Source organism: Lemur catta, chromosome 14 (assembly GCF_020740605.2).
Source record: "Lemur catta isolate mLemCat1 chromosome 14, mLemCat1.pri, whole genome shotgun sequence".
NCBI classification, from domain to species: Eukaryota; Metazoa; Chordata; class Mammalia; order Primates; family Lemuridae; genus Lemur; species Lemur catta.
This window is the reverse complement of record NC_059141.1, coordinates 63,521,958-64,096,762: the sequence shown is the minus strand read 5'-3', so window position 1 is coordinate 64,096,762 and position 574,805 is coordinate 63,521,958. Positions and strand designations below refer to the sequence as shown.

The following is a 574,805-nucleotide window of genomic DNA, read 5'->3' as shown; positions in this document are numbered from 1 at the left end:
TATCTGGACAACTAAAAATATATATAGAAAAAATTAGCCGGGCATGGTGGCACATGCCTGTAGTCCCAGCTACTTGGAAGGCTGAGGCAGTAGGATCGCTTAAGCCCAGGAGTTTGAGGTTGCTGTGAGCTAGGCTGATGCCAAGGCACTCACTCTAGCCCGGGCAACAAAGTGAGACTCTGTCTCAAACAAAAAAAAAAGAGGAGGGCACTGAAACACAGAGAAGTGAAGTCATTTGCACAAGGTCACACAGCTTATTAGTGGCTGAGCTCAGATCAGAAGCCAGCCACCTTGCTTCCCACCCTATGATCTTAAGGACTCTATGATAAATATTTTGGAGGGAAAAGGGACAGGACATGGTGATGAATTAGATGCCCCATAGGTCTAAGGCACATATAACTGTAGTTGAGACTCAAAAAAAGGCAACCCCTGTGGAGTGCTGGGTGCAGCCACGGGAAGGCCACGTGTGGCTCTGCTCATCACTCTCCGCTTTTCAAAGAAATGTCTGTGTCCCATCAGCCCCAGCTTCTGGAACAGGGAGCTTGTTGGAGAAGAGAATGATGAAGACGCTTTGTAGAGAGCTCATTACAAACCATACCTCATACTGGCAGTAGTAACTCACAGGTATTGTCTTGTTTAGTTTTCACAACCTCCCTGAACTGAACCAGTGATGCATCATCACGTCCATTCTAAAGGTGAGGACACGGATACCCGCAAGCTCTCAGGATCACATCGCTGGTAGGCAGGGCGTAGAGCCTGTACTTGAATCTGGATGGCCTGAACACCATAGATCACCTTCTCAACAACCACCCACTGCCTCTTGCCTCTTGGTGGTGAGGATCTGTTCTGGGCTGCCTCTGCCTCCCTCATCCCCTTCTCCTGTTATAGTTCTGACCTGTTAGTCCGGCTGAAACCCAGCGCACATCCACACCACATACCCACACGCAGACTCACAGACATTCTGGAATGGGAGGGGATTCTGTATATTAACACAACCTTCTCATTTTTCAAAAGAAATCTGAGGTCCAGAGAAGCTAGATCCACCCACATCAGGCATTTCTTAAGGGCCTGCTATGTGCCACGCACTGCAAACTGAATGCGTGACAAGTTGGGGCCATCCCCAGCCAACCCCAGTTTTTGCTCTAAAACAAATAGATCTACAGAAATGATAAGCAAAACGAGGCCTCTTACACCTCTCAAAATGTTTCGTGCATAGAAGCCAACTGATTTGCATTTCGATATCTAGCTTGCCATTTGGGTAAACATGTTAACTAGAGCCCCTCTTCCCTTAGTGCCCCTCATCAACAACACTGCAGTTGTTATTCACTTTGCAGACTCCTACTGGTTTCTTGTGTGCTTTTAAGTTAAGTATATGATTCTGAGGAAGGTAGGTATTACTTGTTTTCTATTTGAAGCAAGCCCCACAAAGCTTTGTGCTAGAAAAAGCTATGAATCCCATAAGGACTGGGAGGCTTTTTCCTTTCTCTTAATGAGACTGTAGTCTCATTTCTCTTTTTCCTTGGGCTTCCAGGAAGCTCAGGGGAAATTTAAAGTTTGGCTTTGGCAAGTATGCAAGTCCTAATGGCCTTCACATTTGTGTTTTGTTCTTGATTTTGCTTTGCTACTTTTATTTGCATTTTCTCAGGCTCTTAATTTTCTTTTTAACTATTGTGTTTTCATTATTTTATTCTAAGTATTCTCATTAGAAGCCATTTCAAATCCCTTGTGGAATAATACAGGAGTAAAGCAGGAGTCAGTAAATCTTTTCTAAGGGGCAGACAGCAAACATATTTAAGCTTTGCAGGATATACGGTCTCTGTAGCAACTACTCAACTCTGCCGACATAGTGTGAAATCAACCACAGACAATACATAAAAGAATGGGTGTGGCTGTGTTCCAATAAAACTTTATGCACAAAAACAGGTGGCAAGCCAGATTTGGCCTTTGGACTGTAGTTTACAATGTTTTAAAATACTTTTAGAGCATTTGGGAAACAATTTCCTCTTAAGTTGGGAAGTAATTGGCTTAGAAAAAAAGTGGATAGATGGGAATTCTGGCCAAGATGTCTAGTCTCCACTTCTGGGTGACAGATTGTGGAAAAGCAGCTGTGAAAGCTGTCTGGGCAGTTTGGCCAAGGAGAGGGGCAGCCAGTGCCCAGGAGGGGTCAGTCCCTGACAGAGCAGGCTGTGAGGTGTGCCAACCAGAGTACATTCTCTCGCACACTTGCAGTGCCCACTCCTTGGGGAGGGGGCACTGGGAGCAGAGCTCTAGAGGTGCCCAGCCGGCCAGGATCCCCAGCTCGGGCCAATGGCTCTTCAGCTGCAGTGGACGCTGTTCATGGAAGGAATGTGTCTGCAGCTCCAAATTCCCACAGAGAAAGACAAGGGGAATCGTTGGGGAGAAATTCCTGGGCCACATTTTTCTTGCTGTTCATGTGGCCTGAAGCCATTGAACTTGGCCAGACTGCCCAGGGAGGGATTTTACAAAGCCCATTGTCCTTTCCCTGAAGTCTCACCCCCACCCTGCCCCGACCTGCTCTTTCTGCCTTTTTTTCTTTCCTCCCCCAGGCCCAGGAGAAGTGCAGCATGGGAAAGAGCAGGGGCCACGGGCAGGGCTGAGAGTGCCTGATGGAGACAGGGCACTTCCTGGCACAGCATCAGGGCCTTCCATGCACGCAGGGGTGGGGGTGGTCTCAGTTGCCTGAGCATTTGTCACCTAGTGGCATACAGGCTTCAGTCATAACAGTAGCACACATTAAACACTTACTGTATGCCAAACACTGTTCTGAGCTTTCTACTTACATTAACTCATTAGTCTTGGAAGGAACCTTATTACAATCTCCATTTTACAGATGGGGAAACTGAGGCACAGGGTGGTTAAGTGACTTACCTGGGCTCCCACATCTAGTAAGTGGAAGAGACAAGATTTGAACAGAGGTGTCTGGCTCCAGGGTGACTCTTAACCTCTTCACTTTTAGTACATGTGACCCCCTCAGCTCAGCATTCTATTTGTGGATATCACCCTAATGGTGTATCTCTGTAGTTACAGCAAAAACTCATTTTACAAAGCATTTGCAATAGACAGGGCCTGCGCACCTTTCAAGGCTCCCAGCACACCTACTCCACAGGAGATGAGACCTTTTACCACCAACTAGGCCGACCTGGTCTGGTCCACTTAGCTGGCGGCATAGTACTGAAAACTAGGGGTTAACTAGTCTCTTTGCTGTTGTCACTTTTGCTGCTGCAGCTGCTGCTGACACTGCAAGGAGGGACCTCAGCTACCAAGTGAGTCTTTGCAATGTGCTAGCCCCTCGGCTTGGTGTTTTACCTGCATTATACATCACTGAGACGACACCCCTGAGACTGATGCTGATAAGCCCATTTTACAGATAAGGAAACCGGACACATTAATCAGGTGATTAACATGTACTGCTGTAACAATTCCAAAATCGCAGTGGCTTAATCCTATAAAGATTCTTTCTTTGGGTCTGGTGCAGGTCAGCATGGAAAGGGGGGAGGGAGAGGACTGCTCCCTGTGGTCACTCCATGTGGTCACTCAGGGCCCCACACTCCTCCTAGGACCTCAGTATCCTCTTCTGGGTCCTCGCCAGCTGCTGTCAGGGAAGGAGGAGGGAGATCTCAGGGGATTTCAGAGGCTGGTGCTGCCGGTGGCCGACAGCACACACATGGGCACTGTCACTCCCACCCACTTCCCGTTGACCAAGCTTTAGTCACGTGCCCGGTCGCACTGCAGAGAGGCTGGGACGTGGGGTCGTCCGCATGGCCATAAGGAAAAGGAAAGGGAAAGGTTGCCACGCGGGTTCAGAAGGGTGGGGTGCTGTGGGGACAGCCCGGCCACTTGCAGCCCACGCTTGTGTTTTGCCGCCGTGTCGGAGCCCTCTGAATTCAGTTCCAACTCCCGCCGCGTAAAAGACCCGGGACAGAGAATGGGGCTGAAGGCCCTGAGGGCTGAGGCACCGACCGCGACGCGGGTGGGTTAGAGGAGGGCGTCGTGAGTGCGCAGGGCCCTTCCTTTCTCAGCAGGGGCGGCCAGGCGCCGGCAGGTGGAGGGGCCCGACGGGCGGGAGGTGGGCGCGCGGTGCCGCCTGGCGGGCACCGGGAGGGCGCGGGCCGGCGGCTGCCCGCTCCTGGCTCCTCCTGGGCGCGGGAGCAGGCCCCATCCATCCCTCCCGACGCTAGGCTAATTCCATCTCTCCCGAGTCTAGGCGGATCCCATCCTGCCCTGAGTCTGGGCCCATTCTGTCGCATCCTGATGCCTGGCAGGCTGCTCAGCAAAGCTGGCCGTGGCTGTGTGTCCAAAGCATAGATGCTGGGGTGCAGAACAGTCCCAGCTGCAGCTCCTCCAGGGTGTTCTGCCTTGTGAGAACCCGCAGCGTTCTGCTCTAGCTGGAGGAGGCCGTGCCAGATAAGGGCGCTGGGCTGCCCCAGGATAGTGGGCATGGGGAGGGTTCCTCCCAAGCTGGCCTTGGTGGTGGCAGTGAGATGACAGCTGTATGGAGCTGGGGACAGCACCAGCAGCTGCCCCCAGGGTAGGAGAAGGCTGCAAGTCTCTCTGGCACAGGACCTCCATGTTGGGGGGAGGGGGAGGCCTGCAAGCTCCCCGTGCCCGCTTGCTGCTGTTTCCAGGGCGAGTTGGCCTCAGATGGCTGGGCCAGTTCTAGCGTCAGCCCCTGAAGACCACCATCCCCACACCCCTTCTCACTCAGTGCCAGGCTGGCTCTTTCAACCCCAGTGCCCCTATTTCCCTCTTCCTGCAGCCAGGCCTCAGCCCACCCCAGACTTCCTGAATACCACATCCCAAGAAGCACTTTGCAGACCATCCACACCAACCCTGGAGGAGCTCATGAAATCAATTCTTGGGTCTTGACCAGAATTTTAAAAAATGAGATAGAATCACATAGAATGGAACAAACCAGAAGATACTCTATGTAGGAACAGTACTGTTTTGTGAAACCCTTGGTTCAGTGTGCATCTGGGCCCCGGGGTGCCACATAATGTTTATTTCTCATCAAAAACGTGTGAAAACACTGTTATTGTATCCTTCTCATTCCTTCCAGAAAACTTGGGTTCTTTGTGCAAATTCGTCTACAAATTTCTCCTCCTCTACCAATTCTCCCAATCAATCACCCTCTTCCATAGGCACAATCATTGCCAAGCCACTCAAAACTAAAAAATAAAACCAATTACCAAGAACCACAAAAGCTCCTGGTACACACTAATCCCGGGAGGCTGCAGCTTATTAGTCTGGTATTTGCATATCCAAGAGGGCCACTTAAGTGACCCTTCACAGGACAAAGAAGATCAGCTTCTCTCAACGTAAGAAAAAGAAAAGAAAAGAACCCTCTGGCCTCTGCATTCCTTCAGTGCAGGGTGGGCTGGTCTGACAGTGCTCTGACACATCTGGTGGATTGTCCTTTGCTTCTCTGACATTCCTTCCACAGCTACTTGTGGAGTGCCACTCTGCACCTGACACGGGAACCACAGACCAGAGCCGCCTTCTCGTCCCCAGGCTGTGCACAAGTGATGAGGACAGGTGGCTGCCACCTCCCTCTCCAGCCTCACCGTGGGAGTATTGTCCCTGTCCCCACATGCTCCAGCTCTGCCCTCAAGCCCATCAGGAAAGGCCTGGCTCTCCTGGATGCTGGGCTTCTCAGTCTTTCCTACACTGTGGCCAAGGGAGGTTCTCATGAGCACCTGCTATGTCCCAGGCACTGCCATATCCTGCAATTCCTGCCAAGGGCCTTCAGAAGCCATTATTGTCACCATCCAGTGAGACTTGAGATGAGCTGGTGCACACAGCCAGGAAGCAGCAGGTCCTCGCCTGGATCTCATGGACTCCCGTGGCTCTGTTCTTCCTACCTGACCACAGGCTCCCAGGTAGCAGCACCGGAAGTCCCAGGGCTGTGCTGCCAAATGACACAGCACGACAGGAGCAGCACACTGCCTGTGTGGAGGTGCAGGGGACTGGCCGGGGGAGGAGAGCAGGAACAGGAAGGAGCTTGGGCTTCTGGGTTTCGGCCCCTGAGAGTGTGGACTGGGTTCCACGGTGAGTCTATCACTGCTGCAAACAGTCTATCACTGTTGCAGTGGGCCCTGCTGCAAAGGGCCAGTGGCCGGGCCACGCCACTCCCCACTCCATGATGCTGTGAGTTGCTCGGGCTGCCAGGACAAACTCCCACAAACTAGATGGCTTAAAACAACAGAAACTTACCCCAGCAGGGTTCCGGAGGCCGCGAGTCCAGAATCAAGGCTTCAGCTGGGTCATGCTCCCTCTGAAGGTTCCAGAGAGAATCCTTCCTCCCCCTTCCTGCTTCTGGCAGCTTCTGGTGTTTCATAGCATTCCTGGGCTTGTAGACGCATATCCCCCGCCTCTGCCTCCATCTTCACGTGGCTTTCTCCCTCTGTGTGCATCTATGTGTCTTCTCCTCTTTATTCTTTTTCTTTCTCTTCCTTTGTTTTTAGAGATAGAGTCTTTCTCTGTCACCAGGCTGTCATCCACCCCCCTCAGCTTCCCAGGTAGTTGGGACTATACCGCACGTGGCTAATTTTTAAAAATTGGTTTTAGAGACGGCTTCCCGCTACGTTGTCCAGGCTGGTCTCAAACTCCTGGTCTCAAGTAATCTTTCTGCTCCCTCCTCTCATAAGGACATCAGTCATTGCATTTAGGGCCCACCCTAATCCAGTATGATCTCATTTTAGCTAATTGTATCTGCAAACACCCTATTTCCAAATAAGGTCTCAGTCTGAGGTTCCTGGTGGACATGAATTTTGGGGGAACACTATTCAACCCAGGACGACCACTTCCCTCTCTTTCCAGCCTCTGCCTCCCAAACTCTGTCCGCTCCACCTCGGGCCAACACCTCGGGCGTTTTTCAGTGATTGTAACTCCAGTTTCTGACATTCTGGCATTCCAGAGTAAAGTGCTTTTTAAAAATGCTGAACTACTAGTATCTTTGTGATATGTTTTCTAAAAATATGAATCATTTATGCCTGGGGATACACTGCAGTAGAAGTTTGGATCTATTAATAGTAAAGGAAACCTTCTTCAGAAAGTGGCTTTCTATCGCTCCATCATCCGTGGGCCTCTGTCATAACACAAGTCCTCATTCTGGTGAGACTTTCCAACGCAGTGGCATTCGAACACAGCAGCCGGAAATTGCTCCAGGTGACTCGCTGTGGTCTCTACCTACACGTAAACACACTGTAGAAGATGAAGACAAATCGGAAACTCTTTTTTTGAAATCTTTGAAATAAAACTAGAGTTCATGATCAATAAAAAAATGTAGTCCCTGCCAACAACGAAGAAAGGAGTTTAAAAAAGAGAAAATATCATCTAAAGCTGTAGTTCCCAACTCCTGGGCCACATCCTACAGGTGTGAGGCCTGTTAGGGACCAGGCTGAAGAGCTCCACCACTGTCCCTCCCAGATCCCTGGCTCCGTGGAAGAATTGTCTTCCATGAAACCGGTCCCTGGTGCCAAAAAGGTTGGGGACCATCGATCTAAAGTATGGGAGAAGAAATGGGATTATTTGAAGACGAAAAAACTCAAAGTTTGAAATTTGGCTGGAATCTCTCTCCTCACCATTGCCTCAACCAGCCTAGAGTGAAAAAAGGTACAACAGCCAGAAAAAATGAGCACAAAACTATGCTCACGGATCACATAACACCAGATCATATATGTTCATTTCAAGTGTTCATTATTATTAAAATTTTCTTTATTTTATAGGGCTTAGTTTGTTACTTTCAAATAATATTTTTTCATGCCATCTTCTAATAATTTGTATGAGAAAGCTGTATTTTTAGTATTTATATTTCATAGTTATGTTTTCCTTAATGCTTCTAACATTTATTTTTTATTTGATATATCTAATATTTTAGCTGAATTTAAAAATTTTATGTATCCTGAATGCCTTTTTATGGAAAACATTGATAATCAATGTTGACATTTTAGGAACATAGGGAATAAATGCCTGTATTCCTTCATGCTGTCTTGCTGTGCAGCTGCAGTATCAATGCTGTGCTAGTTAGTGATGGCGGCAGTTGGCCCCGTGCCTGGCAACGTGCTCAGCGCTCTCTGGGAGCTGCTCTTGCCGTGGCCATTTTCCAGATGGGGAGCCTGAGCTTAGAGGGGTTATATGACTCACTCTGGACCCTCGACCTGGGGGAAGGCTGAGCCAGGATTGAAACTCACACAGTGTGACTAAGTGCCTCACCCTTTGCCACAACTCCACATGACAAATGATTGTGGATGTCAAATAATTCAGCCAACACACAATCCCTATCATTTCCTAGCCGTCTTCTCTTTGAGTTTTTATGATCTACACCAGGGCACCCAGACTCAAGCGCCTATTGGATTGGGCAGGTCAGGCAAATGGGTCAGGGTTCTGGCCAACTGGACAGCTCTGCCTAAAGAGGACAGCTGTTGCCTACCTTCTGCCAATGGTTTATACAGAGAAGGCAAGCCCAAATTTGCCCTAGAGAAATCTATATTTTTTATGGGTAAAATCTTTTGCTTTCAAAAATATTTCACGAGCCAAACAAAATATGTCCATGGCCAGAACCAGCCCCTGGGGAGTCGGCCGTGGTCTGAATGAAGCTCAGTTTGCAGCCTGAGAACCAGACTCGATTCCTTGTCACTGTTGGCCTCCTCTGCTGTCATGGTCGGCACTCTTCCTGCTTTTGACTTACTGCCTCTTCATCGGTTTAATTTATCAAGCGCCTTTTAAGAGCCAAGCACCAGGCTCTGAGTGCACCAGTGTGATTCACTCCTTCAGGAGCTCACAGTCTGGGGCTGGGTAACCCGATGTGCTGTGCTCTGGAGCATCCGTTTCAGATTCTAGCATGCACACAGGCACCCGGGGCACGCTGCTATGATGCAGATTCTGTCTCCGGTATCCCGGGGCGGGGGGTGGCCCTGGAGGCTGTATTTCCCACAAGCTCCCAGGTGATGCCGATGCCGCCGACCCAGGTGCCACTCTGAGTGGCGAGGACCTTGTGTCTAAGCGAGTTCCCGCGCTGGCGGTTTCCGATTAGAGGAGCCTGTACTTGGGCTTGGTTTCCCAGAGGTGACCTGGGTCATTCAACCCCCACCTACTAATCCCCTGCCACATTCCTCCCCACATCCTAATTTATCTAGGGATTTAGTCTAGCTGAGATCACTCGTAAAGAATTTTATCTGCATCTTTGTTCTGAGCTGGCACCGAGCATGCTCCTCCTGCACATCACCCCTTCCTGTCCGGCCGGCTACCGCCATCTGAGGACTGCTGTCCGCGCCCTCCGTGTCTCTGTGTCTCAGGGCCGTGGTGCCCGGCGCCAGCCTGAGCTTCTGCTGGCCGCCTGCGAAGAGCGAGATCCTGATGAGAGCAAGCCCGGAGTCTGGATCCACGCACCTACCCCTCTGCAGGGCAGGATATGTCCTAGGGTCCCCGAAGGCCATGGAAGTGCCACCTGTGTGGAACAGGCTGTGGGTGAGGGGGGCAGGCGGAGCAGCGCACAGCAGTGAGGACCCTGTCATGCACTCGGGAGCCAGGCTGGCCCAGGTTGGCAATCCTTTTTGTGGGACACTAAAGACACTTTCTAACTGGCCTCATTCAAGAGAGGTGGCTGCAGTTTAATCACCTGATGGGGACCACGGCCTCGGTCTGCAAGGAGGAAGGTGCAGGCCACCCTCCAAGGGTCACATTTCTCATTGTTCTTCATGGGGGGAGTTCAGGTAAAGTCCCCTCTTCCGTCCTGAGGGACCCCTGTGCTGGAACGCTTCTATCAGCAGGACGGAAGGGGGATGCACAGGGCAGGCCGGCGTGCTGGAGGGGAGGGCACCTGCTGGGGGGGTGAGGGTTGCCGCGCATGCTCAGCCCCCGGAGAAGCCACTTCCCCTTGCTGGGTGTCAAGTTTGTGAATGGCATGAGGACCTTGATCAGATGTGGACCGAGTTCATTCATGACTTGAGGCTCTGAGGGCCAGGGCATTTGCAGGAAGAGATCAACAAGGACTGTTAGAGGCTGCACCCACAGGATGGAGCCCAGCAGGAGAGAACAGGGAACCATGCCCTGCATTTAAATCCAGAAGCCCACCGTCAGGGCCGGTTTCGTGGCCTTCAAGCAGGGCGGGTGCACAATGCCACCCCACCCCTCCAAGGGCCTTGCATTTGAAATGTAATGCTCTGTGGTTGCTGTCTTGAAATTCTTAATAATTTTATCTTTAAATTTGTGTTTTGTGAGTGAAGTCAAATGGGCCAGTGGAGCGTGTGCTGAGGGATTCCTGTGAGTCGGTTTTCTCTGCCACCTCCTGCCTCCTGGTTCCCGGGCTGCCACCCCACGTCCCCCAGCCCTGCCCAGTGACTGTGACCACCTTCCCCTCTTGCCTGGTGGAGGTCTGGGCACAGAGATGAGGAGGGCTGGAGGAGGGCTGGAGGCAGGTGCAGGTACCCCTAGCATTTTGGGGTGGAGTAGGCTGTCCCTGCTCCGGGGTAGCAGCACCAGTGCACAGGGTAGGTGCCTCGTGGAGGTGGGTCTGTCGTGCACCCCCAATCCAGGTGCCTAGTGCATTGTAGAGTAGAGGTTTAATAACCCTGGTGGCCGCCTGTCCACTGCAGGTAGGGGCAGCAGCTTGTGGGAAGAGGAGAGGCCTGACTGGACTTCATCACCCAGGGTGGGCATGGCCCCTCCCTCTGGCAGATGGCAGGAGGGGGACCTGGCAGCTGGTGGGAGTGTATGCAGCAACTCCGGGGCCCCTGGGTGCCTGTGAGGATCTGCTCTCACCCCACAAGTATCCCGGTGCCCAAGGGAATGCACCAGTTAAAGATCAACTAAAAAACACCTTTTAGAGGCTATCTGTCTGCAGGCCCATGCAATCAATGTAAAACCACACCTGCTTCTGCACCCCAGCCCTTCTCGTCTGTGTGGGTGGCCATTCAGCCCTCAGCGTCCCCTTCCTCTGCAGTGGAGCAGCTCATAGCTGCAGGTAAGTGGTGGCCTCCAGACTCCTCACTGCCTTGGGGACGGCCCTCCTGAGCACAGTGCCCAGAATCGAGCACAACCTGGAACTGTCACCTTCTGCATTCCAGATGCAGTCGTCCTGAACACAGCCATGGGCTCCCGCTGCTGCGGGTGCTCACCCACTTTCTCAGGACCAGCTACACAGCTTTTGGGTTCAGTGCAAAGTGAAAATGCCCGTGTTCAAATAGCAGGAAAATAGTGCCATTAAGGGCACTAAATATAAAGATTTTTCCTTTCTTCTGCCATCTCTCCACCTGTCAGAGGGTGGGTCTGGACTAGCAGCGTCAGTACTGCCCAGAGCCTGTGGGAAATGCAGACCCCAAGACCCCAGCCCAGACCTCGGGAGTCAGGGTGGGCCGGCAGTCTGGGCCTTAACACCAGCAAGTCTGAGAACCACTTCTCTAGAGAGGTATGATTCCTTTTTTCCTGTTTTGTTTTTAGGCAACAGAACTAAAGAGATTTGAAGTCTCGTTTGAAGCTCGTTTATATATGGCAGATAAAGGAAGAGCTGAAAGGAAAAGAAAGAACTGGGTGGGAGTGGGTGAGGAGGGAAGGGAGTCATGGGGAGAAACTGTCCTGTCCTCTGTCCTTCCAGGTGTCACACTTCACATGATGGTCACAGCTGTCTGGCCAAGGAGGTGGTTTCATTTCCAGTATCAAATGATGAAAATCAGACAGAGAGAATTGAAGTTATTGGTCCACACTCTCTTAATTAGTGAGTGGCAGAGCTCAAATGTGAATCTGGGTCTGTCTGACTGCAAAACCCCAGCTCCCCACCCTCTCCCTGCCCCCCACCTTTTCCTGATTCCTGCTTCCTCCCCCTCCTTTCATTTGGGGGCACTATTCCATGTCATTCTCATCCAGGCCTGTGCTGCCTCAGTGGCGACACCTGACACGTGGCTGGCGAGCCCTTGAATGTGACAGGTGTGACTGAGCAACTGAATCGTTAATTTTATTTTAATTAATTTACATTTACATTGGAAAATGGATATTCAATTCCTTTACGGAAAAGCTTCTAAGTATGTCTGGAATAACTTTGGTATGTGAATCTACTTTTTCAACCATAAATCCATAAATTTTATAAATACAGACCAAGGATGACTATAGTCAACAATAATACATAGTTTCAAATAGCCAGAAGGAGGATATTACATATTCCCAACACACAATATCCAGGTTTGAGATGATGGATATGCTAATTACCCTGATCTGATCACTATGCATGGTATGTATCAAAACATCACTGTGTACCCCAGGAATATGTACAACTATATGTTAATTAAAATATTGAAAAATTAAAACTAAAAAAAAAATAAATACAGATCAAGTACTTCCAATGAAAATTTAGTGTCTCCATTGAGTTGTGCTCTGAATGTAAAATACTCATTTGGACGTGGAAGAAATAAAGAATGTAAAATAGTTCACTAATGTTTATGTTGATTACATATTGAAATGATAATATTTTTGATCTAGTAGGTTAAATAAAATGCATTATTAAAATTAATTTCATCCATTTTCTTTTCTTTTTTTTTTTTAAATGTGGCTACTTATTAGAAAACTTAAAAGTACAAACATAGCTTGCATTATATTTCTGTTAAAGGGAGCTGCTCTGGAATGTGATTTTGGCCAAAGGAATGAGTTGTAGGCTCCTCCTCCAGGGCGTCTGATGCCAGCAGGAGTTTCCCACACCTGGTCCTGTGTTTAGCTGAGAGAAGTGAAGTGAAGCCAGGAGGGCCAGACGCAAGGCAGGGGACGTGTGGCAGCGACTCTCCAATTTGCCGATCCTCCCGTCTCAGAGGCCGGGATCGCCTGTGAACTCCTCATCTAACTTCCTCTTTAACATTACCCATTTTCTGGCGCTCACGCTCTGCAGGCAAACTCAGCGGGGGCCACGCGAGGTCAGTCCGAGATGCAGGCTGGCTGGTACTGGGTGCCGAGACAGGCGCTATCAGCATCCCTCCCGCTCAGGCGGCGCTAATGCGATCAGGGATGCTCCGGGCTTGTCAGGCGCTGGGTGTCAGTCTCCTTCTACAGAGTAATCTGTGCGAGCTGGCTGCCTTTCAAGGTCAGGCCTCCAGGATAGCAGGCAGCAGGCCTCCTATCTGCTCCAAGGCAGGCTGGATAAGGACAGGAAGCTGCAAGCCCAGTGCATGAGGGTGGCTTCAACGACCTAGTGCAGCCATGAGGCACAGCTGGAACCGGCTGTCTCTGGGCAAGTTTGGTGGTAGAATGCCTGCTGGTGGCATGCTACTAGGACAGACACTAGAAGGGGAGCCTCCCACCCCTGGTGACACCTCGGAGTTCACCAGACCGCTTATCATACACATGGGGAAACTGAGACCCAGAGAAGGGCAGAAACCTGATCTGGGTGCCACAGAGAGCTGGGTCTGGAACCCACGTAAGCAGGCCCCAAGGCAGAAAAGCTGTGAGCTGTCAGGGCTGCCTGGCCTGGCCTGGGCAACCTGGCACAGAGCTTGTAAGTGTACAACAAGAATCAGGGCTCAGTTTTGAGTGGCCTGGCTTCTGCGCTGCCTCCCACAGGGGTCCCTGGTCCTCCTGTGGCAGAGTGGTCTTCTCTGTCTACACTGGCCGGGGTGAGGGTGGGGGACACAGCACAGATGGTGGTGGAGAAGAGCGTCAGATCACCCTCCTCCCCCGCCCATCCTCCTCATCCCCTCAGCCACTCTACCCCGAGTGCTCTTTCTGACACTTGGTGTGGTTTTAACCTCCTGCCGGCTGGAGACTTTCGGGGACTAAAGTCCAAGCCCCTCTGTGCAGCACCCAGGCCCCTGCATGAGCCGGGCCCCGCCCCCCTTTCCACCTCACCCTCCACTCCCTGGGGCTCCCCCACCCCAGGCCTCTCCCAGCCCCTGTGCTTTGCATACTCCGGCCCCCTCCTGGGACCACCGCCTCCTCTTGCCCCTTCTGGGTAATGTCTGCTTCTCTGCCAGGCTCAGCGAGTGCAGCCTCCCGCACCACCCAGGCAGGCCACGCCCTGCTGCTCTGGGCTGGGCCCGGGCACCTCTGTCAGGGCAGTCATCACACGGTGTGGGGACTGTCACCGTGCAGGTGACTGATAAGCAGTAACTGTGTTGTAATCATGACGATCAACAGTCAGAGTGCAGGAGAGGGAACCTGCATAAGCCAGGCACACGGCTCTCACCAAATCCTCACCACAACCCACCCAAGGTGACAAATGACAACACAGGGGCACCAGGGTTTGTCCAAAACCACGCAGGTCCTGAGTGGAAAGGCCATGCTTCCATCCAGCTCTCCCTGATGCTGGCTCTGAGCGATGGGTGGTCTGGAAGTCCACTGACTAGTCTAGACGCGGTGGGGACCTCCATGCCCTGCTGAGAGGGTGCAGAAAAGGGTGCAGACAGGGAGATGGCACCCGGATTCAGCCTCCCTGGCTCTGCCTCTGGAACCTTCCTTTCTGCATGCAGATGCCAGCCTGTCTTGGCAGCATCTGACTGTGTGTGGCACGCCTGGGCACAACTGACCTCGTGACCCTGATTTGCATGGGGCATGGTGCTCGCTTTGCTGGTACCTGCCTCCCAACGCCTGGTTGGAGCCAAGAACCCCAGACCTCAATGCCATCCCCACCCAGGCCTACTGCTGGCAGGGTGCCCACCAGTGTTTGGGCAGTGGGTGGGTGGCCCCAAGGAGCCTGTGGGAGGGACGGAGCCTGGGGGCTTGGTGGGTGAGCAGAGAGCCTGCCAGGCCTCTGAATGGGGCAGCTTCCCCTGAATCCTTCAACACCTGACCTCAAGAAATATGGTCCACCCAGCCAAAAGCAGGCAGGTGCTCCACCATGAGAACCAGACCCAGACTTCAGAGCAGCCATTACACCCTCCATCTTCTCCTTCTGCCCCAGAAAACAGAGCACTCTCCTCCTCCTCCAATTCCCCAGCCCCAGGGTAGCCACTCATGCCTGCATCCATGGCCCTGCACACTGGGCCCTTCCCACTCCCCCCAGGAAATGCACCCAAGTCCCGGTGGCCATAAGCTCAGAGCACTGTTGTTGAAAGGCACCCCATCCCGGCCCCAGTGTGGCTCTGCAGAAAGGACCAAAGCTGGTGATGTGATAGCCCCGCAGAGATACAGCTGGGGACAGTGTCTGGAGCAGTGGACGTCTGCCAGACACCGGCTGTCTGTCATCTACTCTCTCAAAGGTACCCACGTTCCTTTAGGGTCTCCTTGCCCCCACCCTGGGAAGCCTTGGGAGGGTCGGTCCAGACGTGGGTGTGGACAAGCCTTTCCTCACCATGCCCATGTTTGCAGGGGCAGCACTTGGCCCAAACACGTATGTTGAGACTCTGGGCCTCAAGAGAGTGAGCGAGCCACGCTGGGGCTGTGGAGTCAGGCGGATTCCACCTTCCCAGCGTGGAACAGCCACTCGCTCCCGGCTCCTGGCCATGCACCCCTCGGCAGCCCTGCCACTGCTGCTTCTGCAGCCTGCCCTTGGGGACTCTTGAACGATACGCCCAGCACTGGAGGAGCCCTGATGGCCCAGCCAGTTACTCGTTACTCACCAGAAAGACTTAGGGCTCCAGTCTGAATCCTGCAGCCAACGCTTTGCTTCCCTGTGCTAGGATTATGCGAACACCAGAGGAGGGGTATTGGCAACGCATTACGGAGTTTCATCTGTCACCTATTTGTTTCACCAAACACAAGTGTCTTGTGGGGACCGGCCACCAGGTCTTAGGGCTCTTTGGGCCCAGGGTGCCAAAGCAGACCCTCCACCCCTCTCCTTCTCTGTGTGGGTTTAGAGTCAGGTCTGGACTTGGCCTGGGGCTGGAGGCCCCCATTGCCAGGAAGCTCAGGCCTGGAGGCCCCAGGTTCAAGTCTGCAAGGGGCAGGGTTCAGCAGACAACTGCCCTGGCAAGAGAGGAGTCCCAGGTGGGCGGGACCCTTTCGTGCGGGACAGCCAGGCTCATGGCTGACCAAGAGCAAGGCTCTGGGGTAGAGCCAGCTCCAGCTGCAGCCCCACTGCCCCCTGGCCGCGGGACCCCGGAAATTTATTAAGCTTCTCAGAGTCCCAGGTGCCTCCCTGCTCAATGGGTGAGGAAAGCTCAGTCCCAGGAGTGCGATGAGGATGAATGTGGCATGTTCAGCCTCATTCCTTACAAGGAACCCCAGGAGTGTTTAGCCCACCAGCACTCATATACATCTTGGTCAACAACCTCATGAACTCAACAAATGTGGCATTTACTAGAAAGAAATCATCTCTGAGCCTTATTCTCCTAGGCTGGCAGGGAGTTTAGTCCCGACCACTACTGGGACAGACTGAAGACTTTTTCTGTGGTCAGGCTTGTGTGGGGCCTGGAAAAGGAGGATGGGCTGTTCTTGGTCCCTTGTGGTCACCCGACATCTTCACCTGCAGTCACCTGGGGCTGTTGGCTTTAGCTCCCTTGACTTGGTTGACCACAGAGTGTCTGCCTGAGGCTGGACTCTGGTGCCCGGGCCAGCTTCCCTGGTGTCACCACATGGCCTATGCCCTGGGATTTGTCACCTTCCTGGGGCATTCCTGGGGATGGGTGACCAATCTAGGGAAGCGCCTTTCTCCCATCCCCTTCACATCATGATTATCTGGGGGGGAGCAGGATTTCTGCTCCTGGGGCATCACCTTCCCCTGAAGTAAGGGGGCCAAGGCTTGGCTTCCCTTCCAGCACAGAGGAACAGAAGGGCTCCGAGATCAAAGCACAAATCAACATCATACGTCATCCTGCCTTCCTTCTCCTTCTGTAATAGTAATTATTATGTTATTAAGTCATTGGTTATAGCTTTGCCTTCTCCCCAGTAACCCAGACCTCCTCTTACTCAGCCCCCTGCAACTCCCCTGCTGTCCGTACTGGGGGGCGTCTCTCCTCCCCAGAACCCACTCAGCGATCGGTGTTTCAACAAGCCCTCCAGGTGACTCTGAGGCTTGCTGAAGTTTGAGAACTGCTGCCCTACTCCATTCTCCCGCCACAGAGGACCACTTTTCAACAAGCTTAATGCCCTGTTGCATCCGATACTTACTTTAAATTCATTTAACTATTTACTGAGCACCTTGGAGTGAAGGTGTGAAGGACACACACAGCCCCTGTCCTCACCAGGCTGACACGGTGCTGCTTCTGCCCAGATGCTCCCCCCTCCCTGCACCCTCCTCTTCACCTGCTGACTCCCACCTTGCCTGCAAAGGGCAGACTCACTGTCGCTACAGCCTGGAAGTCTGTACGGTCTCTGAGTGCACTAGAGTCCCTTCCTCGGGTTCACACAACTGCCTGTCGTTTACACGGCTTCTAGCACTTCTCATCCTGTGGGCCAATGTCTGCCTTCCTGTCTGTCTCCCTGACCTTGACAATTCCGAGAGGGTCGGAACGTGTCTCTGTTAGTCCTGGGTAGCCAGCTCACCGAGCGGTCGGCAGGACTACCCACTGTTCATCAAAGCAGCCTTGCCTTCCTCCTGGGAAGAGCTGGACCGCGTTTCCCAGATGCCCCGTCCTGGATGTGGCCGCATGACTGAGTTCTGGCCAACGGGCTATGAGACGATGACACAGCCACTTCCAGACCTGGACCGGCGTGCCTCCCAGGCTCGATGGCTGCCTAGCACGGAAACAACCAGGATGCTCCTGCAAGCCACAGTTTCAGACAGCAACACCACAGACAGGAAGATGCTAGAGACCAGCTGCCTGCCAGCAGGAAGCATTCACTTCTGACTTGGTATGAAAGACAGATACATTCTGTTGTGCCAAGATCCTGAGAGGTGCCAGTCGATACAGCAGTTCACCTGTCCTAATACAAATTCTCATTGGAGAATAAACACGAAATGGTTTTATTTTCCCAGTAACTATGCCTACCACTCCCCACCTTCCCTTTGAGTAGCAGCTTGCTTGATTTTACCCAGGGTCCACTCTCAGTTATCAAACACCTCATTTAGGTTTCCAACCCTTCATTCTGCTCCCTCATATCTGGGTCAAAGCTCTTTGTGTGCCCTGCCCTAGACCGTGGCCCTCAGGGCGTGGAGGGGTGGTGGAGCTGTTGGGGGTTGCTTCTCCCAGACTCTTCCTTGAACCTCGCACTGGGGTGGGAAGGAGCAGAGGATAAAACAAACGTCCCCTTGCTTGCCCAGCAGGCTGCAGTGCCCCCCTGGGTGATGGTGGTGAGTGGGGTGGGGGCTCCTTCCCAACCAGCTCCTCTGGGTACCAGAAGCATAACTGAGCACTCCTTATGACTCTTTTGTGAGTTCTGGCCCTGAATCTCAGCCGACTGCCTGCTGGTAGCATCTTGCCTCTTTGCCCTGCACCGTGAGAACTGCGGCAGGTCTGCAGCGCCATCTCACCCTCTCTGCTCCCTCCGTGCTCAGGCCTGAGGTCCCTCAGGGGCTTCACATTCTGTCCCCGTAGGGCACTGAGGCTTGGCGTGGGGTGTGTGCCTGGGCCCCCTCTCTGCCTGGCAAAACCGCATTCGCCATCTCTCCAGTTTGATTTTCCCTGCCTGGTTACCATGAAAAGCAAATCCTGTGTGTGAGCAATTTTCCAAGCAAGACACAAAACGCCAGTCACTCCTTCTTTCAGCCTCCCTTAAATCCTACACATGATCCTCCTGGGTGTTCCTGTGCTTCCAGGAGCAGAGCCCGACCTCCGCCCACAGCAGCGGCTCCCCCTTCTCAGCACTCTCTGTACACTGTGCGGGCGCGGGGGGCAGCGGGCCATAGCCCCAGGACGACAGGAGAAGTCCCGCCGGCACTAACGCCCCCTTATAACACCGCGCTCCCCGTGTCTCGCTCCCTGGCGGGACATGCGGGTTCTCGGATGCTTTTGGAATCAGAGGTGTAGCCTGGCTGACCTGTGGGGGGGGGGGGCAGGAGAGCCTGCACCCTCTGTCCTGGAATTGGCAGGTCTGTCCACTAGATGGCACTCACGGCATAACTTTTCCTCATATTTTTAATTCTATCTTGAAAAAGTGTCACTTTTTATATCGTTGAAGAGTGCGAACAGGGCTATGATTTGAATGTATGTAGTTGGCTTTATGTATGACCATCCTTGGAGTTCTATGACATTTCCAAGAGTTGCCACGTTTTCCCTCCTCTTGCGTGGCGGGGGTGCTGGTGGGGATCGAGGGACCCACGGTGGCATGGCCAGAGCTTGCGCTTCCTCCTCCCACCTTGCCCTGAATTCCCGCCCAGGCCTGGCCCCTGGCTTTGGCGGTTAGGGTTCTTCCCGCTCCCGTTAGCTCACTGTTCCCAGTGCTCACCACCAAGCCCCTGTGGGACTGGGGAGCCCCTTGGGAGCCCCTAGCTGCGATGACCCCCACACCCACGCAACCTGCGGTTCACCTTTGCACATTGGTCCCACCAGGCGCTGTGCTCAATGCAAGGGGACAGAGCATGGCCCCCTTGGTGAGTGACACTTCCTGCTCCTGTCCCCAGGTCCTCAGCCTAGTGACTAAGCCTCTCACCTTGTCTTGAGCTCAGGAAGCAAAAGTCCCCAGACCCCTTAAGGATGGAGACTGTGTCCTGCTCATCTCTGGGGCCCTCAAGGCCAGCTCAAGGCCGGGGACGCACTAGAGGTTTGCAGAGTTGGAAATGAGTAGGTTCCTTGGCCTTCCTGCCCTTGCATGTTGCTGTGGCTTAAGGTGGGGTTAGTCCAACATTCTTATCATTATCGTTATTACTCAATTTTAGCCCCAACAAGGCCTATAGCTGGAGTCTTAGTCAGAAACTGCCGCAACAGAAAGCCCACTGTCCTGGGACCGGGCTGACCGGGGAGGGTGCAGGGTCCCCTACCTGCCAGCTCCTCTACCCTGACCTCCCTGGGCCTGCCATGTCTTCATGGGCCATGCAGCCTCCCAGGTCCCATCTGACCCGGCTGATAGCGACATCCAAAATCAGGAGGCCCTGGGAGGGGAGTCACTCCAGGCCCCGGGCAGCACTGGCGCAGTGTTCCGCTCTGCAGACGGCTTCGAGCACTCCCCAAAGGCTGACGGGACCCCACCACCGCTCTGCTTTCCCTAAGTGGCCTCAGCAGCGGCCGGCCTCTGCCCCAAGGTCTTTGGGTGGCTGCGTACACAGAAGCAGCAGAGCAGTGACGGGCGACTCCGGGGACCTGTGTGAATCTGGCGCTTGGCCAGGCCACAGTCACTGAGCTTGGGAGAGAGGGGTTTGGGAGTGTTGTGTCCTGTAACCAAGTCCCTAGACCTCCCCAGCCCGTGTGGGAAGCAGCGCTAGCGTCTGCAGCAGGGCTCAGAGGGCCGGGCCGGCGTGGGAGGGCGGGCTGAGTGCGTGGCTTGGGGGGCCCGACTCCACTACTCCCTGGCTGTGTGTCACTGGGCAAGTTGCTTATTATTCCTAAACTCCAGTGTCTGTTTTTGTAAAATAGGTTTAAAAATACCCACTATCTTAGAGGGATGTTTTGAGTATCGTGGGAAGCAGAATAGTGGTCCACAAAGAGGTCCATGTTTAACTCCCGGAATCTTGTGACTAGGTGACTGTATCATGTGGCAAAGGGCCTTCTTCTCCTCCCCCCGCCCCCAAGAGGCAAAGAAATCCTTGTAAATAGCTCTGACTCAGATAGTGCACACAGGTGATGTCCCCTCTGGTTCCTGGGGCGCGTGCTCAGTGCCTTTCTGAACTGATGGTTGGAGCGTGCTGACCCCCGCCCTCTGGCTCTGGCCTTGCCTCTCCCTGCCAGGCCCAGCCCCACGTCCCCAGACGGCAGGGACCTGCCGGCCTCGCTGCCTGCGTTTCTTCTCTCTGCATCACAGAGACCATGCCTGTCCCACAGGCAACCAGCCTCTATTCCCACACCGTACCCTGGGCTCCCTCTGTTCCCACCTCTAACGTGCAGTTTCATTACCAAGTGAAACCACAGGTACTTGAATTCTGCACAGGGTCACGCAGTTGCGGAGGGTGTTTCTGCCTTTCAGCTTTAGCCTGGACCCCCGAGAACTACAGTATGGACAGACCAAGGGGACACACCCCTGTCCCAGGCTTGGGTCTGTTCACTCCTGCCCCCAATGGGCTGCTGCCTGTGGCCTGAGCCTGGGCTGACCCGTGCCTCAGTGGACAGCCAACAGCCAGGCCATTTGTTGGAGAGGTTGGGGTGGCCCAACTGCTCTGCATCTACCCATAAACCTCCTGGCTCACAGACCCCCAGTGAGACCCTAGAACACTCCGTTCACAGCCAGCACTTCCCACAAGCATGTCTAAACCCAGCTGATGCCCCTGGTGCCCTTCCCAGACCCCTCAGCACTCACTGTTCCCATCAGGCTGGTGGCCTCCGTCCTCAAGCCCCTGCAACCAACCCGGGCCCTGCAGGCCTCCTCTGTCTGCAGGGACTTTGGTCCATGAGCAGGCCAGGCCACAAATGCCAGAGTTAACTCCCCAGGGGGCAGCTCTCAATGGCTGACGGGGCGCACAGCCTCCGCACTCCCTGGGTGGGACTCCTCTGAGGCCTGCCCTGCACCCTCTCCAGAGCCCGCCTGGGAACCGACTCCCTTCCCGGTGTTTCCTGGGAGCACCTCCCCCCAAAACTGCTCAGATCCTTGTCCCAGGCTCTGCTTCCGTGGGGGCCAAACCGCAGAAAACACTGCCTGACTGCAGGGCTGGGCCCGCCGTGCACACACGGGCTCATCTGCAAGGCACCATCACTGGTAGTGGAGTTCATTAACAAACACACTGCCAAACCTGAAACTTCAAAAAATTGTTCTGTAACTGCTAACATGATAGCAGTTCTTTAGGCAAAATTATTTCTCTTCCTCCCACCACATTGCAAGTCTCTGTTTGGGATTCATGACAGCCTTATTTAAGCGTACTGAATCCATGCTAGCATGCTCTCTGGCCTTATTTCCAGGTGCTGTGTTTGGACCTTCACCTTAAGATGTCACCGTTAACTGGCGTCTTCCTTTGTGTTTACCATGAATTTAAAAATCCACATTTTCCTCTCACCCAAAAGCTAATTGTCCACATAATTGGCTGGATTTTCTAATTCTTCCCCCCTGTGCAGTACCCTGTAGATGGGGCCCACATCTCTGAGCTGTGCTTGGAGACAGCACTGCAGGATCCGCCCTCCCAGGCCAGCAGGGTGGCGACGCCCCACATGGGCCTCCAGGGCCACCTCAGCACAGAGCTGCGAGGTGCTCGGGCCTACCTGGGCTGATCTCAAAGAGGTGCTTCCCTGGGTCCTCAGGGCCAGGAAGAAGTTCAGTCACTTGGGTCCCTTGTAGAGAAATAAATCCCTAAAATGGAGACAAACACAAACACAGGGAGCATGAGATGGCTGGGAAAGGGCTGCTGTGGTCATGGCCCCTGGAGAGCAGAGGGTGGGGGCCCAGGGCAGGGGCAAGCCCTCCATGCCATGGCTAAGCAGGCTGGGCAGGCTGGGCCCCAGGAAGGAGCCCATGCCTCCCTTCCCAGGCGGGGGACCAGGACAGATGGCGCTCAGGGTTCCCAGGCGGAGTGGGCGGGCGCTGCTGTCTGCACAGGCACTGGAGGAGCTCTGCCCTCAGGCAGGGCCAGCCTGGAGCAGGGAGGAAGGCGCTCATCACGGGGGCGCAGTTCCAGTGTGCCCCTCTGCAGCCTCTCTGGCCAGGAGGGTTTTCAGCTGCAGAGGGTCAGCGACAGGAAGGCTGGCACACTGGGGCTAGGCCCTACGGTGACGTGGGGCTCTGGGTCCCAGCCTTGCACTTCCAGGCTGGTTTGGGTAAACCACTTAATTTCTCTGAACCTCAGTTTCCATGTCTGTACAATGGAACAGTAACTCTCACTTCTCAGAAGAGTTGAGATGCCAGATTCCTGTTCAGCAAGTCCTTCTCAAGGGGACGAGGTGCTGTCATAACATCTCAACTCACCCTTCCCCAGCCTCCAGGCCAGGCAGGGCCTCCTTCATCCTCCTGTGTGTTAGTGAGTTTGATCTCTGCTGAAGCCTTTTCTCATCTCGTTTTGCTCAACTTAGACTGCTTATGGCTTGACTACACAGTTTTGGTTCTCTCCATGGGAAAACCATTACTGTATCCCTGCAGCCAACGACCCGGGTTCAAATTCTGGCTCAGCTACAATAAGTCAATTAACCTGTCTGTGCCCTAGTTTCCTTATCTGTGAAACAGGAATAGTAACAGTAGTTTGTGGGGCTGTTTTGAGCATTAAATGAATTTGTATTTGGGAAGTTCTTAGAGCAGTGCCTGGCGCAAAGTGAGACCTGTGTTTGCTATCACCGTGCTTCGGGCCTCCACGCCCAGTGGGGCACCACATCCCTGAGTGTGCACTTGCCCAGGTGAGGGGCGACGTCTCCCCGAACCCCATGCATGTTCCCAGAGTGGTCCTCTCCCCTCCGCCATCTTTCCTGGGCACATGCTGGCTTTAACAGGGTGACTGCAGCCTTCCACATGCTGCTGGAGTCTTGCTGCAAGGACACAAGGAAATGCCTTTTCTTATTTAAGCAAAGTAAAGGCAGGGCGACATCTTCCCTCACAGATGCTCGCATTGGAGAATTACAGCAATAAACCAGAGAACCAGCTGGTAATCGTTGTAACTGACTTAATGGTTGCTTTTTTGCTGGGGAACCTGGAGCTACTGGAAATGAGTGAGGATGGCAGCCGCAGGCTGGGGAAACGTGCTCATTAGAGGGCGTGGGTGAGATCCATCACCGGCTAAGGGGACGTGTCGCGGCTGCTGCAGTTTCAGCAACCGAGTCTCTGTAAAATTCTCGGTACTTAGCTTTTTATTTTTTTTGTGTCCCAATATCTGTCATCCATAAAATGGGAGTAAAAATATTGACATTGACATTACTTTCTACTCCAGCTGAATGGAAAACAGTAATAGTTTCTGTTTGCGAAGCTTGTGCTATCTATATTTCTGGCTCTTTGCTTAAATTATTGGATTTAATCTAGAGGCCCCAGTGGGTAGGTACTACTATTCCCATCTTCGCAGATAAGCACAGAGAGGTCAGAGAGGTGGAGTGACCAGCCCCGGTGCCCCACCGCTAGCAAGGGTGTGCTGGGATGGTGCCCCAGGTGGCGCCCCATTCCTCCCACTTTGCTCCCCTACATTTGTGATAGCAGCACTGACAGACTTAGTTTGCAAGAAGCTGGGTGGAGAGCCAGGCTGCGACTTTGGGATCCACTGCTCACCCCGCAGGTGAATCCCAGTGTGGTCCCCACCACTGCCGGAGCCCTAGCACTGGCCCCTGGCTGCCCACATCCCTCCCCCTCCCACAGGCCAAGGACGTGGCTTTGATGCCAGGGGTCCAGCACTGGGGGCGGGGGCAGAGGGTATGGTAGCAGAGGGAGTATGTGCTCCCATTCCCGGTATGATGTTGGCTAGGACTGTGTTGAAAGGATGGGTATGGAGTCCGCATGCAGCATCCAGCTGAAACATCCGGGGTAGGTCTCAACCTTGAGCTTGCCTTGGCATCACCCCAGGGCTTGTTAAAACCCAGAGAGCTGGCCTGGTGTTAAGGGGGTGTTCACCATGGGCTCTCTGCAAAAAAATAGAGCACCCTCGTCTGTAGTGTCTGCCAACCTCTGTTATATAAACACTGCTGTCCCTCCCCCAAGGCCATAGAAGGCAATAACCTCAAAAGCACGGGGTATAGTACATGAAGCCAGACAATTAGGAAGTGATACATTTTGAGTACTTATTGCCTTTTTTACTATAATTTATTTAACTGTAGGTTTTTGTCATTTAATTCCTAATAAAGGAAATATTCTACCGGAATAGCACTAGACCCTACCCTGGAATTTCTGCTTCTGTAGGTCTGGGGAAAGTAGGAGAATTTGCATTTCTAACCAGTTTTCCGGGGGGGCCGGCCCTGGGGAGTCCACTTGGAGAACCACTGGTCTAAGGGCACTGGGAAAAGGAAGCCAGAGGACGGTGCCTTTGCCATGAGCTTACTCAGTGCCTCAGTGTCCTCACCTGGAGAGCGAGGATGACAGTAGCATCTACTTCAGGAGGCTGTCGTGAGGATGAAATGATCTGATATTGGCAGTGGCCTTGGGCAGCCGAGTCTCGGCTGAGATTCTGTGCCTCGGACAGGCAGGTCGCAAGGAAAACTACTTGCCCCTAGCCCCTCAGACAGTGCCCTCGACCACAGGGGTCCTGAGGTTCCCTCGAGGAGCCCAAAGTGAGTGTCAGCTCCTTTCTGTAGTGCCAGGTCAGGGCTTGAATGCTTGCCCTAGGAAGGGACCAGGCACACAGTTTGCACCTAAAACTGCACTGTTTGCAGATGGGCGCCTGGGTATAGGAAGAGAGTGGGCAAACTCCAGGCACGTGGCAGGTGCCCACAAAAGTTGGGCCCTTTCCTCCTCCGTGGGTGTCTGAGCTTACGTGTATTTGCTCTGTTTGGGGAATTGCTCAGCCTACATATCTAAGTTTATCTGGAGAGGCTGCAGCTGATTTAATTTCTCTCTAGCTCCACGTGATATAGTCCACTGGTGTAAGTGACTAATGGACAAAGGACATGCCATTCTGTCTGCATCCAGCAGGGCTCACCCCAGGCCTGCTGCTGTCTCCACCTCTGCTCCCTGCCCTATCCGTGTGAAAGTGCTGCCTGTGGGCTCTGTGGGCAGCTGGGCAGCAGGTGGAGCCCCAGACCACAAGCTCTAGAAACTCCTCTGCCCAGAAAGCCAACCTCCGGGAAATGGGTAGGGGCTGCCCAGCAGAGAGGCCTTTGGGAGAGAGTATATTTCCTAGATTAGTGACAATTTAGAGTTTTATTCAAAATTCATTTCTATGGCATATTAAATACAAATTCCAGGAACACTGAAGCCGGAGGGGAAGCAGCTTAGAGATTAGTAGAGATCAGAACTTGCTCCATCTCATTTGTCTAAAACCACCCACGGGGAGCCAGGATGTGGAGCAGCTCGCGGGCGCTGGTGAAGATGCTCAGAATTCAGGAAGCCTCTGTCACATTCCATATGTACTGGCTGTCTGTTACCACATAACACATCGCCCCAAAACTTAGTAGCTTAAAACAACAATAAACACTCATTCTCTCAGAGTTTCTGTAGCTCAGGAATTTGGGAGTGGCTTAGCTGAGTGGTTCTAGCTTGAGCTGTTTTATGAGGTGGCAATCAAGATGTTGGGTGGAGCTGAAGACACTCGGAAGCTTGAATGACACCAGAAAATATATTTCCAAGATGGCTTGCTCAGTGGAAGCTAGAAAAAAGGCTTAAACTTCTAGAGATGAAAATATAATTTATGAATGAAAAACTTAGTGGATGGGATTAACAGCAGATGTGAATTGCAGATGAAACATTAGTGAACTTAAAAATATAGCAATAGAAACTATCCAAAATGAAACATAGAAAGAAAAGGTGATCTAAAAAAATGAGCAGAGCATCAGTGCTACGTGGGACCACTTTAAGCAATCTAATATATACGTAACTGGAGTCCCTGAAAAGTGGGGGAACTGAAAAATGTTTGAAGAAATAACGGCCAAAACTTCTCCAGATTTATGAACACTATAGACCCACAGGTCCAAGAAGTTCAATGAACCTCACACACAAGAAACATGAAGAAAAAGTACATGAAGACATAGCACAATCAAATGGCTCAAACCCAATTATGAAAAGAAACCCTTAAAAGTAGCCAGAGGAACATGACGCAGTATGTACAGAGGAATAAAGACAAGGAGGACAGCAGACTTCTTGTCAGGAACAATGCAAGCGAGAAGTCAGTGGGGCAACATCTGTAAAGTTCTGAAAGAAAAACTATCAACCCAGTATTCTGAATGCAGTAGAAATAGCCTTCAAAAATGAAGGCTCAGTAACAACCTTTTAAGATATACTAAAGCAGAAGGAATTCATCCCAGCAAAGCCACACTGAAAGAATTGTTAGACGACCAAGCAGAAGGAAGATGATACATGGAAATAGGGATCTGCCCAAAGGAATGAAGATTACTGGAAATGACAACTATACAAATACATAGATAAGATTTTTCTTATTATTTGTCTATTAAAATTGGCTGTTTCAGTGAAAAGGAGTACAGTGTGAGCCTTATAAAACATGTAAAAGGCAACATGTGTAGTAACAGTAGTACAAGTAACGGGCAGGCAGAAATGGAAGTATGTTGTTGTAAGTTTCTCGTACTGCACATGAGATGCATAATATCTTTGGAAGGAAGACCAAAAAAAGTTAAAGTTGTATACCATAAACCCTAAATTGACCACTAAAATGACAAAACGAAATGTTAAAGCTGGTATGTCATCAAATTAGACGAAATGGAATCGTAAGAAATTTCAATCATTCCAAAAGAGGGCAGAAAAACAGGGTAAAAATGGTAACAGATGGGACAAATAGGACCCAAATAGCAAGATGATGATACATTTAAACTTAACCATGCCAACAAGCACATTGAGTGAAAATGGTCTATGTACACCCAATTAAAAGGCAGATTAAAATAATCCATACTGGATTTAAAAAGCAGGAAATTCACTTTAAATGTAAAGACAAATAGATTAGAATAAAAGAATGGAAAAAGATATCTCAAGTTAATTCTAATCAGCTAAAGTTGAAGTGGCTATAATAATAGCAAAGGATATTTCAGGCTGAAGAATATTACCAGTGATAAACAAGATAATTTCATAAAAACAAAAGGGTCCATTCATCAAAAAACCACAACAGTCTGGGCACAGTGGCCCACGCCTGTAATCCTAGTACTCTGGGAGGCCGAGGCGGGTGGATCGCTCAAGGTCAGGAGTTCGAGACCAGCCTGAGCAAGAGCAAGACCCCCGTCTCTACTAAAAAAAATAGAAAGAAATTATCTGGCCAACTAAAATATATATATAGAAAAAAAAAATTAGCCAAGCATGGTGGTGCATGTCTGTAGTCCCAGCTACTCGGGAGGCTGAGGCAGTAGGATTGCTTAAGCTCAGGAGTTTGAGGTTGCTGTGAGCTAGGCTGATGCCATGGCACTCACTCTAGCCTGGACTCAAAAAATAAAAATAAAAAAAAAATCACAACAATCTTAAAAGTCTAGCCACCTCATAAGAAAGCTTCAAAATACATGAAGCAGAAACTGATGGAACTTCAAGGAGAAATAGAATACACATAATTATAGTAAAAACATTCAACATATCTTCCTCAATAATTGTTAGAACAAGTAGACAAAAAAATCAGTGAGGATCTAGGTGATCTCAGAGAACACTATCAACCAACTTGACCTGATTGCTCAACAGTAGAACACACATTCTTTTCAAATGCATGCGGAATGTTTACGACGATGGCTGTAAATAAGTCTCAATAAATATAAGAGAATTCAAACACAACCCATGTTCTCTCACCCCAACAGAATTAAATTAAACATCAATAATGAAAAGATTTCTGGAAAATCCTCAAATATTTAGAAAATAATTAATTTACTTCTAAATAATCCATGAGTCAAAGAAGAATTCAAAAAGAAAAATTAGAAAGTACTTTAAAATGAATAAAAATGAGAACACATACAAAAATTTGTGAGATGCCACTTAAGGAGAATTATGGCATAAATTATAGCATCAAATGCCTATATTAGAAAAGATGAAAGTTTTTAAATCAATGACCTCAGCTTCCATATAGAAACTAAATACAGAAGAGCAAATTAAACCTAAAGTAAGTAAAAGAAAGAAAAATAAAGATCAGTGGCTATAAATATAAGATAGAAAAATAATGGAAAAAACCTAATGAAACAAAAAGCTGGTTCTTTGAGGCGATCAATAAAATCAACCAGCCTCTAGCCAGACTAATCAAAAAAAAAAAAAGTGAGAAAGAAGATAAATCACAAATATTCAGAATGAAAGAGGTGATGTCATTACAAATTCTTCAGATAGTAAAAGCATAATAAGATAATATTAAGAACAACACTATGCTAGTAAATTTGGCAACTTAGATGAAGTGGACACAAACTTAAAAGACACAAAACTACACTTAAAAGACAAACCACCAAAACTCACTCAATAAAAATAGCCCTATATCTAGTAATGAAATTGAATTTGTAGCTAAAAACTTTCCCACGAGGAAATCTTCAGACTTCACTGGTAAAATTTACCAAATATTTTAAGAAGAAGTAATACCAATACTACACAAACTCTTCTAGAAATTTTTTAAAGAACATAATTTTCAATGCATTTTATGAGGCTAGCATTACCCTGATATAAAACTAGCCAAAGACATTACAAGAACACTATAGACCAATATTCTTCATGAATACAGATGCAAAAATTCTCCATAAAATTTTAACAAATTGAATCCAACAATATATAAAAAGGAAAATACATAATGGTCAAGGTGGAGTTCATCCCCAAAATGCAAGAGTGGTTTAATATTTGAAATTTATCAATGTAGTTCACATATTATTACACTAAAAAGAGAAAGGATATAATCATCTCATAGATTCAGAAAAAGCATTTGACAAAATTCAATATTGATTCCTAATAAAAATTCTCAATAACCTAAGGATAGAAGGGGCTTCTTCAGCCTGATAAAAGGCATCTATGAAAAACTGAAAGCTAATATCATACATAATGGTGAAAGACGAAAAGCTTTTCCCTTAAGATCAGGATAAGACAATGATGTATGTTCTCACTACTTCTATTAAACACTGCAATGGAGTCCTAGCTGGTGCAATAAGGCAAGAAAAAGAAATAAAAGTTGTCCAGATTGTAAAGGAAGAAGTGAAACTGTAACCACACACAATATAATTGTCTATGTCAAAAATCTGGTGAAACCTACCAAAAAAGCTACTAGAACTAATAAATGAGTTCAGCAAGGTTACGAAGTATAAGATAAATGTACAGGACTAAATCATATTTCTATATACTGGCAACAAACAATTGAAAATTGAAAATCAAAACCATTTTTAATTGCATCCAAAAATATGAAATACTTAGGGATAGGTATGACAAAAGATGTTCAAGACCTGTGCACTAAAAACTGCAAATCACTGTAGGGAAAAATGAAAGAAGATCTAAATAAATGGGGAGTTATGCTGTGTTCATTGGTGAGAAGACTTACTACTGTTAAGATGTTAATCCTGCCCCCCCAAATTGATCTGTGCAATCCCAATCAAAATCCTGGTGGGCATTTTGCTTGACCAACTGATTCTAAATTTCATGTAGACATCTAAAGGACCTAGAATAGCCAGACAACTTTGAAACAGCATAACAAAGTTGGAGGTCTAATACTACCTGATTTCAAGATTTATTCTAAAGCTACAGTAATGGAAACAATGGGATCTACTAGCATCAAGATAGACAAACAGATTATTGGAATAGAACAGAAATAGATGTATACGTATATGGATGGCTGATTTTCGACAAAGGTGCAAAGGTGTTAATGCAGTGGAGGAAGGATTGTGTTTCAACAAATGATGGTGGAATAACTGCATATTTGTGTGCAAAAAAAAAAAAAAGAACCTCAATTCATACCCCACATTATATATAAAGATATACTCAAAATGAATGATATACCCAAATGCAAAATCCAAGACCATAAAACTTCTAGTAGAAAACTTTTATGACATTGGACTAGGCAAAGAATTCTTCGATACAGCATCAGAAGCATTACTCAAAAAAAGAACAAATTGATAAATATGACTTATTTAAATCAAAATGCTGCTTTTCAAAAAATATTAAGAGAATGAAAAGACAAACTATATGCTGGGAGAAAATATTTGAATATCATATAGACGATAAAGGACTTGTACCCAAAATATATAAAGCACCCTCAAAATTCTATAATAAGGAAACAAACAACTGAATTTAAAAAAATAGGCAAAAGATTTGAACAGATATTTACCATAGAAAATATAGGGATGGTAAATAAGGTAATGAAAAGATCCTTAACATCACTTTTCATTAGGAAAATACAAATTAAAACCACAATGGGATACCACTATCTATCAACTAGGATTTGTTAAAAACAAACAAACAAAAACAAAACAACAACAAGAAAAAGACTGACACACCAACTGTTGGTGTGGGTGCAGAGGACCCGGAATTCTCCTGCACTGCTGGCTGGAATGTAAAATGGTACCCACTTTGGATATGATCCAGCCATTCCCCTCCTAGGTATTTACCCAAGAGAAACAGAAGCATATGTACACAGAGATTTTTATATGGGTGCTCATGGCAGTTTTACTTATAATATCCAAAAACTAAATACAACCCAAATGGCCTTCACCAAGTGAATGGATAAACAAACCATGAAATATATATACAGTGGAATACTACTCAGCAATAAAAATCAATGAACTCTTAATGCTACAACACGGATGTGCCTCTAAACAATTCTACCAAGTGAAAGAAGCCAGACAAGCTAGAATACGTACTGTATGATTCTGTTTATGTAAAATCTTAGAAAATTTGAATTAAGCAGACCAGTGGGTGCCTGGGGTCAGAGATCAGGAGTGGCAAAGGGAGTGGGGGAAGGGAGGGATTACAAAAGGATATAAGAAAACGTTTGGGTATGTTTGTTGTCTTGATTGTAGTGATGGTTTCACAGGTGTACAAATACATCAAAACTTATCAAACTGCGTGTGTTAAATATGTGTAGTTTATTGTATATCAATTATACCTCAAAAAAGTAGCTAGGAAAAATTGATACCTGATTCAGTTGTCAGAAAGCTTTTGAGTATATGTATTAGTTTCCTAACAGAGTAGCTTAAATTTGTGGCTCAGAACAACGCGCACTTATTTGCTTACTGTTCCGGAGGTCCCAAGCCTGAAATGGGCCTGGCTGGGCTACAGCGAGGAGTCGGCAGGGCTGCTCTGCTTGCGGAGGCGCCAGGGCGGCTCTGTGTCCCCACCTTCCCCAGCTGCCAGAGGCTGCTGGACCCTTTCTCCGACTTCAAAGCCAGCAGCATGGCATCTTCGAGTTACTCTGAGTCTGACCTCCTCTTCTGCCTCTTTTTCCACTATAAAGAGCTCTTGTGACTATATTAGTTCCACCTGGATAATCCAGGATAATTTCTTTGTGTTAAGGTCATCTGGTTAGCAACCTAATGCCATCTGTAAACTTAAACGTTTGCCGTGTAATGTATATAGTCACATGTTCCAGGGATTAGGGGCCGTTATTCTGCCTACTACAGCGGCCGGGTCCCCACCCCCTGGGCCGCAGAGCTCCGTCAACCCCCCCCTTCCTGTTCCCCCCGTGGAAAAATCATCCTCCATGAAATTTAGGAAGGGGGCGGTGCAGAGCAGGAGGTGAGCGCAGGCGATCCAGGGAAGCTTCATGGACGCAGCGGCTCCCCATTGCTCGCATCCCCATCGCTCGCATCCCCATCGCTCGCATCCCGCTGGCATTCTGCCTACCCCCTCCCCCCACCCCACCTGCGGAAAAATTGGCTACCATGGAACCAGTCCCTAGTGCCAAAAAGGTTGGGGACCGCTGTACTGTAGTATATTTGAAACAATTTGGGTATGTGAATCTACTTCAAATATGATTTTATGAGACCTAAATACAGATGAAGTATTTTTTTTTTTTGAGACAGAGTCTCACTCTGTTGCCTGGGCTAGAGTGAGTGCCGTGTCGTCAGCCTCGCTCACAGCAACCTCAAACTCCTGGACTCAAGCAATCCTCCTGCCTCAGCCTCCCGAGTAGCTGGGACTACAGGCATGTGCCACCATGCCCAGCTAATTTTTTCTATATATATATTTTTAGTTGTCCAGCTAATTTCTTTCTATTTTTTAGTAGAGATGGGGTCTTGCTCTTGCTTAGTCTGCTCTCAAACTCCTGAGCTCAAATGATCCACCCGCCTTGGCCTTCCAGAGTGCTAGGATTACAGGCGTGAGCCACCAGATGAAGTATTTTTGATGAAAACTTAGTGTTCAAAAGGAGATATGTTGTAAGTGGATTCCAAAGACTTAGTATAACAAAAAATGTAAACTATTTCATCAATACTTTTATATTGATTACATATTGAAATGTTAATTTTTAGATATGTTGGGTTAAATAAAATATTATATGTTGTTAAGATAAAAGACAACCCAATAGAAAAATGGGTAAAGGGTATTAACAAAAAGAAATACAAATGGTCCAGAAACATGTCACAAGACTCTCAGTGTGAAAAGACTGCTGGTACCCAATATTTGGTACAGCGCGCAGAAATGGCCATTCTCATACATTTTTGTTGGAACATAATTTGATAAAGACTTTTTGAAAGCAATTTTGCAGTGTCTAAAAGAATTCATTATAGAAATAATATTTCCTTTAACCTGGTATTGAATTTTAAGAATTTGTTCCAAGGAAAAAGAAATACACAAAAATGTATGTATAATGATCCTCAATGTAGCATTTTCTCTTCTAGCAAAACTGGAAAGCAATTTGCTTGTCCATCAGTGGGGCAGTGGTTAAATAATTTCTGGTACAGCCACACCAGAATGCAGTAAATACAAAAGGTTTCCAAGCTGAATCTCTAAGGAAAAAATGAGCGCCAAACAAATAATTTCAGTACAGTCCCAGCCCAATTCTGTCCACTTCCAATAGCCCACAAGTTTATATGTGAATATTCGGAAAGCTTACACTTTGGGAGGTGGTAGAGGGAATGGTGGGGCAGCTTTTCTGTTTTGCTCTGTAATGTTTGCACAAAAAATAATTTTAAGTAATGTTAAGGTAAAAAAAAATAGATAATTTGGAGCGCTGCCCATGTCTGCTTAATGGGTTGCTGCCACGCGACCACTGTCAAGCTCCCGCTGAATGTTCTCCCACTTAACGTGTCGGGGCGGGCCAGCCTGCCCAGCGCTTCTGCAGCCCGGAATGTCCATCCATCATTCCGGGCAAAGGGGAGTGATTTTCCCTCTCCCTGCCCTTCTGCAAACATTTAGGGTGGCAGGCCTCTCAACTTCCCTCTGCCAGTCTGCACCAGCCCTCAGGCAGGGAGCTCCTGCAGGCATCAGGAGGCGGCCATGGCTTGTTTTGCAAATATGACCCCTGTGGGGAACAGCAACCAGGTCACCATAGCCTGGAAGCCTCTGCTCCCCCCAGGGGAACAATCGGGATTTACAACAGCAACAGCGACCAGGATTTCTGCTCACATGCCTCTCTAGTCAGATGCCGCACACCCAGAACTTAATCAAATCGTGAGAAGATAAGCAAGGATTCCATTTTAAATCTGAGATGGTGTGGGACTGTCACGGAAACCTCACAGGTTTAGCCTCAGACAGATGGGGGTTCAACCCCGACATCGCTGCTCATTGATAGTAACTGCTGGGACAAGCTTGCCTTACCCAGCTAGTTGCTCTGCAGTTAGTTCCACGGTAAGCCAGGACCCTAAGCTAGAGTCCAGGCCCCTGAGTTAGATGCCACGACAAACTGTGCGCCCCTGACTTGTCCTGAGTCATCCCAGGGAACCACCCCTCAGGCAGCCTCATCTCACTGGGTTTCTGAGCCTTGTAGAAGGCTGTGGGGTGGAGGCTGCACTAGTGGGTCCTAACACGGTGGCCTCCGGCTCAGCCTCTCTTCCTCTCGGTCCTGTCACTCATGTGGGTGTTTCAGGGCCTAGGACTACCCTCCTGAGACTGCGGGGCCGTGCCATGTTGGGAAGAGTCTGAGTGTGTGTGGGCAGTGCTCATTAATACCAGTGTCCTGGCCTCGGTGGCAGCCTGGCATTGGGGTGCTGATGAGTGGTGCCCTAGGGACACAGGGGAACTAACGCTGAAGTGACCCATGGCACAGAACATGTGCCCCGGGGACTTCCTGGATCCTCTAGTGCAGGGGTCCCCAAACTATGGTGAGTTGTATAATTATTTCATTATATATTACAATAGAATAATAATAGAAATAAAGTGCACAATAAATGGAATGCGCTTGAATCATCCCGAAACGATCCCGCCACCCCCCACCTCGGTTCCTGGAAAAATTGTCTTCCATGAAAACGGTCCCTGGGGGCAAAAACATTGGGGACCGCTGGTCTAGTGTTTATCTTGCCCTGGGAGCTGGTAGGAGAGGCACAGGTGCCTGTACTTTATCACAGATTTCGGGCAGCCTGCGTCTCCATGGGCTTCTCTTGTTTCTGTATGTCCTTTACACTTTAGGCTGCGGCCACAGGACAGGGCTCTGGCCAGCGGGCCTGGGCAAGCGTGATGACATCCACTTCCAGGCCTTGTCCTTTGAAAACAGCAGTGACCTCCAGCCTCCCTCCCCACCGGGTCAGCCTTGGTGGCCACAGAGACGGGTGACCCCCACACCTGACCCACCGCAGACATTGCCGCAGAGAGAAGTAAACTTTTATTGCCTTTACCTGCTGGGATTTTGGTGACATTTAACATTGTTCATTTTACTAATTAGATGTTATTTTGAGAAAATAAATGTTAGATAATTTTGTCCTGACCAAGTCACCTGGCACATGCACAAAGAAGTTATAAAATCGTAGCGCTAGTTAAATATTGTGTTTCCATGCTAGTACAGCCATTTAACTAGTAACGATTATTTCCCTGCTCCTTGGATTGGATGTTGAGAAGGAAAAAGCAAGGAGAGCTCAGACTCATCTGCTTTCCATGCGGCGCTGGGGGCCGCGGCCCATGGGGAGCTGTCTGCTCTGCTGGTGGGAAGCACTGAGATGGCAGGTCTGGGTCCTGGCCTTGAGTGGTGACAGCTGTGTAGTGTCCACTTCCTGCCTGCCCTTTGCCACCGGAGCATTGGAAGCAGCTCCACAAAGCCTGACTGAGGTCACTGTCCAAGAGGGGTTGTGGCCCCACACCCACTCCCAGCGGAATGCCCAGCTTGTGCAGGACTTGGCCTGGGCATGTGAGGTCCTGGGAGCATGAAAATGACCCTGCTTCCTCCTTGGCTCACTGGACCACATGGTAGGCCTCTTTGCCCCCTGAAATACCTGGTGTTCCCGTGGAAGGGTTAATGGGGAAACTGAGATAAGCCGATCCCTCTGGCCACCCGTGGTGTTCGGTTGCTGCGTCAGACACTGCGATCACGGCGGATGTGTTCGAAGGGAACAGGCCATCAGAGGGCACATGCTCTGAGCTTCTCTAGAAGGGAATGGCCACCCTCTTCTCTCCAGTATTGTCTCTGATCCAGGACTCAAGTGGTTGTGGGCACTGATTTCTGCCCCACCGCAATGCTCATCCTGCCCTCGGCTCCTTTAGCATGGGGAGCCCTTGCTAGGTGCTGCCTGGCCCCTGCCCACGGCACGAGGAGCCCACAGGGACACGGGCCCTCTCCACTACCCAGCTCTGCAGCACTGATCCACAGGCCTGCCTTTCCATGCCGTTGTCCCTGCCACATTTTCTGGGGCTGCCTGGTGTTTCCAGCTGTCTTCCTCCACGATGAACAGAGCATCCCAAGGACTGACTCACCTGGGAGCACTGGTGCCGTCCAGAGCTCTGCCCCGAGCCTCGGAGTACACTCACTGGGAAGTTTTTTTCTGCTCAAAATGCAACTTTGGGACACGGGCCAAGGGGCCCTCCTCTGGCTGGAAATGGTTTGATTCCATCTTATTTTCTGGGAGGCCCTGCAACTGGTGCCACACTCTGGGGTACACGGTGCCTCCGGGAGAGAGGCCACTGTGCTGTTTAGTTGAGAACAGCTTGGTCTGAGAAGCACGGTATGGACACTTTTCCTCGACCTGCCCAGGCAGTGCCAGGCTGATCTGTGCCAGCTGCTGCCAAGGGGCACCTGCTGCATTTTGCTGAGGAAGGCACACCTTGCCCCACCCTCTGCAAAGCCGGGGTCCATTCAGGAAACGTGCACGCCGTCCTCCCAGCCCTTCCAGATCACCTCCGTCACACTGCTAAGCAACTAGAATGCCCAAGGGACGATGCAAAGTGAGTTATGCTCTTCTAAACAATGATAAAATGTTTCCCATCCTGCCTCAGTGTCACTTGATTCATTCTTCTGCCTAGTAATTTGACAAAACTCGTAATTTAACAGTCAGTCTTCCAGCTATTACTGTAAATTAGCTGGGTTCAGTTGAAAGCCAGAGGACTGATTTGTCGCGAGTCGGAGGCGTGTAAGTACTGTAAGCCAGTGTCTGTGCTGACCTAAATCAGCAGACCCGAGAAGCTCACCACGTTCACGTGAACGGCCAGCAAGGACGGGGGGAACACAGGAGTCGTTCTGGAAGGTGAAGATGCATCTTGTAGGCGCGTAGCTCTGGGTGCAAAAGGATTCAGGGGCAACCAAGACGCTGTCATCTGTGATTTATTTGCTCTCAAGGTGTCATCAGGCCTCTCAGTAACTTGGTTTCCTTTCTCTAGCCCGACAGCAGAATATTGCCACGCCATCGTTAGTCGTAGCTGCTCCCAGGTGTGGCTGATGGAGTCGTTTCAGCCGGCTGCTTTCAGGACCACTGGGCCTGGTATAAGATAAACTTTAAAACATATTTTTGGATGATTACTTTGATCGTATATTATTCCTTGACATACGGAAAAATTGTTTCAAGTAAATATTGTTCAAAAACAAGTTGGCCACTGCTGCCAATTTGAATTTAGTAAGTAAATTTCTATTTGGTTTAAAATGACTTGTTTGGCTATAATTTTTATTTCGATCTGTTTAACAGTGGGGAGTCATGGTTCTCAACTAGCTGCAAAAATATAAGGCACCACTTTAAAAAAGCCACAAAATCTCATATTGGAACCTAATAATGATACGTCTGTCTCCTTTTATAAGACTCCAGCGAATAATTCTTCACAAAATAAGCATTTGAAGTTGTCCCCAAGGACATTTTAAGCAAGAAAATATTTATTGTTTAATTTTTCTTTTGCAGCAGTAATGGAAGTGTGAATATCAGTCCCTAATTAACTCACGGTGACTTCTAAGGTGCTGCGGAGGACACTTCAGCAACAGTCGCTGAGTCATGCTGAGGCGGGGGAGGGGCAGCGTGCCGTGTCAGCCCCTTCCTTTCTGCTCAGGTGTGCTCCTTCTGCGTGCAGCTAGAGCACCTGGAATGTGCTGTGGCAAGGTCTGTGGAAGCAGTTTGGGAGGTAATTAATTGCTTGTTCTTCTGTGGACAGAGATTTACAGATGGAAAGTAGGAAGGAAGAAGTGAAGTCAGACTCCTCAGAGCTTCTTAGAAGGTCAGGGGCAAGCCCAGTTGGAGACAGCATCTCCAAGGGCCTCATGGCGGCAAGGTCTGTATCCATCAGCTCTCTTGCCACCAACTGTGTCTCCACAGAGGCCCAACAGTGGAGCCAGGGTCCCAGATGCTCTGCATAAAGTGCCCTGAGGACTGTGAGGGGTACCAACAGCAGGAATTCTGGGAAGCTGCCCTGCTCTGGCCAGGGCCCCAGAGCGAGCCTGCTTCTTTGGCCTTGGATTTTGCTCATCCAGGATGGAACTTCTGCCAACCATATGGTCTGGATGAATCTAGTTCTTGTCCCGCCATTCTTCCTTGTCTTGTAAGGTCTCCACTGCCCTCTTGGCTTTGAGAGTTGGAAAGACACTGGAGATCACCTCTGGCCAACTCCCCACCCAGTGACCAGCTCTCCTCCAAGCCACTCATCCAAGTGATGGGCTGACCTCTGCTTGTCCAGCCCAGTAGACCACTCCATCGGAATGGAGTGTCCTTCACATATGGGGGAGTTTTTCCGTTTGTCTTCTGGTCTTGTTTGGATGAGGATGCAGTGCTTTATATACTGCCCTTGCCGAGATTTCTTTCCTCCAGGCGATTTATTCAGTTGTTCCTCCTATGGACAAGAGTCCTCTCGCCTGCCCTGTTCATGCTACGCTGACGATGCAATGCCTCCAGGGGGGTGTTGCCCTCCAGATATGACCTGGTCTGACCACAGAAGAGCTCAGCAGGGCTTTGCTTCCCTTGTTCTCATTTCTGTGCACCCCAGGAAAGTCACTTAACATCTCTGTGCCTCCGTTTCCTTATCTGGAAAGTGATGCTAATATTCATTCCTACGCTGTTTTAGTCATCTACTGCTGTGTAACTAAAGCCAGAACTTAGTGCTTACAGAGCAGTGATCTGTTATTCCATGTGATTCCATGGCAGGACTCAGTGGGCAGTTCTGCTCCACACAGTGCAGTCTGGAGTCACTCACACAGCTGCATTCAGCTGGCAGCTGGGCTGTGCTAGAAGGTCCAAGAAGGCCTAACTCTCATCTGTCTGGGCCATATGGTGTCTCCCTGCCCCACAGTCCCTCATTCCGTGGCCTGCCTAGGCATTCTTACAGCGTGGCAGTGGCTTTCCAGAGCAAGAGCAGAAACCGTTTGCTGCTTAGGGGCCAAACCTAAGAAGTGACTGTGCAGCATCACTGCTGTTTCATTCTATTGGCTGAATAGTCACGAAGACAGCTCAGATGCAAGAGGAAGGGAAATAGACTTCATTCGTTGTTGGGACAAGGGGCATTTGTGTAGGGAAGAGAGGAATGGGTGGTGGCCATCTGTGGAGACTATCTACCCCTTGTCTTGCAGGGTTGCTGTGAGAATTAAAGCAAGTTATTAATAATATATGCAAAGCACTTAGCACAGAGCCTGGTTTAGTGCACATATAAGAGTTAGCTTTTATTTAGATCCAAGCTGTCAATCATACCATGAAGTAAGGCAGAGCAAGGTCGGAGCCATGCTGCCTGTCCCTAGACTTCTCCGTTTGATTGAGTTGGGTGATTTGCTAAACCTTCACCGGGTACAGTTCCACCCGGGGGAGAAGGCCACCACCTACATGTTTAACCTCACCCTCATGGTAGTCCTATAAGGTAGGTGTCGTTATTCTTGTCTTACGCAGGGGAAATTGAGGCTCAGGAGTGAAATGTCTTCTCTGGTTACTAGCTAGTAAGCAGTAAAGGCCAAGTCCAGAAATTTGCCATTTTTCTCTGTCACCTGGGATCTGTCAAATAACTCGCCGAAGTTCAGACTCCAAGTGTTTGTGGCAGGCCTACCACCCCCCGGGTCTGGACTCCTATCAAGAGAGGCAAAGAGGACAACCTGCAGGGCCGGTCAAAGGCAGCCCCACACGTTTGGGGGACCTTTGTTTTCTGGCTCTGCAACCTGCTCTTCACATTTCATATTAGAAGCCTTCTCATGCTTCTTAGAGGTCTTCCACTTCAGAACCCAGAAGAACTTCTAAGGATTATAGGAATCTTGCCTCTGAGTATTCAGGCAGCAATGACTACACTCCAACCTCAACAATTTCCACTTGTCCAGTGCTTACTGCGGCCGGAGCCCCAGAGCACCACAGCAAAAGCAGGAGCAAGAGGGCTTCAATGATCTGCCCAAATCTACAGCTAGTAGGAGGTATAAATGGGATGTGAACCCAGATATTCTGGTTGAAAGCAAAAGTATTTTTTCCCCATTATAGTATGCATGCTGCCAGTCCACCCTTCTGAGCTTCACTTTCTCCACCTGTACAATGGAAATAAACTTTGCCTGCCCTTGTGGACCTGCTATGAGTCTCAAAAAAACCATGGATGTTTATTCAACAAGTGTTGATTGAGCTTCTACTATGTGTCAGGCACTGTCTGGACACTGAGACACAGAGGTGAACAAAACAGACAAAGTCCCGACCTCGGTGAGTGGACATTTTGTTAAGGGACGGCAGTCGATCAGCTCCTTGTCCTCCCTCAGGCACTTTACAAAAATGAAATGTTTTCCACTGAGGACCTAACACAAGGCTGGGCCAGAGTATTTATTTCATTCCGTTTATTTATTTCTTCATTCGTTTATTCACAAGTGAGTATCTATTGGTCTAGGCCTGATGCTGGCCCCCAGTTCCCATACTTGAAAAATGGAGACAACCCAGGCACCTTCTCTAGGGCAAGGACCCAAGGAACGAAGTTTGGTAAACGGTAGGCTGGGGAAAGAAAGGATTGGCTGCAGGCCGGAACATTCCTGTGATCTCAGCTGTGGGACTGGATGGCCTGGCCTCTCTTTCTTCTCCTGGGGTTTCCTCTCTCTTAAAGATTTCTGGTTTCCGATTGTCCAATATTACTGTTCACTCCCGGAAGTACATGTGCTTTCCAACATATCTTGTCTTGCTCCTCCCAATCCCAAGCTTTTACTCTAAATTAAATCAAACTTTAGATCAATCTTCTGCTTCTTATTGCTGAGTTTCTTATCACTTATTCGCCTGGTAGGGAAAAAAGAAACCCCAAAACCTAGCCTGTTCTCAAAGTGATTTTTAAATTGCCTCTGCTAGGACCTGCAGCTGCATCAGCCACAGTGGGCGGGTGAGGAGGGGGATAGATTTCAAACATCACCTCCCACGCTCCCTCCCCTGCTTCCTCCAAGGCACCCAGCCCCTTGTTCTAGCACAGCGGGGACTTTCATGGCTTCACCTGATACTAGGACAACAGTTCCATATAAATGGTCTCTCTGCCCCCAGCCTGGCCCCCTCTGGCCCCTGCCTGTGTTGGTGCGGGATGACCTCCCTCCTGGAGCTAAGAAGGCCAGGTATTAGCTCCCCAAACCTCACTGACCCCAACACTGCCAGCAGAGTGTCGATCCAGCTCCCGGTATGGCACCCAAGCCCCTCCATACCTGGCTTCTGGTCCCACACGTGCGGTTTGTGTTTCTGCCCTGACAATGTAGGATGGGCCTCATGCCCTACACTTCAGAGGCTCCAGGCTCCTCCTGGGGTGTGGACTGCCAGGCACACCCCACCACAGCTCTGCCACCTTGTCCCTGGGTTCCTTTCAAACATGTCCCCGAGCACCCCTGCAGGGGCCAAGGTGGGGCTCAGCTGCCTGTCTAGAAGCGGGAGTCCTTGCTCACCCCCCACCCCTTTCCGGTTATCTGCAGAACCCTCTAGAGCTGTGGCTCTGTCACAGTCCTGTTTTGGTTTTAGTTTTTCCTTTCTTGTTTAAATTTTAAAAATATTTTAAAATATGGATTTAATATAGACTCACCATGAGAAATTAACAGGACACACAAAGCTCAAGTTGACTTTACCACCACCTCACTCTCCAGCCCCCACACCCCACCCATCGCTTTGATCTGTCTTATTTGTATTCGCAATATCTCAAAAGTAAATTACTTCACCTGTTTTAAAGATTAAGTTATACCGCACATCGTTTAAAGAATCAAACAGTTCCACACAACTTGTGAGACAGCCACGCCTTCTTCTGCTACCATCGGCTGAATCTGTCACCCACTCTCTACTCTCTTAGTCTCTCTGTCTTTTTCTTTTTTGGTATTTATTCCTATATAGCATGCCCTCATTACTACTTCTTGATTTCGCATTCTAGGCATTATCTATGGAACTCCCAGCAAGGAGCGCGAGACTTGGCTTCCTGCCCCTCCCCCGCCCCGCCCCGGCCCACCCACACACCTTCCTGAACCTTTGGTTTTATCAGTCAGTGCTCAGCTTATACTCCCACCCGGGAAGTTATTTGAGGCATGTGTCTAAAGACTCCTTTCCCTTGAGTCCTCTCTTCTCGATTTCTTGTATTTGGACATTGGGTTCTCTCCCCTGTTTCCTTCTCTGTTATTTTTCTCTTCCTCCTGGGAGCGTCAGGTTTTTCATCCAACCCTTCTTTAAAAGTTTTTCCTTCCTGATATCTTATTTCTGACTTCTGGGAGTTGGCTTGTCCTCTGACTATTCCATATTTATAGTCTCTCTTTGAGGATGTTAAAGTAGTTTTGTGTAGAAGTTTTCTTCCCCCTGCATAGTTTCTGCTTCCTCCCACTTGCTTTTTGTGTTATTCCTGTTTTTGTCTCTGTTCTTCGTATGAGATTCTTTCCTTAAATGTCTGGAGACCCAGGCCTTTCCTCCTGCTTGGGAGCAGGTCCTGAAGGAGCCACTGCGCGCTGTGTGAGGAGGGGCGGGGAGCTGTCTCCTTGGTGGGCGTCCGGAGGAGGGTTCACCTGGGCCATTTCACTGGGGAACCCTAGCAAATTCTTCAGTTTCCTTCCTGGGGGCTGCTCCTGGCTGCTGAGCCCCAGTGTGGATGAAGGCGAAGGGCTAAGCAACTGGTCTGCACATGGACTTTGACCTTGCCCTCTTGTTCTCAGTGTGGCACTCCCAGGGAGAATGGGCAGTGTCCCCAGCCTGAAGTGCCTGCTTCTTACCCTTCCCAGGGAACAAACCTCCAGTCTCACACCCGAGTAGGGAATGGCAGTCACCTCTGGGCACGAGGTTGTTCAGAAGATCTGAGACCCAGCTGCTTTTTGAACTGACTTTCACCCAGTGCTCCTGTTTTTAGGTCCTCTTTTGTCTGCGTTTCCAGAGGTGAGCTCCTGCCACATCCTGAGGCTGTGGGAGTTCTGCCCCGCACACCAGACAGCCCTGTGCTCTCCTCCGTCCGGCTTGGCCTCTGGCTCCCTTGGGTGGGCTCAATAACCAGCTCCCCCCCCACCCCACCACCCCACCCCCGTGCCGCCTGCTCCGCAGCACCCAGCGCTGCCTCCCTGCACTCTCCCATCCAGGTGTGCTTTCACTTTCAAAAACATCCCTTTAGGGCTGTTTCCTGGCGTTTTGGGACATGGAGGAGCCAAATGTGATTTTTAAATCTGGCATTCTTAACCGGAAATTTGGATTTGAGTTTCGTTTTTCTCATTTACCGGGAACATATTACAAAGTGTGTGCGTTTGATTCCCACATTATGGATCTTACTCTGTCTTGCACACACCCTCACTCGATGCCATTTTGTTATTGATTCGTGTTTTTTCTTTTGCATTATTATCAGTGATTGTGTCTCTATGATTTCATTTCTTGAACAACTTTTTTAAAAAAAGGAAATGGTGAGTATTCTTTGTTTCCTTGTTTATATATTCTTCCAAGCTATGTCATTAGGAGCATAAAAGTCCATGGCTGCTGTATTTTCTCAAGAGGTTATCTATAATATATTATCATAAAATGTGTCTCTGTTCCCTTCTCTTCTTGTCACCTTAAATTCTATTTTATTTGATGTTGTTAAATTTGCCTTCCTCTTCCTCACATTTACTGGCTTATCTTTTTGTTCATCCTTCTGTTTTTCAGTATTTTTGTTTATCCTGCTCTCTTGTTTAGACCCCATCTCCCTCTTTGTCTTTTCAGAGACAGATGAATCTCACCTGTTTGTGTTTGTTGTGACAGCTGAAATGTTTGTGCCTTTTATCCTTCCCCCCATTTTCTCCCTGTTCGTTGATTGATCACATGTAATTTGCTACATTTTTTTCTGTCATGTTTTGGAAGTTATACTTTCTTTCTATTCTGTTCCATTTCTGTTCAAAACCAACAAGCCCACAGATAAAGGCCTGAGACAACTGGACTTACAGTGAGTCTGCAAACCGTGGACATGGACCGGCCTGATCAGCAAAGAACACGGCAGGGGTGTTCATGGCTCAACATTTCAAGGTTTGAAATCACTAAGGTTTAAAAAGCCTGGAACCCTTATTAGTGACCCTTTATTAGTCTATCTGCTGGAAACCCTCGGGGTCGTGTCCTGGGAGACGCCGGAGGGACAAGGGCGCACTCAGGCTGTGTTGTACGGCACCTTCGCTTGCTCTCCCACCTGCGCCGTGCCAGCCACTTCCTCCTTCTCCATCCCGGGTTCCCCACCTCTGTGCTCTCTGCTGCCCACCCACTGCCAGTGAGAGGGGGAGAGGGGAAGAGAAAGGGCTTTGGAGAGAGGAGCAGGAATGTGGGCTGAGCGCCCGCGTCCTGTGCTGCGGGCCCTGGGCAGCGTCAGGGTGGGTGGACGTCTCTCTCCCTGACGCTGCTCCGGTGGGGGCGTCCAACGGTGGGTGCTGGCCGCCTGGGCTCTCTGTCACTGTGAACAGTGAGCAGGGCATGGTTTTCCAGGAACCAGATATTGAGAATTATCCCATTACATGTAGTTCATGCAATTAAATAGAAATTTGTGGGGCTTTTTTGCCAGCAGCCGTGCAAGTTTGAGATCATACTGTATAAGCCGAATGAATCAAAATTGACCAACAGTCCCCTTGAGATTGAGAACCTGTGCTATGGGGCTGCCATAGCAGTCAGGCTTTGCTGGGAAGAGGAAATTAGGGGAAGTTATAATGTCCAAGAGGCTTTGGACCAAGAGTGCCAGCCAGGCCCAGAGAGGCCACAAGGGCCTGGGGCAGAGGCTGGCATCTGCGGGGAGATGCTGGCTCCTTTCTGAGAGCCGCCCTACTCCCTGGCAGTGAGCGCCCTGTTCCGGTTTAGGTCGGGCCTGAGGGCTGCTCTGTGTCCAGTCCAGAGGCTGGGGATATCGATGCCTCCGTTTTATTAGCTGCTTCCACCAGAAACCGCTGGGGGCTGGAAAACGTTGCAGGTGAGGGGAAGGACTGTCCGGTTCAGGAATTCTGGGGACGGAGGTTCCTCATGGAGACAGCTGATGGGAGAGGGCTCACCATGAGGAGTACGTGGGGACGCCGGCAGCAGAGGAGGCTCTGTGCATGTGCGGCTGGGTGTCCTCGAGGTCATTGCACCTGGGCTCACCCGGCAGCAGGATGCAGTGCCCCCAGCAGGCAGCATGGTGGCCTGGGCCAGGAGGAGGGTGGTAGCAGGGCCTCAGGCAGGGCTTGAACAGGCTGGGGACCCCAGCAACTTTGGTCACAGTCATCAGAATGACAGGTCACCAACAGGTCAGCCAGGAAAGCCAGGACACTGGTTGATGGGCGGAGGCTGGTCTGCAACACAAAATGCAGAGGCCAGAGGAAAGTGGAGGTGGGCTCCCAGGGGCACGGCGCTGGCCCGGGTGGGCTGAGGGGCAGGGCTGGTGCAGGGCAGGGCGGGGGGAGCTGGGGGCTCAGATTTCAGTGCCCAGTGTGGTAGGCTTTGCTCGCAGTTATGTATGTGCTGTGCAGTTTAACCCCCAGCGCCTCCCGGTGACAGAAGTAATAGTGTCTCCGTTTGACAAATGACAAAACCTACAGTAAAGTTATTAAGGAACTGCCCCAGGCCACACAGCTATGGCGCTAGGTCGACTTCAGACCTCTCTGACTCAAAGTTGCCATCTGTTTAACTTGACCTCTCTTCCTTCCTTACAGAACCAAGGAGGCCAGGCAGCAGCAGCGTTTTTTAAACTGTAGCTTAGCCCCACTTCATGATTTTGGTCGTACCCACCTTTCATCTGTGCTTTACTTGTGTAAAAGTTTTTCTTAAGCAGTTTCACTTTATATTTATTTTTAGTGTGGTACAATGTGCATAACACAAAGTTTACTGTTTTAACCATTTTTAAGGATATGGTTCAGTGGCCTTAAGTACACTGACGTTACTGTGCAGCCCCTCGTTTTGAATGTCTCTGGGCGGTGCTTTAGAAAGAAAAAGTGAAGACGGAGCCTCCTCTGCCGGGACCACTGTCGTGAGTGGAAGCAGAGTGACTTCCCACACACCGAGCTGACCTTTGGCGTGAACGGCGTGGGGGCAGACAGGCGTTAACGCACAGCCCGTTCCTGTCGCACCGAAGGCTCCAAGGTGAGGCCAGCTGCCCTCCCCACCCTGTCCCCATGATTTCTTTAAAAGAAGGATCACAAGTGTGGGAGATGCATTAAAGATACGCTCCCGGGGTGACACTGCGTCCTCGGCGTGCTCAGAAGAATGGCAAGAGGGGAGTAAGGGAGATTTTCTCACGTCCAAGCACCTCCTCACACCTCACCCATTTCCGCACCCCCTCTCTGCCCTACACGCCTGAACACCTGAGCTGGGCACAAGGCCCCGCCCACCACAGCTGCGACTCCCTTTCTGACTCAGAGCCTGGACCAAGAGCCGCCTTTGGAATGTCCTTTAGGGTCCTTTCCCCATTTTCCCCCAAGAGATATCCCTTCTCTCCCTGAAACCCGTTCCAAGGACTGGATTGCTCAGGTGCTGCCAGGCAGCTGTCTGGGATGGCCACATGCAGGGCACGTCGTGACAGCATTTGCACAGCACAGCGCGACCGGGCCATGCCGTGGGGATGAGCGACTAGTTGCCGTGAGTGTGGGCACTTCGGGCAGTCTGGGTGGAAGGCAGACGTTTGAGGCACCCAAGGTGGGTCTTCCAGGGCTGGTGGGAAACGGAAGCCCGTGGGAGCCCTGCTGCAGAGGCAGCAGACACAGGGGCTTCACAGTCTGAGGTTGGATTTGCCTGGGGACCCCTTTTCCTGCATGACGAAAGTGGTAAAATGTGGGCCCACTTGTCCTTCTTGGAAGCACGAAGGGGCTGAACAGCCCCCGGGGAGAGTCGTTCCCGCAGGCTGTGCGGGAATCTTGCTACTGACACCGCAAGGAAGATTTCCACCACGGGAGTTGCGGATGTGTCTCAGTAAAACAAGCTGTGACGATGGGACCACGGGCACAGTCCACCCTCCCTTGGGGCCGTGGGACACAGCACATGCGACTCTCACCTGGGGCTTGGTCTCATCTTTGTCCTTGTAGTAGAAAAGATGCTCCCCGCGCAGCACAAACCAGCGCTGCTGCCAGCTCTTCACGATGCTCCTCTGCTTCCTCAGCCAGCCCGCCTTCAGCACGGGGCCTGCGCCCTGGGGACACGGCGGCCGCCCGGGGCTCCGGCTCTGCTCCCCCATCACCAGGCTCTTGGAGCGGGCTGCAAGCCAAGACACACACCGTGAGCATGAAGACGGGCACGCCAGCTGTCAGTCCTTGCCTGGCCGGGGGCGCTGGCTGCCTTGCAACTGAGGCAGGAGCCTAAGCGCGCTGGGCCTATGTCCCTCTGGGCTTGACGGGGCGTGGGCTGGACGCCTCAGCAGCAGCAGTGAGGTGACCTGCCCAAGGTGGGGCACAGCCTGCCTGCCTGAGGGGTTTCTGCTCTGTCTCTGGCTCCTGGGATCCCCATTTCTCCAGGTTTTTCCATCCATGCAGCCATCCACCCATCCAATTGTTCAATGATTTGTTTATTTACTCATTCAGTCACTATTTATCGAGTATCTACTCTGTGCCAGGAACTATTCCCATTTTCCAGGGGATAAAGCAGTGAAATAAGAAACAGATAAAAATCTGGGTTCTCCTGGAGCTCACATTCTAGCAGGTTCTGTTCCTCAGGTCCAGAGGAAGCTGGTCCCATCCAGACCCCTCCCTGGTTTCTGCTCGGCCCCTGTCCTCTGGAGGAGTCAGACCCCCCAACGCCTCCCTCTTGCTGCCCTGGGACCATCCTGCAGTGTGTTCCTGGACGGCAGCACCTCTGCGTCAGCTGTTTACTGTGACTTGGTGGCTCCCTGGCGGGGTGCGGGGCCAGCAGTCCTACCTCTGAGTGCCCTGAGCCCTGCTGGGTCCTTTCTCTCTCCAGCTGACGTCGCTGAGCAACACCCTGCCAGGGCCGGCACAGCCCTCCACAGAGACAGATGACTGAGTTCTTGTCCCTCCGCCCCACCCCGCCCCTCGGTGCTCCCCTTCCTTCTCTCTCCTTTGTCCCTGGGGTGGCTCCTCCTCCTGGTGGCCAGTAACAAGGACAGTGCTACAGTGATCACTAGGAGGGGTCATCAGAGACTCTGGAGGAACAATTCTAAGTTGAAATGTAATCATATTTATAATTCTTAGCCATAGATCCTAACTTCTGATTGGAATGCACGGTCCCTGTGACCCATGGTTCTTGCACTGTGCCTGTGATTCTGCGTGTGTCTGTGTGTGTGTGTGTGTGTGTGTGTGTGTGTGTAAGCACCTCCTGCTACACCAGTGACTGCAGTTCCTAAGCCTGGCCTCCCCTCTGCCCACACTGTTCCACTAGCCTGGACCTTTCTTCCATTCCTCGCCCAGCCAACCCCCAGCATGGCTGCATGGCGAGCTCCTACTCATCCTTCAAGATCCAGCTCAAGTGACCCTCCTCCATGAGACCTTCCTTCTGAGTCTCCTCCAGATGGTCATTCCTTCACCCCCCAGAACACAGCGCCCAAGGCTGGTCATCATCTGTGTGGTCGCCTTTCTGGCCTCTAGACTGAGAGGTGGGGACGGGAGGGAGTGACATCTCACCAGCTCTGCAGGTGTAGCCCTCGTCAGCGTTCAGGCAGGGACTGGATGCAGGCATGGCTGCCAAACATCATAGGGTACTTAAGGATGCCCGTATTTTTAGGCATGTCTGTACCTTAGCATGACATTAAATGTCACGTGACACTCAGATGGCATCTGGGGACACCTTATAGCCTGGTGGTTCCCAGCTCTGCCTCGAGTGTCATGCAGCCCAGAATATAATCCTGAATCTACCCTTCTTACATGGGTCCCTGCTGTGGAAGGGTCTACTCATGGATAGCAGCAGGGCTCACTGGTGGCATCTTCTCTCCTCTCTGGCACCCAGGTAGCCGTGACGGCTCTGTGGGTGTCACCAGCCACGCAGGTGGGGCCATCAGGTCCTCACCCACTCGGCCTTGATTCCCTGCTGCCAGCCCTGTGCTGTTGGTGAGGTTGGCGTTGACCGTGCCAGCCTTGCCTCAGCCGTGTTTTGGCCCAGAGAGGAAGTGGCTATTTCCACACTCGCCCCAGCACACTGAAGCGGCATTGGCGATCCCTGAGGGCAGTGGGTTTGTTTCAGAGACTAAAGGGAAGCAAACCAGGGAGTCATGTGGGTTGCACGGCCAGCTCCTTCCAGGCAGCCCGGCACACCCTGAACCCGGGGCTGAGCTTCACTCGATCTTGTGTTTAGACTGATCTGCACTTTTGTTCCCATCTCTCTGCTGGGCCTGGTCTCTGTGCCCACATTTAGAGTGTGCATCCCTCCTTTATTTCTGTGGCTGTCTATCCCTGAGACTGATACACCACCCATTACCTTGACAGTCCCACGTTGTTGGGCATTCGCATTGTTTCCAATGTGGTTAGTTAGTTAAAGAGACAATGGGGCCCAGTGGAAGAAATATAGGCTTTGGACTAAGGCTTGGGATCATTGCCAGCTCTGTGAACTCTCTGGGCCTCAGTCTGCCCGATCAGCACACTGGGTCCATACAGGACAGCAATACCTCACCCTGCAGCGTGAGCTGGAGGGAGGCAGACAGCCACGCCTGGCAGAGTGCTCTGCACACACGAGGTGCTCAGTAACTGGCTACCGTGGCAATGATGGCGGGGATGATGCAGGGGATGATGGAAATGGTGTGGTGGGCGTCTCCATGCAGAGTTTGTCTCCCGAAGCTGGGCTCCCAGCAGTGGGGTCGCGGGGCAGAGGGGATGGGCAAATCTATGGCCCCCGTCTCTTTAGGTGCTGTTACACATTGCCTTCTAAAGACGGTGTGTGGCTGTCACACTATGCAATTACACTAGTGTATCTTTCTCCATTACCACCAACATTAAATATTATAATTTGCATATTCCTTCCTGCACAATTTAGTAGATAAAAAATGACCCGTAGCTATTGTCTTAGCTCACCCCTTTTGGATTAGGATTATTAATCAGGCGGAACGCCTTTGCGTAGGCTTCTCACTCCCTTTGCCCATTTGACCGATCGCCCCCTGGCGGGAGGAGTAGCTGGAGTCCCGGAGGTCCACAGTCACTCGGGCCCTCTTCCCCTGTCCACAGCAGCCTCCGTCCTTCCCTGCAAGTCTTCCTGCAGCCCCAGAAATGCTGCCCTTCCATTTCCAGGCGCCCGAAGCACCTTGTCCCGGGTCTGTGCTGCACAGACCTGGCCCCTCCGCCAACTCAGCAGCCCTGTGTGGAGGACGCAGACTTAGAAGAAACGCCTTGCCAGGCAAGGCAGGTGGCAATTGTGCCCGATGGGACCCAGCAGCATCAGGGGGCTTTCTGCTGCCAGGACGGCCCCTCCCCTGATCCTCTGTCCCTCCTCAGTCTCAAGCCATCTGGAAGCTGAACAAGGCTGGACTCAGCAGGCACTTGCTGACCTTTTCCAGTTCGGGGCTGTGACAGGCCCTGGGGACACAGAGATGGTGCCCATGATGAGACAAGGGTTACCAGGACCCCAGTTTTCTGGTGGAATCTGGCATAGGATTGAGGGGGGTGAGGGGACAGGTGTGTCCCTTCAGTTACTGAGTTTTCTTCTCTGGGTCTCAATTTGCTCATCTCTAGAATTCCTTTACTGGGTTAAGAATCTCTGGTAAAACGAAGTCACTGGAGTCTGGCTTTTGTTTTATAATTGCCTGAGGTTGCTAACGTGGGACTTGGCAGACAGCGGTGACCCCCTGGGTGAGGATTCTCTGGAGCTGGTGGGTGAGCCCAGGTCTCCACGGCCTGTTCTCAAATTCTCCTTTTCCTCTTCTCAGGGAATCTGCAAGGGCTACTGAGAACCCTCTGTGCTTCCACAGATGTTTGTGAGCACCCTCTGGGGTCTTTGGTGGGGACTGAAGTCACGGAATGTTCCAGGGCTACATCCCTGGTTCCGTCTCTTATCTTCTAGTACAACAGGGCCTCGTGCTGGCTCAGTCAATGAGTCATAAGTGCTGCTAGGACCAAGAATGCACCACCGTTCCTTCCGCACCCCCACAGCCTCCCGCATGGGGCTGGCATATGTTAGGGGCTCAAAAATCCTTGGTGACTCATCAGTGCCGCCGGACTCACCTGAGCGCCACTGAGCCTTCTGCCCCGGGGCTGGGCACCGTCTGTGGAGGTGCTCACTGTCCGGGTGTGTCCGCCCCAGGAAGGCTGAGCTCTCTGGGCACAGGACCGGGGCTGCTGAGCCTGGCAGAGAGCAGGGGCCTACACACTTGTACAATCAGTGACTGTGTGGCTGACTGCGGGACTGGCCTCAACGTGGCACGACAAAGAAGGTGGGTGCATTCTGTGCCCAGGTGCTCTGGACACGAGCCGTCCTGCGAGCGGCAGGTAAGGCGAGAGCCGGCAGGGGGAGCGCATCCCCTGGGGGAGGGCGCCGGGCTCCTCAGGCGGGAAGCTGAGGCTGGTCTCTATTTCAGCAGATGCAGGCGCCCCCGAGGGTCCCACCTGCCCTGGAGGAGAAGAAGGGCCCCCTCCAGGCCCTCCCCTGGGAGGCATTTCCTGCAAATGCTCCTTAAGCTGCCAAAGTAGCCCCAGTTTTTCCCCAGCTGGTCAATGGCACAGATATTACTTATAAGGCCAGTTGAGGTTCTTGAAAGGAAAATAATCATTGCTATGACTTATTAATAACCGCTGTTGCTGTCCTCAGCACTTCCTTTAATCAATTTATTAGGTTCCATAAATATTTAAACCAGGCTTCAAGTCAAACAGCTCTGGCATTCGCAGGCTCCAGAACGGATTCCAGTTTCTGGAGCGGCCCCAGGGCCAGGCCAGGGCAAGCGAGCGGGTGCCCTTCGCCCTCCTAAAGCCAGGGCTCTTCTGCGCACAGAACGACCATTCATTCATTCATTCCAAATCTATGGCACTCCTCCAGGGATGGAGCAGAATCCTGAGTTGAGGGTGTTCCCACGAGCAGTTCCCAGTCTAGCGGGAAATACACCACGATACCACGCTGGGACGAAAGAGCCACAGGCCACGCAAGAGAGGCAAAGGCTGCAGACGCTGAAAGGCAGGTGCAACCTTTCTGCTGTCGACTCTGCAGAGCCACCCGGGGTGGGGAGCGCCCAGCCGGGCCCTGAAGGATGACCAGACGCGGGTCGACCTCAGGGAGGTGGGGCTCGGATTTGGGAGGGAGGAAGTAGCGTGGCATTTGCCATCTCTCTGCTCGCTCGAGTGCATGCGCTGTGTGGATGCTGCCACCTCTTGTCACTGATAAGCGTGTCTTGAGAGGGCCCACACATCCACCTCTCCTTCCTCACCCCCAGTCCCTACCAAGCCCTTGCATTAGGAGATTTTGGCTTTTCCTGATATTGCTCTGACCAAATCCAACAGCCTGGTTCTGGCTCTCAGCCTCCGAGCCCCTTTGGTGGCTCAGACACTGTTACTCACCCTATCCTTCTGGAAGCTGCTCCCCCACCTCAACTGCGCATGTGTACGCCCGTCTCTCACTGCCTGCCCAGCCTGCTCTGACCTTGACTTCCTCCGTCCTCCCAACGTCCTGCTGTCACCCGGGGCTGTCCCACACACTTCTATTCCCGCACGAATCCCAGGTCTTTATTTCTGCCTGGATCTTGCTCAGGAACGTCAGACTCGTGTATCAAACCCCATCTGCAGGACACTCCCTAGGGACGTCTCACGGTTCTCCGGGCCAGTGTCCAAGTGCAACAAGTGCACATCTCTCCCAAACCTGCTGCTTGTCACTCTCAGCTGGGGCTCCACGGCCGACCAGCCTGGACAGCCTGGAGTTGCTCTGACAGACCCGTCCCTCTCCAGCCCTAGAGTCAGTTAGCTTGCAAATCTGCAGCTGCTCGGTCCACACTGTACTTCCTTCTCACCTCCCCTTTATGGAGTCAGTTCACATATAACCGCCCCTGGCCTGGGCCTCCTCCTCACTCCCAGCTCCTGGCCTTCCCCGGATTTTCCGGAATCCATCTGCAGCTGTCAGGGAATCTTCCTACACGCACATCTGGAAATCTCACTCCTTTCCCACAGTAGTTACGGTATTTATTGTGCCCAGAGTAAAGTCCAGCCCCAGCCTGGCAGTCACACGCTCTCAGGGCACGGCGCCATCCAGTGTGACCACAACCGCGCCCTCTGCCCAGGCATCTCAGTCAGCGGAAAGCCCATCCTGCGGCTGGCCCCATTCCCAGCCGCCGCCACTTCTGTCCTGAATCGCAGGGCAGCCTCCTCTCCACAGGGCAGCCAGCGAGCGCTCTCACCCATGGCAGTCAGGTCATGCTGTGCCCCGTGAAGACCCCCAGGACGCCTGGGCTCGGGCAGAGTAGGAGTCGGAGACGACACTATGGCCCACGAGGGTCCTGGGGACCCCGTCTCCCCTGTCCTCCCCTGTCTTGGCCACACAGGCCTCTGTTGTCCCTGCCTGCTGCCCTCTGCCTGCTGTGCCCTCCCGACCCCTCGGGGCCACCCCCTCGGCCCTTTGCTCTTTACTCAAACGCCATTTCCCAACACCACCGCTCATAACCACACTTTAAAAAATGTATCCCTGCCCCTCCCATCTCCCGCTCCTGCTTTCCTTTAACATGTACTTGAACTCTGTTATAGGAGGGGAAGAAAGCAAGTTGCAGAACAATATTCAAAATGCAAAACTGCAGTGGGCACCCCTTATTCGCACAGTCACACTCCAAGACCCCTGTTATGCCTGAAACAGGGAGAGTGCTGAACCTCACATACACTGTTTTTTCCTACACACACACAGCTGTGATGAAGTTTAATTTGTAAATTGGGCACAGTACTCTTGCGCCTTGAGGCCATTATTAAATAAAATAAGGATTCCTTGAACACAGGCACTGCGACAGCATGATGGGGCTACCAGGTGACTAATGGGTGGGGCGTAGACTGCGTGGAGATGCCAGACAGAGTGACGATTAACGTCTTAGGTAGACGAAAAGGAGGGCATGGGATTTCATCCTGCACACCGCGCAATTTAAAACCTATGAATTATTTAATTCTGGAATTTTCCATTTAATATTTTCTCCCGAGGGTTGACCATAGGTAACTGAAACTGAGGAAAGTGAAGTCATGGATATGGGGGACAACTGTATATGGGGAGGGAAGAAAAACACGAATCCCAAACAAAAGATGTCCCGATGTACTGTATTTTCCATGGGCGCAGGCATTTGTGCAGAGGGGGTGTGGGAAGCAGCGTACCCACCTGTAACGGTGGTTACGCTCCTGAAAGTGGAGCTGTGGATATTGTACATTTCATAAAGGGAATGATTTGTGTGTTGCTTATGTAAATTACAATTAAAAATTTTAAATGAAAGAGCTTGTTTGGAATGAAGCTGGATCCCCTTACGGAGACAGCAGTTAAAGGATCACTAATTTGACGAAAGTTTATGAGTATTTATCTGTCGGGCGCCACACTAGGCTCTGGACCACAACAGGGAGGAAGGACAGAGCTCTGCCTGCAGGGAGCTCCCAGGCTGGTGGGAGAGACTAGCATCAAACAAAGCAGCACTTAGCAAACAAGCGATGGCGCTCTGGGGGAAGCTGGTCCACTCCCATTTGCCGCCCTGCCGTGGGACCACATGGAGCCCTGAGTGAGCACGCCGGCTCCCTCTGCGCAGGGGGGCCCGGGTCTGCTCCAGCCTGTCTCCCACGCCGTCTCGCACTGACCACGGGCTCAGCCAGCATGTGCAGGTCGCTCACGCACTCAGCAGTGCAGCCGCAAGAGCACCTGGCAGCTGCCGAAGCTTAGAAATGGCTCTCGGAATGCATCAAAGACACTCACATAGTGGGTCACCTGAAAGCTCTTGGACTCCTTCTCCTGTTGTTATGTCCCCTCTCCCCTTCACGGTGCTTGACTTCCCACAGTCTACCCACTAGGAGGTTTTGGGTGACGGCCTTTGGGCTACTGGAGCCTGTTGTGCCCACACTGGGAGAACTGGGGGTGAGTGTGGGAGCTCGAAAGGTCCCCCGGCTTGGTTTCTAGTTGGGTGAAAAAGTGGGCTCCGGCTGAGATGTCCCTGTGCTGGGCTCTGCACCCCGGCTTGGCTCCCTTCCCTTCCCCGTCCTGCTCCCGGACCTCCCTAGGAGCCCCTCTTTAATGTTACTGCATGTGAATCCTCAGCTCAGGATCTACTTTGGAGACCCCCACTGAACACGTTTGGCTGTCTCCAGGGCCTTCTCCAGCAGCTGCCGGGGCGTGAGCTCTGGGGATGCTCAGTGGGCGGGTGCCCTGCAGCGGGTCACGGCGTTTCCCACCTGCGGCTCTGTAACCCCAGAGCACGCGAGATAGCTGCAGGAGGGATACAACACGATTGATTTATACAAGTCAGGGGGATGTAAGCCGGGCTGGGGACAGAGCAAGATGGACCTCAGAGCTGAATTGATTTAAAGGGTGAGTATTGAGGCTGAAAGATTGATTGGGAAGAAAGAGGTGAGGTAATGGAAGAAGCACTCCGAAGGCGCGGACGAGGTGGTTTCATGAAGTTAATGCAATCTGTAGCCAGGGGCAAAAGGGGCCTCTGTCAGGGCCCCACGGGGTCCCGCGAGTGCTGCAGAGCCTCAGAGCACTTACTGCTCGTGGGCCCTGGGTGCCCCTGCATTATTTTCTTAAACTTGTTACTTAGCGTTCTTCCTGGGCTCCATTTGGCCGTCCCTTCCTCCCTGGGTCCCTGTCGGAGGGGTCTGGAGAACCCGCCAGACCCTCTTACTGGGCGTCACTTCGGGGCCTGCAGGATTAAAGACGACCAGGTGCACAGCTCACCCCCACCCCGCAGCGGTGAGGAAGCCGGGAGAGGTCAGATTTTTTCATAACGACTATTTTAATGATTTTTAAAAAATCAACATAAAAGATCACATTCTTAAAAGGTATTTTAATCAGCTCTTCCTGGGTCTGCCTCCTGGCTCAGTTGGGGCTGGGTTTTGGCCAGGGCGGGGAGGCTGGGAGACACCCAAAGTGTTTGCTTCCACGCAGGGCGCATCCCCAGATTCAACGGGAGCTGGCGTTCGTTTGTCCATTCTTTGAGGTCATGGGGTCTCCGGCGTGTCCACTGCAAGAGCTGCGAGGGTGTGGAGGTGAAGGACCTGCACCTGCCCTGGCAGAGCTAAGCGGAAAACAGGCACCCAAACCCCGAGTCCCGCAGCCGTCCTGGTGTCTGCAAAGCGTGAAGGGAGCGTGAGGGCGGCAGTGAGGCAGTCAGGCCGGGAGGCTGGGTCGGAGCAAGCTGGGGGAATGGAAGCAGCCGGCCCAGCAGGCTGTGCCCAGCAGGCCGGCAGGGGACGGCAGACACTGAGGGTGAGAGAGGGCAGGGTCCAACCCAGGAAGTCTGGCTCCACTCCCAGGGCCAGACCCCTGCCCTGGAAGAGACGCTACCCCGAGCCCCACCAGACTAATAGAAACCTCTGGGAAAGGGCGGCCTGCTAGCCCTCCTCTCACTTCTGCTGCATCCCATTCTGCGGTTCCTCTGACGGTGGCTCCCTGGAAGAGGCTGTGACCCCTTTTCAGGGTGGAGAGAGCTTTCACCGCACCCTTAGCCATCAGCAACACGGTCTGATGGTGACACGCCGTGGAAGGTCTCTGTGAGCCACGTCGCACCGCCCTCTAACACCACACAAACCACGCTGGGTCCCGCACGAGCTGTCTGTGCCACACGCCTGCACCTGAGTGCCGCTTCCCTTTGCCTGGACCACCTCCCCGCCTGCCGAGGGTCCCTGACTCACCCTCGCAGCGTCCGAGCAGGTGCTTCCCAGGGTCCACTCTCAAAGCACAGTGCCTGACTTCCGCCCCTCACGCCACCCGGACCTTGCGTGCACCTCTGGCTGGACGTGCGGCTCTGTGTCCCCACTGACTGTGAGCTCAGGCCGGGGAGGGCGCCTCGCTCACGGTTATGAACATGAGACAGGAACCCTCCAGTTCACAGAAGGGGGAAATGATGAAATGTAAGGGACCTGTGCCTCTGTAGGCGATCCTCTCGGTTTGGAAGAAATCTGCCCACGTGACTTCTCCTACCCTCGGCCTGTTTCCACGCATGACAAAGTTAAAGGACACACGGTCACAGATTCTGTGCCTGTAATCAAAGAAGCAGCAAACAGGAGGGTCGAAACACCAAACTGCAGTTTTCCTACTTTCCCTGCTTGGCGGTGGGTGTGCAGAGGCCACGTGAGGCCCTGGAAGGTGCCCGGGATCTGGAGTCCCGAGGCCGGTTAGCCCCTCGGGGCCCTGGGTTTCCACCTGTCAGTGGGGCACATGCTCATCCTGCCGCTTCCTGACTGCGGGAGGACGGTATGAACACACAGCCCTGGCAGGGACATGGGAATATCGACCTGTATGTTGCAAACAAAAGTGACTCTAAGGCTTCTCATTATCCAGGACTGCCCAGAGTTGACTGGGTCCTGCCAGGTGGGGACAGTGAAGGGCACATGTCCAGTCCTTCATGAGTTGCGCTTGCTCTACGGCATGCTATGCAAGCTCAGCAGACAGTAGCAATGGTAATTGCTACTGTTAAATACTCAGTAAGCAAATGAATAAATACGTGTCTGTCTCCCAGTGCAAACAGGGGGGAATGGTATCTGAGCCTGCAGCATTTGAACTAGCTAATTTTTCCCCCAGAAATATGAACACTTGAAGTGAAACAGCACCCAAATCTGGGATTCCTCAACGCCACCAGGCAGATGGGGTTGGGCCTGCATGAGCCTGCCACCCACGTTTGCACCCACGGCCAGTGCTGCTGGCACCCCTAGTGAGGGCCATCTCCACAGGACGTCGTCCTCTCCACGTCCCATCTAATCCAACCCCCTCTCCTCTCCCGCCAGCCTGCCGAGGCCAGGCTGCCTTGCAGCTGAACAAAGCTGAGATGGCCCGGGACAGAGTGGGTGGCAGGACCCCGCCTTTTGTTTGGCCCTGCGCCTGGCGATAGCACTGTGAATGCCTGCCCCTGAAGGCAGGTGCTCGTGAGGGGTAGGCTGATCGGGCGGGCATCGCGGGGTGTAAGAGGCCTGCACCGGCCTCTGGGCAGGGATGTGTTGGGGAGGGAGGCTTCTCGGAACTCGGAGTCCCGTGTTTAAGCTGCCTCTGATCTTATTAGTGGTGCAGTTTTGAGCATTTTACTTAAACCATTCTGCATCTGTTTTCTCCATTGTCTCACAGGGTTGCTGCAGAGATGGAAATGGAACGCTCGCATGTTAACGGAAGGCCTGCACACGTCCGGCACATTCTAAACACGCAGTAGAAATTTCCCCACTTTTCTTCCTTCCTTAAAGAGGAAAACAGAGTGACTCTGTGTGGCTTTATGTACTAATAGCAGAGAGTCAGGCCCTTGATTCTATTTCTACGAAATGCAAGAACAGGCAGGAGCACTGCAGTGGTGGAAACTGGCAAAGTGTCCCTGGAGCTGGGAGGGGGTGGGCGTGACGGGGGGCACAGGAGAAGTTAGAGAAATGCTCCGTGTCTGCAGCTGGTGCGGGTCACTGAGTGGACACTTAATTCATGCAGTTTACTGTATGTAAACTATACCTCAATAAAAAAATAAAATATTTTGGAAGTGAACAATGAAAATCCTAGAATAAACAGTATTCAAAGGAATCTGGCTGCGATGTGATTTGAAGCCACTGTTGTTCAAAGATCCCCAAATTGGAAATTTTCATTCCCTCCAATCAGGGTCCCCAGGACTTGTTTTGGACCCTTTGCTGATGCGAGGGGGTATGCTATGCAATCTCATCTCAGCTCTGAGCAGGCTTTGAGAAGGGACAGACAAGAGGGAGCCTAGTCTGCTTCATGGTGTAAGGGCCTGGCCGGTGGGGAGGATGTCAGGCTTGAGCACCTCCGCTGTCGGGGTAAGAATCAGCTACAAGCGCTACAAGTGGCAACGCCAGAGCCTGGGCTAGAAGCAGGGAGACCCCCGGGTGCGTCTCTTCCAGCCCTCATTCTCCAGCACAGCTTCCTGCGTATGGTGCCTCCAGTCCCAGGCTGAGCTCTGGCCCAGGCCCCGGTGCCAGCCTCCACGGACAGTTCTCATACCCTCCTCCTTGGCAAGCCACACTGACCCCTCTGCCAGCCCCAGTCCTCTGTCTGAATCAGGCAAAGCCAGACGCTGTATCACCTAACTAGGTTATGGTCCCTTAGCTGCCCAGCCCTCAGGGCCACGAAGGTGGTCTCTTGCAGGGGCCCCTCAGCATACCTGATGAGCCTGGGCAGGGGCAGCATGGGGTCACCATAGCCGCATCCCAGGAAGCCACACCATTCAGAGCTAAGCCACCAGAGGCAGCCTGTGAACCCCGTTTGCCCCTAAGAGCAGGATCCTCCAGGGCTCTGAGCAACCCCCAAGCTGAGCTGGTGTGAGGTCAGGTGACCTCTGGGCTGTCATTCCCCCGCCACTTCTCAGGTAGTCCTCCAAACCTTCGGGTGCAACTCAGCAGTCTCTTGTCCTTTTATTTCCACCCCCCACGCCCCCAGAAGCGACCACTTTCAACTTTATAGCTGGTTCTTTTGGCACTTACCTCTACATTTCTAAATGGTATTCATTTATTGTCACTTCTCAGTTTTTCCCTTTTAGGTGTTACCTACTGACTTCTCACTTTGGGAAATGAGGATCTGGCTTCTTTCACTCCCGTGCCCCCCACCCCCACATAAAAGCACCCACCCCTCCTCCCAATACAGTTGCATTGTAACTTTGGTTAGATCAATAACAGAATTCCATCATTAGTGCTGTGCAATTGCTAGTTTCACTTGAGCTATGTCGTATACAATAATCATTTTTCTTTTGTGAATAAATTTTTGTTTTCCCTGGAATTCATAATTGCCTTGCTTTTTCATTTGCTTAGTTTTGTATTGGTTATCAATAATCCAATTTTAAACATTCCATCAGGTATCTAAATCTAACCTCCATGTGTTCGGGTGCAATGGGGGCACCTTCTTAAAAACATTACTGCATTTTACCATTCAAAGAATCTATTGCTCCCCTGGAGACATGCGGGGCCACTTGCAGCAGTCTTTACATAGCGCTGGGTTAGAGAGAAGGCGGAGGCTTTAGCACCAGACAGACATAAATATAAATTTGCCTTCCACATCTGTCAAAATGGTAACAATGATACTACAGTGTAGTATCACAGTGTAGTCATGAGGATTCAATGAGGTAAGTACAACAAAAATGCCAGGAGCGTGGGTACACAGTAGATGTTGGTTTACTTTCTTGTGGGACGATCACAAGAACAAGGCCACCGGAAGTGCTTCATCACACTCAGAGAGCTTTCCCCAGCCCTGGAGTGTTGGCCAGGCTCTGAGCATTCATCAAGCTCCCAAGACACTGACGCTCCTGCCAAGGAAAATAGCTAAAGCTGCTGTAACTTTGCTCATCAGTCTAACGATTTACTCTAAAAGAAGGAGCCTCCTTAATTTTTTTTTTTTTTTTATAGACAGGGTCTCACTCTGATGCCTAGGCTGGAGTGCAGTGGTGTGATCATAGCTCACTGTAGGCTTGAACTCCTGGGCTCAAGTGATCCTCCTCCTCAGCCCCTGAGTAGCTGGGACCATAGGTGTACACTGCCACGCCTAGCTAAGGTTTTAAATTTTTTTTTTTTTTTTTTTATAAACAGGGACTCTCTGTGTTGCTCAGGCTGGTCTAGAACTCCTGGCCTCAAGAGATCCTCTGGCCTTGACCTCCCAGTGTGCAGGGATTACAGGCATGCGCTGCTGCTCCTGGCCAAGCTTCCTTCACAGCAATACCAACTGTGTTTTGAAATATCCCAACCAAAGGTAGAAATGCTAAAAAGAAAATATTGATAGATTGATGACACAAAAATTAAAAACATATGTAAATCTGGGGAAGAAAAAGACCTTTCTAGTATAGAAGTAAAGGGCAAGCAACAGATTGAGAAAATATTTGCAACGTATATGCCAGCCAAGGGAGGGGCTGATTTCCCTACGGACCTGGACCAATTCGAGTAAAGACAGTGCCCCATGCCCCTGAGTTAATGCTTTCTCCACTACTCACCCATTCATTCACTCATTCATTAAAAAATTATATGTTGAGTGCCCACCAGGTACCTGGCATTGGGGGTATAATGATGTTCACCTGCCCTCACGGAGCTCACAGTGCAGTGCAGGTGACAAATATTCATCAGTCACACTCAGGAGTGTACAACTACAACCTGAGCCACGCGCTGTGAAGGAAGGGAGAGGACGCTGCGAGGGCCCGGCTGAGACCGGGGCGTGTGGGAAGCCTTCCCTGGCTGGCGACACACGAGCTGAGAGCTGGAGGGAGAGTGGCAGTTAAGGAGTGTGTGCTTGTGTGAGCACACGTGTGTGAGTGTGGGAGGCATTTCAGGGGGGAACAGTGTGCAAAGGCCCTGTGGTAGGAGGCCCATGGAGCTCTAAGGAATAGGAAGAAGGCCAGTGTGGCTGGCCTACACCCACTAGATGCCAGTAGCGCCCCTCAGTTGGAACAGCCAAAACTGTCTCCAGACATAGCCAAATCTTCCCTGGGGGGCAAAAGTGCTCCTGGTTGAGAACTACTGACTTAAAGCTAATGTTTACGAGAAGTTTGGGATTTCTAGGGCAGGCTGCCTGTGAGCCGCTTTGGGGAGGCACTGGGCTCTTCCTAGAGCTGCGCCATTCTATAGAAAGATAAAAAATATAACATGAGCCATATACGTAATTGTAAATGTTCTAGTAGCTACATTAAAAGAAAGTAAAGGAAAAACAGGTGAAATTAATTTTAATAATAGATTTTATTTAACCCAATATATCCAAAATATTGTCATTTCAGCATGTCCTTAATATAAAATAATTATTGAGATATTTTACATTCTTTTTTTGTACTAAGTCATCAAAATCTGTTATGTATTTTTCTCAGTTTGGACTAGTCCCGTGTCAAATGCTTAATGGTCCCATGTGGCCAGTGGCTAGCTGGCTAAGACAGGAGTGGGCGGAGAACTAAGCTCGCTCGGAGGGGTCTGGCGTGGCCCACTCCCCGGGTCATCACCAGACTGTGCCCCCACACCCCGGCAGAGCCATGCAACGTCCTCCTTTGCCTACTGGGACCCAGTGCCTGTCCCAAAGCACGCACAGTGGGGTCCTGACGACTGTGGAACATACTGGAAGGCTGGTCCCATCCAGGAAAGTCATCCAAGTGCTTGCTAATGAGATGGGTGTGTTGCCTATGAGTCTATAGGAGCCTGGAGGCCCCCTGCCACCAACACCTGGGGAGACCCACACTGTTCCCAAGCTCTCCAGGCAAGCTTCACCCACCCCCAAAGACCCATCTTCATCCTCATGGCTTACAACGGAGGCTCAGCCCTGCCCAAACACTGGCCATCTGAAAACACACATTCTATTTTCATAAAAGACAGATGTTCTCATCTAAAACGATACTTGTCCTGGCCAAGAAGTTGCTGTCCAGGGCGACGCTGTGCCTAGCTCCACCCAGTGGCAAGTCTCCAGGACACTTTGCTGGGACACACGCCGGCTGGACACAGGCTGGCTAGCCAGTCCTGCACTCATCTCCCACTTGCCCCTGCATCTGCTCCCCGCCACCCTGCTCCTGGCACCGGGCCCTGTCCAGCTCTCTGGGGCTCTCCTGGCAGGAATGCCTGCCGCCCCTGCCCGCCTGAGGAATTGTGCCTTGCAGCTCGAGCAGGGCAGCAGGAATGAAAACCCTTGCTTGGAGCCGGCTACCTCTAGAAGCCCGGGCATTGCCTTCCCTGGTAAGGGCCACTCCTGTGTTGGCCACAGGACAAGTCTTGGGCATTTTTCTTTATATTAAAGAAGCAAAGTTTCCTCAGAGTTGCCACCTGGTCACCTGGAGCAAAAGAGGGATTCCATAAAACACGGAATGTGGGAGGAAGTCTGTACCCACTCAGGCGCTAAGACGGTCACCGCCCTTTTGCAATCTCAGGTCTGCCCCACACAGCCCAGGAGCCTGGCTAGGAAGGGCACGTCAGTCACGAAGATGCTCTCCATTCAGAGGCGACAGTCCCAGAACGCCTGACCCACCTGATACCCGGCGCGCGACAGCTGCCTGAGTGTCCGCGCCACACACTGCGCCCAGACAAACCCCAGAAAGTTGGACTTACCCCGCCTGGCCTGCCGGATCTTTGGGCTCAGCATGTTCCTGCAGGTGCCCGGCCGGACCCGCGGGGCCAGTCATGCTGTCATCCACTTCCCTTTGCTCCTCCTGGCGCCCAGTCGCCCCTCACGCCCCGCTGGCCCGGTCCCCCGGGCGGGTGGCCTCACTGGCCCGGCTCCCTGGTCTGCCTCTGCTGGCTCTGCGCGGACGGCTTGCCCATAAACCTCGATGCATTATTTATCCATCGTAGAATAAATTCCCGTGCACGCGGACCATTAAAGCCTCAGAAATCACTGCCGATCAATCACTGCGCCAGGGCGGGGCCCGCCTGGCAGTCCCACCGCCCGCGGGCGCACGCGTGGTCTCCGTTCCAGCCGGCCGGGCGCGTCGGGGGCGGGGCGCGGACGGGGGCGGGGACGGCGGAGCCGGGCGGAGCGGTCAAGGCCGGCGGGTGCATCCCGGCTCTGGCCATCCTCGGCTAGGGAAGGGGTCGTCGGGGTGTGAGCCGGCGGGCTTGAGGCCACCAAGAGGTTGGAGGCAGTGTATGGGACTGCGGCCACCAGGCCCCAACACCCTGCCGAGGCCAGGTGGGAGAGTGCCCTTGGTGAGAGAGGCTGAGACCCCTCCCGGCCAAAGACCCCAATGGGACGCTTTGGAGCTCACGGTTCTACGTGTTGAAAGACAGGTGTGTCTTGGAGCTAGCAGCCCGGCATGTTCAGGTCCTTTGGGACTGGACCGGCAGGAAGATACCTGTTAGGGATATTAACTATTTATGCCTCTTTAGTAAGGTGATAGGAGTAAGAGCGCCCAAGAAGCACTTGGTTCAGGGCTTTGCACGTGGTAGGACCTCAAAAACTTCACTGAATGGAAGAGTGAATCTCTGCTAATGGCCATGTTTCTGTTTAATCCTAGCAAAATTCTAAAGGGTGTGCTGGGGCTTTTGGGGAGGTCTGGCCTCAAGATCCCCCAAATTGCCCAAGAAATGCAATCACAGTAATAGCTATCATTTATAGGCACCTACTATGTGGCACCATAACAGCTATCACTTATAAGACACCAACTGAAGTTGGTGCTTTATTTTAAATATCTCATTTAATTCTGAAACTCTGAAAGCAGGTGTTTTACCCATGGCTTTTCAAAGGAGGAAAATAAGGCACAGCAATGTTAAATAACTTGCCCAAAGTCACATGTTACTGAGCGGCAGTGTGGACATCTGAACCCAGGGCTGTGTCTCTACAGCTCCCACTTTTCAACGATGCCAGTCTCTCTACCCCAATTCCTACCTTTCACGTTAACATATGGTTCCTGGCTTGAGAGCCCTCAACGACCTTGTTGGACAGTGACCTGCATTTTTGCACTTGATAATCACCTCATGTAGCCTCTTAGGGACCCGAGCCTGGTCTTGGTGATTTGGGCCTCACTACTGTGTGTGACCCTCTTGGTAGCTGGACAGGAGGGATTCGAACAATGGGCTCCCTCCTTTGAATGCCCATGCTCTCCGTTTGACCCTCCACAACCCTCCAAGTGCCCCAGGTCCGCTGATCCCCAAATGTCCTGATGCATAATCGACTCCAGCAGCTGGAGGGGAAGAGGGGCCCTCGGGAGGTCACTGCAGCAGCCCACACCAGGGAGAGAAAGTCTGGACTGTGGAGAGGAGGGGGGACTGGTGAGGAAGGAGGGACACTCAGCAGGATGTGGTGAGCCACGTGGCCCAGTGCGTGGGAGATGCAGAGTCCACGGAGACAGAGCTGGCTTACTCAGCATCGAGTCACTTGAGCTGGCCCTCAGCTACTCCTCAGGAGGAGGAATAGGCACCTTGACATAACGTTCAAGGCCTTTCATGGTATCGTCCATGGCTTCGCTTCAACCCATCTCTTCTGATGCTGCACACAACCATCTGCACACGCAGCCCCTGCTCCCGGGTGTCCCTGTGCCTTCGCACATGCAGCTCCCTCTCCTTCTCCACATTGATTTGGCTACACAGGCCTTGTCATGCTTTGGGCATGTGAAACTTGTGAAACCCTCCTCATTCCACCAGCAGAAGGAGCCACTAAGCACTTCTCCTGGGCCTTATCTGAGTCCCCTAGACGGCCCCTCTTGTTCTTCCTGCCTGAGCCCCGGGTGGACTCAGGCCAGGAGCCCATATGAAATAACAGCTTGATGGGCAGATCCAAGAAACATGAGCGAATGACAAAGTTGATCTCCTTTTCCTTTAGGGCAGGTACAGGCTGGGACAGAGGCCACCCAGGGGCAGCGGGGAGACTATCAACCTGGAAAATCTCATGTTGAGTCCTGTGACCTGTGACAGTATCTTGAGCAATCAGGAAGCCATCTGTGAGTAATGCAGCCTGGACCACTTTCTCCAAGTCAGAAGCAAGAATATGCCCTGAGACTTAGTCTGGGTCCACTCACACTTGTTTTGGTTAAAAAACCACCTCCGGGTGCGTTTCCTGTGCAGCTGTTTCCCCTGGTGACATTAAGTCACTGTGTTCACTTGACTGCTTTTCTGAGGATGAGAGTTAGAACTGGATGAACCCGCAGGCTCTGGGCTCAAATCCAGAAGGCAGCTGGGGAAAGGGCAGGAGCTAATCCACGTTCGGCATGGGGGAATGGTAGGGGGAAGCCAGGTGGGTGGAGACAGCAGTTCTCTCCTCCTGTCCACCCTCAGGCCACGCTCCCAGAACTTCCCTGGATGGAGGATTCACAAGTCAAGCTGGAAGGGAAAGCAGAGCTCAGGGGCCCTGGGAGCCTCCCCATCCTGCTGGGGCTGTAGGTGGCGGGGTGGGGTGGACAAGAGCAGGGCAGGGGGATCTGTTGAACATGCTGACTTCCTGCATAAGCTTTTATTTGAAGAAAGAGCCCCTCTCCCTTCACTTATAAGCAGGACACCAAGACCAAGGAGGGGAGAAACAGGTCTAGGTTAGCACCTAGAGAGACTGCCCCTTCCTCACTCTGGGGCAGTGGTCCTGCGTCTACCTTCACTGGTTTCCTGCCTCGAATCATTCAGCATATTCTCCGAGCTGCTCTGGGGCAGGTGCTGTAGGGTGTGCAGAGAGGACTGAGAGATCAGAACTCTCCAGGAGGCATCTGCTGAAACGCACACCTGTTGGTGGGATGGTCACCCACCAATATCGGTTTGCCCAGAGCCAGGCTGCCTTCAGAACACTGGTTCTCAGCTTTGGCTGCACACGGGGGAGCTTTGACAGCCAACTCCCAGTGGCTCTGATTTAACTAGTCGGGCGTGGTCATAGGGAGTTGTAAAAGCTCCTCTGGTGATCCAACATGCGGCCAGGGTTGAGAGCTATGGCTTTAGAGACAACTGCACGTCTCTGGGTGTGGGCCCATCAGAGGGGTCTTTTCCTGCTGCCACCCCAAGGGAGATTCTTCTCAGGGAGAGGCACATCTGCCAATCAATCTCCCATTCAGAAGTGGAAAGGGGCATCTGCCCCAAACCCCAACTGGAGACAACTCGTGCTGTTGTGCAGTCTGTGCACTGCACAAAGGTGTCTGGTAGAGGGAGGTGGAGAGCTGGGTTTGGGTTCTACTGGCAAAGCCATGTGTTCCAGCAAGGGGACACTGTAGCTGGTGGGGAGTATTTTTCTCTAATTTGCACAAAGGTGCCATGTAGACAGCAGAGCCCTGCTTCCCTGGTCCAGGAGCTTCAGGGAGGACCAGAGTAAGCTCTTTAGGCAGAGGGGGAAACACTGCTACTCTGGTCCCGCAATGCCTACACAGTGGTCACCAGCACCATGTCCCCTACTGGCCTGCTTGGAGTGCTCTCTGTCCCTGTTGCCGGAGTCTGATGCCCCAGCTCCCCAGAATGTCACCCAAGGTCTTCATGGACCGCTCCCAGCCTCACGCTCCACTTTCTCCTTCTGTCCATCCCAGTGGGGTGTTGGGCCAGTCTGGGCAGTACCCACTGGCAAGAGAGCTGAATGTTAAATTTGCAGGAATCTCATAAGCCAGGTTTTTTTTTTTTTAATGAGGACACCATTAGAAATTAAATTACAATTAAATGAATATATTAAAAACAAAAGTAACAAATACTCAAAACTCATTATTTCCTAATCATTGCACTACATTTTACTGTTCTTAAGGTTATTTGCATCCACCGTATCCAAACGGCACACACCATATATTGGGTCGCTACCATGTTGTCCTCCCCACTCGTGTTCAGTGACATCACGCTGGTGGCTCGAAATCGACTGTGCTGAGAGTATTTATACCAACAAAATCAGTAAATTCTGTAAATCAGGCCTTATTTTTTTTTTCTTCCAGAGAGCTGGTTGTTAGGCATTTGCCAGCACGCCGCCAGCGGGCCCTCACCACGCTCCCTGTGCGCGCCCCAGTTGCTACGGGCTCCCTGCTCTGGGCAGAGAACGCGGCCCGGGCACCTGTCTGTTCTCCCCTTCGTCCTGGGGACACACGGCCACTCCACATCTCCAGCGTCTTGGCTGTCAGGTGTGACTGCGTCCTGGCCATCGCATATGAGAGAAGTCATGTGGCCACTTCCAGGCCAAGCCCCCGGGACTCCTCCCTGCACCCCTCCAAGCTCATTTCCCTTTTCTGGTCAACTGGGGTGGGGCCACCTTGGAATTCCCTTGTAGAAGACAGCAGAGACCCTGCAGTCTGGGTCCCTGAATGACTGCGTGGACCCGAGCCCCCACTGACAACCCGGAAATGTCCCGGACAGTTGTGAGAGACAGAAATAAACTTCCGCGCTGTAGACCCTTTATACAGTTGGCCCTCTGTTCCTGCAGCCAACCTGCCCACCGGATACACACTCTGCCCTCTCTTCTCTGCCTGCCCGACTTCGACGAATCCCCGGAGCCTGTTCCAGCGGGACGTCCCCGCTCAGTGCCCCACGGTTAGAGTTCCACACCTTCAACACCCCCGCGTCGCCCGCGCCCGGGGCCACAGGCGCCTTCTACAAGTCCCGTTGCCAGACCGGTAGAGGAGTGTGAGCCCCGCCTGCCCACGCACCCATGCTTTAAATATGAATCACTATACACAAAACGTACCTTATCTCAGGTTTCACACATTCTTTCTAGATACTGAACTTGCAAAACTGTGTAGGGTGCATCAAAAGGGAACTTTTGTGTCTTGCTGGTACTCTGAGCATTTCTTGGTCTGTCTCACAATTGGGCACTTGGGCCCTGCAGGTTGCTCTGCCTGAAAGGGCAAAGCTTTCCCTTTGCCACTGTCCCTGGCCTCAGTCCTGCTGCCCTGGGCCTAAAGTCTATCTCTGCCCTTTGGCCCTATGTCTCCATCAGATGCTTGGCATGGCTTTTAATGTCAGTCTTGCCCATGCCCTGCAGTCCACAGAACACCCTCGCACTTGTGGCCCAGGACCCCAGAAGTGGTGTAGAGCCCCAAACTCCCCTTTTCTGGGGTCTTTAGTGTCTTGGGATCCTGTGCAGAAGGACAAAGGTGCAGAACCCAGAATGAGGCATTGGAAAACCACCCAGGCATACCAGGCCAGAGCAAGAGGGTTGAGACCAGAGCTCAGAGGAAAGCGAACTGTATCCTTGGGCACGTTTTCTAGAGTCCAGGGGAGAGGTGGCTTAGGGGCACCGAGTTGGTTCAGGCACCAACCTCTGTTGTTCCAACCTCTGTTGTAGCATTTGTCACACATCACCTTTCACTTTGCAGCAGGGGATGCCTGCTGTGTGCTGGGTGGATGAATGAGGTGCTGCAGCTGGGCAGACGCTGAGGTGAGAGCTTTATCAGGGATTAAAACTTGTTTGGGAAAAGGGGGGGAGCTGGGCAGGGAGGGAAGTGTCAGAGAGCCCTGCAGACCGGACTGCATCCCTGCCAGCCCACCTGGGAGCTCTGAGCAGATGACCCATGTGAGGGGCCTGGCTTTGGGTGGAGGTGGCCGGGCCTGTGTTCTGTGGCCTTGCACAGTCACTGGCTGGGGGCCACCCAAGGAGAGAGTGAGCTGGCTGGGAAGCTGAGGCTTGCCCTAAAAGAGCTAACAGCCGTCAGTCGGCTGACCCACTCCTGCAGTGGGGCAGTGAGTCCTTGCTTGAAGGGGGCTTGGAGCAGCTCTTGGGTTCTATAGAGCTTGCGGACCTCAGTTTTAGGCCTCTGTAAATGTTGCGTTCAGATCAACACTTGAGTCTTTGTTCCACTCGGACAACTGTCTGGGCTCCCCATCGAATTGAACGGCTCTCAGGTAAAGATTTTATTCAGCTGCAAAGTTTGGTTGTGGGTTTCTCAAAAGGGGAAGCTGCTATTAGTGTGTGTGTGGGACTGACGAGTAGCACAGGCCCTGCCTGTGAGTGCTGGGTTCCTTCTGGGCACCTCAGGAGGCGGCTGCAGGAAGGACTCCAGCCCAAGGCAACCTGACACCCCAGGCTGGGAGGAAAGAGGGAAAGGTGAGCTCACTAGCAGGGCAGTCCTGTTCCCGCTCCTGGAACGGGATGCTCTGAGATTCCGGGGAGCTGTCACCCTTCCCCTGGAGCAGGGTGGGGGAGGGGTTTCTGCAGCACCCGCTGCCGGGGCCCAAAGGCAAACCTTGCCCGCACACCACAGGGTCCAGCGAGGAAGTGGGTCTGATTCCCCACCCTGAAACTTAGGTAGAGAGTCCGACTTTAGGAAATGATGAATCACCATTTTGGTCAGTTTTGCATTATTGAACAATAAGCCTTCTCCCTCGTGAAAACACCTGCTTGGGGCGGGAAGGCAGGCATTGGAACGGACGGAGAGACCGGAAATCTCGCAGGCGCCCCTCCTCTCTGCTCACACCTCTGCGCGCAGTCAGCTCCCCCTGCCCCTCTCCCTGCAGACCCAGGCGGGCCCTCCCCCTGCACGGGTGGCCTCTGCCTGCCTTCCTGCCTTTGCTTCCCTGACTGCTTCTTTTCTCCAAGGTGACAAACTCACTCAAGTCCCCCTACTCTCAAGATTACACCCCTGGACCTCATCCGCCACAGTGGAACAGAACTGGTTCTTGGGCTGCACCATGTCTCGCCCTCCTGCTTTGGAGGAACCCCCATCTTCCCCTCATATGCCCCTGCCCGGGTTTTGCCTCTCATCTTGAGTGCGACGGAGAGATGAACAGAGTCGCCGCCATCGCAGTGCTGGTGGCAGTAGCAACGCCCTGCTGTGACCGTGGTGCCTTCCGACACGGGAGTGTCCTGCCCAGGCTCTTCCTGTGAGAAGATGATCCGCATCCTTGTTGCTTTTGGGCCCTGCAGAGCCACTGTCAATTCTGTCCATTTTCCAGCTCCCAAAGGATTTTGTAAACCTCAAAAAATTCCTTTTTCTGGCCTTAGCTGGTTTGGGTTGCCTTTCTGTGACTTGCAGCCTACAGAATTCTAACTGATGCCTGCATCATGCCTCTCTGCTCGTGTTCCCACTTTCCTCTTGTCCTCTCTCTTCCTAACCTCCATAAATCAGCACGGGTGGCGCAGCCCCCAGCTTGTCCATTCCCTCGCTGATGGCATTTCCTGCCCTATTTCCCCAGTGATGCTGTCAACCTCATTGTTGTGCATCTCAGACCGGCAACCATGGGCCATCCCTCCAGACTCTGGCCTCTGTAGCCTGTCACCATACTTCCCCAGGAAGGCTCTTGGTCAGACTGACAGCAACCTCAGCTCACCCAGAGGTGCACTGGAGGATGCCCTCCTACCTCTGACTAACACTTCTTTCCTTCCAACGTTTATTTCATCCTCATTGATTTCAGAATCCTACTCCTGTCTCGTGTACACCTGTGGCCTTTCTGAGTGTCTCATGCACACATCCTGTCCTGCTTAACCAGGCCTCAGCAACTCTTCTTTTAAGGGTCCCCTGCCCAACACAGTCAGGCCTCTGGGTGCCACAGTTTAGACTCATTATCATGATACAGCCTCTGTGACCACTATCACCATCACGTGACTGAAACTGTCTTCTTACACGTCACCAAGGAACATCTGGTTGCAAAATACCCTCAGTACTCATCGATCCCTATTAACAAAATAGGCAATCATGGACTTTATAGTTCATTGAACTTAGGAAAATGGTAAATTCAGGGAACCCCAGCTCTGAACTTCTCAATCTAAGCAGAATTCTCATGGACTTACCCACTCACTGCATCAGTTGCTCTTCTTATTTTCTGGACCATTAGTGTGACCAAAGGGGAGACAACAGAAGCCAAAGTTGTCAGACTTTCTAGTCCTTAGACCCAGACTAGACCTCACGGTGTCATGCCCTCATGGTCTGGTCTTGTCCACAGAGGGACATCTAAGTGGAGATGTCCAGAAGATAGCCAGATATAAGGCTATGTTGTTTCACAGCCTTAATTGGGGATGTATCTTGGTTGAGGATAGATCTTCGATAGTACACTAAGAAGAATGTAAAAAAGAAAAAGAAAAATAGAGAGGCTAGGACCAAACTCTGAGAACCTCCAACATGTCAGGATTGGTAGAAGGAAGCAGAGGATTTATTTAAGGGAGAGCTATGGTTTTAATGTGTCTTCCAAAACTCACACTGAAATTTAATTGCCATTGTGATGGTATTAAGAGGTAGGACTTTAAGAGGTCATTAGGCCATGAGGGCTCTGCCCCCCTAAATGGATTAATGCCATTATCATGAGAGTGGGTTGTTATAAAAATGAGTTCATCCCTTGCTTGTCCTTCTACCTTCTGCCATAGGATGACACAGCGCAAAGGCCCTCAGCAGATGCTGGTGCCATGATCTTGGACTTCCCACCCTCCAGAATTATGAGCCCAATACATTTCTGTTCATTATAAATCACCCAGTCTGTGGTATTCGGTTATAACAGCATAAGATAGACTAAGGCAAGGAGCTAACAAAATATGGGCAGAGAGGTGGCAGAAGACCCTGGGGAATGTGGTATCACAGAAGTCAAGACAGATTAGTGTTTTCACAAGGTGGTGGTTTACTCCATCAGTCACTGATGAGAAGGTTAGACAGTTGAGAATAGGACAATATTCACTAGATTTGGCAAATGAGAGATTGTTTATGACCTCAACAAGAGTAAATTTATTGCAGGAGGGGAGTAGGATGCCAAACTGGAGTGGATTGAAAATGATTGGTAAATTACAATTCCAGAAACATTATGGGCTACATATTCCCCAAATCCCCTCATGAAAAAAAAATACACAAAATAAAAAATGCTGAATATAATATAGAATGCCCACCTTTTAAAATAAATAGCTAAACAATGATGTCAGTGAAAATGGCAGAGTAAAGAATTTCAAAAGTCTATCCCCCCATAACAGTAACAAAAAATCCTGGCAAATTAATGTTTTGGGACTCTGGAAACTAACCAACGGCTTGCATCAACCAGGAGAATGCTTAATCAGAAAACCCAGCTGAGTCTCAATAAGAATAACAAGCTTTTGGCATTTTAACTGACTGTAGTCCCATTCCAACTCTCTAGCTTAGCAACAGCCTTGCAAATGACAACCCTGGTGGGGCTGTATCATTACTATAGGAAGCACAATGGACCTCATTTGGAAAGGACTAAAATTACGTGTTTTGACCTGACTGGTAGTTCCCTGAAAGATTATCTCAAAGGCTTACATTTATCTCATGTAACCCAGAACTCCTCCAGTGATAAAACAGATACCTGGGGAATATTGTCAAAACATCTAGAGGAAAAAGTTTTACTCACTGCTGCCTTAGGCAGTGGAAAATAGTTGGGGCAAAAAGCAGACTAACTTAAATCTTTGGAGAAAAGGCAGAGGAGTGAGATGCTTTGATGAATAAAGATGTGGAAAACGTCCAGAATATCCATACACATGCCAGAACTGGGTGCATGCTCAAGAGAGACCTCAGAAGGCCCTAAGTTCCCACTTAAGGCTGACTTTAGGCTCTTCTCCCCCAGGAAGTGAAGGCTAAGACAGAATTGTAAACTTTTGGGCTGAGTCTTGAATACATTCTCCAAGACATACACAGAGCAAAGAGTAGGAGATTTTCTTCCCTCAAGTGTTTAAGGAAATCTCTGTCCAATCACTAACTGATTATTAGGCTAATTGAACAGAGACACCAATTACCACACATTACAAAGAATATATACTTCACAAAATTATTTCATTAAACAAATAAAGAACAGAGACTACAATAACCAGCAATAAAATATCCTATAGAGAGAACATTATTTCAAGAGCTGCCACATTATATTATCCAAAATGTCTAGTTTTCAACAAAAAATTATGCAGCATAAAAGAAACAAAAAATATAGCCCGTAGACAAAAATACGCAAAGTATGGCTTTTTTTTGAGGGGAAAAAAATAAGTGAATAGAACTGTCCCTAAGGAAGTTCAGATATTGGCCTTACTAGATAGACTTTGAATCAGCTATTTCAAATATGTTTAAAGTGTTAAAGGAAACCATGTCCAAAGAACTAAAAGAAATCAGGAGAATGATGTCTCATCAAATACAGAACATCAGTAATGAGAAACAAATTGTAAAAAGGAACCAAATAGAAATTCAAGAGTTGGAAAGTGTAACTAAAATAAAAAATTCACTAGAGGGACTCAAGAGCAGATGTGAACTGGCAGAAAAAAGAGTGAGTGACTGCAAAAACAGGTCAATTGAAATTTTCTAGTCTGAGGAATAGAAAGAAAAAGGTAAACAAAGCCTAAGATAGCTATGGCATATTATCAAGCAAAAGAATACCTCATTTTATTGTGCTTCACTTCATTATGCTTCATTTTGTTGCACTTCACAAATATTGCATTGTTTTTGTGTGTGTGTGTTTTTGTTTTTTGCAAATTGGAGGTTCATGGTAACCCTGTGTTGTCCAACTCTGTTGGTGCCATTTTTTTCCCCAATAGCATGTGCTCACTTTATGTCTCTGTGTCAGCATTTTTTAAGCAATAAAGTATTTTAAAATTAAGGTATGTATTTTTTTAGACAAAATGCTATTGCATACTTAATAGACTAAAGTACAGTGTAAATATAACTTCTGTATGTACTGGGAAACCAAAAAAATTTATGTGACTCTCTTTATGGAGATATTCACTTTACTGTGGCAGTCTGGACCTGAATACTAACTATTTCCAAGGTATGACTATATATGCATAATGAAATCCCAAGAAGGAGAAGAAAGAATTGGAACAGAAAGAATATTTGAAGAAATATTGACCATGTTCTAGATTTGATCAAAGGCACATATCCAAGAATGAATGAGTCCTAAGTAGAATAAACTCAGAGAGCCATACTGAGACACATTATAATCAAACTGTTAAAAGCCAGTGTCAAAGAGAGAATCCTGAAGACAGCAAGAGATAAGTGACTTGTCACACACAAGGGATCTTCAATAAGGTGCAGCTGATTTTTCATCAGAAACCATGGAGGCTAGAATGCAGTGGAGTGACATATTTAAAATGCTGAAGGAAGTAACTGTCAACCAAGAATTCAATATCTGAGAAAACTATCCATCAAAAATAAAGGAACAATCAAGATGTTTCCAGATAAACAAAACTTGTGAAAGTTAATTGCTAAAAGATCTGCCCTACAAGATATGTTAAAGTGAGTCTTTCAGGCTAAAGTGAAAAGACACTAGATAATAATTGAAATCCACATTAGGAAATTAAAAATAGTATATAAGGTAATTATATGAGTTAATACATGACAATATTATTGTATTTTCTATGGAAACTTTTCTTTTTTCTTATGTGATTTAAAATACAGGTGCATAAAACAATTTTAAATATGTGTTGACAGGCCCACAATGTATAAAGATATTACTGGTGATAATGTAAGTTTGGAGGCGGGAACAGAAGTATATAAAAAAAGTTTGTATACCATAAATAATAAGTTGGTATTAATCCAAAATAGATTATCATAAACCAAAATGTAACCCCCTATGCACTTAGCACCAGAACACACAGATATATAAAGCAAATATTATTAGAACTAAAGAGAGAAATAGACTCCAATACAATAATAGTTGGGGATTTTAACACCCCACTCTCAGCATTGGAAAGATCAACTAGACAAGAAAAATCAACAAAGAAACATTGGATTTAGGCTTCACTTTAGACCAAATGGACCGAATAGACATTGCAGAACATTTCATCCAATGGTTGCAGAATATGCATTTTCTTCATCAGCACATAGAACATTCTCCAGGATAGACCACGTGTTAGGCTACAAAACAAGTCTCCAAAAGCTTAAAAGGATTGCAATCATACCACATATCTTTTCTGACCACACTGGAATAAAACTAGAAATCAATAACAATAGGAACATTCAAAATTGTACAAATATATAGAAATTAACCAACAAAGTCTTAAAGGGCCAATGGGTCAACAAAAAAATTATTAAGAAAATCAAAAAATTTCTTGAAACAAATGAAAATAGAAACATGACATACCAAAACCTATGAGATACAGAAAAAGCAGTATTAAGAGGGAAGTTTATGGTAATAAACGCATACATCAACAAAGTAGAAAGATTTCTATAATAATAACAAGCTAAAAATATATCTCAAGAAACCTGAAAAGTAAAAACAAGCCAAACCCAAAATTAGCAGAGGGAAAGAAATAATAAAGATCAGAACAGAAATAAATAAAATTGAGAATAAAAAACCTACAAAAGATCAACAAAATGAAAAGTTGATGAATAAAACTGACAAACCATTAGCTAGACTAACCAAGAAAAAAAGAAAGAAGGCCCAAATAGATATAATCAGAAACAAAAGAGAAGACATTACAACTGATAGCACAGAAATACAAAGGATCATTAGAGACTAATACAAAAACCATATGCCAACAAATTAGAAAACCCAGGGGAAATGGATAACTTCCTAGACACATTCAACCTACCAAGATTGAACCAGGAAGAAATAGAAAACCTGAACAGGCCAATTACTAGTAATACAATTGAATCTGTAATTAAAAGTCTCCCATCTAAGAAAAGTCCAGTACCTGATGCCTTCTCTGTGGAATTCTACCAAACATTTGAAAAAGAATTAACACAAAATTTTATCAAACTCTTCCAGAAAAGAGAAGGGAATTCTCCCAAATTCATTCTACAAGGCCAGCATTACCCTGATACCAAAACCAGAGAGGGAAACAACAACAACAAAACTATAGGCCAATATCCCTGATGAACATAGATGCAAAAATACTCAACAAAATAACAGCAAGCCAAATCCAGCAGCACATTAAAAAGAATATTCATCATGATCAAGTGAGATTGATCACATGGATGGAAGGATGGTTCAACATATGCAAATCAATAAATGTGATACTTCATATCAAAAGAATGAAGGACAAAAACCATACGATCATCTCAATAGTCACAGAAAAAACATTTGGTAAAATTTAACATGCCCTTCATGATAAAAATTCTCAACAAGTGTGGCATAGAAGGAATAGACCCTAACACAATAAAGTCAATATATAATAAACCCACAGCATGTATCATACAGAATGGGGAAAAGTTGAAAGCTTTTCCTCTAAGATTTGAAACAAGACAAGGATGTCTACTCTCAACACTCTTCTTCAACATAGTACTGGAAGTCCTAGCCAGAGAAATTAGGTAAGAGAAAGATATAAAAAACACCAAAATTGGAAAGGGGAAAGTCGAATTGCCCCTCTTTGTGGATGACATGGTATTATATATAGAAAATGCAAAATGCTCCACCAAAAAAACTCTTGGAACTGATAAACAAATTCAGTAAAATAGCAGGATACAAAATAAACATGCAAAAACAATAGCATTTCTATACACCAACAATGAACTAGTGGAAAAAGAAATCAAGAAAGCAATCCTGTTTACAACAGCTACAAAAAAATCCCTAGGAATAAATTTAACCAAGGAGCTGCAAAATCTCTACAAAGAAAACTATAAAATACTGATAAAAGAAATTGAAAAGGACACACAAAATGGGGCATGGTGGCATGTGCCTGTAGTCCCAGCTACTGGGGAGGTGAAAGTGGAAGGATTGCTTTAGCCCAGAAATTTGAGGCTGCAGTGAGCTATGATCATGCCACTGCACTACAGCCTGGGTGAAGAGGGAGACTGTCTCTAATTAAAAAAAAAAAAATTTATAAAGGACACAAAAAATAGAAAGGCATCACATATTCATGGATTGGAAGAATTAATATTGTAAAAATGACCCTAAGTGATCTATAGATTCAATGTAATTTCTATCAAAATACGAAGGGCATTCTCCACAGCAATAGAAAAATAATCCTAAAATTTGTATGGAACTACAAAAGACCTCAAATAGCCAAAGCACTCCTGAGCAGAAAGAACAAAGCTAGAGGCGTCACGCTACGGAGTTCAAAATATACTCAAAACTATAGTAACCAAAATAGCATGGTACTGGCATAAATACAGACACGTAGACCAATGGAACATAACAGAGAGTCCAGAAATAAATCCACATACTTTACAGCCAACTGATTTTCAACAAAGTGGCCAAGAACATTCATTGGGGAAGGGACAGCCTCTTCAATAAATGGTGCTGGGAAAACTGGATAGCTATATGTAGCAAAATGAAACTAGACCCCTGTCTCATAAACAAAAGTCAACTCAAAATGTATTAGAGACTTAAATGTATAACCTGAAACTATGAAACTACTAGGAGAAAACATAGGGGAAATGCTTCAGGATATTGGTCTGTGCAAAGATTTTATGGAGAAGACCTCAAAAGCGCAGCAACAATGCAAAAATAGACAAATGGAATTACATCAAAGCTTCTGTACAGCAAAGGAAAATATCAACAGAGTGATAAATCAAACTGCAGAATGGGAGAAAATATTTGCAAACTATTCATCTGACAAGGGATTAATATCCAAATATGTAAGGAACTCAACAGCTCAACAACAAAACAAAACAAAACAAAACAAAAGTGGTTAAAAAATGGGCAAATGAGCTGAATAGACATCTCTCAAAAGAAGACATACAAATGGCCAACAGGTATATGAAAAAATGCTCAACATTACTAATCATAAGGGAAATGAAAATCAAAACCACAATGAGATCAAAAAGACAAAAAATAACAAATGCTGGCAAAGACGTGGAGAAAAGGGAACTCCTAATACGCTGTTAGTGGGAATGTAAATTAGCATGGTCATTATGGATAATAGTATGGAGATGCCTCAAAAAATTAAAAATAGAACTATCAACATGATCTAGCAATCCCATTGCTGGGTATATGTCCAAAGGAAAGAAAATCAGTTTGTTGAAGAGATATGTGCACTCCATGTTTATTGCAGCTCTATTCACAATAGTCAAGATATGGAATCAACCTAAATGTCCATCAACAGATAAAAGGATAAAAAATATGTGGTATATATAAACAATGGTATATATAAACTAGCCATAAAAAGAATACAATTCTGTCACTCATGGTGAAAACTAACAAATAAAATCCTAAGCCCCCCAATAAACTGAACAGACTCCCTCTTGGCCAAGGGTATCCTAGAGAAACCTTGAAAACTGAGTTCCTGGCCAGAACAGGATGGGAGGTCAGATATGTCTCATCGTACCCCCTCCATGTTGAGGTTTAGACACAAAAACTGACCAGCATTAATGTTAAAATAGAGATCATAAGACTGATAGAATGGACTTTTTATGTCAATAAGTTACCAAATTATAACAAGACCTAAGGCCACGCCAGTTATGGGTTAATTCACACACCCCTACACTTAAAGAATAAACTATCTTCTGACTTCTGCAAGGCTTTTCTTTATCTCTAGCAGCTAAACAAGCACTGGCCTCGAGATAAGCAACGTTAAAACCACTGCCGCTCACCCACTGCCAGTCACTGACTCACTGAATGCCTGTTTCACAAGTCATTAACCACAGCTTTGATCAGATAAAAGACTGGTTTCTGTAACTTTCTCCTGATAGGCCACCAACCACAACCACAGACTGGTTCTGGTCAGTTTCCAAAGGCTGTGCACTTGGGGGCCTTTGTGTCCCTGCTTCACCTTTGATGTACACCTAACTGTAATACATTTAAATGTTAAGTCTGCACATCAACGTCAACATTGGACATATGTTACATACACTTTATTCAACCCCTTCATGAATGTTCAGAGCTCCTCATGCAGTCTGTGGAACATGTATGTTTAGCCAGGCCATTCAGCACAAAGCTTCTCTCCCAACCTGACCTCCTGTGGTGTGCCTGCCTTTCAGGCTCTGCCAGAGGCCATGCTTCCCAGTCTGTGGGGTGTCCAGTCTGCAGCTTGTAACCCTTTACAAGAAATAAAGTTTCTTCTCTTCTCCAAAAGTATAGATTTTGTGATCTTTTTAGTTGACAATGGCAACATGGGGGAGCTTGGAGGACATTGCTAAGTGAAGTAAGCCAGGCAAAGAAGGATAAATACCCCGTGTTCTCATTCATATGTGGAACCTAGAAAGGTTGATCTCATAGAAATAGAGAGTAGGACAGTGGTTACTAGAGGCAGGAGAGGGTAGAGGGGAGGGTGATAGAGGTATGAAAGTGCAGCTATAGAAGAGGAGTAAGTTCTAGTGTCTTACAGCACTATAGGTTGACTATAATTAACAATTTACTGTATATTTTCAAATAGCTATTAATAGAAGAATAGATTTTGAATGTTCCCAACACAAATCAGTGGTAAATATTTTAGGTGATGGATATTCTAATTACCCTGATTTGATCATTATACACATTGTATGCATGTATCAAAATGTCACACTGTACCCCCAAAATACATAGTTATTACGTGTTAATTAAAATAATAAAAGCAGAAAAGTTAAAAGACGCTCAACCTCATTAGTAATCAAGAAAATGAAAATTAAAAGAAAACCAAAAAACATATAAACAAAAGAAGATATAATCCCAAAGGCAACCACAAAGAAAATAATCCAAAAACATACATTAAAAGAAAAAACAAGGGTCTTAAAAGGGTATGCAGAAAATATCTATTTACCACAAAAGAAGGCAATAGTTGAGGAACAAAAAAAGACATATCACACATAGAAAACAATTAGCAAAATAGCAGAAATAAGTCCTTTTTATTAGTAATTACATTAAATGTAAATGTATTAAAATCTCCAATTAAAAGGTAGAGATGGGCAGGATGGATTACAAAACCCACGGGACTTGAAGAAAGAAATAGATGATGCAACAGTAATAAATGTAAACTTCAATATCCTACTTCTGATAATGGATAGAATAACTATATAGAAGACCAGAAGAGAAATAAAGACTTCAACAACAGGACAAACCAACTAGACCCTCCTTCCACAGACTCATTCCACAGAGGCACCCATGTTGTGCCCCAACTTGCCCTGAGTTTGGAGGCTGAGTGGCATCCAGGGATAGCTTTAGTATCTGGGGATGAATGGATTTCAGTGGGGGGTTAAAGGGAGGATGATAGGATAAGCAATAGTGTGATTTATACTTTTCTTTTAACAAATCTACCATATTTAAATCCTCCACCATTCAGAGTACAGAATAGTTACCATTCATTTAAATTATTTTCTGAATAAGAACCCAGTCTAGAAAATTCAGTATGTAACTAATTATTACAATTTGAATTGCATGGGAGGCTGGGTATATAGTATAAGATTATAAATGGATCTGAAAAGTGTTATGATCAAACTCACAGAGATGACAACAGTGGTCTAGAAACAAACATTGTTACATGAGGCAGGTTTAAACCAACCCAAAGAAATAAGGCAAAAATGTAAAAAATAAGAAAGGACAACTTATTGCAAAAGTAAAGAAATATAAAGCCATAATGAAGAAATATGTTCCTTTAAAAAGGCAATTTACTAAAAAATGCCAGTATCGTATACTAATATGCACAGTGAAAGAGTCTTGAACAAAAGCGTGCAGGAGCAGCCTGGATGGCTGTGCAAAGGTAATCTCGCATTGGGCTTTCTGGGAAGAGCCGTCAACAGGAGTTGTGAGTAACACACCATCCTCACTAGAGGGCTCAGCATGTTTTGCTCTTCACTCTTGAAGTGTGCTCCCCACTTTTAGTCTGTGACAGTGAAGGCCACGGTGTCTGTGATCTGCCCCCTGTGCTCCTCCCCCTGAGGGAGGCGAGGCAGCAAGGCCACGGAGCCTGGGCTTCAAGACCCAGCGCAGTGGTGATTTTGACCAGGGGAGAAGCCTTGTCACTGACCTCGACTTCAACATGAAACTCTGTCCTAAATGTCTTTGTCTGTGAGCAGAGGGATGGCTCCCTACTCTGCACCCCATGTACTTTGTTCACTACCTCTGTGAGGGAACTGACACCCCCGCCCTCTGGGCTCGTTCATCTTCCCACCCCAGATTCCAGCAGACACCCCAGCACGGCTCCTGAGCAGTACAAGATGGCTCTGTCGGGGGTATTGGGAGGCTGGGCACTGAGCAGGAGGGTTGGGATAGTGTAGGCCAGAGATGATCAGGGCCCCAACTGAAGCAATATAGAAATGGTTTCCATGTGAGAAGAGCCCTGTGGCATTGCACAGGGGGAAGCCATGAAGATAAAGAGCCAGAAGGCAGGAGTGTGACTCCTGGCTCCATCACTCAGATCAAGAGCCTGCTGCTTCGTCCGTCGGTGGGAGACGGTAATCCCTGCCCTACCTATCTGAGATGGGTCATGCTAAGACAGGAAGACTGTGTATGGGAAAACTCTTTGCAAATTGCCGAATGCTATAAAAGAATGTGCACTAAAGTGTGTATAAACACACAGCTGCATGGCTCGTGACGAGCAAGAACCAGCTGTTCCACCCCTGACAACCCAATTAACTCTGGGAGGAGCCATATTGGTTCATGGCTTCCCAAGACTGTGGCCTAGAAAGCTGCATTTACAGAGCTCCGGTGAAATCTAAGTTCTTACTGATCAAAGATAACACATTTAATTGTGTCTACACATTAGAACAGTCTGCTCCTTAGCTTCTCAGTTTGCTCTGACTGGTTCAGCGTGTGAGTCGTGCTCTGGTTAATAACATCATGCCTTTTCGAACATTGCTTCTGTGTTTTCAGCTTTGCACGCCTCACCAGGCAGTGCCTAGGTGCAACTGCACTGAAGAGCAGAAATGGGGGAGGTGGCTTCAGCGGAAGTGACACCATGAGCATGCTCATGTGCCCACTGCTCAGAAAGGGCAGCATTTATGGTTGTAAACACACCAAATACCAGTGCCAAGGTCTCCCAGCCCCCGTCAACTCTCTACAGCCCCAATTGTTCTTGGCTTATGATATCTGACTACATTTCTTCTTTCTCCATTTCTATTTGCTGTGCTATGGGAGGCAGTGCAGTGTCACAAGCAGAGCCTGGGTTTGGAATCAGACAGTCCTGGGATCAAGATCTGGCCCCGCCATATGCTGGCTGAGTGGATTGACGTAGCCATTTTATCTCTTGGCGCCTCAGCTGTCTCAGCCGTAGAAAGGGGATTAGTCATCTCCGAGGGTTTTTATGAGAGCAGGCATTTAAAGCACGTGGCATGATGCTTGGTTCCCATTTGGCACTCCACAAAGTATAGGTATGTGGCTCCCTTTACACCGGTTACTAAACAGATAACCGCAGAAGCAGGCCTGCTGTCCTCAAGAACCTCTAATGCAGTGGGAGAGGGGAGGCAGACGCTGAGCAGGGGCTGTGCAGCCTGGGGGTGGGTCCTCACCACCCTCTGGGCGGTTGCAGCCCCTCACCCTCCCCATCCTCAATGCCCATTCTCAGAATATTTTACTCCAGTCAATAATAAAGTCTAGTCAACTTTTCAGCCCCTTCTCTAAAAAACCAAAAGCCTCTGGTCCTGGGGTGACTACTTGCAAAATGTGCTTCTGTGGGCCATGCCAGGGACTGCCAGCCTGCTGACCTAGCCAGGTCACCTCTGGGGACCGTCCTGTTCGGTTCTGCCTGTGAGGTCGGCACTCCCCTCCTGCCTTCAACCAGCCTGCGAAGACCACCCTGACTGATGGCCTCTGAGGTCACCTGACCTTAGACGCGCCCACTGCTCTCTGCTGCCCCCAGCTGGTCGGCCAGCACTGGCCAGCGCAGCCCGGGGTCTCGGAGTGGCAGTGTGGGAGGGCTGCATGGTAGCAGTTTTGATTCTTGCTCTGTGTGGTTTAACTCTCTTGCTGCGTTCCTCAAGAAAAGAGTTCACCCCCCGTACAGCTTTGGGTCTCCAGGGCCCTGTTGACTGAAAGACCGAGTCGTCCTGGGCAAACTCGCAATGGAGCCTTGGCGGAAGGCTGGGAGAGGGAGACGTCGCAGGGGGAGGCTGAGATCTTCTCCCCAAACACAGGACGTGGACTGCGTGACAGCCCGGCTTGTCCAGGCCACGGACCCCTCTATCCCTTCTGAGCCCTTTGAAGTATGGGGTGACCTGGGTGCTAAAGAAACCTGGAATCGTCACCAAGCTCCTGGCCGTGAGGAGCCGATGTCCAGTCTCCAGGGCGGGCCTGGGATCGACAGGGAAACGGCCTCAGCGAGAACGGTTTGGGGAGCACATCCCGAAAGAGGAAACGGCATGGGGCCACTGTGATTCATTTGTTCTCACGTTTCTCAAGAGCAAGTCAAATCAATGACAAAACGCCACTTTCTAAAATGACTAGAGGTTAGAATAGTTTTTCTCTCCATATGAAATAAAATTCCTTAAATTGGGGTGTGTGTGTATTTTTTAGTTGATCTTCTCCAATAGGCCTCTAGAGCCACACACAGCCAGCCCTGCCACTGAAGAGCTCCGCATGACCCTGGACAAATCAGTTAATCTGACCATGCCTCTATTTCCTCTTCTTTCAGATGGGGCCACAAATACCATGTGGCAGGGACTGTGGGGAGGATCAGAAGAGAGGACACATGCACGTCATTTTCCAGGAACATGCAGGCATTAAAGCCCTGGTCTCTGAACCTTAGGCTCCACCCGGATGCTTCAAGCCCCATTCAGCCCAAGTCATTCCCCCCCACGGATCCATTTTCTCTTTTGGGAATTGCAGGAATTGGCCTAGATAACTTCAGTAGCATCTGTCAGGTCTGAGAGAACACAACGGGGTCCAGAAAGACAGCTACTTTGAGCCAACTCTGATAAAAGAAAGTTCTCACGTCACTGAGAAAGAAGCAGGGCTTAGAGATGAGGTTGGTGAGGCCGAAGTGTTCCCCCAGGTTCTAACCCTAAGCGGAGGGTCTGTTCCTAACGACAGCTGTAGCTTCTCTGGAAACCATGGTGATTTTCTAGATAAGGACACCTAGGCCACAGAGATGGGGAAAGAGCAGATGACAGATCTCCAAAAGGCACATGGTGATGTCTCGTGACTACTGTACCACTCTGATATCTGGTGACAGGAGGCCTTTCAGAAAGAGACACTCCAGGGAGCCCTGCGGAGTCAGGGAGGGTACTAGGATTTTGAGGCCCAGGAGACCTGAGTTCAAATCCCTCACCACCTGTGACAGCTCTGTGGACCTGGGCCAGCTTCTTGTCTCCTCTGAGCCTCAGCTTCCTCATATCATAAAAAGGGATAACAATACTGTAAGGCTGGTGGCAGGTACCCCTCCCTTCCCTAATGGAAAAAAGAAGAAGTCCCTCCTACCCCTCAGTACCCGCCCCAAAGCTGAAACAAAGAAATTCCTCACTCCTTGCACAGACATCTCCTGGCCAAAGAAGCTCCCATCCCCCAGTCCTAAGAACCTATATAAACCCACTCAGACTTCTGGGTGGCACAGCCTCTCTGGTACCACTCCGTGGGTCCCCTGAGGCTCGCCCGGGTCCCTCTCTCTCAGGGACTTGTTACCCCCACCCGGGAGCACCCCAATAAAGCCTCTTTACTTATCCCTTTCAACTCTGCTCGTCTTTCTTTCTCTGGCGCCGGCTACTTCAAAGAAACCTTACAAATACCTACCTTGAAGGACTGTGAGGTCACAGGAAATCCCAGACAATGAGCTCTCTTCCCTTGACTCATCCCGTAACGCAAGATGCATATTTATGTTGTTATTAAATCACATTATGGAGCAGGTGCTGTGTACCAGGGAACTCCCGGGGTTAGATGCGGTCAGGGCCCCTTGTCTAGCTGAGAGGCTGGGGTGCAGCTAGGGGAGGTCGTGCCAAGCATCAGTGAGAGGCCAGGATTAATCCAGGCCTGTCTCTGGGACTTACATCCTAATCACGACATGACACTGCCTCCGCTGTGCTACGCTGCAGTTCACAATGGGCCTCAGCAATGTGCGCTTGCCGCCGGCAGCATGCTCAAGTTACAGGGGTGCTTTCCGGTGCTGTTATTTGCAATTTCACTGTGAAGCTCTTTCCTGACCTCCCTTCAGTTAAGGATGGCTGAGTGTAGTGGGAACTGGCACAGATGGTGCTCACATCACCCCTTTTTCACAAAGGAGGGCTCTCGCCCAACACTCACATGCACACCTGCCTTGCTGGGCTTTCCTTTTGGCTGGGGTCAACCTTGGGGAAGGAAAAATCTCATGGTGCCTCCAAGGCTCCCAGAGATGGTCTCTGCTCCACACCCATCCACACCTGGGCAACCTGGGACTCTAGCAAAGGAGCATGTGTCCCTATGATGCCATCGTCACCTACAACAGAAAGTGGTTCCCCAAATGCTTAGATATCCACCAGGACATCTGGCTCCAAGAGAGATCTGGGTAAACGAGCCGCCAATTCTTAACAGCAGCCGTGTCCCTTCTTTGGTAGAGTGATTATAAATGTCTCCCACATTGTTGACTCCTCTCTGCATCCATGAGAGACAATGTGGTCTCATCAAACCCTTGGTTGCCCTGGCTGACAGCCAGCAGTGGTCACAGACGTGAGCGAGGCCACCCTCGCCAGCACGGCCCCCACAGATGCGCCAGCTGTGAGCTCAGGAGAGCCTGACTCCCGGGCTCAGCAGCAAGAATAATTGCTTACTATTCGAAACCCTGGGTTTTATGCTGGTTTGTTAGACTGCAGTAGCTAACCCCATCCCACCCCTGCACTGGATCCAGTTATAACAGAGGCTCACCCGGTGAGGCCTTCTCGGTTTTGTCTTTCTCGTGTGCTGATTCCAGACAAGGAGCCTAGCCTGGGGACTGCACCCGGAGTTGTCAAGAAACAGGCTGGCTGTGAATTCCAATGCCCCCCGGGTCTTAACCTCTTGGAGCCTCATTAAGACTAAGGGTGTCTACCCTCCATTGTGGGTCATTGTGAAGACTTGTGAAAAATAGATGGGGCGGCGTCTAGGTGGTCCTGAAATCCAGTAGGTGGTCAACACATGGTGGCTGCTAGGGGGTGCTGCATTGCCAGTGGAGTGTTTGCCTTCAGAATTGCTGTTCCAAACCCATGGCAACATCATCAGAGCTTCCTGGGATGTCTCCATGTGTGTATGTTAATAACCAACGCTGCAAGAGCCCGGTCTCGAGCGCTGTGGAAGGCACCCATGTAGGAGAGACACAGTGCTTCCCGCCCCAGCACACTCACGGGGAGGGTGCAGCAAAATTCAAAATAGATTTCTGGTCTTTGTACCTGGTTCCTGGCACAGAGCTGCTAAGGTGCTTGGAATTTGCTGAGTGAAGGGGTGAGGGGAGCATCTTTTGTTATTCATAACAAGTCCCTCTCAAAGGCTCCTGAGTCCATGTCAATGAGGTGACTCTGGGAGGATGGGAGCTGGTTGCCAGAGGAACAAGCCTGTGATCCGAGGCTTGGAAGTTTCAGCCCCACCCTTGACCTCCAGGGAAGAGAGCGGGGCTGGAGGCTGAGTCAATCACCAATGATTTGTTGTATCACGCCTGGGGAATGAAACCTCCATAAAAACCACTAAATGATGGGGTTCAGGGAGCTTCCAGGTTGGTGGACACATGGATGTTCTGGGGGGTGGTGCACCCTGAGAGGGCACGCATCCCCCTTCTCCCTGGCGCTGTGCCCCTCTTTCGTCTGGCTGCTCCTGAGCTCTATCCGTTACAATCAGCTGTGCATTTAAGTACAGTGTTTTCCGGAATTTGTGAGTTGTTCTGGTGATTTACCAAACCCGAGGTGGGGTTGTGGGAACCCCTGAAAGGAAGCCAAGTAGGACGAAGTGGGGGGCAGCCTTGTGGGACTGAGCCGCAGCCAGCGGGCTCTGCACTGGCTTTGCAGGGTGTCAGAATTGAGTTGGATCGAATTGTTGGACACTCAGGAGGTGTTGGAGAATGAGAGGGTCTAAGAACCAGATGTCCAAGGATGTCTGTCCTCCCTCTAGGTTTGAGCCCTCGAGGGCACAGCCTGCCTCCTTCCCTTCGGGGCCAGTGCCGAGGGCAGGGTTTGGGAGAGCGCGGGTGCTCTGTGGTGAGCAGGGCACACGGAACTGCGTGGGGTGGGGTACTCAGAAGCTCAGGCCTGTGCCCACGGCATCTTGTTCCTCATGTCAAATTTTCAATGTTGAATTTCAGTCTCCACTGATATTCTAAGAGGTTGATGAAAGATTCTGACCTGATAATTTGGGGCATGTGCTGTCAGGGGCCCTGGGTGGGGCTGGCCACTTTGGCCCGGCCTCCAGTGTGGCTGGCCGAGGAGGCACTGGGCAGCTAGTTCCCCAAGGAAAGGGTAATGAATACAGAGTGCTCTGGGATCCAAAGAAAGGAGGGCAACGGCCACAGCTGGCAGCACAGGGATGGACATTTGGCTTCCTTCTCTCCCTGCAGCGGGCAAGTGCATCATCTCGGGAGTCCCTGGGTGTCTGACTGGCCACTCTCTGTTCAGGATGGCCCTGCCTCCCCAGTTCTGCACTGACAGTCTCAGAACGAGCCCTGATGTGGCCAGAAGCATGCTGAGAGCAGAGTCTACCCTCAGTGCCGGGGGTACAGTCGTTAATTTAGCAGTTATCATTTGCTGAGCGCCCACCATGGGCTGGGTCCCATTATCCTAGTTCACACACATGGCTGCCCAAAGATGTTTCATTAATTCCTGTTATGAGGAAAATAAGGCTCAGAGGTGGGGAGTAATGTGTGCAAGGTCACTGGCTAGTAGGTGGCCACGCTGGCATCTCAACCCCAGCCTGCCGGGTTGAGTAACACCAGGTGGCCCTGTCAGTTTCCATAGTGAGGATGTGGGCACAGGTGTCCACCGTATGGTACCCGCGTGATGGAGCTGACTGCATGTTCTGTTGGCTCCACCCCTCCACCCCGAGGTCCAGAAATCTGCTTTCAAGGCCTTTGATTCCTCCTGTTGATATCTGTTAGCAAATTTAAAAGATAAGGACTTTTTGAAAGTCACCGAGTCATGGCTTCAATAATATTTGTTAAAGCACATTCATAATTAACAGGACTTCATCACAAAATGGACCTTCCCTCCGCCCATTCTCCATGCAGCCCCATGGAGTCATCAACATAGGTGCAGGCAGGACATGGGGCCACAGTGACGTGTCTCGCAGCAAGAGGGCAAAGCTTACCTTCCCATCCACTCTCCTAGAGTCTGAGCTGAGAGGCTGCCACCCTCCAGAGGCAGCCGTGGCTTGATGGCCCGGTGGCCACTGCCGCAGCTAAGGAAGGAACACCGCACAAACCCGACCCATGAGTCTGCTTCTTGGAGTTCATCCTTCAGGGAAAGGTGCTTCTGCAGCATGGTGTGTAACAGTAAAAACCTAGAGACACCTGGAATGGGCTCTGCTGTGCTGCCCACATGTCCCCAGGACTAGCTGCCAGATGCTGACACACAGCCCTCAGCCTCTGCCTCCACTGGGAATTTCTCGTCTAAGGTCTACTCCCTTCATGGGGGCAGCCACCACCAATGCCTGGCCATTGTGTTGGTATAGAGGCCTGGCCTTCTTGCCCCAACTTAGAACATCCCCGAGCCCAGCCCAGCATCAGAGCTAAGTGCGGAGTCACCTGAGGCTGCTGTCGTGTCTGCGTCAAAGTCCAGCTTTGCTCTTTGCCTAGTCCTGCTTCCTGCTCTCTCCACGGGTGTCAATCCCAGGGGCACCTGGATTTTCTCCTGATTTCTTCTAGAAATTTTAAATTTTGTGTTTTGCATTTAGGACTACCATTCATTTTAAGTTAATTTTTGTAAAAGATATAAGGTCATCCTTTCCCCACTGAATTGCCTTTGCTTCTTTATCAAAGGTCAGTTGACTATATTCGTGTGGGTCTATTTCTAGCCTCTCTATTTGATTCTGTTCATCTATGTGTCTGTCCTTTTGCTAATACCACACTGTCTTGCTTACCATAACTTCAGAGTAAGTCTTGAATTTGGGTAGTGTGATTCCTCCAATTTTATTATTATTCTTCATTCCGTGTTGGCTATTCTACGTCCTTTGACTTTCCATATAAATTTTAGAATTAGTATGCTAATACCTATAAAATAGCTTACCAGGATTTTGCTTGAAAATTCATTATATCTATATATATCAAATTAGGGATAACTGACATTTTAATAATGTACAATCTTTCAATCCAAAAACATAGAATATCTCTCCATTTATTTTAATCTCTGATTTTTTTCCATCAATGTTTTGTGGTTTTTGGCATTTAGATCCTATACCTGTTTTTTTAGATTTACATTTAAATATTTCATTCTTTTGGTGCTATTTTAAATGACAGATTTTAAAAATTTGATTTCAAGTTTCAATTGTTCATTGCTGATACATGGGAAAGCACACAATAGCTTGCTAGGAGTTTGATTGGGATTGTGTTGAGCCTATCTATCAAGTTGGAAAGAACTGACATCAATATCTTAACAATACTGATTCTTCCAATCCATGAAAGTGGAATGTCTCTCCATTTATTTAGATCTTCTTTGATTTCATTCATCAGAGTTTGACAGTTTTCTGCATATAGATTCTATACATATTTCATTAGATTTACAGGTAATTCCATTTTTATGCTAATGTAAATCATATCATGTTTTTATTTTCAAATTCCAAATGTTTATTGCTGGTTTCAAAAAAGGCAATTGACTTTTGTACATTAACCTCGTTCCCTGTGACCCTGCTACAGTATAATCACTTACAAGTTGCAAGAGTATTTTTTCACCAATTTTATGCGATTTTCTGTGTAGACAATACTGTTATCTGTGAACAAGGGAAGTTTTATTTCTTCCTTCCCATTCTGTATACATATTGTTTTCTTTTCTTGTCTTATTGCATTAGCTAGGACTTCCAGTACAATGCTGAATAGGAGTGGTGAGAGGAGACATCCTTACCTTGTTCCCAACACAGGGGGAAAACATTCAGTTTCTCACAATTATGTAGATGTTTGCTGTAGGGTTTTTGAGGATGTTCTTTATCAATTTGAGGAAGTTCCTTTATTATTAGTTTGCTGAAAGTTTTTTATGATGAATAAGTGTTAGATTTTGTCAAATGTTTTTTCTGCATCAATTCATGTGACCATATTTTTCTTCTTTAGCCTGTTGATGTGGTGGGTTATCACATGGGTTTACCACACATAAATTACCATATAAGAGTTTTTGAATGCTCAACCAGTGGTAGATAATTCTTTTTATACACTGTTGGATTCAATTTGCTAATATTTTGTTGAGGATTTTTACATCTGGATTCCATTTGCTAATATTTTGTTGGGGACTTTTGCATCTATGTTCATGAAAGATATTGACTGCAGCTTCCTTTCTTGTCTTTTTCTAGTTTTGGTATTACAGTAATGCTAGTCTCATAGAACAGGTTAGAAAGTATTTCCTCTAACTTTATATTCTGGAAGATGTTATAAGGAATTGGTTTAATTTTTTTCCTCAATGTTTGGTAGAATACAGCAGTGAAACCATTTAGGCTTGGTGCTTTCCTTTTTGGAAAATTATTAATTATTCATTCATTTTTTAAATAGTTATGAGCCCATTCAAATTATATATTTCTCCTTGGCATATCAATTATTTTTATCAAAAAAAATTTTGTGTTGCCCTGGATTTTGCAATATATATGGACAGCTAATCTAAGTCCACTGTCAACATTACTGCCTCAAAAATAGGATATGTTCCTTAGAATCGCATTTCCAATTCTTCTCTCTGGTTCCTTATAGCATTGATGCCATTCATTTTAGTTTTCCATATATTATTTAATATAATCACCTAACACACTGTTACTATTATTACTTTGGACAGTTATCTATTAGATCAATTAAGAACAAAAAATAATCATTTTATTTTACCGTCATCTATTCCTTCTCTGATGCTCTTTTATACACAGATATGAATTTCTCACCTATCATTTTCTTTCTCTCTGAAGAACTTCTTTTAACATTTCTTGTAGAACAGGTCTACTGGCAATGAATACCCTCAGTTTTTGTTCGAGAAAGTTGTAAACTAAAAATAAAATTCTAATGCCCTCACTGACTAAGTGAACCTCTTCTTGGCCAAGGCGACCCCAGGAAAACCTTAAAACTGAGTTCCCAGTGGTGATGGGAAGGGAAGTCTGACGTACCTATTTATACTTCTCCCTCTTGGAGTTTAGATACAGCAACTGACCAGCACTAATGTTAAAATAACGAACATAAGACTGACAAAACAGGCTCTTCGTGGCAGTAAGATACAGGACCTAAGGCCATGGAAGGCAAAGGTTAAGTTACAACTGCACCCATCAGCTTGCTTAACGGATCACTCTGAGTCTGTATATTGGGGCTTGCTCTATGGTTAACACTTACTTATCTTAACTTAAAACATTCCTTTCTACTGACTCCAAGCTTTTAAAAAAAGCTTTATTCCTTTAACCAATTGCCAATTAAAGAATCTCTGAATTCACCTGTAACTTGTAAGCCCCCTCTTTGAGATGTACTGCTTTTTGGGGCCAAATCAATATGTACATTCCATGCTTGTTTATGACTTTACCTGCAATTCCTGTCCCCCTGAAATGTATAAAACCAAACTGTAATTGGACCGAGTTAGGTGCACTTTCTCAGGAACTCTTGAGATTGTGTAGCCCCAGGGCCATAATCATGCATATTGGTTCAGAATAAACCTCTTTAAATTATTTTACAGAGTGTTTTCCCCATTAATAAAGTCTTTATTTAGCTTTTACTTTTGAAGAATAATTTCACTGGATATAGAATCCTACATTGTGGGAATTTTTATTTCAACACTTTAAATATTTCACTTCACTCTCTTCTTGCTTGCATGGTTTCTGATGAGAAATCTGATGTAATTCTTATTCTTGTTCCTCCACAGGTAATGTGGTCCCCCCATACCCTGCTTCTTTCAAGATTTTCTATTTGTCTTTTGTTTTCTGCATTGTGAATATGATATGCTTCAATATATGTGTGTGTGTGTGTATGTATTTTTTGTGTGCTGTGTGTGTGTGTGTGTGTGTGTGTGTATCCTGCTTGGATCTGTGGTTTGTTGTCTGTGCCTGCCTGGAGTTGGCCAAACTGCAAAGCTGAGTGAGCCATCAAGTTTGGAGGGCACTCAGGCCTTCACAAGATGGCCCTCACTTCTGACACCAACTGCAGATTTGGGAGTGTTACCAAAACCACCCTCAGTAATTAAATAATTTGCCTTAAGAACTCACAATACTCACTGAAAGCTAGTATGCTTACAGCTTATTATAGGGAAAAAATAAAAATAAAAATCAGCCAAAGGAAGAGATGCATAAAGCCGAGTCTGGGAGGGTTCCAAATTCAAAGCTTCTTTTGCCCTCTCTACTGTGGAGTGAGAACACATTACCTACGCAGCAGCAATGTGTGACAGTATGCAGGGAGCAGTGCCAACCAGGGCAGCTTGCTAGAGCCTCAGTGTTCAGAGTTTTTATTTGGGTTCAACTACATAGGCATGATTGATTGAATGTCCACAGTTGATTTCAGCCTTTAAGTTGACTGATACAGCATGACCCAAAGCTCTCGCCCTAAATCACATGGTTGCTTTCTCTGGCATAAGCAACCTATACCATAAAACCATTGGGTGTGGTTGCATCAGCCTAAGATCTGGTGTGGACAGCCCTTGCCCTAAATTCAGACACCCCCATCAGGTCTGATAGAGATTAACTCGTAGAAGTCAAGGGAAAGGGCCAGCCCTCTTTTACGGTAAGGTGCCTTAGGCTGTTCAGGCTGTTATAACAAAAAAACATAACTGGGTAGCTTATAAATAATAGAAACTTATTTCTCACAGTTCTGGAGGCTGGGAAGTCCAAGATCAAGGTGCTGGCAGACTTGGTATCTTTTGAGAGCCAACTTCCTCCACAATTTTCTTACTGCTTCCTTACATGGTGGAAGGGACAAGACAGATCCCTTGGGCCCTTTTTACAAAAGAACTAATCTCATTCATGAGGGCTCTGTCCTCATGACCTAATCACCTCTCAAAAGACCCCGTCTCTTAATACCATCACCTGGGGGATTGGGATTTCAACATATGAATTTTGGGGGGACACAAACATTCATACCATAGCATAAGGTTAAATTCTCTACTACATAGCTATTACTTTTGGAAGATTCTCAGCCATTATTACTTCAAATATTTCTTCTTTTCTCTCTTTCTCTTTCTTTTCCTTCTGGTATTCTAATTACACATTTAATTACCCCTATTTAGAAAGTATCCCACAGCTCTTGGGCATTCTGTTCTTTTTTTGTTGGAGTTGTTCTTTTCAGCTTGGAACTTTCTACTGACAAATCTTCAAGCTCAGGGATTCTCTGCTCAGCTGTGTCCAATATACTGATTAGCCCATCAAAGCCATTCTTCATTTCTGTTGCAGTGGTTTTGATTTCTAGCATTTCCTTTTGATTCTTTCTTAAGTTTTCCTCATTTTTGCTTGCATTACTCACCTGTTATTTTCATGTCATACTACTTTTTAGTATGTGTAGACTCTTATCATACTAATCATAGTTAATTAAATTAAACATTTACTTATTTATTTTAGTTATTTTAAATTCTTTATATGATAATCCCCAAACGTCTGCCATATTTTTTTGAATCTGGTTCTGATGCTTAATTTATCCTTTCAGAGTATGTTTTTTCTTCCCTTTTGACATGTCTTGTAATTTTTTTGTTGAAGTCAGACATAATGTATTGGGTAACAGGAACTGATGTGAATAGGCATGACTTTGAGGTTTTATGTTAAGCTGGTTAGGAGCTGTGCTGTGTTTAATGTTTGCCAGAGACTTCAGTTTTATCTAATATCCTTGTTTGTTTGTTTGTTTTCTTTTTGTTTTTTTCTTCCCTGTTGTCTTCGGGTTTCCCTAAGAACTCCTTCTCAAGTGGAGCCTGTGCCTTGCGGTTCTTCCAGTTGTAATCTGCTGTTAGGCTAGAGCCCTGCAGATGTGGTGGTCAGTGAGGAAGGGAAGCTTTCTATCATATTAGATTAAGTTTCAGGTTTTTTATCGGCTTGAGTCCCTGGGCTGTGACCTTCCTAAATGTTACTCAGTCTTTTTTTCCCCCTTAGGTGAGAAAAAAGACTAGAGAGAGCTGGAGTTGACTACCCCTCCACTAAGGATATAAATTATGCTACGTCTTATATCTTGGAGGGCAGTCCTTTGCTATAGAGAACATCTGGGAACATTTCCAAATGGTTACTTTCCCTCCTACCTGAAACCCAAGGGGATATTTCTTGGTTCTTCATCTTGAGAACCTGATGGGATTCCTGGAAGTAAAACCCATGAAATGTGAGGGTCCTTGAAAGACCGTAGTGCCCAGGGCTTTCTCACCCTTAAGCTAATCTACAATCGGTCCCTAGCAACTCACCAAAATGACCCTGAATGTGCTCCTACCAGTTCATGGCTCTGGTGGCTCCTGCTTCAGCAGCTGGTCTTGGCTGTGATGTTCTATATTCCCCCGTCTCTCCAGATTGGGGGCAGTGGTTTGTCCTGTGACCTCAGTTATCTGATGGGTTTCAGTGTGACAGGTTTTAGGTTAATCTGTCTAGGAGCAGTGCAGTCTTTCATGTTTGCTGTATCTGCAGGTGCCAGAGGCTAAGAAAGTCATTGATTTTCAGTTTATTAATATTGAGCCTTTTCCTTGCTGGAAGGATGAGAGTAAAAATTTCTAAGCTTTTTACACATCAAAGATGAAACCAGAAGCCAGGGTCTCTAAAAGTTTATGCTTGCTGCATAATGCTGACTGTTCTTTTTCAAGTAGCTCCTACTGCACCTCTTGCCCCTAGCCCTGGGAGACGCTGCTTCACCTGCCATAAGCCCATGACTCACACGAGGGACTTCAGAGGACAGTGTCCTCCAGGCCCTTCTACTGGGTGAAAAGGAGAGGTGAGCGTGAGCGCCAGGAGCAAGGGTTTTTGCTGGTTTTGTTACCTGCCCTGCCCCAGGGGCTGCAGCAGTGCCTGGCGCAGCACACATATGCTGAGTGACCGCGTGAATTACCAACCCTGCAACAGGCAGCCTCTGAGACAGCTCCGCAGGCCCTGGCTAGCTCACATTTCTGCCGACAGACTACTTTTTCCGGAGACCCTCAGGTGACCAGTCTGCAGTCTGCACTGACCACACATGGGAGGAGTGAGCCTGGGTGTCAGGCTCCAAGGGCAGGGTCCCTGTGTCTACTGTCCTCACCATTCTACTTTGTCTGAAAAACATTCCCAAAGGCAACAATGCACAGCCGGAGGTTAACAGTAGCAACCAACTGTGTGGAAGGGAATTCCTGCTTATTCAGAGTTTACCCTGTGCCCTTCCTTGAACTCTCTACCTTTTACTGGATGTGTGATTCTGATTACGGCCCTGCGGGGTGCGGCCTGTTATGATCTCCCTTTTACAGTGAGCCCAGTGGAGACATCATATCACTTGAATAAGATCGCAGAGTAAGTGGATGGTGGAACCAGGGTCCACACTCAGGCCTGGCTTTCTCTGAGGACTGTTTTACCTCTTCAGAACTGGAAAATGATGTCAGCGGCAGGGAGGGAGGGCTGCTTTCCCTGTAGACTGTCCGCAAGGAAATCCTTGTCCCTGTCCACCTGCAGGGGGCTGGGCCGGGGAGGGGGATCCTTCCTGACTGAACACCGGCTGGGTGGTCTGCAGGACGCCCTGACTCTTGGGAGCACCTAGGGAAGGTGTCTGAAAGTCAACATCATGGGTGCCCATGTCCCCATGTTCACCCTCCTTTTCTTCCCCAGCCACCAGGATGCTGCTTCCTCCCACCTTTGTTTCTATGGTAGCGGGCTGGAGGTATTACCTGCCAGCCAACTCACCTGTTGAGTGAGCTTAGTCGCACTGTGGGCAGCAGAATGGGTACATTCAATTCCAGGAGATCTGATGGCTGTGCAGGGGGTGCAGTCCACGTCCCCAAAGCAGGGGTGCTGCTATGAGTGAGCTCTAGAGCTGGGCCAGCTCAAGGCTGGGCTGAGTCCCACCTGTCACTCACTAGCTGTGAGCGCTTGGGAAGCCTGAGCTTCCTGACCTGGCCAGAGGGAGAAGCGCTCCGCCCCGCGGATCAGGACCACAGCGGCCCGGGGAGGCCACAGAGTCTAGCTGGCCGCGAGCCCGCATTGTAGTCTGCCCACTTCACGCCGTTCCCAGGGTCAAGTCATTCCCCCGCGATGGGCAGGAAAAGCAATCACAGCAGGAAGCTGGTTCTCTGAGGGAAGCCGCTGACTCAGCCTGTATTTGGTGCAGAGGCTGAGGGTGCGTGAGCCTGGCTTCCGCTTGGCTGCTGGAGGGCAGCGTGTCTGGCAGAGCTGTCACACGCGGAGGCTCTGCCCAGCCTCTTCTGTGGGCACAGACTGGGCACCGCACCTCGGGGCCGGCGTCCGAGCCTGGGAAAGTGAGAGGCTGAAGTGTGCCCCTGCATTCCTATGCTGAAGTCTAGCCCCAGCACCTCACACAGAATGCGACTGTGTTTGGGCATGGGGGTCTTTAAGGAGGTGATTAAGTTAAAATGAGGGGATTAGGGTGGGCCCTAATCCATTATGACCCCTTAGAAGAAGAGATTAGGACACAGACGCACAGAGGGAAGGCCGTGTGAGGACACAGGGAGGAGACATCTGCCAGCCAAGGAGAGAGGCCGCAGGAGAAACCAGCGCTACTGACACCTTGATCTTGGGCTTTCAGAATTGGGAGAAAATAACGTCCATTGTTAAAGCCCCCAGTCTGCGGGATTTTGTTGCAGCCGCCCCAGCACACTGACATACCTGCCCTCTCTCCTCTTCCCTGTGAACAGAGAACTCCAGTGTCCCGGGGGCTCTCAGAGGCAGGGCCCCTTCTGACACCACCATGAAACGGGGCCCTTCACTTTGTTTCTGGACCCCTCTATCGCTGCACTGGGGCTAGTGTTTCCCCAGACCCCGATTCCCTGTCCCCCCAGGCCTGTTCAGTGCACTCACTCTCCTATGCTTGGCAAGAGAAAAATGCCTGGAGGCCTGGGTCATAGCTTGCAGCACAGCTTTGGGTGCTGTGTCCCATCCCAGCCCCTCCACGGCCAGCTCTGGGTGCAGCCACAGCTGGGATGAAGAGCTCCCTGTGGGGTGGGCCCACTGATGGCTTCCTGCTACCAGCTCTCAACCTCAGGGTTTTCCCTGAAGCCACCAGGATCCTGGAGCCCCGTGCACAAGAATGCATCCACAGCCCTGGGGACAGCCTTTGGCTGGGGGAGCAGGGTAGCCCCCAGCCTGTCTCTGTCCAGGCCCACCCCAGGAGGCAGCCTGCACTCTTCCCTGAGTCCCTGTGGAAGTGAGTCTTGTGAGACAGCAGCAGCCTCACTTAGGCCCCTTACCCTGGCCTGCCTTCCTTTCCTGGGTCACTCTTTGGACCCTGAAGTCCTGCTTCCTGGCATCACCTCCCAAATAAACCATATGCACCCAAGCCCTTGTCCTCGGCTCTGCTTTTGGATGATGTAAATGCACCCACTTCCTGGCTGGGGGAGCAGGGTGCAAAGACTGCACTTTTGATCTTCAGTTTCCTCATCTGTAAAGTAGGAACACTGATGTCTCACAGCTGGCTACAAGGGTTAAATGAGATCAGTGCACTGAAGTGAGTTGTGAACTGTGCAAGGTGATCTTAATGCTATTGTTATTTATTATTATGTTTAGCTTGGTGGTAGCATCGGGTCCTTCCTCTATCTCTCTTTTCCTTTCTTTCTTTCTTTTTTTTTTTTTTTAAAAAACAAAGAACAGAAGAAGGGAAAAACCTACCTTCAAACTCATGTCTTAGGGGCCCTGCACTGCCAGGTGCAGGTGAGCATCCTGGAGAGGAAGGGGGCGCAGAGGTTAAGGGCACTGCTGCTCCCTCCCCCTCTGCCCCACCAGCCTCAGCATTTAGACAGCCAATGGCCATCTATAAAGGCATGTTAGCTGAGGGACACTGGATGGAGAAGACCCTTGGCGTGGCTGGGTTTTTCCAGCCCTGCCTTGTGTCCCTGTTGTCTGTGTGTCTGGGGGTCCCAGGCTTGGTGCCTGGACAGGGAGTCAGGGATGAGCAGGATGGAGTCTTCAGAGCTCCTGGTGTGGCTCTGGCCCCCTTCCAGGAATGCCTGCTCCAGTCTTCCCACTGCCTGCTGGGCTGCTCCTTCCTGACTGGGCTGCTCCCTGCTCTAAGACCCTCCCTGAGTCCCTGAGGTGCATGGGGGTCCCCTGGTTCTTGCTGCTTTTGTACAAAATCCCTGCCCTTCTGCAGACCAAGATCTTGAGAGGAGATGCTGTATGTCTACACATGTGTCCAAGTATTTCGGACAGTGAGTGGTGGTAATAAACAGTACAGGCTCAAGACCTATGGCTACAGTCACCCCTGGTGGGACCATGGGAGGCAAGCAGTGAGTTCTCACTCAAGGAACCAAGAGGCCACAGAGTGGGCAGGCAAAGCCCAGACCTTGACTGGTAGGCAAAGCCCAGAATGCTGGGAGGGAAGTCAGAGGGGGCAGAACAAAGGGTCCAGGAACAAGAGGCACTCATAGGAGCAGGATGTGAAAGTAAAAGGTAATGAGACAGAATAGAACATTGGGATGGGTAGAGGAAATATTGGGGGCAGGAGCAGGAGGCAGGGCTTCCTCATGATGGCCGGGACTTCAGCCTCATTCTTAGAGCTCCAGTCAGAGTGGGTGGTTGGTACAATTGGAAAAGCTGCTTTATACACATTTTCCTGCCATCCCTGCCAGGCAAGTCCTGGAGAAGCTGATCCCTCCAGAAAGCAACCAGGCCTTTGGATGAATGTTGCTGAGAGTTCCCTACCCTGGGCACTCACAGTTCTGAGGCTCCACATGGAGACAGGTCCCAACACAACAGATACTGTGTCAGGGTGGGGAGTAAGGGGTAGCAAGGAGCCATGAATCATTGCTTGTATGAGGCCAGGCAGTGGATGTCACTCTCCACTCACAGAACTGTTGCCCAAAGCAGGCTGACAGAAGATACAGATAGATGTATGTATATATGAATGAATGGATGGTGGAGGGGTGGGCGGTGGATGAGTGGATAGATAGATGGATGGACAGATGAGGAAATGGGTGGATGGATGGATGGGTAATGGATGAGTAGATGGGGGGGTAGATGGGTTGGATGGATGGTAGATGAAAGAATAGATGAATGATAAATGGATGGATGGATGGATGATGGATAGGTGGATGGATGGATGGGTGAATGGGTGGGTGGATAGATAGGTGAATGCGTGGGTGGATGAGTGGATAGATGGATGGGTGAATGAGGAGATGGATGGATGGTGGATGGGTAGATGGGTGGATTGATAGATGGGTGGATGGGTGGATAAATAGTAGATCAGTGATGGATGAGTGGATGGATAGACAGATGGGTGCATGGATAGGTGTGTAGATAGATGGGTGAGTGGGTGGATGGATGGATGTGTGAATGGGTGGATGGATAGGTGGTGGATGGGTGGATGGAGGGATGGCTGGTAAATGGATGGCTAGCTGGATGGTGGATGGGTGGGTGGATGGATGCATGGGTGAATGCATGGGTGCATGCAAGAATGGATGGATGGGTGAATAGAGGGATGGATGGATGGTGGATGGATGAGTACATGGACAGATGGATGGTGCTGAGTCAGTGAGATGGAGTAAAAAGAAGACAGAGCCTGCTGGAAGGGTTGGTGAGGAAGAGCAGCACTGAGTAGTCCTTCCCATACCTATCCCTCCTCTTGCAACTCCCATCCAATAATGGCATCTCCATCCTTCTGGCTGCCCAAGCCAGTAGGCTGGGCCTCAACTTGCTTTCTTCCTCCCTCCCCTTCCGTATGCAGCCAGCCACCAAAACCTGTATGTTTTCCCTTCTTAGACTTCCCTTCTTAGACTCTGTTGTGTTTCCTATCCACCATTTTTGCATCACTGTTCTTACCAGCCCTCCCCTGGACTAGTGGGTCTCCCTGCTCTGGCTTCTCCTCTTACCCATCCACTGCCCCTTGCAGAGCCATTATGTTAGGATCTTAGAATGGCCCCCAATCTTCCACTGGCTTCTCCTAACAGAAACAAGAGAATGAGGTCTTGTGATGGCTTTGGAATGCAACTTGGCTAAGCTGAATGTTCCTCCCAGAATTCCCATTCTTATGTATTTCCTGTTAGGCTGAACCACAGGGAGATTATTGGGGGACTTGGGAAAAACACACACATTGTTGCTGATGAGCTGGTTCACCTGATCAGCATGAAGCAGCAGCTGGGCTTGCTGTTGCTACACCTTCCCATGAATCCCCATGCGGCTTTTTTGACTCCTGGGCTGTGTGTGTGTGTGTGTGTGTGTGCATGTGTGTGTGTTTAGCTTCATGATGAAGGGCATTGGCTTCTATAGTATTACCTTGTGCCACCAAAACCAATTATCCCATTAGCCAGCTGGAGACCCCAGACATCCTCATTGCCCTCCCTGTCCAGAACTGCCAAATGTCCACTTTTTCTCCCCGGTATCTCTTGAAACTGCTGTCCCCTCTATACGCTTACTGATGCAGGCCCTCAGGAAGGTCACCTGACCTCCATCAGTCCTCTCTCCATGCCATTCATTCATTCATTCATTCATGCATGCATTCATTCACTCAACAGTTTAAACATGTTATGAGTCAGTCATAATTCTAGGCACTGTGTAAATAGCTCTAACTTTAACCTTTCCCCTTCCCCTCCTAATTCTAAGTGGTACTTGAATAGGGACCAAAGGGATAGTGGCAATAGAGCTTGTAGGATGGTGCCTATAGCCTAGTAAGAGAAGGGAGAAAGGAGGGACTTGAAATAAAATAGTAGGAGGCAGGACTTGCAGCTATGGCTAAATGATGAGGTCAGTAAATCCTCTCCCCAAACACAGCTATAAAGCTGGAAAAAACTGACAAAATAACCACTTCTGTACTCTGGGAATTGACCAAAGGCATTCAATAATCAGAAAAATGTTTATGCTTAAAAAACTGCTGATTTTCGGGTAAGAACAATACAAGTCTGTGGTGTTCTTGCTTAGGGCTGCTCCTGTCCCACTTCCCCCAGTTCAGTCTTCACAGAGGTTCTTCCGGGGTGGGGCATGTCATGGGACCAGGAATTTTGCTGATGTGGTCAAAAGTGACTCATTCAATTACGATCAGTGGGCAACATCCACAGCCAGCAGCATCGTCGGTAGAATGGACAGTCTCAGCAGCAGGTTGATGGGGAGGAACAATGCTCTGTTAGTCTGAGGTTGCAGTCCTGGCTGGAGCAAACATATGCAGTGGAGACCAGAGAGAGCCCAGAGTACCTACATGATCTTGCCAATCCTAAGACTGTGGGCAAATGCAGAAGTGACACTAAGGACCAAGCAGAAAGTAAAAGCCAACTTGAAAACAACCCAAACTTTTCCTATCCACACACAGATCTATTGGCAGAGAGTAGAATGGCTCAAGGTTTGAACACAACATCTGTCCAACCATTGGCAGGTTATTAAATTACACAGAAACAGGTACGACCCATAAGTAGTCAGGTTTAAAGGTATGAGCAAGAATAAAAAGCAAATATAACAGTGATATTTGTGGCTATATGCTGTGAGAGAGACAGATTTCACAAATGTAGCTCAGGCAAGTTATTAAACAAACAATTCAAAAGCAACATTATTTATGTGAGAAAATCAGAAACCAGAGTTCCTATAATATATCTAAAACATCCAGTTTTTAACTACAAAAAATATGAGATATACAAAGGGGAAAAGAAAGTGTGACTCATATGAGGGAAAATAGTCAGTGGAAACGCTGAGTATCACCAGATCTTGGATTTAACAAAGACTTCAGAAAAGCTACCATAAATACCAGAAAACTAAAAGAAACACGATTAAAGAATTAAAAGGACATATGACAATAGTACATCAGCAAATAGAGAATTTCAATGAAGCAGAAAATATTAAAAATCAACTGGAAATTCTTGAGTTGAAAATCCAATAACCAAAAGGAAGACGTCACTAGAGGAGCTCGACAGCGATTTGAGGTTGTAGAAGAAAGAGTAAGTGAACTTGAAGATAGAACTATAGAAATTACCCAATCCAAAGAACATAGACCAATAAAAAAAGAAACTGGAGAAAGAAGAACAGACTTTCAGAGACCTGTAAAGCAACATAACGCATGCCGATATCTGAGTAATGCAATTCCCAGTCAGAAGGAGACAACAGAAAGAGGGACAGAAACATTATTTTAAAAAGATAATGACTGAAAACTTTCCAAATTTGAAGAAAAATGTTTGTTTTTATGTATAACAAGCTCAAAGAACCTCAAGTAGGATGAAGATGAAGAGGTCTACACCTCAACGCATTAGAGACTAACTGTTGAAAGACAGAGAGAAAAGAAAAACGACTCATCCCGTGCAAGAGAACACTGATATAATTCACAGGTGACCTCTTATCTGAAACAGTGGAGGCCAGAAGTGGAAGGGCATAGTCAAGGTGCTAAAAGAAAAATAAAAACTGTTAACTAAGAGTTCTATATCCAAAAAGCTACACTTCAAAAATGAAGGCAAAATAAAAATATTTTCAGATCAACGAAGACTGAGAGAATTCCTTGCCAGCAGATCTGCATTATAAGAAACATCAAAGGAAATTCTTTAAGCTGAAAGGAAATGGCAACATGCAGTAACTTAAATCCACACATAAATGGTAAATATGTGGGTTAATATGAAGACTCTATGAACTTATTTTTTCTCTTAACAGCTTTTAAAAACATAGTGTGTATGAAGCAACAATTGTAACGGTGTATTTTGGGGTAATCATACATAGATGTAAAATATGTACATGACAATAATAACACAAAGGTGGAGAGAAATATCTATATATCAGCAATAACAAATCCAAAAATGAAATTAAGAAAACAACACCATTTGTAATAGTATCAAAAAGAATAAACTATTTGGAAATAAATTTAACAATGAAGTGAAGACTTGTAGAAAACACTGCTGAGAGAAATATAGAAGTTATAAAAAACTGAAGGTACATTCCTTGTTCATGAAGTTAAAGACACAATATTGTCAGGATGGCAACTCTCCCCCAACTGATCTGCTAATTCACTGTGATCCCTATGAAAATTCTGGAAGTTTTTTTTGTTTGAGTATAAATTGACATGTTGATCTGAAATTTTACATGAAAATACAAAGGACCTAGAATAGACCAAAAAAAATTGTAAAAACATAAACTTGGGGACTACCTGATTTCAAAACTAACTCTAAAGTGATAGCAATCAAGATAGCATAGCACCAGCGCGAGAACAGGTACAGAGATCAATAGAACAGAACTGAGAATCCGTAAGTAAACCCTAATAATTGATATGTTGCAAAGGTGCCTAGACAATTCAATGGGCAAAGAATAATCTTTTAACAAATTATTCTGGGGAAATTGGCTATCTTGCAAAAACAAAACAAAACATAAACCAAAAACAAAAACTTTTGACTTTACTTCACACTATATACACAGATTAACTTAAAATAGATAATAGATCTAAATTTAAGGTGCTAAAACTATACAACTTTTAAAAGCAAACAGAAGAGAAAATATTTGTGATGATGAGTTAGGAAAAGTCTTAGATACCACATCCAAAGTATGACTCCTAAAAGAAAAAATAAATAAACTGGACTTCATCAAAGTTAAAAATTTTTGCACTTCAAAAATTAATTGCACTGTTAAGAAAGTGGGAAATCAAGCCACAGACTGGGAGAAAATATTGGCCAATCATATATCTGATAATAGATCTGTATCTAGAATACATAAAGAATTCTTACAACCCCAATAATAAGACAGACAACACAATTAAAAATGAGCAAAAATTTGAAGAGGCACGTGACACACAAATGACCACGAAGCACAGGAAAAGGTGCTCGACATCATTAACTGCTAGACAAACACAAATCAAATCCCCAATAAAATACCACTACACATCCACTAGTACGGCCATAACAACAACAGCAACAAAAAACCCACCAAAACCAAATCCAAACCAAACCAAAACAAAAAACCAGACAATAGCAAGTGCTGGTGAGGATGTGGAGAAACTGGGATCCTCATACTTTGCTGATGGGACTGTCAAATGGTATAGACACTTTGGAAAACATTTTGACAATTTCTTAAAAATTAAACATAAACCTACTATATGACCCAGCAAGAGAAATGAAAGCATATGTTCATAGAAACACATGTGAATGTTCATAGCAGCCTTATTCATAATAACCCCAAAATGAAAACAACCCAAAATACCACCAGCTGGTGAGTGGATAAACAAAATGTGCATCCACACAGTGGAGTATTATCAGGATAAAAAGGAACACACTTCTGATACACACAAGAACATGAGTTAACCTCAGAAACCTTATGCTAAATGAAAGGAGCCCAGTGCAAAAGACTACAGTGCATGACTCTGCTTATATAGTGTCCAGAAAAAGGCAATTTCATAGAGACAGAAGGCAGATCAATGGTTTCCCTGGGCTGGGGTTGGGAGTGAGGATTAATTGTGAATCACCTCAATAGGACTTTTTGGAGTGATAGAAATGTCTTAAAACTGGATTATGGCAATGGTTACACAATTCTATGAATTTACTAAAAAAACATTGAATCATGCATTTAGAATGGGGGAATTTTTTTATATGTAACTGACACATCAATGAAGCTGTTAAAATAGGTAAATATAGAATATGATAATAACAAAGGCTGTGGAAAAATAAAGCAGGGAAGGAGTATAGGAATGTCTGGATGGGGCTGCAATTAGTGTGGTTGTTAAAACTGCCAGTGCCCCTCTAGGCACATGGCAGGACTGTACCTGCCCCACCCGCTGTGGGTAGCTGGGGCAGTGATTAGCGTGGGCTCAGGTTGTGAGTGGGATATGCTGTGTGTCGCTTCCAGGTGAGGGTTTACCTGCTGCCGCGAGACCCTTCAAGAGCTGGCTCTCCCTTGTCCCTCTGGCCCGGCAACCAGCAGCATCTGAGATCACGGCTGCTCTATCAGCCTGGGTCTTTGGGTCACTGTGGTGGGCAGGACCCCCCCCTCACCGCACCAGGTGACCCGTGACCCAGTGACTGTGTAACTTATCCCATTCCGAGTCACACAGGTGGTCAGAGGAAGGCTCCAAAGACAGTGAGGTTTGGATAAAAGTCTGAAGGGGGCTATCTGGGGGGAGCATGGCCCTGAGAGCTGGCACAGCACACGCAAAGCCCCGGAACAGCCATCGAGCAGCACAGAGCCCTTTGCCGCTGGTGCAGTGAGGGGGGCGTGGGCAGGAGGGGAGGCGATGGGTCCACTCCGTGGGCGCACGGAGGCAGGCTGGGCAGGTCTACGCAGAAACGGTGTCGTGGGCATCCGTGGGGGCGTGTTAAGCAAGTGCCCGATCTGATGGGATCTAGGTGTAAAGAGCCTTGCTCGGGCTGCAGTGTTGAGGAGACGGAAGGGCCAGGGGTGGGACACGGAGACCAGCGAGAAGGCCTTTGTAAGGATCCAGGTGAGAGCTGACGCGTCTGCTGACACGTCATTGTCATTCACCTATAAACAATTCAGACTGGATCAGTCTCGTGTTTATAACTTTTGACAGCTCCCTACTGCCCAGGGAAAAAAGCCAAGTTTCTCAGAATGACAGGTACCTGCTGTTCGTCTTTTACTACTCCCTTCCAACCACTTGAGCTCCCCTCTCTCTGAGTCTCATGTTCTCCCAGGACAGTCTTGTCCCCTGCCTGGGTTCTCACAGTCCCCTTACAGCCCTGCCATGTGTGGCAGGGCAGGGAGAGGGTGAGCTGAGCAAGGGGAAGGGTGGGGGAGGGCTGTGATGGAGGAGCCCAGGCTGCCCCTGGCCTTGGTCCTGAAGCCAGCGTGTGGGGCAGGGAGCTGGGGACCCGCAGGAGCGGCTGGACACAAGATGCCTTCTCCTTCTCTCTGGACACTGCGGCTGGGTCTCAGCAAAGGCCACTGTCCTTACCAGGAAGATTCAGACATGCAGTGGCTCCTTGTGGTAGAAGACTGCCCAGGAGGGTCAGCCACAGGGAGAAGCCACCGGTCCTTGGGAGAGAACCAGGCAGACCAGTGGTCAGAAGTTTGGAAGCAAGTGAGAAAAGAGGCCGCAGCTGGTCTAGTCGGCAAGACAGTTCCACAGGGAAAGCTGAGGGGTCACAGTGACGGGGCCTGGGGCGGTGCCCACTGCGGGGCAAGAGCTTCAGCACAGGCCTTGCCAAATGAGAGACCAAGGCCAGTGCTGGAGGGTCTCTGGCTTCCTGCTAGAAGGAAAGTTCTGGCAGGTTCTAAACTTGGCAAAATTGAAGTACAACGGCACGATTTGACTGCCAAGAACTTTCCATTTGCCTCAAACCCCTGAAAATGTCAGCTAAAAGCAAATTCAAATTCCCCAATAATCTCCTCCAGCTGAGAGAGACAGAGAGAGAGAGAGAGAGAGAGAGAAGCTTCTCCTCACGAGAAGCTTCTCCTCACCCCTGTGCTGACTGCATCCTTTCCTTTCCGGAATCTTTCATGAAATGGAATTGCCAGTCCATTTTTACACAGTTGCCAGAGTGTTTGAGACCACATAATGCTCAAAAATTAATCTGATCCAAAGGAACGAAGCACTGATACATGCTACAATGTGGATGAACCTTGGAAAAATTGTGCTAAGTGAAGGAAGCCAGACACAAAAGGGCACGTATTGCATAAGTCCATTTACATGGTATGTCCAGCATAGGGAAATCCAACGAACACAGACTGGTGGCTGCCTGGGGCTGGGCTGGAGGGGAGGGAGCCACTGCTTAACGGGTACAGGGTGATAAAATGTTTTAGAATTAGACAGAGCTGGTGGTTGCACAACATTGTGAATATAGGAATTGCCACTGAATTTCACACTTTAAAATGGTTACTTTCATGTTATGTAAATTTCACCACAATAAAAGTATTACTTCAATCAAATTCATTAAATTCAGGTATCTCGTGCAGTATCTCCTTTACTGCTTTCTCAGAGGATTTGCATACGCCCTGTGATGCCAGGGCACAATCTGTTACTACACATCACAGAAACCTGGGGCTGGACCTTTTTAGACAAGCAAGGGATTTTTCCTTTCAAGTTGGATGATGCTATAAACCCAGCTCAGAGGAAAATACCTGGAGATTTTATAGACCCCCAATGCCTTGGGCCCAAACAGAGTTACAGGCTGCTCCCCGACCCCCTATTTCTCCCATGGAGAGTGAGATCCAGGGAGGGTGACAGTGTGAGCAGTGTCTGCAGCCCAGAGTCAGATCCAGGGTGCCGGCGCCCAGCCCGCCCAGCTCTTTGTGAACATGGAGCTTTACTCCTCGCCCCCACAAATACCTGCTCAGACCACGCCAAAGGCGGCTGAGTGGAGTCTGAGCCCTCCCTGGGCTCTGTCCGCTGGTCCCTGACCCTGGCCACACATTACGTTCGCCTGGGACTTTAAAAATATGCTGATGTCTGGGCTCCATCCAAGACCAATTAAACCCGAATCTCTGGAGGGGGAGCTGGGGATTTTTAAAATCTCCTCCAGCGATTCTAATGTGGAGCCAGGTTGAGGACCACTGACTGCATTTATCCCACCAGCCTCCAGAATTTCACTCTTTGCCAGCCCTGAGGGTGCTCAGGACAGATGACCAGGCAACATCACCACACTGCTGACTTGACCAGCTCCTGCATGTGACCCAGCTGGCACCTGCATGCCCACCAGACCAGCACCTGCACAACTGGCTCACCCAGCACCTGCACAGCGCACCCAGCCAACACCTGCCTGTGACCCGAACAGAAAGTCGTCCCACTTGGTCTAGCAGTTACTTCCAAGGTAACTGGGGGCTCCTGAACCATCCTCACTGCTTCCCAGCTAATCACTTGCCTGGATCGCTTCCCAGCAGGGACACAGAGCAGCCTTAAGACACCCAGCCTTCCCCCGTGAAGAACTTGCCTAGTAGCCTGGCCATTCATAGACACAGTGGTCCGTACAGACGCTGACTGCCATCAGAGCCCTGACTCACGGGATTCCAGCATCCCGAGGCCTCATTTTCCAGGCAGACCCAGAGTAGCTTCTCTAGTACAGGGGCAAAGGCTGTGCCATCGTCAGTTCCAGGAGCTGAAGGAGGTCAAGCCACTACGGGCTCTCAGCCCACAGGACCAAGACAGCTCCTGTGGTGGCCTCGGGGACCCCATCCCTCAAGCAAGAAGTCAAGAGCAAAGAACATAATACAATTCTTACTGAAATATCTGGCTGCAAACGTTCTCCTCTTGCTGGAAGCTGTCGGCAGCATAATGAAGCTGGCAGTCTGTGCAAATATCTTCTATATTCTTTTTATAAAGAACCAACCACATCCTCAAGCAGACAAGCTAATTCCTGTTTTCCAGTAACAGGAGATCAGCATCTATAGAAAAGAAATATATTTAGAATGCCTCTTATCTGGTGTTTTTCTTGGATTTCGAACAAGAAGCCTCGCTGTGAGGAATTGGCTCCTCAACTGCACGTGCACCCAAGGGTCTCGGAGTGGCCTTGGGCAAGTCATGGGGCCTCGGGTGTCAGTTTCTCAAATCTGTAAAATGGGAACAATAATGACAACCACTTCTTAGAGCGTACAGAGGATCAAGGAGACAGCGGCAGTAAGGGGCCTCCTGGATGGCAAAGCCCTCTACACACATCAGACACTACATTTGATTTTTTCAATTAGCTGACCTGGGTTTAAGGGGAGCTGTTTCCAGAGAGCTTCATAAATGATTACAGACCACACTGCAAAGTTGTAGTGCGACTTCCTGGATGCATTTATGACCCTCCTCTGGGGTACACAGTCCTGTTAGTGGGGAGAGCAGGACTCAGTCTCCACCCACAGACGAAGACACAAGGCCAGGGGCACCGAGTGTCAGGCCGTCTCTGGGGTACATCGCTGCTAATGGTGCAGCTTCTATATTCCATTTCTGGAAACATGGGAGGATTATAGCTTAGTTTACAGTTGTGGAAAATCAAAAAGAAAAATCCTGATTATGGAACAGCCAAGTGGCATTTATACAGCCACAGCCATCATTGACATAGTGGTCGTACCAGTGTAAGGTGGAGACAGGCTCCACGGCGGCAGGTACAATGTTATCTCATTTAAATACTTGGGGTGTTGATATAGGGACAAGCCACCCCTGGGAGGACACGCACCAGTACTTTCTTCCCACAACCCTCCTTGTCTCCTTTGCTCCGCTTTACAGAGCTTGTATCACATTTGTGATGATAAAACCAATCACTGTTATAAAGACGAAACAGCATAGCCAACGCTCAGTGCAGGGTGGGTCCTTCCTACCCCCAGATTATGGGCAAGCAGCGATGAGGGCTGTCCCCACCACAGGAGGCTGGAACCCTGGGCTGCGGGCTTCCGGACAGTGCCTGGTGGACTGCATTGGGGAAGTGTCATCTCAGCCTAAGGCTTGGGGATCCATGGACAGCGCCTGCTGGCAGCGTTTTTAGAGGGGAGCCCTAGGACAGCACAGAGGAGGGGGTCAGGCTGAGCATCTGGGGAGTGAGCTGGGGCAACTGGGAGCAGAAGGAGCCAGTGGGTAAGTGCTAACCTGTTTGAAGAGAGCAGCAAGGGCAACAGCCCAAGATGCCGGCCTGTCCTTGGGCCCAAGTGAGCAGTAGGTTGCCTTGCAAAGGCTGAAGTGCAAAGCTGACAAGAGCCCCCAAGTCCAGAGGCAGAGATGGAGCCAGAGGCAAGAGCTGGGGGGTGGAAACATCAAGCCTCAGAATCTTGGAATGGGGACAGGCCTCGGTGACCCTTATGGACCCAGAGTGACACTTCTCTGTATTCTCTAAGGACACAGGACTGTGTGTGATGGACAGGAGTGGGGAGCAAGAGGAAAAAGCCCCATCCGTGACCTGATGTAATAGGGGCTTTACAATTAAAAGCCCTAGGTCCAAGCCCGAGTTTTTCCTTTTTCTGGTGGTGAGAATTTGGACATGAACAGATTTAACAGCTAAAAGTACAGGTTTCTCAGTTGGTTTTGCAGTATAAGTGTGTTCTATATGTTGTATGGGGTATAATATATGCTAAAAGGGCATTCATTGTTTTTTGTTTTTTGTTTTTTTTTTTTGAGACAGAGTCTCGCTTTGTTGCCCTGGCTAGAGTGAGTGCCGTGGCGTTAGCCTAGCTCACAGCAACCTCAAACTCCTGGGCTTAAACCATCCTACTGCCTCAGCCTCCCGAGTAGCTGGGACTACAGGCATGCGCCACCATGCCCGGCTAATTTTTTCTATATATATATTTTAGTTGGCCAGATAATTTCTTTCTATTTTTAGTAGAGACGGGGTCTCGCTCTTGCTCAGGCTGGTCTCGAACTCCTGAGCTCAAGCAATCCACCTGCCTTGGCCTCCCAGAGTGCTAGGATTACAGGCGTGAGCCACCGCGCCCGGCCAGGCATTCATTGTTGATCTGAAACACTGCTTGGATTTAACTGGGTGTCCTGTATTTTATTTGGCAACCTTATACTTTCTTAGTATTCATTTTGTTTCGGTCAAAAGAAGAAAATGATACCATCGGGTAAAAACCTTTCAGTTGCAAGGAACAAAAATCCAATTAAAAAGCAGGGAATTAGTCACTCTTTTAGTAGGAAAGTCGTCATAATATGGACTTTAGGCATGGCTGGATCCAGCAGCTTGACAATGTCAATGAAGTCTGGGTTTCTTTCTAGTTCTCCTGTTTGCTTCTGGGGTGTCTGATTCATTCTCAACAAAGTCCCCTTATCATTAAAAAATGCTGAACACCAGCTCACTTCAGGAGCTAACACTTCTCTCATGTCCAACAGGAAGAAAGAGCATATCTTCCAGTGTCTCTCCCAGAAATACTGTGGAGCTGCCCCTCCCCTACTCTCCCAGCATGGCCTCTGGCCTCATGGCCTTGGGCGGGCCACTCACCCCTTCCTGAACCAAAGCAAACCAATGCAGTGTGCTGATTGGCTAGAGCCAACCTGCTTTCATCCCAGGAGCAGGGTGGGGTTGACTTCCTACAAGGCACCTGGGTGGTATGGGAAAGAGGTGGATGCCAGGTACTGTGGCTGAAGGCAGGAGAGAAGGGCTCCAAACACAGCGCCCACTGCTGTGCTGCTCTGAGATAAATGAGACTGATCCGCCTGTGTGTGTGTGTGTGTGTGTGTGTGTGTGTGTGTGTGTATGTGTGTGTGAGAGAGAGAGAGAGAGAGAGAGAGAGAGAGAGAGAGAGAGAGAGACAAAGTTAGTTCTTTCCCCTTGGACATACTGGTTACCCTTCCTTTCTTTCCCAGCCTCTCCTGTGCCTCTGTCCTGGCCAGGTCTGTGACCCAGTCTCAGCTCTGCTGTCACAGAGAAAAGGGGCCCCTCCCCTGGGGGACAGCAAGCTGGGCCTCTGTCCTGGCTGTGTGTGTGCCCTGGGCAGGCCACTGTCCCGCCCTGGCCCCCATCTACATCAGGGGGGTGGATGTGTGTGTAGGGGGGCATGCTTGCACCAGGAGGGCTCTGGGTAGAGGAGTTTTATCTGGAACCACCTCTGTGGTCTTTGCCAACCTCAGCCTACAGTAGGGGTGACAAGGTCCCATGGCATGGGCATCTGCTGTGGGGAAGATATGCGTGGAAAGCTCTGCTCACCAGACAGGGAACAGTGACCTCAGGGGCAGAGGGGACGGAGAGCGGCTCTCCCATCTCCCACCCCAGTCCCGCCTGCCCCTCACCCACCTTTCTCTCAGCAGGTTCACATGCAGGTTGCACATGGTGCTGGCCTGCTGGGCCCTCCGTGAAGGACAGTCCTGGAGTGGGAGCTGACACACCTCTGGGGGATGACTCAGCTGGGAATGGCTGCTGGCGCTGGCCGCACAGCAAACGGGCTCCCGGTGGGCATGGAAATGCCAGCCCTTCCCGGGCTCAGGGCAGTGTGCCCTGCACCCGGCACCGCCCCCCAGACCGTACTGAAAATGACCTCCAGCGCTTACCAGGCCCCGAATGTGGACCAGACACATCAGCCTGGCACTGGGCCGCGGCCTGAGGTGGGTGTCACAGCAGAACAGTGAGGCACCTCGAGTCACACGCACAGTTGAACACGGCTGAGGTGGGGGACTGACACCCACCTTTCGAGCAGGGACAGACGCCCCGTTGCGCGGCCTGGCCACGTGCGCGCCGTGGCCGCTCACCCACCTCCGGCTCCCCCTGGCCGCAGGGCGCTCCAGGCTCCCGGGGCAGGCCCGGTGCGCTCGGCGGGGCGTGCTCGCCTGCATCTGGGCAGCCGGGCGTCCCCGCCTCCGCCTCGGCTGCCCGCAGCTGCCTGGGGGTCCTTCCCGGCGCCGGCGGGCGCGGCTCCCTGCCCCCCTCGCCCCGGGCGTCCGGCCTCGTCCCTGCCCCCGGGCCCCATGTGACGAGCGGGCGGCCAGGACAGGGGACGCAGCCCGGGCTGAACATCGTCGGGCGGGACGCAGGCTCCTCGGGGACCCCGGGGATGCTGCGCTCAGGGCGGTCCTTGGCCGCCAGGAGGCCGCCGCAGCTGGACCGCAGCGGGCCCGGGTGAGGCCGCGCGCCGCCGGGAAGGGCCGCGGGCCGGGGTGGCCTGGTGCCGGGCGCCTCCTGGTGGCCACCGCGAGGCGCTGCCGCCCGTGCCCCTGGACCGCGCTGCGCCACCCCGCCTCGCACCCCTGCCAGCCTCTGGGCGCCCCCGCTCCGCCTCGCCCCACCCTCACCTGCAGGCTCACCTCCCGTGGGCCACGTGCTGCCGGCAGGGCGTGTGGGATTCCCGGGGCTTTCCCTCCCGAATCTTCCTCTGAGCAGCGGAATTCCGTACAGCCGGCCCAGTCCTATGTCTTTGGTATGGGGACAGAGAAGGGGCTGGAGAAGTCGTTAGCAGGGGAAGAGCCCTCAGGTTGTGGGGGCGGGGGTAGCGGGGTAGGGAGAGTTGGGGATCTGAGCCACCTCCCAAGGCTCCCACATCTCCCAAATCTCCCCACTTCATAGATTGGGAAACTGAGGTCAGAAAGGTTCACTGCATCCCCCAAGGTCCCAGAGCTGCAAGAAGCAGACAGGTGGCCCTCGTTGATCTGGCCTCCCTGTGGGGCTCTGGGGGGCAGAGAGCCTCCTTCTCTGAGTGTGGACCAGCCTGCTGCTCACCCGAGCTCAGCCTCAGGGCTCACCTGGACTCACCTGCCCTCTTGCCCTCTCTGCCCCAGGAAGGGGTGGCTGATCATAGACTGATAGTCTTGGAGAGCCTGAATCAGTATCTGGCAGAGCCTGGTCAGTCCAGCCTCGGGGAGGCCCTCGGCCCACCCTAAGCATTATGGGGAAGCCCCGGGAATGGGGCAGGGTGACCCTGGTGGAGAGCGGAGCTGGCAGTGATAAGGAGACATACGTCCTGCCAGAGCTCAGGCACCTGAGAAGCAAGGTCATAAACCTGTTCTTGGACTCTGTCAGTCCCACAGCTATAGGGGACTCCACTGAAGACACCATGCCAGACCTCGTATGTGCGTGCACTGGTGAAGGCTCACTCTCTACCCAGGCTTGCTGGGGGAGGCAGCACAAAACATGGTGGAAGGAACAGGGTGCAGGAGCTAGACAAAGTCAAGTTTGACTCCTGCCCTGCATACTTCTCACCTGGGTCTCTGGGTAAGTTACACAACCTCTCTGAACCCCCTTCCCCATCTGCAAAGTGAGGATAGTAATACGCTGGCTCCATTGGTCTGGTAGAAGGTGAAGTGGGGGAAGTCAGGTCAGCACGTAGCTAAGTGCCTGGCTTGCATTAAGTGCTCTGTGCTCATCCCTGGGGCCAGGATGTTGCATTTGGGAAGCAACCTTTAGCAGGGGCCTGGGAAGTCCTTGTGTACTCTGCTTTGTCTTGTAGTCGCAGCAGAAGCTAGGGAAGTTTTGGCTTCTCAAACTGGGTTTCCTGCATATTGAAAAAATTCTGCATTTTAATGTACATGATAAATTAAAAAGTAAACCACTGGGATGACCACCTTACCACTCCCAGGTGATCTTAGTGCCCGAGTTTGTGTTTGTGTTTAAAATTGAGTTGACAGCAAATGGCAGAAAACGTGACTGCCTTTAATGTTTAGTATGTGGCGCCCTGGTGGAGTGAGCCAGTGGCCAGGTGACTGGGTGGGAACCCACAACCCTAGGCAGTAGTTTGGAACATGTCACCATCAGTGAGCTGACTGGCTTCCGTGAAATCTGGGTCCCATGTAGGGCTCCAGGGTTTTGGAGGCCCCTGGAAATGAAGGTGGCCTGAGTTTCTGTTGGAGGCCTCTGCTCAGTGAGCCATCAGATGTCAGCGGTCACAAGTTCTGCCAGACCCACACTGTAGATCATATTTAATTTGGGGACCTTTGTCCCCCAAGCAAAACAAAGTTGTTATAAGCAATGGAAGGCTATATATTGTCTTAAGTGTTTAAATATTGAAGTCAATGCTAGAGTCTACGGATTGTTTCCACTTTCTTCTTGAAAAAGGCTTCCCAGGACTGGAGGAAGAAACACTGAGCTAATTCATGTGAGTACTGAGCCATCCTGACTGTAATTTGAAGTTGTGGCCATAAGATGGCGCCCTCAGCACACCGTTGGGGGCTACGCGTCGTGGGCCGTCCGGCAGCTCGCCGGCGCGGGGTCCGAGGGGGCCCTTCGGACGGCGAGGGGCTCTGTCCATCTCAGGAAGTCCGGGGGGGGGGTCACCTGTGTAGCACCCACGGGAGACACATGCGTCTGTGGGATTCAGGGTTGGGAACAGGGTGAAGCAAGCGAGGCATCTAGGGTGTAAATTTTAGGGAGGCCTCACCGGGCGGGGGTGTGTCTGGGCGGAGCGGAGCTGGCGGGGGGACGGCCCCCCAAGACCTCGGGAGAGAGGACAACGCCTTGACCTCAGCCCTGCTCCGCTGGGGCCCACTCAGCAGGGGCACCGAGGCCTCTAGTCCGCCGCAAAGGCCGTGGCCAGGACAATCATGTGCTTTCTGGGCGGGGGTTGAGGGAGATGGACAAGGCGCTGACCCACGCTCAACCCCCCAGTCCCACCCCGAGTCCCAGCGGGGCTGAGTGTGGCGGCCAGCCCCAGACAGGCCGCGCAGAGTGGCCCTGCAGGCCGGCCCGTCTGCAGCTCAGGCTTGCCCCAGCCTCTTGTGGCTTCTGCAAGTGGCAATTTCCCGTGAGCTGGAGGAGCCACAGTGGAGCAAGTGGACTTCCACAGAGGTGTGGGCGCTGTGGCACCTGTGGCAGGTGGGTCTCTGCCCAGCGCCTGGGTCCTCAGAGACGCTGGCGACATCGGGAAAGTCAGTGCAGCCTGCAGTGTAGCCACAGGAACTTGAAGAAGAGAGCTGAACTGCCAAGGGGGCTCGGGAAGCCGGGTGCAGAGACTGACAAAAAAACTGGCAAACATTTTGGTAAATCTGAAGCGTCGTGCTGGGTGAGTGATGAAGAAATCAAGGTGGGGTGTTAAAGGTGAGGTGGAACTAATACTCATACAATACAATAACATATGATATAATATGAAACGTTTTGTATATATATTTTTAATACCAAGCCTTCTAAATCTGGTGTGTATTGTACATTTATAGCACATCCTAATTTGGACACTAAATTTCCACTGGAAATATTTTATCTGTATTTAGAGCTCACAGAATGTACAGTTGAATAAACAGAAAATGATTCTCAAGTTGTTCCAAACATATGTAAAAGCTTTTCAATAAATTGTATGTCAATTTTTAAACTAAAATTAAATAAAAATAAAAGTTTAATTGTTCAACTGATCCATTTTCAAATGCTCAATTGCCACATACTACATTGGACAGTGCATCAGTAGATGTTTAAAAGCCAAGTATTCATGATAAAAAATTTTTAAAAGGTAACAAGTATAGAAGTAGAACGTACTACTTTCGAACCAGCAGAGGGGGATAGAAACAGCAACAAAAAAAATCCCAAACAATTCTTAATCAATTTAACAGAAGAAGAAAGAAAGAAAAAATAAAAGAATATCATAGTAAATAGAAACACAAAATAAGAAGCTAAAAATAAATATAAATGGCATGAGTTTATCAGTAATCATAGTAAATGTAAACAGATTAAGCTAACATATAAAAAGACAGAGGCAGTTAGGTTGCAATTTTAAAAAATCCGATTGTAGCTTTTTGTGAAGAGATACACTTAAAATATAAGAACATGGAAATGTTGGAAATAATGAATAGAAAAAGATGTACTAGACAAATAGTAACTAAAAGAAAACTGGTATAGTGAAGTAATATTAATATGAGACAAGATAGACTAAGGAAAAAGCTTTATTGGGATAAATATTGTGGTTGCAAGATGATAAAAGGAACAATTCACAGAGATATACAAAAGTCTTGAACCTATATATACCTAACAACATAGCCTGAAAGGAAAGAAAACAAACAAACACAAACCTGTAACATAATGTGAATGAGAATTTGACAAATTCACAAAAGTGGAAATTTTATGACAGTACTCTCAGAAACTCATAGACCAAGCAGAAACAATAACAACAAATTAGTAGAGAAATAGAGATTTTGAACAATGCAATAAGAAACCTTGATAGAATAGATATATGTAAAATTCTGTACCCATGGAATATTTATAGAAATTAAGCATGTACTACTTCACAAAAGAGGATTCAACAAATAAGCACTAAAGGATCAATGTTATTCAATGTTCTCTAACTTCAATGCAGTAAAATTAGACATTGATAACAAAAAAGACAGCTAAAAATAAAGAACAGACATTTAAACCCTGAAAGATACATTGTTAATTTATGTCTCAAAGGAGATACTGGAATGGAAATTACAAAATATTTGGAATCAAATGCAACACAAAACCACATTTCAAGACTTGTCATATGAAGCTAACATGGTATTTTGAGGGAAATTTATGGCATTAAATGTGTATATTAGAAAACAAGAAAGGTTGCAAATTAATTAACTGAGAATTTAACTAAAGAAGTTAAGACAAAAATAGCATGTGATGACAGTTCAGTTTTTTTCTCCCAATCCTAGCTTAGAAGGGGGTCAGAGAAATGGGTTCTTCATGTTCTATACAATTTCTAACTGTTGAGGGCTTCCAGCTCTTAGGCTTGAGTCCTTTCTTTCCCAGGTAATCTTATCCATCTGTATCATCTGCTGGTGAGTCCCAAATTGATGTCTTCAGACTGGGTCTCACTTCTAAGCCACAGACATCCTTTTTTGACTGCCCCCTTACCCTCAGCCTCTGGCATCTCACACTTCACATGTCTAAAACATGTTTCCCAACCTGCCTCCTCTTTATGTCAGGAAATGCTACCACCCACACTAACTTTAAGCGAGAGACCTAGGGGTCATTCTTGAGTTTACCTTCTGATGCATTCTGTGATTAAGCCTTGCAGTTACTTCTGTTTCCAAGACATAGCCCAAATCTATCTATTCTTTTTTCTCCATCTCCGCTATTACCAATCTGGACAGGCCACCACCATTTCTTGCCTGGTCTCATATAGGAACCGTCTCCCTGGCTTCCACACAGGCTCTATTATCCCCAGGCCATTCTCCATGCAGTAGTAAAAGGTGAATTGTAGCAGCCCTTTCCCTGCTTAAAGCACTTCCATGACTTCTTGTCATGTTAAGCCTCATATCCAAACTCCCTGCCAGATTTTAGAAGGTCTTCCCTGAGGTGTCCTTGCCTGTTTCTCCATTTTATCTTGTCCCTGTCGGCCCATCCCCTGCATTGGCATTATGCTCTGGGTATACTGGTCACTTAACTCATTTCCTGCCCTAGGGCCTTTGCACCTGCGTCTGTACTTCTTCAAATGCTCCCCCGACACCTCTTCAGTAAATACTTTTTACTTTGTTGAATGAACAAGTATATACTAACTTGTTAACATAGGGATGTTTATCCTTATTTCATAGCTGATGACCACAAGGGCCAGAGAGGCTGAGTGTATTTTTCAAGACACTTTTAGTTAAAAGAGCATAAACCTAATGGTTCTAGAAAAACCCTTGAGATCATCTCTGACTGGATCATCATGGATCATGTGCCCAGTCCTGAATTCATCACTGTGATTGCAGCAGAGAATAGTCTCATCTGATGGACCTTGGTCATGTGTCCACCCCACTGTGGAGGTGGGAGACTCGGTGCCAACCAATCCATATGGGTGAGAATGGGTGAGGAGAGAGGCTCCCAAAGCAGCTTTGTTTGTAGTAGCTCCAAACTGGGAACAGTCAAAATGGTTAAACAAACCGTAGTCCGTCCATGCCATGGTTACTACTCAGCAAAAAAAACGAAAGACATGTGAACACCTGCAATCACTTAGGTGGATTTCCAAGGACATGATGCTGACTGAAAAAAGCTAATCCCAAAAGGTCACATACTGCATTATTCTGTTTATATAGCACTCTTGAAATGGTCATAATACAGACATGGAAAGCAGATTAGTGGATGCTAGGGGTTAGGAAGAAAGGGGCAGGAGGTGGATGTGGCTGTAAAGGGACAGCATGCAAGAGAGCTTGTGCTGATGAGGCAGCTCCGCATCTCGGTGGTTACGGAAACCCACACTTGTGATCCAGTGTCATAGGAGGATACACACAGTACCAACATCAGTTCCCTGGTTTTGATGTTGTACTATAGTTTTTGAGGTATAACCACTGGGAGAAACTGAGTAATGGGTACATGGGATCCCTTTAGTTTTGCAACTTCCTGTGAATCTATAATGATTTCAAAATAAAAAATTTAAAACAGGATATAAAGGAATGAACATCCACGAGTGGCAACATTGCTTATCTACTAGGTATACACATAGAAAGGTCTTGTTAGGAGGTTAAAACTATGCTAATGCATGTTATTATAATTACATTTTTAAAGATTTCCCTAAACAATCCAAAGGCAAAATCTGTATAATTAATGAATATAAAAAATTTAAATAAAAATTATTTGAACAAAGCTAAATTATTTTTTATCTTTCTTTTTCTTTTTTTAAATTTTTCTTATTTCAACATGTTACAGTGGTACAAATGTTTAGGTTACATATATTGCCCTTGCCCCACCCAAGTCAGAGCTTTGAGATTGTCCATCCCCCAGATGGTGCGCATTGCACCCATTAGGTGTGTATATACCCATCCCCTCCTCCCGCCTCCCACCTGCCCGACACCCAATGAATGTTACTACTATATGTGCACTTAAATGTTGATAAGTTAATACCAATTGGATGATGAGTACATGTGGTGCTTGTTTTTCCATTCTTGTGTTACTTCACTTAGTAGAATGGGTTCCAGCTCTATCCAAGATAATACAAGAGGTGTTAGATCACTATTGTTTTTTGTGACTGAGTAGAACTCCATGGTATACATATACCACATTTTATTAATCCACTCATGTATTGATGGGCACTTGGGTTGTTTCCACATCTTTGCAATTGTGAATTGTGCTGCTATAAACATGCCAGTGCAGATGTCTTTTTTATAGAATGTCTTTTGTTCTTTTGGGTAGATGCCCAGTAATGGGATTGCTGGATCAAATGGTAGTTCTACTTGTATCTCTTTGAGGTATCTCCATATTGCTTGTCATAGAGGTTGAACTAGTTTGCAGTCCCACCAGCAGTGTATGAGTATTCCTATCTCTCTGCATCCATGCCAACATTTATTGTTTTGGGGCTTTTTGATAAAGGCCATTCTCATTGGAGATAAGTGATATCTCACTGTGGTTTTGATTTGCATTTCCCCGATGATTAGAGATGTTGAGAATTTTTCTATAGTAACTAAAACAGCATGATACTGGCACAAGAACAGAGACATAGACCAATGGAACAGAACTGAGAACCCAGATATAAAACTATCCTCATATAGCCATCTAATCTTTGAAAAAGCAGACAAAAATATACACTGGGGAAAATAATCCTTATTCAATAAATGGTGCTGGGAAAGTTGGATAGCCACATGTAGAAGACTGAAACAGGATCCATACCTTTCACCTCTCACAAAAATCAACTCAAGGTGGATAACAGACTTAAACCTAAGACATGAAACTATAAGAATTCTAGAAGAAAATATTGGAAAAACTCTTATAGACATTGGCCTAGGTAAAGAATTTATGAATAAGACCCCAGAGGAAATCACAGCAACAACAAAATAAATAAATGGGACCTAATCAAATTAAAAAGCTTTGGCACAGCCAAGGAAACTATCATGAGAGCAAACGGACAACCTACAGAATGGGAGAAAATATTTGCATGTTGTACATCCAATAAAGGGCCGATAACTAGAATCTATATAGAACTCAGGAAAATCAGCAAGAAAAAAATCAAACAACCCTAACAAAAAGTGGGCAAAGGACATGAACAGAAACTTTTCAAAAGAAGATAGACTAATGGCCAAAAAACTAAATTCTTATTGTAACTTAGAAATATAAAATAAATGTAAAAATTAAACTGTTGGCAATTCTGGTGTTCATTTTCCATCTAGTGGCCAGTGTGAAGAATCCACGTAACACTTTATGCACGTGGCATTATATGTCTAGAGCTACACATATGCATTTAAGAGTGAGTGAATTGTTTAACAGTGTAAACTATTTCCGGTGTGCCTTGTAAACTGTTGTGAATATTGCACTGATGTATAAGCACCTGTGGGACTGTGAATTTAAACTCAAAGAGAAGCAAGAAAATGGATACTTGGTACTACTGAGAAATGAGATTTTTTAAATGAAGAAACTGCTACATTCAGGTGATCTGAGAGAAAGGGTTTAGAAAGTTAATTCGATTTTTTCTCAGTGCTTCCATATTCAATTCCTCGCTAGACACTGAAGCAATGTTGCTGCTAGCAATATCACAACATATAAATCTAAGCTGAACCTACAAACCAAATCCACACTTGGATCCAGTTGCTTTTTCTTTTGAGGACTTAATTAGAACAAGGGACAGGGTGCCTGGACAATGTTAGTCCAGTAAGCATATGTTTAGGGTTAGGGCCACAGGCCATTCAGGGCCAGCAATGAGCACACATCTGGAGGCACACAAGTGTCCTTCCATGCATTCTTTGATAGATGTAGGCTGTGCATGTTTGGGTTTTTATGGGCTCTCAAAGTGTCTTGGGCCCCTCTTGCCTTCCTGGACAGGTGGCATCTTCTGTCAGTGCTTATGTGGGCATGCAGACACTTGTGTTTCCATGGCAATGTGTCACCAGGTTCACACCTTCCCCTACAGCAGACTGGGCTCTCAGAGGACATGGAATCTTCCCTGTTCACCTTGGTCTCCCCATGCAGGGAATAGCACATGGTTGCTGGGGCTCAGAGCCTTTGGGGGCAATGAGCTGGGCAGGCTTCTCTGTGGGTCCACTGGGTGTGAAGCCCTGCAGGAGACCTCTGGGCTTGCTGCTCCTGGGCCAGGGAGGTGCTGCTGTAGTTATGCCTGGGACTCAGTGCCACTCTGAAAAGCCAGGCCAAAGCCTTCAACTAACACTGCTTCCAGACTACCTTAAACTAGTGTTACTTTTGAAAAAAACGTTCTCTTCTTTTCAATTCACCAAGTTGCTCTAAAGATGGTCCTCCAAATTCCTTCTCTCACAGTGTGCTCATGCCTGTTCTCCCCTCAAGAGGCGGAAATGATGCTGTGATAGTTCTGCACATAGATCCTAAGAAGCCTGGCAACTTTGCTTCCTCTTTTTGGAAGTCAAGCTGCCACATTCTACAAAATTGGCATGGTCTAATGCGTGATGAGAGGTCTTGTAGGGAAAGAGGCTATAAGGAAGAGCTCCAAGGCATCAGTCATATGACTAAAGCCCCCTTGGATCTTCCAGTGCCTCCCAGGCCCATCTGAATGCAGCCAGGTAGTCCTCAGCTTGTGCTGTGTGGAGCAGAAGAACAGCCCAGCCAAGCCCTGCCTGCTTCCTGTCCCACAGAATCATGAAAAATAATAAATAGCTGTTATTTTAAGACACTATATTTTGTTATATAGCAGTAGATATTTGAAACACTCTCTGGCAAAGCTTGGGAAAAATTTGACTGTCAAATGTTTGATTGAGCACCTACTGTTTCCTAGGTCTGTTCTGGGGGCTGGGGCTTCAGAGATAAATAAGAATGAGTCCCCGACTCAAGAGATCACTAACTAAAATTAAAGAGACAACTATAACAGGGCTATTTGCAGAATGGATGAGCTATAGGAAAAGTTTGGGTGTCTGTAGGTGACTGGGGAGGAGAAAGAATCCTCTACCAGAAAGTCAGGAATGAGGACAGATATCTCCTCTTGTTCCACCACCCAGCAACAAGTCCTGGGGACAGTTGGTGACATTTCTTTCCAGTATTTTATCAGTGGATTGATTTTGCCATGGATTCAACAACAATGCTGATTATAGATGATGTTAAAGACTCAATATGTGCCACATGCTGTGAACCATTCCATTGCTTCCCTCACAACCACCCACATCAAAGGGTGTTGCTATGGACCCATCATACTGATGAGAAAGCTGAGGCTTGAGGAGCTGCAGGTCAGGCAGCTAAGGAGGCTTGAGGCAGGACTTATACCCAGAGGTCCCAACCCACAGCTGGTGCTTGCAGACTGCTTGTCTGCTTTTTAACTTAAGGTTTTAAATCAAACATTTCCTTACAGTATTAAAAATAATCTCTTAAATGGCATATTACTGACCATATGCTATATTATTTTAAAATCTCCCAAAATTGAACACTTCAGATTATTTCCAATATGCAGAGAGCAACTTTCTACATAAAGGTTTGTTTTTATACTTATTTATGTCCCCACATTTTCCCATCATTTAAAAAAGGATTTGAGCCAGATGTATAAAAAGCCTTCTCAACATTGGGTCATTTCCTTAGGATGGATTCACAGAAGGGTGAATATTAGTAAAATACTTTAAGTTTGGGGTTTTCCATAAGAAATATATGGAATCCAAAGGCAATCAATCTCTGTGGGTGACACAATCACATCCACCCTGATTTAGACCAATTATTCCCATATTTCATAGTTTCCCTAGAAGCACAGAAAGGTACTTCTGCAGAAGACTGAGCCAGTTATAATGAAACTGCCTGTAAATTTTTCCTCAAAACTTGAAGTGAACCCCTGGCTGAGGTTTGAGAATTTAAATGTGCTCCCTGGGCTAGTACCTCAGAGGGCAAGGGCAGAAAGCAGAAGTGGCTTCGCCTCCCACACCCCTTCCTCGTATGTCAGAATTGGGCCAAGCCCTGCAACACCCCTGGGGCTGGCAGCTTCCCAGGGGCCCTGGTAAGCCCTGCCGTTGGTGGGTGGCTGTGGGTTGTTTGAGCCACATGTTCCGTTGGTAATTGGTGGTGGTGGGGAGGGGGCACCTTTCTTAAGGAGCCACTGTCCTTGCCTTCTCCTCACCTGCGTGTCCTCACAGTCACGATGTCATCCCAAATGTCACAGCTGCCCAGGAGCCAGCTGGGGGAGGGAGTGGCAGCCCCTGTTTAGAGGTTCTGAGGGATTACCTGCCCTGTGGGTGGTTGTTTCCCAGCCTTTGCTTCTCTGTGGGGAGTTCTGTGGCCCCCTGGGACCATGCTGGCCCAGAGCAAGGGAGGAAGAGGTGTTTCTCTCCATTTTGTCCTACTTTCTTATGTGATGTGGTGGTAAGGTCAGACAAGCCTCCGAGACAGTGGGTGACGGTAAATGCTTAAATATATATATATGTTTATCATAAATTTTACTGATATAAAGGATGGGGAATACACACTTTACAGATAATCATAAAACATGCAATAGTCTTTGTTGTAAATTTAGTTGACTGATTCTTACAGAATGCTTTCATTGATTTTTGCCAACTCTTGTATCTGTAGTCAATCTATGACCTCAATTTAACCATGATTTGACAAAGGGCATTATGCCCCCATCCACAATGCTTTACTCAATATAGTGATGAAATCTGATATATAATCTATTGTTAATGATTTCTCATTCTCATATAGGTTATATTGATTAAATTGAAGCCACCTTCAGGTTTAGCATTATATATGCTGGAAATTCACTCATAGCACAATTTAAGTTTAATCTACATGATCAACATTTCCTCAACCACTTCCTTAAGTTTAATGAACAAGATGATTAACCAAGCCCTTGTCTGTAGCATTTTCCAATTTCCATGGTGTAAATTTTAAGCTCCCTTAATGGCCAATTTTAAGCTACTAACATGACATCAACATGACATCACTACATGCAGAGTTAAGAGACATGCAGTAACCACCAATGATTGTGTTTCTGCCCCACAGCGACTACAGGTGCATCTTACCTATTTAGGTATTAGCAAAATGTAGTAATCTGTATGTATTTTGAGTATTTATTACTTTTGTTTTTAATATAACTTATTTAATTATAAGTTTACATAATTTAATTTTAAAGTTTTAATGACATTGGAGTATTTTTCTTCTCTCTGGGCTAATCATGTAGAATTTTAATTCTATAGTATTACCTTTGAAATTACAGTATTGTCAATGCTATTTATTAGTTTCCTAGTTTTTAGAGTTGACCTATAAAGCAAGTAAGAGACTTTAGTTAACTAACACAAACATTTTAAACCATGAAGATGTAAAAATAATAATATAAGAAAGAAAAATAAGAGGAAGGTACAATAACTACACTTAAGATATGAATGCATATCTTGATACATAAAAGAGTGAATGTGCTATTTAAAGTCATGTGGAAAGATATATAAAAATATAATGAGCAAAGTTGGAAAGGCAGCATATAGAAGAATAAAATAAAAATATAATTACAAATCAGGAAGGAGTAGTGGAAAGGAAGAGGGAGATAGTGTAAGCATACTGATTTTCTTTTTTTTTTTTATGTCTAAAGGTCCAAAGGTAATGTCTAAAATCAATCTTAGGCAGGGCCCTGGTGAGAAGGAGACGGTACCCTAACCTGCCAGCGTCACACACTTACTCTATTTAATTCTCACGTAAACAAAATCTGTGTGAAACAGCTGCGATTTTTCTCATTGTCAGATAAGGAAACAGTCTCAGTGCAGTGAAGTAACGCACTTGAGATCCGTGTCTGCCTCCGAAGCTTCTCCTTTCCTTTCCTTCCCCCGGCCCAGCAAGCTGTGGCTGGTCCACGCGCTGCCCTTCCTCCTGGGAATGGTGCTCTGACAGGGTCCCTGTGGCTTCCTCTCCACCACCAGGGCACAGTGCCTCTGGTGCAACCCTGGCGGCTGAGCCCCTCGGGCAGGGGTGTTTCCTGCAGGGTGTGTCCCGGAGTCACGCCTGAGCGAAGCCCGCTCGCCTGGGGCCTGTGGGCAGGGCAGTCTCTGGAGCGTGGAGCCCGCCCGCCTGCGGAGAAAGCTGCTGTCTGAGGGGGCTGTGCAAAAGCCAAGAGGCCGCAGGCCCGGGCTTTGTACCCTGTGATGGCGGTGCGTGGAGCCTGGGACAGGGAGTAAGGCACTTCTCTTCCTTTGCACCATTTCATTTATCTTCGTGGGAGCCCGAGGGGAGGCTCCTCCACAGAGAGGTGACCTAGCTCGAAAGTCCAAGAACACAAGCTGGGCTGCTCTGTCCACTTCCCACCCCACCTCCCTGTGCTGCCCCCAGGGGAGCTGCTGACCTCACTCTGCCTCTGTCCCTGCCAACCCCAGCTCCTAGGCCGAGAGGACGTTGCCATTTGTCCCCTCGCCTTCCTCCAGTGCCAGGTGTGGCAGCATCTCACTCAGCCTGCCCTTCTCCTTTCTGTCCCCTTTGGCAATCTGGGTCTGTCCATGACTGCCTGCAAGGTGGCCCCTTCAGGCAGCAGCGTCTGGCTAGGGTGAGGCTGTGAGGAGCAACGACCAGACTGGCTGTCCCGCCAGCAGCCAGGGGACCCAGGCATCCTGGCCTCAGGCGATTGTTCTGAGGGCTGACCCGTGCTGACCCACAGCCACTGGTCACCGGCAAGATCCCACCTGGGCCACATTTGGTCGGTCCAGGTGTTCACCAATCCCAACAAAGGTGCGGGCGTAGAGAGCAACCTCTCTGGCGGGCTGGGCCTCGCGTGAGAGAGAAGGCGGAGGAGCCACGTTCTGCCAGGAGCGCTACGGCCCCGGGCAGGGGACCCAGGCCAGAGCCGGGAGTGCCGGATGCCAGGAATGAGGCAGAGAGAAGGGCCAGGGACAAGAGGAACAACACCTCCTGCTGGTCGGGCTGGAAGCCTACCAGGGAGGCATGAAGGAGCCCGGAACCTCCGGCCGGGGGCCTGAGAACACGTCTCCTGCCCAGATCCGTCCTTCGGTTTCACCAAGGATGGTGGAGAAAAGTCTCGTCTCCAGAAACGGTGGCGTCTCTGTTCTCTGCCGGCCTCCCGCGGAGATGCGGGAGTCACTGAGCCTAACACCTCGGCGGGTTCCGCGGGGACATGCTCCCTTAGCGCCTGCCCAGGGAATCAGTTCCGGTTCCCCGCCAGGCCCGCAGGCGCACACTGGGTCCTGCGGCGCCATCTTCCCTGCTTTAGCTTCCGGGTTCCCACCGGGAGCGCGGGGCACGCTCCATCCGGGACTTCCACGCCCTGAGCAGGAGCCCGCCTGCGCCGTCCGGGCGGAGTCCCCGCCCGCCGGTCCTCCCTGGCGCAGCCTCAGCGCCGTCTTCCTCGCTCCTCGTCCTCCCGTGGTGGGGGAGGAGTTGGCCCACTGTCCTCGAGGTGTTTGATGCTGTTCCTATTTCCTTTCTTCAACTCGAAGGTAAATTCTCAGGCCCTGCCTGTGGAGGAGTTATCTGTACCTAATACATGTCGAATGTGGCCTTGAGAAATGGAAAACAGCCCCTCCTGGATTAGGAAGGATTTTGGGAGGGCCACCCTTCAGAGGTCTTGACGCCTCTCGGCTGTGGCCTTGCCATGCCGTCCTGCTGCCATCTTGGTCCAAGACCCAGTCGGGGCTGCCATGGGCGCTCTGGATGCCACACAAAACAGCGTGTGCCCCGCTGCTCCCCCTGCCTCTCACTAGGCAGCTGCGGCAGGTGTGGGTCACCTGGTGTGGTGGCCAGAAGCAGCTCGCTTCTCCCACGGCACCAGCCCAGGTATATCTGAAATGAACTCGTGTTTTATTTTGGTCTCCCCCGATGTTCCAGCCCTGCCAGCAGCCCTGGGGCCACATGCCTCACTAGCCAGCTGTGTCCACTCCTGCTGGAACCACCTGGGCCCTGACTTTCCATGCTGGCTCCCCAGCCTTGAGCCCAGCGTCACCTGGGACTACCCTGCTGGGAGGCCATTCCCTCAGAGCCATGTACCCACTATCACCTGATTAATGCTTCATGGATTCTATCTTTTTTCTGTAGTGTTTGTATGGTTTTGTTTTTTACTTGTAAACAATGGGTTCACTTGGCTTTATCAAGTTATGAGAAATGGATCTAATTTTATTTTTTTGTGTGTTCTACCTGGTTATCCCAGCATCTCTTGTTAACAGTACATCTTTCCCCACTGATTTGACAAGTCACCTTTGTTTATACTAAATTTGTACATGCAGTTGAGGCTATTTCTGGATGTTCTGTTGTTTCATTGTTCTCTGTTTATCCATGTCACACTCTGTTTCTTTGCTAGAAGATTTAAAGTATATTTTAATTTCTGGTACAACTAGCCTTCCCTCCCTCACTTTCTAAAAACCCTTTTCGGGGAAAAAAGTGAACATCTATAAAGTAAGCATAATAGTATAATGAACCATTATGTACCCATCATCCAACCTCAACCTTGATCAATATTTTGCCATTTTTGTTTCCTTTATACCTTCACCCCTTTCCCACTTAAGTATTTTTATAGTTTTTCAATGCAAAATTTTTATGCATCTTGATATGCACATGTCTTGACTACGTGATTTTGACAAGTTGCTCCACCTGTGAACCCACACCCCTATGAAGATATTAAATATTTTCGTCACCTCAGAAAGTTTCTTTATGCCTTTATCCGGTCAATACCCCCTTCCTTGGGCAACTACTGTTCGGATTTTTTTCATTATAGGTTAATTTTGCCTGTTGGAGAATTTCATATAACTGGAATCACAGCATGTACTTTTTGTGTGCAACATATTTCATTCAAGCATAATGTCTGTGAGAGTCATTATGCTGAAGAGTGTATCAGTAGTTGCATCATCTTTATAGTGGAGTCGAATTCCATTATGTAAATATACCATGATTTGTTTATCTATTATCCATTGATGAATATTTGAGTTGTTTCTTTTCTGGTTTTTAGCTGTTATGAAAGCTAACCCTGTAGTGCATGCATAATCTTTGTGTGAATATGTGTTTTCATTTCTCTTGGCTAAGTGCCTGGGAGTGAAATTGCTGGGTCACATGATAAGTATGTATTTAACTTTGTAATAGACAGCTAAACTGTTTATGAAAGTGGTCGTATCATTATACATTCTTACCTGCAATGTAAGGGCATTCTAGTTGCTCCAGTTACAACATTTAATGTTGATGGTCTTTTAAATTTTAGCCATTCTAATCAGGTGTGTGGCGGTATCTCAGTGTGGTTTTAATTTGCAGTTCCCTGATAATTAACAATGATGAGCACCTTTTCATGTACTTCTTGGCCATTTGTGTGTTTTTCTTTATGAAGTGTCTATTCAAGTCTTTGACTGTTTTTAATTGTGTGGTTTATCTTTTAGTTACTGATTTGCTGGAGTTCTTTATGTATTCTGGATACTTCCTTGGTCAGGTATATGCTTTCTGAATATTTTCTCCAGTCTATGAATTGCCTTTTCATTTCCTAACAGTGTCTTTTGATTAGAAGATGTTTTAAATTTAGATAAGTCTAATTTATCAATCTTTTCTTTCATGGTTATTGCTTTTGGTCTCTGTCCAAGAAACCTTTGTTTACTCTCAGGTTGCATAGATATTCTCCTAGGAACATTATAGCTTTAGCTTTTACATTTGTCTCTAAGAAATAAAGCAATCCCTATCAAAATTCTAATGTCCTTCTTGACGAAAATAGAAAAAAAAATGACCAAAATTCATATGGAACCACAAAAGTTTCCAAATCTTGAGCTAATAGAACAAAACTAGAGTCATGATTACCTAATTTCAAAATATGTTACAGAGCCATGGTAATCAAAACAGCATGGTACTGGTTGAAACTATTGACCAGTGAAACAGGATAGACCCAGAAATAAACCCATACATTTATGGTCAATTGATTTTCAGCAGAAGTGCCTTGATTTATTTTCGTTATGGATATCCATGTTGTTCAGCACCATTTGTTGAAAAGGCTTTTGTTTCTCATGAATCTCTTTTCAAAACATTCCCTCATCTTCCTTATTGCCATCCCCATTCCACTTTCATGCCTGCTGCTCGCCGATATCCTCTCTGGTCCTATGAGATCTCCCTCAAAGTTGAGACTCTTTAGGTAGGACCTCATTCCTGGCAATGCCATATCAATGATGTGATGGCTAAAGGCACTCAGAGTTAAACTGAAGTTTCAGCTCTCTATTCTTACTTCCCCAAAATAAAACCATTTTGACATGACAGGTGTGTGGCTGTGCATGGTGGCTGAGATCCATATGGTGTGTGTGGTGGCCATGAACTCCCCAAAGACCATATGGTGGTGTTGAGGAGCAGAACAAATGGAAGTATAACTCATGGGAGGCCTCATCCAACACCTCGCTGGAGCTCACATCCATAGTGATGCCAGCGTTTATTCTCTCACACACCAGAGATAAGTGCCATTAGCCTAAGGGACTTGTTCTTAGGCTGGAAGCTTTTTGAGGAAGGCGTTCTCATCCATTATTTGTGCCCCCAGGACCTAGCTTAGGACATGGTTTTAGCAAATCATTATGTTGATTGAAATGGGCTGGCCTAACAGCCTACATTCATTTGGGTGGTGGCTCATGGTTCTTTATCTTCTCAATGGGCTCCTTTTGAGTTTTGGGTCAACACTACCAATATGGAGTTGGATCTTCCAGCTATTTTTGAAAATGAGGGAAGAATTTGGTGATTTGTAGTTTCCAATCCTTTCTCCTGTCTGCAATGGGAGATGTCACCAGTGGTATTTACCATTTCTCCTGCAGTGCCAGGTGTCCCGTGGGGGTATCTTCCAGTTGCACTAGTACTCACATTCTCCATCTCTGAGGAAGTACCATCTGCTGGTTGGATTCTCTCTCTTTCCTAGAGTTCATCACGATCCTCACAAAGAATGTGAAAAACACAACCAGCTCCAGGGAAGCTGCTTTCTCTCCAAGTTTGTTAAAAATATCCCCTTGTTATGTACACATTCTTCCTCCTTCTTGCTCCCAAGATGGTGTAAAAATTACATTGTAATAATAAAATGGGGAAGTGTTTGTAATAAATTAAGTGAAAAAAAACCCCAACAGGTTATGAAGCAGAATATATGTCACTGTTCTAATTTGTTAAGAACAAAAAAGTAAGACCAAAGATACATACTTTAGTAAACATGGAAAAAAAGACTGAAATATTATTCTTACGTGGCTATTGATCTGCATTAGGGTAGTAGTGATTTTTATTTTATTCCTTATTCTTTAAACTGTTACATACTGTGTAAAATTAATTTGCTTTATTTTAAAAGTCAGAAAAACATTTATTTTAAAATTGTGAACTGTTTTGTATATTGTCCTGAGTACAGATGGTAAGCTCTCTGAGACTATGGGAGAGGCTGACAGCCTGCAAAACACACTGGCCTTTGCTTCCTCGCCTTCCTTGCAGTTAGGCCCTGTGGTTACAGTGGAGTGTGAGCTAAAGTGATGCAGACCACTTTGAGGCTGGCCTTTGATGAGTGGAGGTGTGTCTTGTCCACTCCTTTTCCTCTTTTGCTAACTGGATGCAAATGACAAGGAAGCTCTTAGAGTAAAAGGAGCTATGTTCCTGAATCACTATATGAGAACCACCTGCCCTCTTGAGACAGCCTGCTTCGCAGCAAGGAAAGGACCTTAACTGAAGCCTTGCCTTATTCATCTTTGTTTCTTCAGGGCCAGGCTGGGACCCGGCACACAGTAGACGCTCAGTGTAGTTTGTTACTTGGAACTAAACTTGGACTTTCCTAACGTCTTTCTCACAAGCTACAAATAAAATACATACCCTTAATTTATCACAATTTACTTAGATTTAATAAAATACTATTTTCATGTAAAATGTGAGAAGCTTGTGACACTACGCTTCTATTTTCTGCCCCATTTTTGGTGCTATTTTTGTCAAACACATTATATCTATGTATGTTATAAACTCCAAAGTACAGTGCTGCAGTTTTTGCTTTAAATAGTCATAGTCTTTTACAGAAATTAAGACAATACAAAGTACATAGTTTGTTTATATTTACTCACATATTTGCCTTTAATAATATTCTTCTTTCCTTCCTGTAGATTCAGGTTTCCATCTGGTATCTTTTCCCTAGCCTGAAAACTTCCTTTAGAATTTCTTATAGTTCACGTCTGTTGGAGATGAACGATCTCAGCTTTCATTTATCTGAAATAAATTGATTTTATCCTCTTTTTTTAAAGGACATTCACTGGCTATAGAATTATTGGTTAACATTTTTTGTTATTTCCTTTTAGCATATAAAGATGCCTTTCCAATGCTTATGACTTGCATTACTTCTAACAAAACGTCAGCCTTAAGTTGTATTTTTGGTCCCCTACATGTAATATTTCTTTTCTCTCTGACTGCTTTTAAGATAATATCTTTATTTTTGATTTTCAAGATTTTGATTATGATGTGCCTAAGTGTGGTTTTCTTTCCATTTGGTGATACTTGGGTTTAACTGAGCTTATTGTATCTGCAATTTGCTGTTTTTCAAGAAATGGGGAAATTTCAAACATTATTTCTTCAAATATACTTTTCTGTTCTCTTCTCTCTCTCCAAGGGTCCAGTTATGCATATGTTATACCATTTGATATCGTTCCTCCCAAAGGCAGCTGAGTTTGTGTTTATTTTTCTTCAATCTTTTCCCCCTCTGTATTTAAGATTGTGTAACTTTTATTAATCAGTCTTCAACTTCATTAACCCTTTTTTGTAGTCACCAATCTGCTGTGGGCCCATCAGTAAAAAATTCACATCAGATATACTTTTCAGTTCTAGAATTTACATTTGAATCTTCCATAATTTCTATAAGAAAATATAGAAAATATTCCAATATTTTCTATAAGAAAATTTGCTGAAATTTGCCATATTTTCTTGTAAGTCCTGAATATATTTCTGAGAGCTATTTTAAAGTCCTTGTGATACAATTCCAAACATCTGGTTATCTTGGCATCTGTTTCTGTTGATAGCTTTTTTTTCTTGTTATGGGTCACATTTTTTTGTTTTTTTCAGACTTCTTTTAATTTTCATCGTATGCTGGATAGTGTGAATGTTAGATTGAAAGGAGACTGCATTATATTGAGTTTTGTTCTGGTTGGCAGTTAAATTGCTGACATATACTTTTGGTTCTGCCAGCTTTGCATTTATTCTTTGTTAGGCTGTATTAGTTAGGGTTCTCCAGAGAAACAGAACCAATAGGAGATATGAATATATACATGTATAAACATATATATGTAATGTACATATGTTTATTTATTTATTTATTATAAGGAATTGGCTCATATGACTGTGGAGGCTGAAAAGTCCTAAGATCTGCAGACAAAAAGCTGGAAACCCAGGAGAGCCCGTGGTGTAAGTTACAGTCTGAGGGCAGAAGACTGACGCTGCAGCTCAAGCAATCAGGCCGCTTGCTCAGCCTTTTGTTACAGTCAGGTCTTTAGCTGATTGGCTGTGGCCCACCCACGTTAGGGAGAGCCATCTGCTTTCTCAAGCTACTGATTCAAATGATAACCTCATCCAAAAACACTCTTCCAGACAAATCCAGAATAATGTCTGACCAAATGTCTGGGCACCGCGAGGCTCAGTGAAGTTGACTCATAAAATTAACTATCACATAGGGCTATTCTATTTCACTTTTGAACTTGTTCCAAGCTCCTGGCTTATATTCTAGGGTGTGAGTCTTATTTCTCAGGTGCGCCCTTTCTGAGGTGTGAGATGAAATCCCACAATGCTCAGTGAGGTCTCTCCACTCTGGATGGGATGGAACTCCAACATTCCTAACACTGCACATTCTCTGTTACCTCCTTCCACTCTCAGCCTTGGGGCAGATGACCTCTGCCAGGCCTCCTGGAGTCTCACCGCTGCATGCTCAGGAACTCTGGGCCAAGGGCACATGCAATGCGTTTTTACAAAACACACTCTTTTCCTGCCCTGAATATTCCAGTCCCTTCAGCAAGCTTGAACTACTCTGACTTTTCGGTTCAGGGAGATCACTGCCCCTGGGGATCCATCTCCCTGCACCATGGCAGGAAAAGCTTCCCTGGGCAGAAAGCCAGGGCAGTTTCGGTGCTCCCTTTGTGTGCTTTCCTTTTCTCAGGGGTCATAGTCTTGTGTTATTTAACGCCTTAAAACAGTTGTCTCACATATTTGAACTATTTTATAGTTGTTTTCAGTGGGAGGGTATGTCCTGTACCAGTATACTGCCATAACTGGAAGCAGAAGTATAATTTCTATTTTTGGATTTTTTAAAAAAAAACCAGAGAATCTCACATTTTCCTTCAACAGAAATACATGTTTACATGACCAGTTTGTAGTTGCCCTAGCTGCTTCCATGTCTTAGCTTGGGCAGCTCTTTCAGTAATAATAACTTGCATTTATACAGCCCTTTTTAGTGCTTAAGAACTCTCTTGCAAACATTATTTGATTTATTCCTTACAATATCACATTAGTCTCATTCTACAAATAAGAAACAGACCTAAACATATCAATTGTCTCAATACAGTAGTGAGAATTTCAACCCCAATTTTCTAACTCCGAATTTAGTACTCTTTACCTGCCTGCTGCCAGCTGCCTAGCGTGGTGGTGTGGTGAGCAGATACATGTCCATCCTCGGGGGGCTCCCTGAGCCTTCCTCCCTGGCAGACTCTCCGCATTTCCTCTGTGCGCTCGTGGGATGGAGTCCTGTCCCATGTAGGGCATGCTCCCTCCCTCTAATCTGTTTCCTTCCATCATCTAATCTGTTCTCACCAGAGACCCCTGATTGCCAGGCAATATGTTGTTACAGACTTTATTATTTCATTGGTGACAATGAAGGAGGGGTTTTTAGCACATACTGCACAAACTGGATTCCAAGTGTCTCCAAGATTGTCTGTTTCCCTTGGCCTGTCCCACATGCATGCTTTCATTTCTGCTCTTATACCCTACTCCCGTGTGTAGTGCAACTCCATCCTAGGTACAAACTAATCGACAGTCCAAGAGTCCAGCCTCTACTAGTCTATTGTCTTTAGCCAACACTCCCTGGAGAAGAATCTTGTGCCAATAGCCAAGAAAATGAACATTCCCCCGCCCCATAATGGTACACACTATACACAATGGATCTTAGAAATAGTCTAAGCTCAGACTCTAATTTGTTGCTTTGTTACTTTAAAACAAATGAGAGCCCATTCTGGTTTGGCAAGGTGATATCTATGCTACTGCATGCACCTGTTACTCCTTTCAGGGTGAACCATAGTGCCCTGTTGAACTGTACATCTCAGTATCCATCTGTTCTCTGCCCAGGGACAGTGGGTTGAGAGATGAAAACTCAAGCAGGGATGTTGGCATGTCTCACTCCTGTTGGGGACTGAGCATAGTGTCAGAATGTGTGTGGGGCCCAGAGCTGAACGTGGATAGATCTCCTATTTTGACTGCTGTCTACTAACAAGTTTGCATTGCTGAAAGCTGAGGTTTTATTGCAAGTGTTGTTTTCATCTTTGAACCGATCTTGGAGCCTTATTGCTAATCATAACAGATGATGTTGCTATTGCCTCTCACAGTTACTCATAAATGGTCAGCTAGTTTTGTGAACTGGGGACAGGAGATGAGCTGGCATGGGCATTAAGGATCGGACATTCATGTTCTTGCTAACAGCTGCCCTTGCTCTTGGGGCAACACTCTTCTTTCAGAGAGCACAGCAGGCACTGTGTGTGAATGGATGTGCTTGCTGGTCCTGTGTGGGTGATGGTGTGGATAGATGACTTGGAATGGTTCAACCTCATTAATATACCCAAAGGAATGAGAATTTGGATTGTGCGTTTCAGAGAATTTCATTCTATTATGCAAAAATTTCTTTTATCACAACTTCAGTGTTACCTCACAGTTAGCCATCCAGCATTGGAGGACTGTCAGTCGCTTGTTCAAGTTATGGAGGAGGTGATTCGGGGGAGGAAGGAACCAAGTGAGAAGCTCTGAGTCTGGTGGGGAGAGTGCCGGTGAGCGCATACAATGTCCAGGGTTGTACTTTAAACGGATGTTTAATTACATTCACCTAAACACCATCATCACTCATTTTACCAGAAGCTCAGAGAGGATAAATGGGCACCAGTGGTCACCCTGCTAGTAAATAGTGGATGCAGAGCTCAGACCTATCTCAGACCTATGCTATCGGCAGAACTTTTTATTCTTGTCCTTAGCCCCACCCGGCATTGTTGGACTTCTGAGTGTACAGCCCCAAGGGGCCTTTCTGCAGAGCGCGAGTCACTGGCCAGAACTCAACAAGTTCTTTCATAGGCCGAGGAGTGGGCAGAGCCAGGCATCTGCCGACTCTCCACTTCTGCTTTCTCCAGGAAGTGAGCAGAGTCTTAGTGCAAGTGATTCATAGTGAAACGTCGTTGAAGACTGACGTTGCTGGGCCAAGCCCTCTTCCCCCGAGTCTCAGGGGCTGTGGCTGGGGATGAGGGGGCCTATGCCATCTGACATCTGCAGGCCCTGACTACCACCCTACTAGGTAGGTCACCTTGCTCTTGACCAAGCCAGGCCAGCTCAGAGGTGGGCCTGGGACAGACAGGGCCTACTGGTTGTCTCCTGGAAGACTGTGTGTGGGGGCATGTGTGCTCCCCAGGGCCTGTCTGGGCTTGTGGACGTGGGAAAGGAGGTGAGCTGAGGAGCAGGAAGTGTGGTGGGGGGCAGGCAGCCCGTGTGGTCAGAGCCGTTCCGGTACCTGTATCTGCTCGGGTGTCTGTCACTGTTGGGGTTTGCCAAGCCACGCCAGGCTCCAGTGGTTCTCCTCATCCTCTGACAGCAGGTCAAGCCCTTTCTTGTGGTTCTGCTAATGACGGTGACCCTGCCACATCTGGGAAAGGCTGACACTGACCCATGCCAATTGTCTAGGGGATGGGGAGAGGGCGCTGCCTGTGAGACTCCCCCTCCAGGCTCCTGTGTAGGCCTGTGACCAGTGCAGAGCAGTGGGGACCACTTTCGACTGGCCACCAAGAGAGCTGGGTCTGTGGCCCCAAGGTAAGTAGGTGCCTCTTCACTTCTCTCATTTGAATTACTACAAAAACCTTTGAATCACCAACATTTTCTGAATAAGTAAGACCGCCTGGCTCATCTCTTCCTCTGAAATTGAACCTTCCAGAACACCACTGAACCAATCATTTGTCCCAATCTATCTAAAGGGAGGAGGGGCTGACTTGATAACTAAGGGTTTTATGTATTACCCTTTCCAAGGAACACTTTGATTTTAATATGATTTTCCACTTAATTATTCAACAAATATTTAGTGAGAGGCCATTCCTCGCCAGGTGCTGATAAAGGCAGCAGTGTTCTGTGGTGCACAGTGCCATGGGCTAAAGTGGCTTGGAGAGCAGCGGGTAGAGAGTGGGGACTCGGGAGGCCAGGGAAGGCTCCAGTCTTCCAAGAGGGGACCTATAGGAGGGGAGTTCTGGGCCCTGTGTGCTTCTGAGACATGTTCTTGGCAAAGGTCTGGAGGGTGAGGCCTGCTGGAGGCCGGCATGGCAGAGTGGGGTGAGGGGCATGCTTGGCGCCCAGCCAGAGAGGTAGAGAATGGGGTCATGTCAGGGAGACCCTTCCTGTCTGTCCATCCTGGGACTTGGGCTGTACTCCCACAGGCTTGGGAAGATTGTCAAAGTTGAGTAGATAGAAAAGAAAATTTAGAAAAAATGTGTAGAGTAGAAGGAGTAAAAATAACGTAAACCCTGTGGGCTGACATATTAGTTTTTTTTTAGGATCATCATCATCTTTGAAGTCCTCTTTGTGCCCATCCTTCTTTCTTTCTCCTGAGAGGCAGCTACTGTCCATAGTTTTGGGTTTATTGTTCCCTTGCTTTTCTTTCTGGTTTTTACTTTGTATATGTAAATTGCTGAATATGTGTGATTTAGTTTTGCATGTTCTTGAACTTTATAAATATAGAATTAAATATTCTTTTAAGACTTGCTTATTTGACTCAAAATTATGTTTCTGAAATTCCTTCATATTGTTGCATATGCCTCTAATTAATTCCTGTTTTACTGCTGTATGGCATTCTATTATATAAAAATAACTCAATGTATTTCTCTGAGATACTGCTGATGGGCACTTGAGATATTTCTAGAGTTTTTTTTTTTTCCTATTATAAGCAGTGCCAGTAGGACTATTCTCGTACATATATCTTGGGGTGTGTTTGCAAGAATTTCTCTAGGGTATATACTCTAGAAATAGAATTGGCGGCTTGTAGGTTATACATATCTCTGGACTTCCTCTATGATACTGAATTGTTTTCTGAAGTATGTGTGTCATTTTACCCAACCATCAGCAATGCATCAGAGTTTCTGTTGCTCCACATCTTCACCAACATTTTTGGTGAAAGTATTGTCAGATGTTTTAGTTTTGCTAATCTGGTGGAAATGAAAAGCCATCATGTTTTTAATTTGCATTTCTCAAATTACTAAGTTTGGGCATCTTTTTATATGTTTCTTGATTATTCTAGATCCCTTTTCCTGTTTAAATCTTTTGCCCATTTCTCTATGGGGTTATCTGTCTTTTATCCTACTGACTTGGCATAATTCAATACATATTCTGGATATTACTTTTTTTGCCATTTTCTATATGCTGCAAATATTTTTCTTTTGCTTGTGCCTTGTCTGCTTATGTTCTTTGTGATTTCTATGAATGACTGAATTTCTTAATTTCAAACAAATTTAATCTATTCATCTATTGTTTTATAATATATACTTATGTGTTACCTAAGAAATTCTCTCCCACTAAAAAGTCATAAAATTATTCTTTTATATTATTTTCAAAAAATGTTATAATATTGCCTTTTACACTGAAGTCTTTAGTTTACCTGGAAATGGCTTTTTTGCATGGTGCAAGGTAGGGAGATACATTTTCTTTGACCACTGATCTATGACAACTTTGCTGTAAATTGAGTTGTCATGTGTATGCAGGTTTGTTTCTTGTTTGGTCTTCTGTCAGTTTGACTATCCCTTTGCCGATACCACACAATATTATTAACTATGGGTTTATCATAAATTTTGATTTCAAGAAAGAGTCTTCCCTGCTTTTCTTCTTTCATCTATCTTGACTATTCTAGGTACTTTACTCCTTCATATACATTTTAGAATTGGCTTATCACGTTGAACAGAAAAACCATGTTCACATTTGATTGGAATATAATTTGGGGAGAAGTGAAATTTTTATGAAAATGACTTTTCCAATTCACGAACATGATTGGACTCCCCATTTATTTAGGTCTTCTCTAAAGTATTTAAATAAAATTTTATAATTTTCTTTATAAACACTAGTGTTATTTTGCCTATATTTGTTCCCAAGTGGTTTAGATTTTTATATCATGTCAATTGTCATTTAAATATATCTTCTAAACTGTTGCTGTTGTATACGTGCATTTTTTTGATAAATAATATTTTACATATTTATGGGGTACATGTGCTATTTTGTTACATGCGTAGAATGTGTAATGATCAAGTTAGCGTATTTGATGTGTCCATCACTTTGAGTATGTATCATTTTTATGTGATGGGAACAATTCAAGTCCTCTTTTCTAGCTACTTTGAAATATATAATACATTGTTGTCAACTATAGTAACTCTGTGGTCAAACGATAGAACTTAATACCTTTTACATACCTTTATGTTTATATTCATTCCCCACCCACCCACCATCCCCAGACTCTAGTATCTATTATTTTTCTCTCTACCTTCATGAGATCAACATTTTTAGCTCCCACATATGGGTGACAACATGCAATATTTGTCTTTCTGTGCTTGGCTTATTTCACTTAAAATAATGACCTCCAGTTCCATCCATGTTGCTGCAAATGATATAATTTTATCCTTTTTATGGCTGAATAGTATTCCCTTATATATATACAACATTTTCTTCATCCATTTATTTTTATTTTATTTTATTTTATTTTTTTTTGAGACAGAGTCTCACTCTGTTGCCCGAACTAGAGTGCCGTGGCGTCAGCCTAGCTTACAGCAACCTTAGTCTCCTGGGCTCGAGCAATCCTCCTGCCTCAGCCTCCCGAGTAGCTGGGACTACAGGCATGTACCACCATGCCCGGCTAATTTTTTCTCTCTATATATGTTTTTAGCTGTCCGTATAATTTCTTTTCTATTTTTAGTAGAGACGGGATCTCGCTCTTGCTCAGGCTGGTCTCGAACTCCTGAGCTCAAACAATCCGCCCGCCTCGGCCTCCCAGAGTGCTAGGATTACAGGCGTGAGCCACGCGCCCGGCCCATTTATTTGTTTGTTGATAGACACTCAGCTTGATTCCATATCTTTGCTTTTCTGAACAGTGCTGTGATAAACATGTGAATACAGATATTCTTTTGACAAAACTGATTTGTTTTCCTTTGTATGAATACCCATTAGTGAAATTGCTGGATTGTATGCTAGTTATATTTTAGTTTTTAAGAAATCCCCATACTGTTTTCCATAGCTGTACTAATTTTCATTTCCACCAACAGTGGATAAGAGCTCCCTTTTCTCTGTATCCTCACCAGCATCTATTGTTCTTTGCCCCTTTAAAAATAGCCATTCTAAGAGATAAGATGATAGCTCATTTTAGTTTTGATTTGAATTTCCCTGTTGATTAGTGAAGTTTAACAGTTTTTCATATCCTTGTGGCCATTTGTATGTCTTCTTTTGAGAATTGTCTATTCATGTCCTTTGCCCACTTCTTAATGGGATTTTTTTTTTAATTGTTGAGTTGTTTGAGTTCCTTGAATATTCTGGATACTAGTCCCTTGTTGGATGAATAGTTTGCAAAATATTTTCTCTCAACAGATTGTCTCTTCTCTCTGTTGATTGTTTCCATTGCTGTGCAGAAATGTTTTAGTTTAATGTAGCTTCTTTTGTCTGTTTTTGTTTTAGATATCTGTGCTTCTGAGGTTTTAGCCATAAAAATCTTTGCCTATATCAATGTCCTGAAGTGTTTCCCTATGTTTTATTCTAGTAGTTTTATTGTTTCAGGTCTTACATTTCAATCTTTAATCCATCTTGAGTTGATTTTTGTATATAGTGAGAGATAGGGGTCCAATTTCACTCTTATGTGTATGGATATCCAATTTTCCGAGCATCATTTATCAAATAGGGTGTCTTTTCCCCTGTATATGTTCTGGACACCTTTGTCAAAATCAGGTGGCTGTAAATACGTGGATTTGGTTTTGGGCTCTCTGTTCTGTTCCAGGGATCTGTGTGTCTATTTTTATAACAGACCATGCTGTTTTGGTTATGATAGCCTTGCAATTTATTTTGAAGTCAGGTAGTCTTATGGCTCCAGTTTTGTTCTTTTTGCTCAGGATTGCTTTGGCTATTCTTGTTCTGTTTTGGTTCCATACAAATTTTAGGATTGTTTTTTCTATTTCTGTGAAAAAGACATTGGTATTCTGATAGAGATTACATTGAATCTGTATATTGTCAGTATGGTCATTTTAATGATATTAATTCTTTTGATCCTTGAGAATGAGGTATCTATCCATTTGTGTCCTCTTCAATATCTTTCATCAGTGTTTCGTAGTTTTCCTTATAGAGATCTTTTACCTCCTTATCTAAATTTATTCCTAGATATTTCATTTTTTTGTAGTTATTGTAAGTGGCATTGCCTTCTTAATTTCTTTTAAGCTATTTTATTATTAGTGTAGAGAAATGCTGTTGATTTTTATATGTTTATTTTGTATCCTGCATCTTTACAGAATTTGTTTAATCAGCTCTGAGAGTTTTTGGTAGTGTCTTTTGGTTTTTCTAAGTTAAAGATCATGTAATCTCCAAAGAGAGACATTTTTACTTCCTCTTTTCCAATTTGGATGCTTTTTATTTCTTTCTCTTGCCAGATTACTCTGGCTAGGACTTTCATAGGAGTGGTGAAAGTGGGAATCCTTATCTTATTCCAATTCTTTGAGGAAAGGCTTTTAACTTTTCCCCATTTATTATGATGTTAGGTATGGGTTTAACTTTTCCCCATTTATTATGATGTTAGGTATGGGTTTGTCATGTACAGCCTTTGTTATCTTTAGGTACGTTCCTTGCATGCCTAGTTTGGTGAGAGGTTTTTTTTCATGAAGGGATGTTGAATTTTATCAAATGCTTTTTCTGTGTCTGCTGAGATGATCATATGGTTTTTGTCCTTTATTCTGTTGATATGATGTATGATATTTATTGATTTGTATATGTTAAACCATTCTTGTACCCTTGGTATAAATCCCACTTGATTATCATTTTCGTGTGCTGTTGAATTTGGTTTGCTAGTATTTTGTTGAGAATTTTTACATCTATGTTCATCAGGGATGTTGCCCTGTAGTTTTGTTTTTATGTTGTGTCCTTGTTCGGTTTTGGTATCATGGCAATGCTGGCCTTATAGAATGAGTTAGGGAGAATTCCCTTTTCTTCATTTCTTTAGAATAGTTTGAGGAAGATTGGTATTAGTTCTTCTTTATATGTTTGATAGAATTTGGTGGTGAGCTCATCTAGTCCTGGGCTGTTCTTTGTGGGGAGACTTCTTATTACTGATTAAATCTTTGTATTTATTTTTGGTCTTGAACATTTTCTATTTCTTCCTGATTCAATTTTGGTAGGTTGTGTTTTTCCAGGAATTTTCCATTTCCTATAGGTTTTCAAATTTGTTAGTGTATAATAGTTCATTATAGTCTCTGATGATCTTTTGTATTTCTGTGGTATCAGTTGTAATGTCTTCTTTTTCATTTGTGATTTTGTTTATTTGGGTCTTTTCTCTTCTTGGTTAGTCTAGCTAATGGTTTGTCAATTTCGTTTATCTTTTCAAAGAACCAGCTTTGCATTTTGTTAGTCCTTTGTATTTTTTAAAATTTCTATTTCATTTAATTTTGCTCTGATCTTTATCATTTCTCTTCTACTGATTTTGGGTTTGGTTTGTTCTTGCTTCTGTACTTCCTTAAGGTGCATTATTAAATTATTTCTTTGAATTTTTCTACCATTTTAATGTAGGGGTTTGTTGCTACAAACTTCTCTCTTAATACTGTTTTTGCTTTATCCCACAGGCTTTGGTATTTTGTGTTTCCATTTTCTTTTGTTTCAAGATTTTTTTTATTCCATCTTAATTTCTTCATTCACCCAGTGTTCAGGAGCATGCTGCTTAATTTCCATGTATTTGTGCAGTTTCCAGAGTTCCCCTTGGTTTTGATTTCTAGTTTTATTCCATTGTGGTCTGAGAATATACCTGATATAACTTCAGTTTTTTAAATTTCTTGGGACTTGTTTTGTGGCCTAACATATGGGCTACCCTGAGGAATGTTCCATGTATTGATGAAAGGAATGTGTATTCTGTAGTTGTTGGCTAAAATGTTCTGAAAATATCTGTTAGGTCCATTTGGTCTAAAGTCCAGTTTAAATCTAGTGTTTCTTTGTTGATTTTCTGTCTAGATGTCCTATCTGTTTCTGAGTGGTGGGTGTTGAAGTCCCTCACTGTGAACTGTATTGTAGTCTCTCTTTTTAGATCTAATAACATTTACTTCATGAATCTTGGTACTCCAGTGTTGGGTGCATATATATTTAGAATTATTTCCTCTTGGTAGATTGATCTTTTTATTATTATATAATGACCCTCTTTGTCCTTTTTTTAAAAAATTCTTTTTGGCTTAAAGTCTGTTTTATCTGATATAAGTATAGCTACTCCTGCTCACTGGTAGTTTCCATTTGTGTGGAATATATTTTTCCATCCCTTAACTTTCAGCCTATATATGTCATTACAGGTAAAAAGTGTTTCTTGTAAGCAGTGTATAGTTGGGTCAGTTTTTTTCCTTCTTTTTTATCCATTCTGCCAGTCTGTAGTTTTAAGTGGAGAATTTAGTCCATTTATATGCAAGGTTATTATTGATATGTGCGTTTTTGTTCCTATCGTATCATTAATTGTTTCTGCTTGTTTTGTATAGTTTTTGTTTCCTTCTTTTTATTTTACTTTTTGTCATTGTGGTTTGGCAGTTATCTGTAGTGGTACCACTTGCGTACTTTCTCCTTCTCATTTGTATATTTGCTTTACCATTGAGTTTTATACTTTCATGTGTTTTCATAGTGGTGAATGCTGTCCTTTTGCTTCCAGGTTTAGGACTCCCTTGAGCATTTCTTGTAAGGCCAATTTAGAGGTGATGAATTCCCTCAGCTTTTGCTTGTCTGGGAAAGAATTTATTTCTCCTTCAGTCAGGAAGGATAATTTTGCTAGATATAGTATCCTTGGCTGACAGTTTTTTCTTTCAGGAATTTGAATATATCATTCCATTCTCTCCTGGCCTGTAAGGTTTCTGCTGAGCAATCCACTGTTAGTGTGATGGAGGTTCTTTTATAGAGGACTAGATGCTTTTCTCTTGCTGTTTTTAGAATTCTCTCTGTGTCATTGACTTTAAACATTTTGATTATAATGTGCCATGGAGAAGACGTTTTCTCATTATATCTGTTTGGAGGTCACTGGGTCTCCTGAATCTGGATATCTAAATCTCTTGCTAGACTTGGGAAGTTTTTATCTATTATTTCATTAAATAGATTTTTGAACCCCTTTGTTCTCTCTTCACCTTCTGGGATACTGAAAAGTTACATATTTGGTTTCTTTATGGTGTCCCATATAGCACAAAGGCTTTGTTTATTCTTTTTTCTTTATTTTCGTCTGACTGGATTATTTCAAAAGACATGTCTTCCAGTTCTGAGATTGTTTCTTCTGCTTGATCTAGTCTGTTGTTGAAGATTTCAAAGGTATTTTGTAGTTCATTCAATTAATTCTTTAGTTCTAGAATTTCTGTTTTTTTTTTTAAAGATGTCTATCTGTTTGTTAAGTTTCTCATTCATATGCTGAGTTTTTTTTCTAATTTATTTGTATTGTTTTTTTGAATTCTCTTGTATCTCACTGAGATTCTTTAGAATCAATAATTTGAATTATTTTTCCAGGATTTCATGTATTTCTTTTTTTAAAATTTTTTCTCAACAATGCATATCTATGTTTTTATTTCAGAATATTATGGAGGTACAAACATTTTGGTTACATATAATGCCTTTGTCTCACCCAAGCCAGGGCTACAATTGTGCCCTTCACCCGTTGAGTGCACTCCACATCCATTAGTTGTGAGTTTACCCACCCCCCATCACCCCCCTCCCACCTGACTGGCACGCAGTGAATATTACTACCACATGAGCACCTTAGTGTTGTTCATTCAGTACCAATTTGATGGTGAGTACATGTGGTGCTTGTATTTCCATTCTTGTGATACTTCACTTTGAAGGATGGGCTCCAACTCTATCCAGGATAATATGAAAGGTGTAGTTCACCATTGTTTTTTTGTAGCTGAGTAGTATTCCATGGTATACATATACCACATTTTATTAATCCACTCGTGTGTTGATGGGCACTTGGGTTGTTTCCACATCTTTGCAATTGTGAATTGTGCTGCCATAAACATTCAAGTGCAGATATCTTAATAGAATGTCTTTTTTTTCCTTTGGTTAGGTGCCTAGTAGTGGGATTGCTGGGTCAAATGATATTTCTATTTTTAGCTCTTTGAGATATCTCCAAATTACTTTCCACAGGGGTTGTACTAATTTGCAGTCCCACCAGCAGTGTAAGAGCGTTCCAATCTCTCCACATCCATGCCAGCATTTGTTGTTTTGGGACTTTTTGACAAAAGTCATTCTCACCGGAGTTAGGTGATTTCTCTTTGTGAATTTGATTTGCATGTCCCTAATAATTAGAGATGTTGAACACTTTTTTATGTGTTTTTTGGTCATTATTCTGTCTTCTTTTGAAAGGTTTCTGTTCATGTCCTTTGCCCATTTATTGATGGGGTTGTTTGATTTTTTTCTTGTTAATTTTCTTAAGCTCTATGCAGATTCTTGTTATCAGCCCTTTATAGGATGTATAGAATGCAAATATTTTCTCTCATTCTGTAAGTTGTCTACTTGCTCTAATGATAATTTCTTTGGCTGTGCAGAAGCTTTTTAATTCAACCAGATCCAATTTATTTATTTGTGTTGCTGCTGTGATTGCTTTGGAAGTCTTCTTCATAAATTCTTTGCCTAGGCTGATGTCTATAAGAGATTTGCCAACATTTTTTTCTAGACTTCTTACGGTTTTATGCCTGAGGTTTAAGTCTGTTATCCATTGTGAATTGATTTTTGTGAGAGGTGAGAGGTGGGGGTCCAGTTTCAGTCTTCTGCATGTGGTTAACCAGTTATCCCAGCACCATTTATTGAAAAGAGATTCTTTTCCCCAATGTATATTTTTGTCTGCTTTGTCAAAGATTAGATGAAAATATGAGGATAGTTTTATATCTGGGTTCTCAGTCTTGTTCCAAATGTCTATATGTCTGTTCTTGTGCCAGTACCATGCTGTTTTGGTAACTATAGTCTTGTAGTAAAGCTTGAAGTCTGGTAGACTGATGCCTCCCAATTTGTTTTTTTCGCTTAAGATTCCTTTGGCTATATGAGGGCTTCTGTGGTTTCATACGAAGTGTACAATTATTTTCTCTAGATCTGTAAAGAATGATGATGGTATTTTGATAGGGATTGCATTAATTCTGTAGATCCCTTTAGGTAGTATGGACATTTAAACAATATTGATTCTGCCAATCCATGAGCATGGTAGGATTTTCCATCTGTTTCCATTGTCTACAGTTTCTTTTCTCAGTGTTTTGTAGTTCTCCCTATGTATGTCTGTCACCTTCATTAAATATATTCCTAAATATTTAATTTTCTTTGATGCTATTGTGAAAGGTGTTGCGTCTTTGATTTGATTTTTGGCTTGACTGTTATTGGTGTATATGAATGCCACTGATTTGTATGCATTAATTTTGTATCCTGAGACTTTACTGAATTCATTTATCAATTCCAGGAGTCTCTTGGTTGAACCCTTAGGATTTTCTGGATATAATTTCATATTGTCAGCAAAGAGTGAGAGTTTGACTTCTTCTTCCCCTATTTGTACACCCTAATTCCCCTCTCTTTTCTGATTGCTCTGGCAAGGATTCTAGTGCTATGTTGAATAGAAGTGGAGACAGTGGGCAACCTTGTATGGTTCCAGTTCTAAGTAGGAGTGCTTTCAATTTTTCCCCATTCAGTATGATATTGGTTGTGGGTTTATCATATATGGCCTTAATAATTTTAAGGTATGTCCCACCTGTGACTATTTTTTTAAGAGTTTTTATTATAAAAGTGTGCTGGATTTTGTCAGATGCTTTTTTTGCATCTATTGGAAGAATCATATTGTCTTTTTTCTTGCTTTTATTTATGTGGTGAATTGCATTTATAGATTTGTGTATGTTGAACCAACCTTGCATCTCTGGGATAAAGCCCACCTGGTCATGATGAATTATTTTTCTGATGTGCTGTTTGATTCGGTTTGCTAAGATTTTGTTTTGAGGATTTTTGCATTTCTATTAATGAGGGATATTGGTCTGTAATTTTCTTTTTTTGTTGTGTCCTTCCCTGGCTTTGGCATCAAGGTGATATTGGCTCATAGACTGAGTTGGGCAGGATTCCTTCCTTCTCTATGTCATGAAACAATTTCTGCAGTATAGGTACCAGTTCTTTGTAGGGCTGGTAAAATTCAGCTTTGAAACCATCTGGTCTGGGACTTTTTTTGTTGGGATGTTTTAAACTGCTGCTTCAATTTATATGCTTGTTATTGGTCTGTCCAGGAATTCTATTTCTTCCTGATTGAGCCTAGGAAGGTTTTGTGTTTCTAAGTATTTGTCCATTTCCTCCATTTTTTGTAGTTTTGGGGCATACAGATTTTTATAGTATTCAAAGATCATGGTTTCTATTTCCTTGATGTCGATAGTGACCTCTTCTTTTTCATTTCTAATTGAGTTTATTAGAGTCCTTTCCTTTCTAGTTCTTGTCAATTTAGCAAGAGGGCTGTCAATTTTGTTTATCTTTTCAAAAAACCAACTTTTGGTTTTATTAATCTTCTGTATAGTTCTTTTATTTTCAATTTAATTTAGTTCTGCTCTGATCTTAGTTATTTCTTTTCTTCTGCTAGGTTTAGAATTAATTTGCTCTTCCGTTTCCTGTTCCTTGAGACAGTTTATTAGTTTGTTGATTTGTGAACTTTCTGTCTTTGGATGTGAGCATTTAATGCTATTAGTTTTTCTCTCAGGAATGCTTTTTCTGTATCCCACAGATTTTGATATCTTGTGCTCCCATTATCATTTAGTTCAAAGAATCTTTTGATTTCTATCTGGAGCTTCTCCTTGATCCAGTGGTCATTCATAATAGATTGTTTAATTTCCATGACTTTGTGAAGTAGTGAGTGTTTCTGCTGGAATTGATCTCTATTTTTATACTACTGTGGTCTGAGAAGATACATGGTATAATTTCTCTTTTTTTAAATTTGTTGAGATCTGATTTGTATCCTAGGATGTGATCAATTTTAGAGAAAGTTCCATGAGCTGATGAGAAGAATGTATATGCAGGTTTATTTGGGTGGAATGTCCTATAGATGTCTGTTAGCCCCATTTGTTCTAGAGCTCTGTTTAAGTCCATTGTTTCTTTGCTTCTGCTTGGAAGATCTGTCCAGTTTAGTTAGTGGGGTGTTGAAATCCTCAGGTACTGTGGAATTACTGTTTATCATGCTATTTACATCAAACAGGGTTTGCTTTATGTATCTGGGCACTCCTGTGTTGGGTGCATAAATATTAAGACTTATCAAGTCTTCTTGTTGTGTTTTTCCTTTCACCATCATATACTGACCATCTTTGACTTTCTTTACTTTTGCTATTTTAAAGTTTATGTTATCTAATATAAGAATAGCTACCTCCACTTTCTTTTGGCTTCCATTTGCCTGGAAATTTGTTTTCCAACCCTTGACCTTGAGTCTGAAAGTGTCTTTGTGGTTTAGATGCATTTCCTGGAGACAGCAGATACTTGGCTTGTGATTTTTTTTTATCCACTCAGCAAGTCTATGTCTCTTCAGTGAACAATTCAGGCCATTCACGTTTATGGAGAGAATTGATATTTGGGGTAGATTTCTGTTCATATTGTTCGATAAATTCTTATTGTTTTGTTTTACTTCTCAAGCTATTGTGAAATCCAGGATCTGGACTTTAACCCTTGAGTGATTTTACTTTGGTGGGTGTCTTTTGCGCTGTTCAGTACATAATGCAGGTCTCAGTACTTCCTGCAGGGCAGATCTGGTCTTCACAGATTCCATCAGCTATTGCTTGTCTGGGAAAGTCTTTATTTCTCCCTCATAGATGAAGCTTAGTTTTGATGGGTGAAGAATTCTAGGTTGGCCATTATTCTGTTTTAGAAGATTGAGGATGGGTCCCCAGTTCCTTCTGGCTTGTAAGGTTTCCTTTGAGAAGTCTGCAGTTAGTCTGATAGGTTTTCCTTTGTAGGTTATCCGCTGTTTCATCTTACTGCTCGAAGGATTGCCTCTTTCATGTTTACTTTGGCCAGCCTAATAACTATGTGATGTGGTGATTGCCTTTTCACATTGAGTCTCCCGGGAGTTCTGTGTGCTTCTTGTACCTGGATATCTACATTTCTGTCCAGGCCAGGCAGGTTTTCCTCCAGTATTCCAAGAAATAGATGTTCTAGCCCTTGTGTGTTTTTTTCTTCTCTCTCTGGGATGCCTGTAATTCTTATATTTGGTTTCTTTAGATAATCCCACATACGGGATTATATGTTTTGTTCTTATCTCTTGCTTCTGTGTTCTTTTTCTTCATCTGATTTGTTTAGCACATAGGCATTATCTTCAAGCCCTGAGATTCTTTCCTCTGTGTGATCCGTCCTGTTCTTAAGGCTTTCTACTGTATTTTGTAGTTCCTTGAATGCCTCTTTAATTTCCAGGATTTCTGTTTTGTTCTTTCATAATATTTCAATTTCTTTAGAGAATTTTTCATTCATTTCTTGTATTGTTCTTGTGGCTTCTTTGTGTTGGGTTTCTATTTTCTCTTCAATTCCATTGAGTTTTCTTATAATCCATATTCAGAGTTCTTCGTTCTTCATTTTAATCATTTTGTTTAAGTTGGTATCCATTGTTGAGGATCTACTGATTTCTTTTGGGAGTGACTCTTCTCTCTGATCTTTCATGTTTCCTGCATTCTTTCACTGATTCTTTCTCATCAGGCTCTTTGGTCAAGAACTGGAGGTGTTAGGACTGGTTTATGGTCCTATCTCCAAGTCCCCAAGGGTCATTCCTTGACAGTGTTGGGGAGAGGTGTGCTGATCTTGCATTGCCTTAGAGATGTTTTAGCAAGTTGGGTTACCTCTGACCTGTTGTCTTCGCCTCTTGCCAATGGAAATTAGTGAGTTTTGTCCCCCAGCTTTAGCTCCAAGCTGGTGGATCGCACTTGTGTGTTTGACTCTACTGTCCTATAATAGCTTGAGATGGAAGGCACTGTGTTCAGGTATAGGGTTACCCTCTCTGTTGTTGATTGTAGTTTGCATGGAGGAGCCAGTTATCAAGGTAATCTGATGTCTCTGTGTTAGGTTTTGGTACCCCAGATGGGGTATATGAATACCCAGATCTTTGGGAAGGGTCTTGCCACTCCTGAGGGTTACACGGACCCTGTTCCCCCTTAAGGTGGGGATAAGGGGAAGATAGATTGGAGCTGGCCCCTTCAAGCCTGGGTGTGTGTGCCTCTATGGTTGCTTGATCTGCCGCTAGGGGAAGCTGCTAATATGTTATTTAGGGCTCTTTCACCATACTTGGGAGGCTGCTCCTGATGGGAGGGATTAATTGGTGCAATTGCTAGGATCTCTGGCCAGATATTTCCTTCCCTGTCCATAAATCCCAATGCTGGCAGCCACCCAGTTGCCAGGAGCAAGCCCTAGAGTTATAATCCTATTAGATGACCTAAACCAGTCTGCTGGGCTGAATCAACAGGCTGCCAACTATTCTTCAGCACCAAGCCCTCACAGATTCATGCCAGTCACACAGAAAAAGTGTTTTTTCTCTCTTCTCCCCACTGCTAAGATCAGAGCCCGCTGTGCCCAGCGTGAAAGTTGCCAGGCTTGCGGAGGGGTGTTGCCTGAGTCCACCACGTGCCCCAGCATCTCTGGGCTGGAGATCCCACAGATGGCGGCCACCCACCCCTGGAGAACTAGTTTTGGGAGGAAGCACTCAAGATTCGCCTGCTGACACTGGCCTGGCAAGCCGAATCAACAGGTCGCGGACTATTTTTTAGCACCAAAGTCCCACGGATTCACTCCAGCCACACAGAGAAAGTGGCTTTTCTTGCTTCTCCCTACCTCCAAGGGCAGAGCCCGCCGCAGTTGGCATGAAAGTCCCTGGGCTGGGGGAGGAGTGCTGCCCCAAACTGCAGTGGCTTTCACTGGAGGTGACCACTCAGGATTTGGCAGATGCCGGTTCATGGGGCTGAATGGACAGGCTGCCAGCTGTCCCCCCTGCATCACTGTCCCGCAGTCTCACGTATGCCTAGCAGAGGGTCCTGTTCTTTCTGTCCTGCCCTGAGCCAATTGAATCGTCAGCGGTTTCCAGGGGCAGAGCCCCCTTTTCAGCATGCACCTGCTTTGTTCTGGTCCTGCTGACCACCAGAGGCGAGGTGGCTGTGTCCAAACTCCCTCACATGGTCACGGGAAATAACTGCTCAGACCAGTCCCTCCCCCGCCCAGTACTGTCTCAGCACTGAGCATCAGGGAGTTCGAAATGTTTCCTGCTATTGTCTCCTTTCCACAAAGCCTGCCGTCCCAAGCTGCGACTTTGCACTGACTTCAGGCGCGGCCCTGGTCTGAGTGGGTGTGGAGGCTGGTGGAGACGCCGGGTGTCCTCCTATGGGTTAGATAGCACTGCTCTGGCTGGCCAGGCAGGCGCGGCTGGCCCACGCTCTATTCCCTATTGTGTATCTTGCACGCTTCAGTCTTTGCGGTCCTATCTCCCATTCACCTTTTTTTCTCCTGCGCTGCGTATCCCATGCTGTTTCTCTGCAGATTCACAGCGCTGTTCTTGGTGGGGTGGGGAGAGCGATCCACTTATATGTAGCCGTCCGAGTTCTTCACATCCTTCTCTTGGAGCAGAGAACCAGGAGGTCACCACTAATCCGCCAGTTTTTGTTTTCTCCCATGTATTTCTTTTTGATTGGGATTTGTTTCTGGAGAATTATCGTGTTCTTTTATAGAGCCTTTGTAGGATTTCTTTGGCTATAAACAGCATAAGCAGTATATGAAATTTCCTTGGTGACTTAGGGTGCAGTTATCAGTGGAGGCTGTGTTGCAGTTTTACTGGGGACTGTGATGCCAGGTAGGCCAGTCTTCAGGCCTTGGTGGTGGCAGTGGTAGGCTGAGCATGCCTGTCCTTGCACCCCAGGGTGATATACACTGGCACCAGTGTTAGTGGGTCCAGGCAGGCTGATTCTTGGGCTTCCAGGTCATTTTCTCAGATGCTGGTAATGGCAGCCTTGGACTTGGCAGGTGCGTGGGTTGTTGGGCCCCTGGACAGCCAGTGTGGTGTGGACAGTGGCAGTGGCAGTGGTGAGGTGTGTGTACTGGTGTTGTCAGTGGCTGTGATGTACTGGTGTTGGTGGTCAATGCAAGTAGGGGCCAGTTATGGTAATAGTGGCTGGATGTATAGACCCAGCCTCAGGCCTCTGGGGGATTATTCAGCTACCAATGGTGGTGAAGCTGGCTGGGCAATCCCCTGTCCCCTGGACTGTATGCTCTGGCACAGGAGGGAAAGGGGCAAAGCTGGGCTGGGCTGACTTGTCCTCAGGATCCCTGCTGGTGTGTATAGGTGCTGGCCGTGGTGGGCAGGGGTGGGGGGATCTCCAGGCCATGGTGGAATGCTCGGGTGGAAGGCAGCAGTGGCTGTGCTGCCATCCTGCCAAATGGCAGGGGGAGGGGGATGCTGATGCTGCCTTCAGCGATGGCAGCCTAGGCCAGTGAGTTGGAGAGTTCATGTGGTCCTTGTGCCTCAGCCCAGGTGGCACTTATGTCTCCGCTCCAGGTGTGGCAGCCTATGGTTTCTCACACCTCAGTCCGGGGGCTGTAGCACATGCCTCTTTTCTACCTCAGTGCCATCGCTGTGGGGCTCCAGAACAGTGCGCAGTCTGTTGGGGGAACAGTTCTAAATTGGTGCCTTTCTGTAGCTGATTAGGGAATGTGAGGAACCCAGCGTGAGCTTTCTCCCTGGGGCAGTGCCATTGTCCAATATCCTGGCAGCTCCTATGTTAGTGAGGGTCGAGGGGCTTTCCTGTGGCTAGGATTGTAGGAGTCCATGGTGAGAATATGGACCACTGACAGTCTCTCTCTTACCCTTTCCCCATAGTGGGCAGTGTGTCCTGGCTCCCTGCGGATCCCAGCCAAGCAGGCTGCCTTGCTTCCCCTTTCTTTCTTGCTTTAGATAGTGCCTGTCATTTTTCTATTGAATTCCAGAGTTCTCTCTTGGATGATCTATTCAAAGTGTGATTATCTACTCACTATTTTGGTTCTTTTTAGTGGACAGAGAGAGTACTAAATGCCCGTAGTCAACCGTTTTGAAGCCAAGAAAAAAAAATTAAAATTACACTGTATGATTGCATTTTAAATAAGAATCGTTTTGACTGTCATAGTAAGAATAGATTGTAGGAGACTAAAGGAAGAAGCAAGACTATCAGTTAAGAGTCTGTTGCAATAATCCAGACTAGAGGTGATGGTGGCTTGTCCCAAAGTGATAGTAGTAGAGATAATGTGATGTGGTCAGAGCGGTCAGATTCTAGACAATTGAGAGTGGGGTTTGATGACATTTTAGGTGTAGGGTGTGGGAGAAAGAGAGAAGTTAAAGATGACTCTAGAGCAATAGGAAGAATGAAATTGTCATTTACTCAACTGGGTCAAGGGCAGTAGATGCAGACTTGGAAGGTGGTGGTTATTCAGGAATATGAGTTTGAACATATCAGGGTGGAGATTCCTAGTAGACATCAGGTGGAGAAATGATGTCTTGGCACCCTCCACACCCACGCACAGTGACCTTCGTGGTAGACAAGAAGGTAGCTCAGCCAGCTGGGGCAGAGAAGGCAGTTATCTTGTACAGGAGGGAAAGGGGGAAAATGACCTTTTCAGAGTTCCTTGAGTCACACCTGAAAGCTAAGACCCACTTTATTTACAACTAGGGCCTCACATTTGTAACCTCCCTGCAGGTTCTCAAAGTGCAGATGAAATGATATCTCCAGGCAACATTCCTGATAGTCTGCTTTGAAGCATCTGCACCCCTTAAACACTTAAATCTAAGTCTAGATCTGAGCTGTGTCCAATGTAGAAACAACCAGCTGTACTTGAAATGTGTCCAGTCTGAATTGAGATGCACTGTAAATGCAAAATACTCAACAGATTTTAAAGTTATCATAAACTAACAACAAACATTGTAAAATATCCCAATACTTAAAAAGCATTGATTACATATTAAAAATATTTTAGATATATTGGGTTAAATAAAATATATTTTGAAAATTAATTTAAACTATTTATTTTTACTTTTTTTTAATGTGGCTACTGTAAGATTTAAAATTACATATGTGGCTTGAATTTGTGGCTAGCTTTGTACTTCTGTTGTCCCCTTTGGAGAAATGATAATTCTTGTTTTGTGGTTAGAAGCTTTCATGGGGAACACAGTTCAAGAAGAATGAGAAGTTGGGAAAGTGAAAAGTTACTTGTTAAAAATAATTCCAAGAAGAAAGAAAGTACACAGGCTAAGAAGAATGGGTTTAGTATCTACAATACACCAGTGTTATCCAAATGGCCAGCAGGATGGCTAAATAGTAGAAAGGAGAGCTTTATTGGCGATATCAGTTTGCAGACTGGGAAGAGACAGTCTCTGGCCAGTACTGAAGGTGCTCTGTCTTTGAAACGGAAAGATCAAGTTGGGTTTTATACCTCATAGGGTCCATATTACACAACAGCATCATACATATTCATCAGGTTTTGGGGGAAAATCTATATATGTTTATGAGGGAGTCAGGTACACACACAATGGGTAAACATGTGTAACATACATTTCATGTTCACTTTGGGGTTTTAGTGATAGAATGAAGTGTAATTTGGCTCTTTACGTCAAAAGTTGAACCATAGGACACAAAGACAGTTTGTGCACAGTCTCTCTCAATTGGCCAAAACTGGTTTGAAGTCTGTAGTTGTTTATCAGGAAAGAATGTTTGTAAGGCTGGTTCTCAGTCCAATCAGAGTTGTAGGGTCTGGGTTGTAATCAGAGTCAGGAAGCGTCTGACATTTTACATGATAACTGCTATCATTAGGGAGTTCAGCAACAGTGTTTATTTTCTTGTAGGAATTTAGGGAGTTGCCATGCCAGCTGAGCCCTCAGACCTCAGCCCATAGGAAACTTTTTGCTTCCTTAACCTTAGGGTCCATCTTAGCTGATAAAGGGGCATTTATTTTGGTTTCTCAGATCACACCAGACACTGGATCTTTGCAGTCTCTTTTAATCCTCACCACGAGATCAGTTTCATTATTTGCATTTTATGTATGAGAAGATGGAGACTCAGAGAGGTATGATCCTTTGCCCTCAGATAGTCAATGGCTAAACTGGGAGTTGATCCTAGTTCCACCTGATTTGAAAGCCCAGGAACTTTGCATTAGACAACACTGCCACTAAAGAGTTGAAGAAGTGACATTTCTGGAGAGGAACAGTCAGTGTTAGACAGGAGTGCTAAAACTGCTCTTCCTCTTTGGCCAAATAATTAATTCTTCTTTTGAGAATTCATCTTCGCAGATGATTCACAGGAAACAAAATCATTGTGGTGGAGATCATTTCCCCAGCTTTGCCCATGACAGCAACAGAAACACTGTGAGTACCAGTGATTAGAAAGTGAGAGAGTCAGTTATGGGCCATTGACCAAGGGGATGCTTCCTGGTCCTTAAGTTTGATAATTTAAGGAAAAGGGCAACATACAATATGTGATATGATGGTGGATGATTTAATGTGATTAACCTATTTATACATCAATTACAAGCAAAATATGCCTGGATATGAAAAGCCATATGCAAAAATAAAAAGAGAAATACTTGTTGATTTTTGTGTTTTTCATGTAATAATAGAAAATTTCTCAGTAGCATTCTAATATCAGCTTTTAAAAGGATACACACAAAATATAAAGAGATACATGGTGAAGATAAATAAAGGTATGTGCACATAACGAAACTGTGTGGAGATTGGCCAGAAGATACAGGGAGCTGATAATGTTGAAACATGCTGCAGAGAACCCACAGGGCTTTCCCTGACTCTGAGTGCTGGATGGAATCCAGAAGAGAGCAGCCCCACGTGGGGAAGACAACGGGGTGGGCGATGCGTGGAACAGAGGCAGGGGAGAATGCCCCTGCAGCTGTGTCCCAGTGTCTCTGCCCTGAGAAAGGGTGTCCTTTAGGAGAGGGAGGAGGGTAGCAATTAAAAGAGTGCAGTGGCTGGGGACTGTGGGTCCTGAGTCACAAGGCTCCTCACTGATCCAGGGGTTCACACCCAGCGCATGTGCAGCAGCGCTCCGGGGTGCGGGGTGGGGGCGCTGCCACCGTCTCTGAGGAGTGTGGAAGGTGAGAAAAGGGCTGGGAGAATCAGGGTGGGCAGACGTGCAGATATTCAGAGGGGGGAAGCCCCAGGGGTGCTACTGTGCAATCAGAACACAAGTTCCTGTTATTTCCTCGCACACACCTGTGGGCCGTGACACATTTACCCTAACAGGGCAGCTGAGATGGGGACATGGCTCCGTGGCGGTGCTGGAGGGGCAGATGCGCTTGGAGAGATTCTCTTTTCTGTGCCTCCCTGGCAGGAGGGGCCTCTCAGTCACCTGTCTGAAAGATCACCTTTGCTTCAAGAAAGGCTTCTTCCCTCGCGCGGTTGAAAGTGTCTGAGTAGTCTCATTTTTGAGTTGTGTATTTATTTAATGTGATGATTTTTCCCTTCTAAAGCACTTTAATTAAATCACTGGCATTTTATAATTGATAGAAACTTAGAATTGAGGGGATCCAAGAGTGAGAAAGGGACAGCGTGTTCATGAATAACGGTCATGTGAGGAAGAAAGTGCTGAGAGTCCAGTAATTACAGGCAGTAGGTCCTGGGGAAAGTGGCTCATTTGGGAATTACACAATGTAGACTTCTGTGGAGCCTGCCTGACTCTACCCTGGTGTCCCTGCACAAGTGGCTATCACCCTGGAGCTTCCCTTTCCTCCTGCGATGGGGTCATCCAGGCCCTGCTGTGTCCCTCACCGTCCTGCTGCAGTCATGAAGAGAGAGGATGCGTGGAAGCAGCGCTGAAAGCTGGGAAGGGCTGTCCCCTGCTGCTGTCCAATCACAGGATGGCCCAGTAGTGGCAGGAGTTGGGAAGTGGAGAGGGCAGGGTTACTTCTATCTGGAAAGCGGCCACAGCTCTGCCTGGAAGACTGTAGGATTTGGACACCAGGCCCTGAAGTAGAAGCTTCTCAGGCTGGGGAGGAGGCCTGAGTAAAGACAGGGTCAGGGTGGGATCAAACAGGGCATTTGGCCAGACCACACTGGTGTGCAGTGGGAAGTTAAGCAAGAAGGGGACTTGGGGGGTGCATGGTATCATCAGGGCCCCCGAGGACATTTGAACAAGGGAGTGACATGATGGAGCTGTGCTCCCAAGTCTGACAGAGTGGGGTGGGTGGGGGCAGTGGGGAGCCTGGGGGCAGAGGCCTGCCATGGCAAGGCCTGGGGAGGGATGAGGAGCAGTGGGGACAGTGCCAGGCCCACCCGGGGCTGCCTGTCTCACCCACTCGTGTGGCATTGTGAGGTCTCTTGGGTGCCATCGTCCCCATCTCCTGGGCATGTAGAAGAATTAGGTCTGAGTTAAAAAATATTCCTGGCACATTAAGAAGTTCACTGGTTTGTGGGAGACTCATTCTGGTTAAACAAATATTCAGCTCTTGGGAGAAATCTGAGGCCTGTGAACACGAGGCTAATTTGAACGGCAGGCCTTCGCTGGCAGATGGGACCCTTAAGGAACATCTATTAGATGCCTCATGTTATAGGTGGGGAAACTGAGCCCCAGAGAGGCAGAAAGACTTAGCTGGGGCTGAAGCCCCTTCCTCCCAGCCGCCAGCACTATATTTCCTTGCTCTTCACTTTGTGAAAAGGCACCAAGAGGCAAAGTTGGAAGTGTCTCTTTTTCTGGTTATAACGTAAAGGCAGAGTTCCCTGGGTCCAGCTCTGCCTGGTACGGTACAGGACAGGGAGCCCGAGGCAACGAGCGACCATCTCTGTGTACGATGTGGGTGGTTTGTGTCCTCGCTCGCTGTGTTTAGATGAACCATGAGAATTAAGAGATGCTCAGTTCTTTACAAGTCAGGAATGCAAACTCCAGATGGGTTTCAAAGTTTCACTAGTGCTTGTGTGCTTGTATTCTGACTAAATTACACTTGAAATGTAATAAGCTAAATGGGACACTTGTGTGGGCAAGCAGAGCCATCCTGGAAGTGTGTAAAAATCATTCTCATCTTAGCATGTGACCTTAGAGGTGTAAAGGATGCTGCAAAGCTCCCTGGAAGTTTTGCTTCTCCCAGAGTTTGGAGGGTGAGGAATTGGGTGGGGGCAGCCCTACTCCCCCATCCCTCGCAGTTGCACAGGAGCAGTGTGGTTGGGCCCAGCCTTTGCTGTGGCTTTGCTTTTGCTTTGCGGTGGCCTGGCTTACTTCTCCTGTCCTCAGGCTCCCTCTCCAGAGCACCTGCTCCTGTGAAGCCTCTTTGACCCTGTCTGAGCCACCCCACCTCACCCCCAGTAAGCAGCTCCTTCCCTCTGCCCCTCAGGGCTGGGTCCCTGTTCCCGAGGCACATTTCAGGGGTTGTATTAGAGCATCGCCTTCCCTGCCTTCTCTTTCCAGTATGCTGTGAGCTGCTGGCAGTGGGATCTGGGCCCCTATGCTGGCCCAGCATCCAACAAGGGGCTGCTGTAAACTGTCTGTGTCACTCTCTGCTAAGAGTCCGACAGTGACTTCCAGGACTGCTCCATGGGACAAGCCTGGCATTCCTGGCCCTCTTACCATGCAGACCTTTACCCCATCTCTGCCCACCTCTGCTCCAGTTTCCCCTAGGGACCTCATACCCGTCCCCAAACACTCCTGCTGCCTGGAGTGCCTATCCACCTGCCTAGAGAGCCCATACTTATCCTTCGGTGTCCATGATGGGCACCCTTTCTGAAAAGTACTCCCAGACCTCCACGCCCTCCCTAGGCTGGGCCACAGCCTCCTTACCACAGCGGGCACCATCCTGCCTGATGCCTGCCCTGCTGTTCCCCTGACTGTGAGCTTTGGAGTCCAGGGTGTGGACCACGGGTGATTCTGCCCCTTCCATGTTTAATATTAAATCCAAAGACCCACAACACAGAGCATGCCAAGGAGAGCCACAGCCCTGGTGGCTTAGCCTGGAGGGTGAGTGACTAATATGGGGAGTGCTGGTGTCAGTCGAGGTGAGTGATAGCCAGGGGGTGCCTATGTTATGCCATGCTAATGACCTCAAGGCTCCCAGGGACCAGCACTTCCCTGGGCAATGGCACGACCATGGGGTCCTGTTCTGGACCTACCTGTGTGTGGTGTGAGCTGGGGCCAAACAGCAGCCTGGCTCAGAAGTCCTATGGCCAGAGCTCACCTGCAGCTTTGCAAGTCCAGCCAGGGAACTCCTGCAGTGCTGTAGGCTGTTTCCAGCTAGTAACTAAGGTGCCCCAGTGCATGTTCTTACCACTGTTGGCCTCTGTGTGAAGCCACCCTCCAGTGTGGGAGAGGGGACCTAAGTTCAACCTTGATTCTGATGCTTGTCAGCAGTTTGATTTCAGATGAATTACTTATTGTCTCTGAGTCCCAATTTCTCTGAGTCTCACTTTGCCCATGTATATGGTGGGAATGATAAAGCCTACCTTACAGATTTTCTAAGATTAGAGAACATTGATATCTGCTAGTAGATGGTTATTCATCTGTGGCCATTCTTACTTGAGCACATTTCCTTATGTTTCAGTGAGACCAAGCCACCGATTGGCTCCTATGCTGGAGAGGCTCACAGTAATGAGACTGGGCTTCCTGTGACCTGTGCTGTCCCCAGCTCATGTTTTTGTGCCCATCGTGTAGCTCAGCTATAGCTGAGCCAAGAGGGTCTGGCCAGGGGAAATGTTCTCTGGCCGTTTTTGGCAATGTGGAAGTCGGTACACATACCGAGATACAGAAGTGGCCCCTCGCCGGGGATACTGTGAGTTCCTGTTGCAAAAACCACAGAGGTGTGTGCCTGCAGGAGCACAGCGCAGACTGGAAGCAGAAAAAGGAAGTTTTGAGGGCCGTGGATCTGCCTGGTTCCTGCCAATCAGAGTTCCCATCTTACTCCTCAGGGGAATTTCTGAACTTCTGGAAACAACCTGAGCTTTCTGTCTTCTCCTTGTGAGTCATATGGAGCAAGTGTAGGGCCCTGGGCTCTGCTGGTCTCTGCCTACAGGCACACGCAGCCCTGGCCCATGTAGGAGGTGGGGACACTCGCTAACTGGTGGGGCTTGGGGAGGCACAGCGTTGATGGCTAGGGTCCTCCATGAGGCTGAGTCTAGTGGCCATGCCCTGGTCCTGACAACATGCCCCCTAAGGACAAGCTGGACATGCAGGTCCCGCAGGGTACCTGTCCATCTGCCCAGTTCTTGCTTTCCTACCCCCTGTCTGCAGGGCCACCCTTTTCTCCACCTGCTCCTAATGTGGTGTCCCCCTGACATGGGCTCACAGACTTAGGGACAGCCCTTCTGCTCGTGTTTCCACATTGTGTCCTCACGGTGGCTAAATCCTCACCTACACACTAAGGCCTTGTCCTGACGTCCACACAACCAGCTGCTTGTGAGAAAACCTATGGTTGGACAGATGCGGAGGCCAGGCTGAGGGGAGAGGACCCAGGAGAGAAGCAGGGTCTAGGGTGAACTGGGGCAGCTTACCCTGACCCTGAAGCTGGACCCTAGAGACTGACCAAGGCCCCAGAGCACACCCACAAAGGGTTACGTGAGCTCAGGCTCCCTCGGGAAGTGCCGCAGATTTCAGGAACCTCGAGGCAGCAAGGTATAGAGTGAGAGAGAGGCTGTGTGCTGGCTGCTAGTGCCTCGGGGGGCAGGGGCTGGAGGCCAAGCAGGAGGAACAGGCACTTTCTGGACATCTAGTGTCTACTGGACACCCTGTTTTGTACAGTGGCTTGCTTAATTCTTCCCACAACCTTGCAAGGAAGATAATTGGTTGCATTTTACAGTTGGAGACAGAGGCTCTACGAGCCTAAGTCACTAAGGCTACAGGTTAGGAAAAGGTAGACTAGGATTTGAATCAGATCTGTGCTGTGCTGCTCAGGGTCGGCCTGCCCTTAGAGCCTAGGAGGGGCCAGCCTGGCCAAAAAGGCTAGGCTCAGGGTGGTGGTGTTTCTTACCAGGGAGTCAAGGCAGAGGCTGCTCCGCAGCCCAGGCTCATGGGCCCACTTTTAGATGCACTGAGCCACCCGCTCGTGGGCCTGGAACCCTCAGCTCCCCTCTGCCCAGCTCACAGGTAACCCCAGAGCTGATGTCTGGCCTCTGATGGCAGGGCCTGCTCTGAAGCAGGACAGACCTAGAGGCTGCCTCCTATACTAGTTCTCTCGCTCACCAGCTCTGCGATGTTCGATAAGCTGCTTACTTCTCTGGGCCATAGTTATCGGGGAATGGCAGAGCTGGGGGGTGAGTCTTGGCTAAACACATCTTCCTAGGCTCCCTGCCTCGCCTGGGGACACGTTGCAGTCACCCGAGACCTTGTAGCCAAGACGACTCATGCCTGGGCCCCACCCAGACTGATTAAGTTGCAGTGTCGGGGGACCTTGGACTCCCAGGTGGTTCTGGTACGCAGCCTGGGTGGGTGATGGCTACTCTGTTTCCAAGCTCATCAAGTGACTCTTTGTCCCTTTGGGTCATCTCCAAAGTTTCTTGGCCTCTCTAGGCTGTGTGGCTGCTTCCACTGAGCTTGTTTCCTGCCCGGCCTCCTCCAGGAAGCCCTTCCTTCTCCACAGGACACTCCTGTCCACCATGGCTCCACTCACATTTGTTCTCCCGTAGTCCTGGCCCCTGAGAGTTCCTCTGCAGAGAGGATGTGCTGCCCATTACACAGCCCCTGCTGTGGGCTGCTTCTCAACAGGCCAACTCATGGCATTTCCCAGCAGCACATTCTTCAGAAGAGGGTTGGATTTTGGAGAGTCACTTCTTAGACGACATAGTTCACTGCATTAGGATCTGGGACCAGAACCCAGGGCTTGAAGCCAAATCCCAGTTTTCTCTGCATATGACGCTTCTGTCTTCTAGCCTGGGAGATAGCGCAAGTCTCCTGGAATTTTGAATTGCTCTGATGCCATTCTCCTGCCCCTGAGAGCACTATAGTACAAGGCTCTGGCTGCAACAGTGACAAGGTCCCTGTGACATAGTCCTGTTCCAGCTGTGTAGCTGGTGGTCCTTGTTTGCTCAGAACTGGATTTTCATGAAACGCCCTTTCTGAGCAGCAGCTGCCTCTAGGAGGATCAGGGAGGAAGCAAGAGGACTTCATCCCACTTCTGGTGTGTTATTGACAACCTCTTTCTCTTGGGGGTCCACTGTTCACAGTTTCATGCTCAATCTTTGTTCTGTTTGTCCTCAGCTGGGGAGACAGATTGGAGCCCCAACCCCAATATGGCTCCTGTTTTACCACATGCACCTAAGAAGGCACAGTCTAACACTGGGCCTGCCACTGGTACCAGTTCAGTAAGTGCCGATGGGACATGTGGACAGATGTGGCTGATGAAGGGCTCCTCCAGGCTTTGTGAAAGACTGCTGTGCTGTATCAGTGAGGGTTCTCCAGAGAAACAGAGCAGCAGGATGTGTTCACGCGTGCATGTCCATGCTTCTTGTGTGTGTACATAGAGAGAAATTCCTTTTAAGGGATTGTCTTCCACAGTTGCGGGGGCTGGCAAGTCTGAAATCTGAAGAACAGGCTGGAGACCCAGGGAAGAGTTGCCATTGAGTCCAAAAACAATCTGCTAGCAGCTCTGGAGAGAGGGTAGAGATCTCTCACAAATGTCAGTGACTCAGAAGCTCCACAGAAACCCTGCACGAGTGCTCAGGCCCCAGAGAGCACATGCTGTGGAGTTGACAAGCTCTTGCTGTTTCTCTGTATGTTCTTCCACAGACACCTGGTACTCACCTGCTACTCACCCCAGGGGTGAGGTGGCAGCATGAGGGGAGGGACATGGGAGGTGGAGGGAGCAGAGTGTCCATGGACAGGGCTCTCAGAGTGACCAGGGGGAAGCCATGGGGTGTGGTCTTGGCCATCCCTAGGGAGCAGGCAGAGAAGGAGCTTATGTGTTCAGTGTTCAGAGATTTCCGGTTTGGGAGCTGGCAGCATGGGCACCTTGAAGCCAGCAGGGGCAGAAGCAAAGAGACCCATTTTAACATCTCAGTGTCCCTCCTGCCCCTTCACACCAGACATGTGGAGCTCGGGCCCTCAGTTAATGTGTCACTGATTTGGGCGAGGACTTTCTTTTCTGGGGAGGGTGAGAAGAGGAAAGGTTTGGGGGGCTGGACAACCAGGGCAGGTAGAGTGGTGAAGAGACTCTAGAGACAGACAAACGTGGGCCTCAGTGAGCTGCAAGCCCAAGCTCTTAGCCTCAGTTTCTTCATCTGACAGGGGCATCCCTAGTATCCTCCTTATAAAATCACTGTGTGGGCCAAACAGTGTTGTTGTGCAAGGCTGAGCTCCCGCTTCCCCGAGCCGCTGCATTCTCTCACACACACTGTTCAGGCTGATTCTCTAGGTCCACTGTCTGGGGTGGGGATGAGGGGTGGTCAGGGCTTGCAGTACTGCCAGATAAAACCTAGACTGTAAGATGTTTCTGCTTCAACTGTCCCTCTCCAAGTCATCTCCTTGGGTGGTGGTCTTCAGTGTGTGGTCCCTGGACCAGCTGCCTCAGTACCTCCTGGGAACTTGTTAAAGATACAAATTCTTGGGCCCCACCCCAGACCTACAGAACTGGAAACTCTAGGTCTGGGGCCCAGTAAGCTGGGTTTTCACAGTCTCTTCAGGTGATACTGGTGCACACTGAAGTTTTAGGACCACTGCTTTCAGGAACAAGTTCTCCGGGAGGGCAGGTTTTATGCTGAAGGTGCCAACCTGAAGGCTGGCTGCCAGCCAAGTGAGGCATGCCGAAGGAAGTTTCAGGGCATTGTGACCTTCTATCAGCTCTTTCCTCAGGGGCCCACATGGAAGACTCAAGGCCGCCATTCCATTACCATTGGTCTCCATGTCTGGCCTCTCCTTCTTTGCTCTGAACATTGTACAGTGCTCTGGGGCCCTACGCCACATCCCACAGCAATTCCAGTGCTCTTGCCCACTTGCTGCAAATTCTCAGGGCCTGTGTCCTCCAAGCTACTTCCATCTCCTACTTTCTCTGATCTTGTCAGTGAGTCTCACTGGGTCCCCCTTCTGTGTGATAGCTGTCCTCTCTGCCCAGAGCTAACCCAGGTGTGGAACACAGGTCCTCTGCAGTTGATTTCCCCACAATCATTCCAGCACAATGCCAGGTGTATGGCAAAGGCTACTGAAGTCTTGGGCCAGAAGGGAAGGGAATTCTTATCACACCCCTGAAAATGCCAGCTGTGAGCATGCCTAGGCATGCTGCTCAAACTCATGGTGACTGTTTGTTCCTCCCTCCTGGGGATGTGTTTGGGGCCCATAACAGTCCTTGGGCCCTCGGCTTTTGAGAGAATTAAATCAGTTTATCCATGCAAAGCCCTTGGTTCAGAACCCAGTGTGGAGCAAACACTCAGTGGGGCCAATTATTGTTATTTTATTGTGGTCAATAAACTGGAAGAATTATACCCTCTTCTTTTAACTTGTACCTTATCTATTTTATTTATAAATTGTGGTAAAATATACAAAATGTAAAATTTATCATCTTAACCATTTTTAAGTGTACAGTTCAGTGGCATTAAGTACATTTATAACCAGCTATCTCCAGGACTTTTTTATCGTCCCATACTGAAACTTTGTGCCTATTGTTAAATGCTAATTCTCCTTTCTCCCCTTCCCCAGCCCCTTGAGGTCCCTCATATATGTGGAATCATATATTTGTCCTTTTGTGACTGGCTTATTTCACTTAGCGTAATGCCCTCAGGTTTCATCCATGTTGTAGTGTGTGTCAGAATTTCCTTCCTTTTTAAATCTGAATAATATTCCATTGTGTGTGCTTGTGTGTGTGTGTGTGTACATATATGTGTATATGGAGTCTCTCTGGAAAGTATCCTGCCATGTAATATGAAAAATATATTAACAATGTCTGGATACTTTCTGGACAGTCCTTGTACACACACACACACACACACACACACACACACACACATTTTGTTTGCCATTCATTCATCCACCGATGGACACTTGGACACTGGGTTGTTTCTCTCTCTTGACTATTATGAATAATGCTGCTATGAACATGGGTGTACAAGTATTTCAATTCTTTTGGGTATTCTTTTAGTTTTTATAGTTGACCCACCTTGTCTGTTAGTGTAGGATAATTGTCAAGGATAAATATAGTCTTTTTAACTGTTTGCAAAAGTGGGTGGAAACTTAGGGAGCAATCAATCTGCACTTGACCAAGGCCTGGGAAGGGCCCTGAGTGAGCCCTTATCTGAGTGTGGCTTGTATTCACAGGAGTCTCTGTCCTGTCCCCAGCCTGTGGTGCTCTGGGGAGGAGGGAGTGTGGTTAAGGAGGAGTGTGTGGGCTTTGGAGTCAGACAGACAGAACTTGCCTTGTGACCCCTTGGGAAGCCCTGCAATCTCTCTGAGCCTTGATTCCGGACCTATAAAATACTGCTGCTGTTTGCTCCCTCTAGGGGCGGTGTTGTGAAGATAAAGAGAGATGATACAGAGAGGAAAATGCAGAGCCACTCTAAAGTTAGCACTCAGCAAGGAGAGTTGTTAGTGTGATAAAATACATATTTATATCCCCATTATACTGGATAAAAACCGAGGCCAAGGTACTAAAACCCCTGCCCCTTGCTTTTCCATTAGTTCTCTTTCAACCTCAGGCCATTTGTTTTCTTAAAGTCAGGCATATTGAGGTATAATTTACATAAAAACAATTTACTTTTTAAGTGTACACTTTTGACAAACATAGACAGTCAAGATACAGAGCATCTCATCCCCAGTCCCTGGCAACCACTGATCTATTTTCTGCCCCTATAATTTTGCCTCTTCTAAAATGTTGTATAAGTGGAATAAGACAGTATACAGCCTTCTGAGTTGGGTTCCCGTCTCTCAACATAAGGCATTTGCGATCCATCCAGGTTGCTGTGTGTCTCAGTAGTACATTCCTTCTTGTTGCCAAGAAGTATTGTATTGTGTAGATGTACCGAGTTTGTTTATTCATTCACCCCTTGAGAGGTATTTGGCTTTTTTCTAGGTTTCGGCAGCTATGAATAGAGCTTCTGTAAACATTCATATGTAGGTTTTTGTATGAACATAAGTTTCCATTTCTCTAGGGTAAATAGCAAGGAGTGGAATTGTTGGGTACGTGTTTCACTTTCTCAGAAATTGCCAAGCTGTCTTCCAGAGTGGTGATACCATTTTGCATTCCCACCACCAAGGATGAGAGTTGTGGTCACTATGCACCTTTGCCAATACTGGCATTATCAATTTTTGTTTTGTTTGTTGAAGACATTCTAATAGGTGTGTCCTGCTATCTCGTTTAATTATCATTTTCCTAACGATAATGCTGTTGTCCACCTCGGTACTTCTGACTATATCAGCTGTGGAGTCAGATTTGCACAGAGCATTCATAGTTCAGTTTACTTCTGTCTGCCCCCTTTTCAATTTGGTTTTAACTTGTAAGCTCCCCTTGTTCATGTGAAATGGTGGAGACAAAGGAAGCAAGGCCTAGCCCCACCCACTCGCATTTTTGGAACAGGAATGGCTTTATTATTTTTTTCTGGCAGCTCAAGGTTGAAGCCAGGACCTTGCTGAAAGCAGGGGCAAGGGTGTTTGCATCTGCCGACATGCAGTGAGGGTGGACTTTTGAACGGAAGGGAAAACAGACCATTTACAGGCACACGTGAAAAGTTGCTGTTCTATTCTGTATCATCTGGTTTAGATGCCTCCCTTGCTCCAGGGCCTGAGGGCGGTGGCCCATCGCGTAGATGGCAAATAGGCAGTTTCTGCACCTGGAGTTTATAATCCGGAAATGAGAATAGTCACAGACGCTGACAAGAAAGGGGGAAAGTATTTTAATCTTTAATTTTATCAGAGCAACTCTTTGTTTCCAGGCCCCAGCTTCTCTGCAGAGTGCACTGAGTCCCAGGCTGCCCTCTGACCTACTCTTTTGGGTCATTCCATGTACCTTCTTGCTCCAGGAGAGCTTTCCCCCATAATAGCTTGTTGGCATCATACTCCCAAGGGCTGCTAGATCACATCTCACATCCTTAGACTCCTGCCTGTCTGCAAACCACTCAATAGAAAGTCAGGGATGAAAACACTCAATCAACATGTTTATTTAGCAGCCAGAACATCAGCACCCCAGCAGTTGCTTCATGCCCCAGATCTACCCTTTAGTGGGGCAGCTGTGCACAGGGTGCCCTGTGTGGGTCGTTACCAAGCAGAACTCTGATGTTGCTACGTGACCCCACAGGGTGGGTGGGGTGGGGGGATGATGGATAGTGACACCCAGAGAGCTGGGGCCCATGTGGCTGCTCCCAGCCCTGGTGCTGCTGAGGTCACAGGGCAACTCTCCCTCTCAGGGTCACTGCAGGCTTGTCATCTGGTTCCCCAGATGTGGATGGTGGCAGGGGAGGGTTTTCTCACCTGGTGTAAGCACATTGCCTGCAGACCCCAGCCATCTGCTCCGGCGTCTGTGCTGGGAGCCCCTCTGTGACTAACTCGCATGAGAGCAGAATCCCCCGGAGCCCGTCCCAGAAGTGGTATTTGTTTAACTTGTTCATTTTTGTGAAAAATGCCCGGAGCTCAAATTCCCACAGGGGGAGGCCAGTGTAGGTAGGGAGGGTTTTGCAAGCGCAGGGTTGGATCCTGTCTTTATTTGAAATTTTGATTTTTGTTTCATCACAGATGTTTTCAGTATTAATATTGAGATTTAGAAATATCGCATTAAATCATTCCTTTCTGGCACTCCCTTAGATCTTGCGTGCGGGTGGGTGCCTCCTTCACCTCCTCAGCCTGGCCCGGCCCCGCACAGGCCTCCCCGGGCCCCTGGGTGCTGGCTGGCCTTTGTTCACGCCCGCTGTGCAGCGGCTGCGCCATGTACGCAGGCACTTCTGTGGTTCTTCACAGGGCCCCGAGAGGCTGCTCCCTGTTTCCTTCCCTTTTCAGATAAAACCGAAGCAGGTGTTGAGTGATCAGTGATGGGCAGAGGGGCAGGGGCGGGGCAACCACAGCGAGGCATCTGTGTCAGACGCCATGGCCACGCAATTTCGCGGATCCGCATTTGTTTGAGATTCTTGCTTTTCAAAACTCTCTGCTCAAGAGAAGGTGAGTCGAGTGTTTTACTTCAGTGAATAGACACAGCTTCTACACGGCAAAGGAGGCCTGGGGTGGCTTCTGATCCTTCCCCTGGGTATCCAGCTTCATTCCTGCTCGTTGCGGTGTTGTTTTCTGACCTGTTGGTCACTTTGACTTGCCACTTGCTTGTCCTGAAAGCGGGGCATGTTAGCAGGTTCTCAGACTTGGTGCACCGAATGAGCCAGTTAGCAGCGCCTGCAGGTGTGGCCACAAAATGAGTTTTATATGATAGAAACAACACTGAGCTTGCTGTAACAGCCACCCAGTGGGTTGGGTGGCTCTGGGCTGGGCTTGGAGCTGACTCTGTTGGTGCCTGGGATGGCAGTTTGATCGGGACATGGTGACTTTCAAAGTCTGGGAGAAATCCAAGAATCTTGGAGTGAGAAAAAAGAACTTGTTCCAGAGAGGGGCCTGGGCTATGGAGGGAGGCAGATTTGGGGGCCATAGCACATAGCTTACTCTATTTGTTGATTAACTTATACTTTCATTCATTTATTCACTGACATTTTATGGAGCATTTACTGTGCACCAGTCCCAGTTAGAGGTGCAATATCCTTGCCTTCACAGAGCTAACGCTTAGTGGATATGTGGCACTCACGGGTACTTAAAGCCATGGGGAAAAGCTGAGACCTCCTTAACAAGGAACCCATGAAATGAGAACACGCCGGAGCCTGATTCCAGAGTAGCAGCTGCAGGGAGCCATGAAGGAGACCTCGCGGCAGACAGACAGAAACATGCTCAGCACCTGACACTGCAACAGATACACGGTGGGAAAAAAAGGAGAGCATTTGCTTTTGTTTCGTCAAGTCAGCAAGACTTAAAAAAATAGTAGTAACCAAGAAAGTGTGAACTTTTATACACTTATGGTAGGAGGACTGTCTTTTAACATGGTGTTTTAGGAGAAGCTATTTGGAAATATGAATAAAGAGCCTGAAAACTTTACCTACCGTTAGACCTAGCTATTTCCTTTGAGAAACTTAAGACTATATTATGTTGTTTAATCGTGAATATATGGAAAGACTTAGATATGAGGACTGTCATTATAATATATTTGATAGTAGTGAATAATCAGATACCATTTAAATGTCTAAGTGTACAGGATTATTAAATAAACCATCAACATTACTCTACAGCCACCATGCAGCCATTCGAAATGAAGGCATTGAGGATCTTAAATGATGTGGAAAATATTCGTTGTATGTTGTTTTGACGAAAAAGTTGTAAACTAATTTATAAGAAAAATGGATCAAGAGACGATATTTGCAGTTTTTAAAACTAAGGGACCAACTTCTAGACTATACTCTTGTAAAACAATAAAACAAAAGACAAGTAAGGAAAAAATAAGCAAAGGTTGTGAATAGTCAGTTCACAGGGAAGGAACTCCAAGAGGTTAGCAGGCATGTAAAGAGATGCTCATACCTTTACAGAAATGCAAATTCAAATGACAATGAGGGCTTACTTTTCTTCAATCAGATGAATAAACATTGGAAAGCTGTGTGGTGCCAAGCAGGGGTGGCAATGAGGTGACTCAGGAGCCATCAAATGCCCTGGGGTATGTGCAGTTTGGTGCCAGCTTTCTGGAGGCATCTCATCTGGCGGTGCTTAGTTGCATGGAGCAGGCATAAACCCTTGACTCAGCTCTGCTGCTCCTGCGAACATACGCAGAGTCAGCCACATGCAGCCCAGTGAGGGGACCAGCAAGGGACTGTCCACCACAGCCTTGTGTGCAGTACCGGAAGTTGTGGGTAACTTAGCCTCCTGTCACTGTAACAGCCAACAAGGAAAACAGGCACGTGATGCCCGTTTGGAACATGAGGCAGCAGTTAGAGGAAATGGACTTGGCAAACACAGAGCCATGTGGTTAGTCTGAAGACATAATGCTGAGTGGAAGGGTAAGATGCAGACAAGATGCGGAAGATTATTGGGTAACTTGAGATGTGTGTGTACAGAGATCACGCACTGTGTGCTGGGCTTTATAAGGCCCTGTGCTAGAGGAAAAATAGCTATGGAGCAGGTGGGGTGGGTGGGATGGGGAAGAAAGGAATGGGAGTGGGGAATGAAGATCCCAGGAATAAAGTAATAAAGGAACAAAGCCAGAGGGAGCCTGCCCAGGCCAGGGAAGGAGCTGAGGGTGTGAGCAGGTGCACCTCCTGCCCCTGAGGGTCAACCCAAAAAAGGAAATAAAACCCCCATAAGCCTACAGCAAAACACCCAACAAAAGCAAAAGTGTAAATAAAAATATAAATAAAAAGTCTGCTTCAGCAGTATTATGGATATGTTCTTATTAAACTCTATATTCACAGATAAAAGCTAAAATGTCAGCAGTCATTTTTTCTGGGCATCGGCAAGTTTTATATTCTTCTTGATATTTTCCTTCCCGGTTTTTGACAATAAACGGACATGACTTTTGTAATAAGAAAGCAATTTTTGAAAATGGAGCGAGAGAGTTGAGAAGTGTCTGATCAGAGAGGAGCCGGGGCAGACGAGGCTTTGTGCATAAGGGGACAGGGAGTGTCAGGGAGGGGATGATGAACCTCGCCAGGTGCCATCGAGCTACACCCCATTCTCATCTGCAAGGAATGTGTGTTTGGGCTAAAATTAAGCATAATCTACCGCCACCCCCACCCTGCTGCTGTAGCTAAGGGCAAACCATTAGGGACCCAGCTGTGTGTGTCCCTCTGTCTGGTCACTATCTTGTGATGGTTGCGTGATGGCTGTACTCCAGGATGGAGTCCCTATATAGTGACATTGAGTTTGGGGAGGGCTTTTGTCAGGGAGCCTGAACTTCCTGGTTTCTCCTTAGATTTTACTGCACTCCAGACAAACACACAACAAACAAACCTTTGTTCTGTTGTGAGTCAATCACAGCTCACCTAAAAAGTTTGACAATTGAAAAGTCAAGGATACAAATAAAGGTACCTCCTGAAAGTTACCTATGTGGTGGATCAGTCTTTGCACAAGTTCTTGTTCTTGTGCCTACTGACTTGAGGTTCCTGGCTTGCACCAATTTCTCCTGTGTGTGCTTAGAGAGGCTCTCCTGTAAACTCAGGGATTTAAAGGCCATTTTGAGGACGGAGTCCTCTAAAAATATTGAGTGTGAACCAAATAACGCAGAGAATGAGGAATCTCTGTCCTTTTGGACTCATGTGGTGAAAGGAAATTGTGGTTTAAGATGTAGAATCACATGCGTCTACTAACACTGGTAAATATTTACATGTCTCTTTTATTTACTCAGGCTCCTAAAAGAGAAGCAGCATCAGGTAATAAAAAAACAAAAAGCAGATTTTAATATTAAAGGTTTGCATTTCAACTTGATGTCTAGGTGCCTGTATGCCTTTGGCCCAGTCAGTTTCCTTTCTTACGTAGAGAGAATAAGAAGCCCATCTGTCTATGTCTCTGTGAGAGAGTCCATGTGAAGAGCCCAGTGCAGTGTCTGGAACATGCTAGATTGTCAATATGTGTTAATCACATCTAAACTGAATCCCTTTTTTAGAAAAGCCTTCCTGTTTAGTCAGTTTCAGATTCTTAGAGGAACCGTTCTTCAGTAGGAACTGGACTGAGTACTGTACCTTGTCCCACAACCAGAGTAATCAGGAAGTGACGTGACAGGACTTTTCAATTTCGCTTGTTCTGAATTTAGATCTGCTTTGCCAAGACATGGAGGCAGAAGATCTTTCCAAGGCTGAAGACAGAACTGAGGATCCAGGTTCCAAAAATGAAGACCGGCCTGCTGTTGTGCAGCCAGGTGTCCCACTCGGAGGGCAGTCGCCTGGCCCCACAGCTCTCTGGGACATGCTAGAAAGGCGGTTTCTGGAATATGAGCAGTTGACTCACAGGAGCCCGGATGAACGGCAGAAAAGCTTGTTAAGTCTTCTCCCCCTGTTCCTAAAGGTTGGTATTCTTATTTTTGGAATTGTAAGATGATATAGGGGACACTTTTGGGCTGATTGGAAACTGAAGTTGGTGGTTTTAATATCCTCACAAGTGGCTTCTGATTGGTTGCTCAGAGGAGAGTTGTCTCAGTCTGTTCACGCTGCTGTAATAAAATACCATAAACTGGGTGGCATATAAACAACAGGTATTTATTTCTCACAGTTTGAAGCCTGGGAAGTCCAAGATCAAGGCAGATTCAGAATCTGGTGAAGGCCTACTTTCTGGCTCATAGATGGCGCCTTCTTGCCATGACCTCATGTGGTGGAAGGGGTGAGGGGTCTCTCTCCAGTCTTTTTTTTTTTATAAGGGCATGAATCCTATTCATGAGGGCAGAGTGAAATTTTCTCCCAAAGGCCCTACCTCCTAATACCCTCACCTGAGGGTGAGGATTTCAACATATGAATTTCAGGGGGACACAATCATTCAGACCCCAGCAAGAGTGTTGCTCCATCTAATGGAGATGGCAAAGGTGGTGGGGTGCTTAGAAAGGACAGACAGTTGGCCGCTGAGTAATACTGTCTCTTCAGTTAAAAAATTACATTGTTTACCCACAGTCCCCGCTTAGGAGCCACAGAAGAGACCAGCTCCTTTGGGGGCTAGGAAAGGAAGGTGTGTCTTGACATGAGTCGCAGGGGTGGCTAGCAACCTCACACTCATAATGCCAGCACTGAGGCCTGGCAGAACCAGAGCACCTTTCAACAAATTGTGCCAAAAATGTAGACTAGTCAGTGGGGTGCACCAGGGCTTTGCCTTATGAAAGGAACAATGTGAGCAGTCCCTGCCCACGTCCCTTTCCTGGTTACAGGCACGCAAGGGAAGCCCAGTTTACCCACCGGGTTGGCACTCGGGCTTGTGGCATCTGGTAGCAGCTTGTGTGCAAGGGATTTCTGTTGTGATCTGGGAATAAAGCTTCTGCCTGTACGGTCTGCCTTATAGTTGAAGTCTAATGCAGTTGAAAATGTATCTTTTTGTGAATGCTTAGTTTTTGCTTGACTATTGATTTGGGGTTATTATTGAAAAAGCATACGCCTGTAAAACATTGAAAGCATGGGGAATATGAGATGCTTTTCACGTTTGAACGTAGACTAGGACAGATGGAGGCTTTAAAAGGTTTTATTGGGATGGCTTTGTTGATATATTTCGTCTAACTTATCAGAAATACTTAAGTATTTCCAAAGATGACTCAAAATCTTGAGATCATATTTATAGGATGCACTGCATACTCAGCATGTCTTTCTGTAAACAAATGCCAAGTAACTTACTGTCTGTTAATTCATTATCTCCTTCCATGTTTTGGACTTGTACCCCCATCCTTCCCATTTTACAGATCGGATAACTGGGGCTAGGTTAGGAGAGACCGCCCAGGTTTCTCATTCCTGGCCCTGCCTACCCTGACTGCTCCAGATACTGGGAGGTGGGTCAGGACTTACGCCAGTTCCCAGATCAACTTTGCCTATGGAAGGAGCAGTGTGAGCAGTCCCGCCTACCAGTGCAAGGCACTGGGAATGTGTGCGGGTTCAGCCATTGCTGAGCTGCTGGACTGTACCTTTCCCACCACCCTGGGCAGCCCAGACTCTGAAGAAAGGACTCTGCATCCAAGAGCTGGGACTTGGTTCTTCTTCACTTCTCTCCCTATGGTTGATTTGAGAATTCATTCATTTTTTATATTAATATTTATTGAGCTCCCATGCCCTGCCCTAGGGCTTGGGCTATGGGAGTGAAGAAGACGGAGGTTCTGCTCTCATGGCCCATGTCCAGAGCAGAGGACACTGAATGCACACTCAGTGTGTTTTGTTTGGCCTGCAGGTGTTCAACATGAATTAGTGGCCATTTTTTCAAAATGAAAAGTTTTCACATGAAAATTGGATTTCCAATTTTTCTTGAAAATTTTGGTAGATGTGGTAATACTGACAAATGGACAGAAAGGGTTAGAGGTCCTGCAGCTTACCCCAGACCCTGACTCCCTAACATCTTTCACCCAATGCATATCACTCATTTATGTTATCTCATCCTATAGGGACTTGGGCTTTCGACCCCATATATAATGGTTCCTATTATAACTGACCCTTGGTATTGGTCTGTTTCCTAAACCCTGTCCCAGTAATTGGATGCATAATGGCCCTGTTGTAGAACACATGGGCTTTTGAGTCAAACAGAATAGGGCTCAAGTGCTGGCTGCATCCCTTATTAGCTGTGCATCCTTGAGCACTAAATATTGCTGGACCTCAGTTTTCTTATCTGTAAAGTAGAATCAATACCATTTTGCTGCGAAACTGTGAGGGTAAGATAAGATAATGCATATAAAGTCTACAGCTCATGGAAAGTAGACACAATTCCCATTTCCCTTCTGCCAGGCACTAACTGAATGTGTGCCTGACTGTTTGAGATCCTGTTGCCATGATCCCCCAAACTGCTGACACAATCTGCTACTCTTTGACTCCCTGGAGCCCACCTCTGATAAACCCCATAGAGACAGAATATTATAGGCTTCTCATAATTTATATATTCTTTTATTAAGTCCTACATGCCTACAAAACATTATTCTGTTAAGTTCTAACTAATAAAACCCTGCCAGAGCCAGAGCCCTCAGCCTTCTTAATTAAGAGTTGGCAGTGGAAAGAAACGTGGGGAAGATGGGAGGTTTTCCTCAGGTGCAGTGCAGATAACATCTGACCTGTAGATGAAAACTGAGAACATTCACTGGGGTATAGGCCCTGGTGTAGGAAGTCAAGCTTGTAACCAGTCTGTTCGGGATTTTATAACCATAAAGCAGTGTTCTTCAAGATTAAGAAAACCCCCTTGGAAATATAAGAGCCTGAAACTTTATGCCATTTCCTGTGGGATGTGGCTGTTAATGTCAAAGCCTTAGGCATATATTGGTTGTCATGGAAACCACGCCCCACCTGGACACTGAGACTCCTGAGTGCGTATATGAGTCCTGAATTACTGTGTTTGATGGAGCTCGACTCTCTATACCTGGCTCTTTTCACTTTGGGCCCAAGGAAAATTAAGATGATCTGGAATGTTCTTTCTTCTGAGGCAATGCACACAAGAGATTTTGAGTTGTTGCCCCTGCTTGGAAGGGCTGTGTCCCTGGGGTGATGGGTCTTGCCTGGCTGGCCAAGCCTCCTTACCAGTCTGACCCAGCACGGAAGGGGTGATCCACGTTGTAGTTGGGGCTGGGTAAAGGTCAATAGCTGTGTGTGCCTGCCTCAGTGGCTGTCACCTGCTTCCACGTAGTGAGTCCTGAGATTTGACAATAGACGTGGTCTTGTGTAGCAGACATCCTCAGAGACACTTCTTTGGCACCTTCTTCTCAGAGAGGAACTTCCCTTTAACCTGTTTGGTTTTCTACCATATCTGATTCCTCCAAACACACAGCAAGGGATGAACCTTCTCCTATCCCTGGCATTGTTTTTACATAAATTTTCATTAACTGCTAGGCAAGTATAAAGGTGAGCTTGGTATATACGATAGTAAGTCCCAGCCCCATTCCCTCTGAGTTAAGGAAGGACTGCAAGCTTGCTAATAACCCACTCAACATTTTGGCTACTGTCCAGGTAATAAGGAAGAACCTAACAGAATCTCAAGGAATTGGAACCCCAACAGGGAGCTGCCCCAAGGGGTGAGTCAGAAATGAAGTTCTCACCTGGAATAGCGGGCTCCCCTTCTCATGCAAGTTCTGCATGCCTCTTCATAGGTCAAAGAGGGTTCTCTGCCAGGGCAAGTTGAACAGGGTCTCAGTCTTGATGTGATCTAGTGTCAGATCTCCCCAACCCTGTTTTTTTTTTCTTTTTGTTTTTGTTTCGCTCTGATATCACTCTATTCTGTCTTTGATCTTTGCTAACCAAACTGTTTATTAGAATTGAGGCTGAGAGGTGAAATGATGCCCTAAGTTCAAACAGTTAGCAAGGGACAGAATCAAGACTTAGACAGGGCATCCTGATGCCCAGGTGAGTGATCCTTTTCACTGATGATAGCTAGGTAATATCCTCCAAGCTCGAACTGGCTAACTGCATATTCTGTTTAGTGTTTACAAGTCCTTACAATAACCCTGTGAAATAGGTAGTATTTTTATCCTATCTTTATAAATGAAGAAAGAAGTTTAGAGATGTTGCATAATTTTGCCAACGTCACCATTGTTAGCTGGGAGCAGAACTTAACCCAGGCAATCTGCTGAAGGTCTTTGTTGTTAACCACTAGGAACCCTTGCTTAGTGCTGGGGTTTGTAGGATGGGGCATGTCTGGTTTCTCTTTCCTTATTCCCTGACTCACTGGACAATGGCTTTGCCTGGCTAAGACCTTACTTTTCGCTTGTGCACAAAGAGAATGTCACCCTTTGCACACAGGATGTTTGGATAACAGACTCCAGGATATTGCAGACAGAGAGGAGGTTTTATTGCATCATGCAGGAAGTAGCACAGGGCCAATGACTTCTGTAGTGTGCAGAGCAATGCTTTTAGGAAGGATTCAATAGACTGTTGTTCTTTTCCTGACAAGAGCGTTGGCTTTGGTCTTTTTAGAACCTTTCCATCATAAGATCTCACACCAAGAGAAGAAGGCATTCCTCCAGAAAGCGTGGGCAGGTTCTGGCCTCTGGTTGAGTTTTCTTTGGTGAGAGAAAGCTCTTGAGATCCTCATATTACATAGAGATATTCTTTAGTAATAGATACTGGGAAAGTTAGAGCAATAGAAGTAGTTGATGATAATTCTTAGAATATGTACTTTGAGAGAAATCAGGAAGTTAGATAGAGAATTCCCAGAAATTAGTGTAAAATCCCTCACTGTCTATGACAGACTACCCCGGGGGGTGGGACCACATTGGAAGAAAGGGAAGTGCATGGATGTGGTAGATTAGATGTGCTGTGAATGGGCTCATGCTCCTCCCTTCAAGAGGTGGGGTCTGCGTCCTTACCCCTGAATCTGGATGGATCTGTGATGGCTGGGCTAATGAAATAGGGCAGAAGTGACATTTTCAGGCACTGAGTTCAAGAGACTTACAGCTTCTTCTTCCTGTCACTTGAAATATTCACTCTTAGAACCCAGCTGTGATATTGTGTGGAAGTCCTGAGTAAATGCCTATGTTGGGAGGAACCAAGGCCCTTGACCTTGAGGCTGTGTTTGCTGCTAACAGTCAGAACCAACCTGCTAGCCATGTGGGTGCACCACCTTGGAAGTGGCTTTCTTAGCCCCCGTTAGCTGCCCCAGCTGAGTAGAGCTAAGAAAAGCTACCCCTGCTGGGGCTTGCCCAAATTGCAGATCAGTGAGCAAAATTAATGATTGCTGTTATTTTAAGCCATTCAATTTTGGGGTGTTTTGTTATGCAGCAAAAGTAACTGGAACAGTAGGTAACATGGTGTGGGGGAATTCATCCATTTCCTAGTATGGGAGGATTGGAATTAACACTAAGTTAGTTGTATTTAGAGGTGAGTGCGTTTATGTGTGTGTGTGTGTGTTTGTGTGTGTGTGTTTTAATTCTCAGGCTAACCATCCAGCCAGTGGTGCAGAGTTCATGCCATTGATTGTGGCCAATCATTCTCATAAAAACCAACTGTGAATCTAACTGACAATTGAAGAAAGATAAGTACCATTAAATAAAACAGCAGGGATAACCAACAATTGTTTCAAGTATGGTGTCCAGAGGCAATGAGGGAAAGCGCCCTTCCTTGTCCACTACTGACTCTATCCCACCTTGGAGTGAGGCCTACAATGTATCTATTGTCATCTCATGGAAATAAGATTTTTGTTGTTTTACAGAGTTTTGATGCAACACTTTTTAATTTAAATTTACAAAGGAGAGGTTCCAGTGTGTCACATTAGCACGGAAACCTAATGCAGTGTCTCAGAAATGTTTTGAGCTCTCTTAAAGATGAAACCCCCCAATTCTGCAGTAATGGAGTAATAGTAACATTGTGATCATGCTGGAAAACCAGCCAGGCTCTCCCTGTCATTCAGAAGCTGTTTTTTTTTTTTCTCCCATTTCCTCCCATTCCTTTTTTCCTTTGGAGACCAGAGCATCATTTTCTTTCTTTTTCTTCCATGTGAGGGGACAGTCACACAGCCTGGTGGTGCAGCTTAAATAATGTTTGTAAATAAAAGTTTTAAAAAATATTGAGCAATATTCTCCCAGCACGTAACTCCCAGTTTGGGAAAAAATTAGGGTCTTTTGGAAACTGCCTTAACTCCTTGGGGTCTCCATGGTACCATTTGGCAAATGATTGGCTCTGTGCATCAAACAGCACCCCGGTGGCCTGAAAGAGTTAACGCTGCCTCCAGAAGTGCCCATCACGGTCCCAGGAAGAAGCCTGAGCCTTGGGAGATCTGGCTCAGAGTACAATTACTGTTCAGCTCACAGCGGCCCAATTTGCTTTATTGTGGAGTGCCTCCTGGAGTCCCACTGCTCGGAGATGATACAGATGCATCTGAGTCAACTGCCTGCAAATTGGTCTTCGAGGGGTTCACCAGTGCAGGGAGGAGGCGCAGGAATTTGTGAGAAAGAAATCATAGCAGAGTTCTTGGTCCTGGGGAGGGAAATCATCTTGTCACAGAAATTCCAAGCCCAAAGGACTGACTGACTTTTTCTCTCCAGGGATTAATGTGTCTGAGTGACAGCTGGTTTCCAGGTGGTAGCTATAAGTTTCATAGACATGCAAATGCTACTTGGGTATGTTCATGTGTGTGTGAAATTATTTAACTCTTGACTGCCACTGAACTGATTGTGCTTAATCTCACCTCAGCCTCGGTTTCTGAGGCTCGTTACCACAACCTCAAAGGCTCGTTGTGGTAATTAGTAGAAATAATGCATGTAAGTGCCTGGCCCAGCATTTGGCACAAGACCAACACACAATACATTTGGCCATTGTTACCATGTATTGTGAGTTTCATAATCATTTTGTTCACTTATCAAGTACTTGTTGATGGTCCACTATGTCCAATAGTATTTAACAATAATCTAGCATTTTGGTTGTTTTAGCAAAGTTCTAATGCAGTGTTTTTTTTTTTTTTTTAATTTACAAAGGAAAGGGTCAACTATGTCTATTTAGGCTAGAAAATTTAAAAACAATCAGGCCCATACAAAATTTTTCTCAAAACACAACACACTGGTACTCACAACCCAGTATATAAGAAATAAAACATTTCAGATAAACTAAAGCCCCCTATGTACACATTCTATAACCCATTTTCCTGCTGCCCTATCCAGTGATAACTAATTCTCACATTGAGTTTGGGGTGCATCATTCTCTGTGTGGATGTACATCTCTGTTAGATGCATATATATATTCATCAGTAGTGTACAATACAGTCTTACAGGTTTTTGTAGACTCATACTGTAATACACTTTTACAACTTGCTTTTTCTACTCAACATTGTATTTCTGGAGTTTTTAGATGTTGATACATTTAGCTCTATTTCTTTTTCAGTACTATATAGCATCCTATTATATAAATATACCAAAAATGGTTCATTCATTGTCCTATCAATGCATATTATGTATTTTTCCCAGTTTTTACCAATCACAAATAATACCACATAAATATTTCTTGTCCAGCACGTGGGAATGTACCTAGGAGTATATTGCTAGGTTGTAGGGTGGATGCCTCTTTGACTTTATTGGACTGAGTTACACATTTCTTCAAAGGGGTCCTTCCAAGTTACACCTCATCAGTAGCACAGAGCGTTTCCTGTGATTCCTCACGTTCTTCTACATTTGGTGTTGTCAGGCTTTTCATTTTTGCCAATGTAAAGCATCTCATTGAGGTTTTAATTTGTATTTTCCTGATCATTAACAATTTGTTATTTATTTTGTCTTATATAAATTACCTGTTTTTTTCCTGTGTTTATTTTGTTGTGTTTTAAAAATCTGTTTGTCCTTTTCTTATCAGTTTATGGAGGCCTAGATAGGAATCTTTTGTCAGTTGCAATATTTTCTCTCAATCTGTGGCTTGCCGCTTCACATTGTTTATAAAGAGAAAATATGTAAAGGTTTTATTTTTCAACAAACAGCGTCATAGCAGGAAACACATTAAAAATGTTTTCCCTTTGGGAATTTGATGCCTTCCTCCCTTTTTCTAGATGGATGAGCTCAGCTTTACACACACACACACACACACACACACACACAACCTAGTCATGTCTTTGGGGAGGGATTTAATTTAATACGGATGGAGAGTAGGGGCAAGTGGATGGCAGTTGGCAAAACTGCACTTCATGGAGGCCACTGGAGCCAGAAATATGCACAGTGGCCTACCTTCCTGGTGGGAACTGGGGATGGGGAATCACTGGAGCTCAAGTCCTTGGCCAAGGGCAGTCCCTCCGCTTTGACCATTGGTCTGGAAGGCGCCCTCCCCACCCCAGGACTGGTAAACTTGGCCTGTGACAATGAGGTAAAACAAAGAGTAAAGGACATCTGCCCAAAGACTGATGCAAGGAAGACCTAGGGGCAGGATTGCTGCAGAAACTGGGAGGAGATTCCAAAAACAATCTGGCATTCCAAGCAGAATTTTAAAAGTCATGACTTCTGTTAAATCTTTAGGTTGGTGCAAAAGTAACTGTGGTTTTGGATCATGAATTTTAAATCATTATAACTAGGCTCAAACACATCTTTATTAATCAAAATAGGGACCATTACAATGAACACATTTTTGCTAACGAAAAATAAGTTTGTTTATTCTTATGGCATAAAAATCTTTGCTTTGGGATTTGACGAGCTCTTGGGAAGCATTTTCTGCATCCTGCTGGTTGTGGAAGCATTTTCCCTGTAAAAAGTTGTCGAGATGCTTGAAGAAGTGGTAGTCGGTTGGCGAGAGGTCAGGTGAAAATGGCGGAGGAGGCAAAACTTTGTAGCCCAATTTGTTCAACTTTTGAAGCGTTGGTTGTGCGATGTGCAGTCGGGTTTTGTCATGGAGAAGAACTGGGCACTTTCTGTTGACCAGTGCCAGCTGCAGGCATTGTAGGTTTTGGTGCATCTCATTGATTTGCTGAGCATCTCAGATGTAATGGTTTCGCTGGGATTCAGAAAGCTGTAGCAGATCAGACTGGCAGCAGACCACCAAACAGTGACAATGACCTTTTTTTGGTGCAATTTTGACTTTGGAAAGTGCTTTGGAGCTGTTTCTCAGTCCAACCACTGAACCAGTTGTCACTGGTTGTATAAAATCCACTTTTCATCACATGTCACAATCCAATCGAGAAATGGTTTGTTGTTTTGTATAAGAAGAGATATATCCCCATAATATGTTGAAATAAAAAAAGAGAAGATGACTTGATTTTCAGTCAGCTCATGAGGCAACCACTTATTGAGCGTTTCACCTTTCCAATTTGCTTCAAATGCCAAACAACCATAGATTGGTGGTTGAGTTCTTTGGCAACTGGTCATGTAGTTGTAAGATGATCAGCTTCAATGATTGCTCTCAGTTGGTCGTTGTCAACTTCCGATGGCTGGCCACTGTGCTCCTCATCTTCAAGCCTCTCGTCTCCGTTGCAAAACTTCTTGAACCACCACTGCACTGTACGTTCGTTAGCAGTCCCTGGGCCAAATGCATTGTTGATGTTGAGAGTTGTCTTTGTTGCTTTAGGACCCATTTTGAACTTGAATAAGAAAATCACTTGAATTTGCTTTTTGTCTAACATCATTTCCATAGTCTAAAATAAATATAAAATAAACAGCAAGTAATAAATCATTAGCACAAAAACATAAAGTGAGAAATGTGCATTAAAATGATAACGTCTACGGCCATACCACCCTGAACGCACCCAATCTTGTCTAAAGTGATGTAAATAATCACATTTATTTAAGAATGTATTCCAACATCAAATGGCAAATTTCATCAGTGCTAAAACCGTAATTGCTTTTGCACCATCCTTTAGTAGTATCCTAAATAATAAGAGGAAAAAGTATGAGGAAAAAATGAACAGGTGGGATAGAAATAGAGGAGGGACAGATGAGAAAGAATTTTGAGGAATTTAAAAATGAGAGTAAAAACAGCAACTTGGACTGGGGAAAAATGTTTTTAGGCTGGAACTAAAGCCATAAATGAAAGAACAGATTGAGAAATTTGATTTCTCATTCTCACAAATTTCAGATTTCCACGTAGCAAAACCAAACAATACCAAATTGAAAGACAAAAATGGCAAACTGGAAATAACTGCAGTTACATTATGGACCAAAATGAACATTTTTACATACAAATAACTTTTTAAATAAATAGGAAAATAGTGGAAACCCTAATGGAGTAATAGGCTAAGAATCAACTGGCGTGCAGGAAGCATGAGAAGTGCTTGTCCACTCTAGTAATCGAAAAGCTGCAATGGAGATGAGACATGTTTCTTCTGTGAGGTTTTCCATTACAGATGAAGGAGCGCGCCCGTGCTCAGTGCTGGTCTGGGCGTGCAGAAACCAGCCCTCTCCTACGGAGCCTGCCGTGTCTAATCTGGAGAACTTTATCCGGAGAACGAGTTAGTGATATGTAACAAAGGGTTAAAAATAAAAGCACATGCTTTAACTTGCAATTCACTTTTTAGAATTATCTAAAGGAAGTAACTGAATGGCTAAAACTAAGATGTCTGTACAAGATTTGAAAACTGTACAGGAGGAGAGTCAGCGAGACACAGCAATTAATTGGATAAGGGTGAGAGAGGGATGCCTAGAGAGTCTCTCTTGGAATTTCCACAAGGGCACCAGTTCCACGGCAGGTTGTGGGGGAAGGTGAGGGTCGGGCTCTGTGTGTTGGATGTTTCTGGGGCACAGGTTTCGGGGGAGATGTCCAGGGGCATTTGGATGTGTGGGTCTGGAGCTCAGCAGGAAGTGAAAGGATTTAGAGACATTGGTGTAGGGACTGTGGCTGAAGCTGGGAGGGGGTGATTTGGTGGCCTGTGGGATGTAGCTGGGGAAGAGAGTTGAGCCACTGGTTTGTGCTGGGATGGCGGGAGGCAAGGTGATTCTCATGCCTTGCCTGTAGCGTTGACATCCCTGACCGAGCCCTGTCTGCCGCACTTCAGGCCTGGGAACACTCTGTGGGCATCATCTGCTTTCCCAGTCTCCAAAGGCTGGCAGAAGACGTTTCTGACCAGCTTGCCCAAGAACTACAGAAGGCCCTTGCTGGGAAGCCTGCAGGTAAGAGAACAGAGGGGCTGGAGCACACTCTGTGAAGGGCAAAGCAGCTCTGCAGACCCCTCCAGGCCTCTCTGAGCCCCTCTCTGCTTTCTCATGGAGTTAGAGTGCCGCTTGCCAAAGAACATGAGGGCCCCGCTCTGCCCCTTCCCTCCTGGGAGGCAGAGAGAAGGGCGGAGGGGGAAGGAAACGGGGTCGGGAAGCTCTGCTGCTCCTAGGACACGGACATGGAAACACACATACACACACGGACATACTGCACACACTGCACACAGTACGCCATGCACAGACACATACAGATACACCACACACAGACACGTACACACATACTACACACAGACACACACGTCCCACAGAGATACACACAGACACCCACATAGACATACATGTGCACGCAGACACAGTGCACACAATACATTATACACAGACACACACAGATACTACGCACAGACACACAGACACACACAGTCCCACAGAGACACACAGACACGAATACAGACATACATGCTACACACATACTACACAGACACACAGACACATGTGGAGACTCTATTCATAGATATTACACACAGACACACACTCTACACATGCAGACACGCATAGATACGCACTACACACAGCGACACACAGAGACACTACACAGAAAGACACACACAGACACAGAAACAGACACAGATACCACACACATAGGCACACACATGTGCACACACACACAGAGGACCAGGGTCTATGGGAGGAAGTGCTAGGATCTGAGGTGCACCTGTATGTTCAATGGAGAGCTTGGTCCCCAAAAGTTACAGAGGTCAAAGTGTGCATGTTCTGCAGGTCTCCTGACTTGCATTCTTCCACCTGTGCGAGCTGGTCCCTGAAGGCTGGGAAGAATTTCATGGTGGCTGAGGGCTGAGGGGCAGGAGAGAATTCCAAGAGGAAGACTAGCTCAAGCATGGTGTAGACTGCAGAGACTCCTGCAATGTAAGGGACTGTGTGATAGAGGAAGTGGGGAAGATCCTGGATTGTGGGGACTCCAACAGCTGAGGAGCTTGTTCTTACTCACTGGTAATAGGGAGCCATTGATGGTTCTTAAACAGGGATGGTGACACGATAAAGGCTGTCCTGCAAGGAGATTGTTCTGGCAGAGTGTGAAACGTTTGGTAGAGATTTGGGTGGCCTTGGAGGTGTGTAGGCAGGAGGCCAGAGTCCTCTAAAGATGCTCAGGCCCATCTGCTGGGGAGATGATGCCCTGTGTGGAGGGAGGCGAGCTGGACAGGTCACTGTACACCCTGCTGGTGACACTTTCTTCCAGAGAAAGCACGGGTGGCGGCTTGGCAGTTGCTGTCGTGGAAGGGGGACGTGGATCAGGATGGTTACCTGCTCCTGAAGTCAGTGTACGTGCTCACGGGGACAGACTCGGTGAGTTCCAGGCCCATTGGCCTCTGCCCCGGGTGCTCTTCCTCCCAGTGCGGAGGGGCGGCCACACAGGGCAGTGACATGTCCCAAGGGGTCTTTCTTTTTATGAAACTGACATTGTTTCTCCTTCCTACTCCCCTTCTGGTACAGAACATGGACTTCAGAGTCTGAAATTCAGGTTTGAATCCTGCCTTTCCAAGTGACAAGCTGCGTAACCATGGGCAAATTGTTTTAAGTCTCTGCCACTTGGTTGTATTTCTAATTTTAGAATTGGGGTAATAATGCCTCTCTTCTAGGGTTAGTGTGGGATTGATAACCGATGACCATTTCCCAAATGTCCCAAGCATTGTGCTAATTAATCTCCCTTATGAGGGGACTATGGCGATGCCCAGATAGTGATGAGAAAACAGGTTTACCTGTGCTATGACTGCAAGAACCCATGCTCTGAGCCACTGTTCTTCATTGCTTCCTGTGACACTCAGCCTGAACGAGGTACACGGGTAGGCACTTGTCCTGCACTTGCCCAGAGATGATGCTTGGATGGCATCGGGTCCTCCTCCTTCCCACTGTGCCCGCCCTGGCTGCAGTCACATCTTGCCATCATGAGGCTGGGGGCCTGGGGCTTCTTCCCTAAGTGGTTTGCTGCTGGCTGATGTCCTCTCAGGTGGAAATGGCCCCTGGCAGCTGTGATCATTAGCAAAAATGGCCAGATGTCTTGGGCAGGGCTGACCCAGAGACTCATGGGTTTATCAGGAGTGCCCGCTCTGAGTCTGGCCCGCTGCCCTCAGTGTAACTTCTCCAAATTCTTCTGGCCTTTACCCATTACCTGATTCCACAGCTGCTTCACTAGATGAACAGACACCAGTTGGGCGTTTGGATCTGTGCATGGAGGTGTGATAGGAATACAGTGTGCAGTCGCTGTCTGGGGACGGTCCTGCTCGGGAAGTTAGCAGGAGGGAGGGCCACCTGACTTTCCTCCCCATAAACTGCCTGGACCACTGTCAGCGGCCTGCAGCTCAGAACGCGGGCTTGTCTGCCCTGGGGAGGGACTCTGCAGCCTGAGTGGTGACGCATTAACCCAAGGGCTTATGTTGCACTACGCAGAGCAGTAGGAGCAGGAAGCAGGTGCAGATGGGTGAGGACAGGGAGAGCTGCCCCAAGGGGGTCACCACCAGCAAGGCGTCAAATAAAGAGAAAGACATCATACCTCACACTGGGAACTTTCAGAAGGAGGATAAGGATCAGCAGCCTGTGTCTGTGCCTGAGCGTGGCCCAGACTGTACATTCTTCCCTCTCTCCTCTAACTTACCCCATGTGTCTGTCAGCTTAGCCAACTCGGTGGGAAGTTGCATGGACAATATTTCATAGGTTGACCCCACAGGGGCTCATATACGATTACACATGCGCACATATGTGCACACAGAGGTTGCAGCTGCTCTAATCCCAGTGGGCTGCAGGCAGAGCCTGTGGGAGAAAGGCCCCAGGCAGCTCTGCGTGCAGGCTGGTCTCCATATCTGCCGGCCTCCTATCCTTTTGGCCCCTGCCTGGCAGCCCTGGCAGTTTAGTGAGGTGTGGTTGTCTATCTGCACCTGGAGCTGTGTGAGTCCTGGCAAGGTCTGGGACTGGATGAGACGGTAGAAAGGGCCAGATCAGATCCTCACGAGCTTATTACCAACCTCCCCTCCTGACCGCTCCCGCTCTCGCTCTCCCTTCCTGGTCGGGAGGCCCCTGGCCGACCACAGTCAGCTGGTGTGGTTTGCTAGGACGCCTGTGAAGTCTAAGTTCCACATTCCCGTTCCCCGTCTTTCTCTCCCCGCCTTCCTTTCTTCTTGTAGTCTGTGTATCTTATAGAGGAGCTATTAATAACATTTATGGAACACACAGCAGGTACTTTATATAAACAAACAACCTTCACAGCCGCCCTGGCTGGGCCTCTGACTGTCTGCATTTCACACTCAAGGACTGGACTCCAGAGAGGAAGTGGCTTTCCCAGGCCCCACTGCCTCTGCCACCCTGGGTCACCCGTGTTCTTCCCTTGCAGGAGACACTGGGCAGGGTTGCAGAGTCTGGGCTTCCAGCCCTGCTCCTCCGGTGCCTTTACCTCTTCTTTGCATTTCCTGTGGAAAAGGATGAGCTTTTTGAAAATGATGTTCAAGTTCAGAGGATGTTTGTGCAGGTGAGTGTGAGGAGGGCCTTGCTTCCCAGAGATGCTTCAGGTGCTTCCCAGACCCAGGTCTTGAGCTCCTCTGTTCTCCCAGAGGGGCTGGCTCTGCCCTCTGCCCTTACTCCCCCAATACCTGAATGGTTGGAAAGCGGTTGTGTCCCCTCACAGAAAGGTGTGCCCCCACCACTTGGCTGCCCTGCACCCCAAGCTCCTTCCCGACAGTCTGCATCCTTGGTCCTGCCCACCCTCCCTGGCATCTGGTCCTCCTCCCTCTAGCCCGTCCTTCCCCTCTGATAACACGGGTCACTCCCACGAGCCCTCTCTGCAGTCCCAGGATGCGTAGTGTTGTCACCCTGAGGCTTACAAGCAAAGGCGTGGTGAGTAAGCATGGGGTCTGTGCTCACAGAGGCCATGGGAGGCGCCGGGGCTGGCGCTCTGGGCATTGGTTTTCTACTCACAGTCATGCGTTTAGCTCTTCTGTGGGCTCCTCCTTCCCTCCCCCCTGCAGTCAGCTCAGGCCTTGAGCATCAAACACAGTGTCCTCTTGTCGTTCCACCTTTCCTCACCTCCTTCTCCTCCCCTCTTCTGGACAGTTTCTGCTTTCTCAGCTCCTGAGATGCTGAGTTCTGCAGAAAACTCTTCCTGCTTCTCTGACCTTGTGGGGGAGGGCAGGGAGGACCGTGTGCCGGACCCATCTCTGTGTCCAATGCCCTGGGCAGCGTCTCCCATGTAGCAGGTGCCTGTGACCATTCAGTGAATTTCCAAATGCAGCTGTCCATCGTGCACGAGTGTCCCCAGAAACATCCATTTTAGACTGATTTTCAAGCCGACTCATCACTGCTGGGGGGTATTTCAGATTCCACTTATGGGGGGCTGTCGCCTAAGCTGCATTCCTCGCAATGAATGTAGGTGTCATTTGCCTCTACATAAATCAGATTCTAGGGGGTGCCCAGAATGCTATACCAGGCCCTTTCACAAATCTTTACCAGGTGGCTTTTATGTGCCCTGCAGGGAACTAGTGCAGCTCCTGTCTTCGAGGTCCTCTGGACATGAGGACAGGATGTCAGCCCCGAGGGTAGACTATGTCTGTGTTCCCTAAGAGTTGTCATTATTTCATTCCATGAAAATACACAGAACTTCTACCAGACCTGCACTTACTTCAGAGGTGACGGAAAGGTAGAGGAGCCAAATGGAAAAACGATCCAGGAATAAGTGCATAGTTGGAAATTTTTTATGTGCTATGAAGGGAAAGTCAAAAGTGTGCTGGACAGTGATGATAAGGGGCCCTGATTTATATTAGAGAATCAGTGGAGACGTTTGAAGGAAATGGCATGTACCCCGGGAGCTGAAGGTCGGCAGGATCAGAGGAGGTGTCCTGGTGGGGGTGGCAGGAAGGGGGCAGGAGCAGAAAAATGGTCACCCAAGCCCAGGGACAGGTGAGAACAAGGTGAGACCTCGATCATGTGTCCTCACCTACCTGCAAGGGAGGTGGGGACATGGGATCAGTAGCCCAGGTCCATGCTGCCCAGTGTTGCTGTGTCACCAGGCTAGGAGGGGCTCATGGGCTCATTGCAGTGAACGGAGCTGGTGATACCTGCTGAACTGGGGGAAGGTCCATTGGACCACCGAGAGCCCAGGGCAGAGCTGCACTTGATAAAGTGAGAGAGGAGGCCAGGCCAGGCCACGCAGGGTGCTGTGAGCCGTGCTGGGGGTTTGGATTTTATCCCAAGTGGGTAGGAAGGTACTGGAAGTCCCTCTGCTAGCCATTGGAAGGCTGGATTGGCCAGGGCAAGCCCAGTCAGGAGGTTCTAGGTTAACTCTCATGATCTGATGGAAAAGTAGAGTTTGAGTGTCAATCAGGAGTTCTGGAACACCTCTTTTTTTAAACAGCACAGGGTCTTGTTAACTCCATACCTTAATTGTAGATGCATTTTTCTGTATTTGTATATAAAAAGACATGAAGTCAATGACTTCTTTGTCATTCTGATTTGGAAAGGATAACAACTGCTTGTTTAGGGATGATGCCAGCAGACCTGAGCCCCAACCCCTGCCACCCTTTCCAAAACCGGCTCTGTTGACCCTGCTGGTCAGGGGCAGAGGGTGACCGTGTACAGTCCTGTCCCTCCCACTGAGACGTGCCCATCAGTGCTCCAGGAAAGTAGGGAACAAATCGGTCATAGGAAGGAGGCTCCTAACCAGGTCTCCTTGGCTGTTTTATGCCTCCTTCTCCTTTTCTTTCTCCTTCTCCTTTTTTCCTCCCAGATGTTGCTGAACATTTGCAGCGAGTCTCAAGCTCTGGAGGGACTTCTCTCGGGAAGCGACCTCCAGGCTCTACTGATGGCCACAACCTGTCTTCGGGAGCACAGCTGCTGCTTCTGGAAAGAGCCCACCTTCTGCGTGCTGAGGGCAATCTCCAAGGCCCAGAACCTCGGCATCATCCAATACCTGCAGGGTATGTCCCAGGAGACCAGGTGCAGGCTGTGGGCCACCCAAGGGCTTCCCTTGAACTCTGGGAACAAAGGCTGAGAGCCCACTTTTCACAGTATGGGATGCTTTTGTAGCATCAGTATAGATTTCTGGGGCCAAAGAAGAGATGATAAGCAACCATGCCCAGTAGATAATCCTACATTGCTTGGCTCCATTCTTGAAAGCAGTCTTACTTACTGTTCATTCTGATCCTCCACTGGAGGAGGAGGGAGAGAGACTCATTTACTACGAACATACTACCAAACAGACACTGTGCTGGGCCCGCTTGTACGTTGTCTCATTCGTTTCTTTGAGAGAGATATTAATGCTGTTTTGCAGTGGGGAAAGTAGAGATTGAGAGTGGTAGAAGAATTTGCCCTGGCTACTCAGCTAGTGAAGAAGAGAATCAAGTTCCAAACCTGGAGATGCCTGACTCCAGCATCTCCATTTCCACTTGGGGATTAAGGCCACAGAGTCTGGAGTCGGACAGCCAGGGTGTGGACTCCAGCTCTGCCCTCACAGCGGAGTGACCTCAGGCACTTAATCACCTAGGGGCCTCCATTTTCTCATCTGTAAAATGGGGGGAATCATACTGCTGACCTTATTTAAGTGCTGTGGTTCTCCAATGATGTATTTTAATATTAAAAGCACCCTGTATGTGGTGGGTGCCACATAGGTGTCAGCATCAGTTGCATCTTCATTACCTGGATTTGATCAGAAGCAGGACACTGAGGGATCAATTTTGTTAGTGGTGCCCGGGCCTCCCTGGCGTCATCTGTCTCCTGAGGACCCAGTTCATGCTAAATGCGTAGAGGTCACCATGGCCCATAGGATCTCAGGACACTCTGGCGGCCTCATCTCTGCTGGCCCAACACGGGGCGGGAGAGGCTCTGCAAGGCTCGCACCAAGGAGAATATTCTCAGGAAGCTGCTTTTCAGCTCACCTCCCCCGCACCGTGCAGCATCTCCTCAGCTCCCCTGCTGAGCACAGCAGTCCATCTCTTGTGCCAACCCCGAGGTAGGGGGTCTTTTGGGGAGAGTTGGGGGTCTGAGCCCGCCCATGTGATCTGCTTGTCCACAGACACTTGCCCTGTGAGCTGTGTTCTTTCTGGGGCCTCCTGTAACAGAGGGAGGGAGTCAGCTGGTGAGAGCTGGGGAAGCCTGGCGGCCCCTCCTCTGAGTGTAACTGAGTCCTGGACAGAATGGCGGCTCCAGTTTGGGGATTCTGAGCTCCCTGTGAGGCCAGGACCAGTGTGAACAGTCTCCTGAGGTGCTCCACAGCCCGGGCACCCCTTCCTCAACAGGCTGGAGTCTGAGGTGGCTGAGAAGAAACTATCGGCATTGGCTGCAGGGGTCTCTCACTGTGTTATTTTCTGATGCCCGAGACAGCAATGCTGAAAGAAAATTCCCCCTGAGTGGGGACCTGCCACCTAAGCACTACTTCCTTAGGGCAGTGGGTGGTGTCTGTGGGTTTATGGGGTGAGGAGAGGGTCAGGAAGTCAGGGCTGACCTCACAGTTACCTGCTAAGCCGGCAGTTCTGGGGGCTGCCTTGCTGGACGTGCAGACTTCAGAGCACTTCTGAGTCTTTGCAGCTGAGAGGCTGAGCTTGCGTAATCTCAGTTCTCATAGGTACGGGTCCTGATCTGCTGGTGTGGCTTTCCCAGCACTCAGAGAGGCTTCTCTCAAAGAGAGATTTCTAAAAACAGTGATCCATCCAAATGCAAATCTGATGACCACTCTCTTGTAACTCTGGCTGTCCACTGCTCTGGGGTAGCCAGCAGGTCCCATGGCCAGGCCCCACAGGAAGGGTGCCGCCTTCCTCCCCCTCCCCAGTCCCCTGGCTTCTTCAGTACCCAAAACACATCATCTCTTCCCCCCTCACCTCTTCATGTATTCATACATCCTGCACTTTTCACAAGCTAATTCCTGCTGAGCTCCAACTTTGCTTCCTTAAAGTCTGCTGTGGGCTCAGGCCTTGTGTCTTGCATCTCATTACCTAATGGACCTGGGCTCTCTGGGGTTCTGGGAATTAGAAGCAGAGGGCTGAGCGGCTGCCTTCCACTCCTGTGTTACCTGCTGGGCCTGCAAGAGCCAGCAGAACATGTTTTGGATTAATTCTCATTCACATGTTGACATGCAGCTTTCAGTGGGGGGATGGGGGTGACTGGCTGAAAATCTCTTGCTTCGGAGCTCAGCACTGTGCTTCCCTCCTGCAGCCACAGACTGTGTGAGGCTCTCCCTCCAGAACCTCTCCAGGCTGGCAGGCACTCTGCCCGCTCCCGAGGTCAGCGAGGCCGTGAACCTCATCCTGGGCTTCGTGAAGGACTCCTACCCTGTCTCTGCGACACTGTTCCTGGAGTTTGAGAATGCGGAGGGCTACCCCCTGCTGCTCAAGGTGTTACTTCAGTAAGTGGCTGTGCTTGGTGGGGGAAAACATGGGACCACCAAAGCCTTGGTCCTCAGAATTACTCAGAGTGCTTTGGAGGAAGACCGATAATGAGGTGTCATCTTCTGAAATGGAAAGCTCAGTAGAGTGTGGCCAGAGAGACCTCCTATTGCAAAAGTAATTCAATGTGCAGACAGGTGTGGGGGTCATTTCCTTAGAGAATCCATGGGTGATAGCAGTGATAGTTCTACCAAGTCCACTTGGTGGCACCTGTCGCCTGCATGCCTGCTGGCCTGACCTCCAGGTGTCAGACCCAGACAGAACCACCTGTCTGTGCTGGAGGGCTGTCTGGGGCTGCTGTGCTTGGAGGGCTGTGCGTGTCTGGGAATCAGCAATCTCCAAAAGCAGCTCTCGACCCATGACTGGCATGAGCTGGTGGTCCATATCCAGCCAAGGTTCCCCTGGGGTGGGCAAGCTCTATACTGCCTCTAGGGGTCCCTGGAAGGGTTAACTCCTGTTGCCTAGTATGAGTTCGCTTGGGAATGCTCTTGTATCAGCTTCCTTCCCTTCCCCGTCTCACATTGCCTCACCCCTCCTGCTATTTTCTGGGACCAGCTCCCAAGTGAACTGTTCTCTCTCAAATCCTTGAGCTGTGGGAAACCCAAAGACATGTTCAGCCAAGTCTGGACAAACTTCCCCTATGCTGACTTGTCACATCATCTTCAGGCAGGGCCAGGGATTAGGGAGAGCAAGGGATGGAAATCACGGAAATTTCCTGATGATCCAAACTCTCCCACTGATCTTGGGGAAGCTGCTTCAGGGCCAGACCATGTATGTTCCCTTGTGCTTTGCTCAGCAAGTGTGAGACGCTCTCTCCCCTGTGGGGTGTGGTTTACTACTGCGCTTACAGACTTCACCACAGAGCCAGGCTTTGGGTCTAAAGGCACTGGCTTGGATGAGGGGCTGAAGACCCTTGGCCCACAGTCTCGAAAAGGATGTGGTTAAATGACCACAGCCTGAGGGCCTTCCTCCAAGGGGCTGCTAAGCATAACAGTCCCTCTGGGTATGCCACATTTCATATTAGTCTGGACCGTGACCGGATGACTGTTGCCACCATGGAGGTCTGTGTCATAGCATTTCTTCAACATTTCTTTGGTTTAGTGGGTGGTCAGGTTTCCCCAGACATCTCGTGGAAGGCCGGAGGGGGACAGGAGCCTGTACCGGGGAACGTCTGTAAGGACCCATTTTGGCGCATTGGCTTTCCTTTCTGCCGTAACTGAAGCTGCGCAGCGAGCACTTTTATTCCAGAAATGGCCAAGCTGGAATACCGAGAGCAAGACAGCCCGCCTGCCTGTCATTAGAAGGCAAAAATAATACTCAACCTTAAAATAAGTACAGGGAAGCCAATAAAGCCATTTCCCCCACTGCTTTGTTGCTCTTTTGAAATATTCCATCCCTCATTTTAGAGGTGCCCCTACTGTGCCGATGTCCGAAGAACAACACGTCATTTTTCCTGAGCAGATGCTGTAGCTTTTCACTGGTTCTGACTTCTTTCCATCCAAGGCTGAAGTTTGCAAACAGTGACGTTTTCCCAGGGTATTCCCCTTGCCTTTTGGTGCTGAACTGCCTCTTGGTGGGAACCCTTGGGGTCTTCCCCAGCATTGCAGACCTGCATTGTCTCTGCATCCCTGTGAGGAGCACCATGAACAAAGGTGGATGCTCTGTCCAAGAAGTACAGGGAGCTGGCCTCCTCTGTCCCCACAGGTATGACGGGCTGCCCCAGAGCGAAGTGGACCCACACCTGGAGGAGCTCGTTGGGCTGGTGGTGTGGCTGACGACCTGTGGGAAGTCAGAGCTGAAGGTGTTTGACAGTGTCACTTACCCTCAGCTTGAAGGCTTCAAGTTCTACCAGGAGGCTTCTGGTGGGTCTTTTCTGCATCTCTGGATGACTGGCAGAGTTGGGGCTGAGCCCTGAATGGCTACGAGGGTCTTCCCCTGGTTCTCTGTGCACCTGTCAATGATGCAGTAGGCTCTGATTCTGTCATATCCTTCGGGGAGACTGTCTATGGATCCTAAATCTCCCCATATAGATTTTCCCAGCTGTGTGACCTCAGCTTTGTGCAGTGAGGAAATTTGTTACCTGTGGGACTTAGAGGGAGCATTGCTCAATAAAGGCAAAGACTCTCTCAACTAAAGGAAGAGGGCTTGATTCTGTCACCCAACTCCAGTGTGACTTTCTCTGTAACATTTGCTTACATAATGGGGACTGATGTCCCTGAAACAGCCACCCAGGTGCAGGTCAGAGACTTCTCAGTACGCTGAAATATTTATTGATTAACGAGCTCAGGTTGGACGCACCAGTTCTTTCCATGCAGCAGGCGCTCTGCCCCATGCGGGTGCCAGTGTGAATAGGCCCGGTGTCTGCTCCCCGTACATCCTCTGTAGGGTCTGCCACGTGGATGCTGAACCTTAGCTTGCTAGGTACCAGGAGGATAAATACATCAGGCACAGCTGTGACGCCAAGGTGGGTCACTCAGAAAACCCCAAACAGAAGGCTCAATGAAGGGGGTTTTAAGGCTAAGTGTAGGTTGTCTAGGTTGAAATAAAAGGGGAGAAGTTTAAAGGCAGAAAGTACAGTCTGGGGAGGATATGGTGGCCGGAAACAGCTGAGTAAGTCTGGAGAAATGACACCTGCCGTGGAGCAGAGGCAGGGACCAGGGTAAGGAGGGCCTGCAGATGGGGCTTCAGCAGACACACAGGGGCATGAATGTGGTTTAGGGGAGTGACTGCATCAGAGCGGAGTTTCAGAAACATCGCTAGTATTCGAGGCAGAGAGGGCTGGAGTCAGGGAGCTTTCTGACAAAGTGCCTCCTGGGTGAGGGAGAATGAAGCTTAACCTTCAAGCTGGAGAAAAAGGTAGAGGAAGCATTGGACTGGGAAAGTGTGTTTATTTAACAGCTTGCCTAGAAATGAAACTGACTTTGCTTAATAATCTCCAACATCACTTGATATTAATCAATTGAAACCAATCCTCCCAGCTCAGCACTGTCCAATGGAAATAAAATGCAAGGTCCATTATATATATATATATTTTTGAGACAGAGTTTCACTCTGTTGCCCGGGCTAGAGTGCCGTGGCATCAGCCTAGCTCACAGCAACCTCAAAGTCCTGGGCTCAAGCAATCCTCCTGCCTCAGCCTCCCGAGTAGCTGGGACTACAGGCACATGCCACCATGCCCGGCTAATTTTTTCTGTATATATTTTTAGTTGTCCATATAATTTCTTTCTATTTTTGGTAGAGACGGGGTCTTGATATTGCTCAGGCTGGTCTTGAACTCCTAAGCTCAAACGATCCTCCCGCCTCGGCCTCCCAGAGTGCTAGGATTATAGGCATGAACCACTGCGCCCAGCCTATGTATTTTCAATGTAATTTTAATTTTAAATAAGAAGAAACAGGTTAAATTATTGTTGATAATAGATTTTAACTCAATATATACCAAATAGTGCCATCTCAGTGTGTGGTCAATACAACTACTTGTCAGTGAGATAGTTTGCATTCTTTTCTTCATGCTGTCCTTTGAAAATCCGTTGTAATACTTGACCTTCATGGCACATCTCAGTTCAGAGTGGCGACAGTTCCAGTGCACCCTGGGCAATGCAGCACCGGCCTTCTTCACGTCCTGGGTGGCTGGCTTTTCTGGACTTCTGATAGACACGTACCCACAGGAGCTAGAAAATAACAACTTCAAATAGCTTGTCCTAATGATAATGAAAGCACCTAATTTAGAGGTAGGCGGGAGAAATGGCTTGCAGGGTGATTCTTGTTTTCCTCTTCAGGGGTGACTGTTAAGAATCTTCAGGCCTTCCAGGTCCTGCAGAATGTCTTCCACAAATCCAGCAACTCTGTCCTCTGCACGCAAGTCCTGTCGGCTGTCAGGACCATGTGGGCCTGGAATGCTCGAAACTTCTTCCTGCTGGAGTGGACCCTGCAGCCCATCTCCCAATTTGTGGAGCTCGTGCCCCTGAAGCCGGCCCCGGTGCAGGTGCACTTCTTCCGGCTGCTGGAGGCCCTGGTGTTCGAGCTGCACTATGTGCCCCACGAGATCCTGCGGAAGGTGCAGCATCTGATCAAGGAGAGCCCCGAGCCATCCTGCACTCTTGTGGCCCTGCAGAGCATCCTCAGTATTGCTGGTGGGGACCCGCTCTTCAGTGACATCTTCCGGGACTCGGGGCTCCTGGGCATGCTGCTGGCGCAGCTGCGGAGACAGGCCAAGATCATGAGGAAGTCAGGTGCTACCGGGTGTCAGGAGGGGTGGGCGAATGGGCTGGGGGCAGTGTCAACCAGACCTGGGCTGCGTGCCAACCTGGCCACCTGTAAATGTAGTAGAGAAAGTGACATGCTTGTGTCACTAGGAAGGCACTGGGAACACAGGGCTTCACAAACAGCAGGGAGCCTCCCAGTCTTCCCCATGAAGAGACAAGTGGGACGGTGAACTTGTGGCTAACTCAGGCCCTGCGAATTCTCGGCTTTAGGATATCTCCTGCCCTAGACATTGCCCGGGTGTGTAGATGGGGAGACAGCAGGGTGTGACAGGTCCTCAGGCATGGGAACTTGGAGAGGCCTAGGGATCTGGAGCCCTTCTGGGGTCTGTTGGGACACGGGCTGCCTGGGTCACTGCACTGTCAGCCGTGGTCTCCCACTGGGAAAGAGGTCACCAGGGTTTCCCTGGCCAGCACTCCCACCGAGTGTAGGTGCCCTGCTGGGGTGTACCTGTGGCTCCTTGGCAATGTCCCCTTCCCCTGCCTTGGCCTCTACACTCTGGGGTCTCAAGCTCTGTGGCCCCTGCTGCCCCATGGGGCTGTGAACTCTGTTCTTGTTGGGGTGCAGGGTGACTCAGGGGTTGGGCTCTTTCCCTGCCTCCCCAAGCCCCATGCTACGTGTCCTGCTGGGGACACCCCACATGGTGGGCTGCAACCCCCACCTCCACTGACTTTCAAATGGGAAGCGGGTAGAAAACTCTTTTCCAAGCTCCTCTTGTCTTTCCATTAGTCTGTCTACACCTGCTGCTCTGGGAAATAAGCCTGGAGAAGGGACACTGGGACACAGGAATCTGGCCACTTACCTCTCTCCACCTTTTTATCCTCTCCTTCTTCTCCTTGTCCCACTGTATTGTGCTTCAGGTCATTGGTCTGTCTGTTTCCTGGGCCTGTCTGGTGGGAAGCAGCTGAGGGAGAGGGCGTGGGTCACACAGCCCTGGCTGGAATCCTGGCCATGTTTCTTACAAGTTGAACGATCCTGAGCAAGTTACTTAACCTCCATGAGCCTGTTTCCTCCTCTGTAAAATGGGGGTAGTGATACCTGGATCACAGGCATATTGTGAGTTCAGATGAGGAAATATCTGAAAAGGACCCCTTGCTGCGCTGGCATACAGCAGTTGCTCAAGCAGTGTAGTCACCTTATCCCTAGAGTTTCAGTGCCATTGCTCAGGCACCTTTTGGAGGCCAAGCAGGACCCACACCCTCCCCAGGATGTTTGCAAACAAGATCAGGCCTGTGGGTGCTGAGCCCTGGGATGCTTTGTGCATCTGGGCCTCGGGCTGGCCCTGGCAGTGTTTTGTTATGTGCTTCCTTTTACAGCTCAGTAACGTCCTGCCTTAAATCCCATCATGAGTGAAGTTAACATATTGCCTCCCCTGCTTTCCTTGGCATTTAACTGAGAAGTCTTTGCATCTTTTTTGTTTAGTGTTTCTATGTTGTCTTAGCTGGGTATTGCATTTCAGTAGCCTAACATCCAATTTGCTTTTGAAGCCAATCCCAGACCTATGACCATAGCTAGGAGAATTTGAACTTTTTTATGAGCTAATGCATCTTGTCTACTTTGTGTTTTCTTTTATTAAATGTATCTTGCTGTTTCTTAGATATTCTGTCACCTGGTTAATAAACTCTACTATTACTCAGTTCATTCATTCTTCAAATATGTATCGAGCTTCCAATTTGTGTCAGGCAGTTTTCTGGCACCGGGGATTCAATGGTAACCAAAGGTACCTGGTTTTGCCCTCAGGGATCCAGTGGGGCCACGTTGACTCCAGGGTTTCCTGAGCTTCTCTGTGGCTCAGGCATCAGCTGGCAGTCCTGCCTTCCAGACATACATGGCAAACTACAAAAGTGGCCAAAGGGAAACCAAGGAGAAAGGGCTCCGTGTATCCTATAGGGCAGTGCTTCTCAAAGAGTGGTCCCTGGGCGAGCCCTGTCAGTGTCACCTGGGAACTTGTCAGAGATGCATATTGTAGGCCCCATCTAATAACCACTGAGCTAGGAACTCTGGGGGTGGGACCCAGCATGGCGCTCTGGATTTTAGCAACAAGCCCTGCAGGGGACTCCGATGTGTTTGAGTTGGAAAACCCCTGCTTCTGCTGTAGTAGTGTCTGTCTTATGAGCTGGGATGCACACTGCCTTGTAATGGAAGCATTGTATTCACATCTCCTTAAGAGGATAGAACACTAATGCAGTCAGAGATGAGGGGTCATACCATATGTACTTAAATCTTTGTTGTTTTTGTCGCTTCTGAAATATGCAGGAAACAAAGAGTCTGCTTCTGGTGTTCAGGATCTGGAAAGAGAACTCACCTGTGTGATGCTGAGAACTGTGGCCACGCTTCTGAAAGGGTCGGTTCGGAATGCAGGTAAGGCTGGTACCAGCTTTGCCTTGTCACTGCTTGGTGCCACATTACTATTTCCTGGCTACTTATGTCAGTGTTCACGGGCTATATTCAAGGAATAATCAGTACTAACACTGTGGCTAATGGCCAACGTCAACCCTTTGGTTGACTGTTTGCTGATGTTCAGTTGATCATTAGTGAGCTGGTAGATACGGACCTCAGTGGACACGTTTCACTTGTAAGGTTACTAAAGAAGGTTGATGAGGAAAAAGAGAAGAGAAGAGGGGAGGGGAGAGGAAGGGAGGGGGAGGGGGAGGGGGAAGGGAGGCGAGGCTTAATCTAGCATTTTCTAAATTTTCTAAATTTATGAGAACACAGAGCCCATTCCTTTCTTTTCAAGTGCAATCTATTAATATTCTGCTGTACTGGCTATAGAGTTTTTAATATCCCAACAGTAAAATACATGTGAAGAAAGCTAGTTATTTTAAAGAAACATAATTTGATATACTCCCAGCCATGATGGACTTAGCAGCTCCATCCATTCAAAAATCTTTCTAGTTTCCTAAAATCATATGGCTTTTAGATTTAAAAAAATGTGCATAAAATATATATGCATATGTATATTACAGTATGAGACAGATACACCAACAAAGTCCTGTCAGTAAGTTTGTTGATTTAGGCTTCTTTATCTGAGGCCCTCATAGATTAATTACACCAAATGTAAAAAGTTATTTCGTTATAGCGGAGAAAGAGTCTCCAACATTAGTCTACAAAAGATTCCCTGGAGCCGCTGGTTAAAAGGCACATTCCTAGGCTCACTTCCAGATATGTAATAAGTTGTAGGTTAAAGTAGAGCTCAGGAATCTACTTTTAAACAGCCCTGCAAGGTGATTTCTGTGCATGGGGTACCTGACCCATAACTGGAGAAATCTTACCTGCTCAAGCAGATAATCAAGCCATTTGAGGTTCTGGTTGTGTCTCAGTTTTTATTCCACAGAGATTAATCCAACTATCAATCCTGGGGAAGAAATGCTTTGGATTACATTTAAACAGAAACATACCGCCAGCCAGATTTCTTTAGTTCTGTCCCCAAGAAACTACCTAGAAATGAAATATGTTCTTAACTTATATTCTGGCTTGCTTTCTATATGAATTTGGGCAGAGAGAAGAGAGAGAATTGTCATTTGCCCTGTGTTAGGGAATTACGGGGGAATCAAGGGAGAGGTAGATCTAGTTGAGGTTTAGATTACTTAGGTTTCTAAAAATAAGGGGTAATTTTCTGTTCTTTTTCCCTCCAAGAATGCAACATACTGTTATAAACCGTAGTCACCATGTTTTACCATAGATCTCTCAGGCTTATTCCTCTTATCTTGAACTTATCTCCTGTGGGTAGATCTTAGTCAAGAGATTTCTTTTTTAAAAAGCAAAATTCTCACTGGAGAAGAAGCTGTTTTTCTTTTTAATTCTCAGCTCCACAGTTTCTTTTTTACTGTTCTCATTTTAATAGTGGGTGTGGATTACAAAAAAACATACCAGTGGACAAGAGAGAAACATAAAATGTAGTAAAATGAACTCTGATAATTGTCGGAAAAAACTTTCCTTGTGATTGAAGGTTTCAAGGCCCCCATCACTCTAGCCCTGTCCTGTCTGTCTGCTCCCCAGTTGTCCTGAAAGACCACGGAATGGTGCCCTTCATCAAGATCTTCCTGGACCACGAGTGCTACCGGGAGACCTCGCTCAGCATCTTGGAGCAGCTGTCAGTCATCAACACCGAGGAGTACATGAGCATCATTGTGGGTGCTCTGTGCTCATCCACTCAAGGGGAGCTGCAGCTGAAACTGGATCTCCTCAAGGTGACTTCGAGTCTTCCTTTACGATTGGCTTTTCCGTGGGTATTCACCACGTTTGCCACATTTGCTCTTGCGTGTGTTTATTCAGCAGGCCACTGTATAGGTAGGGAGCACCCTGTATGAGGTAGTGTTAAGTGCTGTAACAGGTAAGTCCCATATTCTCAGTAGCCTGGCACATTGGAAATGTCTTTCTGATGTACAGTCCAATCAATGATTGGGGATTGTCATCCAAGGACAGCTGTCACCTGAGCCTTACTCAGCCAGCAGGTAAGGTGTAAGGTAAGAGAGAATTGCACAGTGCATTCTTATTCAGGTGTAGAACTGGCATGCCTTAACCTCTGTCTCCAATTTTCTTTGGGCAGAACTTGCCTGGGAGTAAGGGGTCCCAGGAAATGTAGTCCCTGGTAGGCAGCTACTTCCTAGCAACACTGTAGACAGTGGAGGTGGAGCCTGAACCAGTGGTGACCAAACAGCTCCATTGGTGACTTGACTAGCATTTATTGAGCATCTGTGAATTACCAGGCCTGGTGCAGAGTGCCTGGGACACGCAGTAGAATACAGCCTTGCCATCTGGGAGATTATAGACTGGTGATAATGATAAGTGAGCAGTGGTTACATGCAATGTGGTAAATCCCTGTTAGACACTGAGCGCAGGCTGCTGTGGGAAAGAGAAGTAGGAGAGACCAGCTTTGGTTTACCTGGTTGAGGAAGGCTCATGGGGGAGAGAACCTGTGAGCTGGGAAAAGAGGCAAAACACAGTGAAAGGTGTGGGGACAGTGGGGACAGAGGGACAAGCAAGTTTGGGTTGTCATGTTTGGGTAACAGAAGTATATGTTTTTGTATTATTGTTAATGATCATCAAATTATCTTAAAATAATTAAAGAAATACAGTAAATACCATCCCTACCATCTTTTCTATCTTACAGCTTTCCCAGTTTTGTTGCTGTTCTTCCTTTTCATTCCTTTTGTCTCTGTGGGTTTATACAGTGGTCCCCAACCTTTTTGGCACCAGGGACCAGTTTCATGGAGGACAATTTTTCCATGGACGGGGGGCGGGCAAATGGTTTCGAGACGATTGAAGCACATTACATTCATTGTGCAGTCAAACCTGTCTGCTAATGATAATCTGTATTTGCAGCCGCTCCCCAGTGCTGGCGTCACCGCCTCAGCTCCACCTCAGATCATCAGGCATCAGATTCTCACAAGGAGACACAACCGAGGTCCCTCCCAGGCGCGTTTTACAGTAGGGTTCGCGCTCCTACGAGAATCTCATGCAGCCCCCGATCTGACAGGAGGCAGAGCTTATGCTTGTATGCAGTGGCTGCAAATGCAGATGAAGCTTCTTTCTCTCGCCTCACCTACCGCCCACCTCCTACTGTGCGGCCCCGTTCCCCACAGGCCACGGACTGGCGTTGGTCTGCAGTCTGGGCATTGGGGACCGCAGGGTTTGTGCCTTTTAAAAATTCTCTTTTCTTTTGTTTTATGCTGTATGAGAGAAGAGCAGAAGTAAACACAAACATCCCCCAGGGGGCTGACTTTGGGACTTCCCGTGCGTATGTGCAGCACCACCCCATAAAAAGCACATGGTCCTGATAAATTAATACACCACGCCTCATTATTGGTGAGTTAAAAAAAAAGTACAAAGTTGCTCTGACTTCCCGAATCAGGTAAACATCAACCTAACTTAGTTAGTTATGACCATTTCTGTGCAAAACCTGTTTAATATTTAGAGAACGGTGTTCAGTTCCCCTCACCTCCCTTATTTCTCTGCAGAGCCGATGTCAGTCAGATAGTGGTGCGAGCTGCTGCTACTATCAGGTGTCCTAAGTCTGAGGTGCTTGGTGTGGCCACAGCATCATGAGTGGTCCATCCAAGAGTGACATCATGACCATAATTATCATGTGTCTTCCAGATGACAAGAACCCAAACAGTGATTTAATGACAGGGCCAAAAAATCAGTGCAAGTGATTTAAATGAAACAAAAGGAAAGTTAAATGCCTTTTGGAAGACACGTGGATCTTACGTTACATGAGGTCAGGGGATGGAGAGAGACATGTAAAGCAGAGAATCAGGTAAAGGGGAGGTTTATCAAGAATTAATGAAAATTTGGAGCTGGGAAGGACCTCAGGTTCTTGTGATCCAATCTTCTAATGTTGCAGGCAGAGAGACATACAGAGAGCTTCACTGACGAAGTTAAATCCCACAACTGCTAAAGGTGTTGTTGAGTTTCAGTCTAAGACCAGGAACTGAAAACTAAGTGATTTTTGCACTTCACGCTGTTGTTTGGCGCATTTTCCCTCATATGTCTGTGTTCAGCTTGATTGGCATGTTCTGGTAGGAACAGGGATGGCATGTCCAAAACAGTCAGGACTTTGGTTTTCTATTGGGTGAATAATTGTTTCTGACATGTTCATTTTGAAAAGCAAATTTCCACAGAGAGGAAACTTTTGCTTTTACTTTGGAGAGTGAAAGTATTTTTGTGTCCAGTATAGAAGAGTGCTCTGCTTTGCTCTGTGGGCAGAAGCATCTTATTGGAGTGTCAGCCCTTGAGTAATGGGACTGCATTTCTAGAATTAGCAATGCAAAGCCATTATGGTGTCTCACAGATTCAATATCATTTCAGAATCACACTATCACGAGAGCACATAAGGGGCGAACACTCGGGAAGCTTATTTAACAAAGTCATCGCTGGCACTCAATGTGCTGTCTTTTCCCTGGGTGCCAAGTCACTGCTGAGCAGCCAGAGGCGCCAGGAGCTGCCATTATTCTCCAAGGACTAGGGTTGTCAGCTCACTGCTGCTCCAGGGGGCGGTGGGGAGGGATGGGCCCACGAGCCTCTTCCAGACTCTTCCACCACTGAGTCACGTGAGCGAGTAGGGAATGTTTGCTGGAATCTGATGTGGGATCCACATTTGTTCCTAAACCGTCTTGGGAATCCCTTGGAACTTTGGAAACAAAGATGTCAAAGGAGCTCTTTCTGGGAGGCCTTTCAGAAGGTGAGAGCAGACTCTGTCCGCAGGCACCGTGTCTACAGAGTGGGTCAGCGGTGGGACGAAGGGGAAGTGCTGGGGTGTGGTGGCCTGAAAGACTGAGGAGTAGGCAGTGCCCCCACCTGATAAAGGCTGCCACCTCCAAAGTGCGTTCACGCCAGGGTGTCACTCCATGTCCCTTCCCTGAGGCAGGTCTGCCAGCTCTCCAGAGGAGAGCAACTTAGGGTAGTTGTTTCCAAAATCCAGTGGTGCTTCCATACCAACAGTGAAGCACGTGTGACTTCACCATCTAATTCTGGTAAATGATAACTGAGTTAAAGAATAATGTAAGCAAATGAATTTCCTCCCCATGGCCGGTGGGACCGTGATTGGGTTATGCACAAATTCAGATTGATTTGCTAATATAAATTTAGCTGTTCAACTCTCAGCTTAATCACATTACCTCACCAGTCTTCCAGCATGACACATGGAAAATTATAAGGAATAACAAATAATAGAATGTGAAATAAATCCTGTTAGTCCTAACATAGTTAGCACTTTGCAGCAGACATCCATTTTATAGATTCAAGCTGGAGGAATACTAACTCAGAGACCATGACATGGTAACTGAGTTAAGGATGAGAAAATGTGCTTAATGCTGACCTTTCTTAAAATGTGTCAACTTTAGCCTGATTACTTTGACTTCAGCTGATTAAATTTATTCCCTTCTGCAGACTGGAAACCCTGTGTGATGCATTATCATGCAAAGTTGAATGACAGTAATGGAGACCCTGCTCCTAGGCCCCTGGTTCCTGACAAATCGTTTCCCGAAGTAGCGTAGTATTTATTTTCTTTTATGATAGAAATGTTTCTCTTTAGTTGCTATGAAATTAAGCCTTTGTAATTGGATTTTGGACTTTTTACTTTATGACTCTGCAAATATGAAATTAACCCCATCCCAAGAAATAATAGAGCAGTCTAAGTTCTAATGAGATTACCCCCATTTTAGATAATGACTCTGAATTTAATAAAGCAAACAAAGCAACAATTAAGGACAGCCATTCTTCCTCCTCCCCCTCCCAACAGGAGGAAAAGAAAATGACCACCTAGGAATTACAGGTGACAGAGCCGCTTAGAGACAGAGGTAGCGGTGGGGATAATTATTGTGTTGCTTCTGTTTTTAGAGTATCTGCTCTTGACACTCTTTGAATGATGGCATTCTTTTAGGTAATATCTGGGAACAAATTGGACAATTGGAAGGTGGCTCCTTGAGAGACAGGAGGTTTTAGTGATCATGCAGCACTCCGATGACTGTAATCTGATTGATTAGTTTTGTTTTTTAAGCATTCTCCCTTTTTGGAATTTGTTTTGTCGTGTGTCGTGTGATAAGCAGAAGAGCTTCATTCGTTCCATTTGCCTTAAACAGATCCAGTGGCCTTAGGAGCCCTTGAAAGCACTCACATAAATGTAGACAGTTTAGCATCCTAGAGCTTAAGGTTTCCTGATGTCTCCCTGATTTATTTATTTTTCCTGAAACGTGTCACGAGACCAGGCACCAGGTCAGGTTCAGGTGTCCGCCGTCCCACGCACCAGTGTGCAGCCTTTCCTCTGGGTTATCAGTTGGACGGAAGGGACCAAACCCCCCACACAGACTTCAAGGTTAGAGTGAGTTTCCAACTTAGCTGAAGAAATAATATTTTGCTGGGAACGAGTAGCTCACACAAGGCAGGCACAGATGCAGCGAATCTGCCTTAGCCTCTCCCGTTCCCAGGGTCCCCGGGGGTGGGGCAGGCAGATGTGGTGACCGTCTACACCACAAAAGGCCTTGCCTAACCTATGCCATGCACTTTCACACCCAATGAGCATCACCATTCTGGAAGAACCTACTCTAACAATCTACATGCTTCTCTTTAAGGACATGCCTATAAATGTCCATCTTTCCTGGATTTTGAGCCAAATTAGTAATGCATTAGGCCATATCCTGATGCAGAGGAGAAAGCAGTGTCATTGCCTAGTCCTGAATATTCCTCCCCCTTTCTGGCAGTCTGAGAAGTCCATTTCCCTGAAGCCTCCGCCACCACGACGCCACTCCACCCTTTCCTGGGTGGCCCCGAGGCTGAGTTTCTTTCAAAGAGTAAAATGACAATTCACTTTCCCCACAGTCATTCCTGTGGGCTCTGCTGGGTATCACTGATCCAGCCACCACAAGTCATGCATTTCTTTTTCTGTAACTGGGAAAAGATCAACTGACCCATATTGGTAAGGATGACTCTGTCTACCTCATTTTGTATTATTTGTCCATTTTGAACATAATTGGGAACTTTGGCCCTTCACAGGGTCTCCTAGTTACTGCAGTCTGTTTTGTGGGAACCCCTATGCAGCTCCCTGGCTGCCGTTTCTCTTCATCTATGAAAGAATCCTGGCCTGTGTGAGTGAAGACAGCAGGCTCATCCAGCATTCTCCTGCCCCAGACGTGGGGTTGCCACTCACCAGGCAGCTCAGGTTTCTTGTAGGGGGATATGATATTAGAGAACAAAGTTGGAGCGGTGGGAACACACATTGTGTGTTTCAGATAAACACTGGTGTTAGGTTAGGGTGCCAGCATTTTAGAGCTGGAGCTGGAGAATGACCTTTCCCTCCAAAGTGCATGATTTCATATTTAGCAGTAGCCTGTGACGGCACTGAGTTCCTATTTGCCTTTCTGTATATACGAGAGTTTTGAAATTTCATCTCTTCCCTCCTTTTTCCCCCTGAGCTGCCAGTTTTCTCTTTGCCCACTAACTTTCATGTCCCGTGCCATAGATTGTCATCCTAAACCATGCAGTTAAGTTACAGCTTCACCCCTCCCCCACATTGGGAATTTCGCTTTTATCTTTTCTCTTTGAACTTTGTCTCACACATCCTGGAATTGACTCGTAACTGTGCCGGCTCAGACAATCTCCTTCCCTGTCTTACTAGAGCATTAAATGTCCGAAAAGATAAAGCAGTTCAAACCTATCTGCAGAGTCTGCTAATGAACCCACAAGTATAGGGCCCCTCTCTAGGAAACATGCATACAATGCCCTGAGTGTTAGATGGAGTCCCACACAACTCACGTGATCAATAAATAAGTAAATACCAAAAACTACAGGCTTTTAATATTTATCCAAAATTGTCCATACATTCTCCACTTTTAGGTGTGAAGCTTTAGCACAGAATGGGAATTGCTTAAGTGTGGCCTTCCCTTCCTCCTTCCCTCCCTCCTTCCTTACAATAATGTGTATTGAATGCCTAGTGTAAGCCATGCATTGGGCTGCATGGATGGCACAGCCTAAGTGCTCAATAAAAGTTTGACTTTAGAAGGAAATAAAAGTTTGTCTGACCAGTAAAAATCTTAGTGATCTAGAGGGTGGTAGAGTCTACTGTGCATGCTACGAGCAGCCCAAATGCTGCTGCGCACTTGGCCTGTACTGTATGTTATACGTACGCCTTTCATTCCATTGAAGATTTCTCTTCTCTTTCCTGAAACCCTCATCTTTTTACACCATGTTTCAAGTAGATTCATTTTACTGTTTCTCCTCGTTTGATAGATGTACCATGCTGACGCTGAGAGGAAGATAAAGAATAATAAGCTGCTACTATACAATATATAGTATAGAATAACTATATAATAAGCTACAGATTTCACCGTGGGTGTCCTGCACAGCAGAGAGATGGTTCATTCTACTCAAGTAGCGAATTCTTGTTAAGCATGTGCTATGCTCCACTGCAGTGAGTACGCCAGATATGGCTCCTGGTCTCATGGAGCTTCCATCCGGTGGAGCTGAGATCGTTCTCAAGTAATTGCAGTACGGTGTGATGAGCATGTTGATCAGGGAATGACAGCACCTGAGCTGGAGGTCAGAGGAAGCTTTCTGGAGGGAGATGCATTTAAGTCCAGACACAGGACAGGTCACTCAACCCTATGAATTAGCGTAGAAGGCACCTGTGGGCAACCAGAACCTAAAAATAAGAGGAGCAATATGGACGTCCCAGTGTTTCAGAATCTTCCTTCACGTAGCTTGTTCTGACAGCGCGAGGAGGGAAGAGCGCAGGGGATGCTTTGGCAGTGATGCACCTGAGCTCAGTGTTAGTCTGCCTCTGGAATTTGCTCATTGGTTATCTGCTTGGTGTTTCAGTCTCTGCTCCGGATCCTGGAGACTCCCAAGGGCCGTGCTGCTTTCAGAGTCTCCAGCGGGTTCAACGGGCTGCTGTCCCTGCTCTCAGACCTGGAGGGCTCTCTCCATGAGCCCCCGCTGCAGGCGTGGGGGGCCGTGACCCCCGGCCAGACCCTGGAGCTGGTGCTGCACACTCTTTGTGCCATGTCTGCCGCGCTGCACCTGGACCCTGTCAACGGCGACTTCTTCAGGAGGAACAGGCTCTTTGAGAAGCTGGCCGAGGACCTGTGCCTGCTGGGCTGTTTTGGGGCCTCTGAGGAAGAGGGAGCCCCTCTGCACTCCGGGGCTGACACGAAGGCCAGGCCATTTGCTGATTTGCTGAGCGCCGCCTTCTCCTCCAGCAGCTCCTTCCCGCCCAGGGTACAGAGCTGTCTCCAGATCCTCGGCTTTCTGGACAGCATGGCCAGCGGCACCCTCCACCTGCACAGGGACCTGAAGGAGTCCCTGAGGGCCAGCCAGGAGCCAGTTGTGGATACCCGGAAGGAAGAAGCTAGCAGTGACCCCCAAGGCAACTGCAAGCAGTGGCCAGACCTGGAGGAGAGGTAGAGCAGAGCTTTGTTGCCTTCTTCTGCCGATGTGTATTCTGTCTCCTGTTTCTTACCTGAACATCCTGCATGTTTGCAGTAGGTGGGAGGGCTAAGCTACAGATTGGGTGTGCAGAAATGTCACAAGACTCATTTCTTAAAATCAAGTTATTGCTGCCTCCAAGCTCTGCTACCCTGGGAGCTGACAGAAGACTCAGTCTGAGTCAGTGCAGGGTTAGAGGATGCTGTTGAGTCATGTGGGAACCAGGGAGGCTCACAGGATGCCTGGAGACCCGGGGCGGGAGTCCGCTGAGGTACCCACTTTTTCCTTTGGGATCATTACTGTGGCAAGGAGCCGTGGTGCTTGGGCCAGCCTCCCTGGCTGTGCTGGCAGCCTTTGCCTTCTGAGGTCTTCTCTCCGCCCCAGGGCTCTGCCAGAGGCCAGGTTGAAGTCCTTCAGTTTGCAGGGCCCAAACCACAGTGTCCATGCCAATCACGGGACTCTTCCTGTTCTTTCTTGCTGCTTCCACTGCCACTAACAAGACAATGGCTCCTCTGCATCCACTGCCACACCCTTCCATGGGCTCAGACTTTTATAAACAGACTTTCACTTCATTTCTGTGACACAGAATTCCACTAAAGCAAGGGAACACAAAGAACCACCCCATCCCACGCCCCACGGAATGGGAGGGGAAATGCAAGAATGCAACAGCAATAGTTGGTGTGTTTTTCTTTCTTCTAAGTGATCAGTGACAGAATAGCAATTAATATTGCAATAGATTATCCTTCTGAAAGACACTGTGCAGTTTTATCTGAAGAGTGTTCCGATGTCCCAGACTGCGGTGTGGGGTGGTGGTGGTGAGAGGTGATTATACTGGTAATCATATGATTTTTTTGCTTTATAGGTTACTCTGGTAAATTGACTGGTTTCCTAATCTTGCATTTCTGTACAAATCAGCTTGTTCATATTATATTTATTGCTGAATTTGATTTGCTAATTTTTAAAAAGGATTTTTGCATCTATGTTTATGAAAGAGTTTGGCCTTTTATACTCCTTTCTTGACTAATTTCCTATCAAATTTGTGCCAGCCTCATGGCATGAGTTGCACAGTGTTCCTCTTCTATGCTCTGAAAAGATTTTATGTAAAGATTGTTTACTTCTGTCACTCAGCCATGTGATAGAACTTGCCAGTAAAACACTGTGAGCCTAGAGTTTTCTTATGAGAAGATTTATTCTTGTGGAAATAAGTTTCTATTTATTCTTTATTTTTTCTTGATAAGTTATTTTTCAAGCTTATTTTCCCATTTCATGTCAGTTTCAACTCACTGGCATACAGCCTCTTCCAGTGTAGCGTCTTCACGTTTGTCTCCGCCAGCCGCTGTGAGCTTCCCGGCTGTCACGCCTCTCAGTGAGCCGTGTGTCTTCCCTGGCCTCCCCTCAGTGTGTTGCCAGAGGTTTATTTTTTAGTGTGTCCTAGGAACCAACTTTTGACTTTTCCTCTTTCTCCTACTGAAATTTTTTGTTTTATTATTTTTTGTTCTTATAATTTCTTTCTATCTTTGGGCTTATTCTGGTATTCTTTTTCTTAACTTGTGTGCTTTCTTTTTGAATATAAATTTCTCTAATCCACAAGTTTTATTTTCAATATTATTTAATGCTACATATTTTTCTAATTTCCTTTGTAATTTATAGTTGACTCTTGGATGTTGTTTGAATTTTTTCCAATGCTACAGAGTGTTTCTAGTCATGTTTTTGTGATTGACTTCTCACTCCACCATGGTGAGGGAAGGTGGACGGTGTGGTTTGCATCCTTTGAAATTAGTTGAGGTTGAATTCATGGCCTTCCATGTGGTACGTTTTCATAATATCCCATGCGTTCTTAGAAAGAAAGTATATTCTCTGATTGTTAGATTCGATGTTCTGTTTGTGTCCATTGGATGGAAGCTGTCAATTGTTTCATTCAAATTTCCCCTATCATTAAAATTTTAAAATCTGCTTGACATATCAGTTAAGACAGATACATTAAAAATCGCTCGCTATAATAGTGTATATGTCAATTTCTGTTAAGTTTTAACTTATATATATTTGAGGCTCTAAGAATCATCCATTTTTATAATTTTTATATTCTTATGGAGTCTAAATTTTTTTTATTTTTTCTTCTTTATTTCAGCATATTATGGGGGTACAAATGTTTAAGTTACATACATTGCCCTTGCCCCACGTGATTCAGAGCTTCAAGCATGTCCATCCCCCAGATGCACATATATATTACGTGTGTATATACCCATTCCCTCCTCCCCCCTCCCACTGCCTGACCCCCAGTGAATGTTATTACTCTATGTGCACATAAGTGTTGATCAGTTAAAACCAATTTGATGGTGAGTACATGTGATGCTTATTTTTCCATTCTTAGGATATTTCACTGAGTAGAATGGGTTAGAGCTCTATCCAGGATAATGCAAGAGGTGCTATATTGCCATTGGTTTTTGTGGCTGAATACAGCTCCGTGGTAAACATATACCACATTTTATTAATCCACTCATATATTGATGGGCAGTTGGGTTGTTTCCACATCTTTGCAATTGTGAATTGTGCTGCCATAAACATTTGAGTGCAGATATCTATTTTATAGAATGTCTTTTGTACTTTTGGGTAGATGCCCAGCAATGGGATTGCTGGATCAAATGGTAGATCTACTCGTATCTCTTTAAGGTATCTCCATATTGCTTTCCACAGAGGTTGTCCTAGTTTGCAGTCCCACCAGCAGTATATGAGTGTTCCTGTCTCTCTGCATCCACGCCAACATTTATTGTTTTGGGACTTTTTGATAAAGGCCATTCTTACTGGAGATAAGTGATATCTCATTGTGGTTTTGATTTTCATTTCCCTGATGATGAGAGATGTTGAGCATATTTTCATGTTTGTTGGCCATTAGTCTATCTTCTTTTGAAAAGTTTCTGTTCATTTCCTTTGCCCACTTTTTGATGGCGTTGTTTGATTTTTTCTTGCTGATTTTCCTGAGTTCTAAATAGATTCTAGTTATCAGCCCTTTATCAGATGTGTAGCATGCGAAAACTTTTTCCCATTCTGTAGGTTGTCTGTTTGCTCTCATGGCAGTTTCTTTGGCCGTGCAGAAGCTTTCTGATTTGATCAGGTCCCATTTATTTATTTTTGTTGTTGCTGTGATTTCCTCTGGGGTCGTCTTTATAAATTCTTTGCCTAGGCCAATGTCTATAAGAGTTCTCCAACATTTTCTGCTAGAATTCTTATAGTTTCATGCCTTAGGTTTAAATCTCTTATCCACTGTGAGTTGATTTTTGTGAGAGGTGAAAGGTGTGGATCCTGTTTCAGTCTTCTACATGTGGCTATCCAGTTTTCCCAGCACCATTTATTGAATAAGGACTCTTTTCCCCAGTGTAGGTTTTTGTCTGCTTTTTCAAAGATTAGATGGCTATATGAGGATGGTTTTATATCTGGGTTCTCAGTTCTGTTCCATTGGTTTCTGTCCCTGTTCTTGTGCCAGTACCATGCTGTTTTAGTTATTATAGCTTTGTAGTATAGCTTGAAGTCTGGTAAATTAAATTTTTATCATTATATGGTAACCTGTTTATCTCTAGTAGTGCATTTTGCTTTAATACCAATTTTGTTCAGTAATAATAGGACCATGTCTGGTTTCTTTTGTCTTAGTGTGTGCCTGGGATTTTTCATCATTCTTTGTTGTACCTTTCTGTGTCCTGTCTTTATGTTTTAAGTGTTTCTCTTGTACAAAATGTAGAGCTACGTTTATTTTGCTTTACTTAAAAAAAATCTAGTGTGGTATTTTTTTTGTTATGTAACTGGAGAGTATGATATTTTTTACATTTTTATAATTCCTTAATATATTTGGGATGATTTCTACTTTGCATTTTACATTTGTTCCACTTTTCTTTTTTTTAAATTTTTATTTTGTCTTTTTAAAAATTATTTGAAATTTTTAAAATTTATTTTTTCTACCTAGTAGTTTGAAAATTATACTCTTTATGATTAGTTCTATAGTCGTTACTCTAGAATAATTTAACAGGCATCCTCATAATGTTTAAATGTATCTTTATCCTCCTTCTAATTAATACATCAAGATCTTATAACTTATATATTATTATTCTTTCCTGACTTATACATTATTGTGGTCCAATATTTTAATTTTATCTCATGTTAGTAAATCCACCAAAAAAGACATTTGTTATTATTGTTTTATAAAATGTTTATTTAGATTTACCTACATACTGTGAATATTCGTGCTCACCATTCTTTCTTGCATCTACGCCATTCCATCTGGGATTATTTTTATCTATCTATGGGATATTTAGTGAGGGTCTGTTTGTGGTAAACCCTCTTGGTTTTTATTTGTCCCAAAAATGTCTTTATTCATCCGTATTTGCCAAAAGTTTTCCTGGGTATACATTTATTGGTTGACAGTTATTTTCTCAGAGCAAATAAAAGGTCTCCCCTATCTTTTGGTTTCCATGTTGCCATTAAGAAATTAGTTTTTATTTCTCTTCTTTGGAAGGTAATTTGTTATTTTTATCTGGTTGCTTTTAAGATTTTTACCATTCTTGTTCTGTAGTTTTGCTATCACGTATCTTGATGTGTATTATTTTACAAATTTATTCTGCCCCATATCCATTGGGATTCCTGAATCTAATAATTGGTGTATTTCATCAATTTTGAATATTCTCTTTAATTACTAACTCTTCTCCTTTTTTTTTCTATTATGCCCTTTTGGAACTAAGACAATTAAATGTGTGCTTTACTTTTTCATCCTATCCTCTATGTCTCTTGATTTCTCTTCTACATTTTACATTTCTTTGTCTCTCTGTATACTGTTCTGCACAATTTCTTTGATCACTCTTCCAACTAATTGAACCTCCTATTAGCTGTGTCTAATCTGATATTTAATGTAGGCATTTCAGTTTTGTTTTCAAAATTTCAGTGACAGTGTCATATATTTCTAGATATACTGTTTGGTTGTTTTTCAGATCAACCCAGTTATTTAATAGTACCTTTCCTTGTTCATTTTTGTCTTTTTTTATTTCTTCAAATATATGAATCATAATTATTTTTTCTTATATCTTTTGAGAGTCTGATTTTATAGTCTGTTGTTTCTGTGGCTATATCACTGAAGGTTCCTTGTGTAGTACATGATTTTTGATGGTGAGTCATTTTCCAAGATTTTCTTCTTCCTGGGCTTCATGTAAACCATCTTCAGTCTGGCCATCCTGCCTTTCTGCAGACATGAGGATGCCTCGGCGAGGCTGCAGCTGCCCTGTGTGAGCCAGGCCTTGGCCAGGTCCTGGGGTCTGCTCTTTTTCCTTTGTCTTGGGAAGAATTCCTTCTCTGAGTTTCATGATTTCTATATTCCAGGGGAATCCTCCGAGGAGATCTTTGTCCTGGCCACCTTGACAACATGAGTTTACTTTGAAATCTCAGTATGGAAACTTGTTCTGCTTACTCTACCAGCTTTCAGAGGACAGAGGAGTATTTGTTGGCAGTGGAAGACATGTAGTCATATTGGGTGATGAAAGCAATAGTCATTTGTTGAATGTCTCTGAGCACTAAATGTTTATTTTTTATTTATTTCCCTCCCAAATCATGAAATTTTATCAATGAGGAAACCATGGCTAAGAAAGGGTAAATAACATGGAGAAAGGTCACACATTTAGTAAGTGATAAAGCCAGAATTTGAACCTGGGTCTGCCTCCAAAGCCTCTGTACATGTGTCTGTGTGTGTGTGCATGCACATGTGTATGTGTTCTTCCAGCGTTTTCTTGATACTCCCACAATAATAGTGATGGTTTGCCAAATGTTTAACATGATAGCCTGCAGCTTGAAGTTCAGGCTCTAACCTATAGATTGCATCAGCCCTGATTCTTTAAAGATAACTCCTGTGTCTAATGCCATCCTGGTTTTGTAATGAGTAATTTTTTAAATTTATGAGTCATATTTCATAAATAGGGCATTTTTTTTCCTCACTAAAAGAGATACATGACCCTTGACCTTCCCTAATGGTTAGAGAACAGGAAGTGAAACCGCAAACTCTCCAGAGAGTCTGTGGGGTAAAGGGCAGGACAGTGGCTTGGGAATCAGAGGCAGGGAACCCACCTCTCCCCGCCCCCCCACTGACACCTGCTTCCCCTTGGGCAGGTGGCTTTGCTCAGCCCTGCCTCCTGCTAAGTGGGCCCAGTCTCTAGGGAGGAGAAGAGGCTGTGGGCCATGGAGGCAGACTAGCCACTCTATGTGCCTTAGTGGCTGTGTTCTTGGGGCCTGCTGCCTTATTTCTCTAACTTCAGTTTCCTGATCTGAAGGCAGAGATAATAATAGTATCTACATTGAGTGCTGTCGCGAGGTGAGAATTGAAGATGATGATGATGGCAGTTAGAATGATCACAGCTGCCATTTATTGAACATGTGTGTGCCACACACAATGGACTTTTCTTCAGTTCACTTAATCTATATAACTGCTATGATTTAAGTAACGTATTTCACAAAATAGAGGTTATATATTAGGTAATCCCCAAAACATATCTGAGATTTCCCAAATACATAATATGTCATCTCTATGAAATGTTCACACACCCACATTCATCAGACATACCCCCCACACACCACATACATACCACACACCACACTACATATATATACTGTGTACCCCCAACACACTGAACACACACCATGTATACATACATACACATACACCACACATACCACACAAACACACTACACACATATACATACTGCAAATACACTTTACATGCACACACCACATGCACACACAGTTGTGGAGCAGAAGAGTTCAGTAAATGTCATCTGTGGTTGTCATCAGTCATATGCTGACCTTCCTGGTATTTTCTGGATGCTGTTACCTGGGATGGACAATATACTTCTCAGCAGCTCATCCACAGTGCAAGTCTGGAGATGAGGGTGGGGCGGGAGCAGGGTTAGACTGTGGTGGGCCTTGCACACTCCATGCACGAGGCCATTTCAGTTTCCTCCTGCAGGCCATGTGGCGCCAGGACAGTCTCTGGGCGAAGCTGTGGGTTGTGAGGACCATTCTCTACAGCTGGGTCTTTCTATAGCCCAGAGAGGAGCCCCTTCAAGCAGGGTATGTCTGCTCCTTCTTGATTCCTGCCTTAGCATGTGACCTTTCCCTGCCCTGGCAGGACTTGTAGGCTGACTCTTATTCCTGATGTCAGAAGAGGGAGCAACCCCAATTACCTTTACCTTGAGTTGTGGCTATGGCTCATAGCCCTAAGGGGGCACCATTTCAGCAGGAATGCAGAATACACCAGGCCATGGTGAAGTTTCAGTGGGCATTCTGCAGGCCAGAGCCCCTAAACGGTCCCTCATCTTCCTCTGCTGCTGGTCTTCTTGCAGCATCATTCTAATCATTCCTGTTGAAACAATGTCCCCTTGTGGATATGAGTTATATCCACAACTTAAGTTTGTTATCGGTAATTGTGAGTTTGATGGCTGAGCCAGACCACCAGGCGGACAGTGCAGATCCTGAACAGTCCCCACGAAGGCCACACTGGTTTCTTGGAGGCACAGATGTGACTCTGTTATTCCCACTTGAAAGCCTCCAGTGCCTCTCTGTGGCTCCCAGGATATAGCTAGACATTGGGAGTGTAGGTCACACAAGCCTGAGGGTCCCACATTTCCACATTTCCATAGTGTCATTGCTCCCAGCCTCACCTGGCACCTTGTAGCCATGTTCCAGACTCAGACTACACACACACCCTTTCCTCTGCCTGGGATGCCCTTCCTGTCTTCACCCTGCTTGGAAAATTGTTTTTTAAGCGTCATATCTCTGCTTAGATGTCTCTTCCTCTAAGAAACTTCCTCTGAATTCCCTATCCCTATCCTGTGTGCCAAATCCACCGTCTCACATTTCTCAGCACCCTCAGCACTCATCACAGTGAAAGTCGATGATTAACTGTGTAACCACCATGGTTCCTACTGCTTTGGTGCACATTTTCACACTCTGGCATACCTGAAACCAGGATGCATGTTAAAACTGATGCCATAAGGAAGACATCAGCCACTTTAGTTACTACTTCCCCATCTGCTAATAAAGCCATGGTGCATCTCTCAGTCCTTGGCTTCTTACCACTGTTGAAGCAAGATGGTGCTTGACTTTCTTTCTTCTGTGCTGGAGTGGTGCGGTCTGTGAGAGCAAGGACTGGCTCTGCAGAAGGTCTACATCAGGGACCTCATGAGAGGTGGTGGAATGGAATATGTGCATGAATGAATTGAGGGGAGGGGCAAGGACAGGAGGGAAGGCAGGGAGGGTACAAGGCAGACAGTCTGGGGCTTTCGTGCCTGGCATCTCCAAGACAAGATACCCACTGTGCAGTGATCCTGCAGCTTACGCAGACATGGCGGCTCCTGCCTGCACCTCCCCTTGGCTCCTTCCTAGTGCAGCCATGGACAGATCATTATTCCTGTATGGTGGGCGCCCTGATAGGGGCATCCCCAGAGACTGAGGGGGCAGAGAGTCCTGCGTACTTAATGCAGTCTGGAAAGGGGGTCAGAGAGATCTTCCTGAACAAGGAGACCCCTGAACTAAGCTATGACAGATGAGGAAGAGTTGCCTGGGCTGAGATGGGTTGGGGATGGGGCTCCAAGGTATGGAGGAGATACTCAGAAACCAACTATGTTGAGTGAGGCCTGTTCGAATTTTGTCAGGATTGCTGAGACTCAGAGCAGTAGTAGAGCTCTAAGCTGTAGGAGTGAATATGCAGAGACCACACTGGAAGGGAGAGGAGCAGAGGAGTTGTCAGTCCCTCCTTTCACAGATGGTGGTGGCTTGAGCTAAGTCAGGGACACTGCTATCAGGTGAACATTTTGAGAACTACTTAGGACATCCTTTGCTAGACCTTGGTGACCAACTAGATGAGAGTGTGAAGAGGAGTGGCTGGTCTCAGGCCCTGAGAGAGAAGCCCTTCAAGGTGTGGAAGAAGATGGTGGCTGTCTAGTGTAATCAGTGTGGAGTGCCCAAATGGGACCATATTTCTTTTAATTTTCTAATGAACCACTCAGAATCCACAGGCCTTAGTTACAGGAGATAGGGTATCGATCCTGCCCCTTGAAGCTAGCTACTGGTCAGATAAGAGATAGCCTGACTTCCATGTTTAAGGAGAACAAACAGGATTAGAGCAGTATCCTCTCTGATGTGTGGCTGCTGGAGGTGACAGGTGGCAGGTTTGATAGCCAAGCTCAGGGGTTGTGTGACATGATGAGGCTTCACTGATTCACAGCCTCACAGAGGCCCCTATGGTTCTTCAAATGAGATGCAAAATTTGGCCAGGCATCCCCCACACCACCACTGGCTCCCAAAAATATGGGTAATTGTGTATTTTTGGATTATGGCTTTGTGTTACAGCCATGGGTCTCTCATGAAATATAAGCCACCTGGAAACACCAGGTCAGGTGGGGTACCAGTGCCTGCCCTGCCTGGGATCCAGAGCCCTGTTCCTCTTTCTGCTCTTGTGATCTATACCTTAGGGCAGTGCTTCTCAAAGTGTGTCCTGTTGACCACCTGCATCAGAGGCAGTTGCAGAACTGCACAGAAATAGTGTGTAAACCAGATTTCCTGAATCATAGTCTCTGGGGTTGAAGTTTAGGGGTCTGTTTTTAAAAAATTCCTCTTGTTATTTGCAAACACATTAAGGTTTGAGAGCTTCTCTGCTCCAGGTGCTAGGCATCTTTTTCTTTTAAATTTTTTTTAAACATATTATTTTTTTTTATTGAGTTGAAATTCACCTAACATAAAATTAACAATTTTAACACATTGACTCCCGTACTATGAAACGAATTTTTTCCCCTGGGACCACGGTGTTTTATTAAAGCAAAATGATCCTTTCTAATTTATTATTTTGTATTGTTTTCTGTGCATGAGTTATGCAATGCAGTCTACATTTTTAGAATTAAATTATCAATATTAATTGTAACGATAAGAACATCAACAAGTAAGATTTTCATAAACCAACTGCAGGGTTTTGCTTCACACAGCCGTTGGCTCAAAACTAGTTATGAGTTGTAAAAATACAACTCACATGGCAGTCAGTGTGTTAAAGTATTTAGTGAATGCTTTACAACAGCCATCTCTATCTAGTTCCAAAACATTTTTATCATCCCAAAAGGGAAACCCAGACTCATTCTCATTCCTTCCCCAATCCCTGGGCAACCACAGTCTGCTTTCTGCCTATGGATTTACCTATTCTGGGTATGTCATATACAGGGACTTGTACAACATGTGGCCCTTTGTGTCTGGCTTCTTTCATACAGCACATTTTTGAGGTTCATTCACATTTAACATATATCAGTACTTCATTCCTTTTTGTGGATGAGTAATATCCCATTGTATGTGTATATACCACAGTCTGTTTATCCATTCATCTGTGGATGGACATTTGGGTTGTTTCCGTCTTTTGGCTGTTGTGAATAGTGCTGCTATGAATATTCATGTTCATGTGTACCTGTTTTCAATTCTTTTAGTTATATGCCGAGGCATAGAATTGCTGGGTCAAATAATAATTCTATGTTTAACTTTCTGAGAAACTGCCAAACTGCTGTTTTCACAGCCGCTGAACCAATTTTACATTCCCATGAGCAATCTATGAGGGTTCTGATTTCTCCATGTGTTTGTCAACATGTTATTGTCCTTTTTTAAAAAAGATTATAGCCATTCTAGTGGATGTGCAGTAGGATATCATTGTGATTTTGATTTTCATTTCCTTAATGACTAATGATATTGAGCATCTTTTCATGTGCTTCTTGGCCATTTGTATGTCTTTTTTTGGGAAATGTCTATTCAGGGTTTTGGCCCATTTTTAAGTTGGGTTGTTTCTTTCTCTTTTTGTTCAGTTGTATAAGTTCATTTTATGTTGTGGTTACTAGATGCTTCTCAGAATATGATTTGCAAATATTTTCTCCCATTCTGTATGTTGTCCTTTCACAATCTTAATCATGTCTTTTGGTGCACAATTTTTTAAATTTTGGTGAAGTCCAATTTACCTGTTGTTTCTTTTGTTGCTTGTGCTTTTGGCATTATATGTAAAAATCCCTTGCCAAATCCTTTGACAAAATCCCTTGCCAAATCATGAAGATTTGCCTCTGTGTTTTGTCCTAAAAGTTTTATGGTTTCAGCTTTTATGTTTAGGTCATTGATCCATTTTTAGTTAATTTTTGTATACGATGTGGGGTGGATTCAACTCTATTCTTTGGCATGTGGCTATCCAGTTGTCTCAGTGCCATTTGTTGAAAAGTTTGTTCTTGAATGGTCTTAGCACCCTTGTGGAAAATCAAGTGACCATAGATGTGTGGGTTTATTTGTGGATTCTCAATTCTATTTCATTGGTATATATGCATATCCTCATGCCAGTACCCCACTGTTTTGCTTACTGTAACTTTATAGTAAGTTTTGTACTCCAGACGTGAGAGTTGTCCAGCTTTGTTTATCTTTTTGAATATTATTTGGCTGTTTAGAGTTTCCTGCAATTAATTCTACATGAATTTGAGGATCAGCTTTCACCATTTAGTATTATGCTAGCTGTGGGCTTTTTGTAAATGCCCTGTATCATGTGAGGAAGTTCCTGTCTATTTCTAGTTTTCTGATTTTTTTTTTTTTAATCACAAGAGGGTGTTGGATTTTGTCAAATGCTCTTAATGCATCAATTCAGATGATCATGTTGCTTGTTTGGTCTATTAACGTGGTATATTTTATTGATTGATTTTCTTGTGTTGAACCATTCTTGCATTTCTGGGATAAATCTTACTAGGTCATGGTGTGTAATCCTTTTAATATGCTGTTACATTTATTTCATTAGTATTTTGTTTAGGATTTTTGCATTTATATTCATAGTTTTCTTTTCTGCACTGTCTTTATGTGGCTTTGAATATCAAAGTAAAAATACAGACTTCCTTGCTATTCCCAGAATATGCCAGACATGCTTTTACTTTGGGGCCTTTGCATGGGCTGTTCCCTTTCCCTCTGCTTTCCCCCTCGAAGCTGCATCTCCTCTTTCAATTCTGCCTGAATCTCCCCTGCTAAGAGGTCAAGCCTGCCACCCCAAGTAAGATTGCACATAGCTCTCTGTCTCTACTCGAGCACTATCAATTCTCCTTTCTCTGCTCTAATTTTTTTCTCAATAACACTTATCTTTTTCATGACTTTTTGTTATGTAATATTATATATTAATATATAATACTATATCATATGATAATTATTTTTAATTTACTTATTATGTTTATCTTTATTATCTCGACTCCTCTCCTTACACCTGTCATGGGTTTTAGTTTGCTTAGTTTATAGATGTATCCAAATTTCCTGAATAGTGTCCAGAAAATAGTAAAAGGCCAATAAATATTTGTTCAGTTGAGTTGAATAAATTAACACCAAGTGCTGGAAGCACTCCTGGGCATCTTAGCTACTCTGAGGGCTGTTGGTGTTGAGATGAGTCTCACTATGAGCATGAGAATGATGTTATGTGCAAGGTGTTTGAAAATCAGGTGCTTGTAATCTGAGACTAGCCTTGTAGTTTATAATGATTATTATTTCAATTTACATACAGTAAAAGTCTCCGTGTTGTTGTGCAGGTCTGTGGGTTTTGATTCATGTGTAGAGTCATGTGACCACTGCCACAATCAAGAAACAGAACAGTCCCATCCCCTCAAATAGTTAGCACATATTGCCCCACATAGTAAAAATTTTCTCCACCCCAGCCCCTGGCAACTACTAATCTTTCCCTATAGCTTTGTCTTTCCAGAATACCATATACATGTGTAATGTGTTGAGACTGGCTTCTTCCACTCAGCCTAAGGCCTTTGAGTTTCATCCATGTTGTGTGTATAGTTAGTTCATACATCTTTATTGCTTCATATTATTCTGTTGCATGGATGCAAATATTTTATTCTAGTCCATAACTTATGTTTTCATCTTTAAACAGGGTCTTTCACAGAGCAAAAGTTTTGAATTTTGATGATGTCTTATTCATCAATCTTTTTCTTTTATGGATAGTGCTTTTATGTCAGGTCTAAAATCTCTTTGCTTGACCCAAGGTCACAAAGATTTTCTCCTATGTTTTCTTCTAAAAGTTTTATAGGTCTGTGATTCATTTTGAGTTACTTTTTGTGCAAGGTGTGAGGTTTAGGTTGAGATGCATTTTTTTTTTCATATGGATGTGCAATTCTTCCAATGCCAGCAGGTGAAAATATTATCTTTTTTCCATTAAATTATCTTTGTAACTTTGTAAAAAATCATTTGGCCATATTTGTGTAGGTCTGTTCCTGGACCCCATTTCATTCCGTTCATTTATGTATCTAGTCCTGCACCAACACTGTCTTGATTATTCTAGCTTTATAATAAGTCATCAGATGAGCTAATGTGTGTCCTTTAAATGTATTCTCCCTTTACAAATTTGCACTGGTGATTTTATTTCCTTTGCCTTTGACTGTCCTAGTACCATGCAAATGTTTATAATCAGTTTTAATTTCATTGATTTTTGCCATCTTTATTATTCCATGTCTTCTGCTTGCTTTGGTTTCTTTAAAAAATAGTATCTTCAGGTAGAAGCTTAGATTGTTGATTTGAGATCTTTTTTCTTTTGCATACGTTTAATCTTTTAAATTTCCTTCCAAGCACTGCTTTACTAACATCCCACAAATATTTCTATGTATGTTCTTTTTATTTAAGCTTAAAATATTTTAAACTTTTTCTTGAAACTTTCTCTTTGACCCATAGGTTATTTTAATTTTCAAGAACCTAGGGATTTTTAAATTATCTTTCTATTATTTGTATTTAATTTAATTCTGTATGGTCAGAGAACACACTTTATATGATTTTGCTGGTTTGAAAATGTTCCATGGAAACTACCTGAGAAAAATGTGTATTCTGCAGTTGTTGGGAGGAGTGTTCTATAAATGTCAATTATATCAGTTTGTTGATGGTGCTGTTCAGTTCTATCATTGATGATTTTTTGTCTACTTTATCAATCAGTGAGAGAAAGGTATTGAAGTCTCCAACTTTACTTGTGGATTTTGCTGTCTTTTCAGTTCTCTCAGTTTTTCTTTATGAATTTTGAGGTTCTGTTTGTGAAGTGAATACACATTTTGGATTGTTACATCTCCTTTAATATCATCTGTTTATTCCTGGTAATTTTCCCTGCTCTGAAGTCCACTTCCTCTGATATTAATAGAGCCATACCAGCTTTCTTTTGATTAGTGTTAGCCTGGGAAAATTTTTCTATACTTTTGCTTTTAACCTATATACATCATTATATTTAACAATGGCATACAACTTGGTTTTTAATTTTTTTCCATTCTGAAAATATGTATCCATTAATAATTTAATGTATTTATCAATATGTTTAAACTTGGGTCTACCATTTTATTGTTTGTTTTCTCTGTTTTCTCCTATTTTTTGTTTCTTTGCTTTTCTTTTCCTGCCTTTTTGTGGATAATTTGAATACATATTAATATGCTATTGGAATTTATTTACTGATTTTTTGGCTCTCTTTCTCTGTCTAGTCTTTTTAGTGTGTGTTGTAGGGATGTACAATATACATACTTAACTTTACCTTTTGTTTTTTGTTTTCTTTAGAGACAGTGTATCTCACTCTGTTTCCCAGGTGTAGGGTGATCTTCCTACCTCAGCCTCCCAAGTAGCTGAGACTATGGAGGCACACCACCACACCTGGATAATTAAAAAAATTTTTTTTGGTAGAAATGGGATGTTGCTATGTTGCCCAGGCCAGCCCTAAACTCTTGGGCTCAAGCAATCCTCCCACCTCGGCCTCCCAAAGTGCTGGCAGTACAGGTGTGAGCCACTGCACCCAGCCGTACTTAACTTTCAGCAGTCTACTTAGAGTTAGTATTTCAAATGTATTATAGAAAGCTTACCTCTTTGCAGGTCCCTTTATCTTTCCCTATTTTTGTTGTGGCTCTCCTATGCATTATATCTAATATAATTTTGCTTTCAACCATCATACATGTATTTAAGGACTTAAAAAAAGAAAAATATTGGATTATATTTATATGAATATTTGCCATTTCTATTACTCTTTCCTCATTCCTGAAGTACCAAGTTTCATTCTGTTATTATTTCCCTGCCACTTGAAGAACTTGTTAAAAGTATCATTTTTAGAATAAGTCTGATGGCAAGAAATTCTCTTTGTTTTCTTTCATCTGATGTATTTATTTTTCCTTCATTCCAGAAAGGTATTTTTACTGGATATGAAATTTTATGCATTTCTTTGCAGCACTTTAAAAAAGTTGTGTCCTTGCCTTGTGTTTTCTCATGAGAAAATCCATAGTCACTCAGATTGTTCCCCTGTATGTAACGTGTCGATTTTCTCTGGCTACTTTCAAGATTTTTTTCATTGTCTTCAGGGTTTGGCAATTTGATTATGATGTGCCTAGGCATAAATTTCTTTGTTTATTTTGTTTGGTTTTTGCTAAGTTTCTTGACTCTTTAAGGTTATACATTTCACTGAATTTGAAGAAAGAATGGTTAAAACCTCAAACATTTTTTTCACTAAACTTGAAAAAAGAATGGCTAAAAACTACTCAAACATTTTTTTAAAGTACCATATTCTTTCTCCTCTCCTTCTGAGATGCCAATGGTAGAAATGTTAGATCCTTTGTTTTTTTGACATATAATCTTGAGGCTGTCTTCATTTTTAAATGTAGTTTTCCTCTTTGCTGTTCAGATTGGGCAACTTCTTTCGATCCATCTTCAAGTTCATGAACTCTCGTTCTGTTGTTCTCATTCAGTGAGTTTTTAAAATTTCAGTTATTGCGTTTTTCAGTTCCTAAATTTACATTTGATTCTTTTTTATTGTTTTCATTTCTTTACTGAAACTTTCTATTTTTTTCATTCATTTCAAAATGGTTCACTCATACATCTTGGAGTTTGGTTAATAATAACTGCTTACAAGGTCTTGTCTGATAGTTCCAATGTCTGTGTCATCTCAGCACTGGCATCTGTTGATTGCCTTTTTCTGTGTGAGACATTGAGACTTCCCTGGGTTGGTCTATGTTGAACAGTTTAAGGTTGTATCTTGGATATCTTGGATGTTATATTATGAACTCTGGCTCTTGTTGGCGTCTTACAGAGAACGTTCATGTTTTTGTTTTAGCAGGCAATTGACCCAGTGAGGTTCAGGCCACAGATTCCTCCCCACCTTCTGTGGACTGTGGTTCCAGTGTCAGTTCAGTTTTCAAAGACTTTGCAGGTTGATTTGATGTGCACCCCTCTTGCCTCATGCAGTAGTCAGTCTCCGTGGTTTACCCGCTAGATGGGGTCGGATCCACACATGCCCAGTGAGCATTGAGCCCAGAGGTTAGTACACAGCTGAGTGGTCCCACTTTCTTCAGCCTCCTCCTCTTCATTCTCTCCCTAACACTTTCTGGCTTCCACGGGTCCCCTTGCTTGTCTGTCTAGAAAGCAGGTCTTTAGTTTCTCTGCTCTTGCCTGCAACAGCGTCTGTCTCTGGGGCCAAGAAGGGAAAAGAAAAAGGGAAATAACAATGAGGGTTTCACCTATACTCTTGGGACCACAGTTCCTCTAATCAGAGAGACGGTTTCTCTCCCGAGAGAGTTTTAGAGCCTGCCTGGCTGCTGTTTCTGCGGCGCTGCTGCTGAGGGAATTTCCCAGAAAACGGGGCAGGAAGAATGGAGAAACCAAAGAAAATGCCAGGGGTTTGCCCCAGTGCGCTGGGACCTGTAGGAGCCTCCCTTCTCACTCCTCAGACAGAACTGGAGGACTTCTCTTGGAGCTCTTTCCCTCCAGTTTTGGGTTTTAGTCTACTTATGAGTCCACACCAGGGGATGCTAGAGGGAGAAGGCCTAGGAAACTCATTGCCAGTTCCATGGTGCTTCGAATTTGGTTTCTTTCTCTGCTACCATTTACGTTCCAGAGTCCTTGAAAAGCTGCTCCATGAGTTTTGCCAGGTTTTAGTTGCATTCAGAGGCGGGGACAGAGCAGCCTGTGCTTACACCATCTTGAAGGGACCCAGAAGCCCATGTATTTGTATGTATGTGTGCATGTTCAATATAAAATGAGAGCTTCTCAATCCCCCACATATCTGGAGCGAAGGGAAGGAGACCAGGGAACTACCTTCCATTGAGCATTGACTGTGTGCTGGGCACATAGTCCATTATTGTACACCCCTAGGAGGAAAGTGTGATGCTGTCAACACCATTGTACAGCTGGGGAAAGTTAGGCTCACATGGGGTAGTTCAAGGTCATCTAGAGACTGAGGGTGTGTACCATGGGCAGTGTTAGAAAGAAAGATCCATCAAGTTCTTTCAAAAGGGAAGGGACTAGAAGGGCCATGTCTGATGTCCCCCTTTCCCTCTCTCTGCAGGATGGAAGGTGATGTTATGATCGTACATCCCGGGATGGTGTGCATCATGGTGAGGCTGCTTCCGCGGTTGCACCATGAAGATCACCCACAGGTACCTTTTGAAAAACACACGTGTTTTGTCTTTTTCACATGACTCACCTTTTAGACTCCTCCTAGCCCAAGACTCCTTTTTCGTTTTTCCTTTGTCCCCAGTGCCCTGTGTTAGCAGAGCCACGTTTGGGAAACACCTCTTATGGGGAAGCCCCAATGTGTCTTGGACCCTTGACTGAGTTGTGCCCACCCTTCCAAAGCCATTCAAAACAGACCCCTTCTGTTGGCAGACTGACCTTTCTGTTATTAAAACAACAGCCAAAACAAGGAACAACTGAAAATAATGGCACCTTCATGAGGCAAGTCCCAGGTGCCAGGCACAGTACTGGGTGCTGGCCGGTGGGCCCAGGAGTCCTCCACTCACCGACCCATTCGTTCCTCCCATGGGGGCTGCAGAGACCCCGCCCTGTGCTCTGTGTGGGGCCTGCAGGGCTGGCAAGATGGGCACAGACACTGTCCACAGAGTCTGCGCTTATGGTGGGGGCTGGAGGTGGTGATGGTGCCCACAGACTAAAGAAATGAGCTCACAAAGGAACATATGATTATGAATTGTGACAATTGATATTAAGGGGAAAAAACAGGGTGCCAAGAGAGAATAAGGGGAATGGAGGTAGGGACAGATCTAATTAGATCTAACTTAGATGAAGGGGTGGAGGTCAGGGAAGCCATCTCTCAGATGGTGCCGTTTAAGCAGCACCTTGGAAGATGAGTAGCCATGAACCTGGTAGGCAGGGGCTTGCTGCAGGTGGCTGGGGCAGGAGCCAAGTGGGTGAGCTAGACACGGGGCACTGGGGCAGGCAGGGCTGGAGGGGCCCTCGCCAACGTGCAGGTCATCCCAAGTGTTACAGGAAGCCTCTCTCAAGGGGATGGAGGAGGACACTCTCAGGTTTTGTATTAAAAATGTCATGTGGACTGTTTGGTGGGGGAGGGACTGGGAATGGCGGTTGTGGAGAGGAGGTGAGGGGCGGCGGGTAGGAAGCTGTGGCTGCAGTCCAGGTGATGCCTGGGGGTAGCTGAGTTGGGGTGGTGTCTGTGTGAAGGTGTGGAGAAAGGAGTCAAAAGACCATCTCGGAGATAGATTCTGTGCCCCTGAGATGAATGGGGTGCAGGCACTGGGAAGACAAGGAGTCGAAGGGGACCCTGAAGTCTCTATCCTGGCAGGACTAGCAGCCCCACTGCAGGAGGCAAGCTGGTAGGAGCAAGGCAAAATCTGAGCAGGTACTCTCCAGTGGAGGATTAAAGACCTTAGAAGTTCCAAGGAGGTGATGGGAAGAGTTGAGGAAGACTGGAAAATGTATCACTTTAGATTTATTAGCAGCAGATGGAAGAGAATTAATTGAATTGCGTTTATACTATGTCCCAGGCATGGTGGGATGGGGACCCTGTCACCTTAAGGCCACATGTGGCCTTCTGGATCCTTGAATGTGGCATTTTGACTAAATCAAAATTTTACAGAACAAATCCTTTTATTAAAAGGGGTGCAGTAGAGAAAGATGAAGCTTTTCTTGCCTTCTCTGGTGCTTAAAAGAGAAAATCTTGAAATCAGAAGGCTGCGGGTTCTCCACTCAACCCTTTCACTGCTTCTGTAATCCTAACTGCAGTTTTTTTTTTTTTGGGGGGGGGGGTGTTATTGTCTCCATTTTAACCAAGGAGGAAATCTAGATTCAGATCATTTAAAAGACTTTGAAGGATTCCCAGTGGGTGGACCTGATATTGAATCTTGTCTTAGCTGGTGGCAGGTCTCCTGGTCTTTCCCACGTGCAGCCGTGGCTTCCACAGGAGGAACAGTGGAGGCAAGGAGGGTCCAACTTTGCTTTGTCCGAGGGTTAAAAAGGAGGTAAGATATTTTAGGAAGAAATGGCAATTGGTTGGCATTATTTATCACAGCCTGTGAATGACAGTGACATTAGGAAGTTCGAATTCCGTGCGAGAAGTGAAGTAGAGGAGCGGAAGCCTTGATGCATAGGGAAAGGAGCCGTTTCCATGGAGGAAAATCTGGAGTATTCGGCACAGGATTGAAAAAAGCCTAACTCAGTTCCATGTTTCCATGTCCTTTGCTGACTGGACTTCTTGTTCTGGTTTCTGTCCCTCTGCTGGAGAGTGATGATGACGTGGCTTTGACACTGGTGAGCGGGCACGCACAGAGTGGTGGGATGGACTGCACTACATGGTGTTGAACATCTGGAGGAAAGGAGGAGGCCGGGACAAAAAGGGTTGGAAAGTCAACAATAAGCATGCCATTATTCCTTGTGCTTCTGAGGGTCAGGGATGTAGGCAGGGCACAGCAGGAATGGCCGGTCTGTGCTCCACAGGGTGCTGGCTGGGTTGGACCACCCAGAACGGCCTCTTCTTCACAGGGGTGGCTCCTCAGCAAGGCTGGCTCACCTGGCCAGGGCTCCTGTGCTGGCTCCCCTGGGTCGTCTAACTAGGCCTTGGTTCAAGCTGTCAGTGGGCTCCTGGGCTGCCCGCCACCCAGCCCTCTCCATCTGGCCTCTACCTGTGTCCCTCTGAGTGGATGCTCCATCGGGGCACACAGCAGCCCTAGGCTCCCATGGCCACAACAGCAGAAGCTTCCATGCTTTGAAGGCTTAGGCTGGGACAAACCAGCCTCACTTCCACAGCATTCTGTTGGTCAAAGCGAATCACAGGCTCAACTTCAACTCAACAGGAGGGGACATACCCTCCCCTACTGAGGTGAGGGGTGGCGTGTGTGTACAGGAGAGAGAGACTTGTTGGGGCCATCTGTAAAGACCAGCTACTGTAATTGCCTTAAGCATCTGACTGATGGATAAAAACATTCGACCCCTAAATCCTGTGTCTTCTAGCCAGTGAGTTATTAATATCTAAAATCCAGGACCTTACGTTCTTTACCTTAGTATTCAAGACAGGACCTGCTGGAGAAAATTAAAAACTAATACACATTGGAGGTTGCCTCTGTGCCAGGAATGTTATTTTGCCAGTCTTCACAATGGCTCTTTGAAGTCTGTGAGGTGCTTCCCATGCTGCAGGTGCCAGAGGCTTAGGAAAGCTGTGTGACCCCTAGGGTCACGGTGAGGGAAGATCTGAAAGTTGCCCTGGCCCAAGCACAAGACATGTCTGATGAACAGGCCTCTGAATTCTGCAGCTCTCCCAGAATGCAGGTCATATGTTCTAGGCATTGGACACCTTTCCAGGTGCAGTGGCCCTATTGCGAGGACATCCTGCTCCCTTAGCTGTATTTCATACCATGCAACGCCCTTGCAGTTGGAATACCTCAGCTGGTCTTAGCAGTCAGATGGTTGCTAATGGATGCATTCTGCGAAAATCCACTGCAATAATGACTGATGAAGTGACACAGAGAGGACAGTGGCCTGTCTCACTCCCTCTTCCAGGCACAGAAACTCCATGGATGCAGTTTCGGATTGACTCCTTGAGTCATCACAACACGATGTAAGGAAGAACTTCTACTATTTGCTCATCCTTTGATGATAATTGGACAAATTAAGCATGCAAATGAGAATTCCATTTGGTATGCTTTCTCTCTATTCGGGTCATAATGAGTAATTTAGGAAAAAGTCTAATTGTCTTGCACTCTCTCAAATATGCAAATGAAATGTAGTGGTGCAGTTTCTTAAATATTTTCTGCAGATGCCAAATCGGCAGCTATTAAAAGTTGGATAATTACAGTAATTAATTTCTGAAAGGAGGTGGAGGAAACCTCATAACAGCAGATAGAGTAGTACATCAAATAAGAAATGAGACCACACACAAAAATGCTGAAACAAAACTGACTGCAGGCCTCCGCAGATTTTGGTGCAGGAGAAAGAGCGGGGAGTTTCAGTAGATGGCAGTGTTACTAAAAAGATGGAGCTTGAGTTCCCGCCATCATTTAGGTCTGCTTGACGATTGCTAACACTCCCTACACTCTCACCCACTTTATATTACTCACATGCTCTTCCTCCCTCAGGGATGAGAAATTGATGGCTTTCCGAGGTACAGATGTCAACTGAGAGGCCACTATTTAAATAACCTTATGGGCATTCTGTTCTAGTTTATTTCCAGTTGTGGCCACATGACATTTGTTCTGTGAATGACCTGGAAGTGTTTTCCCCTCTGGAATTCCAGCACTGTGAGCTGCTCTTGGAAACAGATAATCCAGCTGTTTTGCTGCCTGTGGCATCACTGGTATAAAAAATTGGGTGGTGGGAATTTTACTGTGCACAAGGCAAAAATGGAGTCCACCTTGCTTCTCTTGGAGCTGAATTGGCCCCAGAAAGAAATCGCTATTTGGGAAGAAAGATACTTTCTCTTTCTAGCATACTGAGAAGCCAGGAGGTGTGGGGTGAAGCCGGGGGCTAGAGCTCTGACCAGTATTGGAAGGGCTTCCTAGGCCTAGGCACCACCCCTTCCTCCAGCACTGTGGCCTTTACGCAGGTCTTAGCTGAGGGCTGTTTGCTGTGCACGTGGCAGAGGGCAGGAGACCAGGTCTAGTTTAGCCGAGGTGTAACTCAGACTGTGTCGGAGCCACCCGTTTGATATGTTTGCTTCTGTGAATGATTACAAAACACGTACTGTGTGTTTTCGGGGATCCACAGACGAATGTCGCAGGAACTCATACTCTGGGTTTGCAGCTGGGAGGTGGAGGAGCATGGAAGACAGTAAGGAAACTTCCTGACACCTGTAACAGAGGCTTGGCCACAGGGCCTTGGGACATGGGGCAGGGGAAAAGCCACAGAGAGGTGGGACGCCGGAGTTTGGCTTCAAAGAAAAGGTGTGCCCATGCCAGATCACGGAGAGGAGGGAGGAAAGAGAAGCTCAGACACGGAGGGAAACCCAAACAAAGATGCCTATGGGGGACTTTTAATAGTTCAGCTGGGCTAGGATAAACCACATGGGTGGAAAGGCAGCGAGTGGGGCTGGGAAGGTCAGTTGAAGCCACATTGTGAAGGGCATTGAATGCCGAGCTTAGAGAGTTGGACTTTATTGGGTTACCATCCATTGACATCATTGTTGTTGTCGTCATCATCATCGTCGCCACATTTAATGAACACCCACTGTACGAGGGGCAGAGTTCAGGCTCCGAAGACAGCAGATTGTGGTCAAGTCTCAGCTGTGTTACTTAGCGGTCACAGATTGATGGGAAAGTTATTTAACCTCTTTGATCCTTAACTTCCATTGTGTAGTGTAGGGGTAATAACGAGTCTTCCTCGTGGCGTCATTGTGAGGATCGCATGAAGCAGGGCTCGAATGTTCAGCATGGCGAGCAGAACGTGCACAGCCGTGTGGGACAGACTTGATAATGGTGTAGGTACTGTTATGACTTGCCAAAAACTTTGCAAGCATTTTACCATTTAATCTTCATAGTAACCCTGTAAGGTGGCTATCAGTATTCCTGCTTCGTAGATGAAGTCTTGAAACTTGCAGCAATGAAGTGACACAGTCAACATTGTTGCTATTGGTGGCTGTGGGGTCCAGACCCCCTGCTACCCCACCAAGTCACCTTTCCTGAGGGGAAGTGGTAGCCGTGGCAGTTATGGGAAGGCCACGGCACAGGTGGGCCTGGGCATTAGTGAGACCGTTGTCAGCCTCAGTCTGTACCCAGAGTCATTGTTGGGTGGGTCCCAGAGGCCTAAGGCTGCTGAGAAGACTCTGCTGCCGTGGAAACCTCTGCACAGTCTGCTGGGATGCGAAGAAGATCAGGTTTGGGCTGCATGTATCTATTAACTCGTTTGTGCCTAAATTTGGAAACGGTGCCATTTTCTGGAATTAGCCTGTTTTTCAAACACACTGAACTAATCCTGTGGGTTTCAAATAACTAAAATATTGACAACATTAATAGCCCTGGATAGCATTGCATGAGGGCAGGCTATTTGAAAAGAGAGCCATTTCCTCCAACAAGGAAATTGGTAAAGTGGGATTCTTGCTTTGTTAAATTATAACACATTAGGCATTTCAAATATGTTGAATTTCTATGGTTCCTGTGCTCTCTTCCATTGAGCCCCATCCCCAAAATATTTCTGTTATTCATGAGTAGAAAATCTCAGATGTTAGTCGAAATCCAGGTGACTTCTCAGGGTAGCCTCTCAAAGAGAGCAAATAGGCACAGTGTGCAGGGAGGTGACGAGGATCAGGAGCAAGCTACTTGGACTTCACATAATGGTGGAGGGGACGGTGCGGGCCCAATTATCAGGCGAGTTTGCGTCTAGTGCCTTTTACCATCATTGCTTATGTGACACGTAGGCCACTTCCTTTCTGGGCACCTCAATTTCAACCACTCAGATTTGGCCTGAGTCAAAGGGGTTAGAGTCAATATCTTGGGGCCAGAGAGGTAATGGACATGCATAATGAAGCCAGGGGTCAGCAATAGGGAGTGGTGAGGCCAGTGGCCAAAGGGGAGTACTCGCCCTGCCTAAAGGTGCCCACATTTAATTAAGAAGAAATGAAACAGAAGTAAAACCAAACTGAAACACTTCTATAGACCATCAGTTTATGACCCCTATGAGGTCATAAATTCTCTTCTTCATAATTAGTGTATGGTGCGGTGTTAAAATCATGGGCTTTGTAGTAAGGTTTAGATTGTGATGCCAGTTTTGGCACCCAGTATCTATGTGGCCTTAGGAAATTGATGAAACCTTTCCAAGTCTCAGTGTTCTCATTTGCAAAATAGGCGTAATATTTCCTGTTGAGAAGAGTAGCAAAAGCAGAGTTGTAGAGTTCCGTGCAGTCCCTGCGCTCGGTGTGTGCCTGTCAGAGGCTGCTCCACACTCCCTCCCTTCTCTTCTAGCTTTGATTGTATTCTTTAGAGTCTGGGTCATGGTATATAAAACTCTGAAAATATTAAATGGAAGGTAATACATTTTAGGTATATTTCCAACTGACATCACACTATTGATAAATTAATAACAGGAAATTGATATTGAACTATGTTAATATCTGCTTATGAGTCGGAAGACTGGGTGCTTTCTCGTGCCACGTCTGTACTTTATTAGTGACCCGAGAGAAGCTCAGAGTGTAGCCAGCATAAAGCGGGGGAGGAGTTCACCACTGGATGACAGAATGGGGATGGGAAGGGTCCCTACCAGCTTGAGCAATGGGTAAGAATCCATGGGGTCAAAGTGCAGCAGAGATAATCCACCTGCACTCATGTCTAGACACACATTTGTGCTGGCTGGTGCAGGACAAAAAAATGTGTGTGAGTCCTGGCGGTTTTAGGGCAAGGTCAATAATCGTCCCAAGTGGACTGAGGACACTGTATGGTGAATTCCACTCTCTCAGAGGGGGTGAGCCCAGCGGCAGCTGTAGTCCAGCTGGGTGGTCAGGCTCTGAGCTGGGGCATAGCCACGCCCACTCACAGCACCCCCAGGAAGACGGGACCAGGTGGTGAGGAGCCCTGGCAGGCAGGCTGTACCCAGAGGGAGACCCCTTACTCCTGATCTAGTGTCAGGGCCTAGAGTGAGTGTTGGGATACTGATTTGGGTCAGACTGGGCCTGGGACCAGAGCTTGGAATGGGTACAAAAATCAGAGGGTAGCCTGTGATCTGGGGCATCTGGCAGAGGCTGCCTCAGAGACTCGGGGTGCTTTACAGATCAACTGCACCAGAAGTGGGTGAATCCTCAAGCAGCTCTCAAGAGCGAGGTCAGTGCTGGGTCACTGGGCCCTTAGCCCTCTGGGACTGGCTATCTGAAGAGTTCAGGGCTCTGTGCACAGTTGTGGATCGCTCCAAGAGCTGGGGCGGGGTAGGGTGTGGCAGGCAGAAGAGCAAGCCCCTCTGCATGGCACCCAAGGCCCCTGATGTTGTGTCTCACCCCTATGACCCCAGCCTTTCCCACAAGGCTGTGCTCATGCTCATCCCTGGCCTTCACACCTGCTGTTACGCCTCCCAGGAAGACCAGTTCTCCTGCCGGCCTGGCTCACTCTCATTATCCTTCAGCAGTTAATTGGCACGTCACATTTTCTGACCATCCTGTCAGCACTCTGGGTTAGGTTCACTTCCTGTATTCTAGAATGTCCTGTGCTTGCACTTAGTGAGCAGCTGTTGTATTTGAGGCAGAGAAAGGCACCGAGGGTGAGGAGTCCTTGCCACAGGCAGCACCTCACAGTGCTGTGGGGTGGGGAGGAGAAGGGGAGACACAGACAGAGTGAACCAGCAGACATGGTGTGGCGTTTACCATGATTAAAGAACAGACACAGTGCTGATTGCAAAAGTCAGAAAAAGTTTCTTGGGTGAGAGGACATGTGAATTGCCTCTTGAGTAGCAAGTAGAAACTCAGCAAAGAGTGAGATTGAAAAGGACATTTCCAATTTTGGGTAGCAGTGAAAAAGGGCCAGTATATTCAGCAGAGGGTGAGAGTGTCACCATGGCTGGAGTACAGGGTGGACAAAAGGGGAGGGTGGGAAAAAAAGTTGAAAGAGAGAAATACTTTCTAAATGTGAGATCCTAGGCTCCCGTCACTTGGGAGCACTGGCCATCAAATGCATGTAATTTGTAAAAGACCAGAAGATTTGGAGCAGGCACTCACTTACCCACATGCATCTTTTTGTTTTATTTTTTTTAAATTTATTTCAGAATATTATGGGGCCACAAATGTTTTGGTTACATGGATTGCTTTTGTACTGCTTGAGTCAAAGTTATAAAGATGCCCATCACCCAGATAATGTACACTGTACCAGTTATATATGATTTCACCCATCCCCTCCTCCCGCCTCCCACCTGCATGATTTCTGCTAAGTTTTACTTCCATCTGTGCACGTGAGTGCTGATCCGTTAGTTCCAATTTAATAGTGAGCACATGTGGGCTTTGTTTTTCCATTCTTGTGATACTTCACTTAGGAGGATGGTCTCCAGTTCCATCCAGATTGTTGCAAAAGGTATTAATCTTTTTATGGCTGAGTAGTATTCCATGGTGTACATTGTCATTTTATTCATCCACTCATGAATTGATGGGCACTTGGGCTGATTCCACATTCTTGCAATTGTGAATTGTGCTGCAGTAAACATTTGAGTGCAGGTGTCTTTTTGACTTACCTAAAGGAAAAAAGTCATTTTATCACACACATCTTGATCTTAGTTACAAACCTGTCCAAGTGCATTGAGGAAGCGAGGCCCTTTAGACATGGATTCTGCTGATTTCACGAGAATTAGAATCTTTTACACCTAAACCAAGATCACAAACTCCCAAGGCCGTAGGGGTACCACAAACGAGTGTATCAGGCTGTAGGATGGTGGCAAAATGGAAAGTTCATGCCCATATAACAAAAGAACTAATTCCAAGTAAGCAATAGCAAGGCCATGAGACCTTGTCAATTGAAGCATGTCTGTGGGCCCTATTTATCCTTGCCATCCCATTTATAGTCTTTGAGAACATAACTTAAAAAGTTGAGCTCACTTAAAGTCTGCCATCTCTCTTCCAAAATCAGCAAATAAAGAACATTTCAACCTAATTGGAACAAGCAACTAACACAAATGTGAATAGCTCAATAAAGTCCCTAGTTCTTTCAGAGTGTGTGGGGGAAGCAGCCACTGGGCATCTCTGATGGTTTTTACATCGTGTCAGGACAATGTGGTTAAGGTCCGGCAGATACACATGTCGGACGCTGGTGTACCCAACACCCAGACCTCTCTGGAGGGACCCAGGATGCCAGGACCCGGCCCTCATTCGGTTCTGGGGTCATGTTAATCTGGACCAGGAGAGAAAGTGAGGCAAAGAGAGAGACAAATAAGAATAAACACCCACAGCTGCACAAGGGAGGACTTAAAGGCTAGACGGTTAAGTGGAGAAAGCAGAACACTCCTTAAGGCTGCCCCGAAAATCGCTCTGTGATAATTTGCCTGTGGGTCCAGCCGGGTGAGCCTGTTCTCTGACCACCGAGTCCTAATTGAACCACCATCCCCTTTCCTGTGTTGGAAGTAATATGCGTTAGGAAAATCAATCCATTTGTAGGGGGAGAAACCAGACTGGTTTCCTGCTACTGCTCATATTTTCACTAAAACACCATTTTACTGGAACCGACATTGAAAAAAACAGCACATTTTATTCAAAACAAGGCAATATTGGTATTGACAGAGCTGCAGTGATAATGAGGATGATCAATTTTCCCTCCTCCATTATGGGGTATTGAGCAATTTTGTAGTAACTTGTGGCATCGTTAGACAAGATCAGCATTTCTCCGTTTTGTAAACTTTTCTTTTTTTCATTTCTGTTTTCTTTTTTTTTTTTCATATTTAGATTTTATTCATGCTATGGTGTGCAAAAAAAAAAAAAAAAGAATAAGAAAAAAAAATAAGAAAGCAACACCCCAAAACCAAAAAACCTAAAAGTCTCCAAAGCAATAAGTGAAGTGCTGGTGATAAAAACTGGAGTTTGTAGACATTTCTTTTTAATTTGTACTAATAATACATTGTGATGTTACTTTGTGTCTTGGTCCATACAGACTGCATTTCAGCTCTCCCCTGAACTGAAGGAGTATAGTTACCAAATAAAATAATCTAAGTGCTGAGAGGGGATGTTCCAGGCAAGAGGGTGGATGTTCCTTTTCTGTTTTGAGGGGAAGGGAGGCAGAGGTGTGGGCTCGGATGGGCGAGGGAAGGGACAGTCAGAGCATCAGAAGAAAGGAGAAAGGTCTGAGGGAGGGAGCCAGGGAATTCGGGTGGATTTCCACATGGAAGAGTGAAAGTGATGGAATAGTTTAGTGCAAATTTGTGTTGGCATTTCCACTTTTGGTTTCTGGTCCGTGTTGGGCTACACAGCGCAGGCTGGTCATGCAGATACCACATTTGCAGGGAGAGGGGCCATCTGCCCCGAGTGAGGCCTCTCCTCGATATCGGCCACACCACGTGCTCAGGCCAGTGGCAATGTTGGCAAAATGGTGATGATTCAGAATGGGAAAATCCTGCCTGGGAGGGATGGGCCGCTGAAAAACCAGCCTCATGTAGTTATATCCCGCCCCCCAATTTTAAATCAGAAGTGTTACTGATGACATCTTAGAGATGGGGATTTCCCTGAGTGCCGTCAGTTTGAGGTGGAGCTATGAGAACCGTATGTCTGCAAGGCAGGTGGGAGGATGCAGGGGTGGGCTGTGTGACCCATGTGAGTTTTTAGAAAAACCTAGACCTGACGTTAAGCAGTATAAATATCTTTCCCCGTGCATTTTAATCTGTGAAACATATGTGCTGCAAAACTGTGTGAGCAGCTGTGGAAGAGCCCTGTCTTATTTATCTCTGTCTCTTAGTGATAGAACCCATCTCTGGGCAGGGAGCCCTTCCAATGACTGCCATGTAGAGAGGAGGTGGTGGAACGAGGTGACACTGAGCATGAGGTTCAGGGTCAAAGTCAGGTTCTGCCCTTGCCTTCTGGTCCCCTGCTCTGGGCTCAGCTTCCTCATCTGTAAAGTGGGTATGGGGTAACAGTACCTTCCTCATTGGCTTCTCACAGGGATTGCATAATCCATAAGTGCCAAAATGCTTAGAGAAGGGCCTGGCCCATTCCAAACACCCAGAAAATAGTCTCATCCCAGGATAGAACTTGGTCCTCCCAGTGGATGCCAGGCCCAAAGTCCCTTCTAAGTGCACAAGCTCCGTGAAATGTGAGAGAGGCTGCAGGGACCCTCCCCGCCCAGACGCTGTAAATGTTCTGCTGGAGCACATCTCATCGTGCAGAGACTGTTTGCCTGCTTGCTGATCTCACCTTTAGTCCGTGAATCCCTGCAGGGACAGTGTCTTATTCATTGTTGATTACCTACAGCTTTACCCAGAAGCTGATGTTGTGGAGCTGCTTAATTCTTGTTTGAGGAAGGAGAGGAGGAGGGGAAGCAGGAAGGACTCTAGGAAAGCTTTTATAGGCAGGCGTGAGGAACAGGGGTTCTGTGACTTGAAGAGACCAGACTCCAGGCCTCCTTAGACAGAGCGTGCTCCAGTTGTCCCCTTATGGTTCCTCCTGGCTTGACTTTGGTGGGCTAGACATCCTCTGTGTTGTCATGCATACATCTCTCTTCTTACCACAAACTAGGGCAAAGGCATAGAATATGAAAAGGTTGCTGGTACGTCAAGTTGGGTTCCCTGGAAGTGGAGCCCCAGACAGGGATAGAGGTTTGTGGGATTTGTCAAGGGAGGGACCCAGGAGAAGGGGATCAGGGGAAGGGGAAGGAGCTGGCAAGGATGTGCCGTCAGCTGAAGTCTAGCATTAGCCCCAGCCCACGAGGGCTCTGAAGCATGAATTTCACAGTCTGAAGGGTGCTGACCTCATTGGTTTCAGACTGGTGTATGCGTGTGGTGCATGTGGGCACATGTGCATGTGCGTGTATATGTATGTGCATGCATGTGTGTGTGCACACGTGTATGTGTGTATATAGGTGTGTCTGCACAGATGTGTGTATATGTAGGGGTGCTGTAGCGCTCAGGCAGGGCAGTCCTCCAGAGAAGAGGCAGCGTGGTGGGTGCACTGCTCACCTGCAGAAGGAGGTCTGGGTGGGCATCGGTAGCATGCGTGGTAGCAAAGAAAATTCCAGTAAGATCCAACCTGTGTCCCTCTCACTTAAGATGGCATCTTATCCAACAATAAAAAAAAAATGTGGACAGTCCTAAGAGTATTTTTGTAAAGGAATCCTGAGCCCATCCAATCCATTTATGTATCTTGAGCCCTGTGGAGGGCTGGGAATTCCAAGGGCTTATCTTTTTACAAAGAAAGGATGATTGTGAAAGCAATGTGTGATATTTGGCTCTAATGCTTACTGAGCCCACCCTGTGCCCTCTGTTCCAAGTGCCTCAAAGGACATAAAGAGAACCAAGTAACTGGAAACCTAATAGAGGGTAAGATAAGAGCACAGCTGTCCCTGTGACAGAAGGTGCTCATGACCCAGGACAGACAAAGGATGATGGGAGGGCAGGTGGAGGGGGGTGACACCTGGGGGTGAGAGCGGCTTCAGTGAGGGCTTCTCCCCAGAGCTGTGGCTTTAGCCGGCCTGCCAACTTTGGGTGTGGTTTGAGATGTTTGCGGCAGTGAGGTCTGCATCTGCCATGGCCAGTGTGTGTGTGTGTGTCAGGGGAGGAGGTTCTTCTTCAGGCCTGTACCTCCAGGTGGAGTCCACCTTTCACACCGGGGTGCAAACTCCAACGCAGGAACTGTCACAGGAGTGATGCCAGCTGGGGGGATGTGGGACCCCTAGAGGGCACAGCCACCACCCAGCGCCAACTGCTCCTGTATGTGGAGCTGCAGGCCTGCAAGACTAGATCTTCCCATCTTTGGAGAGGGGCCACAAGTCTGGATTTTTATATGAAATCTTCAGACTTTTCAGTGTTAGCAGTTAATTTCTAAACTGCTTAAACGTAGCATGGGTCAAACACAGCTCGTCTAAAGGGCAGACCTGGCCTCCTGCCTGCTGGTGTGCGCCTCCATTTTTAGCATTTAGCTCATCAGCAGCTGACCCCCACAGCTAAGTCCTCCCCTAGGTGGGCCTCCCCCTGCTGCCCCTGCAGGTGAGACAGGTGGTGTAGGAACACCTGAGACAGATGGGTGCAGTGGCACAGGCCATGGTGGGTGCAGGCTCCTTGCCTCACAGCCAACCCCAGGCCTAGCTGGGAGTCCTTCAATGTCACCCACAGGATGCTCTGCCCTGGAGGGCTCATAGCTTTCTTTGGTTCCCTCTCAGCTTTCCGAGGAGATCCAGTGCTCCCTGGCCAGTCACATCCAGTCCCTGGTAAAATCGGAGAAGAACCGCCAGATCGTGTGTGAGGCTGGCATGCTCAGGACCCTCGTGACCTCCTGCCACAGGGCCCTGTCTGCCTGCAGCAGCCCCCTGCACTCACGCCTCATCAGGATTTGTGAAAAACTCGCTTCCCAGGCCATTGAACCGGACGTGTTAAGGTACCAAGCTGCATCTTAAACGCTGCCAAGCCCGGCAACTGTGCCCCTTGTGGGGCAAGGAGTGTGCCATGGGCAGTAAAGGGGCCTCCAGGACAAGTGTCCTGATGTCCCCTACCCACCCCTCTGCAGGGCATGGCCCTGTCCCGGCATTCAAGGCTGGAAGTACATGGGCCAGCCTTGGGTCTGTACCAGGCAGCGTGCGGGTGCCCACAAAGCAGACACGGCCCCTCCACGGCTCTTGGTGGGTGGGGGCTTCGAGGAAGCGAAGGCTGAGCTGCTCCCGAGGCCTGCGCAGTTCACCACACAGGGAGAGGCGAGGATGGCTCTGCTGGGAGGGTGGGGCTGGGCGGGCCTGGAGAGGCTGGCCACAGGGAGCTGCAGGGACTCCTGGCACCACTGGATCCTGCAGGGGGCTTTCCTGCTGGCAGCCCCTCCATGAAGCTGCATTCCTGGAGAGCTGCAGCAGAGAGGGAAGGTGCATGGGGAGCAGACGCAGGAGACAAAAAGGCAGGAGGGAAGGCTGCAGGACGGAGGGCAAGAGTCTCCCTGCCACTGGGCGCAGTGCTGAGGGCCACGCACTGCTGGGCGCCCCCTGCCGCTTACCCACGAGAGCAAGTGCAGAGGGCACAGACAGCCCCTCCAGCCAGCGGGCATGGGACCCAGGGCCAGGCATGGGGGCCGCCAGAGGAGGCCACCATGCTTATAGAGCTGAGTGGGAAATTCATTAGAGATGTATAACAATGTAGGACCAAGTGATTTTCTGGCAAATTATTTTTCATCACAAGGTCCAGCTTGAGGCTCCTGAACTGACCAGCTGTCTGGTCTAGGTGGCAGGACAGGGACACGCTGTCTCTGCAGCTTTTGGAAAGGGCGTTCCTGGCAGAGGTTGAAGGAAGGTGGGGTTTGGGTGCACTGGGCGGCTAGGAAAGGGGTCAGGATGAAGCTGGAGAAAACTTTTGCCTGTGAGAGTTCATTTTGTCCTCTTGGTTGTTCTTTTCAGGCAGTTTCTAGGTCTTGGAATTCCCCCACGTCCGTCGGCTGCAACCAAGACCCTTGATTCATCTCTTGTGCATGGAGGCACCCCCAGGTGTGCAGGTGAGGGCAGGAAGGAGCCGGTTAATGGGAGGGAAAGAGAACATATGCATTCCTGGGGAGGAATCTGCCGCAGCAGTGGGGAAGCAGATTTAAACCTGATTTAGCTGCTCAACGGAGCGAGTGAGGAAAATCGCAGGAATTAGTCTCTGGAGAAAGGCCAGATCTGAAAGAAGAAGGGAGACCCACGCCCCTCCCCCAGTAAGATAGGTGACCCCTTTGGGCCCCAGAGCCTGGAAACAGTGACAGAGCAGTACCTGGCGCTGCACTGGACAGAGGTGTGCAGTGAAGGCTTCTGAACAGCTCACAGCTCAGGGCAAGTCAGGGTGTCTGGAGGCCAAGATGCAGGTAGGTGATACCCCAGGCCAGGCCTGGTACCTGGGAGGAGCTGGCACAGGGGACCAGCCTGGAGAAACGAGAGTCGTGGACACCTCGATGTAAAATCACATGGGACGCTAAGGTTAGAAGAAGGCCAAGAAGCAGGGATGGAGAGTCGGGCTTGGGGCCGGCAGCCAGAGGTGGGAGCTCAGAGCTGTCAAGGAGAAAGGCTGCCTTGAAACAGTGTGGAGGTCGGCGAGCGGGACGGAGCCCCAGGCAGAGACAGCAGCAGAAAGGGCCGTGTTGAAAAGGGGGAGGGCGCTGGAATGGAAAGGAGAAGTTTCTAGGGGAGCAGGTTGGCACCACAGCTCCTTGTTATCAAAATCAGCGAGGGCTCAGGCAGGGGGCGGGGGGCACCCTCACTGGTGGTTCGGCAGTGCCCAGTGACTCTGTGGAACCCTCGCTCGGGCTGCGGCAGGGATGTCTGGGCTATTGTGAGAAGAGGCGCAGAAATGCTTCCAGCAAGGCCCCGTCTCCTCTCTTGCTTGCTGCCTTAGGGTCACAGACTGCACCAGTGGGCACAGCTGAGGGACCCTGCGGAGCTGCCCCAGATGCCAGCCCGCGCCCAGGAGTTGGACAGGCCCTGTCGTCCTTGGGGCCATCCCAGGATTCAACCACTGCCCTTCAGATGGCGCTGAGCCTCATCTCCATGACCTCCCCACGCAACCTGCAGCCTCAGAGGGCGGCCCTGGCTCCATCATTTGTGGAATTTGACATGTCTGTGGAAGGTTATGGGTACAGCAGGCTTTCATATATCTGAAATACACTTTATTAATTTCCCAGTGCTTCCCCAGCCAAGGAGGGCCAGGACCCTCTTTCCTGCGGTATGGCTGCGTTCTGGAACGCCCTCCCGCCTTTCCTACCTGACTGTGATTCCTCCCCTTAGGGCATCCTGCCAGCACCGGCTGTTTTCTGTTCTTGGGGCCTCCTGGTCTAGGTGGGGGTGCGGCCCCTGCAGCAGGACAGAGCACAGGGATGTCACAGCCCACACTGGTTCTGCTGGTGTGAGAGGATGGCTTGCAGGCCAGTGATCCCAGACACTTTCCTGTTTCCAGCTGTTTGTTTATTCCGACCCTGTCTACGATTATGGGGACCAGCACCGAGTACTCCATCTCTGGAGGAATTGGAACAGGTAGGTGTTTCCCAGGTGGTTTAGCTCCCCATCCCGCCCCAAGCGTCAGTCCTCAGATGGCCTTGATTGCAGATTTCCACTTGGTGTCCCAAGAAAGCACTAGACTTCCCTTTGGTCCTGAGTATCTGTAGGTGAGTTTTCCTTCAACTGTTGAGGCTGCTCCTGCCTCTCTCAGAGCAAGGTGTGCTGTCCATTGTGCATCCCAAGGGCCCAGCCCTCACTTGGGGCTCACTTGGCACTGATGGACTGGGCCTGGGTTGGATTCGTTTTGTTGGTAACCTGTGTGGGCTGAAATGGACACATTGCCCGCCTTGTAGAAATGCCTTATTCCTCTAGAGGGCAATATGAATTGTGCTGACAGCCATCAAGAAGGGACCAGTCCTTAGCAGGTGGCTCTTATGGGGACACATTGGGTCATTGGCATGCTTTGCACAGTACTGTGCTCAGCTAAAAACCTGCTGGGCAGGACAGCGCAAGTGCCCAGCGCTGCCCGAGCCGGGCACCCTCGGTTAGGAGAGCCGGGTCTGGGTTTCCATGGGAGGGTGGGGGTGAGTAGCCATTGCCTTCACAGCCTGTCAGCGTGGGCAAACCTTTCCATGTGCGTGTGGCACCAAGTCTGTGGACATAGTGCTGATTCTGCTGGTTCTGTGAGAACAATGGCCCCATCTGTGTCACCAGCGCTGTTATGAGATGGGAAGGCATTGGTTATCCCTGGAACGGAGCCCTTCCCCATTCAGGGTTCAGCTGAGCCTGGCCGACGTCTTCTGCCATGGCACACACTGCCTGGCTTTAGATCAGCTGACCAGGGGCCAAATGGTGACAGATCTGAGGGATGTTGACACTCTCTCTGCTCCCTTGGAAAAGCAGTGCAGAATAATAGAGAGGAGACGATTGATGAGTGAGCACATAGTAGGTGCCACAGCTGAGCTGGATTGGAGCCGCGGGGATCTAAACATGCTTCCCGGCAGAGCGGAGCCTGACGGTGCGCTGTGTCTCCATCCCAGGCTCCGCCAGACCATTCCCTCCGCCCGGGGGCCTCACCTTCTCCTGCTGGTTCCTGATCAGCAGGCACGGAGCTGCCTCCGAGGGCCACCCCCTGCGCTTCCTAACCCTGGTGCGCCACCTGTCCAGGACGAAGGTGCCCTATGTCTGCTTCTCTGTCAGCCTCTGCCCAGACGACCTCTCCTTGGTTGTGTCTACAGAAGAGAAAGAGTTTCAGCCCCTGGGTAAGGTGCTGGGATCCCAAGCTGCTTTCACCCACTCTTTGGTGAGATGGGGCTGAGTTAGAAGCTCCTGACACAGGCATGATGAGAAGCCTGGTGACCTCCTGTTTCTCCTCATCTTTTGAAATTGTTCCCTGGGGCTCCATTCCTGGCGGAAGTCTGAAATATTTGCTATGTGCCACTGTGGCCTGGCCCTGGCATTATAACTGTCAGGCAGACAAGACCCCAGCCCTTGGCATGGCTTCAGAGGTTGTGCCTAGTGGCTTTCCTGATACTCTTCCCTGGTAGGGTGGTCACGATGGGACTTGGGGCTTTGCCTCACTGGGACACAGGTTGCCTCATCCCCTGAGCAATGTTTGTGAAGATGCACACAACTTAGCTGGAGCTGATGCAGCCTCAGTCATGTCCACACATGCTCAGCCCAAAACCCAGAGGGCTGGCTGTGCTTGGCATGGCAGGCTGCTGTGCCCCAGGGCCCGCCCTGCCTTCAACAGTGCTGACGGCCGGTCCTGGCTCTGCCTGAGGGAGCAGCCTTGTTCTCCAAGCTCATCTGCCTGAGGTGGCCAGGCCCAGTGTATCCCAGCCACCTGTTCCTTTTTTGGGTCCTGAGAGTGTCACCATTTCATAGGGAAGCACCTGGGAGGCATGAAGGGTGGTTGGCACCCTTGGCACATGACATGACTGTCTATGCTCCCCACCTCCAGGACTTGGCCTGCAAAGGGCGTCACTGTGGATGCAGTCTCTAGTGTGGGACAGAGCCTGGAGCCTGGCTCCTGGCTTTGAATCTTGGCTGCACAACCCTGGGCAAGTTACCCAACCTCTCTGTGCCTCAGGATGGTGCAGTGGGAATAATGATAGCGCCTGCTTCACAAAGTTGTTGTGAAAACTAAATGAGTTGCTACTTGTAACAGTGTTTAAAAGAGTGCCTGACACAAAGTGAGAGCTCAAGGGATGACAGCTGCTGCTGCTGGTGCTGCCACCGTTGTCACTGTTTATGAGAGGAGGGGCTAGCCATGGCCCCACAGTGCAAAGCGCACCCTGGTTGACATGCCCCCTCACCCTGCCCTGGGCTCCTGGGTTGCTGCTGCACAGCACCACGTGTGAGATCCAGTGTTTACACTCTCTTGCAGATGTCATGGAACCAGAGGATGGCTCTGAGCCATCAGGGGGATGCCAGCTCCTGGTCAGGTGTAGCCAGCTCCTGGCTTGTGGCCAGTGGCATCACTTGGCTGTGGTTGTCACCAAGGAAATGAAGAGGCATTGTACCGTTTCCACGTATCTGGATGGACAGGTTATTGGCTCAGCCAAGGTGAGAGTGTTCCTCTGAGTTGCACTTGCCCCACGACCTGCCTCCTGGCTACCAACCTGGAGTGGCCTTGGTTTTGTTTGTTTTGTTTTGTTTTGTTTTTGTTTTTGCTGGTGGGGTTGGTATCTAATGAAATCCCCCTGTTGTTCAAGATACTTGGCTGAGCTCAGGCTCATATGAAAGGAATATCTTTAAAAAATGGACTGAAGGTTACACAATCAGGGCAGAGGCAAGACGTGTGGCCAGACCTGTAAAAGTACACATAAGAAGACAGAAAGCTCTAGAATGAACTAAGCAAAACTTCTCACATTTTAAGGGACAAATTCCCCAGGGAGGCCTGGATAGGGCCTAAGGTCCAGCTTTTCCAAGAAGCTCCCAGATGATGCCAGTGCCACTGGTCTGCACACCACACTTAGGAGCTAGGCACTAGAGTTTGCAAAGACGCCAATGTGTGTCACCAGATTTAGAGCAACAATGGGGAAGGTAACAGAATGTGAATGCATAGCTGGAGGAAGCTCCTCATTGCTGTTATTTAGAGACACCTGAGGTGCACGGGAGCGGCACCTAGGGGAAAAGGAGCTGGTGGACAGGGACCAGCAGCCACGGTCAGAGGCCCCCAAGGCAGCCAGAGCGGGGAGGGCCCAGAAGACCATGGAGGGAAGGTACAGCTGGATTTTCACCCAGGTTCCAGAGAGAGTATCTCAACCCGGGCTGTGTTTTAGAATCACCTGGAAAGGCTTTTGAAAGTTCTCTTGCACAGACTGCACCCCAGATCAGTTACATCAGAATCTCTGTGGGTTGGGTAATTTGATAATTCAGTAATATTTTTCTGCCATGGGCAGAAGTTCTTAGTTTTGATAAAGTATAATTCATCAGTTTTTCCTTTTATGGCTCATGCTCTCTGTGTAAAATCTGAGAACTTTCTGTCTTGCCCTAGATCCTGAAGATTTTCTCCTATTTTTTTTCTAAATTTTTTCTTGTACATGTTACGTTTGCGTTTGCAATCAATTATGAGTTCATTTTTGCTTAAGGTATGAGGTTTAAGTCAAAGTTCATTTCTTTACCTATCAATGTCCAGTTGCTCTAGCACAATTTGTGAAGAGGCTATTCTTCCTCTATTGAACTGCTTCTACATCTTTGTCAAAAATGAGGTGGTCATGTTTATAAAGATTTATTTCTGGGTTCTATATTCTGTTCCATTGATCTATGTGACTGTCCCTCTACCAATATCACACTGTTTTGATTATTGTAGCTGCCTACTAAGCCTTATTATTCGGTAGAGTAGTTCCACTTAATTCTTCTTTTTCAAAATTGTTTAAGCTATTCTAGGGCCTGGATCATCCCATATAAACTTTAGAATTATCTTGTCTATGTCAACAAAAAATCTTGCTGGGATTCTGATAGGAATTGCATTATACCTATAGATCAGTTTGGGAAGAAAAGACATCTTTACTATATTGAGTCTTCCTATCCATGAATCTGGTATGTCTCTTCATTTATATAGGTCTTTGACTTTTTAAATCATTGTTTCAGGATTTTCAGCAAACAGATCCTGTGCATGTTTTGTTAAGTATTTCTTTTATGTGCATAATTATAAATGGTATTTTTTAAATTTTAGTTGCTATTTGTTTATTATTATTCTATAGAAATGCAATTTATTTTTATATATTGATCATGTATACAATGACCTTGCTGACTCACTTATTAGTTCTAGGAGATTTTTTTTGTAAAGATTCCTTGGAATTTTCTACATAGACATATCATCTACAAATAGAGGCAGTTTTATTTCTGTCTTTCCAACCTGTATCTCTGTAATTATTGTTTGTAAATCATACCTCATTAATGTGCCAACATGGGACATTTAGTTTCTTAGTAAAATGACTGAAACAAGAAAGATGGACATTTTTCTGTTTCTTAATATTTCTTATCAAATTTGCTTCCAAAGGCACAGCGTCAGTTTTTCACTCCCATCAGCATTTTGTAAGTTGTTTTGCTGCACACTTCTCAGATTCGAGAGTCATCTTTTTCATTTTTAGATAAGATAAACTTTCACTTTGAGATGAGAATAAGGTGCATTATACTCTATCACTGTGTATTTATTTGATTAATTCTGAGCTTAAGCACCACTCACTTCACCACCCTTTTTATTGTCACAGATGTTGTACATTCAGGCCTTTCCGGGACCTTTCCTTTCAATGGATCCATCTTTATTTGTGGATGTTTATGGATATATTGCTACCCCTCGAATTTGGAAACAAAAGTCTTCATTAATCTGGCGTCTTGGCTCTACATACCTCTTCGAAGAAGCCATTTCAGTGGAAACTCTGGACGTTATTAACAAACTTGGCCCAAGATACTGTGGTAACTTCCAAGCTGTGCATGACCAAGGTATGGAGTGTTTTGATTTATAATGTTCTTGCTGATTTTAGTTTTTAAATGGACATCCAGTTATTTATAGCATATTTATAAAGAATAAGCTCAGCACAGGTCAGTAATTAGGGAAGACCTCTGTAATTGGATCATTATATATTTATAACCCAACAGAAAATGTCACAGAAGAGGAAATGACAATATCCTTTAGATTTCAACTCTAAAGCACCTAATGGAGGAGAGTAGGTGGGTAAATACCACCAGCAAAGAAAGAGAAGAGAATGAGATAAATAAGTTACATTCATTGTAATGAAGAAGCTTTTTAACTAAAGTATACTGTGTCTTCAATTATTAAACAGGCAGACAGAACATCCACATTTTCGTTATTGGTTGCTGGGTGTTCAAGCAGGGAGCACAGCTCTCGGCACTCCGTCAAGTCAAGGGGGTCAGCTCCCATCTGGGAGGAATGACAGATGGATCTGTGTGTGGAGGCCTAGTGCCCGGGGAAGGGCGATTGAGCGCTGTTGAGTGTTTCTGTCTCCAGGCCCGTGTCTTCTTTAAACTTCATTTCCTATGACAAATGCCGTGGCCAGAGCAATGGGACAAGGTTACATCTAGAGCCCAAGTCTCACCAACTCTATATTCGTGCCATGCTTCTCTAGTAGCATGTTGGCTCTCGCTGATTTGGAGACCAGAGTGCTAAGTCCAGCTGGGGTGTTCACCGTGGCTGTGAAAGTCATTGAAAGTCAAGCCTTTGCGCTCAGCCTACCTCCTTCTTTACTAGTCAGCTTGCTTGTTCCTGAGCATTTTGGTTTTGAGGAACAAAGTTATATCTTGGTAGAGTTTTAAGCTCTGGTAATTTCATACCTGGAATGCCTCTATTTTATAGCAGGGTCAACCTTGGAAAATTTCTCCACAGTTTTTTATAAGGATCAGAGAAGCACAGGTGGGGGGAAAACATATGACATACAAACACACAATATGCAAAAACATGCAACGTAACAGCATAGGAACATCCTCTCATTGATTGCTGCGCAACAGAGATACTTAATCATCTGAGGCTTAATTTCCTCCTCTGTAAAGTGAGTGTAGGAATGATTAAAGACGTGTTGTTACAGGAGAGGACCTGGACCGTGAAGCCGCACCCCTTGTTGCAGAGGAAAGGGTTTCTTTTGGACTCCACGTGGCCAGCTCCTCCGTCACCAGTGTAGCAGACATCAGAAACGCTTACAATGAGGTGGACAGCCGCCTGATTGCCAAAGAGGTACAGTTTCTACCTTCCCTTGCTGCTCCCTGTTGGAATCTCGATCCCATGGCTTGCTTCAGCTTTCAGTGCTTAAGTACACACTAATTCATGTTTGCACATATGTAGATGGACATACACATGTGTGCTTCCCACTTCATTTTTAAAATACCCTATGGCTCTCTGCCCATTATCATCCCCCAAGAATAAACTTTTTATTTATATTTCCTCAGGGAAGAAAGTGGGTGCTCTCCATGGTAGAGCAAGAACAAATGGAATATTTTAAATACCTTGATTGAGGACACTACTGAGTTTCCCTGTGCCTGGGTGCTGATGGCCTGCTAACAGTGAAAACTGTTCTTTGAGTTGCTGTGATTTTTTTCTTTTTAAAAACCAGCAGGCTTGCAAAACAATAAGCAGACATGTTTGTGGATGATAATGCTGTTAGATTTGCTTCCTAATTTCTGCATAAAGGTGTCTTTTGTCTAGTGCAGATGAATTTTGGCTGGTTTGTTTATACTGTCTTCACCCCCAGGGACAGAGGTTCCCCTAGAGCATGAGCTAGGTTGGGTTGATCATCAAAGCTGTGCTGTACCAGCAACATACTTTCTGATAGAGGAGGCTAGGATTCCTGTCCTTCTGCTCCTCTGAAACCTGCAGAGGTCGGGCTTGCAGAGAAGGTGGCAGCCCTCACCTTAGAAGCACTGTGTCACCTGTAGGTGTCTTCAGGTCCTTCTTGCTCTCGTTGGCTTCTCACTGTGAGCAAGGGGGACATTGGTGGCACAGATTGTGTAACTGAAGCTGCTCACGTACAATTAAGACATAGCCTGGAGGCAGGACACGTGAGCCTGAAGTTTGACTTCAGTCCCCTGACACTGGTTCAATTATTACTCACTCGCTGATCATCACCAATGGAGTTCTAGCACTGGGCCAGACCTCAGGGTGCCTGCCCCCCAGGGGATCATGAACAACACGTCTTCTTTTCCAGGAATTTCTTAGGAATAATTGTTGCTTGTTTCTCTAGATGAACATTTTATCCCGTGACAATGCCACGCCTGTGTTCTTGCTGAGAAATTGTGCCAGCCACCTGTCAGGTCCTCTGCGAACCATTGGAGCCATTGCTGTGGGCCAATTAGGTATGTCAGGCCATGAACCTTCACTGCTATTTGGGAAGGAGGGAGGGCTTGTGCTGTCAGGCCTGTGCACCCTGGGGTTCTGGAGCAGCAGGCTGGATGGGACATTCCAGGGAGTCAGGATGCTGAGGGCCAGAGGTGGGAGGAAACCCAGCCAAACCCAGTTGGCTTCCCAGAGAGCGTGGAGACCAGTTCACCTGGTCACATCTGACAGTCGGTAGTGAACTCAGCTGCTGACCAGGCTGACATCGATGCACAACGGGGGTCTGTCTGTGTAGTGAGCATGGGGGGCCTTTGAGCTGAGGCAATGGTTGTGGTCGTTTGAGTGAAGACTGCCAGTCGCCATTCAACTGGGCAATAGCAATGCGGCAAGTTGGTCAAGGCTCCAGCCCAGCAGGATCTCGAGGGCAGGCATGAGCCAGTGGTTGTCAGCGCAGTCAGGAAACCGAGGCTCAGAGAGTGTCTGGCTTACCCAGCACTCCGGACTCAAGATAGGAGGTGGCAATCTGAAATACTCTGGGCTATTTCAGCCTTTTGATGACCAAGGAAGGACTCAGCACAGTATCTCTCAGCCACTAAGACATCCAGAGCCCCCCTACCCTTCCTCCCAGCCTGTCCTAGGCACTTTCCACTGTGATGAAGCTTACATACTGATGAAATGCCCCCTTTGTCCTGCACAGGGGTGAGAGTGTTCCACTCCAGCCCTGCTGCCAGCAGCCTGGACTTCATTGGTGGGCCTGCCATCCTCCTGGGCCTCATCTCCTTAGCGACGGACGACCACACCATGTACGCGGCTATGAAAGTCCTGCACTCAGTCCTGACCAGTAACGCCACGTGTGACTGCCTGATGCGGCACATCTGCGGGTACGAGGTAATCCACACTCCTGTCTGAGATGGGGACTCCCCAAAGGGCTGGTGTCCCCAGGGAGGAGGGATGGGCTTCGCTTGCCCCAGTGTCATGCCCTCCAGGGTGGCTTCTAGAGAAGGGCAGCCGAAGGTTCCCGGGTTCTGAGACCAGCATCAGCAAGGCAGAGGAGGGCCAGGTGACAGCCAGCCCGAGAGAAGCTCTGTGTGGATGGGGACAGGGCTCACCTGTCCACAGCTTCTGGTCCCTCTCACTGACAAGTTCAGGTGTCGCTGTGGTCTCCCCACTTTGTGTCCAGCATGGTGTCTAAGAGCCCAGGCTGTGGAGCAGACCACCAGGGTTTAAATCCTGCCTCTTCCTCTAACTTGTATTTAACCTTGGATGAGTAATTTATCCCTGCCCCGGTTTCCCCACCTGTGAGATATGGATGCCGTGCCTCCTGTATTACAGGGATGCAGTGGGGATTAGAGGATTTAATATAAGTGAAGGGGTTAGAATTCTGTCTGGCCCAGAATAAGTACTCAATAAATGTAAACCATTTTTAGTTGTTGATCTCTTTGTGCCTCAGTTCGTTCCTGTGTAAAATGGGAATAATAACAGCACCTATTCTGTAGAGTTGGGAGGGTTGAGCGAGTCCGTGTACGCTGAGAGCTTAGAGGAGCACCTGCACAGATGCACTGCTGGGGTGCGCTTCCTGCAATCTCGCTGCTGCTCACACTCACCAGAGTCAGCTGAGACATGGCCCCAAGCACCTTCCCTCATGGCTGGGGCGTGGCCAGTTGAGGAGTGAGGAGGGGCCGGCTGAGGTCGGAGTCTGGGCAAGGCCACTGGGACAGGCAGCCAGTGGTGGCTCCTCCTGGCACAGCGATGCTGGGAGAGAAAGCCTCCTGTCCCTTTGGCTCCCAAGTCAGAGTTTGAGCAGAAGAAGGCCGTATGGTGTCACTCTGGCCTCTGGGCTCTCCTCATCTCACCTCTGCGCCTGCACAGCTGGACGGCAGCCCCTGCCCCAGCCTCTCCCTCACAGCCCACTGGCTCCAGTTATAGCCCCCTGTTACAGATCTGCTGGTGCCTGTCCCGTGTGCAAACCCTTCAAAGGCTCCAGATCACTGATACCATATTCCAAACTCCTTATACAGGCTTCCAAAGCCTTTCAAAACTGCCACCAACCTATCCTTCCAGCCCCATCTCCCACCCACCGAATGCTTCACACTGTACGCTCCCACCTCCCAAATCCTGCACCATCACGAGTTGCTGAACCTTGGTACCCGTGCCCATGGCTTGGCCCCTCTCCCATTCCCTCCAGATGCAATCCTTCTGTCTTCCCAGATGGAGCTCAAATGGCAGAGGTGGCACTCTCCCCTCCCAGCTGAGTGTGCAGCCGCCCCTGGGCCCACACGGCACTCTGGGCACCCCAGACCTAGCTGTCCTTGCACCCGTGCTGTAATTAGCAGTGTGCACACATTCACCAGACTGGGGTCTCCTGGAAGTCTTGGCATTTCTCATTCTTTGCCAGTGTATCATTGGCACCATCAAGACACTCAGTACACATTTTGGATTAAGTGAATGAGTATGTCTGGGTTTAAACTAACACTCAAGAATTGGGGCTTTTGTTATATAAGTTTTCTTTGATTATATTGTTAGGGGATTTAGTCCAATATAGCACAAGGATATCTGCTGTGGTTAGGGATTTTAATAATTATTGTGAGCGTTTCTTAAAAGATACAAAGCAGTCCCTGCCCTCATGGGTTTATCTAGAAGGATAAAATAAAGCAAGTACCAAAATATTATAATTGTAATATAAATAAGAATGCAATAGTGACCAGGATTCTCTGTGGCTCGGTGGTTACCCAGCTGTCTTGCCAGAAGCTCTGAGCTCTGTAAAGAGCTGGGGTGGCCTCGGGCTCGCTGTTGTCTCCTCCCAGCGCACTGTAGGGCCCGGCACAGAGTGAACTCCCAACGGGGGTTCGGGAATGAGAACGTCGCCTTGAGAAAGGTGATGTGCCAGAGGGGTGCGCGGGTGGCTGACATCATACGCGGGTAGGGGAGTCAAGAAGAGCTTCGTTGGAACGGAGAGTGCTGGAGCCTGGGTTGGCTGAGTTTCTGGGCAGAGGCGGTGGAGTCAAGGAGAGCCCGTGGGTGGGGCCGACTTACTCCACTTACGTGCACTGATACCTCCCGGGACCAGGCACTGAGCCACTGGGGACACAGCGTGAACAAAATGGGTTCAGTCTCTCCCCTCGTGGGACTTCCTGTTAATGAGGTAGACAGAAAACTACTATTAGTGTGAGAGGGAGACTCCCAAATACTGCGTTTAAGTAAAGAGCCCTTCAGATTTAGAGATTTATTGTACCTTTACACACGAAGGCCAAAGAAGGAAATTTTAAAATTCTTCTTCTGATTTAAAAAAGGACACATTTCAAATATTCATGTCTTTGAAGAAATTAAAAGAAGCTGGGTGGTGGTAGGGGAGGTGGGAAAAGGCAGATTTGAGTGAAGAAATAGGATTATTTTATTTTATTTTTTTGACTTCCTTGCCCACTCTTTATAAGGTAGAAGTTCTGTCCTCCCTCATCCCTGTCTAGACATCTTCTCACTTTGTGTTTCTTTGTAACCTGCATGCCCAACTGCATGACGTCTGTTTCCCTGTCACCATGTTGGTGGCCTGTTCACCCCCAGACATGAGCTCCAGGAGGGAGGTGCACCCTGCTTGTTTGTCCCTGTGCCCTAGAACTTGGGGTTGGCCGTTGGTGCTCAGTGAGGGTTTGGGACTGAGTCTGTGAATGAAGACAAGGGCCTTCAGTTAAACAGCTTGCCCGGGAGTGGCTTTCTTCATTTTTAGGTTTTACTCTGTGTTCACTTGCTGGATTTCTGGTTGAATGAAAGGGCATAAACCTGTCTGTCTGTGGTTTCTGTCTGACTGATTTATCACCCTCTTCTCAGAGTAGGCGACAGCCAGCTGAGTTTGATGGGCTAGATGTTCTTAACGTGGGAAAGAAGGGTAGTGTTCCGACTAACATTAGCAGCACTTAAGGGATCTGGTACAGGTTCCTGCACACAGCCAGAGGAAAGGACAATTGTGGAGCAGTGCACAGCAGGCCAGAGGCAGGGGAGGAGAGAGAGGGCCATGACTTTGCTACTGCAAGGAGTGTGGATTCTGTCTCCGAGGTGACAGGCAACCATAGGCAGGCTTAGAACAGGGAAACCGGATGAGTGACGCTTTGGAATGCCCCTTGACATGGTGTGGAAGATGGCTTGGATGGGTGAGATTCAAGCAGGGGACAGGGATAGAATGTCACCGGAAACGAGACTGGGCCCCCTGACCTGCAGCATCTCAGGATTGGCGATCAGTCTGCACAGGTGGCACTGAGGCAGCCAGGGCAGTGTGCCCAGAGGGTGCAGATAGGAGGGAAGGAAAACATCAGGGACATGCTCAGTTAGAAATGTTTGTGAGGAGGCCAGGCGTGGTGGCTCATGCCTGTAATCCTAGCACTCTGGGAGGCGGAGGCGGGTGGATTGCTCGAGGTCAGGAGTTCGAGACCAGCCTGAGCAACAGCGAGACCCCATCTCTACTAAAAAATAGAAATAAATTAGCTGGCCAACTAAAATATATATAGAAAAAATTAGCCAGGCATGGTGGTGCATGCCTGTAGTCCCAGCTACTTGGGAGGCTGAGGCAGGAGGATCGCTTAAGCCCAGGAGTTTGAGGTTGCTGTGAGCTAGGCTGATGCCACGGCACTCACTCTAGCCCGGGCAACAAAGTGGCACTCTGTCTCAAAACAAAAAAAAAAAAAAGAAAAGAAAGAAATGTTTGTGAGACCTCGGGGGTGAAATGCCAAGGGAGCTAGATGGCTCTTGAGCTCAGAGGGGCAGGCTGGGCTGGAAGTGTACACACGAGGGTCTTTGATGTTATGATGATGATATTTAATCCAAGGAAATTGATGAGATAGCCAAAGAGAAGGAGTAGAGAGAGAAGAGGAGAGGACTGAGGAGGAAGCAGAGAGGCGCTCCCTATACAGGGGTTGGAAATGTTAAAACCCAGTAAAGGAGATTGAGAGGAAAGAGGGGAGAGATACCAAAGAGAGTTTTGTCAAGGAATCTGAAAGAAGAAAGTGCTTCTGGAAGGTGGGTGTGGTCAAACAATGCTAAATGCTGATACATAATGCCGCAAATTAAAGACAGAGATGTCCCCACTGGACGTGGCCACCTGGAAACCACTGGTGACCTTTCTGGGGAAGGTGGGCAGGTGGGGGCAGCAGCCGGCTGAGCTGGGTTGAGAGAGCACGAGGTGAGTCACGGAGCCGAGTGTGCCGAGGATGCTTTCTAGAAGGCTGCCTGTGGAGGGGAGGAGTGGAGTCAGAGGCAGAGGGAGCAGGCATCAAGGGAGGGTTGGTTTTCAGAGGAGAGATCCTAGAGTGCATTTGTACATGGAGTCAAGTGGCCCAGAAGGGAAAGGAAGGCAGGGGAGGGGAGGCTGGGAGAGAAGAGCTACCCCAAAGAACAATGTCTTTGAGCAGGTGACGGGTGGGATCCGGAGGCCAAGTGGATGGGAACCCTGCTGGCAACAGGAAGGGACACAACGCAGGCATCGCAGATCTGCTGTGGGAAGGCAGGGGTGTGATGGGTTCTGTCTTCTCAGCAGAGGATGAGGTCGGGTGGTGAAGCAGGAGAGAGGTGAGAGGAGAAGCAAAGAAATCATGGTCTTCAGGACAAGAAAATCCAGCTCGTTAGAAAAACAGCATTGGACTGCCAGCCCAGCTGAGTACCGGTTTGACATTTGACACCAGTAATGTAAAGTGAAGCCGGTCAGCCTGAGAGTGTGACTTTTCTCAAGCAACCTTTGGCCCTCCTAATTATGTCTTGATGGGGGTGGGGGGATTGATCCGATTTCAGATATGTCAAAAAAGTGACCAGAACAGTCTGAAAAGATATAGAGTATTTGCTGATCACAAGCAAGAGTTCCCAAGGGCGTGTTGAGAGGGTCTGGGAGGACAGGGAGAGGGCGGGCTGTGCTGCAGCTGGGGTTGGGGGTGAGAGGCGCCGAGGGTCCAGGTGAGGTGGGTGAGGACCCGGATGCTGACGGGCTGCTGGGAGGCCTGATTCGTGTGTGACGGAGGTCAGTAGGGAAGTGAGGCTTGGTGGGACCCGTCTTCTTAGTTTCTGAGATGAGTTGAGCCACCAAACGCTGCTGGGAGCCCAGCACCTCCTGCTGGGATGGATGGGGCACGTGGCTGGCTTCCCAGGGGCTGGTGCCACAGGAAGGCATGTCTGGTGGCTGCAGCCTGAAGGAAGGCTGGCTGGAACCGGGCTCAGGGGCAGGCGGTAGCTTCCTGGTGGTGCAACACCATTTATGGGACGGTTCTGCATGCAAAGGATCCAGTAACAGAAAATTAGACAGAGTCCTGAGGAACCGAGGAGGAGGCCAGAAGGGAGTGGCATTCTGGAAACGTGGAAAAGATTCAGGGAGCAGCAGGGGGCCCAGTGAATGATTAGGTCGCAGTACAGAAAAGTGGACACTAGCTGGAAGGAGCCACGGAAACTGGCCCGTGTTTTTCTTCTGAGAATGTGGGGATGAAGGATGGTAGCAGCAGAGAGCAGAGGGTGTTCAGCTGGACTGACCACAGGTGCTGTAGGCAGGAGCAGGGGAGAAGGAGCTCTAAGAACGCATTTATGAGGCAACCGCTTTGTGTTTCAACCTTTCAGATAATGGCGTTTCTCCTGAGGAAAAAGGTCTCTCTCCTGAACCATCGAATTTTTCAGCTGGTGCTCTCAGTTGCTGGCACTGCAGAGCTGGGCTTCAGGTCCTCTGCTGTCTCCAACACCGGTGTCTTCCAGCACATCCTCTGCAATTTCGAGGTAAATTGGAGACTGGCCCCTAGCCCTTCCAGGGGAGGGAGGGAGGGAGAGAGAGAGAGAGAGTGTAAAATACATGAAAAAGGCTGCAGTTTCCTCTAAATTCAGGTCGGCTTCCCCGATAGTCATGACTGTAGTGAGAGGGAAAACCACAAACGTTTCAGAGTCGAAAGGCCCTGGTTTATGATTAAATCCTGCCACCTGTGGGCTGTGGCCTTGGGCAAGTCTCTTGTTCTCTCTGAACCTCACTCTGTTCTTGTGTGAGACGGAGATCATCATCTCTTCCTCACAGGTTGTTGTGGAGGTTAAACCAGATAGTGTCTGGGAAAGGACTGTAGAACTGCAATGTAGCATGTACGTATGAGAGTTTAAAAAGGATCCCAATTTCTTTGGATGGTGCTTTGCCGTTTCCAAATGATCCTTTAAAGGGCTGACTTGCGAGATGCTGAAAGACATGCCTGGCCCCTGAGGAGTATGGCACAGGACCTTTTTGGGAGGATCAATCTATTCATGAAGCATCATTTACTGAGCACCCACTGGGTCAGGGATTGGCCATGTGCTGGAGATACAATGATGACCAGGACCTGGGTCTTCCCCACAGCCAGATGGGCCTGGGACACAGCAAAGGTGACGCTGCAGTGTGCTAGGTCTCACAGTGAGGCAGGCACAGGGCATCTGGGTAGTGGGAGTGAGAGGACAGTCAGTTTAGCTTTAGGGATCAAGAATTCTGGGACTGAGTCTGGCAGAATTCAAGGGGGAAAGAACATTCCAGGTGGACCATGTGTGCTTTTTGCAAATATGTCAGGGTGCAAGCAGCCATGCGGATTTGAGACAAATGGCTTGGTGGGGCCTGCAGCTTTGTGTTGACTACAGGAGAGGGAGGGAAAGAGGACAGACCCAGGGCACTAAACTGCACAGTCTGTGCTTCAGCCTGTACATGTTGAGATCTGTGGAAGTATTTTAAAAACTGTTTGTTTAGTAAAAAATTAATATATGTTTATTATAGAATATTTTTAAATTATAGAAAAGTGGAGGGAAACCCTTCTGTTTGCAAGACCCAGTCAATTGTCATCAAATTTGGATACATTCTATGCACAATATATGTTTTTAATCATAGTCACTATTATACTGTATCAGTTAGAGTCTTGCCTTATCTTATATGACAAAAACATTTTAACATATCATTACAAACATTTACACTGAGGTCAAAATAATACTTGGTTATATAGAGAGTTTCTTCACCATTCCCTATTGTCAAATTCTTAGATTATTCCTACATTTTATTGTTATAAATGCTGCTATAGACAGCAATTTTGTATATACATTTCTCCCACTTTTAGTAAGAAACATTTTTATTGTGTTTGGAAACCTAATAAATATGGCCGGTTATAGACAATAGGATATCTGATCTGTATTGCTTATACTGACCCACTCTAGGAAACAAAAAAGCCCCACATATTTTATAATAAATTATCAAAGTTGAATGATGAGACTAAAGCCTTTATAAACAATTTTTAGACTGTTGACAAGTTTTGCCAAACATCTGATACCTAAGGGTGTTAACTGAAGGCTGACGTGAGAGTTTTATTCTAGTTATATTACTCCGGTGACAAGAGCCCCAAGGCAGGAGCATCAGTAGCGAGATGGTTACAGAAATCCAGCCGGAGGATTTTGAAACCTGAACTGAGAGATGGCACCTGGGATAGAGAGGAGAGTCAATGAAAAAGTCGTAACTTGGGCTAGAAGTGATTTAGAGCCAAATGACAAGGGAAATGTTATGGATCAAAGCGCCATGAGGTTGCTGCTGAAGGCAAGACCAGAGGGAAACTTATAGTCATCAGTGTGTGTATTAGAAAAACAGAGCATTTTAAAATTAATGCCTCCAGATGGAGAAGATAGAATGGTCAAACAAAAACAAAACTCAGAGAAAGAAGGGAAAATATAGATGAGAACATAAATAAATAAAATGGGAAAGAAAAAATGTACAAAGGATCAACAAGGCCAGTCACTGGTTCCCCTAAAACACACAAACCTGTGTTAAGATTGGGCAAGAAAAAAAGACAGAGGGCAACACGTGAATCACACTAGGAAGGGCAGGGGAGCACACCGGAAGGAATGAGTGATTAGAAAAGTAACAAGAAAGTAGGAGCGACAACTTTGTGCCAATGAGTTAGACAAGTTAGCTCATTGGAACCATCGCATAGAAAACTAAGTTTTCAGAGTTCACTCAAACAGAAATAAAAAAGCTCAGTGATCTCGTAACCATCAAATAAACTGAATCACTTTTTAAAATCTGTAGAAACAAACAACATTCAGAAGGGAAATCCAGGCCCAGGGGTCCATAGGGAAAATCTACCGGTCAGGAAATGGGCCGTGTTGAGCCCTATACCTGGAAGAGGAGGCCACTCTCAGCTTATTTTATAAGCTAATCTTGATGCCAGAACACAAAAAGACACTATAAAAAATGGAAAAGTACAGAATAATCTTATTCATAAACATAGCCACAAAAATCCTATGATATTAGCTAATTGAACCAGGCCAGGAGGAATTCCTTAAACCTGGATCTGAAGACGGACGGGAAGGTTGTGGAGGAGCCCATGAGGCCTGGAGAATGGGCTGTCCGTGCACGGTGGGCAGGGAGAGGTGCATGCATGGCCACACCACCCTGCTAAATAGGACCACATGCCTTCCCTGCCCCGGCTGCCATCCCTCCTGAAGTGCTGTGGCCCTTCTCAGGCAGCCTGGCTCCCGGGCGTCCTTGCCACCAGCATGGCCCAGGAATTAGCCATGCAGAATCACGTCATACTCCCTCTCCTACTCCGACGATGACCATGGCACTACCCCACACCACCCCGAATAAACGACCCTTCATTTAAGAAAACAAGCAACTAACAAGAACCAGATGCTAAAATGAAATGAAGTAAAATAAGTTCAATATTGAGAGGAGAGAATTCCAAAAAGATAAAAAATTTCCAAAATGTCTTGTTCTGCTTATAACAAGGACAGGGAGCTGTGAGGGGAGGGAAGGAGGGTCAGAGAGCTGTGGGGGGAGGGAAGGAGGGACAGGGAGCTGTGGGGGGAGGGAAGGAGGGACAGGGAGCTGTGAGGGGAGGGAAGGAGGGACAGGGAGCTGTGAGGGGAGGGAAGGAGGGACAGGGAGCTGTGAGGGGAGGGAAGGAGGGACAGGGAGCTGTGGGGGGAGGGAAGCAGGGACAGGGAGCTGTGGGGGGAGGGAAGGAGGGACAGGGAGCTGTGGGGGGAGGGAAGGAGGGACAGGGAGCTGTGGGGGGAGGGAAGGAGGGACAGGGAGCTGTGGGGGGAGGGAAGGAGGGACAGGGAGCTGTGAGGGGAGGGAAGGAGGGACAGGGAGCTGTGAGGGGAGGGAAGGAGGGACAGGGAGCTGTGAGGGGAGGGAAGGAGGGACAGGGAGCTGTGGGGGGAGGGAAGCAGGGACAGGGAGCTGTGGGGGGAGGGAAGGAGGGACAGGGAGCTGTGGGGGGAGGGAAGAAGGGACAGGGAGCTGTGGGGGGAGGGAAGGAGGGACAGGGAGCTGTGAGGGGAGGGAAGGAGGGACAGGGAGCTGTGGGGGGAGGGAAGGAGGGTCAGAGAGCTGTGAGGGGAGGGAAGGAGGGACAGGGAGCTGTGGGGGGAGGGAAGGAGGGACAGGGAGCTGTGGGGGGAGGGAAGGAGGGTCAGGGAGCTGTGGGGGGAGGGAAGGAGGGACAGGGAGCTGTGGGGGGAGGGAAGGAGGGACAGGGAGCTGTGGGGGGAGGGAAGGAGGGACAGAGAGCTGTGAGGGGAGGGACAGGGAGCTGTGGGGGGAGGGAAGGAGGGACAGGGAGCTGTGGGGGGAGGGAAGGAGGGACAGGGAGCTGTGGGGGGAGGGAAGGAGGGACAGGTAGGTGTGGGGGGAGGACAAATGGGAAGTTGAGATACAGGGAGGGACAAGAAGTTGAGGACAGCCAAGTCTTTGGCTCCTAGTTTCTTAAAGAAGGGACAGGCCAGCTTGTTTCTTAGAGTGAGGTGGTCTTAGGGGTGGAAACATCTGATGCATTATCCATTTGATATCCAAACAGATCTGATCCAGACATTTTAATACAGTCCTCAGTACAGGGTAGTTTGACACAGGGTAATAAATCAAACGAGTCAATTATCCATGTTTCCTAAAATTCTATTATATAATTTCCTGAAGAGCTAGGCAACCTCAAATGTGTGTGGCAATTCATTGTTGTTCTCATGTTCTGGAAGGGAAATGGGAGAGGCTAGAAACTTCTGTGGGAAGAGTGAAGGGGTGCAGCATTATTGGACTGAGAGGCTCATGTCTGACTTTCTCAGTTCTCTCAGCCCACATGGTTTGTTGAATGACCGCCTTCATGAATGCAGGCATGAAGCCTTCGTGTGCAGGGTTCTCGGGGTGCCGTACCGGCTGTCCATAGCCCCACTAGAGCTGCGTCCATGCACACCAGCTGTCCCAGGTGGCAGCTGCCCTACCTGTGTGTGTGTCTTTGGGCAGTGTCTGTGCTTACGAGGACTGGAAATCTGTCACTCTGTTCCTGGTTTAAGAGCAATCCACTTACTTTATCTTGGTTTACTTGGCATTCACTCTTTTTAAAAATTTAATGAATCCTTATTAAGTGTCCACTATGTGTCATGTGTGATGTTAGGCTGGGGGATGGGAAAGTGACAGTCCCTGCCTTTACAGGCCTCCTGATAAACTAGTGTTTGTTTGGGCTCTTTTGCATTCCCTCTTTAGTAAGAGGACAAAGCCATGGGCACCTGCTTGATTTTAAGTGAGGCTGATTATTGACCCTTGGGGTTGCTGTCCAGAGGAGAGGGCTGTGGGGACCTGATATGGAGGCAGGGGAATAGGCTCCATGGTCAGAGTGAGTGGCTTTGAAACCAGTCTCTGCCGATTAACCAAAGTGTGGTGCTGGAAAAGTTACTTAGTGTCCCTGAGCCTCACTCTCTTTATCTGCTAAATGCAGATGATGTATTTTGGGTCTTTGTTTGGCACCTCTTGCCTTCAATAAATAGTAACAATTATAAGTGCAAACTCTTTTCATTGTTATATAAATGTACTCTTAGGGTCCCATGGCGGGCCTTTGGAATTGTCAGTATTTAGAGATGAAAAATAGCAGATCTCTCTAAAGGGAGATGGAAGTGACACGTGAAGGCAGCCATCAACTCTGCCCCAGAGGGACAATTAGCAGCTGCCTTTGTTGACTATGAATGAAAACAACCTGAGTGGTAAACTTCACCTTCAGCATCTCAGTGAATTTCATATCTTTGTGTCATTTACAGTTTGACTTGCAGGAGAAGGCAAGGGTGGGTTGGGAGGCAGATTTTACAGATGGGACAACTGAAGAAAGTGTTGCATGTACTGTGCACAGTCAACACGGAAAAGCCTGGAAGTTAAGACCTGCTATTTCCTACCACTTGCTGGTGGTGAGTGGAGCCTGTCACTCAACCAGTCTCTTTCATCTTCTATTTTTTCATCTGTAAGGTGGGAACACCAGCATTTGCCTTGCAGGATCCAGTGAGGATGAGATGCATTCGGTGTGTGGGCACTTGGGTCGTGGGCCTGGGCTGTCCTGGGTTGGAATCTAGACCCACAGTGAAGCGCCAGGGAGCAGCAGAGATGGGGAGAGATGACCTTCTTCTGGGGGAGGCGCCCTCTATGCTCTAGATGTCAGGAGAGCTGGTCTGATTCCAGAGCTGCTAAATCATGTTGGTGATTCCAAGTTAGAGAATGGTATGTCCAGCATCTGACCTGCTCATGTTGCCTGCAAACCCTTCCTTGCCCACACCTTAGTTTTAGTGTGTGTTTGTTCTGTCTTCCAGCTCTGGATGAATACGGCAGACAACCTGGAGCTTGCCCTCTTTTCCCATCTTGTGGAAATTCTTCAATCACCAAGGTAGGTTGGGCTTTGGCAGCCTGGGAGTTAGAACTAAAGGCTTCATGCCAAGAATAGAGGCCAAGAGGGCAGGAGCATCAGTAGCTCCTTCCTGCTCCCCGACCATTAGGTCCCCGGGGGAAGCACATCCTACCCAGTGGCTCACTCCCATATGCAGGGCCGGGCTGTTTCTTCTGATGCTCTTAAGCCTCAGGAAGGCAGGTGCAGAGGGCCTAGAGGCCTCTCTGGCCCCAGTGACTTGCACATACTGGGGGTCAGCAAACGTGGCCAGCAAAGGCCAACTCTGCCCTTGAGTTCCGAGGTTCTCCAAGTCACTGTTTGAATTAGTCAGAGCTCTTTTGGTGGCAAGTGGCAGAAATACAACTCAGCCAGATTAATAAAGGAAAAAGGGAAGGAAAGAATGAAGGGGGAGGAAGGGAAGAATAGAAGGAGAAAAGAAGGCCGATAGAGGGAATTCATTGGCTCGTACAATTGAAAGGGGCAGATGTTTGCCGGTGGCTGGGTGGTTCTCATGTCATTTTGTCTGAGCTCTGTCACCGCTCTTGTCTCTGCCTCCTCCACACTGTCTTTGTGTTGGCAGGCTTTCTTCTGCGACAGCCAGGTGGCTGCTGGGCAGCTCCTCAGGGCATATCCTCAGCATAGCACAGTCAGCAGAGAGCACTTTTTTTTATTCCACAGTGCTGGGTCCTGAGGCCAGGCTGGGAGCATAGCTTCCCCTCTGCAGCAGCTGGAAAGGAATTACAAAAAGGTGGTTCCCAAAGCGAGCCAGGAACCGTGATTAGAATAAGAGAGAAGGGAGGCCGGGAGGCCCGCACATCACCCCACCTGCGTCCTCAGGGATCAGGCTGGTCCAGTGATCACTGGCACCTCTGGTGTGTTGAATGTGTTTGTAGACATCTTTCCTTCAGGCAGTTATTATTGAATATCCATCATAAACTCACCACCCATCATACGCCTTTCTTAGTGATGAGGTCAGAGGTGAATAAGGCAGTCCTGCTGAGGAGGAGGAGGAGGAACAGAGAGGTCTGCTGCTCGGTGCTGTACCAGCGAGGCGCTGAGGGCAGGCGGGTTGCCAAGTGGCTGGACACACGTCCTCCCTGTCAAGGCCGTTGCTAGGTCACACTCAGAACTGGGCTGGTTCTGCCTGTTCTATGTGTCAGGGACGTGGAGCTCAGCAGAATGTAACATGATAATACCAGAAAAAGACAGTTGGAGAGGAGCAATCCACCCAAATTCACGCTGCTTCACCTTTTCTTCCCTCCCACCTTTCACTTTCTTCCTGTACCTGCTCCTGTTCTAAGAAACAGACATTTACCCTGGGAGCAGTTTTCTTTGGGGGATTAGAATTTACTGGAAACTGGATTTGTGGTTATCCTAAGGAGAGGGATGTGGATACTTGAATTCTGCCTTTTTCTCCTTTGCTCCCAGCGGCGTGTTCATCCACTTTGTGGTTTGGGGCGGGCAGCAGGAGCGCACACGCAGACAGGAGGGCCCGTGCTCCTGGCTGTTGGGAAGTGCTCTTCGGTCACATGAGTGTCTGCTGTCTTTGTTCTGAGTTTTCTGAGGCCAGCACGAGTTTTCCCTGAGGCTCAGAATTTAAAAATCAATCATTGGGATTTGTCTCTGAAGGTGGTTTCCGGGGTTTGGAAGGAATGGGAGGCACGCGCACCAGTGACTCTGGCACTTGGTGGACACATATTCGATGGTGTCTGACAGCATCTTGGCAAGTTGCCAAGAGAGCACTGGAGTCAGAGGGCCACAGAACAAGCCTAGTTTGGAAAACCTTTTTAGCAGAAACGCAGCAAATTTGGTTCATTCCAGTAAAAGCTTTTACTGTCTCTCTCCTGGGCTCACCAGGGAAGGACCCAGAAATGCTGAAATTGCTCACCAGGCAGGGCTGATACCTAAGCTTGTCTTCCTCTTCAATGAACCAAACCTGACCCCCTCCAAGATCCCCATCATCATTGCCATCCTGGGCTGTCAGCTGAGGGGCCACTTTAGCATCCGGGACTTGCTCAGGTACTGTACCAAGCTTCCCCGGGGGAAAGGGAGGCTCTCAGGCTATTTTACAAAGGAATACAGGTCCCAGCTATCTCCTGACCACACTCAACCCGTCATCACTTGGAACCTTCTAGGGGTTTTTGCTCGGGGTTGAGCATTGGGAAAAGGGATGAGTTTGCTTGAGCCCAGATGGGACAAGCAGGTTTCCCCGGCAGGGCTGTGCATTCACTGCCCCCTGGTGCTCAGACTCCCATACCGTGCCCAAGAATTCCAGAATCTCACAAGCACAGCCATGCTCAGCAGCAGGTGACCCCATACGTCTGCCTGCTGCACACTTCCCAAAGGACAGTCCCCACTGGCACACATTTAGCCTTTTCTTTCCTCGTCACTATCTGATATATTGATCTGGCAGAGCCAGAGTTAACTTCTCTGATGAATCCTGACAGAGTTTAGAAGTCTCCAGAAATACTATATCAATCACAGAATAATGTGATTCCCCTCAAACTCTCACTTGAAGACACATTTGGGTAGATCCGTGTAAAAACCACTAATCTGTGCTAAGCAGACATGGTTGAGCCCCCTTGGAGCATGTCCTTCTCTCCCTGTTGCGTAAAGGATTGGGCTGTTTATCGTGTACACCCTCAAGCCATCATCAGTGAACGAGAGGCAGATCTGCGTTGACGGAGCCCCAGACCCTTCTGTGCCTGGTGAGAAGACCTTTCCCAGCTGCCAGTCTAAGGCAGCGGGATGGCCCTCATGGAGCCCCTGAGAGGCGGGCGTTGTGGAAATGTTTGGCAGAGGGAAGGGCTGAGGCAGAGGAAGGGGGAGGTACCCACAGCTGAGCAGGGATTACCAGGCAGTGGCTTGGGAGGCCACGGTTTTATGATGAGGGTCACAAATGAAATCAAATCATACATTTCTGCTTCAAAACCTGGAATGGCTTCCAAGTCCTCCAGGGTAAAATCAGTACCCTGTAGACCAGCAGGCAGGATCCTTTGTGCTTTGGCCTCTGCCTCCCTCCCTGGTTGAATCTCCTCCCCTCTCTCCTTTCCCATGAGTCCCACCCCCAGCACTCTGCAGCAGTGTGGCCCTAAGTGCGATGGCCTGCCCTCCGTCCCCGCTTGCATGTGCTGCTCTCTCTAGAGCAATGTCATTCCCAGCCCCTACCAGACTAGCCACTTCCAGTCCCAGCAAGCCAGATTAAGTCCCTGCTGTGTGCTTCTGAAGCCCCTTGGGTTTGCCGTAACATACAGATTTGTGGTTTTTTTCCTTCCGTCTCGTCTTTCCCCAGCCAGATACGGAACAGCAGCCACGTTTGTAGCATCCTTCTGCTAGGGTGGTGTGGAAGGAGCCATTACGACTGTTTTGTCCTGGGCCCTCTGGATTGCACTGTCCAAGATGGGAGCCTCTAAGCAACGTGTCGCCGTTTAAATTTATATTAATTAAAATTAAATGTAATTAAAAATTTAATTCCTCACTCACTCACTAGTCACATTCTAAGTGCTCAATAACTACCTGAGGCTACTGGCTACTCTATTGGACAGGGCAGATACAAAGCAGTCTCATCATCACAAAAGATTCTCTTGGACAGTGTTACCTAGTCTAGAAAATTTATGTTATATTTTACCTTTAGATCAAGCTTCAAAGTAGGAATTACTACTCCCATTTTGCAGATGGAGAAACTGAGGTTCAATGAGATAAGGAGCTTTAATCAGAGATGGGGCCAGAGTCTAAACAGAGGAAAATCTGACCCCACTTCTCTGAGTTGCCTCATCAGTCCTAGTTCTGCAGCCTGATGTGTGTCCTAAAGTGGTCGTGAAACAACCGGCAACCGAGGGAATGGGTGAATGGGTGCTGGGTTATTAGTCAGCCTTCCTCCTGCTATGGACTTTGTTCTGAAACTTTTATCTAACCCAACATGCTGAAACATTGTTAACACATCCTTCAGGGCTTTAGTAACACTTTAGAAGTCAAATTTTTCTTCCACTGGCTCCATATACCTCTCCTGTGATTCAGGCTCTATTTTTAATGTGATGCAGATATGCGGAAGGCCTACCCTGGAAGCAAGGTAAAAGTGGGAACCAAGGGAAGGAAGACCATCATCTTCACCATTCTGGTCCCAATAACTCACATAATACGAGCACATAGTAGGTGCTCATGAAATGTTGCAACCTATGATAAATTTTAAAAAATTCCACTGAAAGATAAATTTGCCCTTATCATTTTTAGGATTTTTTTTTTTTTTTTTGGAGGTTGGGCAGCATTGAAGACATTTCTGATTAAAGGAAACTTCAGGAACATTTTCTGAAATTCTTTGTAAGCATTGTATTAAAGTCTAGAATCAAATGCCAAAAATCTGAGTCCCTTCCATGCCACAATTCTTGAGTAAGCTAAGCATTTGGTGAATATGATTGCTTACTGCAGCAAATGTGATGTCTCTTTACATCCGTTTTCTCTCAAATCTGAATTCTTTTTTGTAGCTGGAAGCCAAACATCTGGAAAGACAATCTGGCTCAGGAACCAGTTGCTGGAGATGCTGCTCAATGTAATATCTTCCCCCCAACTTCATCTGTCCTCTGAGTAAGTAGCTCCAGGAAGAGCAATTTGGCACGAGGTTGCCTCATACAGGGTGCAGTATTAAACCTTTTCTTAATGAAAAGTTTAGCATCTCCGAGTCTGTTTTCTGCAATGTGTTTCCTGCACTTGTCGGAAACAAAATTATATTCTCTCCACCCAATAAACCAGAACTTGCCCTAAGATATTCTGATGCAAATGTTAAATGGGCATGAGGAACTAGAAACAGATGTGGTATAATTACAATAAACTCCTTTTGTCACCATCGCTATAGTGTAATTGTTATTGTTTTGGCAGTTGGGACAATTGCTGATTTTGATGTCCTGTGCTTGGCAGATAATAGACGGGAGAAATGGTTAGCCTAAATAACATCTATCAAGGAAAAGGCTTGCCAAATTCTTCTGCTCTTTACTGTTAGTGATTTAGTTATTCTTCCAAGTTGGAGGAAGCCTCTACCTTCAATTAGCTTTCAAAATAATGTGTAATCATAAAGCTGATTCCATTAAATCCCCCCTGCTGCCTCCCTGGAGTCACTCATTCAGCATCTATTTCTTGAGCACCTACTGTGTGCCAACACTGTTCCTGGCTCCTAGGAGGCAGCCCTGAGCAAGTCAGCCCAGATCCTTGGTCTTGTTATGTGCACGCCTTAGTGTGTATGTGAGTTGGGGGTGGAGGTGAGGAGTTACCCTTCAGTAAATCAGCCTTGCAAATAGTGCTTAGAAATTTACCAGCCTACAGGGCTTTACATTCCTAGAATCAAAATGTGGTATAGCTGAAAGGTCCTTTGGAGATGAGCTGTTCTAACACCTTTCTTCTCCATCTTTTTGGAAGGGGTTGTATTATAGTGCAGCGCTTAACAGCTGGACTCCAGGATCTAGACCTTCTGGGTTTGAATCCCAGCCCTGTCCCCTCCCCTGGACTGGGGGTCAGTTACTTAAGCCTCTCTCTATTCATCTGTATGAAAACAAAAATGGTACTTTCAGTAGATGGCTGTGGTGAGGATGAAATGAATCAATGTATAGATAGATAGTCCTGAGAATGGTGCCTGGGGTACTGTAAATACTCTATAAGTGAACTGCTCTCATCCCCATCACCTTCATCACCATCACCTTCATCACCATCACCATCATTATCATGACCATCACTACTACCATCATCACCATCATCATCACCACCATCATCATCACCACCATCACCACCATCACCACCATCATCACCACCATCATCATCACCATCACCATCACCACCATCACCATCACCACCATCATCATCACCACCATCACCATCACCATCACCATCACCATCACCACCATCACCATCACCACCATCACCACCATCACCACCATCACTATCATCATCATCACCATCACCATGACCGTCATTACCCACCATCCTTGTCATCTACGTCCTCACTGGGGAAGTGACCAGAGCACAGCACGAGCCCTGTCAAAGTCATCCAGTTGGTAAACATCAGAGGCAGGGCTGGAAGAGAGGATGGTCTCTTCTCCTCACTCCTAGTGCAGTGCTCAGCTCATCCCAGTGGGTACCAGCCACACCCTCATTGCCCAGGACCGTCCCCTGCCTCCCAGAAGGCTGATCCTTCGCTAAACCCATCATCTTGGCTGGGTTGGCCACTTACCCTCTGCCCTCCAGTTAAGTCTCTAAAATGACTCATCATTTTAAAGTTCATTTTTGAAAGTGACAGTTCATCATGGGTTTTTTATTTTTGCCTAAACTGATAAAATGCATAAACATTAGACTATTCCATTTAGATGAATTTTTATCAGTGTCTATAAAAAGGGCAGTGAATAATCATTTGTGTTTTATATGACTATGTTGATGGTAATTAAATTAGATGGGAGGCTTGGGATACACTACTGTGTACATGTGAATAGTACTGAAGTAGGGCTCTTAAGGGGCATGTGCATTTTTACATCTATTGATACATAGTTTCCAATTGCTCTGAAAGGCTTTGGCCAGTTTACACTGCAGCCATTAATAGACAAATGCATCTAAATGCTTGCCAGCATTTTATTTACCATTCTTTTGGATTATTTATTTTAGATTATTTATTTATTTATTATTTATTTTTTTTTTATTTCAGCTCTTCATGGGGGTACAAAAGCTCAGGTTATATACATTGTCTGTGTCCCGCCCATCCCCCTGAGTCAGAGCCTCAGGCGTGTCCATTCTCCAGACAGTGTGCCTGGCACTCACCATGTAGTCATACCTCCATCCCCTCCCCGCCCCACCTCCCCGAGTCAGCACCTTCAAGCATGACCATTCAATGTAATATGTACTTCGCCAAATATTATCCAAATGTTGACCTTAACTTTCCTTTCCTAGGCAACTCGGGAGGCTGTACATTTCATATTTTCTGGACATGTCACTTGCTCAGGGACTGAGAGATAATTGCTTGCATTTTTTGACCTTCCAGGTCAAAGGAAGAGCTGTTTCTGCACCTGGGGCCCGACTGGTTCCTGCTGCTCCTACAGGGCCACCTGCATCCAGGCACCACTGTACTGGCACTGAAGCTGCTACTGCACTTTCTGGCAAACCCCTCCCTCCGTGGGCGATTTAAAGACGGCCTGTCTGCGGGATCCTGGTTGGAATGCAGCACCAAGGGCGTGGACATTGTGATGGGTGAGCGCTGCTGGCTCCAAGAAGCAGGGCGCCACCCGGTCCTGGGGTGTGAGTGAGGACCAAGCAGGCCCCCCCACACACTTGGGACCTCTGCAGCTCCCTGCAGTATGATCCCCTTGACCCCAGACTCCAAGGCCCACACCCACACCAGCCCCAACGCCCTCCTACTCCCTTTGCAGCCTCTCTGCACGCCGGGCACTGGAGGCCGCCTTCCACGCCTCAAGGGCTGCTTAGCTCTGCTCTCCTAGACACTTTATATTCTGCTTCTCTTCCTGGAATGCCTCCGACGTGGATCCAAATGCCACTTCCTCCAGGAAGGGAGGGGTCTCCCTGAATTGTGGCACTTCTGTTATATTCTCTCTGCCTCTGTTATTTTCCTCTGTAGTGCTTATCACAATGCATAAGCATACATTTATTTGGGTATTTAATTGCATAATGTCTGACCCTCCTATTACATTGTAAGCTTCACAAGTATCCAGAATTCTGTACATCTGTGGAAACCCTATGTCCTTGTTGCCTAGTACAAAGTTGCCTTGTTGCCTCCTACCTAGCAGGCATCAAGTACCTGTTCTTGAGTGAATGAATGAGCATGGCAGGAACAGGGAAGGAATTATTGTTGAGCACTTTCCTGTTCTCATCTGAGGAGGGCGTACATTTCTACCAAGTGTTTTCTGTGATATGAGAGGGTGGCAGGGTGTTCCCTCATGTGTCCAGTCCCCACCTTGATCGACAGCTGTTCTCACATGGATTTCATGCCCCTCCCCTGTAATAGACAACCTGAAGAGCCACCCTCCACCGCCTGAGCAGAGTCCCTGCCGGCTTCCTGGGTTCCGCGTCTTGAGCGACTTTCTGGCCCACCATGTTCACATTCCAGAAGTCTACCTCATCGTGTCCACCTTCTTCCTGCAGACGCCACTTACAGAGCCGATGAACAGTCCGAAAGTAGGTCCTTGGAGCACTCCTGGCACAGACCATCATGCTTGGTTTTCTGATTCCATGTGACTAAGGCCATCCCCTAAGCCACTCTCTGCTTATCTCCCAGTGCTTTTTCTGACTGGGACTGTGTTCTGACCTCCTTCCTCCCCTAGCAGTCCTGCACCCTTGGCTGGCCTGCCACATGCCTCCTACCGGCCCCTTGGCTTCTTTGGCCTCCGCCTCCCGTCATCTCTTCTGGAAGGTCTCTGATTTGGATCAGCCCATTTTCAAATCTTCCCCATCTGGACACAGCTGGGGAAGTTACATGATGCTGGGTGGTGGCATTGCCTCGGCACCCTGCTATCCACCATCCACCTGTGCTGACCCTGGGAAAGGGAGGCTTTCCATGGCTGATCTTGGATTCCTTCAGCTCCTTCCCTGGGTGACCTCACCCCACAGTTATCCTTTTTTCATTTTCATTCTGTACTTTCAGTTTCTCATTTTCTGCTGACTCTTTCCTCATAGACCATAGTATGTTAAACCATGTCCCACTTAAAACTAGAAGCTGCCCCTGGATTCACACACATGACCAACTGCTGTCCTGTTTATTGCTTTCCTGTCCTTCCTTGGCCAGATTTCTCCAACGAGGAGTCTGTGCTCACTGTGTGCACCTTCCCACCACCCACTCTCACCTGCTTGCACACGGTCCAAGTGTTCATTTGCTTTCGCTGCTGCGGGATCAGGTTCAGACTCCATAGCTGGCACTGGGATCCTTCATCTCGGGGGGCCTGACTTGTCTTTCCAAGCAGGCTGCAAGTCGCCAACCCTTTATCTGTGATTCCGCTAAATCACCTCCCCAGTGAGACTGGCTGTTACTGATTCCTTGTTCCCACCATCACCCACCTGGGTGGAGTGTCCTCCGCCAGCACTCAGCTCAGATGCCACCTCCTGCTTTGACTCCCTTGGCAGAGGGAACCATTTCCTCCTTTGTGCCTCAGTGTACCTTTACCTTATATGGTACCAACACGTTTGCATGCTTGCCTTCCCCCTTAGTTACCGAGCATCTGAACAGCAAACCCAGCTTTTCCTCACCTTCCTGGACATCTGACAAATAGCAGACTTGGAAATTGTTTCTTGGTCTTAAGGAGTTGAGTCAAACTGAACTGAAGTGAAATATGGGAGGGGAAGGACTTTGCAAAGAGAAGGCTAAAAAATTCACCTCTCTTGCCTATCTTTACGGTTAACAGATTTAAATCTTGATATAGACTAATAGTATTATAGGTCGCACTTCAAAATAAAGTTCTTAACGTGCTGTGCTAAGGTAATGGAGACCCTAAATTTTTATTTCTCTAACATATTGTAGGAAACAAACATCTGCTAAGTGTTGGGATCCATGATAGATATTTTACATATTTTATTTTGCTTGATATTTAAAGAATCCCATGGGGTAGATAATGTAATTTCCATTTCACAGAGAAGGAAACTGAACTGCCAAGAAACTGAATAGCTTGCCTGAGCTCAGCTATTAAAATTTAGACAAAGTCAGGCCATTCTGATTCTAAACCTCATGCTCTGTCTACATTCTGCACTGTCCTTTCCCCTGAAGCCTTTGAATTCTTCCTATGTCTTATATAATCCCATTTACGAAATTTCGTTAAAGTTGATTAGGACATTGAATACTTGTGATGTCAGACCAGAGGAACTAAACTCGATGCAAGTTGCTAGGGAGTCTTCATTCAGCACCTTCTTAGAGGTGTGTGTTTTCTTTATGCAACATCAACTGGGCTGGGGTTTTTCACATGAGCTCACCTAGACTACTACTATGCTGTTTTGCATTTCCCACTGAAGCCCCCCAGAAACATGATGCACCAGCTGCAAAGCTGGTCCCCTTCCTGTGTAGACACAGGTCTTACAGCCCCAGCCTCCTCCTTCAGGACAGCCTTGATGCCATGCTGCAGTGGCTCCTGCAGAAGTACCACCAGGAAGAAGTTCTCCGGGCAGGGCTGTGCACAGAAGGTGCCCTGCTGCTCCTCGAAATGCTAAAAGCCACCACGAGCCAGGTGAGATCCACTCCCCACATGCAGCCCTGAAGAGGTTCTAATGGGAAGGCCAGTTTGGAAGGGTCACCTTGACTTTTCCTAGCAGCTTCCCAGCAAGGCTGGTAACTAGCAAGATGAGATAGAAGAGGCAGGGAAGGTTCCTAGAGATGACTCAGGTGCACAACTGGAATCTCAGCCTAATGGTCCTCAAGAAGCACATAAAGCTCCCTGGGGACATCTATTTTCCATTTAAGCATTTGTGTAAACATTGGCTTTCTTCACTGGGAGATTTACTGCCTTCAGTCAAAGGGAACATTACTGAGGAGGAAGAGGGTCCCCTCTTCTCAAGGAGCCCACCTCCACCAAGACAGGGAGGCCTCGCCCATGAGTGACCTGTGAGGCAAAGACCTGTCAGAGAAGACAGGTGGCAACCAGCTACAGGCACAGCGTGCAGAGGTTTGCACAGCAGGAAGCCTTTCACCTGGGCCTTGGAGGTCCACTAGACGTGGATAGAGAGGTTATCTCAGATGTGGAGCGAAGGCCATGTGGCCTGTGAGCAGGAGTGATTAATTAATGGTGAGTCGGATCAGCAAGAACTTGCAGGAGAGGCTAGAAACTTCCAACCTCATTCTGTAGACACCAAGTGCCATTGGAGGCTTATTGTAAGGGGAAACTTACTGCTTTTCTAAAATGATACATGATTATCTTTAACATTTAAACAACAGAGAAAAGCAGAAAGTAAAAATCACCTGACATACACCCTCCCAGAAATGACCACTTTGAACTTTAGTGGAATATCCTTCTGGACACGTCTCCAAGATCATGCCATATCCTTACAGGGGATGTGACCACAAGACCACATAAACTCCGTTTGCCTTTTGTTCTCAACGTTTTCGGACATCTTTCCATGTCAATAAAGTGGAAAAATGTGGGAATCATCTATATTTGTAATAGTAATTTATGCTGTTTTTTGGAGTGTGTGTTGTTGTAAAATGGTTGTAATGAACTTTCTTAAATAATTTTTTCTTTTTAGCTTTATGACCTCAGCACAAATTCTGGGATGCGGGATAGCAGGTCAAAGCATAATTTGTGTGTTTCCTTTTAGATGCACTTCTTAGAAGGATTTCACTAGCCATTATGCACACACGTCCCACCAGCTAGTTTCTATCTCAGTATCTCATATGGATGTGCACAGCCCACCCCCACAGCCTCCGCAGCACGGCCAAACTGCGATGCTTTCATAGTGGAGTTCTTTTGCATTTATTATTACTGAGGTTGAAACCACTTTTCATATGCTCATTAATTATCTCTATTTATTTTGTTCTATCTCTATTTATCTTAATGTAAACTTCTTGTTTATATCTTTTGCCAGTTTTTCTGTGTGTGTGTTTAATTATGCTGAGAAAGCACAGATCCCACATTTTTCCCTTTTTGAAACAGAAAATTTTTTCATTTTTATTAAATTTTTAACATATAATTAGGTGATCATATGCCTTTTTTCTTTTAACCAGTTACCTGTGATGAATTACACCAATAGATTTCTTTGCATTCTTGCAAAGACCTCATTTAGTCACTCTGTTCTTATTCTGTTTGTTAATATTTTATTTGTGATTTAGTATGCATGTATATACATAGTATTAGCTTGCATGTTTCTTTTTGTTATAATTTTGTCAGGTTTTGATATCAGTATTATCTTAGTTTTATATTTAAAAGAGACTGCTTTCCCTTCTTTATACTCAAGAAGATATTAAATCCATGATTGTTATATTATTTGAATTGTTCCTATGAAACTGACTGGCCCTAAGTTTGTTTCATGATTATTGACTTGTTTAGACTTTTAACTGTCTTTTTGACTCTGTTCAGTTAATTGATATTTTAAAATAATTTCCCATTTATTTAATTTGCACAAATACTCTGTTTTAATTCATTTCATTTTGAGTGTATTTCCCCTTCTCAGTCTCAGTTTGTGTGTCCATGTTCTTTGGTTACCTGCCTCTCCTGGTACCTAAGGAGCTGAAGGCTTGTGGGTTTATTTAAAGGACAACTTCCTTGGATACATTTATCAGTCTCCTGATTTTTTTTTCCTGTCAATTTCTAAGATTTTGATTTTGGCATTGTCATTTTTTATTGCTTTCAAGAATGTATGTGATTGCAGTTTAGAGTTCTCTTTGATTCATATTTTTAAAATCCATGTGGTTGAGCTTCTTGTTTTTTATTTTTATCTATTTCTAATTTTGTTTTTGCCCTGGTTGGGTTATATGATGTGCACATTTTCCATCTTTGATAAATTTATTCATGGTTCCATTGTAGGATAATGTGCAGTTAATCTGGGGGGTGCCTAAGAAGGAATATATTTTCTGTTTGTAGCATAAGGAATATGTTACCTATGTAACCAATTAATGTTTTAATGTTATTAAAAATAAAGCAAATAAAAATAATAACATGCAAGCATTTAAAACAAAGAAAATATATAATATGGTAAGTGAAGTAAAAATATAAGACCAAATCTTTACATCATAATAGCAAACATAAAAAGATTAAATTCCTGTGTTAAAGATATGACTTTTAGATTGAGTAAAAAACAAGACCCAGCTTTCTGGGATCTAAATATATATGTATACATAACAAGAACAAAGTCACTCAATGATTGATTTGGAACAATGAAGATATCTATCTTGAAAGCATTGTTTACCAAATACAGAGGACAAGAATCAAAGTATAAAAGACAAAAGCTGAAAGAATAAGAAAAAAAGGCTAGAAACTTAATTGTAGTGAATAGTTCTAACATATCTTTCTCAGACTGTTCAGATTTTATTATTTTATTTTATTTTTTGCCTGAAACTGTACTTTGGTATTATGCCCTTGCCCAGTAGTAACCATAGATTAGTTTGCCTGTTTCAGAACTTCATATAAATGGAATCATACAGTATGTATTGTTTTTACATCTGACCTCTCTCATCTTTACATTTTGTGGGATTCACCCATGTTGTGCATATCAGTAATTCATTTTTTTATCGTTGAGTGCTATTTTATTGTGATAATCACTATCCATTATGATTCATTTCAGCTTGGAAATACCATAAATAAAGCTGCTATATATATATTTTTTAGTGGACAAATATACTCCTTTCTATGGGAGATATACCCAAAAGTGAAGTTGTGGATCACAAGCTATAAACAGGACTCACTTTAGTAGATAATGCCAAATAGCTCTCCAAAGTAGAAGTACCAATTTACACTCTCCCCAGCCCTTATTCTGGAAGGGTTCTAGCTGTTCCACATCCTTGCCAATGTTTTGTGCTGTAAGTTCTTTGACGGCCTTTGGAATAGATGGCGTTGTGTCCATTGTGGACATGGGGAGGCTAACTCACTCAAGCAAGGTCACAGAGCAGGGGCACAGTGGAGGCATGTGTGTCTGGCCTCAGTGTTGCACTCCTGGCCATGGCCATGCCTAAGAGCCTTCAGGGGCATCTCTCTTGCTTGGTACATCAACTCCAAAGTGCTCTTCCAAAAGTCTAAGTCCTCTCTATCTGACCTCCGCTCCCTGCTTCTTCTGTGTCTACTCTGTGTAAGTCACTGTGAAAATAAGCCCAAATCGCTAAAATGTCTCATTTGACCCTCACAACAACCTTTTGAAATAGGTCACATTATGATCCTTGTTTTATAGAGTTGAGTCCAAGGCCTGGGGGGAGTAAAGAGCTGGTCTAAAGCTGCACCGTTAGCAAGTGGCAGAGGCAGGATTCAGTCCAGGTAGACTAACTCCAGAGAAAGCTCTCTGAACTCCTGTCGTTCATCCTCTCCTGCAAATCTAACATTGTGCCTCAAGAACCTGGTAGAGAACTCAGATGCAGGTGACTTCAGAAACAGCTTCTCTCGGCCTGCCTGCTCCAGCCCCATACAAAACCCTTGTGGGATCCCGGAAATGTGATTCTAGTGGTCCCAGGTGTATTGCCTTTCTTTCTACACTTAGATTTGAGTTTCTAAGTGTGAGACACAGTGCAGGCACTCGATGGCTCCTTGGTGAACAGGACATCCTAACTCAAGCACCCCAGGGCATCACTGAGTGTCAGGCTGGTGGGGAAATGAGGGTGCCGTGGATGGGAGGGGCTGGGGCTGAGGAGCCGGCCTCACAAAGGAAGGGCCTGGTGTGCTCCTGTAGCATGTGCAGGAGCAGGCTGAGGATCGGTCCAGGTGCCGTGTGGCTGTGCAGGGAGTGACCCTCAGGTTAAGGCTGGCCAGTTTTCCAGTTCCAGGGTATCCACTCAGGACAGCAGGGCCTCAGGCAGCAGCTGGATACACTGGGGTAGGGTCAGTGTCCTGACAGGGTGGCGAGGCAAGGCCAGCCAAGGGAGCTGGGCTCCAGGGGGCTCTAGTGTGTAGTCAGGACTCAGGGCAGAGGCTCAGCCATGTGGCCAAGACCAGATGGGAGAGAGGTTGCGGTGTCTGAGCAGACTGGTGCCCAGGCCTCCTCAGGGTAGTACAACAGGATCCATCCCAGACCCCTGGCTGGCAGGGAAGAGGCTCCTTAAGCCCTACTAGCCTCTGACAAGGTGTGCCCAGGTATTGGCCTGGGCAGAATCTGCAGTGAAAACATGAGTGCCGGGCTAGGGAAGGCTGGATTTACCTCTGAGACACAGGATGCTGTGTCTAACCACACAGAGATCGTGTGGGGAAGACAGCCAGACTTCAGAGCCAGATTTTCTGTGTTCAGTTCCGGGCATGACTCTTACCCACTGGGTGACCTTTGGCAAGATACCGAACCTCTCTGGGCCTCTGGTTACCCATGTGTAAAACAGGGCTAAACACAGAACCTACCTGAGAGGGCTGTCGTGAAGTGGGAAAGGGAATGCGTGTGAAGCCCTCAGAACAACGTCTGTGCGTATTAAACCCTTCGCCAAACCATGGCCAGTACCCGATGCTGAGCCGAAAGGCTCAGAAAGGAGTCTTCCCCTAGGCCTCAGTTCCTCTGCCTTAGCCAGCCCCTGCCCTGAGCCACCACGCACCACCTCTCATGAAGCGTGCCTCAGCCCCCCGCAGGTTCTGAAGACAGCACCTGGGAGCAGGCGTTCCCGGCCAGCGTGCTGCAGTTTCTCGGCCTGGTGCACCACACCTACCCCCAGGACCCGGCGTGGCGTGCCCCAGAGTTCCTCCAGACCTTGGCCACAGCCACCTTCCCCCTGGGAACCCAAAAGGTAGGACATGCCGCTGCCCCTGAGAGAGCAGGTGTGAGCTTCATCATCCCCCAAGGGACAAGGGAAAATTCCTCCCCACTCGCCCAAATTAAATACATCCTAAGGCAACTTGATTGGAACATTGAATAAACAACTTGAGTAATTTTCCTTTTCTTGACTGAGGTGCAGGTCCAGGTCATTTTATGCTCTGAGACTAGTCATTGTTTTGAGCTGTTAAGAACTTCAGTAGTGAGGAATTTGATAGCAGATGGAGTCCAGTTCTGTATGGAATTCCCACGCACTGACAGTGGGGAACAATGAGCCCCACTCCAGGAAGGCTGCTGCCTGTGTACCAGACAGGGGAGGCCGGTCCTGGCAGAGCATCCTGTTCAGCCTTTGGTTCCCAGGACCTTGTACTGTTCGCAGGTCCCTCGGGTCATGACTCGAGTCTCGTCCCAGGCAGTGGGTTTGCTCAGAGGCCCAGCTCAGAGCCAGAGGAGCCAAGGGTGGGGAGGGGAGAAGGCCTTGGGTCTTGTGTGCTGGGAGTTAGAGAAGGGTGATGGGAAGTTGTGTGAGTTTCAGGCCCAGAGGCAGGCCGGGCAGGTTAAGGGGTGGTGAGTCAGGTAGCTGAGAGCATCTGGGAGCTGAGAGGAGGAGCAGGTGAGAACGGGTGCAGAAGGTCAGGTATAGGAGGAGGATGGGCAGAAATACATGCGTCCATCTCCACTTGGGCGGATTAGGGAGCAGGGACCCAAAGAGGGAGCGTGAGCTAGCCATGTCTGCAGGCAAACTGACAGCCGCAGCTAAAGGAACGTATTGGAAAGGCAGAGCACGGTGCACAGGGGGATTCGCAGTCCATGCCAAGAAAATGCTGGGCTAGTTGCTCCATAGCCCTTTGCTAACTGACAAAATGAGTGCACAACACACTGGTTTACTACTGTGTCTCTGGGGACAGCCCCCACTGGCCGAACCTGGTGCTTCATGTAACGCGAACAGCCACCTGACAAAGGTGGTGTCAGTGAGAGGAAACGGAGATGCAGAAAGACAAAGGTGCTTACCAGTTTCTTCCCGGCCTCGTGGGGGGTCACAAGACCCATCTTCCAGCACAGCTGAGAGAATGAAATACGCTGCACTTCACCTGATTAACAAGTGACAGAGCCAGGACTTAAGCCTCACGCCCTCAGCCCAAAGCCATGTCCTTTCCATTATGGTCAGTTTAAAATAAAATTAAATGGCCAAATAAAATGTAAGAGTAATTAGTTTTAATAAAAAGACTACATATAAAGACTAGACTATTTTCAAAAGGATAAAATGGTTTTGAGATGGTTTAAGGGATTCATATTAAGTGACTTACTAAAAAGTGAGAATGAAAAAACTCAATCGAGAGCAAAGGAAGGCCCTGCTGGCTGCAGGAGGTGGGGTTGAGACCCACATGCAGAGGCCAGGCAGCCCGGCCAGGCGGGGAGGATGGGCGAGCCTAGGCCTTCCCCTCCACCCCACTAAGTGGGTGCTCTGTAGGGGGCCAGTGGCCTGACATTCCCAACCCAGATGCCCTGCTCAGCTCCCACGCCCAAGGGCAAGGCTCGCCATCTGCTGGGTCGGGTTCCAGCCGAGTGCCCCCAGCAGTAGCCCAGGCGCACACTCTGACCCTGGGCTCTTCCTCCCCGTGGTCAGCAGCTCCTGCTTGGGGGAGGGCCTGGCCCAAAGTCACTTCTGCAGCTGACCATGGGCAAGCAAGCCAGGCCCCGTCTTGAGGCTCCTGGCTCCAGTTCCCAGGCGCTCCTCCCACCCGTCCTTGCCTGTCCCAGCTCCAAGTTGGCTCCTGGAGGCCTTTGTTGCACAGAAATGTGACAGGCCCTCTTCATGCAGAAGGCTGGTGGCCAAAGGCTTCGATTTGCTGTGAATTTATATGGCATCTTTCCAATCAAGGCCGCACGGAGCTAATTAATGCAGTCACCACCTCCCTAGGTGCCATTAAATTTGTTTTATGGCTTAATTAAGAACGGCTGCATTAATTTTATGAATGAGCAGAGGGAGGTGCTAACAGATGAACGAGCAGGAAAAGTTCACGGGCTGGGAGTCAGCAGTCCCCTGCCGCGTGTCCTTGGGTGCGTCACTTGGCCTCCCAGCTTCTCCGTATCCTCCTGGATGTATCTGGGGTAATGAGCCCTGTCCCCTTTCTCTCCCAGCATTGTAAATATAAAATGGGAAAGACAATGCCAAGGCATGTCAGGGACTTGAGGAAAGGACTCTGGAGTCCTGCTTCTCCATCATTCTCCCCTGAGGGTCCTACCTGTCAACATCAGCGGTGCCTGGGCAGGAAGTCAAGGTGGGGGGCCCCACCAGGAGGCCGGAGTGGGTGTCCTCTGCCCATATACTGGGTGCCAGGTAGTGCCATGTCCATTTTGCTCTCATTTCATGCTCACAGCTCCGTTATGAGATGGTTTGTATTGTCGCTGTTTACTGATGGGGGCTGTGGCGGGGAGGGAAGCAGCTTTCCCCAGCACATCCTGGGCTTTGTACTGCAGCCTCTCTGTCTCTGGGCTTACCTTCTCCGTACGACACCGGCCTAGCCCAGGTTCTCAGACCACAGCAGGTCACCTTACAAGCAACTGGACCCTGGGCAGGTGGCCTCCTTCCTTGAAGCCCCAGTTTCCTCACACGTTAGGGTGTGTGATGAGAACCCTGCCCACGCACATGGCAGATGTAGGGGTAAAAGGGCTTGAGACAGGGCAAGCTGTTCATGTTGGGGTTCTCTTGTCTTTGAGGGGGCGGTGGCTGAGTCTGCCTGGAACGTCAGCAGTCCTGGGGCTGCGGCTGAAGGTGACAGCACTGTGAAGAGTCCCCAGGCTCCTGCCAAGTCACATCTCACCCGGAGGCAGCTGAGGGAGTTCATGCAGCTTCTCCTGAGGGAGCTCCTCCTTGGGGCCCCCAGCCCCAAGCAGTGGCTGCCCCTGGAGGTGCTCCTGGAGGTGGGTTGGAGAGGGTGTTTTGGGGCCATGTGCTGTGGAGCTTGCAAGGGACAGGCACCCTCAGGGCAGGGTGTCCCCAGGGAGAGGGAGGGCTGGAGACTGCAGTGATCAGAGGGTAGGGGGGAGTCTCTGAACCACAGGACCTGGCAGAGCAGTGAGTGGTAGAGTGAGGGCAGGGGCCCTAGAAGCAGAGCCTGAGGAGGGGGCAGTTTGTGGAAGCGATTTATTGGGGGAAGGGTGCTCTTAGGAGAAGGATGGAGGAAAGCAGAGAGCGTGTGGGAGAAGTTAGCCCAGAGCTGGTCTCAGCTGGAGCCTGGTCCCCAGGGGAAGTTGGTATTCTATCTGCCTCCCAGAGTTGGCTCCACCTTGAGGCACCTGCCAGGTGGCCATGGGCTGTGGGCCCCCCCCCTTGCCTCTTCACCTGGGGAAGTGGGTGTCGTGTCCTGGGTGAGGCAGCTCGGTCATCAGAGTGCAAAGCCCCCAAGAAGGGGCAGTTGTGAGCTGTCCGCCATCCACATCAAGGCACCTGTGGCATCAGTGCACTGCCAGGCAAGGGCAGTGGTGGGTGCTGTCTCAGTCCCCAGCTGTGCTTCCAGGCTTCTCCAGACAATGCTACCAGTCAACAGAAGCGAGACTTCCAGTCTGAGGTCCTGCTTTCCTCCATGGAAACATTCCACATGATGAGCGGGGGCAATGCCCTGATACTCACAGGTGAGTGGGACAACCTGGGCCTCCCTGTGCCTGACACAAGGCCACTGACCGCTAAGCGGGAAAGCCAGTGTGCCCCCCAGCAGGTGACCACAGCCATGGGATGCCACCCTCCTGCTGGGTGTCAGTCCCTCCAGGCATCCACAACAGTAGCTCACTGACCCTGCCCCGGACCCCAGTGAAGGGGTGTTTGCCGCTTTCCATGACACCACTGTCATTGCTGGACCACACGGAGACAGAAGGTTCTTTTGTCCTGTGAGCTAAAATCGGTTCTCCTCTAGCTTCAGTAGAAATGAGATCTCTTCCCATAAGGGAAGTCAAGATGCTGGAATTTCACATCCTCTGCTCAGCATTCTGCCTGAGTATGGAAGAGGTGCGCAGCCCATGTTTCTTATACAAATGAACCTGGGTGAAGATGCTGCCATTGCCCTTCAGAATTTCAGGTTGAGTCTTCATTCCAATCATTTAATTCCAAGGCAGCTTTACCTTCTTGGCAAGATTAAATAAAAGTCCTTTCTGTGGTTTCTGAGCCACGGGACTCCTTAGGGACATGACTCATCTTCTGATCCTCCTTGCCCACAACTCGGAAACCCTGCCTTCTGGGCCTTTCTTATAGAGAGTGTGAAATGTGGGGGTGTGGCAGGGTGGTGCAGGGTGTGGGCATGGCTCTGTCACTGGACGGCAGTGTGACTCTGGCCTGGGCAGGTGCCAGCACCTATGCATGAGGACAACAGTCGTGGCTAACTCATGGGGTTGTTCCAGGGGTTGGCTGACAACGTCACACACATGTCTGGGCCTGGTGCCGGCAGTGTCGTGAGCACAGACCGACCATCCGTGTTCCACCTTTGTCCCCAGCCACACGTAGCAGCAGGGCCCCAGGTCTCCAGTCATTGGCTTCAGGCACTACCTTCCACCCCATCCTCATTCTAAAAATCCACTGGCAGAAATGCTTCCCCTGGTCCTTTCTCACCACTTGGTTTACGTCACTGACCAGATATTCAAGATGCATTTACTTGGAATAACTCTGTGTGCACTGGGCACCTCCCAAGTACAAGACTCTGTCTTTGGAGCAATGGGGTGCATGGAGGTGACTGAGACGTGGTTGGTCACCACGAGGGGCTTGGAGACTGTGGTGAAGTCCAGGTAGATCCTCAACCCAGCCTGTCTCCTCCCCGACCGCCAGGCAGTAAAGAGCCTCAGACAAATGCAGAAGCCGCCGCTGCTTTGCTCGCAAACATCTCCTACTTCACCCAGAAGCTGGTAGAGAAGCTGAGTGGCGGGACGTTCTCGGCAGACCCCAGACACATCCTTCTCTTCATCCTGGAGCACATCATGGTGGTAAGCACGCCCCACTGACCGACCGGGCGCCTGGGTGGGGTGCTCCTGGCCACTGTCCAGCTGGTGCAGGTGGGTCTGCCGTCCTTCCCTGGAATAGCATCTGAGCTGGGCAGGGAAGGAGGTGTCCAGGGAGCACCTGGTGGTCACTGAGTGCCCTACGGGGCCCTCACCTCAGGCCACCTGAGATCCATCTCAGCCACTGGGGCCTCCACTCCCTGCACTGGCACCTGAGCACTGTAAACTCCTACATGCTTCTTCATCCCCTTGAGAGTTTATTGTCATTATCGGTTTGACCTTAATTATTTCTCATCAACAAAGAAAGGACAAATGACATCTTTGTCTCTGAAAGGCCTATGTCATTTTCTTCCGTGGTACCCACCTCCATCTGTCATATTTGTACCTTCCTGAAATTGAGGCAGGAATCTAATATTTTTATCTGGTTTTGTTATTCATGCCTGTGCTCGCTCTCTCCAGATAAATAGATCTACATACATACCCACGTGTGTAAATGCATGCCTATAGATCCAATCTAAAATGCTGCCATGTGTGTGCATACATGTGTGTACACACAGAGAATTACACAATTTCAAGATCCCAGCGTTGAAAGGGGCCTTTTTTAGATCCCTGGCCCTGTTACATGCTGGAGACCTTTCCTGACAAGCCTCTGTGAGCCTTTGCCTGAACCCTCCTGTGAGGAGGGGCTCACTGTGGTACATACAAGTTGTCCCACCCATGGGGATGTCTGTGGTTCTATAAGTACTTCTCTTACCAAGCTGGAATCTGCCTCCAGCAACTCCTATTGGCAGCCTTGGGCATGCCTTCTGCAGCGGAACCCAAGAGAACCGTCCTCCCTCCTCTTCATACCTTGCAGAGAGCAAAATTGGCTCCTCTAGCACCTTCCGTCTGGAGAGTCACCTGCAGACCCCAGGCCTGGGCCTTGGCACAGTTCCTAGGGCAACCGTCAGTTTGTCTGATGCACAGGTCCAGGCAAACCTGGAAAAAAAAATGAATTCAGAGGCTTCTTCGGGAATAACTCCAGAAAGGTTAAAATCAGATTCTTAGGGAGTTGTGTTGAGAATGAAAAGAAGCCAATGAGCTTCCCGTGGCCAAACCAGATACTCAGAGCTCATACCCAAAAGGGGGAGCCCGCAGGGGCTGTGCCTTCAGGGGTGCTGGGCCCGAGGGCTCACAGCTCTCAAAACATCTATGAGTCATAAATTCTTTGCCTAGGCCATGTCCAGAAGAGGTTTTCCTACATTTACTTCTAGAATGTTTATTCTAGACGTTTAAGTATTTAATCCTTCTTGAGTTAATTTTTGTATATGGTAAGAGCTAGGGATCCAGTTTCATTCTTCTGCATGTGGCTCTCCAGTTTTCCCTGCACCATTCGTTGAATAGGGCATCCTTTCCCCAGTGCATTTTGTTGTCTGCTTTGTCCAAGATCAGTTGGCTGTTGGTATTTGCCTTGGTTTCTGGGTTCTCTATTCTGTGTGTCTACCTTTAGACCAGTACCATGCTGTTTGGTTACCATAGCCTTGTAGCCTAATTTGAAGTTGGATAATGTGATGCCTCCAGCTTTGTTCCCTGTGCTTAGGATTGTTTTGGCTATTTGGGCTCTTTTGTGGTCCTATATGATTTTTAGGATTGTTTTTTCTAATTATGTGAAAAATGATGTTGGTATTTTGATAGGAATTGCATTGAATCTGTGGATTGCTTTGGGCAGTATGGTCATTTTCACAATATTGATTCTTTCAATCCATGAGCATAGGATGTTTTTCCACTTGTTTGTGTCATCTATGATTTCTTTCATCAGTGTTTTATAGTTTTCCTTGTGGAACTCTTTCACCTCTGTGGTTAAATATATCCTAGAATACCTGGAATATTGTAAAAACTCTCTATATGGTAACTTTTAATAATGACACATATCTATTTTTAAAAGTAAATACTACTAATAGCATGCTCTCATACACTTAATGTCAACCATGGTACCAGTATTTCAGGAATCTCTCGTTGCCAAGTCTATTTGTCATAATATGATCATGGTAAACTTTTAACTTTTTTTTGACACAAGTTTTCACCCAAATTCTGAATAGCCTTTTTTGATCATTCACTTAAATGGAAGCTCAAAGGTAAAGGAAACCAGTCCTATTTGAACTTTAGATCATGTAGCTCTTTGATTTTATTTAAAATTTATTTATTTATTTTGATAAACTGGGTCAGTATCTAAAATTGCAAAATGCTCACAAGTATGTGTATGTGTGTGTGTGTTTTTATGACACAGGTCATCGAGACTGCCTCTTCTCAAAGGGATGCTGTCCTCAGTGCTTTGTACAGCAGTTTAAATAAAGTCATTCTTTATTGCCTCTCCAAGCCCCAGCAATCCCTCTCAGAATGCCTTAGCCTTCTCAGCATCCTGAACTTTCTACAGGAACACTGGGATGTTATCTTTGCCACCTACAATTCCAATGTCAGCTTCCTCCTGTGTCTCATGCATTGCCTTTTGCTGCTCAATGCAAGAAGGTGAGAGGTGCCCACTTATTCTCATGCCTGCTGGTGGTCAATGCAGAAAAAAGAGATTTACAGGGATGCTTGATTGAGGTCAATATAAATGATATAATCCTTTTGTTTATCTGGTAATCCAAACTATGTGCAGTGTTATAATAGATAATATATTAAGTCATACCCATACCTTCCCATGTGGCTGAGGAGATGGAATCATCATGAGATAATAATTTACCGTATATCTACAATTCTAAGCTTATAAGATATCTCATTGATTTAATTTCTGAAGCAAAAAAATGCCAACATTAATTGTACACATTGATTTTATGAAACAGTCAGATTTCAGAAACATTAATATTTGATAAATGCAGTCTTAGAATGGAAAAGTATAATTTCATTGTGCAAACCAGGAATAATTTTTCTCTTAAAAATAAATTTATACATAATATAAATTATATCTATTAAATAATAAGACATCCATAAGCACACTTGCCTACAAAACACTAATAAAAAGCTATTAATTTAAGCTTATTTAAATCCTTTTCTAGAGGGCTCAAGTTTGAAAGTATATTTCTCAACACAATTTCATTCCTGTCTTTCTCTGTGTGGCATTGTGCATATGCCACATGTCACCAGCGTCATCCTGCCTGTGAGCACCGTCTGTTATTAACAGAGCCATGTGAGTGTTGAGGAAGAGAGGATGATGAGATATTGCACTCAGCTCTTGTCCTTTTATTTGATCATATTCATCCCAGTGCAGGTTATAAGTTTGATCACTTGAAAAAAAAAATCCCCAAATCCTATAGGGTTGACTATGGAACATTACTAGACACTAGCATCGACTTGCTTAAAACTCCCTGGGAAGTATTATTGCATCACCCTCCTAGCCTAGAGGAGGCACTTGCCTTTTTATTTGTCTGAAATAAAAGAATCCATTTGCAGTATGGGGCTAAATTTGGGGAATTTTTTGTTTTCTTTTTTTTTCCCTGTGTTTTAAGAATTAGGCCCTAGCCATCCTGAAAGCATAAGTAAGGGGAGCAGAATGATGACTGGTTTTTGTGCCTGAAATGACACCCTCCTCATATTCTTGTTTAGCAAGATTGCCTCCAACATCCAAAGGCGACTGTATTCTAGAAATTTCAAAAATGTACGTTCTCAAGTGTTAATATGTTTTCCTTGTTCATCATTTTCAGTTCAAACTGCAAACACTTACTGAGTGTCTATTCTGTTGTGTCATAATGGGTACGTGGAAATTAACATCATTAGGACCCCCAGAGCACACCATTCCTAGGAAACCTAATGTATAAACCACTGTGCCCCCACTTAGAACTGGCTACCTCATGTGTGGGACCCCTGGAAAAATTAAAATGCAGGGCTCATGTCCAAAAATTACCAAAAATTTCAAGATGGGTAACAGCAGAGCCCCAAAACGGGGCCCTTTTTATTGCACAGATAGGCACACCCATAAAGCAGCTCGGGCCCCTTTCAAGGTGGGATGAAATCAGTGCCAAAGAAAGGCAGAGTTGAGTGTTTTGGGAAAGCGCCAAAATAAATGGCCAGTTTGTTGGTGAGGAACCAGGGGAAGGCCCAGGGGCCTGCTGGGAGCACGGATGGAATTCCACAAGATGGGACTTCCCCCAAAGAGAACGTGTTTTCCCTACTATCCAGAATGCCACTGTTAATATCTGCTGTGGAAGTTGTTAAATAGTGTTTGCTTTAACTTGATGAGGTAAGTTTTTCCATATTGATATGCAGTGAGTTTTGAGGATAATTATTTGTAATAAAGAACAATGGAATGGTCCCAAAGAAACTGGAGTTGATAGTGAAAAATCTCTTGTCCACCAGCTATCCAGAAGGATTTGGATTGGAGCCCAAGCCTAGAATGTCTCCTTATCATCAAGTTTTCCTTTCCCCAAATGAAGAAGTCAAAGAAAAAAGAGGGGAAGACTTTCCAAGTTTGAGTGATGGTACATTTTATTTGTTTAGTTTTGGGGGGTGGTGCTGGTAGGTGGACAGTGGTACCTGCTAGGCTTAATGGTCTTCAGTTTATCCTTCCCAAGGTAAGAAAGAAAATACTATCAAGGAAACTTTCAAAGGCCAGAAGAGGACATGGGAAATTCCAGAGTAATGTGGTAGTTAGTGTAGCAAGGTAGCCTAGTAGAAAATCACCCTAGAATGGTCTTTGTGTATAAAAAATGGAATGGAAAGGAATGAACGAATGGATAGATGGATGGATGGATGGATGGAAAGAAAGTTCTGTGGGACTTGGTTAGACTAGGAGCTTAATCCCTGGTGTTTCACTAGAAGTTGAAACTGGCATGCCATCTCACCTTAGTTCAAGCCATTACCTAGTTAGTTGCCTCTCAGCTTTGTTCTCCAGTAAATGGGAAGGAAGTAAATAAACTCATTACTCTCTATAAGACTTTTGGCTTAATGTAGTTTATTCTTAGATTCACTAATCTCAAGTCAAGTTTAGCAATATAGCAGCCAGTCCTCTGTGTTTGGGAGATTACACTCTCTCCTGATCTAGGAAGTAGAAGCTTCAGTACACCGTTGTCTGCCACTTCGATTTGCAGACTACCACTCACCTTGTGATATCTTGTGATATAAGATTATATGCACAAGGGCCTCTGTGTTCTGGTCACATAGGTGCCCAAAGCCAGTGCCCAAAAATCTTGTGACTTTCACATTTATGTTGACACTGTATTGATTACAGCATGAAGATATATACTTTGGGAGTGGCTGATAGAGCTGGACTGGGCACTGTCCATCCCCCTAGGGTGAGAAAAACAGTCTCCAGAGGATGGGCCAGAGGGGAGAGCCAGTGGTCCAAGATCAGAGGACATGTAGGCCTGGTTCAGGGAATTACAGATGTCGTGCACAGCAGATAGAGGTGGCTTGGTAGCTCTATCCGTGTCTGAGCAGTTCCAGGGCACTGATGAGTGGGTGATGGGAAGCATGTTCCAGGGCTAGGAGAGAGGACTGGCTTGGGTCCTGAGCCCCGGGGCACATACTTGAGTCTGGCGCCCATTCCCCTGAGAAGCCAACATGTAAGGGGATATTGGAAGGAGCCATTTGGCTACCCAGAGTACTTCTCTGGAATGCAGTGAAATTGAGGTGTCAGGGGAAGAGGCTCTCTGAGCCCATACATCATGTCTCCTAGTCTTGACGCGTGACGCAGGCAGGACTTGGTGGTAGGCAGTTAGAGGTTGGGGAGGCCTGCTCGCATGGATGTTGGTGGCATTGTTGTCAGTCCCATGGCTCTACATACTAACTGCTTCTGGCTGGAGCTTGCAACCTGGGATGATGTTCCAGACATGAAGTGAGAAGGGTGTGGGTAAAGCCACTCACAGTGCACCATATCCTAGCTTTCTCTGGGAGGTTCACTGCGGTCGGCCTGATTGTCCCATGTGCTCTCTCTGCTAGTCCAGCACAACATCCAGACGACAGTGCAGACTCTCTGGCAGAAGCTCGTGGCGCAGAGGCGGCAGGCACTGGAAGACACTTTCAAGATCGATCTCTCTGTGAAACCTGGAGAGAGTGAAGTGAAGATTGAAGAGGTCACCCCACTCTGGGAGGAGACAATGCTCAAGGCCTGGCAGCATTACTTAGGTCTCTGTCCACTTGGCTCCAGGGAATGGGAGCTGCTAGGTCTCATAGAGCCAGACTCCCCCAGGTTCCACTCAGGGCCCAGGATCCTTTTCCACCCAGACCCTTTTTCTCGTCCCTTTGGTGGATGAGATTGACATCACTAAAACCTCATGTACCTTTCCTCACAAAGAATGAATGTTGCATTGCATCTTGGGAGAACGGAAGTCCAGAGGTGCCAGCCAAGCAGGCAGATTCTAGTAATCTTTTAGAGGAAGGGGCCACTGTGTGGAGGCTGTGGCCTGGCTCAGGAGCTTGGGGTTCTAGGTCTCGCCCTGACATCCCCCTACCAGCTTGGAAACTTTGCACCAAGTCATGTGATGACCTGGAGCCTCAGGCTCCTCATGCCCCATCACTTCATGAAGGGAAGTCTGTATCCCCAAAATATTAATGTGCCTTGCATTCTGTCAGTGACTCAACGTTTTTACCCTCATATTAGTCCCAGCAGCTGCAAGAATGCAGTTTTAATTTTTTTAAGGAGTTTACTGCTCTCAAATTATGGCTCATATACTTGTCATTCAGCATCACAAAATTCATAGTGATTCAAGAGCTAGTTATTTTCACATATATTATCCCCGTGGCATAGAACCTTTATCTAATTGGCTTTTCAAATTAGTCCTGGCAAAGACATATATACATTTTCTTCCATTTGTGCTGCTGTAACAAAATACCACAGATTGGGTAATTTATAAATAACAAATATTTATTTGTTCACAGTTCTGGAGGCAGGGAAGCTCAGGATCAAAATACCAACAAATCTGGTGTCTAATGAGGGCCCTGTCTGCTTCCAAGACAGTGCCTGTTGCTGCTCTGGGGGAAAGAAATGCTGTGTCCTCACATAGCGGAGGAGACGGAAGGGCAAAAAGGGCCTGGGCTGGTTCCCTCCAGCCCTTTCTAGGCACTAATCCATTCAGGAGGGGGAACCCTCATGGCTTAATCTCTTCCCAAAAGGCCCCACCTCTTAATACCACCAATTGAAATAAGTTTCAACATGAAGTTTGAAGGGGACACACATTCAAACCATGGCAATACCTATGTACATACATGTACAATTTGAAGTGAAAATGTCAGCTGCCATTTCAGGGAAAAGTGCAATAAAATAGGACATATATACTCATGCACATAGAGTGGAATAAAATGGTAAGAAGAACTTAAAGCTTACAAATTGCTCTCTTTTTGCCAACAACTGTGTATTATTGAACACTTTCTACATTCCAGATCCTTTAAATACATAGTCTTATCCAATCCTCATGACACTGAGTTAGTTCAGATACCGTCATTCCCATTCTACAGGATGAGAATCCTGGGGCGCAGCAACTTCAGCTGACTTGCCCACTCTCTCACTGCACACCAGCAAGCTGTGGAGCTACGGGTGGATTCCATGCCCGGTGACCTGAAAGCCCAGAGTGTTTGTTAGCCAAGGGAGGGTCAGAAGACAGCAGTGTGAGCTTGTAACCTGGGCTGTTTCCCTTCCTGGAAGCAGCCACAGTAGGCTGCTGCCCCTGGCTGGCCCTTCGAAAGCTGAGTCAGCTCTAGAAATACTGTGTGCTTTTACTTCACCTCTGACATTCTTTGCTTCTCTGTCCCCAGCATCTGAGAAGAAGTCACTGGCCAGTCGCTCGAATGTCACCCACCAGAGCAAAGTCACTTCGTGGAGTGGAAGCCTGTCCTCAGCCATGAGGCTGATGCCCGGGCGGCAGGTCAGGGACCCTGAGTGCAAGACAGAGGTGAGCCCAGACACCTTTTCCTTAGAGAAGCACCAGGCATTTGCTTCAAACCCCATGAGCTGTGTCTCCTCTCTGCTGTCTGTCACTGGATGTGATCTAATTCCATGTTTTTCGGAGCATGTAAGGGAATGTGTCTGGCTTCCCAGCCGAGGCTATGTCTAGGGGAGCCAGCGCCTGGGCTGGCTCCTTGCTCCTCTTCGTCCCTGGAGTCGGGAGTATTTAGCAGGCACTAGCACACTGCTCAACGTGGCTGGGTGTGTGAGCCCAGCAAAGGGGGCAGAAACATTGGCTCCATTTCCAGGACACACAGTGGTGGGCCCTCTTGACCTTGTGGGGCAGAGCCATTGGGGTTTTCTAGTCCATTTCTTGAAAGCTGCATAACAAATCCTTCTAAAGCTCAGAGGCACTGACAATGGTTTTTTGTGATCATGGGCACTAGTGTAAGGAATTTGGAGCACAATGGGAGGGTGGGCATCTCAACTCCACAACGTCTGGGGCCAGGGCTCGGATCATGGGAAGGCTCAGTTACACGTCCAGTGGTTGACCGCCTCATGGGACCGGCTTCTTTACAACATGGTGGCAGGGTTTCCAGGGCTAATGGAAAGAGACAGACAGACAGAGAGCGAGCACCAGACAGAGCCGTGTTGCCTTTTACGGCCTAGCTTCAGAAGCCGCATGGCATCACCTGCATGGAGACAGGCACAAAGTTCTGCCCAAGTTCAAGGGGAGGGAAATAAACTCCACCTCCTCATGGGGGGAGTGGCACGTTCTGCAAGAACACATAGAACTGGAAAGGTGGCTGAGACTCTTAGTGGAAGACACAGTCTGCCATATATTCTAAGGCGGGGGTCTCTGACTTCTCCAGAGCAGACAGTGGCTATTGCTGGACATGGCCTCAGGGCCAGGAGGCCTCTCTCCACAGTGGGGCAGATAACTGTGGGAACTCGGGCGGGGCTCCCTGGGGAGGTGGAGACAGACACATTACCTGGGTCCTAGCTCTAAGTCCCAAACTCCATCTTCTCAGAATCTGTTGTCCTGTGGTCAGTGACTGATGGGGAGGCACAGTTACCAGATGATGGGAGAGGAGAGGAGTAAGAGGCTGCTTGCAACTGCCCAGGCAGCCAGGGGACAGAGAATTTCTCTTTCCAGTCTTCAGGAATCATAGGCTTCGGGGCATGTGGAGAGAGAGCCCAGATGTAGAAGGGAAGGCCAGAAATGAGCTTAGCTGGGCTGGCCCTCCACCTGGCACTGAGAACTGAGGGCAAAGCCTACCTCTTATTCCGGCTGTATCTTCAGTGTGTTGACTCGCTGAAGACAGTGTTCAATAAATGTGTTCATAGACTCACTGATTGAATGAATGAATGCGTGTATAACTCACTCAGATTCTATAACAGCTACATAAGACAGGCATTATTAGCCCTGTTACATAAGTGTGGAAGCTGAATCTGAAAAGATTAAGGCTTTGCAGCCATTAAGTGGCAGACTGAAGGTAGGATCCCATCTCTGCGCTGCTGAGAAGGACCTCAGGCAATTCACAGAGCCTCTCAGAGCCTCCATTCCTGAATTTGCAACTGGAAAATATGCTCTCTTTGCACCAGAACATGGGGAAGCACTTGGAAACTGCGTGTGCTTTAGAAATAGAAGGCCGTTTACATAATTCCATGTTACTTTATAGCTCGCTCTGCCAAGAGGAAGCTGTCCCACAGGTGATGCTGTGCACTGAGCCCAAGAGCCTGGAGCACCCCCCACTTGCCCGGGCATCTGTTTCTGCCAACATCATTTGTGGCAGGAGGGGTCCAGCCCGTCCTCCCTTGGCTTCACCCTGGAGCTTCTACTCCTTGATCAAGTTAGCACTGTCCCCAGAAAGTCAGGTCATCCTGTCTGGGAGCTAGGAAAGGGACACTCACGGTGCTGGGCACGGACATTCATTTTGTGGAACCCTTGCACCTGTCCACGCTGCCTCCTGCCAGGGCTCCTTCTCCAGTCACTGTCGTTGGCACAGCTCAGCGGCCTTGAGTACCAGGGGAATGGGTTGAGCAACAGCTCATTGCAGAGCAGATTGAGTAGGCTGCAGTGTTTGGGTAGGTGTGCTGAGTGACTTGTGACAGTTTGCTCTTGGCCCACATTGAGAGACCTGGAAGAAAGAATGTCCAAAGCTGGCTGTCTTTGGTCAAGGCAGACTGCTGAAGATGTTGTCTACATCAGTTGAGGTCTTATTCATTTATTCAATAAATATTTATTGAGTGCTTAGTCTGCATCCTGCTCTAAGCACTGAGGTTATAGCGGGGAGCAAAACTGACATATTCTCTGCTCGCATGGAGCTGCATTCTAAGGGACAAAGACAGATAATAAGCAGATAAATAAATTTATAAACGCTAGGGGCGCTGGTTGCAATGAGGAGAGATTGTGCAGGGTGAGGGGAGGGAGAATGGCGAGAGAGGCAGGGCTGTTTAGATGGAGAACGTCAGTGAAGCCATCTTTGGCAAGAGGGCATTGAGGCAGAGGGGAGAATTTAGGAAGCACACGAGCCTTGTGACTGTCTGGGAAAGGGGTCGGCAGAGAGGATGGTTGTGCGCTAGCCCTGAGGCAGGCTTGTGCTGGGTGCTCCAGGGCAGCAAAGGCCAGTGTGGCTGGACTGCAGTAGAGAGTCACCCACAGCCACCCCAATTTCCGCGCAGCCGTGGGGATTCTCCTCAGCTGTCAGCACGAGGAAGAACCTCACTTTCAGCAACTCAAGAGCAGCAGGATTCTGCGACTGAGTATGTTTCTCTCTTTGATATGGAATCCTGGAGAGAGAAGCGTGGTCCAGCTTTCGTAACTACACACACCTGAGGGGATAAATTTCTGTAACACACACGTCCACAAACACAAATATGCACACACACACTTCTCCACGGCTTCTTCCTGCCCCTTTGAGCCCACTTTACCTTCAACCTGATTTATTTATCCTTTCTCCTGTTACAGTATCTTGTGCATTTTTAAAAACATTATTTTCAAAACAAAGAGGACTCTTAATTTTAAACATCAACCGTATCTTTGCTTATCAGCATCCTATACAAGTAGCTCCGTCGGGGCTGGGCACAGTGCCTGCCACATAGCAGGCCCTTCCAGAACACGCCGGGACGTGCGCAGAGCGAGGGGGCAGACGCTCGCCCTCCCTTTGCTGAGAGGAAACTCGGCAGCCTTCAGCCCCCGCATCCATCGCTCATCTCCACGAGATGCCTTTGTCACTAACAGAAGGCACAACTTCTCAGGTACATATGTACACTGTGATGTCATAGGATAAGAGCATCAACTATTTGCCCTGGGGTCTGTTTAATTATTTTTAAAAATTAATTTTGATTATTACAGCTGATTACACCTCAGTGAGCAATGTAATTGATATTTTCTAATGTATCCCAAGGAACATTTTGTACAACACGCTTTTTGTTGTTGAAGGTTAAAGACTCCGTTATTGGTTTTTCCCTAAATATGCCCACATCATTAGTCCCTCCAGTGAGAAGGTCGCCATCTGGAAAAAGCAGCATGGAGACATTATTCAGGCACAAGTGCATGAAATTGGGGTTTCTACATCTTCTGTCTCTCTTCTGGAAAGAAGAGGCTTGTAATTAAAGGAGTTGGTGTTGGAGGAAACATTATTCATTTGGTGTTATTCCTTATCATGTCAGCAGCTGACAGCTCTCTAGCACTGATAAATTGTTCCTTAGAGTGAGACATATGATGTAGGATTCATAATTCCTCTTACCTGTCTTCATTTTCAGTAGAAAATGTTTTCTTCTTGGCAGGTGAGCTGAACTTTGGGGCAAGGCTGATTTGCTAGATGTTATTTCTGCTCCTTCTCTTTCTGATGCTATCACAGTAGTCAGTTCTGGGATCAAACTGTGAAGTCACCACCTCTGGCATAGTAAAAGCCAGGGATCTCAGCCTGGTGGACAGAGGTTGGGAACTTGGGTTCCCCTGAAGCCATCAAAGGCCACCTCAGAGTGTTCTGCAGGCCACGCTCTGCTTGGAGAACTCCTGACTGCACTCTCCGGCCGCTGTCCCTCCTCACAGCAGTGGACTCGCTTTGCTTGCCTGCTCAATCTCAGACCTCCCTGTTTAAAAACAAATTGAAAGATATCAACAATCATGTTAGTTTCTTAGTTTTGACAGATACACCATGGCAATGTGTGATGTTAACTAACATCTTGGGAAACCAGGCGAAGGGCAGACAGAAATTCTCTGTGCTGTCTTTGTCACTTTCCTGCAAATCTAAAATTGTTCCAAAATACAAAGTGTGTCACCATCTGTTTTTAAAAAAATGTATTAGCAAACAGAAAATGAGCACCCGGGGGAGGGGGCAGGGGCCAGGGAGGCAGCTGTGCCTAGAGCCGAGTCTGGAAGGGCAGTGGGTTCAAACCCTGTGCGGTGCAGGGCACTCGGGTGGGGAGAAAGCTGGGGCATTGCAGGTGGTAAGACAGGCACCAAGGGGGTGGACAGAGGCCAGGTCAGGGGGCACTGTGCGCTGGGCTAGACATTCGCGTTTGCATGTAGGTGGGGATTAAACAGGAGAGGGGCACACCTGTTTCTGCAGGTGAGGTTTCAGGTGAGGGCCCTTAGGGAGGAGCTGAGCCAGGGGCTGTAGCACGGTTCAGGTGGGAGGCGGTGGGAGCTGCAGCAGCAGCGATTGGAGTAGTGAACACCAAAGAACACACAAGAAAATTTTGTCCATCTGAGGCTGGGATGAGTGAGATGGGCACCCAGGACAGAGGCCTGGCTCTGGGAAGAGAGGGCACCGGGCACAGGAGGAGCGGGACTTGGATGGCTCTGTTGACTCTTCGGAGAACAGGGAGGAACGAGAGCCAGTGGAAGGGGTCAAAAGTGCAGGGTGGCCACTTCTGGCCCTTAGAGGTGTGGAGGTGGATGCAGCACCCTGACTGGCACTCGTCTCGTGGGCACAGCGTGAACTGGATCTCACCCATCTTCCTCTTGGGATCAGCTGTGATGTGTGGGCAGCCTCCCATGCGGGGGCCAGGCAGGCCCCACCAGAGGAGCAAGATCCACACGCCAGCCTCTGAGCAAAGCTTGGGGGCTTGTAGAGGAGCAGGACCCCATGGAGGAGGGTCAGGCCCCATATCCCCCACGTGCCATTGGCTTTTGGAGATAGCTGCACAAGCTCCCAATTGCTGGTTTCAAAGACATATATTAACAAGCTGCAGCAGCCCATGTAGGGAAGTCAGGGCTGTATGAAAATTAACAGAAGGGGATGAGAAGGCACCAGAAGCCAAAGGTTGACACTCTGAGGTTGCTAAAATATAATAGAGAAACTTTTGTAGGAATTCTCCTTCTGCCCTGGCAAAATAAGGGAGAACATGAGACATCCCCACCACCCTGTCCTCTAAAAGCTGCCCTGGGGGAGAGCCCTGCCCACCTCCCCCTGTGCGACCAGCAGTGCCCCCTTCGGGGGCCTTGGTGACCTCTGAGGCAAGGGACCTGTGTGGTCAGGGGCCTGTGACCTGCCACTGGCTACTTCCCTTATTATGTGCCAGCCCCACTGTCCCTACCCAGCCATGGCACAGCGCTGCCCCTGGCAGAGGGCAAGGTGCAAACTGAGGCTGGCAGCTTGGGGACAGCCCTGCTCAAGGCAGCCCTAGTTGAGGTCCCTGGCAAGGGAAATGACATTTTTGACCACCCTCTTTGAGCACTTCATGCATTATTTCTTTAAAAAAATCATTGTGGAAATTTTTGAACATATATAGAGATGGAGAAATTAATATAATGAGTCCCCGTGTATCTATCCATCGCTTGACTTCAACAATCTTCATCTCATGGCCAATCTTGTCTCTTATCACTAGCCACTTTCCCCCTCTGCACTGAACAATTTTGAAATGCCATCCCAGACATCATATTATTTCATGTGCATATGTTTCTGGATACTTATTTTCTCTTTACAGAAATCATGAAACCCAAATACAAATTGCAGAGAAGAAAGCAAGTGTGCAGAGCTGTAGGGCGTTAGCAATCACTGTGGGAGTTCTCAAGCAGTTCATATCTTACTTGCGGCGTGTTTGCGTTTGTTTCCTGCTGATGAGGGGCTGTGTAGCTGAGGCTGAAGGCACGTTGAGCCTCAGAGAGCCCCATGCCACAGCTTCAGGAAGAAAGATGACAAGTTCTGCTGATGACGCGGCTGCACTCTAGTTTAACACTCAGGCTGTCTGTGTGCGGGGGAACGTCGCTTGAGGTGCAGGCCTCAGATCACTCCCCTGGAATTAAACAGCACGTGTGTCTGGAGAGCCCCAGGGGTGAGAATGGATTGGGGAAAACAGAAAAAGTCGGCTTGCAAATGAAGGTAGAATAGAGGGTGAGAGCTGTGAAGTCCAAATGCAATTGTGAAAACAAAAGTTAGAATTTGCAGAGAAACTCTACTGCAAAAGTTAAAGTCAAAGATCTTTAAGAGGTTGCAGGAAAGTTTGAAAATTTGAAATTCAGGAGATCATTGTGGGGAATATTTTTACTTAAAGTTGTGGTAAATTTAATACAATGTTTGTGGAAAAAGAGAAAGGACGTGTCCAGGAGATGAATATGACTACGAGAGAAGTTTGGAAGCAGGGGCCTGTGTTTTGTGGAAAACGAAGACATAGGAGGACTTCTAAAACTGAAGGGGCTGAGGAGCAAAAGAGAGGTGAGCCCTTGGGGACAGGTTCTTGCTGGTGTGGCAGGAGAGAAGAGAGGCCAGCTGCTCCCACAAATCAGGAGTGAGCAGGCTGGAGGGACAAGCTATGGAAAACCAGGGAAAAGATTCAGAAAACCTGAAAACACAGGCTTCGTAAGAGACCATGATGCTATACTGTTGGGAAACCTAGTTGCGTTTGGTGGTGGTGGTAGGAGAAGTCTTGTGAACAAGTAATGAGATAGGACTCATGTGTTAGAGGAATAAAACCACTCAGAAACAAATGAAAGTATCATTTTAAGAAAACCTTGGAAAGTGTAAACTTCTCTACTGATGTGACCGATGCGATAGGACCTTCTGCCAATGGAGTCTGGGTTTTCTCGGTTGTCGTAGGCAGTGCTGCCAAGAACTACTTTCTCTTGATGCTTTCCCAAGACAACTGACCCTAAAAATAATGCCTCTCTCCCCACCCTGTCCTGAGAGCTCTTCGTCATGCTGCTTGGGCTAGGACTATTTTCAGAAAGGACTTCCATTATGCTCAGATTATGGTGGTTTTGGGGGGGCAAGGAAGAAGGAGAAAAATAATCAAGTCTAATATTTTTTAAACCTCAAAAATTTCCTTTTTCACTCCAACTAAAAGCAAAGTCTATGTAGCGTGCACCGTAGTCCTTTGTTTTGCAGGCAGCTGTGTTTCTGCACCACACCCAGAATGCACGGGCATGAGCTTCCCCTAGAGGTGCAGTGTCTGGTGATGGAGGTGGGGACACACCACTGTAGAGTCACAGAAATGCAACCAGGCTGGGGCAGGGGGGAGGAGGTGTATTAGCCCTTTAGGTTTTCTTGTGGTGGTCTGGGCACTCCACCAGGGCCCTCCCTCTCATCGTCTCTCTTCCCTTGACTAACACACATGCACACACACACACACACACACACACACGTCGTTCTGCAAGCAATTGATGTTAGAATCCACCCATCACATCACTGAGAAGTGAGCAGGAAGGAGCTCATTTGCACAAGAAATTCCATACCAGAACTAAACGGGGATGATAGTTCCACGCAGCCAAGGTTTTTGGAAAGGCAGCAGCATCACCAATATAGCATTGGTGTCCAGAATAAGGGGGAGGACAGTGGCGGGCTGATGGAAGATAGTGGCCTTTCTTTTCCATGTAAGGAAGTCTTAAATGTCATTAGTTTATCGCAAGCCCCTGTTACAGGAGTTTGAAAAATAGCTTCAAATGAACAAAGCAAACACTGATACCTTTAATGATGTTTCTTTACAGAATGCATCATTTGTGAGACATCTTTATCTTCATAAGAGAAGGATAATTAACATCACTAATTATCTAATTAAGTTCATTAAGCATCCACCAACAGTGCACCGTGAAGTTGACATTATGTTCTACTGTCAACAAATGCTTTTGATTTCTTAGGAAGTAATTAAAATGTAAATTAGCATGCAATTCTATGCACAGGGGAAGTTTTGAATCAGATATTCATTTCAAAACTGCTCAGAGCAACACAGTTTTTGTTTTTTCTTCTTCAGTAAAAGCAGTCATTTTGCCATCAGTAGTATGTATTAAAGTGGCCATTCTGCTGTTCAGTGTTTGATTCATAGCAAGGTTATTGTACTATAGGACACGAAGTGTTCAGTTGATAAATCTGTTGCTGTGCTTTGTCCTTTTTTTCTTATTTGATAATTTTATTTAACATGTTTGTGGGCTTTTATGTTTAAAAATATCACAACTGATTTTTTTTTATGAAAAATTTCTGTAACTCATAGCCAACCTTTTCCCTTTTAAGGCATTTTAGTGCATATCTTTTAATGTGTCATTTCTGTCAGGTTAAGTTTGGTGAATATAATCAACAATTTGCTGAAAACAGGTTACACATGTTCTTCTACCTAGACAGGAAAGAGAAACTCGTGGTCCAGCCATCCTTGGTTGCAAATTCACATTTTCCTGCTTTTTCAGGGCAGCCCCTTGGTTTCTGATGAAATTTTATTAATGGAATGAGCAGATTGTAATGTTAAATACAGTAACCTTGTTAGATTGGGGCCTTTCCTGAAACATCACGGAGTCCTCCGATACCTGCTAGAAAACAGGCTCCCTGCAATAGAAGCCACCATGTCCAAGTCCCCAAAGCTTTCACCTTCCAGATGATTCCTATCAAATCCTGGGATGTCCATCTTTTGCTAAAGCAGACAGTTCAGTGGACATGATGTCCACTCGTCACCTTTGTACATGAAGACCCTGGACTATTTGAGCATTGAGCTGATGTCAGCTGATCCACACGAAGAAGAAAAGTCTCTGCTTATGATAGCAAATCACCTCAGCCTCTTCTGGATGTTTCCGGGGGTGGTTGGTGCTAGATCCAAGCCTCTCAGTTTTCTGTGAAGAAGATTTTAGATAAATGCAAAAAGAATACAGAGACTTTAGAGAGACTTCTTTGTCCCCTTAACAGAATCAGTGTCAGGGCCTGGCTATGAATAGAGTTGGCTGAACCACTCGCCGCTCGTCAGTGTGAGTGCAGACGGTAGTCCTGACAGTCCAAGTGGAGAGAGGCTGGTCTCAGGTGGGCAGGCATCATCATCGCACGGCAACTCGTGGCAACCCGAGCCTGTCTGGCCTGCAGCGAGCAGTAGCATCACTGCCCAGGATGCTGACCCCTGCCAGGACCAGGGCTCCACAGAGAGGGCAGGCTCTGGGGCGGGCCCTGACTTCTGTCCGAGCTCTGAGGCAAGCCATGAGTTGTGGTGTGATCTGTGGTCACCCAAAAGGAGGATACCTTGTTCTCACTTGTCTGTCCAGATGGGGGTCCTTTTGCTAGTTCATGCAAAGGACAGTGGCCAGGCTAGCAGAGACCCCGAACTAACCAAGGGAGCCTGATGCTAAAATCAGATGATGCCAGTCTTCTCCTTATGTACAACAAGCATCTTGTAAGTGCAAAGCCCACACACTTAATGAATAATCAGTAGCAACAGTGACTCACTTTATCCATGGCTTGCCTGGAGTCCTGTCTCCTACTAGTCACACTCTTCCTGTCCACAACTGCCTCTAAGGGAGGACTCTGTCATAGTCCTCCTTCTTGTGCCTTGCCACCTGAGACTGGCCCAGTGCCATCTCTTTGACTATTCTTTGGGTCATTTGCCCTCACAAGAAATGGGGTTAAAGTTGGTTTGCTTTTGACAGCAGAATTGTAGTCTGAAACCTCTCCAAGAGAGCAGGCACTGAGGTCGTGCAATCTCCAGAGATCAATGGAATATCATCCACCTGAGGTTACAAACCACTGCCCATTGAAAGATGCATTGTATCTAAATCACGCTTTGAAAAGTCCTTAAGGACAGATACTCAGTTCCTTCTCCAAAGACTTCTACTGAAACAGAAACGTCTAGTCTGAAAAGTTAACTAGATCTTCTCACCTTCTGCTAGGTATTTACTGATTATTGTTCCTTTTTGTCCTATAGTGACTTATTTTATTATAAAGTAGGCTAACCGTGTTATATACCATATATAAAGGGTGTCATTGAGGAATATTTCAGGTAACTTAAGGTCCAAGTGTGCAGCTCAACTCATAATATTTTAATTCTATATAAAGTATTTATATAATATTTTACCATATGCAACTCAACAATACATGAACGTATTAAGTAGGCGTAACATTCCTTGCTATGAATATAGAACTGAATAACACGTTTCCTATATTTAAGGAGTCCTTATAGTCTAGTTTTTGTCTCCCTAGTTAGATGACGTCCAAGAAAAATCTGGGTAGATGGGTTTTAGAAAAAAAAATGTTTACTGTATATACCAAGATTTTATAAATTAAAACAGATTTGAAATTAATTTAGGAATCTGGCAATTTAAAGAAATCCTGGGTTGAATCTTTTTGAAAACCAAATATAGTTCTGTATTTTAAAGGATAATTATGCCTGGTCATCTATCTTGGGGTTCAGATTTGTTTATCTTGGTTTCCCCAACATGAGGTATACCTTCATTCTGAAAATTAAAGTTACGGTTAGGCGGAAGGTATCAACATCCCAGGTAATGCTTTTAATTTTAAAAAATTATGATTTATGGGGGAAACACGTTTTGGTTTATTTCTCTAAATTTAAATACTAAAAAACTTACTCAGCAATGCAAAACTGCTCTAGTGTTCCAAAAGACAGAAGTGTCCCACACTACATAGATGATGAGACGGCAGATGGCCCTGAGTGGAGAATCAGGCTGGGGCCCTCCTGAGGTGCTGCTGCCATTCACAGCCGCCAGGCCCCAGCCCAGCCGCCCAGGCGCCTGTCTCGGGAGTTGCAGCCGCGCTCTCGCCCTGGGACCCATCTATTATGAGAAACCATTTTGGTTAATTAAAAAAGTCTTTCAAGTCTCAGAACAGAAAGTTCTGAAATTTTCTTCTCTTTCCCGTTGTTGATGGGGGCTGGTGAAAACTTGGCTCTTGGGCCTGGCACAGAAGGGAGGAGAGACTGAGCAGCGAGGACGGGGAAGGCAGCAGAAGGAAGCGCTGCGTCTGCTGCCTGGGGCCGAGCATGATGCTGGGGGCTCCTTGGGTGCTAATTCACCTCTTACAATAACAGGGGTGATGACCGTCATCGCTGAGATCCTTAAGTGAAATGAAAGAACATTTGAACCAGTGTGGGTGGGATGATTCTCGATTCCTAGGCCTCTGCATCGGCGACTTGCTCTGTGGCAGTTGAGTAAAACATAGGAGGTGCCCGCTCTCTGTTGGAGTGAAAGCAGACTGTTAGCAAAGGGGAATAGATGAGAAAATAGTAGGTATTGTGAAAACATCCGAAGGAAATAGATGACATGCTAGAGACTGACTTGAGAGTGCGGTAGGTTGGAAGGGCCAGGAAGGCTTCTCCACGGAGGTGGTGGTGAGTTGAGAGGAAGGGACGGCTGTCCTACACCTGTGGGACCAGAGGTCCGGAGAGCACCCAGCTAGTGCCAGGCTTAAGGTGGGAATGGGCTTGTGTGCTTGAGGACAGAGAGAGGCCCAAGTGGCTGAGATGCCATGGGGGAGTGGTCCGGAAGGAGGGTGGCAGGAGCCAGCCGCCAAGCACCAGTCCAAGCTCTTTAGGGGGTCTGTGTCTACGACTCGGTTGGCTTCTCCATCTCCGCCTCTCTCTAGCGTCTCCATCACTCCTCTACTGCACACCTGTGCCTTCCCTGAGCTCTGAGCCATCCTTCTTTCAACATCCACGTGCCTTCGTTGATTTCCTGCCATAGCTCAGGCCCTTGAGGGAAGGCGGAGAGATGCTGACAAGAAAAGGCACAGTTGCTGACCTGCGTAAGAGGCAGCTCCTTCTAGGGCGGGGAAACAATTATGGTGTAAAAAGGGCTCAAAGGAGAGAGGGCCTAAGTCTGGTTTGGAGCAGCTTTGTCTGAGACTTAGAGGAGGAGGAGGGGCAGGCTGGTGGTGAGGGAGGGGCCCCTCCAGGTGCAAAGGAATAGTCAGGAGCATCTGCCTCATGGGCAGCCGCTGGCTTGGTATTACTGCAGTATCCTTTCTAGTTTATCTCAACTTAATTTTATGGATTTATTAATATTTATATTTGGACTCTCTCCCCAGAGAATTTATGGTACCTCTAGGTGAGGGTGTATGCAATAAAGAAATGAGATCAGGAGAAAAATAATAGAAGAAGGTACATTCCTAGGGAATGAAACCCCTAAATATGCATTCTATAAAGACTTGCCATCAAGCATCAACTCTGTGCCCCAGTTTTCTGTCCCCCATTGTGGAGCAGGAGGCAAGAGAGCTCCCACATTCCTTCCTCAGCCGTCAGCTATGCTGCTGCCAAGAGGCAGGTCCCGGGTGTGAGAACAGGGACACAGGGTGAGCAGAGAACACGGTCCCTGCCTAGTAGTTTACCCCAGTTTACCTGCGCCATCCTGCCTTCCTGCTACCCCCACTGTGAGTTTTTGAAGGTAAGAGCTGAAGATACCATGTCCCTGATCAGAAGCCATCATTGGTTCTCACGCTGTCCAGGACAGACTCAGACCTGTTACCAGTGGAGCAAGAAGCCTCAGGCAGCCGACCCTGACTGCTTTTCCAAGTTCATTTCCTGCTGCAGCAGTACACGGTATCTTTGCTCCAGGAAGGCCCACTTTTTAAAATTTTGTAATAAGGCACCCTGTTTTCTCCCATCTCTACCCTTGGGCAACTGTGGTCCGCTCTGCTTGGAGCAGCCTCTCCCTTCTATCGGACCAGCCCCTTCCACTGTGCTACGAGAGCACTGTCCCTTCCCAAGGCCTGCTGAGCCCTCTCCAGCCTGGCCGGGACCCTGTGTGGCCCCTCCATGGGAGAGTGATCCTCCGATTTACCCCCTCAGGGGATTTTGAGTTCCTGGAGGGCAAACTCTGTGCCCTGCTTATCCCCAAGGCCTCCGTGCTAGCACAGGGCCTAGGCTAGAGCAGGTCCTGGGAGTCGTTGGCTGGAAAGAGGCCGTCAGGAAGAAACCAGGCCTCTCTATTTTGGGGCCTTTTCCCACCCACAATGGCTGCATGTAGGGGGTCCGGCCTAAAGGAGAACGAAAGGCCTGTGCCGCCCAGGTTCCCTGTGACGCTCATGCTGCCCAGCACTGGGCACCTACTGGACAGTCTCCAAGTAGCCGCCAAGAGCACTGGGGTGAGCCGGCATGTGCGGCATCTGGAGGGAGGCATGGGGCCCGCTGGCCTTTGAGAAGCTCCTGTGGGGGCCGCAGACTGCAGCCAGTGCTGCCAGGGGCTGCACCCGTGCCTGGCAGTGGCGGGCAGTCCTGACTAAGGCGGCCTTGTTGCTCTCCATGAAGCCGGAGGAATCCTCCCCATGGACTCCAGCCCCAGTTGTTGTCTCTCTGAAATGTCAGTTGCCGTGCCCGGTGTTTTAGTGCTGGCCATTATGTGGAGTGAAAGCACCTGTTTTATCTCCCTGGGCCGCCCTCGCGGGACCGGGTGGCTGAAACAACAGCAACTTCTTTTCTCACCGTCCTGGAGGCCAAAGGTCCAAGATCAAAGTGTCGGCAAACTGGTTTCTCCTGAGGCCTCTCTCCTTGGCTTGGAGGTGGCTGTTTTCTCCCTGTGTCCTCACACGGTCTTCTCTCTGTGCGTGTCTGTGTCCTACTGTCCTCTTCTTATAAATACACCACACGTGTTCGATCGGGGCTCACCCTCATGGCCTCGTTTTAACTATAAAGATCCCTAGCTCCAAACACTGTCAGTTTCTGAGGTACTGGGGGTTCAGCCTTCAACATATGAATCGGGGAAGGACACAGTTCAGTCCACGTCGGTATCTCACGTCTCAGTACGTGCTCAGGGGAAGACATCCCCGTGGGCTGCAGAGCCCCGGGGTAGGTCTTCACATTCATCTCTCACCCAAACCCTTTCCGTAATTCCTGACCTTCCACCCCTGCCGGCGAAGGTGTGAGTCTTCTAGAAGGTCACCTCTGAGGACGAGGCTGACAGAGACATGGTGGAAAAGCCCATGTGGTGGCGACCCTTCCCAGCGCCCGAGCCTCACAGGGAGGCAGGCAGAGTGGCGGGAGAGAGGCTTCCTCGAGAGGGCTCGGCACCTGCAATTTCAAAACATTCATCCTTTGCTACACCAGCGTGGGTTTTTTTTTAAGTAGTCATTCTTCATGTACTCATGATGATTGAATTTAATAAAAACATCACAGTTCAAAAAAGACAAATTAGAAAGCACCGTTCATCTTAGAAATTAATATGTGAGTGAATTTAACAAGAGATGAATTGTGCTGTGGAGGTCTGGTCCCTCTTCACCCACTCCGAGCACCAGTTGTTTGTCATTATGGCTGGAAATATGATTATTACTCTGGTATTGCTTGACATTTATTAAGAATCCAGAGGCTGTGTCTCCATAGCAGAGAAAAGTGCAATTATCTGGGCACTTGGAGAAAGAGTGTTTCCTGGCCTGAGTCCTCCAAATAGACAGCCCCCAAAGACCCCTCGACCACAACCGCGCTTCGTACAGGGCTGTGCTGTCAGCTGGTGCACAACATACCTTCTTCATAACGGCTGCTAACATTTTATGGGCACACATATGGATGTTTGTTATACATGATTTACCAACAAACGGGGAAAGCATTTTATTTCATTGTTTTCTTATTAATTGCTTCTATCATTCAACTAAAACCAGGCTTCCTCTAAGAACTTGTCTTCAGAGGTACATGTCAGGCTTTGTGGAAGATTCATAATAGAAAAACTGTTTAGGTGGTCTGTTTACTGGATGTTTCAAAACCAGGAAAAGGCTGCATTTCAGAGGGTTCAAATGTGGCAGGGGAGGAGGCCAGAACTGTCCAGATCTGACCCTGGCTTTTTGAAGATCCAGGCCTGTTGTCATCTGGTCCTGTGGGTCTCATTAATCCTGACCACGTGGAATGTTCACTCTGTGCATGGAATGACTAGCTGCAGAGAATTTGGCCCAAGGAAGGCATGAAGAAGGTCTATGAGCTTCTTTTCAATTTCTCAAACTTTTATCGTTGCCTCCATTGCCATGCCCTTGAGGAGCTTATTCTGGGGGGCTAGGGACGAACGCAGTCGTCACACTCCAGAGTGCTGCCTCTGCAGGGCTCACCCTCTACCACGGGAGCCCCAAGGAGGCACACTGGGAAAGAAAGAGTGTTCATAACAATCGCTGGTTTGTGTGATGACTACCAAGTGCTCGTACAGATGTGGCTGTCTCTTGCTCACTGCCACCCAACTGTGTGGTCCTGTTTGTCAGATCCTCATCCTTTCAGCCAGCACCAGTGGGGGACAAGTGACCAGTGGGAGACCAGTGAGCACATGTGGTCTCTGTGGCCAGAAGTCTCTTCCACATCAGCAGTTTCACTCCTGCCTGGGTGAGTGGGAGATGACTGGAGTTGAACTTGAACCTCTCTTTGGCCAGAGAAAGTTAGATGCTAAAGCAATCTAGAGTTGACACTAAAATCAAACAGCATGGCCATTGCTTTCATTTATGGAGTTGTTTATTAGTGAGCAAATTATAAAAGAAGACAGCCCGCAGTGGAGTCACATATTATATGGGGTTAAGTTTTAAAATGTATTTGTAAAATGGAAATCAAGTTGTCAGCAATACTTTAAAAATTCTCCTGAACTGTCCATAGACAACACAACCATATGTGATGGTGTAAATTCTCTACCATCCTTCTGTGTGCACATCAGGTGGCTTTGTCTCCACTTTGGAGATCAATTATTATTTCTTTGTTAAGTCCCAGATGAAGTGGCTGGCCTGTCCAATCTGGGGGGCAAAATTTACCAATAAATAATAGTTTTTAAACATGAGAATTACATTTAGTGTAATAAGCTGTTTACAGCCAAAGGAGCCCATGGGTGGGGTCCACCTGAGAGAGCACTGACTCCCACTCTCCATCTCAGGGTCACGATGGGGCTCGGGTTGTGGGGGTGAATTCTCATTTTATTTTAGAAAATAAATTTTATTTTGCAATATTTTTCATATACATATTCAATATTTCCATATGCTCCTCACCCAGTTTCCTCTATTAACATTTTATATCACCATGGTACCTCTGCCAAAGCTAAGAAATTCACATTGGCATATTACTATTAACTAAACTTCAGACTTTATTTCGATTTCACCAGTTTTTGTGCTAATCTGGGATTCAAGCCAGGGTGCCACATTGCATTTAGTTATCATGTCTCCTTACTCTCCTCTGGTTTGTGACAATTTCTCAGACTTTCCTTGTTTTCCCTGACCTTGACAGTTTTGAGGAGTACTGGTCAGGCATTTTGTAGAATGTCCCTCAATGTTGGTTTGTTGAATGTTTTTCTCATGATTAGTTGGAAGTTACGGATTTTTGGAAGGAAGATCACAGAGATGAAGTGCCCTTCTTGTCACACTGGATCAGGGGGCATGTGATATCCGTGCAGCAGCATCACTGGTGATGTTAACTTTCATCATGCAGTTAAGATGGTGTCTGTCAAATTCCTCGATTATAAAGTTACTATTTTTTCCTTTCTTTTCTTTTTACTTGATTCTTTATAATCAAGTCACTAAGTCAATCCCATACTCAAAGAGGGTGAGCAGTTAACCTCCACCTCCTAGAGGAGGAGGGTATCTACATATGTTATTATAAATTCTTCTGTAAAAGGTTTGTCCCTTCTCCCTCATTTACTTATTTATTCAATCTTATTTATATCAGTAGGGACTTGTCCGTATTTATTTTAGAATTTGCGCTATAGTCCATTAAGCCCATTAAATTAGTTATTTTGTGGCTCCAATTGTTCCAACTTTGTGCTCACATTGAACTGATCTCAAATTTGCTTTCACTGAAGCTCTCTTAATCCTTTTTCCCTGCTCACAAATATGTTTTAATGCAATTCTACTGTAACCCTTCCTAACATTTTCAGTGTGTGTATTCAGGAAGAGTTAGGTTATATTGCAGTAACAAAAACTCCCAAATCTAACTGGCCTAAAATAGCAAATGCTTATTTCTCATTTGCACTACAACATAAAAAAGAGAGAGCTTAGCAAATTGCTCTTGAGCCCTTAAAGCTTTTGCACACTTCTCACTGGCCTCACCTAGCTCACAGGTAGCAGGAAGTCTGATCATGCCATGTGCCTACAGGAGAAAAAAACTGGAAATACTAAGCAAACAGCACTAATGACTAACACATTTATTTTCTTTTAGTTTTTCTTTTCTATGCAAATATATACCGATTTAATTGTTATTGTTAGCATACTGTTTTCTAACCTCTTTTAAAAAATTTTGATAGAGCAAGAAACTGGTCCTGTCTCATTAGATCTTTTTTGACACCAGGGCTGCAGTGAACAGTTGTGTAGGTTACATGCAAGGGCATCTGGCCAGGGTGGCAAGGGGAGACTGAAATTCAGCCTTTGCTCCACTATTCAATCATCCGTCTCGGTCCAGGATGCTGTCCACCCAAGGGGATGCCAAGGTGCTGGGGGCAGCCCTTTGTGAGAGCAGGATTTGTGCTGACTACACAGTACTCTAGCATGGTGATGGACCATCCTCCATGTGTGCATATGTAAATTGTTTCATTTTGTGCTACTGTAAACAGGATGGTGAAAATGTCCACTGAATATTTGTGCATGTATCTTACAATTTCCTTAGGACAAATTACTGGCTGTGACAAAGGTGAGTGAAAGGATGAAATGATAATCACGTGTCGGTCTATATAGATATGGTGCAGATGAAGACTTGGCCTCCCTCACTACTCAGTTTCAGCCCAGACCCAACATGTCAGTGCTTGGCTGGAGAGGCCAGGGCCCCTGATTGCAATTTTGGCAGCAAATTTCAGAGCAGGATCTGAGCTGCTGCCATCAGATACTGGCCTTTTGTGAAGTCATACAACTGTGATTACAGGAGTAATGATGCTTTAAACAAACAAGTGTAATGACTCTCATCAGTGGACAGCAAGTGTTTCCTGTGGGACAGCTTGGACGAGAGTGTCACAGCAGCTAGCAAGCTCCAGGGATGCCCCTGGCCATAGGTGGACACCACCAAGCTGTGGTCAGCTCACTTAAAATTGACCCTCCAGGTAGGATGTGCCGAATTTCCCATTCCAAGATCCGACCTGTTTCCTGAAGCCAAACTCTTCCTGAAGAAGGACTGGGAGAGCAGGGCCCAGGCCATTAACCCAGACCTGCTTTTCCTCTCAAATCTCCAAATAGCCCTTGGAGGCCCTTTGTTCTACTTCAAAGGTTCTCGAACTCTCTAATGTGCTGGCAGTTGCTAGGCAAAGGCTATTTAATAAGCAATGTAGAACTCTGCTCTGAATTTGTCCCTAATCGATGTGCTATATCCACTGCTGTCCAGGCAGATGGGCTTCTGCCCTTGACCCGATCCAAATCTCCTCCTTCTATCCACATCCTGAGTATGACAACTTTCCAGGTCATTAAAAGGCTCAAAGGCCAGTGGGAAAGTAAAGTTTGCTTAGCATCATCAAGACATGCACGTGACGGAGGTACCCACAGTCACAGAGTCTAAGGACTCATCTTCTGACTCTACCACTTCCTGTATTGAGACAGTCATTTCATCCTCACTTGGCCTTAGTAACCTCTTCTGCAAAATGGGAGTAGTCACATAGATTTCTCAGGAGGCTAAATGTTAAATGTAATAATGTATGTGGAAACTCCTTTGTCAGTTGCAAAGTGCTGTATGCATATTAGTTAACTGGAAGTAATGTTGAGAAAACAGACCAAGGGATAACAAATATTTGGGTTATCAATACTCTTAGATAACACACTGCTGTTCCTGTGGTCTGCTCTCTTTCCTATTCTTCCAAGCATTCACCATTCTGTGCATGACACCTGCTCAGCTCTCAGGGGAAGCAGCCATCCTGCCCCCTACCCCACCCTGGAGATGGACACCATCAGATGTGAACATCCTGCTCTCCCCTGCCCGACTTACAGGTTCATGGCCATCTGCAGCCACCCTCAGGCCCTTCCCGCCAGCCTCAGAGCACCAGGGGCCTCTTGCTTCCCCAGTGCTCAGCTCAACTGCTGCACAGGCTGCGGGTCTGTCCTTTCTCCTCTTATCCTGTAGAACCTGTACCATCTGTGACCTTTCTCTTTCCGTTGCTTTTCAACCTTCTCCTTTCTACCACCCAGCTGCCCTCAGCCTGTATCACACTTGTGTCTTATCCTTCCTGTTTTAGTGTGTGGCCTGTCTCCTGTCTCTTTCTCTCCTTCAGAGTCAAACTTATTGAATGAGTTGTCTGGACACAGCATCTCCATTGCTTTATCTCCAAATCCCTAGCTAACCCATTGCTCTCTAATCACTCCCCTGAGATGATTCTTGCAGAAGTCACCAATGACCAGTTTCTACAGACAAACCCAGTGGGCATTGTCAGGCCTCATCTTACTGAGCTGCTCTGGTGCATTCCCTCTGCTTCAACTGCCCTTGGTTTTCATGACATTTCTCTCTCTGGTTTCTCTTAGCGCTTCTCTAACCCTTCTTCTTCTCCTGGTCTAACTTCACTGGTGTTCCCCAGGTTTCTGACTTTGTCCCAGCAATCTCCTCTCTGACCTTACTCTCCTTGGGGGATTTTATCATCTCTCAGGATTATCTGTCACCTATTTGCTGATGACTCACAAATCTATGTTGACTGTGGACCTCTCTCCCAAGCTTTCTTCTGGGGAAATCCAGTTGTACCATTGACTCTTCAAATTCAAAATGACTTCATACCATGCAGACTTGCTCTTGCTTTTGTTTTTGTGATCTCTCGATGTTTCTTAGTTTATCTACTTTAATTCACTCAATTAAGCAAACCATAAATTTTGGAATAGTTCTTGCCCTCTCATACAGTCACCAATTCCTGCCAGCTTTGCTTTCCATGTAGTTCTTGAATTTGATTCTTCCACGTAGCTTGTTCCACTGTGTGAACCTTCACAGGTACTGTCAGGAAAGTGTCCTAATGGGGCTGTCTACTTCCAGTCTTGGGTTCATTAAATCCATCCTCCAAACTACTGGCAGAGTAAGCTATCAGAGATGCTAAGTCAAAAAATACTAAAAATCGAAAAATGGGACCACATCAGACTTCTATGTAAGTCCTCTCATTCGAGCATCATCTCCACTGGGGAGACTTCTCTGAACACTGGCTCATGCCAAGGTCACCTCTTCTGTGTATCTCCTTCACTGTATCCTGTGTCACCATATCATCTCTGTCTCAACTGTCTCATATTAATTCTTAACTATCTGTCCCTTCTGTTAGGCTCCACAAAACTAGATATGGGGTTCATCTTTGTACTTTGTACTTTGTGCCTAGAAAATAGTAGGTGTTCAATAGCGGTGAATGTTTGCTGAACTTAGCAACACAGAGTAAATTTGAAGCCAGAAATGTAGTTTCTGAGTTGCATAAACAACCCTGGTCTGCAGCTACTGTAGACAGGGTATTTATTTGAAAGGCAAAAATGATTTATAACTGAACTCATACAGCGTTTTCTAAGTGTTAATTTTGAAGAGACCATCTAAGTCATTTCTTCTAACTGATGTTACCCATGACTCCAATATTTTATACCCAAACAGCCTCTTTGGGTGACCCTTTGCAGTTTACAAAGTACTTTCATTCTACCACCTCCTCCTGGCTTTATAACATCTCTGCAGGATAGATAAAGGAGGTACTGGTAACCTTGTTTTATAGACAATACATTTTCAAAAGGATTAAGTGATTTCTCATGTAACATGGCTAACAAGGACCCAACTAAGGTATCTGGACGCCTGTGCTCTCTGCCTCCCACTCTCATTGTGCAACCCTCACAGCAATGTAAACGTCTTTTCACATTATCATGCTGAAGTCGGCCTGCCTGAAACTTCCTGCCCTGGGCCCACTCAACCCCCAAGGGCATCCTGACAAGGCCCGTCCCTCTGTGGCAAGATAGCCCATTGCTCTTTGAAGGCAGCTGCTTTGCGTGTGCCCCCCAAGAGTTCCCTATTGCTGCAGCAAGTCTCCAAAGCATCACATTAGAAAAAGTCTGGGATTTGCCTTAGATGTAGAATTAGTCAAATTTTTCAGCATTTTATGTCACTTGTGATGCTCATAATGATTGTTTTACTTATAAATGCATATAAAAAATATAACAGCAATATTGAAGAAAATTTTACAAACAAAAAAATGGAAAGAAGAAAAAGAATAAAACCACCCTATTCCCATTACTCCAAAACAGTAACGGGATTTTTAAAATTATATTGTTTTCATATTTTTTAGTCTTTGCCAATAAACACTTTTTTATTTTATTGAACCTTAAAATGCATAGGAAAAACTGTTCAAATCACAAATAGACCAACTTAAGAATTTTAACAAAGTGAGTGTGTGACCACCACTCAGGTCAAAAAATACAGCGTTAATCGTACCCAGAGGCATCCCTGACTTCACGCCCCCGGCCAGTCGTCAGCCCCCTCTTCTCCGAAAGCACCTGCTCTCTTGGCATCTAATATCATACATTAATTTTCCACGTTTTAAATTTTATATCAATGAAATAACATAGTATATACTCTTTTGTCTGGCTTATTTCACTCCCAATTATGTTTATGAGATTTATCCATAGCATTGAAGTAGAAGTTCATTCATTTCCACAGTGGTAGAGCAACAGTTCTCAAACTTTGGGGTTCCAGGACCCCTTTCCTCCCTTAAAAATATTGAGGACTCCAAAGAACTTTTGCCTATGTAGATTATATCTATTGATATTTACTATATTATAAATTGAAACAATTTAAAATAATACATTTATTAATTTATTTTAAAATAACAATAAACCCATTATGTGTAAACATAAATAATGTTTTTAGTGAATACAGTAGTCCCCTCTATCTGCAGCTTTGCTTTCTGCAGTTGTAGTTACCTGTGATCCACCATGGTCTGAAATATTAAATGAAAGCTTTTAGAAATAAAAAATTCATAAGTTTCAAGTAACTTTTATTATAATATATTGCTATAATTGTGCTATTTATTATTAGTTATTTTTGTTAATATCTTACTGTGCCTAATTTATGCATTAAACTTTATCATAGGTATGTATGTATAGACAGAACAGCATATATAGGGTTTGGTACTATCTGTGGTTTCAGGCATCCTTGGAACGTCTTAGGAACATATCCCCACAGATAAGGGCAGACTACTATATTTTTCAAAACAAAAAATATGAGAATAATGTTATTGTTCTATATTTTTGCAAATCTCTTTAATATCTTAGGACTTAGTAGAAGACGACCACTATATTATCATAAATATCTGCTTTTTTATTCAATGTGTTGTAATGTGGAGTTTTTTTTTTTTTGGTTGAAATATATGAAGAAAATCAGTCCTCCCACAGATATGTAGTTTAAAAAAGATGGAGTATTTTAATAGCCTTTTCAGAAAATTATAGATTTTTTTCTTTGATACTACACCAAAACTCAACAAGTGGTAATTTCTTAAAGGATACTTGAAATCTTTATTAGTGAAATTTTTATACTCTGTTACATTAAAATTTGTTGATCTGTCTTGTGGTTTGAATGGATATTTTAACACATACATGATTTTGTAATGCATATGAACAAGCATGTAGCATGCATTGGAAATATTGGCTTCCTGAGTTAATTGTTTCTCCCAATTATTGACATATTTCTTCATGAAATATGGAAAAATCATGCTCAAGTCACCACAAATATTATTAGAAAAATCTTTAGCTACTGGGAAACTGTCAAACTCACAAAAACAGATAGATATATTTTCCAAAATTCTAATATTTGCTTGAAAGCTCAAATTTTATCTTTGGTAGTAAATACCATCAGTTGTTTGATTTGAAATGACAGGTTCACTTTGCAAATTTTCAAGAAGATTTCTGCTAGATACTTTTGTAAATGACTGTAATTTTGTCTATCAGTCATTCTTTCAAATAAAAATGCTGTTCTGTGAGAGAGGCAGCTAGTTTAGCTCACAACCCTAACAATAACCCTAACAATTAAGTGTTTTCATTGAGACAACCACTATATTTTTTAGTATTCAGAAGTGCTGTATGCAGACTTTTCATTTTATCACACAGACTATTAAAAGAAGTATATTCAAGGGTTGTTATTTAATAAAATTAATATTTTGTACTGCTTCTCAAGGACATTCTTAAGTGCAGACAGCTTTTTTCTCTCCTACAAATGCTTTGATTTCTGCTAAGGTACTAATTTTACCCTTGCTTTTGAGTCATCAATACAAATGTCAACACAGTGAGGAAAAAAAGGCAAAAAATGTCTTCGTATTTTGAATACAGTTTTGATTTCACAGGCCCTCTGAAAGGGTCTCAGGAACCCCTAGAGATTTATGGACCACATTATGAGAACCATTATTATAAAGTATTCGATATATAAATATATCATAATTTATTTATCCAGTCTATTATATAAAGGCTATTAATATTAAAGTCTATGTCTCCATCTAGATGGATGACTGGAATAGTGGAGCAAAGTCTTTTAAAATCTGTGTAGCCTCTTCAGTAAAATGTCTATTCATGTCTTTTGCGCATATTCTAGGGGGAAGTTTTGGTTTTTAGCTTGTTGAGTTTTAGGAGTTCTTCTTACATTCTAGATGCTAGTCTTTTGATGGATATGTGGCTTGCAAATATTTTCATCCAGACTGTAGCATGGGTTCTTGTAGAGCAAAATGTTAATGCTGATGAGGTCCTGTTCATCAGTTTTTCCTTTTATAGATGGTGCTCTTAATGTAAAATTTAAGAACCCTTTGCCTAGCTCTAGATCCCATAGATTTTATCCTAAAATATTTATAGTTTTACGTTTTACATTTAAGTCTGTGGTCCATTTTGATTTAAATTTAGTATAAGGTGTGAGACTTAGGTTCATTTTTTGGGCTATGGATAGCCAATTGATCCAACACCATTTGTTGGAAACCTATCTGTTGAATAGCTTTTGGAACTTTTGTCAAAAATCATTTGGGCATATATGTGTGTTTCTATTTCTGGATTCTCTATTCTGTTCCACTGATCTATGTGTCTGTTTGTCTCACAGTACCACAGATTCTTGGTTACTGTAACTATTACATTAAGTATGAAGTGTCTGATTTCCTTAAATACTAAGTTTGATGGTTTTTATCTCTGACGTTTCACTTAGACATTTCTTGTTTTATTTGTAATGTGAAGGTACATCCTCATTCTTTCAAATGCACAGTTTGGCTTGTGATTATCTTTCAAATTGTTTTTTAGAGGAATTTTTGTGAAACAATGGATAAATCAAAAATTCGTGTTATTTTTGAATATGAATTTCTTTGTGGAATCAATGAAACACAGATAGCTCGAAATATTAGCAAAGTGTTTGGGAAGGATGTGGCTAACAAACGCATGGTATGTCAATGGTTTGAGAAATTCTGTTCTGGTGATTTTAATCTTGAAAATGAGCCACGTGGGCAACCTGAGATCAAGGTGGATAATGATGAGCTGAAAGCTGTAGTGGAAGTGAATCCATCTCAACTTATGCGTGAATTAGCAGCAAGGTTTGACATTACTATTCCAGCAATATTGGACCATTTGAAACAAATCGGCAAAGTAAAGAAGCTGGATAGATGGATTCAGCATGGATTAAACAAGCATCAGAAAAGAAGTTGTCTCAAAGCTTGCCTTTCTTTGCTGTTATGATATAAAAGCGAACCATTTCTACACCGTATTGTTATGTGTGATGAAAAATGGATTATTTTTGATAATCGCAAGTGTTCAGCACAATGGTTGGATGAAGATGAAGTGCTACAGTCCAAAACCAAATACTCATCACAAAAAGCTAATGGTGTCTATTTGGTGGTCCAATGCTGGTTATTACCTACTACAGCTTCATGAAACCTGGTCAATGGATTACAGCAGATGTCTACGGCAACCAATTGAACAAAATTAGGAGGATGTCTGTGATTAAGCAGCCGAGATTGGTCAATAGAGACAGGCCAATCCTCTTGCAAGACAGTGCTTGACCACATGTTGCACAAACAACACTGCTTAAACTGCAGTGGCTGGACTTGGAAACTCTCTGTCCTCTGCCATATTCACCAGACCTTGCACCAACTGACCACCACTTCTTCCAGGCTTTAGACCACATCTTGCAAGGAAAAATATTCAATTCTCAACAAGCTGTGGAAAACAACTTTTGCGATTTCATTGACACTCGCTCTCCAGGCTTCTTCTCTGCTGGCAGAAACAAGCTACCCTTAAGTTGGCAAAACTGTGTCAATAGTTTAGGCATGTACTTTGATTAATTGTTCTGCTTCTTGTTTGAGATATAATAAACTACACTTTTGATTCAAAATGAGACATTTCATATTTAATGACCTAATACACAATAAGTTTTGAAATCAGGTAGAATAATTCTTCTCATTTTATTCTTAATTTTCAAGAGTGTTTTAGCTCTTCTAGTTCCTTTGCCATGTGATTTTAGAAGCAATCTTGTCTGTATCTTCAAAAACATCTTGCTGGGATTTCGATAAGAATTATGTTACCACAAATTACCATAGACAGGGTGGTTTAAACAAACACATCAGTTTGGGAAGAAATGGCATCCTTCTATGTTGAGTCTTCCAATTCATAAATATGATATGTTTGTTCCTTTATTTAGATCTTTGATTTCTTTCATCTGTATTTTGTAGTTTTTAGCACATACATCCTGTATGTATTTTGTTAGATTTACACCTAAGTATTTTATTTTTGAGAAATTGAAATGATATTGTGTCTTTTATTTTAGCATGCATGTGTTGATTGCTAATATTTTGAAATATAATTAATATGTGTATGTTGCCCTTGTATCCTGTGACCTTGAGTTATTTTTAAATACTTTGAGTATTTACCTTATTGAGTTTTGTTTTGTTGTAACACTTAATTCAACACAATCAGGGCATCTGCAAATAGGGACAGTTTTACTTATTTTTTTTCAATCTATATGGCTTTTATTTTTTTTCCTTGCCTTAGTGCACTGAATAGAACTTCTAGCGCTATGTTAAAGGAAAGCAGTAAAAGCAGACATCTCTGCTTTTTCCCCAGTCTTAGAGGGAAAGTAGTCTTTATTCCACACTGAATATAATGTTAGCTGTAGGGTTTTGGTAAATGCTCTTTATCAGTTTGAAAAAATTCCCACCTATTCCTAGTTTACTGAGAGTTTTTAATCTTGATTGGGTGTTAAATTTTATCAAATGCTCTTCTGCATCAACTGATATGATCATGTGATTTTCTTTAACCTGCTGATACGGTGGATTCGATTGATTGCCTTCTTTGGATATTTACCGGACTTGCATCCCTGGAATAAATCCCACTTGGTTATTGGGTATAATTCTTTTTATGTTTTATTGAATTCCATTTGCTAATATAAGAAATTTTGCATCTACATTAATGAAGAATAAGGGTTTTTTTTGGTACTGTTTGGCTGATTTTGTTGTCAGGCTATTGCTAGCTTCATAAAACTAATTGGAAAATGTCAGCTCCTTATTTTCTGGAAGATATTTTATAAAATTGATTTTAATTCTTTATTAAAATGTTTAATAAAATTCTCAAGTAAAACTATGTGGACCTGGAAACATCTTTTGGGGGAGTTTAAAAATTATGAATTCAATTTCCATAATAGTTATAAGGCTATTCCAGTGATTCATTTTATATTGAGTGAGTTGTGGTAGTTTGTGTTTAGCAAAGAATTTGTTCCATTTCTTCTAAGTTGTCACATTTATGTGTACAGTTGTTCATAGTATCCCCTTGTTATCTTTTTGATGTCTGCAGAGTCTGTAGCAATAATAGCCTCAGTTTCATTCTTGATAATAGCAATTTATGTTCTCTTTTCATCTATGTCAGTGTTTCTATAGGTTTGTAAATTTTATTTATCTTTTCAAAGTATGGGTTTTTGTTTCAATGATTTCCTCTCTGTTTTTCTGTTTTTAATTTATTCATTTCTGCGCTTTATTATTTCCTTCCTTCTGCTTGCTTTGGGTTTATTTTTCACATTTTTTTCCAGTTTATTGAATAGGAGTTTAGCTATTTGTTTTATCAGTTCAGGCTACTGTAGCAAATTACCACAGACAGGGTGTCTTAAATAACAGACATTTATTTCTCATGGTTCTGAAGGCTGGGAAGTCTCAGATCAAGGTGCTGACCAGTTTTTTTCCTGGTAACGGCTCTCTTCATGGCTTGCTGGTGGCTGCCTTCTTACTTTGTCCTCACATGGCACAGTAAGAAAGCTCTGGTGACCTTTTCTCCTCCTATAAGGGCACTGATACCATCATGGAGGCTCTGCCCTCATGACCTTGCTTACCAAGTGCCCCACCTCCTAACACCATCACATTGAGGGTTAGGGTTTCAACCTATGAATTGGAGGGGAACACAAACATTGAATCCATAACAGAATTTTACTCTTTTCTAATGTATGCATTTTTGCCACAAATTTTCCTCTCACCAGTGCTTTAGCTACATAACAAAAATTTTGATGTGTTCTATTTTCAATTTCAGTAAATTTAAAGTATTTTTAAAAATTTTCTCTTGAAACTTCTTTTTTGACACTTGGATTATTTAAAAGTATGTTTTTAGTTTCTCATTGGAGATTTTCTGTTATCTTTATGTTACTGATTTCTAGTTTGATTCCATTGTGATTAAAGAACACATTTTGCATGTTTTCATTTTTTTTAAAATTCATTGAGGTTTGTTTTATAGCCCAGGGTGTAGTTTATATACATGTTTTGTGAGCAATTGAAAAGAATGTGTATTGTACTATTATTGGGTGGAGCTGACTACAAATGTGGCTTACCCAAACGTTTTTTAGAATTCCATTTTGATTTTTCATTGTTTTGAGTATATCTCTTTGTGTAGCTTTTTTAGTTGCTCTAGGTATCACATTATATGTGTATATATAACTTATCAGAGTCTACTGGTATTGTCATGAAATATAAATATTACATCTCTCCATTTATAATGTAATTATTTTAAATATTCCCTCTATATCCATTTAGAATCACATCAGTGTCATAATTTTTGCTTTAACCATCACCAATAAGTTAGAAGTCTCAAGAGGAAAAGGAAAGTGTATTGCTTCTACCCATATTTTTGCTTACTGTATTCTTTATTCCTCCTTGGTGTTTAAAGATATTTTTCTTTTATCATTTATTTTCTGTTTAAAGAGCTTCCTTTAGCCATTCTTATAGGGTAGCTCTGGTGGTGACAAATACTATTAATTTTTCTTTATCTGAAAATGTTTTGATTTACCCTGAAATTCAAAAGGATATTTTTGCTGGCTATAGGATACTGGGTTGACAGTTATTTATTTTAAGCACCTAAAAGAAATTATGCCACTTCTTTCTGACCTCTATGGTTTCTGATGAAAAAATTTACTGTCATTCAAATTCCTCTGTAAGTAAGGCATTGTTTCTCTTTTGCTGCTTTTAAGATTTTTTCTTTGTCTTAGGTTTAAGAAGTCTGTAATGTGTCTTGCAGGTTTGTCTTTTTGGGATTTGCTTAGGTTCTTGAGCTTGCAGATTTATATCTTTTGTCAATTCAGGGTTTTTTTTTTTTTTTTTTACTTATTTTTTTTTTTTTTTTTGACAGAGTCTCACTCTGTTGCTGGGGCTAGAGGGCAGCGGTGTCATCATAGCTCACCGCAACCTGTTTGAATAATTTTTAAGCAACACCCTCTTTGTCCTTTCTTTCTGGGATTCTGGTGACACAATTACTAGATCTTTCATTGTAGTCCCACAGGTCTCTAAGGTTCCATTTATTTTTTTTCCATTCTATTTTCCCTCTTTTCTTTAGAATGCTTCTTGCTGTTGCTCTGTCTTCCCGTTCACTCATTCTTCCCTCTGTCCCTTGCATTCTGCTGCAGAGCCCCCCCATTAAGGTGTTTTTCCTTCAGTTACTGCTTTTTTAGTTCTAAAATTTACACTTGGTTCTTCTTTACATTTTCTGTTTCTCTAATGAGACTTTCCATTTAATGGCTGAGGCCCTTAATTTTTTTTATTTGTTACGACATGCTGTTAATTGGTAGTTGCTGAAGCATTTTCTATGACGGCTGCTTTAAAATCTTGATGAAATAGTTCTAACATTTCTGTCATCTCATTCTGTTGCATCCGTTGATTGTCTTCTTCTATTCAGTCTGAGATTTTCCTGGTTCTGGGTATGAGTGTATGTTTTGAGACTCTGGATCTTATTTTTTTAGTTCCATAAATACTTGTTTACTAAGCAGCTTTATTTAGGTAATTCATATGCCATACACTTCACCCATTCAAAGTAAACAATTCAGTGGTTTATAGTGCATATATAAACATGGTGCAACCATCACCATAATCAATTTGTAACATTTTCATAACTCCAAAGAGAAACTCCATATTCTTCAGCTATCACTCTTCTCTCCCTTATCCTCTAGATTCAGGCAATCGCTAATATGCTTTGTCTCTTCATAGACATTTCATATAAATGAAATCATGTAATATGTGGTCTTTTGAGATTAGCTTCTTTCACTTAGGATTATATTTTTAAGGTTTATCTATGACGTAGCATGTGTCACACTTCATTCTTTTTTGTGGCCCAATAATATGCCATTGTATGGATAGACCACATTGTGTTTATCCGTTCGTCAGTTGATAAATACTGGGGTTGTTTACAACTTTTGGCTATTAGGATTAATACTGCTATAAACATTCATGTACAAGTTTCTGTTTGGACATAAATTTTTATCTTGGGTGTATACCTTGGAGTGGAATTTCTGGGTCAGTGGTAACACTTTATTTAATCATTTGACTAACTGCCAAGGTATTTTATAAAATTCTACTCCATTTTACATTCCCACTAAAATGGGTGAGAGTTTTAATTTATCCATGTCTTCAATAATACTTGTTATTATCTAAAGTTTTTATTCTAGCCATCCTACTTCGATGGCTATTTCATTGATCTCATTGTGGGTTTTATTGGCATTTCTCTAATGACAAATGACGTATCTTTTTACCTATTAGTCATTTGAATATCTTCTCTGGAGAACATTCTATTCAGATTCTTGGTCCATTTTTAAGTTAGCCCATTAGGCTATTTTTCTTTTTTATTATTGATTTCTAAGAGTTCTTTATATATTCTACGTACAAGTCCCTTGTCAGATATATGATTTATAAATATTGTCTTCCATTCTGTGGGTTTTCTTTTTACTTTCATGACAGTGTCTTTTGAAGCACAAGTTTTTACTTTTGGTGAAGTTCAATTTATCCATTTTATTATTGCTTACGCCTTTAGTGTCAAACCTAAATCTAACAAATGCCAAGTCTGAGTTCATGAAGATTTACTCCTAAGTTTTCTTCTAAGAGTTTTATAGTTTTAGCTCTTATATTCAGGTCTTTGTTTCACTTTTGAGATAAGTTTTATATATGTTATGAGGTAAGGGTCTAACTTCATTCTTTTGCATGTGGCTGTTTCCTAGAACAATTTCTTAAAGAGACTACTCCTTCCCCATTGAATAGTTTTGGCACTCTTGTTAAAAATTGTCTATAAAGGCCGGGCATGGTGGCTCACGCCTGTAATCCTAGCACTCTGGGAGGCTGAGGCGGGTGGATTGTTTGAGCTCAGGAGTTCGAAACCAGCCTGAGCAAGAGCGAGACCCCGTCTCTACTAAAAATAGAAAGAAATTATCTGGCCAACTAAAAAATATATATAGAAAAAATTAGCCGGGCATGGTGGCGCATGCCTGTAGTCCCAGCTACTCGGGAGGCTGAGGCAGTAGGATCGGTTAAGCCCAGGAGTTTGAGGTTGCTGTGAGCTAGGCTGATGCCACGGCACTCACTCTAGCCTGGGCAACACAGTGAGCCTCTGTCTCAAAAAAAAAAAAAAAAATTGTCTATAAAATAACTAAAAGAGTGGAATTGGAATATTCCTAACACAAAGAAATGATAAATGTCTGAGGTGGTGGATACCCCAGTTACCCTGATTTGATTAATACACATCATTTGCCTGTATCAAATATTACATGAATCCTATAAATATATACTACTATTATGTACCTGTAATAATTTAAAATAAAAAAACATAAATTATCTGTAGCCACATGGTTTTATTTTTGGACTCTTAATTTTATTCTATTGGTCTTTATGTCTATCATATACCTGTGCCATACTGCCTTGTTTACCACTGCTTTGCAGTGTTTTGAAATCAGGAAGTATGAATCTTTCTACTATTTTCTTCTTTTTTTTAAAAAAGATTGTTTTGACTTTTGGGGGTCCTTTGAAATTTTATATGATCTTGAGGATTGGCTTTTCAATTTCTGCAAACAATGGTCATTGGAATTTGATAGGGATTATGTTATTCTGTAGATTGTTTTGGGTATTATTAGCATTTTAACAATATGAAGTCTTCTTATCCATGAACACAGGATGTCTTTCCATTAATTTAGGTCTTTTTAAATTTCTTTGAGCAATGTTTTGTAGTTTTCATTGTACAAAAATTTCACTGTCTTGGTTAAATTTATTCCTAGGTATTTTATTGTTTTTTTTTTTTTTTTGAGACAGAGTTTCACTTTGTTGCCCGGGCTAGAGTGAGTGCCGTGGCATCAGCCTAGCTCACAGCAACCTCAAACTCCTGGGCTTAAGCGATCCTACTGCCTCAGCCTCCCGAGTAACTGGGACTACAGGCATGCGCCACCATGCCCGGCTAATTTTTTTTTTCTGTATATATTTTTAGTTGTCCAGATAATTTATTTCTATTTTTAGTAGAGACGGGGTCTCGTTCAGGCTGGTCTCGAACTCCTGACCTCGGGCGATCCACCCGCCTCAGCCTCCCAGAGTGCTAGGATTACAGGCTTGAGCCACCGCGCCCGGCCGGTATTTTATTCTTTAGGATGCTATCATAAATGGAATTGCTTTCTTAATTATTATTATTATTTTTTGGATTGTTCATTGCTGGTGTGTAGGAACACAACTGATTTATGCATTTTGATCTTATACCCTGCAACTCTGTTTAATTCATTTATTAGTTCTAGTAGTTCTTTTATGGATTATTTGGGATTTTCTATATATAGAATCATGCCATCTGGAGATATTTTTTTCTTCTTCCTTTTTAATTTGGATGGCTTTAATTTGTTTTTCTTGCCTAGTTGTCCAGTCTAGAACCTCCAGTATAATGTTGACTAGAAATATTGAAAGTGGACATCCTTGTCTTATTTCTGATGTTAGGGCAAAAGCAACCAGTCTTTCACCACTAAGTATAATGTTAGCTGTGGGTTTTTTGTAGTTGCCTTTTATGAGATTGAGAAAGCTGCTTTTTTTCCTAGGTGGTTGACATTTTTTGTCATGAAAGGATTTTACATTTTGTCAAATATTTTTCTGTGTATATTGAAATGTGGTTTTTGTTTTCTATTCTATTGATGTACTGTATTACATTAATTACTTTCAGATGTTAAACTAACTATTACTGAGATAAATCTCACTTCATCATAGTGTATAATTTTTTTATATCTTGCTGAATTCAGTTTGCTAATATTTTGGTGAGGATTTTTGCATACATATATGTAAATGTATATATACAAATATATGTTTATATATATATAAAAGATATTGGTCTGTACTCTTCCTGCGATGTCTTTTTGGTTTTTGTATCAGGGTAATAACTGGTTTTGTAGAATATGTTGGGGATTGTTCTCTTCTCTTCTAATTTTTGGAAGAGTTGTGAAGAACTGGCATTAATTCTTCACTAAGTGTTTGGCAGGATTCAGCAGTGAAGCCATCTGGGGCTGGGATGGATTTTCCTTGTGGATAGGTTTTCTTTGTTTGTTGGTTTAGTTTTACTAATTTCCTTTCTTTACTTGTTATTGGTATATTTTGATTATTAGTTTCTTCTTGAGTTAGTTTTGATAATTTGTGTCTTTCTAAGAATTTTTTCCATTTCATCTAAGCTATCTAATTTATTGGCATATAGTTGTTCATAGTATTTCTTTATAATCCTTTTTAAAAAAAATCTGTAAGGTCGGTAGTAATGTCAACTCTTCCATTTCTGATCCTTGTAATTTTATCCTTCTCTCTTTTTTCTTGGTCAGTGTAGCTAAAGGCTGCCAATTTTATTGATCTTTCCAAATAACCAGATTTTTTTCTGGTTTCATTAATTTTGTCCATTGTTTTTCTTTTCTGTAATTCATTACTTCCTACTTTAATATTTATTATTCCCTTCATTCTGCTTGCTTTAGGTTTAGTTTGCTCTTTTCTGTTCCTAGTGCCTTCAGGTGAAAGATTCAGATATTGATTTAAGGTTTTTCTTTTTTCTTAATATAGGCATTTACAACTGTAAATTCCTCTCCATGTTGTGCTTTAGTTATACCCTATGTGTTTTGGTATGTTATGTCTTCAGTTTTACTCTCAAGTATTCTCTTTTGATTTCTTCTTTGATGCTTGGTTATTTAGGAGTGTGTTGTTCAATTTATAGTTATTTTTGATTTTGCCAAGTTTTTTTCTGCCAATTTCTAATTTTATTCCATTGTCACCTAAGAACACACTTTGTATTATGTCTATCTTTTTAAATTTACTGGGGTTTATTTTATGGCCTCAGCTTCTCAGCCTCTTGTGTTATTTGAAAATTTGTAAATATTTCAAGGGCCAGAAAGAAAAACAAAGCATAAAACTCACCTCAGTGAGTTTTCTTTCTCTCTAGGATCTTGGCTCATCAAATCTTAGTTCTTTTGGTAACTCTGTCTTAAAGCAGATTGTTCGAATGTAGACGTTTGTTGTTATTTTGGGGAGGAAAGTTGAGCCCCTACAAGCTAGGTCATCGTAAATGAAAGTGTAAATAACCCACAAACATGTATTTGAATGTGTTAGTATGAGTATATCAGCATAGGTGAAGTCTTTGTTTATGTGGTTGTGAATGATTTGACCAACAAATCCTGAAACCATTATTTTCCCTGGCAATTGGTCAGCATAGAGAGAAGTTCTTATCTAAAATCACATCTATCATTAAGCTGTGACTTGTTTTCTCTCCAGGACTTTGTGTCATGTATAGAGAACTACAGAAGAAGAGGACAGGAGCTATATGCATCTTTTTACAAAGACCATGTACAGGTAAGAAACAAAACATACCTTTTCTCTACACAATATACTGGGATCCACCAGGAACTTGGAAAAAGAATTGCAAGGACCTTGAACCTGAAAAAAAAAATCACAGGAGCCTTCAGTTTAAGTAAAGGAAATGGTCATTAATGATTCAGTTGTATTTGCATGACCTGCACCATAGGCTTAGGAAACAGGCCTTGTGTCCATCCATTCAGCTGCTCATTCATCCACTCAGTAAATAGCTATCAGGAGCCCAGGGAGCTCACACCCTGCTGGGAGCTTGGAGCAAGCATGTAGACCTGAGCCTCACTTTCAGGTAACTTCACTGTAAAGGAAGGATATACACTAAATAACTTCAAAAATAAATAGACAGGTATAACTTTTGAGGGGTGCTAGATGGGGAAAAGCACAGGTACAATGAGAGATTATAATGGGGGAGGAATCTAATTTGGGCAGGTCAGAGGTCCTCTCCAAGGAAGTGACCTTTAAGCTGAGAGCTGAAGAAGGAGGAGTATGGACAGATGCACTGGGGGAAGAGTGTTTTTGGCTAGGGGAGAGCATGTGTGAAGGTCCTGAGGCAGGAAAGACTGCATGTCATCAACTCACTGGAGGAAGAAGGGACTGGGAGGACCTGTGCCGAGAAGGGACGGGGTGAAGAGGAAGCAGAGGCCAAAGCAGACAGGGCTTGTGCCACATTAGGATTTGTGCATTTTATCCTAAGTGCAGCGGGTTGTCACTGACAAGGGCAGGCTTGGATATTTAAGGCATGTGTCTGGGCATGACTTCTGTACAGTCTAGGCAAAGGGCACTGGCTGTCCTGCCAGCCAGAGCCCTGTTTGCATCCCAGCTCTGCCCCTTCCTGTGCTTGGGCCTCAGTATCCTCATCTGCAAGGTGGGATAATACTTCCCAACTGTGAAGACTGAAGAACAAGTGTGAAGCACTCAGGCTATGGGTGGCAGAGAATGGGGATACCCTATGTGTCTGTGGAATGGCTAAGAAGTGAATTTTTAGTTGGTGATATTATTATGAATAAAATTTTTTTTGAAAGATTGCTAATAATAGAATACAATATACCGTCTTAAACCCTGATTAATTATATTATTTACTGAGCAATTTCTCTGTTCCAAAGCCAGTTCAAGGTATATAAAATACAGAGATTATGATGATACTTCTCTGCCTTGAAGATGCTTCAACTTTTATAAGGGGGTACAAAGAGTAAAGAAACACCCAGAAGACATGGTGACAAGGCCCACGCTGGGATGTTCTACCACAGGAAAAGAGTGATGGGGTGTAAGGAACCGTTAGTGTGCCTGGGATGGTAACCTCGTTTGGGAGCCCATGACACATGCCTGGATAGAGGGGTTCATTAGATGTGTGGCCTGCACCCCAGAAACACACAGTCTAGCAGCATACCCTCTTAGGTTCTCCCGAGTAACGGGAGCAGCAGCTTGTTGGACACGCGGGTGTGAGAGAGCAGGTTTACAAAGGTGTCATCTGTCTTACTGAACAGACCTTTCCTTGTCAGTGCCCCACCACACGGATTCACTGATTTTATTCAGGACTAGCAATGCGGCTGGAAAATTCACTTGCCATTGAATTTATCTCCCTCTCCCTCCTTGTATAGGATTGCATCCTTTATCTGTGGACACCCTCATCACCATTGTATCATCCAGGACAGAGGATGTTGTTTATCTAAACTTGCAAATTGGTATCTGATCAAGAGCGTGACCATTTCTGTTCCTATGGTTAGAAGAGCCTAGAAGACATGGTGGTGGCTAGGAGAGCTGTGCTCTGGGGCCCTTGGTGAATTTCTGCTGAACTTTGTGAGATGACAGGTTTACGTGGAAGGATGGGACCTGAGCAGAGGCTCCAGCCCAGAAGGAAGGGTGCCGGGAGTTAGCTACTCTCCCAGCAAAACAGGTCCCAAGGCCGGATTGTCGCAAGGGATTTGGAAATAATGGGAAATAAAGAAAGAAATAATATAGATGGAGAAATGATTGAGATGGAGACAAAGTGCAGTTTAAATGATGGGGGAGTTAGAGGTCCTCTCCAGCATTCCCGTGAACTGTGAGACCACGAGTGAAGTCCCACATCAGTATTTACTGTTACAGCAAATAGTTGTCTTTTGCTAGAGAATTACGTGTACAGTTCATTTTTTGAGGTTTCCAGGGGAACCTTACCTAATTCTGTCTACAAGAATAGACGGTTACACAATTTTTCTAAGATAAGCATGTGAAGCCCTAAGTTAGAAACAGACCTAGCTGAGCATGCAAATTAAAGATAAAATGTATAAAATGAGAACACTGAGTCTGTATACTACTCTAATCTACTTCTTCTAAACACAGAGACATGTAGTCAGGAGTGAAGTAGGAATAGCCTTGAAGTCTAGGATAGTTCCAGCTGCACGTTATCTGCTGGGCAGGCATGTTAATCAGCTTCCCCACCAAGGACCCAAACCAAGCTTCTGCCTTGCAAAAAAGCTCAAGGCCATGGCCGGCAGCAAAGAAGAAATGTTGCTTTGCAAACGTCCTCTGACGATGCCTCCCTTGTTGGAAGCAGCTTCTACTCTGTGAACTAACATGTCCACAGACTCCTTCAAGGCAAAGCCCTGCAAAACCCCTGAAACCTTTCATGTCTCCCAGCTTAATTCCCAACAGAAGGGTCCAGCCTCCTGGAACATCAGCCTGTCTCATTTTCACCAGTGGGGCCTGACTGGGGCTCAGGGAGTGCTTGAGAAAGTTGTGCAGAGTTTTTCTGTTCATTGAGGTTTTTTTGAGAAAATCAGCATTTAGAGGCTAATCCACAGGGATGTTTTCCAAGTGTTTAAATATTTAAGACAGATTGTTTTGATGTTTAAAAGAATCCAGATGTAATCACTGTCTGCCAGAGATAATGCAGTCTGGAGAATTCACCCTACTTTTTTAAGGGGCAGTCTTTGCCAGCACAAGCCCCCACTCCACTTTCAGAAAAGTCCAGCCAAAACTCAGGACAGAAATCAGGTTTGTGAAATATGCCTCGTTCTTCAAGCATGAGTCCTCCCGGGTGCACCGAGTAAGGCCCTCCCGGGAGGCTGGTGGTGCTGAGACCCAGAGCCCCCACCCGCGGGGCTGTCAGTAACAGGCCATGCCAGGCTGCTCTCACCCAGCACGTCACCCACCCTGAGAGGACACTGGAGAGGGCAGCAGCCTACGGCACAACAAGGTGACATTACCCAGTGCCCTGGAAGTGAACCCACGTGTGATTATATTCCATCATTTTATCAACAGCAAGTCGTGCAACTCTGACAGTTACCCAGCCAATTTCTCCTCACTCCAGAAGTACTGGTGAGAATAGTTGCCCTCCTCTGGCCCTGTTCAGATTCCCTTTGTCTCATCCGAGTCATTGTCATTCTGTCTTCCAGCTGCTCTTGTCCTGTATGTTACATACTTAGGCCATCCTGTTCTTATATTGAATCTCTATCATAATTTACAGAAATGATCCACCCTGCATACACAGTCTTTACTGAAGCTCTTTGTGAGATACCTGCTACCCCAGAAATGGTCTTTCTATTAGTATGTGTGGGGCACTCTTCTGTCCCACTCTCTTTTGGACTTTCTAGGGGCCAATGGACTGTTTCCATTTATTGCTCAGTCTCTGCCTACTCCTTAAGTATTTGTCACAGCTTTCTCAGATGCAAGAATTGGAAACTCAACTCAAAGTGTCTTAGGCAACAAATGTTTTGTTTTACTGAAAAATGCAGGGAAGAGCAAACTTCAAATTGTGTTCTGATCCACGTATCCGTGCTCTATGAGCAGAGCTAGAGCAAGATCGTGCTCTGCTCCCACTGCTTGGGCTCCAGAGCGCACCATCAGCCCATCCCAAAGTACTCACACCAACTGGGATTAGTGAGATCTAGGGGAAGTGTTCATCCCTAAAGAAAGGGGTGGGGTCGGCACTGCTGAAGCAACAGGGAATGAAAGTAGGGAAGGGCTGATTGTCCAATGGAAAATCCAAGTGTTGCTACCCAAGGGCTGCTGTTCAGTCAAAAATCATAGCTGTTCATGACATAGCAGAATCCCTGACTGAGTCTCAGGTGAGGCATTTGGCCCACTTGGACTGAGAGAGGACCTTACACTCTGCACAAAGATGAGCATTTCAGAACACCTTTGCGGGTGTAGGAACTCAGGGTTTTTGCTGTTTAGTCATCTGACATCCTCTGACCTGGGGCCACATGTAACTTGTTGTCATGGGCAAAACCATGACTCCTCTCCCAGAGATCCCACCACGGGAACACGTCTGTCTGGCTGCAGACATTCAAGACAGCACATGTGCCTTGCAATGAAGACTTATGTGGCTGTGCACCTCCAGGTTGCACAGGTGGAGCCTCTGGGTGGAGAATTGCTTAATTTAAGGACTTTAGAGAAACAAAATAATCTTACTTTGAAATAATACAAGCTTTTTTTCACACTAATAGCACTGGCTACTTAAGCTGGGTGAGGCACCACATTAGCACTTGAAAATATTGTATCATTTAATCTTTCCATAAGCCTATGTTTTTACTGTTATGGTAGTATTATTAACCAAAGCTGACTAATGAGGAAGCTGAATTTCCTTCAGATTAAACTGCTGGTGAATTGCAGAAACATGATGATGCAGGTCCGTCAGACACCAAAGACCACGTGCTGGGCACTGTTCCCCCAGCCATGTTTTCATGGGGATGCCTCCTGACAAGTTCTGAGAACAATTTACCCATTTAAAATGGCCCGAGTTTGCAGGACCTAGATCCAAAAGTCCTCCAGTCTTTGCAGTAATGCCAGCAGAAACCACAAGCTCATAAAACGATAATAGCTCCCCAGCAAAGGGATCTAGCTCCCAAGCTCAAGGAAGGCTTTGGAATCCGACAGACTGGGTTTAAATATCAGCTTGGCCACCTGTTGGTCTTTGGGGAAGCCACTTCCCTCCAGACTCAGTGTCTTCATGGGGATGACAGGAAGCACTTCTGCATGGTGGCACTGGGTAGAGGGAAGGAGCTAAAGCAGGTGGGGACTCAGCCTGATGCATGACCATGAGTGTCTTTTCTATTCATGTAAAGTTATGCTTCCTGCATAACTAAGATGTGTATTAGCCCTTTCACCTTTCTGTTTTCTGAAAAAATAAAATTAAAACTAAGAGCAAATGCCATTGAATATCTGAATAATTGCAAAAGTTTACCCTGCAAAGCTGATTTACTGTCTAAACTGAACTGAAATATTTCTTTGACAGATGATGCATGAAACTTCAGTGTGGCCTATAAAAGCAGTTTAGGGGTGTTGATGCATTAATATTTCTTATTGACCACATACTCCAACTGTGAGGACTTCATAGATATTAGGTGGGATTATTTTCATTAATGTGAAAGGTTTTAGCTTCTATGAACATTATAGAACCCCTGGACATTCTAGAATCATAAGATATTCAGATTTGAAAGGCCATAATGATAGGCCCTCTCATTTAATAGCTGGAGATTCTGAGATCCGGAGGCGGGAATGACTTGCTCAAATCAGCCACTTGTCAGCAGGGCCACTAGTTTCCCCTCTACCTTCAGCCCAGGCACCTGGAAGAAGCGTGGTGTGTTGAGCATCATTTTTGAAGGGCAGGGACCATAGGAAAATTCTGTGTCCACTGATGGGCGGCTACAGGACCTCTGGGACCTGTGGCTCTGCCTGGTACCCAACAGTGTCATGGGTCTGAAGGCTGAAGGGAAGATGGTTTTATCCTCCCCCAGCAGGGATTAAATGATTTCAAAGCTGAGAAACTTTCCTTCTCCTGGCCTGGTCCTGTCTCTAGTGAGTACCCTGAACATCCTCAGGGTGCTCAGGGCTACCTAGAGTGGGCATATTTCTCAATGAATTAAGGGAGACTTGGCCTGTTCACCCTAGGAGGTTTGGGGCCAGGCCCATGAGAAAAATGTATCCAGAGGTGACATTGTGTTTCTGTTTCCCAGAGGCGGAAATGTGGCAACATCAAGGCAGCCAACGCCTGGGCCCGGATCCAGGAGCAGCTTTTTGGGGAGCTGGGCTTGTGGGGCCAGGGGGCAGAAGCCACACCCAGCCTCCGGTGGGAGCTGGACTGGAGAGAGGGACCTGCCCGCATGAAGAAACGCCTTAGACGCGTGTCTCCGCTGCAGGCCCCAAGCCCAGGAAGGCGCAAGGTAGGAGTTGGGTGCAGCAAGACAGTGGTGGTTACAGGCGGGCACTGTGTAGGGAAGCAGCTCGTTAGCTTTCCCATCTTGTGTTGTTTTCATCTCAGAGAAGACATCTCATCTAGGAGAGATGATGTATGCAGTTAAATTTAAGAGAGCCCTATAATTTATTCTTGATGTCATTTAACAGAAGAAAAGACTCGCTAACCCTCCCAGATAGCTAGAAGGGATGCTGTAACTACAGCCCGAATGGACGGATGAGTGAGTGAATGAGTGGTTCACATCTGTGCCACTAACCCAGTACCACGGTGCAATCCACAGAAGTCCAGTGGAATACTCTGCACATGTTTGAAAAGAGGCAGGGAATGGCCCTTGTCTGCCTGTACAAGTTTTTGTCTTTGAGTGCAGCCCACACTGCTTCGAGCATCATTGCACAAGCAAATCGTATAGCAAGGTTTATGATGAAAATGTCTGGAACTCAGCTGTTTCTGCAAGTTTGAGCCTGGGGAGTGACCCACTCAGTCCACACAAAATCGAAGCTATGTTGGCTTCCCAAACAACAGCATCCAGTGGTCCCTGGGAGTTTGCCGTAACGAAGCTCGAGCTGTGTCTTCAAACTCACGTTTTTCCCATCAACAAGGATGGGAAGCCAGTTGGATTCATTGGGGAGTGGTTATAGAAAAATCTGTTAATAGTTCTTATGTCCTCATTGAATAATCATGATTTAAAATATCCTAAAGGGCAACCTTCCTAGCACTGGAATGTTCGGTATTTCCTTCTGTGTTCATCCCAAACTACAATGTTGAGTTTATCCCCATGTCTGTAACCCCAGTGTGTTTTTAACTTTTATAAAACCTAATAGAAATTATATTTCCTTTATTCAGTAGACATTTGTATTTTTTTTAAGTACTGTCAATAAACACTTGGTGGTATGTAGCCTTTTTCCCTCAAAACATTCTTAGGAATTGGAGACAGGAAAAATCAGTAGCCTGCTCGCTGTGCCAGTGACAAAGCCGGAGCCTGGCTGCAAAACCTGGGCTCTGGCGCGGCAGGCTGTCCAGCCCAGGTGCTCCCCGTCCCCTCTCCGGGTGGCCCCACGCAGACAGCCAGTATGCTATTTAATCCCATCCTGGCATGGTCTTTGGTGATTACTGTAAGTCTTACTTAATGGAAGACTGTGGGTTTTTTCCCCTTTGACTTGGGAACATTAATACTTGCATTTTATTGTGGTCCTTTAGGATTTAGCATTTCTCTGCCCTTGAATTTGAGTCTTGAGTAATTTGAAGGGGTCACATGTATGTGTGTGTTTGTGAATCTGTGTGTGGTGGGGGTGGGGGATGTATGTGGAGTATCCAGGATTTAATTTCTCTTTTCTCTGATCTTACTTCAGAAAAGTCAAGACAAAAATGGTGATATTTCTCAAACAGATGCTGAAAACCAAGGTATTCAGTTTATCAGTTTATCTATTTTTTCCTTTAATAATTAAGCCAATTATTGATTTTATATAGTTTCTCACTAAAGATATTAAATTAATATTTTAGAAGAAGAAAGTGCTGCAAGTCTAGATTAGGCAGCAATAAGACTCTTTTCATTACTGTGTTTCCAGACCAAAGAGGAACCTATTCCAGACCTACACACTTGTATTAAGGTTTCAACAATAAGAATTTTTTAGAGGAGATCATCTTGTTAATTTACTCTGTCCAGGAGACCTTAAAAATATCTCTAAACAATTCAAATATGTATTCAATAAGTGACCAAAAACAGAGGAAGACAATAAAATGTTTTAGAATAAAAATAGATGGAATATATAGTTAGTACTGTTTACATTGAATTCTATAATTATGAAAATTACAGATATAATCATTATTATTTTCCAAATTTGAAGAAAATTCTTGGAGTCATTTTTGATGTTCATACTTACTTTTCATTTGTATAATTATCATGAAGGAATTTGGTTCAGTTGCTTTGCTAAAAATACGGGGTTTATTTTCAGATGTCCTTTTGGCACGAACACATCTAAACACACATACATATGTGGTGTGTGTGTGCGTGTAATTTTGTGTTTTTCCACCAAAGACTGCCTCTTGGTTCGAACACTGTCCATGAGTTTCACTGCAGCTCAGGCCCCAGGCAGTGTCTCCTCAGCCCAGTGACAACTTCTCAGTGCTGATCCAGCTTGTCCCGTACACTGCCTGACTAATTGAGTTTGCACTGAGCTTACTACCTTGCCGGTCTGCGTAACACAAGCCCAGAAGTGAGGATCTTGGGCTCTGATCTCAGGGTGGTTTGGGGGTCCCATTGTGGCACAGAACATGGGATGAGGTTGTAATACCTCATTGTCCCCTTGTCTCCACCCCAGCCCTGCCATGCTAACATCAGAATGATTGCCTGCCTGATCTACCACTCGGAGGCAGGGGTGCAGGGAGTGCAGTGGTGGAATGCACGTTCTGATTTCATGTGGACTGTGGCCAGGGGCCTCTGTGTCCTCTTGTTCCCAACATGCAGAGCCCCTGGGTACCTGTGACCCTGGGCCTCCTTGGTATTTCCAGCATGGGTAGCCAAGGGAGAAGAAAGGATCTGTGGTTCTCCACCCTGCCTTTACTCGGTGCCTGTTCCTCTAGGACTGTTCTCCCTGTGTGGGAAAAAGCCTATGAGGGTTTGCTGTGAGCAGCAGACACTTTCATTCACCGAGATGTGTGGCTCCCAGGTGGGGAGGAGGTCAAGCTTCTTGGCACAAAGAAAATGGCCCATAACCTGCTGGCTTTGCAGTCATGAGTGACATGCATGCTCCAGGCAGACAGAAGCTCAGGACAGGTGGTGGAGGTGCAGGGTCCGGGAATCTGCATAGTTATGTGCTTAGCTTCGACCCACATGTCCCTGCCCAGAAGCGTATCCTTAGGAAATAAGTCTAGATGTGCACTCGGATGATTGCAGTGCAGTACAGTCATGAAACAGAAACCATCTGCAACTTTAAAAAATAGGAGATGGATTAATTAATTATGAAATTGCCATATAATAGATGTTACACAGCCAATGAGGTAGTTCCAAGAACTTTTAATGGAATGGGAAAATGCTCATGATGTAATCTTGATTGAAAAAAATATTAGAGAAGAAAAACTGTAAATGCACTATTATTCTTATCACATTAAAGAATTATGTGTGTGTGTGTGTGTGTACACAGATATGTCCAGAAAAGATGTTGAAAGTAAACCAACCAAATTGCAAACAGTGGAGCCAAACATCCTAGAGATTAACAGACCAGATTCCGGACTCAGAGAAACTTTGTTCAGGTTCTGCCTCCAGGTCTTAGTAGCCATAGGATCTTAGCCTTTTTCAATCTTTTCATTTGTCAAGTGAGGGTGAAATGGTATCTACAACCTTTGAAGGACTAGATGGAAAACAGTGTCATCACAAGTATCCAAGCATCCGGCACAGAGAAAGGGCTCACTCAATGGGAACTGTTACTATTAGCACTGTCGCTGGGTGCATGGGTGATACTTGTTTTATTTCTCACAACTTCATGGCTTTTCCAAGTTTTTTACAAGAGGAAGATATTTTGTCTATAATTAGAAAAAACAACAACCTCTTTCAAAAACGTGAACAAAGTGAAATTCAGAAAAAGCAAATCCTGATGGGCCTCCAGGGAGTTGCTTTACTGACTAGTGAGGCTAAGTTTTGCAAAGTTGCCTGGTGGCCACTGGACAGCTGCAGGGGAGCAGGCCTGGCACACCTGGGCCCTCCAGGATGAATCAACTTGAAGGTGTGTCGGCCACACCCAGGGTGGGTCCGATGGGTGGTGTCCATTTCTGGAAGCAGTGGAGGGGCATGATGAGAGATCCACACTGTTCACTTCTGCCCTGCAAACCTACAGTTCCTGTCAGTGACGGAAACACATGCTGAGCGCCAGCCCTCGCCATGTCAGGCTGTTCACACCAAAACCATGTGTCCCTCTGTTCTGCTGCAGATAAGCTGACACCAGAGGAAGCTGAGAGTGAGCCCGACGAGGTGGCTGTGGACTGCACCCAGCTGACGTTCTTCCCTGCCTTACACGAAAGTCTGCACTCCGAGGATTTCTTGGAGCTGTGTCAGGAAAGACAAGTTATTTTGCAAGAGCTTCTTGATGAAGAAAAGGTAATACACCCCATCGCGATTGTTCTTTAAGATTGTCAGACAGGAGAGAACCAAGCTTTCTTCACTCACCTGGGAAGTGAGATCTCTATTTGATAAACACTGTCAACTAAATAATCAATGAGCAAAAGGGATATATTCCTAAATTTGTGGGTGCAGGGCAAGGGTGCAGATGGAAGCCTATATGTGTTATATCGAAATATTTAAAAGGCACAAAACAAGCTACAAAATTATTAATTAAATATGCTCTAACTTCCTACTTTGACCTTCATAGTAACCTGAGAGGCCAGTTTCAAGTTGAGAATTCTTGACCTTCTTGTAGTTCTTTCCCTTGGCCCTCTGCCTGCAACCTGACCACCCTGAGAGGGCCCATGCCTTGGGAAGCCGTGGGTGCATACCCCAGCCCATATGACCAAACTGTCTCCACATCTTGGTCTCCCCTTGGCTACCACTCAGGCTTAGGGATAAGCATACTCACGGCACTGTCAGCTTCTAAAAGGGTGGCCTTGGAGATGAAGTGTGCACAGGCCCGGGGGTAGGCTGGGGGACCGGGTGGCAGGGAAATCCAGGGTCCTGGGTGCCTGGAAATGGGTTGAGGGAGCCCTGGCTCTCAGTGTGCATGTCCTCTTGGCATGGCTAGAGGGGCCTCTGTAGAGAAGGGGACTCAGAGGGGCCTCTCTAGAGAAAGGGACCCAGAGAATGGCCCCTTTTACCAAAGTCTAAGAATGATATGGAAGATAAAGCATATATCTTAGAGTAAAACCAACCTGAGTTAAAATCCCATCCAACTTGGCCACGTATGCATGCCACCTAATCTTTGGAATGGAGCCTCAGTTTTCCTGTCATTGATATGGAGCTTATATTAACCATTTGATAGCATCTGGTTAGGCATCAGTGGGGCCGTGGAGGAAGTACAGAGACTCGGTCAGAACCAGGCACATGTGAAGTGCTCATTAAAGCCTAGTTTTCTTCCCTTTCCAAAGGTCGAGTGGTTTAAGGTCTGGTGGGCCTCAGGGGCTTGTGGGTGGACCGGGCTTTTCAATTGGAATGTAGGTGAAGGAGATGCCCCAGCAGAATGGAGGAACAAGCAGGGCAGGGCCAGCAGGCCATGTGGGGACGCACAGGGATGAGCAGTGAGAGCGGAGGACTAGTGCGGGCCCAGGGTGGGAGAGAGTAGTCCTGACCCAAGGCCTACTGAGGGAGCAGCCTGGGTTTCCAGGGGCAGGAAACCAGCTCAGAGGGCCCAGGATGGGCGTGACAAGTGGCAGACCCTGAAGCACGTCCTTTCCGGGGGCGTGTTAAACTGGGATTTCCCTTTCCAGGGGTTGGATTAGGAGGGCTGGCTTGAGGTGCATGGGCCAAATCAAGCTGCTTTGCTGGTTTCAGACTTGGGCAACAGTTCAAGCAACATAGTCCCATAGCAAAGCCATCCTTCTTATACCTGCATAACCAAAGCTTCCAGACACAGAGCACATTTCCAGGTGCCCGTCTACCTGCAGTGCCCTGCACACTTGACCCCAGCAACCAGCTCTCTGGAGTTGATCTTGGCTACTCCTACTCTGAGACCTGGAGAACTGGTCTCTCCCTCCTTGCTGTCTCTGCTGCCCGTGTGTTGCCTCCTGCATTGCTGCCGACACACAGAGTTACTGTCCACAATTCCCCCATCTGCCTCTGTCACTGTTGATCCTGCTTGCAGCGGGGACCCAGAGGCCTAAACTCAGGTGTGCCTGAAGCAGCCAGTCGGTAAACACTGATGAGTGAAGATTTTTTACATTCACATGCATTTTACTTTGATTATGGAAGTATTATATGTCTATTGTGTGAAATTTTTAAAAATGGTTATTAAATATATATGTAACACACATATATACATATGTGTATATATGTATTCATGATATCCAGCTGCCGAGGACTAACAGTGGATAATGGTTGGGATATATCAATATATTAACATACTCAAGTAAGTAGGTGGCTATTTAGTTATAAAAACAGCTAAGAAACCCATGCTTGCTTTCTATAATAACTTCTCTTTGCCTTATGCCCTTGAAGGATTATATAAAGTAACCGTTCTTAATCGTTATCCGGGGACAACTTTACACCCCAGGGGACATTTGCCAATGTCTGGAGACATTTTTAGTTGTCATGGCTGGGGGTGATGCCACTGGCATCTAATGGGCAAAGACCAGGGACGCCGCTGGACACCCTGCAGGGTCTGCGGTGGCAAGGCCAAGAAATGACACCAGGTCCCAGCCGTCCCTGCCTCCTTTGCTGGTAGGGAAGGAAAGACTGGGTTATATGGTGTCTCATGTTGGTGCTTGTCATTGCTGTGCTGAGAGGAGAACAATAGCAATGCTTTATATTAGGTTCCTGTCTTTGGCAGAACAAATCACCCCAAACTTAGTGATTTAAGACAACACACATTTATTATCTTACAAGTCCAGGCAAAACGGGTCCTGCTGGTTTCTCCTGGAGTCTCAGAGGCTGAAACCCAAGGTGGCAGCAGGGCTGCATTTCTTTCCGGAGGCTCTGGGTGTGAATCCTTTCCCAAGCTTGTTCAGGTGTCGGCAGAATCCAGTTCCTCGCTTCTGTCAGTCCAAGGCCCTGTTTCCTCACTGCTGTCTGCCAGAGCGGCTGTCGGCTTCTCGAGGGCGTCCACCTCCCTTGCCTCGTGGCCTCCCTCCGTCAGCTCCTGTGGCCGGTCAAGTCCTTCTCCCCTTTGCGTCTCGCTGGCCCTCTGCCCCTGCTCCCACGGCACGGCCTGTCTGACCAACGCCCACTGACAGCCTGATAATCCAGGTGATCTCCCTATTTTCAGGTCATTTGATTCGTAACCTTAATTTCATCTGCAAAGTCCCTTCCGAGCAGTACCCAGTTGAGCATTGGATGGCACCGCCAGGGATGAAGCCCTTGGGGACTTCTCTGGAATACTGCCTGCCAGTTTGGAATCACCCGGGCCCACTGTCTACCCAGTGCAGGTCCTCAGCTTTCTAGGAGAGCCTCTGCAGATGGCCTGAATCCCGTGTGCTCCCAAGGCAGGCCGTGGGTTCCAGCCCTGACCTGGCTGGGCTGAGGGCAAGGTCTGGAGTTTAAAGAATCCCAGCCCAGCCTCTTAGAGCCTGCAGATGCCTTTGACATTTGTTGGGCTCCGAGAGTCTTGTTTTTGCTGATTATCCTGCCCAGTAACATTTCCCTCGGGGGTCTTTTGTGGGGGTGGGGGGAAGGTCTAAAGCCAACAGGTGACTGACTTTCCCTGCCCCCGAGGCAGGACAGAGCCAAGAAGGGGCTCTTCTCTCATCCTCCCCTGCCTTGTATTTAAGCTTCAGTCTTCCTTGGCATCCCTGTCACTCAGCAGGAGCTGTCAGAAATGCCACATGCAGTTTGCTGTGGCTGGGGATCCCCAGGATGTGCAGACAGGTGCATGGGAAACCCAGCAGGCAGTGGGGAGGGAGAGAACGGGAGCTGTCCTGCTCCCACTTAGCGCCCAGTGTCCTTGTGCCTGCTGAGAGGGGCCAGCTGTGTGAGCCCACGTGAGCGTCCGCTCCCAGGAACCGGAGACTGGGCAGCTACAAGGTGAATCTTGACATTGGGTGTTCATCTGTTCCTTGCATGAGTTGTTTTGATTCGTTTCCTTGGGTTGAGCCGTTGCTTCTAGTTTCACGGTGGATTGTGGGAAAGGCTGGTTCCCAAGCTGGCCTGAGTTTGCCCACAGTCAGTGGCGCTGACGCAGCAGGCAGCTGTTCCCTGGAGATGCAGGCCGGGCGGAAAGTAGGGGCGGAGGCTACAGGCCGATGGGCCACAGACCCTGGCCAGTTCCCAGTTCTACCTCCGCTACTGACAGGCCCAGCGTCCGTGTGAGGAACGGAGCCCTCCCTGAGCCCCATGTCCTCTGTCTCTAGGGTGGGGCTATGCACCTTGTCTCAGTAGTCTGTGACAAAGACCCACGAGGCACTGTGTGTCCCTGCCTGATGCTCCACAGCCCGTGAGGAGGGAGCGCTCAGTGACCCGTATCTGCTGTTGGTTACTGCCGCGCTGTTGCTGCTCATGTAACAGGACCTTAGGCTCTGTCCTCACACTTCAAGAAGTAAGAAAGCATTGTGAGAACCTGGCACCTACAACATGGCCCTGAGGAGGTGGGAAAGGGCCCTGTCAGTGAAACAATGAAGTGCTCCTGTTTAGGCCAGTGTTCCTGTGTTGGGGAAATGAGTGGTGAGTGCTTGGGCAGAACAGGAGATGCCGGGCGTCTGAATGGGTCTAGGTGTTCCACCAAGATGTTGGAGGATGAGACAGAGGGTCAGAGCGGAGCCCACCAGAGACCTGAGCAGCTGCAATGGGGCCCCTCTCAGAGTTCCAACACCCACCACAAAATGCAAGATTTTGTGAGGAAGAGGGAAGTCACTGGGATTGGGGCCTAGACTGATGTGCAGTGCAACCAGCAGGACTGCTGCATTGAAAGCACAAGGCAGGGAGGACATGAGGACGCAGGCCCCAGGAATCATGAGAACCTGAAAATCCTTGGGCCAGAGCAATGTGGTTCCGCTCTAGACTGGAGAGCTTGGTGGGGCAGGGCCCTGGCTGGCGGGTGGGACATATGGGGCCTCCGTGGCCTGGCCCTGCTCTTCCTCCTCCCCACACCTCCCCCAGCAAGATCCACACAGCCCACTCTGCCCACCACTCATGGATCCCCCACAGCCCAGAGGCCTCCTCTGCGTGAGCCTGTGCCCAGCTCACTCCTACCCAGGGTGCGCCTGGTGGCTCCATCCCTTGGGCCTCATCCAGCACCCCTTACCACAGAACTGTGATTATTTCTGAGGCTGCCTGTGACTTCTTCAAAGGCAGGGACAGGCTTGGGTTCATCCTTGCCTCTCCCTTCCCCACAGGCAGGGCATATGCTCTGGAAAGATCTGCTGAAATGGAGGGCTCAGCCTGAAGGCAGGCTGCCTAAGTCCAGAGGTCGCCATGGGGAGCCAGCCAGGTGTGGCTGAGGCCTGTGTGGGGGCTCAGGGAGGGCCAGCCTGCCTGCAGCCACGACCTGGACCCAGCTTGAGGGGTGGCATGCCCTGGGGGGACCTGGCTCCTGAGGACAGGAGGGGCATGGCTGCACTGGGGCAGGCTGCTGTGGCAAATCCAATACCGCCACCATGGAGGTGTTGCTATTATTAGCAAAAATGCCAATAGCTGGATGTCACAAACCCTTCCTTTGTGTGCTTTTCATGTGATGTCTCATCTGACCTCACTGTGGCCCTGTGAGGGAGGCCTTATCACTTCCATTATACAGATGGCAAAAGTGGAGCCCAGGGTGCTGCTGACTGGGGTTGCTGGGGTTTGAACTAAGAGCTCTCTTACTCTCAGTTCCTGTGGTTGTTCCCCCTCTCTACTGTCTCCCAGCTTTCTGTGTTGGGCAAATTACGTAAACTCTCCACCGCCCTGTCCCTTGGCAGCCTGCCCACACTGGACTTGGAGATATGGCCCCAGGCCCCGTGTGCTTTCTCTGTAGCAGTTCTGGATAATGCTAGTGCAGGCAGCCTCCAGGTCCCTCCCCAACATGGCATCTCTGCCTGAGACAGTACATGCCAAACACATGCCAACCTGCCCTCCTGCCTTAGCCCTGGCCACTTTGGCTTTTTGTCAAGGACAGGAACGGGAGCTGAGCAGGGAAGGATGGGTGCACTGACCTTTGAACCTTGAACATGTTAAAGCAAGTGTGCAGAAACTTTGCCCAAGGCAGGTGTGTGTGCATGCATGCGTGCATGGGCTTGCAGGGGACACCCTCTGCATTTACACCACTGGCCTATGTGGAGGCATTTTGTAGCAAGCATTAGTTGTAACCTGGGACTTCCCCTAACTCAGATGTCACCATGAGTCCTGTGGGCCTTCTGCTTTTTCTAGGTTTCTAAGTGAAGCAGGCCCAGGGCAGGGGTGTGACCGATGTGTGTCCTTGCTCTGGCAACAGGGTCCTGGCTCCTTTCCTGCCATGTCAGAAGCACTTGCCTTCATGGCTTTTCTTGTACATGCAGCCCGGGAATGTTCCAGGGCATAACTACCTTCCAGGCATTCAGGGGCTCGGCCCTGGCAGAGCTACAGGCACCGTCCTGCCCTGGGGGAAGCTGAAAGTCCTGGGGCTCCCGGGTGGCTGCAGATTAACTCATTTCTTTGAATGAACATTAGAGTTCTGATACCTGGGACAGTAATTATTCAATTATTCTGTGCCACCTTCGCATCATTGATTAATGATTCCCAGGACCACAAACTCATTTCTCTGCAAACAGCTCTGACATGAGGAATGATTGATTTAATGTATGTTAATTATGGGCCCATGTCAGTCACTGCATGGTTGGGGACGGTCCCTTGTAACCCTCCATGCTGTTTCCAGACCCAATCCAGAGTCAGAACCCAAGTGATGGCTTGTTTTTGCTGTTGTTCTCTTTGATTGCATGAAAAATTAAACATTGGACATTTTTTCATACAAACTCCGTATAAAATATGAATTTGACCTTGGTATAATGGAAACAACCAGGTCAAATAGAAATATTTTTGCTCTTCACAGCAAAGTATGGTGTCTCCCACAAACTCCTTCCAGATATTTTTAGCTGAGGCTGTTTGTAGAAGGTGAAAAATGGTGTTAACATTTCCATGTAGTAACTTCCTGTCTGGGTAAATCGCCATAACTTTCTGAAATGCAAAGTGCACGTGTCATCCCTACATAATACCTCGGAGACTCTCAGTGGCATACTTTGTTCATAAGGTTGTTCCTGAGTGGCCCTACAGCATCACTGGACTTGCCTCGCTCACCCTTACACGTGCATATGAATACACAATCATGAGTATTCTTTCAGTGACTTCTTTGATTTGCATGCATAAATACAAGTGCACACACATGCACACATGTACACAAACACACACACACATGCACACATCCCTGACTTTTCATTCTGATTGTACAGAACTACCTGTAATCTCCAGATATGTTCAGCTGCTTCAAAACTTTGTGCCTGGGAGTGCCCCTCCTGTGTTTTTGATCTTCTAACTCCTAGCCCCAGCCTCAGGGTCACCTCCTCCGGAACCACTTCTCTGATAGCACTTCTGCCCGTCTCCCACCTCAGTCTGGGTCAGGCACCCTCCTCTGTGCTCCCGGAGTGCCTGTGCCTTCCCCTCCCACACTGTGCCTGGACAGTCGATATTCTTCTCTCTTTCCCCTGTTAGACTATAAACATCTTGAAGGCATGTTTTGTTTCCCTTTGTGCCTACCAGGGTGTGGGGCACATGCTAAACACGTAATACGTATCTGTGAAATAAATGAATGAACAAAAGGATGAGTGAATTATGAGCAATATGCTGACATCAGGTGAAACCTTATCTTTCTTAGCCTAGCTGGTGCCCATGGGTCAGTTTCTTGATGTGCAGTCTTCAGAGCACCTGCATCAGAGTCTCCTGGGCTGCTTATTGAAATGCAGATTCTAGGGCCCCACTCTGCACCTGTTGAATTGAAACTTCTGGGGATGTAGCTTTGGAATGTGCATTTTATCAAGCTGCCAAGAATATTCTCATACATACTAACTTATTAAATAAATGTCCAAGATCCATAGTGCAGATTTTACAATATTGAGAACTACCTTGGCTAGAAATATTCTCCAATTTCAATCATTTACCAGTGAGCAGATCCTCATTTGTTGTGGTAAACATTGTGCTTTGAACAGTCCTCAGGACTTGTAATCCGTTTTATATTACACTGATGCCACCAAACAAGAGCAAACGTATTGCCGTTTCCACCTGGTCTCCTCCGAGTCTGCACATAGGATGGCTGTTTGCAGGTTCACTGTGGAAGTGGCACATGCAGGCAGGCAGGGGGCATCCCTGCTCCTTCTCTCAAACTGAGAAACATATTTATATAAAGAGATCCATGCATTATATTCCTTTTCATGTTTGCCAAATATATCTACATATATATAAATGTGTGTATATAAAATAGCATCTCATTGTTTTTATTAAAGCAATTCTTTGATTGATACATTTATTTGATTCTTAAAATGACTGAATGCTTCATCTAAATGTGGTCAAGGTAGAAAGATTAAATACCAGAATTCATAGGTAGCCAACATAGTATAATTTATATAGCCTCTCCCTTTTTTGATACTTAACCTTTACTCAGCAATCTGTGCTTTTTGAAAAATGAGAACACTGTTCCAAATGCTGATACTAACAGATGTATTGGGACATGGTTGAGGCCAGCAGAAGATGTAGGAAGAGAGCAGATGATAAATGGGACCAGGGCTGAAGGTTTCTTTGCAGCAGACTCACCCTACACACAGAGGTAAGGGAGTGCACACATCACCAGCTCTGTTACTGGGTACCTGCAATGACCTCTCTGGACCTCAGTTTCCCTACCTGTAAAATTAACGTGTTGCCATAAAATGCAGACTAACAATGCTGTTGAAGACTTCAGAGACCATGCAGTTCACCTTCTCCTTTGTAAGTGCACCCACTGAGGCCTGACTTCAGGAGAATGTGCTGGTGTGAGCTACCATTGAATGTCCCAGTGGATTGTTGTCCTTCTGCTATGGTTTGAGTGTGTTCCCCAAAGTTCATGTGTTGGAAACTTCACTGCCATTGTAACAATATTAACAGGTGGGGCCTTTAAAAGATGATTAGGCCATGAGGGCACCCCCCTCATGAATGGATTAACACCATTATCACAGGATTAGTCATCACGGGAGTGAGCTCCTGATAAAAAGGATGAGTTCAGCCCATTTCTGTCTCTATCTTGTGTGCTCGCTTCTGCCTTCTCTCTTCAGCTATGGGAAGACTCTCACCAGATGCCAGCACCGTGCTCTTGGACTTCCCAACCACTAGAACCATGAGCCAAATAAACCTCTTTTCTTTATATATTTCCCAGTCTGGGGTATTCTGTTATAGCAACAGAAAATGGACTAAGACACCTCTAACTTCAGCTCTGGCATTTTTGGATTTGCAGACAACCCTTTTGTCATCATACACATAGCTATGTGTAGCCACCTTCTTAGTTGTCCACCCATCAGGAGTGATAATATATCATCCAGCTGATCTTAAAAAAGCTCTACTTATGAAGCCAAAGTTCTCTTTTTAAAGTGATCAATAGAATCATGGCATGAGGTATTTCTTAATCATGAGTAAACTTAGGGATGGAGCCCTCCCAGGGCTAATTTAGATGGAAGAGCAGGTAATCGTTCACTTGGGTTCATTTTCCTGTTTTTAAAATGCCATTTATTTTCTAGCAGAATCAATTTTTAAGCTATTAACCCAGCTCTCACCAGACATTCTTCTTGTGGTTTGGTTTATTCTGGTTAATACTTAAGTCTCCCCAAAGGGAAGCACCAGATCATAGGCATGTCCTCTGAGACCCTGCTGAAGGCACCGTGGAGGTTGTGATGGGGGCCTTGTGTCATGGGGAGGGGAGAGGGTTTGGAGGTGCATAGGCTAGGGCTGGCACCTTGGCTTTACATCTCGCCACATGAACTTCAGGATGGAGTCTCTTCTGAGTATCATCTGTAAAAGGTACAACAAGAGAAAAAGCTTACACAACCTGGCATCACCCTCTGAACAGTGCTGGTGGGAGTGTAAATTGGTGTGACCTTGCAGGAGAGCCATCTGACGACAGCTATCAGAGTTTAAAATGACCACACCCCTGACCTGCAATTCTGACTCTAGGAATTTATCCTGCAGATTTACTTGTGTGTTCAAAGTGACATACCTATGGGGATGGTCATTGCAGCATCGCTTGTTAGGTCAAAACATCTGAAAGCAACCTGAATCGAAAGAGGATCAGTCCAATAAGGTGTAGTACATCCATGCAAGGGGGTAATCTGCAACTATTACTAAGAACGAGGCAACTCTAGAAAAAGTGATTTGGAAGGATCGCCAAGATGGGCTGTTAAGGGAAAAGACTAGATGCAGAGCAGTAAGTATATGAATATGCTCTTTGTGTATACAAAAAGAATATATGTAAAACGTGCTTATGTATTCATAGACTCTCTTTGAAAGAATGGAGTGGTGACGGTGTTGCCTCTGGGGAAGACTTCTAGGAAAGCTGAGGACCCCACTCGGTTGAGCAAGTCCCAAAGTAGACATTTATTCTCACTCCTTCCAATTTCTCCTCATTATTCCCTTTCTTTGTTTCTTTTCTTTCTATCTTCTTTCCTTCTTTCCTTCCTTTTTTTATCCCTCTCTCTATTTCCTTCCTTCCTTCCTATCTCTATCTCTTTCTTTATGTCCTTTTTCTTTTTGGCTTTCCACATTTAGTCTAGGAGCAGTCCCTGTCAATTCTTCATCTTCCTATCTAGATCCACCCACTTCTTCCCTCCCCATGCTGCTACCTCATCCCAGACCCTCACCCCCCACCAGACCACTGCAATAGCAACATGCCTGGGCACCCTCCTTCCTCTCCTGACCCCTTATAATCCACTCTGTACCCAGTAGTCAGTGTCATCTTTCAGGAACAAGCTCTCCTGTGGCTCTGTGTTGTAGCCACAGTACAACTCAGTGGCCTTGCTAAGGTACCAAGGCCCCCATGACGGGAGCACTCCTACTTTCCAAGCTCATCTCAGCCATATTGACCTCTTTTCTGCTCCATTAATCTGCCTTCCTGCCTCAAGGCTCTTAACTGCATGTTCTTCTCCCAGCTTTTCCATGGCTGCCCCAGCTCCATACTTTCAGTCTCAGGGTCTGTATAAACTCTTCAAGTTTCTCTCTGCCTTATCATTAGCGCCCTGGTCTTTCTTTCTCAGCATGTGTCACGGTTTGTTGGTTAAAAAACAATTTTATTGCTTAAAATCCCCCCACTGGATTTTAAGTCCCATGAGGGTAGGGTTCTGGTTTATCTCGTGTACCCTGTATCCCCAAAGCCTGGCTCCGAGTCTGGCATGGAGTGAGTAAATGCTGAGTCCGTAACTGTTGGAGAGATGATCATCTGGGTGAATGAATGAAATCAGATGAGTCAGTGTTGGCCTCTGGCATGGAAGGTGGTTTGAGGGCCAGCTCCTCCCGCAAAGTAGATTCAGGAGAGGCTGAGAGAGCCAGCTGCCTGCAGCAGGCTTAGTTACAGGAACCGAGATTCTCGGCTGGTTCTCGCTTAGGAAAAACGGCTCCACTTTGACTTTCCCTGGATTGTAGTGGTTAATGCTTGTCTTGGAACAAAACCCTCTGTGAATCTTTGCTTTCTGGCCTTGGCTCCGGATTTCATGAATCCTATTTGATGCAGGAGTTAGAGAACTAGTGTTCAGGGCCTGCTGTCCAGGTTTCTCCACTCTGGCCTCGTCACTGCTCCCAATAGTGCACAGAGAGCTTAGCTTTAGTCCAGGCTGTGCCACTCACCAGGTGACTGATCTTTGGTGAGATTCTCATCTCCTAGGACCTCTTTTATTTTTTCCTTCCAGAAATATCTGCTCTGCTTTTATGTAACTGAAAGTGATGCAAAATTACCCTGAGGAAATGTTGGCCTTGGCTTTGTTCTTGGTCCCTTGAGGCTGCCATCATCTAGAATTCATTTATTGACTCACTTGTTCCTTTAGGGATTTATTCTAGGTAAGGACTCACTTAGTCCTTACTACTTACAGGAATCTGGATCATCCCAAGACATTGTCGCAGGTCAGATTCCCTGGGGAGCTGAGAGGCAGGAATGTGCATGCAGGAAGTGTTTGGGGTGTGAGGGTTGCAGGGCTGGGCTGATGCAGAACCGCAGCTCTGACGCAGTCTAGGCAGAGCCTCAGCAGACTCCACCGCAGCTCTCAGGTTGGCATGGTCCTTCAGAGTTGCCTTTGATAGAGGCAAAGGGGCTAAGCCTTCCTACTCCACACTGACCAATAGCTGGGCACAGACGGCCGCGGGGAAGAAGACAGACCTCAGGCAAGGTGTTCACTTCAGCTGAGGCAGTTCCAGAAAGCAGCCAGGGCAATGCAAGGTCCAAGAGGAAGAATGTGGGTGGAGCACTGGGCATCTTCTACACGCACTCGCCTTGGCCTTGCAGACAGCAGTGCCAGTCTCGGGATTCTAGGCAGACCTGAGTTCTAGTCCTGGCTAGTCTAGACCAGCTGGTGCCTGGACAAGCTTCTTCTCCTCTCTGACTGAGGGATTTCTTGCACCTGTAAATGTTGCTCACTGTTAGCTGTGGAATGCTTTGCATGGTTGTGGAGGGGCTTAACATGAGAGAAAGAACTTTGACATGCTTCATAGAGCGATGAGCACTCACCCTCACGTCTTGGTAGGGGTGGGCTGGGCTTGGGCGTATTAAGTACCAGTCCAGGGTGTTGGGTGCAGAAGTGCCACATAGGCTGCCCTGGGGCAGCGGCACTGCCATTCGTGAAAGGCACTGCTCTCACCTCCAAGTGCCCCGTGGGGGGCTGGTCACTGCTCTCCTAGTTTCCATAAGAACCGTGGCATGTTCACGTGTGCACTGCCTGACTCGGGTGCTCTCTCCCTCCAGGTGACACAGAAGTTCTCCCTGGTGATCGTGCAGGGCCACCTGGTCTCAGAAGGGGTCCTGCTCTTTGGCCGCCAGCACTTCTACGTCTGTGAGAACTTCACACTGTCTCCCATGGGCGATGTCTACTGCACCCGCCACTGCTTATCCAAGTGAGTTCCCCACTGGTCCCGGCAGCTTCTTCTCTGAGCCCTGTCCTTCCTTCCCAGACACCCCACGGTCCCCCACCTGCCTTGTTCTTACAGCGGGCTTAGGTTTGGGCCTGAAACTGAGCCATGAGATAAAGCAGAAGAACCTACAGGTATAGACCTTCTGTGTCAGCTCCTCATGTCTTCCCTGGTATGGAATGAATGCACCGCAGGACGTGGGGCTCTTTCCTCAGGTTATTTGGGTGATTGAATTCCGTTGTGTCACTCACTCACTCAACAGCTTGTTGGTCCCTCATGCTATGTAAGACAGCAGGCTCTGTCCCTCCCTCTGACACGAGTGCAGTTGGCAGCATCAATGAGTTCTTTGAGAAAGAGTTTGGCGCACACAATGATCACGGCACAAAACATATATGTTGTTGGAGGACTCTTCGGGGTACATGCGTGGAGAGGTGGCCTGGGACTGGTGTGCTGAGGGAGGGCTACCTGAAGAGGGGGCTAAGATCTGGCTCTTGCAGAATGAGTGAGAGTTGGGAAGAAATTTGAAGAGTCATTTTTACACCAACTAATACCAGAGGACTTTGGCGGGAAATTCTGGGGGCCTTCTTTAGGATCAGGTGTGTTTGGTCTATTTGAGCTCCATCAGCTCTTAATGATCAATGCTCTTGTTTTTATATAATATAGTCATTAAAAATCAAATTGATAGTTTTTGTACTTTTGCCAAAAGTCCAGTTGTCAAATTACAGGTTTTTACTTCATCATTGTTTTTGAAGACATTAGAGGAAGGTTTCTTCATGTGGAGTTGGGCCTTGCCTTTTCTGGTTAGCCAAGGTTCAGATGATGACAAGACAGCCTCTTAGCCTGGTGGCTCCCTAGTTGACATCAGAATGACCTGGGGGGCTTGGTAGCACACAGACTTCTGGGTCCTGTCCCAAACCCGGTTTCCAATTCAGTAGGTCTGGGGTGGGAACTGAGATTCTAACAGGTTCCTAGCTGTTGCTGATTTTATCACTGATCTAAGACCACACTTTGGGAGCCACTGTTTTAGGCTATTGACAGAGGAATGAGAGTCTTACCTGCCGATCACAAAGAATTTTAACTAACAGTTGTCACATTGTTTCCAGCCTGTGGATCAGGAAGCAAGAGCTGAAGGGCTGTGGAAGAGTGGATATCGGCCTGCCCTCCTCTGATTTAGATCAAAAGCTTGAAAATGCTTGGCATTTTTCTCTCTGCTAATTTCCATCTTTTATTCATACCGAATGTTCACTGTTCACCAATTACTGTGAGTCTTCTGTGCGTTTCCAAGGCAGGAGGGGCATAATTAATACTTGGCTCATTCATCCCATCTTATTGCTCATGTTTTATTGATCCTGATCAATATGGGCTTTAGACTGTCTTTCTGAGAGCTGATGGAGCTCTCTGCTCTGCCTCTATGCCTGGCGTGCCCTGTGACGGCTGCGTCCCCACTGCCCCCTCTTCTCCTCTTCACCCTGTGTGTGGGGTGCCCTGTGACGGCTGCGTCCCCACTGTCCCTCTTCTCCTCTTCACCCTGTGTGTGGGGTGCCCTGTGACGGCTGCATCCCCACTGCCCCCTCTTCTCCTCTTCACCCTGTGTGTGGGGTACCCTGTGACGGCTGCGTCCCCACTGCCCCCTCTTCTCCTCTTCACCCTGTGCGTGGGGTACCCTGTGACGGCTGCGTCCCCACTGCCCCCTCTTCTCCTCTTCACCCTGTGCGTGGGGTGCCCTGTGACGGCTGCGTCCCCACTGCCCCCTCTTCTCCTCTTCACCCTGTGTGTGGGGTACCCTGTGACGGCTGCGTCCCCACTGCCCCCTCTTCTCCTCTTCACCCTGTGCGTGGGGTACCCTGTGACGGCTGCGTCCCCACTGCCCCCTCTTCTCCTCTTCACCCTGTGTGTGGGGTACCCTGTGACGGCTGCGTCCCCACTGTCCCTCTTCTCCTCTTCACCCTGTGCGTGGGGTACCCTGTGACGGCTGTGTCCCCACTGTCCCTCCCTCTCCTCTTCACCCTGTGCGTGGGGTACCCTGTGATGGCTGCGTCCCCACTGTCCCTCTTCTCCTCTTCACCCTGTGCGTGGGGTACCCTGTGACGGCTGTGTCCCCACTGTCCCTCCCTCTCCTCTTCACCCTGTGCGTGGGGTGCCCTGTGATGGCTGCGTCCCCACTGTCTCTCTTCTCCTCTTCACCCTGTGCGTGGGGTACCCTGTGACGGCTGCATCCCCACTGCCCCCTCTTCTCCTCTTCACCCTGTGTGTGGGGTGCCCTGTGATGGCTGCGTCCCCACTGCCCCCCTTTTCACCTCTGGTTAGGTTGAGGTATGTTAGATAAGATCTTATTAATTAGGTGAATGTGTTTATGAGGTACATCTAAGCATGATCATATTGACTATATCTGCACTTCGAATAGAAGCCCAGTGGTCAGGCTGTACGTACTCACTTGATTTGCAATGACAAGGGAGACGTCCCATGTCTGAAAATGTGCTTTTCTAGAATGCAAGTAGTAATAGAGTGAGAACAGGTTACTTCCCTGGAATGTCATTTGGGAATCGCACAGGTAATTTTAGTCACTATATCTCAAAGAAGTATTTGTTAATCAGACAGTGCCTTCTCTTTGGGGTCCTGTCTACTGCCCTGAGAAACTACTGGCACTCCTAGGGTGCAGTTCTCAGAGACAGGCTATTAGATCATGCCAGATCAATGGGGATTAAGTCCGATTTTGACCATGGAGACTAAGATACATAAATAAGCCTGTTAAAAATAAAGCTAAGTCAACCCTGAAATGTTTCTCTAAAAGACTGCTATCAAATTGAGTGCAGTTGAGCATTAGACCTTGAAAGAGGCTCTCTGATGTGCCATAAAAATATCCCAAATCAAACTCAAGAACACTGCAAATTCCTCATCAGCGATTGGACTGTGTACTTTGGAACTTTCCTGGCAAACCGACAACCTTCTAAGAAGGTTTTTTCTTGTAGCAGGTCCCCTTCCTGGCTGATTATGATGAGCGTGGATGTAGTAGCTCATTATGGCTGCGAAAAACTGCGTGGCTTAAAAAACTAGAAATTTATTGTTTCACAGTTCTCAAGGCTGGAAGTATGAAATCAAGGCAGGGCCGTGCTTTTTCTGGCTGCCCCAGGGAAGAATCCTTCCTTGCCTGTTCCAGCTTTGCTGTTTGCAGGCAATACGTGACCATCCTTGGCTTGGAGGTGCATTGCCCCAGGCACGAGGCCGCCTTCTCCCTGTGTCTTCACCTCGTTTTCCCTGTGTGTCTATCTCTGCATCCATGTTTCCCCTTTGTATAAGGACAGCAGTCACTTTGAATTAGGGCCCACCCTAATGGTCTCATTTTAACATGATACCTCTTTTAATATTCTATTTTCAAATACAGTCACGTTCCAGGGGTTAGGATTTCAGCATATCTCTTCTGGAGGACATAGTTCTACCCTTAACAAGGGCAGTCAAGCTTGCAAGGTATAGCATTTGATTAGTTTGATGGAAAACCAAACCATCCAGCTGGCTCTTTGTGATAGGATACTTTTAATCAGATACTTCCTTCCCATCAGTGAGTAGTTTTAAGGCATCATTTTTTCTGTTTAATTCAATTCAACAAATATTTATTAAAAATCTGTCTTATACTAGGCACTATGGTAGACTCCATAAGTCCAAAGAAATGAGTCAGATGAGGGATAAGTTGGGTAAAGAGTTTATCTAATGAATGATTCTGGATATAAATTCCAGGTATAATTCTGATGATAATCAGATAACTTCAAATATGGAGCAAATCAAAGCATATTTTATTCTGAAATCTACTTCTACTACCAAAGAACAGGTCAACAAATATCATAACTATCATTTAGCTTACTGTGATTTTCTTAATAAGAATATTAAACATTATACTGTGACCACCTGGACAATTTTCATATATCATAATAGCTGTTATGCTGTAGAAATGTGAGCAGCATTCTATGAACTATGGTGATAGCTCTACCTAAAGAAGAACATGGGTCAGCTGCTCCTTTCTAGCTATTAATCTTGGGTGCCTGAATTCTAATTTATTTTACAGAACATGCAGGGTGTAGTGTTGTTGAAGACACCCAGTCACAGAGGGGTAAATGACATTACATAAGACAGACCTCAATTTGAACTCCTATCAGGAAATTCAACAATGTTGTATATAATTTAGCTTTCCTAAGGATTTGGGTCTGAGTGTTCATGCCCTATGTGGTTATTCAGTTTTTACAAGCAGGAGAAAATGACCATCCTTCCTCCTAAAAGTCCCTTACCATTTTTCAGAGCATTCTTCCCCCTGTCCTCAGTGTTTCGGAGTGCCAGGCTGCAGAGTCAGTCCTCACAGAGCAGACTGAAAAGAGCAAGCCAGGAAGCCCTTCTGCCTGGGGAGGACAGACACTGTGGAAAGAGGGTGGGTTTTAGGCCAGAGGTCCTGGGTTTGAATCCAAGTTTACCTCCTAGTGACCATATGACCTTGGAAAAGTCTCATTTCTTTGCAACGCAGTTTCTTCACTATGGGAATAACAATGACACATGCTCAGTAGAGATTCATTGAGAAGATCAAATTAAACTATGGACAGGGAAATGCTTGGCTGGCTGTGGAGTGTGACAGTCACTTAGCAAATGCCCAGAGCTCAGTGGAAGATGCAGAGGACATAGAGCCATGGGCAAAGGCCTGTGCCCTTGCGTGGTCTGCAGGGAAGGGAGACCAGCCAGATATGCAGCTCAGGTGTGGAAAGAATTTGCTATGGTTCCCAGAAGCAGGGCTATGGCACACAGAGGAGTCCTTGTGTCACTCCTACCAGGCCTTGGTCTGGGGGATGCTGCCTGACCTAAGCCAAGGGTGGGAAGGAGAATTACCACTATGGCCTCACTGAGAGTCAGGGAAGTTTAGCGGAAGCTCAACCTAGACCCAGTTAGAGGCATTAGTAATAGACAAAGGGCCTTAGCCAGCAGCAGGTTTGAATGAAAGCATCCTGGCAGAAGCATCCAGAACCAAAGCTACATTTTGTGTTTGATCCATCCTACAGGGGCATGGCTCAGAGCAGAGGGCACAGGAGGGTTGTCCTGAGAGGAGGCATAGACCGTGTCCTTGGAGTCCAGCTGTGTAGGGCTGCGCAAAGGGCTCGTGCTGTGTCCCACACGACTAGGCCCCCTAGCCGTCCAGCCGTGAGCACCCACTGGGGGCACAAGTCCAGGCTCTTAGTGCGACAGATGCTGGACCACCACTGACCACAGACCAGAGGATTCTTGCCAGGCCTGTCTGACAGCCCAGCCTCTTTTTAGCTTCCCTCAAAGTATAGCACAGAGGCCCCATGGCCTGCACTTAGGCTGGGTTGTGGGACTGCACTGGGAGCCGGGACTCGGGGCTGAACCAGTCTCTTCACCCACTCGCAGCCACCTTGGGCGGGGGCCCTTTCAGCTCTTGGCTCTCTGGGCCGCTGGTCAGCACTCAGGCTTCTTGGGGGCATGGGAGGCCCTTCATCTCGAGGCCTGGCGTTTTATCGGAACTGTCATGGTTGCACACACAGTTTAAAATGACTACATGGCCCAGATGTTCAGACATTCACTTGTCTGTCGCTGAAATCCTCTTTATTTCTCAAGCCCCGTTTGTAGGGATGGTGAAGAGCTTCACCTGGTTACCTTGTGGTATCTCAGTCACTTCCGATGCACATGTTGTTCTCCCTGGGAATAAATATTTGGACAGGTTCGTGATTCCCCCTTTTCCCCTCCTCTCCTCTCCTTCCCCGGGAGGGGGGCTTGTTCTGAGGCCTCTCAGGCGCCCCCACGCCTCCTGTCACACGCGGGGCCCCACGCCGCCTTTGAGCAGGTCTGGCCAGTCCTCCAGGCTTCTTGCCACTCAAGGCCTGGCTTGGGACTGATAAGACGCACCCCTCTACTTCCTCTCACTCAAGCCTGGATCTTGCAAACCAAATGAGCTCTGGCTTTCAGACAGATGTTTCTGTTGTGTGGTTAAGCAATCTCTTCAGAATTCAGTGGACCTCTTTGTCTCAGGCTGGATGTACCGCAGCAGCTCAGGGAAGTCCATCTAGAAAGCTCTCAGGGCTGCCAAAGATGTGGGGGAAGTGGGTCCAGGGTCCTGAAGAGCTCTGGGGTTTCACACCAGAACAGCACCTGCAACCCCTGCAACACACCTTCGCTCGCTCTGAGGAGGAGGCATTATCCTGAAGGTTCCCCGGGCCAGGCCGGCCTGGGCAGCCTCTCAGGACCCAAGTGCCGCACAGATGGGCTCCCTGGCTCTGCAGCCTCCTCGGTAGTCTCCATGCTCTTCTCTGCTCCCTTCTCTCCTCCTCACTGTGATGACCCTCGAGCTCTGGTCTGCACTCAATCTCTGTGGTCATTGGGCTTCCCTGGAACCTTCCCCCCTCCCTCCTCCCCCAACCCCCACGACCCCTGCTGAGCGCTCTGGACTCCCCAGTCCTAAGAGGAGGGGTCTGAGTCACACCAGTGGCAGTTGCAGGCCACAGCTGACTCAGTGACCTCGGCCAGCCTCTCCACCCTGCCAGGGAAAGAGGTCAGTATGAAACAGACCACCTGGGCAGAGGCTAAGGCATGTGGCAAGGCAGGTGTCCTGGGACTTGGACCGTCCATGTGTGGGGCCAGCGGCTGAGGGCGTAGGGGCAGCTGGATGCTGAGGAGCCGGCCCTCCTCACCTTCCTCCCAGGGAGGGGCACGAAACCCTCCCTAGGCACTCTGGCGGTGGTTGCCATCATGCATGAGGTCCACAAAGCCTTCCCTGCCGGCTCCCACCCTCGATAACCAGGAGCCTTCTCACCCCACCCAGACCCCTGGAACCCTTGTCAATGTTGTCCTGGAAACTATGCCACCATCTAGCTGTGCCCTTGCCCGGTGAGGCTGACACCCCACCCCACTTCTCGAGGGCAGGGCAGCTCCCCACGTGTCAGTGGCCCTCGTGCCAGAGCTGACATGGGCAAGCGCTCAGAAAGGGTTTGTCAGATGGGTGCGTGTGGGCACACTAGCTGCCAGTGACCACAGCACTTTGATTGTCCTTTGATTGTCCCTAGAAATTTGGGTGTGGCGGGCAGAGGGCAGGAAGAGGAAGCCCGCCAGCGGCCCTCTCCCACAGATGTCCAACAGGTTTCCTGCATGTCGTTTCCTTTTCAGCATCAGCGATCCATTCATTTTCAACATGTGCAGCAAAGACAGGTCCTCGGACCATTACTCGTGCCAGCGCCACAGCTACGGTGACATGAGGGAGCTCCGGCAGGCCTGCTTCCTCCTGCAGGTATGACCGCTGGGCACTGACATGCCAGGAGGGGCAGGAGGGAGCTTCACATCTTTGTGGGACAGGTGGTCCAGGTGCCATCGAGGGACACACCTGTGTGACCCCTCTTTGCACCTGTGCACAGCACAGGGCCCTCAGGGGCACACCCGTGAATTCCTTGGGCTTTTGCTAGCCCGGGTCTCAGCTGGGAGTTCTGGTTTCTGCCACCCTCTCTCCAGTCCCTGCCCCTGGCTGCTGGGCCTTTCTGTCTCCCTGTGTTGTCGAGCACCCAGGCACTTTGCTTTGTTCTGCCCTTGGCATCCGCAGAGCTGCCTTGGAAATTAAGGAGTGCAGGGCCGGCAGCTGCACCGCCCCGTGGTGGAGCAGGTGATGAGAGTTGAATGGCGTCTGGTCTGCTGTGCCACCACGCGGGGCCCCTCCACCCAGCTGCCTCCCCACAGGCTCCCCCGTGGCCAAGCTCCTGCCTGTTTCCAGGGCAGAGCTGCTCAAGGAGCTCCCGACAGCCCCTCCACCCAGGTCCCCCGCAGCCCTACCCACGGCCCTCGAGGGCACACAAGGCACTCAGCGGGGAGGGGGGCTCCTTTTCCAGGAAGAGCTCAGCCAGGAGCTGGGCACAATCTCCTGCTTCTCATCCCTCCTCCCATACCGATCACTCTTTCTAGAAGTATCTCCTTAGTGGCAAAGCAAGGAGGACAGACTCAGGCACCCCCAGTTACCTACAAACGTCTTACCTTCAGCAGCTCAGCCTCAGCACTAGCAAAGCGCATCCCACCCCCAAGGCCTCCACAGCAGGGGGCAGAGAGGGGCTGGGGACCACGTTGGGGGGCAGGGGCCCTCCCCACCCTCCCTGCAGGGTCCCTTAGTTCCAGAGGCCAACAGGGCAGTTCTTGTCCCAGATGGACTTAGTAAGGTGCCTTCCATTTGCAAATGCATTTTCTGTGGGTAGATCTTTGGTTCATCAGGTGAACAGCCCCCCCCACCCCCGCTTGCCCACCTCCCGGCAGAGGCCTCATGATTATTCTCTGAAACCCAAGCTCAGGAGGCCTTTCAGGGGAGCGACGAGGATCCAGCCAGCGGCTCGGTCGAGGCCTCTGCTGAGCCTCCTCGTCCCTTGCCGCGGCTTTGCCGGCACAGCGTTGGCTCTCATTTTGCATGACCCTCCTGAGCTCCTTTTCGAGGAGTGTGAGCTGGAAGGGGACAGAGAGGCAGCCCCGCCCTGATGGCTCTGGGCAGTGCCCTGCTCTGGGCTCCTCTGGGCACCTCTCTGGCATCCCTGCCCCAGTGAACAGAGGCCACGCGTGTCTTCCCACTGCCACCCACGTAGCACTGAGCACACTCAGGGGCACATCGTAGGTACTCAAAGTTGTGTTTTATGCTTACGTCTGTCTTGCAGGTGATACGTAGTAGCAGATATCTAGCAGCAAGGAGTTTATTTTTCCCCAGTCCACAGTGATTGTTTCCAGATGGTTGGTTCACCTAAAGTGGTGGAAGCCAGAAGCGCGAGTGTGTGTGCATGTGTGTGTGAGAGCATGAGTGCACGCGTGTGCATGCGCCACCAAGTGGGGCAGGGTTGGCATGGGGGGGAGCTTTACAAGCAAGTCCACTCTTTGCAGCCTTGGAGTCTTCCAGAAGAAAGTCAAAGCCTGGCACCCATGATGGCCAGGGCAAGCTGTACCCTCCATAAATTCTACATTCACTTTATATTTTGCACATTATTCACATTTTATCTGTAGAAAAAAATTGAGACTTTTACATCCACTAGCAGAGAAGAGGGGTTTGCAATATCATTGCAAATACTTTCCCTCTGCTCGAGAGCCTTAATGAACTGGACTTTGAGAACTCACTCCAGCCAGGTGGATGCAGGCCGGGCTCTGTCATTGGGTGCAGGGCCCATCTCTGAGTCTGACCTCACCCACCCCATCTGTCTCTCCATGCGCAGGCCTCACCCCTCCCTGGCCCTCCCTCCAGCCCTGGGAATTCTCTCCCCCGGCCCCATCTTATCCCTGAGATTTATCTCATACGGAGACTAGCACTACCCCTATTCCAAGTCTGTTATTTACATAGCTTAGAATAGAAGGGAGGGAGAAAGGGAAGGAGGAGAGAAAGGGGGAGGAAAAGAAAGGAAAAGGAAAGACAATCTTGAGGATTTTATTTAGGCATTAACAAGATACCCCTTATTACAACATTGCCATGTCAGTGTGGCCACATCAAGGTGGCTCAGCAAAGTGGACCAGGCAGAGCACCCTGTGCCTCTTAGTCTGTAGATCAGTGCACGATGCCGCCCAGTTTGAGAGCTGCACCCCCCTAGCCAGCTCCCCTAGTGCTCTGGTAAGGTGGCCCCTGGCTCAGGAAACCAAACCCATGACCCGGAAGTGAAAGTGTCTCCGTCATCTCCTCCTCACTGGCCGTGCGAGTGGGTCTTCCTGCTTCAGCCAAAGGAGCTCGGAGCTGAGGTCAGGCCCCTGCCCTCCCACTCATTCTTCAGACACACCCCCCACCCTGTCACCAAAGTCTTCACATCCAAAGGAGTTGTTAGGACTAACCAGGAAGGACTGCTTGACACAGAGACCCAGTGACCCACTGCCAGCAGCCCTGTCACCCTGGGGCGTCTCCATTCCAGGAAATGTCAGAAGCAGTAAAAAGGGGTTTCTCTTCACAGGACATTGCCCTGGAGATCTTCTTCCAAAATGGATATTCCAAATTTCTTGTCTTCTACAACAGTGATCGGAATAAGGCCTTCAAAAGGTAAGGGTGTGAGCATCATCCTTCCAGGGAAACTGATCCTGACCCGAAAGCTGAGGAACAGAGAGCGCCCAGTTCTATTCTCAGGAAAAGTGTTCCCAACCCACAGCAGGCAGGATTTAGGCTAGGCACGGGGAAGAACTTCCTGGCCCACAGAGCTGTTGGATCATGGGACAGAGTACAGAGAAAAGGTAGAGAAGTTTCTTCTCTCCATCCTGGGACACAGGCTCCATGTCCATGAGCTGAAGTGGTTTAGAAGAGTAATTATTGAAGGGAGAAAAAATCATGCAGATGCAACATAGTTAAGAAACTGGCTGTTCAATGGGCCTTCCAGAATTTTCTGGCTTTGTATTCTAATTTTCCAAGTAATTTTTTTGGCTTAATCTTTTTTGTTTGTTTGTTTGATCCTAGCTGCCAATTTTAGTTGCTCCAATTTTGTATTTCACTGGAAGGAGTTCCAAAGAACTGATTTCCCACATGTGTATTAAACATCTTTTTTTCTTAAAGGGAGAAGCCTGCTGTTTTCCTTAACTTCTTTCTCCAAATGGATTAGTCAGTCTAAGAAATCTAAGCCAGTATATAAGTTCTTGATGCCAAAGTTATTTATTTTTATTAATATTAAAGGAGTAAACATTGCTTTGTGGAGAATCTAGAAAGAACAGGAAGCTCCGTGCGTGCGCAGAGGGAGTGGCATGTTCTGCTCCTCGCTGGGCTGGGAGTTCCGGGGTGAGATTTGACCCCTCTGGCCAAGAAGCCCCATTTTGTGCTCAGAGATTCCAGTCCTCTGAAAGGCCAATATAGGGTCAGTAGGTGTTTTTACTTCAATTAGAAATGAGGATAGGAAGAAGGACGTGGTTGCTGCTGTTCCTTAGGAGAATGTGGGGACAGGGCAGGAAGGGCATCCCCAGGAATGATATTCAAAATATTTATAATGAGTATGGAAGGTACCACCAATTTATTCAAAATTATTATTGATAGCTTGCCTTCCTGGTGGCCCTGGCCGGTAACTGGCACCAGGGCCAGCTGCTGTAGCCGAGAGGCAAGGCCAGAGCAGAGCAAAACAACTCCCACAGAGGGGCTGTCTTTGCCAGCTCTGGGTGGACCTTCTTTGATTCACACGAGCCTTCCTGTGAGGTTCTTCCAAGGGCCACTGTTAGATTCCCTCCTAAAATCGTCTTCAAGGTCTATTTTAGACTAAACCCAATAAACAGACATGCAATGCCAAACTTGATTCATTTCCCCCCCACGGTTTCTGTGTATTGCACAAACATTTTTCCCAGTTGACCTGGAAGTCTCATATATCCATGGTTCAGTCTGTGACTGTGGCCTAATGCAAACACCCCAAGACCACACCTCAGCCTGCTCAAGGAGTCTTATAGTAAAATGGCATTTGTCACCAGGGTGACACACTGAGACTGACAGCAGAGGTTGTTGAAATTGGCAATGTTGTCAAACACCTGGCCCTGAGGAGGTACTGCAGACACATTGCCTAAGTGACTGTTGTTTTATTGTTGTCACTGTTACTATTAAGGCTAGAATGTGCAGTGCCAGAGGGTGCTAACGGGTGCCTCAGAGGTATGCCCGGGCCTGGTGTTCACGACCCCGGGGTGGGATGGGGCAGGAGAGGGGCAAGAATGGAGCCAGCTCTGGCCTGGCTTTGGGAACCTTTCTGCTGGAGGTGGATGGGTCTTGGCTCTGCTGATAGAATTATGCTTTCCCTTTTCGTTTAGCTTCTGTTCTTTCCAGCCCAGCCTGAAGGGGAAAGGCGTCTCAGAGGACCCCCTCAGTCCCAGGTAAGGGCGGGGCAGCGTGCTCTCGCGCGTGGTGCTGGCCTCACTTTGATTTCCTTCATCTGCCCTGTCCTCCTCTAAAGAAGTCATGCAGACAGCACAATAATCTCTCTCCCCTCTGTTTTTCTCTCTTGTCACTGTACATCCTTCATCCTACTCCTGGAAGTCCTCGTGCCAAGTAAACCTCTATGCATAGACTTGAAGCCCCCCATGCTCTGTGGCTTTTGCAGATTGGGACAGGTTGCCCAGAGAGGTGTCAAGTCAGGGTCAGCCTTGGGGTCAGGCCCTCAGGGGTAGGTGTGTGAGCAACCCCAGGCCTGTGCCTCCTATAAAGAGAGTCTCTGAATGCTTAGAAGCCAAATTAATATAGGATGGCGAATGAATCGCATGCTAATGTGTGAGTCTATGACATGGGACATGTTTCCCAATGAATGAAATGCTTACAGCCCTTACCCAGGACTCCGTCACCGGAGCCAGAAGGTGTTTTTACTTCAGTTAGGAATGAGGATAGGAAGAAGGACGTGGTTGCTGATTTTCTTTAGGATTATGTGGGGACAGGGCAGGAGGGGCGTCCCCAGGAATGACATGCAAAATATTTATGGAATATTCATTCAAAATTATTTATCAATAGCTTATGAGGTATGGTGTTTGCTGCTTGACAGAGCAACAAGCAAAACAGCCCAAATATTCCCTGTCCTTACTGAGTTTATATTCTTGTGAGGAGGACAGCCATAAATCAGTTTAGATGAGAGAACTTGGCAGCATGTTAGATAGTGCGAAGCATGAGTATAAGAACCAAGCAGGTAGACATGGGCACTGAAATCTTAGATGGCCTGGCAAGGGAGGCCCTCATCCAGAAAACGGTGTTTGAATTAAGACTCAAGCAAACTGGGGAAAGGCGTTGTGAAGCTAACTGGGGGAAGAGCGTGTCAGGCCGAGGGAGGAGCAAGGTGCAGCTGGGGCCTGCAGGCTGGGGTGCAGGGAGCTAGTGGGAGCACAGTGAGAGAGCTCACAAGGGGCTAGTTGGTGCAAGCCTTGGGGGCTCATGGCTATGGTGTTGGTGTTTACTCTGAATAAATGGGAAGGCTTGGAGGGTTTGGGGCAGAAGAATGGGATGACCTGACTTATATTGGAAAGAATCACTCTGGGTGCTGTGCCAAGAATGAAGCGTAGTGGTCAGAGGCAGAAGCTGGAGTCTGGTTGGGAGGCCACTGCAGCAATCGAGGGAGATGGCAGCAAAGACGGCGTGACGTGGGCAGATTAAGGATGTGTTTTGAAGGTGCATCTGATGGTATCGGATGACAAATTAAGCCTGAGGTTTGTGTGTTAGAGAAAGGACTTACGACTGAGGATTTAGGCTTGAGCAATTGAGGGGATGACCACAGGAAGAGCTGCTGTGGTCTGCGGTGGATGCCAGGAGCTCAGGTGTGGAGGTGTGAACCTAGAGATGCCTGTCACACATGCAGGCAGAGGCGTCGTGGAGGCCATTGGATCTATGAATTTGGAATTCAAGGGAGAGGTCTGGATGAGATGTACATTTGGAATAGTGTTTAAAGCCATGAGAATAGACAAGATCTTCAAGAGAATGCTTGCATGTGGAAAAGAGGTCCGAGGACTGTGCCCTGGGCACAGCAGCCTTTAGAGGGTAAAGACATGGACAGGGCCAGCAAAAGAGATGGGGAAGGAAGGAGTAGCCAGAAAGGTAGCAGAAACCGCAGGTGTGGAAGACGTCTTGGAAGCCAGGTGGCGTGTATCACGGTGGGAGCGGTCACATGTTGTTGATGGGCCAAGAAGGATAAGAACTGAAAAATGACCACTGAACCTGGCAACACGGGAGCCATAGATGGCCTTCAGTAGACCGATTGCAGAGCTGCCTATTGTGCCAGGCATTTACCCTTTAGCTGACAGACTGTGGGGAAGCCCGAGGCATGCCCGGGCGTGGTCCAGAAGGTCTGGGCAGCAGTGTGTCGCCAGAGGTGGGTGGCGGCTATTTACCAGCTGCAGTGGATGTAGTTCACTAGTGCAGCAGCAGCCCAGCCCTCACCGTGCACATCCGCTGAGCATTGGCTTGGTGATCTCATCTTGCTTGTTTTATATAAGCTTCTGGTTCACGCTTGGGTTTCTTAGCACTGTTTCACTACGAGTGGGAGAGAGCTATCTCAAACTAGCTGAAGCAAAAGAGAGGATTCATCACCTTACCTCATCCGAAGGCCACAAATGGTCTGGCCCCAGACATGGCCGAATCTCTAGCTCGAGTGAGTCTGCAAGGGGCTGTGGCCCTCCGTCCCTGGGAGAGGCTTTCCCTGGGACGGGCTCCACTCTTGGCAGGCACTTGTAGCCTAGCAGAGTGGAAGCTCCAACAGCTCCAGACTGACATCCATCGTAGAGGAATTCCACCACACGTCACACCTGCTGCATCCCAATAATTTCAGCCAAAATCCCCAAGGTGGCTGTCATTCTCCCAAGTTGGGTTGCATGCCCACCCCAGAACCAATCAAATGTTTTCACTGCCCAGATCGGGGTGATATGCTCACCCAGGCTCTAGGGGTGAGGTCAGTCCCACCTGGCAACATGAACCAAACCGAGGGGAGTGTCGTTCCCTAGAGAGTCGAGGGTCTGTTAGCACAGGGGGTGAATGCTGAGGCGTGAACCACAGCAGATGGCCATCCACTGCTACGTCGCAGAGGACGTGGTTTTCTCTCTCCCTGGAACAGTTCTGCATCAGCTGTGACACAGATCCCTTTTGTCCCTGCAGCTCCCCCTCCTATGAATATATTATGTGATATCACTCAGCAATCATGTAGCTGCCCCTGTGACTGTGAGCAGCACTCAGTCTGTTCCTAATCTGTCACCTCAGAGTCTTTGGGGTGCTTTGGCCTGACAACACATAGCTTTGTCCACAGGGGAGAGTTTCTATTTTTCTACTCCAAAGAAAGAGGGGCAGACAGAGGAGGGGCAGAGGGAAAAACACAGAAGAGGACCTGAAGCCTGGCTGTGGCCACTAAGCTGGGGGTCCCTACAGAAAGGATTGCCAGGTGGTAGGAAGACGATTCTCTGGGTATGAGTCGGATGTTTGGAAATTCCTCCTCACTCATCCATAGCTTGGCGATGGCCCTCGACACCTGCCTGTGTACCACCTTGCATGTGTGGGACAACTGAGCACCACACTGGTTTTATTTCCACTGTGGTGATTTGTGCCACTGTGGCCACCTGTGCCCACTGGAGCAGGGTCTTCCAGGACCATTCTATGCCCTGCCGGGCTCAGTCTCAGCACAGCACCAAGAGTGAAGACCCTTGGGGAAGCTTCTGGGGTCAACTGGGAACAGTGCATGGTGCTCCAGAGACATGCCCATCTCAGCATTTCTCTGAGAGTCTCAGCAAAATGAGGATGCCCCAGCAGAGTGCAGGGACTAGGCTCTGAGGCCACCCAAGCAGCAGCAAGGGTGTGTGTTGAGACTGCGCTAAATAAACAGCCGTGGGCCTTGGATCAAGCTGACTGTGCTGACCTGGACCCACAGGAGCTGCCCTATAAATTGTAGTCCCTTTGCCTAGTTTCAGAGTTACCTACTGTGTGTTTGGGATGTTAATGGAACAACTGATTAAAAATAGGCAGTTATCCCTGCTCTCAGCTCTTCTGCATGTCCCCTTTGCAGCCCTCTTCTCACCAGCCTGATTGCGGCTTCTGGAGTGCCGGGGTGGGAAGGCAGTGGTGGCCCTTGGCCCTAGGCGGGCTTGGCTGGCCATTGCCATGTGCCTGGAATGAATCTGATGATTTTCCATTTGGGTTGCCAGGGGCAATTCCTGGTCCATAGAATGAGTCTTGAAAAACGCCTGGCTGCTTGTTGATTACTCTAGTGAGCATGAACTTCTCATTTCTAAAGGAGGTATGTATGGTTCTGAGGGTTTGCACTGGCCCATGATGCTTGCCCTAAGCCTTTTCAGCCCCCCTCCCCAAATGATGCCTTGTTTGTCCCCTTTGGATGCCATCCCCCATGTACAGGAAACTGGAGCTTTCGGTACCAGAGTTTTCCTGACTTTCAGTGACAGAGGTTGCCTCTACAGCTATATGCATACTAAGGAGGCTCTCCGGGCCTGGATCCCAAGTGGAAAATACTTGCAAAGTCTGGATGAATCTGGGATCCACAGCTCATCTGTGGGACTAGACCCCATGCTATAGGACTAGACCATTCTGAAGATGGCATGATCTGACTTCTGCAAGGTGTAAGGCTCTGCAAGCCCACAGGGCCTCCTAACACAAAGCCAGCTAGAGGCCTTGGACAAGCCACTCCATGGTGTTGGACACAGGCAGGCTCTGTTGCAGCACGAGGGGGACCAGTCAGAACAGGAGAAACATGGCAGAAGTTGCAAGGAAAGGAGAATGCACATGTGAATAAACACACATCCTTCCACTTAAATGTGCTTGTGCCCTTCCAGAATGGGTTAGAAACAGCCTCAAAATTAAACACACTGTATAACAACTCTTTAACTATTACCCCAACACTCTTTTAAAGGAGAAAAACCATAGATGTGATCACCTGGAGTGATCTGGTTGCTCTAATTGTCCTGAAACTAAGGAAAACAAAACAATTGTGTTGGGTTATGTCATTTTCCAGTGACAGATAACAAAAACCAGATTTTTGTGAATTTTTTTCTGAAACATACTTTCTCTTGGCACTGAATATCAAATTTGTCCTTGTCTAAAGCATAGTGGGTACCAAAGGCAGCACTTCCCTTTTTACAAAATATGCAAAAAAGAGTGCTACAGAATATAACTTTCAAGATTAGCTCTCTGTAAGAATGGGGACCTATCACTGGGACCTATTTTTGTACAGACCTTTCTTTGGGAAGGCAGCATGACCTGGCTGAGTTACCGTGCTTCCCAATGATCTCAGTTCATACTGAGCCCAGAGTTGAGAACACTCAGAGAAATACAAGGCTACGATGCCTGCCTGGCTCTCCCTCTCTCAAATCTCTACTGGACTCAGCACACATCTTTGAATGAACTGAAGGAATCTTTCCATAGCTGTAGTTTCTAACAAAGTCTGAAATGCTGACTGGTCTTGGCATTGAGGCGAAAGTGTCCCTTGGCTGGAGAAAGGGGTAGTGCTTATGTTTGGGGCCTGATTGTACCTGGATGTTCACAATTCCTGAAATCTCTCAGTTGTATAACTTCTTTAGGTATGGTGTGTAGAATGAAATTCATTTTGGGTGGTGCAAGTTCTACAGTTGAGTATTTTCAGTTTATTGTTTCCTTTACATATTATCTTTGAGAAAAATAATGAAAGACAAAGAATTTAGAAAACCAGCCATAAGACGCTATGCAATTCCCATAGAAATATGACTTTCTGCTGTAATCAATCACAACCCCAGAGGCACCAGTGTTAGCAGCAGGGAAGCCAAAGCTCCAGTTCCCCTTCTCCCCATTTCTCCTTTTTCAGTCACACTCCCAGGAGATCAATGCCGTTGTCTAAAGATCAGTAAGGTACACCGAAACTTTGATAAAGGTGGTGTCAGCTTCTCCACTGAGTGGAGAAACGTGGTCCATGGGCTTCTTGGTAAAGTGCAGCCCTGGGAGAGCAGTTGTGGATACCAAACAACTCATACCCTTGGGCTAGGGCAGAGTTGCTGGAACCAAAGGTGAACTAAACCTGGCCACAAACTCAAAATGAGGGTGACAGCCGATGCGCCAGCATTTAGGAGCTTTTTACCCAGTTAGCTCAACAGACTACGGGCATCAGAGCCCCGGGGATTCTGCCTGGGTTGTGCTCAGACTGTGGCTCTGGCCTCATCCCATATTATTCTTGCTGTACCAGGTTTGTGTCTTGTCTCAGCCCTATCCTCAGCCATGACCTCAGACCCCTTCCTGGGCAAAGGCCTGACTCAAGGCCTGCTCTCTGCAGCAACCTGCCGCTTCCAGCTCTACCCAGCCATGTTGCTTCCACAGCCTCCACACCCCCACACCACCAGGGCTGCGGGGCAGGTGTGTGAAAGCCCAGGAGTGGTGAAGAGCAACCCACTGGTTCAAGTTTCCCCACTCCAGTTGCTTCCTGTGCCCAGCCACCTCCAGAAAGCCTGGCACGTAGGGAAGCCATGCATTCTTTTTATTTTAGCATCTTTCCTGGTAATCTGCAAGGAAAAGATCCAACAATGGGTAATTTTAGACTAGTTGGGTGAGCTGAGGTTAAGGTGCCTAAAATGCCTTAACTCTGCCGGACGGTTGAGGTATTGCAGCTCTGGGCTGACTGGGTGTGTTGTAGTCGTATTTTAAGCTTGCCATAGGGGCTCATAAATTAGCACAGGACAGATGTACAAGGATCTGTTTATTGTTGCATCTGGGCTGTAAGATCAGTTTTTAAAAAATTTATTTTAAAATATAGATTCACAGGAAGCTGCAAACACAATACATAGAGTCCCCATGTACCTTTCCTTTAGTTCTTCCCCTCCAATGGCTACATGTTATGTAACTCTAGTACAGTTTCAAAACTAGGATGTTAACACCGGTACATGCCTATGCATAGCTCATTGTCATTTTATCATATGTGTAGATTCAGGTAACCACTACCACAATCAACATACACAATTATTTTATCACCACAAAGATACCTCTTGTGCTAACACTTTATGGTCATGCCCACCCCCTTCCTCCTCCTACCATCCTTAACTCCTGGCAACCACTGATCTGTTTTTTATCTCTATTATTTTGTCTTTTAGAGAATGTTCTATAAATGGAATCATTGAGTACATGACCTTTGAAGATCAGCCCTTTTCTTACTCAGAATAATGCCATTGAGATCCGTCAAAGTTGTTGCATGTATCAATAGAATGTTCTTTGTTTTCGCCGAGTAGTATTCCCTGGTATGAATATGCCAGAATTTGTTTAACCATTTGTACATTGAGGGACATTTGGTTGTTTCCAGTTTGGGGCCATTACAAGTAAAATAGACCATTTACATTTATTGTAATTATCAAAATATTAGAATATAAGTCTGCCATTTTATTTTTTGTTTCCCATTTTTTCCCTGACGTTCATTTCTCTGTTTCATTTTTTTCCTGCCTACCTGTGCATTACTGAACAATTTGTTAAAATTCAACTTTGATTTAGCTATCATATTTTTTAGCATATTTCTCTATGTAAACTTTTAATAAAATTGCTCCAGGCCACAGAGGCCAAACACAGCAGATGACCATGGTCACACCTGGCTTTCAGAAATGGTGATGCTTAGGTTAGTGTGAATAGGGATTTTGTTCTATTGAGGGAAAGAGAAACCCCTTGGCTTTTCTATGAAGCATTTTTAGGCTTAACACAATTTCCAGAAAGTAAAGGTGACTGAAGTATCTTAGAGCATGAAGGAACATCAACATCAAGGAAGACTTGACAGAGAAAGAAATAGAACCTGAAAGATGCCTCCTAACTGCTCTCTGTCCCCAGTCTCTGCTACAGGCCACTGCCAGCATTTCCTGGCTAAAGATTTATCTAACTTGAATGCATTCTGGGGAAAATTGGGCCCATCGCCTGTTTATTTCTCAGACCTGGTGAAGTTAAATGCACTTAAAACCCCTTCCTGAGACGTGGCCATAGAGGGAAAGCGTAATAAACAGATGTCATCGTGTACGCAAGCAGGCACTCAGCAGCAAGTCCGGGAGCAGATGTTGAGGCTGACCCCAGTGAGGTGAGGAGTGTGCCGTGAGGAGGCAGGGCAGGGCGCTGCAGCCCGAGGGCCTTCCTGGGGCACAGGGGTTCTGTGACCGCAGTGCTTTTTTAACTTCTCTGCATTGCCCATCCTTTTGAATACGTAAGGGGAGAGTACTGATTCTAAAGAAAAAGTGTCTCTCAAGGGAACAGAATTGAAACGGGCAGTATCCAAGTGACTAGTCACCGCTCTCTGTCTTGACCATCTGACCCCACATGGATTCCATACCTCTTGGGCCAGGATGAGATGAGCAGACGGGCTCCTTTACGGACACGCCTAGGGCCCCGACAGACTAGTGGTGGTTCCCGAGTCTGAGATGTGGCGTCTTGTCATGCGCATCTCAGACACGATTGCTCCCCTCATCTTCAGAAGGGCTTGTAATAAGTCATTTCAGATATTAAATGAAGAGAAAAGTGTAAAGGACAGCGCTCGACGTTAGCAAGGATACAGGGGGGTGGGTCCTCTAATATGTTATTTGATAGACACATAAATGTGTGTAAACATCGTATGAGCTCCTTGATGGCACGTATCAAAAATTATTTGCAAAAACACACCCTTTAACACAATATTTCCAATAATGAAGCTGTGTCAAGGATATGATCCAAAATATTTTAAAACATTTTAGTCATATAGGCTTTTGTCACAAAACTATTTCTATAAGTGAAAAAATTAGAAACAACTTAAAGGCTCAACTGTGACTTATAGTTAGGTGTATTCATAAGAATAACAAACTTGCAAATGTTTTAAGCTATGGTTATTAAGACCAGGTAAAAATATGGCTTTCAAAGTGGGATAGAAATGACACAAATGCTATAATGTTAACTACATATAAAAATATATACAGAAAAATATCTAGTAAGGAAATCTACTGGTATTACAGTTGGCTTACACTGTAGAATGACGGAGACTTTAAACTGCTATATTTAATACTATGTTGTGGTTCTGTTACTTTTGTAATAGAAAACATTTAATAAAAGGTAAAACCAAAATGAAAATTTTGAATCTAGATCTCCCCAGATTTCAGGAGGCTGGTAGGGCTGTCGCAGCCGATCACTGCGAAGGGAAATGCACGGTGAGCAGTGAAGACACGCGTGTTCTGCCCAGCAGCCACTGCAGCAACACTCGCCACCAACACAGGAGAGTCTTGGGGAAGAAAGCCTCCCTCAGGGTATCTTCCTTGAGTCTTTAATTTTAGACAGTAAGAAGGTATAAGTGAATGATACACAGTGAAGCCAGTTATTCTGAGAATTGACTCTACAGCGGTCATTTCTACCAAAAAAAATCTAGTGTGAGTGGCAACACTGTCCAGAATGGTATTTCAGTTCCAAAAGGCTCCAAGCTCTTGTTCCTCAGGAAGACTAACTTCTGTTAAGTACGTACTCTATTTGCTACCTGTTTAAGGCATGCGATGACCCTTGGAGTTCGAGATGCTATTGTTCCCACTTTACAGATAAGGGGACCAAAGCTAAGTTAGGTGCCCAAGGACATGGCAAGTCAGAAGCAGAGCTGCCACAGACCTAGATCTGTCCAATTCCAGAGTCTTTGGCTTTTCTCTAAGCCAGGCCAGCCCTGCAAATCGTGCAACCCTGCTCTCCTAAGTTCCTCAGATGATGTTCTGCCCCTTCTTTTAGCCAGTCTCTCCTCCAGCTTGCACAAGGCAAGCCAAGCTCTGCCAGCTGGACGCGGTCCCTGCACCTAGCACAGTGCCTAGCAAGGTATTTATTTATCGGACGCATCAACCCATACCTGCCCCCATTCTTTCCTTTCTCCCATGAGGGAATGTAAAAGCACTGGATACAGTAGGATGGGAGTGCAACCTCATCCATTCACAGCCAGTCAAGGGCCTGGAGGTTTAGTCTAGAAGCTCCTTGAGCAAATTATGTAAGCACAGTTAAGAGAAAAGGATAGTACTCCTTTGGGCCCGAAAAGCTATCTGCCAATACTTAATGATGACACCTTCCCATTTCTGTGGCTCAGCTCCATCCCCTACCTGAGACCAAGTGCCCACCTGCTCTCCTACGGGCATACTCTGACAAGCCTGACCCCTGAAGCCCAGACCCAGAACATCCCACGGAGCAAGCTCCACCTCTGGGAGCTGGCAGTGGGTTCTGAAATGCCTGGGTGGTGAGAGTAAGAGTGTGTGGCATCACTAGCCGCCCAGGCCAAGGGCGCAGGCAGGAGAGTTCTGGGGCAGAAGTGAGATGGACAGCCCTTTCCTGGGTTGCTGTGCCTGTGGGTGGGGGTGTAGGGGTATGCATGCAGAGAAGGGAGACGCATGGAATGGCAGGGAACCAACAGCCCTTCGGTCAACAGAATCACAAGCCGAGGAGACAGAGAATGATATTTTATGGGCTTGACTGGAAGAGCTGTCACAGTCACAAGGGGGCCCTCAATCTCTGATGGTTGCAGCCCCCTTACCTCTTCCCTCCCTCCCTCTTCCCCTCCTGCCTCAGGGTTGGGACCGCGTCATCGCCAGTCTTCCTGGGATTCCCTGGCCATGGAGTTGGGTGAGACCAGGCTGGAAAAGATGGCCTTTCTCTGTGTCGTCACGGCCATGCTCTTGATCTTATTCAGCTTGTCCCGGGCATGTTGGCATTTTCTCAGGCAAGCTGGACACAGATCCTTCTCCTCCACCAGATACAAGTTCTCCAGCCTTTTGATGGAATCTATGAATGTGTCTGATTCTTCCAGCTTTGGAAAGGGGTTCCGCTTTGTGTTGAGCTTTTTCAGCTTAGGGAGTTTGGAGATGCTCACAGGGATGCTGTTGAGCAGGTTGTCATTGAGCCCCACCTCGTGCAGCTCCTTCAGGGCACCCAGCGTGGTGGGCACGCTGTCCAGGTGGTTTAAGCCCAGATTCATGGTTCGGATGTTCTTGAGCTGGTTCAGCTCCACAGGCAGGCCGTTGGTGGTCAACTTGTTGTTGCTGACGTTGAGGAAGAGCAGGCTGGTCATCTGGCCGATGGACTCAGGCAGCTTGTCAATGTAGTTGCTGTGCAGGTCCAGCCACCGGAGGTTCTGGAACTTGGAGATGGAGTCAGGGATCTTCCTGATCATGTTCCGGCTGAGGTCGAGCTCGTCCACATCATTGAGCCGCAGAATACACTTAGGGAAGGTGGTGATTCCCATCTTGCTCAAGTCAAGTCGTTTTCTCCCATCGAACATGATTTTGATGCAATTCTTGGCCACATTGAGGGTGATCTTCTTGCCCTTGGGGGCTTTCGCGCCCTTGGCCATGTTTTTTTAGTAGGGGAATGTGTTTGAAGTACACTTGATGATGTTGTTCCGATGGGATGGTGATTGGTGTGAGGAAAAAGTCACATGAAACTGCTCGAAGATACACTCTGAAGGAACAGAGAAAACACCTGGTTAGGAGATGATGTAAGAGGACTGGACTGCCCCCACATCGTAAGGTTTTGCTCGCCGGGGTTTAAAAAGAGAGAAAGAGGGTAGTGGGGAGGAATCAGGGCGTTGGCAGAAGTAACCCAGCCAAGGATCTCCAGCAGATTGCAGCAGGGTCCTCCTGAGGGACCTTGACACCTGTCTCGCTATGTGACGCACACCCTCATTCATGAATTCCCTCACTGTCCTGGACTTGCCGTATGCCCCACCCAGAGCTGCACACGTGTGTGTCTGTGTGTGTGTGTACGTGTGCGTGTGTGTGTGTGGATATCTGCCGCTTCTCAGACCCGTGCATAAATCTAGTGTCTCCTTAAGTTATCACACAAGTTCCTGGGGAGGGACTGCTGAGTTCTTAGAAGTAACAAATGCCTGGAAATGAGGGAATATGTGGGCATTAAGACTGACTTATTACATCCCTTTTCACCGGGTAGACCCGGAGGGACTAGACAGGGCTTGGCTGCTATAACCACAGAGCACCAGGAGCAGTGCAGAAAAGCCTGTTGCTCGGCCCAGGAGCATCAGAGTGTCCCCTGTCCTCTTTGGTTCTGAAACCGTTTTCCAACAACTCAGTGCCTCTTGCTTGCTGATTTTCTATTTTTGGACCAAGAGTCCCAAACCAGGTAGAAGTGTGCCGTTGGAAGACAGACGCTTGCGCTGCCTCGTTCCCTCAGGGGCAGACCGGGAGGGTGCTCTGTAGTTCCTGCGCTCCATCATCCAGTCCTTTATTAGGATCCAAGTTGATATGACACAGGGATGTCCGGCAATCAAGCTGTTTGGGCCTATCGTCACATGTGTTCCTCACCCAGGAATCCTCAGTATGCAAGGGAGATGAGTAGAAACGGCCTTTCTCATGCTTATTATAAACCCACCACCACCACTCTTAGACAGAGGTCAGGGGGCCCCAGCCTATGCCAGTCCTTATGGGTCCGAGCCTCCTGGGATGGACAGTGGTCTCCATAGTAAACCAACGAAAGAATTCTCAGCTCTCAGCAGCATCGATATTCTTTGCACAGGCCTTGTAAGCTGACCCTGTGCTTTAGGTATTGTGGACATACCACATTCAAATGTAAATGGCTGGTTACCGGAGACAGCACTATGTTCATCCCTATGGAAGTTCCTGTATCATTCAGCTCTGAGGATCCAGATAAGACAGAGCAACTTAAAAAAGAAAGCTGGTGTTCCAGTTCCCACTGCGATGGAGTAAGCGCACTCTGTCCTGCCTCGCCCTGAAAGCAACTGAAGACCTTAGGCGGGTGCGTAGAGAAGCAGCCCAGGATCTGCAGACAAATGGCATCAGGCAGGTCGGAGAAGAAATCCATAGCCCAAAGTAACACCACTGTGGCGGCAAGTTTCCTGAATCTTCCCTCCTCCCCTCGGCCATATCCCTTGGCCTGGACTCAAAGACAGCCCCAAACACAAAACTTTGCACGGAGTAAGGACAGAGAGATTCCAGATTTCTAACAAGAGCCTCTCTTCTTGGTCCAAGGAGCAGGAAAGGGAGCTTTAAGGGTCAGAGAGAGTAAGGGCATCTGGGTCTTGCTCTCTTTGTTCCCCCTCCTCTCCTGCCTCAGCCCGGGCAGTCCTGCGTCCTGGGGTCAGCCAGACAGGTGCCCAGTAGCCAAGGGGGAAACCATTTTCTCTGACCAAACTGTGGTCCCGAGAGCCTGAGGGTTGCTTTGTTTCCTCCATCTTACTGCCACTTGGCCCTAGAGGCAGAACAGTGGCAAGAAGTGTGCAGTAGACCTACAGAACAAAATCCCTGCACTTCTAGCCAAGAGACAGAGGAAAGCGGGAGGGCAGAGGTACTTCTGGGAGCCAAAGTGTCAGGGGGATTGCCAAGAGGAGGAAGTTCAAGAAAAGTGATTCACAGAGTTGTATATGAACTGTAGACTTGCCCTGAACTACTTTTACTTTGATGGACTTTTAAAAAGGCCTGCTTTGAGGAAAAAAATATATAGAGTCATGTACTACATAATGACACTTTGGTCAACAATGGACTGCATATATGACAGTGGTCACATAAGATTATAGTACTATATTTTTACTATAGATACACAAATACTAGCCATGTGTTACCATTGCCTGCAGTACTTAGCACAGTAACATGCTGTGCGGGCTTATAGGCCAGGAGCAATAGGTTGTCCCATACGGGGCAGGTGTGTAGTGGGCCACCTCATCTAGGTCTGTGTAAGCACTCTAGGACGTTTGCATAACAAGGAAATTGCCTAGTGACACATTTCTCAGACTGTAACCCTGTCATTAAGTGAAGCATATATGTATGTGCACGTGTGTGTGTATCTATATCTATGCCTGTATTTAGATCTCAGAAGGAGTGGAAAAAGTTGTGCAGAAAAATATTTGAGGGAAAAATGGCTGAACGTTTTCAGAAGTTGGTGAAAAATATAAAAATTACAATTCCAAGGAGCTCGGCAAACTCCAAACAGGATAAATGAACTCAAATAAATTCATACACAGACACATAACTCCACTACTCAAAATTAAAGAAGAAACCTGAAACCTGCCAGAAAAGAATAATGCATCACCTAAAGGGAAACAGCAAAGCAACGGCTGTGGGTTTCTCCTCAGAAACCACGGAGGCCGGAGGTACTGAAAAATAGTTTTTAAAGTGCTGAAAGAAAAGAATGTCAACCCAGACAGTGAAAGTGTCCTTTAGGAATGAACAAAAAGTAAAGACATTCTCGAATGAATGAAAAATAAAAGGTTTTGCCACTAGCTGAGCTGCTATAAAAGAAATGCCGGAGGAGGTTCTTCAGATGAAAGGTGAGCCCCACTAAAGAGAAACTTGGAGCTTTAGGGATCAAGGAAGAGCAGTGGACATGGCAAATATCTGGGTAAATGTAACAGACTATTCCTCTCCTCTTAAGACCTTTAAAATATGTATGCAGTTGAAAGCAAAACTTAAAACACTGCCTGGTGGGGTTGTCCAAGTGTATAGATGTAATATGTATGACAACTACAACATAATGGGGGACATTAATGAAACCTGTATGTTGGTAAGGTGTTTACATTGCTTTTGAAGTAGTGAAATATTAATTCTAAGTAGACTGCTAAAAGTTAAGAATGTGTATTTTAATCCCCAGAGTAGTCACTAAGACAATATACAAAAAGATATAGCAAATAGTAAAAAACGAGATGAAGGTGAAACAGTTTAAAAATTCAAATAACACAACAGAAGGCAGGAAAAGGGAAATAGAGGGAGCAAACAAAAAATAACTATTAAAGTGGTAGACCTAAATTCATTACAGTACTTACATTAAATAAAAGTGACCTAAACACACCAATTAAAAAGATGCAATTATCAGCATGAATTGCAAAAGAAAAAGAACCAATTACATATTATCTATAAAAAATGCATTTTAAATAAACAAAAGCAAGTTAAATTAAAAGAATGGAAATAGATATACCATACAAACACTAAATGAAGTCTGGAGTGACTTTATTAATATCAGACAAAGCATATTTCAGAGCAAGAAAATTTACCTGAGAATAAGAAGGCAATTACTTATTAATAAAATGAACACTTACCAGGAAGACAAAAATCTAAATGTGTACATATCTAACAGCAAAGCATCAATATAAATGAAGGAAAAACTAATAAAATTGAAAGGATAAATGGATAAATTTACAATTAGAGTTGGAGACATCAATACTTGTTTCTCAGTAATCAATAGAATAGGTAAAGAGAAAATCAGCAAGGAACAAGGCTTCTCAACCTTGGCTCTATTGACATTTTGGGCCAGATAATTCTTTGTTGTTGGCAGGGGTAGGTGGTGATGAGGGGGAAGCCTGCCCCATGCATTGTAGAATGTTTAGCAGCATAAGGCCAGAAGATTCTACCTGTTGGATGCCAGGAGCTGCCCACTAGTTGGAACAATAATGTCTCTAGACATTGCCAAATGTCCACTGGTGAGCAAAATTGTTCCCAGATGAGAACCACTGGTATAAAAGAACCAACTATTACCATCAACCAACTGGATCTAACAGACATTTATAAAACACTGTACCCAGCAACAGCAGTATACACTTTCTTTTCAAGTGCATATGAAATAGTCACTAATATAGACTATAGTCTGGGTCATGAAACAAGCCTTAACAAATTTAAATGAGTTGAAACCATACAAAGAGTGTTCTCTGAAAATAATGGAATTAAATTAGAAATCAATAACAGAGTTAACAGAAAATTTCCAAATAGTTAACAATCAAACAACGTATTTATAAATCATGAGTCTAAGAAGTCTCAAGGGAAATTAGAAAATATTTTGAATTAAACAGAAATAAAAATACAACATATCAAAACATGTGGTATGCAACCAAAACAGTGAGTAGAGGGAAATGTATAGCTTTCATGGCTCATATTAGAAAGGAAAAAAGATTTTAACTCAATAATTTAAACATTCACCTTAAGAAACTAGTAAAGAAATCAAAATGAATCTAAAGCATGTTCAAGGAAATAACCAAGGAAATCACAAAGAGCAGAAAGCAATAGAATTGAAAAGAGAAAGATAATATAGAAAATAAATGAAAGTAAAAGCTGGTTCTTTGAAAATATTAATGAAACTGATAGCCAGACTGATAATAAAAAACAAGGAAGTCACAAATTATGAATTTTAGGAGTTAAAGGGAGGACTCACTAAAACCCACAGATATTAAATGGATAATAAGGTAATAACACAAACAATTCTAGGAAAAGAAAAAAAACCTTAGGTAAAATCAACCACAAACTACCAAATCTCACCTGTGAGGAAATAGACAGCCCAAATAAGCCTATTCATTTAATTTAATTCATAGCCAAAACCTTTCAAAAAAGAAAACTTGAAGCCCATTGGTTTTATTGTTAAAATCTATCAAACATTTAAAAAAGATCGTCTTAGTCCATTCAGGCTTCTATAACAAAGTACCATAGACTGGGTGGCTTATGAACAATGGAAATTTATTTCTCACAGTTCTGTACACTGTGAAGTCCAGGATCAAGGTGCTAGAAGAGTAGGTGTTTGCTGAGCTTATGCTACCTGGTTTATAAAGGCTGTCTTCTTACTGTGTCCTCACATTGTAGAAAGAGGGCAAAAGTGTTCTCAGGGATCCCTTTTATAAGGGCACTAATTCCATTTATAATGTTTCCACCCTCATGATCTATTTTCCTCCCAAATACCCCAATTTCTAACACCATCACATTGGGGGTTAAGGTTTCAACATATAAATTTTAGGGGACACAAACATTCAATCCATTGCAAAGACATATCACCAATTTTACATAATCTCTTCCAGAAAACAGAAGAGGGAGCAATTCCCAACTTATTTTCTGAGGCCAGCATTACCCTGATATTAAAATCATACAAAGGCAATATAAAGAAAGAAAACTACAGACCAATATCCCTCATGGACATAGATACAGAAATCCTCAACACAGTATTAGCAAATTGAATCCAGTAATACATAAAAAGAATAATAAATGACAACCAAGTAGAAATGCAAAGCTAACTTAAAACTTGGAAATCAGTCAATGTAATATACTATATTAACAGACTAAAAAGAAAAAGAATACATGATGATATCAACTTATATGGGAAAAAAGTTTGACAAATTTACCACCTCATAAAAACTCTGAGCAAACCAGTAATAGAAAGGCTCTCCCTTAACCTGAGAAAGGGCATCCACTAAAAAAGTATAGCTAATATCATATTTGGGGAAGAACTAAATGCTTTCCCCTAAGTCTGGGAACAAGGCAGGGAAATACACTCTCACTATGCCTACTCAATATTATATTGGAAATTCTAGCTAGTGCAATAATGCATGATAAATAAATAAAAGGCATACAGATACAAAAGACAGAAATAAAACTGTCCCTATGCACAGATGACTGGATTGTACACGTAGAGAATCCCACAGGATTTTGAAAACACTCTTGGAACTAATAAGGGACTTTAGCAAGGTTGCAGGATATAAGGCTAACACACAAAAGCCCCATTGCATTTCTATGTACTAGCAATTGACAATTAGAAACTGAAATTTAAAAAGAATGATGCTCTCAAAAAATAAAATACTTATGTATTTCGTGTAAGTAACAAAAATGTGCAGTAATTTTATGATGAAAATTACTAAACACTGATGTAAGAAAACATAGAAGATCTAAATAAATGGGAAAACATACCATGTTGTACCATGTTGATGAGTAGGACGACTCAGTGTAGTTGGGAATTCTCCCCAAACTTGTCTAATCAAAATTCCAGCAGGATTACTTACATGTATGAATGAATGGATTTTTAAATTCATATTGAAAAGTAAAGGAGCTAGAAATCAAAAACAATTTTGAAAAAGAAGAATAGAATTGTAGTATTCATGCTTCCCAATTTTAAAACTTACCATAAAATTGCAATATGTGGTATTGGTGCAGAGACAGATATATAGATCAGTGGAATAGAAAATAGAGTCCAGAAATAGATTTGCACAAATTTGGTTAACATGGTCAATTAATTTTTGAAAAAAATTCAAAGGAAGTTTAATGGAGGAACAATTAACTTTTCAACAAATGTTGTTGGAACAATTGGTTATCCCTATGCACAAAAATAGAACCTTGACCTAATTAAATTAACTCACATTAACTCAAAATGGATTATAGATATGAATATAAAATGTAAAACTATAAAAATTTTGGGAAAAATGGAGAAAATGTTCATAACTTTGAGTTAGGCAAAAGCACAATCCACAAAAGATATTAATAAACTGGACTTGAACAAAATTAAGAACTTTGTGGGAGGAAAAAAAACTGTTGAGAAGGAAAAGACAAGCTAAAAACTGGAAGAAACTATGACAAGTCATATATTCAACAAAGGGCTTGTATCCAAAATCTATAAAGAACTCTTAAACTCAATAGTAAGAAAGGAAACAATACAATTTTTTAAAAGGCCCAAAAGATGTAAGTATACATTTCACAATAGACATGTAGAAACACAAAAACTGATAGTACCAAGATTTGGCAAGGATGTGCTGCAACTAGAGTTCTCATATATTGCTGATGGGCTTGCAAAATGGTACAGTCCCTCGGAAAACTATTTAGCCATTTCTTATAAAATTAACCATGTACTTATCATATGATTCAGCATTTTCCCAACTAGGTATTTACCCTAGAAAAATAAAATCTTATGTCCACACAGAAACCTGTTCACATGTGTTTACAGCTGCTCTATTCACAATTGCCAAAAACAGAAAAAAAAAAATGTCCTTCAGTGGGTGGATTCCTCATACTGTATAGTAGTTCCCCCTTTTCTGCCATTTCCATTTCCATGTTTTCAGTTCCTTTGTTCGAAAATATTAGATGGAAAATTCCAGAAATAAACACTTCATAAGTTTTAAATTGTACGCCATTCTGAGTAGCATGATGAACTCTTATGCTGTTCTGTTCCTTGCCAACCAGGACATGAATCATCCCTTATCCAGCCTATCCACACTGTGGACGCTACCCACCCTTAGTCACTTGGTAGCTGTCTTGGTGTCAGATTTACTGTCCCGATAACAGTGCTTGTGTTCAAGTCACCGTTATTTTACCTCATAATAGCCCCAGAATGCAAGAGTAGTGGTGCTGGCAATTCAGACATGCCAAAGAGAAACTGCAAAGTGCTTTCTGTAAATGAAAAGGTGAACATTCTTGACCAGTAAAGAAAGGAAAAAAATCATATGCTGGGGTTGGTAAGATCTACAGTAAGAATGAATCTTTTATCTATGAGATTGTGAAGAGTATATTGTTGTAATTGTTCTGTTTTATCAGTTATTGTTAATCTCTGTGCCTAATTTATAAATTAAACTTCATCATAGGTATATATGTATAGGAAAAAACATAGTGTACTATCTGAGGTTTAAGGCCTCCACTGGGGTCTTGGAACGTGTCCCCCGTGGGACTCCTGCCAAGCACAAAGGGGATGGATCTGCTGATGTGTGCAACATCTCACATAAATCATAAGAGCCTTTTGCTGAATACAAGAAGTGAATCTTGCAAGTCCCCATAATAATTCCATTTATATGACATTCTGGAAAAGCCTTAGCAACAGGTACAGAAAACAGATCTATGGTAGGGGGATATGGGGTGGGGGAAATGTTTGACTACAAGGGAGTGGCACGAGAGAGTTTTCTGGCTGGTGGCACTGCCTGTACCCTGACTGTGGTGGTGGTACATGAATCTGTACATCTTTTAAAGCTCAGAGAACCATGCAAAGGTGGGGCAATTTTACTGTAAACAAATTGAAATGTAATTTTTTAAATTTTTTTCAGCATATTTTTTTCAGGGGTACAAATGTTTAAGTACATGTATTGCCATTGCCTCACCCGAGTCAGAGCTTCAAGCATGTCCATCCCTCAGATGGTGCACACTGTACCCATTACATGTGTATATACCCATCCTTCGTTTCCACCCCCATCTGCCCAACACCTTATGAGTGTTATTACTGTATATGTACTTAAGTGTCAGTCAGTTAATACCACTTTGATGGGGAATACATGTGGTGCTTATTTTTCCATTCTTGGGATACTTCACTTAGTAGAATGGGTTCCAGCTCTGTCCAGGATAATACAAGAGGTGCTAGATCACCATTGTTTTTTGTGGCTGAGTAGAACTCCATGGTATACATATACCACATTTTATTAATCCACTTATGTATTGATGGGCACTTGGGTTGTTTCCACATCTTTGCAATTGTGAATTGTGCTGCTATAAACATTTGAGTGCAGATGTCTTTTTTATAGAATGTCTTTTGTTCTTTTGGGTAGATGTCCAGTAATGGGATTGCTGAATCAAATGATAGTTCTACTTACATCTCTTTGAGGTATCTCCATATTGCTTTCCACAGAGGTTGTCCTAGTTTGCAGTCCCACCAGCAGTGTATGAGAGTTCCTATCTCTCTGCATCCATGCCAACATTTATTGTTTTGGGACTTTTTGATAAAAGCCATTCTCACTGGAGATAAGTGATATCTCATTGTGGTTTTGATTTGCATTTCCCTGATTATATATGTTGAGCATTTTTTTCATATGTTTGTTGGCCATTAGTCTATCTTCTTTTGAAAAATTTCTGTTCATGTCCTTTGCCCACTTCTTGATAGGGTTGTTTGATTTTTTTCTTGCTGATTTTCCTGAGTTCTATATAGATTCTAGTTATCAACCCTTTATCAGATGTGTAGCATGTGAAAATTTTCTCCCATACTGTAAGTTGTCTGTTTGCTCTCATGATAGTGTCCTTGGCTGTGAAGAAGCTTTTTAATTTGATCAGGTCCCATTTCTTTATTTTTGTTGTTGCTGTGATTGCCTTTGGGGTCTTCTTCATAAATTCTTTGCCTAGGCCAATGTCTAAGAGTTTTTCCAACATGTTCTTCTAGAATTCTTATAGTTTCACGCCTTAGGTTTAAATCTGTTATCGACTGTGAGTTGATTTTTGTGAGAGGTGAAAGGTGCGGATCCTGCTTCAATCTTCTACATGTGGCTGTCCAATTTTCCCAGCACCATTTATTGAATAAGGATTGTTTTCCCCAGTGTATGTTTTTGTCTGCTTTGTCAAAGGTTAGATGGCTATATGAGGATGGTTTTATATCTGGGTACTCACTTCTATTCCATTGGTCTATGTCTCTGTTCTTATGCCAGTACCATGCTGTTTTAGTTACTATAGCCTTGTAATTTTTAAAAAATTTTAAACAATGGTGGGGATCCATATTCTATTTCTGTCGCTTTCACTATGGCTGCTTGCTCAGCCCACACTGGAAGTCTGTGATTTTGTTATGCCCCACACAGCCCAGTTCTGCCCCCTAAAGGGCATCCAAATGTGTACTGTCTGGGCACTGTTGTGGCCCAATGTGTGTGGCTGCCGTGTGTGAGCACCAGGGGGATGCTGTGTATACCTCAGGGCACAACATTTGCAAGCTGGCACGTCAGAAAGACACTCTACTGCACCTGAGTTACAATCTTCACTAAAAAAAGATGAGCTGAGATCAGAGAAGCCTGTGCTCTGATCTTATGCTTATCAATGATTTGTACCCATGGTAGGGTTGCCAAATTTAGCAAACAAAATTATAGGATCCCCTGTTAAATTTTAGCTTCAGACAAACAGCAGATAGTTTTTAGTATATATATGTGTGTGTGTGTGTCCCAAATATTGCATAGTCCTGTATTTTATTTGGTAACCCTAGCCCATGGGCCTGAACAAATAATAAAGTTTCCTTTCTCCATGATCCTTCTTAGTCCTTTGGGACTGATTTCAGCCAAGTCCACGTGCTCACTCATGTGTTCATTCATTTGTTCACTCACTGTACAAGTGTATTGAATGCCTACTGCACAGCAAGCCTCTGAGCATTACAGGCTAACAGTGAACAGGCTCAGTCCCCAAGATCAAATAGCTGAAATCTGGACCATCACTGATTCTGGCCACCAGGTTCCCCTGAGCACCCAAAACCTGAGCTGCCTTTTGGTTTTCTTCTTCTGTTTAAGATAATATTCACCCAGCATGAGTTAGAGGGGTCCTGGAAGGGGCGCTTCCAGTAGGATGGAGATCCAGCCAGTTGGGCCCAGCCGAGCCCGCTCCCCACAGCCCACCCACCCTGTAAGAAGGAGCCCTCGCAGCTCTGATTGATGCTGAGGAAGCAGCGTGGCGCTGGCTGCCGAGCACTTCTCCGTTAGGGAGCCTCCCTCCAATGGGCCCTTTGGCTCTGAGCTTGCCCATTAATCACCAAGCAGGGCTGGCTGAGATAATGCACTTCTCCTCCTCCCCAGGGAGTCTGGGTCCCCAGACAGCCCCAGGCCAAATTGAGCATGCGGAGCCCCCAACCCCTTCATGCTTCTCTGGGGTGCCCTACCCTGGCTGGCACCACATTCTTGGTTATGGAAGGCAGAGAGTGTTGTGTTGCTCAGGGTCCATCCTAACCCCCTGAGCTGCCGTGTACCACTGGGAGCAGACCAATGGCAGGACCTACTTCTCAGATCCCCCCCACAAAACTGGGGACATCCATTTTGTTATCCAACTCTGTATGGCTAGCATCCTGCCCAGGGGTGCTGGCCCACTGAGTGTGAGAGTAAGTGTTGGCAAAAGAAGTGTGAACTCAATGATCTATTGCTACAACTCTTTTGTGGATTGTGCTTTTGTTTAACTCAAAGTTATGAACATTTTCTCCATTTTTCCCAGAAGTTTTATAGTTTTACATTTTACATTCGTATTCATACTTTACTAAAACTGGTTAGATGGCCTGTTATTATCAATTCATAGAATTCCTCGAATGTCAGAGTGGGGACCAGCCCACACAAGGAAAGCTGGCAATTATAGGGAGGAAGAGATGTAAATAGATAAACAGACGCATGGGTAGTCAGGTGTGTGGATGGATGAATAGATAGATGGGTAATAGATTTCACTTCCCATGAACAGCTTAGAAGCCCAAATATGAGAGGTTCCTAAATGTACTGTGTCTTTTTGTCTTCTACAATTGATTTTTATGCTTTGGAGGAAGTAGACCAGTTGGTTTGACTTTAATTTCTAATTATTTTTTTCTATCTAGTCATTGTGAACCAAACAGCATGATGGGACACCCCATGGATATCTAAATTAAAAAAGTAATGGCAACCTATATTTCAATGCCATCAAAAATACTTGCAAGCGTTTCCAGTTATAAGATCCTTATCATCACCGTGACACTAGTATTTATCTGGTGCTTCACAATCCTGTGTCTTTGACTATGTTTTTAAATAAGACTGACTTCATTTCTACCTATCTGATATCTCTGAATAGCTTGCTAACATGATCTCACAATAATTATTTGTCTTTCAACTGATACTACATTGGAACACAGGAAACACACATAGCAGAGCTGAAACCTCAAAAGTCACTACCATTTCACAGCCAGTATTTGGGACTAACTTCATAGGAAGTTCCTGCCATAGATGAGAGATATCTTCTGCTTGTGGATCATCTCTTAAGAGGAAATGATGCAAACTTCCCTCAGCAATTCACTCATTCAAAAGTAATTGCATTTGTTCTCTCTCCTGACCCTCATATTTTACTAGGCATGTAACAGGCCAGCTCACCTTGCTGTGACTCGCCATCTGGCTTCAAATCGTCCGTTCCTTGGGTCCTCTACCCCTTCCTAGAATGAGGTGGAGACATAGGCCATGACTGTGGGTCCCCTCTGTGGAGTGAGTGTGTTTGGAGCCTCTGGCTGGGCCTCTGAAATTAGCACTGATTTTTGACTCAGGCATGGTCGGTGCTGGGAAAAAGAATTGCCGTTTGTTCCCAGGCCAGGGACTGGGCTCCATGCTGCTTATTTTGGAGTGTTATCCGGATTTAGGAGTATAGACCCACTGGGGTGTAAACGCAAAGGGCTTTTAGTTTCCCACTAACTGCCCCTGGCTGTGTTTCGTTGAGCCCTCCTTTTCTGTGGGCAGAAGGACAGATTGCTGGGAAGGGGACAGGCTGGCAGTGCAGCCATTTCTGCGGTGCTCACAGCAACAGCTCCACCGAAGTCCTGGCAGAGTGGGGGGACAGCTGGTGAGCAGGAGAGAGATGCAGACAGCAGAGATGGGAGCCTTACGGGACTCCACAGTTTGGGCCATTTTCTGACATCAATTTTGGAAATGCTACCAAATGTCCAGAGCCCTTCACCGTTGTTCACTCAGGTGACATGTTCCAAAGTAATTGCCTCAGACCTGCCGCTGGGCCCTTCATATATCTCTAATCTCCAGAGCAACTATGCAAAGTGGCAACCCTATTTTTAACATAAGAGGATTGAGACTTGGGGACAAAGAGCACAGCCAAAGCCAAACCAATTTGTGCCTGATACATAAGCCGGTACAGGACCCTTCCGCTACACTCCGCTGCCTGCGCTCTGGCAGCTGCATCTGTCTCGTCCTGGGAGCACACGGCTGCCCTGACTCCAAGGAGAGGAAGCCGTTCTGGAATCCTGCCACTCCACACATCCACTTCTGCAATGGAAAATTAAGGCTGCTGGCTCCCCACTCCCCAAGAAGGGGTGTTCCTCTTTCCAAGGAGTGTCACAGAGTCCCTGGACTCTGCGTGACCAGACACTTGCTCAGGTCCGTTCTAATTTGGCATAGGTTGGCCTGGGAATGGCACCGGCACTCCCAGACAGGCTGCTTAAAGGGGAACGAAAGGTGTTCCTGCTGAAGCAGCCGGCCAACTCAGCAGGGAGGGGACGGAGATAAAATCTTTGGCCAGAGTCCCCACAGGGGTCAGCAACTGACCTGCTGGAGGGAGGGAACACAGGCAAATCGAGGTCCGTGAAGAAACCATTTCAGCTTGGCCCCTTGACTGTTCACTCCACCGCCCAGGGGCCAAGATGTAGGATGTTCATTTTCAGAGGTCCACCGTGTATATCTATCTATATATGTATGTATCCAATTATATACAAATAGTATGAATTTTAACAGCATTAATGAGGTCATTTAACTGTAAGAACTTGGCAACTGACAATGAGAGAGAGAGAAAGTTCATGGGACGCACACAATGCCATGAGCCAGTTCATTCGATAGGCATGTCCCCAAGTGGGCAGTGACAGAGACAGGAATCTGTTGTTCCTCAGCTCCTCCAGGCTGCACATATTGTGAACGTCCTGCCACATTGAGTGTGAGTCAAAAGTGTAAAGGCTTTTCATCCAGCCTCGCCTGGGAACGGTAGCTAACTTCGTTCCCTGGTCCTCTGCAAAGAAGCAGCGACCTCTTCTGCCCTGGAGGACTGCTGGCCTGGAAGGCTGTATGCAGACCACCAGAAGCTCACCTGGCAATCTAACCCCTTGTAAGATGCACCTCCACCCTTCCCAAACGGTAGGGAGGCTGTCTCCGTGCGCCCTATGCCCACCCTCGCCCACTCCCACACACACCCTTAGACCAGCCCACGACGTGCATCAGGCCTTCGCTTCCCAAAGGGGCCTCCCCTTTGCCATTTCTTTCAGTCCTCACAACCCTCTTCTGAGGTAGGAGTGTCCCTGCTGTTCCGCAGGCAAGGGTGCCGGGTGGTGGTGGTGGGTGCAAGTGGTTTGTCCAAGCTCATAGAGCCGCCTTATCCAGGACTTCCGGGGGTGAGTGTTCTTCCCATTACATCAAAACTCCCCCCCCCCCCCCGCCTGTAAAGCAACAAACAGAGTGCCCATATAAAAATTTTCAGCTTCACTATATTTGGCAATTATCTGGTTAATTTGATCAGCACAGCTCTAAGTACCTTACTGGGATATTATACATTTATAGCTTTGTCTGCCCCTAATATTATTTACTCCTCTGTCCTTAGCACCAGTATGGCTCTGCACACGTGCTGCCTGGGAAGCCGTTAGCTGTCAAACTGCCCCCTTCCCCCTTGTGGATAATAAGAATTCAACTTTTATTTGGAGCAAAACTTCCCAGGGGATCACATGACCCAATAACAAAAGATTATGATTTCTTATTGGTTTAATAGCATCTATTTTGTAATTCTGAATGTACTCTGTTTTAATTGGATTTGTTAAAGGAACAAAAGGGAATAGGTGCCTTACAATTAAAATAAAATATTAAGATTACTAGTTTAACAGACTAGAAATGCCCTGTTCATATGGTTGAAGCACACAAACCAAGCTCATTAGAAGCAAAAGCCAAAGAAACAAAGAACCAAAGGTGGACCCAGCACCCTGAAACCCCATGAGGTGAATGTTCATTGTGTTTCAGACGATATATTTTAAGCACTGGTATTGCCAGGCAGACATTATTTCATTTTCCCGGTGCAGATAAGGAAACTGGGGCACAGAGGAGGGCGTGGCAGGGCAGGGCACAGGGCTTTGCCTGCTGGTCGCCGGCTCCCCGTGTACCTTCCCTGGACAATCTCCCGCACCTCACTGAGTTTCCGCTTCCACCTCTTAAAGAGGGTGATAAAAGTGGCCTTCTTGCTCACGTCTCAGCTTTTATTGTTTGCAGAGCATTTACACGAACTGAAATGCTGCTTGGGTATTTGTCTGGTTTGGTTTGGTTTTTCTGCTGGACTTGCTCTCTCCTAAAATGAGAGTGCCACAGGAAACACAAAGGTGCCTGCTGTGTCCACTGCCTATCTCCTGACCTGACCCACATTAGAACTGAAGTAGGAGTTCAGGCCAAAGTCAGGAAGAGAATACTGGGGGCATTGGCAAGTCCTCTCTGAGAAGGTGGCATGTGCGCTGTAACTGGAGTGCTGGGAGGAAGCTGCCAGGCAGGACTGGGCGTGAGCACAGAGGGCGGAGAGGGCAGGGTGGGAGGTGGCCCGAGCCAGGCAGGGCTGCGTGGGGTGGGCCTGTGCCCAGGGCAGGCGAGAGCAGAAGGGTGCCTAGAAGGATGACAAGGGCTACGGGGAAGCTGAGAGGCAGGGCGGGGAGCGGTGGGCACAGGCCAGGAGAGGAGGGGCATGGACGGAGAGGGAAGTGGCAGAGGAGGGGCCGTGTAGATAATGGCCATGAGGTGGAAACAGAGTCAAGGGAACATTCTAGATTGTGAAAATGTGTATATGTGGGTCAGGCAAAGAGAAAACTCGAGAGCAGGCTGAACTTCTAGTGGGCCCTGGCACCTTCCATATATTTTCTCTCCTTTTGTCGAGCAATAACTGTATGTCTAAGCTCTTCATGTGCCTGTCTTATTTAATGCCACCACTCCATCGAACAGATGAAACAGCGAGGCCCCGTCAAGGTTATACGAGCACAGCCAGCAGCTGCCTGGTTCCCTTTCCTGTGGACTTAACTGCCATTTGCCTTTTCCATGCCTGTTTGACTTCACAAAGTCCAGCGGTAAATCTGGCTCTCTGAGCCACCAGGGAAGCTCCTGACGCCTCATGTTCTGCAGACCCCGGAGGGAGCCGAGCTAGACCCTGTGAGAACTTTCATCCAAGCCAGGTCAAGCCCCTTCCTTAAGGCTCATCCCTCCCTGCACGTGTGTTATCAGATCCAGCTCCAGGGGTTGAGGTGAGCTTCACTGTCTGAGACTGGCAGGGAGCTGGAAACTGAAGATTGGCAGTGAATGGGCTTGGCAGTGAGCTGAGAGTTGGCGATGGGGCTTGCGGCAGGGGAGCCTGGCGAGCTCAAGTGGAGGATGGGTGTGGCTCAGTTGCACACTTTGTGTTCTCTGGGTTCCAGGGACCTGGAGACATCACCTAGCTTTCCCTCTCACCACTCAGCTGACAGGAAGGGAGAAAGAGCACGAAGTCACCCTCAGCACTGGGCAGCAGTGGGAGAGACCCTTGGAAGCCCAAGAGGAAGCTGGAGCCACCAAGCACCAGGCACAGAAACCCAGTCTCTCTACAACCGGGGGCACTCAGTGGCTCTGCAGGGCAGATAGTGACTGTCTCTGCACCTCCCTTCTCCCCTGGAGACTGAGGCTCAAACCCAGAAGGCATGTGTGTCACCCCAGCTTAGGGGCCGGTCACAGCTCTGTTCCTCCCTAGACGTGTGGCTTTGCACAAGTGTCTTAACCTCTTTGAGCCCCTGTTTCATTGGCCAGGAGTGTTACGTCATACTTGGTTCATATAACATCTGTGCAGTTCACAAATGTATTCAGAACCTACTATGTGCCAGACCTTTCACAAAACAATGACACTGCAATGAAATTAGGTTCCTGCCTTCAGACTGTGTATAAGGATTATACATGCATACCCACTACAGGCCAGGCATTTTACAGGCATTATAAGTGACTCTTACGATTTTTATCTCCACTAGACAGATACAGCATCTGAGGCTCAAAGAGGCCAAGCAACTTGTGCAAAGTCACAAATACGAAATAGAGGGCCTACCTTTTCCTGCTATACCTGCCATGGAAATAGGGACTTGAGGAGCACGTTCCAGTGTGTTCCATGAAGAATTCTTCTTTGCAAGGCCCAGCTCAGCCTAGGACTTAACTGCTTGTGAGTGGGCTCCAGTGTTCACGATAACTTGCAGAAGGAGTTTACACCAGACTTCTCAAAAGACGGATTGTTATCCAAGCCCCACAGCAGCTAGCAGTAATCAGGTTTGGGCTGCTGAAGTTATATTCATGGGTTCAACTCTGCTAGATGAACAAGCATTCGCATTTCAGTTTCCTTAAAGGGGTGACTGGGTGGGCGAAGGCAAACAGTTCACAACTGATCTCCGCCTGCTTGTAGAGCAGCAAAACTGTTCCAGGAGACCCAGACCCTGGAGGGAGAATCCAGCACGATCCCAAAACCCTGCTGACTCACACACCTCCTTTCCCAAGCTGGCTCACAGCCCTGGCACCAAAGGACTCCCCACTGTGCCCCCAGCTAGCCGCCCTTCCTGGCTGGGGCTCAGGGCAGCTTCCTCCTTCGCTAAATAACACATTAGCTCAGGTCTAGGATTTGTAGATAATAATAAGCACACTAGGAGAACAGGCATTTCCAAAGTTGCTTGCTCAAAGGAGGGGAGAGAAAAAATTAGAGTTCAAAGCCATTGTAGTTTGGCAAAGTTAAATCAATAAATGCAGGGCCACCACCGGAGCAAAACTTACCCTGTTAGTCCCTGTTTCTGCTCCTCAACTGTGAAACTTTGTCACCAGGCAACAAGGGACTCGGGACCTGGAATTAATTAGCATAATCTTGACACCAGCCTAGGAAGTGAAAGGAGGCAGGCGGAAAAGGTCTCCAGGACACCCGATGCCTGCCAGGCCCGGCCTGTCCCCCACAGAGGGCACCCCCAGGCCCAAACCTGCAATTCCTACAGCTGTGCTTTGTCTCCCAGTTCAGCAGAGGCTCAGAGGATCGGGAGGAAGCTGACTTTCCAGGGCAACTGCCTTACAGAGGGAAGAAGCCATGCATTTCCCTTTGAAGGGACACATATTTTACTTCAGTAGCATTCAGTCCCATGAACTATCACTCCACTTCCTTCTAATTTGTCCAAATATTTTTTTGCTCTTTGGTTTCTGAGAGCAGCGTCTTTTATGTGTTTATTAGAATTTAATTATCTCTTGCTGTTTTGTTTCTCTTTGCACCCTTTTTACACTGTTAAATCAGGGTAACTATAATACCCATAAAATCGTACAATTTTGTGGTCACTTTTTCCCTCAATTTATAGTATGTCACTAAATGCTGATGTGTAGTTTCTAAAATCTATATGTTGAATGAATGCACAATACTGATTCTCCTGGACTTTTCTTTTCCTGTTGTTTCCAATTGGGCACTATCGTGAATAAGGCTGCAATGACTGTATTTGTGCATTTATGGTCTTTTTCTCGGTGTTTTTTCCTTACAATAAATTTCCAGAAATTGATAAAATGAGTAAAACAAGCTAAGTGTTAAAATTATTATGCAAAGGATAAAACATGGTAGAAAAATTAGAAAATACGTATGTAGAGATAAAAATGCTTTAACTTTCTCTACCCAGACATGAATTAGAAAATAAATACAATAATTGTCAAACAAATAAAATAAGTAATTTTAAATCCAAAATTAATCTAAGCAATAAAAAGTTTGGAAAGTACAAAAAAGCAAAATGAAATAACTTCAATTTAGAAATAAAAATAAGATAAATCATTAAGGTAAAATTAATTAACTATAAAAGTTTGCATACATGAACACCACCACTATTTTATGTTTTTAGTCCAAAAATAAAATAAAATATATCGTTTAGATAGTAAATGGATTTAGATAAACTAGTAAATGAAGATAACTAGAAAATTAAAAATTCCCCAAAACTTCAGTACCCAGAACATTTCTAATTAGAATGTATATAAAAATACATAATTTAAATTAGAAAATAATGTAAAATCATAAAATAATCAAAAATAAAATTAATATTTTAAAGAAGAAAAAACACAAGACGATAAATACACTTTAAAGTGTAGATAAGTAAAACCTTACAAAAATTAAAACCACTTGTGATTTTGGCATCTAGAGGTAACTTTATACTGTATAAACTTCCAGACTTTTAATACTTCTACAGCATGATGTTACAGCATAATTATGCGCTAACAATGTAGTCAGTTTACGAATGCTCATTTTTTAACTAAAGGCCTGCAAATACATATCAATTACTAGTTTGTCAGGTAGCTGGCTTTTAATGTGATCAGGATGAAGATTTTGTTGTTTGTTCGGATTTGTTTTCTTTTCTCCTACAGAGGAAAGAGGCTGGTGTTCAGATCAGGGCCCTTGGCCGGGGGCTGGTCCTGGCAGGCGCTCTCAACAGCCCAGCGCTTCAGGTCTTATGGGCACCTGCTCTGGGCCAGGCCTTGGGGTGGGCACCAGCTATACCCTTCTCACTCCCTTGCCCTCTGCCTCCGTTCCCTCATCTGTAATTGGAGGTCATTGGGTCTTTATAAAAATTAGGCAATAGGTAAAAGTCTTTGCAATGAGCTAGACAGTTATTAAGTGTTATTATTATTAGGTCTAGAACTGTGTGCAAGATTTCTACATGTTAGGGAAATGAAGAAAGGAAGTTATAGAAAGAGTCACTACCCTGTTAGCCCAAGGGGAAGTCTCTGGCTTGAAGGAGTATCTGTCTCCTCATGCCTGTCTATGGACCTTTACCTAGACCTGAAAACCAGAGTGTAGGTTAAACCACATTTACTTCTGAGAGAAAAAAAAATGGGGAGTGTGTTTGGCTTCTCACTGGCAGGCCCTGCTCATGCCACACTCTGTCCCCTGGCATTTCCCAGCTCATGTGTTCTCTACTCAGGGAGCCCCCGGGCAAAGGCTGTGCAAAGCTATGGTTGCCCTGTCCTGAGAAGTAGCCCAAACCCATTAGCAGGCATGTGTTGCCAGTTTGCCAAGATAGGTGAATTTTCCTCTTATTGCGGTTGTGTTTTCCTGAGGCCTCTTAGCTCAAGAATGAAACCCCTTGGTTACTCACTAGCCTGTTTCACCATGTCCTCATAACTGTTTTGCAAATAGGCAACACAATGCAAGAAAATTTGGAGGGGCAGTGGGATTTTGAGAAGTGTCTGCTTTAGCTCAGGGGCCCAGGTTCACCTGGGGGCCCTACTTAGACATCTGCCAGTTTAGGGTTAGACCTAGCCTCCTAGTCCCAGAGGTGAGGAAGAGGATGGGCACAAACCTCCAGACTCCTTCCTGGGGTGAGAGGGTGAGGCTTCCATCCAGATGGGTCCCTCAGCAGAGGCACTTTGTTCTGGGGGCTAATCCCCGACCTCTGAAGGCCCAACTCCAGGCTTCTCTGCCAGCCCACCTAGGGGAGGCGGGAGCCCCTGGGAGGTGCCTTTGGCTCCCTCCTCACGGCCTGGGGGCCTGGCTTCAGGGTGGCGTGGAGCTGGTTAGGTGGAAGGGCAGCAACGCTATGGAGCTTGGGGTAGGGAAGGCCCCAGGGCCACAGGCAGTAGCACTTAAGCTTATAAAGCACATCTAGGGGGTCAAGGACAGAGATTTGGTTAAAAATGAAGCAGCATGGATAAAACTTACCCCGTAAGGCAAAATTTGAACCAAGTCTAGCTGATGACCATGCACAAAGTTTGGATTTGGAGATAACTTTTCATCCTTGGAAGTAATCTGGCAGAGGCTAGTCAACTGCTCTGGGGCAGCGGGGGGCTGGAGGGTTGATGTGATGTCCTCTGTGGGCTCACTTATGCTAGTCCGGGGGAGTGGGCTGCTTAACCTCCCGTGTGCTCACTGGCTTCGTCTGACTTCTGTTCTTCTCCACTCAACTCCCAGTTGCCCAGGGGCCCGGGCTTCTGCCCCGGAGCTCAGTGCAGACCCCAGCAAGCCATGAGGAACTCCTCACAATTGTCACCTGCCGGGCTGATGAGCAGGTGATCCAATTTACAGGTTGCACAATAATTCTGAGACAACCCAGGAGGGACCCGGCAGAGGCAAGCGGGTCTTGTCCAGAAGCAGGTCCCCACTCTGCTGCCACACTCTTTGTCTTCCCAGAGTGGAAGAGAACTGCACCTGCTCTTGAACAGCATCGACACCCACCAGGACCACGCCTGTCGAGGGAGCCCCATGCCCACAGCTGAGCACACAGCCTTTTCCAGACCTGTGGTCACACTAGCTCTTCCCACGCTCCTGTGTGGCAGGTGTGGTCAGCATGTTGCAAAGATGAGATAACAGTTCAGAGAGGGTTGGGGTCTTGCCTAGGGGTCCCCCGTTAAGTGGTGGAGTTAGAATTTGGATCCAGGTGTCCCTGACTCCAAAACCAGAGCTCTTTCCCACACTGCCTCCTCCAGACCCCAGGAAGGCTTCAGAAAGCCAAGAGTCACCTCTAGCTTCTCGGTTAATGTAAACCTTGCACGATAATGGCAGGTGATGCAAGATGCAGTTCACCAACTCTTAAGGAAACACTTTTAAGTAATCACCAGATATGTACAATATTCAAACAGACCATTTCTAGAGTTCTGTAATTGCCTTCAGATTAATATGATTTTAAAACAATATTTTAATATTTAAAAAAATAGAACTCACCTTTGGTTAGGTGTCTCAGCACTGCTAGAAGGTAATGGTATCTTCTCTGATGGTACCAGAAATGATGGATCTTCCTTGAAGCTCATAGCTGATGAAATGAAGAAAGGGTGGGTGAAATGCCTTTTTCTTCTGCACACCATTCCACCTGATGGCAACATCACAAATGACCATGGGCAAAATTCTAGAACCCTTTCTGAAAGGGAGGGTGGCAGAAGGTGTATCTCATTTCCTGGACCCTAACGGCACTTTTAGCTTCCTCTTCTCGCTGCCCTGTCAACTTCTAGACCAGGGTAGCCAGGTCAGCAGGCTTTGGCCTGCCAGCTGCACGTGCTCATGATTCTGAAGGTTTGGCTCAGATCCTTTGCAAGGTGACGACCTTCACTGTCTCCAGCCTGGGCTCTGCCCTTGTTCGCGGCCGTAAGAGCAGCCTGCGCTCCAGAACTGGGGTGGGGGGTGGATCACAGACAGAGCGGGAGAACCAAATCTTCACTTGAGCCATTGCAAACTAAAGTAATAAATCTGACCATGTTTTGCCTCTGTTATTGTTGTTTACCTGGATAAAATGGCCCAAATTGATGACTTCTCTATTAGGGAGGAAGAAGGGAATCCCGGCCTGGAAGTTGCTTCCTGCTTATGGAAAATCTGCCAAGTAAAGACTTGCGTGCAGAGGGATGGGGAGCCCAGGACAGGCGATGTGATGGTGGGGCTGTGATGGGAAGGTGGAGAGGCGGCGTCCCCACCGGGCACCTGGGCAGCCAGGCCTTGTCTAGCCGGCGGCCTGAGGGATCCTGGTGCAGTCCTGCAGGTGGGGCAGCATGTACGAGGGGAACAGGTCTGTGAGCCCCTGAACAGGGCTGTGGCAAAGGGGACAGATGGAGCAAGGGGACATGATTTGGCTTGGTGTGTTGGAACATCTTGACCAAGGCCCCGGTCTTGTTAGTAGACAAAAGTGGGGAGGAAAACAGAGCTGGGCAAGGAGCCGAGAGACACCGTGGAGGCTGAGGAAGCGGGCTCTGCACACAAATCCCTGCGGAATGTAAGGGACATTTCAGGTGGAGAGGGAGGGCCCCCCCCGTGCCCTCCTCAACGTTGCATTTTGTCATACTTTTAAACTTCTCTCTTCCAGAGTGGTCAACAGTGGTACTTTATTGGCTCGATTTGTGTATCTTAATTGTACAAGTGTAAATTGGTACCTCTTTTTAAGGGAACAATTCAACCAAAGGTAGCAAAATTGGAAATGCTCACACTTTTTAGCCCAGTAGTACCATGGCTAGGAACCTCTCTCATGGATACAGTCACTGAAGTACCCAGAGGTATGTGTCCACAGGCGATCACACAAACATGGGCTGTGAGGACAAAGTGGCAAGTCAGTCTGTCACGATCCACCCACACAATGGCATCCTGCGACTCCAGAAACAGGATGTGCTAGAGCAACATGAGCCGGTCCCCAGAGGTGCCATGAAGCGAGTGAGGCTGGGTGGAGACCTGAGCGTCTGCTGTCATGCCGTGTAGACCAGATGTAGACATACAGGCAGGCATCTGGGTAAAAGTTTTCCAGAATGATACACTAGAAACTGCTGACGGTGGGTAATTCTTGAGCCGGAGCAGTATTTTGGAGACTCTTGTATTGCATAGACTTTCCATAGGGTTTGCATTTTTTTTTCACCATGTACATATAGGATACCCTCATGCCAAAAGAGGGGACAGGGGTTGGACAAGGAGGGCCAGTGTGGCCGTGGAAATCCAGTGTGGGTTGTGAGGGAGGCCCTGTGGCTGCATGTCCCCTGGGACTTCTTGTTCTGGAGTCACACAGGAAGGACAGTGCTGCAAGAGCCTAACTCAGCAGGGCAGAGTGGGGTGAGAAGAGCTGGGTGCTAGTCTGTCCGCACTGGCCCCGAGGGTGGCTGTGGCTTTCCTGGATGCCCATAAGGGCCAGGAGGACCCCACGTCTCCCCGGTTCATATTTATGCCTTGGAATGTTTGGTCACCACCATGGTTTTCTGTCCCACAGGAGATACCCCGGATTCGACAAGACCATGCTGCAGAAGTGGCAGGTACAGTGGCTCCTCCAGAGGGAAACCCCCTGGGAATGCAAACCAGAATGTAGCTCAGCCCCAGTGTTGGATGGAAGGAGTGTGCAGATTAACCAAAAGGGAGCTTCTTTTTGTTTGTTCATTTGTTTGTTTAATTTACCCAGTGTCCCAACATTTCCCTGAGAAGCTCTCAGTGGAGGACGGCAAATCTTGAGCACTGCAGTCAGAGCTGGGGGCTGAGTGTGGGGGGGCACGTGTATGCTGTGTGTGTGTGCACACGCTCCATCCATGGAGATGCACATGTATTCGTCAGTTCTTGTTCCTGGGAAGACACAGGTGGCTTCCAGCCTGCAGGAGTTGACATTCAATCGAGGGTTCTCATGAAAGGAAGGGACTCCAGGTGGACCAGTTGTAGAGATTGTGGGACAACAAGAAAGTAGCTCTTGGTCACGCATGTCCAGAATCCTCTCCCTAGGAGCAGGCCAAGGAAAGGAGAGACCCTGAGCATGCAGGTCCCTCATCGGAGACGATGGCTCATTCCCCAGGCGGCCTCGGTGAATTGTTCCCAACACTGTTCATCTTAAGACGGGGGCCCCGGAGGGTGAATATTATCCCAACAGGGACAAGGACAAGGCAGCTCCCCAAGTCCCAGAGGAAGACAGCATTCAGCCCATGAGCAAGGGCCCCTTTCTCTGTGACTAGCATGTCCCCTCAGCTTATTTTTCTAACCAGCAAAGGGTCAGCAGTAATACCCACAGATTTTGTGCTATTATTTTTTAGCAGCATTTGAGTATGAATTCAACAGTTAACACCCAAGAATGCTTTGTCCTTGGCTTTGGATTGCTGAGCTGTATTTTATTTTCTGGCCGACTTTGCTTGCTGCGCATACCTGCTTCATTCAGTTCAGACTGAATGAGTGGGTGACTCCCTGAGTTGGCGCCGGCTAACACAGGCATGCAGGGATGCCCAGAGACACGCAGGGAATGCCTGTCCTCGCCAGGAGAGCCAGGGGCTCCCGCCGAGGGCTGAGGGTGAGACCCTGAGGCCTCAGGAGAATGTCAAACATGTTTGGCGTATCCCCTTTTGTCTCTTGTGGTAGAAAAGGGACATCAGCAATTTTGAGTATCTCATGTACCTCAACACCGTGGCTGGGAGGACCTACAATGACTGCATGCAGTACCCGGTGTTCCCCTGGGTCCTCGCGGACTACACCTCGGAGGTAAGGCGCCACACAGACCGCGCGGCTGTGCTGACACCCTCTCACCCCACGACCGCAGCCCGCGAAATCGGTGCGCAGAGCCTGACCTGGGTTCCTGGGCCTGACGGCTGCTCGTGCTTGGCTCTCTCGGCCCCGCGGTGGCCTTCAGAGTCCGGCTGCCTGGGGTCCTGCCTCAGCTCTGCCGTGGCGTGATCCCAACGAGCACAGGGGCTAAAACGAGCCCCAGAGGGTTTCCGGCTTACTCTCTACAGTGAAGGCAACCGACCCCATCTGCTAAGACGCTGCCATAGCCAACACCGGGGGACAGCTGCAGTCACAGTGAGCTGGGCTGGGGAATTTGTTCCTAGAATCAACATGTGCAGGGAGAGAGAGAAAGAGGGAGGGAGGGAGAGAGAAAAAAGGGAGAGGGAAGGAGAAGGAGATAGAAATACAGAGAAAACAAACCACTCTCCGTATAACTCAACTTCAGTAACCGAAAGGATGGTAGCTGGGCTTCCCCTAGGATCCGGACTAAGACATGCAGCTATAGTGACAGGGGAGGCTGGTGGCAAGAGGGCAAGACCAGAAGACTCATCTCTTTTGGCCGCCACCCCTGGACCTCAGCAGGCAGGGGAAGGAGGAGGAGGAAAGCCACAGAGCTGGGCCAAGGTGATGTCCGTGCGTAAGGGACGGAAGGAAGGTGGCTGGGTCACTTGTTCAGACGAGGCTGGTCGGTCCTGCCTAGAGCTGCCTGGATGGCAGAGCCCTAGGATTTGGGAGAGGAAGACTTGCTGTTTTGTGATCTCCTGTCCCCACTAAAGATATTGAACATGGCCAACCTTGTCTCACCGCCACATGCTGCTGCTTGTGGCACTCATGGTCCATCCTAGGCAGAGGCATTTCAAACACAAAACTTACATGTTGCAAAGTGGTGGTTTACCAGCCTTTTTCCTTTAGCTCATACCATGTATTTAAAATTTTTATTCTTTATCAACATTTCAAAATTGGGAGATTTCTCCTAAAAGAATCTGGGTTTCCAATGTCTTTTGGAAAATCAGGCTGTCTGGCAACTAGGGAGGCATTCTGACCTGGCGAGATGGCTGGGGCTGAGTGTGGGTCTCCACATGTCCCCTCCCTCCCTCCCTGGGGTCTTAGGAGGAGATGCCTTACTCTGCCGGCTTCTGCAGGCATTTGAGATGCTGGCGCCCTCAGTGGAGCTGCTACTAAAAGAAAGAGGGTTACACGGAAGCACCTCCTGTAAAGAAATGCAAACCCTGGGAATACAGGGCTCCTCCGCTAACAGGCAGAACGTTTCTGCTAAAAGAACTGTCTCCAAGGTGTCAACAGAAAAGAAGCCAAACTCTGTAAAATAATTTAAAGAGGTTTATTCTGAGCCAAATTTGAGGACCGTGACTCAGAGCCACGCTCAAGAAGCCTTGAGCAAGTGGACTGGCTGTGGCTGGGTCACAGTTTGGTTTTATACATTTCAGGGAGACAGGGGTTACAGGTAAAGTCATAAATCAATACATGGAAGGCCTACATTGGTTTGGTCCGAAAAGGTGGGACATCTCAAAGCCAGGGCTTATAGGTTATAGGGCGGACTTAACGACTCTTTGACTTATAATTGTTTAAAAAAAATGAAGCTTTGCATATAAAGACTTAGAATGTTTTAAGTTAAGATAAGGAATCAAAGACAGCTGCTGGCCAATATGTCATGTAAATTAAGGACCTAGAGGTTTGTCTTGCATAGCCTTAGGCCTGTCAATGGGTTACAAAGGATGTCTGCAAGAACAGATGGGGGCATGAGGAGACAGGTCCCCCCTCATGGCTGGCAATTCAGTTTTAGGGTATCCCCTTGGCCAGGAGGGGGTCCATTCAGTCATCAGGGAGGGGGGAGCCTTAAGATTTTATTTTAGTTCACAGAGGGCACCCGGCCCGGAAACTCTTCATGTCTCCTCTGTTGTGTGTTCCCGAGGACGGGGAGGGGCGGTCATTGCCTGCTTTCACTGCCCAGAAGGGCCTTCAAAACAATGGAGTAGTTCCTCTCATTTCCTTCCAAACCAGATGACTTCTAATTTCATATAAAATCAGTTTGATTTTTAAGCAAGGACCCTGAACTATTGGAGTAAATTACCCCATGAGGGCAAGAGCCAAATGCCTTACAGACGACAGGAATTCTTTTGAAAGTGTCTTTTCCGTAACGGGTGGCCATGTTCTGATTTGGGTCAACTTGGAACAGGTTCAGTGTGAACTCAATCTTCCCCTCCTCTTATTTTCCATCTCTCCCCTTTTAAGTCTTTCTGGATCACTGGCTTCGGGGCCATAAAACCCCAGCCTGCTAGCTAATCACTAGAGGGGTCAGACCAAATGACAATAAACCAATAACGAGAACCATAAAACTGAAGAGCGTGGCTCTTAGGGCACAGGGGGTCTGGGGGAGTTAACTCCAGCTGAATATCTGCCTTCTAGACGTTGAACTTGACGAATCCCAAGACTTTCCGGGATCTTTCAAAGCCCATGGGGGCTCAGACCAAGGAAAGGAAGCTGAAATTTATCCAGAGGTTCAAAGAAGTTGAGAAAACTGAAGGTGAGTAGATCCAGCTTGATTGCAGTGCTGCTCCTGCAAAAGCGCTGAAATGACAGCTGGTAACAACCTGCAAATGATTGCATCTGGACAGAGAACTCTCTAACCCAGGCTACGAATCACCCGGGGAGCTTCTAAAAATTACTGATGTCTACGCCACACACTTGCCCCTAGAAATTCTGATTTAAATAAATCTGTGGTGCGGCACAGCCCTGGTGATTGTACTGTGAAGCCGGGACGGAAAGGTGTCATGCTAAGGCCTAGTAACTCCAGACCTCGGGGCAGGCGATGGCTAGGGAACTGATGTTCGTCCAGCCCTTTCCACATGCCAGGTGCAGGCCGACCTGCCGCACATACCCAATGGCCCATTTCCCATAGAAGGAAACTGACTCTCAGAGGGTTTAAGCAACACGCTCAAGATCGCAGCCTCACAAGGGCAGAGTGTGCACTTGTCTGGCTCTGGAACCTAGTTCTCAAACATCCCCCGTCTGCACATCCCCTTTACAAGTTTTCCCACATTCACGTGCCCCCTGCACTCTGACTGCCTTAATGTTTTTCTTGAGGTCTACTCCCTAAACTTCAATAAATGTAGGTTTCTAAATGCTGTTCTTGAGCATGGTGTAGCCTGTGTGTCTGACATATATGAGCACATGTGGGGAAGCCGTCCTCAGGCGTGTCCTCTCATTGCAGGAGACATGACCGTCCAGTGCCACTACTATACCCACTACTCCTCAGCCATCATTGTCGCCTCCTACCTGGTCCGGATGCCACCCTTCACCCAGGCCTTCTGTGCTCTGCAGGTGAGCTGCCGCCCCGACACACATGAACACGCACACATGCACATGCAGCTGTATCACACAGACCGAGACCTGGGCTCGAACAAGGAGGGGACCCCTCTGCTAAAAACTCAATTATTTAAAGTGGGCTTGTTAGCCAGCAATTCCCACTTGACGTGGGCTCCAGGATTCTGTCCACCAGCAAGTTCTTCATCAGTCACACCTGCACATCTGCCCAACAGAGTCTTACCAAAAAACTACAAAAATAAGGAATGAGATATAAAAAAAATTAAATACTTAACATAAATAAGATTTAGTGGAAAAGGAAAAGCTGTAAGCTTGGAGACTAGCAGGGCAGGTCAAGATTGGAAAAATAAATATAAGAAAAAACAATGAAAAGAATATGACTCAAGACATCAGAATGCATAAATCTGTGCTAAGTACAAACAAAATATTTAAAGACTGAAAGGAACAGCTAAACCAGAAAAAAAAAAATTAACCAACTTACCCACAAACTAACAGACCATTGCACCAGTTTAGGGTTGCCAGGTTTTTCAAATAAAAATACAGGATGCCTAGTTCAATGTGAATTCCAGATAAGCTGAGATTTTCAGATAAACAATGACTTATACTAAACAACAACAAAAAAATGGTTGTTTATCTGAAATTCAAATTTAGCTGGGCCTCCTGTATTTTACCCGGCCAGTCTGGCTCCAGTGTGTGGTGGTGTCCAAGGCATGTGGGATTTCTGGGCAGAGTCCCTCGTGGGCAGCATTGTGAGGGTGCCAAGAAGCTCTGTTCTCCTATTTCCCTCTCAATCCCATCACTGGGATCCTGCTTCCAAGAAACCCCTTATCCCAGGGAAACAGCTTTCCCACAGGGAGAACCCTCGGGTAGCCTAGCTGGCCCAGCCCACTCCGAAGTGAATATAGCACAGGGTCCGAGTTCATGGGCTGACCCTTGCAGTGGTCCTAGGGAGAGGAAGGCAGGGGACACCGTAGGCAACAGGCCACTGAACACACAGGGACTTGCTCTGACACCTGAACTTCATCTCGGAAGGGCATGGGTGTCCCAGGAGTCGTGTGTTGTGGTCTGACTTCACCAGCAAGGTCACTCTTTGTGGTCACTCAGAGGACCTTGACCCTGAGAGATCAAAGGCCACCCTTGGTCAGCACGAAGGCCAACTCCTGAGCCCTGGGCAGGAGTGAGTAGGCAAAGTCAAGGTGCTTTCTCTAAATAAGGAGCAAAAACCCTCGTGTCTTCTGTTACTTGGCACAGCCCTCTCTCTCCTTGACGGCACAGCTCGTCTAGACATTGCATAACCCCCTCTCCCTGGAAATTCACTCAAAAATAATAAGTGTGCTTCCCCTGAGCCTTTCTCAGGCAACAAGCATTTTAAGTAAGTTTGGTTTGGAGAACAAATGGTCCCAGAGCTGTACCCCATGCCAGGAATCCCATCCAGATGTTGCTCATTAACCCACAAGAAATGATGATCACTGTTGATGATAGTGATGGATTCCGTTACTGGTTTTCATCCAGGGAGTTGGAATGCTCAGGACGCTTTCAGAGTTTCCCTTTGCCCCCTCAGCCAGATGCATTAAAGCTGCAAGCCTGGCTCCACCTGTTGCTCAGGGTCTCTTCACACTGGGAGGAGGCAAAGTGAAACAGAAACAGCCCGGGCTGTGAGATTTACATCCCTGCTCTGCCACTCGTTAGATACAGAATCTTCTGCAAGTTATTTTACCTCTAGAAATGGGGGTTAATTACTCACATCTCACTGGGCTGCTGAGATGATTAAATGAGAAAATGTGGAGAAAGCCCCAGCTCAGGGCCTGACACTACATAGGGGATCAATCACTATTAGTTCCTTTCTTCCCTCCACAATCAGCCAGATCTAATATCAGCAGGCCTGAGCTTGTTCAAGCTGGTCTCTGCTGTAAGCTAATTTCAGGCAGTCTGGATGGCATCAAAGTATTCTAATGTTGCGTGAGCCAGACGAAACAGGAGTGCTGTGAACCCACAGGGATATTTGGGTTATGGCCACTTTGAAGTTTACTGCTAGTTTGAGTTCATTTTAGCCAGTTTGGTCCACTGGTGACCAGGCCAGACTAGTTTGGGATGGTCTAAATCAGCGTGAGGTGGTCAGAGCCAGTTTCATATGCCCTTTAGATGCACAAATGGAGTCGTATCAGCTTGAGCCCATTTGACTCCCACATTGAAGTCTCTGATGCAACTCCTTGTTTCGGGGCCCGAATCTGTCTTCGGCAGACGGGCGCATCCAAGTTGGAATCGTCTGGGATCTTTACATGTGCTTCTGAATCGGTCTCACCTTCCTAATTTTAAATGACTCTTTTAGTGGGTCACAACTGGTCTAAGCCTTTGGAGCCAGCAGAAGAACCAGACATCGTCTCCTTTTTCCTTAACAAAAAAATAAAAACTATGTATTTTAGCTCTCAAGGGAATGGGTACAAAGGCTGCACCTGTGGGGGAACAAGCCGGGCTCACCTTTGGGAGTCCTAGCACCTTCACAGACCTTAGGAATTTTCTGGCATCTTCCTGAGGTCAGTCTCTTCCCTCCACCCCACTCCACCTCCTAGGGTTCAGGCCTATCCCTCCTCAAGAGACCTTTGCTTTACCCCCCTGTGGTGACAGGAAAAGGAGCCTCCCCTTGTCTCAATAGCCCAAGGCCCTGACTCCCAGCCCGGGGTGGATCAAGGAGTCGGGGGAGCAAGAGAGGCATGGAGGGCGCAGAAGCATCTGGTGGAGACCAGAGCCAGTGTGCACAGAAGGGGCAGCACAGGAAGGTGCTCTCCCACTCTGCCTGGGGCGGCCTCTGCCACGCACCCGTTAGCGTGAGTAAGCCGCAGTTGAGACGTTTGTAGTAAAGGCTGGAGCTCAGGTTCTCTGCCATGTCTGACCTTGAGCAGGTCACTTTCTTCCTCCGGGACTCAGTTTCCTTTTTGATAAAATAAAGGAGATGGGTGAGATGATGGCCTCTGAAGTCCCTTTTGTAACAGCATCAGCCTCTAATGTTCATTAAGCATTCACTATGTGCCTGGATGGTGCTAGGTACCTTACAAGTATTATTTAAAATTTTTTTTTACCGTTTTATTGTGGTAAAATATGCATAACATAAAATTTACCCTTTTAATCATTATTAAGCGTACAGTTCAGTGGCATTACATAGATTCACTTTGTTGTTCAGCCATTACCACCATCTATCTCCAGAACTTTGTCATCTTCCCAAACTCGAGCTCTGTACCCATTAAATGATAACCCTCCACTCATTCCTTCCCCCAGCCCCTGGCAACCACCATTCTACTTCCTGTCTCTATGAATTTGACTACCCTAAGTCTCATGTAAGTGCAGTCATACAATATCTGTCCTTCTGTGCCTGGCTTCTTGCACTTAGCATAATGTCCTCAAGGTTCATCCACGTTGTAGCATGTGTCAGAATTTCCTAAGGCTGAGTCTGGTTCCATTGTTTGCATAAACCACATTTTGTTTATCCATTGTCTCTCAATGGACACTTGGGCTGCGTCCACCTTTTGGCTGTTGTGACCAGTGCTGCCGGGAACACTGTTATGCCTTCCACGTGCTGGTAACTCAGGGGACCCTCCCTAAGTGGTGAGAGGGCGCTGCGATGAATCTCAGTCGCCTGGGTCTCTAGGAGGTCACCTCCCTCAAGAAATAACGTGGAAATGAGATAGGTTCCCGCTCTGGGGACACTGAGCCTGAAACACTCACTATAACTAAAGTGAGGTGGGGTCTACAGAGGTTGCCCGGAGGGGACAGAGTGTTCAGCGGATAGGGACACATTCCATTTTCAAGGTCACGTTTTCAGTAGAACAGTGCGGCGTCCCTCATGCGACATCACACACAGGCACACACACATGCAGTGTGACCTATAGGCAGTCATGCAGTGCTGCATGCAGTATGTGTGCAGTGTGCTGGCTGCATGTGTGGGCAGCGTGGCCCCCAGCACACTCAGGGCAGAGTGACAGGCAGCATGACAGCTGTGCCATGGAGTAGCTGTGTTGTCGCCTGCCCCGTGCCTGTGCAGTGTACTCTGCTGGCTGCTAGGAGACAGGTACGGGGTTCTCTGGGCACTGTGTTGTGCCCGGCGTGTGCTGTGCAGAGCTGTGACAGCACGAGGAACTCCCACTGCAGTGTGGCGTCCTCTGATTCCTGGCTGCAAGGAGTGCTCTATTCCTCTCATGTTTAAATGTTCTTAAGTTTGGACTGGTTTTAGAATTGACACCTACCTCCATCATTGCTATGTTTGTTTGCTTTTCTGCCTCAAACCTGCTATTACAATGTTAGATTCTTACAATCCAGAAAATATGGTGTATGTATGAGCAGGTGACAGGTGCAGGCAGTGTGACCAGGCACGTGTCAGCTGTGTGCTCTGTTATCCCGACTCCCTTGGAGGTGTGAACTGCTGTCTGGGGGGTGTGGGGGCTCGTCTGCCCCAGCGATGGCTTCAGCGTGTTGCGCTTTCTGGGAGTCTTGCCCTGCTGGGGCTGGCGTCTGTGAGCGTGCAGAAAGTTGGGTCACCGGGGGCCAGGCCCCTGCTGGGGCCCCAGCCCATGCACCTGTTTCTGCCCCAGTGAAAGCACCAGTTGCTCTCAGGCCTGAGATCAGACCCTGCCTAGGTGGAGCCCAGCACGGCAGGCAGCGCCCAGCCAGGACACAGCGGCGGCTGCTGCTGCATTTAATAAGAAACAGAATAAAGTGCTGTGTTAATTAAGTCACAGCCCGTGTGAAGTCAGCTGTTACCAGCAGTGGGGCTGGGTTTTCTGAACCACCTGAGGTGAGATGGCTGGTTTCTGTGTGAGGCAGATGCTAACTGCACAGAGAACCGAGAACCACGGAGGAGCGCTTGGCCCGTCCTGCCTGTTTACCTGGGAGCTCGCCGCGGGTTCCTGGCTCCAGGGGCCCGTTGCCCGGCCTGGGGCGGACTGTGTGCCCGGGGAGGCGAGGAAGCCGCGCTGCCCGTGTCTGTGCCCGCCCCGTGTGAGCCCTGCCTGGTGTCTTCACTCACCACCTGCAGCTCGCACCCACCTCTGAGGCAAGTAGCCACCTCCTGGCACCTGCCGCCTGGCGCAGGGCTGCCCCCCGGACGCAGCCAGGGCTGCCGGGCTGGACTCGGAAGCCCCCAGCAGCACAGGACGTGGGGTCTGAGACGGCCCAAACTGTGACTTGATGAGAATCCTTCAGGGTCTGCAGTATTTTGTAGTTGTCATCATGCAGACTCAATGAGTATTAGAAAGGGCACATATAATACAAACAGATAGTCCTGAGATAAACTGCTGGCTCTAGAACTTTCTAAATGGCAGTATTGAATAACTGAGCCTTGATTTCTTCATCCTTTAAAATAAGCCCTGACTGGTGGGTGGTGAGGATTAAGACAACCTGAGACGGTTTGGCTGTTTCTGAGTGCTCCATGTGTGTCTCCTCTCCCCTACCAGCAGGCTGCATGTGTCTGACATGCCTTTGTGGGGGTTGCTCGTGTAGAAAGGGGCCACATCCCACAGGAAGGAAAGCTAATGGCTACTCTGGGGTCAGCCCGCCCTCCTTCAAGGCTGATCAGGCAGCCGGGCTAGTGTGTGGCTTCCCACATACCCTGCGGGACCCGTGGCCGGGCATGTTCCTGCAGAAGCCCAGGGAATACCCCCGTCCGGCTCCCTCCTACCCTCACACATCTGCCCCTTTAGTTCTCTGGCGGTGGTGTTGCCGCACAGCTGCCTGACTGTTTCCTGTTCCCTCTGGGGTCCTTCAGATTCCCCACCGCCTTGCCCCTGTCCTGGGCACTGGAGGAGCCCACTCCTCCACCCTCCCTGCCACGCTCCACCTCCCACCTTCGGTAACATCTGTCTCCTCCTTTTTCTTTTCCGTTTGCTGAGCCTCTGGGTGCCTTCCCCATGCACATTGAGACTAGGGCCAGGATTGCTTCCCAGTCCCAAGTCTGTGCGGGGAAAAGACCTAGGGGCTGGGTTCACTTGGCACCTCCCTCTGCATGCCTAGGGCACCATGTGAGGTATAATTCACACACACACACACACACACACACACACACGATTGTTTTCACACACACAACAGTCATCCAAGCTTTGCAGAGGAGGGTATAGGTGCTAAAATGGATTAAGAAACTCCTGCAAGAATGAACTGAAATTCTTACGCACGTTGGCCTGGTTCTAAAGCTCATGTGCTTTCCACCATTGCACTCTGCCTTTTTGATGGGAAAAGACAGTGGTTTAGATCAACTGATACATCTGTAGGGTCCTGTAAGTGAATCGTTAGCTTGGGATACTTTTAAACTACTGGAAAGAATATCTGCAGTGAGAATGGGTTGATTCAGCAACGGTCCTCGTTAGCCACTTCTGTTCCCATTATTTTGCTCTTAATTTGATTCATTTCTTAGCAATATTGAGGACCTCTTAAAGGATTTTAATTGAGGAAAGATACTTAGGGTTATATTATTTCTGAATCTTTAAATACTCACTGGCATCTACATATGAGTGATGTTCTAACTGGGCATAAAATCCGAAGACTTTTGCCCCAGAACTCTCCAGCCTTGACTTGGTGCCACTGTCTCGTGGCCTCAATGTCACATGGGAAAATCTTCTGCCAATAAGAAGTTGTTCTTCTGTTGGCAATAATAACGTGGCAGTTATTTTTTTCAGTCCGTTTGGATGCATGTAGAATTTGTTATTCTTGTTTGTTTGTTTGTTTGTTTGAAAACATGAGGCCTTGCTATGTTGCCCAGGCTGGACTCAAACTCCTGGGCTCAAATGATCTTCCTGCCTCGGCCGCCTGAGTAGTTGGGATCACAAGCACAAGCCACCATGCCTGGCTTCTCTATGCTTGATATTCAAGAATATCTGCAGCACAGATTCAGGGTAAATCCTGGTTCAGTAGTTCTCTCTGATCACTTTGTTTCCTTCGATCTCAACACTTGATTTGTTGCTGTTTCCTCTCATTTGGGTTTGGACGTGCCTTAGGTGGGCGCTCTGCAAACCTTCATTGGGCCTCTAGGCCTCTATCCTCGCCCTTTCTTCCCTCTGTCTCTCTTCCCTTCTCATTCCTTCCTTTCCTGAGAACTAAGTCCGAGCTGGGACTCGTTGCTGCCAGCCACCAGAGTTGACGTCAACCCACAGACTTGCAATGCAAATAACAAAGCAACTCTACTTTTTCTTCTAGGGAATTTGGTGTTTTCTTTTGTATTGCAGAAGTGAGAAAACCCATTAATTTTGAAACAAATGTATGCAAATACATTTATTAATATAGGAAATAGGAAAATCAGTTATTGCTTCCTTTATAAATAATACAGGCTTAAGTTTTAAAGATATTACTTTTGCTAAAATGCATTAGACAGCTGTGAAAAAAATAACATTTTTCTTTGTGGTAATATCTTTAACCAGATTTGTAGCACTAACAATATTCCGTATGTATATATTATTTTTATTTAATACAGGTAATCTTTTTATTACCAAATCATATTGTTTCTCAGGAGATTACCATCAGCACTCATAAAAACGACGAAAAGGCATCCATCTCCGTGCATGTGAGGCTCGGGCTGCAGATTAAATACACAGAGCTCTTAATGCATTTCAGTGAGTGACGCGTTAGGTGCAGATTTATTTAGACACCCCGCCCCCACTTTATTTCTCTTTCAATGTAAATTTGATGGTGGGCACCATCTCCTAATTTCAACTGAAAGCAAAGAAGTCACCCTGGGGTAGAGCCACATTGTTGAGCTGCCCATGTGCTGTGTTTGGTTGAGACCCCATGGGTAACTGGGTCTCTCCGTGTCCCTGTCCCTGTGTGGAGAATGACCCATGGAGCTCACTCGATCCTCTAGTCTGACTCAGAAAATGGATCAGCCGGTCCATGCCCACTGGGATGCCCGGGCCCAGCCACCTCACATGTGTGGCAGGTTCTCCCCTATCAGAAGAAGCTGAGTCCCCCTTGGTCCACACAGAGTAGGTCAAGTTTGTCTCAGGTCCCAGGAAGCCCCCAAGGAAACTGGCATGGGGCCAACCCTGCCCTTTGGTGTCACATCCATGGGTTTGACCCCAGTTCTGCCACTCACTGCTTGGCTGACCTTGGGAAGATCCGTACACTTTGAGTAGCCTCAGCTTTCTAGTCTACGAAACGGAAACACCAATTCCTTCCTGATGCACCTGCTGTGGGGATTAGAGAGATGACCTATGTGCAGACCAGACGTGCTGAGAGAAGGCTCTTGCCCTTCTTTGCCCTTCACCTGCCACTGCTGCTGCCCGAAACCTCCTTAGGTAAATGCTGATGGGGATCCTCAGCCCTCTGAGCAGGGAAGGGGGCTGACAGGCGCAGAGGAGGCACCGCCACCCTGGGCTCTGCCCTTTGCTCTTGCGGCCACGTGTGTGCTCTGCAGAAGATGGCAGAAGAAAGGCCCAGCCTTGATGAGAACAAGTAAACTATGAATCCCGGGAAGGAGGATGTTCCTTGGATGTACCAGAACATAAGTAGACCCAAGACTCAGTTTCAGAAACTCTTTCCTGAAGTCCCTCTGCCCCCAGTAGCCTCATTCCTCCAACCACCACCTGATCTGAGGCACCTCCCTGCCTCCTCCCAACCCCCAGCCCACTTAATGAATGAAGCTGGCATCAACTCAAGAAATTTGGCGATTTGGATGGGAAGATCAAAGCATCCAGGGAAAGACTCTTCTGTAAGTCTTACCTGGTCCAACCCCAACTGCCAACCTTGGGGCTGCATCAGGCCACCTGTGGAGATAGGCCTTGAAACCAAGGCTGGCCTTGGCAGGTGCTGTGGACATCTTGTCCCTCCTGGACCAGCCTCCCTCCCGTTGAGCACTGGTGTTCCTCCAGCTTTCCATCCTCAGACCAATTCTCTCTCGTCAAGGCTGAGCCCACTGGGCCCAGAGCCCCTTCCTGCTCAGCCCATGGAATGCCACGGGCTCTGTGTTGGATGTCACCAGGGCGCTGACGTAACCAGCTCTCCTCCTGCCTCTGCTCCTGGCTGGGGCCTGGCCCTCTGCTCAGAACACTCTGCCATCTTCCCCATCAGCAGGCTTCCAGACTACCTCTGTGGTGGGCTTCTCCAGGAAACTTCCCCTGACCTTCCACATAGAATGTCTACCCACTTCTTGGTCCTATAGTTGGTTCTTTACTTCCTGTCAGTGTCATTCAAATGTGAGCATCTCAAAAGTCAAGTCCAAATCATTCTCATTCTTGCTATGTCGTGTAAGTGCCTGATTCAGAGCTGGCCCTTGGCAAACTTGGGGAATGGTCAGGTGGGTTTTCTGCATCTGCTCTGAACTCGGATTTCCACAACAGGGAAACACAGATCCGTTGGTCACCATGGGTCCTGTATCCTTCCCGCAAGCTCTGGTGCAAGGTTCCAGAGAGTGATGGAGCAAATGGATGCGAGGTGGAGGCCCATGCCAGAGGTGCCCGGCACCCAGAGGGGCTGATCATGTTGGCCCCTCTTCCCACAGGGTGGAAGCTTTGATGTGGCAGACAGAATGTTCCACAGCATGAAGAGCACATGGGAGTCGGCCTCCAGAGAGAACATGAGCGATGTCAGGGAGCTGACGCCGGAGTTCTTCTACCTGCCTGAGTTCTTAACCAACTGCAATGAGGTGGAGTTCGGTGAGTGAGGCCTGGGCGAGGCCAGGGGTTGGGAGTGCAGGGTGCTCTCTCCCGTAGCTCCTGGGTTGTGACTAACTTCGTCAATGACTTTGCTGGGCCCTCCCCAGGACAGCGTGGCTGGTGCGAGGCCTCCCCTGGGTTGCAGCAAGCACCTGGATGGAAAGGTGGTTGCTGAGGAAGGACACTGGGCGCCAGGCTGCCAGGACAGCACTAAGCCACAGACGCACCCATGACCTTTCCTCCAAGGGTCCCAGGCCTGGGTCTGCAGCGAGGTGGTAGCCAGGGAGCAGGAGCCCTTGTTTGTACATAGGCCAGCTCTGGCACTGCCCTGCCTGCTACATAGTGATCTTGGGCAACCCCCGGCCCTGCACCAGTCCTGTTTTCTCTTGTTCCATAAATAGGTTAACCTGGACTCTGAGAGAGGGACCCAGAGATGCTGGGTGGGGTCCCAGGACTGTTATGCAGGCACTTGTGGCAGCTCCTCCTCTTTCCTGCACTTCAGACCCCCACACAGGAGGAGCCAGGACTTCTTTAGCAGAGCAACAAACAATTCAGGAAGCCCAGTGGGCAGGTCCCATGGTGCGTGGGCCTCAGAGCCTCCACTACACACGGATGTGAGTCTGAGTCAGGCGACCTGTAGACGGGGTGTGTGGGCAGAGCCTGGGCAGGGCCTGGGCCAGGGGCAGCTGTGGGCACTGGCCTGGCTGAGAATGCCCCCCAAAGATGGCACTCATGAGCCATCACCAGTGCACACCACAGACCCCAGGGTCCCCTTTCCTCAGGGCTCTCCTTCCTTCTCCTGGGCCAGGCCAGGTAAGGCCCCAGGGGAGCACAGGTGAGGAGAATAGTTTCTACCAAATTTTTTGCAGTGGTTTCCAGCCCTGGATTTGCAGCCAAGGTCCCTGTGGAGCCTGCCAGTGAGTTGGCCAGGCCCAGAGAGTCTGACCCATGGCACTTGGTGGCCTCGGCAGGCTGTCAGATGCCTCACATGTGTCGAGGGTGAGAACCAGACACATCCAAAGGACAGTTGTGAAGCATGGTGAGGCCCACGATGAGTGGGTTGGCGAGTGTGGGAGCCAAGGGGAGGGCGGCCACCCAGCCTGGGGTCGGAGCAGCAGCCGGAGCACTGACTCTGTCCTGGAAATGCAGCCAGGCATCTGAGGGACGTGTGACGGGCTCAGCTGCAGAAATGGTGGCACATACCAGCGATAGGGGCCAAGAGTGCAGGGTCCTCAGAGAAAGCAGGAGAACAAGTGTTTATTGAGCACCTACTGTGTGCAGGTGCTTCTTTAGGCACTGAGGATTTAGCTGGGTCTCCTGGGCTGAATTGTCCTGAAGATGTTCACCTTCTGAGTGGGGATGGGGAGAAGCAGGGAGAAAATATGGACAAGTTCTGTGTTATAAGGGGAACATTGTTGGGCACTGGAGAAGTCTTATGAGGAAAATAGGTAGCAAACGGTTTGAGAGTGACTCAGCAGGACCTGTGTTACTCTGGTCCCAGGAGGGACCTGCAAGAGGGTGACAGGTGAGCTGAGACCGTGCGATGAGAAGGGCCAGAGGGAGCAGGGGCAGGTCTCGTTCTAGCTGCTCCATGATGGCTCCGGAGGGTTCAGGTGAGACTGTGGCTCACGCGCTTTGAGCAGCCTTCACGTACCTGGTATTGCTCTAAGCACCGTTATGTGTATTTTCTCTCTTAATCCTTATGCCAGGCCTGTGAGCTAATTCCTGTAGTCGCCTCCACTGTACAGGTGGGAAAAGGAATCCCAGTGAGGTAAAACAGCTTGCTCCAGGTTGGGCACCTACTGGGTAGGGCAGAGACTTGGGCTGGAATCCACGCTCCTCTTCCTACTGTGTGGGGAATCTCTGTCTAAAAACCTTGATGTCCTCACTTTAAAAATGGAGAGAAATGCATAAATTATAGCATTAGAATGAATCAACTCATTCAGTGAGGCAATGTGTGCCAAGAACCTAGCCTCGTGCCCGCGGGGAGTTCGTGCAAATGTGCCGTTGGCACTGTCATCACCGACTCTCCCGCTGCGCCAGCGCTGTGCGAGAGGCACCCGGGTGAAAGACACAGTGTGGCGGGGGGGAAGACGCCCCAACAATGACGGCACTGAATCATTTTGTATGACTATGCATCAAGCATTAGCACTGCCTGGGAAGAGGACAGGGGACATTCCGGACAGAGGGGACTGGAAGCAGTGTGGCCCTCGGAGGACACTCCCGCTCTGACCTACACAGTCAGCAAGCCTGGGCAGCACAGTCTTTGTGTCCCTCGGTCCCTAGCCCGGCTGGGGCTCCCGTTTGCTCAGATGCCTGCTGTTTGTCATCCCCCTCAGGTTGCATGCAGGACGGGACAGCGCTGGGGGATGTGCAGCTCCCTCCCTGGGCTGATGGGGACCCTCGGAAATTCATCAGCCTGCACAGACAGGTGAGTCACGCCAGAATCTGTGGGGTCCTGATGCGGACCTCAGTATCGCCTCAAGCTCCACGGAGGCTTTGCGTCCACGTGGAGGGCCAGGGACAAGCACTTTTGAGGCTTTAATGTCTGGGAACCCAGAGACAGGGTGTGATCTGCACCTTGCGTGGGCAAGAAAAGCTTTGGGTTCTGGGCTGTTGTAAGAGCTCCATTAGGCTTAGCCCTTGTGCCATCTTGTTGTGGATGTGACTGGAGGAGGTGAGTTCAGATTCTTCTTGGGTCCCCTGGAGGGAAAGTGAATGTCCTCAGCCAACCCTACTCTCAGCACCGCTCCCTGGGCCTTGATGCCCAGTGCGGCTCAGACAGGGTCTGGGGGCCCCAGGGGCTCCCACTGGCCAAGGTGTTTCTAGGACTGGGGAGGACTTGGCTTATTGCCCAGAAAGGCTGATGTGGGCAGGGGCCACAGGCCATTTTGGACACAAATACCTGGGTTAACATAAGCACATGAAAAGATGTTCAACATTATTAGTCATCAGGGGAAATAAATTAAAACCACAATGAGATGCTGCTACACACCCACAAGAATGGCTTAAATTTAAGAGACTGATAAAACCAAGAGCTGGCGAGGATGTGGAGCAACTGCAATGCATCACACATCACTGGCGTGAAAAGCAAAATAACACATCCACTTTGGACAAAACTTGGGAGTGTCTTATGAAGTTGAAGGTGCATTTGTCATATTACCCAGCAATTCCACTTTTAGGTACTCACCCAAGAAAAATAAACACATGTCTATACAAATACTTGTGTATAGTCACCTGTTTGATTCAAACTAGTCAAAAACTGGAAATAATCCAAATGTCCATCAGCTGGTAGCTGGATAAACAAATGATACATCCATGCAGTGGATGCTACTCAGCAATGAAAAGGGACTCGTTTACTGACACACAGAACAACGTGGGTGAATTTCAAAGCATTGTCCTGAGTGAAAGAAGCCAAAGCTCAAAGCTACATCCTACGTGATTTTATTTATGTGACATTTATAGGCAAAACTATAGACTGAGAAACAAATCAGTGGTTCCTAAAGTCTGGAGTAGGACAGTGACCTAAAAGGAACGTACAAGGGGACTTTTTGAGTAATGGAAATGTCCTATGTCTTGATCATGGTGATGGTCACGTGATTGCATGAAATTGCCAGGACACATTGAACTGCACACTTCAAAAGGGCGAGTTTCATAGTATGTAAATTATACCTGAAAAGAAATGGTAACCGAGGCAGGCCTGACTAGGGACAACAATCCTGTGCCTTTTCCTCCGTCCTTTTCCCCTGGCAAGGAGCAAGCTTTCCCCTGGTTTATCCTGTCTCTAGAAATTCAGTGATAGGCGCCATTCTCACAGCCCACTGGTCTTGAGTAATTGGGCCTGAGATGAGCTTGGCCTGCAGGTGCAGCAGCCCTGGTCAGGTAGAAGACAGAGGTACACATGATTCAGTAACACAACGAGGTACTGACCTGAGTGGTGTTGGGATGATGGGCCACTCCATCTAAGCTGGATAAAGACGTGCTTCAAGGCAGACGGTGCTGATGGGTTGCAAAGAAGTAAAGGGGAAAGGGGACTGGAAGTTCTGACAGGTGGGAGAATAGACTTACAAAGCAGATAAACACCCAGCAAGGGAAGGATGTGGCTTTCACCAACGTCAGCCATGGATACCGACATGGGTTATGGTATGTCCATGGGATGGAGCCAAAAGTCATTGCAGATGTGCAGGCTAAGGAACTGGGAGGCTGGAGAGTGCAGTGGCTGAGGACGGTAACAGGACTTGGAGAAGAAGGGAAGGCATGGCCAGGAGTCAGCATCTTCCACGAATGAGCATAGCAGAGAAGTCGGTAGAGGACAGCAGTGAGGATGGGGACTAGAGTTAGGTCTCACAGAGCACAGAAGAGCAGATTATTTGTTCTTTTTATAAGAGGGCAGGGGAGCAGTGGTCTGGGGCTGGTGGTGAGGATTGAGGAGACACCAATTCCACCTCCTGGCCCCCGACACATGGGACACGTCTCGCAAGTGGCTGCCACCTGAGCTTGCTGAAGGCGAGTTGGTGGCTCAGGGGAAAGCCAGGCTTCAGTTATGGGAAGGAGGAGGAGAGGTGCTTGAGCAGCACCTGGAGCCTGGGAAGTGTGTTGTTTAGGAAGCGGTAGGAAGAAGGGCCCAGCGGAAGGGTCAGCCGTCCTGGCCTGTGGTCTTCCCTCATACCTGGCTGTACCTACAGCCGTTCTGTTTTGGCCACCGACACACGCTTTGATGCAGAGGCCTCCGGATGTGCTCCAGGCCAGACAGTGGACTTAGGAGAGCCACACCTTTCCTCACACCTCGCATGGCATGACTCAGCTGTGGCCTCAGAGCCACTTGGGCCATAGACCTTGGAGAAGCTAACCTGGCACAGGTGACCTGGCTTTCCCGGGCCCAGGTGTGGGGCTATGTGTCCTTCCAGAGGACCAGCAGGGGAGCCCAGACAACCCCAGATGGACATCTTTGTGTTCTGGAGACCCAGTCCTGGGCTGGGCTCTGCCTAGCAGAAACAGGTGCCACCTTTCAAGGGGACCAGGACATCCAAACACTAGGCCACATTTCCTCTTGTTCATGTGTGGCAGCTGGTGAGAAATACTGCCCACTTTGGTGCCCTAATCTGAGCCGGCACCATCCACCTGTGCTGTATTCAGGACAGAGCCTGCACACCTGGCTCCTGTGCTCCATTCTTTCTATCTCCCAGAGGTGCCACCGTTAGTCAGGGGCAGACGTTGCTGACTTCCAGTGGCAGCTGTGTTCCTGAGTAGAGGGACGTTTAGTTCTCACTTAGGGGTTGGAAGCTCAGAGCCAGGCTCCGTGGCTGACTTGAGAACGTCTCCCGTGCTCCCAGCTGGGGGTAGTGAGCCTGCGTGTGGGCAGAATGTTCCTCAGGTCTTTACACACCTGCCACTCGGGTGCGTGGGCGAGATGCTCTTTGCAGGCTGCACACTCTGGGCTGGACAGAGGCGCCCCAGTGAGGGAAGCTCGCGTTTCTGGGAGCTGAGCTGCACCTCAAAAGCAGATTCTATAATACCATTTCCCTGCCAGGAATGACTTAGAAAGATCTCCACACCCGGATGTCAGTGATTTCTCAGTACTTGAGTGGAGTGAGATCAGCCCAGCGAGGGGGACATCCCCTGTGGGCTTCTGAGGCATGAACACTGGTGGCTGGGGTGTTAGGTTCATGAACCACACACAAGCCTGCCCCCGAAGTGGGGTGATTATACCTGCCAGCAAACGGTGATGTTAACGGGAAGAGACAGCACACGTCAAACCCCTGCCCATGCTGGCCCTGGTAGGTGCTCGGTGTAATCACCTGAGGACGCAGAGCTCACTGTGCACCAGACATGGACGCGGCTGAATCCCCATGTAAACGTGTGAAGAGTGTACAATTAATGTCCATTTTACAGATGAAGAAACTGAGGAACAGAGATGCTAAGAAACGTGTAAATGACAGCACTCGACCCCCTCCGCCCCAGAGCATGCTGTCCTCATCACCACCCTTAGTCTCAGCGTCCTGACTTTCTCCAGTCAGAATCAGCTCTCCCTGTTTCCTGTGTCACATGTCAGGACTTTATTTTCAGTCTGGTCTCTTCCATTTAGATGCCTCTCCCGGCCTGCGCCACAGAGATATTCTGAATGGCCCGGTTGTTTTATGAAGCGGCTGAGCAGGGGTGGTGGGAACGGTCAGCTATGGTTTGCCACTAGCTAGAGGCGGAATCAGGTGGCCCTTGGGTGGCTGCCTCATCTGCCTGCTTCCTATTTGTCACGCCCAGGGTGCCATCAATTGCCTCTCCTGTGCAGAGCCAGCACCCTGCAGCACGTGTCCCTTCTGTTCCGGAGGGTGCACGTGTCTGTGAGAGGCCTGGGTTTTCATGCTCTTTGGGTTTTGGTTCCAGGCTCTGGAAAGTGACTTTGTCAGTGCCAACCTCCACCATTGGATAGACCTCATTTTCGGGTACAAGCAGCAGGGCCCGGCGGCAGTGGAAGCCGTTAACACCTTCCACCCCTACTTCTACGGCGACAAGGTGGATCTCAGCAGCATCACCGACCCCCTGATCAAGAGCACCATCCTGGGGTTTGTCAGCAACTTTGGGCAGGTGCCCAGGCAGGTACAGCGTGCCTCGCACATTGTCTTGCTTTCCAGACGAGTGTGTGCAGTGTGAGCTGGGGAGCAGGGGAGGGTGTCCTCTGCTGGGGCGGGAGCGAGGGACAGCACTAGAGGGGCAGAATGGGCCCCGATCACCTGCCTGTGCTTTCAACGTCAGGCTCCACCCTCAGCCACCACCTGGTGCTGGTGAAGCTGATACCATCAGTGATGATACCGGCCAAGGCTGTGTTCATCTGCGATGCATGTGATAGACGCCATGATAAATACGTGGTATTTAGTTCTTTACGTATGTATCTACCCTACAGGGCTGTTGTATCCAGTGAGATAAGATGTAGCAAGTGCTTGAACGTGCCTGAAATATGACTAGCACTTAGCAAATGTTGGCTATTAGTGCTCTTATGTTACTGAATCCTCACATAAGCTCTGGGTGTAGAAAGTATTCTTTTATGGATCAGGAAACTGAGGTTCAGAGAAGCGAAACAAATACCTTGCCTAGAGTTGCACCATTAGCAAGCAACAGAGGCAGAGCCCATCTGGGTAGGGCCAGAGCTTGCACCACATTGCCGCTGGTGTGACAGCACCTTCCTCTGCCTGCCAGGCCCCTGGAGAATTGCAGGGGTCCCACCTGGACCTTTCACTCTGCTGGCCCCGTCTCCCATCAGCATGGTCACTTAGCAACATGCAGCTGCGTGTTCATGTTGACGTTGTGAGGAAAGGTCTGCGCAAGACTTGGGTGCTTACTTAGCCCATCCCAGCCCTGTTATCCCCAAACTGTTATGTGTGGAGATGTTTTGTTCCTGGACACAGTCATGTGGGCTCAGAAGTGTGGCCCCACGGCTGGGTCCCAGCCTGGGCAGTCAGCTGCCATGCTGAGAAATGGGTGCCTAAACCAGCCAGTTCTGGGTCAGTCCTGGCACTGCGTGGACTACACGCAGCCTTCCCTGTGTGTAACCGTGAGGGCTAGGTGGGCTCCTCTGCAGTTAGTGCAAAACTAATGCCATTTCCATCTGGCTTTACGTGCCATGCTAGGGTTTGCCCAGCTCCAGGAAAGGAGAGCATGAGAGGGCGAGGGGTAGCTTGGTGAGGGGGTGGCACGCATCCCAAGTGGGTTTGCAGAGGCTTTGTAGAGAGCAGAGAATTTCAGGAAAGAAACCTGGTAGCCTAATGTTGTCATTTCTTTAATTAAAAATATATATAATGATATAGATAGTGCAATAAAATAATTTAAAGTAGTAGCCACTACCACCCAACTGCATCCGGTTTTATGTACTCACAGTCCTTGCCTATAAGCACAAGTGTCTTCACATTTCACAGCATAATCACGGAGTGCACACCATTTTAGATTCTGATTTTATTTAGTAATGTGAGCTTTTAAGAAATCTCTCTAAGTAATCATCAGAATGAGAATTCCCAAGTGCTCCTGGTCTGAAGACATGGTTACAGCGCTGGGGACTGCACCCTGCTCCTTGCAGGGGCTCTGTCTGCCGCAGCTGGGGCAGGACCCAGCCTGTGGGCACTTCGGTCATGCTGTGTGAGGAAGAATGTTCATTACTAAATGCCTGTTGAGAAATGATGACTTCTGTTTGTGTTCTTCACCCACCCAGCTATTTTTCATAGCTCAGCATTTGATCCTGGCTGTAACGAAGCTGAGGCTGCTCTGAGACCCTCCCACGCCACCCCACCTGCCCTGACTCTGCCCACGTGCACAGCCAGGGCCCTCTCAGACCCCATTCCGTCCCGCGTGGCGTTCAGTGGGTGGTTCTGGGAGTGCGAGATGTGCCACTGGCTGGAGAAAGCAGCCCTGCAGGAGCGCGATCAGGGAGCGCAGGGTGGAGAGCGGGTCTGGCTGCAGCTACACACTTGGTCCAGCATCAAGGACTCGGCCAGGCAGCGCAGCCTTGCGCTTAGTCCTTGGCTCAGTTATTCATAACATTTGGCATTAGGCACAGTTTGATGGCAGAGATCTGAGAAAAATGAGTAGTAGAAAGGCCACTAATGGGGTTTGCCTGTGCTCTTTGGAATATTTGCATGGATGCTATTAAGGAATTGTGTTGATGCCTGGATGAATGAGCATGCAGAGAGTTTGTGAGGGAAGGAAGAAAACTATGTGAAACAGCTTGAACCAATGAAGGGAGCTCTGTGACCTAGGGAGGGGAGAAGGCCACTCTGTCCCCATGCTATGAGAGGCAGTGCTCCTAGGGTCCAGGGACTCCTCAGTGAGCTCAGCCGTTTCCCAAGCAGCTTGGGGAAGAAGACAGATTTGGCAGGCCGCAGGGCTCTCTCTGCGACCTTGAGAAAGCAGCTGACCTCTCGGAGCCCCAGGCCCCTCACCTGTGGCGTCTGAGGGTTGGACCAGGGGGCTCTGCTCATGCTCAGCTCCATCAAGAGCAAGCCCAGCTGTGGCAGCACCCAGAAGGGGGTGCAGCTGTGGTGGTGTACATGGGGTGCCTCCTCCTCCTCCAGGCGTCTGTCCCCTAATGGCCAGTGTGCCATGTGTCTGTTCCCTGCCTCTCCAGCTCTTTACTAAACCTCACCCAGCCAGGACCACGGCAGGGAAGCCTCTACCTGGGAAGGACGTCTCCACGCCCTCCAGCCTGCCGGGGCGCCCGCAGCCTTTCATCTGCAGCCTGCAGTCGCTGAGGCCCTCCCAGGTCACAGTCAAAGGTGATTACCTGGCCCTGCATCGTTTGGTGCCCTGTCCCAGGGTTGTCCCTTCAGTGACCAGGTTCCTCTGGAGGTCCAGGGGTACAGACCTGAACAAAGTATCGGGGTCTGACTTTGAATGGCTGTGTCTGCAATCGTGGTGGGATTCTGGGGAGGCCCCTGCCCTGGAAGCATCCAGGATCTCCTCTGGTCACGCCCTGACTTCTAAAGACCCACGTGTCTGTCTGTCTCAGACACACACACACCCCCTCCTCTCCTCTAAAGACTAGTAGGATGTCCCCAAGTGCCCCAAGGGAGGGTTGCAACCTCTGCCCCTTGGTCCCTGTTGCCCCTAGGCGTGCAGATGGGCACACAGCCAGTAGCCAGGAGCATGTGTCCTTGGGCAGACGGCCCAGATGTGAGTCCCGGCCTACTGCTCCTGGCTGTGTGGCTGCGGGCAAGTCATGTCCCCTCCATGGGCCTCTGGGGACCTGAGTAGGGTTGCTCTGAGCCCTCAGCGAGAGCCATGTCCAGTGCCCAGCACGTCGGTGATGTCCGTCACGTTGGTGATTATCTGTCCCTCTCTTCTGACTGGCAGTGGCTGTGCCGCCGCAGACGTGCGCTGCTGTGGGGAGATCCCACTCCGAGCACGTCATGTAAAGTCAGGCTTGTTGGAGTTTTACTGGAGTGTCCCTTTTCACCCTTGAAATCCAAGAACAGTGTCCTTGGCACACCCAGCCCTGGTAGATATGGTGCCTGCTGCTCTTGGCTCTGGGGACCAGGCCAGGGGACCTCCTGCCACATTTAAGTCCCTGGACAGTCAGGCACAGCCCCTGCCATCGCTGAGAGCGGGCACAGGGAGCAAACCACATTAACAAGTGAGAGAACAAATCTCCAACAGGCTTAGAGAGACCCGCATGGAATTTACCAGCCCCCTGGTCCAGGGGGGACATTCCCGAGACTCAGTTCCCTCATTTGTACATAAGGTGGGGGAGGCAGTGGCCCTGTCCTCAGGCTTATTGTGACAATGCTGCGAAGTGGCATGTGTCCCATGGGCTGGCACCAAGCCAGTGCTCAGGCAGAGCCCTCTGAGCATGTGCTGGTCCCTGGCTGCACATGGTCCAGGCCCTGCTATCCCAGCCCCTTCCCTCTGTCATGGAGCCTCTGCCCCCTGGCTGGTAGGGGTCAGGGAGAGGGCGGTTCTTCCGTTTCACCCAGCGCAGGACAGGGGTGCGGCCCCCCAGGAGGAAGGCAAGCCCCCACCCTGTGGCGCGCAGTCTCAGAAACACGGCACACCTGAGGGGAGATCGTTCTGTCCGCTCACAGGAGGGGCTGAGTATGGAAGGTGGGGTGACTTGCCCAGGATAGCTGGGGCTGGAATACAGTCGGGCAGCTCTGAACCCCGTGCTCTGAGCTTATTCCAGCTGGAGCCGGGGCAGGACAGGAGCCGCAGTGCCAGGAGGGGGTGCAGGAAGGGCAGAGTCCCCCAGCCCCTAAGGCTTTGTGCCCTCTGTCCCACCGGCACCCTCGGCTCCTCCTCTCCGGGCGTCACCTCCTGAGAGACACCCGAGGCCTGAGTGGCTGCACACCTGACCCGTGTGCCCGAGTCAGAGGAGCAGCCAGGGGCCGGGTGCTTAGCTGTGGGCAGGGTCTCGTGCGCGTGCCCTGTCCAGCCGCTGTGCCCACCTGTAGCTCCGCTCTCTGGGCCCAGCCGACACAGGTGTTGTCTGGAGCATGAGTTCGCCATACTGACTGGGGGGCAGATATGTACCTTTTTTCTCTAGGCTCGGAGTCCCCCAAAGGGGCCATCGGCCACATTGTTCCTACTGAGAAGACCATTCTGGCTGTGGAGAAGAACAAAGTGCTGCTGCCTCCTCTCTGGAACAGAACCTTCAGCTGGGGCTTTGACGACTTCAGCTGCTGCCTGGGGAACTACGGCTCCGACAAGGTGAGCCAGCCGCGGGAGCAGGGGCGGCCACAGGGCCTCAGCCTTCCTCCTGCTGGGGGCCCAAAGCAGGCTGCCCATGCCCCACTGCCCCCACGAAGTGAGCCCCATCCTGGGAGTGAGAGGGTTCAGTGCCAGAGCAAAGACACTCATAGGCCAGGCTTCAAACTCCTGGTCCAAAGAGCCGAGCTTGCAAATTAGCAACGCATGCTGTCACCTCCAGAGCAGAGGCTGGCTGTCATCTGGCTACATTGAGCCCACCCAGACTCATGCAGAGTGCAGGTGGGACGTACTGGGGGCTCCTCCTGGCCCAGCCATGGTGAAACTCAGGACACAGGCTGAGCATTCAGAAGGCCACCAGGAGCAGCTCTACCTGCCAGTCCCCTGGGCCCCCATGGGCCGTTCAATGTCTCTGCCGTCTGGATGTGGCCCTGCCATCCTCCAGCCCCAGGCCGGCCCTGGCACCTCCACCATCCCATAGCTGACCGTCTGAGCTCTCTCCTGGCCCTCCACGGCCTCACACACCCCTCCCAACAGCCATCCAGACCACCCCAGGCTGAGCCGCTGCGTCCTGGTGCCAGGCGGGTCTTCCAGTGTCTCTCTGTCAGGCGCTGCTCACTAGTCCCTCCCCACTTGCTGGAGGGGGAGCTCCTCCTTGGGGACAGGCTGGGATGGCCTGGATTTCATCACCAGGGCCTAGCTCCCGAACACGTGACATGTCCCTGGTTCCCAAGGTCCCCAGACTGGCCTACATCCCCTCTCCACCCTGTCACTCTGTCCCGGGCTCCTGGCCTCTGTTGGCCCTGTACCCATGCTCACACCCCGCCGTCTCCACAGATCTTGATGACATTTGAGGACGTGGCCGCCTGGGGCCGTTGTCTGTGTGCCGTATGCCTATCTCCCACGACGATTGTCACCTCTGGTGACAGCACCGTGGTGTGTGTGTGGGAGCTCAACATGACCAAAGGCCACCCGAGAGGCTTGCGCCTCAGGCAGGTATGTACCCCAGGCAGGGACAGTGCCTCGGGCGGGCGTGGCACCGTGGGCGGGTGAGGTGCCTGAGCATGCCCCCCGACTCCCTACCAGGGCCGGCCCGCCCTCAGGAGCAGGGGGCAGCCGGCCGCTCTGTCAGGCGGGGCGCGGTTTTATTCCCACAGGTGGGTTTGGCGAGCACGCAGGCGGGCGGCTCCATGGAGGCCACCCCAGGCCACACGCAGCTGCTTCCACGTGCACTGCAGCTCCAGTGAAATCGGTGTCTGTGCACCAAATAATATTTTTTGAGCATTGCTCTGGGCTGGCCATTACGCCAAGCACTTTCACGTGACCTTCTCATTTGACCTTTGCAACAGCCCTGAAAAATAGGTACCATTATTATGCCCACTTTATGGGTGAAAAGAAATTGAGGTGTAAGGACATTCAGTCCAGGTCACAGACCCAGCACATGAGAGACTGTTTCAGAAGGGAAGTGGCCGAGGCAGGAGAAGGAGCAGCAGGCCAAGGGCAGAGAGCCCGGCCCGGGCCAGCCCTGGCATGGACGCTGCCCATCCCATAATGCACTCACCAGGGGCTCATGCTGCAAAGCACCAAGGCCTCTTTGTGCACGAATTGCAATCTCGTAAAGGAGGTACTGTATTCCACTTCCAGATGAGGAAACTGAGGCTAGAACGGCTGTGTTTGCATTTGAACCCAGCTTTGTCTGACTCTAAACCCAAGAATTTCACTAGGGGACACTTCCAATTCTAAAATCCCATTCATTTCCACATCTGTCTTTCATTAGCAAAAGAGCCTCAGAGTAACAGAACCCAAAGTGAACCATACAAAACTTGCCACTGACCAGACTCCCTAACCTGAACACGTTGCCCTGGGACTGATCCTGGGTTTCTGAGGATGAGTTTCAAGCCACTTGTCTCACCAGAGCCTGCCCTTGTCCCCTGGTGCACCCCCAGCGCACAGAGGGTGCAGGGTGGCACTCAGCACGTAGCAAACGTGCAGTGAAGGGACGATGAGGCAGGGCACGAGGGGGCTGGTGGGTCTGGAGGGGCAGCAGCACCTGCCGAGAGGCAGCATGGAGGCAGCCCGCAGGTGACCTTCACGGGCTCTCCGAGGAAATCCCGAAGCAGCCTGAGTCCTCCCTCCTTCCCTCACGTCCAGGTTGCTCCTGGAGGTTTCCTGGCTCCTCTTTCTTGACCGCTGCTGTCAAAGGGGCTGGGTTGGATTCCTGACCTAAGTGGAGAGACTGGAAATGAAAGACTGGACTGTCCCCTCTCCCCAGCATCATCAATGCCCACATACTGCTTGCTCCGGGGCCCGCGGGCAGTTCAGTGTGACCCTGGAGCTGGCCTTGGGGTGCCCGGGGGCCTCTGCCCCAGCCTCTGCCCCAGGCTCCCATTTAGCAGGGAAGACACACCATAAAAACCCAGTACTGACACCACAAAAATGTAATTTATCATCCTCTCCTAGGTCCAAATCGAGAAAAAGATACGGGGAACCCCGCACGCTCTTATCTTCTAGGTGAAATAAAACACTTTCCCGTAAAGGTTGCCATAGGCTTGGGAATCCCCCAAACCGATGGTGCTCCGTCCTTGACTGGGAGACGAAGTCTTGTTTTTGTTTTGTTTTTTGAGACAAGAGTGTCGCTTTGTTGCCCTGGCTAGAGTGAGTGCCGTGGCGTCAGCCTAGCTCACAGCAACCTCAAACTCCTGGGCTTAAGCAATCCTCCTGCCTCAGCCTCCTGAGTAGCTGGGACTACAGGCATGCACCACCATGCCCGGCTAATTTTTTCTATATATATTTTAGTTGGCCAGATAATTTCTTTCTATTTTTAGTAGAGACGGGGTCTTGCTCTTGCTCAGGCTGGTCTCGAACTCCTGACCTCGAGCGATCCACCCGCCTCGGCCTCCCAGAGTGAAAGGGGACGGTGGGCTGCATGGGCCAGGAATCGAACCCGGGCCTCCCGCGTGGCAGGCGAGAATTCTACCACTGAACTACCCATGCACTCAAAGTCTTCATTAAATAACTTCATAAACAGTTTTAATAGCATTTTATTTTTAAAGATATTATAACATTAAAGAATAATTTAAAATTCACTTCAAAGAGAATTCTCTGCAATTCCTATAAAAGCTTTCATTTTTGCATACTACCATCCCCAGATATATGTATTTACATATTTCTGTCCATTGTGTAGATATTTTTATTCTATTTTCACCCAGCCTATCAAATTGTTTCCATTTTTGTACAGTCTCTTTAATTTACACTGCAATAGTTCCATCTTATTCCACCTCCATAACATTAAGTTTCAATTGTCAGTATGTCCATGCATCACGGTTCAGTAAGCCATTTTTTCTGAAACTAGACAATTAAGTTGTTTCCAGGTTTGAACTATTTTAAGTAGTGCTGCAGGAAACATCCTGTATAGATCGCTGTTTGCTTCTGATGTCTCTCCTCAATGGAACATTTCGAGGAGTGGAATTACTGAGCAGTGACGTGGTGCCTTCTGAATGGCTGCACAGCTGTACAGAGCCACCAACAATTAGTTACGAGGACCCATCTCACCACAAGGCAACCAGCATGGGGAATTATTTTCAAGGGGGGTTGTTTTATTTTACTTATTTTTTGCTATATTAGTTAGGTATAAGATGATATAATAAAGTTATTTTAATTGGTCTCCTAGAGAAGTATTCATTATTCTGAGAAAGCAAAAGAGCCCCTTGAGAACACGTTTAAAAACTGCTCTCTCCTTCCTCGATTTCCCTGCTTTTGCGGATGGTGGGTGCCGGATGCCGCCTGGCGCTGGCGTTTCCCGGCTGCTGGGAAGGCACCAGGCCTTGCCCAGGGGCAGCGCCGTGGACACAGGCCGTCCCTGTGGAGGGAAACTGAGTTCCAGTAATGAACACCATGTGTTGGCACTCAGGCTCAGAGCTCCCCTCTCCGAATCCTTAGCCCTGACGCCTGCGTCCCCTTCCCTGCACTTTTTGGAGTCACCGTGTCCCCTGAGGTTAGAACTTAGCCACTAGACTTAGTTCACCCTGGGAAGAGCATGAGAAGGTTCCTGTCAGATGCCCTGCTTTCCTCTTTCATTGAGGCAGTTGCCATTTCCCAGGGCGACCCAAGTCTTCCGTGGGTCGTACCCAGAAACTTTCCAGCACCATCTGGTTGGTGTCATGTTGGGATCCATTGAGGACAAACAGGAGCCTGTGGCAGAACTTTAATTGCTGTGACCAGACAAAGTGACAGCTTTGAAAAATGACACTCAGACTCATTGACCCAAATGAGTGAGCAGTTGTCTCTGTCCCGAGGGTGATTTGCCAGTTGGTAAGCCAGGCAAGTCACGCCCCGGAACATCACCTGCACACCTCTCCGGCTGATCCCAAGGGGTGGCAGCACAGGTGAGCACAGAGGACCGCGGGCCAGGCCTCCTGGCAGCCTCTGGAGCGGCTGTGGTAGAATCCACACCACGGCCAGCAGCAGTGGGCCCAGGGCTTCCAGAGTGCCCGGTGGGCTGCCTTGGCCCTGTGTCCACAGACAGCAAGGCCTCTGGCCAGATCTGGACACACAACCACTCGTTAGTCAGGCCAGGCCCAAGTCACCTGTTGGGTGTGAGCCAATCGAATGGACTGGAGGAGTCCCATCTTTTTAATCATGGCCTGGCCTCCCTCCTTCCCAGTCCAGTTCAGGCACCTGTGCTCCTGAGCCCCCACCGTCATGGCTGCCCACCTCGAGCACACAGGAGAAGGCCCCGGAGGGCTTGCGAAAACCCGGGTTTAGGGACCCTACCCCTAGGGTTTCTGATTCAGGTCTGGAGTAGGACCCAAGAATTTGCATTTCTAACAAGCTCTGTGACACTGCCACGGCGCTGGCCCAGACACCACGGGTCGCCAGCAGTGCCTTTGCAGGTTAACGCAGGGAAGACAAGGGCCCTGAACGCTGCTGGGCTCTGTGGCCTATGGTAAAGGGCCTGCTGGTTCTGCCCTGCAGAGCCCCAAGCCCGGGAAAGGGGCGCGGCTCAGAGGCCGGCGTGGACACACGCATGCACAGCCCCAGCCCCGCAGACCTGGGAACCTCTGACTCACTCTGAATCTCTCTTTTCCTCATCTGGGGCCCAGCAGCAAAAGGGAAGGTGGGGGATCTCCTCCCAGGTAGCTGGATTGAGGGTCCATCCCATAACCCATGGGTCTGTCTCCTGTCCCCAGGCCTTGTATGGACACACACAGGCTGTCACGTGCCTGGCAGCGTCGGTCAACTACAGCCTCCTGGTGAGCGGCTCCCAGGACAGCACCTGCATCCTGTGGGACCTGGACCGCCTCACCCCTGTGACCCGCCTGCCTGCCCACAGGGAGGGCATCTCAGCCATCGCCATCAGCGACGTCTCGGTGAGGCTTCTGCGTGTCGATGTCTGTGTCCTCACGTCTGTCAGCCTGTGCAGTAGGACAGTGGGCAGCACCTGTGAGAAAACCCAGGGGCGCAGAGATGCTGACCACCCTGGACTGCTGGGGGGTGCACATGTGGGACAGCCGCTAGATCAGCGCTCGCAGCATCTGGGGTTAGCTTTAAATTTTTGCTTCTTTAGCTTCCTTCCTCAGGGTGGGGGGTGGGTAACGGCAGGTGTCTGTTCTGGCCCGGGCACCAGGGAGTTGGGCAGGAAGGTGTGTCTTTGGGGAGGGGTCTGCTGGGCATGGACGATACAGATCCTTCACTGCAAGTTAGTGTTGACTTGACAGGTGTCTCTGCTGTCCCTCCGTGCTGGCTAACAAAAATGAGCAAGGGAGTTAGAGAAATATATACCTATCTTTATATCACCATGGAGTTTCTTCCAGGCTGGAAGCCCCATCATGGCATATGGGCTTCCCTGGGCTCAGGGCATGAATAAAGTGGGCAGAGAGCTCACAGGAGGAGGGGGAGATGATGGAGGGGCCTCCTGGTGTCACTTTTTGTTGAAAGTGGTGCTCCAGGTAGGCTCAAATCCAGAATGGAGGTTAGATGGACAGATGGAGGATGAATGGATGGGTGGATGAACGAAAGGATGGACGTATGGGTGGATAACCAGGCAGATAGAGGGATGAGTTAGTGAATGGATGGGAGGATGATGGATTGGTGGATGGTGGGTGAGTAGATGGATGGGCTGATTTATTGGAGAAGGCACCAAGCCCTAATCTGGGAGAACATAAAATCCATAAGCAATTGTGTCCCCAGAGCACAGAGAAGACTGGCACCAGGAATAGTTGTCCTGGGGTCGATTGATTTCAGTATGTGCTTGTTGGGTCCAGTGCTGGGTGCTGGGCAGAGATGTGGTGGACACGGTTCCTGGCCTCAGACAGACCATCCCTAGCCATTCAGGAAGTTCCACAGTGGAGCCCTGCCTAGGGGGCTGTGGAGGGGCACTGAGCTCCCCACACCCCTTCTGTGGTTAGGACAAGGCTCGCTGACAGCAGCCACTGTAGAAGAGCAGGACGTGAGGAGCAGAGGCTCTGATGTGAGATTCAGGAGATGCAGTGGGAGCTTCTCCTCAGAAATTCCCTCGGGGAGCACTGCACAGGTATATGAGCCATGGGCCATCATTTGGACCTTTGTACCCTACCTTCTACCAGGTGACATCCAAAACTTCATGGAGCAGGGCTGGCAAACCGAGTGTCAGCCCCATGTCCAGAGCCAGGGGTGATGTTCAGGCTGGGTCTTCCATGGCAGCCAGTGTGTGGCTAGGGAGTGGGGTCTGGGAGGAGCCCGCACTGTGAGCCAGTCAGCATCTGCCGGAAAGCAGTATCTAAGCACCTGATCGCAATGTGCAAAGAGCTAAGAATTTAGAGTAGTGTGAGGACACAGCAGACCTGTGAGTCTGCCTGAGAGAAGTGGTGCCCTGGGAGTCTTGGGGTCCCTTGGTTGGTCTTCAGAAGGCGGCAGGTCGGGGTGCTTGGCTGTGCAAACTGGGTGTCTAAGCAAGTGGCAGATGGGCAGGCAGCAGTGCCAGCTTAGAATGATGCCAGCTCTCGCTGCTGCAGGGCACCATTGTCTCCTGCGCGGGAGCCCACTTATCCCTGTGGAATGTCAATGGACAGCCCCTGGCCAGCATCACCACAGCCTGGGGCCCAGAAGGAGCCATAACCTGCTGCTGCGTGATGGAGGGTCTAGCATGGGACACAAGCCATGTTGTCATTACCGGGAGTAAAGACGGCATGGTCCGGGTAAGTGTCTTGGGCAGAAGGAGAACACGGCATGGGAAAGGTGTTCATCTCTATTCTGCTCACTTCCTCCAAGGGTCCACACCTGCAGGTTGCATTTGAGACCATTCCAAACCAAATACCCACAGCAAGTAAAGGGAAAGGCAAGGCTATTTCCAGGCAAAAAGTATTTAATAAATAAATAAAATTATACATATGCTACAATACAAACACACACACACAACACTGTTACAAGATGTAAATGCCAATTGGTCAAATGCAAAAGATCATATCCTAATGCTGAAAAGAGATATCATCCATTCAGTCCAAAATTGCCCACCCATACATCCATCTAGTAATCTACCCACCTACCAACTATTTATCTCTCTACCCATCCATTCATCCACTCATACATTCATGCGTACATTTATCTTTCCAACCAACCATTCACCTATGTATCCATCCATCCATGCATCTACCCATCCACCCATTCACTCACCCTTCCATCCCATCCATCCATCCATCCATCCATCCATCCATCCATCCCATCCACCCACCCACACTTGCATCCATTCTTCCATCCTTCCATCCATCCACTAATCCATCCACCCACTCACCCATTTGTCCCTCTAACTGTCTGTCCACCTATCCAGCATTCACTGAGCTCTGGCTCCATGCCAGGCCCTCATACATGCCACTGCAGATACAGTGATTGGTGAGAAATGAGCCCTTTTTGTCAAGATGCTCACATTCCAGAAGAGGAGCAGAGAGAAAAGGTCCATGTGTGGTCCGTGCCATCGTTGAGATAATCAGAGTGCCATGGACCCTCTGAGAAGAGCCATGAGGAGGAAGGAGCTTCAGGGAGACAAGAAGAGAAGGAAACATTGAGGTCAAGAGATGAAACTGGGAGAAAAGGGCATAGGTAACTTTTCTAAGACTGACAGGAAAGAGGAAGGAAGGAATGAAGATAAGTCATAATTCAGAGGCTTACTCAATAAAGTGGCAATCTAATTTCATGATTTATGAAAGGAAATATCAATTGACTATCACAAGGTGTTGCAGAAAATGCCCATTGAATTCTGCAAACGTCTGTGGAAGCTTGCTGTGTGCCAGCGTGGCTGCAGCCCGGCCTTGCCCTCCATGGCCATCCCTGCTCACAGTCTCACGGTTACCTTGGAGGTGATGCTTCAGGAAGCAGAAAGGAGTACTGTGGCGGGGCACAAGGGAAGAACAACTTTCTTTCCAACAGGGAGATTCGGGGAGATGCATTTCAGCTGGGTCCTGAGCATGAGGAAAAGTCAGGGCTTGTGGAGAAGCCACGTGGGCTGAGGGGCCAGCGTGAGGGCACAGGACAGCCTGCGCTGGGGAGGCCCCCACAAGTCCACTCGGAGGCCCCGTCTGTGGCCTGTGGGGACACAGGGTCTCTGCAGAGAGCATAGCGTCCTGGGCTGGCCGGAAGGTGAGGAGGTCACTCAGGCCTGGGCTTGGTGTGTGAGGGCCACACCTGCAGCTCAGCCCAAGGAGCCTGGCATGGCTGCAGCAGGTGCATTTCTTCCCTGGGCCACGCGAAGCACAAGTGCACTCATTCATTCAGCGTCGCAGTTGAGCACTGCGTGCGGCCTGAGTGGAGCTCACCGCGGCATTTGGGTGGAGGCCGGTCCCCACCCTTCAGCAACACAAAGTCCAGGCTCAGTGAGTGAGAAGTCTTTGTGGTCAGCCTAAGGGCTCCCACAAGGCGAGCTTAGGACCCAGAGCTGGACACAGGGTGGGGCAGCCCAGCCGCTGAGGTGTGAGCTAAGTGAAATGATAATAAACCGGCTGCGGAGTCGCATCCCTGCAGGTAAGGGATGGCGGAGATGTGCTCAGGGACACGGGCGAGAGTGAACACGTCCAAGCTGCGCTTGTGGTCAGCCAGCCTGCACTTGGGGAATCACCTTTCTCCCGACACTGAATTAACACCAGGAGGGACAGGGCCCAGGCCCCCAACCCTTCCCTCAGGTGTGAGGGAGTGGGACGGGCCACCCGGAGCCTGCAGACAGGGTCATTTCCCCAGCCCATGACAGTTTCTCTTTTCTGGGCAGATCTGGAAGACTGAGGACGTGAAGATGTCTGTTCCTGGGCACCCGGCAGAAGAGGAGCCCTCGGCTCAGCCTCCAAGTCCAAGAGGTACCTGTCCTGCAGGGATGCGGCCCTTGCCTTGCCCTGCCCACACCCCCCCCGCCAGCCCCCTGCCTAGACCCAAGGGCTGCAGGTCCAGCCAGGTCAGCCACTGAGGCTCTGGGGGTTGCTGCCAGGTTTTGGGGGAACAAGAGGACGTCTGTCTACTGCAAGCTGCTGGTGGGATGTGAGGCAGTATGGAGACGGCCTCTCAAGTCCCGACCTCGTCGCTGCAGGGCCCAGCAAGCCCTGGGATGCTCCTGGACACATGGACAGTGGCATGGTGGTTGTCAGGGGGTTCTGAGCCTCAGGAGGGGGAAACACACCTTGCCGAGCTTGGTTTGATGCTCTCCATGTGCCGGGATGCCTCTTGGTGCCAAACTCCCCAGCCCAGGGCCTGGACCCAGGTGGCTCCTTACCTGGACAGGAGCACCGGAGGGGCCACTTCCCTAGGGGCAAGGATGTGGCTCCATCATACCCCAGTCTGCCCCCTGGACCCTGGCTCACCCCCCAGCTCCCCATGGCAGGCTTCTCCAAGTGGGTCTGGGGGTCCTCTGCCTCAGCATCGCCCGGGACTTACTGAAAGTGCAGACCCTGGGCCCCGGTCCTCCACCCAGCCCACTGGAAGGGATTTGGAGTTGCTAGAATTTATGTGTCCTACAAGTCCCCAGGTGAGTCTCAGTGTGCGTGAGAGTCAGAGAACTGCTATTCTGGAGCAAAGCCCTCTTTGGGTTGTGGCAGATGAAACTGAAGTAAGAAAGTCTCTTCCGTCCTCTGCCGTCACAGCCATGGCCACCGCTATGGCCACCATTCTGGAGTAGCAATGACGAGAGTGACGTGAGCAGGCACCACTATAAACATCACCCTGCATTCTCTTGTTTGTTGTGGCACTCCTGTGCAGTAGGTGTCACTAGGGCACCCATGGGAGAGTGATGATGAGACTGAGGCTCAGAGAGGTTCAGGGACTTGCTCAAAGTCACCCAGCAAGCAGACCGTCATTCTCACTTCTACTGCCACAGCCGCCACAGCCACTGCAGGTAACCTTGACCACAGACACTGCCACGTAACCACCATCACCAACCCCCTACAATGAACACTGGCGCAAACCTCCCCACCAAAGCTGTCACCTTGCCATGTCCACGACAGCTGTCCACCCTCCATCAGCACCTCCTCCAGTGCAGCCAACCTTCCCTCTCAGATCAGTCTTCATCAAAGACTCTGGCCCAGAACCGGTTCATCTTTCTTGGGTCCCAGGAGCAAAGAAAACACTCCGCTCTGTCCCAGCAACCTCTCTGGCCCTCAGTTTCCCCCCTGTCAAATGGAGGTCTTTCCTGTACGTCCTAACTTGTGGAGGGCTGATGTTGGGAAAATGTTAGCCACAGACAAGAATATGCTCCACAAATGCAGAATATTATTGTCATTTTCAGACTTTAAAGAGCTTCTTGTCTCTGAACACAACATCTGTTACATTAGGGAACTTACGAGAGTGCCTCAGGCTGAGAGGGAGCCCCCGGTCCACATCCTTCCTCTGCCGTCTGTCCTGACCTTGGGTCACTGCTGCCCCACTGAATTGACTGTCAAGATTGTGGTTAGAATTCAAGGGAGAATTAGGATAAAATGACAGGATGGCACAGGCATACTCAGGAAAAATCAGGTTGGGCCATAGTTTAGAATTAACAAATTCAGGTGCAGGTTTACAGACCTAACCCGCTGGAGGTCTTAATAAGGAAGCATGTTGTTCTTCTAATATGTTTTGCTGGCAAGGGGCCAGTATTGAGCATGACACATAGATATTTGCATGCATGTCCTCTTGGAGTGTGTATTACTGCATCCCTCGGATGTCTTAAGGGGCAAGAAAAGAGATCTTTCAAGATATTAAGGATACTGCATTTGTGGGCAGATGTAATCTAATTTCTGTCTGGAATTCATTTATTTGCCATTTGCAGCAAGGACCAACCCAGTTGAGTACAATTTATTTCAGGGATCACCCCAAAGGTTTGGACTCAATCTGGTACCTAAAAAGTACTCACTCAGGAGAAGCTTAGTGTTTGGACTTCTGCACAAATTCACAAATGCCTGGTGTGCATCAAGGCAGTTTCCCCCACTCGGACCCCTCATACATTTCCTGGTGCATGGGCCTGTCTGCACACGCTGGTGACCTCCCGGCAGAGCTGGGACTACAGCGTCATTCCTGCCCTGAGTCCAGCGAAGTAGCCCTGCAGGGATGTACCTGGTGGCGTCTCTCAATCTCACCCTTCACGTTGAAGGAATTACTGCCTGTCCCCAAATGCAGTCATTAAAATGAGTGAAGTAACAATCATTGAGTTATATTTTTTGAAAAAACTTTCTCAGCATTTAATTATTGGTTGTGGCGTAAGAGGATTTAGATAAGTTGATAATGCCGACTTTATGTAATTTATTTTTACTAGGCAATTATGGCTGCATAACATCCTGGCAGCAAGGTATTGTGGGGCATCTTATTAAGCATAAAGCCAGTAAACACTGATGAACAATTTTGCTGAACTAGGCATGCAATTTAGAAAGCAATAATACACAAATCCAATTTGGTGCACAATGGATACCGCGGCACGTCAGCACATGTAACTATCACAGCCTGCAAATTAAATTGGGACAGCCCTTTTTGCAACAGCACAGGCCAAGATTAAATATATTTTCCCCCTCAATTTAACAAGTTGCTGACCACAAATATAAATACGTGTGCATGTGTTTGTGGCCCCGTATGTGGATGTACAGGTGAGCAAGTGTGAAGCCACTAGGGTGTTCTAACCACTCTCTCGAACGCTCCCCACAGGTCACAAGTGGGAGAAGAACCTTGCCCTGAGTCGAGAGCTGGATGTCAGCGTTGCTTTGACAGGGAAGCCCAGCAAGACCAGCCCTGCGGTGACAGCGCTGGCCGTGTCCAGGTAAGCACGGCCGTTCCTCCAGGTCTCCAGCAGGGGGCGTTGCGGCCACCCCAAGGAAGGTCCCGGCGCTCTGCGCTCAAGTGCATTACGGGACGCAGTGGGGCGCCATGCGCAGGAGGCAGGCGGCGTGGCCTTGTAGGGCCCTAGGAAACGCTTTTGGGGTTTTTCTTGTTGTTTGCTTTTAACTCACACATGCTCTTGCTCTCTTGCTCTTGAACATCCATGAATGCATAAAGAAATCCAAAAGGTAGAAGTATATTTTTTTGTAATTTTATCCTAAAGAGTTCCACTGTGATTGTAACTTGGTATGCTGAGTATCCTACATGACCAGAAAATGCCTTTTGAGGGCCCTAAGCCCACGCAGCACAGCCATGTGTCGGGTCCCACGCTCAATACCTGTCCTTGGATCTGTCACAGGGAGCCAGTGGAGGGGGTTCCTGTCACCTCATTCTGCACACCAGGAGGTGCGGTCTCAGGAGCCCGCCGACCTTCAGGGCCGGGGTATCCTCCCCCACTGGCCTGCCCGGACTGTTCCGGCGTCCTTAGGGGCTGGAGCTGGGCAGTGTTCTAGATGCCAGGCCAAGACAGGGTGGGCGTGGGGGTAGGGAAGGAGAGCCCACAGTCACGCTGCTTGCTGAGAACTCCCCATTTGTTCTGCCCAGGCCTGGCTCCATGTCTCACGGGCCAGGAGGCTTAGCTGGAGACGCTGGAGAGAGAGGCAGGGCCTCAGCCTCTCCCTGGGGCCTGGGCGTCTTGGAGCTCCCCCTCAGCACACTGGGGGCCACAACCCTTGTAGCTCAGGAGCCCTCAACCCCACCTGCCACCCCCACCCCCCCAGTCAGAACATTCTCTGTTTCTCCCGCTCCCTCCCCTGCGTCAGGGGAGCTGGGGCCAGGGGCAGGCTCCCCGGGGTCCTGGACTGAGCCCAGGGCTGCAGCTTCCTGCGTGGTACCAACTGGCTGGCCGCCGACACTCTTGCCTTTTCTTTCTCTTCCCAAGAAACCAGACCAAACTCCTGGTCGGCGACGAGAAGGGGAGAATATTCTGCTGGTCTGCAGACTGGTAGGGAGGAGGCGGCCACAGCAGCGCCAGGTGGCAGAGGCGAAGCAGGGCCTGGGCTGTGTCCGAGAAGGAAGCCCAGGGCCTTCCCTGCCCACAGGCCTCTGGCACTCGGAGCTCTGACCCAGTGTTCTCCATGGCCTTGGCACTTCTATGAAAAGGATGCGAGCACACTTCTGTGGGTGTGCAAGCCACGCTGGAAGCTGCACATGAAATTACACGACTCACCTTGTCCAGGGATATTGCACTGAAAAAAAACGGGGTCACTTGAGACCAATGGAAAATATTGTATTGTCTTTATTTTATTAAAGCAACTATTTTCCAAATGCAAAAGGATTCTTGAGTTTTAAATTGGCACTCTTTCCACGTGTAATGCTGCCTTTCTAAGTATTCGAATCTCCGTCCTGAGAAAGGCAGGGAAGCCTCAGGGAAGTGCACCCCACATTCCTCCGTCTTCCTGCTTGGACGCTGGCTCTCCCCCTTGTCTGGCGCCTAGTGCAGGGTCCTGGGGCGTGAGAGGCCCCTGCTAGGGAGGCCCAGTCTCTGCACTGCGCTGCAGGACAGGATGTGGGTGCTGCCCATCGCAGGTTCAGGGAACTCGGCCTGGGGCATCGCACCCTCCCAGGCCTGCCTGCCCCTCTCCGCGGCACACAGCCGGGGGTGGCTCGGCAGGCTCTGACTTGCAAGCTCTTCCCGGGGCCCCAGTGCACACGCTGACTTTGAGCTGTAGCTCACCCTGGGGAAATCCAAACTGCTGTGTGACTTTTGTTCTCCATCTGAAAATGCATGGTGGGCAGGGTAGTCACTTGTGCCTCTCTGAGGCATTCCAGCACCTTCCAGTGCCTGGGTCACTCTCGAATCAGTCATTGGGCATCCAAGGCATCACCCTCACTCTGACATCTCCTCCTCACCTCAAGACTTTCAGCGCTCCTTAAAAGAAAATCCACCTGCCTCTTTAATAAAATCAAGCTCAGGCGGGCACAGGGGGATGGGAAGAGGCTAAGCCTTAGCTTCACTCCCCTTCAGAGATCTCCCTTCTGGGGCCAAGTGCACATTCTAATGCTCCCCAGATGTCTCCAAGCCTGCAGAAGCCCCAGTGGGTGGCCCCACCCAATTTAACCCCAGCCTAGGAATGGCAGGAAAATACACTTGGTGTCTTATGGCCCAGGGTCATCTGGCCTCCTGGGGGCAGTGGGACAATTAAAAGATAAATATTAAGAAAGCAGAGGGGGTATGCAACTATGTCGAAAGTGGTGAGGGACGGTTAGGACATAGTAATTCATCTATAACCTTCGAGGTCTTTGCAAAGGGGGGAGATGGAGGAGGAGACCCTCCTCAGGGCCGGAGCACCCCTCCTGGGGTGGGAAGGGCTCAAGTCTGACTCCAGGGCCAAGGATCTCGCTGCTCCCGCACCACCTGCATGTGCCGTTAGCAGACAGCCCATTTGCAACCCCCTCGTTGGTCTGGACTGCACCGGAGGACCATAAATTCAAGAGCAGAGAGCACCATCCCCAGGAAGGCCAGGAAGCAGCGTCATAGATATCAAGGCTGGGCCTGCTGTCATTCTTCAAGCCGCAATTCATGGTGTCACGCAGGGCTGCAGAGGTCTGGCCCAAAGGCTGTCCTCATTCACTCAGGGATTTTGCCTCTCGTTGCCCCCGTGTCACAGGGGAAGTGGGGAGATGTTGTTGACTCCTGTCGCTGGGGTCCTGGTGCTGAGGCGTCTGTGCGAACAAGTGTGGCTTGAGGCGGGAAGGCTAAGATAGACGTGTCACGCCCCAGGGAAGGCAGAGGTGACGTTCAGCTGTCTTAGTGTGCGCAGGCTGCCAGTGCAGTTCCAAAGGCTGGGTGGCCTACACAACAGGAATTTATGTCTCACAATTCTGGAGGCTGGAAGTTCAAGGCCAGGGTGCCAACAGGATTGGTTTCTTCTGAGGCCTCTCTCCTTGGCTTGCAGACAGCCCCCTTTTCTCTGTGCTCTTCCCTCTGTGCGCATCTGTGCCCTAATCTCTTCTTCTAAGGACAGCAGTCATACGGGACTAGGGCCCACCCTAATGGCCTCATTTTAACTATCTTCAAATACAGTCACAGTCTGAAGTACTGGGGGTTAGGACTTCAACCCAGGAATATTTCAGGGACACCGTTCAGCCCCTAACACTGGCTGAAGGAGGTGGCCCTCAGTCAAGACCTGGGAGGGAAGGCAGGCCTGGCCCTGTTGAGACGGAGGGGAGGTCCCCGCGGGGAGAGCGGACGGCCATTGGAAGGCACAGGGCGTGTTGGGCTGGAGGCAGGAAGAACGAGAGGGCAAGGTGAGGCGGAGAGGCTGTGGCTCTGGGGCCGCGGGGGCTGCAGGCTGCTGATGGGCCAGGGGAGGGGGGATCGAGGCTGGCAGAGGCGGTCTCCCACCCCACGGAGCTGCGTGCCCCCAGCCAGCCCCTAAGTGGCAGACATGCAGGTGAACGAACGATCCGCGGTGGCAGATGTGTCGGAGCTGCTGGTCCTGGGAGAGGAAAACAGCCCTGCGCATTGGCAGGTCCGAGCGGCAGCCCCTCCACGGGTGGGGGAGTGAACTGGAGTGAAGACTTGGGTAGGGATGACAGGAGACTCGGGGATGTTGTGCCCAGGGCCCAGGACGTGGCAGGGGCGATGCCAGCAGCCCATGGTCACTGTCGGGAGTGGGGATTTGGGGGCGGCACCGTGGCAGAAGGGAGGGGCTGTGGGCAGAGTGAGCCCACTAAGGAGCTGAGGGGGACTTCAGGGGCAGGCGCACCCTCGCCAGTCCAGTGCGTGTCTGGGAAGACTCGGTGGCCTCCTGGGAGCATCCTCTTTCCCAGTGGCACTAAAGCAACTCACCGGGCCTCTGGTGTAGTCCTCCTAGACCAGCTCCGTTACCTGGAGGAGGGAGGCTGCTCTGCCCCCAAACCCAGGAGAGAGCAGCCACCCTCGGGCCTCGCGGACATGGCCCTGCTGTGGGCCCCGAGGGGTCAGAAGCAGAGTCAGCGGGTGGGGGACAAACGGAGCAGGCCCAGGATGGGGCTGGGGAGGAAAGCCACAGGTGCCGCTGGGCTGCCTCAGTGAGTGACAGGAGGCTCCGGCTGCAGAGGTGCAGCCGGCAAGGCTGGGGCTCCTGACGGTTGTCGGTGGAGGAAGAGGCTCACGGTCAGAGCCCCCCACGTTCCACTGTGCTGAGACAGCAGCCACGCTCAGCTCACCCAAGGGAGCTCCCCCCTGTGTCAACTTCCTAACAACGGTGAGACCAACCCCCACACCTGCCCCCACGCCATCCTGTGATGACGAAGGCCCCCCAGCCCCCAGCAATGCCACAGCCTCTGCCCCTGGGGGAGTCTCGACTCTGCTCACCTTGCGAGCAAAATGCCACTTAACCACCCATTCCTCACGGAATGCCCACCCCAGGCCTCCCCGGTCCTCCATGTCCTCTGAGAGGCCAGGCAAGGGCACCCCAGGGCAGCAGACAGCACCCTCACTGCAGGCACAAGGAAAGCAGGGACCTCCGGGTGACAGCTTCACCCATGAGGGGCCCGTATGCTCAGCTGTGCCCACCCGTCTGTCCGGACAGGTCTGGCTGTGCTGGGACATACTTACACTGGCAAAGCATTCCTTGTTTGTTGGAAATCCAAATCCGCCAGGGCGTCTCGTGTTTGTATTTGCTAAGTCTGATTGTCCCACTGCCCGAGCTTCTTAGAGCTGGGGAACGACGGCGCCTTGCCCAGGCCTGGCAGACCCCATCGCACTCAGTGAATCACTTATATTGAAAGGACGGAAATTCAACAGCAGAAGCTCTTGCAGGGACCATGGGGAGCTCTCCGTGCCACTGAGCAAGTGTCCTGAGCCTTCTGGGCCCTCTGGCCCTCCTCCTCCACTCCTTGCCCAGGCTCCAGGGAGAGAAGCTGAGTCCCCTGGAAGCCATCTGTGACAGAACTGCCTCCCCCCAGCTCAGCCAGCAGCCAGGAGTCCTGAGAGCCCAGTCTGGGGGCCAGAAGAGAACTCAGAGATTGGATTTGACCACATTAAAATGCAGCCAAGCAGGGCACATTTGGGGAGGAATATACTCTTCATATGAAAATCCTGATGAAATTTGTTTATCATAAAATCAAATCTCTCTAAGCCAAATCAGTTTTGCTTTAGTAAGTTCTTGGGTTCACATCCCATGCCCAGATCAGGATGCGTGTGTGTGCGTGTGCATGTGTGCAGGCTCTAAAGTGAATGTGCTGGTTTTAATTTTTCTCCTAGGGCATGCTGCCTGAGACCCTCTTAGTAAATAGGAGGGCTTTCCAAATCATCTCCTTCCCCCAGTCCCTGAAGGCCCAGGGAACTCTATGGTACCCTGAGCAGAGATCTCTGCCCCAAAACTAGTTGATAGAGAGACATCCTTTTCTAAGACCCTTTACCACCATTTGCCAGAAATGGGTCACAGTAAATAAACAAGTCTACAATGGCCAGGCAGTGGAAAGTGCCACCAACATCATGCACCACACACTTTGTAGCCTCGAAGTCTTCTCCCAGGCATTAGGCCCTGAGGAATTCTCAGTGACATCAGTGTGATGACTTGACTTTAACTATTTGTCCACACATTTGTTCGTTTATTCATTCACTCATCATTTCCTGGCATTGCACAAGGACCCTGGTGCCTGTCCCCTGCCAGGCTGGGGGCCCGGCAGAGGCTGAGTCTAGACACGGGTACCTGACAGCCCGCGTCCCTCGGGGGCCACCCAGACCCTCAACTCCACCACTTTCCACCTGGAAGCTGGGTCCAGAGGATGGAAGGGGCTTGTCTAAGGCCGCATAGCAGGTCAGCGGCACAACGTGGTGAAGGCTCCAGGCCTCTGCAGTGTGGCCTTGTGGCCCTCAGGGTGGGCTGCCGGCAGAGGGGAGTCCAAACGGCTACCACTCCTCACTTCACAAGGAAACATAAAGGAAGAAAATGGGCTCAGATGCTTTTGAAGAATAGAAAAAATGCACCAGAATCTTTGTGTCGGAGAGTCCAGCTTGAATACCTCCTGCAACAAGGAGCTCACTACTTCAGGAAGCAGCCCCTGTGACTGCGAGGCTTACCCTCGCCAACAGTGCAGGTCACAGAGGCCCCTCCACTCCTGCTCCTCCTCCTCTTCCTCCTCTTTCTCCTCTGAGGGCACCGGCAGGTGAGGGTGCACTCAATCACTCAATCCCCTGCTGCACCCCAAGCTCTCTTGGGGTCTTGTGTGCCCTTGGCCTCAGTTGTCTTGTCTTACGCCTGTTTTGTAAAATAGAAGTAAAAATTAATGACCTCATAGGTTGCTCTGAAAGTAAAATGAGGTAGTGTGTGTAAAGTTCTTAGCACAGGGCAGGAGCTCAGCAAATGATGAGGACGATGGTGGTTATTATTGTTAATGTGGTTCCTCACACCAGGCCCGATATGAGAACAACGTCCCCTCTCCTTTCTTCTCTCCCTGTTGGAGACATTGTCCACACATTCAAACGTTCACCAAATATATCTCATTCCCATACCACCTTCATGATTTTTCGACATCACCTGCACAACCATTTTCTTAATATTTGCCTTTAACTTCACTCCTCTTTTAAACTTTAACCTCATCTAAGCACCAGCATCTGTGGAATCACAGGTTGGGTGTACAGTCTATGGTTTCCTAACTGTACAAAAACAGATGGGGAAAGTGCTTGTCTTTGCCCCCTTACAAGCATCTAATGTTGCTGCAGGTGTACTTGAGCCACGTTCAGGAAAAATCGGTCCTTACCCAAGGTCCTGGGGCAGATAGTATCTTTTCTCCAGGGAGCAGATGGCCCTGGTGCAGCCACTCGAGCCAGGTCAGCACAGCCAGAGTGGAAAGGGACCGACTGAGGTCCCCACCTGCTAAGGACGGCCTCCCCTGCACCAAGAGGAAAAGGCTGGGGGTCATATCTAGAGGCAGAGCCGTGGGTTCAGGGCCTGACTTCCTCTCCGAATCTGGGTAGCTTTGGGGGACATTGGCTTCTCTACTCATTCCCGGGTGTCTTCTGTAAAATGGGAATCATGGCGCCATCTCACAGTGTTGTGAGGGTTTAAGGAGAATATGCGTGTGAGGTGGGGATCCAACACCTGGAACTTGGGAAGTTCTCGGTACTATAGTAAGTTAGTGTGGCTGTTATTACGTGACTACCGACACCCAGGCTCTGTGTGGCCAACACCAGGGATGGAGCCTCCCCCCAAGCTGCTCAGGCACAAACCCCTGCGGCCTCGCTGAGAAAGCTCCTCCCACGTGCCCCACATCCAGGCCCTCAGGACACCTGCTGAGCCCCAGCAAACAATCAGAAACTCAAACTACAATCTCAATACCATTTAGCATTGCATCAAAAATATGAATTACTTAGGAATAAATATGACAAAAATGTGTAAGATCTGAAAACACCACTGAAAACTAAGGGAAGTCACAGACCTGAACAGGTGGAGGAGCTGCGGCCACGGAGCGCAGGACCCAGTGTGGCTGAGACGGTCACCCTCCCAGAAGGGAGCTAGAGATTCAACACAGCCCCTGTCAAAATCACAACAGGATTTTTAGTAGAAATCGGCAAACTGATTCTAGGATTCACATGGAAATGCAAAGAACCTAGAACAGTTTAGAACCTGAAAACATTGAACAAAGAACAAAGTGGGAGGACTTGCACCACTTGATTTCAACTTATTAGGCAGCCCCAGTAATCAAGACAGTGCTGTTGACAGCGAGAGAATAGACAGAGCAAAGGAGCAGAACAGAGTCCAGAAACGGACCCACACGTGGCCGGCCGATTTCCACAAAGGGGCCGAGGCAGTACAGTGAAGGAGAGAGACCCTTTTACCCCGCGGTGTTGGAGCTGAGTACCCATATGCTAAGAAGAAAGGAATTACAATCTACACCTCACACCATAAAGAAAAATTAATTTTAAATGAATCAAGTCCTAACAGTGAAACCTAAAATTATGAAACTTCTAGAAGAAAACCTAGGAAAACTTTGTGAACTAAGGTTATTTAAAGACCTCTTAGGTACAACACCAAAAGTATGATCTGTTGAGAAAAAAACTGATGAATTGGGATTTGTCAAAGTTAAGATCTTCTGTTCCTTGAAAGACTGTGAGCAAAATGGAACGTTGAGCACAGAGGGCCGAGCTCGGCAGGGTGCGCTGCGCGCCTCGGGAGCCGGCTCTGGGCCTGGGCTAAGCCCGAGGGAGCCGGGGAGGCGAACAGCAGCAAACAGGAAGGAGAGACACCAGAGGCGCAGTGGGGACAGGCTCCGGGCAGGGGCAGTAGGCACAGCTGGACCTGCCCAAGGTTGGTGGCCTCAGCACAGCTACCACCAGCCAGGAGCACCAAGCCCAGCTCACCCGTGGCCTTGGAGCAGGACAGACTGCAGACCTCGAGGAACCCTGAGGAACCCCTCTGAGCCTCAGTTTCCAACTCTGCGAGACGTCGATGAGCACACCCACTCCTGTAGGACGGAGGTACAGTGTACGAGGCACGCATGTCCTCGCCGGGTGCCCGCCGGCCTTGCAGAGCGCCTTTGTCCCCCAGCCACCACCCTGGCTGTCTAGACCCGCGCTGCCCACCCCCGCCTTAGACATTCCAACCCGGAAGTGCCCCTGTCCTCCCGGCACCCCACCCCTGCACCCCACCCCCGCCCTCATCACGCACTCATCACGCACTCGGCACCGCCACCACGCATGCGTCAAGCAGTCGCCGCCCCAGGGAACGCCGAGCCCCGGCCCGCAGCGAGCTCGCAGTCTGCTTCGGGAGACGAGAAGTAAACACACCGGCATCACGCCGGGGCTGTGCGGTACCACTCTAAGGAGGGAAAACAAAGCAACAAACAAGCAGAGAAGGAGCGAGAGGGTACTGGGGGGGAGAGACATGGGCTAGGGTGGCCGGGACAGCTCCCCAAGACGCGGCATCTGACAGCTGGAGAAGCCAGGGAAGGAGGCACGCGGGTGTCGCGGGGAAGCGGCGCGGGCCTGGGCTGAGCGATGCTGGTCCTGAGGCAGGCGCTGCCGCTCTGGGGTCGGCAGGGAGGCAGCCATGGGTCCAGGCGGAGTGACGGAGTAGCAGGGCAGGGTCAGAGAGGAGAGGGGCGTCACAGGGAGCCCATCCCCGGGTGGCTTTTGGGCTGCGGACACAGAGAAGGGACAGCAGCCTCTGAAAAGCAGGAACACCGCCGGCCACGCCAGGTGGTTGTGGCCTCACCCCATCCCACCTCCTGAGCAGGTGACGCCTGGCTTTGCCCACCGAGGCAGAAGTGTCCCCACACCCAGCCCTAGTGTCCCCCACCCCCACTCTCGTCCTGGGGGCCCCTGTGGGCATGCTGTCCCCGAGTCAGGGCACAGTGCTGTCAACATGAATCAAACTGGGAGGCCCACGTCCGGCCCCCTCTCCCCATTCCACTGGAGGTCACGGCCCTGGCGAGGTCCCCTCGAGCCTCTTCCCAGAACGGCAGCGCCTCCACGGGAGGGTTCCAGCGGGCAGGCGGCAGGCAGAGCGCAGGCCCGTGCGTGGGATCACTGTGAAACATCACACAGATGGCGAGCTTGGCCATTTCCTGTACAACACGTAATTAGGTTAGATAAGAAACTAGCTGTGTCTAAGTGCTATAAATGTCTATATTAAGCTATTTTGAAAGCGCCGAGCACTTTGACATTTGAGAGTTCAGAGTAATTGAAGTATTGAAATAAAATTGCTTCTGTTATTTAAAAGGTCATTATCATCTTCAGCTAGATATATGAGGACTATTTTCCACTCTAGTGAGCCGTTCTCTCTGGCACAATTAGCATCGCTTGAGCAGAGGCTTGCAGGGGAGCCTCCCACTCGGCAGCCCCCGCCTGCAGCCCGAGGTAGCCATTAGGACACGCGGAGCACCGGGGAACCCAGGGACAGCCCGCGACAAGAGCTGCGCCTGTCCGGGGAGAGCCGTCTCCGCCGATTCAGCACCTACCGCAGACGGGGCCCTGCACCGGTGCTTGTGCGACTCGGCCTCATCCTCACGAAGCCATCACCGTCAGAACGTTGCGGATGAGGAAACTGAGGCCCAAGGTTGCCATCCACAGTGGGGCTGCAGGGGTGTGGCCGGCGGCCCCGGGAAGGGAGAGTGCGGAGCTGAGTGTGGAGCGGCCCTGGGGAGGCTGCTGGCCCTTTGCCGTGCTGGCTCCTTTAGGCCTCGTCGCCAGCCCGGGAAGAAACCTCTGCATTTCATAAGCGAGAAACCTGAGACGCAGAGAGCTTAAGAAGCTGGAAACAGCAGGAAAATGCTGGAAGACTCGGGATGTTTTAAGAACATCGCCCAGCGCCTACCCTGCATGCCCCCATAGCTCAGATGGCTCTGGCCCCCTTCTGCCACATCCTGAGCCCCCAGCAGCCTGGCCGGTCCTCGTGGGTTTAGGGTTCCCCTCGAAAAGCAGAAACAAGAGCGGCCTCAGCTGGGCTGACCGGGACGGACAGATCTGGACCCATGGCGGGGGATGAGGCTCAGTGGGCGGGAGAGCTGAGCGCCGGCTGGCAGGACGGCTGGATGCAGCAGTCACTTTCAGGAGGGCCCTGAGCCCCTCTATGCTCATGCGTCACATGACATTCCTGCAAGAATCCAACCAGGGCATAGATCTCAAACAACCACTAGAATGTTCCACTATAAAAACCAGACATTGGCAGCTTTCCTCCAATTCTCATTCAAGCCACCTCAACAGGCCCCCCCCATTATTGAGTTAAGTAAATACAATGTTCTTAATTACAAATTAGATAGTATCTAATTTAGTACTGAATTTTATCCTTGGTTGTTGTTAATTTAACATATCACAATTTCTAAAGGGCCTTCCAAGAGAGCCTTGACTTCCAAAGGGATCTTCATCGCAGTAGCGTGGGACCCAGTGCTCTCGGGAGGGGATGAACGGTGACGACAGTCTGTGGGGCATGCTTATGGGGCACTCGCTCTGGGAGAGCCCTGGGCTGGGTGATGACGAGAAGCCTCTTAAGAAACATGTGCCCCGTGACAGCAGAGACCTGAGCAGATGCTGACGCACCCATGCTCATGGCCATACTCTTCCAGACAGCCAGAGGTGCAAACAGCTCGGGCATCTCCCAGCAGTGAACGCACACACAAATCCAATAGAATAGCATTCAGCCTTAAAAAACAAGGAAATTCTGACACATGGACAACATGGATGGACCTCACGGACATTATTCCAAGTGAGATAATCAGCTAGGGACGAACAGACAAATCCTGAGTGAGTCCACTTACGTGAGGCACCGAGAGTAGTCAGTTCACAGACAGAAAGTGGAACCGTGGTCGCCAGGAGCTGAGAAGGGGTTCAGTGTTCAGTGGGGACGGAGGCTCAGTTCTGACAAATTACGAGAGTTTTGGGGACAGATGGTGGTGACGGTTGCACAGCAGCGTGACTGCGCTTAATATCACAGAACTGTAAGCGTAAAAATAATTAAAGTGGTCAATTTTATATTACATATATTTTACCACAGTAAAACACATTTTCAAAAAATAAAAAATAAGGAAACATGCATCCTCATGGGGACAGTCCTGCAGGGGCCACACGGCGGCACGCTGTCATGCTTAAATGACAGGACGCGAGGCAGCCTGCTCCACGTTTGCCTGACGCGGGCTCCTCCGTGTTTAAAAGCTCCACTTCTGCCCGTCTGGGGACATCAGCTGCTGTCACACAGAGCTACTCAGAGGACAGCACTGAGCCTGGCTGAGCATCACACACTGCAGGGTAGACGGTGACGCAGCAGCACTAGGGGATGAAAGGCGACTTGATACCAACTGAGAACATGAGGGGTGACCGGCCCGGGGCGGGTAAGATGGCAGTGGGGATGCCCCTGCTCTGGGCACATACCTAGGAAGGACTCGAGTGGTGGAAATGAGACCAACCCCTGGCGCTGTCTCAGAAAGAGAACTTACAAACGTGTGTTGAATCTGGGGGAGAAACACGATACACCAGGAGCACCCTCCGCAAACTGTAAGCAACTTGCAAACATAAGCCGCCCTCACAACCTTGTTCCAGAGCTGGGACTGCAGCCGGGGCAATGAAATATTGTCTTAAAAAAAAAACCCACAAAAAAAAAACCTGGTGTGGGCGAGGCAAAGGCATTACTTGTAACCAAAATGTCTGTACTCCCATAATATTCTGAAATTAAAAAAAAACTGGTTCCAGCCTGTACAGATTAGTCTGAAATTGTCTGGACTCGAAGACCAGGTATCTTCTTAGGAAGTTGAGGACGTCCTCCGCCAGACCCCAGACCCCAGACCCCCACTGCAGTCTTCTGGCCTCCGTGGTTCTGAGTCTGAGCGGCTGGCCCCGAGCCGGCCCCCGGGTCCATAACGGTCCAATGCGTCTCTGGAAAGATGCACCACCTCCTTCTTGTCCTGCAGAGGAGGAGCCTCTGCAGGCCCCTGAGGTGTGGACACCAGGGTTCCTGTCCAGGCTGTCCGGGCCTGACCACAGCAGAGGGCACCGCCAGCCACCTCAGCCGCGTCACCACCCCCAGACGAGCATGTTTATTTGAGGCTGGTCTTTGATGGAAACTGGCAACGGGGGCTGCCAATAGGATAAATATAGCAGTTTCTTCTTGCTGAGCTGTGGAAGCTCTGGACGGTGTGGTTTGGGGCAGAGGTTTTGCATGCCTTTAGGGAGAAACAAAATCTACGGGGAAAAAAAGAAAATCTTTCCCAGATGGGTTGTGTGTTTTTAGTTTTCAAAGCACCTTCCCAGCCCTTCTCCACTGTTTGTTGCATTTCCAAGTATTGAGAAGCAACAGGAGATGGTAGCTCTGTGCCTGGCAGCAGGGAGAGTGTGGTGACCCAGCAGACAGGGTTGCCACCAGAGGGGCTCACTGTCCCCAGGAGAGAGGAAAGCCACCATGTAATTACTTTGTTCCGAGGAAGAGCAGTCTGATGGAGGAAGACTTGCCGGGGACACAAATGTCAGGAGCTGGGGACTGATTGTCAGGGGTCAGGGAAGGTCCTGGGCAAAGACAGGAGCTGACCCTCGTGGCCTCGGCACCGGGCACGGCTCTGCGTGTATTCTCACGGGTCAGATACTATCAGCAGAGAGTTTCATCTCCAGACCAGGCTGAGAACAAGCTGATGAGAGAGCCATCGACCTCCCAGCACGACCACTCCCGGGCCAGGGCCTGTGGGCGGCTTGTCCCTGGGGTGCAGCCCTCACAAGCCTGTCCCTGCCTGCAGCATCCTCACCCAGCTCTGCCGTCTTCTGGGGACCATGTCCAGGGCTTGTGACTGCAAGGCCAACCCTGCCCTCCCCTCCCGAAGGCAGACTTGTTCACACGGGGAGGTACCTCTTTAAATCCTGTTGGCCAGGCCACTTTTCAAAGGAGGAAGTTGCAGGTCAGAGAGCTCAGAGGGCTTCTCAAAGACACAAAGCAATAAAAAAGCAGAGCCATGTTTTGGGTCAGATCTTCAGACTCTAAGGGCAATGCTCATGCTACTGAGTGAGAAAAGCCAGGACTGCAGCAGAAGAAATCCAATTGCACCCTAGGAGACGAAGCTCCAGACACTGAGCGCCTCCTGGGAATCTCATCCTGCATCTGGCGCCCAAGCCAGCGAGAACAGCTTAGAAACGCCCAGTTACTTTACAGGCCATCTGTGGCACAAGACATACGTCTTTCTACTTGCAAATTGAATGGAGGGACTGGGCGAGAGGGAAAAGGAGAGCATAGAATGAAGAGAGAGAGATCGGGACCAAGGTCGTAGGAAGAGAATGTGTGGGAATGCAGAGGAGAGGCAGAGGTATCTGACCCATAAAGGAGGGGGACGAGAGGTCCACGTGAGGAGGGACCAGTGGAAGCCAGGGAGGCCTGCAAGTTCTCAGTAATGGCCACCAGAGCCGTGTCGACCGCCAGCAGTGTGGTTGTGGTCACAGTGCTACAGACGGGGAAGACAGTGGCAAGAAGCTTCCAGGGTTGGGGGCCAGGAGGGGCAAGGAAACAGTGTGTCACCGTACATCCATATCTGTTAACTGAAGAAACCCCAAACTCTGGATGAATAACCTCCCCAACTTCTTTTCCAGCCAGTCACCTGCTGTCAGTGGTCAAGCTGACAACGGTCTCCATCTTTACTCAGATATCTGGAATAAACCCCATGGATGGTAATCTGTATGAACTGGAATCTGTCAAAATAAGTCAAATATAAGCTAAAAGGAACAAGGCCACCAAGTTCCCTCCACTGGGGACAAAAGTGTGAAGAATTTCAGAATTTAGTGAGTCTTTGAGGTAAAGAACGTTTCTCTGCAATGTATCATTTTGCTCTTTATGCCACCGGTAGGCATACCAGAGTATCCTCTTCTCCGCAGCGCTTATCCTAACTTCTGAATGGCCCCGTTTCCTCTTGCTAGAACAAGGCTGTCTCCCGACCTGGTGGGAGGGAGAGCCTGGAGCTCCCAGGGCCTCCCTGCTTGATCACTATTTGAAACACCATCGGAGTCCCTGAGCCGCCTTGGTTCCCAGGCAGCCTGTCTTTCCACTGTTTACTGCAGTCCCCGGGTGGGGCTGCCCGGGGTCGGGCGCGTGCTCTTGGCACCTGGCACCTTCCCAAGAGGAGGCCTGCATGCAGGTGGGTGTCTGTAGCCCAGGGAGGCCCCTGCCTCTGCCTCCTGGCAGACCCTGCCCTCCACAAGGGCTCTGTTGAGATGGACACTTCCTCCAAAAAGTCTGTTCTAACCTTTTCCTCTGTTTGGTTTCTCAGGCACTTTAGAATTATTTCCTTTTTTGTTTTTATACCAAACCACCATGGGAAGAGCACAGAATTGGCACTGGGTTTGAATTTGAATCCAGCTTGGAAACTTACAGTGTGGCCTTAAGCAAGTCACTTCTGATGACTCTGATGCTCATTTCTCTGAGCCACAAAGTAACACTAATGTCACCTGCCTTTCAGAGCGGCCATGAAGCCCCAGGCCGTGCCCTGTCCACAGTAACCATCACAGGGTGTTTTTCCCTTTAACCGTGCTTCCTTGTTGGCCTGTAATCACCGTATGAATTCGGCGTTGGACGTAGCAGGGCTCAGCAAAGAGTAGTGGAACCGAATGTTGCCCTCTGAAATGTGCCTTGAGTGAGCTGAGCTTACTGTGTGATGACATCCCGTCCCCAGCTGCTCCCCATCAGGCCCCGTGCCGAGGCTGGGGCACCCTTGCCCTCTGGGGCTGGGGGGCTGTGCACAAGGGCGAGGGCAAATGCAAAGGGGCAGAGGAAACCTGAGTTCTGACCCCGAGGGCCCCACCTGAGGCTTTGTGACCCAGACTCTCCTTAAATCCTGTTCTGGTGTGCAAACGGCAGGGGCTGGAAGGGGGCTTAGGTGGGCAGCCTCTAGTGCCTCTTTTCATTACGACGTTCTATAAAGAGGCCGTGTTCCTAGACACCCAGCTGTTATCTGGTGCTTAGAGGCCTGCACTGCCACCGTGGGGTAGAGATAAAATCTGTCACTGCCCAGGGAAGCTGGCCTGGAGTCCTTCTCCCCTGCCCAGGAGTGGGCTTTATCTTCCCTTTGGCTGTCCCCCCATTGACATATCAAACAATGAACAGAAGGCCTTGCCAGTGGTGTCCCTGCCAGTGTAGACAGACGAACCCCGGCTGCCTCCTGAGGGCTAGAGCACTTCCCTTTCCACTGCCTCCGATGCAGGTTGCTCCAGAACTTGCCACCCCTGTGCTGCCACAGGTGCTGCCACCAAAGCCACCAGCTGTGTCCGGAGGTAGCGGGGTGGGAGGACGGGGACCCTGCCTGGTCTTCCTGCTCCTCGGGCTCTGCTGAAGAGGGAAGTGCAGGCTGGCTGCCCGTGAGGACCTCACTAGTGCCCAGAGGCCTGCTCTCAGCTCACCATGGGCTCTGATGACCGTCACAGTCACCACAGAGGCAAAGGCCCGTGCCCGGCACAGAGCAGCCGCTCCTGCAGCCATGAAGCCCCGCAGCACACTGGGCTGGGCTCCCAGAGTGGCAGCTCACAGTCACCAAGGCCTGAGCCAAGGGCACAGGTGGGGAGTGGCGAGAGACGAGACCAGAAGGGCAGGCAGAGGCCGCGTACGGTGGGCCTTGGCCACTCCTCCCGGAATGTGCTCTGAGGGCGTCGGGGACAGGGCACCGGGCGGGGGGCCGGCTTGGCCAGTCTGCGCTCCAGAGGCTTCCCCCGGGGAGCACGTCAGAGGGGGGCTGGGGTGGAGGACAGATCAGGGGTCAGTGTGGTGGTCCACGAGAAAGGTGATGGGAGCTGACGGGGACAGCAGCCGCCCCCTCCAGAGGCACCAGATTTGCAGCTCCAGCCGCAGGGTAAGTGCTGGCGCTCCTAACCAGATGGCCGTGGGCGTTCGTGATGCGCTCAGTGTCGGCTCGAGGGACGCCACAGGGACAGGGTGGCGGCAGGTCTGGGGCTCGGGAATGGGGCCCAGAGAGGCTGTGGGGCCGGAGTCCTCAGGGTGCAGCGAGACAGAGGTCGGAACGTGATAGAAACGACCACTGAAGGGCTGGGTAGGGGATAAACGCCAGAAAAGGGGATTACGTGGTTGCTCAAGAAATACGGCTAGGCAAGTGGCATTGCAACATACAGGGGGTGGTTCCAAAGCGGGAAGGGTCACCCATGTCCAGTGGTTCCGAGAGAACACAGCTCGGCAGTGACCCCGGAGGCCTTGAGCAGAGCTGGGCTAGGGGAGGGGAGCGAAGGCAGCCAGCACAGGGCAGAGGCCGGCGGCAGATGGGGCAGGGAGCTGGCAGTGTAGACTCCCGGCTGTGGAGGGAAGGAGCCAGAGGGGAACGGGGCTTTGGAGAGGTCCGTGCAGGGTGAGGAACACCTGCCACTTGGGAGACAGAGGGAGGAACTGAAGATGCGAAAAAGCAGGGCCGCCCGGCCCAAGGACCCGGGAAACGAGTCCTGCCGTGGTGGAGGGATGAGGAGCAGGAGCAGGAACAAGGCGTTTAAAGAGTTCGAAACTGACCATGAGAGGGGCTAGGGTGCAGCCACAGGGCACTCAGAACTGGGGCCCACGAGAACCTGGGACCCCACGTGGGCGCTGGGAGGGGAAGGGCTGGAGGAGGTGCTGGCAGCCCCACCTCAGCTGAGCCCAGGACCGGCCCTGCCAGAGGCCGGGTTCCCCAGCCGGCAGGAGCGGGGGCGGGGGCAGGAGGCTTCCCAGGACCAGAGCTGGGCGGCAGGGTGGGGGTCTAGGGTTAGGATGCGTTGGAGGGTGCAGGGCTGGCACGTCCTCTCTGTCGCCTTAGTTTCCTCTGCACCATCACAGTGCTCCCGGGGACCCTGGCAGGTAGGACCCGGGCATAGTGTCTCCAAGAGTCCATCTTTTGTAGATTATGGACCCCTTTTAGAAAACCGAAGAGAACATGGGACTGTCACACACAACCCAAACTTCTGCACAGATACCCGGGTGTCGGTAGCTTCCCTAAAACCCTCCTGCAGACCCAGGAGTCACAGGACGCGTCACAGCAGCTGGGCAGCTGCACTGAAGGAAACAGAGCGAGCGAGGGCCCTTCAGCCGCGGCCCCCACGTGGACACCTGCTGATGAGCTTTCTCCTCTTTGCTGATGGAGGACACTTGTAATCCAGTTTAATGTGGAAGAACAAGGTGCATTTAACCAAAGCTGTAAACGTCTCTGATTCTATTTAAAACTGTAGGGTGCAGCCCATTCGCATTTGACAATCAGACACCAAATTGGTGTGATGCTACTCGAGCTGTGTTCATTGGAAATCAGGCACTGAGTCATCTCTCACTGATGGCAGCAGAAGATGCTGAAAGCCGCCGCGGCCAACCCTCAGCCCCGCTCCGTGCGTTCATTAAGAGTCTTGTCCCTATGGGCACCCTGCGGGAAGACCAGTATTGCTTTGGAAAACACGCTCAACAGAGCAGACACAGCTCAGCACCAAAGCTTGTTAGTTAGGCTTGTGCAGAAACACAAACATGAACTCAATGAGCAAGGGCTCAGCCTCTCCTCCACCTGACCCCGCAGAGCTCACCCTGCTGAGCCCTTCCTCCTTCTGGAAACTCCAGGCCCAGCTTTCCCCTGGCTCCCCCCACTCTGGTTGCTGCTGTCCTCTGACCTTCTCTGTCTCCTGGCCTGGCCTGGACCTGCCAGCTCGGGCACTCCCACCGCTCAGGCCTAGCATGTCCCCTCCTCACTGGACGGCCTCTCCCAGGGGGTCTTCCTGCTCTCAGGCTCCAGCTGTGTCCCCTACACTGAGCGCACCCCCTTCCCACAGCGAGCTCCGGACCCACGTTTCCAACAGGTTGCGTCCTTGCTACTCGCGCGCAGCCCGGGGACCAGACGCATGGCCGTGCCATGGGAGCAGGCGAGGAACTCAGAAGCCCAGGTCCGCGCCAGACCTCCTGAACCAGGCTCTCCATTTTTACAAGATTCCAGGTGATGTGGACACACATTGAAGTCTAGGGGGCTCTAGTCCACGTGCCCATCCGCCTGGACACCCCACTGCAACCCAAGCTCAACACGGCCATGCTGAATGCAGACTCCCCCCCCCCCCCCCCGCCAAACCATGAGTTTCTGCTTCATTTTCCTTCCCGACGAACAGCTTCTGACCCGTGTGTGGGGTGGGGTTGTGGTCCAGGTTGGGGCCAATGTCTCACTGGTGTGGCTGCCTCACCTTATAATGGGCTACAAATGACATGGAGCTGGGTCACCCTGTGACCTGTCTCCTGGGCCAGGGGACCTGGAAAGACACCAGCTCCATGTGGAAGCCTAAGCACTGGAGCCGACACAAAACAGCTCCCTCCGACAAGGACGTGGCATGGCTCGCAGCTCACCTGTGCCCTTCCCCTACTGCTGCCAGCGCCTCCCAGGCCTGCCCCCACCCTGCTGGTGTCCCTGTCCAACCCGAGGGCTCACTGAGAAAGGTGCCTTCAGAGCCAAGGGAGGGGGCCGCTCAGGCAGCAGGACACAGAGCACAGCAGCAGCTCAGGGTCCCACGCACAGCCGCCGGGTGTGGCCCGGGGGGCTCCCTGGGTAATGACATCCAGTGTCAGTTTTTTCCTTCCTGTGCTGAGAAACAACTTTGGCGCGTACTGTATTCTAATTCTTCCTGTTGTAACCTAGCTTGAGCAAATCCAGGATTTAAATAGTAGGATAATGAAGTCGTTTATGGGATTAAAAGAAGATCTGAAGGGAAGAGAAGTGTCGGGGGGATTTTAGGGTCCTGGGGCTGGGATCCTGTGTTTCTAGAACATTCTCCTCCCTGCTTCTCACTCTGTGTCTGTTGTTTCCCAAGGCTTCTCTGCTCGGCAGGAAGACATGGTGTAGGCAGATCTAACTTGTGCTGTCCCAGCTTTGCCACCCAAGGGAAAGAAAGATGGTCCTTCTTTCCCAAGGACTGTGCTTAGCCCAGGAGGACACGTATGTGCTTTGCGCCACGTGTGTGTGAGCCCCATTCTCCACCCAGCCCGGGTTACAGTCATGCAAGTCAGAGGTCAAGCGACACACAAGGACATGAGTCCCTAACAGCAAGTGAGTCTTTGGGCTTATGGATTGCGAGCCGACCCACATAATTGTGTGTTCATATGCATTCAAGAGTACACAGTGCCCGGGTCGCTTTCACTTCTGTTAGGAGCAGGAGGTAGGTCTGGCTTTCTCTTGTGTTCCCTGTGAGCTAACAGAGCCACCGTGCTTTAGCGAAGAGGGACCCTGGAGGAATCCGGCCATCTCCCCTTCCCTCTGCTGCTCCAGTCCAGGCCTTGGGGCTTTGCCTGGGCCAGGTAGTTCCACTCAGGCGGACTCCCCGCTACACCCCCTCGCTTCCCGAGACAACGCTGTGCCAGCCATGGCTGAGGCCGAAATTCACCCCCAGTCTGATGGTGCCTGCTCTCTGCCTCTAAAAAGGTGCTGCATTCTGAGCAGTGGGCTCATATTCACTTTAACTTCATTTAAACGTAAAGGCAAGTGTCCATTTTGAAAACTACTCATATGTGTTCATAGCTGCTCCCACGGATGCCTTATAGTAAACCAAATCGAAGGAATTTTCCTGACTTCCATTTCAGTGATATGTTTCCCCTTGCTCATCTTCAGAGACGTCAGTGCACGGCTAGTGTCTATTTGACAGAGAATGGATGAGCAGGCACATTTCTTAAGCTTCCTATGGCAACACTGTTAAGGTTTATCACCTTAAACAAGCCCCAGGCACAGACCGTGCGCTGCTTCCCGTCTGGAGCAGTGCTTGGATGGTTTCCCTCCGGAGCTCGCAGTGGGACGAGCCCTGCATGGATGCTGTCCACAGCTCCCATGACTCCCTTGGTGGCATTTTCAGGAGGAGGGGAGCCGGCAGGTCCCCATTCGCACAACTGAGTGTGGACTTGTGCTGCTGTGACCAGAGTTTGGGAGAAAGAAGGTGATATGAATCTACAACCATGATGGGTTAAACTCTTCAAAGTGTGTATTTTCTTAGTGGAATGTGTTCACTTCATACATGATGGCCCCAAGCTCTCCATGGATTCAAGGAGGGCGGGTTGAGGGTGATCTAATTTCATTTCCATTCTGCAGAGGCCCATAGGCGTCAGAAGTTACTGCCTCCTGCCCTGTTGCCCTCTCCCCACCATCTTGTCTTTGTGCACCCCACTCTCTCTCCCTTTTGGCACCCCCAGGCCCCATTAGCCCACATGGCTCTTTGTGCAAATTAGGAAATCACTGTCTTCCCTCAAAACACTATACAACCATCTGCAGGACATTGCCATGACAGAATGAAAACATCCCTGGGGTAACTATGTTATGAATGGTGCACTAACCCTAAATTCTCCCCTCCCAGAGAGATGCTCAGGGAAGTTCTGGTGAGTTTTTCCAAATGCTTCCTCAAAAGCCGTGTGGTTTATTCACACCTTTGAGATCTAGCAGAGGGAGGAGGTGAGAGGCAGGTGTCGTCCAGGAAGGGCGCACCTCTACTCTGTAAAGGCAGGTCATTCCTGCCTCCAGGAAATCAACATCTGCTTTCAATTTGAGACCTTTCCAGTAAAAGATGAGAGGCCTCATAAGCTATCATGAGTCTTGGGGAGCATAAAGCAATGCTAAAGGGCTAAGTTTGTGGACAAATACTCGGCTTTTTAAACTGATTGCAATGAGAGCCTTATATAGCACAGAAACTTTCATTTTGAAAGTGCAGACTGGCTTTAGCATGAACCTCAACACAAAGCAGTTGTGTGGCAGTCTGTAGTTTCCAAAACCTGGCAATATTCCTCATCCCATTTTACCCTCAGTAATTCTATAAGAGGTTAGGTCACCTTTACACACACATGGAGTCTGAGGCCATTAGGGGATAAGGAAGCAGACCAATGTAATGTGGCTGTATACAAGGTTACAACTCACCCCCAAGCTGTGCTTAAAATAGTTAATTTGCATACATACATGGTCCATTACATAGCCAAACAGTTTCTATAGTGTGTAGTAAATAGCCACCCAGAGCACACTCACACATCAAGGAATGTCCTTAGCGACACAGGTGACAGGATGATTCTCCCAGAATGAATCCCGCTCCAGTGAGTCCGAGATTCAGGGATGTCATACAGGTCCGCAGAGCACTTTCCCCACGTCCCCAGCCCCCACCCAAGCCCATCAGAATTCACATGCAAGGTTGTGACGGGCAAGGCACTTGGCATGAGTAGGGTCTCCAGAAGACATTTTCCCACCTCTTCTTGCACCTGCCACTCTCCTGCCCTGAGGGGTCCTGGCAGCAGACTTGGTTCTCACAGAGTGGCCATTTGGTCAGGGCCACCTGAGCTTGCACACCGTGAGGGGCCAGCTGCTCCAGGGTGTCAGTGGCTGGCCAAGGGCTCTGCTCCTTTGGAAAAGAGTAAGAACTCTTGGAGAATGTGTCTACATCAGTACAGGTCCACCCTGCCGAAGGGATGGCAGCCCTCTAGAAGGGTGTTCTGCTTGTTCTGAGGCCTCAGGGAATCATGGGTGGGCAGCCAGGCATGTGGCATTCAGAGACAGACCTCAGACTTCCCCACAGTCTGCCCTCTGTCCTTAAATCTCCAGGGTCAGTGCACCTATTTAAAACAAGAGATGCCGTCCCACCATAAGCGGCTGCTTGCAGTTGGCAGTCTGCCGCAGTCCAGGGCCCTAGCAACGTCAGCTGGTCCTTGGGAAACCAGTCGCCACGTGTCCGCCACCTTGCACTGCGGCCTGTAGTGACGCTTCCGCTAGCTGTACACTACGAGCTTCTATCATGGATACAGGAAGGGCAGAAGAGTAAAATTACGATTTACAAAAGATATTTAAAAAGTAAAACCCAGGGAAAGAAGAAGAAAAGGTGAAGGGATTTGGCTCAGCAGAAAATCTCCTTGGGCGCTCTCAGAATCAGTCCTGGCACCACAGGGCTCGGGCCCAGAAACACTTTGCCCTGGGAGATTTGTCCAAGGGCTGTGGCCCCTGTTCCTTCGTGGGGAGCAGCCTCGTACCTCTTGGTGAAGGCACCCGGAATGCCGTTGGAAAGGGGCTCCTCACCACTCAGAAGGCACAAGTGAAAATACAGAAATAAGGGCCTTGTCTCCAAGGTTCTGGGAATCACTGGGTGGCAGGTACTGAACAGAACCACAGGAGAGGAGCTGGCGTTACAGCTTGTTCTCCTCGAAGAGGATCTGGGCATACACTGTGCTGGTGGGGAGGCCTTTGGCTGTCTGGTGGGGCTTGATCAGCTCCAGCTCAGCGTAGGTCAAGTTTTCCTCAGCTATCTTTGGCTGTAAAAGAAAAAACACAACACAACTGTAGCTGATCACAGAGAGTTCTACACCACACACTCGTTGGTCAAGAGTGCAATTTCATAGCATCTTAGGGATTCAAAGGGAACAAGTGGACAAATGTTTAAAAGGACATATAAAACCCAATAACATAGTTAATAAGGTGGATCTCACTGTCTCATATAGAACTCTATGCCCTGCAAAGAGACACTATGATTTATTTTCAAGTTGACATGGAACACTCACCAAAAATATGATTAAACACTAGGCCACATAGAAAACTTGAATGCTGAAAAGTAAAAATAATGTAACTACCAGCCTCTGATCAAAAGGATAATGTATATATGGAGATAGAAACAAAAGATCCTAGAAATTAATAACAAAACTGGCATACTACCACCTAGAAATGTTTGTAAATGACTTAACCTGTATAAAACTAAACTTGCAGAGTATCTTGGAAACAAGGCTGAGGAAGATACACCTTGGTAGAGACTAAGGAATGTGGTCGAAGTGCTCAGAGAGAAAACGGACAGCCTTAAACACTTAGGAGGCAGGAATTACACGGACCAAGCATCCAACTCAGACAGTTAGAAAAAGAAGAACAAAATAAATGAAAGAAAAGCAGAAGGAAGAACCCAGTAAAAATAAAACCAAACTGCATGACTTAGAAAACAGAAAAACAGCAGAGTATCTAAAAGCTGGTGCTTGGAAAACACCAACAAGACAAATAAACTGAAAAATACATTAATCAAGAGAAAAAGAGAAAAGGCATAAGTGAATAAAATGGAAAATAAAGGGATATAATGTAAATGAAGAATTTTTTTTAATTTTAAGAAGAATAACATTCTCAAATTATGGAAAAGAATTTTGAAATATAAGATCAAGTGGGTAATGTTCTAGAAAATATAAATTATAAACAATAACTCCAGGAAATTTGAATGTTCTAATTGCCATCACAAAAAGAAAGAAAGAAAGAAAGAGAGAGAGAGAGGAAGGAAGGAATGGAAGGAGGAAGGAAGGAAAGGAGGGAAGGAGAGTTAAAAAGTTCTCTCTCAAAAGCACCAGGCCAGCAGTTTCATACGAAAATTTCTAAAAGCAACTCCTTAAGGAAGAGATAATTTCAATGTAATTAAGCTGGTCCAGAGCATAAAAAGGGAAGAAAGATCTCACATATTTCAGAATAACATCATTTATTTATGTAAATGTTAAGTCAAATTTACTCAGAGAGAATGAAGAAGTATATTAAAAGATTGATAATCATATTCAAGTTGAATTTTATTCCAAGAATGCAAAGATGGCTCAATATTAGAAAAAAAATCATAATAGTAATAGATCAAAAGAGAAAAACCATATGATTATCTTTACAGATTCTGGAAAGGCATTTAATAAAATTAAAAACACATTTTTATTAAAAACAATTTTTGAATAAAGTAGTCACGGATGTATATTTTCTTAATGTGATTAAGAAACTATTAAAATAAAGAATAACTAGTGATCCAACTCTAGTGATAGTAAACACATAAAGCTGAAATAATTTAAATCCTGTGTTATTGGCTGATGAATAGATACGTATACCAGTGGGACTGGAGAGAAAGTCCAGAAATTAACAATTAACCTAAATATAATTTTTCAATAAATGCCATTTGGATACTTGGACAGCCATTTGAGAAAAATAATTAAATCACATCTTTATATCATTTATTATACTCAGGCAAATTTCACATGAATTAAAAATTTTAATGTGGAAAATAAACCCATGAAAGTACTGGAAAAATGTGTGGGGAGTTTTTAAAAATAATCTCAGATTTTTAAATAGATATTTATATAATACTTTAATTTTAAAGTAGAACACAAAATCCAGAAGCTACAGAAAAAAGATGTGGACATTCTCATATTACATATGGGAAAATATTCTCTATATATAGTCAAAAGACAATTGAAAAAATAGGGAAAATATTTGCATCTCATATTAAAGGGCCTTGTAAGTTAACAAGACAATTACCAGCAATCCGTTAGAAAATTAAGCAAAAGACACAGACAGGACCAGCTAGTTCACAGGAAAGGAAATGCACGTGGCTCTGCCACAGATGAAATGAGACTCAGTCTCTCATGACCAGAGAATTGTGACCTAAAACCACACTTAAAACATCATTTTTTGTCTTTCAAGTTGCCAAACATTAAAAAGAAAAAGGTTGACAAAAAAACAGGTCCTCTCATATATTGTTGGTGGCAGTGTTTCTTGGTACAAGCGAAAAACTGGAAACACTGGAACAGACATCAGTAGGAGACTGGGTCATTGGCTCAATGGACTATATGGTACAGTCTTTAAGAAGGTGACGGAGCTGTATGAGTACTGTATGTTTCACTACCATTTGTGTAAATACTGGTGCGTGTGGGTATGTGAGTAAACGCGTGTATGCGTATTTAACATACTTAGAAAACCCTGGGAACCTTTGGAACCCGTTTAGAAAATGGAGAACCCATTAACCATGGCTCCCTCTAGGGAAGTAACCTGGCTGGCTGGAGGAGACTCACCCTCTACTGTGCACATTTGTTCATATCTTGAATTTTGTAGTAGGCACGTGTATCCAAACAATACATTAATTAATTTTAATTTATAACTAGAAAAACAAAAGTTGGTCATTAATCTATAGAAATCTATGGAAAAACCTGTGGGAAGTTTTTAAAAATAATCTCAGATTTTTAAATAAATATTTATGTAATACTTTAATTTTAAAGTATAACACAAAATCCAGACACAATAGAAAAAAGATTTAGACATTTTCATATTACATATGTCATGTAGTCAGTTTCGTTTAAGCAGTCCTGCTCTCTATAATCTAGGATGTTAGACTTAGGGGTTTTTCTTTGTGCCTTTGGTTTTGTTATTGTTTCAAGTTTTGCTTTTTTTAAAAAAAATTGTATCTATATCTTGGTTATCTTGTGGAAATTCAAAACAAATAAACTGTTAACAGTCAGTTTAAGTTACTTAAAAAGAATGCCAAAAGTAAAATGCCTCTTTTCTTTTGAAATAAAGCACCCACAAAGGGACAGGAAGCAAGAGACGGAGTGTATAAAGAACTCCTTGAAGCCAGCACCTCTGGTCCAGGTGACCGCCACGTGACCTGCACAAACTGCCTAGCGTTTTTCAATTTCAAAGTTCAGGACATTTACAGGAATGAGAATCTTCTGCTTGTCTTTTGACACCAGAAGTCTTTATATTGCTCCTTAGTCATCCATATCTTACCAGGCAACAAAAACCGTGTTTACATCCTTGCCTTTCGGTTTAATCACATTTCCCGTTATAATGATTCTGTTTAGAAATGCCATGTGTCCTCAAATAAGCACACAAAACCCAGCTCATGTAAATTTTAGAACCAAGATTTATGAAATCATATTGTCCAGGTGTTATATTACATTACCTTGAAATTGCATTGTTTTCTAGTGTAGATTATCTGTTTATTCTTAAGTTATTCCATTACGTTTGGATATGAAAAATAACACTAGCTTTCTCAATACCAGGTCACCAGGCTGGCTTGGCTGATGTGTTGTTTTCATACATTTTTATGATGTTCCTATAGTAAACATAATTTAATAAAGGCAAAGCACACTAAATAAATAATTGCATCTAGAAAAGCAATAAAAACAAATAAAATTAGTACTTTCATAAGTGGAAAAGGTACTTCAATTACTGCTACAAGCAACAACCCACCATAAAATGTGTAGAATCATTTCCCTTATGCATATTTCTGGAATATAATAATTTGATTGAAGATATGAGGCAGCACACAGGAGGCTCGGAATTGTGAAGTATATACAGTTTCCAAGAGAAGACGCATGATATCAGTCCTTGGCATCTTTAAAGAACCTATTGTTTTCCTGGCACACACACTTGGCTATCACCATCAACCATGTGCTTAATTACATTTCCCAGCTTGTTTAACTGGAAATAAATTCCTAATGGCCAATAAAAGGGGGCAAATGTATACTCCTCACTGGTTTTCACCAAGATGCCTTTCTTCGCACTGACATTTCAGTGGAAGGCTCAGGTGCATCTGAGAAGTAGCTTAGAGAAAATCCTTGGCAGATCAGTGAGACCAGAGGAGACTACGGAACTGGTAGTAGAGCCAGGAGCCAGGAGCCAGGAGCAGGATGCAGGGGCTGAAACAGGTGGCTGCAAGGGGGCAGAGCCAGGTGAGGGCCACACCTTTATTTCAGGCGATACAATTTCACTCCAGTCTGTACTAGACAAACCCAGCCGCTAACCAGGATTTAAGCTAAGGAGTCACTCCCGTGTCTACAGCAATTCAAGAGCTGCAGGGGAGTGAGTGGTCTCTGGAGATGAGTCAGGAGGCACTTCTGCTTACTCCCCGACAGCAGCTGGCCCTCAGAATGACCCTCTTCAAGCGCCGCCCCCTGCCCCCCACCCCCGACTCCCAGGAGTGCAGGAAGTGTAGACAGATTCAGGCATTAGGATCGAGAGGACAGACTTCAATAATGTCGACTGTCTGTTCACAAACTCTCTCACCACAGCTTCAGATCCCACCGAAAGCATCAAGGAAACTCCACGAGGAGGATTTCCAGGCCTCAGACCCAAGCTTTACATTCATATCCAGATATCTACTGGAAAACAGGCGGCAGAGGTGAGCCAACTGCTGGGATGTCCTGGTAGGTCCCTTAGAAAAAGCCCTAGAAGTTCTAAATATGTGAGTAGCAACCTGGCCATTTCCCCTCTCCCAGGACTGTTTGGTTTTACTTTCCTTTGCCTCTCGCCAGCCTGCAGAGGCTCCTGGTCAGATTCTCTTTCTAACCCTCAAGTAAAGGCCTGGCAGTTGCTGTGTTCAACTACTTGCTATCCGTACGTCCCAAAGCCCTTGTTTTATGTTCCTTTAATCTCGCTTTTCATATATTTCCTATCAGTTAGCAAAAATCCACTGCTACGTTTGGAGGGATTCTGTGCGCAAGAGGGGTTCGAGGGCCAGGTACAGACAGACACTGACGCATCAGAGCAGGCCGGAATGAAAGGGAACGTGTTCACGGAGAAGAGGTGAGGACAGCACCCGAGCCCACCGTCCGGGGCTGGCTGCGGACCCTGGGTGCAGGAGGAAATCGGACTTCAGTTCAAATGTCAGCTGTGTGACCTTGGGCTAGTCCCATCGCTGGTGCTCAGGGATGATGACACCATTAATGCGTTGCTGGACGATGATGAGGACTCGAACGAGAGGTATGTGAACACCGTGGCACAGAACCTGGCCCGTAAAAGACGCTGAGCACGTGAGGCTGAGGAGAGGGATGTTTCGGCAGCATCTCCCGCTGGAGTCAGCCGCCCGCTTGCACATGCTCTGAATGCCTCCCAAGTTAACAGGAACTATGTGACCCGTGTAGCCCTGCATGTCTTTTGACAGGTAAGGAAAAGATTCTAGGAAATTAGCCCTTATGGGTGGAATTATGTCCCCCCTATTCCTATGCTGAAGCCCTAACCCCAGTACCTCAGAACATGCCTGTATTTGGAGACAAGGCCCTCAGACAGCTGATTGAGTTAAGATGGGGCTGTCAGGGTGAGTCCAATACGACTGGCATCCTTACAAGAAGAGGACATTAGGACACAGACACGCACAGAGGAAAGACCACGTGAGGACACAGGGAGAAGGTGACCGCCTACAAGCCAAGCAGAGAGGCACCAGGAGAAACGGCCCCTGCTGACACCTTGATCTCACACTTCCAGCCTCCAGCCTGTGCGACGACACATTTCTGTGTGTAAGCCCCGCTGGTGGCGCCTTGTTAGGGCAGCCCTAGCAGACGAACCCATTAGTCAAGGTGGGGAGAGAAGGGAATGGAAGATGAGGAAATGGCTCCCTCAGGGGAGAGAAAATGAAGTATCTGGTGTGGTGTGTGGATACAAGAGACCGACGCGTTTGTCAGGCGCAGAGGAGAGCCAGCCCTGCGAGGGCGGGCAGGGACTGAGGGCCGATGAGTTTACCCCATTCGGTGAGGGCAAGGCTGGAGGAGGGGGGTTCCAGGACGTCCCCCGAAACACATACCACCTACCACCCACCCCAGCGGCCTGCCCCCTGTGCCTGGGCCTTGGCCTTGACCTGGGCTGAGATGGACCCAGCTGTGCCCACCACGCCCACCACCAGCATTTAGGAGAGGGGGCAGTGGGGGCTCAGCCTGGTCCCTGAGAGGGACGCTAGCGGAGGCTGGGACAGAGGCCCGGGAGTGAGGAGCCCGGCCGCCAGGGGAGCCGCACACAGGCCTGCTGAACTGGACCTGGGGCGGGGACACAACCCACTGTCACCCTTTACAGCCTAGCACACAGAGGCCCCGAGCGAGGAGGGTCAGCGGTGCTAAGCCAGAGTGTTTTTGCCCCGACCCTTGTGCTCCCACCTGCCACTCCACAGCCCTCTCGGAGGCCACTTTTCTTTTGTTGCCGCCCTCGTGCTGGGGACATAAGAGGAAGCCAAACAGCACACAGAAGCAGCCACACTTCGGGAAGAGGTGGGTCTGAGGTTTGGGACATGCTGGATAGAAGACACAAAATGCCCACAGCACCGGGCTCCCGGCCCAGGGAAGCGATTGCACCGTGTGCCCAGACCTCCGTGGGTAAGGTCTCTTGTTTCTTCCAATGCAAAACAAATGGACCAGTTCTTAAGACCTTGGGGCAACGAGAATGAAAGACAAGGCCCACCTGCTCAAGGCAGTGAAGAGCAAAGAGGGGCCTAGCGTCTGTGGCCTCAGGGAACCACTGGCCCCGGCTGTACCTGGGGACTCCAGGTTTAGGTGACTCCTTAGTGACACCTCCTTGAAATTCACCCCATGCTCACCTCTGCCAAGATGTTCTGTGGGGTGCAGAGCTGTTCCCACTGCAATGGGGGAGCTCCCCTGTAATTGTCTATTAAGAAGGGGCACCTTTTCTAAACCTACACAAAGGTGCCGTATGTACCGGCAGTGGCCCTGGCCTATGCCCAGATATCTTGTTCTAAAAGACAGATAAAGGCCACTCTGTTTCAAGATCAAGTGAAATACTTAAACCAAGGTTTGGGGGATTCCCACTCCTGGGCTAAGCACAAGTGACAATGGTGGGAGGCAGTGGCATTTAACCTCCGAGTAGCTCTTGGCAATGGTGGCAGCCTGCTGCCTGCTGCTCTTGATGCAGAAGAGGGGGCCCAGCCCGCTGGGGGAGTGGGGAGGCAGAGCTCGGGGCTTGGGCGTGAACAAGGGCAGGCCTGGGCCAGAGTTTGTTCCTTCCCCTCAGAGAAACCTGCCAATCAATACCTGCCTCGAGGGTCTTTCTGATCGTTTGAACATCAGAGAGGTTCTCTAGCAATAAATGCTGCAGTTGCAAAACCCCAAGGGAAGGTGTTTCTTTACTCTGGACATCCTGTGACTGCTGAAAGCACCAAGGATTATGCTATGGATGCAACGTGGCCCACGTGGTCTGCTCCCGGCCTCCCTTCCAGCTCCCCTCTGAAACTCCCCGAACAGGCGAGGGGGGTGGGTTTCTGTTTGAGGGGACAGCCTCCGCACGGAATTCTCTCCCCCTCGCACACAAGGTGGACCTCTAGCCCTCAGGACCCGGCCAGGCCCTCTGTGTGACCTCCCTGACACCGTGAATGACCACGCCCTCCTCCACACACTGCTCCTGTGACATCCTCTGGTATTGTTCTCAGAGCTGCTGGAATTCTGCCTCTGTTTCTGTAATCGCCATTATCGTCCTCACAGAACTGCTCCCTGATCAACAAAGGAAGTAATTTTACAATAAATGATTATGAATCAATTTATTTATATTATAAAATCTAAGCACATTCTAAGCATGCTCCCAAGCTACGTTCTCAAGTAAGTGCAAGGCCTGCCGTGCTGCGGGGCTGTTCACAGACATATGCCACACACGTGTGCCCACTCAGTCCTGGGAACTCAGTTCCACTCACGCCTCCTGCTATGTCTTCCAGTGACATAAAGGAGGTTTTTAAAAAATATATATTTTTTTATTTTTTTAAATAACACGGGGTAAAACTGACATTTTAGGTGTACAGTTTTACGCCTGTTAATGCACGTGCAGATTTCCATACGCACCATCACAATCAGGACACAGGACAGGGCCACGGCCCCTGGCATGCCACCCTGCTGCAGTCACAGCTTCCCTCCAGCCCTAGCCGGGGCCGCCATAAATCTACTTTGTGCCACTATGGCTTTGTCTCTCAGACGAGGTCACATACAAAGAACCATATGGTGCACATTCTTTGGGGCTTTGCTTTTTTTCTCAGCATAATTTCCTCAAGATCCACCCACGCTGCTGCGTGTGTCAATACTGTGTCCCTCTTTGTTGCTGCACGTGTTCTGTGGGGTTCCACGTGCCACAGTGAACTCAGCGTTCACCTGTGGGACGACGTGTGGGTTGCTTCAAGTGTTGGCGATTACGAATACAGTTGTTACGGACATTCGTGTAGAGGTTTCTGTGTGATGTTTCATTCCTCCAGAGCACCTACCCGGGAGCGGTTTGCCGGCCACACGGCAACTGCACATTTAACTTCATAAGAAACTGCTGAGCCGTCTTGCCCGAGTGCCCCTTTTGGTCCTCCACCTGCCAAGGCTGAGAGTTTCAATGTTCTACATCCTTGTCAGCACTTATATTTTTCTCTTAGTCATTCTAGTAGGAGTTAGTGGCACAATAATTACCTTTTCTCTGTCCTTAAGGAACGTTCCAATTTTTGGCTTGAACGCAAGTGCTCACTGATGGCTGCTGGGCCAGATCAAATGCTCACATAGCACAACTTCCCCTCAGAAGCAGTAGGAAAGGATCATCACACAGCCCACTGCTCCAATGCAGTGATGAAACTTCCAGGCTCCAGGTGTCACAACATGAGTGTGCAAGCTGCACGTTTTAGAGATTGCAACGGCATGTCTAGCATCCACCACCCACCCGTTCTGCCAATGGTGAGGTGCTGCGAGGGCAGATAACAGTCTCTGGGCTGGCTCACCTACCTGTAATGCCAGCCCTTCCTTCCCCCAGGTGTAGCGGGATGATCACGGAAAACATGTCCGTGGGGAAGGAATTACTTGATTTGGCTAACACTAGAAAAGTCAGCCCCGACGAATTCAGAAGTTGTGCATCTCTTTGGAACACAACATATTTCAAGCTCCTAATGGCTAGTTTCTGAGTATTTCATTGTTTAGGTGTATTTCCATGATTCAAGCTGGAAGTTAACATTCCTACCGAGAGACAGAGATAGAGGGAGAGAGAGAGAGAAAGGTGTATCTAACAATATCTTACGTAGAGTCCTGCAAAACAACACTTTTTCACAGAGAACAAAGTTGGATGTGCAACTTAAATTAAGTTTCAGGAATAAAAGAAAAATGCAATTGCAGCCAGTGCAAGTTCTCCAATGTCAAAAGCTCAATTGGGTAATACCATTATCATAGCAACAGATCGATAACCAGGACATGGGATGTTTATGCTAACGTCACCTTAGAGTTAAAAAATGTGATTGCAGTTCTACAGAGTTGCACTATTAGGAATCTATTTACCCAAGAGAGAATTACAAATTATCAGGAGCAGACTTCCTCTTCTCCCTTCAAGATAAGTGCTCATTTTTCATTCAATAGAGGCGTAACTGGTAAAAAAAACTCTCTGCTCACAACGTCACTGCACATATGACCATGGCCACCAAGGAGGTCGAGGCTGTGTATTCAGAAAGTTCTATTCGACAGATGCTCCTCAATGAGCCCTGTACATCTGAACTCAGGAAAGAAAAGCACGCCATAGTCCCTGTCCGTCTGTTAGAACCAACACGCCTTGGAGGTGAACTTCAGTTTTGAGTTCCATGGGTTTGCCATCTCCCAAACTTACTTAGACATAATACAAAAAGAGAATGTAGAGTTCTCTAAAGTGCATGTTAAAAAAATAAAGAATCAAAGCAAACAAAAGAAACAGTAATACCTTTCCAAGCCAGAGGTATTAAACGAGAGAGCAAACGACATACTCCGTAAGTGGCTTTGGGAGGCAGCAGAGTGTGGCGGCTGAGAATTGGTCCTTCTGAGAACAGAACTCAGCAAATGTGAACTAATTTTCACCATCTCGTTCCATCTTCACGTCAGCCCTGTGAGGTGGGTCCAATGATCATGCCCACCTCACACATGAGCACACACGCTCTAACTGTTCAAGGTCCGGGTTGCCGGGTGAGTCCAGATTCAGAGCCAGTGGGTCCTGCGCAGGGTGTTTGTGGCCAGCACGTAGCATTTACAAGTGCATGGCCAGAGGCAGTGACCATGCTCTGAAGCGAGCACAGCATCCAGGGGAGCCAGACGGGCAGATGGCTGTCCCTCTGCCCAGAGGCACGCCTGAGATCCCAGCAGGGAAAACAGTGATGTGTCATTGGCACAATCACATGAGGCTTGGAACAGGCCCACACCATGCAGTGGGCAGTGTGAGCTCCACCTGCAAGGGGAGGGGGCTGGCCCCATCCTCATCTGAGGCAGGGGCCCTGGCTTGGTGTGGACAGACGCAAGACTTGAGGCCACAGAACCCAGGACTTTGCAAGATAGACACATGGGCTGTCACTGACAGGAGAGGGTAACAGAGGGGAGGAAAGAATCCTGCAGGAACGCCCTCAGGTGGCCTGCACTTCTGTGACAGTCTCACCCCAGGTCCTCAGTGCACCTGTGACAGGCATGGGATGCAGGCGCCAAGGCCGTGGGCTCTGCTTTGGCCAGGACGTGTGGGCGGTGTCAACAGACCCCAGGCGGGAGCTGTCTGCTAGATGGAAACATGAGGCTGAGTGTGGAATGAGCTAGAACCAAAGAGGTCCAGGGGAATTTGCATAGGGAACTACTGGAGCCAAACACAGGTCTATTCTCACCACCTCCTGCAGCGAAGGCCCCAGGTCTGGCTCTCACGGCATATCTCATACCAGAATCCTCACTCAGAGATGAAGGGTGGAGCCTCGTTGTGTCCCAAATCCAGCGTTCAGCTGTGACTGCTGACTTAGGCACGTCTTGACCATTTGAGCCAGAGTCTAGGACACACAGGGCCTGGGCACTCTCCAAGGCACAAAACACCCTGCCTTTTCTATGACCTCAGCCATCTATAAACCTTGGGATTGTACCTGCCCAGATTCCCACCTCCACCCCTGCTGCTGCGTGCTTGCCCAGTCACCAGTGTGCCCTAGGACAGCAGAAAGATTGGAAAGGAACCAGAGCTCAGGAGAGAGTTCTTGGATGGAGATGAAGATTTCAAAGCCCTGTCCAGGTCTGTTGGCACCTTGGTGGATGAACTCATGCAGACATCACAAGCAGAGCAAACGCACATCATGCTTTTGAGTCCAGAGAGTTCAGAGGATATTTAGCAAAGCACAATCTCAGAATGGATTTGGCATGGCAGAGAGTCACAGGCTAACTGCCCTGAGGACAGACAGAGGTGACCATGGCTAGGACCTGCTAAAGCTGAGCACAGAAAGGCCTAAGGCCAATATCGTTGGTTCAGGTTTCTACAAGTCATCAGACAGACGGATGCCTGTAAATTATACCAACATATGGTTTGGAAGCTAAAATGTGATCACAGATAGTGCTCTCGGGAGGGTGTGATGCATGAAACTCCATAGTCTCACGGCGACTGCTCCACGGTCTAATACAGTCATTCGTTTTCTTTGCCCTGTCATTCATCGATGTATTAATATGTATTCCCAGCTGCCTTCCAGAAGTACTTTTACTGGCAGTATTATTCAAGACGATGCTTTTGCTTAGACAAAGAGAGTGTTTGGTTGTCTACTTCAACATAGGGGTGCATGCTGAGAATCTGCCATCTTGAACACTCTCAATATTCTAATTAACTTCAATCCTGAACACACTTCTAGATTCATCTGATTGTGTACGGGCTTATCTAGAGGTGCTTAAGAACATGTGGTCTCAGAGACAGAATGACTGCCATTTACTAACTGTGTGACCATGGGCAAGATACTTGACCTCTCTGTGCCTCCATTTCCTCATCTACAAAGTAGAACTCATAAAAGTAACTATCCTACAGGGTTGTTTCGAGGATTAAATGTGTTACTACGTGTAAAGTACTTAGACAAATATCTGGTAGGCCTATGGTAAATGCTATACAGGTGTTCAATTATTATTACCATTACTATTTTTTTTATTATTGATTATGAATGAGTGTTGTTTTAACAGTTGGTTTCTTTGAATTATTTAGAGGCAGAAAGAAGACACTCATAGACTTTTTGGAAAATATTATGTGCTAAATGCTGACAATGTCACTGGGCCTCAGGCCAGTGACAAATACACACAGTTACTATTTTTAATACTAGGAAAGATAATCCTTCTAAATCATGAGTCAAACCACGCCACTTACTGCCCTGCACAAAATTCCCCGGTGGTTTCTCATCACATTGGGAATAAAATCCAGGGTCCTTATTGAGAAGTTGGATGGAGGAGCACCCTGGCCCTTCGTGGTCTCGCCCACGCCCACCTCCAGCCTCGGCGCACCCCGCAGGTCCCGGGCTGCCCAGGGCTCCGGCCACACTGGTCTCTGCGTGTCTCTCGGACGTGCCTGGACAGCACTCCTCACTCAGGGCCCGCCGGGGCCTTTGCCCAGGCTGTGCTCCCTGCCTGGAAAGTTCTTCCCCACACAGCAGTGCCCACGCCCTCACTTTGCCAGCTGTGTTTCCGCGTGGCGTCCCCCCCACGCAGCGCAGCCACTCGCTGGCCCTCACGCCCCGCCCGCGGCTCTCAGAGCAGGTATCACTCCTCGGCGTTACAAGGTATCAGCCAGCTGGTGATCTCCTGTCCTCCTCCACGAGTGTGACAGTAGCACCTAATACTTCCTCAGTGCAGTAACAGCTCCATGTGGAAGGTGCTCTCAGTAGCACCCTCATTTTACACGTGCAGAAACGAAGGCAGGGAGCGGTGAGGCCAGCGGCAGAGCCGGTGGACAGCGGCCTCTGCCCACACCTCCCAGCTCCACAAAGGCAGTGGCTGCGTCAGACTCACTCAGTGCTGCATCCAGGGCCCTGTGGGTAAGTGTTGAGCAACAGGCTTGCCAAGAAAAAGCCCTGACGTGTCGCGTTTTCTGATCTACATGTGTGAGCGCTACCACCACGGCTGAGTTCAAGCTGCCAGTGAGGTTTGCTCTCCCCAGGGGACAGGAGTGGGCTCGGCGTGCTGCCGGCTGCAACCTCAGCTCACGGAAAGATACACGGACTCAGGGAATACCTGGCACACAGTAGATACTCAGTACCCATTTTAAATGAAGGAGTCAAAAAGACAAAACGAAAGGAAACCAGTCTGATACTGTCATTTCAAACCCTCCCCTGTATCTGCTTGGCTTCGGAAGTATAGGGAGGGAACCCTGTCCTCCCCCCGCCCCCCGCCCCGGGGAACGCTTTCTTTCCTTCAGCTTCTCCAGGGCTTCCGAGGAGACTCTCTGCTGAGAAGAAGGAAGGGTACGTGGGTTCTGCTGTTGGGAGTCTTACAAAATCTGCACGTGGCTTTCAGTTCACTAGTTTAAAATATAGATAGATGATCAGTCTATCTACAGAGACAGACAGGTGGTATCCTACATTGGGGAGGGTGTGAGGAAGTAGTCATTTCATCCTTTGTTGCTCAGAGAATAACATGACATTATGGCAGTTAATTGGGCAGAATGTACTGACATTAAACATGAGGATATACTTTCACATAATAATCCCATGTCTAAAAATCTCTCCTACAGAAATACATTTAAATAAATTATATACAAAAGGATATTCACAACGGCATCCATCCTAAGAGTGAAAAATCACATCCCAAATGGCCACAAGTTGGAGACTAAAGAAATTATGATACTGTAACACTTTCCAGTAGTTAAAAAAATAGGCAGATCTACATGTACTGCTGTAGAAAGATGAGCCTGACATATTGTTAAAGAGAAAACAATTCAATGTGTGTACCCATTGGTGTATATATAGAGAGGAAGATATTTAGAATATAAGCCAAACTCCTAACAGAAGGCACCTAGAGGAATAATTTCTTTCTATTTTAGCAAATGGAGATTCTGAATTGCCAGCCCACTCCTGTACTGCATTTACAATCACCTTTGCAAGTGTCACCATGTTTTTACCTGTCCAATGAGGTCGAGACAGAAAACACCCTGAGACTTGGTAGACTCGGACTTTACTGAGCACTTTTGACAAGAGGCATCAGAGCTCAGAGGGGAAGAACAGGGATCTGGGGCCAAGTGCCTGGTGGGAGCAGTTCTGCCGCGTCCTGGCAGGAGAGCTTGTGCTGGTATTTACCTTCCTGTGCCTCCTCTGCCACGTCTGTGAGCTGGAGACAGTGAGGGCTGTCCCAGAGCCAAAGGTGTGTTCCTACTAGTGAGCACTGGGACACAGTCTGCATGTGGGAAGTGGCGTTGAAGTGTGCGTTATCAACATCACCACCATCATCATCACCATCACGGCAGTGTTAGGTCGTAGACATGATACACAGGGCACAAGCCAAGCGTTAAGACCACATCTAACATAGCAGTAGGCATGTGGCTCGTCTGCGGAATTCACACTGGATGCAACGTGGGCGATGGGCACACAGGACCTCTTCATCTTTCTACGCACATTCTTACCATAAATTCATGAAGCTGTGTCTTATGGTCTTTTGTTCATCACATGTGCTTATTGACAATTTATAAATTTAGCTTTAGGAAGTTATAATAACAAATTAGAATTGATTCTGGCTAGGGGAAAAAGCCCCTTAAATGCACCATGAGTTCGTTGTGAGCTCGGAATTTCACAGACATATTCTGCCCGACGTTGGGGACGCCGAGCCGGATGCGACAGCTCTGTCGATGATTTTTCCTTTCTTTCCAAAATGGCACTTCATTTCCAGTATTCTCCATCTGAGACTGAAAAAGTCTTTTAATAACTCTGAAGAACTCTGTGCTCAAAACTGAAGTTTTAAATGAAATAGGCTTAAAAAATCAAATGTGAGCAGAAATGATATTGTTTCATGAGATTACAAAAATAAAACAGAGTGAAAAAGTTTTAAAAAAATTTCCCAGCAGTGCAATGATCCCAGAAATGAAGTGCCCAATAACAGCAGCAAATCAGCCACGCTGAGATGGAGAACAAGCTACCACTCTGCAGGGAGGGACACTCCCTACAGACACACAGGGACAGGCCTAGCCCATAGTGGGGTCCCAGCAGGACCCCTGGGAGCAGGGAGGACTGTACAGCCGGGAGAGGGCACCATGGGGCTGGACCTGCTGGACGTGCAGGTTCGCCTCCTTCCCAGGCCAGCCTCCAGCCAGCTCATCTCCCTGCCACCTGCTCGCCTTTGTCAGCTGGGTCCCAGGCTCATGCTGCTGCCTCGCCAGCCCCTTGCGCCCTGCCTGTCAGTGCTCAGCACTGCTGGGGAATGAATACGTGGAAGACTGGAAAAGCAATGTGAATGAATCCGTGACGCAGCAAACAGGAGAAGCACAGGGTCCCAAGGCGGTCAATGCCAAAGTCACCTTCCTTCTCAAAGCACAAAACCACATCACTCTTCTAGAACAAAGTTAAAGCCAACTCCCTCTGCAGCGCATCTGCAGTAGGATTCCTGCTGTCCCCCAAAAGGGGCCTCCTAGTGAGGGTTTAACATGCTGCCCACTTTTAAAGACTCCCTGAAAGTAACTGCTTCACTCAGCGCTTCTTCAGCAGAATCAGAGCCGCGATCACTCTCTCTTGGCCTGGCTGCCAGGTAGCAGAGGCACCTCGGCACTGACTGTGTGGCCTGCCTGGAAATGACAGCCCCGTGTCAGGGTTAAAAGTCTCCCAGTACAGGACATTGTCACTTCCACTTTGGAGGACTGATCTTGATCCCTTCCAGCTTACTAAAGGCCCGGCCCCTGCGCTCTCAGGACTGGAGGAAGCCCACAAAACCAATGACTTCTGTTTTCCGCATGCTCATCCCTTCTGAAGCCCCGGCATCTATTCTTCCCTCCAGTCAACATGCATAGCTCCCGGTGACAGTAATGGGATGTGCATGTGTACCGAGGGGAGCATAGAATTTTTATCTCTGCAAAAATGGTACTAGCGTGGTATAAGAAAAGTTTTTGTTTTTTTCCCAAGGCTTTTACTTGGGGCAATATATTGTACATGTGGTTGTGGGTTTTTTCCTTCTTTTTAATTTTAAATCGAGATTATGAACATATTTTATGCAGGTTAATATATCCTTTTCATGTAAAAATTTAACTGAAACCAGTTCTAGCACATTAACGACAACAAGAGAAATTCTCTGGCTTATTATAAACATCCTTCAAGAAACCTGAAATGCGTGTCCTCTGGAAATAATTTTGCTGGGATTTGGGTTATTATTAAAATCCTCTCAGAATTCTATCACTGGTTTTTAATGTGCCTCAAAGCCTTTTTCTGCTACTGATCAGAGACCTGGCAGAGCGTTCTCGGTGGCGATAACGGGGCTCGGGGAAGAGACTCCTTTCCACAGCAGGCCACACGGCACGGGGCTGCGTCTCAGCCCGGGGCTGACACTCCGGGTTCTCAGCAGAGCCGCAGAGAGGCAGTTCCTGGGACAGGGTCCCTCGGAACCAGGCAGAATGAGCTGCTTCCTCTCTGTCCATTTCATGTGCTCTTATCTGTGGGTTTCCATGACAGGAGGGAGGTTTACTGTAGACTTTAAACTTGAGGGAGTCCCAGGCAAGTAGGTCTTGTCACCTGTGAGGGGACCTAAGAGGTCATGGGGCAGGGCGACACCCAGCTGGGGTGCAGACGAGCTGCCCTGGCAGGGCTGGCAGGAAGGAGGGAGAGTCGCAATACCCTTGAGAATTCTTGTACTTAATTTTCTCTTCACTGACAAGTACGACAGCCTGCCATCCTCCCTGGGAGACTGTGCTGCCTTGCTGAGATGTAAGGACAGTCCTCCCTGGGGTGGGTGGCGGTGACTCGCCCTGACGGCACTGACCCTCCCAGATAGCCGTGTGGTAAGGTAGTCAGAGCCACACTTCGCGAACTTCAGTGTTATTGCATCCATCTGGGATCCTGCTACATTGCAGGTTCTGCTTTAGTGGGCCTCGGTTAGCGCCTGAGGTTCTTTCTGCTTTTCCGAGAAGCCCCAGGCACAGCCCCCAGGCTGTGGACCACACTTCCCGCAGGGAGAACTTAGATTAAACTCCAGCCCCAGATCCTGGCTCGAGAGGTTCATTCGCTCCGCACAGCCCGGCCCTGGCGGCACTCTGCGGCTGCCACGCTCTCTACCCAGGACACCGTGAGGGTGGGACGGGTTTGCCCCATGAAAACGTCAAACTTCTGGGCATCAAAGGAAGCCATTAACAGGTGAAAAGACGACCTACAGAATGAGTGAAAATACTGGCAAGTTACATATCTGATGAAGGATTAATATTCAGAATATATAAAGGATTCCTACAACTCAACCACAAACCCAAAAACCTGAGGAAAGAAATGGGCAAAGGACTTGAATAGACATTGCTCCAAAGAAGACATACACATGGCCAAAAGCACAGGGACAGACGCTCAACATCACTAATCATTAGGGAAACGCAAACCCAAGCCACCACAATGAAATACCACCTTACACCACTGCAATGGCTACTATCAAGAAAGAAAGAAAGAGAGAGAGAGAGAGAAAGAAAGAAAGAGAGAGAGAGAAAGGAAGAAAAAGGAAGGAAGGAAGGAAGGAAGGAAGGGAGGAGGGAAGGAAGGAAGGAAATGACAAGAAAGGAAGAAAATAACAAGCTTTGGTGAAGACAGAGAAACTGGAGCCCTTGTGCACTGTTGGTGGGAATGTAAAATGGTGTAGCTGCTCTAGAAATATAGCAGTTCCTCAAAAAATTAAAAATAGAACTACCATATATGATCCAGCAATCCCACTTCTGGGTACATATCCTAAAGAATTAAAAGCAGGGATTCGGACAGATATTTGTACACTATGTTCATAGCACCACTGTTTACAGTAGCCAAAAAGCGAAAGCACCCTTAGCGTCCATGAAGTGATGAACGGACACACAAAATGTGGTACATACACACAAGGGAATATTACTCAGCCTTCAGAAGAACGGAAATTCTGACACACGCTACAGCATGGATGACCCTTGAGGACATCATGTTAAGTGAAATAAGCCAGTCACAAAAAGACAAATACTGTGTGCCTTCATTTATGTGAGGTGCCTAGAGTTGTCAAACTTACAGAGACAGGAAGTAGAACGGGGGATTGCAGGGGCTAGGGGACAGGGAAGTGGGAGGTTTGACGGGAACAGAGGTTCAGGTTTGCAAGAGGAAAAGGTTCTGGAGCTAGGTTGCACAGCAGTGGGAATGTGCTTAACACAACTGAATTATACACTTAAAATGGGTGAGACAGTAAATTTCATGTATGCGTGTTTTAGTACAGTTCAGCCTCTGGACGGGAATGCTGTGTGTGGAGGTGGAGACAGCCCAGAGAGGGCGGGTGTGGGGCAGGCAGGAGTTCAGTGCGTGCCCTGGAGAATCTGAGGCGCCGTGGGCCCTCCGGGGGACTGTCCGACCAACAGTGAGAAGAGCCGGTCTAGCACTGTCCTGAAGCCCCGGCTAGGGAGCCGCTGAGCTGCACGGGTGGCTGCTGCACCTGGGAGAGGCTGGCTGCTCCAGGGAATGTGTTCGAGGGGAAGAGGCCCCAGAGGCGCCAGCACTCTGGGCAGTGGAGGAGGGGCAGGAGCCTGAGCACCTGGGGAGGAGTGACCGCCAGGAGGAGAAGCAGTCCTCTGGGGACACTGCCTCCAAGAACAAGCGAGGGCGTGTTCAGCAGCATCCAGGCCACAGGGGTCAGCCACGACAGACGCACTGAAAAGTGCCCTAAGAGCCATCGATGAGCGGGTCACTGGCGTGAAGAGGCCTGACTATGACCCATGGGTGGCCCTGGAATCGTGGAGAAGTGGGGGCCGGGGGGCACGAGGCCGCAGAGGAAGGTGGTGGGAGCCGCGTCTGGGGCTAAGCTGCAGCTCCGCGCGAGGAAGGGCGGGCGCAGGCGAGGCTGAGGGCTGCGTGAGAGGACCCCGGCCAGGGCCGTCCTGGTGGGACGAGGGTGCCGGTGGGGTGGGACCAAGGGAGCAGAGGCAGATGATGACAGCCGCCTGCCACTCACAGGAAGCCACATGCCATCCTGGAGGCAAGGGGGAGCCATTCGGATCTTTTAAGCAGGGGATGACAGGGTTGGAGCTGTGCTCTAGAGAACTCCCTGGGCAGCAGTGCAGAGGATGGATCCGAGGGGAGACAGGATACAAGTGCCCCCCTGGGAGGCTTGCAGTAATCAAGCCCGTGATGTTCCTGATGCTTCTGTGTCTTCAGTCTCTGGCTCACAAGAGATCATTTTCTCCCTAGAGAACAGGGGTGGCGTGAGCCCTCCAGCTACCCCGGTGCCCAAGTATGGAGAGGGAGGGAGGCAGCACGGGCGAGGCGGGGGTGGTCCTGGTCGAGGGGGGGCTTCGATGCCCCGTGGGACATGGAGGAGCCCGTGGAAGTCCCCTTAGCTCCAAGGACGGCGCTCGTTCTTTTTCAGTTAATTCTAGGATGCTGACCACCCTCCTCTCCAACCCTGTGACAATTTTGTGTCCTGTGCTTGTTTTTCCTTTAAACTTTTAGGTTTTGCTTCCACATCACAGAAACTGTTTTTGTCCCCCTACTCGGCCTCTGAATCAATAACTGACCTAATGCAAGAAAAATAAACCAAATGCGCCCTCGCCTTCTGTTTCTTGTGAAACAAGGAAGCAACCACAGCTTTTCCTGGAAGTGTGTAAATTAGTGCGACAGCTCCCGAGGCTGAGAAGGCTTCAGGGGGTCTTTGGGCAAGGGCCCCAATTTCAAGGAAAACCACAGGTGCACCTGCCCTGGAGCATCTGGAGTTCTGAGAAGGTGCTCCCTCCCCCCCGACGGATGAAGGACCACTGGTAGAAGGGAATAAGGACTCGCTGTGAACACTGAGACTCATTAGACAAACTGGCTGCCTTGTCAGACAGTCAGAAAGAGCCTGCGTGAGCAACGTGGCCCACAACCTGATTAGCAGAACTTTGGAAGCAGGTTGCTGTGTTTGGTTGTTTTGTTAAAACGAAAAAGGTGGGGGCAGGAAGCAGTTTTCATACATTGATTACAAAATGTTTAAAATGCCTTTCTCGCCCCTTCTTTCTTCTTGTGTCCCATCAGTTTTTGAAACCTCTGATCACATCTAATCTATAGTATACATACGTCTTGCAAAAGGCCACGTCGTCTTAGAAACATACGAAAAAATTCCTGCTTGTTAATGCCTTGAGAGTTGCAAACACGAGACGCACACTCGTTAAGTTTTTGGTGTCGCAGTAGAGGCCGGTGAGACAGAGCTTGGCCCGCAGCAGCCTCAGGACACAGAGCTCCTCCACCAGCCCGCTCCCCTCTTGTCAACCGGTCAGTGCAGTGGGCAGTGCGGCTCCCAGAGAGAGGGACTGGGGAGCTCTGTGGCCTGGGACCACACCAGGGAGCACTGTTTCACAGAGATTGCAGCAAATTGGAACAATTACAGAGGTAAACACTTAAACCGGTACCAGGACCCCCAAAATAAGATGTCTGCAAGTTATATTCTTACATTATCCACTAAGTCTGTGTGAGTCAACAGGTAGCTATTGACTTTAGTTTCAGCTACCATCAAGATTTATTGATCTAAGAGATAAATATCAACCAAGTTGAGAGTGAGGTCAATGCTGGCCTCCTGGGAAAATAAATCTTAATATTCCCCCAAACCTGCAGACGCCAAGGCTTATATGTTTGACTCTAGCCTGTGGGTCAGAGGCTCCTTCAGTTGCAGTCAGCTCTTTTGCTTTATTTTGAGTTGTTATAGGTATAAACTGTTTCCAAATTGACTTATTTCTGGAATTTTGTATATAAAAATTTTAAATCTCTTCATATCTTAAATGATCAAGAGAAAATGTGATATTTAAAGAACTGCTATTGGCAATACTTCCATAAAATAAGAATCCTTTTGACATCTAATCTAACCACCCTGATCTGCTCTCCGTGAACACTAAGCATGGCCCATGCTGAAGCCCACTCAGGGGACCACACTGGCTCCCACAAACACACACAGAAACTCACATTCAAGGCTCAGGGGAGCGCGCCGGCTCCCACAAACACACACAGAAACTCACAGTCAAGACCAGGGTTCTTTCTGAAAATACTGTTGAATCCAATCGTTTTAGTAAGTGGCAAAAAAAAAAACTGCTTAAGACAGCGTTTTGTACCAAGAGGTACACAACTGATTTTTCTGTTTAATGCATAAATGAAAGGTGGGTCTCACAGGCTGTCAACAAGGGGAAGTTGTTTATTCAAGACTGATGACATTACCCCTTACGGGTATGGATCACTTTTCTTAAACTGAGTGTTTGTGTCTTCTCACATGCAAAGCTAGGGGTTGAAGGGGGGAATCTCATTTTAAGAATTAAGTACAATGACATGCAAAAAGCACTTTTTTAATCTACCCCTGGGATAGATTAAGAAAACTTCGATATGCAGCTATTTCTGTTATTACCAGGGTATGAGACTGGTTTCGGAACAACAGGTTTGGAGCAGCTTAGAGAGAACATAAGGTAGTGAAATTTATGATGTGTAGTCACTCTTGAGAGAATATCAGAAAGAAAAGATCTAGAAGAGACGCACTCACACACATACACACAAGCACACACACAGGTGTGCAGCGATACGCACAGTCGGGAGGACACCTGAGCTCAGCCCATCTATTTCCAGGAGACAGAATCTCAAGGGCGGGGACCAGGATGTTCCAAGGCCAAAGGAAATTGATAGTTTTAGCCTTTATGTTCCACTGAGTGGCCAGAAGTCTATTAAAATAAGCAAGAAAAAAAAAAAAAGTCTGCTACACTTAAGAACCAGACGGTATAGTCAACAGAGCAGAATCAATGAGGGATTTTTGATTACATGAACCAGATGGAATCTGCTATATGAAAAGCCCACTGGACCCAAGTTCACTGCAGGCTCTCTTTGGAAAATAGGTGAAGCTGCCTCTCCAGTGGAATGGTAGGAAACCTGGCACAGAGCAGCAAGGGCAGGAGTAAGGCTGAGCCACGCAGGACTTCCGGACTGTGCACAGAGAGCCCCCAGACCCAGACTCCACACTGAGGCAAAGCTTCCAACGCACTGGCTAAAAGCTTGTCTTTGGGATTAAGCCATGACTGCAAGCCAAAAGCTGCATGATCTTGGGTAAGTCACCCATCTCTCACCTTACTGAGTCTCAGAGTCTCATGTGCCCATTTATAAATATGGAATTACATACACTCCATAGAGCTGGTGTGCAGAATCATGACCAAATATCTATCGCACTAGACACTGTTCTAGGCATGGAGAAGACAGCAGGGAACAGAGGAGACAAGCTCCCTGCCTTCATGGATCTTGCATTCACTGATCTCTAATGAATAGAGAAATGCAAACAAAACAAGTGTTGTCTATAAGATATCAGGACAGCTTCTTCCTAGAGGGTGAGTGAAAAGCCACAGGCAGATCCTGGGGAGGACGTTCCAGGCAGAGAGGATAGCAGGTGTGTAGGCCGTGACCCAGAAATAGGATTGGCATGTTTAGGGACTAGCAAGGTGGCCAATGTGGCCAGAGGGAAGTGAGGGACGAAGAGGGTGGTGGTAAAAAGGATGTCAGAGAGGCAATGGGGCCTAGATCACACTGGGCCGTGCTGTCCAATATGGCAGCCACCAGCCACATGTGTCTATTAGGCACTTGAAATGTGGCTCTGCACTGAGACGTGCAGTAAGCGTCAAATATACACTGGAGTTTTGAAGACTCAGTACAACAAACAGAATGTAAAATATTAATATTTCATTAATAATTATGTAGATTACATGTTTCAATGATAATATTTTTAAGTATTAAGTTAAACTATATCATTACAATTGGTTTCACCTGTTTCTTTTTAGCCTTTCTAATATGGCCACTAGAAAATTTAAATTACTTATGTGGCCCACATGATACAGGGCATTATAGGTGACAGTTACGAGTTCAGCATTTATGCTCAGCAATACGGGAAGTATGAAGAGATGCACATGAAGTGCTTGCCATATTTCTCAGCACCTAGTGGGAAAAGTTTATGAATCCAGAATTCCATTCACAGACAAACTACTCAAATGGAAAAGGAATTTGGGGGGCATACACCAGGTTCAAGAAAGCGAAATAAATAACAAAATAGTAAAAGTTAAGTTTAAATAATTGTTAAGAATGTAGTGGTGAAGTTTAATGAAGTTAGAAATAATGGTTGTTGAAATCTGAGACATGAAGTAAAATAAAAAAGAATCTGACAAACAGATAAAATTGGATCCTAAACTCCAAATGGATTGGAGCAAACAGGCAAAAAATGAAACCATGCAGGTACTTCATTTTAGCTACCCTGGATATGCTTGTATGTTTTTAACTCAGCTTTCCATGATGTCAGTGAGGTTAAGCACTTTTTAATGAGTTTTTTGGCCATTTGTGTATCTTCTTTTGCGAAGTGTGCATTTACAACTTTTGCCCATTTTTTGTAATACTGTCTTTTTATTTTTTATTGGTTTGTAGCTGTTCATATAGTCTAGATAAGAAACCTTTGTCAGATATGTGCACACAGACACAGTCTTCCAGTCTGTGGCTTGCCTTTTCATTCTTTTATTGGTATTTTTAATCAGAATAAAAGCCCTAGGTTTTAAAGGTCCAGGTTTTAATGTAATCCAAATTTTTCAGTCTTTTTCTTTATGGTTAATGCTTAATGACCCTTGTTTAAAAAGTCTTTGCCTACCCTGAAATTAGACAGATATGCCATCTTCAAGAAGCTTAAATTTTTACCTTTCATACTGATGTTGATGATCCATCTATAATCATGTGTGTGTGTGGTGTGAAGTAGGGATTATGGCCTTTTTTTTCATGTGGATATCCAGCGAACCCACCACCGTCTAATGAAAAGATAAACCCAGGTTCACTGCACTGGAAGGTTACTTTTGTCATAATTCAGTGACAATCCACAAGCAGATGAGTTTGCGGCTCTTTATTTTGTTCCTTTGTCTCCTTGTCTGTCCTTTTGTTAATATTATACCATATTATATTAATCACTGTGGCTTTAGTGTAAATCTTGAGAATTGGTATATAAATCCCCCCCTTTTTTTCCTTTTAAAAAAATGAAAGCCTATGGTGCCCAGTATTCCCAGTCAGCCTGACCCTGCTTAGCTTCCAAGAACAGACAAGACTGGGCACATTCAGGGTGGCACAGCCAGACACATGCTCCACCTTGTTCTCTTCCCTCAAGATCACCTTGGCCCTTTGCAGTATATACACATTTTGGCATAGCTTTGACAGTTTCTCCATTTCTCTCTCTCTCTCTCTTGCACACACAACTGCTAAGCAATATTAGCAACAAAATAAATAACAATATGATTAAAAACTAAAAAAAAAAATCCAAGGATCCATACTGATATCAAGAAATTAGTGAATAAATAAGGAAAAGGAGACAGCTCTTCCTTACAGAATTCCAAATAACAAATGGAGAAGCACTGAAAGAAACGGAAAATCACCATTCACACACCATCGTAAAACCTGCTGCAAGCAAAATTCACTGAGGAATGCAAACTTAGTGAGCACCAGTTCAAGGAAAAACAGGATATTTGCACAGCTTTGGCATGTCCCCCCTAAAAGATTTATTAATTACCGCTGTGGTTTTAACATGTCCTCAAATTCTTGACACGCGTCCTTACGGGAGGTGGAGCTTAACTTCCCTTGCTTTGAGTGTGGACTGGACTTAGGGATGTTCACACAAATAGAGCACAGAAAGGGAAAAGTAGTAACTTTACAGTGAAGACACCTGGGAGACACCACCGCAGCCAAGTGACCGAGATGGACATCATCGCTGATAAGACATATGGACACCACAAGCCCCTGGCATGACGCAGTGAGAACAACACGACACAAAGAGAAGGGAACTTCGCCTCTGCGTTGTTCTTCCCCAAAATCCGGTACCCGTTTCTTATCATCAGAAAACCTCAGAGAAACCCAAATTAAGGGACATTCTAGAAAATAACTGGCCACTCGTCTTCAAAACTGTCAAGGCTATGAAAGAAAAAGGACCGAGGAGTGTCACAGACTGAGGAAAGTTAGGAGACACGGCAGGTAAATGCCGCCTGATACGGTGGGCTGGATCTGCAAGAGGAAAGGAACATCCGTGGATAAACTGAAACCCGCTTGGAGTCTGCAGTGTGCTTCATTCCTGGTGCTAAATTCTCAGTGCTGACATGCCCCATGGCTATGTAAGATGCTGACACGCCCCGTGGCTATGTAAGATGCTGACACGCCCCGTGGCTATGTAAGATGCTAGCACTAAGTGTGTGCAGGGTACACAGAAACTCTCTGAACAGCTTTACAACTTTTCTGCACGTCTAAAATTATTCAAAATAAAAACCTTAACATATTTTCTGGAAGATACATTTAACAGTCTCTTCAGAGTGGTTATCAGGTAAATGTATACAAGCAGGTCCACCTTCTATTTGATACATTTCTGAGTATGGCTTTTTCCTTCTTTTAGAAAAGCAGCATTTATAATAAAAAATATTTGGATTTTTAGAGTCACTCTGGGAACTGACTGTGGAGAAAAGCTGACCTGAGGAGAGAGAATGCCTTTGCTTGGGGACAAAGTTACCAAGAAAGTTCAACATGTTTTGAGTCAGTGAACACCTACTTCCACCCCGGGCTGGACCCTGTCTGGACCCCGGACTGTGTTTAGGGCCTGAGGGACGTGTCTATGCAGAAGACGTTACTCACCAGGGTGACTTTCCTTTGCGGTTTCAGCAGCTTCGGCTTGTGAAACGTGGGGGCTATCGGAGCTGTGGAAGTAGGTCAAAAGTGTCACTTGTAGCGTTTCCCGGGACACCTACTGGCCATGTATGAAGAGCATCCCAGAGGCACTGTGTAAAGTCATGGACCCCTTCCTGGCCCACGGAGGAAATCCGGTTTCTGATCTAGGTGTAGTGTAGTGCCCCTCGCTGGGAGCAGTCCTCCCCTGTCTTTGGACGTGTCCTCATCGCCCCTTGGCAAGGTCAATAAAACATCTCGGCATAAAACACTGCTAGCCACAAAGAGGCCAGGTGTGCAGGTGAGAACCAGGTGCACCTGGTAAAGGCTGAGGCTGGGCCCTTCCCTGGGAGAATCCATCCTCCCCACAAACTAACACCAACAGCAATGACCTTTGATCCTCAAAGAAACTCTGTGAGGTCATCAGGGAGGGTCTTATTGTCCCCATTTAACAGAGAAGGAAACACCGGCTCTTCCTCAAACCTCATGTAACTAGTCTTTGAACCATTTGGGACTTGAACTTGGCATCGAAAGCCAGACTCTGCCACTTAGCTCTCTACATCCCATTTGTATCTTCTGTAAGGTGGAGTCATATCTACTCCAGAGGGGATGAGACAGACAGCAGTAGGATGCCTGGCCCAGGGCAGTGTTCCCTGCTGCCTTCCCTCCCAGACCTGCGCTCACCCTGCCGGCCACCCCAACCACGTCCCTTCTCTCCTGGCAGCACCACTGGCTTCCCCACGGGGCTCAAAGGGGCCCGGGGATGTCCTGTGAGGCCCCAACTGAGAGCTGAAATGTATCTTGTCTTGTTACTAAATTGTTCATCTGGGCAATCCTTGAATTCCCAACTAGGTTTCAAATTTGTTGAGGTATGAACATTTCCTAAATGGCCGGTTACTTTAGGAATTATCTGTAGACATTCTTGGTTCTCTTAGTACTTGTGCAGTTCTTTCCTCCAGAACACCATTGTCCTCACTCATCTTGCTCTAAATCATAACTGGAATAACAAGATAGCCCTTATTTTATCCTCAGAACAAATTTGAAATAAACTGTATAACCAGTTGACATCTTTAAAAATTCAGAGACCCTTCTTTCGCTTGAATGAACGACGAGGATTCCCTCTCCCCACCCGCCACGTGCAGAGCACTGTAATAGTTCAGGGTGAAACACAGCCCGGCTCCCCTGTGGCCGCGGACCCTTCCCCTGCTGCGCTGCACTGGGCCAACGGCACGCACCTACTCCCACCCAGGGGCTGGGCCAAGGGCTGTTAGGACCAGAATCTAGGTGGGCTCTGCAGACCAAATGACACTAACCGCCATGTCCTCCATCTGCCTACGCCCTCTGTTCTGTTCCCGCAGGGAACCCCAGGCCCACCCTGGGTCAGTCATGGCGGTTTCCACGTGGAGACTGCAGGGCAGCTTCCTACCTTTGGCAGGCACTGCAGGAGGAACGTCAGCCTTCTCCTTCTCCTTCCGCCTCTTGCCCTTCTTGGGCTGCAGTGGGGCCAAGCTGGTCACGCTGGTGACAGTCTCCCCCGAGCTGCAGAAGAACAAGGTCCTGGTTAAGCCAAAGGTAGGTTTATTGCAAAGGAGATCAGAAAAAAATCTAGCTTTGTCGTGCTTCCTGTGTGCCTGTGTACAGGAGGGCTGTCTTACGGCTGGGCTGGAATCGCTCTGTGCTTATCTCCAGGGACGGCTGGAGTCTGGTACTGACCCTTGGCCACGATAAGAAGCATGAGTTTACAATGTGCTGTTTAGCGTTCCAAACTCCCTGGAGGGACCCAGGGCCGGCTTGTCTACATTGTTTATGGATGTATGGATTGATGGTTTACCCCTGGTTTAACTCGTTACACAGTCCGGCTTGGCTGCATCACCAGTAGGGTATTAAAGATACCACTAGAAATTTCTGCTTAAGCTCCCCTAAAACCAAGATTCCTCGCACATGTCTTTGTGGTTTGTAATCCAAAAGCACAACACCTCCTGAGCAACTAAGAAAGGACCCTGGGGAGTGGCACCTAGAAGTCTCTGAGATGCCCCCATGACACTGGAGCTTTCTCCTGCTGTGATTTACCTGAAGGACAGGCGAAGTGAGTTCGCCCGAGGAGTGCTGCCTCTCCCATTGCCTGGCCCGGTGTAGCCACTGCAGTGTCAGGTTCTTTCTGGGCATTATCCAGGACAACCCAAAGCGACAGGACTAATAAGCCTTTTTATACTACAGGTAAGAAAGCTAAGGCTTAAAGATGCTACCTGATTGGTCTAAGTGACACTGTGGATAAGCAGCAAACACAGAAGCTGCAAACATAGCCTGCCCTGCTGTGAAACCTGTTCTTCCTGCTGCACGTGGGAGGCGCCCACAAGCTTTCTTGAATGGCCATCAGTCTTACTTCAGATGCTTTCTGTTGGCTCCGGCAGCCCAGAGGGAAGTACCTTGTAGAATCTCTTGTCCTCAGCTACACGCTCCAGCCAGGTAGGGCCAGATACAAGAGAAGCTATCTCCAACATGTAAAGAATTTCTAGAAATCCATAAAAATATGACCCAATCATGGGAATGGAAGGTGGTAAACAAGCAGTTTTCACACAACTGAAAGGCTCTTTCACACATGAGAACACGCAAATTCTCCCTTCACGAGAAAGAAATTCAAGTTAACATGTACTCACTTCTTTTTTCACAAATCAGAATGGCTACAATCAAATTTGAGGCAAAGCGCTCTTTTGGTAAGGGGGCAGGGATGGAGAATAACACAGTAAAATCTATCCGAATTGCAGAAGCTTAGACTCTTTGCCCTGGCAATCTCATTTCCAGGAATTCATTCTGTGGGCATCCTCACATGTGTATGAAATGAGTGAGGTGTGGGGAGGGTCTGTCATCACGGTGCTGTCTGTGATGGCACAGATGCGAAACACCCCAGTGCACGACAGGGCTGGTCGAGCAGTTGTGGGGAAGCCACACAGGGGGTCCCCAGTGCTGCAAAGAGCAAAGAAGCCACTTCTGTCCTACAAGGAAAGATGCGTTGTTAAGTGGAATGCTGGAATGCTGTTAAGTGACAACGTGTAAAATGTGCCACTTTTTATATAAAAATAGGGGGAATAATAATATATATTAGTATTTTCTTGCACATGGGTAAAAAAATCTGTAAATATTCCTAAGAATTTAAAAATAGGGGTTCCCTAGAAAGGGATGTTGAGGAACTGAAGAGATGGGAGACAGGGCAGGGAGAACTATTACCAGATATGTTTATCAATTCAAGCAAATATATACATATGTGTAAAAAGAGATAGTTTATTCTAATAATAGTCTTAGATATTTAAAAATAAACAAAGACTGAATCACACGTAGTGGGAAAAATTCCAAGAATACAGTTCCCACTGAGCTTCCCCAAAGACGGCTTATTTTTATTGGGAACACAAATTTTAACTGGTCATAGCTTTAGAGTAGAGAGTCAATTGTGTAAATTCACAAATAGCCAAAAGGAATGTGAATTTACAAAAGTTTGACCACTAAGAGCAAACAAGGGATGAGAAACTCTCAGAATTGCTTAAATATACAACCACATGTTCAGCTTCATTCTGTAGCTTTTTAAACCCTTAAAATGTTTGTTTCTTCTTTCCGTTACAAAATAATTCATGTTCCTGTTTTAAAATGGTAATTACAGGCATGGAGACCAAAGAAAATAAGTCTATCGTAACCAAAACACAACCTTTGTAAATATTTTCACTTTTGCCTCTTGCTTTTTTTTCTTAAAGGACTTTAGTTTTTAACATAGTTTTAGGTTCACAGAAAGACTGAGTGGGAGATAGAATTTCCACATACCCGCCGCCCCAACCTCCCCACGAGGGTGGTACATTTATCACAACTGATGAACCTGCACTGTCAGATCATTATTACTCACAGTCCACAGTTCACATTAGGGTCCACTCTAAATGCACTGTACATGCTTTGGGTTACGACAAATTTATAATGACGTGCATCCATCACTGTAGTATCATACAGCATAGTGTCGCTACCCTGAAATCCTTCATGCTCCACCTAGTGATTCCTCCCTCCCTCCCCCAACCCCTGGCAGCCACTGATCCTTTTACTGTCTCCACAGTTTTGCCTTTTCCAGTATGTCATGTCGTTGGAATCACACAGTATGTAGCCTTTGCAGATGGGCGGCTTCCACGTAGTGATATGCATTTACATCTCCTCCATGTCTCTCCATGACTCGACAGCTCATTTCTCTTTAGCACTGAATGGTGTCCCACTGTCTGGATGTACCACAGTTTATTTACCCACTCACCTACTGAGGGACAGGTTGGCTGTTTCTGAGTTTTGGCAATTACCAATAAAGATGCCACAAAAATCTGTGTGCAGGTTTTTGTGTGGATATAAATTTTCAACTTTTTCTTGTTTTTTATACATTGTTTTTTAAATCACACTATATTTCAATTTTGCATCCTTTTTACTTAATGTACATTTTTCATATTGTTACATTCTCATACTATTCCAGTGAGAAGATAAGCTGTGGTTTACTTAGCCATGTCCTGACATCTAAACATCTAATTTGCCTCCTGGTTTGATATAAAAATAACACTGCTAAAAATATCTTTATAGCATAATGTGCATAATGGTTTTTCATTCTTAGACTTTTGCTTTTGGGTTGGATTCTTAGAGCTGGAATTACTATTTAAAGGCTATTTAATACCCCTTGTCAAAATGATTTCTGACAGGTTAGTACTATTTTATAGCTATCTGGTCAATGAATGAGAGTACCGATGTTGTCACCCTTTCTAACACCAAGTTTGTCAATTTAAAAAAATGACTCATTTAATAAAGAAAAATGTGATCTCTTTTTTACTTGCATTTTTCTGACTCCAATGAGGACAAACATTTCCCATGTTTAGTGACTTTGCTCATTTATGGTGTATGGATATCCTCTGCTATTATTTATTGATCTTAAATTTTTGTTACAGATTTGCATGCGAATTTTACATCATTCTGACATATTTATTGAAAATATTTTCCCCAGTTGCCTTTCAATTTTGGCTTTTTGTTCAATGCACAGTGTTTTATTTGTTTTTGCTAAAATCTTTTGATATTTTCCTTTCTTCTATTGCCTCTGAGCTTGGACAGTCTCCCCAACTGCACCTCACACACTGGAGAATCAAATGGTATTTCCACTTCTTCTTCTCTTTACTTGGATTTAATTCTTTAGCTCTTTAATAGAAAATGGAAGATGCTGGAACATCCTTTATATGAACTTATGCCATCATGCTCAGGGATTTCAGTAAGCTGAAAAAAATCTGCTTTGTCATCACAGCTTTCCTTCAAAACAGTAAAACTGTACTAAACTAAATTTAGTTCCAATTCATATTTCAACAATCTGATCTGATATAGACAATGAGTCACCACAGTGACACACGATAGACAATTTTTCCCTCAGAATCTTGTTTCTCCCACTGAGCCAGCAGGGCTGGTAAAAATTTTTGACTAAGAAAGTCTCCCTTACGATTAACTTATAAGAAATGTTATTCTACACCTTGAGTTGGAACAGGGCTGTATTTTGTCTCTGACACAACAGAGTGGGTGCTGTTGGAGCCAGTCAAACCAAGAAAGGGGGAAAACAGGCCCGGCCGGAAACTCCTGTAAATGAGAGAGCTGTGGAGTGCAGAGCGCTGCCATCTGCGGGGGCTCGCTGCTGAGCAGGCTGCTTCCCTGGCTCCAGCATGGGCGGGGCGGGAGGCAGCACCTGCGGAGCCCTTGCTGTAGGCTGGATTTGGTGAATGGGCACTGGGCAAGGGGCAGAAGGCCTGCACTACAGCTGCTTCCATCTGACGGGAGAGGTAACCCTGGACAAGTCACTCACTTCCCTGGGCCTCTACCCCCAGATCCGTAAAATGGGAGACTCATCCTTGCTGTCTATCTCACGGGGTTATTATGAGGTCAGATGAGACAGCAAAGCCTAAACCAGATGGGGCCTGAAATGGCTAAATAGCAACTTACCCTGGTCTTTACCATGTGGGTGCAGTGTGGACACTTCATGATGCTACCATGATATTGCTTGGGTATTTCATGGTGCCCATGTTTTAGCCCTGTGGGGAGGGCTGAAAGTTTCAACTTAGGCCTTGATCAGCAAATCTTGCTGCCCAGGATAACACAACATGCCCTCCCCTTGACAGATGCCCCCAAGATACAGCAGTGCTGAACAAGACCAGTGCAGGCCAGGCCAGGCAGGCCCTGGGGGAGGGGCCGCAAACCCAAGCAATGGACAGCTGCCCCAGAACACCAGGAGAAGCAGGCAACCTGGGTTTTGTAAGGCACTGGACAAATTCTGAGCCACATATTTTGCAGAAACTAAAGTTAACAATATGTTTGTGTCTATCCTGTGCAAAGCACTGTGGAAAGTGCTTGATATCAATAACCTCTGACCCTCCCAGAGGAGAAAACGGGACCTTCCCGAAGGTCATCAGTTGGGCAGGGGACGTGGCATTTGATCCAAGTCAGCCTGCCTCCTTGGCCCTGAAGCAAGGATGCTGGGCCCAGCCCAGGCAACAGGGAACAAGAAAACTGGGACAGGAAGAAGATCAATAGATCCTGATCCACGTGGCTCTTTGGGGCTTACACCAGCTCCCAAAAGGACAGGTATTGGAAGGTGACATCACATCCCACTGCATTGTAAGAGTGTATTAAATTCAGGACGGGGAACTCCTGGTGCTGTCACAGCTGCTCTAATCCCTGCCCTGGTGGGAAGAGGAGAGGCCAACCCAGGTCCTGTGGTCTTAGGGGCTGGAGCTGTGGCCAGCACCCAAGACCAAGGGCCATGCTGGGTAGAGTGGGTGGCAGAAGCAGGGAGCATGGTCCTGGACATTGTCTGGCATAGGTGACATCAGCTGACAAAATGGGGCTGGGTACAGTGGGCCAGCCACACGGAAACTCTGCACCTCCACTTTAGTGCTAAGAGTATTTAGGAGCAGAGAAGCCACAAAATAGCATATGGAGCTGGTTCCACCAAAAAACATAATCATAATTAAGAATTACATACCCCGCCAAACCCTGCTTTCACAGCCAAATGTGAGATCAAAGCACATGCATGTTGCACCCTGGTGCAGCACCTATGGCATCACAGGTCCTCATTCCTCCCTCTCACGACCCTGGGCCATCACACGGCCATTCCAATACAGGCCTCTCTCTGGGATATGCTAGAGGTGCAGCTGACCGTGTGAGCCAAGGGGCTTTCATACATCCAAGGACCCCGCAGACCCCAGGAGCTTCCTCTGGCCCAGGGCCCTCTTTGCACCCCGACATACGAATTATGAATCAAAATGCTACCTCGAGGTCTGTTAAGTCTCATTCCTCAACCTGAGCACAGAGCTGTCTGCCCCAGCTCCAGAGGGATTTGCTGTGATCTGAACTGAGACAGCCAGGGACACAAGGTGTCTTTGTCAGGCCGAAGATCCAGACCCAGAACCCTTAGCGAGCAGGCCAGGGAAGCATTATTATCACGGATGCTGCTCTCTGAGTCCTCGCATCGGGAGCAGGGCAGGGCAGTGTTCTCTGCAACCCGAGCCAGAGCCAGCACTCCTGAAAAGGATGGCCAGACCAGCAGGGTCACAATGCAATACTTCCGCTGCTTTGGCCCTGTGACATTTTGCACGCATATTCCGAACAGCATCAGAATAAAAGTTGCTCCTTTGCGAGGTAGCTGCCAAGGCGTCTCCCTGACCACAGCCTCCCCATGGCCTCTTACAACAAATGGTTTACATCACCCAAGAAGTTCCTTGTTAGAGCCACACAAGAAGATTCTGCAGATGACAAGGGAAGCTCTTCCTCTGCGTTTTGCTACCACGACAGTCCGCGGCAGAGGCTTTGCCAGGCTGGCATTTTTGTCTGAGCTTAAAATGTCTGTATGATAGCTAGTGAGATCACGAGGTACTTCCTTAATATTTAGTGGTACCACACTGGGTTCCCATCTTGGGTCATAATAATAATGTCTAGGAGAGGTCACTGGGGTGACCTCCCCAGCATCTACCCCACCCACGGGTGAGGCTGTGTGTTTGGGTGGGATTGGCCCCAGCCCCTGCTGGGCACAATCTGCCCCCAGCCCTTAGTACATGGTTCAGGCTGGTCTGCTAACAGGGAGGTGCGTGGTTGTGTTTGCTGGTTAGGAAGAGAGATGACTTGTTCGTGTAGGCCGTTTGCGGATGCATGTAGCCAACCCCTGCTGGCACTTGTGCCTGTCCCAGGGGAGCCGGCCTGGCCTGAGGTCCCATCACTACCTGGAGGCAGCACTGCCCAGAGAAGGGTGGGAATCCTGTGTCCCTCTGGACAGAGCTATCTAAGGTCCACCCATGGCAGGGTCCCCAGTTAGAGGAGCTGGCAAAGTCCCTTCCTGGGCAGGATCATCTGAGCTGGCCTTTCTGTCACCTGGAATCAAAAGGTTTGTAAATGATACAGGGCTAGCCATTTAGCTAACGGTTGGCAGTTTCATCCATGTTTAGTCTGGGGAGACTAATTTGTGCCTTGAGGGGTTTTTATGAGGATTAGAAATAAGTCCCATAAAGAGTTCAGCTGCACCAATCCAAGCAATCTGTGAGCAATTAGGAAGGCTTGGTCCACAACCACTGCTCTCTCATGGAATTCTCACGGTGACCCTGAGCGACAGGGACAACAGGGAAACCCATGCCCATTCTGTGGAGAGAGAAACATTCCCAGAGGGGCTGAGTGACTGGCCCAAGCACACAAAGCTGCCAGGTGGCATGGCTTGACCCAAGGCTGAGGCTGTCAGAATCCAGGGGCGTGTTCTTTACACTCTGCCAGGAATCCCCATCTCATTCCTGCCCACGGCTGCCCTGCCTGGCGGCTGTGGAAGAGGACCTGGGCCTGAGTGCTGGGTTGGGGACACGGCGAGGTGGTAATGACCGTGGGTGTGCACAAAGGAGGTGGCCAGTGAGGCATGTGCCTGCATCTGCAGTCCCCGTCCTCACCACCCTGCTTGCTCGGTGGGCGTGGCAGAAGGAGGGCACACGGCGTGCATGTGGGCTCAAAACCAGGCAAACAACAAAATGCTTGGGGTGCAGCATAACCAGGTTCAGAATTTCAGCATCCACTGGGACTAAAGGTTCTCCCTCAGGAGGCAGAATGACCTGCCCCAGGCTCTGACAAGGGTCCAGGAGAGCCCTGGCACGAGCTGATTATACCAAGGTCACAGTCGAGCCCACTCAATCTGCATTCACAAATCCATGCGTTTGATGCAAGGCCATTGGACCTCTCACAGTCGGGGCTGCAGTTCGCCGCAGCCATCCCCAGCGTCCGTCATTCTGCCCGCCCACCTCTCCTTCCACAGCCCTGACTCTCTGCAGCATCGGTCCCTGGCCTGCTTGTGTGGATGCCAACACCGTAAGCACTCACGGTCAGGTCCAAGCTTCCCAGCACGTCTGGGACGGTGCGCTGGCCCTGGAGCCGGGTCGCCTGGGCGGCCGCCCCTCCCTGGGTTGCTGCACTGCTCCTGGGTGAGGAGACCTCAGCACATGCTCACACTCTTTTTGTATTGGTTCCTCATCTGTAGATTGGGGACAATGACAGCCCCTACTCATGGGCTATTGTGAGGAGTGAAGAAGATGGTGTGTGTTCCATGCTTGGTGCTCTGCTCAGGATGCCGCATTTATTAATAGTGAAAGTGCAGCTTGGTTACTGTTACTAACGGGAGGATTGCCGTCCTGGCATCTGGCCCAGCCACCCTCCTGCTGCTCCGTCCTGCACCACCAGGGCTTCTCACCCCCACAGCCCAAGTTCTTCCAGCCCCCAGGCCTTCCCCCTGGGGTGCCACTCCCTCCCCAGCCCTGCAAGTCCTCTGCCCCCATCCCTTTTCACCCGGGACTCTCTGCCTCATCCGTCAAGACTTGGGGTCAGGGTGGGGTCCTCTGGGTGCCTGGGCAGCTCGGTGGGCGTGCCTCGCATGGAGCTGCCACAGCTGTCCTCCTCTAGGTCTCCCATTAGACGGGGACCTTAAGGCACAGGCTGTGTCATTTCTTCCTTCTACGGCCTTGCAAGCTGTCCCACAAAGAAGAGTCACGCGGTAAGTATGGACTGAACGATGATAGAACCATCTGCATGGAGCTCACCGCTCACCAGGTGCCGTGGGAAGCACTTTACACAAACTACCTCATTTCATCCTCCAAATGATGCTCTGTGTCAGGTGTGTTGTCCCCATTTTTCAGAGAGGAAGGAAAGCACAGCAGTCAGAGACGGCCTGGATTTGCACTGAGGCAGCCTGGCCCCAGGGCCGCCCCATCACCGCAGACTGCCTTCCATAGGGGGAATAAATGTTTTCATCGCTCCTGCTGTTCCATATTGTAAAAACGGAAGCAATGTGAGTTACATCTGTAAGTTGGGAGCATATATCTTTACATTCTCTCTGAAATCACATCTTTGCCTTCACTCGGAGACCCTGCATCAGCTGTGAGAGAGGATACGCACCAGAAAACGTAAGGAAAGCTTGGACGACTTCCGTTGCAGTTGCTACGGGCACAGGTAACACAGTGTGCACGTTAACGCCCCCCATGTGCAAGCACTGTATGTCTCGACCCCAGAAGGAGAGGTTGAGCGCAAGGCCAGGAGATGGGCGGGCTGGGAACCGCCTTTGCGCGTGCCCCTTCCATCCTCTCCACAACTTGCGGTACCTTGCCCCGCGGGAAGGAGGGCATCCGAGTCCGCGGCTGAGATGCTGCGGTGTGTAATGCTTCATAGCTCTGTGCAACTGCTAGATGTCATTTTAAATCTGACTTTCTGGTCCATTTCGGAGCAGTTTCATACTTGCCGCTGAACTGCTCTCACGGCTGTTTTCCCCGGGGAGGCACATTTAATCTCACAGGTCCTGAGATGCGCCCTCAGGCCCTCTCTCTGCGCTGGGGCCTGTGTGCTCAGAACGCTTTGCCATGGGAAAGAAACGGTCTCCCAACCCCAAAGGTCAGGGCCACCCCTCCCAGAAGATGGCAACTTCCAACCTCAGGGATAATGCACATTCAAGATGAGATTTATTTTCCTTCTGTTTGAACTTCTCTCAGAAAGTCATGGAATTCCCTAGAGTCTCCAGGTTCTGCTCCGGTCACTTGGCAAGGCTCCCCTCTCAGTGACCACAGCCTCAGCACCAGCACGTGGCCTCTTCTGCAGGCCCTCCCCCTCCTCGGCCCGAGGGTTTCTGATCTGGGCATCTTGCCTGGGTCCTGCATTTTCTGCCCAGGAGGAAGTGGTCAGAGGCCAGGGAAGGGCTCCAGGGGCCCAACAACCCACGGCAGCAGCACAGGGTGGGCGGACAGATGAGGGTGCTGGGACCTGGGAGATCCCTGGCATGACAGGGACAGGAGGAACTGCCGGGGCTGCAGAAGCAGTGCATAATTCAGGCCAAAGCCAGGTGTAGAGGCAGGAGTTGACCAGCTCACTAGCCAGCACCATGGCAGGGAATCCGGTTGCACGAAGTGGAACAGGAATGAGGTTCTAATCAGGAAAATGAAGCAAAGTTGGTCGGAAGCTTGTTATCAGGTTTATGGAGGTGAGGCCTGGCCCCAGCAGGGTCCTGGGTGCAGGTGTAGTAAGAGCAGACTTTCCAGAGGCAGATCTGTGGGTCGACCCAAAAGGAGACACGCCCAAGGGGAGAACTGCCACTCAGGCCCCCAGCCCACCTCACTGACAGCGCTCAGCACAGCTGGCGGAGAAGGAAGCAGTGCCAGTAAGACTCTGTGGTCATCCCCACCACAAGTACCCCGGGACTGGGGCAGACCAAACGCCAATGCCCACCAGGCTGCGATGACGTCTTTGCTGCGCTTCTAGCCTCAGCACCAGCTCAGAATGGGGCAGCTGCAGGGGAAGGAGGAGGGGCCCAAGTCACCAGACGCTGCTTGCTAGCCACACAGGGCCACACATGAATGTCACGGGATGCAGGTCCTGAGTACACTGGCAGGCTGACCACCACGGCTCTGACCAGCCCCACCCATCACCCAAGTCTGAACTGCCAGCATCACTCTGGTCCTTGAGGCTTCATGGGGACACATGCTTTAAAAAAGAAACAAACTGCTTTACTGAGGCATAATTGATGTCCTCATAAAATTGACTAACCACGAGTGTACAATTCAATAGTTTTTTGATTTATAAAGTTGTGCAACCATCACTACAATACAGTTTTAGAACATTTCTATCACCCCCCAAAGTTCCATCTTGTCCATTTATAGTTAATCCTCACTCCCACCCTCAGTGCTAGGAAACCACTGATCTACTTTCTGTCTCTACAGATTTACCTTTTCTAGGCATTTCATACAAATGGAATCATATAATAAGTAATTTTTTGCATCTGGCTCCTTTCACTTAGCACACTGTTTCTGAGGTTCACCCAGGTTTCGGCCTGCAGCTGTAGTCTGTTCCTTTTTATTACCAAGTAGTACATTATTGGGTGGATATACTAAATTTTCTTTACCCATTCACTTGCTGACAGATATATTTAGATTGTTTCCAGTTTCTGGTTATTGTGAATAAAGCAGCTCTGAACAACTGCATATATGTCTTTGTGTGGACATATACCTTCATTTCTCTTGAGTAGATTCCTACAAGTGGAATTACTGGGTCATATGGTAAGTTACATGTTTTAAGAAACCAACAAACTCTTTTCCCAAATGGCTGCACCATTTTATAGTCCCAACAGCAATGTATAAAGATCCAATTTCTCCACCTCCTTGCCAGAACTTGGCATTGTCTGTCTTTTGGATTATAGCCATTGTAGTGGGGGTGCAGTGGTACCATATTGTGGTTTTAATTTGCACTTCTCTAATGATCACGGATATTGAACATCTTTCATATACTTATCAGCCATCTATCTATCTTCTTTAGGGAAATATCTGTTTAAATCTTTTTTGCCCATTTTTAACTGTGTTATCTGTCTTCTTATTATTGAACTGTAAGAGGTCTTTATATATTTTGGAAACAAGTTCTTTACCCATTATCTGATTTGAAAGTATTTTTTTTAATTTGGGGCTTATCTTTTTATTTTCTTAGTGGTGTCTTTGGAAGTGCAGAGATTTTTAATTTTATCAATTCTTTCATTTAAATCCTGTGTTTGGTATCACTTTGCCCAACCCATTGGCACAAAGATTTTTTTTCTGTTTTCTTCTATAATTTTCATAATTTTGGCTTTTACATTTAGGTCTAAGATCTATTTTTAGTTAATTTTGGGGATAATGTGAGGCAAGGGTCTCAGATGATGTTTTTATATGTGGGTGTCCAAGTGTCTTAGCACTGTTTATTGAAAAGACTATGCTTTCCCTTCAGAATTGTCCTGAAATTTTTGTCAAAATTTAATCAACCATAAAGTTCAGGATTTATTTCTGGACTTTCAATTATGTTACACTGATCTCTACTCATATGTGTACCAATACCTCAGTGTCTTCATTACTGTAGCATTAGAATAAGCTTTGAAAACAAGAAGTATAAGTCCTCCAACTTTGTTCTTTATCAAAATTTACATATATAATCCAGCATCAGCTTGTTATTTTCAACAAAAAAGTGTGCTGTTTGATTTTGACATGCTTAGAGATTTTCCTGCTATTATTTTGTTATTGATTTCTCATTTGATTCCACTGTGGTCAGAAAACACACTCTGTATGATATTAATTCTTTTCAATTTATTTAGGTTTGTTTTATAACCCAGGATATGGTCTATCTTGATGAATGTTCCATGAGGGCTTGAAAAAAAAAATGTGTTCTTCCATAGTTGGTTGGAGTGTTTACTAGGTAGCAGTTGGGTCCTGTTGGTTGAGTGTGTGGCTGGGTACCAGTCCGTGGCCTAGTGGCCTGTTAGGAACCGGGCCACACATCACTGCCTGAGCTAGGACCCCACACCCTCCCACCTCCACCTCTCCACCCCTCATCCATGGAAAAATTGTCTTCCATGAAACTGGTCCATGGTGCCAAAAGGTTGGGAACCACTGGCTTACATCTTAAATATACTTGCTAATTTTCTGTCTACAGGAAGTCTATCAGTTACGGAAAGGGAGGTATTGAAATCTACAACTAAAACTGTAGATTTGTCTATTTCTTCTCAGATCTTTCAGTTTTTGCTTTTTTAATTTTGTGGTTCTATTGTTTGATGTGTGCACATTTAGGAGCTCTATCTTTCTGTTGGATTTGTCCTTTTATCATCTAATATCCCCCTGAAGTCTATTTTATCAGATATAGTATATCCACTCCTGATTTATTTTATTGTTTGTGTGGTATATCTTTTTCCATCCTTTTGCTTTCAATCTACTTGTGTCACTGTGTCTGAAGTGAATTTCTTGTAAGCAGCCTATAGTTGGGTCATGTTTTTTATCCACTTTGCCAGTCTCTGAATTTATAGATGTATTTTCATTTACATTTAAAATAAATGGTGTGGTAACAATTTTCATACCACTGCCATCTTAACATTTTTTTTCTGTTTGCTTTCTGTGGTTCTCATTCCTGTGTTTCTTTGTGTTACTTGAATATATTTTAAGATTCTATCTTGATTTTTCTGTAGTGTTCTTGAACGTGGCTTTTTTTTTTATTTGTTTGGTTTTTGCAGTTATTTTCGTGGTTGCTTTGGGTATTACAATATATACATGACTTACGACAGTCTACTGGCATAAATATTCCATACTTTGCTGGACTTCTGATATTAATTTGGGTCATTTTAACTTTCTCACTTTTAAATAGCATTGTCTTAAACATCAGATGGTTTTATAATTTTTGTTTCAATCATCAAATATGATTTTTAAAACTCATGAATATTCATGGAGGGAATAGTCTATAGTATGTACTCATGTTTTGGCTCTTTCTTTTTTTTTTTTTTTTTGAGACAGAGTCTCGCTCTGTTGCCCGGGCTAGAGTGAGTGCCGTGGCATCAGCCTGGCTCACAGCAACCTCAAACTCCTGGGCTTAAGCGATCCTACTGCCTCAGCCTCCTGAGTAGCTGGGACTACAGGCATGTGCCACCATGCCCGGCTAATTTCTTCTATATATATTTTTAGTTGGCCAGATAATTTCTTTCTATTTTTAGTAGAGACAGGGTCTCACTCTTGCTCAGGCTGGTCACGAACTCCTGTGTTTTTGCTCTTTCTATTGCTCTTTCTTCCTAATGCTTCAAGATATTTTTGTTTGTTTGTTTCAAGAATTTCTTTTAGGCCTTGTTTTAAAGTAGGTCTGCTAGTGACAACTTCTTTTAGTTTTCCTTCATCTGAGAACATCTTTATTTCCCTTTCATTCCTGAAGGATAGTTTTGCTGGATATAGAATTTGCAATTAACAATTTTATTCTGTCAGTATTTGAAAAATGTGCCATTTTTTCCTGCTTTCCATGGATTCTGAGGAGATAGCTTTAATATGCACTGTCATTCAAATTTGTCTTCTGTTTAATTATAAAGTGTCTTTGTGTAAATTTTGTTGGGTTATCCTGCTTGGCATTTATTTAGTTTCTTAAATCTATAGATCTTCGTCTTTTGCCAAGTTTGTAGAGTGAGCTTTCAGCCATTATTTCTTCCAATACTCTTTCCAATACTCATTCCATTCTGTTTCTCCTCTTCTTCTGAAACCCCAATAATAGAATGTTAGATCTTTTTTCCCACAGGTCATCAAGGAATGTTCATCTTTTATTTGTTTTTAGTCTATTTTGTCTCTATTGTTCAGATTAGACAAATTATATTGATCTGTCCTCAAGTTCACTAACTTCTCTGTTCACTTACATCTCACTGACATCTCCACTCTACTATGGAGCCCAACCAGGGAGTTTTTTACTTCTGTTTTTGTACTATTTAGTTCTATAATTTCCATTTGTTGTGGGTTTATTTTATAAGTTCTCTATATTGGCTGAGATTTTCTATTTTGTCATTTGTTTTAAGAGAATTTGTAATTGATCACTGAATCATTTTTATGACAACTACTTTAAAATCCTTGTCAGATAATTCCAATACTTCATTCATCTTAGTGTTGATCTGGTCAATTATCTTTTCTCATTCAAAATGTGATTTTTGTGGTTTTAGTACGAAGAGTACTTTTTAATAGTGTCCTGTTAGGAGGCCCTGGGTCCTATTTGAATCTTTTATTTTTGTAGTTGGTCACCCTGTTAGGTTTATCATGCAATCCTGGCCTCTTTCTGTGGACTATAGTTCCAATGATCTTTTCATTTTCAGAGGCTGTGTAGTATTATTTTGGTCTGTTTGGTTTATCTGGCACTGCTGGGCCCTCCCTGCAAGTGCTGCCTGAAGGGGTGGAGGAGATTTCCCCAGATTGGGAAGCCAGATGTCTCTTGGTTGTGGAGGGAAGACTCAGGCCCACAGAAATGAAGCAGCTTCCTCACTGGGCCCCTTGTTGTGTCTAGGTTCTTTTTGCTGGCTCTGTCCTTTACCCTGGTGTCACCTGGTTGGGGAGTGGAGTGTCAGGCCTGGCAGGGAAGAAGAGCCCTTCCCCTGGGGCTTACTGTGGGAGGGGCTGCCAATTCCCCTCCTTGCTGGGGATGTTAGGCTCATCTGAGATTTTTCAAAGGAACTCCCATCAGATCCAGGGCAGGAGGGAGCTTACCTGGATGTTTTCTGTTGCTAGGCTGGGGTAGGGAAAAACGGGTCTGGGTCACCTTCTGCTGTGGAATGGGGAAACATGGGCATCTGTGCCATTTCTCCAGTCCTGGGATCCCAAGTTAGTTTACCTTCTTTTCATACCTCTCAAAGTCCTTTGATGGTCTCTTGTGTTATTTCTAGTGTTTATAGTTTTGCTTAGTGGAGAAGAAAAGGAAGAAGTTGATCTATGCCATCTTGTCTGGATTGAAGTCCCCAATTTTTAAATGCTTTGAGTGTGCAGTATTTCCTATAATTATTATGTTCTCTGTGAGGAGCCTCCTGCCAGCTAAAAGTGGGGCATAGGACAAGTCAGCATGGATGAAGGGGAGCAGGAGTGTTTGTGGTCAAAGGTATCAAAGTGCAAGCCCCTCCTAAGCAGGGGAGCAGCTCTGCAGGACCACACCTGAGCCACCTCCCGCATGCCTGTTACATCAGCATGAGCCACATGCGCTCTGAACTCTCTGGGGTGATAACCAGAATGTGGACTCTGGAAACATGCAAATGCATGCAGAACACACATCTTTAGGCTTATTTGCGGACTAACATGCAGACTTTTAGGTAAAAATACAAATTTAACCAATTTCTTAGTAATATCAAAAGAATATAAAATAGCAAAGAGCTCCATTTGAAAAAAGGAAGAAAATATTCTTACCTGTTCTGAGGGCATTTCACCAAATAATGTCTCACTGTGAAAGGAAAAATGATAAAAGATGGTAAATCAATGCCACTTCAGATGTATACGCTCCGGGAATTACCAGCAAATGCAGGGAGCTAGGTGCTATTCAGGTGGTGGTGCCGGACCAGCCAACTCCCAGGGCTTCCGTACTTCTCTTTGTGGGAGTACAGCGCGGACACCACAGTGAACTGATACTGTTCCAGCCCTGGAGCTAGCCAGACACCAAGCCGTACACCCCAGAGTTCCTGGTTACATAACCCAAAATGTTCATTTTTGGCCAAAGCAGGTTGAATTGGGTTCTAACCTGAAGGGTCCCAGAGTAATAGGGTCCCCCAACTTCTGAGCTCTCCCTGAGTCACCAGAAAGTCCTCCTGGGGCCAGATGGGACAACCTGTCTCCATTCAGAAGATCCTCACTATAAAATGAGGTTGCATTCTCTGATTAATGCTCTTCCAGGACTAAAAAGAGGCCCTTGGGAAAACAGTCTTGGAGCAAGGCATCCTTTTACAGTAGCTCTCCTTGAGGAAAAACAAGGGATTCTGGCTGGAGAGGAAAAATAAGAATACTTAGGCACTTTATCCAACAAGTGTCCAATCTAAGGCTCACAGTTCAGTTTACTTCAAATAGAAGTAAAACTGATGGGAGGCCGAGGCAGCAGGACCTCTTAAGGTCAGGGGTTCGATCCCAGCCTGAGCAAGAGCAAGACTCCATCTCTACCAAAAATAGAAAAAATTAGCAGGGTACGGTGTTATGCACCTGTAGTCCCAGATACTCGGGAGGTTGAGGCAGGAGGATTGCTTGAGCCCAAGAGTTTGAGGTTGCTGTGAGCTACAATGACTCTGTACTCTACCCAGGGTGACAGAATGATACCCTATCTCCATAAAAAATAAGAAAAAAAAGGAAGAGGTAAAGCTAAAATAATCAGGGGAGGCTGGGATTGTGTGGTCTATCATTACATCAGTGGACTCAGTGACTCACGCCTCCTGGTATCTGTCCATCCCCACATATAAGCCCCCGCACAGCACACTGACTGCAGGCTTGGCCACATGACTTGCCATGGTCAAAGGAACATTAGCCAGTGTGTGACAAGCAGACGCATAAAAGGCACCTGTGCTCTGAGGTTCACTCTCCCTCCTGCCACCACATGAGGAAGCGTGGCTGGCCTACTGGAATTGGAGACTGCACGGATCACACACCGTCATTCCAGCTGAGGCCCCAGAGCAGCCAGGCCTCGGCTGATCCACCAGCCGACTGCAGCTGCGTGACTGACCCCAGCTGAGAGCAGAAGACGAGCTGCACACGGAGCCCAGCCCAAGTTCTGACATGTGGGGTTGTGGGCAAATAAAATGGTTTTCTTAAGCTATTGTATTTGGGGTGATCTGTCATGCAGGTAACCAGTGCAGGTTCTACAGAGCAGTATGAGAGAACCTCAGCTTCAGAGGGTGCTGTATCGGTTTACCTGTCCAACCCCCTATTAATACCTACGCTCTTTCTGCATTCCATTACTGAGCACCTACTATGTGCTAGGTAATTTATAGATGCAACAATAACAACCAGAGTTAGTATTTATTGAACATTTCTTGTGCTCCTGGCCCTATTCTAAGTTTATTAGATGGATCAGTGGCCTTCAGTCTAGGGTTTGCACAGTCCCTGGGTACACTCTGGAAGAACAGTTTTAAGGGAATCAATTTCTAGATATTTGTCATCCACAGTATTCTTCCCCAAGAAATCGTTGCTTTGGAATGTTTCTGTTGCCTGGCTATATTCCTTCCCCTACCCCTTTTTACCACCACCCTTTTCTATTCATAAAGTCAAAGCATACCCCATAGGCATCCTCACTTACCCTCTGTTGACCTGTCCTGGAGGGAAATGTCAGTGGGCATCAAACAAGAAATGATGTAAAATACTGATATCTGTGTCAAAAAAGCAAATGACTGATAACTGAGCAACTAAACCTTCCACAACAGGGGAAGTTGCCAACATTTTGCTTTCAACAGTGATTGAACAATGACCTAATCCAGCTGTCAGATGGTAGAATATTAAGAATCATTTTTGATGACAGATCATTATGTGGCCTTTGACATACAGCTTAGAAGCAGTTTAAAGTACTAGGTGGTATAAGACAATTTCATCCATTCATGCCTCTTTGTATTTTCAATGAGGGATTTCAGAGCTAATATCCTTAACAAAATAGGAATAGAGTTGGTAATGAATCCTACTCCTAAGCAAATTCATACAAGGATATGTGATGCAAAAATGAAAATTCATTTCAATAAAAATGCATTTCCAACAAAATTTTACTTATTATTTATCTAAATTTATGACATATTTATGTCATTTTGGTTAATTTTATACTAATTTTCCAAAGCTTTCTAATTGTGCAATATTGATAATTCAGTCTAAAAAATATTTTAATACTTAGAGACCTACAGAATAAGGAAATGAAAAAATTGTTAATGTAAATTTGTACACGCATACTATCTTACAGGTAAGTATAACAGTGATCAGTACAGAACTTTCAAAACAAAGGATGTATTAAAGTAGGACAAGATTTTGTGGGGAAGTGAGTTGAAGATAGAAGTTCAAGGAGAAAAAGAAACAATTTAAAATTTCTAACAGCTAAAGTCTGGGGGGTCTTTCTTTTCTCAAGAAGTCTTTAAATAAACAGAGACAGTCATTAAATTCAAGACATTTAGATACATAAGAGAGATGGACATAACCATTTCATTTTTAAGATGTCAATATTTGTAATGCTCTGGAAATTACAACCTTTGTAACAATTTACATTTTTTATGAAAAAGTTTAGGTGTTAAAAAAATGATTAGTGGTGCATAGTTTTTGAAATTATTTTAGCAGGTATGCAAGCAAATATGTTTGAAGCCCACAACTTTGTACTCTAATTTAATCTTCATAATAACCTAGTCATTACTCCCATTTTACAGGGGAGGATGCTGAGGCACAGAGATTAACAAACCTGCCTGAGGTCACACAGCTGGTGTGGGGCTGAATTATGTCCCCTCCAAAATTCATATGTTGAAAGCCTAACACCCGGTACTTCAAAATGTGACTACATTTGGAGACAGGGTCTTTAAAGAGGTAATAAGGTTAAAATGAGGCCACTAGGGTGGGCCCCAATCCAACATGACTGGTGTCCTTAGAGGAAGAGGACATTAGGACACAGACACACACAGAGGGAAGACCACAGGAGGACACAGGGAGAAGACGGCCACCTACAAAGCCTCAGGAGAGACCAACCCATCTGGCACCTGGATCTCTGACTTCCAGCCTCCAGAACTGCGAGAAAATAGGCTCCTGTTGTTAAAGCCACCCAGTCTGTGGCACTTTGCTATGGCAGCCCTGCGAGCTAGCACACGTGGGAAGCCACAAAGGGGGGCAGTCTGGCCAGAGCCCTCTGTGACCACGTCATCCCGCAGTATCTGCAGGGGGTTCGCTCCAGCACCCCGAACCACAAAGGATACCAAAAACTGGAGATGTTCAAGTCCCTTACATAAAACCGTGTAGTATTTGCACACAACCTACACACATCCTCCTGTATACTTTAGCACATTGACCGTCATGTGAGTTGTATTTAACTCAGGCTAGTTTTTGTTGTTGTTGTTGTTTATTTATTTCAGGATATTATGGGAGCACAAACATTTTGGTTACATGTTATGACTTTGCCACACCCAAACCATGATTTGAGGCATGGCTTTTCCCCCTATAACACTCACCGCATCCATTAGTTGTGAGTTTACCCATCCCCAACCCCCCAACCCCTGAAGAATATTACTACCGTGTGAGCACCACAGTATTGATCAGTCAGTGCCAATTTGATGGCGAGTACACGTGGAGCCTATTCTTCTGTTCTTGTGATACCTCACTTCAGAGGATGGGCTCAAGCTCTATTCCGGAAAATGTAAGAGGTGCTGGATCACCGTTGTTTCGCATAATTGTAACTCAGGCTAGTTTTAACCCCAGGGCCTCATGAAGCAAAACCTTGCAGTTGGTTGGTGAAAATCTTACTTGTTGATATTCTTATTGTTACAATTAATATTGACAATTTAATTCTATAAACATGCATTGCATATAACTCACGTACAGAAAATGATAAAAAATAACAAATTAGAAAGGATTGTTTTGTTTTAGTAAAACACCGTGGCCCCAGGGGAAAAAGTTTTTTTCTCATGTGACAGTCAATGTGTTCATCATCTCTAGATTACTTATAATACCTAATGCAAATAAATACTATGTAAATAGTTGTTAGACTAGATTATCTCCTATTTGTATTATTTGTTATTGTTGTATTGTTATTTATTATTATTATTTTAATATTTTCCAGCTGCGGTTGGTGGAATCGCAGACGCAGAACCCGCGGGTACGGAGGACCGGCTGTGTTCCGCACCATTCTCAGAGACCCAGGGCGGCTGACGTTAGGGCTCCTACAGATGTAGAAACGGCCAGCCCACTGTGCCACAGCAGGGCGGGGCAGAGCTGGGGCTGAGACCCGAGAGAATCCCGAGTGGACCTGTGTTTCAAGAAGTCTAGCCCAGGGGCAGCAGGGTGGGCAGCCTGGGGGGCAGGAGAGCAGCTGCGGGGCTCCCGTAGGGGGCGCCAACTAAGAAGGGCCCGCCTCCCAGTGAGGCCAGCCAGTGCCAGCGTGCAGAGGACACACCCCTGCCAGCACCTGCTGACAGTCCAAGGTCTCAGCCAGGTGTGTGCAGGGCTGGCGGTCCAATTAATAAAGAGAGGCTGCCTGTAGGACCAAAAGTCACTCTGGACACCAAAGATGAGGCTTATGGGCATCCGAGAAATAGAATTCACCCACAGGCACCTTAAGTATGCAAAGCATAATCAGTGCTGGTCACATGACCGTGTTGACCTCGCTTGGCTTGGACTGCCCCAGACACGGAGACCATGAGGCAAGATTCCAGGGCCAGGAGTGCATGTGGGAGCTCGGCGGAGGAAACCCGCTGGGGATGGCGGGGACCAGGAAGAGAAGCAGCCCATGAAGGGCGAGTGACAGAGCCTGTCCCCACCGTGGGCCATGGCCTTGCACCCAGGCACGTGACCTAGAGGCTCTGGCTCCACACAAGGCATCGTCCTGCACAGAAAAAACAACTCAGGGTGCAGCTCTTTCTAAATGTGGTCTTAGGATCTTTGGAACTTTGAGGCTCTTATAAGAAAGCCTGTTTCTCTCACCTCTCCTGCTAAGAAGCAGCAGGCCCTGGGTCACTCCCTGCCACCCCCACCTTTTCTCCTCCTCCCAAGCTCGGACCACTGCTCACAACCCCCAGCACACAGTCAAACCTCCCAGATGGCATGTCCAGCCCGAAGGTTCTGTCTTCTGCATCTGACCTGTCCCCATCACCACTGCCCCCCATCCTATCCGGCCCCGTGGCAGGGTTGGGACCCCTAGGGTGTGGTCACCTTCCTCTCATCCCACCCCCTACTCCCTTGCACCCTCTTCTGACCCCCAGGCCTTGCACAGACCCTGCAACAACGGGACCTGTGGATGTTTCTGCTCTATTCACCGAGTGCTCTCCACGCTCAGCAAGGACTGTGGCAGCCCGGGCATCGCATGAGGTCATCATACTTCATGCACAGTAAGCGCCCAGGAGCATTTACAGAGTGTAGGATCACAGTGTCCTCCCCACCTCCTGCAGGCCAGCACAGGCAGGGAGCCCTGCAGCCTGGAAAAGCAGCACCTGCATTCAGGGTCCAGCCCACGCCCCGCCTGCATCTCCCCGGGGAGAGACGGGACCAGGGCTGCGCCCCTTCCTACGCACAGCCCTGTGCTCTCGCCATGCCAGGCCTAAGAGCCCAGCCGCTCCAGAACAGTCCTGCCTTGACAGCTTGGCAGGCCAGCACAGTTACAGGGAGGGACCGCTTCTCAGTCACCAGGCGGAGCTGAGAAGGAGAAGCCAGTCCTCTAACTCCTGCTCCCCGGGTGCAAAGGGCCACTTAGTGGCCCCATCTTCAGTGAAAAGCGCCAGCACGTGGCGTGGTCTGTCTGGAGACCCGCTGCCCCGTGTGGCAGTCGAGAGCCCCAGCAAGGCGTCAAGCCCTCAAAATATGTCCAGTCCCAACGGGGGCGTGCTGGAAGTGTGAGATCACGCGTGGATGACGAGGTCACACCTCAGTGGGAAAAGAGGGATGCAACCTATCTCGTCCATAAGCTTTATTTGCTGATACTTGTTTAAATGATATTTTGGATGTGGTGGGTTAAATAAAGGATATTAAAATTAATGTCACATGTTTTCCTTTACCTTTTTAACGTGACTACTAAAAAACAGGCAGATTACACCTGTGGCTCACATTGTATGTCTAGTGGGACGGCGTGAAAAGGACCTTCGCTTGCCTGAGCTGCCGGGCTGCCACGGTGACGGGGCCCAGGAAAAGTGAACCCCACACATGATGGGGGGCCCTGGAGCTGCCCCCGCCCAGGGCGGGAAAGGTCTCCACCGCCCCAAGAGTTAACCCTTGTCCCGTGTTACAGTGAGAAGATTTGGGGGCTCAGAATGTAATTTATTTGGGGTCTCAGAAGACCCGCCTTGTAAATAAGGGAGCGTGAATCTAGGCTCTAAGTCCGGTACTTTGTTTACCAGGCTACCGGGGAGGCTGGCGAGCCCCCCCAAAGGAAAGACGGGAGCCCAGCGGGCCCACGAGAGAGACAGCCGCGCATGCCGGCCCAGGCCGAGGAGCCAGAGAGAGCGCCGGGGCTGTCCAGGTGTCTCCGGCTCCGTGCGATGAGCCCTTTGTCCTCGGCTGCCCCTCGTCCACGGCCCCCCATTCTGTGCTTTGTGCTCCCTCCCCCTGAGTCCGGCTGTGAGGGGACGCAGCCCCCAGCTCCCTCTTCGTGTCCCTCGGGAGGAAAAGGCCTCAGGCCCTTTGGTTCATCCTCTCAGGGCAGCAGAGAGTGGCTCTCAGCAGGGAGGGAGGGGTGTTCAACAGGCCTCAGGGAGTCCCTTCATGGAGTGCAAACTGAACGGCGAGGAACTCACACACGTGAGTACTAAGTGGTTAGGCAACTCCTCTTCCTGCTCGGCTCCAGTGTGCCTGAGAAAACGTACTTCCAAGCGCTCAGACACAGGAGGTGGGAGGATTGTTGGGGCCACCCCGAAGCAGCAAGTCTGGACCAATTCCCAAAGAAGCAAAGGCCTTTGGAAGGCAGTGTGCTTGCGGAACCGCGAGACTAACTCTGGGCTGGGCCCTGGGCCACCAGGATTGGTGTCTTCCAGGGTGATTCAGAGCTGCAAAGGCCGTGGGATGAGGTTCTGGGCATGACCGAGAGCAGGGACGGAGATTCACGGCTCGGGAGGGGAGGTGGAAAGCATGCTTGTGCTTGGCAGGCAACATGTGGGTGCAATTAACCCCAGCTCATGTGAACGCTGAGCCCTCGGAAACAAAGCAGCGCCAGGCCTGGGGGAGGCCTGGGCAGCAGGAAGGCTGAGAATGAAGAGGGGCTGGCCTGCGGCTCCCTGGCTTGCAGAAGGGGCTGTATTTGTCTCAGGGTCCCACTGGGGCCGCATCAGGAGTGGGGCCAGCTACCCTGACTCCTCTCTCCAGACGGATGCTGCTGCGGGAGCTGGAGAGCAGCGCTGGGCTGAGCCCTCTCGCGCACACGGGTGTGAGCAGCCCATAAGCCGTGGAGCTCTGCGGCCCCCACGCCGGCAGGAGGCGCTGGCTTTCCTACACGTGGTCAGGACACAGGAGGCCCAGCAAACACTTATCTTCACAGAAAACCTAGAAATCGTCAATACAGCAAGGGTTCCTAGTAAGGCTGGGGCCCTCCTTGAAGCAAGCTCTGCTCTCGGTGTGTTTGTCTGATTATATGCATCACTAGTTCCCATCCGGGGGACACAAGTTTGTTACGGTGCAGTGCCTTGAATGCGAGAGTACGGTCTACGTGAGCTGTAAGACTGTTGCTGGGTTTCAGTGCTGTCGTTTATAAGGATCACATGGCCTGGCCCACAGATGCCTGACTGCCCCCAAGGACAGCATGACCACCTGCAGCTGACCCACAAAAGCAGCAGCCTGCGGGGATGCAGCCTGATGTGGACGGACGTGCCCTGTCCCTGCTGGCACTCTGGCACCTGCTGGAACCCGCCACTTTGGAATCACTACCCATGTCCCAACTCCCTTCCATCTCTGCAGACACAAACAGGGCATGCTCCTCGGGAACTAGCTGGTTGCCAGGGTAACAGCCCAGCACCACCATCCTTAGGCCCCTCAGTGGTCATGACTTCCTTGTCATCATCCCCCTGCCCTCAGCCTCGGCTGCCCTCACGACTTTCTTTAACCAATAGAATGTGAGAGAGTGACACTGGGCCAGCGTCCAGCCTAGGCAACATGGAGCCTGCAGCCACCAATAGGAAGAGCGGGCTACCCTGCTGGTAGGACACACAGAGAGAGAGAGATGTCACCAGCCCTGCTGTCCCATCCATCTCAGAGATGGGCAGTGCCACTCCTGGAGGTGATGGCCCATCTGTGCCAGTCAGTGCTTGTCCCTGTCCCATGCATATTGAGTCTTCCTATACATATACTCGTGCTAATTTAGCCTCTATTTCAAGTGTCATAAATAAAGGATTATTATTTTTCCCTGAAATTTACACCTATTCAAAAGAGGTATAATCCTAAAATTTGTCATACTGTTTTATAAATTACTTTCCTTTTATTTCTCCTTTAATTCTAGGGCATTAAATTAATTTGGGGGTACAGGTAGTAGTAGTGAAATCATTTCAAAATATTTGTTTTAAAAGTGGGGTGTGGGTGGGACAGAGGTCAGAAGAGCTGGCTCTAAGGCCTCGCTACACAGAGCCGGAGGGAAGTGCGGGCTGGCAGGACGCCGGGCGTGCTGGGCCAGAAGCTGCACCTGCGCAGGTTGCCGGGGGGACGGCCTGCTCCCGAAGGTTTGGCAGTGCTGCTCCCAGGCTCCGGGGCCCAGCTGAGGGGGACCCCAAGGCCATAATGCACAGCCCTCCATCCTTGGCCCCACAGGGTGGCAGGGAGGTGCCTGGCTCCTCCGCGCAGGGCAGCTCCTGCCCTGCAGGACGGCCCTGAGCCTGCCCGGGGGAGTTGCGCCAGACCACGGCCAGGCCCCAGGAGCTGCAGGTGCTGGGTGGAGCTGTTTGGGAGGAAGCTCAGCAACAACTGTCATGGAAGGATGAAGGAAAATTCCTTCAACAAGTTTGCCCCTCCACCCCCTGCCCATTGGCTGATGTTTGAGGCTTGGGAAGAAGCTGGGCTTAAACCTCGCCTCTGCCCCTGCCTGGTTTCAGGACTGTGTTGAGCTCCTCAGCTGTGTTCTCTGTGAAATGGAGCCATCCGGGCTGTCGTCCAGGAGTGCATGAGAACACGCAGGAGCCAGCACGGGGCCTGGCCTGCAGCAGGTGCTCGGAGGGAGCCCTGGACAGCTGGGGGCTTTCAGCGCCGTGCACAGACACAACAAGGCCATCTGGGCCCCCTCACTCCCCCGCGGGGACAAGGCAGCTGGCATGCCCATTCTTGTGAGGCTCTCTGTGGGGCCTCAAGGAGGACATCAGGTACTCCTGTGTGCCCCAGTCTGCCCTTCTGGGCCTTGCTTTGCTTCCCTGGCCCTGCCCAGGGCCCGGTGGGGCCTGTAGCTCAAGTCAGACTCTCTAGCACACCCCTGAGCCCAGGCAGAGGTGCTTTCAGAGCACACCCAGCTTGGAATCTGCTTATGTGGCTTCCGCACTCCACCCGTTCAGAGCAAAGCAGCTGGGAAACAAACCCATTTGCCCACCATGTGTTGAGCATCTGTCATGAGCCAGATTCCAAGGAGAATGGATCAGATGTGTGGTCCCTGCCTTGCACGCTCTTGAAAGGAGGCCCATGCCTATGCGTGTGTACAATGGGCCACGAGGGGGAAGCTTCCAGAGCTGGCTTTGCAGGACAGCACAGAGACATGCAAGGAGGCTGGCAGGAAGGGCATGGGCTCCAGAGGGAGAGACGTGGGCTGCACTGGCCCCATGGAATGGTGCCAAGTGTGCAGGAGTCCTCCGCTGCCCCTCTGTACCCCTGTCCACCCATGCCTACCCTGCTCCGGCCCCGGGAGGCTGGCCTCTGTGCCGTCGTGCTCCCCTGCCCTCTGACTTCTGGTGGGCGACCTGAGTGGGGAAGAGCGAGGCTGAGGAATGCACGATCCTGGCTCCCTCCCCACTAACTCCCCCTTCTAAGGCCCCTGCTGGCAACACCTCCCAAGGCCGCAGCTCTCGCACATTCAGGAACCTCTCCTCCCCTTGTCCCTTAAGGTCTATGCTGGAAACAGCTCCCTGTCGGTGCTCACCCCTAGATGTGTGTCCTCCCTCCCTGGTCCCTTAATCTTGCCCATACCCTGGCGAGAATCCCCTCCCTAAATGCCGCCCAGAGTCCCTGTTGGAGTGGCCCCTCAAGCCGAGATGACCACATCTAACACTTCCAAGCTCCAAGACCTGGGGCTAACAGTGATGATCATTATGTATCATTATAACCATATGTCCACATCAATACGGGACGTTTACCAGGAGCTAGAATGTCTTAAAGGTTTTGAACATGTCTCTGTTGGTAACTTAGACCTCACAGCACCCCTGAGGCTGGTGTGCCGCTGTTTCCCGTGTCTCAGGTGAGGAAGGAGAGGCAGAGAGGGGGCATATCGTCCGCAGTAAGCGAGGGGGGTGTCATGGAACCACCGTCAGTGCAATTCCAGAGCTCAGCTCTTATCCCGGTCACCAGCGGGAGTGACAGTGTCCCCGGCTGTTTTGGAGATTCTGAAGGGGGGATGCAGGGAGGGCTCTCAGAGGAGACCACCAACAAGAGGTGTGCACATGTGAAATCGAGGCTTGATGAGAGGTGGGGACTCACGAGAAGGCAAGAGCGTTCACAGGGAGGTGACTGTCACGAGAACCGCCAGCCCTGAGAAAGACGGCGTGAGGCAGGAAGGGGCTGAGGAAAGAGTCCAGGGAAACAGGGACACTGGCAAGAAAGGAGATGGAAGGGGACACTCAGCCTGGACAGGGAAAGATGGGAAGGGGCACTGTCCAAGTCCTGCCTGCCTGCCAGGTGAACACTCACGGGAACGTTCCATCTAAGGAAAGGGTGTGGATCCTGTTTCATAAATTCAGAACGGTTCAGGAACTTGTCCAAAAGCTCTTATGTGGCAGAGCCATAATTCAACCCCACGCTCATCTGACACCACAGGCTCTTTGGGGAGAATAAGAACAGGAAGGGGCCGTAGAGACCCAAGAAGGGCTTCTGTCAACAGCGGCCACGGTGTATTTGAGCAAAGGCTAAGGAAACACATCTTCCATCCCGCTGTGCTCAGCACTCACAGGTAAATAACCCCTGATTCACAATGTATTTTTCCACCAAAGTGATACTTTGCCCGGCACCTTCCGCCTGTCTGTGGTCGGGCTGTGCTCGCATCCCAGACATGACCTTATCGTTTTCTTACCTCTGGATTTCCTCTTGCTAAACACAGACTGCCAGACGATGGCCAGCAGGAAGAGCAGGATGCTGAGGATGCCGAGGCAGCACACGAGGGCGGCGTACATGTAGAGATCTGAAAGGCAAGGGCACGCGGCTCAGCCTCGCGGGCGCGGGGGGACGCGCTGGCACCAGGACAGCCAGAAACGGAAATGTGCAGTCCCGACACTATAGCAATCAGGGTGCTGTGTAGTGGTGGAGGGACAGGCACAGACCAGGGAAACAGAACAGACAGTCCAGAAATAGGCCCACACAAGTATGCTCAACTGATTTTTGACAAAAGTGCAAAAGCGACTCAGTGGTGGGAAGACAGCTTCTTGCATCGATGGTGCTGGAGCAAGTGGACTTTCACTGGCAAAAATGAAATTAAACCTCACACATTATATAATAATTCCTCAAAAGGAACCGCAAACCTAAATGTAAAATGTAAACTAAAAAACTTTTAGGAAAAACAGAAGAAAATCCTGGGGATCTGGGACGAGGCGCAGAGTTCCCAGACCTGAGCCCAGAGGCACCGTCCACGTAAGTAAAAAGAGAGAAAATTGATTTAATCAAAATTAAAAACTTTTGCTCTGTAAACCATACGAAGACGATGAAAAATCAAGCTACAGGCCAGAAGAAAATATTTGCAAACCACATATCCAACAAAGGATTAGTACCTGGAACATAAAGACTCTCAACAATCAACAGTAAAAAATAAACCAACAATCTTATTAGAAAAATGGGCAAAACATACAGACACATTTCACCAAAAAGGATATATAGGCAGTCAATAAGCACATGAGAAAATCTTTAATTTCCTTAGCCATTAGAGAAATACAAACATATCCCACATACCTTTCAGAATAGCTAAAATAAAAAATTGCGTCAATACCAAATGCTGGCAAGGATGTGGATAAACTGGGTCACTCAGACATGGCTGGGGGGAATGTGAAATGGTACAGCCACTTTGGAAAACAGTTTGGAAGTTTCTTAAAAGACAACCCTGTAACTACCATTCAACCCTGCAGTGGCACTCTGGGGCACTTGTCCCAGAGAAACGGCAGCTTAAGTTCTCACAAAAACCTGTACATGTATGTTGATAGTGAAACCACTTATATTAAAGTAATGTAGGTCCATAAGGCAAGAACTGTGGCAGAAGTCTGATTTCTACAGAAGAATAGGCATAGCTAAAAGTTAACCAGCCGCTGTTTCACCTCTTGCCTTCCTGCAATTGCTTACTGCCTAGGAGCCATGTACTCCTGACTGTCGTAAGATTTGTAATTGCTCCTATAGACAACATCACTGTTGTAAACCTAAGACCGGTCTTTGGGATATTTCCCAGACTCTCCAGGCAGGGAGCTGACTGACACCGACCACAGCAGTGGTCATGTGGGGGAACTGACTCAACAGGTCTTGCCACCCTCTACCCAAGAACTGTCTCAGTCCTGAAGACAATTTCTGCTTCCCCAACCCTGTGAGTTCATCCCCAGCCAATCAGCAGACCCAATTCCCTAACGCTTTGTCTGCCAAATTACCTTTAAAATCCCTGGCCCCAACATTCTCATGGAGATGAATTTGAAAAATTCGTCTCGTCTCCTTGCTTGGCGCCTCGCGATATTAAACTCCTTCTCTGCTGCTACCCCTGCTGTCTCAACACACTGGCTTCCTCCTGCACACTGTTGTCTGGTAGCGACAGCAGCTTTATTCACGACAGCCCGAAACGGACACAACCCGATGTCCTTGAATAGATGATCAATGAAACAAAGTGTGGTATGTCCACACTGTGGCGTACTCAGCAATTAAAAAAAAAAAAAAAAAAACTACTGTCACACACAACAGCCCCGATGACTCTCTAGAGAATTATGCTGAATGAAAAAAAGGGCTCCGCAAAGGTTGCATACTGTACGATTTCATTTATGTAACATTCTTAAAATGACAAAAGTACAGAAATAGAGAACAGATTAGTGTGGCTGCAGGGGTTCAGGAGGGGCTGGGGATGGGAGGAAAATGAGTTTGGCCAGAAGGGCCCCTTGCAGTGACAGAGATGTTCTGCCCCTGGACTTCATCAATGTCCATGTCCCCATTGCCATACTGTACTACAGTTCTGCAAAACTCTGTCACTGAGAGAAATCAGGTACGGGGATCTCTCTGTACGAGTGCTTAGAAATGGATGTTAATCTACAATAACTTCAAAACAAAAAGTTTTTTAAATCTCAATAGCTAAGCCCTGTTCATATACATACATTTCTCAAATTCAATTTTATCACCGACCTGATCGATTAATTGCCAAAACTGTGTAGAAAGTGGAAAGGGAGGCCAGAGCATGATTTCAACCTTCTAGGAAGCAAATTGCTGCAGATGTTTGAACTTAGCAAATGTATGAACTTAGCAAAAGCATTTCTCTGCAGACTTAAATTTCTTCAGTCAACAGACACTTATTATCAGCCACGTTCAGTACTCTCCTAAGTACAAGAAATAAAGACGAACATGCAAAGGTTTTCTCTTCAAGACATCAGAAGAGTACGTGGTAACTATAACGATAGAACGTGAGCCCCATCCCAGGGACACACAGATGGACGCAACCCAGTCTGGGCAGGCTACGGGGCTTCCGAGAGAATAGAGCTCTGCACTGAGCTGTATGCAAAGTAACACAAAACACAAAAATGTATAGAGGAAAAAGTCATCGATCATCCCATCGCCCTGAGGTCACTACTGTTAACATTTGGTGTGTTTAATGATTTTCATGCATGCATTTTTAAATTGAGATCAGGCAGTTACACATCTTGCTTTTTATTTATCTCATTTTCTCTAAGTTCTTTTCAGAAAATGATTCTGAATCATTTTTAAAAATATGATAAAAGTTTATCATATTAGTATGCCATCAGTGATTTAACAATCCCTTACTATTGGCCACCCAAAGTATTTCTACCTGTTCCCCATAATAAATAATTCCATCATGAGCATTCATAAACTTTAACCTTAATGCACCTCTCACGGTATGTCCTTAAGATTAAGTTCCCAGAAGTGGAACTGCTGAGTTAACAGGAATGCACCTTTGTAGAGCCCTTGGGACGTGGAGAAGCAGCTAGTTAAGTGCTCACGCTGAAAAAGCAAGCTGCTGGGTGCGCTGGCTCCCACAGCAAGCCTCGAGGAGCAGGCCGGGCTTAAGGTCAGTGAGAGAGAAGTGATAACGGGATGGAATCAGACATTGCGACTCTCCTCTCCTCAGTCCGGGCCCCAGGGAGGCTCAGTGCAGCTCCAGCCCTCCTGCGTCCAGCGTTTTCATCCAAGCTAGCTTGAGTAGGGTTCTGCTTCTGGTGACGTATGAGGCTGGGCTAAAATCAAAATAAGTAGAAAGTGCCGTAGGACAGGCTGCAGGTGATCACTTGCACTGGTATTTTAGGGAGCAGGGCAGGTGGGTGGCAGGGAGGGAGAGTCTCCTACAAAGGGATCTGGAGCTGGTCATGGAAGCAGAGAGGACTGGAGCGAGAGTTCTAGAAGCCAAGAGTAAAGCATTGCAAGAATTCCTTAGTAGCATCCACTGCAGGAAAACACCGCTCCTGGAGGGAAGCCGGTCAGTGGGCTGCCGGGGGCAGAGCTGGACAAGAGCGGTCAGGGAGCAATGGGGTGTGAGGAGCTGAGACAGAAATAGAGAAAACTCTCTCATATGTCTAAAATTAAAACTGCTTTCTCTGTAGATACTTGTGTCCCTAATGTGTGGGCTTTGTAGGTTAGCAAGGTGGAGCGCTCCACAAGGGGTCAGAGTTAGGCTAGAGGCTTGGGCCTCCATTAAAACTATGTGAAACTCAGCAATGGGACTCTGGGATTCTGGACAAGACACTTGTTGACAAACTAGGGGTCAGAGCAGAGTCCACAGACCAGGACTCAGACAGGACACTAGGATGCAGGACTGGCCAGAAAACGGCCAACACACGGCCCGCCCAGATTCATGCACTGTTGAGCAAACTACTCCAGGACAGGATCACAGAGCCCTTCCTGGCAGGAGAGGACGGTAAACAACACGGTCGTGTGGCCAGACAGATAGGACGTGGCAGACAGACAGGACAGGGGGACGCAATATCCACCTCAAAGGGTTGGCAGATGTGGGCCAAGAGACCAAAAGGCAGGACAATTTGGCTCCAGTCTCATTCTCGGAATGGAGAGGGAAACTGTCTTACAAAGGTTTCCGTGCACTGGAGCAGGGCAGCCTGATCCAGGCACGTGCCTCTTCCTCTGAACTCGTCCCCTGATTCCAGGACTGCAGGAACCCAAGAGGGACGTGGCTGCAGGAGACAACCGCACTGCGGCAGGCAACTGTCCCCGAGCGCCGGGCAGCACACGGTGGGCATCCAGGCCCCACTCTGCCCGGGCAGCAGGCAAGGGCCCTCATGGGATTCAGACGCAGCCTCCTCCACGCAGCACAAAGGCGGCTCTCCACAGGCAGCTGCGGCTCCAGATTCACAAAACATCTGGCCAGTCCGGAAGGCACAGCTACCCTGCCAAGCACACAGGCCTCCACGCTGTGGACACTCCCACCTGCGTGTGGGTCCCACACACACAGGAACAGTGATGGCCTCTCTGTTGTGTCTCTGAAGCTACAGGAACCTTAAAAAGTGTCACCTTGCAGGAGGAGAAAATCCCAGAAAGAAAATTTGAGTTTCCCTCGATGAGGCAGCAACCAGTACCCCAAAGTTCTGATATTTTTCCTTCTGTTCCAAGCATTCCTTTTGCTGCATAAGAACAACCACCCTGCTGTGTCTACTTGAAGCAACTACTCTGCCTCCCCGGTGTTCTCTGCAAACAAGGGTTAAACTCTGAGCCACCAAAGCCAGGGTCACCTTCTGCCATGTCAGCTGGTGCAAAGCCCCGCCATGCCTCAGCTGTGGGGCCTGTTTTCAGGCGGGAAGGCTGGCCTGGTGTTGCCATATCTTCCATTTCATCCTAAAACTTTTTATGTAAAAATCTCTCTAATTATACATGTTGGCTCTGAAGTTTTAAAACTGACCCCAGGCCAACCAACACTTGCCAGAAGGCTGAAGCCAAATCTTCAGGCCCAAATTTAAGAAAACATCTGCATTTAACTGAATCTGGAGTTAGCTTTTAAAATGCCATATATTCCTGCACAGCCACCATAATTGCAGAAATCGTGTTATATTCCCTGAATTCATTTGAAGTCTTTTGCCATTGGACTTCCAAAGGATGCCATGTGTGCAGTCAACTGCAAGCAACCATGCAGAAAATATCGAGGCCTCCCTGAAGCAGACGCAGAGCTGGCAGGCTGGAGTGGCGGCCCACGCGGCAGCAAAGGCAAGACAGGGGTGCACAATGTTGGTGTGCCGGCTCCCACCCTCCCAGACAACACGGCCAAGCCAGGACAGACAGCAGCTGTTGCCTGGCAACCTGGATTCCGGCAGGGGTATTCAGCGCTGCTCTGAAACAGGGTGACCCCTGCATTCCTCAGCATAATCAAGGAACCCCCCTTTCCCCCCACCACTGGAGCAAGAGAGATATTGTCAGTCCTGCACATTTCCAGGGCAAATGCAAAAGCCTAGAAGACGGCAGTTTTCTGGAGATAAAACTGCTTCCTGGTACTATTTTTTAATCCAGCCCTTAATTGCATCTTGCTTAGGCTGAAATACCTGAGCAGTAGCCCTGAGGGACTTCAACTCCCTCGGCATCTCACAAAGAGGCCTGGCCATCAATGCCTCCTTTGTGCGGTGGCTCGGTGGCTCGGGGCCAGGCGAGGGGCCCCAGGAGGATGGCTATCCGTCCCAATCCCCGCTGCACTCTCCCGGCAGGAACAAAAGGGCAAAAGGCTGGGATCATGTGCCAGGGAGTTTCAGCTATACCTCCAGCCTCGCCAAAGCTGGGTTAAAAAACAAAACACGCGGCTGTAGCTGCTGCAGCTGCCATTGCCAGAATCATAGGAAAAGACGCTTGGACACAGCTGCTCTGAGGCAAGCATTGCACATGGCGAGAAAACCAGCTTTGCTCTTTGAAGGGACGATTCCCTCCTGAGAAGACAGCACACGCTGGGCCACAGTCTTCATGTAGAGAGTTAGGTCAGGAGAAACCCTCACGTTCTACAGCTACACATGAATTATAAAATATTGTCCATTATACAGAGTGCTTCAGAGACACTGATTATGCTGCAGGCTGTGGTGGGACTAACCACCACAATCCTCCCAAATATACACAGTTTTGTTTTTTGTACCACGGTATTTTCAAAATATGATCCTCAGACCACTTGCCTAGGAATCTCCTCTGCCCCTGAGAAAGCGCGAATTCTTCGATCCCTTCTTAATGTAATAATCAGCCTCAGGAGCTGGAGCCCAGGGTCTCCCCGGGAGATTCGGATGCATCTGATGATGCATAGGGCTCTGGCTGTCACATCCCAGTGACATCCCTATCCTTAGGGAAACCCAGGTCCTCTCCATAACCCCATCCTGTCTCAGTGCAGGGACACAGGGCAGCTCCAGAGTCATGGGGTTAAAAACAATGAGGGTTGCTCAGTGTTACTAAACATCAATGAGGTCAGCCTCGCTTTTAGTGCTGCTTCACTCCATGAGGAGTAAAGTCACTTTCATCTCTTTGCCAACAGGTGGCATTTAAGGGAACTGGGGATTATTTGCTAGAAGATCATTTAACAAAGAAAAAAGCAGCTACGAAAGGTACAGAAGTAAAGTCAGGGAATACAAAGAATCATTGCCGGCATAAAGTGCAATCTGAGGAAAGAAATATATGACTATAAAACTAAACAATCCTAGTGGCCTACGTGGGTGACACCTTATGGTTTGCAAATGATGGTCACAATTAAAAATTACATTTTTCTAATAAGAAAGAAAGTGCTTCAGCCCACTGCTTTATAACCAGTTACTGGAGGAGGTGGGCTTGAATGCGAGTGCTGTCCCTCTAAGGCCGGCCCTGCTTCTGCCAGACTGCCCTCTGGGTTAACAAAGGGTGATGGTCACGCCCCAGGGCACGCGCATCTCCTGAGACGCTTTTGGCTAGATCATTCTTCATTAATAAATACCACGCCTTCGCAAGACATAATCCTTCCAAAGTTGCTGAGCACCTCTTAACAATAACCGGTCTCTCACTGATCAAAGGCTCTGCCTGAGAACTCACAGAGTACATTCTTTCATTGCTTATGGTTCATAATCCTCACTCATTTTACGGTAATAATTTCTCTGACCTTTGCTTACTCCAAGGCAGGGTTTTTTGACCTCGGCACTCTTGATATCTACAGCCGAAATTCCTCACTGTGGGGACTACCCTGTACATTGTGGGATGTTTAGCATCATACCTGCACCCTAGCAACTAGATGCTGGGAACATCCCCCCACAGTTGTGGCAACAAAAATATATCCAGACAGTGACTAATGTCCCCTGGAGGGGCAAAATCACCCCCTGTTGAGAACCCCTGCTCTAGGGCCCAAACCTGAGTGTGCGTCAGAATCACCTGGAGGTCTTATTAAAACCCAGATTGTTGAACATCACCCCCAGCATTTCTGATCCTGCCAGCCGGGGTGGGGCCCCGCTGCGTGCGCCTGTAACAAGGTTGCAGGTAATGCTGACGACGCTGGCCTGGGACCACACTTTGGGAGCCACTGTTCTAAGGCTGTGGTCTTCAGCCAGGCTGTGTGCTGGACTCAGCTGAGGAGCTTCTAACAAGTTCCCACTGAATCAGGAGTTTCCTGTCTCTAGAGAAACGAAAAGGCATCAGTGTCAAAGATCCCCAGCTGATTCTAACATGGGTTGAAAATTACTTGCTTAAGGTTTTCAAACTGTTTCTCGAACCCCAAACTCCTTAAGACACTTGAAATAAAATGTAGTCACAATAGATGTACTTATCATTGTTATGTCACTTCAAGATTCAGGAATTATGAACACAAACAAAACAAACAAACAAAAATTATGCAGATTGGTGCTTCGATTTCTGCTCTTTGAAAACACATGGGCTGACACCATCAGTGATTCCCATCTTACTCTTGAGTAGGTTTAGGCCAAGAAAACAACTTGATATTACAGCAAAACTTAGAAGTTAGGACCCTTTCTTCCCATTCTCTTCCCTTCCTACTGTCTAAAAGTGAGGCTGCATCTTATAATAAGGAAATATGCCAGCTTTACCTTCAAAAACTGCCCAAGTCTTCTTCTTTTTCTCAAAAGATGAATCTTCAGAAGCTTTGAGAGCAATCACTGTAAGACAAAAAGAAACAGCACAATATGAAGTAGAGTAGCTTACAGTCCTGTCCCGCATGGTAACCCAAAATAATGCCACATGCTATATATGGCACTTAAGTTCATAAAGTCATTTCCGCATTTGCAAACCCACACTTAACTGCTACAACTAACATGTTAAGGAAGGTGCAGGGGCCCACCTGCAACAGCTAGGAACTCTGGGGCACAGAAAAGCTGAAGTGTGTTGTCCATGTTTAAAAGCCAGGAAATGGCAGAGCCGGGACGCAGTTCAATAAAACCCTCACCTGCCCCATATACTAGTAAAATAAAGAATTCTCCAATGGGAAGTTCAATAACCAAAACAACGTCTATTTTACCATTTTGGTGCCTGAGTGTTCCTAGATAGAGGGGCTGCGGTCATCTGATGACTCAGCATCAGGCTCTGAGCACCATTCTCCGCACAAGACAGTCCCACAGAGCCACAGGCATCTGATTTTTGAGATTATTCTGTCTTCTTCCTGCTAATGGTTCATCACTGAATTTACTTCGCCTGCTTTCAATAGGCAGGGAAACAGAATTGAGTCAGCCTGTGTAAAATCTTAAACATCACACTGAAGAGTTTGGAACCACGAAAATGTTCTATGCATAGGGGTAACATCATCATAAGTAAAAATCTAAAAATTAAACTGACAAAAATGTAAAATATCAGGGAATGAGATTATTGTCCAACAAACTTTCTGAGATGAGGGAAATGTTCTGTATCTTCACTGTCCAATACAGCAGCCACTGGCCACATGTGGCTATTGAGCACTTGAAATGTGGCCAGTGTGACTGAGGAACTGAATTTGTCATTCGATTTTAAGTAATTTAAATTTAAATAGCCACATACGGTCAGTGGCTACCACACTGAAGAGCTCTAGAGTAGAGAATTCAGGACCCAAATAAAAAAACCAAGGTAGTTGGAATGGAGATTGAATCAATACGAGAGGAAAGGAATTTGGCAAAGGCAGCCTAGAACTTTAATTCTCTTTACTGCCCCTCCCACAAACTTTTGTATCATTTTCATAATTTCAATACTTAATTTTCCATCCTTTTTCTCTCTAGACCTTGCATTGGATGCTTCCTATTGACCTGTCTTCCAAGTCACTAATTTTCTTTTCATCTGTGTCTAACCTCCTGTACAACCCATTAAGTTCTTAATTTCATTCGTTGTATTTTTTAGTTTTAGATTATTTGTTTGAATTTTTATATGTATCTCAGTTCTCTAGTGACTTTCTCTAGCTTGTCATTGATTTCTTAACCATATTAATCATACTGTTTTAATATCCATGTCTGATAACTTTCATATCCTCACCTATAAACACATTTCTATCATCTGTTTTTGCTTTGGATCTTATCCGCTGGTATGCCTGATTTTTTTTTCTAATTATCTGTGGAAAATCATGGAAGGTCTAGATAAAATTTTAATTTTCTGATAGGAAGTTAGAGTAGGGGGATAATCACCTTAGTCCAATCAGGGTTTGAACTATTTAGTGGCTTGATTTTAATTTTTATAGAGTCCAGTCTATTTCTGATTTGCCCTTACTCTTAAGGTTCACTCAACCCTTCAGGGTTCCTCAGTGGAAATCCTGGGGTATTTACGGCAGCCCTTCTAATTTTCATCTCACTGTTAGGATTGCCAAAAACTCACTTGCCTCCTAAACATCTGGTTGTCACTTTCTGCATAGCTTCTCCCAACTAGCACTGCTTAAGTATGGTTGAATTTCTTGGAAAAGTGTCTCCAACAATAGAGCTCACTTTGCTCATTTTGCTTTCTCTGTGATCTATTTACCTATCTAGTCCTTCCGAGAACAACTGGGAGAGCTGAAATATAATTGCACATACATAATTATGTAATACAAATGTATTTATGAAATATAGATATGTAATTCAGAAAGTAGAAATGCTGATAGATGTTTTCAGTTTTCCTAATTGTTCCCAGAAGGAGGTGTTTGGTCTGCTATAAGCGAGTTTGCCTTTACCATAGAATTCTTCTCCCATTAGAATCTAAATTCTTTAAAGCCAGTGGCTATATCTTCTACCTTTGTATCCTCATCATTTAGCACATTGCCTGGCAGCTGATAGGCACTTGGTATGTAAATGAATGATCCATTTCTTTCTGCTTGTAAAGCAATGATTCATTGCTTCACAAAATAAGCAAGCTGGACCTCCAGGAAGGAATTCTTAGTGGATATTTGGTCTTGCATGTCACATAAGATATGTCAGACAATTAGTCCATCATGCCCGACTTCCCCTGCCTGCCTATTTTGCCCTGTAATCCATTGATTGCCAGGACAACCAATCAGATTCAAACACTTAAAATAAGAAAGAGAGTACATATGGTTGCTGTAGGCCTGGATGGGAAAGAGCTGGTGGGCTGGGGGTGGGAGCGGGTGCAGCCCTGCGGGCAAGCAGGCGGGCAGGATGGAGCAAAGATGGGAACCGCGCAAAGCAAGGGGAGGTGGAGGCTCCAGGCTTGATGGTGCTCTGGGCCCTGAGAGGCCTGTTGTTTCTTGCATTCCATGAGCTCTGCATCCTAAACTGTTCCCGCCCCTCTCCTGAATCAGCTTGGCCAGGTTTTCATGGCTTCAACTAATCCAGCCTAGACAATGACAAGAAAGTCCTGATGAAGGAAACACAGAAATGGAGAACAAACATATCTCCAAGGAGCTTAGTCTTCAGGAGGTCAAAGATGTACACCGTGGTCCAGAGGCTTACCCCACCTGGGAGCTTGTTGGAAGCGCAGAATCTCAGGTCCTACCTTGGATCTACTGAATTAGAATCTGCTTTTAACAGACCACCCAGGGGATCTGTTTCACTCACAGCCCCTGGGTAAAACATATGCACTTTAAAGCTTGGGATACATTGATGCTCACGGGGTTGAAATACTAAATTGCACTTGCTTGTTGTGTGACCTTGGATAAGTCACTTAACTTCCCTGCCCTACTTTCCTCATTTGTAAAAAAACAGATGATGAGAAGTGCCCATGTCAGGGTAGGTGTGAGGGTTAAAGCGGTTAATGTACGTAAAGTACTTAGGACAGTCTGGAGACCTAGTGAGTCATCTTTATCCACAGGACATTAGCTCCCTAAGAACAGGGATTTTTGTCTATTTTATTCACTGCTCTAATTCCGCCATCCAGAATGGTCCTTCACTGTCAGCCCTTTGCCTCAGAGTACAACTCTTCAATTGTCCTAATGGCCAGCAAGGAAGGGCTCCCTGTCCTTGTGGCTAAATCCCTACAGCTCAAATGAACCGAGGCAGGTGCTTGTGGATCGCTTTTAATTCGCCTTTCAGGGGCAGAAATTGTGAGTCCTTGATTTAATCCAATTACAGTGCAAATATTTTAAAGGGAAGCCCAGTAGCTTTGTTTGGCACAGGATGATTAGCAACACTGGTCATAATCTTATCTGTTCCTACAAGAAAGGAAAATCTTTACACGGACCCTGCCAGAGCCTCAGGAATTTTCCCAAGGTTCTGCCATAACTATCTCGTTTCAGCTGCTAATCCTGTGCTATCTCAAAGTGAATTTGATACATTGTCAAACCATGTGTCTAAGTCCACAGACTATATGGACACAGGGCTGTCAGAGATGGCCAGGCCCACAGCAAGGGCTTTGTTGTGGACAGTCAGTGGGTCTTCTGACTTTATGAAAGCACCTCCCTCCCTGGCACAGCCACGCGGCTGAATAAATTCACCTTGGCTAACCTCTAAGCACTGAGTGGAAGAGGCCCCTGCAGGGTAGACAGCTGAAGAGGATGAAATGCTTTGACAAAACATTTTGCTAGACCAGGGAATGAATGGCGAATTTTCCAACCACAGATTACTAATGTTGCTCAAAGACTTTCTGAAATAAAATGCAAATCTCCTGATCGAAGAGCATTTATAATAGTTTCCAATGAGTTTAGCTATCAGAAGGCTGTAGCCTTTTAAACAATAGTCAATAAATCTATGCACTTTCAACTGTGTTGGCCTCACCTTGTGGCCCAGCGGGATCCCCAGACGATTGAGGAGAAGGGCTCTTGCTAAGCACCTGCCCAGGGAGCTGGGAGTCCTGTCCCCCTGCCAGCTACCCCTGGCTGGAAGAGTACTCAGCTAATCCCTCAAAAGGAAAACACAGGGAGCTCGTGGGGAGCTTCTGCCCCTTCCCAGGAGGGAGCGGGATGGAGTGGCACTCCCTGACTCTCCCCACCCCTCCCCTCTCCAATCACTGTCCCCTTCTCCCTGGTGGGCCAGGAGAAGCCCCTGATCCAGGTGAGAGGAACGTGGTAAGAGCCTCTTCCAGGTGGCCTCTGTCTTGCCACGTGCTCTGAGACTGCCCCCAGCAAATAGCTGGCATGGGGAGGGGGGAGCAGGTGCCATGTGCTCCCTGGGGAAGGTCTCCTCACCCAACTGCTGGGAGTGACGCCAGCCCTGCCTCCCAGGGAGCCCCCGCTGTGGCCAGGCTCCTCCCCCATCCTTCCTAAGTCAGGGATCCCCCAGGGAGGGCGGTACAAGGACCCTGACCTCCTCCAGCCAGGGCATGCCGGCCTCTGGGGATGGGGAGAGGGGACAGAGTACGACCAATCAGAGGGGCAGAAGGAAGTCCAATCTGGCCACCTTTCTCAACACAGCTTTATCGGAAATACGTGGGTATTTCCATTCCTGTTTGACCCCCACTCCCACTTATCAATCAGTTCAGGGCTCACGGCGGGGGGAGGGGGGCAGAGGGGAGAGGAGTCAACAGCACTAAAAAGTTAAACCATCAATGGATCTATCGGCTGCTTTGTAATTTCCTGGGGACCCCGCACCCAACGGGCACAGCCCATCTGACCTTCCAGTGAGGCAGTGGCCCAGACGACAGAGCTCGGGCCACTCTGGGCCTTCCCTGGGAGCACAGAATCAGATGAAATCTGATCGGGGACAAGCTGTGAGATCCACCACGTCACTGCCCCTCTGGGAAGAAAGTGGCTGCAGGATCGAATGGCCTGGAGAGATGCAGCCCAGACGGGCTGAGACAAACCACGATCGTATCAGCCTCGTGTCTGGAGGAAGCAGGTTGGTAAGAAAGAACCTCAGTTGTGTCCCCTTTGATGGGACCTGAGGAGAAACCGTCACTCAGAGAGGTGTGGAAACTGAGAGACTTGATTCCTAACTTGGAAAGAACGCCCCGCCAACTTCCTGGGGAGGGCGTGTCTCACGGCTGCGGCTGGGAGTGGGCGCCAAGACCCTGTGACGGTGCCCAGAGGGGGCACCTTGGCTCCTCAGGGTCCCTGTTCACCGAGGATGCTGACACCAGCCACGGGGCTGACCCAGTCACCCACGGAAGAGATGGACAAAGATATCTAGAGGCTTTGGGAAGGCTCCATTTCTCCTGAAACTCTCTCCCAGCGGTTCACAGGTGCCCCAGTTCCTTTTACAAAGATCCTATGATTAACGAAGCTTAAATTGCAACTGTAGGTTACATGCAAAGCAAGTGCACATTTCTGACACAGAGAGCCTTCCGGAACGTGGGCTCTGCTGGTGAGGAGAGCAGAGAGGCCCCGGCACGCAGGGAGAAGCAAGGAGGCGACTGCAAGCAGGGGCGGGGACGCCGGGCTGGCTGGCCGCGAGGCGGGGAGGCCCTCGCCATTCTGCTCCTGCCGCCGGCCAGGCAGCCTGAAGTATTCTGTGTTCTACAGGTCTCCACCTTAGCGGGTGTCTCTTCTTTAGTGCCTCTTCTTTAGATTTTTAAAACTCTATTGTGCAGGAGAATCAGCTGGGCTCTTTATAAAATGAAGATTCCCAGGCTTGGCCCCTGAGTTTCCGGGGAGGGCTCAGGAATCTGCCCAGTCAGGGAGCTGACCTCTCAGGAAGTCCTGGGGCTGCAGGTCCCAGGACCCCACTTGGAGAAGCTCTGCCTTATGCACTCCTAGAAAAGAGGGAACCCGAGTCCAGGGACACACAGCAGGTGAGATTCGTGCCGTGAGAAACCAGACCCTGGGCCTCAATGTGCAGTCCAGGCCAGGGAAGGGTCTAGAACTCAAAACTAAGCGAATGCCTCTTCAGCTGAATCCAGGGAAAACAAGTCATAACAAAACACAAGGAGTGAGCCCATCACAAAGTGTTGTCTGCAAAGGACCCCAGAGGGCTCCTTAAAACAGCCTCTCAGTGTAGAAAACGATGTGCAGAAAGCAGCTTGCAAGAAACAGTTATTTCCAAAAGAGCAGGACATCTGTAAGGACGGGCGTGTCTCCCTGAGGGGTCGACTCCCAGCCTTGGAAACTGGAGACAATCCTGCAGTGGTCACCTAAGGGCTCGCTCCGCTCCATCCCCTGTGTGGCCTCACGGTGTGGCACTAGTGCCACAGCACGCCCCTCGCTCGTTCACCAGTTCATCATCTGCATCTGTTTCCTTCACTGTCTAGAATCCTTCTTGGGCCAAAGTTCAAGTCAAAGTTACTTTAAAAGAATGCATGAATGGAATGAGTGAGAGACTGCATAGGTAGGTCAGGGCCTCCCAAAGGGCGTCTGCCGGGACCCTGACATCGTACCCTCTGGAGGGCTGGGAGAGAGGCCAGGGGAAGGGGCCCCCGCCCTGCCCTGCACCTTCCTTCACCCGGAGCCCAGAAGCGTGGGGGAGCGCCAGCGCCCCGGGCCACCGCGCAGGTTTCTGCACAGCAGTCTGGCCGTGGAGTCACAAGCCTCCTGTCTGTTCTACCGCACGCTACGGCCTCTGAGCTTGGTTCCCTGCAGGAGGGAAGCAGGAAGTCAGAAGATGATTCTTAACCAGAAAATGATTCTTAAGTCCTCTCAGGTTGAAGGGGCAGAAGTTTAAGGCCTTGATCCGGGCATGTAGGCCTTGCTAATTTGCACCCGGGGGAGAGCAAACACCACCCTGCCTCGGTTTCCTCAGGCAGCATCTTGCTCGGGTTGATAGGAGAGAAGAAGGTAAAGGACGGTGATGTGAAGTATGTACAAGAAAAGATCCTAAATAAAATAAAGACGAGTCAACACCTTTGTTCCAAATTCCAAGTTAATACACTCAGTTCACTGTCTCTTTGTATTCAACCATGGGATGGTTCCCACGGGAAAAAAAACTTACACTATAGCTGTGTCCCCACTATTTATAACTGGATCCGCACTCCCGGGACGGCGACTGCAACCCCAGAGAGACGCAGAGACCTCTGCTCCTGCTCTCAGAAGCTGGCCTCTCGCTTCCTCCCTCGCCTGCGCTGAGACCAAGGGCAAAGGTGGTCTCTCTCCTGGCTCCTTCGCCATGTGCGGCAGTCGGACTGCTGAGGGACCCTCGGAGAGCAGCCCCTGGAAACAGTGAAGCCCAGCTTTGTCCCATTCACCCTACTCTTTCCTATTGCCCTCGTCTAAGACAAATTCCAGAAAACAAAGAAAGGAAGCAAAAGAGCAAACAAAAAACTATGCTAAATAGATCTCCCGTTATGACAAAGCAGCTGAAAAGGAGTTCAAAATCTGAGGGGGAAGGAGCTGCAGAATACTAAGGCCATCTTGATGTCCCCAAATAGTGGTCAGGAAATACCAAAACTGAGAGCTTGGTGACGGGTCCCCTCCGCACACAGCAGCTCCGGGATAGGGCTCCATATTCGCGTGTTACCACCTTCCACTGTGTTGCCATTTTAACTGGGCATTTTACCAAAGAGTTTGGATCACTCATTCACTCTTTCATCCAAAACAGTCATTCTCGAGCTCCTTCTGTGTGCACCGTGACACGTGTGAGGGAGCATTTCAGAAGAATCTGGCAGGAGATCTCTGGCCAGGTCTATCCTTCCAGCCTCCCCACCCCAGGAACCACCAACTGCAAGCAGGCAGCAAACCCACCAAGTCTGTGCATGCCTCTCCTGCCTGGCTGCCTTCTCACCCGAATGGTGTGGCCCATCGCAGTCTGCTGAAGCCCTCCTGTGGCCCGGGCAGATCCCGTCCTCCATGTGACCTCCTACGCCCCAAGAACGACCCTCCTCTCCCCTGCCCCCCGCGTCAGCCCACCCTGTAGTCTGGCCTTTCACACTTCCTTTTTATTTGCTGTCTCGATAATGCCAGCGAGAGCCATACCCGTGGCCACCTACCTCTCCTCCTCCAGACTGTGAGGCTGGGATCCAGCCCCTCCACCCTGACCTCGCCCCGGGCAGGGCACTGCGATGACAGGCTCATAAACCGGTGCTTCACACAGCTTTGCGAGTGTAAGTTTTTAATCTTCTAAATTCTTCCAAGACCATGGCAGTTGGAACGAGGGTACGTACAATGAAGAATTGCTTTAAGTGGTGTTTAAATTACACTCCGGTTGTCAGTTTGTTCCCTTTGAGCGTCTGGACCTGTTGACACTTTAAACACCACGATGTGTGCTTGCTTAATTAAGCAGCAGCACTAAATGTTCAGTAAATCTCATTCCTAATTATCTGTTTCATGTCTCCAGAGAAAAAGGAATTATTTAGTTAATTTCTTCCACTGAAACTTGAAGTATCAGTTCCCTGTGGTAGTAACTTCAGATCTAATTATTAAATTGCCTGTCACATTTTGGGGTTAAATAGTCAGACGAATTATTATTTCATCTTTGCCCCTAAACACTGCTATAGGGTGGCAGAGAGGTTTCCATTTGCTTTGTTCACACTGCACCTTTAAACCTGACTTACATAATCTTAAGTCGAATAACAATTTGGCTTCTTAAAATATGCTATTTGGGGTTAGAGCGAATTACTGATTAAATTGCAGGAGACAGCCCTTGCAAATTGCTTCTATTATTAGCATTTTCACTGTTGATGAAGACATCTCCATGTGAAAGTCCGGAGATTTATTTCAGCTCAGAATGTTAGGCCGCTTCCCAGTCTGCGGGTCGCAGAGCTGGGCTGCAGAGGCAAGCAGGATCATTTTTTTTCACGAGGTCTTAGGGATCAAAGCTACTGCAGCCCTAAGAGCAGAGGCCTAAAGTGAATGACCACATCCTTCTGAGAACTCCTGGAGCCCGGCTCCCGGGGTGAAGGCCCAGGCAGCGCCCCGAGGCTAAGCCCCTGCAGACCGACTCAGAGCTCTCCCTGTAACCCAGGACCTGTGGCACTCAGGACTGTGGCTGGGGCCCAGTCTTGGCCGGGAGCCCAGGGACCCAGCTTCATCTTGGAAACTCTCCTGTCAGCACATGAAGAAGCAACCAGGCCCCATACCCACTGGGGCCACCTCTCACTTAGCAGAATCTGCACTTCCTGGGAGGGACCAGCCAGATGAGTGCCCAAGGGGGACAAGTCTGGAGGTGACAGACTCAAGCAGGATGGAGGAGGCACACAGGTGGGGAGATCCCAGAGCTTGGGGAAGAGGTGCCAAGGGGACCTAAAGGAATTATTACAAAGAACAGGGGACGGAACACAAACAGCAACGGCCTGGACTCCGGGACAAAGGGCAAAGGGGATGAAGGTTACACAAAAGGGCCATCGGGACCCTGACGTGCCAGGAGAAGGGAGACGGCCCCGTGCATGGCGAGTGGCAGTCAGCACAGCGTGTAGGACAGACACAGGGTCGGACGTGCCCTCCACAGCCACAGGGGCAGAGCAAGGTGAATTTCTTCAGAAAGTATTATTATTTGACAAAATATTTACCATAACTCGCTATATATTCTTTTTCAATATATGAGAGATTTAGGCTCCCTAAAATATTCAGTCTTCACCTCATTTCAAAGGTCATCTTGGACTTTACCCTGAAGAGAACAAGAACAACTTGTCTCAGTCTCAACACTTACATAAAACTGTTGGACCCAACTACATATCAAGCAAAACTGCTAACTGGTTTTTATTTTGTTGGTTGGTTTTTGGTTTTGTTTCTGGCCTAAAGGCTCTAAGAACCAAGAGCATTTGAGAACGTGTGCACTAGGCTACGAGGCCCTCCAGGTAAGAAGCTCATTCCCATTCAGGATACTCTGAGCTCACCCAGCATAAATACGCCGCTCCCTTGGAGAGAGGGAGACATGGTCGAGCAGGATTGTCTCTCTGTTGGAAATCACCCCACCATCCTATGTGCTCTGTTTATTTCCACGCTGCTTTCCTTGTGCCGCGCCCGTCAGCCTTGCTATGCCCCACCGTGCTGGGCACAGGACCTTCGGGACTCGGCCTCCCCACCAGTCCTGGGGCCAGGCAGGCAGTACCTGAGCTCCGTGTCATTAGGGCTCACCTGGAGTGAGCCACACCCGCATCTCGCCTGCACATGACAAATGGGTGGAAAGCTGCTACCTAGAGATGATTGTCATGGGCACAGAGGACACAGGGCTCATGGGTTTCAGCACCTCGTTCCCTTCCTGGGACAGTGTGTTGCTCTGTGTCTTCTCAGAGTGACCCTCTGGCTTCCTAGGAAGAGCTGCTGCACCTCACCCTGCAGTGGCTGCCGAAAACACTGTGCCTCTTCCAGACAGCCAGCAAGCTGGCCCCAAGGAGCCCGTACAGCAGACACCATGCAAGCTAGCTCCTGCTGCTGCCCCAAGCAGGGCTGCTTCCCAGGTCTCCATTCTTGGCCCCTGCCCCTTGGGGATCTCACCCACCCACATGGGTTCACCTGCCTGACTCAGAAGTCAGCTCTCACTAGAAATATCAGACAAGAGCTTCAGACCCACACATCTGTGTGCCCACCGGACATCTCTGAGGGGATGGCCTCCAGCCATCTCACTCTCCCGAACTTCCATCTCTGTGGTCCCTTTCTCAGCGGTGGGCACCACCGCACACATACTTACTGAGTTAGAGCCCTGGGTGTCATCCCAAAGCTCTCCCCATCACCCACATCCAGCCAGTTAGTAAAGATTTCTCATTTGACCTCTTAATCTCTCTCCATTCCTACTGCCAAGGTTGGTGCTCCGTCATCTCAAGCCTGTGCAACTACGAAAGACTCCGCCTCTTCCCCCTTTAGTTTGGTCCCCCAAATCCATGCCCCAGGCAGCCAGCACAGGGACCCATCAAAAGACTCGAACTGCTTCACAAGCTTTCCAGGCCTGCAGCAGAGACCACCCCCAACAGCCGACGGCAAGATCGCCTAGACTGCATGTTAAATATACTGAGTCCATCCCAGACCTAATAAACCAGCAACTCCGGGGCACATGTTTGAGAATCCGGTGGTAACAATAGCCCTGGAGATCCTTACCGTCACGCAAGGTGCAAATACTGGCCCACAAAATCAAGAGGAATCTCCTTAATATTCGGTACGAGCCCCTGTGTGATCCCAAGTGACCCCACCCACGCCACTCCTGCACAAACCACCAGCCTCGGCTCCAGCACTGCCCTCTCCCTCGGCTCTCGAGGGCATCCTGTGCATCCCGCAGAGTGCACGCACATCCTAGCCCTGCACTCACACCGCAGCATCCCATGTGTTCCTGTGCCTGCTGCCCCTCTAGACGGATCACCTGTGTGTTCCCAGGTTTCCGCTGCCACAACCCGGCACGGAGCAGGGGTTTGACAACATGCCCACTGAATGGAGGGATAAATAAATCCACCCAGCGCTGCTAAACAGCTTCCTCATTATTCTTTTCCGATGCAATCTCTCTGCTGAGCCACGCAAAGCTTCCTGGACCACACAGATCCTGTCTCCGAAGGCAGCTGCTCATTTCCTTAGCACATTTGCCGCTCTTCTGTGGCTTGAATCTATCTTTCTGGAAATGAGGCTCCCAAAGCCAACTTTGTAGTCCCCATTAGAGTCTCACCAGCGCAGTACACACAACACAATCGCCTTCCTTCTCAGGGACGCCAGGCGGATTTGAACATGGCCGGAAATGACACCAGCTGTCTGTGCTGCCATGTCACGCTGCAGACACATGTCTAATTCACCCGCCCTATTGCTCTGAGTCCCTTCGCAGAGACAGCCCCCGGCCTCCGGTGACTATCCAGCAGTGCTTGAGATTTGTTCTCCCCAAATGTATTGCTCTGCCATTTTTCAAATCGAATCTCATTTTGTTATTTCCTGCCTATATTTCTTACCTCTCTGGAATCGTTTTTATTATGTTTTACTCCTCATTGATGTTAAGAACATTTCCCAATTTTGCATTTTTTTATACAGCAATCAAAGGAAATCACACCTAACATTGGCCCTCATGACTTCCACTGGAAACCTCTCCAGGGGGTTCCAATGCCATGTGTCACGTGGGACTTTTCAATCGTTCTCTCTCTAGCCAGGGTTTCTCGCCCCCTGAAATCATCACAGGGCACAGGCAACTGGAGACACTTCCCTCTCATTCTTTGCCTTTCCTTTCACCTTTGCATAATAAAAACGACATCCACAAGTTCCTCTGGTGTGAGATTCTCTGGAGTGAGCCAAGCTTGGCTCCACTGTCCTCCAGAGTCACTTCTGCGCTATCATTGTGTGCCGCATGACACCAACAACCCTTGGTGCAGCCAGGAGCACCCCTGCCAAATCCTGCACATACATGGTTTGCAGATAAACCCAAATTTAATACTTCTCTAATTCTTCAAAATCCCCAATTCTCTGCCATACTTTAATAATTTGCACAGTGAAAACATAAAATGGCAGCGATTGCATTGCTCTGACTTAACACAGCCTGCGGGTCAGTGTGGTGAAACACACTTGCAGGAGTATCTCCAGGAATTCATTTATTACTGTGGATTTTTTCCAACAATTTGCTACTTATTCTTTTTATCACCATACACACATGCTGAAGGACACACCCACATTTTAGGGGAAGTGAAACTACGTAGAGCAAACTAAAGCAAATCACACTGCAGATACTGGGGACTGGTTGTTTATTTGTTTTGGTTACAGGTTTTTTGCGTGGCATTCAGGGAGCATTTCACAAGCACGTGACTAAGGAGCTGGACTCCATCACCATTTTAGGGATGCAACATGAATGCAACAGGCTGCAGGTTATGCGCAATCCCTGGACACCCCTGTAACTCCATCTCTTCTCTCCCGCTCAAGAGAGCAAATCAAAGCTCAAGTGATATGGACTGCTGCTATGATAAAAGACCTGAGTGCACTCTAATATGGATAAACAATTTAAACCCCCAAGCCGGGGGGGGGGTTTTTAATCAGTGTTCATGACAATTTGGTTGTGGCACCCCAATAATATCCATGGGTTTAATGCATTCAACACCTTCAAGTGAGCTTTCCCAGCAGGGCCTTTTGCAGCCAGTGGGCTCACTCACCACACTCTCAGCCCTTCCTTCCCCAGAGCAGAACCGCTCACTGTTCTTAAGTGATGACCATTCACACGTCAGAAAAAAACTGCAGCTAAAGCATAATGAGTGCGATGCGCACTGTCTGGGGAATGGACACGCTTGAAGCTCTGACTTGGGGTGCGTGGGCAATATACATAACCTAAACTTTTGTACCCCCATAATATCCTGAAATTAAAAAAAAAGAAAAGTGAGAAATTCTGAAAGATAGCAAAGGTGCCGATGACTAGAGGCAGGCAAGTGTCTTGCTTAAAAAAAAGTTAGGTTATAAACACTCTAGGCTGATGGAATTTTCATCTGTATCTGACAGGTTTCTGGAATGGATTTTTAAATAAGGGTTTTAAGAAATTAAAAAAGGAAAAGGTAAATTACTGAAAGAGATTGAAAAATGTGGTCAAGATAAAAACCCAAACGGTAAAGTTGAAATTCATAGTCGTATCATACAAAAAGAGTATAGGTAGACAGCTCACTACCTCTAAAGTGCTGGCCACGGCAATGTGGTTAGAAAAGGTGATAAGATGTAAATTAACAGATATCCATGAGAAGCAGTTGAAAGAGACTATATACAAAACAATAAGGTAACTCATGTTGCCAAACATAAGTCAACAAAAGCCAAATTTTTCTATACACCAGCAATACCATTTAAAAGCTGCGTGTATGTGTGTGTGTGTGTGCAGAGGGAGAGGGTATATGTTAATTACAACTATAAAATGCCTAGAAATAAAATAATAAAAATGTTCAAAATTCAAGTGGAGAAATTCTCACTGAAAGACATAAAAAACCATCCTGAATACATAAAGGAACATGACAGATTCCTGGGCAGGAACATTTAAAACCATAAAGATGTCTAAGATATATATACCCACCACAAAGTAATTTATAAAGCCAATGACATCCCGAGCAAACCCCAAAATAATTTTTACAAAACTAGGTAAGTTGATTCTCAAGATCATCTTAAAAACAAACTAAATGTATAAGAATAGCTAAGACTATTTAAAGAATAATGAAGAGACTTGCCTTATTCTATAATAATTAAAATAGTGCTGTCCTGGTGAAGCATACACATTTTACATTTAAATATAGGAATTTAGCTTATGAAAAATGTGGCATTTCAAGATAGGAAAATATTATCTGTTCAATAGATTATGTAGAGACAACAAGTTTGCCATTTGTAAAGAAAAAATAAATTAGGTACTACATAACTTATATAAAAATGAATTCAAAGAGATTAGTAAACCTTCCAATTATTCATTTAAAAACATTAGAGAAAAAATATGGAAAACATTTTTATAAGCTTGGGGTGGGAATATCTTCCAAGATTAGATAAAAAACCAAGGTACCATGTGCAATTTATTGAATATAAATTACACTTCAGCAAAAAAAGACCACTGGAAAAAGGAACACCACAAAGGAAAAAAATGCCAAATTTGACATATCCTGAAAATGTGAAATTTCTATGTGATAAAAGAAAACATTAAAAAATGGAAAAACAAATGACAATAGGAAGAAATTTTTGCACCATATCTAACAGCTAAAGACCTAATGTATGAACAAGAAAGCAACTCAATTATGGACAATTATGGTTATGGACAGGCAATTCACAGAAGAAATTTTTTAAACAGTCAATAAATATATAAGGAGATGCTCAACCTCACTAATAATTGAATACAACAACAGAAATTAAATTGCATTATATGGTATTGAATATAATAATTGAAATTAAAACAACAATGAAATATTTTCTCATCATTATGATAAATAATGGAAAAGAGTAACAATATCGATTGTTAAGGAGGTTTCAGGGAAGTAGACACTGTCATGCAATGATGGTCAGAGTATAAATTCATAAAGTCTTTTCAGCAATAGCATTTTGGCATTGTCTATTAAAAATTTAAATATGCATAGACTTAGGCCCAGCAATTCCCTTTCCAAGAATCTAACCAACAGAAACACTTAGAAATATGTACAAGGATTTCACTGAAGCACTGTTTTTGTTAGTGAAAAACTGGAAGTTTCTTAAGTGTCTATCACTGTGTGAACGACTGGATGCAGTCTGGTATTCTCTTACAAGATAATGTCTGTCACAAAAAAATACATATGTTGTCATCAATACTTATAAAGCAACACATGCCCTACTGTTAAAATACATGTGCGTGGGTGTGCATGAATGTCAACAGGAGAGGGACTTGAAAGATCTAAACCAAATCATTGATAATGATTACATCTGTGGGGAGTGGAACTGAGTAGGGGAGAGAGACTTTCACATTTTAGTTTTTGCATCGTTTGATTCTTGTATTTATAATATTTTTTGACATCAACCCTGTGCCACAGCAGCTTACAAAAACAGTGGTGTGACTACACAGTGTTGTGTCAATAACACAGAAAACAGAAGCTACAGGATGCCGCAGTATGCGGGGCTGGCACACTCGCAGAAGGCATGACGGAAGAGGAAGGAAGAACGTGGGTCCTCACACAGGACGGACGACTAAAACAGCCAAGGGAGAGAGTCGAGGTCTCCCAGAGAGGTGACTGCAGCCACCAAGTCATGCCTACTAAAGCCACTAAGAAAGAGAGTTTCATGCATTCATCAAATATTTATTGAGGGGCGACTGTGTTCCAGGCACTGTTGTAGGCATTCATCATTATCGTGATCATCATTATCCTCCAAAATTATGTATGATTATATTAGTCAGGCTTCTCCAGAAAAATAGAACCAGCACAACCAGAAATAATGTTCTATCAGCTATCTGGGCATCCCTGAGCCCAGTCAAGGTTGACAAGTAAAATTAACCATCACAATTAGGTAAAAAAAATCCACGGGGAAAAGGCATTTTCAGTGCTGGTGGGAATACAAATTTATTAACTATTTTAGAAGTCAATTCACTTCTTGAAATCACAGCCATCTTTAAATTGGGTAGGTCCTTGGACCCAGAAATCTTATTTCCATTTATTGACAAGGATTTAGAGCAGCTTAAATACCCAGTAACAATAATTAGGAAGCTAAATCATGGTCCATCCACACCATGGAATCCTATTCTGTCATTAGCATTATGGTATGGAAGAATATTTAACAACAAGGGAATATGCACACACTATTTAGTATGTCAGGAAAGCCAGTCACAGAACAGTACTTACTGTAAGACTGAAATTAGGTTTTAAAATTTTATTTTCATAAAATGATTTGCACTGAAATGTTAAGCTGTGCCTGAATGGAGACACGGTATGTTATTTTTATTTTCTTCTTTAAACCTTGTCAGTATTTGTCCATGTTTTCTATAATTGAACTATGTTACTTTTGCAATAGAGAACAGCCAACATCTGGAAATCGGGACAAATGATAGTAGCCAGCCCCCATGGCCCTGCTCTGTGCCGGGAGCCACGCTTGCACACATCAGCAGGGCCACCCTCCATCTGCAGAGCATGGTGCGTCCAACCAAGGGAAAGGAGAAGAGACCAGGCATAGCCTTTCTTTGTAGGAGTTTGCAGTGGAAGACAAGCAACTGTATCTCATGTTCAGAACATTGCAGGAAGAGACCGTGATGAAGTCCGTGGTGAGGGGCCAAGGGTGGGGGTAGTACTAGAAAGGAAATCCCAAGAAAAGCTCTCCTCTCCCATGGATGGCTCAAGACGCCTGCAGAAAGCAGGGAAGCAAAGTGAGCATATTGGGAAAGAGACTGAGGGCTGTGGGGGGTGGGAAGTCGGGCACCTCAAAACATCTGTGAGTGGCCGGGCATGGTGGCTCACACTTGTACTCCTAGCACTCTGGGAGGCTGAGGCAGGAGGATCACTTGAGCTCAGGAGTTCAAGAGTGAGACCTCGTCTCTACAAAAACTAGAAAAAAATTAGCCAGGTGTAGTAGCCACACCTGTAGTCCCAGCAACTTAGGAGGCTGAGGCAGGAAGATCACTTGAGCCCAGGAGTCTGAAGTTACAGTGAGCTATGATGACACCACTGCACTCTAGCCTGGGTGACAGAGAGAGACTGTCTCAAAAAAACAGAAAAATAATCCGTGAGAGATTCTGTTTAATATGCCACATGCCAACACAAACGGATCTACCTGTAGAACTTCTCATTGTTGTTGGTTTTGCTTTTGTCTTTCATATAACAGCTATCAACATGAGGTGGAGATTAAGGACAACAAGGCCCCTGGGCCCCAGGAAAGGTGCCCACCTGGTAGGGCTGGAACAGCAGGCCCGGCCAGTGCCTGCCTGGGAAGGACAGGTGGCCAAGGCTCACACGCTTCCCGGCCTGGGGCCCATACGCTCCAACCTAAACAAGACAGTCTGGTTTCAGGCCATTTACTTGGGGTTACCTTTCTTTTACACCTTGGAACAGTCCCCTGGAAGTGTAAGTGGAACATTCTAGAAGGTAAGGTCATTGCTTCCTAAGGTTTTGAATCTTCCCATCAGTGAACCACAGCCCCGCCCAGAGGCTGGGGCAGAGTAAAGTGGTGAGGGAGGAAGGGCTCTGCTCTGAGGAGAGGTTAGAACCCCTGCCAGGCAAGAGGTCAGGAGGACAAGCGGTGAGAGAGAGACGGGGAAAGAGGAAGGTCGAAAGAGACAATGAGTGCAGGAGAGGGGGGCGAGGGGAGGGGTAGGGCAGGGAGGAAGCAGCAGAGCACGGCAAAGACGTGCATTTCCCGTGAAGTCTTAAAACCACCTCAGGTTTTCAGAGCGAGCTCCAAATAAATGTTCTGGAAGGAACCCAGCTTCACTCACTGACAGTAGTTTCACATTAAATGGTGAGCTACATGACTGTGCTTACTTGAAGGTACATTTTTATATATTCTGTTGGGCAGAACGTTGTGACTGCCAGGAGTCCCAGTGTGTGACCCCAGAATACACTGTGACATAAAGACAAAAGGAAAAAACTCTTATATAAGATCTTGTGCTTCAGAGCCAAGTGATGTTTGAAGTGGATTCTCTCCCCAGCCCCAGTCATCTGATGTAGTTTTTGTTTTCTGTGCCAAAATACATATTTATACTAATAGTAATTGGTTTTCTTGAATTAATTTGCTAAAGGAGAAAAAGTACACAACATTTTAGTTAATGCATCATTCCGTGCTTAAGAACATTACAAGTGAACTGCAAAGGCAAGCTGGACTACTTCTATGAGTATCTTTGTAAATTATTCCAACACATGTCCCTTATTCATATAGGACATTAAAAATACCTTCCACAACCGAGTTTTATCCCACAAAAATGTTATCAAAACATCACTAAGGCATTTAATATTATATTACATGTATACAACAAAATTAGAGATTCTTTTTCGTATTGGGGTCTATCAGCCTTACTTCATAATCCCTTGATCTTATTATGCCAAACTAAATTCAATTTCAAAACAATCAAAGATATAATTTCAGTAAACAATAGAAGGTTTTAATAAAATGGCGAGAGGTGTCTTCTTGAATAGAACATTGGTGATAAAAAATATTAACCCTCAAATATGGTAGCGAAGATGTTCCAGAAACGGCCCACACCTCCTGTCTACCTGCAGGGAGGGAGGGCCCCTGTGCGGCTTCGCCCCCTTCCTGGTGGGTTTCTCAGCAAGCTGCTGCCTGAGTGCGGATGCGTTCCATGGGGCGATGGATCAGAGTCACCAGCCCGTCCTGCTCTGAGGCCTGAGGATTTACACGAGGACCTCCCGGCGTGTGCCCCTCCATGGGCGCCCGGCACCCCCGCCACCGCGAGCGGCTGCACAGGCCTGAGCTGGGGGCTGGGCCCTGACGAGGATTCTCCTGGAGCAAACTCCACCAGCCTCCTCGGAGCCCCTTCTCAACGAGGCCTCAACCTTGCCCTGTGAAGACTTGGACAAAGGCAAACACAGTTTCTAACAGCTCGAGGCCGTGTGGCTAGAAGGACCCTACTCTCCTCAAAGTGCCTGCTGTCTGTTCCAGCCCACGCCTGAGACAGAGCTCCCCGCTCCAGTCTCTGTGGGAAGGAGGGACCTAACTTCCACAGGCACATGAGCAAACCCAGAAGGGTCTACGCAGACCAAACACCCCTGCACACTGCTTTTTGTAACGTTTACACTTCCCTAACTCTCCCAAATCCCCGATCACCCCCTCCTCGCTCCTTCACTCTCCTTTTGAAACGCTGAGTCACCTCTGCACCAGTCACCTCTGCACAGGTCAGCGTCCAGTCCAGGCCATGCTACACGCTCTTCCCTATTGCAGTAGTTACTACTGAATAACACCTGCCCTGACCCCTTTGACTAGTGTCCGGCTTTGTGCATCTGTGATGGCACACGGCTAATCCAACCTGTAGACAGGACACAGGTTTTGCCCAGAGGGTAGGCCAGGTAGCTCCGGCAGGCACTGGGTCCCGCCTGTCCTCATGTCTGCACCATACCTCAGCTGTGCCCAGGTGAAGATCTAGCCCCACCCCCAGGCTTGCCTCCTCTGGCTGTGGCCCACGGAGGCCAACAAGATGTGTTCCAGCCCAGCAGACCCAACCCAGGCGCCCCTGCAAGGTGACGGAGGGAGGGCCACTGACCCGCCCCCATGCTTCTCCCCAGGGAGACGGATGCACCCTCACCTCTCATTTCTGTCGCTGAGGAGCCGTTGGACCAAGCCGTCCACTTATTCCTGTGCTTGCTGATCTCCTGGACTTTGCAGACATAATGCCCTTGATCCGCCGGCCGGAGGGTCAAGACGGAGAGCCTGTAGAGTGCCCCCCGCCGCTCCTCGAGCAGGCGCAGCCTCTGCCGATTGGCACTGCGGCTGAAGTTCCCGTAGTACTGCACCACCCTGAGCTTCGTCATCTTAACCATCAAGACCTCCTGGGAGTCAGAGCGCGCAAAGAACCAGCGCACGGCCAGCAAGCTGTCCTTCCGCCTCTTCTGGGAGACGTGGCAGAGGAGAGTGGCATTTTCCCCCTCCAGGTAATCAACCACAGGCCCTGGGGACACGGTGACATTGAGGGCCCCACAGACCTCTGCAGAGAAAAAAGGGAAAGGAGAAGATGAGGACGGCCCTGTGTCCCCATGTGGACAGTCCACAGTTGAGGAGCCAGGGAAATGCCCAAGGCCGTGGGTGCCCTGCACGCTGCATGGCCGGAGAGGCAAGCAGCCCCTGCACCCCTCCACGCCCCGAGCTTCACCTTCCTGAGGGCCAAAGGAGGGGTTCTTCTGGGGCGAACCTCCATGGGCTCCCACGTTCCCATGTATGGGTCCACCCCATCCACATACGATGCCAAACACTGACCGCCTGGCCCAGAAGTATTTTGCAAAATTTTGTAATCAAAATTTGGTAACATTTAAAATTCAGAAGACTTCACATAAAAATTTGGATTTTTGTCATCTCTCGAAAATTTCCAGCTCACCCCCACCCTCCACCCCCAGCCACCTCCCCAAGCAGGCTTGGATCAGTTTTATCACCAGCCTGCTGTCAAGCTGCTGGGGCAGGGCAGGCAGGGCTGCCCCCGTGACGGCCTGTCCACCATGAAGCTGGGCCTGCCTTTCTGTGCCCCTGGCCCTGTCCTGGCTGTCTCAACCGTAACCAGGGCAGACGGTTAGTAACCGTCAGCTGGGGTGCTAAATAGTGAGCTGGAATGACAAAAGTTTCTCAGTTTCATCGTTGACTCAGGGTCCACGGTCTCAGAGTTGAAGCAAGAATAAAGAACAATTGGGCCCCAGGAACAGGGAGGGATGAGAGCCCCTCCCATCACCCCAAAACATGCGTTGGAATTCCAGGCCCAGTCACTACTTCCTGTCTTTGGTTTCTTAGTTAGAACCAGCCCGAGGGCTGCCTACTCCCGGCGGCTGTTCCACTCTTAAACTGAACTGACCTTTGATGGAGCCACCCCACCCCCACCCAGCCATCCCAACCAGCAGACCTCGGAGGGCCAGGTGCCGCTGTCTTTTCCCAGGAGCCACTGTTCATGGCACAGCCTGGACTGTGCACTGTGGCCGGGCCGACCCTTGGAGCTCACGAGCAGAGCCTTCTTCTCCTGGCACGCAGAGACCAAGCAAGGGCACTGCACAGGATGCAGGGAGCTCTTTCTATTCAGTCAGGGCCGTCTCTCACCAGGCCCCGCACCCCTGCACTGATCGGTGCACAATCCAGGAAGCCATTGGCTGCCCACCCTCTTGCACAAGCAAGTGTCCCCACTTCATCCCAAACCACATCTTTCAGCCTCCAAATGTCACTGTCTAGTCACATAAAAGGGCTCGTGCCCCAGACGTAGAGGTCACCAAAAGCTTTGACCCCGGTCAGTGCTGCAGGTAGGTGAGGAAGAGAGAGAAGGAGGTCAGGACAGGCCCGGCACCCCACACGGAGGCTGCGGGGCCGCACACGAGCAGCCTGCGGCGGGTGCGGGGGGAACAGCCTTCCCTGCGAAAACCCAGGCAGCAGGTCATCCTCCTATACGGTTTCTGCTGTTGATTTAATAAACTGAACACCTTGAGAGAGACTATTTGAGAGTCAATTTTCTTTAATTTTCTTTCTCATCTCTCAGGAGACAGGCACTAGCCCACAGCGTACCCAAGAGCTTTAACTTAATCACACCCATATAATGCCTTTGGTCGTATCAGGTAACATTCACAGGTCCCCAGGGTTTAGACACAGACACCTCTGGCGTGTATGGAAGTAAACTCAGAAGAACAAGGTTAATGCTCGACCGGACTTTCAGCTTCTTGTGGACAGGTGTGAGGTCTGCTGCGTCTACAGCAATGAGGGATCAGGCCAGCCCCGGGAGACACTTGGGAACTACAGATCCACAGGAGCCAAGGGAGGGACATGCTCTCTAGCAACAATCCCACTGTCATCAGAAGTCACTCACCCAGGGCAAGAGAAGAGGAATTGGCCCCACCATGGCCCCTGCAGCTCGCCCACCTGGCGGGCACCTTGCCCAAAAGCCATATTAAATTAGTTGGGCAGCATTTGTTCCTGACTGCTAAGGCCCCGTGTCGCCACAGCCCCATGGCAGGAGCTCCCTGGTGAGGAATGTGGCAGCTGGGGACAGGCTGACCCTGCTCCAACAGCTGCTGGGGCTGGGCAGGGGGAGAGCAGCAGAGAGACAAGGCAGCTGGCTTCCAGAATCCAAGTCCAGCCCCACCTCGTCCGAGAGCTCCCAGCGGAGCCAAGGACAGCCAGCGAAGGCAGGAAATTGAAACAAGATGGGTGGGATGAGTGCACAGCCGGGACCCCACACCCCAGGCTCCTCCTATTAACGCTGCAAGAAGGATGGATTATTTATAGTGACTGCAACCAAGAGAATGTGCCAAGTGCTCAGTCCCCACGGGAGGCCAGATTCCATCCTGGAGGCAAGCTAGTAACCCTTCCGCCTCTGCCCGGGAGAGGGAGTGGACTGAACTAGTTCCCCAAAATGAACCCTCTTTTTTTCTTTATCACACACCTCTCTGCCTTCATCTTGCCCCATATTCTCTTACAAATGGGCCAAGCATCTGTTTCTGCCACTGAAGCGCAAAGACCCTTGCTGTGTGGGAGGAATTGTGTCTCCCCAAAATTCACATGTTGAAGCCCTAACCCCTTAGTACCTCAGAATGGGACTGTATTTGGAGATGAAGTCTTTAAAGAGGTAATCAAATTCAAATAAGGTCATTAAGGTACATCCTAACCTAATATCACTGGTGTCCTTCTGAGGAGATTAGGACAGAGATAGGCACAGCGGGGAGAAGGCAGCCCTCTGCAAGCCAGGGAGTAAGGCTTCTGAAGGAACCGACCCTGCTGACACCTTGATCTTGGGCTTCTGGCCTCCAGAATGTGAGACAATAAATTTCTGTGGTATATGCCACTGGCCTGTGGTACTTTGCTACGGCAGCCAGGGCAAACTGCTAACCCTGTGCACAGTAGGCTCGTCTCAGCCCCCCAGCAGCCACCAGCCCAGATATTCATTCAACACGAGGGGGTAGGTGATGTTACTGGAACTTCAGGTTGTGGGGTCCCGTGCCTGTGAGGAGCCTTCTCAGGTGACCCCCCGCCCCCCCCCCCCCCCCGTGGCACTGGAGATGGCTGCCTAAAACCAGCAAAGGCGGCGCCCAAACGCCTGCAGCTGCGGGAGGGGCAGGTCTGGAGGGAGGGGAGAGAAGCAAGCAGAGGCCCAGGCCTGGCAAATGTCAGCCAGCGGATGTCATTTCAGTACTAAGGGGGGGGGGGGTCAGACATCTGCCCCTTGCAATCGTCAGGCCCCATAAGGCTCACCGAGGAAACGCCCGTGGGAGTCAGGATGTGGGAAGTAGGGCACAACCGCGTCCAAAGGCAGGTGACAAGCCCGGGCCCTTCCCCTCTGGATCTCAGTCTGGAAGACAGAGCACACAACCAGCAGCACAGAGGGGCTGAGCAAACATGGGCCACGCCAGCCCCTTGGCAAGACAGGATGGGGGTCACTCACCCCTGCTCCACCAGGTAAGAAAATGAGGAGCCCTGGCAGAGCACACGCTCCCCTCTCCTGACCTGGGAAGGAGGACTGTCAAAGTCACTCTGGCCCAGAAAAGAATTTAACTTCTTGTCTTAAGACCCTGTGTTGCAGGGAATTGAGATGGGAGGTAGACCCGTCCCCCCACATTCTACCTCCTCACTCAGAGTTCCTGCTTCCCCAGCTACGCCCCACGTGGCAGGTACTGTGTGAAGAAGACAACACTCCTGACCTCGTGGAGCTGGGAGTCCAGTGGGTAAGGCAGCGTTCATAGGCACAAAGACGTAGGAGAATGTAACTACAGTGTCATATGCTCCAGGGAAAAAGTGCAGGGCTTCAGAAAGTCATGGCAAGACCCTGATCTAGACTTCAGGGTCAGGGAAGGGACCCTGGGGATATGACCATGAGCTGAAGGCCCAGTTGGAGTTAATAAAATAAAATTCAGGGCAGCAGTAAGGAGTGACCTTCTTAGAAGAGTGTCCCACCTGTGCAAAGGTCCTGAGGCAGGAGGACCAGGCTGGAAATGGAAAGATCGGTGCCCCCTGCTGAACTGCACCCCACTGTGGCCCAGACAGCCACCCCTGCCTGCACATGGGCCTCAGCAGGGGATTCTCCACCCCGGTCTGGGCCCCTGTATTCACTGCTAGGGCAGAGACTGACCCAGACAGAGGGATGGATTCCCGCTGCAGCAAATCCCACTCCTTCAGCAAGCACGTGCTCTGTTACTCGGCAGTCCTGCGCACCCACCTGGGCTGGGCACGGGGATGCCATGGGCCTGGGCCTTCCCAGGTAGCTGGGAGACACAATGAGACACAGAAGTGGTGGCTTGGTGGGGCTGGGTGGAAAGCCAGGGTCTGGCATCCAGCAGAGCTGGGCTGGAAACCTGGTTCTGTTAAGTGTGAGGCCCTAGGAGCCTCAGTTTCGTCACCTGAAAAATGGGAAAATGCCTTTTTTGGTGAGCATAAGGCTGAAACGAGAAAACACCTTTAAAACATAGATATTAGTTAGTTTGCATGCCCGAGAGCCGAGGCGGTGGGGCACCAGCAAGCGGTATGCAGGCCGTCCTGTTGGGAGCGTGGCCTCATGGGCCTGAGACCTGCAGACACACAGGGCCCCACACTCGGTTTAATCTCTGCTATTGCTTCCTTGAAATCTTAGTAATTCTTTATCAAGGGGCCCCACATTTTCATTTCACACTGGATCCCACAAATGACGTAGCTGGTATGCTTGTAAGTGAATCTTAAATTCCTGTGGACAAGAGTTAAGGGGTCTAACCCCCTTGATTGCATTTGGATAGTGTCACGAAAAGAACTAACAGCTCTGAAAACAGCCTAAAAGGACATCCACGTAGCTAAACAGTACACAACCTACTCATTGTGAAGCCGTGTTTCTAACAGAGCCTCACCTGGGACACAGAGGTGGGCTCAGCCAGAGTCCTTAGTTCTGACCTGGCCAGGAATGTGTTGGCAGCTCTGTGCCCCACACTTCCTCTCTGCCTGAAGAAACTGCACCCACTCACTTCAGGGAGCCGCCGAGTATCACTTTAAAAGCCATGGCACCGGGAACCAGTGTTCCCTGAGTACTAAGCAGAGGTGCTACCTGACCTAGCCCACGGGGTGATTCATTCATATTAAGCCCATCACCTGAAGACACTTCTTATCCAGGACAAAATTACCACCTTGCCCAATGATGGAGGCTAACATCTGCTGGGTAAAAACTCGACGCCAAGTACTGTTCCATGCACTTTGGATGTCTTTTTTCAATTTACCCTCATACTCTGTTTACTGTCATTTTACAGACAGGAGGAGTGAGGCACCGAGAGGCTAAGCCACTAGTTCAAGCTTGCATAGCATGTGGCAGAGCTGGAATTTGAACCTAGGCAATCTGGCTTCAAAGACAACTCTGCCACCACTCTGGACTACAGTTTTGCTTTTAGTAACATTTTGCATGTCAGTTCTCTTTTCTGTAAAATGAAAAGTGGGACCAAATAACCATTAAGGTCCTGCTTTGTCCCCAAATGGAGAGGTAGAAAAGCGCGGTGGTTGGGATGTTGGACGTATGTATGAAATGGGTCTGGCAGGGTCATGGCAAGGAGCTGTGGGTGAAGCCCTTAGAAGAGTGGGTGGCATCACCCATGGTGAGTGTCGCCAAAGCAGGAGCTGTGACCATTATCTGAGGGGTGGCCCTGGGCACAGCAAGGCTGGACTCAGAAGGATCCCAAATTCCAGCTCTCAAGGCTCTTGAAGGCTCCTGGAGACATGAGAATGTCCTTGACCCCCTAAAAAAAGCCAATTTCTGGGGACACCCACTCCTACAGCACCCGCAATCAGGAGCCTGGGGGAGGAGGGACCTCGGTGCCCCCTTGCATCCCACTGACTGCTGGCTAGTGCAGGCTGACTGCGAGAGCTGGCCTGGCCCAATGGGCCCAGTAAAACTGCCCGTCATTCCCAGCACAGTGGCAACTGGGACAAGGTGCATTTCCTACAGCACTGATTTCAAGTTCACTGGAAGCCTGGCAGCACTTGTAGCTAGGGGACAATGGATGAATTTCTTCCCACTGTTACCCAAGTCCCTCCTTCCCAGACTCTGATCTATGCTGGCTCAAATGCCAGCTCCACCACTTAGCAGCTGGGTCACCCTTAGAAAATTACTTAATTCTGAGCATCAGTTCCCTAATTTTCAAAACAATGGCAACGCTGCTTAGCAGTTACAAGCACAGGGTCTAGAGCCAGGCTTCCCGGCTTCAAATCCCAGCTCCACCACTTACAAGCCTGGTGACCCAGGGCAAGTTAGTTCATGGCCCTGTGCCTCAGTTTCCTCAGCTATAAAGTGGTGATAATAATAGCACTTCCTTCAGAAGTTATTGGTGAGATTAACCAAATTAATGTTTTCTGAAATACCTGGATATATAAACATTTGCTCTACTCGTTGTAACTCTGAAGTACTGTGATTAGATAACAGGTAGCACTACAGCTGGCACTGGATAGGCACCCAGGAAAAGTGCACCATTGATGTATTTATTTACCACAATAATATATGTATTATTCTGGCCAGCATGGTCCTTACTGCCCTGAGGAGGTTGGACAGGGCCCTGGGGAATAAAGAGGGGAAATTCTTCAGCAGCTTCCCAGTGGGAGCAGCAAAACCCGGTGAAAGCCGGTACACAGCGGGCAGGGAAGCCGCCTGCAGAGCAGGGTGCTGCGGGAAGGGGACCGCTCCTGCCAGCTGCGACGCCCTATCTCCCCAGGCCTGGTCCCCTCAGAGGGCCCATGACCAAGTCCCCAGTCCCCAAGGTCCCGGCCAAGGCAGACCCAGCCACTCCAGTTACTCCATCCGCCGAGTAACTCTCCGAAGAGAGCTAAAGGGAAGTCGCTGCCCAGAAGAACCTGCCAACAGCCGTGGGTCGCGGCCGCCGTGGAGAAAGAGAAAGCGCCCCGGCACCCCGGGGCTGCGCCCCTGCACCCCGCCGAGGCCTGCCGCCTGGAAGGAGCCGGGGCTGCCGAGAGAGCTTCGGAGCGAGCGGGGAGCCCTGGGCGAGGTCGGGGACCGGACGCGACCCGGGAGGGCACCGCCGAGAGTTGGGAAGGCGCCGCTGCGCCCCGCCGAGTTCGCGGCGACCACGGGAGCGCTCCGGCGAGGTGACAGCGCGGTCCGGGCCGGGCAGGGGCGGCCGCAGGCGGCGGGGCCTCCCCGCCAGGCCCCGAGCCGGCCTCCCCGGCGCGGGCCGCCCGGCCCCCACCCGCACCGCGCCCGCCCGGCCCGCAGCGCTTACCCGGGGCCGGAGCCCGCGCCAGCAGCGCTGCCGCCGCCAGCGCCAGGAGCCGCATCTCCCCGCCGCCGCCGGCGCTGTGACGCGGAGAGCGCCGGGGACCCTGCCTGGCCGCCACCGCCCGCCCCGCGCCCGGCCCGCCCCCGGCCGGCCCGGCCCGGCCCGGCCCTCGGGCCGCCCCTCGGGCCGCCCGCCACCGCCGCGGCCAGGGCTTCTGGGTCCCTAGGCCCGCGCTGGGCACGGGAGCCGCCCCGCGATCGGCTGGCTCCACGGCCTGGGTTGTCTCCTTCACCACCCCCATTTCCCAGATGAGAAAACTGAGGTTCGGAGCGGTGATCGCTCATGACGCACAATAGGTAGCTGCAGTGCGACTGGCGGTCCCTGCCCCACAGACACAGTGATTCATAAGGGGAGGGGTCCTTGGAGCTGGGGAGGTACCTCTGCGGAACCTCGGACCCTAGACTAGCCGCTGCAGCCGCCTCCTGTGCCACCTCGTGCGCTCCTCCTCCATGGCGGCCTTCCTGAGCCAAGGAGCCGTGCAGTGGGGCGAGTGGAAGCCCCCTGAACTTGGTGGTGGGGAGCCGAGGTGGGGACTCTTGGGAAATGGAGAGGGGGCCACACTGACAAGTTCAGAATATGTGGAAACTAGTAACTATTGTGCCTATCTGGGGCGTTTTCAGCCAGGCCTACATTGTTTTTGGCAGGGTTACTGAACCCCTCCACTGTGAGACCCTGGGACAGCTCCCTAATCTCCCTGTGCCTCAGTTTCCTCCAGCTGTACACTGGGAAATGGACTCATCCCTCATGGATGTTTCAGAAGACCAAGTGAGGTGTCTCACCCAGCAGCTGACTCATCCATGTCAGCCATCATTACTATTATTTTTATACATAAGGAAGCAGAACCCGGAAGATGAACGAACAGACCCAGATCACACAGCCGGGAAGCTCAAGTCCCTCTGGATTAATTCCTGGCATCTTCACCACAGTTCTAAAACTGGGGTCTGAGCTTAACTGATGTGTGAGTCCAGGATCTCCAAGCAAAATATTCGTATATATGTTAGGTATATTTTGTGTGTGTCTATCCGGGGAGGTCTTTGCAGGATTCCAGAAAAGGGGAGCAGCAGCTAGCAAGCGGGCCCTGGCTGGGAGCCCAGGGTCCCTAGCGCCTTCCTTCTAGGGGAAGCAGGGAGAGGTGGGGGAGGCATAGAGAGAGTGTGTGCCACACACTGGTGTTGAGCCCCAGGGCATATATCAAAGGGACTGTCCACCCCTGCAGCCCAGGCCAGTGGGTGCAAAGGATGTGTGATCTCTGAATCCCAGGCACATCCTGGGGTCCCTCCGGCTGGGAGACCTGCTCACAGAGCAGGCCCTGCAGGGACTTGGTGGCCTATCCACCTCGCAGGCCCGTTGGTGAAAGGGCCTGAGGAGCCGATGGTGAGCTGCCTGCAAGGTCCCCTGGGTCTGAAGCCAGGGACAAGAAGTGAGGACAAGAGCTGGGGACAAACAGAATCCTACAGCTCAGGAATGCAAACATTCCCACAAGGCTCCCAGACCGGAGCTTGGAAACTGCTTCACTAACATGAGCAAGTGAGCCTCACATCCCATCCCATGAAGTCTCAGGCCCCATTTTGCAGATTAGTAAACTCAGGCTGTCCGGAGTTCTGTGGGCCACTGAACATCGGAGCTGGGAGCTTGGAGTCTGACTGCAGACCGTCAGCTTGGCCCTGGAACCCGCAGTCGTGCTTGCGGGGGAGAGGGTGCCGGAGGAAGAGTGCTGGTTCTGAAAGCAGACCAGGGGCCCCCTCTGCGCAACAGCTGCGGCCCTTTGGCGGTATAACCTCTCTGAATCTCGTTCTTCAGATGAAGGTGACATATGTTAAACGGCATGTCGACATGCCTGCAACCAAGGGGGGCTAGGGGAGCGACAGGGAGGTCTGGTGTCCTCAGTGACCTCCCACCCCAACCTCTGTGCTCACAATATACTTGCCCAGTTGACGGAAAGCAGAAGGGCCCCTTAGACGTGTTGGCCACTCTTGGAGGAGCCAGCTCCTGCCTTGGTCATTGAATATTTCTAAATATGAGTCTCTCCTTGCAGAACTGAGCAGACATTTAACCCAGGCACCCTTTGCCTCATCTACTTTTTGCCAAAACTGGTGTGACCTGGAGATTTGGGGCTAGAAATTGTTTTTCTTACAATTCTGGGACACCTAGCATTGTGCTGTCTTCAGCTGTGTGCACTGCCAGTACTTCTCAGCTTCCCGAATAATCTAGCTGATCATCTTGGTAAGACCTTAGCTGCCTGACACAGACACAGGAGAGTACACCCAGTCCTCACGGGAGACACAGCTAGTGGCCTGGAGGGGACAGCGTTTCAGTTGCTCTAGACCTCACAGGCAAAGGCTTTCCAGACAGTTCCCGTAGCCCTGCTGCCTGCCCACTCACTCACAAGCACAGGACGATTTGAAAACCCTCCATCAATTTATTTGTCCATCTCCCATCGGGTCTGACTTTGTTCTGAATTAGAAGAATTGTATGGTGCAATTATTTTTTTTTAATTATCTCTTCTAAAAAACCCCATCTGGGGTTGCTGGATGGGCATTGAGACAATTCTAAAGTTCACCCGGGTTCCTGTGGACGCTAAGCTATGTGGTGGCCCTGCTGGACCAATCCTGGATTCTGCTGGTCACCACTGAAAGAACCCTGGAAATCCGGATTCCTTCCAAGTAAGTGCATTCTGCAATCACCTGACATACTGCGGCTTTTGTTCTTTCATCATCCAGTTGTTTGTTAAAACCTGGGTCAGAGATGGAAGAGTATGGCATGGCTTTGTAATCAACTTGACTTTGATTACACAATGTGCTACAAATATATCCCTAAACTAAAAGCACCAAGGAAAAATAAACACTCCTTCTAAGGTGTTCAGCAGATTTCTATGTATTGCTTTTTCAGTATGGGTTTATATAAGTAATTTTGAGTATTTCTTCCTCCAAATTGCTCACAGGCATTTTACACCTAAAAGCAGCAGTCAGTTGTGTGCTTGAATTGCCACTGAAAGGGAGCAAACAAAGAGTAGGCTCTGGATAAAAGAGGTTTTTGGCTGTGAGTGATAGGGCAGGGAAAGGACAAGAAAGAAGAGATGACTGTTAGAGACAATGTGCCCGGCCAATCGGAAGGAAAAGCCTAGAGCCACCTGCGGTAGAATTTGCATGAAACCTCCAGGAGCATCTTCCCCCTGCACAACAGGGCAAGGGGTGTGGAGTGCACTGTTTTGTTTTCCTTAAAAGAAAGAAATTGTAAAACTGTGGACCCAACAGGATACCTAGATAGAAATAGCTTCTTCTAACCAACCAACCTCACTGGTGACCCTGACAGACAGGCATTGCTGCAGTTGTGAGCCTGTTGCCAAGGACTCTGTGGGCTGGCTGGATGCAGCAACCTGGGCGAGCTCCCAGGAAATGGAAAGAAATGCCCCCAGATTCCTAGGAGGCTCCAGATGGAGAAGATTTGAATGAGAGACAGACTAGAAACTGGACACCTGACCACAAAGAAAATTTACCTTAGAGCTGACCGCTGACGTGCAAGACTAAAAATCTTAGTCCACACCTTCTGCCTTCATTGAACAGAACATTCAGTGAGCGACAGACAGTCTGAGGACCTGTCCAGAATAGAGGAGGTGAAAGAGACTTACCAACTAAATGCCATGTGTGATCCTGATTCATCAGATCTGGGATCAGAAGAAAATTGCTAAAAAGAACATTATCAGTACTATTGGCAAAATTTGAATATGGATGGACTGTATTGTATACTATATAATTGTTAAATTTCCTGGGTATGGTTATGGAAGAGAATGCCTTTGCATTTATTCTTAGGAGTGTTAATCATGATGTCTACAAATTACTCTTAAATGGTTCAGCAAAAATAACAAGTGCATCTATAACATGTATTATGTATATCTATAAAAAGAGAGACAGACTCAGGAAGAGGCAAAATGGGAAGAATTGGTGGATCATTGTACTATTCTTGTAACTTCTGTAAGTTTTCACTTTTTTCAAAATAAAAATAAAAGTTTGTTTATAAACTATTTTAAGACATCTCAATTTTTTATTTATATGTTGGTTATAAGCATCTTATAATTATTAATAGCTACTATGTCACACAAATTATATTTCAATCTATTATAAAGTGCTATTGATTATAAAATGCTTCCTTCCAATTTCAGACGTTGCAGTGAGATATGGTTCTGATATTTTGTGAATCTAAGCAGAAGACTTAGGTTTCAGGGAAGTTGTCACTCTGGACTCCTAATAATTTAAAAATAAGTGAATAAGACGTCCCTCAGTAAGTCTCCTGTAGAGGTGCCAAGACTCCAAGCTTGGAGCAAGTTCGGACTGAAAGTGCTACAGAACGATGGCTTGTAAGCAACAGGAATCTGCAATGAGCAAGTTGGCCCAGATGGCAGTTTGACTCCCGTGGGGGTGAAGAAATTGGGCTCTCTCAGGGTGCTGCTGCCGGCGGTATCTGACCAACTGCCAGGCACGTGGCCGTGAGGACCCATCACCCCCGGACAAGTCTGAGTCACACTCAGTCCCACATTCACACAAGAAGCAAGCTGGTTCACAAACACCAAGCTCAATAGTCACATAAAGTCAATGTTGGTAGAGTTTTATTGCTGTTCATTAACTGTGTGTGTATTTAATTTATAAATTTGTTTTTGTTTTACAGTCGTAAAGCAACTATAAACTTGGATGTTTGTGTTTTTGCTGTTTAAGTCCTTTCAATAGCAATAACTTCAGTTAACAGGGGCTGAAGTTGAAGGAAGAATATTTCTTGGCCTTTGAAAAGGCTGGTCCTCAGTCCTCAAGTTTGCCGAACACAGCTGCGGGGACTCTCACTCTCTTCCGACACCCATGGCACCTCCGCTCATAGTTCCTGGCTGTGTGCTCGGACTCACAGGGTCCTTGTGCTCTGCCCCAGGTTAAGTACCAGCACAGCCCAGGGCAGAACAGCAGGTGCCCCCCCCACACACACATACACACAACTCATATATACATACACACACATTCACATATACACACATACACACACACACAACTCACATATACACACACATACATACACACTCACACTCATGCACACACAGGATCTGGTTCCTGGCACCCAAGATTTGAGCTGTAGACCTGACATCTTTGCGAACGTCCTTGCTCTGTCTTTCCAACAGCTCAGCACATCCTCATCACGTCTGTGCCCAACTCACTTCCCCGGGCACCTTCTGGTCAGTCTCACCGGCAGGGGAAGCAGTTGAAGCTTAGAGTGTGGAGACACACTCCTACACCCGAATCCTTCTGCACAACCTTCTGATAGGCACCCACAGCACTTTCCAAGCTCAGGGCCAGAGACCACCGTGTTTGCCAAACGTTAGTTGCGTGTTCCCAAATGCTATTCCTCACTGTGTGCTTGTGCTGCGAGGGACCCCGACCGGGAAGGCTCCCTACCTAACATACGGGCCCACTGGAGCCTTTGTGGCTCTGGCTCCCTGCCTCTGGCTCCTGCTCCTCAGGATCTACACTGGTTTTCTCAGGCTGCCACAACAAAGTGCCACACACCAGCTGGCTGAAACTATAGAAATTTATTGTCTCATGGTACCTAAAAGTCCAAGATTAAGGTGCCAGCTGGGCTGATTTCTCCTGAGGCCTCTCTCCTTGGTTTGTAGATGGCCACCTTCTCTGTGTCCTCTTCCCTCTGTGGGTGTCTGTGTCCTAATCTCTCCTTCTCATAGAGACGCCAGTAGTATTGGAGTAGGCCCCGCCACGTGCAGTCATTTCACCTTAGTTTCCTCCTTCAAAGCTCTTGTCTCCAAACGCAGGCATATTCTGAGGTACTGGGGGTTAGGGCTTCAGCACAGGAATGTTGGGGACAGTTCTGCCCATAGCAGCATCCATTACTGAGCACCTCGGGGGCTGTCGACGCCCATGGAAAGCTCCACCAAGATTCTACCATCTCTGACAGGACCCTCGTCTTCCCCCACACTCCCCCTGCCCAGACCCCTCTGTGACGTCACCTCCCGAGCAGTGTAGCACATGTTATTCTCAACTCTGCCACTTCCGTTTCCCCTCCAGCTCCCTTTCCAACTTTTCCGTCTTTCCTGCACGCTGCTCCTTCCACTCCCTCCCCTGCCTCCCCTTGCGTGGCCCTGGTACACGGCCTCACGTGTGCCTTTCCTGGGCCTTTCCTGGGCTCTCATCTTCACCCTTTCAACTGAGTCCCCACCCTGTTTCTCTCTCAAGATCTCCCTCGCACAGCTTTCGCCCTTTGTAAGAAGGGAGGACATATCTCAAAAAGAGCTTTGTGACTTAACTGCCTTGAGTTGGCTGGAACCTCATCAGTTACAAAGTGCTCTTAAAAGTGAAGCTAGTTTAACTCTGAAGACGGGATTAAGATGTTAAGAGCTGGGATTCTCACGGGGTGGTCTGTAGACCACAAATGTGAACTGGGAAGGCCGCCAGAGTCACTCCTGAGATAATATTTGATTAAATGGTTTATTGCCTTTTTATTCTGGAAGCCATACTTGCTCAATTTAGAAAACATAAAATAAGGAAACCTACAGAAAAAAACAAAATTGATCAACAATTCTCAACTAGAGATAATCACTTGGACATTTCATTGCTCTTGCAATATTTCCATGAAGATCTATTTACCTAGTAGATGGAATATTTTGCATGTTATTTTCTAATTAGTCATGTCCAATACACAAGGATGCTTTTGATATCAATCTTACATCTCAATCTTTTGATTATTTCTTTTTTCAATAGTTTCTAGTTAACTCATTTGGACATTCTAAGAAAGTATATCTTTTTCTGAAAATTATAATTTTCTGTCTATTATATATAACATTTCTGTTTTATGTCTTATGAATGGGTTATAACTTCTAGAACAATGTCAAATAAAAATTGTAATACATGACACCTTTTACATAATTTCAATGGGAGTATGACTAGATTTTTTTTTTTTGCTTTTTAAGATAGATATTCTATATCATCTGAAAAAAATGTTTATTTTCAGTTTCTAACTGAGAATTTATAACAGGAGTGGCTGTTGTATTTATTACATGTTTTTAAAATTCAGATACAATTCACATACCATAAAATTCAGCTTTTTAAAGCATATAATTCAGTGGTTTATAATATATTCTCAAAGTTGTGTAACCACCACCACCAGTTACTCAATGTTTTCATCACCCCAAGAAGAAATCCCATAACAATTATCAGTTACTGTCATTCTTCCCCTTCCCTTGGATTCCTGGGAACCACTAATCTGCTGTCTATCTCTATAAATTTTCCTGTTTGGATATTTCATATACAGAGAATCATACATTATGTGGCCTTTTGTGCCTGGCTTCTTTCCCTTCACATAATGTTTTCAAGGTTCATCCAAATGTAGCATGGATCAGTTCATTTCATTTTATAGCTGAATTATATCTCATTGTATGCATATACACATTGTGTTTATCCATTCAACATTTGATAAACATGTAGATTGTTTTCACATTTTATATTATGGGAATTATGTGTATTGCATGATGTTGTTATGAATATTCATGTATAAGTTATTGATATGTCTTCAGTTCTCAGAATTTACACCCATGTTTCCTCTAAGAGTTTTATAGTTTTAGCTCTTACAATTAGGTCTTTTCCATTTTTAGTTAATTCTTTATATGGTGTGAGGTAGGGATCCAACTTTACTCTTTTGCATGCAGATATCCAGTAGTCCCAGCACAATTTGCTAAAAAGATAATTCTTTCCCCTATTAAATTATCTTGGCATCCTTGTTGAAAATTCACCTGACCATACATGTATGGGTTTATGTCTGATTATTATGTCTTTTTAATACCTATTGAAATGATCAGATTTTCCTTTCAGTGTAAAGTATTGCTAGAGTTAATAATTTTTAACTACCTTTAGTCAAGAGATGACCCAAATCCAGTCGTGGTGAATTACTATTTTCATACTCTGTTAAATTTAATTAGCTATTACTTTATGTCATAAGTGAGATCACTATATTGCTTGCTTTTTTAGTGCCATCTTTGTCAGGCCTTGTTATCAGGTTTATATAAATTCTATAAAATGAGTGACATATTTTTTCTGGTTTGGGAAAATAAAGGTTTAAAATGCTTACGGTCCCTTGGGCCCTCTGGGAGGGTTTCCCTGACTCGCCCCAATGCCCATCTTATCTGTGGAGGTCGCAGGTCTCAGTGATGTTAAAACCACAAGTGAAAACTTAACTCAGTGGAGTTTAAGTTATGTTTTAAGAACAAGTCACTACCTTAAGAATAATTTTCTCTTCTTCCCCCATCCATACCAGCTGAAGTTGTCCTTTAATCGTTTGCTTACCTGAGGTTGCTGTCATCCTTCATTTGTCATGAACAACCATCATCTTTCCTTCCCCTGATCTCCAGCTGCTGCTATTTAACCTAAAGAAAATACAGGCTGTGGAGTTGACATGTTTGCTTTCCTAAATACCTTGCATCTGTCTTTACATTAAAGTTTGCATCTCAATGTGATGATGGCTGCATAGGCTTGGAGCCACACCCAAGGGTGTGAAGCTGGACTCTGCCATACACCAGCAGACTAAGTATGACCTTAATAAGGTCTTAGATTACTCACCTATAAAACAGGGATAAAAATAGGACCTATCTCCGTGTGCTGTGGAGAGCATTGCGTAATTTAATATTCATAAGGTGTTTAGAACAATGCTTGGCCCTTTGAATATCGTTGAGTTCAGCACATAAATACACTTACTTGTCTTTTAAAGGCCTAAGTTCCAGAGCTCAGATACCATGCCTCATTTTAATTCCCTCAATACCAATTTTTTAAAAAATAAAAGTATTCTCCTCCTCATTAGCACTCACTACTTCTGGCTCAACAGCCTCCAATTTCCTTAGATTGTCCTAGGATTCTGCCTGACTAGTAAGCCCCCTAAAACACCAGATGGCCCTTCTGAGAAGAGTTTGACAAAGTGAGGGTCCTTTTTTCCTTCCTGTGGATCCTTCAGCCCCTTCACACTGAGTTTAGATCTGTAACCTCTGCTGCACCTTGAAAAGGCTAAGACCCCACCCGCCGCTGATGCCTGTTCTAAGAGGACCATGTAAAGTGCCATGGCCTCAGCTAACCACATCTGTGCAGACAACCTCAACTCTCTCTGTCTCAGTTACCACTCGTCCAAGCTCCAGACCCTTCCACCTAGCTCGCTTCTGAATGTTTCTATCTCAAACTCAGCTTGTTCAAGAGTCGCCCGTCAGCCTCCCAGCAGATCTCCTTCTTTGGTGTTCCAGTTTTCTCAAATGGCACCAACCTTCACCAATCACTCAACAGAAAACCCTGGAGATCGTTCTGGACAACTTCTTCCCACCAGCCTCATCAAACACTAGCCATGCTCTATGGTTTCGATCTTCTAAATTTCCCATGAAGTGATCCTGCCGCCAGCTCTGTAGCTGGACTCCTCATCACCAGCCAAGCTTGCTCTCATACTCTCCCCCACTGTCCCCCCTGTTCTCCAGAGTGATCTTTTCAGATGCAGATTGACTTGTTCCAAATCCCTCCAGAGCTTCTGGTAGTTTTCAGGGGGGGAATGTTCAACTTCCATTAATGTTGGCTCCCAAGCCCTAGGTGACCTAAGTGCCCATCTGTCTGCAGCAGGGAGCGCAGAGCTGCTCTTGCCAAGGCCCTTTCTGCACATCCACTCAGCCCCTCTCCTGCTTGACTACGCTCCTTAGCTTTCCCATTTTTCTCTTCACTTTCTCAGGCTCTTCCTTTCCATTGGATCACATCCACTGGATTATAAATTTGCTCTCTCTCCCATCTTTGTCATTTTTTCAGTGTCCTTTTGTCCAGGTCAGTGCTTTCCTTTCTAAAGCAGAGATGTCTAATGCTGCCTCGCACGGTTTGCCTTGTGTCCACTCCTGGGGTGCCCATCTAACCCCTGCCCCTCTGCCCCCTGTCCGCTCTCAGCAGTGCCCTCCACAGCCGCGGTCCCAACTGAAATGAGAAACGTTTCATCCTTGGCTCACTGCAGCCCTCCCTAGCATGACACTGCTAACCACTCCTGAAAACTGTCTTTTGCTTTTGTTGAATTTGAAGGAAACTCCTAAGAAATGCTCCCCACTCCATTCTCCCTACCTCACAAGGCACCCCGTAACTCCAGCCATTCTCCTCCAGTTAGTGCCATCCATCCATGGGTGTGGTTTTAAATAGGGCACCATTTATATGCTGTTAACTTCCTCGCCTGTGTTTCCAATCCAGGCTTGTCCTCTGAGTTCTAAGTCAGGAACTTCCCATTCAACACCTCTACTGGATGTGCCATTAGCATTTAGAATTGACCATGTCATAACTGACCTCTATCACCCCCTCCCCGCACTCACACTCACATGTCCACATGCAGACACTGATCACACATGCATGTTCACACACAGACAGGTGTGTGTACTCACACACAAACATGCTCACACACACACACTCTCACACCCCTGATCTTCCTCCAGAGTTCCCCATATCAGTTAATGTATGGCCGTCCCCCATTTACTCCTGCTAGTAACTTAGGACTCCACCTTGGCAACAATCTCCACTCCCCCCCCATATGTACCCATCCCCAAGTCCTTTGGATGCTATTCCCCAAATAAGTCCCCGAGGCTCCCACTCTTCTCCCTCTTGGCTTGCGACCAGCTTTGTCCAAGTCACCAAACTGATCTCTCCACTTCTCATTTTCTTCTTTTGCTACTACACCAATCCATATCCCACACACCACCAGAGTGAGCTTTTTAAAACATGAATCTGATCGTGTCACTTCTCTTCTTAAAACCAGCTGCACTCAGAATGAAGCATACGCTAGAGCTGTGTGGTTGGGGAAGGGCCCTTTGCAAAGGTGATATTGAAATTGCAACCTCAATGATGAACAATGGGTCAGCTGGAAGAAAGACAGACAAGGGATGCCTTCCACTTAGAAGAGAGAGCAAGTGGAAAGGCCCAGAGGTATGAACGCTTGGATCCTTTAAGAAGGAAGGCCAATGTGTCTGGAGCACAGTGAGTGAGGAAGAGGATGCTAAGAGATGGTGATGGAGAAGGTGGCAAAACCTGGGCCACACAGGGCCCTGGAAGCCAGGAAACAGCTACTTTCATAATTATTTTTAATTTTACATGATTTGGCCATTAGCCATAAGCTCCACAGGGCAGCATCCATGTCAGTTTTCTTCCTTCTGTTCACTGTCTATTCCCCACCATGAGTACAGTGCCTGGCACATCTCATGGACTATATGAACAGATAAATATTGCCAGCATTCTAGCCAGGCCAGGTGTCTGGCAACTACCCAAATGTAGCCTGTTGTTTCCTCTAACAAGGTCTGGCTTTTGTCTAGCTCTGTGGTTCTCAACCAGGGATGATTTTTGCCTCCAGGGGACATTTGTTAATGTCTAGAGACATTTGTGATTGTCACAACTGAAGGGGAGGAGATGCTACTGGCATCAGGGATGCTGGTAAACATCGCGGAGCAGACAGGATAACTTCCCCAACAAAGAATTAGGTAGCCTGCAGTGTCAACAGTGCTGCAGTTGAGCAACCCAGGTCAGCTTATTCTACACTTGTCCTCAAAGCCCCTGTGAGCATCACCTGTTTTGGAAATAGTTTCCTTCTGATCAAATAGCCGGAGTTTGAGGCTCCTCCTCTGGGCTCCCCAAACCTCCTTGGCGGGATTCATCCCCTTGCCTTGCAAGTGCAAACGGCCTCTCACTGGAAGTAACAGAGGTTGGAGTGTGTGCTCCGTCAACATACCTAACTCACAGTGGACACGCTTATGGTTTTCTTGAATGAATGCAGCCCCCTGAGCTGGGGACAGGTAGGAGGGTAAAGACGAATTTCATGGCAAACTATACATTTAAAAATATACAGTTGACATACATGAACTCATAGGTCAGAAGGATGTCCCCAGCCCCGTCTTTGCCCTGGCAAGTTGTCTATCCCCAGGTCTCTGTGCTATTAATAGTTTGTAACCTACAGAAAGGGCAACTTCCTATGTGCCCAATCTGACAGCGTGGTTCACTCAGTTACTGCCTTCAATTTTGATTTATTCAAGTTTAATCTCAACAACATAAGACATAGAACTAGGGCATATGACACATTCCTAACAATGAAAAATATAGGGCCAAAGCTTCATTTGCAGTTGGCTCTCCTGTGAGTCATGTCTACTTATATAGCAAGTGTGGACTTGCTTGATCCACCAGCAAAAATAGAAATCCCTCTGGCCACGTGTTTGCAGGCTTCAGATCTTGTGCCCACCATGCAAACGCTGGAAGCTCTCTTCTTTGGATTTGGGTTTCCGAAATGGACTCTGGTGGAAATGCTGTGCCCTTGGGGAAGGATCCTTCCCGCCCTGTCTCCAGCCCTGGCTGCTCGCCACGCCACTCGCTTCCACCCACGACCCTGTCCTCTCCCGCTGCCCTCGTGCCTCTGATCCTGCCGGCGGGGGAGGAGAAGCCCGCGAAATGTGGAGGCGCGGGTAGGGCGCGCAGGGCGGGCCCCTCCCCAACAGCTCACGGCTCCTGCTGCCGCGGGGGAAGCACCTTGCCGTGCGTCGGGGAGCACCCGCTGTCGTCAGAAGGGTTCTGCTCCCTCTCTTCTTTCTCCTCCTTCTCCCCCTCCTCCTCCTCCTCTTCCTCCTCCGGGTGGTCATGAGCTTGGCCTCGAGCCCACCTTCTCTCCAGCATCTCCTCGAAGAAGATCTGGCAGCTGAAGCCCTCCCGAATGCCGTGCTGGGCGTGCTCCAGCAGAGCGTCCAGCGAGGGGAAGACTCGGCAGCAGGCCACGCAGCGCAGCCCGTAGCCGGTGGTGACCAGCCAGTCCGGGGGCGCCCGCGGCTCCTGCAGGCAGCACTCCAGCAGCTCCGCGTCGTCCGGCTCGGGGCCGCGGGGACCCTTGCAGGCCTCCAGGTCCCAGCGCAGGTCCGTGTCGGAGGCCATCTCGAAGGAGGAGCCTTTCCGCCGCTGCCTCTTGATGAACTGCGCCTCCCGGATGCGCGGGGTCCTGCCGACCGGCTGGAAGCCGGCCTCGGTCTCCCAGGCCACCGCCACGCCGCGCACGGTCTGCACGTGGGTGTAGAAGGCGCACACGCTCTGCGGGGCCCCGCTCTCGGCGTCGCACATGAGGGAGCAGCAGGACGGGCACTGCGAGTAGGACCGGTACTCGGAGGAGGACTCGGACGAGGGAGAGCTGCTCCAGCCCAGGATCCCCCGAGCCCTGGCAGCAAGGTAGATGTCCTCCTCGCAGGGGGCGGCAGGTCCCGGCAGCGGAGGTGCCTCTTCTTTCTTTATGGTCCCTGAGAAGTGGAAGGACATTTTCATCAGTGCCCGCAAGAGACCGGTGCCACAACCTCCCTTCGGTAGCCCAGGCTGTGAAGGACGCGGGCTTTGGAGGCCCTTGGGCAGGTACCGTCACCTCCCTGTGCCTGTGGCCTCATGAAATGGCGATGATAATAATGCCTACCCCAAAGGATGACGGTGAGGACTGAATAATGTGTGGGTGCAATGACCCAAGCCTTGACTTAACTCAGAACGGACACTAAACAGTGACTAGACAGATTTACCTACACATTAAGAATATGATAAGTATCCAAAATGTATTAATGGAATCACCAAAACTTAACTAAACCAAAAGGGCCATCGACTGGTGGATAAACAGACTGTGGTACCTCCGTACAATGCAGCCCTATTTGCAGACAAGGTGATTGAACTACGGACACATGCAACAATATGAATCTCTAATGCATTGTGCTAAATAAAAGAGGCCAATTAAAAAGGCTACATACTATATGATTCTGTTTAGGTGACATTCTAGAATTCCAGAAAAGGCAGTTTTATAGGGACAGAGGACAGATCAGTGGTTGCCAGGAGCTTGGGGTGAGGTGAAGAGGGCTGACCAGAAAGGGGCATGAGGGGACCTTTAGGGGTTCTGATAATGCTCTGCACCATGATGGTGGTGGTGATGATGCAAAGGTACACATGTCAAAATTCTTCAAATTGTGCACTTGAAATTGGTGAAGTTTGTGTACGTAAATGGCAGCTCAATAAAGCACATTAAAAAAGCAGTGCATGGGGGGGAGTGCTTTGGCCTGGCCACCCAGCCCCACTGTCCCCATCTTCATTTGTGACACCTGGTCTCTATCTCACTCAGGGAACACCTGGCCATCTCCCTGAACACTTACTGTGTCCACATCACCATATAAGTGCTTGCCAAGTGTTAACTCCTTTCATACGCAAGACACCCTGAGAAAATTCATTGCTATGATTCCCATTGGACAGATTAGGAAACTGAGGCACAGAATTTAAATGACTGCTGGAGCCACTGGCCCTAAAAGCTGATGTTACCCTTAGGTGCTGCCCACGAACATGCTGTAATGGTCTTCAGAGTGATGCTCTAGATGAACTTTCATCAATTTATTATACAGGATTTTTAAATTTGGGCGCTAAGATCACAAGATTGACATGTTAACTCTGTTTTTTTCAAATACACATTAAAATAAGTACATAATGATTCATATTTTACATTTTCATCCTCATACTTTCTGAAATCATCTCATATACTCAAAACAACAGCCTAGGTAATACCAAACATCCCATAAATATCAGTTTCCTTGGTCTCCACCATCCACTTGTACGGTCAATGCAGCCCTATGGTAACAGGGTCAGGGCAACCTGGCACCTTCCCAGGAAGTACGCCTGACTGCACCCTCCAGCCCTTGCTGTCGACCCACCTGGCCACACTTCCACACTGTCCTCTGTGGATTCAAGGCTGGTCAAGCTAAGAGTGGTCCCCTCGGTTGGTGACTGTTCTCTCCTGTGATCCGTGAAGTGGGGTTTCATAATCTAAAAGCGGCGCCCAGGGGCCTGGTGCTCCAGCTGTTGAGTGGCAGTTGGCTTGGGCTGTGCTGAAGCCTCCAGCTGGCCCCAGCCAAAGTGGACACTGGCTCCCACGGTCACTAGGATCCTGGCTGTATTCTGTGACCTCATCAGTGACACTGGTGTGTTCTGTGACCCATGGCAAGGACAGAGCCCCAGCCTGGATGCCAGAGGAGGTTTCCCAACATGATCTCATTTTCTGTCTTGTATATTATCAGGGACAGGCACAAACACAAAACACACACACTCTTAAGCACTTACACACACAAAGACACAAACACATACACACGCTTATACAAACACACATATAGACACTTACACACATATAAGCATGCATATACCCACACACATACATGATCACTCAGACACACACACTGGGACACACATGAGCATGCATAGACACACAAACAGTAACATAAACATACACACGTTCACACACAACATATTCAGACACATGTAGACACATAACACACACAAATTCACACACATGTTCACTTAACCACACACACATGCATTGCCACAAACTCACACCAGATTCACATAGCCACACACATGCTCACGTACATAGTCATCAATAGCATCAAAATGGCCCTACTTCCCACCTGGGAAATTTCACCTCCTCCTCATTATCCCAGCCCCACACCCTGACCTTGTTTAGGCTCCTCAGCCCCCTGCAGCCCCCACACCTCCCTTCCACCCACTTCCTTGCTCAGCTCCTGCGGCTCCAGCCTCCTCTCTGTCCCCAAACACACCAGGGATCCTCGCCTCCTGGGCTCAGGGCCCCCACACTTGCTCTTCCTCATGCCTGTTCCAGGCTCTTCCCCATGTCCCTGTGTGGTCACTCCCCTCCTGGCCTCTGCTGAAACCTCACCTTGAGAGAGCAGGTGGTCTCACACCCTCAGGAAAAGAGTTGTCTTCAGTCCCGTATCTCTCTGTCTCCTTAGCCTGCTTTATTTTTTCCATGATGGCATTTTCCACCCTCAGACATATGTAAGTTCTATGTGTGCCTATGTGTCATGGGTTTCCCTATATCTGTCTCCTCCTCCTCAAATGGAAAGGGAAAGACGTCGTTCATTTTCCCCCGTTGTATCCCCAGTGTCTAGAACAGTGTTTGACACATTAATAAGCACTCTAGAAATAAACGTCAGATTAAAGAGTAAATAAAGGACGAACATGTTGGGCTGACAAGGATGTCACTCCTTCTCAGAGCTGCCTCTCCTGTACCCACCACCTACGCAGCTCCGAGGCGGACCGGTTCTCTCCCACCCAGAGGGACTCTGAGAGCTGCCTCTTCCTTCTCTGCTCACGCAAACCACGTTCCAGCCTCCAGCAGCCTGGCACTGCGTCCTCCCGCCGTCTCTCTGCTCCAGGATGTCCTAGTATTTGGACGCACTACCCCCAACACGCTTCTCACCATTTCCCTCTGTAGCGAATCTTTTTCCAACCCTCGGTCAGTCTCATCAACTGTAGTCCTTTGAATACCAGATTCTAAACAGTTCAAAACAGTGTTGGGTTGAAAATAATCCCAATATTCCAAAAACAACACCAGCATCCCACACACATCTAGCACCTGGGAATATACTCTCTCCAGAGTCTGAGGCCACTGAGTGCTGCAGGACACCACGGAGCTCGCTGAACTGAGTGATGACAGTCACACCTGCACCAGGAGACAGCATTCCCTGATTGGAAGAGGAAATACTGTAAATGCATTCTTTCTTACTGAGCAAACGCAGAGACTTGCCTTATAAAAACAAGGGGTTGCATCACAGAAAATAAGGAGAGCAGTGAAAGATGGAAGGAAGTTCAGAAAGAGATGACATTGTATTTTAGAATTGTTAAGGGATTAAGTAAATATCTTGTCTGGGAGGAGGCCTTGGCCAACAAATGATGCTGAAAATTTTTATTCATTATTTTTTTAAAAATCAACTCTGGTCTCACCTCATATGAAACACCTAAGCATATTTTCATAGGTTTCAGAGGTTATGTTTTAATTAAAAATATGTGGAAAGAAAATATTTTGACATTTGTAATTATAGGGTGGCTTTTCTCAACTTGAACAATATTAATCTTCACAAGCATTGAGAATCTTTGTCATCTTTTTCACTTCATTGCTTTAAAAAACCCCACTGTTCACTTTGTCTTTCTCTGCTTTGCAGTGCAACTGAACAGAAGACAAGGAAGGAAAATGTTCAGGCAATTCCCAGAACAGCAGATGGCTGATGGCTGTATGAGAAGATGCTGGACGTAACCTCAGGAAGGGAACTGCAAGTTAAACAGGCATGGTGCACGGTACAGCATTTTTCACCCAAAAGATAGGCAAGAGTTAAAGAGATTGAAAATACCAACTGCTGGTGAGGATGTGAGGAAACGAACACTCTTGTACTCTTTTAGGAACAGTGATACTTTACCTTTCTCAAAGGGAGCTCGGTGGTGCCTATTAAAGTTAAAGTGAGTGTGCTCTCTCACTAAGCAGTTTGCCATCATCTCTTTCCTGGGGCACAGTCAGATTTTGTGTTATGTGCATAAAATAACACATAGAGGAATATTAATTGCAGCATTGCATATAATAGGCAAACAAGCAAAAAACATTCTTAAGATTCATCAAAATAAAGGAATGGTTAAATAAATTACAACATAATCAAACTGTGGAATACTGTACCACATTAAAAAGAAAGAGATCTACACATAGTAATAAATTAATTCATGTTAAATGAAAACATAAGATTCAAGGGAATGCATAGTTGATCCCACTTATGTAAAAGTTAAACACACAACGTCTCCCCCCAGAAGCCCCAAGCAAGTTCTACAGTGTCTGTGCAGGTAAATGCACAGAGGAGACCTGAAGGGGGCTGTGAGAGACTGAATTTTCTGAGGATGGCCCACCAATCTATATCACATCTGTGTGCTCTTCCGACAGCATGACAGAGTCCCTCTTCCTGAACCTGGCTGGATTTTGTAACTGCAATAGGATGCAGAGGCCTGAGGCTTTGTGACTGTTGATGCTAGGTCAGAAAAGATGCTATGACTTCCTCCTGGTTCTCTCTCACTCTCCTTTGCACTCACCCCAGACCTCCTGGAGGGGCCACGCAGGAGTGTTCGAGCCAACAACCCTGGTGAGAGTCTCAGTCAACCACGTGTGAGTGAAAGCGCCTTCAGATGATTCTGCCACCCAGCCTTCGAGTCTTCCTGGGGCATCCTGGACATCACAGGGCAGAGACAAGCCACCCCTTGTGTGCACTGCTTGAATTCCGCACCCACAAAAACCGTGGGCACAGGAAAAGGTGTTTTATGCACTAGGTTTTGGGGCAATTTGTTAAGCACCATTACAATTCAAAGTCTGTAACGTCTAAATCTGTTCTAGTGAGGCAACACGTTGACTGGTGTCTGTGCTCTGTGTACTTTCTCGACACAGTCAGAGAAACTCGGGGGCCAGGTGAGCACTGTGGTTTTCCCCGGACAACTAAGGAGGATGAGTCCCCCACCACAATCCACTTCCCTGTTTGTTCAATCCCAGTGTCCATGTGTGGCGGCTTCAGATTGTTAACTCTGGGGAATTGTTAGCCCACGGGAAACAACTTTACCAACTAGATTATAGGGTTTATATACAGTTGTTTTTATCTTTAGCTTTGCAGCTTCTGGCCCAAATATCACTTCCCAAAGTTGCTTGGGTCAGGTCCTTCTTTCCCCCAGAATCCACATGTGTTCTTTCTAGTCTTCTCAATAATTCTGCCAGAGAGGCACCGTTAGCCCTCCTTACAGATAGGGAGGTTGGAGGCTCAAAGAGGTTCGGGAGGCGTGGGTGGGAGGGCTGAGAGTGACAGTTTCCATCCCAAGCCTGGAGGCAGGGCTGCTTGGCTGGCTGCCCTGATGCTGTCCGGCTGGGCCTCTTCCCATTGGCTACACCAATGTGTGCAATGGTCCCTCACCCTCACGTGGCCTCTGGGCTGCTTCCGTTCATGCAATGGCCTCTGTCCCAGCTCCTCTGCCTGTTCCGTGAAGATACTCAGCTGAGACCACCCATACACAGTTCCCACCCTCCCACGGCCCCAGCCTGCAGTTTTCCAGCTGGTTTTCCAGCCTTGCCAGGAACCTCTGCGCTTCACTGCTGCAGCCAGCAGGGTTGGTGTGCAAAACCCCAAAAGGACCAACACAGCACTTTCTTGGAGCTCTGACTCCTGGCCAGCTCATTTCACACATTGCACGTGAGCCCTCATCAAGAAGGCCTGGAATATTTTCTTGTCTTAACTTTTCTTCCAAAACCTACTCTCCCCAGCCTCTGTTTTCCCCAGCTGAGAAGAAGGCTAACAGCAAACAAACCAGCAGGAAGCGGAGAGGCCACATCTCGCTTCCCTTCCCTTCTAATTCCAGAGATTGGCTTGTGCCCCCATCTAGGCTACAGGCAGAATCAAATCATTCATTTCACCGCTGATAAGCGTCCAGAAATAGGCCGTGCACTTGGCCTAGGAGCCTACTATTCCCAGGTGTATTGGTCTTGGTTGTGACGTTTCTGTGCTGAGCCACTCTGTAAAGGTGTTTCAAGTGGGCAATGCTCTCTTCACACTGAAAGTGGGGCTGTGGAGGGGGAGCCAGTACCCTGCCCCCTTCCCCTAGTACGGTTCTCGTTAGACTTACCGGAGGGCGGGAGAGAAGCGGGGAGCTGCCCCAGGGGCTGCTGCACAGGTGTGGGGTGCACAGGTGTGCAGAGACCCAGAGTGGGGACTTTCTCCCCGGGAGAGCCAATCCCCAAGAATTAAGGATGGCTTCATGCTGTGCTCAGGCTGCAGAGAAAGTGCCAGAAGCTATCAGACAAACTGAGGATTGGAATTGAGAAGTATTATCCTTGAGTTCATTTTCTGTTGCTTCTTGTAACTATTTAAAAAGAAGTGAGTCAGTGGCCCATGTAAGGAAAACCCAGCCGCAGAGAAACGGACTGCGGAGAGCTCCTCCTCGGCTCCCTCGTGCGCCTGCAGGAGTTTTGCTTTTGTTTTTCCCCAGACTTAATAACAGGCTGCTCCTCTTGCGTGGTCTCTTTGGCGCTGTCTCGGGTTTTGGCCTTCTTCTCAGGGCGCCCACACAAATAGCCCAGGCCTTCCCTGTCAAAGGAGAGCCAAGAGGGCTGGGGGCCGGCCCCTGGGGGGGGAGTCTCTCAGGCACAGCTGTGGCTGTGCTCCAGGCCCTGGGCCCCACCTGGCCCAGAGCCTGCTGCCCTGCTGCTCAGCTCTGGCGTGGTGGGACTGAATGTTCAACATTGCTGGCTGCAGGACTGTCTCCTTCTGACACACGCTTCCTTGGAAGGGTGATCTCAGCTGGGAGGACGGACATCCTGCTGGATGCCATGCACGTGACCCAGGAGCTGCAAGATCCCAGGGGCTGGCCACACCCTTTGTATGTTCCTGGAGAGCCATGCTGGGAGCTCCAGGGAAGGGCTGGGTCTGACTCCTCTCTGTGTCCAAAACGGGCTGGCCACAGGCTGCCCTGGACACAGCCCTCAGGCAGCAGTTGCTGACTTGTACTGAGGGAACCTTCTGGCAGCACGGCCCATGGCTCCAATTTGGAGGGTGAGATCCCAGGACCCCAAAGGCCAGTGGTGAGTTACCCTGATTTGTAAGTGTGCTATGCTTGCTTCTCTGTCCCCTTAAAGGAGTATGGATGTCTTGTCAACGGAAATCAGCCAATGCATTCACAGGCAATCCCTGAGAACAACTGGGATGATTTGGTTTTGTCCCTACGACTAGAATGGCAATAGCAAGGACCTGTCTTAAGAGAGGTTTCTCCCCAGCCCATCCTTCAGAGAAATGAAGCAGTTTGCTTAACGGACGGTTGAGGTGTCCCAGTGTAGGGACAGTCCCTGCTCCAGACACACCCAAAGTCTTGAGCCCTCCAGGAATGAAGTACAGGTGGGGTGGAGACTTCTGGGAAGGCTGGATCAGGCCACATGAAATTCCTGCAGGAAAATGCCCAGGAAAGAAGCCTGAGGTCAAGGCCTAGGGGCCAGAAGGGGAAGTGTACATTCAGCCACGCCTGCCTGCTGCTGGCCGAGTTGTCCCCTGCGGTGCAGCAAGACTGGCTAGACGTTGGTCAGGACACTGCTTCCAGCCCGCTCTGGTCCCCACCCTCACACACGCCCCAGGCTTGTGCAGAACTGGGCTCTAGCACATGCACAGTGCAACAGAGAGTGGACAGACAGGGCCCCAGCATCGTGCCACCCACCTAACCCACCTGTGTCACCTGCTGCAGCCAGCATGCAGGTCCACTTCTGGGGAGGACAGGGAAGCCCTACCAGTGCCTGTGGGAAGGACAGAGTCAGCCTTAATGCACCTCGCCAGGGAAAGACAGCTGTCTTCAGAAGCCAACCCAAGCCCACCCAGGCCGTCAGAAATTCAACAAACATAGTCAAGATTAGAGGGAGCATCTATGAGTTATTTAAGACTATAAGCACCTGCATATTATTTAAATTTAAATATATAGTTTTAAAATGATACCCTGTAAACATAAAGATAATTGAGCAAATGTGTTATTACTTTATTGGAACCAACATGTAATAATAGGCTATTTATGGGGCCCAAATTCACAGATCGTGGTACCTTACAGTGAAATACCACTGAACAGGCCAAAAGATAATTTCTTACATTATTTACCTGCCTCGGTGGAACAGGTATGAACGGCTCATATTTGAACCACAGCGGGTACGCAGATTCAAGTTGGCGCATTTGGCAGATTGCAGGCCACAAACATCAGTAATGAAATACAGACAGTCACACTGTAGGCTTCACCACCCAACCCACAACAAGTCAAATTGATCACAGTAAAGCCAAACTAAGATAATTAAAAGGCAAGAATAGCACCAATAGAAAACGGGCCTCTTGAGACCTCAGTGGTGAGTTCTGGACGCAGAGCCTGCTTCCCCTCGTTGCGGCATCTCTGCACAGGTGTGTGGGGGCGGCTTGGCTGCGTCTCTGACCACCAGATGTCTGAGCAGGACCCCAAAGTTCGATCCTTGCAAAGCCTAATAAAACTGGACTATTTTAAAATATAAATGCCAAACATATATATCAAATAACTCAGATAACTGAGAATCAAAATAATTCAGACTGCCAACGTATAGCCCTCAGTCAAATGTAAAAAATCAAAGTCAGTGTAACTATTCCTCCATAAGGATGGAAAAGTGACCTGCATTTTCATGAGTTTATGACCAAGAGGGGCATTGGTGGTGCACCGGGGCCTGCTGGTGCTAGCTAACGAGAGCCAGCTGTCAAATCTTCCAAGAACTTTGCAAGCCAGTTGTTAAACACACCCATGATCAAAATTAAAATCATATAAACTTAAAATTAAATAAATTATATTAAACAAAAAAGTAACAAATACTCAAAACTCTCTACTTCCTATTTATTTTACTACATTTTTAGACAGAGGCTTGGTGGGAGTATGTACACCATGGTAAGAAGCAAGAGCAAGTTCTCAGATATTTACGATCACACTACTGGAGGCCTCCCACAGGCAAGAGTTCTGATGTGAAGATAAGCCCCTAAGCAACGTTTCCCTAGTAACTCTAACTTTCTGGAACGATTCCCACAGTATGGGCCGCATCTTAATCTTCCAGGAAAATGCTTAGAACCCTCCCCCTTGCACACGAGTCACATTTAGAAAGGGCACTCCATCAGCATTTCATGATTCTGCAGCCAGCATGCAGGTCCACCGCTGGGGAGGACAGGGAAGCCAGGGACCCAGACACGTGGGCCAAGCAGTATTCTTTCCCCTCTGACAGATGAAGAAACTGAGGCAGACAGGTGAGGGAGGCTTCCTGGGTTCACAGAGCCCACACAATGGGAATCTAGCCTCATCGGCTATATTAGCTAGAAGAGGTGGGCACAGCATATTATTAGTAGAAATAGAGAAATTAAATCAACACAAGGTCCAGAACTGGTGTCTTCTGTTGGAAAAATAAATTGAAATTAATTTTCTGGCAGTAGGTAGTAAAACTTTAAACCTGTGATACCATCTGTCTTGGCAATCCCACTTCTACAAATTTACCCTTAAGGAAATTAAGGATGTGCCCAACATTTCAATAGCCCATTTTCGGTGCAGTGTGTTTTCTATGAGTGAACTCAGAAGCAACGTAAGTGTCCAGGCTGGAGCTTGGGCTAAATTGGTTGGGTCACATTTGCTGCACTTGGGAACTTGTGAGAAATGCAAGTTCTCGGGTTCCACCCCAGTTCTACTAACTGAGAAACTCTGAGGTGGGGCCCAGCAGCCTGTGCTTAAATGAGCAGCCCCGTGTTGATGCCGTTGCCTCCTAGGGTTTGAGAACTCGTAGGTGAAATAAATTATGGAATAATTAAACAATGGAATACAATGGAACATGGAAAAATACCTTCACAATATCATGAGTAAAAACATATACTGAATAATCCCAGTTATGTAAGACTTGATATATGTTTGCATATGTCCACACTCATACACATGTGAAGTCTGGAATTATACATGCCAAACCTTAATGACATTTATCTTTGTACAGGAAAAAATTCCCCATCCATTTGTTAATCTTTATTTTCTAATTTTTCTATGATAATCATGTAAGAAAATAAGCAATAAATTACTTCTAGTTTTATTTAAATGAGGCTGGGAAAAAATATATACCCACAAGCGAGATTTTGCAAAGCCCCATGCTCATCCTTAGGATGAGCACAGCAATCCCGTGGGCAGGTCCCTCAGCCCGGAGCCCCGGACACCAGCCTCTGGGTCAGACAGCAGCATCTGGCTGACTAGGTGCAGAAGTGGGGCTCGGGAGGTGAGGAGGAGAAACTTGCCCCTGTCCACATGGGGTTAAAACCCAACTGGTTAGAGAGGGACTCACAGAAAGAAAGACATGATATTTGTTTGCAAGGAAACACAAACAAGGACAAATGAAGACAGTGACATGTGACCCAGGGGTGCCTGATCAAAGCCAGCTGAGCGAGCAGGCCAGGCTGCAGGACAGTGACACCCCAGGCACAGGCTTAGCTGGCCAGGGCCTGGGGGGAGGCCGGGGCAGCCTCCCTGGCTATGGGGACTGGCCATGGGAATGTGGCCTAGAAGGAAAGCCCCACTTGGGGAAGTGGAGTAAGGTCGGGCTTCAGGGGTTGAGAACTGAATTAGCTGTTGCAGCTGCCGGGAGGAAGGCCCCCCTAGATCTGTCTTCTCAGCCTCACGCTGTCAAACAGAAAAGAGTCAGCATTCACCAGCTGCCAGCCATGTGCCGAGCACAGAGCAGGGACCTTCATTATGTCACTGAGTCCTTACGACGGTCCTGGAGAAGAAGCATTTTTCTCCCCCACTGCATTTTCCAGGCTAATGTGCTCAAGGTCAAACAGCCGCAGAGTCCTGGCGCAGGCCTCAGAGCTGCGGGCCTGCATCCGTCTGCGGAGTGCAGGCTGATTCTGTCACAGCGAGCCAGACCGGCGTCACTGCCCCCAGAGCACGGGTGCCTCCCCACGCCCTCCTGCTCCGTGGGGCACCTGCCCCAGCCCACAGCTCTCGCACCCACACCTTCCTGCCATCATCCCGAGCAACAGAGCCCCTTAAAGCACCAGTGTGGGCCCAGGCTCGGCATTGCTGTTTCCAACTTGTAAGTGCTACAGCAGCTCTGCCATGTTTATTTAAAATTGCTCCATGCGGAAGCTGAGCACGTGTGTAAATTATCATTAACTGCACAGGTATTTCCTTTTTGGAGACAAAATGCCTCACAGATTCAACAGACAGTAGCTTAGATGTTACGGTATGCTCACAACTTTTCCCATCTGTCCCGGGCCCAAATCTGACCTTTTGCTGTTTTCCCACATTGCTTTCAGATGACAGACGCAGGCTCCCTGCTCAGAACGCAGAGGGGAGGAGGGTTCCCTCTGGGCCCCAGGTGATGACTGAGAATGTGGCCTGCCCCACCTGCACGTTCCAGGTGTGAAAGTTACCTCTTGTCACCACCCTCTGACCGTGCCTGTTTCTTCCTCCCCTTCTCACCACATCTTGCCGTAAGCCAGTGAGTTGCCACCCCACCCCCCGCCACTGCGAAGGTCACAGAGAAAGGTGCATTTAGCTGGCCCGAGATTGAGTCATGCCCACCCTGGCTGGAATCCATCTTTCCTTGAAGAAACATCAAGGGTTTGATGTGGTAAAACTTCCAAAAAATCCTCTTTAGACATCATTCCCTCTCTAAAAATTTCACTCCCAGAGAACTTGTGAAAACTCCACCTTTGGGGACAGACTGCCTTCCAGCCACCTGGCTCTTCCACCTCCCCCTTCTCTGGGAAGTGGCGCTGTCCCCTCGGCCAAGCTTGCTTTTCTGGGTAGGCACCCCTGCGGTTCAGGTGTGTGCATGCCTCCACGTGGCCGTCTACAACTTTGGTCATTCTTTCATGGCTGGGCGGCAGTAGATCCATGGCCACCACGAGGAGCTGAGTTTCTGGATTCAGTGCCTGCTGTTGCTCCCAGAGATTCCTATCCTGGCTTAACACCTGCCCGTACTGTTTACCTGATTAGTGGGAATAAAAACCATCTCTAAGCTAGTTACTCCCCCTGCTTACGCCACCACTGTGACACCCACAGCTCCCCCAGCCTGACACGCCTGTACCTGCAGCTGTGGTTGCAGCGTCCCCACCCTCCACCCAGGTACCGGGCTGTCTTTGATCCCCAATCTTAGCTTGTTTCCACCTTGTTGCTGCCCTTTCTGGTCTCACAGGTCATTCTGTCTACACTGTTCTCCTACCCTGGGATGCTCTTGGCCAAGACCACCTGCAAAAGCAGCTCTCACCACTCTCAGTCTCCAAGGGAAGGCTGGCGTCACTGGAGCCAAACCTGAGGTTCAGACTCCAAGAGGCCAGAGAGGAAAGTGCCTCTGTTCCAAGTCTGGGGCTTTGGAGACCAGGCTCCCCATGAATAAATAATACCTTTACTAAGACCTTTTCTACCGGTTATGTCACATGCAAACTGCAGTTATAGGAGTAAAAATTCTGTCTGTCCCGGAGAAATTCTCACCTCTGTGCTAAAAGAATACACACAAGAATTTTCATTGCATGTGGTTTATAGTAACAAAAAGTTAGAAAGGGCACACATTAAGAGACAGTGAAACACTGAAAATGATTTCAATCAAGAAAAAAATGGCAAAATGATTAAAAGGCAAAAAGCACTGGTGAGTGTGTGGAAGGGAACTGTGAATGGGAATGGACTCGGAACGATTCGGTGATGAAGACTTAAGCGGTAACTGCTCTCATTGTTATTTTTAATTCCCCCCCACCATGGTAATAGACCTGTCTAGTTTTCCAACTTCTTTTTAAGCCAAGTGTTGTCATTTAAATTTTCTGGGAAAATCATTCATTTTATGCAGATTTACAGATTTATTTCTATAAACTATTCTTTATGTTTTTTAATACTCTCTGCATATTTTTCATGTCTGTAGTTCAATACCATTAAATATTTACTAAACACCTATTTTCTGTCCAACGCTATGCTGGCATTCCTGTGAAGGATAGACAAAAGTACATAAAAGCATAAATACATAACGTAATGTTAGTGGTGATAAATCATTTCACGAAAACTATGGCATGGAAGTGGATACACAGCTATGGGAGTGCCCTCAGAGGGGCTTTAGCAGGATGCTTTGAGGGCAGGACTCAGGATGGCGAAAGGGGATGGGTCAGTCATTGGAGAATCTGGGGAAAGAGCTTTGCCAGCAGTAGAAATAGCAAGTGCAAAGACATAGGCTAGATAGGGCATTTTTCAGTTCTAGAAATTCCATGTGATTTTTTTCATAGTTTCCATTTACCCACCAAGGATTCCCCTCTGATCATGCTTATATTCATTTACCTGAAAAAAATATATGTTTATATCAATAATATATGCATATCATATAAGCATATTACATGACTGCTAATAATTTGGATTATCATAGATCCATTTCTATTGTCTGTTTTCTCTTAAGAGTTGCGTTTTCCTGCTTCTTTGAATGTCTGGTATTGCTCCATTGAACACTGAACGTGGTGGATGACACATCGTGGAAACTCTGGATTTCATAGTATTCTACTGAAGCGTGTCGATTTTCAGTTGTGCTGACTGTGTTAGACTCTGTGTTTGTCTATTTGGCATGTATTAATTACATGGCCAAACTAATAGTCAAAATTGTGTACATCATCCTTGCAGTCCAGCTTTCCTAAGTACCTGAAAAATCATATTACAAACCTTCCAACCTGAGTCCATACCCCACCACCACCTTCTTTACCTAACTCTCACACACCAAGCCAGTATTTACCCTGCCCTAAACCACCCAGGGCCAGGTACCAGACAGCCAGAGACCAGAGCCCACCAACGCTATCCGAACTAGCCAGTCCTAAGCTGTTCCCACAGAAAACACAATAAAGGGCCCTGGGACATGCTTTCCCCTCACCCCTTCTGCTTCCTGACCAAACTGGCGTTCCTCCCTGTGGCCCTGTGTGACAAGGTGTGTCCCCTTCTCTTGGGAAATCCAAGTCTCATTAATATAATAAACACTTTTTTCAATGACATGAGCTCTCTGTCTTGTCATTCAATCACCTTTATAAATTAAGACCCAGGCATAAATCACTAGTCTGGGAAGTTAAATTACTGGAAAATTGCTTTGATTCTATAGAATCCTGGTTTGGGGCTTTGTCGGGTGGGTCCATTTCAATTTTGTCTCTAGTCTTTACTCCTAGGGCACAGCTCCTAGTCCTGGTTTCCATGGGAAGCCAGCTAGCTGTGCTTACCAAGTGTCTTAGCGGACTCCAGAGAAACAGAACTGACAAGATGCACATAGAGAGAGATTTATTTTAGGGAACTGGCTCACACAATTATGGAGGCCGGCAAGTCCAAAATCTGCCGGGAGGGCCAGCAGGCCGGAGACCGGGGATACTGCAGCCCAAGGCTGGAAGCCCCCTGCTGCAGACTCCCTCCTGTCAGGGGCGGTCAGTCTGTGCTCTGCCCTTGCCTTCAGGTGCCTGAGCGCGGCCCGCCCACGCTGTCCAGCAACCTGCTTCACTCCAAGTTCTCCAGCTTAAGTGCAAATCTCATCCATAAACACACTCACAGAAACATCCAAAATAGTGTTGGACCAAATATCGGGGATTTATGGGGAATTTTAAAGCAGATTTTGTGTTTCTCCTTCTAAGGTTGCTTTGGTCCTGGGGTTGCTCTTCCAAATTCTAGCCACTATGATGGTTTTAAGCCCCAACCTCTGTCTTCCCACCCAGCGAGACAGTCACTTCCTGCTCAGACTCTCGCTCTGTGTGCAGCATAAACTGGATGAGTCCACAGGGGCAGAGCTGAAAACATGTGACGCTCACCTGCTTCTCTTCTTTCAAGTGTCAGTTTCCCTCTGGCTTAATGTGGCTCTTTGGTGACTTTGAACAGTTGTGGAAGTGTATTTTGTACTGAGTTAGTAATTGTTATTAGCTTGAGGGTTACAATGAGACACAACTCTGTCAGAACCAGCTTCTGAATCCCTCAAGTTTTTTTTTTTTAAGTATTTTAAGATGTACAAGCAAAGAAATGTTTTTGCACTAGCATTTTTAAATTTTTAAAATTTTTATTTCATTGTGGCCAGTCAGTGTAGAGCATATAATTTCAATCTTTTTAATTTTTTGGGATTATTTTTGTTTCTGTGTGGCCTAAGAAGTTCCAAAGTTAGTATGTTGATATTTGGGAGAGCTGGTTTAGAACTTCCTGCTATTTCTCCTTGTGTGAATAGCATCATTTACTATGAGGTTGTTATTTCAGAGCTATGTTGTCAGGCACATAAATCGTCATGACGCTTTGATTATCCTGGTGGATTGTCAATGTGAAATGTCCTTCTCCGTGCCTTGTTAAGTTTTTTACTTGAATTCAATTTTTTTGTGATATTACTATTTCTACATTTTTTTTTTCTTGTTAGCATTTGTCTGGTAAATTTTCTCATCCCCTTTAATTTCAACCTCACTTTAATTTTTATTTTAGTTGTGTCCCTTATAAGTATACTGCATGTGGCTGAATTTTTAAAATCAAAACATGTTTTAAATAGGTAAATTTAGTGAATTTAATCAGTTCACATTTATTTTTATGTATTTATACTTATTTTTGCCACCCTAATTTTTTATTTATTATGATGCTTGCTTCGTTGTTCTTGATACTCTCAAATTTTGAATTTTTTGGATATAGTTGGCTTTGCATTTATCTCACTAGATTCTTCCCTCTAAACTAAGGTCTGGTGCCTTTCTGCAGCTATAGTAAATTTTATTCTCTCTTTTGATATATCCTTTTCTTTGCTCTGTCTGCTCCCTCCTTCTAGAACACTTATTAAATAAATATTAGAACTCCTGGATCTTTCCTCCACATCTCCAAACTTCCATTTAACATAGTCACTTATTGTCTTTCTGCAACTAGCTTTGCGAATGAGAAAACGGATTTCACAAAATTCAGACAGCCAAGTGGCTGAGCATGTTAGTGCCTAGTTTGCACCTAGACTTCCTGACCCTCCTTCCCCTCGGCCGTGGCCTGGGGCACAGCGATTTCCTTGCCCCTCGGTAGCCCGCTGTGTTCTTTTGTACCCCTGGAATTGGCACGCCAAGTGCCAGAAGCCTCTGCCCTCCCCCTGACTGGCAAAGTCCTCTGTGTCCAGGCTGAGACATCACTCTGCTGGCTGTTAGGATCTTTTTTTTCCAGGCTCCAGCAGGACGCTGTTCACATCGCTGAATAAAGTTTTTATTTTAGAGCAGTGTTAGACCTACCCCAAAGTTGGAAGTGTAGCTGAGAGTGCCCGATGGCCCACAGCCAGCCTCCCGTTACTGACATCTTTCATTGGTTCGGAACGTCCGTTGCAGTCAGTGAGCCACTGCTGATGCGTGAGCTTGGCCCGAAGGCCCGCGTGCTTGGATTTGCTCCGTTTTCCTTCAGACCCGTGTCCTGGCCCAGAAGCACCCCAGCCGGGAGACCACGGGACTTTTAGTCGGCATGTCTCCTTGGGCTCTTCCTGGTTGTGACGCTTTCTCAGACTTCCCTCGTTTTTGGTGACCTCGACAGCTTTGAGGAGCACCGGTCAGAGACTTGGTAGACTGTCCCTCACTGGGAGTTGTCCAATACTTTTCTCATGAAGATAAATTTCTTTTAAGCTAAGTTTAAAATAAAATGGATTCTAATTATGCAAAAACTAAGTGTTCACTCATCTTTATTATTGCTCATGTAAATAAAATTAGCCAGATAGCTGACAAATCCCACTTAAGGTTGGAGTGGGTAAGCTCTTATCTGAAGAAAGCAAGGCAGGTGTTTTCTGGTGAGCGTGGGGCTGCTGTGGCCGGCGTCCTGGGACCACCGTCCGCTCCTTCACCAGGCTACGCCGAGCCCCCTTCGCTCCCTCTGTGACCGGGCGGGGAGCTCCTGGCAGTGCGCTGTGAGCTCCCCAGGGAAACGGATCACGGCTGCCCATTATTATTCTTTTAGCAAAAAAGGAACCATAAGGAAGCCTTTACAATGTGGTTCTGATTTTTTTCCTTTTCTGAGTTTAAATCAGGAGATGGCATCAAATGGTGAGTCAAGCACACCTAGGAATTGAAACCATGTCCAAGAGTCACCCCAGAAGTGTTCTGATGGGGCACCTGCAGCAAGGGCTCTGCTGCTGTCACCTGTAGACTCACTTCAAGAGGGGACATTCTGTGGACTCCTGCCCACAATGTCCAGAAGACTGTGGATGACGCTCCTCTCACCCCTGTTAGCCTTCTGAAGTCCTGAAGTCCGGCCACACTGCCAACCCCTACTCCTCCGATCAGGCCTTGACTGGGGTTCGTTCAGCCTGGGCGTGAGTGGAACTGATGACCAGAAGGAAAATGAGACACAGTGGAGCGGGAGAAACCCTTCTCAGTTAGAGGACGGTGGCGGGCACCTGCTACCTTCATCGTAGCCTGTGGAGATTTCAGTCTTGTCTGTACTTCCAAGCCTGGCTTCTTCAGACATAGTTGCACTCACTGTAACAACCTACCACATCGATGCTCGTGCTCTTTTGCAGGTGGGATTGTTCACTGGGTGGTCCAGTGCGTGGGCTCTAGCCCAGGGGGCTGGGTCTACTTCTTCCTGGTCCACCACTTACTGACCTCTGATGAGTGACTCAACTTTATCTTAGTTTTCTCAACCGTGAAATGAGGATGGAGACCACAGGGGGTTGTGTGACTTTCCAAAGAGTTACTGTATGTAAAACACTTGGAACAGTGTCCAAAACTGGTAAATACTCTATAAATGTTTCCTGTGCTACTGTCTGGCATGAGACACCACCTATGTGGGGAAAACACAGAAGACAGAGATGTGGCCCCTAATTAGAGGGAACCGCAGGCAAGCAGGGTAAGTTGTTTCACCGTTAAATAATTTG

General features: G+C 47.7%; 4 protein-coding genes, 2 long non-coding RNA genes and 1 other non-coding gene across 8 annotated transcripts; 2 read left to right on the top strand and 5 right to left on the bottom strand.

Moving 5' to 3' along the window:
• The first annotated feature begins 43,032 nt into the window (after nt 1-43,032).
• LOC123649918 lies at nt 43,033-45,090 on the top strand. The gene is made up of 3 exons (XR_006739190.1): nt 43,033-43,094; nt 44,087-44,201; nt 45,015-45,090. It is a non-coding gene; the product is annotated as an uncharacterized LOC123649918 (long non-coding RNA).
• A 90,772-nt stretch (nt 45,091-135,862) lies between these two features.
• On the top strand, nt 135,863-432,081 carry WDFY4 (WDFY family member 4). The gene is made up of 62 exons (XM_045569053.1): nt 135,863-135,997; nt 171,625-171,875; nt 182,916-183,030; nt 184,331-184,437; nt 186,476-186,610; nt 188,861-189,050; nt 191,281-191,470; nt 193,215-193,372; nt 195,287-195,739; nt 198,027-198,131; nt 199,770-199,960; nt 207,084-207,664; nt 225,050-225,140; nt 238,764-238,978; nt 239,979-240,073; nt 240,946-241,183; nt 241,504-241,580; nt 242,585-242,806; nt 243,934-244,112; nt 246,266-246,497; nt 247,598-247,743; nt 248,747-248,858; nt 249,536-249,726; nt 255,421-255,573; nt 261,412-261,485; nt 263,343-263,504; nt 264,102-264,193; nt 265,967-266,066; nt 268,498-268,703; nt 269,476-269,645; nt 271,553-271,678; nt 276,685-276,849; nt 279,597-279,800; nt 280,397-280,511; nt 281,692-281,846; nt 284,128-284,366; nt 286,194-286,315; nt 287,775-287,960; nt 289,587-289,723; nt 323,789-323,866; nt 329,821-330,027; nt 331,409-331,460; nt 333,983-334,149; nt 346,598-346,746; nt 353,911-354,031; nt 356,691-356,776; nt 358,504-358,566; nt 393,044-393,086; nt 394,165-394,284; nt 396,733-396,850; nt 397,538-397,647; nt 407,123-407,276; nt 409,616-409,707; nt 413,658-413,870; nt 416,386-416,533; nt 418,276-418,460; nt 419,295-419,453; nt 423,647-423,826; nt 425,450-425,632; nt 427,690-427,774; nt 430,578-430,689; nt 431,689-432,081. The coding sequence occupies exons 2-62, from the start codon at nt 171,642-171,644 to the stop codon at nt 431,753-431,755; spliced, it is 9,555 nt and encodes a 3,184-aa protein (XP_045425009.1). The 5' UTR covers nt 135,863-135,997; nt 171,625-171,641; the 3' UTR covers nt 431,756-432,081.
• Nucleotides 206,042-206,716, bottom strand: LOC123650319. Its single transcript, XR_006739319.1, has 2 exons — nt 206,594-206,716; nt 206,042-206,511 (listed from the first exon to the last, which is right to left on the bottom strand). It is a non-coding gene; the product is annotated as an uncharacterized LOC123650319 (long non-coding RNA).
• Nucleotides 368,598-387,168, bottom strand: LRRC18 (leucine rich repeat containing 18). Its single transcript, XM_045569052.1, has 2 exons — nt 387,135-387,168; nt 368,598-369,595 (listed from the first exon to the last, which is right to left on the bottom strand). Exon 2 carries the CDS (start codon nt 369,486-369,488, stop codon nt 368,721-368,723), a length of 768 nt encoding a protein of 255 aa, XP_045425008.1. The 5' UTR covers nt 369,489-369,595; nt 387,135-387,168; the 3' UTR covers nt 368,598-368,720.
• TRNAG-GCC lies at nt 421,381-421,451 on the bottom strand. The gene has a single exon. It is a non-coding gene; the product is annotated as a tRNA-Gly (tRNA).
• VSTM4 (V-set and transmembrane domain containing 4) lies at nt 426,225-543,594 on the bottom strand. 2 transcript variants are annotated; one of them, XM_045569050.1, is made up of 8 exons: nt 543,501-543,594; nt 535,889-536,287; nt 516,119-516,187; nt 507,976-508,083; nt 496,503-496,536; nt 480,689-480,801; nt 479,233-479,294; nt 426,225-426,463 (listed from the first exon to the last, which is right to left on the bottom strand). In XM_045569050.1, the coding sequence occupies exons 1-8, from the start codon at nt 543,553-543,555 to the stop codon at nt 426,254-426,256; spliced, it is 1,050 nt and encodes a 349-aa protein (XP_045425006.1). In that variant the 5' UTR covers nt 543,556-543,594; the 3' UTR covers nt 426,225-426,253. The 2 variants fall into 2 exon arrangements, with proteins under 2 accessions (XP_045425006.1, XP_045425007.1); XM_045569051.1 differs by lacking the exon at nt 426,225-426,463 and adding an exon at nt 451,848-453,454 and having other exon boundaries at nt 543,501-543,588.
• A 12,255-nt stretch (nt 543,595-555,849) lies between these two features.
• Nucleotides 555,850-558,412, bottom strand: FAM170B (family with sequence similarity 170 member B). Its single transcript, XM_045568168.1, has 2 exons — nt 558,289-558,412; nt 555,850-556,854 (listed from the first exon to the last, which is right to left on the bottom strand). Exons 1-2 carry the CDS (start codon nt 558,395-558,397, stop codon nt 556,073-556,075), a joined length of 891 nt encoding a protein of 296 aa, XP_045424124.1. The 5' UTR covers nt 558,398-558,412; the 3' UTR covers nt 555,850-556,072.
• Between the last annotated feature and the right edge of the window lie 16,393 nt (nt 558,413-574,805).

What these genes read in the sequence shown, in the direction of transcription:
- LRRC18 (XM_045569052.1), bottom strand. Translation starts at nt 369,488, where the DNA reads ATGGCCAAGGGCGCGAAAGCCCCCAAGGGCAAGAAGATCACCCTCAAT.
- VSTM4 (XM_045569050.1), bottom strand. Translation starts at nt 543,555, where the DNA reads ATGCGGCTCCTGGCGCTGGCGGCGGCAGCGCTGCTGGCGCGGGCTCCG. An exon ending in CTCAGCGACAGAAATGAGAG is followed by an intron (nt 516,188 to 535,888) that starts GTGAGGGTGCAT and finishes TTTGTCTTACAG; the next exon opens with TGATTGCTCTCAAAGCTTCT. An exon ending in GTGAAATGCCCTCAGAACAG is followed by an intron (nt 480,802 to 496,502) that starts GTAAGAATATTT and finishes GTTCTTCTGCAG; the next exon opens with CTCGGGGGAGACTGTCACCA.
- WDFY4 (XM_045569053.1), top strand. Translation starts at nt 171,642, where the DNA reads ATGGAGGCAGAAGATCTTTCCAAGGCTGAAGACAGAACTGAGGATCCA. An exon ending in AACAGATGCTGAAAACCAAG is followed by an intron (nt 331,461 to 333,982) that starts GTATTCAGTTTA and finishes GTTCTGCTGCAG; the next exon opens with ATAAGCTGACACCAGAGGAA. An exon ending in GGAACTACGGCTCCGACAAG is followed by an intron (nt 418,461 to 419,294) that starts GTGAGCCAGCCG and finishes CCGTCTCCACAG; the next exon opens with ATCTTGATGACATTTGAGGA.
- FAM170B (XM_045568168.1), bottom strand. Translation starts at nt 558,397, where the DNA reads ATGAAACCCCACTTCACGGATCACAGGAGAGAACAGTCACCAACCGAG. An exon ending in CAGTGTGGAAGTGTGGCCAG is followed by an intron (nt 556,855 to 558,288) that starts GTGGGTCGACAG and finishes TCCACTTCTCAG; the next exon opens with GGACCATAAAGAAAGAAGAG.